The sequence below is a fragment of the Accipiter gentilis genome, chromosome 4 (assembly GCF_929443795.1).
Source record: "Accipiter gentilis chromosome 4, bAccGen1.1, whole genome shotgun sequence".
NCBI classification, from domain to species: Eukaryota; Metazoa; Chordata; class Aves; order Accipitriformes; family Accipitridae; genus Astur; species Astur gentilis.
This window is the reverse complement of record NC_064883.1, coordinates 23,141,392-23,718,107: the sequence shown is the minus strand read 5'-3', so window position 1 is coordinate 23,718,107 and position 576,716 is coordinate 23,141,392. Positions and strand designations below refer to the sequence as shown.

The 576,716-nt window shown below is 39.8% G+C and overlaps 1 protein-coding gene across 6 annotated transcripts; it reads left to right on the top strand.

Moving 5' to 3' along the window:
- The first annotated feature begins 120,688 nt into the window (after positions 1-120,688).
- Positions 120,689-365,301, top strand: ZNF804B (zinc finger protein 804B). Of its 6 annotated transcripts, none has more exons than XM_049798601.1 (4): positions 120,689-121,354; positions 329,385-329,528; positions 355,419-355,549; positions 358,217-365,301. In XM_049798601.1, exons 1-4 carry the CDS (start codon positions 121,247-121,249, stop codon positions 361,902-361,904), a joined length of 4,071 nt encoding a protein of 1,356 aa, XP_049654558.1. In that variant the 5' UTR covers positions 120,689-121,246; the 3' UTR covers positions 361,905-365,301. The 6 variants fall into 6 exon arrangements, 4 of the variants coding, with proteins under 4 accessions (XP_049654558.1, XP_049654559.1, XP_049654561.1 ...); XM_049798602.1 differs by lacking the exon at positions 120,689-121,354 and adding an exon at positions 289,194-289,305; XR_007505813.1 differs by lacking the exons at positions 120,689-121,354; positions 355,419-355,549; positions 358,217-365,301 and adding exons at positions 289,194-289,305; positions 302,611-302,734 and having other exon boundaries at positions 329,385-329,492.
- The last annotated feature ends 211,415 nt before the right edge of the window (positions 365,302-576,716 follow it).

The following is a 576,716-nucleotide window of genomic DNA, read 5'->3' as shown; positions in this document are numbered from 1 at the left end:
GCAAATATTTTTGTCTCAAATTGCATGTTCCCAAAATTGCTAATCATCTTCCTCCTCTCAATCTGCTACTAGTCTGGCTGTGCAGATCAACTTGTACTGAACCCACTATTTACCTGTATCTCCACCAAGCTTTTCTGTGAGCTATCTTGGGCATGTGGTTTTCTCAAAGGCACCATGGGGAGGCAAGAAGCTAAGGTGGTATGTCAGGGGCTACTTGAAGCTTTTTCAGACCTTACTGGTGCTTTTTGAGACTGAGGTAGGGCTTAAAAAGATACGGCATCCAGGTCACCATGCTGCCCTGGAGAGGTAGTCCATGCCTTCAGATATCATGTTGATGATATCCCACTGTTGTCAGTCCAGAAGGAGCAATTCATCAGTCAGCCTGGTGGAAATTTGGGAGTTTTTCCATGCACCCCTTGCTGCCTCAGCCTGGAAGAACATCAGGTCCATGTGGCAGGGTCGGAGCAGATGTTTTCTCTTTCAGCATTGCCTTGACAGAGTGGTTCTGATCATCCACAGCACACCCAGAGAGATGTGTGTGTGTGTATGTGAAGACACCAGGACCACAGAGGGTGTGGGAGGGAAGCTGAGCCCAGGAGGCTTCGGGGCTTGGCGTCGTTTTCCAGGCTGCAGGGGCTACCTGACATAAACAGGAGAAGTACAAATGGTCCTTACTTGCTGTTTAGCTGGGATCAAACCTTGCTAGCAGATCTCCCCCGCCCCGCACATGCACACACAAACAGAAATGGGTTTGTCTGGTAGCAGGTCCAGCGCTATGGTGTCCCCCACCTCCCAGGCCCCTGGATTGCCTGTTAGCTGGCACAGACCTATGATCCCTCCATTAGCCAACTCTTAGACTCCTGGTGTCTGCCCCCCCAGACCTCTTCTACTCACTGACTGGTCTGTCTTGAGTTTCTCTGGAGTAGATTTGCATGGGCTGGAGACCACTCTCAGCTAGGGTAATATTTATGAATGGAGTGTAAGAATGACAGACTGCAGTGGTCAGGCACAGGACTTGGTCACTTTTATGTGCCCTCCTCTCCATTTTCCCGTTATTGGTTATCTCCAATCTAGCCTGACGCCTGTCTTTCTCCTTCCCTTAAACATCCTATAGTAAGTTTATCACATTCCCACGATTTCCCGTAATAAGTTTGCTTGTGCCCTTAAGACCCACGGTAAACTTTCTTCCCCCTCCTTATCAGTTACAAAGTTCTGATTGAAGCTTCTCAAAGCTTTGAGTGGTTCCTGCAATGTCCCATCAACAATCAATGTGAGAGCTTTGGTCTTTGGTACAGTCTCTGTTTTCTCCTGCTCCTTCGGGGTTCTGAGTCTGGGTTTCTAATTTATTGCTTCTCTTCCTGTCTCTTGTCCCAGACTTTCACACTCAACAGCCCTTCACCCAATATTCTCACAAAGCGAATAGCCTCTCAGTCCTCACAAAGGTATTTTGCAGTCTTCTCTAACAGATATTCAGCGGATCTTGCTGGAGCTGAGGTGGGACAGGAAACGGCTGTGTTTAATTTTACTCTTGTGTGAATTTTGGGCTAAAAATATATAGTCTTTCTATGGCAGCCCAGCAACTTTAAATATCAAGAAATCAAGTTAATGGAGGGAAAGAAAACTAAATATAAGCTTTGTATTAAGGCTCATTAAATTACAAATCATTGAATGACTTGAAATAAGATTAAAATGTGAGTTCTCTAGTCTATTTTTAAGCTGTTCTACTATTATGGTTTTTTATTATATAAAAGTTAAGCTAGTCATTTATAAAATCATCTAAATGCACCTTTTTCACCTTCTGTTCTCAGATTTGGCAGTGAAAAATTGTTCTGATTGCGGTTTCTTGAAGTGTAATTACTTTGTCAAAGGAAAATATAATTAGAACTGATATTTAAAATGCACTATAATTGTATTTAAGCCATTTGATAATTTGGTCACGTACTGGATGTTTTGTTAATTTAGCAACAGCTAACAATACTGAAGTTGGAAAATCGTCTGACAGTTTCTCTTTCCTGTTTTAAAGAAAACATAATTTTTCTCTAGCCTTCCATCTATTCACAGAGAGAAGCTGTGGACACCCACTTCATGTGAGCAGCTTCACTGACTGCACAATGAATTGTCCACAGAAGTAATACGCCCATTGATGTGCTGACTGGATCAGGTTCTGTTTGAACAATGACTTGAACTTATTATTTGACCATTCTAAGATCTTCTCTCTTAGGAGACAAGTGTGATACGAACAACCAGTTGGGGGCTCGGAGCTGGGTTTTAGTTCCAGCTTTAACACTCAAGCAAACTGATACTTTTCATCTTTGCCTTCTTGTCACACAAGGTTGTTATATGCTTACCAGCTTCTTTGGGTGGTGACAAGAATTCAGCAGATGGTAGCTCTGGAGCTGAAAATAGCTATTCTTATATTAGTTATTTTCTGTATTTGGAATGGACTCTTGATGATGCAAAATAAGGAATTCCCATGACTCATCTCTAACATCAAAATAATCCAAGCAGCACTTTCCTTTCCTTGCTAATAATGGGCAACATCCATCATTCATCACAGGTTCATGCAGATCTGTTAAACCCTCCTAACTTGGTGAGGAGCTGCCTTCTCCCATGAAGTCAGTGGTGTGTCCTTTGCAGTGACAGCAGCCTTTGGGCAAGGAGATGGTAGGCACTGCCCTGCAACTGCGGCCATGGCAGTGGACACATAGGGGTCCTGTATGTTTGGTCTGGGAAATCCAGACCTTTGCATCTCTTAATGCCTGCGCTGTGACCAGAGACATGTCAGATGTATCAGCTATAAGAAAAGACAGTGCCACACACCAGATGAATCGCACTAAGCTCTTGGTGGTGGGGACTATGCATGGGCAGCACCAGGCCATTTGGCTGCTGCTCCAGCTAGCTTGCAAATAACACAGTGCTGCACTGGACAAGAGTGATGGTGGGGGAGGACCAGACGTGGTACCCATTACTGAATCCAAGCTGACTCTGTTCAGAAGCAGAAATCACATATTCACCTCAGCAACAGAAGGAACAGAAGGGAGGCAATCCAGAGACAGCTGCTGCATTAGCGATCACGAGCAGAACCAGAACGGCCTTTGGGAGGGAACTGAGCAGAAGGTCTCAAAGCTGTGGTGATGGGTAATGAGGGCAGAAAGTGGACACATCTGTTTCTGGTCTTCATGTAAAGGGGGCTATTGCACCATGCAAGGCAGAGAGGCACACATCTGCAGTGCTTTGTAAGGGTGGTGTTTAACATAGCATGGAGCATCCCTCAGATGCTATTTTTTGTGAAAGTGTTGAGAGAAGAGGCCCTCATGAAGGAGCCTGCAGCAAAGAGGGACATTTGTGGGTGTAGGTGTGTCACCAAAAGAAAGGGACTGGCAGACAGCATTGCTTCATGCACAGAACTAGTATCAGTTAGTCTTCTTACCTTGAAGTGTTTTCTCTGAGAGAGAGAAAATATCTATTCACTCAACTTTTCTGAAAGCTCTCTTGAAAACTCTTGTGGAGTGTATGTAATTCAGTGGCAGAAGCTGTCCAATGTGGATCTCATTACCCAAGAAGGAACTTTGCTTTCGGGGTATGTCCTTCCATTCAGCTTGCAAGTGAGGAGCTCCCACAGCCACATTCAAGAGCCAATGCTATAGGTTATATAGTCTTCACTAGTGGTCTTCCAGATGGTGTCTCACTTGCTGATGAGACTTAGAAAAATATTGTAAGGACTGGAGAGACTGAGTAGAGTTGTGGGCAGAGATATTTATTTGTCTGCTTTTTTTTTTAATCAGAACATCCAGGTGTCTTTTTGTATTAACATTTTTTGGAGGGGAAAAGCCACTAAGCAACTCCCTCGAGATAGTCTTTTTGCCACTCTGTAGTATTTTGCTCTTGGAATTTTTTCAGAAGAGTTTTCGTGGTCCCCATTAAAGTAGCCTTTGATTTGTTTGTTTCCGGGTATTTCAGCCCGTTATCACTCAGTCTAGTTTTCATTTCAGGCAGCCAAACAAAATTTAGTAACACTACAAATGTGTTTACTTTTTTGCTGATAAAGAGGTCTAGTCACACAGCCTCTTTGCCTTGAACAATATTAAATGTCAGCAGTGGAAGACCACTCACCTGAACACAAGATCCAGGAAAAAGCATCCCCGTGAGCAGAGGGAGAGAGGAGGATCTGGCCTTAATGTGCTGAAGTACAAGGGCCACCAACTTAATGATTCTGATGTATCCATGGGAGAAACTGCCCCTCACCTGAGGATCCTTCCTGTAAATGTCAGGAGGTGCTCTGCATCTTGTTGTCAGCTCAAATTGCCTGCTGATCCTTGGGGAATTTTAAAAGGGGACTGCAGCCCAGGAAGTTTATGATGTTTTCCCGCACAGATTGGGGTTGTGGTTATTTAATCCCTCCATCTGTATTTTATTGCTTTTTCCTCCTCTTTTTTGTCTTTTATTCTTTCTTCACCACTTTTGCTCTCATCCAAATCCCTCCTTCCCATTTATGTGCCTCATTTCCATCTTTTCAGATCTCTTCCTGCTGTGTGATGAAGTGTTTGCTTTTAACTAGTGGTAGGTCCCTCAGAAAGACCTCTCGGGTCCCCAAAGCCCACCGAGATCAGACAGTTGCCTCTGATCTCTGGTAAAGTCTGTCGCTCTCCTTTTATCAAACAAGAAGAAAGGAGGCAGAGAGGAGTCTCATGGGCTGATGGGCTGGTGTGCTCCTCTGGTCTCTAAACAGCCATTCCTATTTGGAAAAACAGTTCCTCAAAAATAATGTTGCCACCTCTCTGCTCCCATAGCTCCCTTAGCTATTGCTTTAACTAGGATGGCTGTGCTTTTTTTACTGAACAGGAGAGGTTACAAGATTAGGTGCCAATAAGTTTCAAGAAATGAGGTTTCAGTTAGAACAGAAAGGCCCTATTAATAACTAGAGAAAAGTAAAATCCTAAGATCCATGACTTTAATAGCCGCATTGCTATTTTATAACACTCAGAGCATAGGGACAGAGGCACTGACGACAGATGAAAACAAAAAAGATGAGACAGCAGACAAGGCAGGCTGGTGTCAACACAGCCTTGTTCACCGGTGTCATGAGGACCTCTTTGTGGTCCAGTTTCTAAAAATAATTGTTCATTATTAAAAAGCAATTAAAATTAAATTTATTTTTTTTTTAATTTTCCTTTTACAGTATAAATATACTTAGTGCTTTAGGTAAAGTTGGTGACTAAGAATTTGAAGAGACTTCCTGCATTATTTGAATCCCTTACTTGAATCTCTGTTCCCTGGTGGGGCCACAAGGGTATCTCACACAGGATGAATGACAGTCGTCGCTGAGCTGACCTTTGGTTTTTTTCCCTTCTCTCCGGTTGATAGTTACACAGCTGTACATGGATATAGATTGTGCAAAGGAGAGTCAGTTCCTGAGCAGTGCACTGCATTGCATAGCTGCCTTTCACACCTGGGGGGTTTGTCTGCCATGCACAAGGTAACTCTAGTGCAGAATATTGCATACAGATTTACCAGCCTCTCACCTGGTACCTTGAATTTCGTGTGACTGTGGGAATAGCTCTCATCTGTTTCCAAGTTACATGTTCCATGCACAGGTTCTGGTTAGGATTACAGGACTGTTAATGAGGAATTATGGTATGTTTTTAGTTAGACATACAACATGCAAACAGTGTTATTTTAGTAATAATAATAATAATAATAATAATGATGTCTTGAATCTTGCAGAAGAAGGACTGCAGTGGTAGAAGCTGTTTTTCCTACATGATCTGAAAATTTCAACCTTTTTTACTGTCCTGGAAATTTAAAGGTTTGAAATCTGCTATAAAATGGCTTTATTTTATTGCCTTTTGGTTAAAGGATAGTTTGGGTTTCTTAGTCTTTAGGTAACTTATGGTGTGGTAATGATCTCTTGTGTTTATAATGCACAATTTTAAAATTACTACTGCATATGAGGATTGCGGTGTGGAAAAATAAACTTATCTTTTTTCCAAATTGATGTCATAAATTCTCACTCCATTGTAATGAGACACAGAAGAGTGTTACTTTGTCAGTTTCTTTTCTGTGATATTTAGAATGATTTAAAAATATGCAAAGGCCCAGAGAATTCACAACAGATTTTCTATGTATCCAGACTTCATTATGGACTTTGGCAAACACTTTTTACAGAATAAAGATGAGCCAAGTGCAGCCTTTTTACCAAGGGTGACTTAAGCCAAGTGAATTAATGTTATGCCCTCTGTTTTTCTATTCAACTATATTCCCTCTTCTTCTTTCTTTATCTTCTGTACCTTTCTCTTCCCTCACACATACTTTTCTCCTTTTATAACATTAAGTTCCCCTTAGCTTACTTTTTCTGTAGCTTCATTCTGCTATCTCATTTCTTGTCAAGATTTCTTCCCTTCATTCTGTTTTTAGCCCCTTTCTTCTTTAGATATTGTTATTTTATCTCCATAAAGACACAATTTTAACGAGTGTTTTTTACTGCAAACTTTCTGCCATTTTCTCAGTTTTGAGTCTGACTCAAAACTCCAGACCAGGTGACTGGCCCATAGTTTCCTGATCTTCCTCCTTTCCTGCTCTGAAGACACATGATGTTTGCCTTTTTTCCAGCCATGGTGAATAGTGTCTCTGCTTAGGCCTCCAAAACTGTATGAATGAATTGATAGACCTCTAGTTGAAAAGTTGCTGAATCACCCATGTATTCAGATGCAGAGCAGTCCGGCTGGGTACAGCAAGACTCATGTTAGAGCTATAAGATATAAAAACCAAAAGGGATGGGAGCATAGTTAAAAGCAACTTTCTCCTCATTATCCAAATGTCCCCCAAACTTGCACTGATTAATTGGTTTTACATGCAAATCTAAATTGTGCATCTTCCACCTCTAAGTAAATTCAAAAAATTAAAACTCTCAGAAATAAATTGAGATTATTTGATGGGGACATATACGAATGATGATTTAGAGCTAACAGCAAAACAGGAAGGACAGAAGCTACTGAGTATTTCTGTAAAGGACAATGTGGTGGAATGGCTGTCAAGGAAGAAGTGACTATTCCTCTGTGAGAGATGAAAGCCTCCTCCAGTTTTGGACTTCAGTAGCTGTGGTTCCATTTCTCAGCCATGGCAAAGAGAGCAAGCAGCTTGTGTTGAGATACTGACCTGTGAACCTGTAATTCTGGCTTTTGTTTCTGATTGTGCTGTAGACTTTCACCCTGGTCTTTGATGGCATTTATCTAACTATGAATTTCCTGTCTATTAAATGGGGGAAATAACAATTTTTCTCCAGATGAATTTAAATTCCTGGTGCTTAGACACAGGACTTGTGAAGGGTATTTGAAGACCTTGACAAAAAAAGCTAAAACCACTCTTATTGTCAGCCCAGACAAGAATGCTGCACTTTCTCATAGGTAATGTTTCTTACAGCACTTGAACTGGGTAGAAGACACCAAAGAGGTTGTCTTTCGGGAACAAAACAAGAGAAGTATGCAGACAGGTTGTCATTTGGGAATAAAACAAGGTAAGTATAATACTCAGATTTATGCTAAAACCCCATGTTCATTATCTTTATTTAAAAATATGTCATTAAAAAGGTGCATTGTGACTATTTCAATTTTTTCATTCAGTTGGGCAATATTATCTATGTGAGGGTGGAATGAAATGAGAAAATTAACTAGGACATCTTTCTAGAAGATTAGAAGAATTTAAGTCTGTTCTTGTTGAGAAAATAGCTGGAAAATAATAATTATTTGTTTCTGGATTTCAGTGTGGGACACAAGGCAGGTAGAAGATTTGATATAAACCCCCCTTCTCTGTGAGGTACTCGTACCTGCACGTGCTGTGGGTAACTGTGTGTGTGGATGGAGAAATGATTACCAGAAAACAGCAGCTGAAGAGAGGACAGTATGTGCTGAGAGACAGCGTGCGAAAGTCTCCCAAGAAGCGGTAAATGGTCCCATCAAATCCACAAGAATGAATACACCCCCCCAAGGCGGCCAATGCCACAAGAGGCCATGTCCCACCTCCATCAACCAGGCATTGGGTAACTTGGGCCATGTCCGAGAAGGCAAGAGCTGCTACCTCCTGACAGAGGCTACAGAGTTATACACACATCAGGTGGAACCAGGGACCCCCTGAGGGACTTTTCCAACAGTACCTAGAAGCCACTGGTGTGCCAGTGCGGTTGTCCGCTTCTGAGTGAACAACTGGCGTTGTCCTTTCAGCTCCTCCTCCCACTGCATGACTGTGAGTGAGCACCTGCCTGAACTGTGTGAGGCAACCAGTGATTTTGCTGTCCAAATAGTTACTGCCATTAACAACAGCTTCATAACGACTCAATTAACAAAAGGTGTTCTAAGAAATACTGGTTTTGATCTGTGTCTTCCTCAGCTCAGTCCCTGATCGGGGAAAAGGGAGTTTACAACATATTCACAGTGAAGCAATAGAGTAAACCATTTGATGGTTTCTGATAGTCACATATTTGAAAACTTATTTGATTATTTTATCATTATAGAAATTATATGGAGCTGTTTCAGGAAGTGTTCCTCTAGGGGTTTATTATTAACATGTCAGGAAAACTCCCAGAACTTGGTTATGTTGTTAACAAGATGTTTAACAGCAATTAAGAATTTTAACAAGGATTAGGAAGCTTTTTACATTTCAGATTTGCTAAATTGTTAGTCAGGCTGCAAATACAGCAAGATGGTTAGCAAGAATGAAAAATAACGTAATTTTTTTTTTTCTACACTACGCCCATGTTAGCAGGCAGTTCAGTGCAATACAAACAGTTTTGTAGGGGGAAACAGTTGGTGCTGAGGACCCAGCAGCTGTGGCATACGCATCTGGACTAACTCTCTTCTGGTCCTGTGAACTGATTACCCACCAGTGGTTGAGGCACATCAGCTGAGCTTGTGAAGTTCAGCTTTTCATTTAGGCTTATACAAATAAATTGAGTTTGTGCTCTCAGGTCACTCTGAGATGTGAACCAAAATGGGGTAACTGGGAGTGGCAGGAGATTTGATTCAGAAGTGCGCTCCTGCTTCAGGCTATCACATTAATGTAGGCACACACAATACTGATTAAGAAGTAATGGATCAAATGGACTGAAGGGACAGGGAACACATAATCGATATAGTAATTCCTTGTATATTATGTCAGGTCTTTTATATTATTATTTTTTTAATCAACTTACAACACTATTAATTTCTAGTACACTATTAATTACGTAAAAGTGAATGCAACAGGGAAATTTCATCCACCTGTATTTTGTAAGAATCCCTTGATCTTCAGTAAGACTTTCTTTTACTTTCAGGAACTCCGTAGCAGTACTTTTATAACCTCTGCTCAAAATATGTTCTACAGCTCTTAAAAGATCATAGTACTTACAAGCAAGAGGTCCAGAAGACAAACAAAATGGTCTTAAATGTCTTCTGATCACCAGTCATCTTAATCGAAGTGGATCAGACTGACTTCAAAACGAACTGGATGCTTTGAGACTGCAATTTCTGTAATTTTTCTAGGTCCTCATGACTTCTCCCCCTCTCTATTTTTCCCTTTCTTCTTTCCACTGTAGTTTGTTTGAGCCATGCAGTTATTTGGATCTACTGGAAAATTCCCCATAGGCTGTATTTACTTTCCAGGGGGAGCATAATATGAGGCTGTTACCAGATGAGCTGTTTGTACTTTTATGCTTTTCCTTTTCAGAACTCCGAGGCTGCAGTTTTTGATGGTATTTTCTGTATTATCTTTGCCATGCAGTTGACTGAGCCACACCGCATACCAAAGGCACATGACTCTCCGTGTGAGATTTGGGGCTGTACATCTGAGCTGGGAGTATTCACTTGGGTAAACTTCAATGAAGCCACAGAAAAGCACAAACCTGAAGCTTCCATTTGATAGGAATATGTTAGTCCTTTCAAAGCTTTTAATTTCATATTTGTATAATGAATTTAAAGGAAGCCACATGTGTAAGGAATGTAATGAATTTAAGGGAAGCAAAGTGAGCCGTGAAATGCTAGGAGTGTATTTACCAGGAAGACAGCAGCTTTTGTGGTTGTCCTCTCTCCCTGAACAAGAAGCAGGGAGCGTACTCGTTTCTGGAGCAGTTGCCAGGCGCCAGCTGTAGCAGAGCAGCCCCCAGGTCTGTCCGCATTCAGGGCAGCAGCAGAGAAGACACAGTGCTGAGCAGCAGTCAGGGACTGCTTCATGGTTGGACCCTTTCAATTTTCTTTCAATATGCCCAGAAAATGGTTTTTAAATTTCTCAGACACCAACCACTGAGCTGTAGAAAGTTGTCAGCATGACAGGAGCCCTGTCAAACATGTCCAGATGGGCTCTCATGCCTATACAGTTTGCCACACTCTCTTAAATTTCTGCTCTTTTAATTAAAAAGAAAATAAGATCTGGTACTTGGATCTGGGTTCATCCTAATATATGTAGGTTCACCTCTGTGCTCAAGCCCATGGCCAGGCAGTCCATTACCGAACAACTACAAGGAATGTCTGTAAATTAGATTGACTACGCTATCTCCAGGGAAGACTACAATTGTCAGCTCTCTGTCAGCTAAATGAAAATAATGAAATGTAAATTACAAACAGCAGCAAAACCGTGTGAGTCACTCTATTTACACATGTAATTACATCTAAAGGTCCAAGTGTCTTGAAATTAAAGTAAGATTGGTTCTGTCAGGTGCTTAACAAGGTTTTCTTGGAAAGGGTCTTCCTAGAGAAAGCACTGGAGAAAGCATCTGTGTCAGCAAAGCATAAACAGCTTGACACCGTATGCTAAGATTCAAGTGAGATAACGCTGTAATGCACGTGTGCACGTTGCTTCAACAAGCAGAGCTGTGTGACCAAGATGGAGAATGACTGCCATATGAAGCTGTGTTTCCCTCCAGTTCTGATAAAGAGCATTAACCGAAAGTTGACAAAAGGAGGTGAAACATGCTGAGGGCAAGTGGGATCTCTTCTCTTCTTTCTTTGAATCTCTCAGAAGGCCTTGGGGCCCTGGAAACTTGGTATCAGGATGCATTGCATATTAATAATATATAAAGCACAATTAGCACACATGGTGCTTTGCAGGCATGTAACTCATGCTTGGCTCCAAACTTCAGCACAGCACTACAGAGGGATAGGGAAAAGCTACATCATAAATACAAAATAATGTATTGATGCATTATTGAACAATTTAGTTCAGCAAGTCTTGTCAGCACAGATTTGAAAACAAACAAAAAAAGGGTTCTGTGAGATATTCATCCAAATGAAGTAATGGGACTTTGAGGATAGAAATATAGCTGCAGAGGGGTTGGGTTTTGCTTTCACTGAGTGATGACAATTTTTTAAAGTAAAAGCTTGTAGGATAGAGATTGTGTATTGATGGAGAGACAACATCCGTGGTTGTAACATCAAATATGAAAACAACATAAATTGACCCTTCCACATGAAAGATATAATATTGCATAACCCATGTTATGAGACTGGAACCCATTGCCTCCCAGAAGTCCTGAGTTTTACAGATATATTATAATTGTGAGCATCAGTAAGCTGATGTATGACTTATTTTGTGTGTCCATTATAGTACGGTGATTTTACTAACATCCAAAGTGCTTTAAAGCCCTGCTAGTTGGCACTGTAATTCATGGTGCATCTTAAATATTCACTTACGGAAGTCGAGTATTGGATGTTCCTGTTCATATAACATGAATTTTTAATGCTTTTCAAATAGTTGAAAGTGAGCCCATGTGGTACTTTATTATGGCAGTTTATATAATAGATGTAATAGATATGTTGTGGAGCATGCTTTTAATGTCCATTATTGTACTTAGGAGTATATGTGTTACATTACAGATGTAATTTGTCAGCTGTAGCACACTGTTGCTATAAGAAGTTGCTGAAGGACTATCAAGACCATGGTTACCAATTATAGGTCTTAGAATGTGTCTGTTGAAAAGATAACTAAGCAAATTCATTAGTAAAAAGTAACGCAGTGACAGGTTGTCTCATGAATATTTGTGTTGTTCTGTTAACTAGATTTGATTTTTGCTAAGGAAACATCTAGCTGCTTAAATATCTGTTTGAAATGTGGATTGCTTTAGTGAGAGAGAAATATGATATGTGTTTCTTTTCAACAACAAAATAAAAGATAGACTTGCTGTCATTCCTTGCGCATGCTAGTATGATATCTGTGCAAGGTCGTTTGTGTATTCATCATTATTTTACCTCGTAGAGATTTTGAGCCAAACTCTCATTTCTTTAACTGGAATAATATGCCAAGCTAACCCCAGATTTTTATGACTTTGAATCTTTTTTTTTTTTTTTGGTGATAAATAGCATCACATTTGAAAGGTTGCAGTTTCTTTGCAAGGCTGTGTGGAGTTCAGCAGGTCCATTCTCATGGCACGGTGCTGTGACCTTGGTTGGATGGAGATGGTCAGAATCAAGAGGAAGGGTCCCAAATATACTGGCAAATCCTGTCACTTACAGAATTTTAGGACTTGCTAATGTTTCAGAAGTTTGTGTTATTTCTCTGTGGGATCCTCCAACTTAAACTTCAGTGGAAACAAGTTTATTTATTACCTGAACTGAATATGGCTGCTCTACCTGTAGAAAAAAATCCCAGAGCCTCAGAAAGAGTCAACAGGGATTTGATATGTATTTTAAGTAAGCGTGCAGCAAATGTGCTGTTGGATTTTTTTAATGTATCTTTTAGAACCAAATTCTTGCCATCTCAGTCAGGGGCTGCACTTTCCAGTTTGGATCCAACAAAAGTGGTAAGCACTTTGAACTGTGCCTGTGGAAAGAAGTTTATCTCTGGTGAACCCCAGTGTTTTTGATGGTGAAGCATTAACTTTTCCTACTTTTGTGGCTCACTCAAGTGCCCTGGAATGGTCCACAGAGACACCTTACCTCTGTTTTGACAAATTGTTGATCCTTTCTTCTTTCTGATCTATTTTTTCAGGAGTATGAAATATCATGTTTGCTAATCTATTGGGAGTCTCTGTTACACACTGGGTGCTCTCATTTTCATGTGGTTTTATACAATTTACTTTTAACTGGCTGGGTTAATGCAAGTTGTATTTACAATTTTATATTAAAAAGCTAAACATTGGGTAGAGCAGAATTGCTGTTGAAGAATTAGTAAATTCTCTGACTCTTACCATTATTTTGACAATAATAAACAGTGCATTTCGGCAAACTATGTAGATGTTTTTGCTTAATATCCAGAAAATGTTTATCTCCTCATCTAACAGCCTTCCCACTGCCTAACCTACTCATTCTTCTGAGGAATCATATGAAAATGAATCAGTCAGCGCTTATATCGGGGGACTGCAGCAGGAGGTTTACATTAGAAACAATCTAAGGAATGACAGAAAGACACATTTGTCAATCCAAGAATGGTACCTGAATGGATCTTAGGTTCTGAATTAAATCAGGACCTGCCTTTAGCATACTTTAAAGTTCACCATCAGATTGTATAAGGCAGGGTGAGTGGCAACACAGGGACGATCAAGATCGTGAAGGCGTATTTCTTTTATTTCTGTCCCTTTACTTTTTAGGCAGGTAGATTTTTGCAGCACTCGGCAGCCCCAGCAAAGCCAAGTTGTTACAGATTTGGACAGCAACATTTCACAATTACTGATGTTGAAAGCTTTCTGTCAAAGAAAAAATTGCTCCACATTTTTCTCTTCAATCAACAGCTACAGGAGTCCACTAATACTCTACAGGAAAAGTGTAGGTGTTTAACAGACTGTCTGTAGGTGAAAGGTTTTTGCTTCAGCAACTCATCATACTTTTACATAAGTTACAGACTTTTCTATCGTACTGGAATATTACAAACTCATAGGAAAACTTCAAGAGGCAAATAATTTCTCCCACTGCACATCTGTGTCAGTGGGCTCTGGCTAATGCTTACCACTAAAAAGACATCACCTTCAAATCAGGACCTCATATTTCAAGATCCTGGGCTGGCTGGTGCAGTTTAATGAAGGAACAACCTGATAATTCATAGGGATACTTGATCTTATATTAAATTGCTGGTTACGTGGGAGTGTACCAGATCTGTTTACAGATCTCTATTCCCCGGTGAATGGTATGCCAGTGTATTGCCATCTTAACACCCAAAATGTCTGAGGTAAAAGACCTAACACTTTTACAACAGCCCAAATACTAACAATACAGCTCACTTATGTATATACAATTGCATACAAATTAAAGAGGATCGTACCTGGCAGTAAATCCTACATTGCAGGTCAGCCATAAAAGGTTTTCTGCTGTTTTGCCCAGGTAAGGAGCTGAAAAGATCTGGAGCAGATATTTAATCTGAGATCCAATTGTTAGACCTGATCCTCATTGCTGGCACTGTTTTCACCGAGGAGAACCGGGATTTTGGACAAGCGGAGCAATGTATGCTCACTTTCTCCTTGGGGGTCTACTCAAATTCAGATCAATTCCCCTTTGGGATTTGATAGGGTTGGTATTTAGTTCTTAAAATCTAGCACTTAATTAATAACTCAAATTTTAATACTACTCCCAAAGCATTGCTGACTGGTTTTAGACTGCTTAGACCTTTGGACTCTGCAAGGTAGAAAAATCTGGTGGTGGCCATATAGTAAAGGAACTGAAGTGGTGTCTGGCCAAGTACTTAACCCCACTATAAACAAGCTGTTTTCCCATTGTGGAGGTAATGTTACCTCCTTTCTGTCAGGATGTGATCAGCCCTGTCTACAGGTTAGAAAACTTCTTGTGTACAAACACATGCACTGACAATCACAGTTTACATTAAACAACATGGCAAATGCTACATTTATCTGGTGTCCCTGTAGGCAGTAGGTAATTTTGAGGTAACACGAGGTTTGGCATGAAGTACTCTGCACTTTATATTGAGGGACACCATGGCATAGAGATAACAATAAAGGTAGTTTCATGCTTACTGGGAATATATTGCTTTGGGTGTCTGTATGTGTTTGTATAAATAAAATGGTAAAAAAGTATATATAAATCATTGGGCTCTGGCCATATAGTTCTAAAAGGGGAAGAAATTGCCTGATGAGTAGCAAGTATGTGTGCATATGTAGGAGAACGTGTAAAGCTAAAAAATGTTCAGACAACATCAGTTGCTGGAAGACAAACACATATGAGAAAAGTCACACAGATGTCTTTCTGACAAAGCTTTATCTCATTAGCTGCTGCATTCTTCTATTCCATATTCACAGAGTATCAGGCTTGTGGCAATTTTTATACTGTCTCAATCTAACATACACATTTTCAATTTTTTTAATTTATATACTTTGTTCATCACCTGGATAACAAATTTGTTGCTAGGTTACTATATAATGAACTCTCATTTACCATTGTGTAGCCTTATTTCTAGTGAAGAAATTAGTTGATTCATTGATTAATGTTGCTAATAACTTCTATAAATACTTGAAGACTGCAGTGTGTGATGGTAAGCAATGGCTAGTTCAAAGTCTAAAAAATTTATAAAATAACAGAGAAGCAGTAACTATCAATGCAAAGATCACCTCCACAGGTGCAGTATTTTATATTAGTTACATCTCATTGTATTGTATGTTGTTTTTTCACTTTGGGTCAAGACAAAGGAAGAATTTTAGTAATTTCTGTGCTTATAGACATTTTCACTTGCAGCTTCTCAATAAATCCTTTAAATGCATTTCAGTAAGCAGCATAGACTTTATAACGGTATATGGGAGACAATGCAGGCCACCTGAAAGTCAAAATATTGTTCCCTGGGTTTTGTCCTTTCCAAGGCATATGAAGAAAAGACTTTTCAGATGTTTATCCCATCCATTAGCAAATCCTGTGCTTTAGCTGAGTCCTATTTAGGTGTGCCCCTAGCTCCACTGAAGGCAATTGCAAAATTGCCATTGGCTTCAAAGCAGACAGAATATTACTCAAAGTGTTCCTCAAGAGGATGAATCTCTTGAAGTCCAAGTGTATTAGACCAAGAATATAACCCAAAAGGACTGAAGAAAGGACCTTCACTTCAGCCAGGACGACAGAAGCCATACTACTCTTTCTCAGCTGGTAGTTAATGAAGGCGTATTTTAAGAATATGATTCTGATTCAGAGGCCCTTCTATTTCAAAGTTCTGTGCTAGAAACATACGAACAGTATTACTTTGCTTCGGTCGCTGGAGATTTGTTTTCATACATACATTAATTTGTCTTTGTGTGGTTTTAATTTTCACAAAACACAGTGAAGGTATCTCTCCATGCTTTGTTGATTTGAGAGTGCTTAGAAGCCCAAGGATTACTAGTAACATTTGTGGGACACTCCCACACACAGGCGTGTGCACCCACACACATATCTCAAGTAAGAACTGAAGACCAGCAGTTGATTTTACAGTTAGTAGCCTCCTCTGTACTTTCTAAAGTCTCTGGTCTCCTGATGCTGAGATATCTAGATAGTTCTTGTGAAGCAATTGTCTTGTTTTGACAAACACATTACATTCAATCACATGTCTCGGTAGTCTTCTCTCTAAACTTGTTGACAAATATATACCTCTTAAAGTGGACACTAGATAGGAACAAATTCTGATACAATGATAAAAAGAAAAAACCACAAGAATTCTAAAACTGGTTGTACCCTATCTGGTTTTCTTACTTTTTCATCTGTTCCTGAAGCTTTATGTCATTTTCTCCTAGGACTTTTATCCTTTAGAGCAGTTTAGCTATTCCTCTGCTCTGGAAATGCTCATTGTACACGTTTTCAAGGCTATCAGCTCTTTCAAATGACAAGTGCATGGCATCCATCAATGACAAATTGAGGCAAACTAATAAGAATAAATAAACCTGGGACTTAGTGGATGACTGATAGAGGATAACTACATATGCTTTTGGATAACTATCTGTCCCTGGCTGATTTTATTTCCTGGACTTATACATTGTGACACACAGCTATTACATTAATTTTTGTTTCAGTGCTGTTAAAGTTCCTATGCATTTTCTGTTTCTCAATATTTTCACATAGGCTAAAACTGCTAAAAAATAATGAAAGATGGTTTCAGTTTATATCCAGCCAATGGTTAACTTAATATATATATATATATATATTGGTAGATATGTGTAAATCTGGCCATTGAAAAGCATGTATGGTACATCTATGCTGGTCTTGATGGGCAAACTTTTTAGGGGTAGCCAAATTTGGTGGGCCTTGGGACCCACGGGATTTCTTCTGTCCCAGGTGTTAGGTCATACAGTCAAGTCTGAGAGTGAACATATATAAACACATGCACACACATAATACATACACAGCCTGCCACACAAATTGGCATAGTAAGAGGGAGACATGTCCTTAGGAGTACCCACACAATGCAGCGTGGATGGCTCCATCCTGCTCCTCCTCTCCAGCAGGACTGATGGCTGCTAACTGCATGTACACACACACAGACATGCAACATGTGGGTCTCTCCAGTAGATATTTGTAGACACTTGGTCTGGGCAGGCACTGGCACCTTGACCCCCTGGTCCTTCCTGGGTGCTGGCCCTGAGCTCCTGAGTCCCCGAGGTTTGTGGTCCCTCTCCACTTGCTGGCACTCAGACCTCTCATCCTACCCATCGGCTGCTCTGACTCGAAAATTCCTGACATTCACACACACATGCACACAAAGAACAGGGTGTGCACCCACATAGAAGATAGGAATAGGGTTAAATGAGAAAACAGGATAGACTGCTGCAGTGAAGCACAGGGCTCAGTCAGACAAGTGAATTGACCAGCAGCCTGTTTACACAATTGACCCCTTTTATGCTCTTTTCTCTTTCCACTTTTGTTCTTCCCTTATTAACCCACATCCTTCCCTTTCCCCACCTTTGGTCCTTCCTCTAAACATCCCATAGGAAGTCTTGCACATTTCCACAATCCCCTTAAAAGATCCCATAGTAAGTTTTGTATTATCCCCAAATTCTCTTCCCCCACATCCCATAATAAATTCCTCATCCCTGTGTCTAACCACCCCTTAGCTTGCATGGCATGACTGGGGAGAGAGATCTTCTCCTTGTCCCATCTCAGAGGGCTTCACTCCATGGACAACGAGTGGTCTCCTCAGCCTCCCTAGATGGCTTTGGAGTAGCTAATTTGGGGTGCTCTCTTTTCCCTAATTAGGCTGCTGGTGTTGCTTCACCTATTGCTGTTCCTCTGATTCTCCTTGGCATTTGAGTTTATTTTAATTAGTTTATAATCAGATCACCTAAGAAAACTCAACTTCTTTATGATCGAGAAGGTTTATATTGTAGCACGTGACATTCAGGTTAAACATTTTCAGAGAATTTTCCAAGAGTAAGAAAGGTGGACCAGCAGAAGAGCCTTTCCGAGGACACTGTGTTGTCTCTCTCAAGGAAAACCTTCAAGCACAGGCTTGACCCATGTATGTTGGGAGCAGCCTACATGTAGCAGATCCCACAGGAGTGTCCATGAACAGACAAGATGTCTTCCTGAGGTACTTCATGGCCCTGTGACCCTGCGAGTAATGGCTCACTCTACATGGATAAGAATTCTTCATGCAACTCATGGTCTGAAAGTTTGGACACAGGTCTAGCTAAGAACTCTGTGAAATTTTTAAAAATAACCAGAAACATATACTATGGAGTGGGCCATGGGCTTGAAAACATACTTGAAAATGGAAGGCGTCTTCATCAGCTATATTGCTTGTAGCCAAGTGATTGTCATTATCCAGGACTTGAGTACTTTGTACGTCTGTGATCTGTTATCCAAAAAGTATGACTACACTTCTTGGAATATAGTCTTGACTTTATTTGAATGATGTTATACTAAAAATATATGTAGATCTCTGAGAAACTTTTGAATTATTATTAATTGCTTTGGTTTTTTAAAGTAAAAAATTAACTTTTGGTTGATTATTTCACATTTCAGGCTCCATATATCAGAGCTGCAGACTGTCAGATAGTGTAAGGCTATACAAACTCACTTATTTAAAGCAGATCAGGAGACTAAGAAATTTGGAGGCCTGGAGGTGCCATTTAGAAACAAACAAAACCCCAACCTCAACAACATTTGCAAAGCTCGTCCAACAAACTCAGCTACAGTGTGACTTTAGCAATCCCACTGAAATATTTAGGCTGGTGTTTCCATAGGAACCAAAGTTGAATTGTTTGAAACAAAATAATGTGCCTGAAAATCTTCTATACCTTTTGGTTTGATGCATACATGTTTTCTCTATTAGGCAAAAATAGTAAATGACAACTCTCAGGGACCAATTAAAACAATTAGTGCTCTCACTTTAAGTTTATTTAAATGGAAGGACAGTAACTACACACAGCAGGTAAAAACTGTTTCCACATTTGTAATACAGCTTAACTTGCTGGGAGTCACGACTCACTGTCTGAACTTGGTCTAACTATCTGGGCACATTTAAGAACATATAAGTACATAACACATAAAGGCTTCTTAGACTTTTCCTTGTGCTTGTACATGATCCTATCTGGCAAGTTCATAAGATCATCTTCAGTCATACATCTTGCTTTAAGAATAAGAAAGCTAAGAGAAAGAGTAAGAATAAAGCTTTGAATAAACCCAAGTTAAATAAACCAGCAGAAAAATCGCAGTTTCAAGGTGACCTCTGATTTTGAGTGTTTGATGTCAACAGTTTGGGGCTTGTGTGCTGCAGCGCTGAGTAGCCACGGATCTCCTCGGGCCAGAGGAAGCCAGCACGGCACCACTGACTTTGAAGGAGTTAAGCTGATGCAGAGCAGGCTGTTATAAACACACGTTTATTTGCATGTGTGTTTAGCATTTGAGAGGCTGTTGCTGACAAACAAGGCACATTTCTTGTCACCTCTGCATCTGTATTACCGGCGGGTAGTTGTGCCAGTGAAATCAGTGAATTGAATTTAGCTCCAAATTCACCTCACCGATCAGAATATGACCCGCAGTGTACACAGGTACGCTGAAAAATTACACTGTCATATATTTCATTTTCTCAGCGTTTGGGGATTCTTTCAGTAACCCTTCCATAAATGATACAATAGCCCTAGAAAAGCTTGTAGCAAATCAGTTCTGACACGCTGAAGACTAGCTTAGGTTTAATAGAGACTTTATAGTTGCTTCTCTGTTTTCAAATTGGGCAGTGGTTTAGGCTTTTTTGGAGCCACAAAATGGCTAAACAAACTACAGCTATTATAAACCAGGATCCAGGAGTACCTGTAAATAAAGTGAAATGTTAGATGCAGGGCTGGCAGCCGGTGAGGCCATGTGGATGGGGACAAACATCCTTCCCCTCTCCCTGGGAGGCAAGGGCTGCTGGAGCCTACCCTGGGAACACAGCTCCCAGTTCTCGCTTCCTGACTTTCCTGTGTGGTCTCTGATAGATGGAGCATTTCTTAATGGGGAACATGGGGAATTAACAAAAACTCAAAAGAAATTAAATTTAAAGCAGTCCATCATTTTTTTAAGCACTTATGGATATATTTTTTTTCTCTGTACTTAAAAAGGAAACTATACCCAAGGAGAATGCATTATTACTGTTATTATTTACAGTTGGTATAATCACTTTAAGTGGAACTGATGCATCTAGAGGAAGATTTCTCTAATGGCAACTCAGACTGTCCCGCAGTCATCCTCATCTCTGGTGGGTTGTGAGGCCGTTTGACACAATGAGAGGGATTCCAGTAGACGTACACTGGTGCCACTAAGTGTTGCCAGTGAAGAGCCCTCATCAGTTGTGCTCTATAACTAGACACCATTAAGAATCCTTACTCCCCAAAGCTTTCAGTATGTAGTGCCAGTCTTCAATGTATGTCTTGAAAAGGCACTGACTGCACAGGGTCAAAGTAAAACCACTTTATGCATCAAAATTGCCCCGCAGATAATCTTTCCTTTAGTCATTTAAAGTCTAGGAGAACAATTAGATTCCTTTCCTAACAAGCTGAAAGGGAAAAGAAGTTAGAAAAGTTAAAGGACAAATGACTAATTTGAGGGCTTAGAAGATGAGCAGGAAAATATTACTGGGAATTCTTGTTAAGGTTTCTGCAAGGTTGCATGAGAAAAAAATGAAACGTTTTGTAATTAGGCTGAAAGTGTCATCGTGTTCTTGGTTTTCTACTGAGACATGAAGGGAAAAAAATCTTTAAACATTTCTGAACCATATAATAGATTATTTTTCCCTTAGGTCAGGAAAACATTATGTGTCTTAACAGAAAAAAACTTCTGAGACTCCTGTTGAAGTAACTGCTTTGATAAAGCACTTGCCCATTATATCAGTGGTCTCAACAGGTCTTGCTGTTCCTCTGCCAAACCCCTCTCTGTAATTCTGATACAGACCTCACTAAACCTAACTAAAGGGTTACATCGCTATTAAATAAGGTCATGAGCCAACTGCAGCCCTGAATGCACACTGGATGTGCAACTATGTGCCATAATAATCATTCCTCCCTGCAACTCAACTATTTACACTAGACCAGTGTAGGCCACCCATGTAGAGGGCTCCTGTGATGCAAAATAAGAAGATTTGTATGTATGAGAAAGGGAAAAATAGCACAGAATATATAGATGTGCCAGATGTAAATTATTTAATTTAAAAGAAATAATGAAGGAGGTTTATAGCATTCCTTTTTTTTTTTCTGTTCTGTTGAAGGAAATGGAGGATTTGCAAGAATGCTACAGCTGTCTCTTACAGAAGCTAGATGCAGGCCTCCCGGTTAAAACCTGACACCTCCTACATGCTGCCCTGCTCTTATTCCTCCTGTTTGCTGAAAACTCTAGAAATGCCTTCAGAAAATGGCAGGTGTCTCTGCTGCTGCTCCCACTGCAAAATCCCCTGACCAGTGAATCTGTATTTTTTCAGCACTTAGAAAAGGAAGTAATACTGTCCCTCAAAGCCAAGAGAAGTAGAAGTGCAGGCATACTGGTCAGTCCCCACTATGTACTGATTATTCTTAGGATGCTGGCATCACGTGTTTCAAGAAAATTAACCAACATCTGGAAAATAAAAGATACAGCTTAGCTTTCATTGTAATATTTCTGAGGTTGCCAAATTCACTAGGGTGCTAGGAAAATTTATTTAGCATTTTGGTATTTTCTTTTGTCTGTAGTGGTCCTTTTTTCTGCCCCATTAACCTTGTCAGAAAAATGATCTTTACTAGGATTTTCCTGATGCTGAGAGATTCTTATTCAGTTCATTGTTGAAGACAGTATTATCTCAGCGAGCACCTTATCAAGCTAACTGTTGCTATACTATTTTTCCTTTGTCTGCTTTAAGCATCTGTTGTAAAAATTCCTGTATTCTGTGACCTCTTTGGTAGGTAAGATCCCTTTCTGCTATTTGTTTTACATCACGTATACCACTACAGATTACATTTTGAGATCTACCACATTATATGTAATAATGAGCTGAAAAAGGACTCATTTTTGTGATAGAATTTCAGTTACTCACTTTATATACTTATTCTCTGTTTAGGATCATGCTGATTTATCAAAAGATGCAACCTACAAGATAGGATGTAACCTTGTTCTTCCCATCAGCTCACCTCCTCTTCCTTCTTCCTTTACTGCCACTCTCACTCACTCTCTTACAGATGCAGTTTTTCATTCATGCCTCTAACTCATCCACTTTCTCCAGTGACATATTCCTTTCCTTGTGTTTTGATTTTCTCTTTACATTCTCTTTCTTTTATGACTTTTTTGCCCTTGCAACAGATTCTCCCATTCTAAAAAAAGCTCAGAAACAGGAAAAAACAGGAGCCAAAGACTCCTGATCCTGCCCTGTTTTCATCCAAAATGTTGTTGAAAGATAATTTTGCCTCCTGCTTGATCACTGTACCCCTGTTTACATCTTTCCATGTGCTCATCCCTCTCTACTGCAACAAACACACGTTCATTTTTTTGTTGTTGTTCCAAGAGCTTTGATAGCAGCCCCTCTTACTTCACTCATTAGATACATGCTTTCTTCCATTCTGCCTCTCACATTTTGGCAGAAGAATTCATTTGCAAAGCTACCTCATCGCTGTCTTCTGTTCTTCATTGAAAGAATAAATAATTTTTTATTCCCCTGCCCACAATTTGTTAACAGATGGGCTAGTCATCTATTGATTCTTGCTGACATGCTAACCGGCACTGATTGCCTTGTCGTTTCTGGTGCTACTCCACCAGCTTTTATTCCTTTCCTGTCTATGGCTTTATGTTGATGCTGTATCTGTACAGCGTGACGCAGCAGAAAGATACCCAAGGAAGCTGTAACTGAGGTACCTTGGGTACAAGAAGATGGACAGTGCTGCTAATGCACTGCTCTCCTCACCTCATTTTCCTGTGAAGTTGACACCCCTGAGAAGGAGGTTGTATGAGGTAGACACATGGAGCTAGGCCATTGCTTGAATTAGCCTGGATACACCCACCAGGGAAAGTATTGCACAGTGCTATTAGGTCATATGCTTTCGGGGCATAACATTACATGCTATGATTTACGGATCACAACACACCTATGGTCCAGGCATAAACCGAATTTGCAGTCATAAAGCAACCAATAATTACAAGTTCCTCTTGAGAAAGTAGAATGGTCCTGTTTCTAACTTGGAGTTAAAGTGTTTTAATTATTTTAATTTTTCTTAGTATAATTTTTTCTGTCAAAGGGCTTTTTTAAAATCAAATTGAGGGGTTTTGGAGACATATTGTTTGTAATAATTTGTCATTATTTCTAGAGGTTTAAACTGTATTTTTTATCGGGGGAGGTGAATCACTGTCCTTTTGAAGGAAAATCAAGAATAAAATCATCATTGGAAGTCTCTGCCCCAAAGAGCTTATTATTTTTTACACTAATTCTAGGGAACAACAGCCTGCCAGTTCTCTTCCTTGAGAGGTCTTCTTTGATTAAAGAAAGAAAAACCTCACTCTGTCAGTAGCTGAGCTCACAAGCAAAGTGAAGTGGCTGTTTTATCTCTGTTACCATGGTAGTTTTGCCTCAGACCTCTTCCAGTCCAGTATAACTAATGTGGATACTGCCATTGTAATATATTTTGGTCTTACCTGAGTGAATGCTAGCTATATAGCTGTTTCTCCATAACTCAGTGAGGTTTTTGTTGTTCTTTACTTGAAAAGATTTAAAACACCCATGGCTCGGACTGAAATAAAAGGGGATTTCATGTACCTAATTCGTTGAAAACTAAGCAAGTATGTCGGTCTCTAAGTAGGAACTGAAAATAATTTTTAATATACTTTTTTTGAAAGAAGATCTTAATGTTAGCCATATCCTTCCCTTATGCTGGCTGCAAAGAGGGCAAAAGGTAAAAAACTTTCCTTTAGGTCTCATCACTCAATTCAGTTTCTCATAACTGGTGAGTATTTTTTTCCCAACGCTTGTGATGTTGAAATATGCAAAAGGCTGTATCAGCATAAGTACCTATGAGGTTACAGGTTCATTTGCCTTATTTCTATACAGCATTTCCAGTTTGATAATTTTTAAGGGATGAAAAACTAGGACATTGATTTAAACAATGTCACCAAGTTTTTTTGGTTGGTAGCGAAGGAACTTTAGAAGACCTGAGAAGAAACATGACATCCCTCTTCATTTCATTCTGAAAAGCACTTCAGCCTTGAGGCAGATTACCCAACAGTAATAACACCTTTGTGACCTCTTTGCTTTTTTTCTAGGGTTCCTCATTGCTTGCTTATACTATCATCTCATATGAACTGTCTGTGAGACATGGCTACAATGCCATGTAGCCATCTTCATTCCTCACTGACAACCTGATCAATCTTGTTGACATCTCGGGGCCACTTCTGGATCCTGCAGCTGTGCCTCACCTGTGTGGTACTGAGACACCCAGACCGCAGAATCTGTCCTCTCCACATCTTGCACTCTCTCCTCAGGTCCAAAATCATCCCCTCTGACATCCAGATCTGCAGAAGGACCTCCCACTCTCAATCACAGAAATGCACGTCCAAAATTGAAAATCCATATCCTACACCACAGGGCTCTTTTTCCTCTGCCATTCTCCATTACGTGCTTTAGAGCTCTGTGCATCCATATGCACTCATGTACCTGCAGACGCGCCTCCGCACGGCAGGGTTAAGCAGGAACAGAGGCAGTGTTATTCCCTCCCCCCTCATTTGGCCTACCCAGTCCCAGTCTATTGCTGCTTTGGAATAACAGCAGATTCAGCAGAGAGTTAGGATGCAGGTGCTCATAGTGGACAAGTCTATCAGCAAACCTTACTCAATGTATTGGCAATAAAGAGACAAAGATCAAATTACAGATCTGCTTCAAAATTTCCCCTGGATTAGGGTGACAGTACGTCTTAGATGGAAAAAAGGGACAGACAAATAACAAATGTAGTTTATATTAAGACATACTGGAGAAGAACACCCTTTTGTTATGTACACAATGCATTTTTTCCTTAGGTGGATGTTGCAACTGCCCTCTGATATGCAATTCAATTATTGTTAGCTTAAATGCACTATTTCAAATGGTACTTATGAGCAGCTTTGCTAAATACCAATACATCTTTAAAAATAATTTATAAAAATTTTTGCATGCATAATTCAACATAACTATTTTGAAGCTCCTATTTTTTTTCAGTCTGCCAGTCTGTTTACACAGAAAAAAAATTCTTTCTACTGCTGTATTTGGCATAGGAATAGGCATAACATATTCTGCAAGTTTTAAGAAATCAAGAGATCCAGGATTTGAAAGTAGATCCTCATCTTCTTTTACTAATATGGGATTGCTAAAGCACTAACTTACAAGGTAGTGACTGTTCAGTACACAGTATCCTTCACTAAAAAAGAATCATGTCCGCTCTTAAATTTTAACTCTTTAATATTGTTTACAATTTCCTGATGACATTTTCTAGACAAAATGGCAAAATCAAGCTAAGGCCATTTTATTTGCTGAAATCAAAATGTGAGATAAAATATGTGAGAACTAACATGTACTACTGTGTGAAACACTTTTCTCAGGTATTCTGCCATGTCATGATGTTTTTTTTAGATAATACTCTGGATAACTCTGAAGGATCCTTTTGCAAGTGCTTTAGGGGCCACCTTTTCACTTTCTGTATTTTTTTGTTTTCAAAACCCCAGAAATGTTAGGAGTTTTGTACTGAAATTTTGTGCTAATATTTTTTCTACACCTACTTCATTCAACTGCCGTATAATAACTGTTAGCACACCATAAGCAGTTTCCCAGATACATTATAAGTCAGCTGGGAGTGGTGACTTTTCAGATGCAAGGAGCCACATATAAGATTTACGTGTGAGAACAACATGTGCCTCCATGGAGAGTTTTTGATAACATGGCTGTGTGGCACTTGTTGCCATCTTCACTGATCCATGTAAAGTCACTTTTCTACTTGTTCTGTAGAGTGTGAAGACTCCTTTTTTCCTGACTGGATAATGGGAAAAGTAATGGAAAGTGTAACAGCTACTTCTGTCGTCTGTGATCTGTGTAGGGCTATAACTCTACAGGCAAAAATACATATAAACAATGTTTTTTAATATTGGATCTTGGGTTATGATAGTCTTGGTTGAGCTCTAGTGTGCAGGACTGAAGTAAAGGAAAGTTCACTGCACCCTCCGAGCTGCTCCATATGTGTTAGAAATATCCCATGAATAACAGAGACCTATATAATGCAGCACTTTTAAATTACACAAATAACTGATAACACCCTGATCCTTTAGACCAGCTACCTCAGCAGGCCACAATATGCAACTTCAGCTGGACATGCTTTTAGCATCCTACTCCTCTCCCAACTTTTTCCTTTCAGCAGAAAGGTTCTTTTTGACCAGCATCTTTACCTCTAGAAATGGATTCTCTTTCTTCAAATTTCCCAACAGAGGGCTCGGACTGTGTCATGACTTAACCCCAGCCAGCAACTAAGCACCATGCAGCTGCTCACTCACTCTGCCCGCCCCCCCCCCACAATGGGATGGAAGAGACAATCAGGAAAAAAAAAAGGAAAACTCGTGGCTTGAGATGAGAATGATTTAATAGAACAGAAAAGAAAAAATTAGTAATGATAACGGTTACACTAATAAAATGACAATAGTAATAATAAAAGGATCGGAATATACAAGGGATGCACAATGCAATTGCTCACCACCAGCCGACTGATGCCCAGTTAGTTCCCGAGCAGCGATCCCTCCCACCCCCACTCCCCCCCACTTTATATACTGGACATAACATCCCGTGGTATGGAATATCCCTTTGGACACTTTGGGTCGGCTGTGCAGCTGTGTCCTGTGCCAACTTCTTGTGCCCCTCCAGCCTTCTTGCTTGCTGGGCATGAGAAGCTGAAAAATCCTTGACTTTAGTCTAAACACTACTTAGCAACAACTGAAAACATCAGTGTTATCAACATTCTTCTCATAACTAACTCAAAAACATAGCACTGTACCAGCTACTAGGAAGACGATTAACTCTAGCCCAGCTGAAACTAGGACAGACTGAAAGATCTGATTTCCTTTTTAGGACACCATGCCACCATATTGAGAAGGTTTCTCTGTGCCACTTTGATGTCAGTTCTACAAAATTTCTGTCCATAGAAATTAAACAAAGTACATGATTTTTTTCTTTCTTTCTTTCTTTTTTTTTTTTTTAAGCAGTACTAGTGTAATTTTTGTTAAATGGACAGGAAAAAACCAACCTAATTCTTCCAGTGATTTCTTTGATGTTCCCCATTAAGTCTAATATTTGATTGATATTTTCAGTGGATAAATTCTCTTTCTAATACCTCCCCTAACAATTACATGAATTCCATGTGCACGGTCCATGTAGACATGTTGCTGACTTATTGATGAACCATGACTGTTACAGAGGAGTAACAAGGAAAAGCACAAATGAGAATAATCTTAAATGGACTTTGTGTCACTAGGAATGATAAACTGCCTATGTATTCAGAAGTAGTGTGTGCTGTGCCAATTCCAATAAATATAAGACATGCGCAAGTCCCTTTTTAACACATTTTACATGCAAACAACTAATGGAATATATGAAAGCAGTCTTACATGAAACCAGTGGATTTTTTTACTGTTTCTTAAACACATGTATAATATATGAGATAGAGATGTATAATAAGTTGTTCTAATGCTAGACATGAGAGAAGTCTGAATTTGCTTTTGAAATTAATTGTTTCTTGGAGGAACTGCAGCATGAATAGATTTAGCTGAAAATGAATAGAAACGTTCCAGAATGTAGATAACTAAAACACCATCAATTTTCTACTAATTGGGAAAAACAGTTAGCTATCTTTCCACTTAATATTTATTATGACATGATTTCTTCTTAGTAATGAGCTGAAATATTTAATTGAAGTACAGCTCCTACTAAGCATCGGCATGCTTGCAGAAGAATAGAATCATTTGTGGTAGAAGAGATGCCTCTTGGGTCATCTCAGTCCATCAGCCTGAATCATTAGTAGATGGATTTCATTATTCTTAAAATAGCTTTGAGTATCTTCAGTGATGGAAATGCTGTAACCTTCACTGGCAGGTTGTTCCATTATGTAACTCTTCCTCTAGTTATAAATTTTCACTGCTGCATTTTAATCTAGTTATTGGTATTTCTTGATCAACCTCATTGAGAAACGAGAATAATTGATCCTTATGCTCTTTATAGTGCTCTGTTAAGTACTTGTACGTTCTTTGTCTCTCTTCAACCTACTTCTCCTTAGTTTTGCATACCCATGTATGTTTCTTGCACCTTTTACTCCTACAGAAAAGCTGCTTTGTCATTTCTGAAACAGAAAACTTTTAAAAATTTCCATTCCTGGGTAGCTGATATCCATTTGTTCTCCCGTCAGCGTTACCCCATATTTTAAATAACTTCTTCCTTCCCGCTAACCTTCCTCCATCCATTCCAAATCCCCTCCTGTTTATCTCCCACATATAAATCCAGAGAAAAAAAGACATGTCCTGTTTTTGAACTCCACTTTTGCTGAGGTCTTTCAGCCTTCTATTGCAAGCCGCTCTGTCCATTCACGCGGTCATCCTAGCAGCCCACCTTTGTGTGTACTGCAACTGAATTCAGTTTCCCTTGCGTACAGGCAATGACAGTTGTGTTCCACGTTCCTGATGAGACTGAGCTGGTTCTTGTGCAATAGCAGTAATAAGTCTCTCTCTCCCAGTAGAAAGACCTCACTTAATGCTTCTTGGGATCACTGCTTCTATTTCACAGCCCCTCTGCAGTGAGGGCTCACTCTGACCCTGGCTCTGCCTAGTGCAGGTCTTTCACCTCCTCCATTATTGCTGGAGGATAAGCTTCTCCTTTATTTCAGAAATTCTTGCTATTAGGTCTTGGTGCATGACCTCGTTCTGCATGCTGTTAAATTTCACCTCACTCCACATATTCCACCTCAGTCCTCATATTTCAGTCCTGAAGGTCTCTTCATATTTCAGGCACAAGGTTGAGGATGAGATGGCAGGTGACTGAAGCCTGGTATTAAATTCTTGCAAAAGAATTTAATAATTTTCAGTCCCCTTGTCTTTCTGTGGGGATGTGCTCTGCAGCAACAGCCACGTAGGTATGGTGGGTTGACCTTGGCTGGCTGTTAGATGCCCATCAAGCTGCTTTCTCACTCTTCCTCCTCAGCAAGACAGGGAAAAAGTAAGATGAGAAAGCTCGTTGGTTGAGATAAGGACAGGGAGATTGCTCACCAGTTATCATCATGGGCAAAACAGACTCAGCTTGGGAAGATTAATTTATTGCCAAATAAAAATAAAGATAGTAAGAAGCAGAAACAAAACTAAAACCACCTTCTCCCCACTGCCTTTCTTCCCAGGCTCAACTTCACCCCCAACTCCTCCACCTCCTCTCCTCTGAGCGGTGCAGGAGGGTGGGGAATGGGGGTAGAGGTCAGTTTATAACACTTCATCTCTGCCATTTCTTCCTTCTCACACTCTTCCCCTGTTCCAACATGAGGTCCCACCCTTGGTATACAGTCAGTCCTTCATGAACTTCTCCAATGTGGGTCCTTCCCACGGGCTGCACTTCTTCAAGAACTGCTCTATAGGTCCCCCACGAGCTACATGTCTTGCCAGAAATCCTGATCCTGCATGGGCTCCTCTCCGCAGGCCACAGCTCCTGCCAAGAGCCTGCTCTGGCAAGGGCTCTCCATAGGCTGCAGCTTCCTTCAGGGCACATCCACCTGCTTCACCAGAGTCCTCCCTGGGCTGCAGGGGGACAGCCTGCCTCACCAGGGTCTTCCTCACGGGCTGCAGGGGAATCTCTGCTCCGGCTCCTGGAGCATCTCCTCCCCCTCCTTCTGCACTGACCTTGGGGTCTGCAGAGTGGTTTCTTTCACTTTTTTCTTGCTCCTTTCTCTCACAGCTGCTGTGCAGCATTTTTTACACTTTCAGAAATATGTTATCAACAAGATGTCACCAGTGTCCTGATGGGCTCAGCTTTGGGCAGCAGTGGGTCTGTTTTGGAGCCAGCTGGGACTGGGTCTGTCCAATACAGAGGCAGTTTCTCATGTCTTCTCACAAAGGCCACCCCCGCAGCCCCCAATGCTATGAAAGCCTGGCCACATAAAGCAAATGCAGTAGGGGATGCTCCTCTCCCTTGCAGTGGATCTGTGTACAGCCTTGGGTTGAGATCCCCTAAGCAAACTGACCTAACAGCCTTTTTTCCTCCTCTAATTCCTGTGATTCAGGTACACACCGGTTTCAGCAATTTGCACAGTATGACCTTAGTCCCAGCCTGATAAATACAGACCACAGCAGCTCCACTGAGCAGCCTGAACAGCCTCTGTTGTGCTTGCTGGGCAAGGGTTTACTGCAATCAAGCACAAATATCTTTGCAAGAGGAATCAGCGATTCTGCACTGATTGTGGTTTATGCTGAGAGGCATAAAGATGTGAAAACTTGCAGGTCATGTAGCCCTTGTTGCTTTCTGGGGGATAGAGAGATTGAGCAATTGAGTGGTTTTAATACTATATTTGCAACAACCCTCCTGGAAGGGACAACTGATGCACAAGATGCTTTCTCACACCCTTCACTGGGACGCTGAGTGCCTCTTCCCTTGTCCTGCTTTCTGTTTCGATCCTGCATGCAGGTGTTTGGGGTGCCTTCTGTGGGAGGCCATGAACTGCCCTGGGACAGCTGCAGATGATTTCAGATGGCTCCAAAATGGTGGAAAACCCCACTGCCCGCCAAACCAGGAGCCAGGCAGGGGAGCCTGCGGCAGCTCTGCACAGACATGCTTAGGAAAGGGTGTTTAGTCACTGGGGCAGGAGACACCAGAGGAGACCTGTGAAGAGGCACAAAAAGAGATGCAAAAGGACACATGTGAGGGCACATGGGAGAAGGCACAAGAAGGAGATGTGAGAGGAGGCACAGGAGGACACACAGAAAGGGGACACATGAGAAGAACTGTGAGGAGACACTTTTGGAGAAACAAAATGGAGAAGACATGGAAAGGGATGTTGTTGGGCACACAGCGGCAGACGCACTCATGGGAGGAGGAGGTACAGCTCTGAAAGGACTGGGGCTGTGGGCAGCCCATGCCAGGACAGGGACACCCCTGAAGGACTGTGACCCATGGGTGAGCCACACTGGAGTAACAAGTGAGGAGGAGGGGACGAAAAGAGAGGGAAACAGGGAGTGGCATGCACTGACACTGACCTCCTGCACTGCCTATCACCTCGTCAAAGAGATTGGGAAGGACTGAGATAAACATGGTGAAAAAAAGGCCAGCGGAGACTAGGAATGGGGAGGAGGAGTGTTGGACTGAAGTTGAACCTGGGGAAGGAGTACAAATGGTGATTTCCTTTGTTGTTTGTTTAATTGTCTATGTCTTCTTTGTTTCTCAATACCTGAATTAGTAAGGAAAAGATTATGTTACCTGGCAATAAATTAGCTGAAATTCCCTGGATTGAGACTGTTTTGTCTGCAATAGCAGGTCAGAGTCTCAAGGTTTGCCAAAGAGTGTAATGTGCTTCCTGTATCCCATCACATAAAAGGAAAGCCCTGTTCTTTTGTATTTTCTTTGGGAACCACCCGTTTGCAGTTTTTCTCCTTTCCAGTTCATAAGAACATGAGGCTTATGAGTAGTAGTATGTAATATAGGAGTTACTTGTTTACTTTTGTTATTTAATCTTTCCATTTTCACTGATAGTTCTGTGCCTAGCTTAATTAAATGTTTCCTAGAAGGATTTAATTGCTGAAAGACCCTAGAGTTAGAAAAGGCCACACGTTGCTTCCACCATGGCTACACAAGGTCCTCCATTGTGTCACCAGAGAAGAGGGCTTGGGGGCATCTGACACCCACAAAAAGAAAAGGATGCCCTGGAGCAGTGTACAGCTGCAGTGTTGTCAACAGGGTTAAGTCCAGAGCTCCTTCTGAACACAGAAACACAGTAAGGAAGATGCCTTCTGCTCATTTCCAGCTACACGTTAACTCCTACTGAAGCAGCTGCTCATATCCCTACTTCCTCAAGTTTGCTTTTCAGCTTGTAGAATTTAGCAGGGCTAGACGTGACTTTGATCTCATTTGTGCTATTCCCTAATTGTCATAAAAGTATTTTGAATGATGAAAGGCTGTTTGGATCTCTGGAAGAAGAAGATCACTGCTCTTTATTTCAGAATAAAGCCTTCCCAAATAACTGCTGAAATCACACTGAGGTGTTCAAAACACTTTTGGCTCTAAATTTTTTTTATAAAATAGTCACATTAGTAGGTGAACTACATAGGGTGTATTTTAAATTACTTGTTAACTTCCTGACAGTGGTTGTGAGTATGAGCTATTGTGTCAGCAGATAAAACTTAGATCAAATGGCAAGACTTCTCTATTCTTTCCTTTCAAAAGGGAATATCTCAGTGCTCATTCTTCTGAAAAGAAATAGCATTGTCCTGTGGCTGGGAGATGATTTGGTAGAGCACCACATTAGCAGAATTCATCCTGACCAGCTGTGCTGGGGCTTAACAAAAGGCAAGTCATTTACAGAATAGCTGTGCAGCATTTTTGGTAGTCAGCTCAGGGTTTGGAAGGGCCTCTTTAAAATAATACACAGGCTGGCGTTTGCCTCCTGCATCATAAAGTTTGTGTCTTCCCTGTTGTCAAAAGCCCTGGGGATCAAATGTCCTGCTCTCCCTCTAGTCAATGTCCCTACAGCACTGAACCTATTACGAGGTGGACAATTGATTGAAAAAGACTAAGATTATTACCAAAAAGATGTGCATAAAAACATAGTTTGTATTATAAATATTATTTCTTAGTTTCTTAGAAATGTTCTTGTGTTAATATACTATGTCAGGTAAAACATCCTGAATGTCATATTTTATTTGAGCTTTCTAAATAAGTGGGGGAATCAGGTGAAACATGGTTTACAGCCTAATCTTTGAGTTTAGCATCGTCTCCTCTTACTCTGTCTTTCCAAGTGTTGCAGCTGCCTTCTGAATACATGAAGGCTCAACTAGTCTGTGTAACTAGAGATGTCACTGGCCCTCAGCCTCACTGCAGCATTCAGCCAGCAGCACTTGCCATGAAATTCTCATACAAGTGAGATAACCAAATTACTGTCTAAGCAGTTAAGTTCATGAGAAGTTCACAATTTACGTGTGCTGTGGGAAGGGGGATGTTGATTGTTGGTTTATGTTAGTTATAAACAATTTCTGGGGTCTTGTAAATGAAATGTATTTGAGGAATCAGTTTTATTATTACTGAGAAAACCCCTATCCTCATTATCAGTCTGCAAATCATTGTAGAAAAGTAGCCTGGCAAAACTGGCTGAATGAACTTATCCAATTAACCCCAGAATATTTTATTCTTTCGTTGTACTCTGCTATTGCATCTGACAGTTTTGCTGCTCCTCTGATCTAATTAAGGATTTTTGGCAAGCATCACAGTATTATAAATTTTGAAAATGTGAACCAAACCTGGCTCACAGCACTTGCTTCAAATCAAGAGCAGAACTGAACTTTCATTTACTTCTTGAACTGACAGATGAGTTTTCATGAGAAATGTTGACTTCTGTTTAGGTTGTATATAAATAGATATTTATTTGTGTATTTATATATATATATTTACTCTTCCATGATCATGTTATAAATGCTTGTTTCTTCCTCAGAGTTCATTTTTTTCTGTTTTTATTAACAGGGAGAACCCTTTATGATGAAAATAAGAACAACTGGCAGATCTGGCTTTCAAATTCCTATGTGTCAGAACACGACACTTCAGCCTTCCACTTGGCGAAGCTGGGGTTTATGACTGGGCTGTGTGAAGCCAACCAATTTTTCTGGGTCAGAGGGGATGGCAGGCATGAGAAGTGCAGTGTTCATCCCTTGTCTGAGAAAATCAGGTAGAGATTTTACTTTTAACCTATTCCGGGCTGCTTTTCTACTCTTATCTGGTGTTTGCGTGTTCAGTGGCATCCCAGATCTAGAGGTTTTCCTGTGACATGAGCTTCTAATCTCCTCTATGCTTTCTAGAAAGAAAACTTAAACCTGCATGCTAGATTGTGCCCCAAATGCTGGCAGATCCTCTGGCTGCTCCTCCTAGAGCCCCATTCCTTCTTTGACTCCTATAGCTCATCCAGAAACAGTTGGAAGAGAGTGAGGTATTGCTTAAAATGCCTTCTGAGGCGAGGTGGATCCCTGCCCAGCCCCAGCTGCAGACCCCACGCAGGCTCCAGGCTGACGGCAGAAGGAGCCTCACGCCTCTGCTCAGGAGCGCAGGTCCGACCCAGCGCTGTGGGCAGCTCTGCCCAGCGCCTCTTGGCCCCACACAACTTCTCCGCCTGCCAGAGCCCACCCTGGGACTGCACTGCTCGGCCAGAATTGGGCAGATGAGCCCTCAAAACCCCGGCTTCATTTGTCTCGCAGCTCTATGGGGACTTTGAGCAGGTGAGCCAGAAGCATCCACACAGCTGTGATGGAGATATACAGCCAGGTCTTTAACATGCACGCTGGCCCCAGCTGCAGTCTGAGACTAGCTGGCATCCAGCAGGTCTTTGACGGCTGGCTTTGGCTTTGGCAGAAAACCAGGCTCCTTATCTTCCTTTTATCCTGAAATTCATTTGAGGCAGAAACCATTATTTTGTGTGATACAGCACCAACACATTGTTAAGGTTTATCAAACGCTGGTGTTATTCCTCTGTAAGTATTTACCTGTCACTGTGTTCTAGAAATACATTAGTAAGCTACGCAGTGAGGCTGTTAGTAATGGCTATTGTGTAATAATGACTATGAGTGTGTTTAGGTTACCTCTCCACTTGTCTGGTTTTAGTTAATAGGTAGAAACTTGAGTTACGCTACTTCTCGTGTCTGGCTCTAAAAATCGACAGCTATAAAAGACTTAAATACAGATTACAGCTATGTGAAAAACATCCCCCTGTTGTTTTTCTGGATCCCAGTCCCTAAGACACCGGAGAGGCAAGGCTGATCTGCTGTGCAATGTTTAGGAAAGCAGCTGGAAGCTGAGCCATGGAGTTGGGCAGTCCCAGAGCCTCCACGAGTGGTTTCACTAAGTGAAAGCCTTTGATCTTTATAGTAAATACATTTAATAAGCTACTGCTTCTCCATGAAAATGCAACCCTTATTTTGACATAAAGAGGAGACTTCCCTAAGAGACTCAGTGTCTGTTTCAGTGGAAAACATGCATTTGTCAATCCCTCTAAAACAATATAGCAGCTGGTGAAAGGCCACATCCGCCACAAGGGGAAAGTCACAAAGAAGAGGACATATATTTTTGAGTAATTGCTACAGAGCTCTGTTACCAATGGTGTTAATGAGAATGAATTGTGTTAATGTGCAAAAATGTACAATAATTTTTAAGCTGTCAGCAACGTGGAGGAGACCTTCCGTGAATTTTCAGAGTGGTACCAGCTTCTAATTAGTAGTGACCTCAGAGAAAAGCTCCAGAAGTTTGCCACCAAGAAAGATAAACACTGTCAATTGACATACTCAAAAGCACTTAGTATTTTTTTTAACACTAGTCTCTTATGAGGCTTATTGGAGTTTTACCAATGATTTCAGTGGAAGAAGGTTTGGGCGAACAGCAAATGTTAAAAGAATACAATTATAAGCTATCTTTCTGAAAGACATTATTTCTAAACAAGAAATGAGGATGACATCAAGCACATCTGCACAAGCTGGCTTTTCTAATCAGTGTATTCTTTTAGAAAGCTATTTCCTTTTAAAAAATAATCCACTCAATCATAAGGAGCCACTTACTTTTTAATACCTGTATTTTCTTGACTGTCTCCAATTATCTGTATTCTGAACAAGCAAAACAAATTAATTTTAGGGCTGAGATGTTCTCATTGTTAGTATACAAATACATCTCAAGTTTAGCGCTTCTTGGAATACCCACATCTGTAACCAGTATTTGAAGTGTTCCATCTTAGTGCTTAGAAAGCAACTTATTTTTATGTCTATGAAAAGATAATCAGATATTCAATTTAAAGTGAAAAAAATAGAGAACAGACAGATTAGGTTATGGCAACCTTTTCTCCATCTGCTTTCATCTGAAGTTTACTAGACCTACTAGTGAACTTTCCTGCATTTTACAAAAAGTTGATAACTTAAAAACTGCAGATTGTCTGCTGTGACACTTTCAGTTACGGTTAGAAGTAACAGTTACAATTTATCTTTATGAAGTGATTGTTTAAATTGGGGAGGAGAAGGTTTCTTCACAAGTTGGATATTGAAAGACTGCACTCTGCAGCAGCTGTTTCATTACAAATACAAATTACCCCCAAAGGCTAGGGGTAGATTATCAGAATTCACTAGACTTTGCTGGTCCACATGGAGCAAGACTGAGCTCAAGGACAACGATACTGTTTGAGTAGCAACATTGTTCTCATCAGTCAGAAGAATGTCAGAGTCAGATAGGAGAGCTGTGTACTGGTGAAAAGCAAAATACAGTATTGAGACTGTATGGGAGGAATGGTTGATTTGCCAGAGGATTGTGCTGCCATCCAGAGGGACCTCGACAGGCAAAGTCCTGCACCTGGGGAGGAAAAACCCCAGGCACCAATATATGCTGAGGGCCACACAGCTGGAAAGCAGCTTGGCATAAAAGGACCTGGGGGTCTTGATAGACACCAAGTTGAACCTGAGCCAGCAGTGTGCCCTTGCAGCAAAGAAGATGAATGGTATCCTTAGCTGCATTAGACAAAGTGTCGCCAGCAGGTTGAGGGTGGTGATCCTTCCCCTCCCCTCAGCACCGCTACGGCCGCACCTGGAGTTGCTGTGTCCAGTTCTGGGCTCCCCAGCACAAGAGAGACAGGGGCATACCGGAGAGAGTCCGACGAAGGGTCATGAAGATGACGAAGGGACTGGAGCATCCCTACCATGAGGAAAGGCTGAGAGAGCTGGGACTGTTCAGTCTGGAGAAAAGAAGGCTCAGGCGGGATCATGTTAATGTACATAAATACCAGAAGGCAGGGTGCAAAGAGGATGGAGCCAGGCTTTTGTCAGTGGTGCCCAGTGACAGGACCAGAGGCAATGGGCACAAACAGAAACACAGGAGGTTCCCTCCGAACATCAGGAAACACTTTTTTACAGTAAGGGTGAAGGAACACTGGCACAGGTTGCCCAGGGAGGTTGTGGAGTCTCCATCTTCGGAGATAACTCAAAAACTGTTTGGACATGGTCCTGGGCAACTGGCTCTAAGTGGCCCTCCTTGAGCAGGGAGGATTGGACCTGGTGACACCCAAAGGTCCCTTCCAAGTTCCACCAACCTGTGATTCTGTGACGATGATGATGAAGGATTTCACACAAGACATGTCAGCCACGCAGGGCCCCAGAAGTTGGAAGGTGGCTGTGGAAAGCCTCAGTCATCCTACACAAGTAGCAGTCATGCTACATTAGTCCCAATGCTCAGGGCAGACTGACCGTGTAGGGTATTCAAAGCAGTTGTGTCAGGGCTTGAGACCTATACCCAAAACACAATGGGAGATGTTATAGTGAGGAGAACAAGCTACTCCTTCTTACTTGACTGGAAGATATCATACCTACCCAGTGCTCCTGCAAGCATGAGGTCTAGTCTTGCATCACATGCATAGGTAGGATTCATCTCTACTAATGTTAATCACCTCTACACAAAGCACCACCTTTGAGCTATACATCAAGGCCCCTCCTGTAATCAACGAAGAGATAAACTCCCACAGAAAGCCCTTGATCTCTCCTCAGAGGGATGTTTGAGGCAGGTAGGATATATGGGTCTCTGGTAGTGACTGTCGTATTAGACATTTAAGGCAAGTGAGCTAGATCGTACTCTCAAAGTCAGCAGTGCCTGTCCCTTACTTCTCAAGTGGGCCAGTACAGCTGTGTCTTTGGCAGCCGTACCTTACCTTCCACTGATTACTTTCAGTTCAGTACTGCTTACCATTTTAAGACACATGTTTAAAGAGTCTTTTCCAGATATGTCACTGTTTTTTGGAAACTTTCTTTCCAAACAGAACTCATGATCATGGAGCAAAACATTTATAGCTGGATAAATACACAGACTGTTCAGTTTAAAGCTGTGTAAATCATCTTGGCTTCAGTTAAGTTTATTCCATCTGCTTTTATCATCTGTTGTTACAATAATTTATAATTCCCTCATAATATTAAAATGTCAGTGAATCAAAAAAAGAAACACATCTATGGACCTCTAGTAGCTAATGGCATTGCATTCAGCAAGCGAACCAAGTCATACAATTAATCATATTTCATCACCATAGATGCTTGTAATTGTGTAATTAATGTGTATTTGCATAATCACATAATGAGACCTTTATGATTCATGCTTTATGTTAATCTGGATGCACAAATTTCTATCTCAGAATTGTAACCACTTGCAAAGCTATTATTGTAGTTTCTTTTTTTCTCATTGAAGAAATATGAAGACCCAATGAACGATCTGGTCCTGTTATCTCAGGCCTCTTCTGTGACTTATCCATAGAAACAGCTTTCCGTGCTTACTATTTACTCACAAAGAAGTTTCTAATGATAAAAAATTTATCAAATACTGGAGTGGACAAATCTATTCTTTAGATTAGGAAAACATATACTGTGATTTCACAGGGTTTCCCAGTTTTTATTAACCAGCTTATCTGTTTTCAGTCTTTTTCAATAACTGAAGACAGGATTTTCTTTGTATATCAAGTTTATGGGAAAGGAACGTATGTATTTTGAATCTACAGACTTCTGTCCTGCTTGGTAAAAATGATTTTTCATTAACTTACTGAGAGCTTTTTATTGAATTTAACATTCAATCCACAGTGTTTAATTACATCTCATTCCAGACAAGATGAGCCAATCTGGGCAGCTGGGTGGTATTCAGATAAATGTAACTAGCTTAAAATATCTTTTTTTCAAGGTATTTTTTTGTCAGGATTCAACCTCAAAAAAATGTATTTTTAAAGCAGTGTTTGGAAGAGACAAAACATGCTCAGCTTTTAGAGATATTTTATACAGCTGTAAACATTTGTATTTATAAATAATCCAAGTTGCTAAGTAGAACAAAAAACCTGGTATGAATTTGTTCCTCAACAACTTAGACCAAGCAAAGATCTATGGAGACCTGTGTGGTGACTGTGAATGACAACCATGCAGTCAGGAGCAGTAAAGATGACAGTATCTCTATGCATTTACAAAGGCTGACATTACATATTAATGACAAATCTCTTCTAAATTGCAAAGCAATGTAATGTAAACAAAGTCAGAGCTGAACTTGGATATTAACACCTGCCTCACTGTGCTTGGTTCCAATGTCCATGCGCTTCAGAGAGAGATTTATTATGGCAGCCAGGAACCACACAGATCGGCCCTGTTACCTTACGGCTCCAAATATCAATTTCATTCTCACCCACTCTACTTTTGAAGGTCTTTTGAGTTTTGTTTCAAACACTGTTCAGAGCTTTGGTTTCTTTGCACTCTGAGGCTTCATTTTCCATCTGATATGTGGTCCAGGCCAGTGGTTTTTATACCACTTGCTCACTGAGACCGTAGCACAAAAGCAGAGGACAGGAGTTTTTGAGAGGGGGCTGCAGATTGCTGGTGTGACAGCAATGGGGTGTCCCTACCCTTAGCTGTGCATAACATCAAAAGGCACCAAACACAAGGAGCTTCAAAAGCTACAACATTGATTTGAATGGTTTAAATTCCAATAGCAAGGTATTAAAACTCTTTTGCTCATTCATAATGCATGGTTTGCTTCTCTTCACAAGGGCATTGTCCAAATAGAATTCACATTTTAAACAATCTCCCTGAGTATAGCTAATATAATAAAGGATAATTAAAAGAACTGCAAAATCTGATTTTCCCAAATCTCCTATACGCTACTCAATTATTACTTACATTTTGTTTCAATCCTGCCAGCTACTGCAGTCAGATTATCTTTTGTTTACTCCGTCACTCCATCCTGACTCTCTGTCATTTGTGCAATATTTCAGTGGTAAATTATAAAATTTATTTTTGCTCATTAAGGTCCTGAAAAGACTCCTCTTAGAATCAGTGGAATGATACTAACTGACATTAGGAGCAGCTGGTATGGATCCTAACTTTGGTAAGCCAAAACCTTAATTATGGGGTTAGGCAAAAATTCTAATACTGACATTTTGACCCATTTTTTATTTTTATTACAGTGTTATGCTACATAGCTAAAAAATTTACTTTGGGAAAAGCTGTGTGACCATTATTGAAAACACAACAAGATGGGAAAACTTTGAGAAGGCAATACTCAAATTTATTTGGGAATAAATTGGAGATAAATTTACATGCCAAAGCTTTTTTTTTTCCTGCATCACAGATGTACTGGTTTTTTTTGGTTTTTTTTTTTATTTATTTTTATTTTCTGTTCTATCTCCAGGCTGTTAGTGGGTCACTTCCTAGCAAGATAAAAAAGCAGCAGACGTCAAATCCCTCAGTGAAAAGTCAGATGACTGAACCACTGAAGATTCTGGGGACTTAATACACAAATCTGTCCAGACCTGTACTCACAGCCTAGCAAAGATTCATCTTTGGCACCTTTTTTGATAAGCTACCAGACCTACATTTATTTAACCCTGACACAGTCACAGTTGGAAGCCCATTTTACACACAGAGAAATTAGTCAAGCAATAACTCCGCTAAAACTCAAAAAGCCTCAGGCTCAGATGGGTACGACTCTGATTTTTTATAACGGCCAGCCACCTTCTCATGATAGCATGCAATCCTCAAACTCCTGCTCCTTCAGTTCCAGCTCTCATAATATCTTTTATCTAAGGCAAAGCAATACAGATTTTCTAGCAAATATTAATATCTAACATTTCTCATCTGTAGATGTGAAAGCAATTTATAAAATAGATAAGTATCATCCTCCTTCACTCTGTGATAAACCTGGGGGCAGTCAGCATCATGAGCTCTTAAAGAAATTAAACTGCCTGTGGGAGAGAAGTAAGTCATATTATAGATTAACACCAGGTTAACAGGTAAGAAACAAAAAGAAGGAATAAATTGTTGGGCTTTACAATGGAGGAAAGCCATAGATCACAGGGGTCTTTGCTGTGTCTGTTATACTCAGAGTATACTGAAATGAAAAAGGATGGAGAACAAGTAGACTAATGATGATGCCAAATTATTCAGGGTAATAAAAATTAAGTTGATTGCAAAGAGCTGGGGAGAAATGTTATGGTACCAAGCAGGCAACAGGATGACAGATTAAATTCTATGCAATAAATGTGAAGTGATGCACAAGGGGAAAAACAATCCAAGACAATCGGTTCTAAACTACCTGTTTCCATTCATGAAAGAGAACTTTTAGTTATAATAATAGATCTTTTCAAACATCAGGAAAATTCTCAATAGTGGACAAAACCCCAATATGTATTGTAGCAATTACTGGGAAAGAAATACGAAACAACGCAGAAAAAAATTCTTATGCTATTAATCCATGCTGTGAATACATTTTGAAATGTGGTGTGGAACTGGTCTTCTTCATCTGAAACAGGACTTAGTGCTACTAGAAAAAGTTCAGAGAGTAGAAGGAGGGTCAAAGCTTTGGAGCATTTCTGTGTTTTCCAGAAGGGTGATGGTTTAGACCAACAAGCAAAGCCACATGGTTTAGACCAATAAGCAAAAACTTCTCTGTGGAATTCAGGACTGGCAATGCAAACCTTCATACTGCCTCTTGCAGCTAGGTGGGAGATACACTTTTCCTGAAGATACTGATATTCATCCCAGATGGCAGGTTCTGCAAAAGGTGGCTTGTACACCCTGCTGTCTCTTGAGCTTTCATTTTTAGAAAAACGACATTAGAGATTAGATAGCTTTGCTCAGTTAAACAGCAGAAAAGCTTATGGTTTAGAAGTAAAACCAGTTCCCTTGACCAAAGACAGAAATCTAAGGCTTTAGTGAAACAGTCCTAGAAGTCCACCCCCTCTAAAAAATACCCCCAACAAAAACAAAATAGGAGAAAAAATCCACAAACCCAAAACAATGACCAAAACCAATTCTAGACTATACTTAGTGATGCATGTCTTTTTTAGCTGCTCTGGAGCACTGGTGAACAGACACCTGCAATGTATTCCCCCTTCCCCCCCCAACATGGTGGATTACCCTTCTCCTCAGTTTTCTGAAACTAAGACTCCTCAAAAAGGGGTTTTGTAAGCATTCCTGGCTTTTTCATCCAACTTCATTTTTCCTCATTCCTTTATTCACTAAGCATTTACCTTTGATAATTCTTTGTTTTCTTATAACCCTTCATCACATATGGCTGATGAAGCTTACAAGTCCTTTCATTCTTTTGCTCTTTGGAGTTGGATTTCTTTCTCCAGCCCTCTTTTTATGTAAATGAAGCCTCTACTGGCAGACTGCAGAAGTGACGAAGTACAAATCTATATTTGTACTTCAAGTATTCAAGGCTATTCAGTAGGGGAACATGACAGTGTCTTCAAGGCTGTTGTAACAAGGTATGTGCCACAGAAGAAGAATTCACTATATGGACATCTTACCAAAACCAGAGCTGATAGGTGGCAATTAGGTTCTTCAAGAACCACATTTGAAATACTAATAATGCAATTGATGGGTCTGACAATCCCTCTTCTGCCTCTATATTTGGTTAATTTTAACCATTTTAACCATTCTTACGGAACTCCACTTAAAAATGGAGAAATGAAGACATAGAAAATAAAGTGAGTTGGCCTGGTTGTTCCAGAGACATGGACTCTAATTCTCCTGCCTTCTGGTACTTTTTGAGGATCCCATTGTGGGTGAAGCTTGCATCTTATTCTCAATTTTATAAGGCTTTATTTTCCATTAAAATACAAAACACAAAAATACTTTTTTTCCCTGTAATGGTAGATGCCCAATCAGCCTGGGTGTAACTTGAGCTGTGTCCATGAGAAGGTGCTGATGGTAGCAAAGTACCTGATTTTTGTCAGGGTTTGAATACTTCACTATCCAAATGACCTAAACTTCAAAATTGTCGCGGGGCAAAATGACCTCAGCAATAAATGGTACCTAGAATGACTGCAGGCACAATGAAGGAAGAGGTATTGAAATTTTGGCTGTGAAAACACAGCTTATTCTATATTTGTCTTCAGGGGAATCTGTTTTCCCTCTTTTACATTTTTAACCCTTTTGTGGTTTTCTAAGCATTTTCACCTTTACTGCAAGCACTTCAGTGATAACTTTTTTCAGCTGTTCCCACATCCAAGCCCTCAATGTCAAGATCAAGATCAAGGTCTGTTCTTACATTCCAGCTCTATTAAGTATATTCAAGGCCCCCATAATCTCTACATCGCTATTTTGTCCAATCTATCTCTTAGCACTTCTTCCAGAAATGCCTCACTCTAGTGTCTCACACTAGGAAAAATGCTGTGTAAAAAGGATTTTTTTAGGATTAGCTCCCTCAACCAGAAAGTTCTTAATCTGTGGAGTGTGTCCAGCTGCTTTAGGAAGCAGCAAATACCTTTCTGATGCAATATACTGCAGTCATTTTTAAAATAAAAAAGAGGAATTACAACTTAATTGAAAACATATGAAAATACTAGAATTTCCTCTACCACTTTAAAATTATATTCACTCTTTTCATTGCACTGTGCTGCAAGGATACGCATTCCTTTTGCTGACAGATAAAAACCTTTTATATTTTCCTTGGGTGTAATGCAGACTGCACATTGGATAAGTGAGATAGGAGAGAATTGTCAATTACTGGAAATAAAGAGATTTATGGAATGGTTTTTAATAAATCAAAGTGTCAGACTATTTCTAATTAAAAGAACAGATCCCCTAAGTACTGCCTGATAATGTTAGTCATCTTTACCAGTTGCAGCAACAACATCTAAAATGTTTCAGAGGTAGTTTTTTGTATAATCACTTAATATACAAGGTACCACAGCCAGTAACATCATCTTCTTTCCCTCTTTAGTTAGATCACTGTGGTCTAGGCTTCAGTGTTAAAGCACTGGAGTTAAACAAGTGGCAGAGAAAGAGAGCAAAATAAGATTTGTTAAATTAGACTTTGGACACAGTCACGACCAAACAGGGAGATGAAGACAAAATTCAGATGGAACTTTCAAACTGCACGCAGGATTTTAGCCAAACAACATCCGTTAAAGCCGACACAAATCACAGAACTTAAATCATGCAAAGCTCTCTGAGGGCCAGATTCAAGCCTGTGCTGAGGTCCACCCACCTGAGGAACATAAAGGGACCTTGAAGCAGCCTTTAATGTGCAGCAGAGGATTACCCTAGAATGGAGAGCTGCAGCTGGCATAAAACTGATGTTGCTATCTCTTCATCAGTCCCTCTGGCCCACAACATATAAGAGGCATGTCAAGGACAAAAGGGAGAGCAGCCAGAATATATTGTGCACTGCAGAGCCTTGCCACCGTAATGGGAATTTTGGATACCAGGCATTAAAGAACCACAGACGGGTGTTATGATGGAAGTTCTCTCCTTCCCCATATTTCTCCCCTTTAAGAAATACCTCAGCTTCCAAAATGGTCCCTGCCGCTTGCTGGGGAGAACTAGTTTAAGGGTTTGCAGCAGGAGAAGGAGCATCACTGAAAATCTCAAAGGTTAAATAACAGAGGTTTATAGCTGTTAAAAAACAGCAACTTGTAACCTTGTGGAGATCTTTCACTATATAAAAGTCAGGCTCATTTTTGTTTCTGCTATGGCTGTTATCCAACTGATCATTCAGACAAATTAATGAGTCTACTGCTAGCTAAAACAGAGTTTTCTACCAAAGTGAGTTTGGCTGCAGCTGGCTCAGTGGTGGGGGTCAGGCTAGGCTGGCTAATTTTGCTCTGTGTAGAGTCAATTGGGAGTTCATTCTTCATTCCTCTGAGAGCGCACCGAGGTCAAACGGCAGTGCTGAAGGCCTTGGTTTATTAACGCTCTCAAGTCTCCTGGCAAGACAGACTGGATTCAGATCAAGTGTGAGTCTCTGATTGTATTTCTGTCAAATTAACCCTAACACATCATGGTGTTTATGTCAGCTGATTGCATAAAGATGGATGATGCCTGATATGGCATGAAATGAGATATATTTGTACAGAAGCTCCTTGCCCACCACAAATCTCAGGGCTAAAGCTAACTTGCAACATTTTTTAAACTCATTTTAAATGGGAGAAGGTGATCTCATCACTTTTACTCAGGTGATTGTGTGCAGTCTGTGTGTGTAGGCACTCTAAAACTAGACTTACTGTCTCTAGGAACCACAGGGTAAGTATAATCAGAGCTGACTGATGACACCTTAAATAAAAGGCCCCTTCCCACCTAGAAAGGCCTATTGCACAGGGTAACAAGTCATAAGGATCATACGTGCATGTCAGTATATATGATAACAATAATCTTCCACCAGCAGCAAAGCCAATGAAAACATGTCCACCTTTTGCTCCCTGATGTCTGAACACTGCTCCCAAGCCACTCTGCTCCCTCAGTTATGCCAGTGCAACCACCTGAATGTAGCACTGTATCCATGTTCACTGAAATATAGAAAAAACTCTATTTTCTCACTGACGCTGCACAAAACCCAGCATCATCATCTTAAAGGAGGCAGCAAAACCTGCACGAGAATAATAATAGTTAGCCAGGATAGGTGAGAGTGGAAATGCCTTAGACTGGATTTGCCACTAAATAAAACATATTTTTGAACTATTCCCTGAAGCAATCAAGTGCAGCCAAGCTTGCTTCGTCTCAGAGCCCTTTACAAATTGCCATGCTGTTTTCAAGACATTGCAAAAAATTGGTAGGTGAGTAGCCAAAATCACAGATTCTGATGACCCAATTACATAGTTTTAGTGTGCAAAGACACTGAGGTACATGAAGGTAATCCACCCAGGCACTGCTACTTGAGGGCTCTTTGGTTACGCAGAATAGAGAAGAAAGACAGACAGATGTTTAGATTCACAAATCTGTAAGCCTAGGAAAAAGTTTGATTTGCTTAGTCTGAGACTTCTGCTGTATTTTCCTCAAGGATCTAGCCCTATGTCTGTTAATAATGTAGATGTAAGCCAGAGTAGAGTACAATATTTTAGTAAAAATTATTGTGATAAACCTAACAAGGGGTTCACTTCACTTAACACTAGCTGTAAGACATTACATCCCTAGCTGAAGCTGGTTATCAAGACTCCTTTTCATGCAGCAGAGAGAAAGGCACATCCAGCATATGAGTCATCCCATCCCAAAACACTTGATAGGAAAAGAGATAGGATGAATATCCTCTGGAGATGTCTCCATCTCTTCATTGACTGTAGAGGGAGGCTAGACAAATAGCTTAGACTAAGATGTAAATGTTGAACAAATAGCTTAGACTAACTTATAAATGGTGGAAGTTAGGAAAGATAAATCCTACTCTTCACACTTTCCCTTTGTCTTCTTTTTGTCATACAATAATTTCATTGTGTCACTTTTCAGCACAAATTCTTTAAATCAAAGCAGTGAAACTCATTAATGATGGATGCCTGTAATTACAGCTATATCTGCACTGCACAAATATGCATGCAGCACATCCAACTCCCCAGAGCCCTTACCATAGCATACTCCCGTTCTGAACCAGGAGGATGGGTTCTGGAGGCTCTTGTGAGCAGGGAAGACACCTTCGGGTTACAGACCATGGCCGACATTTGCAATATGCATTTTAATTCAAATCGTTTGCTGTTGCCCAAAATGAAAGTCCTGAAAGGTGTTGTTCAGAAGCTAAAGCCAACACTTACTGTGTTTGCCTGCTCAGTGTGCAGGTTGTTAGCATATATAACTTCTCTTTCTGCTATGCATAGTCACAGGCCTGTGGCTCCCTCAGTAGTGCCGCACTGACCAGTGCTAATATAACACTGTCACTGAAACCATTCTCACTGAAAGCACTGCGTTAGACCAGTCAATTTCTCTTAAAAACTGCTTTCTGATGGGCATTTGTATAGTGGTCCTCAATTTATTGTTTTGAGTAGATTCTTTAAAATTTGGAGGGGAAAATATTTTCTTTTGACTTTTTAAGATTATTTTTATTTGACACATAGCTTCCTGTATTTCTTGATTTCTTTTAACTGAAGATGGTTTTGTAAACACAATAACTTTTGAATTCAGAAAATGTTTCCAAGAAATAGAAACACAAAGAATAATGAAACCTCCTTTTTTTGTGAACTGCTGTGAAAAATGGGGGAATATTTCTATTTAAGCCAGTTTTAAGATCTAAAATTAACAAAAAAGAACAGAAAAATTGATTGTGAGGTGATATTTTCACATTAAGGGTACTAAAATATCATAAAATACCCCCCCTTTCCACAAGTCCTTTCCAGTGATGTATAAAAAATAGTAAATTTTACCTATTACGATCATTATCACATAAAGTAATTTATGTATTGGCTACATAGAAAGGTAAATATTTCCATTTCCAGCTAAGGGAATGGAGGGAAATTCATTCTGCTGCTGCTAGCAGAGCACCTTCTAGATAATTGGAGCTCTGCTGCCCTCCTCAAGATAACAAACACCAAGTGAGAAAGGATGTTCCATACATTTAGAAAAAAAAATGTGAGGTATGGTGATTTCTTCAGAAATCTGAATAAATAACACTTCTGGAATGTGTACACCAGAGCTCTCACCTCTTCTATAATATATCACTACCTCTTTCAGAATAAGGTTAGGATTTTCTTTGTTTCCTTCTTCAGCACTGTGACAATTTTTGTTCCCCCTTGATGTCAATCAACTGAAACTCACTTCAGATTCCATTAGAAAATCAATACTGCTAGTGAATTGAATCAAAAGAGGTCATAATTCCAGTATTTTTCCTGTCCAATGAATACATCAATGACAAATTCTTTCTGTCCAGCACATGTGGGAGATAAAAATTAAAAAGCAGAGCTGCACGCTGGTACATGGGTAGACTGAATGCATGTATTGACCTGCTACTACTAGGTCTGAGCTATTCCACTGCTACCAGCTTTCACTCAGTGCAGATGAGGTGCAGGGCCAGGTTCATCATGTTACACAAGTGCAGATGTGGAGTGACTCCAAAGTTGTGGTTTTCTATCACATTTGTAGAGTGCCCATTACTGCTATAGTGAAGCACTCACCGCCAGCAGAATTTTAATGCATTTAATGAAACATGGAAATCAATAACAAGAACTTCAGTGAGAATATTTTTCTGTCAATAGATTTCGTACAGATTCATGGGATGCATAATGTGGCTTGAACTTCTAAAGGCTTATTTTGGAAAGTTAGGAGTTACTGAACACATTAAGTTCCCAGTCTTATCTGTACCGAAATTATTTGCAAGATGTCATTGATTCTCATCTGTTATGCTTAATTGGAAGTTCTGAAGTAATTTGCTCCCTCTCTCCCCTAGTACATATTAAGAAAACACAGTTATTTGCATGATAAAGTACAATATGCAATTAAATTTGACTAGTTTAAAGAATTAGTGTAGTTTTAATGTAAATTCAAAGAGCTTTTGCTATATTTCCTAATTGTACAAGTCCAGCAAATTTATTTGCAGGGGCATTTGATTAATTCTGTTCCTGGAGGCTAATTCTACTCTCAGCACTTAGTTACGATTGCCCATCTAGCAACATCTTTGGACAAAAGCATATACTTTCTAATTTGCACAAATCTGATCCTTTCCTAGGTTCGAAATTGGCTCTGATTTCACAGTAACATGGGGCAACCCACAGCACAAACTGCAGAGACCACTATTTGCACAGGAGAATTTATGTTGGTTACAAGCTGCAGCCAGAGCAAACCCCAGCCTGGACGAGACCTTGGTCTTACTCTACTTAGTAGGTATCTGTTGACCAGACTAAAGCTTCTGCATATGCCTAGAAACTCTTCCTTGTGATTTAACCCCAACTTCCCTAAAGGCTGCTTGTCCCTGTATAACATGCTCTTTGCTCTGTACTCCCTGAAATCTCCCTCACTGTTTAAAATCTCCTGCCATGTTTTAGCGTGAGTTAGGATGTCACGATCTGAAACCATCACAAAGATTTTTCTGGTGCTATTCCCAATCTGCCTAACCTTTTTTCCTTTCTTTAAACATAGACTTCAGCTCCTTTTCCCTCCCTCTGTGTGCTACCAACTGGATTCCTGAGTCCAAGCAAGCAAAATATTATTCTCATTTTCTCCTTCCCCCATTACCAGCAAAAAAAAAGCATAAAAGCTGCAAGTCCAAGTGCAGGGCAGAAGAACTCATTGCCTGAGGAAAAGGAAAGGCTGCAGGGAAAGCTTGGTTCATGTCAGGCAGTGAGAAAAGAGGTACTTTTGTATGAAAAAATTCTGGCTGATTGTCCTTCACAGGAAGAAGAAAAAGACAGGCAGGCAACACAGATTGGGCCATTTTCCTTGTAGAGAGACCTGAAAGCCTCCAGCCAAAGTGAGAGCCAGACAGTGGTGGCAGCCCTGTACCTCCCACTGATCTCTCAGTAAAATGCACACGTGTAACTGAGGGGTGAACTGACATCCTTTGAAAGACATTCATGTCTCAGGGTAGCAGATGCTTTTCCTTAGCAGTGGTGCACCACAAAGGTATTATAAGTCCAGATTCGAAATCTGTATCCATAAAACATACCCAGGCAAAAGCTCCAGTCTTGCTAACAGCAACTTTGAATGAGTAAAGCTGTTATTATTTGGACTAATATAGCCAGTCATGCAGAGAGCACATCAAAGCTTCTGCTCTGTTCTTTAGTAACTCTAGGACTTGTAAGGCAAACCATGAACATTTACCGGAAGAAACTCATTTGTGTTTCATGAATTTCCTACCCTTGAGATCCAATTTCTGTGGTTTCTTACATGTTAAGAATGGTCACTTCTGTCTCTGCTGGTACTGTGGGCTTGATTACCTTGGCAAGCCTCATTGCCTAAAAGGAGGAAGGTATGAGATAATGTAGTTGTACGTATGAGACTCACTTAATAATTTAGTGGAATTGCTAATTGATCTCATTATTCAATTAATGCTGGAAGGCTTGTGAAATCTGGTTTAATTTCCCTGCTCCCTAGAGTCAAATTGATAGGAATGTTTTTTATTGCCAAGAATCATCAATATTTACAGACTTGTATATTCACAAACATCTGAGAAGTTTTAGCCTCAGTATCCTTCTGCTCTATTGTTTGCTCTTTCATCTTCTCTCAAACATGGACAGAATGATTGATGTTTGGTCTGCAGAGACTAAAAATAAAATACGTATCACATTCAAGTCTCATTCTGGAAGTTAAATATCATTTTGGCTGTTAAAGTGCCCTTCAACGAAACAATAAAATTCAGTTCCTACCCTTGTGTGAAACCAAAAATCCACCACAAATAACATATCAGCTTGGTTGTTTTTTCCCATATGTTGCAAGCTCTTTTTACTGTAAGTAGCACCTATATGCAGGCACACACAGAGGCAGTTTCAATAGTTCCTTTCTCTTGTCCTTGTGGTTTGTACACAATATACATTTTAGACTTTTTTTTGAGTGCTCAGCTGTTAAACCTCAATGCAGGCTTGATGAGCAGATCATAAAATAATATCATCTGCACTAAAAGTCAAAATATATGAAGCGTGTTATAAGTAGGTTAGAGTAATGAAGATAAATTACAGGAATACTTGTGTAAATTCTAGATGAGGGGGAAGTTGTTAAGATGTGACATTGGTTGCTGTATTATTATTTTCTCCTTTCGCTCTTCCACCCAGGCAAAACTCTCAGAGACTGTCTGAACACAAGGAACTATTGTCTTAATAGCCATTGCCCCACATAAGGAGAATCACTCTCCAACAGGGTGAGCAAACAATTACAGTTTAATTGTGCTTCTTTTCACCTGTGAACTCATGGATTGACAACTGCATTTCTGATGTGCTTGAGTGGAGGGACTTTGGTGATGAACAAGAAAGGAAATTCCCTGCAAAAGCATGAGAAAAACAGATTTATGTCAAAGCTATGCTGCTGCTGCTTCTTCTTTTTTTTTTTTTTTTTCCCCCAGAAGAAAGAGGTAATACTTACCCACTTCATAAAGAGAGGAGGAATAGAGAAGAGCCTTTGTAAATACACTGGAAAGAACAGTCTCCATGAGAATCCATTCTGTGAATGTGTCGAAGAAAAGAAATGCTTATGTATGAAAAAATACATTGCATTTATTGGACTCCAACACAGCCTGAATCTAAGTTGTGGCAGTTAGCAAAATACTCTAAAACCTCTCTGTTTTATACATAAGTAGATACGAGTGTATGGGTCAGTTCAAATGACCTTGCAGTTACCCAAGGTAAGAACATATATATGGGCAATTACTATGAAGTAGCTGGTGAGAACTACCGACTACCAACAAACTCTCACCACATGGTAAATGCAAGGTAATTTGAAGAAGATCATACCAGACAGCTGACCTTGCACACTGAACCAGTAAATACACAAATGACTTTCTACTGTGCTCCTTTGTCTCAAACGTTTGTAAGCTCCTCTGTAGTAAGAGCAGGCCAAGAGGAGCATCTTACAACAGAGAAAAATGCGCCCAAGCCTTACTAGCTTCTGCTGCTGAAAGTCCTTGATGGGTAGGATGCAACAGAAATGAATGGAAGGAGCTTCAGCGAGTGAATAAGGAGGGGATGGAGTTCAAAGAGAGGTTGCCTCGACGAAGCTTTGTTTGTGACCATAATAGCTGCTTAGGCTGTGAGTTTGTTACATCTACCACCTAGTAGTATGAGCCTAATTATGACACAGCTCCATGGCAAAGTTGTCTTACACAGTTGAGAAACAGAATTTCGCAGGTTTTTTTTTTTCTTCCTGCTAAATAGAAAACACCTGATGATTCTATCTAGAAAGCACACATTTAGACAGATCAACGATGATTTAATCAGTTGAGAAATGTTTCAGTGTGAGCAAGATCTTTACAATCAATCATTTTTTAATTTTGAGACACTGCAGAATTACCTCATATCTCTTACAAATTTTGATGTAAACGTTGTGTTCCAGAGTAACCGTTTCAGTGTATCTCACCAGCAGCAGCCATGCACAAAATCTTGCTATGTTATATTTTAAATATCCTGAACAACAACAGCTTCCTATTGAGAATTCTGTTTTCAAAATTAATATATAATGTTTCCACCCTTTTTGAATGAATGTAGTGCAGATACATTGTCCTAGAGCAAACCAGAGAGCAGCATCTGATGACAGCACAGCCTGAGCTAGCTTTCTGCTGGCTTGTTCATGAACTGATGATGGTGCAGCTGGGGCAGGAGAGAGCTCAAGGCAGACTCTAGCATCTTAGACATTGTCTGCATCCTACTGTGGCCTGTATGCTGCCCATGCTATGGTGCCCAAGTTAGTTTAGGTTTATTGAGCATGGTGGTTCTCTTGGATCCCAGTGTGAGCGCACATTTTCTGCAGCCAACTTCTCTGGCCAGTTAGTAGAAAATGCAGAGATGACTGTACACATTCTTCCTCTCTATTACCCCTCCTGCTTGCTTACAGGATGAGGCAATAGAAAGGGACTTGACAGGTCAGGATTTAAGCACTGCAGAATTGGGAAGGCACTGCTCTACCTCATCCCACCAGGGACTGGGCATCCTTAACTTCCACTGATATGAAGCTGAAGCTCATGAAAAACCCAAAGCTGGTGCTTCACGCCTTCCTGGTCCTAGATGCTTTTCCTGTCTCCTTTTATCAGGTCACATATTTGGAGACAATGGCTTTCCTAATTAATGTTGACAGCTAAATTTAGAATAGTTAATTAGCGGAGGCACCAGACTCACAGCCTGGGCACAGGTTCAAGGTTTGGAGGACATTGGTGTAGTTTGATTACAATGTTCCCATCAGGCAATAATGCCTGCTGCTGCGGGCAGAAATATGAGAGAGAAATTGATTGTGAGGTGGGCAGTGTACTCTGAGCTGAAAGAGAAGGTGAATGATGTCAATAAGGTCAATAATCTCCCCATAAAGTAACAAGGGAACTGATTCTTCGAGCTGCCCAAAGTTTCTTCAGTAGGCAGTGGGATTTGGAATGTACGGTGCTTCTGAAAATCAGGCCATTTCAGCTGTTTTTTTTAAATCTTATTTTTATTTACCTTCTCAACAGAAATGAAATCCACTCAAACAGTCACATTGCACAATTGACTGTATAATTTATCTGCGTTATATATACAGCAATATTTTTTTTCTTCCTATTAACAAGCTCAACATTAAAGAAATGAATTCCCCAGGGAGAATAAATTAAAACAAAAACATCCAGAGAAGACAAAACCTATAAAAAGCAGATGGTACCACATATAAAATGCCATCAACTTTTATGCGTCTACGTAAAAAGGCTGAGATGTTCCCAGCCTTGACATAAATTCTACCCATCAACCCCATCAAGATATCACAATTGTATTAATCATTGCAACAAATTATTTTCTACTCACCAATCCAAAAACATAGCACTCACGTCAGCAAAGAGGGTAGGAGGAACTGTGCATATTCATATATAAGAGTAAGCCTTCAGTGGACTCTGTTGTTCCTTACATCAAATGTAAACTTTTAAATTCATAACTTTGCTCATGTTTTCTACCTCTGTTGCCACTGAACTTTCTTCCTTATACCTAATTTGTGGTTGGGAAACAGTGGTTCAAGCAGGTTTAGCAAAGAGGAAGGACCCCTAATGATTATCCCTGGGTTCAGTTTAACAATGAATCTTTAAGAAGCTTTTGCCTTTCACATTTCAATTAATTTTTTTTCAAAAGCTATCTGTCACAGTCTGGACCTTAATCTGGATTCCCTCTTTCTCAGTTCAGTGTTTTAATCACAGAAGAAATGAACCTGGGGCAGAAGAATGTATTTACACACTAAATACGTGGCCAAATCAGGTTCATGTACCCCCATATCAGAATTAGTACCTGAGACTGAATTCCAGTGTGCCCAGAACAGTTCCAGCGCTCAAAATCACATCTTGATACATCAAAACCAGGTCCTGATATACCTTGCCAAATATACAGCCCAAAATTAACACTGCTGGGCTATACCATAGCATGACTTTGAAAGCATTTAAAACTGAAATCTCCAGTAGACACTCAAGTGAAAGATGCTCATGGGTTTAGAATTAACAGTTAATGACAACTTGCTCCCAGAGGTAGAGCTTGTTAAAGAAAATGGACTACAGCATTTAAGCATAAAATTAACAGTATGGAAAATAAAATATGCACATACATTCTGCAAAAGTAGATAGTTTCTAAGCGTGAACTCCAAAATCTTACTGGGGAAGATAATTTTCGAGTAACTGGACACCATGGGGGTTACACTCACCCTTCTCAGTTACAATTTGAGTCAGTAATAACTTTATAACTATTAGAAAGACCGTAAGGGTCAGTTCATCTGGTGTGATTTGTGGATACCATTAGCTTAAATCCAATGAAAAAACCCCTTTCTTCTGTTATTTCCATATTCTTAGCTGCAACAATTTTACAGTAGTTTGTATATAGTCAGCTTCACTTTTTCCTTGCATAATAAGATATTTATGTTATTACTGTGATTCAAAGTCTTGTAGTAGAGCTAAAGGCCTTTTTAAGAGTATAGCCTGGTACAAATGAAGCTGCAGACCCATATGTCGCATATAATACCTTATATTTAGACTTTTAAAAGACAGGGAAAGCCCTCCTGTATCATCAATTTATTTATTTATTTATTTATTGCTTTCTATAGAGATGATGCCATCAAATTCATTTGGTTTGGTACCAAGTTCTGCTGCACATGGGTGCTATTCCAGGTATCTAGGAGTTTCTTTCTCTATATAAATAGAAACCAAACTTGGATCACATGAAAAACTAGTAAGAGAATAATCAGAAGGAGGAACTGCAGAGTACCTAAGCAGAGATGCTCCATGAAAGAATAGAAACTTTTCAAATGGAAGTTGACAATAGGTATTTAATATCACAGTCTGTCCACGTGATTGGATTCTTCTGCAATCTATGTAGGGTGCCCAATCCCAGGTTTTTACTCAGTTTTGATTCAAGTGAACTCACACTGAACTCGGGTGAATAACTCGCCATTTTCTTATGTCCATTTTCCCTCCATCATGTATTACATGTGCAAACAGGAGTACATGTTCACATGCCTAGTTGCATGTCTGACCTTTTGAAAACTAGTCCTTAAACAATTTGCCCAAGGACACAGAATGAATCAGTGAGTCGTGTAAATCATAATTTACTGCCATTTCCATTTTGGTCACTTCAGCTTTTTTGTATGCAATACTCTAGTCATAGTACAATAACAGCAACCTAACATTATGTTAGATTAGAGTACACCTAATTTTATTTTCTGTCGTCTGTCATCCATCTGTGAGGTTTTAATGTCTTATTCTCATCACATTTAAAACAGAAAACTTACATCTCTTTCTATAATGTAATTATAGCTCTCTTATCATTCCCTCCAGTATAATGTCACAAGGAATTTTCTTCTGCTTCATGTACAATTTAATTTCCTTTTTAATTGGCATTGTGTAGTATTGTGTTTGTCAGGAATCTCCACATTTACATTTTTATACCTGCGTGTATTTTCAGAGCAAGAAAAATTAAAAGCCAGCAAAGTGATTAATGCAAATATTGTTTGACTGGGAGATCTTTAGGTCTCAGACTCTGTCTTTCCACACATGACTATTGTATTTCTCTGACCTCAAAAACCTAAAAACCTCCATTACCCTGGCTCTTTCCTTGGTAAGCACGTGGTGAATTAGACTTGCCTCACTTTATTTTCTGCACTGGCTGAGTGAACCACAACCTAGTATCATACCTCAGATAGGCTTGATAACCTGTCTTTGTATTAAGTTTTTTATCCAAATTAATCTGTATAGAGAATGTAAAATTCAAAACATACCGAGTTAAAATCTGCTAAACTCCAGATGTAGTAGTGTTTCACATTCAACACAAAATTATGCATATTATATTATTGTAAAACTGAAACAAAACTATGGAGATCAGTCTTGGATAGCATGTTCCTCCCAAAGAAGCCATTTGGTTGTCTTTGACTCTCAGTGATAGTTCTTCTAAAGGACATTAAGGATCCTTTCTTTCCAGCTCAGTTCTAGGGTTTCACATGATTTTAGCTGCCATCACGATAGGGTGGAGCTTGACTTGCTAAGAGTGAGGTGTTCTCAGGGTTGGCTTAAGGCCTGTCTCTCTCAGGTGTTCAGTGGAGGCCTGGGTCTGGCTCTGTGGGCTGAACAGGTGATGGGGCGACACCTGGTATCATGACAAAGTGTTTAAAGCTCAGTTCGTGAGTCACAAATTTGATACCTATTTCCTTAATTCTGCCATTTCAGCTGAAGCCATCATGTTCCATGAGGATCATGGCTCTAGATGGTCAGGAAATGCTGGTGAAAATACAACTAACTTCCCTCAGTTACAGCAACAGGGACAGGAATCAGCAGAATCGGTATTTTAAGAATCTGCTTTTTGACTAAAGGCACCATATTTGGCAGTGAGACAGCTAAGTCTTTGGCTGGGCCTCAGCATCCAAGGCAGAGGGCTGTCTTTTTCATCTGGTTCCATCTGGGAGTGAATAGCAGTCACAAGGGCTTCAGGCTAAAAAAAAGACTCTTTTTCTGGGATGCCTTAAAGATACTGTCTCCATCATCATACACACTCCCATGATCCCATGGTTATTATTCTTATTTATGTTTTACTTCACTAGTCTGGTTTCAGAGTAGTGATCTTTTGCACATTATTTTTAAAATGCAAACATAGAAGAAAAGCAGTAAAATGTAAAAGACAGAAACAAACTTCTATCTATAGGTTCCCTAGCTGAAGCATGACCAATGCCCTTTGGGTCATATCTGGATGCTAATGTGTAATGCCAGTTTTTGAGTCAACAAAGAGATCTGGTGAGTACTACTCTTCAAAGGGTCAGGACCAAATCCTTTGCTCAGTGTATCTCTTGCAACCACTAGAGAGAGATCAGTAGTAATTCTGGGGTTGGTAGAGAAGGGGGGTCTGGAAAGTGACCTTTCTTTTGGCCTCACAACTCCAATATATGGCTACATGGGAGATGTGTTGGTCTAGTTTAATTAAACATACTCTGGGAACTATGTGATTAGTGGACCATTAACTAAGGTTATCTCCATGTAGCAGAGCTCAGTTTCAGGGCTAGACAGGTCTTCTTTTCCTTATGATTTCTTCACATTCCCACTTCACTAGTGGGAGGGAGCAGGGGGGAGATGTCTGAAAGTCCTGCCCTTGTGCTGAGATCCACTGGGAATTTCTCTTCCACTTCCCTCAACTTTTCCCAATGTCCTAATTGCCTCAAACTGAAAAGTTCCTATTCCTAATTAAGTGGCGACAAATCCCTGTAGTTCTCTGGCCCTTGTCACTCTCCTCCTGGGGTTGAGATGCCTATGATCCAAGGCCAACTCTCATTCAGCACAGCTGCATAACCTTGGTTTATATTCCTAGGTAGACTGCTAGGTTGTGAGAGAGTTGAGGGAAAGCATGTAGCCTCGAGCCATGCAAGATAAGAACGGTAAAACTGCAGAGAGAGGTAAGACTGTTGCAGTGGCGATAGGCAGCACTTCAAAGATTCAAGAGAAGAAATGTTGACATGAAAAGGTATAAAATCCTAAGAGAGAAAACAAAAACCAGGAAGCTGCCAGCTCAGCAACATCCAGGGTCAGCCCATTCCAATGAGCAACGGAGACCAACCCTTCCCCACCTAGCTGCTGACTGCTTGTCCAGCAAAGACTCACTGGGTGTGGTGAGCCTATTAATGCCTACCCTAGTAGTCTTTATCAGTCCCAGCTATTTATTACATCTATTAGGCAACAAATAACTGTGGAGTCTCTTTGCATGTGGCAAAAGTTGCTTGATCAAACCCGGCAGGGCAATGGAGAAGGTTTACCTCCAGCTTCATCTTAATTTTCCCCCAGACCTCTCCTGCCAGAGCAACTTATTTGTCAAAAGACTGCTTTCTTCCTCTGAACACAGACTGCTCATTTGGGTTTGAACACAGACTTTGACTCTTTAGTTACACTTAAGGGGAAATAAGGCACCATTTTGCCTTCCTAGCCCCTTGACCAGCCCCTTTCCTTGTTTTCATGAACTTCAGGCATGATTATGATGTAAGTATTTCTATTTGATCCCTTAATTAACATGGTATTGGGAAATACTCAAGCTGTAACATGGGTAATAATGCCAAAACTGAGATGAAATTGTTTTCTACTTCAATACATATCCAAAGATTTCCCACTTTCATTTCCCACCTACTTTTTAAAATGACACATTTACAGAGAAGTTGCAAAGCAGGGTTAGTCTATGTGCTAGATTTCCACAATAGAGAAAACTTAGCACTGACACACTCAACACTTTCTACTTGTTTTTGGTTGGGTTTTTTTCAGACAACAAAGTATCATTTTGTTCATGTGAATTTAGCAGTGAATGTAGTTCAAGCTGGTATTCCAGTGATCAAGAATGATCACAGATGTCAGGTTGTTGATGTGGATAAACATGAATATTACATACGCTTTAGGTACCTAAAGCAATTGAACCTGATTTTTAGTTAATATAACAGTCCACTCAATATTTATTGGTGTAGGAAAAGCATGAAGAAGGCAACAGGTCTGATGTCAGTCCTATTACTTGTCAGGGAGTAAAATAAGTACACACTTGTCACTTACACTTGCTGGGGAAAGGCATAATCCTTGCTTGTTAATGGATTACTAAAGAGTACCCCTTCTGCTTTGCAGCCTTTACACCTTATTCATCTGTAAAAATGAGAATGCTAAGAGTAGATAGAAGCATGGCCTATGGAATTGCTCTCATCCATCTTACTCTTTAACGAATGAGCAACAAAATATACATACAAGATGTACACAGTATTGTGTTCAAAATACGGTATCATTTAGAAAAGTGCACCTGATAAGGCACGGAACATGCTACGAATGACTGCTGAAGGCATGTGAATAGATGGGCCTGCAGGGATTTGTGATAGCTTTCCTCCTCTACTTCTTTTCACGATAAGTAGTGTATATAATCTGAATCCCTAAGAATACTTTCTTTACAGGCCATTGTCAGCAGTCCTGAAGAATCTGTGCATTTGAATAGTGACCCTGAAAGGTGCCTTTGGAAAGCACACCGTTAAAAGCCAGTTGAGATGATATAGGATTCCAACTAATCAAATCAGGATTTCTTAGCCTTCATGGGAAGGCGTCATCTGCTTATGTGGATATGGAATAAAGAATTTAAACGTTATTGCACAATTTCAGCTACAGGAAAGCTGCCAGTAGTATTTAAAGAAAAATATGTAGGATAATTACTTGGTGCTATTTATTCTGGAGACTTTATTTAAGACTGGCAACTACCATTCACATTTCTAAGAGAAGAATTAAAGTACAGCTGCATTTCTTTCCTTTCTTTTTGAAATCATTAGCTTTTAAAATCACTTTCCAGTTAAGTACCAAGGGGAAGCCTCCTTTAGTTAAAGAGGTAAACTTCTGGTATATTGGATACTCAGTCAAAAAGTTAGAAATCTAGGTTTTATATCAGGTTTTCTTAGACAATGACATCCTTCACAAAACAAAAACTACAAACACAACAAAACAAAAAACCAAACCCCAAACCTCACCAAATACACAATAAGCTATCTTATGAACTTGATCCAAAGCCTTCACTGAAGACAACGAAGACCTCCTGATTTACAGTATTTCTACATAACTTCTGCAGACAGACCTGCATCCTGAGCTCCTCTTCCAAAGGCAGTTCAGCTGCTTGGGCTTAGAGCTAATAAACCCACTGATAACATATTGACCTGGCTTCTGGCTTAGAGGTGGCCTACACAAAACCAACTCAGAGCTTGGTCAGCTTTGTATTCATGGATATATATATAAAAGCACCTGACCTAACTTTGAAACCAGGATTCCTGATATAAAATCACAGGTATATTCTTGCTCCTCCTTTAAGAAGGGCAGCAACACACCTACTCTGCAGAAGGTATTGGTTATAAACTATCTAATAGAACACAGGTATTGTTAGTCTTTAATACCTTCCTATAGCTCTCACTAGTACCGTTTTTCCACCTTTGCACCTCTTCATTCTTCTTTTCCATGATTATTTTCCAGTTTATCTTTCAGTGTGTAAATACTCAGATATTCTCAGCAGCTGTAGCATTTGAAGCAACAGATTCCTGGAGATACCACCTAGAAAACCCAACGCTTCCATGTATAGCTGTTACACATGGAAATTAGTTCTTTGGGAGATTGTTGAGATGAAGCCAATCAGTATACCTTGAGCAGGTGTGTCTAAAGATCTGCAGGCTACTGGATGGGGGAAGTATTTCCATGTAGTAATGTCAGGTGAGGAATAGTCTCAGTTCTGCTAATTGAGAGAAGCTAGAAATTATTGGAACTACTTTCACTTTCCACCCTGGCTAGGGTATTCTGTGAGCTCAGCACATGCTAGAAAAACTGGTGAGCCTGTGATCAGTGTTTACAAGTTACTGTGATAATATTACTCAAAGTCTGTAGCTGCTGTGCAGGAAACTATTCAGTAACACAACCTTTCCAGGTTTTTTTGTCCTTTTAAATTTTTTTTTTTTCCTCTTAATACTAAAAAGAGTTGGTCCTCACTGAGAGTTGAGACTTTCAACAGCATGCTAGTATTCAGTTGGGTTTATGTATGACTTTCTACCAGCACAACTAAACAGCAACATTCACGATTAATTGGTTTAGGCACCTTTTACCTTTACATCTAAAACCAGATCTACCAATATACTAATATATACCTTATACTAATGTAACTAACTGGTGTGAAGAACTAGGTTCTTTTTCTACAACTGTACCAGAAAAGTGAAACTATGAAAGGCTTCTTAGTGGCTTTAAATTAAAATTTAAAATACATTTTTCTCAAGCAGTTCCAATGTTTGAAAAAAGTTGTCTAAGCTTCTTATACAAAGGAAGACAAGAAGAAAAAAACTTGATGATTTGGGTACTAAATTTTTGAGTGTGAATGCTTAAAGATGAGTTGGAAGAATGTTTTTCTTTGAAACTTTCTCTAGCTTTTTGCTGGGGAAAGAAGAAGAACCTACCACAGGTATTTCACAGCATGTAAAAATGTCTAGGAGACTCCAATACAACTACATCAATCCAAGTTGCTGAGACAAGAGCGTAGACATACTTACAGCTTTAAAAGAGACTGGGTCAAGCACGCTATGTTTGTCTATAGGAATTTATAGCTCTAATCTGAGTTGGAAAAAAAAGATTTGGCCACAGTCTAGAAACAGAATCTTCATTTAGCTTTGACATTGTGCTATTCATGGTGTTCAATGAATAATTCAAATCAAGATTTTGATCAAGCCAGAGTATTCAGAAAGTCAACAATAATTATAGAACTCTATTGCTTCTACTAAATCTTCAAAAATCACCGTGGTGATATCATATCAGGTCGTGATATAATCAGCTACTTAATTGTTATCTGTAGTTAAATTCTGAGGCAAGATTTTGGTTTTTTAGTAGGCAAATCCTTCTTTCTACAGGTATGTATGAGAGCATGGTTGCTGGACTTGGGAATATAGAACACATTTTTTAAATGTTAGCAAATAGCTTCTTTTTTTTAATAAACTAACATTTCCATTACCTTTAGCACTATGAATGTCAATACTACATTTTAAAACAAACTTTTTTTAAAGTTTGTTCTGAAAGTCTTTTACATGAAATTGGGAAATAACAAACAGCCCAGCTATAATCAAGTGTCCAGAAGGATTGTTTTGTTCCAGTGAGTATGTTGCAAACTTCCAAAATTTTAATATATTTCCTTTGGAGTGGTTGGTGGAAATTCAGAAGGGAAATGTAAGCTAGCAGAAATCAATCATGGCAGCTACAGGGAAGAGCAATGATGATTCATGGACAATTCCATGCATGCTGAATCTGTAAAAATCAGATGCTTAGGAACACTGAGGGCCTGAAGGAACTGGTGATCGGATTGGCAATAAAGTAGTCGGTTCTAGAGCAGTGATTTTGCTAAACTCTTTGTCTATGTGTAAAACTTAGATTTACAAACAAGAATTGTCTAGCTACAAACCTGTAGATGGCAATGACTGACATCCTGAAGAGCACGAGAGAAGGACCCAGTGTGGTCAGGATGCTCTTCTTCAGGTTATATCATTTGATTGTCACCTCTTCTACAACAAAAGGTGCTGAAAAGATCATGCTGCTGTGGCTAAGAGGTTCTTCTAGCCCGTGTCTGCATGCAGCTGTGACATACTGCCTCTTTGTCTCCTTCTCTTGGCGACAATTCATATTTATCTTAATGACATAATCTATCTGGAACCAGTATCGAGCTATTAAATGTGGTCAGCCCGGACAGGAGTGCTGTGTATACAGCAATGCTTTCACTCCTTTTGGAGATGTCACACCAGCTGGTGGTTTGGAGGTGAATATCTATGACTAGCTGTAGCTCAACATTGTCTCCTTTGTCCAGGACTGGATGTCCAGAAAACATGTATAGCCTTCAAATTCATAAATGTAGTCTTACCTCTACATTAGTAAGTTTCATCCTTCAGCTCAGATCACCTTGGTTTTTGTCTTGGGAATTGTAAATGAAATCCCCATGCATGATTTGACTGATTATTGTTATGTTTCAGTCTGGAAAATTTCCTTGTACCTATGTTCTGTTCTGTGCCTGCCATTCTTTCTTGCTTGGCCAGTTTTGTGCCATTAAATTGGGAAAGTTAACATGGGAAGATTTTAACTTCCATTCTTTGAGATAAATTTTGCAAAGTGCTGAGCATCTTAAATCATAATTAGCATGGCTTTTTAACCCTAAATGATGGCACTTTGAAAGCATAAAGTGTACAAGAAACACAACATTTCTGTAAGCGCCTTTCTGGTGATAGTGTTCAGTGTCAGCATTTTGACTTCACAAGGTCCCTGTTTCAAAAAGAGTTAAATAATTTTTGCAATGGCTTGTCAGCTCTATTTACCCTTAAGAGTTTCAATTTCTCTATCAATATATTACCTCCCTGTTTATATATTATCACTTTATGAAGGGTCTCACTGTGCTGCACTTAACACTTCAAATGATGACTGAAGACAGTGGAAGGTGGTGACAAATGACATCTTTCAGGATCTATATCGGAGAGAAAGGAACAAGAGAAGAATGACTTGAAACAGTTATTCTTGGGATGGCGCTATATATACCGGGGCATGTGTAGGTATAAACAGATAGATGCACACACATGTTATATACTTTTTAATATATTTATATGGTTATGCAAGGAATCATTGTTTAAATATATGTAGATCAAAGTGTGTTAAACACATAGAAATTTACAATTTCATGTTTTGGAATCAGCAATGCATGTACCTTGTATTCTGTTCAACTCCAAGAATTTAGTATAATATTGAAGTCTGTGATAATTTGAATGTTTGATGGGCTGATGATGTAGTATGAATTTAATCAAGCAACGGTATAAAGAGGGTTGGGTAACTTGGCTCTCAACTCATGTAGGCTGTTACTAATATCATCTTCTGATTCCTTTCCTCTCTTTGCCAATTGCACCAACAATTTGGCATGTAAGAAGTTATTATGGATTCTGCAGCAGCCTTCCTGTTGCATGGTGCAGATAACACAAATCTTGTTAACAGTCTGACAAAATATAAATGGCTTCATAATAAACTGCCACCCTTTTAATATCTCAACAACTTCAGAAATGTTATCTGGCAACTGCAGGGGGCTAAAGTTATGCTTTCAGAAGGCTGAATTTTAGCACCATACTTGCATATATTGCCCCCCCCCTCCCTGAATGTTTTTCATAGCACAAAGCAGAAATTAAACCTAATCTTCTGTATCAAACACAGGCATGTCCATCCATTTAGTTATGGTTATGTAGGGAATGTGGTAGAGCATAGTTTTGAAACTGATAATATTTTACAATTTTTAGAGGAATCAGCAAAACTCAAACTGCTTCTACTTCTCCATACTTTTGTGACTAACAGTGTTGAAATTATCTCATAATTCTATGCACATCTTGCTTCTTGTAAGGTACCCTCATCAGAGGGGCCTGGGTGCCCCCAGGCACAGGCAGGGTGTAGGAGAGCTGCAGGCTGGGGAGCCCAGGCATGCTCAGGTGGGAGGAAGAGCAGGGAGAGTCTCGTGAAATGACTCACTCCACTGAGTACTGAAGAAGACTCTGCAGAGGAAAGAGAGGAAATTTGTACTGGGAGAGAAGACAAAACAGATTCTCAAACTGTAATAATGCATAGATGTAGGCTTTTCGCGTGTGGTCACTCTCTGCCCACTAGACAGGTAAACAGGACCAGCTGGAGGTGAAGAGGACTGTAAAGTGAGGCTGCAGGAGGACCTGAAGTGTATGGGACAGGGAAGCAGATACTAAGAAAAGGGGTTTATAATCTGCTTCTCCAATTCCAGAAAGAGAAAAACAAGATTGGAGATATCAGCAAACACTCAGAATTTGATTTACTTGGCTCCAAATTATAAAGTGAAAAATATTCCCAAAGTGCAAAACTGACTTTTCCTTAAGAGTACCTTTTTATATGCAAACTATTTTGTCCCGAGTAAGAGGGAGACTGAACTCTCTGCAGTGAGGATGTTGGGTAGGGAATGAATGCTGAAGTAAGTAAAATGTTGCAGAAGCCCTTCTCTTTTTCAGCATCAGACCCTGGATTTCTTTTACCATAAAATGAGATTTTTTCAACAGGTTACATCTCAAATTCTGTCACTTCCTCACTTGCATCCTTTGTTTAATGTTTTTAGTTTCATATAAACTTTAAGTATGGCAGAAGGTGACATTGGTGCTTTAAGGATTGTTGTCCCTTGGGGGAAAAAAAGGAAGAATAACAGAGCTTGTGATGTTATTTATGGCAGACGAATATTCTGTGAATGTACAAAGCTTTGCTGCTGCATAGAGACTGCTTACAAAGTGAGACTGATGTTCTGCAAAAAAAAATGTCCTTAGGTATTTACCATAGAGCTTGAGTGGCTGCTTTTTGCATCCACTCCACAGGTTTTTCTGGTTTGGGCTAGATTCTGTGGCTTTAACTGGTGGAGTAATGTTTTATTTTGAAGTGTCCCACTGAGGTCAACAGAGCTGTTCGTGAGATATTACTCATCCTAAGCAGCAGTGCCAGAATCTACTGACATTTTGGTTTTGGTATGTGACTGGCCATCTAATTTCCAGGCATTGTTTTGTAAAATGCATGATGGCAACTTTTAGAACATGAGAATAAGAATCAGGAAATAGCAAGAAGTAGCAATTATTCTTGCTCTGAGTGAATACCCTTGTTTCCTTCTGAGTGCAGGTATTCATATGAAAAATAGCCCTTCAGCAAGCATTTGTGTGAACAAAAAATCTGTTTGTATGAATGCTCATAAATAAAAAATCGTAAGAGTTGTAAATGTGGCTGAACTGAATAGTCACTTGGCATTCAAATGAGTGTTAGCAAACACTGAGCAAAGGGGAAGCTGCCGTAAGAGATTTCTTGCTCAGAGAATTTCTCAGCAAGCATGGAAGGTATTTCAGGTTATGATGTGAGGACAGAGTAGTCTGTCTTTGAGAAGTGTATAAAGCACTGTAGACTTCTGACCTTGAACAACTCAGGCACTCCTATTCCCTTCTTCTGCCACATGCTGTAGAAAAGTCACACTCCCATCTGAAGTCATCAGCAGTGGCTATCCAGCTCCAGGAACCGGACACAAGTTAAAGAGAGTTCTGACTGCAAAATCTACAGGTTTTTTATCTAGTAGAAGGCTGACTTGTGTCCTCTTCTGTGCACTTGCACTGCAACTGTGGAGTTGGCACTGAGGCAATGGAATGATAATTGTGTCACTTTAGGAGATGCCTTGATCAAAAGGTAATGTTGTGTGCTTTGGTTCTCCTCTAGGAAAGTAACATCTCTGATAATTGTGTTGCCTTTGGATCAAAAGTGAGGTAGAATATCTCTGACAATTTCCAAGGAGACAAATACATTTCAGACTAGGAGAACGACAAATACTATGCTGGAACTAACTGATGGTTTTGACTTTTAGCAAAGAAACTTCATTTACTTTGCAAGCCCTGCTAGGTGTGAAACCCAGTATGTTGAGCAAGCTTGCCAAACTTTTCAGAATTTGTTTGGTTTCAACAGGCCACGGTTCTACGCAGTTGTCCCGGGCTACATTGATACTGGTGAACCAGCAAGCCAAAGGACAAACTAGTGATGCAATTGCCTATACAATCATTTATTGGCACATTCTTCACCACAGTTCTGATCTAGGCCAATCAGTAGTCATCCAGCCATTGAACCTTGAACCTCAGTTCAAGTGCATTAATACAGTCTGGGGATCATTTCCAATAGGAAAATGTGAATGGATTGCACTTAGAGTCAGCAAAGTCTATCCCATGTCAAGGCCAGAGGATGGATAGGCCTTAGCGCGATTTCTTTATTAATAATAAAATAGCCTTTAGGATTAGTCCCTAAGCATCTATTTCCTGCTAGTTCGATTTCCAAATTCCCCCTGCCGCAGTTCACACAAACTATTCTAACTGGTATTTGGCCAACAGCAGTCCCAGCGAGACAACAGGTGATTTCAAGACCAGCATTAAGGCCTCCGTCCCCAGCAATGTCCCCTGAGAGAATTTCCATCTTAAAACAATTGACCTAACCATAGCGAAGACCATGTAGTTCTGTGCTTTTGCTATGCAATACCACTAAACACCGTTTCTGCATAGAAATGGAATCAGTTTAGAACAGAAATAAACTTGCCATTTTTAAGGAGTTGGATGGGGTTTATTCATCTTCGAGTTAACTGCAGCAGGCACAGAAAGCACATTAAGCAGAAGAGGGAACAAATATCAGTAGTGGTTTTTATACTAGAATTTATACTAGATGAAGTTGGAGAAGTTTTATTTGCTGGGAAAAAAATTTGATTAAAAATGCTTGTCAATGATTTGCAAAAGTAAATGACCCTCTGTTATTTTTCTTCATCTCTTAGCAGGTGAACAAACAGCTTCCATGTCCAGCAAAAGCCCCTGTGTATATGCAAAATAACTATCTGGTGATGGCTTTGAACCAACACATAGACTATGTGCATCCTGCAAGTATTGCAGAATGCTAGATTAAAATGTCAGTTGTGATGCGAGTAAGCAAGTAATGATGCTACTTTGCTTTACCAATAAATTCAAACAGTCTTGGAGATTGACCTGTTTACTCAAGGTGTTGAGAGAAAATATTGCCCAGGAGTTTTTCTCCATCTCTTCCAGCAACAGTTACATATTAACTACTCCTCAGTCAGCAATGAGAAATGAAAGAATGCTGCCTGTAAATTAATCTCTTAATGTGGCTTTTTACTGAGCTGGCTGATCCTGGGAGGAGTTTGAGGAGTCTCAAGATCAGCCTGTAAATGCATCAGCCTTGGCAATGCTGGTGCATTTACTGGCATCAGTAGGCTTTTCCTCAGCAAGGTGCTTGGCTGATCTTCATCTGCAGAGGTTGTCTACACGGGCAGAAGAAGCATGTGGAAGTGGGTGGGCAGGAGTAGCTTAGGCAATGGGAGAGCAAGCCTTTGGGCTCATCTTGGTGAGCAGGTCGCACTTGGTGTCCCTGGGAAAAGCTGCCTTGCAGCTGGTGGCTTCCAGTGGCTTCTACTGGCTGAACAACGAGCAGTCAAGAAATTTGGCCTGCTGGCCATGTCTTCATCTCCATGTAAATGTAGTGACTGTATCCGCTTGTGTTCAGCATCTGTTCCACACCTCCCTCCCCCTGTCCCAACCCCCTATGGCTTTGCCTATATTTTCAAAAAGCCTTTGTACGACAACAAAAGTTACTTGAAGCAGAAATGGTTCTGCTTCACACTTCACACGCTTCAGAATACGAACCTGTCTGCAGCCCAAATAAAGTGTTTATAGACTTACTTGTCCTGTTTAAGGAAGAAAAGAAGTTTCTGTAATATTCTAGATACTAATGAGAAAAGCATATCATCAATTTACCAGGGAAATTCTATTACAAAATTACCAATTATGTAAACAGGTATTTTTTGTAGATAGAGCGAATTTTTAGGTAAATTGAAGTTATGACTAAATAATTCCAATCCTGTCTATCTAGCTGTTAATGAGATGACTCCGATCCAGTTTTAGCTCCCTAAAGTCTAGGTTCCTGCTAAAAATGCAAATAGAAGGAATCACCTTCTGAGGGTACTTGTCCATCTCCATTTTAAGAAGCCTATGTGATTTCATTTAGACAGCTAATATAGACAATAAAAATCTCACTCTGTAATCTCTAGCCCCTTGGACTGGAAAGATTGGCAAGCTTAGGTGTTTTTTCCGACTATTGAGTAGCATTTTACCATAACATTTTTACAGATCACTGTCTTGCATAATTAACCTCTTGACCTAGAGGTTATCAAAAAGGTATTGCTGCATGCACAAGATGAGGTCCTTGAAATAATGAAAGCTAGCCTAAAACTACTTGTTACAATTTATTGCTACTGCTGAATATATCTTGAGAATGTGAATGCTACTGGAAAGCAGTTGTCTTATGCCTGTTGTGTTAAGTCACTTTTGCTATTTAAGTAACTACTGAAATTAAATAGGAAAATAGGCCCGTGGAAAACATTTTCTTCCAAAACAGTACGTAGCATGTGGTTGACTTTACTCTAAAGCCAAGGATCTAGGATGTGAGAGCTACCAGATAAGAAAACACCATGTTTTCCTACAAAGTTACCTCTTGCTCTGCACTATTAGGCCCTGGCAAAAACTGTGAAACCAGGGGTAATCTACAGATTTATTTTAATATGTAAAAATATGGAAAACAGTCTGTTTTCTGATCAAACTTGCGAAGGCAGCTTTAAATGATCTCAAAGAAGGAAAACACTGCATGGATGCCTTGTAATGTACAAAGATAACTAGTTTAAAAACTATGCATTAATTCTCGGTATTGAAAATTAAATACTTCCTAGATTCAAATTATTGATATCAGATTTTCATTTAGGACACGAGGGATAAAAAACAAACAACAAACCCACTCAAATTATCTTTTGGCTAAGGTATCTAGTCACAGTAATAAAAAAGGATCCTGCTTTCCTGACATCAAATTATACCGCATCATGAATCATGCAGCATTAAAACAAATCAGGCATTGGATAAAAGTTAAACTTCATGCTGGGCTGTAATGGAGGAGGAGTACTCAAAACCAATTCCCCCTAAATTGCCCTTCTGTTAGACACATTAAAGTAATGCCTGCACTTGTGCAGACATGATAGATCATGTTGCCTGCAAATGTTTGGGTTTTTTTAGTAGAAAGTCTAAGGTTTAAAGCTTTTCATCCTTAGGTCTCTACATGATACTACCTTGTTTTACAAACTTTCCTTTTTTTAAAGTCAATCAGATGCAGAACCCTTTAGAAAGCTGTCAGTATTATTCCAACATTTTTATGGGTTTTAGCCTTCAAGGTAAAGTGTATTTAAGCAAATACCTTATTGGTTGTGATAACAGACTCTGGAGGTCTTGTCTGAAGGTACTTCCTAAAGTCTCTGCCCCAGTGAGCTCATAGCCTCTAAATGATACAGGAAAGGGTGAATATATAGTTGGGTTGGAGAAAGGTTAGAGCACATTAAATGTGTCTATGGTAAGTAAACCTACCAAAATACTGCTCTCAATGGTCACAAGCTTATTCTGTAATGGAAACCAAATAGGATTTTGTCAGGAAAAATATACTAGTAGTACTGATACTAAATTATTGAAAAACTGCAGGGGAAAAATAAAATCCAAGGCAGGGTAATATATTTTTAAGCCACTTTTGGCTGCAGAGATGCAGAAGGCAAAAATCGTAACCATGGGACCTGGCAAATTTCTTCCTGCTTCCACTGAATTTGGTAGCAAACTCCACTGGTCTAGTGGGAACATGTTTTAATCCCTGGATACTGGCTCTTTGTGTCTGAATTTGGTTTGCTTCACAAAACATTGCTGGTCATCAGATAAGTACCGAGGTTGTCTATTGATCTAAAGCCAAGCTAATTGCTGCTGGTCATACTGGCAACTCAATTTTCTTCAGCAGAGTTTAAGGACTAAGCCTTCTGATCGCATACTTCCCTTTTTGTGATAATTTAAGTACAGTTGTAGCCAAATGAGGTCTTTGTATAAAGTGATCCTCTGTCTGCAGCACTTCTAGGGAATTGGCAGCGCCTCTTATTCTTCATGAGCTATATCATTGGCACATCCTTCTGTGTAATAGTTGCAAAAAAAGAACAAAGCTTTATTAGCTAAACATAATTGGAATTCACTGTATCTTAAACTCTGGCTCAGATTATTGGCTGCGCCGCAGAAACACAGAAACAGCCCAAGAAGAGGCTCTGGCCCACTTTTATTTGTTTCTGTGCAGGTGAGAACTGGTCTTGCCCATTTTATCTGCCCATGACAGTAATATTCTTCTCATGTGCAGCTTCCTGGTTACTTTCTCTTCTTGGCTACAAGCACACAGAAGAGCAAATTTGAATCCAGGCTTCCAAGTCTTATTTCTTTGTGGAAAAATGTAACAGAAGGGACAACATTCACCAGTATGTGCACATCCAGGGCCAGGGTAAAGAAGGAGTGCTCTAGCCAGGCCTCAGGACGCCACAGGGATGTGTGAAGTACTAAAGAGAGGTTGGAGTTTCTCCTTTGAACTAGTGCTTGTCAGGTGCCTGGGGTAATCCAGGTTTACAGCCAGTAATCTGGGCTGGAGTCACTCACTTGGCCTCCTGAAGAACTAAGGGTGAGATAAACCTAACTCACTGCTGGGTGGGCTCTTCCTTGTCTTGGCTGCTCACTGTGTGTTTACCTCAGCTGGCGTTCTGGGGCTTGCTGTGCCTTGCCCTGTCCCAGACCTGACTTCTTCTGATGAGTCTGCTTGGCACCATTTCCAATGCCGTGATGTGGTCTGGGGTGAGCATTAGGCACCAGAAACAATCAGACATCTATTGCTGGGCTCATCTGCAACATGATGAGCATCAAAATAGCATTAGTGACTGAAAGGAACTTTGGAACTACCTTCATACCTGAAGGGAACACAGAAAAGTATGTTTTGCAGAAACTCAAGATTACCCTGTTAGAAAGAAATGCTCTTCATGAACGCACCAGAGGGAGATTTTAGCTTTTCATAAGCCAGATAACTTCCCAAGTCTCTAAGTGGTATTGTCAATGGTTCTGAGGGTAAAAGAGGAAAATATGTACTTTTATTTATGAAGTCTCTTACGTATGCATTACTGCACTGAAATATTTTATCTTCCCGGTTAAACTGTATCAGTAAAATTCTTCTGCTGTGATAAACACTAACATTCACTCAAACGGGAATTAGAAACTCTAAAAAGACTGCTTTCAATAGATTTTCAATCTGCAGACCTGACTCTACTACAGAGAGAAAGTCACCTTAGAATGGGAAAGTGACTGCTTATAAAGATGTGTCATTTTTCTGCATTTATCTATTTGATTAGCATGGTCTACATCATTAAAATTCTCACAGAGTCCCATAGCAAAGGAATTTAATAAATGCAGAGATATTAGCATGGTTATATTAAATTGCAGCAATTTCCCCTTTTGCTTTTATTGAATGTTTTATTAATTACAATAATATCATTAATTCTTTGTGTTGAGACCAGTCTGCACAGCATACTTTTCTCCATCAAGCGGAACTTGGGAATGCTGTTCTGTATTTTTTGACATGAGCAAAGCTGTAAAAGCATAAATGTTTGATACAGCTCTGCTGGGAAATATATTTCTACTTAGCTGTTTTTTCAAAGTTATAAAGGAAGAGCAATTCCCTGTTAAGTTATTCTTTTTTGTCACAAACAGCAAACATAAGCTTGCACTACCATTCCATTAACAGCATGGTTAAAATGATTAGCCAGGTTGCTCTGTTTTTGTTTTTTTTTTTTTTTTTTCTAATCTAACCTATTTTTCCCTGCTTAGACCTGGTTGGTAGCACTTGTATTTTGTTTAGTTGTTTTGCAAAGAGAACACGTATTTACCTACCTGCAGTCCTTGCCTAGAAGCAGTGTGGAGGAGGTGAAGTGTTCATGCAAAGTACTTGAGTAAGAGCACTGGAAACAAAAGCTTTCTTCCTATATCCCATCCCGATATGAAACAATTAGCAAAAAATTTCAAAGTATTACTCTGCCTTTTTTGGGAAACTCTAATGGAAAGTGATAAAACTAGCCTTCTTGTAAGCATTTTTTTGATTCATTTAATTTCATTGTTTGAAAAGTCGGCTCCATTTTCTTCAACAGTGCTGGCTGTCTTTAGCGCTACAGGATCCCTCCCTTTAGCCATGCTGGCTTGTGAGGCAATTGGTTCAAGCTTGTCACCACCAGGAATCTTTCATGGTAAATCATGTCAGTTAGTGAATCTTAGACGAAAGGGCTGCTAAGATAAGTTGGGATCTTTTTCGGGCTGTCAGACAACCAGCTAGTCAGTGCTAACCACAGTAACTAACTCTCCTTACCAACAGCAGCTGCACTCTTACTACTCTTTTTGTTACCTTAGGGAGAGCAATCTCAGAATCAGTGTTGGATCTTCTGTTGTTCTCCATGTTGTTGAACATCACAAACCTAGACAAGCTCTTCTATACCATGTTTTTACCCTTCTCTCCTCCTACTAAGGAGTGAAAGAATGTTTTCCCAGACCATTGCTGCCACATGGTCTTCCCACTGCAAAGCAGGAGGGCAGAAAAATTTCTCCTTTTCATAGATAGGGATTCTGAGACAAATAAGCTATTAATATTTCCTTAGCATTCATGGTCAGATTTGCAACAATAGTTGCTAAATTACAACTGATGCAATAAGAAAGTGCAGATGCTGGTTTTTTCTGTACAAATTTGTCTTGATTTACTGTGACCCATAAAAAGAAAGTCACTTATATTTGGAAAAAACTTTAAAAGTTCTTTATGATATTCCTGAATGCTGGTCTCTTTCTCTTAGAGTTGAGAGAAGCATGCAAGCTTCAGATGAGAAATTGGGGAGTAGACTCTGCAGTCCTTTTTCAAGGGAAAGCAATCGAGTATTAATTAATCATGTATTCTACCATGGACCACAGTCCCCAGGAATCAGTCAGTGGCTGCAGTTGGCTCTGTTGTTAGCCATATGAGGACAACAATTTCATTTCTGTGGAAAAACATGCAAACAATTCTTCAGCCATCTTCTGCTGATTGAAATGCTGCCCTTGACTAACCTGATGGGTCTCCTCCTGCACTGAATAGGAGCGGCAAAATGATTGAAGAGAAGAATTTATACCTCTGAATTGAAGGAATTAACTTTGATCATGTAAAGTATTTTCCATACTATTCTGCAAGAAGTTGGACGGCCTCTGTTCTTACCACCCCCACTGAAGTAACTGCTGTGGGGAGGAAGCTGTGAGTTTGACTACCAGTTTGAGATGCTGTTTAGACCTTTTGAGCTTCTGTAAAACAGGGTGTGCATTATTATCATGAAATGAGGCACTAGTCCTGCTCTTTATAAGTCAGTGGAAGACTAGGATTGCGCCCATCACGTCTTATTTCTATGTTAGCTTTTGATCTGGAAAAAAAAAAAAAAAGATATGTCAAAATGGTTATCTGCTTTTGTATTCCCCTGTATTAATGTATTGCATGTTGGCTTTGAAATTCTTGTCTCTGGCCAACAATGGACTCCATTGATCTGTGTTCTTTTGCAGCTCAAAAATAAAGGCTCTTAAAATAAAATTGATAACTTTTTTATTTTTATATGATATTGCAAAGGCAAAATATTTACCTACAGTAGTGCCAAACATCTTAATAACTGATTAGTGTTAAAGAATAATCAATGCCCCATAGAAACGTCAGTGTACCCAGTGACCGACACTGAAGAACACTGATCAGCAGAGTGCGAAAACACTGCTTTCGTATTTTGGTCTGTTTTGAACAAGCTACACATTGCACTTAATCACTCCAAGTACCATACCTAGAGAACATAGTCCTGCAGATGTCAGTCATCTAAATCCAATTTTGTTATCCTCAGGAAGGAGAAGAAAACCATGGCCCTCTGATTGTAAGAAGCCCCAAGAATACCCCTACCAGCTCAAGGAAAAGGACAGGAGATTGGAAAGCCGTCCTTTGATCCTAGCCCATTCCCTTAAGACAGAAGTGGCCAACCTCTTCCCCTTGAGCTGCCAGCATACTTGTGAAAATTCAGTTGTATCCCCTGTGCTGGGGCTGCTGAAGGAGCAGCTGTGGAGCCACATTGCTTTGGGAGCTCTTGGGTAGCAAGAGGCTCCAGAGAAGCCAGGACTGCTGGATGGGTCTGGGATTCAGTGGAACTGCCAGCCTAGACTCATGTCACAACAGAGTCACGAGGCCACTGCTGCTATAACCTCCTCACTGAGAAACAGGCCCCTGAGCTCACGCCAGCCGGGCTCTCTGTGATTCAGAGCTTGTGTCCTCAGGCTCTTTGCTGTAGGAGAGTTTTAGTGCCCTTGGCTTAGGAAAGGTGGCCACTACTGCTCTAAAAGGTCTTTGCAATTTTGTTTGTTCCTCAATCTCTGGGGGTAAAGGACAGTTCTTTATGTTGTACTTTGCCCAGATCTTTAACTGCTGTAAGGAAAAAAGTTGTTGAAAGTTCTCTGCGTGACATTTTTTAATTGTACTCTGCCTCTGTGTGTGGGTGGGGTGGGGTGGAAGAGGTAAAGAGCAAGAGCAAGAAAGAATAAAAAAGTCAAAAAGAGTATGTTACAGCCTCAATACAACAGGCTTGACCATTGTGCCAGCATGTACCTTTTAAGTCAGGCAAGACTTGAGCCAGCAGTGGTTTCCTCCAAGCCCTCAAGAAAACCAGCTGCATAAAATAACATGCACCATCATGTGCAAAGTGGAAAAGTCAGTACAAACATCCACTGCAGCATATAAGGAGTCACAACTACAACGCAGGTGGCTTTGTCCCTTTGCAATGGCTTTCTAGCCAGTGAATTCTCTAGTACAATGGTTTTCTAATGGCAAACGTGATTGAAGCACATTCAAAATCTTCTTTAGGGAAAATGTTGACACCAAAAGGCAGCCTGACTATTTTTAATGGAGAACACTGAAATAAAACATTTGGTTTGTGGTGGGCTAGGCTGAAATGTGAATGCACGGATGAACTGGCCTGCGGTGTTAATTTAAATGTACCGTTGCACTGCTTTCCAAAAGCTGCCTCATAGGATCCTGTTTTCTGGTATCGGCCAAGTTCCTCAGATGATTAAATTTCCCACAATCTCTACAGGCTTCCCTCTGCTTAAGCTCCAGGATTGGCCATGGTGATGGCACCCAACCCACAGAGCCTCAGGCTCCTGAGCACATTACAGTGCTGCTTTGGAAGCGACTTGAAATGGGACATTAAGCTGAATTGAGGGAACTCGACTTCAGGAATGCAGAAGCAACTCCTCTGGGGTTTCCAGAGCAAGCCTTGCTTTTCTGTGAAGAATTGCCCAAAATCCGGACCCTCAGTCCAACATGGGGTGATAGCAGAATGTGCCTGATGTGCTGTGAGCAGGATAAGTGTTGAAGGCCTGGAGCAGGTGGCAGCACAGGCTGAAGGTTCACCATGGTAGGGAAGGCAACGAATTGATCTCACTGCCCTATTGAGAAGTGCAGTGGAGGAAACAAAGCGCTCTCCTTCTGCATGAGCAATTGGAGAGCCAAAAGCCAGCAGCTTGTGTGACAGCTGGTGCTGCTAGTTGTCCTGGAGGGCGATGCTGGTTTCCTCCTCTCCTTCCCCCTGCTCTGGACTAAGCTCTAATTAACCAGGCAAAAAAAGACCTCTGAGCACCAGTCTGGAAAACATCCCAAGACCCAAATGTTGAGATAATTTTATTATAAGTGGCTAAATTAAAACTAAAGCAGAGGGACAATATTCTTACAGTTTGGGATCTCTGATACCATGTGGTCTTTGCTAGAAGCAATGATGATGTGTTTTCTGTGAACAGTTGAAATAAGGAACCAAAATGTTGCTCTCCTTGTCAGTGTCTGTGGTTAAATTACTTATTTGCTTTCACTTTTTTTTCCACCGGTGTGTGCAGCTGGTCTTGATATAACATGGTTTTAATAGTTAATCTAGCTGCCCAGGTTAAAATTACAACCGCAGGTGAAAACAAGAAAATTAAATACGTGTTGCAAGAAAGGAAAAAGAAAAAAGCTCCAATGCTGTTTGATACTCTCATTTGTAAATGCATGTATTATTTTCTCAAAAAGTAAATATTTGAGCAAAGTGGAAAGAACTTCTGTAGGGATTGGCGCTCGGAAGATCTCGCGATGTACGGAAAGAGAAGGGTTAAGGGAGGCGGGATGACCGACAGACAGTATATAAGGGCGTGACGCAGTTGAATAAACGCCATTTGCAGCATCCTCATATTGGTGTCAGTGCTCTGTGGCCCAGGGTATGGTGGACCCTGTGCCGAGTCCCACGGGGTGATCAGACGAATGTCTACAAGTGGTGACCCTGACGTGATTGGACATCGGCGGATTACGCGGGGCGTAATCGAAGGCCTGGCCAGGCATGGAAGGAGTCCTGAAGGTGTTGGACTCGTGCTCTAGAGAGGTAAAAATCCCTATGGGACAAAAAGAAGCGAAAGCTTGCCTAGAGCGGCTCCTGAAAGAGGAAGCGATAGAGCGCCCGGGGGACGTATTGTCTCCTGAGTGCTGGCCGAAATGCACCGCGGCTTTAGCGGAACGGGCTATGGCGACGCAGCATGGTCCGGAGTTAAAGACGTGGGGGCGGATTAGGGCGATTTTCAGGAAAGTGCGGGAGGAGGGCTTAACATGGAAGGAAGCAAAGAGATTGATGCACGCGCAGGCGGAGCGGGGCGTGCAGGCGGATGGGGGGGCACGGACAGAAGGGCTGACGGAGGTAGCGGAGCAGACGCCTCTGGTGCTCCCAGTGCAGCCGTCGGCACCGGCCGAACCACCGGGATACCCTTGGGAGGAGTTTGAACGGGAGCGTGAACGGGCGAGAGAGGAGGAGCGGGAGAAAGAGCGACAGTTAATTCAGGAGGCAGAGGAACCCGTGGCGGAGCAAAGGAGACGGGAGAAGGAGAGGCAGAGACTAGAGGAGGCGGAGAGGGCGGTGATGAAGGGATCGGAAAAGGAGCAGGCAGAGGAGGGAGCGGTTCCCCTGTATGATCCGGAGGATTGGGTGCCGGGACGTGTTTTGCGAACCGCGCCACAAGCTCACCCTAAGATGGCGCCGACATCCGCCTTCTCCCCGGATGTCTCTCCGGAGGTCGGGAGAGGCGGAGCACGGCCAAAGGAAGGAGGAAAGAAAGTCAGGACACCCCCTCTTACGCGCGTAGCGGAAGAGGAAGAGAGTGGTCCGGACTCAATCGAGGGGTCGGCTCAACGGTTAGAGGAGGCGTGGCAACTGGTGGGCGGAAACCGCTGTCGTCCGCCGCACGCAGCGGTAAAACAAAAGGCTGTCTCCGACTGTAAGGCGCAGTCGGCAGCAGCCAGTGAAACGGCAACGCCTATGTCTTTAATACCTGTGTCCGGCCCAGCTACAGATCCGCTGCAGATGCTGCAGCGAGTAGTAGAGGAGATACAGGAGCAGGTGAAGCAACAGCGGCAGCTGCTACAAGCAGCTGGGGAACAGAAAGGAGTTCCCGATTCACCGAAGATCACGTTGCCAGACTGGAAAATTGTAGCAAAGGAATGTGTTATGGACGGCATACGTTTTGAAGGACCCCCTTTAGTTTGCCCAGTCCGAGCTGGTCCAGGTGGTGTGGGGGTGGAGTGGTCTCCGTTAGATAGCAAGCTTTTGCAACAAGTGAAAAAGACCGTGGATGAATACGGCTTAGGACATCCCATGACAGGCTCTCTGTTAGACGTGGTTTTTTTTTTTCAGGTTCACTGACTCCCTGGGATTCGCGACAGTTTTGCAGTATGATTTTGACTCCCATTTTTTTTTGATTTAGAAGGAAGCTTGGACAAACAGATTACAAGCAGCACTAGTTGAGACCCAACAGTGGGCAGATCGTTGGGGAATCCGACTGCTTCACGGTATTCCCTATAACAGTCAGGGACAGGCCATTGTAGAACGCGCACATCGCACATTAAAAGCCAAGCTTGATGTTCTTAGGGAGGGGGAGCAGGTACCCCAAGAGACAGACCCTCTTGCCCACGAAAATCATCAGCAACAAAATCCCAAATGCCGACGTTCTGCTCGTGAGACCCCTGTGCACCGTAATGCACGGTTGTTGGCTTTAGCACTATTTGCACTCAATCAGTTTGCCCATGGTACAGAGTCACAGAGTCCAATGCAGAAGCATTGGCAACAGGCGATAAGGGGAGTAGGGCCACCAGTATTGGTCCGTGACCCAGAAACAGGAAAGTGGGAAGGAGGGTGGCGCTTGGTGACACAGGGAAGAGGGTATGCTGCAGTACAGTCATCAGAGCACCCAGACTCACGTGTGCGCTGGGTGCCGTCACGGTGGTTGAAACCAGACCTCAGTCAATAACGATTTGTTGTGAGTTATTTTGCAGGATGCCGTTCAGAAGATCATCTGAGTACCTGCACTGTGGTCGTTGTGACCCTTGGGTGCTTGTCAAGTATGACCGCTGTGGACAACAACTCTGGAGACACACCAACCGAGCATCAAAATGGTGTGACCGATGTTTTGAACACCGCAGATCCACTTTACAGCAACCGCTGTGTGTACCCCATAAGCGGGGGACTATGATATGCTTTTAGACAAAGCCAATCAATTACAGGAGGCAGGTGACAGTGGCTTGACAATCTCCTCTCGTCGACCTGGCAATGGCTCCTGTCTTTGATTGCCTGAAAAACGTTGACCCTATTTGGAATCCTTTTGGTGGTGGTTATTATGGTTTGTTGTGGGATACCAGCACTGACTGTTTGCGTGCGGAAACTCTTTATACAGAGTGCGGGTACCCACCAGTACACGAATTACTATGAGGTGGTGGGATCACTTATACCTGTAACGCCAGTTTGTACCGTCGGTCATCCGCCATAGTGAGGGGGGAATTGTAGGGATTGGCGCTCGGAAGATCTCGCGATGTACGGAAAGAGAAGGGTTAAGGGAGGCGGGATGACCGACAGACAGTATATAAGGGCGTGACGCAGTTGAATAAACGCCATTTGCAGCATCCTCATATTGGTGTCAGTGCTCTGTGGCCCAGGGTATGGTGGACCCTGTGCCGAGTCCCACGGGGTGATCAGACGAATGTCTACAACTTCCTAGTTATAATCTTCACTTTTGCTATTCTAAGAGGTTTAGGATATTCCTAAAAGTAATCTTTTCAAAATTTAAAATGTCTGGTTTGAGGCATGTACTCCATATGATTGGATATATGTTCATAGTACAAATATGGTACAAATGGAGGGGAAAAAAAGGACTAGAGTGAATGCATCTTCCCACATAATTAAAGAAACAAAGTATTCTTGATATTGTTAAAATGTGAAAACAAAAATCTCATTTACTGAGGCATAATAAGGTTGAAATTGGTTTGCTTTAGAATGGCTAAATCTTCCCAAAGGGAAATGTAGTATTGATGGTGTTAAAGCTCAAATAAGTAGAACACCCTTGACTTTATTAAACTCAAGTCAGTTGGGTTTTCATCATTATCACTGTCTTCCTACATATGCAAAGGGAGAGAAAGCATCATGCCTGCTGCTAAAACTGTTTATTGGGGCCCACAGTAATACTTTTTGTGCTGACTTTTAAAGTTAGGATTGGGGTTTTACCCTAAAAAAACAACCCACCCCACCCCACCAAAAAAGCAGCTGCTTATAGAAGCTTAATTTGTCATACAAGTCTTTATATGGACCCAGGCCTTTTACTTTCATAAAAACTTCAAGATGGCCTTGTGTAAGTTCCATGAACTTTAACAAAGCAAACGGCAAACTGAGGATATTCTTCTTTGTTTAGTTTTCATAGTTAGCTTACAATTTCACAGCCTTTTCCTATATGACTGCAGATACAGTTAACATTTCACTTGAGAGAGAAAAGTCTGCAGATCACTCATGGACTTACTTAATGAATGTTTTGAGGAGGCATTCTTCATAGCCGAAAGAATCTGCTTTACTAGGGCAGGAGGGCATACCTTAGGGATACACTGACTAGCTTGGGAGGGGTGTTGAAGAAGTCCTGCTGGCAGTTAGACGACCATACCTAGAAGAACAACCCTTGCCAGAAAAGACTGTGGCAGAGGGAATTTTTACTATGTCAGTGTTTTCTATCTCCTTCATCACTGTTTCCCTCCATTCAGCAGTGGTTGAAATTTTCCTTGGTCTTCCTTTTGTTGCTGACATAGCTATCGAAGTCCTTCTTGCTGCCCTTCACATTCCTTGTCATTTTCAATTCCAGCTGAGCTTTGGCTTTAACTCCATGCCTGCGTGCTGAGGCAATGTCACTACATTCATCTTGGGTACCTGTCCCTGCTTCTGCAGTCCATGCTCTTCTTTTGTGTTTGAGCTCTGTCAGGAGTTTCCAGCTGAGGCAACCCCATCTCCTGCCTTGCCTGCTTGACTTCCTGCATATTGAGATGGACTTTTTCTTTCATGCTTTGACAAGATTGTCCTTCAACATCAACTATCTCTCCTAAGACTATTGGCACTTTGGGACTATCATTGACAGGATCCTGCCTATTTGTCCCCTGAACAAGCAAAAATCTCCTTGCCTGAACTCCAAGGTGTTTATTCTAATACTTATCTTCCTTGCTACTCTCAGGAGCCTCCACTCAGGACTACTCTACCATCTCATAAATAGTCATTACAGACAACATTGCCAGTGATTATCACATCCTTCACCAGTTCTTTATGTGCAAAAGTTCTTTATCTGGCTCCTTTTATTAGTCTGTTCTGCACCTATATTGAACAACTGTCCCCAGCACACACCAGAAATATCCAGGATTGCTTGTATCCAACAAAATATCAGTGTGGTTAGATGCTCCCCTGAACACTAAAGCTTGCATTTGGAACACTTCTATTTTAAAAAAAAAGAAAAAAAAAAAAGAAAAAAAAAGGCCTTGTCCATTGTTTGTTCTTGATTTGATGATCTGTAGCAGATGCCCACCAAGATGTTTTGTTTGTTGACCTCCTGGATCAGATGATCTTACTTATTGGCTACTGACAGTCATGTCACCCATCCCATAGTAGAGTTCAGCATTTGAGTCACTCTTTTGCACAGAGTATATCTTCCCCACCCATCTTCCTTGACTGGCCTTCCTGAAGACCCTCTATCCATCCATCACAACACTCTGTTTTGTGCTGTCTCAGTGTATCTCTGAATTTCCATTTATATCACTGTTCTGTATCTGCATACAGATGTTTGTTTTCTGCACTGTGTGCATTTGTATACAGGTATATGAGATGGGGCCCTGATCACCCTGCTTTCTCCTTGTGATTGTACACCCCACTATCTCACCCCATGCGCTCTTCCACACCATCACCACTTGCTCTGTAATCTGTAGGCTTTAATTAATCTCCATCTCCCAATGAAGCCAGAAGAAGTTGTTGATTAGGGCAGAATTGGTCCAGTTGTTTTCTTATTGGTCATATTTGAACTGTCAGGTAATTTTACATGGGGGACCAGGACATTATTTTGAAGCATTGAAATAAAAGCTGGGGGAACAAAGCTATAATATAATCCGAAGAAGGTAAAAAAATTGGGAAGACCTGATCAGAATATGGCAAAATAATTGTATCACAGCACAAATTTTTCTGCAGAGGCTGGAACAGAAGCAGAAATGTTAGTCTATTATTCCCTTATCTTCAGCAAAAAATTTTGCTATCTTTGCTATTAATAAAATATTTCTCATCCCCTGTAGTTCTAGTTCACATACAAACTGTAAAACAGATATTGCAGTGAATTACTATGTTTGCCTTGGCTTAAATGAGGGAATCTTGTACAGAGGTTCTCAGAGTTTAATCTGCTGATGATACGTACGTGTCAGTGTGAGGCCACATGGTGGAGTTAAAGCCATGTTCAGTTTGCAGGTTTGTGCACGCAATAGCCACAAGAAGCTGCAACTGTCTTTGCAGAGCTGTCCTTGCAAATGAAGTCTGATAACTTTTTAGTATAGATGGTCATTACAAAGACATTATGGATTTATTATTATTATTTATTAAGAGCAAAACTCACAAACACTGTCCTCCCACTTTTGGCTGGCTTGGATGGATCTGTGTTCAAAATCTGTGAACGGATCAAATTTAACACTTCCCAAACAAATAGAAAGTCAGAACTGTTTTGGGTTGTAACAAACAGCTGAATCCCAAATTAACTTTGGAATGAATTTTTCTCTAAAATGCCAAAGCTGTGGCAGTAAAGAACTAGCGTGATTCAACTCTCCTCCAGCAGGCTTGATAGTCTCCCCCGTGGGAAAGCCCTGAGCACTTTTGGTGATGGGAGAACCCCGAGTAGTCCTGTTCTCTCTGACTGAGGGGATCCAAACTATCCCCTACTGTAATGTAGTTAAGTGCTTTAAGCACTAGCCTGTAGTCTCAGGTTGACTGAATGGTTAAGTGTTTCTTAAGTGGAATATAAATAATTGATTCTTGCTGACACACATGTATATCTCCAACTTTGTGATTTAAGCCTTTTCTGTTGTTCATTTCCAATCATCTCCTTTGTTTCAGGAACACTAGCATGAAAGAAAGATATCTGCTTGTATTCCTTGCATATCATGAATGAATAATTAATTGTAAATAAAAATAGTATGGCTAAATATTACATTCAAATATTAATTTAACTCATCAAGACTCTCAGCAGCACTTAGAGAGAAACTTCAAGAAAAGTTACAGCTTCAGTCTATGGGGAAAAAAGACTTCAATTTCTAAAAGGGGCTGGGAGAGAGCAGATGGGCATTTGAAGAAGTCTGGAGGGAAAAAGGGATAAAGAAGATTAAAAAGGAGTTCTGAACACATGTATACACAATACATTTCTTTCAAACAGGTATGTGAAATTCAGGTTTAAAGCTTTGCTCCATGAGCTTTCATAAAGGCTTACTGTTGCTTACAGTGTGTTTACAGGAGTGAGGCTTTATTCATCATCAGAAAATCCCCACAAATTCTTATTAAAATAATGGAAAGCAACAAAATCTCTATAAATCTATAGTGCAAGCTAATCATCCCTATTGTTAATTCCAAGTTGCTCGATCATTTTGATTGTACTCTTATAACTATTCTTCTTGCATTGATCACAGTCTCTATGAGACTGTATGAAACTTGGGTGGGCCCTGGAATGATTTTTTTTTCCCAGTCTTTGCTGTCTTAGATAAAAAAATCAACAGTATACATCCAGAAATCTTATTATTTTTCCAAAAGAACACATGGAGTCTGAACTCTTCTGAAGACATTTTGGAAGAAAATTTTGCATACAAAAATTATATTGCTTATATTATCTACTATCATTTATAATAAAGATTACTGTAGTTCCTGATGGATTTTTCCATCTTTACTAGGGCTTTGACAAAGTAGTAAAGATTTGTTTCAAAAGCACTCAGTGTAAAAAAAAATAAAAGTTTTAATTTTTATTTTGAATTAATTTATTTCATTCTGGACGATAACTACCTACCATTAATGTCTCCTGGTGACTGTATCACAAGCTGGAACTGAAGTGCCTGGTGAGTGTCTAATTTCTTTGTGAAACGACAAATACACCAAACTTCTGAGAAGTTTAATTTGGCTCTGGATCCAGATTTCAACATTATGATGTGAAACATTGCTAATAGTGAAAGATTCCAAGTTAAAACAGAACAGTTCTGGGTGTCTTTTAAAAGTCACCTTTATCAAATGTTTTCAGAATACACCCCCTCCGTTGTGTAGTATCCTGAAACTTGCCAAGTGGGCTATTAAAGCAGCAGTCGTTAGGTTCTCAGAACCATTTTGATCCTCCCCCCTGCTATTTTTTTCCTTTTTATCACATCCCAGAAACATTATAAGAAATTTGAAAGAGATTCTATAGTGTAATTGCTTTTTGGAAGGGCTGGATTGAGCAAGTAAACAAATCTCTTCCATTTCAAACTCTGCAGTTCTACCCATATATATACACATATATGTGTGCTTGTATTCAACTATATGTATATAATATACACAACCACATATGCATAAAGTCAAATTTTCTCACCCTTAGGTTAATCAGAATAAATTTTATCATACTATTTTCTTTTTAATAAAATATAAAACATTGTGTTTGCTTTTTTATTATTTACAGAAGCAGTTATGATTAGAAGCAGTTATTCCTGTCTTTATTAAAAAATGTCAAATAAATATTTGTCTTTGTAAAAATCTCCTGATGAAAGTGACAGTTTGTAACTCGTTATAGATAATAAGCAATAAATAGTGCCTTAAAGTACAACTGGGTTGTGTCACTGATTTTTTCCCCTTTGATCCCTATAAAAAATAAAATGTCTTTTTCATGCTTCAGCTGACTTCCCCCAAAAAGCTGAAAGTGTGATTAAAACAAACATGCTTAGTACAATTTTTTTTTAAATTAAACTGACAAAGTTCTCACTGGAACTTCAAGAAATTACATCTTTTGTTATATGCAAAACACATAACAGATTAATTATTTAAGCAGTCTACTTTCTTAAAGGTTTTAGCTGTAATATCTGCTTTCAGAAGGAAGAGTATTAAGTAGGTTTAATCTTAGACGTGACAAAGTATAATCCTGCTGGTTGCTTTTATCTGATAGTGTATGCAGTTGGCTGAGTGGTGGTCCATTGAAAACCATTGCCATTCACAGCCTTGGCACGGCTTTCTGTTCTTTGACTTTGGTTGGTCACATATTCCCCAGGTCAGCAAAACACTCTCACCATACTTGCAAGTTGTAAATTTATATTTTCTATGTTTATAAAAGGAAAAAAATACCCATCTTCTAACAACACTGTTAACTGAATGATTGTTCAACTGAAGTATGGTAGTATGTTGATGTCAATTGTTAACTGAAGTGTAGATACAACGAAGACATCACTTTAACACCCTTTTTGTGTCATTCCCATTTTAATCTCTCAGTGTTGCTTGACTCAGACCCCAGACTAGTACTACAGAGCTCAGTCTCTAAAAATAATATGATGTGAATTAAAAGGGAAAAAGAGACAATAATAGACAACCTAATGAAGCAAGTCATTATATATATAATGACTTTATATATATGTGTATATGTGTTCTTTATATATATGTGTATGTGTGTTCAGACAAGTATATACATGCATATAGAATCATAGAATCATAGAATCATTTAGGTTGGAAAAGATCTTCAAGATCATCGAGTCCAACCATCAACCATGCCCACTAAACCATGTTCTGGAGTACCCTGTCTACTCGCTTTTTGAATACCTCCAGGGATGGTGACTCAACCACTTCCCTGGGCAGCCTGTTCCAATGTCTGACAACCCTCTCAGTAAAAAATTTTTTCCTAATATCCAACCTAAATCTCCCTTGCCTCAACTTGAGGCCATTTCCTCTCATCCTATCACTAGCTACTTGATAGAAGAGACCAGCACCCACCTCACTACAAACCACTTTCAGGTAGTTGCAGAGAGCTGTAAGGTCCCCCCTCAGCCTCCTCTTCTCTAGACTAAACAGCCCCAGTTCCTTCAGCCTCTCCTTGTAAGACTTATGCTCCAGGCCCCTCACCAACTTGGTTTCCCTTACATCACATTTCTGCATGTACTGTATGTGAAAAGGAGTTTTTTCCTGTTTCAACACCCTTTGACAAAATAATATTATATTTTTTAATATCATATTTTGAGGGACTGCTTTTGGGGAAAGAGTAGAAGTACATGCTATTGTTCAAGACATTGTATTTGCAGTTGGCCTTATGTTTTGTGAACTATGTTCTGTGTCGTGGTTTAACCCCAGCCAGCAACTAAGCACCACGCAGCCACTCACTTACTTCCCCCCCGCACCCCCCAGTGGGATGGGGGAGAAAATCAGGAAAAGAAGCAAAACCTGTGGGTTGAGATAAGAACGGTTTAATAGAACAGAAAAGAAGAAACTAATAATGATAATGATAACACTAATAAAATGACAACAGCAATAATGAAAGGATTGGAATGTACAAATGATGCGCAGGGCAATTGCTCACCACCTCCCGACCAACACCCAGCCAGTCCCCGAGTGGCAATCCCCCACCCCCACTTCCCAGTTTATATACTGGACATGATGTCCCATGGTATGGAATACACGGTTGGCCAGTTTGGGTCAGCTGCCCTGGCTGTGTCCTGTGCCAACTTCTTGCGCCCCTCCAGCTTTCTCACTGGCTGGGCATGAGAAGCCAAAAAATCCTTGACTTTAGTCTAAACAATACTGAGCAACAACTGAAAACATCAGTGTTATCAACATTCTTCACATGCTGAACTCAAAACATAGCACTGTACCAGCTACTAGGAAGATAATTAACTCTATTCCAGCCGAAACCAGGACATTCTGTTAAACAGCAAATCCAACGCAGAAAAGTGTTTCACAGGGCATGCAGATTTTTGTCATAACAGATGAGAGGTGTTAAACATATGCCTGCTAATGCTCTTTCATGTTAAAGATCAGCAGAAGGATAGCAAATAATTTTGAATCAAGAAATAAGCAGGACCTTTTTAGTAGGACTGTCCTTGCCATTTAAAACCTTCACTTAGGCAACATGATGATCATGTTAGCCAAGAGGCTGACCTACCACAGGACCCTAAAAGCCACCTGGGAAGCATGAGAAGTGTATGGGAGCTTGCGGGACTGCTTCTACAGATGCTGTTGGGTTGCTGCTAGTAACTTAGGTAGCCAGTACATCCAAATACTTCCCTACTGCTTTGTGCTCCCTGTAGTGGATGTATCTGAACTCTTTTGTATGGCAAATAGGAGGCACGTTTTCAGGGATTCCCAGTGAGACAGAATTTTAAAACTGACTTGGACGTTGCCCTTGCAGCTTCCAAATATAATTATACCAAAAGCTGGAAAAAGAAAGCAGCAAGCTCCACAAGGAAGAGAAACCCTCCAGCATAGAAATTAGTCCCTGCTGACAATGAAGATAGGAAGAGACAAATTATAGCTTGACAGGGAATGGCACAAATGAGATCAGGATATGCTGATGTCTGTTTTTTGCTTGCATAATGAGTTTCCTTCCCAGCTGACTTTTTCTCCATCAGTTTGAGAAAGAAAAGGAAGGTTTTGATGTATGGTCTGGTTTTCCACAGTATAAAGGACTGTGGAAAACTAAAAGGCAAAGCAGCAGAACAGGAGGGAACTGGAAACAATTAACAATGCTACCAATGCGTTTAAATTAAGAATATGTTTGGGAGTTTCTGCATTTGGGGTATTTTCTTTCTGAAGCACTTAGTTGACCAGCATTTGCCTAGCACATGACATGTTCTTTTAACTTAATAATTCCTTCTACTGTATATGATAAATGGCTCATCTGATCACTCACGTTATTTCTTACTGAAGTACAGAGGTAGGATGCTGCCTTAGGTTAAGAGACAACAACCAGTGCCATTGATTCAGTCAGTAAGTGCTGCTTAACAAGTGCTTTAGATTGGTTGTATTAGCATGTGGCCTGTGTTTCTCTGAGTGTTCATGTATGTAATTAAAATTCTTAATAATAGTAACAAGGCTGCTACGGATCTTAAAGCCAACATTCTAGAAATATGAATCTCTTAAAAGATTTAGACAAATTTTTGGGGTTATATTTAATTTTATGTTCACAAAGCCACATTTTTTACTTTCATTTGATGAATAAACCAATGTTAACTTCAACTCTCTTCTCTTGTTTTCACAATGGTTGTGGTGGGTTGACCTTGCTTGGCCACCAGGTGCCCACCAAGCCACTTTCCACTCTGCCTCCATCAACAGGATGGGGGAGAAAATACAAACAAAGCTCAAGAGGTCACCCAGCAGTTACTGCCACAGGCAAGACAGGCTCTACTTGGGGAAGATTAATTTAGTTTATTGCCAGTTAGACAGACTGGGATAATGAGAAACGAGAACAAATGTAAAAATGCCTTCCTCACACCACTCCCTTCTTCCCAGGCTCAACTTCACTCCCAGCTTTTCTATGTCCTCCCCCTGAGCAGCGCTGGGGGATGGAAAATGGGAGCTGTGGTCTCTGCCGCTCTTCCCTCCTCACACTCTTCCTCTGCTGCAGAATGGGGTCCTGCCCAGGGAATAGAGTCATCCATGAACTTCTCCAGTGTGCATCCTTCCCATGGGCTGCAGTTCTTAAAGAATTTCTCCAGCGTGGGTCCTTTCCATGAGGTGCAGTCCTTCAGGAACAGACTGCTTCCAGCACAGGTCCTCCATGAGGCCACAGGTCCTGCCAGAAATCCTGCTCCAGCATGGGCTCTCCATGGGGTCACAGCTTCTTTTGGGTCACATCAACCTGCTGTGGTGTGGGGTCCTGCATGAGCTGCAGGTGGATATCTGCTCCACCGTGGACCTCCCTGGGCTGCAGGGGGACAGCCTGCCTCACCAGGGTCTTCCCCACCATGGGCTGCAGGGGAATCTCTGCTCCGGCACCTGGACCATCTCCTCCCCCTCCTTCACTGACCTTGGGGTCTGCAGGGTTGTTTCTCTCACATATTCTCACTTAGGTCTCCCAGTTGCTGTTGTGAAGCATTTTTACCTTTTCTTAAATATGTGATCACAGAGACACTAGCAACATTGCTGATGGGCTCAGTTTTGGCCAGCAGTGAGTCCACCTTAAAGCTAGCTGGAACAGGCTCCATCTGACATGGGGGCAGCTCCTGGTGTCCTTTCACAGAAGCCTTTCCTGCAGCCCCCCTGCTACTAAAATCTTGCCGGGTAAACCCGGCAAGTGTCATGGTTTAACTCCAGCCAGCATATGCACCACATGGCTGTTCACTCACTCCTCCCCCACCCAGTGGGACGGAGGAGAAAATCGGGAAAATAAGTAAAACTCGTGGGTTGAGATGAGAACGGTTTAATAGAACAGAAGAGAAGAAACTAGTAATGATAATGATAACACTAATAAAATGACAACAGTAGAAATAAAAGGATTGGAATGTACAAATGATGTGCAGGGCAATTGCTCAGCACCCGCCGACCGACACCCCGCCAGTCCCCGAGCGGCGATTCCCCGCCCCCACTTCCCAGTTCCTATACTAGGTGGGACATCCCATGGTATGGAATACACCGTTGGCCAGTTTGGGTCAGGTGCCCTGGCTGTGTCCTGTGCCAACTTCTTGTGCCCCTCCAGCTTTCTCGCTGGCTGGGCATGAGAAGCTGAAAAATCCTTGACTTTAGGCTAACCACTACTGAGCAACAACTGAAAACATCAGTGTTACCAACATTCTTATACTGAACTCAAAACATGGCACCATACCAGCCACTAGGAAGACAATTAACTCTATCCCAGCTGAAACTAGGACAGTTAGAAAAAAAATAATCTCTGAGAGGATACAGTCAGAAGAGCTGATTATAAAAGGTTTCACTTTCCTACAAATAACCAGCTTTTTGTCCCCTGGACTCCTCCCCCCCTCCTCCTCCTCCTCGAAATATCTTTGCTGATGGCTAAAATAATATTTAGGTTGATATTTGGTTAGCAGAATTCGCAGTGGGAAACTGCAGCGCTGCTCTGGAAATTCTTCACATGGCCATGGGCACTGCAGGCACACACAACTTTTGCAATCGGTAGGGATGGAAACATCTACAAGTAGCTGCTTCACAGCTCTTTTCACTTGTCCTTGCTCCCCAGAAAATAATTAACCTTTGGCTAAGATTATGTGAAAATGTAGCGAGATGTTACCGGTTACATTGCATGCTACTGAGCTGCTGTTGGAGAGACATGTACAGATCCTTCATTCTAATGCTGCTTTTGGAAAATGTATGTTTTTATTGCTCATCAAGAGGAATGTTGTAATTAAAGGTATAAGTGCTTTACTTCAGCCTTTATTTTCCACTGGCAAGAAGAGATGAGGGGATTGTGCAGAGCAATGAAGAAGGCCAACATGGTTAATCTTATCTTCAGTTTGGGCAATGTAGTAATTTATGATGTAATGGATCACAACCGGTCTTGCTTCCACTACTTATATGTACTATTTAGTAGTTCAGGGGAACTTTTCATTATTTTACGCTGGCAGCATATCATACTTCTGCCTTGTATTTCTATTCTACATCAGATCACCTTTTTCTCCATATGGGTCTTTCCCTTGGCTTTTTACCCCTGTACTGGGTCTGGTTGGGTTGGAGTTAATTTTCTCAGTTGCAGCCTGTATGGTGCTGTGGTTTGGATTTGTGACTAAAAACCTGTTGACAACACACCAGTGTTTTGGTGAACACTGCTTGCCCAGCGTCAAGGCCCTCTCTTTTTCTCACTCTTCCCCATCAGCAAGTAGGCTGAGGGTGCACAAGAAGTTGGGAGGGGACACAGCCAGGACAGCTGACCCCAACTGACCAAAGGGACCTGAACTGACCACATGACATGACGTCATGCTCAGCAATAAAAGCTCGAGGAAAGGAAGAGGAAGATAGGGACATTTGTGGTTTGGTGTTTGTCTTCCCATGTAACTCTTAGAAGAGCTCAGGCTCTTGCTTTCAGGAAGGGGCTGGACAGCTGCCTGTCTATGGGAAGTAACGAGTAAATTCCTTCTTTGCACTGCTTGCTGCTTTTGCTGCGCCATGGGTTTGCCTTCATGTCAATCCATGAGTCTTCTCACCTTCCTTCTATTTTCTCCCTGTCCTGCAGGAGGGGGAAGTGAGCAAGTGGCTGGGTGGTGCCTAGATGCTGGCCAAAAACAATCCCCCCATCATTCTCCCTTCAGCCCTCCACAGCTCTCCAGACTCCTCTTTCTTTCTGCATGTCAATCTCCCTGCTACCAGCACAATTACAGTTTCCCTTTTCCATTGCCACGTGCAAAGGTCAAAGCTTAAAACAAACAGATAAGGACTGCTCAAGCTGTGTGAAAGCTGCTTCTACATACTAAAAGGTGGAAGTTTGCTCTTCTTTAATAGATTGTTTATCTCAATGTCAATGGGACTTGGGCAAGTGCTCAAGTGCTTTTCTGAGCCAAGGCTTGCATTCGTAATTAAATTTGAAGACATTTGTAGTTGCAAGTTGTTATTTTAGCTTGGAGAACACCTTGATACTTAAACACAAATCTTGAAAAAAACATAACAAAACACACTTTTCATGTAATTAAGCTATCAGAGCCTTTATATTTATAAATAGACAAAAGACATTTTAGGTTGCCTAATCACACTTCTGCATGAGCAGAATTAAGTTGCCTGCTGTAATGCATGCAGGTAGATTGAATGATATTAATGAAAACAGTCATCAAAAAGGGAGGTCTCTTTTAAACTATTAAAAATAATTTTACTGACTGCCTACAGCAGTTCAGCTGATGTTTGTCAGCACTTTTAATTTATGTTTAGAAACATGAATTTCACTGAGTAGAGCTACGTGACCGTGCAGTTTTCAGAAATCAGCAGGAACGAATGAGGAATCGTCTCTTTCTGCAGGCCAGACAGTAGCAGCTGCAGTCAGCGGGGCTACTGAAGCTGGATCCCCCTAGTTATTTTTTTAAGGGTGACTGTCAAGGCACCATCTGAGATGGCTTCTGACTCTGGAACAAGCTCTTCCACAGCTTGCTCCAAAGCACACTGAATTTGGTGACCTTCTGGGCACATTACAAAGGACATCTGTTTGACAGGGCTTTCAGGGTTTGTTAAGGGTGAAGGCATTGGACAGACCTTTCTGGATGTGGCTGGCTGGATTCCTGCTGAATCGATCACTTAATTCTGCTGAGATTCAATTTCATTGTTAATCGTGTTAGAGCACCTCAGATCTGAGATAGGCATCTTCTGTTTTTTTGGTGGTTTTTTTTGTTTGTTTATTTTGATTTTTATTTTTTTTAAGTGAATGGGATTATCTTGAGTGTTTATCTGAACCTGAGTGAAGATAAATACTGTATCATCTGTGTATCATCTATTACTTTAATGTTATTTTCATCCTAAATAGATGAAATTACAGGATTAATTCAGTTTTCTTTTTGACATGCCTCAGAAAACCTAGTTGTTTTGCAAACTTTAAACTTTGAATAAAAGAACACAAAGAACTTTGTTGTTTACTAAACTGTTGAGGAAATAGGAAAACTTAAAGTCTCAAGCAAAGACATTCAAGACACTGTTTTCAATTCAGATGAAAGAAAACACTTGGTACCACATTAAAATGAGAAAAATTAAGACTGAAATCAATATTTTAGGCTTATTAAAACAGCAGAGAACTTGTTCCTCACATGTACAGCTAATACCTACTAATATGGAAATGCTTGGGAAATATTTTTTCTGGTTTTAATTAATGTCCTGCAGTTTTTCTCTGTATTGCATTATCTGTTCTCATAGGTTGTCCTTGGCCCAGATCTCACATCACTTTGAATTTAATAGAACGCTACACATTCTTGATCTAACAATGTTAATTATGATTTTATTTTTTTTAAAGCTCATTATATTAACTTGGTAGAGTAAACCTGAAACCCCATAAATGCTCTAAGAGGCTGGTTCCCCTCCACTTGAGTGGCGATGTCCTGAGGGACGTTTAGAGCAGTGCAGATCAGAGCTCTGCAGATGTGAGTACCAGCCTGGACCCGCATCCTGCCACAGCTGGAGCCTTCGGTGTGTGAATCTATGTTAACACTAAGCTTGTGAGTCCCAGTTTGTAATACATTTTACAAGATCATGTTCCTACAGAATACTCAAGGGAGAAACAGCTCCTTATTTGGTTGTTATTCACTCTTCCAAGTGTGTAGGCAAGCCAACAGGGGTGAAGAAATAATACTGTGAGACTGTGAAACCTCAGGACCTGTGAAGACCAATGATACTGCTATTGCCTTAAGAAATCCCTTAACCACAGATATGTGGGGCTGGAAGATTACAGGGGGAAATATTGTTAGATCCTTCCTCTCTTTTTACTCTCTGGTCATTCATTATGAGCCATTGTCAGAGACAGGATGGGATGAGATGAAGCTTTGATCTGACCAAATATTGCCATTTTTGTTCAATTGCATTGTGTAAGCAGATGCTGGCTGTTGCTCTAATACTAGTGTATACTGATGAAACTGCGTAGATTTTAGTCTGGTAACCTTGTTCTGTCATTCCTTATACTGTTGTAAACTTGACCTTTTATCACAATTTGTATGCATTGCCTGAATAAATAGTTGGGCTCATCATTACACTGGGTATATCTTTTTCTTCTTCTGTATAAGGCTGTGACTCTTCCAGGTAAGAATGGTATTTTTAGTGCATGCTTTCTTTCAATGCATACTGTAATGTGCCAAGGTCATCTTTATTACAAACACTGCATAATGCTCCTAAAATAGTCTGTGTACATTTGTGCACTCACGGATTTTTTTGCAAAAAGATTGCTTTGCTTAAGTCTGTAAAGCATCAACATGCAACAATCTTTTACTTGTGAAATTGCCTTTCCCTTTTCTAGTCATCCTTTTGACACATAAAAGATCATTTTAGATTTTTTAATAATTGCGCTGCACCATTTACTGCAGCCTGAACCATTTCACCAAATAATAGTCAACTTTTAGCAGTCTTCAAAGGTGATTTATGAAATAATAGTTTGAATGTTCTTTGCATTTTGCAATTTATCTATTAATTCAGAGCATTTTATTTTTATTCATTCAGAGTATTTTCATTTTATTTAGTTTTTGTGCTTTAATCCATTCATCTGCCCACTTAGTACATAACAGGCATTTGTTCATTGTCAAGGAAGTAACTATAAACTCCAGGATTCCTAAATACATATTGGGCCTCAGAAATACACCTGTGACCACAACTGATTCCTGGGATCCAGTGCCTAGAAGCTACTAACTCTTAGTATCACGTTGGCACAGTATATAGGATCTTGTAACTTTGCAAGGGATTAATGAAGACCTCTAGAGATGGCTATTGTGGTTTAACCCCAGCCAGCAACTAAGCACCACGCAGCTGCTCACTCGCTCCCCCCCATCCAGTGGGATGTGGGAGAAAATCGGGAAAAAAGAAGTAAAACTTGTGGGTTGAGATAAGAACAGTTTAATAGAACAGAAAAGAAGAAACTAATAATGATAATGATAACACTAATAAAATGACAACAGTAGTAATAAAAGGATTGGAATGTACAAATGATGCGCAGGGCAATTGCTCAGCACCCGCCGACCGACACCCAGCCAGTCCCAGAGCGGCGATTCCCTGACACCCCCACTGCCCAGTTCCTATACTAGATGGGACGTCCATGGTATGGAATACCCCTTTGGCCAGTTTGGGTCAGCTGCCCTGGCTGTGTTCCCTCCCAACTTCTTGTGCCCCTCCAGCTTTCTCGCTGGCTGGGCATGAGAAGCTGAAAAATCCTTGACTTTAGTCTAACCACTACTGAGCACCAACTGAAAACATCAGTGTTATCAACATTCTTCGCATACTGAACTCAAAACATAGCACTGTACCAGCTACTAGGAAGACAGTTAACTCTATCCCAGCTGAAACCAGGACAATAGCAAATGCCAAAAAAGCGTAAGATATGAACTGACTCGTACTTGTAAAGACATGGACCAAATTTTGCCCTCACACTGTCCTACATTATAAACTATAAGGCAATCACCTTTCTTTTAGCTGTCATTGCTTTCAGATTCAAACACCATGAAGTGAAGACAGTGGCTTAGGGCATAGATCTGGTTTTAATACAGCTGATATCTGGTTTTTTCCCTAATACTTCAGTATTAAAAAAAACCCCAAACATTTGTTGTTTTAGAAAAAAATTAATGAAAAATGGGTTAGAATTGGTTAATCAGTGATTCACTAAAATCTGCCACTGGTTATAAGGCAATTTTCTGAACTCCTCTTGTGTTTAGATTTCTTTGCTTGGTCTTGTCATTTGTAATGGTGCAACCTGCTTTGAAAGGGAAAGAGAATATGTGACCAGGACTTACAGCTTGCTTCACAGCATGCTGAGTCACAATGCTGTCTTTTATAACAGCATTGCCTTTGAGACATTCGTTTTTTCATCTGCAGCAGTTTCCATTAATAAATTACTTAAAAAAAAAAAAAAAAAAAGTGAATTTGTGAAAAGGTCTTTTTGTGCCCTGTAATTATCTCATAGAATTTAATCTGCGAAGGTACTGACTAAAATGCTTAATGCAATGAAGTAGAAAATGTTTAACTTATGCTCATTTTTTAAAACAATCTGTTTTCTGATACTTATAATAATGATGAGGTGTATTTTTAATATACCATGCATTGTCCATGCTTGAATATCCTTTCTATGACAGGACCATTATTCTACCTAAAACTAGCAGAATGAGGTTCTTTTCACTTGTAAAAAATTAAATTGCTACTTTCTAGCTCCTATACCAAAGGAAAAGGCCATAGAATTGATCACTTTTTAAACAATAGACCTCTGTCTGAATTGAAATTAAAAATAAACAAACCACCTCTGTGATTTTCTGTCATGTAAATTTTGATTTGGCACTTTAAAGGCTGGCTACATAACTTTCATATTATTAAAACTCCCTACTTAAAAGGTACCTATTTGTATTACAATAAATGCTTAGCCAAGTGAAGGTTGTACTAGCAGTTCTACTATAACAGGGTATTCTCAGAAAGTTGTAAATTAAGTTTCCTATATCTTTGAATGTGAGAATGCAAAATATAACACTCATAATTAATATATTTTGGTTTATATAGGTATAATTACTGAAATAATCTTCAGATGCTGTTGGGTTCTGCCTTCAGACTGAATTTTGCCATGTAACTGTTATGTGACATCATCCTTCAGCACTTTTTGGAAGACGGTTACTTCATTGGTTGTTGTAGTAATAGTTGATTTCTTCTTCCCTCTGGACAAAGATCATTACAACTACCTTCTCTGAGCTCCTTCATTCCAGGAGGCTTTTGCATTGAACAAGGATTGAAAGAAAGCTGTAACTGAGTTGTAGTTGCTATCATCTATATGTTCTTTCACATGCCATGTAATGGGCAGTATCACAAGGCAGTCCTTCACAGAGTCTGGCTCACCTGGGATTTAGACCACCCAATCTACATTTTTATTTTTTTAGCTACTGTCTAATTACGAAGACTGCAGGCTGAAGGCAGGATAACCCAAACAGAATCAGTTTTCCCATATTATAGACACTACTTGTGTGAGTTGAAGACAGAAGATGAGAATTCTTCAACATCATCAAAGTTTGGTACTGGAGAGAGGATTTCACTGTCTCATTAGCACCTGCAATGATTAATTCATTGACTACCTTGAAAGATGTCGACATTGGAAATTAATGTCCATAGAGCCTTAAACAAGAAAGCTTTATGGGACTAGTGGTAGGCCATAGTTTTAGAAACCCAGCCTTCACTTCTACATGCACAACCCTGCCCATTAAATCACTACCGCACAGTTATTATCACTAATCTGTGTTTATGCAAGTAATGCCGTCTACCCAACCAGGATGAAGAGGCAGATGAAATATTCTATAAGCAGCCGGAGAAGTCTTGCAATCGCCAGCCCTTGTTCTTGTTGGGGACTTCAGCTTACCAGATGTCAGCTGGAAATACAATACAGCAGAGAGGAAACAATCTAGGAGGTTCCTGGAGTGTGTGGAAGATAACTTCTGACACAGCTGGTGAGTGAGCCAGCTAGGGAAGGTGCCTTGCTGGACCTGTTGTTGCAAACAGAGAACGACTTGTGGGTGATGTGATGGAGGCCATCTTGGGCACAATGATCACAGAATGATAGAGTTTTTGATTCTTGAAGAAGTAAGGAGGGGGTCAGAAGAACTGCTACCTTGGACTTCTGGAGGGCAGACTTTGGCCTGTTTGGGGGCCTGGTTGACAGAGTCCCTTGGGAGGCAGTCCTGAAGGGCAGAGGGGTCCAGGAAGGCTGGACATTCCTGAAGAAGGAAATCTTAAAGGTGCAGGAGCAGGTCATCCCCATGTGCTGAAAGACGAGCCAGTGGGGAAGAAGACTGGCCTGGCTGAACAGAGACCTTTGGCTGGAACGCAGGAGAAAAAAGAAGAGTTTGTGACCTTTGGAAGAAGGGGGACGCAACTCAGGAGGACTACAAGGATGTCATGAGGTCATGCAGGGAGAAAATTAGAAGGGCCAAAGCTCAACTAGAACTTAATCTGGCTACTGCCATAAAAGACAATAAAAAATGTTTCTATAAATACATCAGCCACAGAAGGAAGGCTAAAGACAATCTCCATCCTTTATGGGATGTGGGGGGAAACATAGTGACAAAGGACGAGGAAAAGGCTGAGGTACTTAATGCCTTTGCCTCAGTCTTTAATAGTAAGACTAGTTATTCTCAGGGTATCCAGCCCACTGAGCTGGAAGACAGGGACAGGGAGCAGAATAAAGCCCCCATAATCTAAATGGAAATGGTTAGTGACCCACTACACCACTTAGACACAAACAAATCTATGGGGCAGGATGGGGTCCACCCAATGGGAGGGCCTGGCGGAAGTACTCACCAAGACACTTTTAATCATTTATCAGCAGTCCTGGCTAACCAGGGAGGTCCCAGTTGACTGGAAGTTAGCAAATGTGACACCCATCTACAAGAAGGGCTGCAAGGAGGATCTGGGGAACTACAGGCCTGCCAGTCTGACCTTGGTGCCAGGGAAGGCTATGGAGCAGATCATCCTGGATGCCATCACACAGCACGTACAGGACAACCAGGTGATCAGGCCCAGTTAGTCTGGGTTTATGAAAGGCAGGTCCTGCTTGACCAACCTGATCTCCTTCTATGACAAGGTTACCCACTTAGTGGATGAGGGAAAGGCTGTGGATGTTATCTACATGGACTTTAGTGAAGCCTTTGACACCATTTCCCACAGCATTCTCCTGGAAAAACTGGCTGCTCATGGCTTGGATGGGCATACTCTTGGCTGAGTAAAAAACTGGCTGGATGACCAAGCCCAAAGAGTTGTGGTGAATGGAGTTAAATCCAGTTGGCAGCCGGTCACAAGTGGTGTTCCCCAGGGCTCAGTTTTGGGGCCAGTTCTGGTTAATATCTTTATCAATGATCTGGACGAGGGGATCAAGTGCACCCTCAGTAAGTTTGCAGATGACATCAAGTTGGGCAGGAGCGTTGATCTGCTTGAGGGTAGGAAGGCTCTACAGAGGGATCTGGACAGGCTGGATCAATGGGCCAAGGCCATTTGTATGAGATTCAACAAGGCCAAGTGCCAGGTCCTGCACTTCAGTCACAGCAACCCCATGCAGCGCTACAGGCTTGGGGAAGAGTGGCTGGAAAGCTGCCCGGCAGAGAAAGACCTGGGGGTGTTAGTCAACAGCCGGCTGAATATGAGCCAGCAGTGTGCCCAGGTGGCCAAGAAGGCCAACGGCATCCTGGTCTGTATCAAAATAGCGTGGCCAGCAGGAGCAGGGAAGTGATCGTTCCCCTGTACTCAGCACTGGTGAGGCCGCACCCCGAGTACTGTTTTGGAGAGTTTTGGACACCTCACTACAAGAAAGACATTGAGGTGCTGGAGCATGTCCAAAGAAGGGCAACCAAGTTGGTGAAGGGTCTAGAGAGCAAGTCCTCTGAGGAGTGGCCGAGGGAACTGGGGTTGTTTAGCCTGAAGAAAAGGAGGCTGAGGGGAGACATCACTCTCTACAACTATGTGAAAGGAGGTTGTAGCGAGGTGGGTGTCAGTCTCTTTTTCGCAAGTAACAAGTGATAGGACAAGAGGAAATGGCCTCAAGTTGTGCCAGGGGAGGTTTAGGTTGGGTATTAGGAAAAATTTCTTCACTGAAAGGGTTGTCAGACATTTGAACAGGCTGCCCAAGGAAGTGGTTGAGTCACCATCCTTGGAGGTATTTAAAAGACATGTAGATGTGAAGGACATGGTTTAGTGATGGCCTTGACAGTGTTACGTTAACAGTTGGACTCGATGATCTTAAAGGTCTTTTCCAACCTAAACAACTCCATGATTCTATGTTTCTATGAATGCACAACTAGCAGTGTGCAAAGCTTGCGTGCACCAGTAACTGCATCTGTAAAGTTGTTCATGCACCAACTAAGTAGTGAAATCTGTGGGAATGAGATGCACAAACTGCTTCAGCCTCACTTTAAGTGAAAACTGCAAAAATTGGATTAGTCTTGTGAACAAATATTAGCAATTACATTTGAACTTTAATAAAGCTACAATCTAGTCCACATAACTGTTGCATGTATTCCGTGACTTTTAGTAATTAAGTGCAGTGCATGATGACTTAATATCATCTGTCAAAATCATTATAGTTTTTTATTCCATTATTGCCTATTCCTGAGCATGTCACTTTATGTGAGGTGATGTGCAAGCACAGAATAAAGAAAACTCCTCACTCTGAAGTTCCGTCCATTTCTGTGTAACACAGCCACACAGAAGAAACTGCAAGGAAACAATGAGATCATGCTGAATGGCAATAATCTTGGCATACCAGCAACTTAATCTAGATAAAGTTATTTTCCTATGCACTCTGACCAAGTTTACACAAAAGACTGAAATGTATTCAGTGAAGTAACTTATAGGGAATTGCTATGGTGGCATGAGTGGTAACATAAATAAAAACACAAGTCTTTTTTGGAAATGCAGGTGGGCACTGTGTTTTTTCTTTGGATGCAAAGTTTATTGATCTATAAAGGTAAGCATGAAACTTCAGTAGATATTGTGGAAAGAGAAGAAAAAGAGAGAAAGATTAAAGAAATATTGAAAAGATTAATTTGGACTTTTTAGGATAGATTCAGAAGAAAGTGTAAGAGACATTCAGGAAATAGAAATCTTTGTGCCCAGTAATTACGACACATACAATCCTTGTGCAGACCAAGTCTTTCTTCTATTCACCCAGTAGGTAAATGCTCAAGGAGTTATTATCTTTTTTTTTTTTTTATCCCTTTGTCTAAAACAGTATTTATCTCTTTTGTCAAAATGCAACTGAGAAGCTGAAAGACATCATACCCAGAATATCAAATAGACTAATGGCTAAGTCTTGTTCCAGCAACGTGATATGGAAGGGTGAAACTGATTTTCTGTATATGGTAGACACTTACACGCTGGAGAAGATTCACAGCCGCTGAACTGCAGAGCCTGCTTTCACTGCTAGGTTTGTAAATACTGTTTAAATCACCCTCTCAACTTAGCCTTTTGCTTTATTAAAATGTCTAGTTGGGAGCATGCTTTCTTCAATTCAAAATTATTTCCTTCCATTTAAATATGTTGCTTGTGTTTTGGTTTCTTTAAATTGCCTTTCATCGACCCTAAACTGAAATTAGTTGCCTTCTGTTTGTTTCCCTCACTGAACAGAACAACCAGCTCTTCTTAGAAGTCAACATCTGTATGATGTTTCTCATCCATATGAGACATAAACAAGGTAGTGATAATCCATGAGGACATGAGAAAGGAGGATTTAACTTATGTTTGAGCATGGAGGGGGAGAATTGGAAGGAAACCAAGAGCTAAAGCTCAGTGAGAAAAAATGTCCTTAATACCAGTTTTTCCAGAGGACAGGAGCAAGACAAAAAGGAAAGAGAATCTGGGTGACAGGAGATTTTAATGGGTGAACAAGAAAGGCTGGGCTTAGTGATTACACATAGCAGGAGTGGTCCAGATTTACCTTCAGTCAATGCATAAGGGACATGGGAAAGTCTCAAGGTCCCAGTTATGCATGGGAAAGAGAAGGGGTCTGGTTTCCCTTTCCTGTGTTCATAGGTTGCTCTTGCATGCTACTTAGTTCAGCTGTACAGGAAAATACCGGTGAGTGGAGATTTACAGAAGCTGCACTGACAGTTTCTGGCCCTGATTGTTCTTTTTCTGTGAGGTTGTGAGTGGCTTTGGTTAAAGGCATGAAAGATGCTTGAATTTTCAAAGCTCTGCAAAATAAACATACAGAGCTGGTAACAGCATTTGTAAATTAAAGATTACTTTAATCTTCAGTGACAGATTTATGAAATATTGCTTTAAATTCTGCTTCATGCTGCACAGCCATCTGAGTTTATTTTGGAGACAAAAGCAATTTAAAAGAACCCATAGATTACTTCGGCTACTGAAGAGTATAAATTATCCCTAACTAAATTTTGTCAGTAGAGTATGTTTAGCTATTTAGATAAAACATGCTTTTTGACATTTATTACAGAATGATCCCTTCCCATAGACTGCTAGTCACAAAAGGGGGACATAGGGTGAAACATTAAGGGGCTGGTAATTTTTTTGTTGACATAAATTATATTGGTTAAGGATGAAAAAATTAGGCTTTTTTGTTTTGGTTTGGTTTTTGGTTTTTTTTAGTATGGTACAGTACTATGCAATCAGACAGCAACACATTCAAATTCCAATGGTAAAAATACTGTAAACATGTAAAAATGCATCTTGATGTGGCAGATGCTGTTGCTAAATATATATTTACTAGGATGCAGAAGAAATTCTTCTGAGGTAAAAGCAAGAAATCTGTTGCCTAATTTGAATGCCTAGAAATGAATCTTGCCCCAAATTCTTCACAAGTCAACAGTTTTTGAACCCATAGTCTCAACAAAATGCTATTTCCAGCCCCAGCCTTTTGTGGAGATATATTTTTCAGGGTAGAATTGAGATTTACACAATTGATTTTGCTTTCTCACATAGATATCCTTATTATCCCCAGGACTAACTGCACAAATTAATACATGAAATGAAATATTTTTCACCATCCAAAATATACCTGTTGCAAGTGCCAATAGTATGCACCGCTATGCATGCACCAAGAAATCTGTGAGTGAACCCATCCTGGGGACACGCACTGTTTTGCTTACAAGCTGGCGGGACCGGACTCTCCACGAGTCACTCATGTTTCACACCCCGGCTGCTGGGACTACACACCAGGCACGTCCCCCAGCCCTTGCTGCAGGTATGGCTCCACTTCCCAATTTATCCCACTCACCCCAGAGCATCTGGAGGAGCTTTCTGGAACAGGTGCATACCATCAGTGTCCTATAGGGTCCATCTGTATCTGTCCATATGCTTTGGCTGGAGACAATAGCTAACCTAGATTTGCTGCTGTCTGGGCTGAAGAAAGAAGCCTAATGCAGTTAGCAAACTATTAACAAGCTGTTAGCAAACAGTTCCCTTTATTTTATTAAATGTAATTACATACCATATTCTTTTTCCTGATCCTCATTCTTTTAGACTCAAAAGAGAAAAAGAAAAAAACAATAACTCCTTAAAAATTATATAAATATATTCCCTCAAGATCATGCCTAATGGGTGTCTCTGCAAATTGCCAGATGTGAGGGTAGACAGTAGTTACTGTCTATGAGCTCTACCTTATTTCTGTTTATGCAAATGAGTAGGCATATAAAGATGGTTTTGGAGTGAGAAAGGAGAAAAATCATTTCTAAAGCACAGCTGATTCTCTAAGATATTTACAAATTCATACTGCCTCTAACCATGGTTAAAGAAGATTGCACTGCCCAGTCCACTAAGCTCAATTTTTCAGGGTTCTTCTGTTTTCAAAGTACAAGTTGGGTACACTGCTCTCCAGCTGAAACAGCATTTCCCTAGTTTCAGTCAAGACTGCCCTCTTAAACAGTAAAGCAAGTAAAGAAGACTATGGTTCATTCCTCTTTCCCTTTACTTTCCAGTTTGCTAGTTCTCATGCTTTTACTGTAAGATTTTCAGAGCCAGTGTTCTTTTTGGTCTCTGCCATGAAGCTTTCTTGATTTGAGGGAGTTTGTTCTTTATAATGACATATAGAGTAAATAAGTACGTAGTCCACCAGCTCTGCCTTCATACACGTGCAGGTTCCGTTATGTGTCCACTGCTCTTAGCAGTGGATAATAGCTCTCAAATAGCCTTGGAGGTCCGTAACACCTGCATGTACATTGCAGATGAGGATGCCTGGATCTTGACCATATTATTTTTACTCAATCACTTTTTAATTTCATTTTGCTGCTTTACTTCCTCTCCTTGCTTTCTCACTGAGCTATATGTTTTCTGCTTGGAGCTGGAAGGGGCCACATATAAGCAAGAGATGCCTCAGAAGTTGTCCCTCTGGGAGGGCCTCCATTCTTGTGTGTGACATGGCACCGTCAGGCTCTGAGCCTTGACCAGGGTGTGTCTATGGCACGGTACTATGAATGGAAAATTATAAATGACTATATTTACTATAAAGCATCATCTAGTAAGCTGCATGTTGCTAACAAAAAGTGCCAACAATTACCCAACACAGAACTTCAGGACAATTCATCAGGGGCTTTGGTTAAATTGAACCCAGTTTTCAGTAGGAAATTCGGTCCTTTTTCAGTGCAGGCTACTCCCTTGCTAAATTTATTTCTTTATTCTGAAGCTTCTTTCTTTAATGTCATTCCTTTTCTGTGCGGGAGGAATCACACATAATGCTTCTGCCCTTGATTTTCCAGTTTTGCATAGAGCATACAAAAGCCACCTTAATCCCATTAATATTCATATTCATATTTTGTACCTGACAGAATTGAAGAAAACAGGCTAAAGAGTTATTTGATTACCTTTGAGATTTCTACTTCTTCAGTTTATAAAAATGTATCCTTTCTAATGACTGGTTGAGTATGTGTAGAAACTCAAATGGTGTACAGTGGGAAAAAAAGCAATCTGAAGTCCTGCCACAGTTACAGGGTAGAAAACCCTCCTGTGGTACTACTAATATTGCACACTACTTTTTCAGGCAGAAGGCTTCCTGACGTTGTTCCCTAATTTAAACCAGGATGGTGTCTCGTAATTCAATAAGGCAGAACTATTTCTGCAACAGAACTGCTTCAATTTCACAAAAAAAATCCCCACCACTCTCTACAGCTCTCATCTTTATTAGTACACTGCCTTTTAAATCCTCAAAACACTCCTGCATACTGTGAACAACCACTTAATTTTAAAAGCGCAATATAAAGTGTAAATAAATCCATATCCACTGCATAATGATACTTTACTGTCAATTTGAGTAAAGCAGAAATCTAATCTTCACAATCAAACAGTTGTTGAGCTGCCTAACACAGTGGCATCCTGTTCTTGGCAAGGGCTTTGGTCATCTTGGTAGTAATAATAGCATTAAGGCTTAGCATATGTGCCAAAGCAAAACTGTAGCAATACGAGGTTGCTTTTGTGCTAAAATATTTCTTTAACTAACACTAAAATTATATAAGCCTTATAAACAATCATGCCTTGTGTTCTTAAAATGGTATTTAGCATGTTTTTGTCAAAGAAGTTGCACAAACACTTATTACATTAAGGGTTGCAACAATCGGTCTTCAAAGAGTGTCTTGGGATTCGTTCATTTGCAGTAGGTGAGCTCGGGAGGCCCCTGGCACCTTCCCTTGGAGCGTACATGCAGCTCATCAAAGCAGTCATTCAGACGTACTGTGTTTCCGTGGGGGCAGCGATGGGAGGTCTGCACACTGCTTTTTTAGCTGTTATCAGCTGTAGCTCTGGGACACAAAGGTCTCTAAATATGTTCTGCATTTGCCCTTTGTAACCTCATGCTCTTTGGGTCTCATCTTGCTTCTTCAGTAAGCAATTTTAATATCGGTCTTTGGATTTCAGACCCAGAATTATAACAAACTTTCAAAGAGTTTACTGTATCAAAATCCTTCCTGAATTATCTCCCAGTTTGACTTATCAGCGATACTTTTATTTATTTCATAGAAATTGACAGAATTTTCTGGAAACCTGTGCCAAATGCTGGTCTCATGTTGAATCTATTCCCATGTTAATTCTAAGTGGTATTTCTCCACTGTAACTGAAAAAGAATTTAGATGAAAGTACCAAACCTTTCTTAGTCCACTTAAGTAAAAAGCAAGAGTGATGCCATATCTTTTTTTACTGGTGCATCAGAATAAAGGGATGATACCTGAATCCTATTCTTTCAGAGCTGTGGTAAAGAAAAGACTTTTTATAACTGTCTACAGATGAAGACATAAGTCTCTTGACCTTTAAAAACTGATAAAAACTTCAGTGGCATGATATTTTAAACTGTCTTAAGTTAGTACAAGTGTGTACCAATAATAAAAAAGAAAGCAATAAAAGAAATCTACAGGATCTATAATTCCATTTTGAATTACAGCTGGTGAAATAACTTGAGTTGGCCAACACAGTACAAACATTTGTGTTGAACATCACAAATATTTTCAGCAAAAAGGGGGATATATATTTTTTTTAAAAAGCATAATATAATATATATTATTTAATTTTGACTGTTCCCAAACAAAATGTTTTGCTTTGCTTTGGACAAAATTCATTTTAAAAAGATATAACATCCCCAAAGAAATGAAACATTTTGTTCAGTTCACAATTAAAATTTAAGTATCACATAAAAAATCAATTTATAGATAGGCTGCTGCTCCAATTTGCTACCTAATATTTTTCACTTTCTTGAAAGTGGACTGATGTTGATGCTTTCTGCTTCATCCTTCCTCAAGACCTTTTAGGATTAAGTTTGTGGGAACTTCTACTGAATACTGTATAAAAATGGGAAAGAACGTTAGGATTTAGCTCACTTCTTCAATCATCAAAACCGTAATTATGTAACTTGTGTTGTTTGATGCTCACCTGTGGTTGCCAGGAGCTGCAATTTACATTAGTGTGTGTGTGTGTGTGGTTTGTGGTGAAGGAGAGGCTGTGCATTTTTTTTCTGAGATGAGCAACTTGTGTAACTCATGAGAAACTGCTGATGCAGACAGCTTAGCAAGTTTCAAGGAAGTGATTGCATATTTATGTGGAATAGAAGAATATTCACATTTGAATTAGGTAGGATATAAATAAATCTGAAAGGCTTGTTTTCCCCTAATTGTATAGCATTTTAACTTTATCAGTAAAATTTAAGTAATATAACCCTCAATTTAGAATGCATGAAAATCTCGATGTAAAAAATACACAGTATCTATTTCATGGGAATAATCAAACCCTTAGTAGTCTCCTTCTCAACTATATACCTGTGCTCATGCATATGATCAAATAATTTATAATTCTCAAGTGACTAGATTAACAGACTACTTGCCATGTCTGTAACTGACCACGTGTATTTTTTGTAGACCACCCAACTGCAGAACGCAGAAGTATTAAATTACTTCAGGTCATGATACTGGCAGAGTCGCAGTCACAAAAAAAAGATTTACCTCCAAATCAGCTGGGTCTTTTTATGAAGACCCTAATATTAGTTGAAGGAGCTGTTGCTTTATCACAAAGCATGTTCCTTCTGAGCCATGCAGCTGGCACCGGAGTGGACTTCTTGAGCCTGTTCAACAGTTCAATGGTGAGGGCCATCTGTATAAACCAAGAAGAGTTTTGGGGAGACACAGCAGTTGTATTCAGCACCTGATCAACTGGTATCCTTGTCTTTACTACAGATTTCTGACACAAAACATGTCCCACTTCACTACTATAAATCCATTGATATGCCATTAGTTTCAGATGAGGAACCACAGCAAACATCCGCACATCAAAAATCAGTGTTATATTTTGTGCTTTCTTCTAAACAACATAAAAAGATCTCTGCCAAATATTTTCTGAAAAACAAGCAGCAATGTTGAAAATGTAGTGTGTAAAAATCACACTACGATGAAGAATGCCCTTTTGTAATTAGACAATTATATGGCTTATGATGTTAATTTATCTTTAATATATATTATTTTTGCTGTTAACTGTGCTTTGTAATTTTTAAAGAGAGACTGGAAGCACTTGGATGTAAACTTTATTGGCTAAATTTGTCTGGTTATTCTTTGGAAACATTTTTTAAATGAATAAATGCAGATTCAGCCTCCCTAAGTTATTTTATAAATATTTGTAGATTGCAAAATAATTCAGTATGTCAGAACATATTTTGATGTGAAATGTTTTGTTGTGATAGCAATGAAGTCTGCAGAATTTCATTTAGAAACTCATTGAATATAAATCTTTTCTGAATCTGTGTCTTTTCTGGAATTTTTTGGAATTAGGAGAAATTAAACCACATTATTTATGGTATGAGGTAAGTCACAAGCTTGCTCAGCAACAATCTGTCATTATGAATACTAGATGTATTACAACTGAAATCTCTGATAGATTTTTACTTTTTTATTCCCTAAGCAAGTGAGATGCTATACATCTCTGGCAATTTACCTCACGTTTCTAAGAATGAATTGAAAATGAAAGATAACGTGGATCCTATAGCAGCTCTATAATAATATATCAAATATGATTTCAACCTATTACGTAGACTTGTTTTCTAAAAACCTTCAACATTCACTATTTTCTCATGTAAAATGAGAACTATTTTAAGAACTTCAAATTTAATTCATCCTCACTTGTGAAGACATACAGTAATTGTTCTGCCTTCAGATACTGTCTACAACTATTACACCATTCCTTCTCACACTCTTATTGTTCCTTTGGCTTTTCTTGCTATGGAAATATAATTTATTTTACATTATCAGGGGTTATCTACATGTTTTCAGATCTTGAATCTTAATCTATTTAAATTAATCTGACTAAAACCAGGTAAACTGTGATCACATGAACTGTGCAGCCAGTAGAACATTGGGTGTGGTTGCTCCAAGCAGCAAAGGGATGATGTGCAGATGAAGGCAGTATTTGCATAGTGGGACCTAGAGAGACTGTCTGTCCATGGCTTAGAAGCACATCTCAGGAGATTAATTTCTCTGTATTGTCATACTCATTCAATGCAAACATAGCTTCACTGAACATCAAAAGTATCCAGATGGTACAAAACTATCAAAATTTAGGTCTTCATAACGCTCTCCTTTCTGATTGTTTCCATTTCTGTGTTATTGTAAAGTAACCTGGGCTAACCAATATCACTTATGTTTCAAATTCTCCTTAAAACAGCAAAATAACCACTAGCAAAGAAGATGTGAGGGAAAAAATGTTTAACATTTCCCTTTGAAGTTTTAAATGAAAGAAGAAGAAAGCACAGGACAAGAACCTCTCCATGCAGACTCATAAGACAAAGCTTTTGGAAGAGAAGAACAGCTCATCTCCATGATCTGCTGGGCTTGTGCAGAAGGCCCAGATAAGGGCTCCCTTATTTGTCTCTGCTTCAGCAACATTATTACAAGCAAGTGAACTATACTATAACTGTGACTTAATAAGCAGTTTCAAAGCCTTTTGATGGCAAACATCATCATGGATCTTCTGATGGAAGTCAGAATGCGTGCCTGTGAGAACAATCAGGCCTATATTTGTTACAGACAAAACCAGTATCATCTCTTTTGGTTGGTATCAAGTTCCAGAAGGATCAATTTAGGGAAAGATAATGATCTTATAATATGATCAAGAAGGTGGCACCCATCTGACTCTGACAAGCATCACTCTGTATGCTTTTGGAGAACTTCCATTATCAGCCATCTCCACCTCCAATGGATATGCAGTTCAGAATAGTATCTGCAGCATTCAGTAATTCGAATGCAAATTTGAAGCTGCTGCATTTTGAAATAGTGCTGGTTCAGAGACGGTTGGCTATGTCATTACGCAGTTTGCTTAAAATAATAAAATAACATGGCACAGATGCATACAATTATTTTTGATTACTTTCTTAAATATGTCCATAAAATTTTACAGTGCCTGTTGTACAACACCCACCATTTTCCTGATGGCTTAATGAATGATCCTGAGTTACAGCACCTCCATCTTGTGGTAAACTTGAGAAATAGATCTTCCTTAATGCTATCTGCCAAAAAGTACCTCTGAAAAAAATTAGGATAATATAGACCTATCCAGATTGGAACTTGGCTCCAGGACCTTCAGGGAGTTTGTTTTAGTGTGGTTTCTCTCTGCCTCTATTTTGCACTTGTCAACTGGGACAGTCCTCTTTGTCCATGCAGAAACCCTGTTTCTTACAGGCTGACAGCAGGAGGAACTTGTCTTCCCCTAAGGAGTCAGGGAGGTACTGTGCTTCTATTAAGTGAGAGCTAATGCTATCAGTGAATAGCAGTATTTAGGCATTGAGAATGTTAAAGGTTTATAAATACCTGTCACAGATGAAGCTTTCGATTAGTATCATTCCATTGCAATTGTAAAGGATTTTTCTTGAAGCTAAAACATCAAAGCAGAAGTTTTCCACTGCCACTGTTGACTAGGAGCATGAATGTTCGTGTGTGTGTGTGTGTGTGTGTCTGTATTTTGGGTTTAAAGTTAAGTTTTATAAATTTAACAAATTCAATCTGAAAAGAGAAATGTTTTTCAAGCCCAAGAAAAGATCCTTCACGACTGGTGCTGTCCAAAACCTAGCCAATGGCTGGTCCTTGTCTGCACTCTTGGTGGCCACCAAGCACAGCTGAGACACCTACACTGGGCTATCAGACGATAGTCTAATTTCAAAGTGCATTACTTTTTCTTCTTTCTTTCCATTGGTCTTTCTGGTTTTCTATCTCTGAGATACTGTGTGCTGTGAAGGCAGAAAGTGAGACATTTAGCAGGCAAGTCAGCTAGATGCCAAACATGAAGTTCCTCCCACTTTCTACCCTGATATTGCAGCAGTGCTCTGTTTTACAGGACAGCTTTAGATAATTAGCATCAACATACCCAGCCCCCTTGCTCTCTCCTTGTGTCCAGTGTGCTACAGTCTCATAACTGTCTTGGATTTACTCCAGTATATTAAATTCTTGCTTGTGGAGAGCTCAAAACTGGGCACAGTACTCAGGTGTGGTCTCACAAGTGCAGAGTAGAAGAAATTAATCACATCCATTGACCTGTTGCCTACAGTCTTGCTAGGAGAGAAGCATGCTGTTAGCGTTCATCACCAAGGGACACACGGCTGAGTCAATTTCTTCTCTAGGACCACCAGGTCCTTTTTCTGGAGAACTCCCTTTCAGCCTGTTGGTCTCCAGTCTGTGCTGTTGCATGGGGTTACTGTGTAGTGGCCGTGGGAGGTTGTTTTTGTCACTATTGAACTTCATGGGGTTTCTGTCAGCTCATTTTTCCAGCTGTCAAAGCCAGTTTGAATGGCAGTTCTACCCAGTATTTAAATAAAGAGTAGCACATCATCTGGACCAGAAATTATAACTGCATTGTAATTTAAGAACATGAAAATTTCTGTGCTGAGATGTCCAATATCTTCTCTCTGACAATGGTCAGCAGAGAAAGTACCATAAACCAAGAAAATTTAAACTTGTCCTTGATTTCCCATAAACTACTGACTCTAGCAAATCAGTTTAGGGACTTCTTGATTTGGTATGTGCATTTTGACCTTTCTCTTCAATAGCAGGAAAGGAACTGAGCCCATTTATATTTTTTGCTGACAAACCTCCTGTAGCAATTAATTCATAATCTGATGATGGATTATGCAAAGAAACTCTTTGTTTCAGCTTGCTTCCTCACAACATTTTTGTTATACTTCTCGCATATTGAGAAATTGGAAAGAATAATTTGCAGCTCAGCTCATGCACCATTCTTACTTCTCTAGTCCCAGTCTATTTCACCTTTGCTTTTAGAGCAGAGTGTGCTGACATGTTTTCTGTTTTGTTCTTCAACGGTTTCCTAGCAGTTTCTAACATTTGACTGGCATTTCTGACTGTTGCTGTGCAATGAGCTGGCATTTTTGGATAACCCTGTCCAGGAACTTTAACATTTCTTCCTTGAGTGTCAATAGGTAATTAACCAACATCTTGGATGTGTAGTTTGAATTATTTTTCCCATACATGCTATTTTGTGTTTATTGATATTGAGTTTCATCTGCCCTGTCACCTGCAAGGTGTTTCCACAGGTCTCTGCAGTCAGCTTTACTTTAGACTACGCTGAGCAATCCTGTATGAGGAAGGGTGTGCCACAGCAAAGCCTCTATAGGCAAAACTGGATTTGACTGAAACTCACTTCATTCAAAATCATAGGCTAAAAAGATTTTTATCTTTAAACACGGCTTCCTACCCATAGCTGTATACCATGGTCCCCATGTACACAGCTCCTGTTTGACTTTTGGGATTATGGGGTGATGGAACACGAATCACAACATTTTAACTGGCACGTACCCTGTCTATATTTTTGAAAGCTGAAAGCTTCTTCCTTGCCTGGATTCAGCATGTTTCCAGAAACTGCCGCTGGCTTTGGGCTGCTCCCGTGTCATCCGCACACATACGTGCTCTCTTAACATAGCAGCAACTTCTAAAGCTACATAGACTTGTGAGTCATCTAATATACACCCGCATATCCACAGCTGCTCCCACAGCCACGGGTGGCTGGAGCAGAGAAGCCCCTGTCCTCATCCATTCCCGCAGTCCTTCTACATTGCTGGTGCTGCAGCACGTTTATGCTAAGTCCTGGTCAACTGAACTGACTTAAATCCAGTTTGTACTCCTGGAGTGTCCCTCAACAACCAGCTTTCATAATACTCATTTTTTTAGCTCTATGCCGAAAACAGAAGGCTGTCATCACAGGGATCTGCTATTTAATATTGGGTTGCACACTAGCTGCAGAGTTACTTCCCTCCAGGAACTCCAGTCCTGCAAAATGTTATATAGAAGTATGTATGTAAAATATTATGTATAAAAAATGTTATACATACATGTATATGTATGAACAATCATGCTCAAAGGAGCAGTTTAAAGCAAAGGGGAAAATGTATGTGTGTGGAATTAGAAACTTAGGTAATTTCAAAGATAGCACCCTAGTACTTCAATTCCTTTCATTCCAACAGGACATACAGAATGACAGAAAGTAGAAACTATTGACCATAAAAGTTAATGGTGATACTGTAATACTTTGTATGTTCTATATGGAGCCCTTTTGCATTCATTACTTCAGATTAGCACTTGAACGATGAAATGTAAACTGTTAATATTTCTAGCTAGGTTTATGCCTGTATTACCATTTGCAAATCATAATTTAAAAAATTGCACACCTTTGCCTGCAAACACTGAGTGGATCTCAATCTCGACCATCCATTGTTGTTATCTACATCCAAAAAGTTCAGTCAATACTGGGAAAAAAAAACCCAACTCAAACCAAAAAACTTTGATAAGAAAATAAGAATTAATTTCCATGTTATCTCTACCCCTTTTTTTTAAAGTCAATTTCCCTAAAATCAGTTTGTTATATACATAAATCCTTAGTGCATTTTGCATATCCTTCATAAAATGCTAATATGTTTTCAGGAAAATTGTATGCCTCATTCAAAAAAAAATTATTGCCCATCTGCATAGGTTTGACAAAATATTTTATTCCCTTCCATTTTCACCTCAGGTTCAATGCCTCTTGCACTTTTAATTAAAAAAAAAAACACCAAAACAACACAACATTACCATTTCAAATATTACTTAATCTAACACACTGCATATGAAATATGTTTTCTCTTACAGAAGTTAGATTCTACCATGGGGCATTAAAACATAGCACACAGTTTCTCATCTTGAATTAATTCATGCTTAAGCTCTGGGTTTGCATAAATTATATATAGAAACCATACACCACCAAATCTTGGGAGTGTTAAATATCTGGAATTTATATGGAGGTCAATGAATGTTCTAACATTTCTGTTTGCCCGAGAGAAGGATCAGGCCATCAGTCTGGAAAACCATTATCTCTTACTGCGCTTTATGTCATATTTCATATTTTAACTCTAGGTTTACATATGTGTTTACATTATACTTTATTCTCAAAATCTGAAGGTGCAAAGGGAAGTGTGTTGCCGAGGATCACAGGAGGAAAAGCAAAAATATTGATTGTTTTCTCTCATTTACCTAAAAAGGCAATGCTTTTAGTATTATTCAGCAGTCTTTGGCTCACTTCCCCCTTATAATTGTATCTGTTTCTCATTGTTAAAGATTCCTCATCCAAGCTAGTCTATTATTTCTGGAATTTTTAGAAAGGTTAGTGAGTCTCTGGAGTTGTGATTACTTTTTCTAGCTGACATTTATTGATCTCATTACCTTCATGCTCATATTTCAAAAACTTTTTTTTACATTTTGTTACCATTTCAAAGATGACAGAAATGCTGCAGTGCTCACTGTATTAGAACTGTATGTAATTAAAATTTGTACTCTGTGTTTCATCAGAAATTCACTGTCAAAACCTCAGCATGTGTTGTTTACAAATTAGAGTGTTATAATTAGAACAGAAAATGACTGCAAATATAGAGACTGAATTTATATTTGAAACAAACATCTATTTTACTTCTGCACAGAAAACTGTGACATTTTTGGCCGTAAGCAAGTCACTAGAATACCATACTTTGCATGAAATCAGATGAAATGCAGAGCTGTGCAGGTGCCAGCAAGCCCATGAACCACTTAAACACTCTTTATGAGATAGAGGGGATGCAGGAGCTGTGCAATTCTTGTGTCAGCTTTTTATTTGGGAGTGAATTTCACCTTTTGATTTTACTGCATATTTCCTTCCTCTGTTATTAATTATCACTGAAATTTAAGTGGTTACAGCAGTATTATCAATTTTCTTCAAGGTACAAGGAAATTTTGCAATGACTTTAATGGAATTTACAGAATGTCTGAAATGTTTTAACCTATTAAGGAACAAAACTAGGCCATAATACACTCCAAAAGCTCTTCGTATACTTGTCTGTTTTAGAGAAAGTATGTAGGTGTCAGGCTTAAAAAGAACTGTTGTTTCACAGATACCTAATAATGTGAAGGACTCCATGTTCAGTAGACACCTGAATTCCAGAGGACACCAGCTGACAGGTGTTGCTGCCAGTTTGAAATTTCTCCCGTGCCTTTCATATCTTTCTTTGTAAAGTCTTTTTAAAGATTGTCTGTGGAAGTATTAACGTGGACAGATGATGAAATGCTGGCAACAAGATACATACAGAACTAACAGGGTAATCTTTTGGTAGTGCATAAAAAATACTTCCATGGAAACATGAAGATCTGAGATAGCTTAGGTAGTACAGTGGTTTAAGTGGGTGTGAACATCTCAGACTCAAGTTCTGTACTGCTTTGATGAAGACTGCTAAATCACCTCCCTGTCATTGAGTTTCGTAAAAACCAAAAAAATAAATTGTCACTTCGCTGAAGTGGGGAAAGAGAAAAACAGCACAGGAATTAAGTTGGTATAGGTGTTGACATTTTAAGCATTTAAATATGTATTTCTATAGTATTCCATTAACATATGGACACCAGACACATTTATACGTATATATAATAATATATATGCAATATGTATATATTTTTATGTGAAGTCTATATACATATATTAAAAATGCATTTTACTGCTGGCACTTCAGCATGCTTTACATTTGTTTATTCCTTCTCAAGTTATACAAAAGAGTTGCTTTCTCCTTGTCATTTTTTACGTGGAGGGGCTTAGGGAACTACCATACTAAGTGGCTCTCTCCATATAGAAACTATCTGTAGTTACTTGTCACTTCCTTCTTACGACCACAATGTATAGAGTACCCAGGTCACTGATCTTTATCCAACTTGTGTGACATCTCAAGCATTCCCCCTCAACCCTCTCTTTTCCCAAGCTGAATTCTCATTCACTTTGTAAAAAGTAACATGACTCCTTCTCTGACAAACGTGCCTTGAGAGTCCTTTGTAAACTGTACACGATCTGATGCCAATTAATAAGCTTCAAAGGCCGAAGATGTAGCCAGATTGAAGAATAACATACAAGTCCTGACAGTCTACAGGTGCCTTATGGCAATGCTAGTGCAAGACAAAAAGGGTGATACTAACTTGCCAAGATGAAATTGTCTGTGGAAGTCATTGTTGGTGTCTATGATTGTCTATGGAAGGTGTTGTCTGTATTAGCACACAGCTAGTGCAAGCACGTATGTTCCTTGAGACAGCATAAGATAAACTATCATTGCAGATAATACAAGAGAGAGGAAGACACCTTACTCTGCCAATGGAAAAATCTACATGACAGAAGTTGCCTTCATCATTCCTTTGCAATGGGAGTCCTCTCCTGTTCCTAGGCTGCTTCCTTGTGGTTGTCCTTGGAGCACTCCTTGAAACATATGAGTGGGAAAAGGGATTGACAGCTGTGGTTATGTTGGTTATTCAAATTGGAGTATCTGTGGCTGAAACATACACTGACAGCCTCTCTAGCTATCTGTGGATATCATGGCTATCTATGGAGAGCTTAAGAAATATTTTCCATCTCTTTACATTCTTTTAAAGTAATTTAAAAATAGCTGTTCTCCAGTTAATATTTAATTCTGGTCCCTAATAATAAAATGCAATAACTTTACTCACCTTTTAGATATTAAGGCCACCAGCACATGCAGCACCAACCCCAGGAGATCAGCCTGATGACCACTGATGAGCAATGAAAAATGTGAATCGCCTCTCCTGTGGATGTCCAGCAAGTAATTAAAGTTTTGGTGGGACTTAGCAGTAAGAAAACTACAAGACTTGAAATGCAAACCATATTCTTCCTTTAGAAAGAGATTGATGTATTAAATATTTATGCAAACATAATAAATTGGCAAGTGTATGAAAACACTGCTATGCCTTCATGTCTTTCATATATCATCTTCCTGAAAAAAAGGATATGCTACTAAAACAGAATTGGAGCTCTGCGATGTAATGTTCATATCAGTGGCTACTTGCCATTATTCTTTCTATGTCCATCCTAATTTAGGTAAAGAATATAGCTAACAATAAGAAGAAACCAATGAATATTATTTCTGAATAGAAAATGGAAGATATCTTTACAACATTGGACACATACTCTGGAAATATTGAGCTCTTGTTAATACAGGATTAAGGTCCTATTTGTATTACTGGCCTATTAATTTGCATGCATGGCATGCCCAGCAGCCTTCTCAAAATAATAGATTTCTTGCATATTTTGAACTGATTGTGAAATCAGCAGTCTTCCCTGATATCACCTACTAATACTTAGCATTCTCCTTTATGACTGTGGTTACACTATTGAGTAATTCTCACAATAGCTCTGAAGGAAACATTATATTGTCTTTTTTTTTTTAGTGATAAAGTAATGCAGAGAGGTTGCTGAATGTCACACAAGAGATATAGCAAAGAAAAGTTAGTATAAGGATGAATTATTTGAATGAGATTCTTGTTCAACTGTATGACTTTCTTAAAACCAGTGGAGCATGAGCCTATAAGTAGGGCATGATTTACCACTCTTCACTGATGTATACACACACAGACTTCGGTTTGATCATCATAAAGACTGCTGTATTTGCTGGCTACACAATTAATAGCAAGCTGTAGACTGTAAAGTGATTGTTCAGCACTTAGACTTTCCAAAAAGCTCCATCCAAAGTAAAATGGTGTCATTGATTCTGCATGGACTAGAGATTAGAATAACTTAGCCATCAATGCTTCAAGTGTATAAACCTTGACAGGTTCAAGTTTTGGGTAATAGAAAGCTGCTTACATAAGTGATTCACAAGAGGAATGTAACTACTATTTAGATAAAGAGTCAGCCTGGGATTAAAAATGTTTGGATAAGCAGTATTATGTTTACTTCAAATGGAATAAAATAGGGAAGGACTAAAATATTCTAAATTAATTAATGAAATAAAGACAGATATAATGAAGCTTTTACTAATACTTACTTCAGGAAAAAAAAATGTAATTGGTGTCTTTTAAGATTCAGGAAACAAAGAGCAGAGATTTGAATTTGCTATTTTACTGAAAGCAAAACAAAGCAGCTTTACGCAGGCCAGCTCTCCTTGTATTTTTACATTCACCAGGAACTCTAAATAAGAATCAAACTTTACAAAATGTTCCCCCAAATATACACTGCACTGAGAAAAACAAATCAAACATTCAGACTAAAATTTATTCACGTGGTCTACTGAAATGTTGACTGTTTCTAATATATTGTTCTATTTTACAAAAAATTAGGTATCTTTTGGGGATATTAGATAATGTCTCTAGGTAGAACAATAGGACAACTAATGTAATAGTATGCGGTAGTATGTTCCAGGCTTCTGTAAGAGTCTGTTACCATACATGAACATGAATGTTTCTAGAGAAACTCTGATTCGCTGACCTCAAAAACTGTCATTGGTTTCAGTGGGGCAGGAGTTCACTTTTCATGTGAACCCTGAGGAATCAGCTACAGTTATGGATCACTAGAAAGGAGAGGAGTTAGAGGTTGGCTGGATGGTTAGAGGAAGTGAGGGTGGATGGATATGTAGTTTAAGCAGTTGCAATCCAAAGATCTACGTATATTGCCAAGACTTGATTTACAGCTTTAAAATCTCCCTTATGTCTGAAGATAACATATAGCTGTAAAGCTACACTATGACATTTCTGTTATAAGTCAGGAACCTTATCGTGTGTTTTTATACTTGAATTGTCTTGCCAGGATGTTGATGACATTCACTCCCTCACTCAGTACCGTGAGGAAGACTGCTTGTAAAAATCACGTCAGTATTAGAGTATGTTCTTACTGTAGTGTTTGTTCACTTGGGTTCTTCTGGTTGGAAAACACCTCATGTTAAACTAGCTCAAGTGAGAATAACCAGGCTGTGAAACAGTATCAACACACCCTCTGTTCTTGTTTGATTGCTAAAGTAAAATTTCTAGAGGTGTAGTACCAGCAGATTCTTTGCACTCTTTGAATTTCTCATGTCTGGAGACATGGGGAAGGATGTCTTTGTTCTTTCTGAGCCCAGTAAGGGGATTGTGGAAAACATTTTAGGACCGGGCCCCTTGAACCTATCTAAACTGTATCCACACAGGAACAGTTATGTTAGCAGCCAGTGAATCGTGCTAACTGTAGTTTTTACCTCTACAGCAGAGAATATCAGTATAATGCACTTTGTGCAGGTGGCACTCACAGTAGGAGCAATACTTGAATTACAATTCAAATAAAATTCACTGTGTAGACAAGGTTTTAAGGGTACGTCTATACTGTATTGTCTAATGTCGCAAAGAAGCATAGGAATTAGCTCAACCATTAAAAGTAATATGACTGCATTAATATGGTTCTCTGCTGCCTGATTTTCAGAGTATATTTAGGTCAGAACTAGCAGCTTTAGAGCTAGGCTGGGTATTTCAATTTGACACTACATTGCGCAATGAAGACAATCCCTACAATGAATAATTACAAAATGCTTACAGACTTTTTTTTTGGGGGGGGGGGGGGGGGGGCAAAAAATGTTAAGTAATCTTGGTTAATGATAAAAAACTGTGTAAACTGAGAGGATAGATGAACTGGAGAACATTTCATTACTCTAATCATCATCTCTTAGCGACAGCTGACCTGCTTCTCCCGCTGCCTTGCATCTTGAAAAGTCACTAACACTTCTGCAAAGAAAGCAGAATGTTCTGAAAGGTAGTATTTTACATCCACTGTGCTCAGCTGAAAATTACTTTATGAGTTCTAAGGTAGTGAAGGATTGGACCCAGATGAAACTGCTAATAGTTAAGGCTCATATTTCTACATGACCTGTGATGAAAGAGAAGAAGGTGCCGTATCTCCAGAGACTTGGGGGAATGTTCAGGGAGTGCTATAATTAATATCTAATCGTTCCATTTGACAACTCTTAATCTCATTTTCTCAGACTTGCGTCCTACAGATTGTTTATAAATTAGATTGGTGGTCATAGTAACTATTCCCCTGAGTTTGCAAAGTGAAGTGAGCCTAAAATGACTTCTACTTTTCACAGCAGGGTCAATTGAGCACATCATCCTTCTCAGCAGGATAAAATGAGTACTGTGCAGTACTGTACTCTGGGGCAAATAATTTCCCTTTCATACAATCCTAGTAAATGATCTGTGGAAGACTCTATAAGTTTAAGGAGGAAAGTCCTGTCCCTTAGTCTACAGTGAAGCTCTTGCACAGTTTCAGCTTGTGCTGAAGCTCCTCTGCAGGTGACACAGACTGGCCAGCCTGTCCACGTAGCTGCAGCACACGAACGCTCATCTCCATTGTATGCATGTGGTGTGGGTCTTCTGTACCCCCTCCCTTGGGCTGTAATAGAACATCATCAGCTCTGTGGAGCAAAGGACTTTCCATGTCTCTTTGCAACAGAAAAGGAACTGAGACCTCTGTGCAAGGCATTGAGATGAGATGTAAATTCTCTTTCTGCTCTGAGAAACAACAGCTGCAATCACAGAGAAGCAAAGTTTTGGGAAGTTCATTGCATTGCCAGAGAGAATTTGACTCCCACGCCACAGTTTTTCACGTTGCAAAATGCTGTTTTATGGTTAACATAAGGATGTTCTTAATATGTTACTTCCAGCTTTGGTTATTCCCAGTTGAGATGCATTTTGTTTTCTTTATAACATTATGTGTTTATTAATAAAGTACATAATAACAGATTTGACCATTTGTACATATGTACATGTACACACATATAATCAAATTTTGTATTGTTTGTGAAACATTATATGCTAAGACTGTACAGCGCTGTTTTACATATACAGCCGAAAAAAATGACATTTGATTTGTGGTGACCTATTTATCTATACAGTTCAGTGGCTTGTGTGAGATTTTCTTTTTATTCACATTACGTTCATAGAAAGATAGCTCTGGAGAGGCTAAAATCAGAATGAGTGTGGTTTATCAGTTTCACTCACTAAATATCTGAACACACAGGCTTTTACCGGATTAAATGAAAAATCTGAACTAATTCTCATCTACGGTTTGAAGTGATCTGCTTCGAAGAAATGAATGATCTGCAGATGACTACTATAAGGCTGTGTGATTTATTCATTTATTTGTATCGGTTTCGTAAGTGGCGGAGCAGAGACAATACTTGTGACCCGATGAAGAGGAGCTGAGTGCGCACAGGCGGCTCCGAGGTACATCCCGCCGGTCTCTTGCAGAAGGGGACAAGAACAACCTGTTCCTGCTATGTAGCGGTGGAAGAATTTCACACGCGCCACTCTGTGTCAATCATTTAGATCGTGAGCGACACCACACACCTAAATTCAGGAGCTTTCGGGGGGACGGGGACGATCGAGACAAGCACAGTCACAAGCCGGGGGGTGTGCAGGCAGCCTGGGCAGCTGCGCGCAGCCCTCGCCTCCCTCGCCGCCGTCCTGGGCGAATTTGCGCTTCCAGCCCGCAGCGGCAAACGGAGCGGCGGTGTTTCCCGTTAACCCGGCACCGCGGCTGCCTGCGGGGGGGACGGGACGGTGCCGGCTCACACCCCCGGCACGGCCGCGGGAGGCTGTTCGCCGCCCCGCTCCGCACCTCTGCGGGCGGGGAAGGGCCGCAGCCCCTGCCGGGGGACAGCCTGCGGGACGGCGGAGTGGGGGGACATGCGGGGGAGAGGGGGGAGAGGAGACCCAGAGGCAGGCGGAGAAGGGACGTTCCCTCCCCGCCATCGAGGGCGGGAAAGTTGGGCGAACAGGAGGAGGAGGGCGGCCAGCGCGCCACGCCGCCTTCCCCGGCCCGCTCCACCCGGGGCTGCCGGTCGCGGCCCGCTCCCCTCCCCAGAGCGGCGAGGGGGCAACGTCCTCCCACTCGCCGCCCCCCCGTCCCCCGTCCCCGGCCGGCTGCCGCCCCCGCTCCGGCCCTACCCCTCCTCCGCCCCCCCTCGCACCACGCACCGCCTCCCCCCCCCCCCCCCCCCCCTCGCCGGCGGAGGTGAGGCGAGGCGGGGCGCCGACTGCAGCGGCGGCACGGGAGGACTGGGTCGGCGAGGACTCTCCGCGGAGGCCGGCTGCATCCACCACCCAGCCCGGCGGAGGGAACAGCCATGAGGAGCAGCCGCCGCTCGAGCTGCCGCCGAGAAACTCCCCTCCGCATGTCGGCTGCCGGTGGCCTGGTCTGAGGAGGAGGAGGAGGAGGAGGAGGAGGGAGGGACGGGGCCGTAGCAGCGGCGGACTGTGCAAGTTGCGCTCTGCCCTTCTTCTTCCCGGGCCCGTCTCCTACCCGCGGAGCAGCATGCGGACTGGCCTCCGCGCTCCCTCAGATGTGCTCTGGCTGCCGCCGCTGCTGCCGCCTTCAGTGCATCCTGCTGCTGGCAGCGCTAACCCGGGCGCTGGATGAGACGGGAGGGGGGAGATCGCTGCTGCGGTTCCGCCCGCTCCTTCATGCGGGCTTCTGCTCCGGCGGGGGTACCACCGCCGCCGCCGCCGCCGCCGCCGAGGAGGAGCCGGCCTGCCTTCCCCCCCGCCGCCCGCGGGGCTGGGGCGCTCCCCCCGCTCGCCCGCCCGGGGGGCCCGCATGGCGTGCTACCTGGTCATCAGCTCCCGGCACCTCAGCAACGGGCACTACCGCGGCATCAAAGGCGTCTTCAGGGGACCGCTCTGCAAGAAGGGCGCTCGCTCGCCGGTAACTGCCACCTCCTCGCTCCCTCCCTCACTTGCCCCCCGCACGGTAGGAGCGGTGCGGGCGGACGGGTGCGCGCGGGGCCGCGGGTGCCCACGCAGCGGGGCGGCCGGCGCGGCGCGGCGCGGCTCGGCGCGGCCGGGCTGGCGGGGGAGGGGGGCGGCGTTGGCCCGCCGGGCGCGCGGCGCGTGGGCGCCGGCTCGGTCCCGCTCTGCGGGGCGGGCGGCGTGGGGGCTGCCTCGGCGGGCGGCTCGGAAAAGTTTCTCCGCCGGCGGCCGCCTGCGCGGGGCCGAGGGGGCGGTGCCGGCTCTCCGCCGCGGGGCAGGGGGGGCTGCCGTGGGGCTGCGGTTCGCCGCGGACCGCGTCGCGGGCTCACGCCGGCGGCAAGGCTGATTTCTGGCGCTCCGCGGGGAAGTTGGAGGCTGCTAGAGGGGAGGGCGCGGTGCCGGCTCCAGGTGTCGCCGTTTGGTACCTCGTCCGAGGTCCTGGCGCTGCGGAGGAGGGGGAGCGGCCGACCGCCGGTTTTCGGCTGCAAAAAAAAAAAAAAAGGAACTCGCGTGTCTGGGCTGCGGCGTGGTACCAACTACCTGTCGAGACCGACATGGGGGCAGAACACGCGTGAAGTTTGGGGAGGTCCTGCGGCGACCAGAGACCCGTCGAGCTCCCGCAGACGGTCTCTGTGAGTCGCTAAAGGCGTTCGGCAGGGGCGAGCGGGTGTCAGGCTGCGGGGGGGGGGCCGTCGCCGGGCCCCTGCGGCCGCCGGAGCGGAGGGAAGCGGGGTGCCCGGGGGGGGGCCGCCCCGCGAAGGGCGCCCAGGCGGCGGCGGAGCGTCGCGGCCCCTGCCCCGGCTGTCGATGGTGGTAGCGGCATCGCAAACGCCTCCGTGGCTCCGTGGTCGCGGCTGAAGTTTGCCTGTCAGCGTGGCGGGTCTCCGTAGGTGAAATGCTGAGGGGTAGGGACCCGCCACCCCCGGGCCCTAGTTGCGCAGGTACCGGGGGCACCTTGATGCCGGCGGTGGGACTCCCTCCGGCTTCGGCGGTGCCGGGGTTGTGCCCCGTGAGGCACCTGCAGCCCGAACGCCTCTGGGAAAGTGCTTGCGACGCCAGAGTCTCCGCTTTCTGTTGCTTGACTTTCCATGACGGAAGGGGACAAGTATTTCATTCTGCTTCCCAAATCCCTCCCGTGTCGTACGCCGGCACTCTGAGACAGCACCCACAGGTTCTTCCCTTGTACTGCCGTATCTCTCGTGTGCGGTGTAACACAGCTGCGCTGTAGGAACGATCAGTCAGACGTTTGGCTGAGCTGTGTTTGTGTTCTCTGACCCGTGGAGCTGATCCAGCCTTGTGTGTGGAACCTCCCGAAATGCAGGCGACTTTGACTGAGATTCCTGTACAAAATTAGAGAGATAAAAAGGAAAAGACCTCAGAGATCTAAAGTGGGAAGAGGCTTCACTGTAAATATTTTGTATTTAGTAGAAGTTTAACAACTGATCTTCAAGCTGAGGAGTATCAGCGGTATTGGAAGATATTACCCTCCAAATAGTGTTATACTCCAAATCCTTCGCTTTCCAACTTCTTTCCCTTTCTTTCTAGCTACCTAGTGACTATGCACACCACTCCGCTCAGTCTAAATACCTCATGAAATAAATGTAATTGTCTGTCTCCATTAACAAATCATCATTTTTAACATAGTTCTGCTACCAGCTGGGAGTAATTTCTGTTTAAATGCAAATATCAGAGAAAAAGACCAACAAGTAATTGTATTGATGTTTCTTATTGCTTAAAGTTGTATTCTTTTTTAAAAAAAGAAAAAAGGATTTTGCTTTAAATTGAAGCATCTTAGTCTGAAGCCAACTATCTAGGGTTTAGTGGACAAGGTAAAAAAATTACAAAGTTGAAAATAACCTCAGGTTGCTTTCACTACATGGAAATATTTTTTCATGTGAGCTTTCCAGAGTTTGAAACAAGTAGCAAGAGCACTTTGTACTGCTTTTCTCTAAGATAGAACCTCCTGCTTCTGAGGTTGACAAGACCAGGAGTTGGGATTCTTCACACGGTTTGGGACTATTTCTATAGAAAAGACTGAATTTTAGCAATCCTTAGCTTTCATTCTGAATTCTTGAGGGAAAGCTTTCACTTCTCCAAACACATTTCTTTATTTTTCTTTATTTTCTTTTGCTTTTTTTAGTGGCCACTTTTTGAAGCTAGGCTTTTGAGGTGATAAGCTAAGTCCTATGGGCGAGGGAGTGGTGGGCAGCTCATGGGAAAAAAAGGTACATGATAAAAGTAATGTTTTATTAATGCTGGGTAATTGTAGCTCTAGAACTCTTTTATGTGTTTGATATTTAGCATTTACTGCTGCTTATATATGCTATTTTCATATCTTCTTATGAGAGTCCAGATTTTAGGAGAAAAATAAGAGATGCTTAGTAAGCAAAGTAGATAATAGTTTGCTATTAAATACTGAAAGCAGTGATTCTCTAGAGTAATCTGCATGTGCCTACAAACCTCCAACTTTCCAGACCATATCTTTCCTGCTTATCAGTGTGTTTGAAGTTGGGGAACAGTGAACAGCAAACAACACCTAGATATATTTTTGCATTATGGAAGCAGGAGTCCTGCATGCTGAGATTTAGTATTGACTGAGGTAGTAAAACTGTTTTAAGCATGAACAACCCCCCCCCCCCCCCCGGTACTTTTCAGTAAGCTATGAGTATGAGTTAAACTTGGGATTACTTCTTATACTTAAGAAGGAAGTCTTAAGCAAGTGTCATTTATTTGTATTCCCTGTGCTGTGCTTGTATTTAATACTTCCAGATTCCAACTTTGAAAGATACAGGTTATGCCTTGCAGTCATTTTTAAAATGCTGAACCTGGGAACAGCCTTGAAGATTTGATTTTATAGTTTGCACCTTTAAACAATCTTATATTTGTATACCATGAGCTATCGTATGCACGAGTCTACATAGTCTTTAATAGATAACATGTACCTTTCTATATTTAAAGTGTTCTGTGTTAACAGACCATGAAATGTCAGTAGACTTAAGGCTATGCTTTAAGAAATGAGAACAGTGGTGAATATTTTAAATACCTTTATCAAATTTCATGGCTATATGAACAAGTATTTTTCAGTCTGGATGTTTCTGTAGTATTTATTTAGCATACTTCGCTGTTATTGTGTCAGAAACAATTCTGGTCCTTCCTCCTGGTGTGCAGAAAGACCTTTAGCTGTAGCAGTACTAAGAGGAACAAGAGATGGAGGACGACAAAGATAATGCACTTCATTTGTGCATGTGGATGTGTGGTGACACTGTCATAATACCTTTTTAAAATTCTGCCTTTCCTTTGCCCACTTTCACATGTTGAAAAAGGGACTGGCTATGAATGCTCTGAAGCTGGGATCTGAAGTTCGTGGTAATGAATTCAGAAAGAGTGGAATTAGAAGCAGTCACCAGTGAATCAGGTATCAATGGTGGTATGATAGATGTGGATGAGGAAGGGAATGCTGAGTTTAAGTGCAGTGACAACATTACTGAGGATAAAGGACAGTTATCCAAAAAAGGAAGCTGCTTATTTTAGAGACCTGACTCTGTGCTTTAAGCTTTTTTATTTTATCTGGAAAGTTATGTTTATGAATGTATTACGAGCAAGTTTTCTGCCTCTGAAAATTTCTATTTAATGAAATGCATTATGATACAGAGATATTACATATACTTCAGAATGATGATACTGTCTAAAGGATTTTTGAGTCCTGAATAGATTACATTGATCAGTGTACTGGTTTTAGGTTTTGCAGTCATGATAGATACGCTGTAATATTCACCTGCAGCCAAACCTGCTCAGAGGTTTACTGCCACACCTCACAGGCCTAGCAAAGCTGGCACTGAAAAGGACTCAGCTGTGAAACTTTCAAAGAGAATCTTCCAGGATACAGCAGAAAATGGTACTGGGAATTCAGCAGATGGCCCCCTTGCTTCTGAATCATTTCTGAGCCAAGGATGTTATTAGGGTACACTGTTCTGCTTGTGGCTTTTTAAGGTGAGACATAAACAAAGTCTCGTTTACCACTTGTTATTTAAAGATCCCTTTGTATTTTGAAGGAGATAGAAGACTCAGAAGATCCAGTGCCGTAGCCAATTTCTGACTTGGCTAATTATTTTTCTTTGGTTGTTCTCTGCAGCTTCAGCTGAATACGCTATTTTTCACGTACTTCTCTAAGCTGTTTTCTAATAAGGCTGTCAAGCAGCTGCTCCCTTGCACTTAGTGCTTGCTTAATTTCTTTGGGGGGTGGGAAATGCTTCTGTTATATAGAGCTACCTTTTAAAAAGCACAGCTCTCAGCCCATTTCCAGAGGCTCCAGTAGTTCTAAATAAGTACATTGCAGGTACTTGGAAATAATGACTGTTTAGTTGATACTGAGCCACAAGGATGCTGTTCCAGCACTAAAATAACTGTAACCAGGATGGGGTAGCACCTCGTTAATCTCTGTAGCAGATAACAACACTGGGCACTTGAAAACTTCTTAGAAAATTTAAGCATATTTGAGGATAGAGGGATCATAAATAGAGAACAGGAGGGCCATGGCACCAGCAGCTCTCTCCATCTGCCTGAGGCTAACGGGGAAGTGCTGGCACAACCGAGTCTGCCACATTTTTGTGTTTGCCACCAGTGAGGAGAGATGTGTGCCAAGCACAGCTGTGAGAAAGCAATTTAAAGCTAGACATGGTGAATGGACATGGTGAATGTGTGTCATGTGAGATGTGGTCTAGGTGGCAGCAGGTTAAAAGGAGTATCCATTGTATATCTGGGTGATTAGCTGGAAGACCAGATAACTCATGAGTTTCTGATCATAACCAAGTCATCCCTCAGCACTATGGCTTCATCCTCAGCAGCACTGAAAGCAGAGAGGAAGGGTATGCTCTAGGCAGTACCAGAGAAAATGCATGGGAAGTAATATCTCAGTTAAGAAATGTAGTATAAAGGGACCAATAATGAACCAGCAGCTCCAGTAAATAATCTACTTTGGGTAGTTTCTATTGAAGAAAAGGGGGAAAAAACCTCAACTGTACTAACAAAACAATGTGGAAAGAAAAAAAGGGAGAAATACGAAAGAAAATGGAAAGTGGTACTTTCACTCTTCTGTGCCAAAAGTCTCTGGCAGCTGCCTCCAGCAGAAGTGGCCACCTGCCAGGGGGGATCCTGTGCGCTCTGCTGAAAGCACGGAGCTGGCTCACCGAGGTACCTGCCTTACCCAAACTAAGGGAAGACACTCCTGCTTAACTCTTTCTGATCTCATCGATTCCTGGCACTTCGTGCCTCAGAGTGGGCTCAGTGTGTTTCCTACCAACCTTAATGCATCCACCGTGCTGGAGGATCTGAGCATTCCTGCAGCCCATACTCAACCTTACGGCGACTTACTTCCTGATTTTGTGGTTCCTATTGTTGTGCTTTCTGTGCATTTCCACGACACGCAAGATACGGAAAGAACTTTCAGAAAATATGAATGTGGTTTTAGCCACATGTAGCTTTGCTGCTCATGCCTTGTATTAAGCCTGGTTTTGTGGTATGTACCACTTTTGAGCATACTTTGTTTCAGTCAGTGGATAGCACTTTGTATATAGCATTACAATTAAATTTAATCATCTTCAACCAATTTCTGCTGGGGCCATTTCCTTCACCCACAATTAGCAGTGATGTTAAACAGGTGCTTTATGTTTGACAGTGCCTTTCCAGCATCCTAATATTTTTATTGCTCCCTCAACTGAGTTCTTAAAACCAGATCCATTTCTCTCTTATTTTACATGTGGCGATGCTTGTTTGTCCATTACTTCCACAGTTATTGCTGTTACATCCATTTGCATTCTCTCTTTCATTTCATACGCATTTTACTCACCCAGAGCGTAGCAGTTCAGTTTTTTTTTTTTTTTTTTTTTTTTTTTTTTATTCTGCACTGTGTACAAGTTTGAAAATGGATGTAGAGACCTAGTGTTTTTGAAACAGGTGCTCCCTCGGATAGTGGGTTGAGCTGTTAACCAGGCTCTAAGCATTAAAGGCTGTTCCTCTGCCTGTTCCTGCCCTGCTTACTGGACTCCTGCCCACACGTGCTGTCCACGGTAAGTGCTCACCTGCCTGTGCTGGGGAGGATGCTCCAGCTTCTTCCTCCTGCTAAATTAACGTTTTGTTTTGACCACTCAAATACTAAATAAAGTGAGTGGCTTTGTTTATGCAAATACATTCATTCGAGATTATATTCCTCACATAAAAACTATGGTCAAAAAAAATCTGAAGCTACTTATTCCCTGCCAAAAAGGATTTGCAAGAGCTCCCTGCAAAAGGTTGCTAAATGGAGAAGGAAAAGAAAGCTTTTAAAGACTGGCTAGAGTGTAGGCATTTTTTTCCTACTTGGGTTTCCCTGATGGACTGTATAGCCTTTGGCTACAAGGCTTGAGGCTTTCTTGGTTTGGGGCTGGGTTTTTTTTGGCATTTAACACCAAGAACCTTTGTTAAGTCTTTCTATTACCTCTCAACTGATTATTTTCGAAGACTTAAGTCATCATCACCTGAAAATGTCATTTTTCTCACTTGTATTAGGAAATCTGTGAGGTGTATTAAGAAGAGTGTGGAAAAATATTCCCCTGAGGAAAATGTTGACTTTTCTGTATGAAAAACAGAAATTCAAAATATTTTTATCTACCTGCTGAAATACTGTTATTTTAAAATGCCACTGTGGTACACTGCAAGAGATTTAGTTTTACCGCTTTATGTGTCTATCCACGTGTATAAGCATGGCTTCTTATACGGACATATCTTCCATGATGCCCTCAAGATCTTCACTCTGGAAAACAGTGCATCACATTTGTTACAACACACAGCAGAAGCTGTAATCCTTCTTTTAGAGCTCAAGAGATACGATCTTACTGTGAAAGATTTTTACACTTACAACACTAAAAAAAATAATAATCATGGATCAGGGATAATTTATTTAAAAGGTCAAATTAAGTTTATTACAGGGTCAAGTCAATGTCAAAGAGAAGTACAGATACATACATGGGTTTGCAGGAACCAGAATTCCCAACCTAACGTGCAGTACTATTAAAATCCAGTTTGTCCCTCCAAGGAATAAAGCGGTCTTCACTGGGGAAAAACAGTCACTTTGCAAACATATGTGCATGCAGAAGTCCATGCGTGCAAACATTTCCTAATAGCAATAAGAAGATACTTTAAAAGAGCTTTTTTAGCATTCACTTCAGCAGTTGCGAACACTGTTTTTTCAAGATTCAACCCGCTCTGCTATTAGCCTTTGAACCTTCAAAACTCTGAATGAACAGTATTAAAATTATGTGATTTATGATGATAATCTGCATAGGTGATACTAGAGGCAGCTACTGTAATATTAGAGCTAGATATACAGAGTTCACTCCTGCATTTCTGTATTTTTATCTGGGCACATAACACTGCTTGTCTTGTACAATCAACTACTGCGCATGAGTAACAAGATTTGTCACGGAGTATGTACACATGCCTGAAAATGCACTTCACTGCTCAGAATGTATTGTTCTGTACCCAGTCGTAAGACACTTTAATGACAGCTTTTTGTTTTTTTATATTAGACTAAATTTATGTGCATACTGGATAAGATGTAAACATCATCATCAAAATTTTGTCCCAGTTTCATAGTTATGCATAATGATAATTGGCAAGCTGGTTCAAGCAAAGAAATAGAACTATTGCTGGGAGATTGCATGCAGCTCTGAAACAATTCATACATTAATCAACTGTAGTTGATATCAATTTTTCAATTGATGTTTTCCCTGGAACACATTCTAAAACAGATTTAGTGCATTTGTGTCAACAGAAATATTCTATCTATATTCCGCTCAGACTGAACTGGAGAGATGTATTTGATGTTGTTGAGAAAATTCGCAGTTGTAATCGGCTGTAAATCTGCAGCCTCCATTTCCAACTTAGATTGTAACATGTTAGGAAGGCTTGTGAAACCAGATCGGAAAGTGTAAGGAAAGAACTTCCTAAAATATATCCTCTGATAGAAAAATATTCCGTAAATGGGATTTTTGGGTTAAAATTACAAATGAAATCTGTACAAGTACTATGAGCAGATTTCTGCTAGAAATGTAATATCTTATAGTTATTAAGCTGTTTTATGTATTTTTCATTTTCAAAGAAAAGTTTTCATATTCAGATTTTTAAAATTCTAATTTTAGTAGGTTTTTGTGGGTTTCAGAAGCGATCAGTACAAATTATTTGTCTATACTAATCTTCATTTTTTTGAACTAATCATTACATCTTCAGTGTAAGTATGACTTTCTGTGAGGTGTGAAAAGCTCTGACCACTGATTTTATTTTTTGGGGGGAGAGGGGGGCATCTAAGAAGAAACAAAAGCTCTATATTCATGCCACCCTATGTCAGACACTGGAAAACCAAGTTCAAATCTTGGTATTTTGAGCCTGTTCTTGTGCCATTGTCTGGGATTACGAGACGCTTCTGGTGACACATTACAGGTTGACAGGGAAAGAATCTGCAGTGATCCTCGCATCGGTTTCTTGATGAATATTGTGGTCCAAATGCTGGCCAAGGCAAGGTATCAGTGGAGTGGATAATAATAAGGATTTCTCTGTGGGAAAGACACTGCTTACTTCCAGATGCTGCTCTGCCTCCTCCTCTGTGCTGGAAGGCATTATGGTGTAGGAACAGAATATCCAGGATGGCCACAACCTGCAGGGCCACAGGTCTGTGCCAAACAGCAGCCGAGAGGCATGCCCATCATCTCAACACAGGGAGTGGCTGCCTGGTCTGATGAGCACCAGATTAGAAATTGCCACATAACTACTGAGAACTTGTTTAGAAAACTCAATTAAAAAGCACAGTCGTGTAGGTGCCCGTAGAGCAAAAGGCAAAAGCTCACAATGTGATGCGTATGCAAGTAGTTTGTGAGTACCAAATAATAAATACACATCCCATAAATGTCACTGTATACATATGCAGCTTCTCCTAGCTGTCTGAATGCTTAACTGCAGTCCTTATAAAGCTGTACTACTGCTCTTCCTTGATAGAAGTCCAGGGTTATTATGTTGTATGCATCTACATGAATGGACACTAGCATTTCCCTTCTTCAGTGTTTCAGTAGACACTTACTTCACTTTAAAGAAAACACTATGAGAAAAAATAGTTTAGTGAGCCAAATGAAGAAAGATTAGGTTGGTACTGTATACAAAGATTTCAAATTTTCATTAGAATGATAAATATATCCTTAGCTATTCAGTGTGGCAAAGAGGCAATGTAAGAAACGCTGAGAAATGTTGGAGATGGTGATTTACTCACAAAATAAACAGCACTTTTAAAAAGTTTTGTTTCTGGGAGTGATAAATTTTTGTGGTTACTAATAATCAATAGAAAAATCACAGATGTGTGCTCTTTGATGCAGACGTTGTGTTCGTATCCTATAAAAAAATGACATTGAAATAAGTGTTGAATATGTAAACTTGCTGGTTTTATGTTTTGTTCATTTCTTGCTGCTGAAGACCTGTTTATCACCATAGTGTATTGTATGCCATGTGGAACAGGAGTTTTTATTGGGTATATACTGTACAATATATGTGTTTTATTGCTTAGCATTATAATAAGCGTATTTTAGAAGTTAAACTTCAAAAAATACAGATGCAACATTGTGGTTATTTATCTTAGAAGTTAACCCTCCCCTCAACATAAAAAAAAAAAAAAGGTCTTTAAATTTATTCCCTAGAGGACATGTCTTATTTGAAAATGATAACACTTGGTGGAGAAAGATATGCCTTTCATTTTGGCTAGGTTAATAAATCTGTGCAGCACAGTTTTAGAGCTCTCTTCGTATTATTGGGGAACGAGTTTTCATTCTGTGAAGTTTAAAAAAAAAAAGAGTATTGACAGCACTGGGCTTTTTATTATATAAAGCAGATATGATGGCTGAAATAGAGGGTGATATCCATATGCCATGGAGAAATGGAGAAAGGAAAAGAGAGCAAATAAATCTGGTTTGTTTGGGGTTTTTTTTTTAGTTTCTTTTTTGACAGCTGTCTACTAGTCTGGTTATCTATTCATAATATTATTTTTTCACCTTAATGAATCACTGACTTTGTAGGTGATTGAATTGATATATGTGTGGGTTATGGGATCAGCCTTTAAATGTTTATGTTGATTTGCCTACATGACAACTTTCATCAGTAGGGATCAGTATAAACAGCAAATTGGAAGACGTTAAAAAATTTGTTTCCTTGAAAGGGGTTTAAACAAGTTTACAGAATGACTTAACAGAGCCTGCGTAATCTTCACAGGCAATAAAACCAAAGGCAGAGAAACGTGCTTAAAATTCACAGCAAAAATGTTTTGTTTCCACTGTCTGTTCTTGAAGACTCACCCTTTAAGCTATAGCAAATGAGGCTTATTAGGCATGTACACTTAGAAATATTACAGTAGAAAAACAGTTTTCAATGCTTTTCTTTTTAAATTTGGAGTTCATCTGTAAACTTAAGTAGTAAAGACCTTAAATGCCTTTTCCCTCTACCCAAATATGGTTGCTTATCCCAAGCTTTGGCCAAACACTGAAGAATAAAAATATGATTAAAAAAAAGTATTTGAAATGTGTATTTTTAGAAACTATTTTAACTACCGTGATTAATCATTGTACCAAGCAATACTGTAACCTTGTATAATTCCAAAAGAATCCCAAACCTACCAAGACCCCAAACCACCCAAAACCATGCCCCCAAACATAACAAAATAGAGTTAGCAGGTGAAATCACCATGAATGTGATGAATCACTGGCAGCCTTTCTTCCTATGTCAGCTCAGGTAAAGTTCAGATCTTAACCTTCCACTTGCCTGGGAGCCATTATAGAAATCCTAATTGGCTTCCTGATTGCCTGTTAAGAATAATAACTGATTAAGGAATTGTAGCACTTTACACAGAAGAGTTTTAAATACATAAAGCATTCCGAGCTGTCTCCTTACGATAAAAGGTATGGCTGCTCGTGTTACATGTTATAAAAGAAACTCTGTTCTTTTCTATCATTGTTATGTACTTACTTAGCTATGTTTATACTTCTAATCTCTGACTAATAAGGATGGCAAATGTAGGCATTAGACAGCCTTAAAAAGATTGATGCTTTTGATTACAGCATACTATAGGATAAATTGTAGGGTGCAAATCTCTTACAGAGTTAAGGATATGTGGTATCTGAAGAAACATAGAGGTGTCAATTTTCTGTTTGATGGTACTAATATATTTTGATAAGATCTGCATATTAAGAATGAACCCTCAAGTTCAGTGATTTAGTGCTGCAATTGTACACTGCACTTCACAGTAAGTAGAACAAACAATAAAAATGTGAATCCTTGCCTCTGCTCTGAAGGACAGTGAACAAAGACATGTAGGCATTACAGCTGCCAGGCGTGGAGACGACTTGCTTTTCAGAAATGACTGGAAAGAGGAAAGAAAGTGGGATAGTAAATGTGAACGGGGAGGTTAATTGCAAAGTAAATGAGCTTGCTACAGAAAACGCTGAGGCTCAGATCCTCAAAGGCTATGTGTGTATTAGTAAACAACACCAGGGAATGTGCCAGGCACTGAAGCTTATTCAGCTAAAGTATGAAATTGTGAGCATTGTTTCTAGTATGCTTGCGGTATCAACCAAGTACCACTGTCCCAAACATTTCTTTGAGAGGGTTTGGGAGCTAGGATAGGGCAGGGACCATTACCAGCATGTGGTTTCCATTCCAAGAGAGTTTAACAGTACTGACATGGGCTGCTCAGTAAAGGCAGATAAAAGCCTCCCTTCTGGTTTTTTTCAAGCTTTGAAATCCCTCCCCTATATGAAACTTCACCCACTGGGAACATTGCCCATCCGCTGTTCCCCAAACTATAACTGGGCATTGAGAGAATGGTTGGTGCCATAAGTCAAAACTGTGCTGGGGAGCACTGTAAAAAACCTGATGTTGACAATCGTGTACTAGTGCAAGCACTAGGCTGAGGGTGGCCTGGGCTCCAGTTCCATTAAGGGTATGCAGAAGATAGGACTGGACCTTGGAGAGTGTTGGGAGATCTGAAGATTGAAGGGTAGTGGCTGGATCTCCTGACAGCAGACTGATGGGGGAATCAGATGGTGCAGCTGGATTTCCTCACAAATACCTCTACAAATCTGTCTCGTGCTCCTGACAGGAGGAGTCCCAGTAAATGTGATACGCATATGCTGACTGAAGGAGAGAAAGCTCAGCTTCACCACTTGGCAATGAACTTCAAAGATAAAGAGCAGGTGAGAGGATGTTGGTGAATCATAATGAGCCTCTTGGAGTGCTTTCTGTAGTTTCTTCAAGTATCCTTAAAATTCACAGAGACCAGAAATGCCTGGTGACTGTCTGTTCAGGGCAGGATTTTAGCTTGTGTAAATCAATGTATTTAATTGATTGCATTTTCCAAGGTTGATTTATGCCAGCATGGATCGGGTCATCAGATTTTATTTAGACTTTATTTATTAAGTAATCTGGCTAAAGTTAGTGACTTCTAGTTGCTAGGACCTCCAGCGTTGAGGCATATGGTCCAAAAATGAAACCTTGTATATTTTTGTTGGACTCTATACAGTGACTGTCTTTTCTGTACCACTGAAATGCAAACAATGCTGGTTAATTACAAACCATGCTGCTATAGCGTATATATTGATACAGGAACTATAACACCTTCCTTGCTAATGGAGCACCTCTCTGATTTGCACACTTCCCTGAGAGCACACTGTTTGACTCGGAACTTGCTCCCACATTCCTTATCCTCATAGCAGATAGATGTTCACTGAGAAGGACAATTCTGGGGTTATTCAGTACGGGATGGTGTTATACCATACATTTTAGATGCTCAACATAGTAACATCAGTGCCGCTTGCTTTCAGGATCCAGAGTTCTGGTTGGAATAAATCAGATCTAAGTAAAAGACATATATAAAGCGCTTCTTATCTTTCCAGCAGAGAAAAAGTTCCACAGAAGTCAGTCACAACTTTCGCTGGATTAGAAATGCAGAGCAGTGTGTTTTTGAAATGTGAATTAGTGATCAGACTTAATATCCCAATATCAATTAATATGAATCACTAACCTAGTATTATCTTAATACCTGAATATTAAACTAGTATCCTGTTCTCTGCTGTTACAATTTTGGGGCATAAGTGAGTAACTAGACCAGTTAACACCAGCTGTTGACGTAGTGATTTGTTTCCTGTGGAGGACAAGTGTCATTTTCAGGTTTATTTCATATCTAATGCACAGTATTTTATTAACAATATAAGATCAATTTTCTGGGTTTGTATGTTTAGCTGCCCCCTTAGTGATTTCTGTTTGTTTCTTTTCCTCTTAATTACAGTGTTGCCATGCTGGTAATTTCCTCTAACAGGAATTTGCCAGCAGTCATTATCTGTAAGGCTGCTTGAGGAGGAATCCTGCTCTTTAATGACTTCAGTGAGACCCTGCCCTTGGATGAATAGGAGGGCTGGCATTTATTTCCACATAAGATATTCCCTCTTCACAAGAGCAGAGAGTCACTGCTGTTTCAGTTCTGCAGGTGTGTGCGCGCACCAGGGATACTGTGGGGATCTGGGTGACTGCAGGTCACTGAGTGTTGGGAAACTCTTGAGTGTGGTGCTTTGCTGGTCAAAAGGGATTCATTTTTGGGTAGTCTTATTCCTTCATGTTGTTGATGTCACCATCAGGCAAGTGAGAGATGGAGATCTTGCTTTATTATCTAGAGCTAGCAAATATTTCCATTGTGATACTAAGTGATGATCTGATGAGTCTGGAAAATTACTACTAGAAAATTAAGTCTGGAAAAATGACATCTATGGGGATGCCAGAGCTTTTGTGAGGCTGCTTCACTTTCTCTCACCGGGGAGGATATATATGATAACTCTCTGCTGGCCCTCCTTTGGGTATGTCCTCTAGCAGTGCTATGCTACGTGCACCATGGTACCTACTAGTCACTGCTTGCTCTGTATCTGTCCAAAAGTTGAGGAGAAAACATGGAAGATGGAGCTGTGAAGGGCTGGGTTGTTCATCCCGCCTGTCTGAGATGTGCTTGGAGTTCATCATGGTTCAGGAGGCTGGGGGTGGTGTGGAGAACTGCCTCGGGAAGGTGAAAGGGACAGAACAAAAGGGGAAGCTAAATATGGGAAAATACATGGTTTTTCCCCTTGGTTTTGTTTTTATACTGATAGCATGCTAGAGCAAAGGTATTCATCCATGGCCAAAGGTCTGCAACATGACAGTAGATCTAAACTAATTGACACAAAGAAATAAAAGCTTTGGAAAACAGAATTTTGGCAATTGTGTGTGAGGATATTTTTGCTCTCTCTGTAGCTGGTTAATGAACTAGTCTGCAACTGCAGCTGGAAATAGACTGAGCTCCCTCACTGTGATATTTAGCCTACTGGCACTGGTTTGATCCCACCCCCAAAAGAATTAAAACACAGATACAGGTTATATAGGATTTTCGTTAATTTATGTGTAGTTAGTCTGGATGCACGTATGCGTTACAGGCAATGTAAAAGAGGAAGGGTTGGTTTTAGTATGCAGGTAAGTGAACTGCCTCCCTTGCATGGCTTTAATTTCAGTGTTTTTATTAGTGTGTGTAAACTATAAACTGTTGCTCTGTTAGCGCACTGAGTGCATTTATCACAAACTAAGAGTCTGAGAAAATGCAGCTTTTGTCAGGAAAAAATGAACGAGTTCCCTTCTTCAGGTATGGTGCTGAGAATGATTTTGCGTAAAGGAGGGAATGAATCAATAGGTTTTTCAGTTGCAGGAGCACAACTTTTCATGGTAGGTATGTCCCTCGGAAGCATAGTTTTTAGGTAGGCATGTGCAATAATTTATGTCTGAGCCATTTGTTAATATTGGCAAAGCGTCACAGGTACTCTGAGTGGTTATGGCAGACTGGGGAGAAGAATGCAGCAGCAGGTTGCTGCTTCATCCCCGCACCAAGGGCTGGCATTTGTACGCAGCAAGAAGTCAGAAAGGTATATTATTTTCCCCTGTAACTAGTACAGGAATTAATCTGTGCTTCTCATAGTAGTTTCAAGGAGTTTTACGGAGCTCGGCTTTCATGATTTTCAGCAAAATCTCTTGTGAAAATGTTTATAGAAAATCCTGTCTCCTATGCAATTACTCTGCCATATGCAGTGGCACATCTTACTCATTCTTTGAACATTTTATGCTCGCAGGGGAATTAAAGAATAAAAACTACCACAGAGTACAAAATTAACATATCAAATTAATTTTGTGTTATACACACAGACTGATGGATAATGTCAATTCAGGCTTGACCCTGCGTATGCTGAAGTTGACAAGATTTCTTGGTGTTATTTTGGTTTATGATAGGCACGTAAAGGTCTTGATTTCTTTCTAGTTGTATAAAAACCCATGTTATTAAATAAATACAGGCAAAGCATATTAACAAAAAACCATGGCAAATAAATAACACATTAGGTTCTTCTATAAGGAATATAATACCAAATTTCTACCAACCTTTTTTTTTTCATGAAGAACAAATACATTTGCAGTCCTATAATTATTTTCTAAAGCAGAAAGTCAGTCAGATTACTTTCAGATCATTATATCATCTGTGTTAGAAAGTGGTAATTGGGAATTACAGAGAGTTTCTATCAGGTTTGGCTTGGCAGCAAATAAGGTTAACATAAATGGTCACCTAGCTGAGTTAATTTTAAATGATCTTTGAGGTTGAGATGTTAAGGTTGAAATGCCTTTAAAGTAAGCTAAACGCTGCTTGTGTTTGGAATGTGAGCTGATGTATAATTCTGTTTCTGCTATTGAAAGGTTAGAAGTTGTAATCCAGTGTTCAGAATCAACAGCAGAAATGTGTCTTTTTAAAGTTTAGAAATGTTTAAAACTTAATATAAGCTGATGTTAAAGATTTATATCCATGTAATGGTGTTTGTGTGGAAGATACTGGATTTTAATCAGTGTAAATTTTGGACTATGCACGATATTGTAAGTGTTTTAGTTCATACTCTGGGTGGTGGGGCTGTTAAAGAATGTGGATTTGAGCAGTTGGTGTTGTTATATATTAAAAATAAATATGTAGAGAAATTTATTAGGGTGAAGGACTGTATGTAAGACTTAGGATACCCAACACTATCCATTATAGTGCTTTTAAAGACTGTCATACCTTTGTTAATATTTTGTCATTTTTCAAAACTAAGCAAGCTTAACACACTGCAGAGGCTGGTTAATTAATTTATTTAGAGATTTAGTGACACCTAATTGACTGTTTCTCCTTAACAAAGAGATTTTTGCAACTAGGCTTTTTTTTTGTTCTCTCAAAAGAGGAAAGGATCAAAGTCATGGCAGCGTTAGCTCAAAATTTAGGCCAACATCTTTTGGCTGTTTTGGAAATACAGTGTTGCTGTGTTCTCTCTTGAAGGGAAAACAATGTCTTTTTCACATGCGCAATGACTTCCCATGCTAAGTCAGCTTGAATTAAAGTCGCTGAATTGTGCTATGGCAGAAGGAGCTTTGACCCTAAATTTGATTTTAGCCTTCCTTGCTGCAGCCTGAGGACAGGAGGAGAAATGTGTAGTGTTTTCACAGAATACTGGAAATCTTGTGGACATCCGACCACCACCCTTTCCCTTTGTTTTATGCATTAATTTGGTAAAAATAAATTCAGCAAGCCTGGAGAAGGGAAGGACAGAAGAAAAGGAAGGTAATAATGAAAGTTGTATGAAGGAATGCTTTCTTTGCTTCCATTATGTCTCCCTGGTTGTTCCTAGAAAGCTATGATGTGCTTTGCTCTTACGACTGTATGATGGCCCAGTGCAGAGTGCACACACAAGGTGAGCCAGCTAAATGGAGAAGGGCAAAGAGCAGAACGTGAGGAAAGGGAGGTACAAGGAGGCAAAGGCGACTGTGGCCCCTTCCTCCAAGAAGCACCCTACGCAGCAGCAGCAGGAGTTGTGCAGGTCCTCCATTAATCTTGAGGGGAAGTGGTGCAAGTAAGAGGCAAACTAAGAGGGTAGTTTACTTCCTCGTCAGGAACTGGTTGCAGAAATGAAAAGGACACTCCTTGTAGTCGGAGGAGATTGATGCATGTAGATGTGCCTGTAGAGTCTTTACGTGACCCAGTTTCTAAGCTACAGTATGTAAGTATTGCTGCCATCAAGAAATGTGATATATATACAAATATATATATTTGTAATATATATAATTCATAATTTATAAATATGAGATTTATATACAAGATATATAAATAGGGAAAGTACATTTTCACTAAAGTTGGAGGAGATGGGATCTAGTATTCTCCTGATAAAATGTGATGCTGTTACTGGAGAGGGAAGGAATCTGTGTGGAGAAATGAATGTGTAAGTTAAAAATGTAAATTACATTTCTATAAATTCATTTTATGCTAATATTAACAAGACTAACACTTTTTCACATTAATATATGAGAACAGTGTCAGTAATTTTTGCCTGGGTCCAGTGGCAGCATACCTATCTACTTTATTTGACACATCCTGGCTCTGAATATTTTAATGAGATTTCTTCCCTTTCTGGTCTGTGAAGCTCTCTGTGCACTTAAATGTGCACATCTGGTACCTGACTTCTGAGAAAAAAATAATAATATGTTGACCTTGTTAATGAAGGAGAAAATTCTAGCAGAAGTTAGGTGGTAGTCATCTGTATCAAGCTCAGGATAGTCTAAAAATGGCAGGCCAGTGATATCTTCATGTATTATTCAAAATAATTAGTGTGAGCAGTCAGTCTCACATCAGCTGCTATGAGTTTACAAGATGAGGCACAGTCCAGGCTGGGGCCGTAAAACCTCCCTGAGCACGGGTCTGTGCTTGAACTCAGTCGCAGCTGCAGGTACAAGTGCATTTAACAGCAAGCATCGTTGAGCAGCTTGCTGGCTGAGATCGTACGGAAGGGCGGCATGTGATTGTTCCTGACCATATAGGCATAATTTTATGTTATTTTAAAAAAATATAAATCCACTGTCTCTTAATCAATAGGCAAAAGAGAAAGTAATTAGATTGTGCAGTGTTTGCATGAGAATAGATGAGTAAATTGCATTAAGTAAACTCCCTCTAATCAGAAGTACTTCTTTAAAGAAACGATGTTAATAAGCATAGGTAAGAATAACAAAGTCTGGGTGTTGGTTTCTAGGACCACAAAGAAGACATTTAGTTTTATTTGCAGTTTCCAGTTTTGTGAAATCTACCAGAATAATTTTTTTTGTTGTGATAGGCTATACTATATTTCTTCACCAAAACAGTAAAAAAGAATAAAGACAGTAAATATTAATGGGTATTACTACATGTATATGGATTATTCATGTAATGCTACATGGCACCTATCCTGGAAATGAGGGGACAGGGGTATATTTGCTAGCGTGGTGTCCTTAATTCTGTCATTTATAATGATAGGAAAGGTAATGAAAACTACTTGTTGAAGACAGCTCACAAAAATGATAAGCGAGAGCAAATAGGTGACACATTGGGAAGAAGAATTCCTGGTGGTTAGAGATGACAGAGGAGGTCTTATGTGCGCTATCTATTGTGGCTCTATGCCTGCCTCCTGGATAACTTCAGCAATTCAATTAACCGATATGAGCCCGTGTTTCATCGTCTATAAAAGGTAGATAATACTTACCCACCTCACAGCATCTTAATAATTGATTTTTGTGAAGTGCTTTGTAATTCTCAGATGGAAGGCACCACACAAGTGTCAAGTATTATTATTGCTACTACCAGTAGTAACAGTACTTGGCATTTATACTGCTCTTGCCCGTTTACAATGCTTTAACATTAAGTAATGCATTCCTGCAGTGCCTCTGTGAAGTAGGTACCTATGTACTTTTACAGATGAATAAATTCAACAATCATCTAGTTTTTCCATTTTCACGGTGATGGTAAGATTTGGGGAAAAAAAAAAAAAGGTGAAAAAAATCCTAAAGTACAAACATCTGTGTGATGATTAGAGTGCTTGTGGAAGGTTGTAGATTAGGTTTGGAGTCTGGTCACGGTTAGAAGAACACGGAACACAGTGCTCACAATTTCTGGACAAGTTTTTTTTACCACTGAACTCTGTAAAAGCCTTCCTTCTCTAGCTGTGTTTCTGAATGCAAAAGCCTAACGATGTTGCTGTGTGTTTATCATGCTCTGACCAAGCCTGTTGTCGCAGGCACTTCCAAGCAATTGTGCCTGGCTTTGGCAAAAGTGGGGAGCTCGGCCAAGAGGTCGGTGCTGGCTAACAGGGAGTCCTGGGCATGTTCAGAACTCCTGGCACTGCTCTTAGACCATCTTTCATTTCAAACACAGTTTTGGTATCTCCAGGCTTAGGTTGATCAGGAGGTTTTGGATCGTATTTTGGTTGAAAAGGCTTAAAAATCTCCTAAATTCTATTTAGGTGCTTAAGAGTTTGTGTAGGGGTTGGATTTTTTGTTTTGTTTTAACTTCACTAAATCTCTCTTTTAATAATAATCTGAGATTTTAGATTTGTCTTTTTTTCCTGTCTAACTGCACACATTTCCTTAATCCATGATATCTTGGAAAACTGGAACTCTAAATTGCTCACCCATCTTTTTTGGATCAAACTCCACACTAAGAAATAAATATTTACTCATAGTTCCATTGCTGCCTTTGGTGTGGGCTCAACAGCTACAGATGTCGTCGCATCTGGAGGTGCTCTCTTCAAAAGCAGCTAATTTTCAAGATGGCAAAATGTCTTTGATTCGCAGCAGCAATGGGCTCCAAAGCTCAGGCATTCTTCCCAAGTTCAGCAGGTGTCTAAACATCACTTTCTGGAACTGACATGTACCTGTTGTTGCTCGCATAGGCAGAGGTGATATGAACGCATGGTGCGGACTCAAACAGCAAGCCACAATTCTTAATGCACTTAAGATTTAACCATAATCAGATGTAAACTCGCCTCAGCTTATGTGGTTACAGCATGGTTATACTAACACACTGTACAGGGTGCTAAGGTTTTCTGGTCTGTGCAGAGACCCCTTTAAGCAAAGAATTAGGACACGTGATCTGCTGTTCGGAAGCCTTTTCCTGAGGCTCCACAGGATGAGAGCTGCAGTGTGATCACTGGTTACAGCTTAAGCCTTATCCCGTGGTTTGCCTCTGAGGACTGCACTGAACTTTCCCCCCTACGGACACCTTCCAGTGGACTTCTACTTGCAACAGACTTTGCTTTGAAAACAGAAGTTTAGTAATTTTTTATATGCAGACAATCTCAATGAATCATTTATGTAGCACATATGTAAATAAGAGCAAAATGTGACTCAGCATTTTGTGATGAAAAGCAGATACCCAGAGACATCTCATTTTGTTAAGTGTTGCATTCCCAGGCCATCACTAATGAGAGCCTTGGAAATCTGTAAGTAAATGTTTCTTCTTTGTGTCCTAGACATTAATGGTTATCAATAGCAGCAGGCTGCTGAAGTCAGCTTAAATGGCAAGAATGTTTTTCATGAAAACAGTAATGGGTAAAAACAGATTGAATTTGAAATTCAGTGCAGGCACATGCTTCAGGCTTGCCTGAGAGGTGAGCCGTCTAGAGACCTCTGCGTTGCTCATGATGGTGAAAAACTGGAAAATGACTAATCACAGAGCTGGTTAAATGCGCAACAGGCAGGCTTGGGTTCTGTATTGAGACAGTCTTTTTGCTTTCTGCAGACTGGCAGTTACAGGGTCCCGCTGCTTCCCTCGGCAGAACGAAGGCTCCAAGAATTAATGAAGTATTATCCATAGAAATCATAATATAGGCATAAACAGCAAGACTGCCTTGTGGCCCATACGTGCTCTGCATCTTCCTGCTTCCTTACTTCAGTTCACCAGCGGAACAGCTCCATCCACTTGTACTGCCGCAGGAATTGACTTTCTGCTTCAGAAAAGGGTATTTCTGTTACAGGTGGTTTTCAGATACTGTCTATCCCTAGTTTTAGGGATAGTATCTCAGTATCTTATTGCACCTTTTGAAAATAAGATTCAGTCTTGCAAGCATTAACTGAATCAATAGGATTACCTGCACGAATAAAAGTTAAAGCATTACTTAGAAGCACAAGGTCAAAGAAAGAAATCATTAGTTTTGATATAATCCCCATTTCTACTTTTAACGTTCACCATAATTTCTTTTTTGGACAGATTATCCCCTGTCTTTAAATCAGCTATATGCAAAAATGTTTTTTAAACAAACTTTAAAACACCATTTTTGCATATAGATAAAATTAGCTGAGTTATAAAATAGCATGCAAATATTCTAATAAATGAAATTTCACTTTCAAGCTTGTACAATAAGAGATTTTAAAATTTCCTATATATATGGACATACAATGTCAAGGTGTGTCATTAAACTACAGAAAATAGTGTTTAATATTTTCCTGAGGAAACAAGAGGTTTTAAAACTCAATTATCTTAACACTTTTTTTCAGATTTAAACTTTTGAGGACAATTTGGTGCATTAGAAGATCCCATTTTATGGAGTTAGGTGAAATGTAGATGCACCAGGGCATATTTCTATGGCTAAATTATATGGTGGGTTTTATTTATTTATTTTTTAATATGACCCCTCCTCCACGTTATCCAAGGAAGTTAAATTAAGGCACAAATTTCAAGGTAATAATTTTTAAAATGTACGCCTTGAAGGGAACTTCATGCAGGCAAGAATTTAACATATGTATTGGTAGTCATCTGAATGTTGAATTTTTTATTTTTAGTTTTAATTTATGTAAGATTTTGGGGCAGCTTTTAATTTACTATATAATAAAGATGATTTGGATTGTGCTTGTAATACAATTCCTAACTTAGCTCATCATCTTTCTCTAGCTTAATCAAAAGTGCATTTGCCTTATATTGATGGAGTCTAAGTGCTTCCTAGGAGAAAAAAATGTGACTGTGATGTTTTGTACCCTTTTCCTTTCCAGCAAGACTCAAAACAGGGACTCACTCATCACTTAAAAAAATAACGGCTGAATATACAAAATATTGAATGTTATGAAGAAGGGAAGTTCTTTGTGCCAAATAGCCTAGACACTTACAGAAGGCTATTTGGGGGTTATTGGGTTCTTAGAAATGAACAGATGTCTAGATAAAAAATACATGTCCAGAATCGCACCTCAGCTCTTCCAGGTTTATACCCATGTAGCCCTGTTGATGTCACTGCTGTTTTTCAATAATATTATGACTACCTCTTCAGTTTGGAGAGTATGCCTTGCACCGTATTGATATAACTTACATCAGGGTATTGTTACTTGCCTTTTAATGTGGTGTACTTATGCCTGTGTAGCATGTGAAAGAATATGGGGCGATGCTGCTGTACCATTATAGTGGACTTCTTTCCATTTTCATGTAGCTTTAATTTCAGCACCTGAAATTTGAAATATTGTAATGCATGAGTGAGGTTTTTTGGAGATGTTACATCTTCATGTAAGGCAATTGATATTTAAAATATAATCTTTAAAGAATTCTAGTGTGCATAACTACGTAAAATAGGTGATTTCTGGGGTCTACATTTGGCTTGCCTAAAGGGTAGCCCATGTGCTGTTTCTGTTTTAATGTAGCTTTGTCCATCCTACAGCTGTGGCTGTGCTTGTAATGACAACCAGGAATTCCAACGAGATGCTTAATTTTTTTCACCCATGGCAAAGAATACCTAGAACCCTGAAAATGTGGCAATGGTCACAGAGCTCCCCAGGACTTACGTATCACATAATGGGTTTATATCAACTAGTTATATCCATATACACAAAGCACTGATGACTGTAGACACATTTCCTCTGGATGTGTGTAAATCTCCTGTACGCTATCTGTAACTGTTAGCAGGTACCAGGCAGGAGAAGAGCAATAAGGATGTACTCTAAAGGATTTAAATTGCGCTGGAGCTCCAAAAGGAGCCTGCTTCTGCCTGTGGACATAATTTGAGAACTGTACAATGTCCTTTTATTGACTCTTTGTAAGGCAAGAGATAGAGGAAGGATATCCAACCTTTTAAGACAGGGTAACATACCAGGAATCTTTTCAAGTGATTCAGCCAGAGAATTTTGCCTGGTAGAGGTAAGAGCTGCTTCTCACACTATTTATTGTCAAGGATTTACAACAGATACAACATAACCTATTGGTGTTTTCAAGATGCAGCTTCCACTATTTTAAAAAAAGCACTAGAAGCAGTAAAGTCATGCACGTAATTAAAAATTGCTGTGTGTATTAAATATCTTCTTTCATTAGAAGAAGCAGTTTCAGCTAAATTTGTCATCATCTGCCAGATGCTGGGTAGTTTACATAAAATGGTATAGTAATTGTAGGTTGATTCTTGTGGTCAAATGCTTAAAACTCTAGATCACTGTGCAGCACTAATTGGTCCCCTGGCTGGAATACTGTTGGGAAGAAGATAAATGGGAACGAGGAGTAGAATCATCTCTCACCTCTTTAGGTGGTTCCTAATATTCACATCTTTATTGCTGTCTTTTCTGTGATGGGGTAGGCAAATTTTGAGGCTGTTCACTGGAATCATTTACATCATCTGCTTTAAATGCTTACATAGAGGAAATAAAAATGTGGAAGTTAGTTATAAGAATCCATATGCCTAATACAAAGGAATCTAATATTAAAAAGCACATAGATCTTTTTTCCTTTTTCTTTTCATCCAACTCAAGGGATGCTTATCTGACTTACTGCATATTGACTGATGTGAAAAGCTGTAGAAGTTGCTCCAAGTTAAGGTCAGTCTGATTTTTTTTCCCCCTCCTGTGACTCATCTTTAATTGTTCAATATCTATCTCTAGTTACATGCTTCAGAACAAGGTTACTAACCGTGCTTTAGAAGAACCTACTCCAAGACATGCTTAGGGTCATTAGCAATCAAACTCTTGAGGGAACACTTGTCCTTCCTCTCCCCTGTGCTCACTAACATGCAACCTGCCCCTTCCGCGTCTCCCCTTCCCTTCTGTTCACGGTGGGTTACTACGCTCTGTCCATCCCAACTCCTCCAGACAGGCAGCGGGTGGTGCAGGAGGATGGTTGTGGTCATGTGTGTAAAGGCCTCTGCCAGCTGATTTTCCCTTCTTACCGGTGGTCCTCTGCCCCGCTGTGAGTCACCTGCAGGCCACAGGCCTTTGAGGGTGTCCCTGCCTCTGTGTGGGTTGCCCACGGGCTGCAGCGGGGTCCCTCAGGGGTGCCTCTGCTCCTTTGTCACGGAGCGTCTCCTTCCAAGAGTGCCTCTCCAGCTCTGCCCTCGTGGGTCTTCTCTGCAGCATCCCCGGCCCCCAGCAGCTGCTGCCCGAGCAGAGGTGCTGTGCGCTCCCGACTGGTGGCAGTTTCGGTGTGTGAGGGGAGTTGTGTCTCTGCAGCTGGTTTTTATTGACGCATGGCCGTTCACGGCCTCCTCTCACACATCACCCCTGCAGCACCCTGCTAATTAAACTCTGCCGTTTATGCCCACTACAGTGGCATACATAAAATTCCTTCTTAAATAAGTAACTTTCAGAAACAAACTGCATTGTTAAGTCTGTTTTGGACTTCCCATCCCTCCTCTTGCAGCAGGCACGGCTATGGCAGCGTCTGGCAGCACGGGTCAAAGTAAAACAGAAACCTGCACCTGGGCTGTTGCAAGATGCTTGGTTGGCAAATACGTCTTGTTGAGGCTGGGGTACTTGGAGTCTGTTTGGGGGCTATAAATTGCCTTTTTTTTTTTTTTTTTTTTTTTTTGTAGAACCTCCCCCCTTTTTTGCTAGATCTCACATGCATTTGTGTGGTGAATGAAGTTGTAGCTTTGCCTGACCCTATCATCCTTTCCTCTCTTCACTTCCATATCCACCCTGACTTGCTGTGTGAATTAATTGTTCATGGTGAGTGGGATAGCTCCTACAGACAGAGGAATACAGGTACAAACTTCACCTGGAATACCTAGTTTGGAGTGGGAGGTGCTGTTTGCTCTAAACGTGGCAGGGTAGGGTTTTAAAGGATGTGCAGCCTCATAAGACTGAGCCATTAGCTTTTATACAAGGTGTCTTTTTAAAAAATATATTTTACCATGGAACAAATTCATAGTCTTGTTTTGTAGCACTGAAAAAAAATACGCAAGATTCTTCTTTCTGTGTCTTTATGTATTTTTCATGTTGGTAAGTCCCGTGATCATTATGAAATCACGTATGTTTTTGGTTAGGTTTGTTGTAATTTCTTTCTGTTTTTTTAAAATTCTTCCCAGTGATCCCATTATGTACTTGTAGACAGAGTTAAGCTCTTTGTTATGTGCTATCAAACCAAGAAATTGGAAGTGGGATGAAATCAGAATAACATGAGTTTAAAGTTTATGTATTAAAATAAACAGGAAACATTTTTTGTCTATTAGGCTGATGGCAGAAGTAAAATTAAATTCACCCACAGAGTACTGAAGAGCAAGATTAAATCTGTGATGCACTGTGGTTTGTGAGTGGAAAAGAATGATTCCTGCATATGTTTTACAACATCTGAGTGGAAACACTGATTCTGCAGCTTGGGATAGGAAATACAATCAGTGCAGCTGAAGCCAGCATCTATTTATCTTAAATGAATCATTCTCCAAGTAGGCAGTTGATATCCTAGTGCTGTGTGCCATCTTTTTTACATTCATGCAGCACACATTAAACCAAGGAACTGTTATTGTAGGAGCTGAAATATATTGCAGCACACAGATTGTAAATGTTTAAAAATACACTAACTCTTTCCTGTATGTTCAGTTGACAAATAAACTGTATTAATAATTTTTCTTTTAATACTTACAATTATTAGACACTTGGAAGCAGAGATACTTATGAAATTCTTACAGTTTTCACAAGCATAAAAATTGGTTTTAAGGTCTTTAAATACAGGAGAAGAAAAAGAAGCTACAGGTAGATTTCAAGCTAGAATATTTTTTTAGTTTATCCAAGGTTTTTAATTAAATGAGTTTTATTTCTGATTTTCTCCAATATGGAGACAACAAAAATCTGAGAGTTGCTTCTAGTTCCTTTTGAATTTACAGGGCATTGGATAGGTCAGGTCTGAATCTCACACTCTGGATTGAGTAACAGGAGGAAATTTATTATTTTTTGCATTTCAGTTTGGATACATACAGTTTAATTCAAGAACAGAAGAATTCAGGCAATAACAACGCTGAAGAGAGACTTGCCTTTGAGACTCAGATTCTCCAAGGCATTCAAGTATTTCATTTCATTCTAGGACAGAGCCTGAGGTTTTGTTGGATATGACCCCAAATGTCATAAGAGCAAATGAAATAAAAAGATAATTTACTGTTTCCTACTGCAGATGTAGTAATTAGAAGAAAATAAGGGAAGAGGAGAGTCAGTCATTATGCAAAAAGCAGGAAATGAAGCAGGACAAATTTTTCTCTTAAAGCCATCCTCTTTTTCTCACAAGTATTGATGATATCTGACAGTAATTGCCTGCCAACCAAAGTACTGCAACTGGAATCTTATCTTATTTATTTTTCTTGATTCTCATATTATCAAAGGGTTTTTTTTTTTAATTCTTCCTCCTCCAAGTATTCATTGTTTCTGGTTTTAAATCAATGCCACTTTAAAAATAATTAAAAAAAAGATAGTAGGATTTAGAAATTCTAAATGGCAACTTTTAAATGTTGTTTTAGCTTTTAATGTTTTCAGCAGCCTTTTTTTATCTGTAGTGACATGCAGTATGTATACAGACAAATACTAGCTTTACAGCAAAGTTTGCATTTGGACTCTGTAAACTCTTACAGATTATTCACTCTCTTCACGTGCTGACTGCTCTTCAGACACACCACACTGCAGCAGTTCTGAAGGACTTGCTACACCCACCCCTAAGCTGGGCTATGAAGTGACTTCTTGTCTGCTGAGATGTGGTGGTTTAAACTAAATTGACGACATGTGTATTAAGTGTTGGTAAGAATGCATTCCGTATCTGTAACTGTAGCTTAAATTTGAGGGGTACCAACATGCAAGTGGTGGGCAGTCACATCTTAAATCACTGTTTCTGAAGCAGATAGTTTGTCCCTAATGTTTCCCCAGGACAAATGCTAGATGCCAGTACAGAATCAGGGGGAATTAATTTCTACTTAATGGAAATAGTAGAAAAATCACTTGGACTTGCTTTCAGATGTTTGGGGTGCCAGTCTGGCCTCTGGCATACACAAGAAGAGGCTTGCTGTAACTCACCCCAGGCACAAACCCTGTGCTAGCAATGCCAAGGACTGCTGTGGGGTCAGCGGCTGCTCTGAGCTACCTGAGGTTTCCTGCCTGCAGAGAAGTCCTCCTCCTGCAATGCTGAGGTAGTTCTGTCTCTTTTCAGAACTCCAGTTATACAGTACAAATGCTTAGTTGTTTCCTTCGTATACGGTGAACTGGCAGCTAGACAAACAACAGCAAGAACAATCCTAAACAGAGAAAAAAATAACATTATTTCAAATTAATCATTGTAGTGGTCAACATTTAAAAATATCTGCCTGGTTACCTTCTTAAATCAAGAGACACTTTTAATTTAATGACCTGATTTTTAACCTTCCAGGGGACGTTTAGACTGGACATTAGGAAGCATTTCTTTACCAAGAGGGTGGTCAAACACTGGAAGAGGCTTCCTAGAGAGGTGGTTGATGCCCCAAGCTTGTCAGTGTTTAAGAGGCATTTGAACAATGCCCTTAACAGCATGCTTTAACTTTTGGTCAGCCCTGAAGTGGTCAAGCAGTTGCATGAGATGATCATTGTAGGTCCTTCCCAACTGAAGAATATTCTATTCTATTCTATTCCATTCCATTCCATTCCATTCCATTCCATTCCATTCCATTCCATTGTGTTAAGTAGAGCTATAAGTGGAACTAGTCTATCATCAAAGTATTTGAAAAAATAGGTTGTTTAGAGTTTGATGAAAAACCTAATTAAGCCAATGGATGGGTGCCTTTATTTTGACTGCTGGTTTTACATCAAGAGGATGTTGTTGAAGGAACTGAATATGGACAAAAGGAGTACAAATTCCCATTTGTTGGGAGCAGGTGCCAAGGAAGCCACCCTTTGAAAGAGGACAAGTTCACACTGGAATTGTACCATCCAGATAACAGGCAGGACAAGTAGGACTGAAAGCACAAGGCCACTTTTAAGCCTGTCATTCTGTAACTGCTCATTGTGGTATTGTGCTTATGTTGGAGGCCACTGCCAGAAAAGGTAGTAAACTGCACTGATCATCGGACTGGTCTGCTCTGGTTCCGCTGTCTATATGAAGACTCCATGTAGTTGATTGAGGCAGAGCAGAAAATGTAGATGTGCTTAAATTATTATTGCAATGGCCACGTACACTAACAGAGAGATTAAGATACAAGAGGTCTGATTTATAAAGATCTACTTGCTCAAAAGAGACCAATAATGAAAAGCGAAACCAAACTTGAGACTTTTGAAAAGGGAAACTTAAGTGGAAATGCTGACAAAAATATAGCAGTCTTCGATGGACCTGCTAAGACATAATGTGTTTCAGAAGTCTGCAAAGGGTTATTACTAACAGCGATCCAAAGAACAAACTTTTATTTCTCATCTCAAGGAAATTCCTTATCCATTGGTAGAATGAAAATCACTTAGTTTTTCATGTGCCTAGAAGCAAATTTTGTTTTTGTGATGATAACATAGATTGAATGTGTCTTGCCTACTGCTGGCACTTAGAAAGCAAAGGTAAATGTTTAGAAGTACTTTTTACTAGTGAGAATACCCTTGCCTGCGTGTGTATTTGTACTGTATATAATGAAAGATTTACACCTACATGCTGTTTGGTGCATACAGGACCTAATGTACATAGAAGACTGCAATATGTCAAAGCAAGACAAGGTTCTGCAAGACTAGGGAGCTTGGATAGCTCAAGTTAGAGTAACTGCATGGCCACAGGCAAGTCTTATATTTCCAGGGCAACTGCTTATGAACTTATAGCAGAAGTCATATATTAATTGAAGGCTTTTTCCTTGTAAGTCACTGAAGTATAAGTGAAGGCCTGTTCTATCAGCAGATGGAAATGAAAAGAAAACTTATACAAATTTACTTCCTCAAGTGTTCATTTCAGCTTGTAACACTCATTTGTAATTTTACACCCAAAGGGGATGCAAGACAAGGTTTATTTTCAAAGCTCATATTTACTTTTTGTCCTCTACTACGTACCTTTTAGACAAGCACAAGGTAAGGCTTTATACATCCACAGCCCAATTTTCAGAACCAGTGAGCACTGTACATTCCTGTGATAACATCTGGAGCTGTATGTCTTAACACCTCTGAAAAACCAGGCCTTCAGACATTACTGCTTCATTTCCCCAGGCAAATTGTCTCACCGTACATGAAAAAATGAATGAGAAATTCAGAGTGCTGCTGTTCAATTTGTACTAACATTTATGTCTTTTGAATGTCAGGATGGCTTTTTAAATGTTTCCTCATAAAACTAAGTCCACTGTCAACACTATTCCCCGCTCTGATTAGAGGAAGTACTCTACAGCTTAATAAAATCCTAAACCAAGCAGAGAGCTGCCAAAGTTTCAGAAGAAAATAGATGAAGCCAGCTCAGCCTTTCTCTGAGCTACAGAAAAGGCATGGAGAGGTTAGGTGTGTAGGTGAGAGCTGTTCTCCCTTTCACCTTGATGTGCAGAACAGCATTTCATAATATGTATGCATGTTTTCCTCTCTCACCACCTGTGGCCAGGAAAGAGTAGATGGAGCTTCCTTCGCTAAATCTTTGTGATGCTTGAGTGGAACATTTTCCTAATTTTCACAATTTCTGCTTCTCCTTCTCACCATTTGATCCCTCTGATACACCATGGTGGTTTTTTTCTTGTTGTTTGCTTGTCTGCTTATTTGTTTTGAGAAAGGAGTAAAGGGATTCTTTATGAATAATTGTTCCTGTAATTTCTTCCTAGTCTGTTTTTTTTCAGGAGATCAAACTCTTTTGTCAAACAGTGTAAAACACTTCAGGAGTTGTCAGGATCTCCAGCTGTACTAAGGCTGTGATTCCCTGAAGAAGAATGAGAAGTTCTGACTTCTGCATCCTGCTCAAGTTAGTGCCACCCATGCTGTGATGGAAGCATTTACTTATATAAGCCCTCTGCCTTCTGTTAAAGGGGAAGGAAAAGTAGCAGGAGTCCCAAAATGCATGTAGAGTATCTTTATTGGAAAGATTAGGGTTTACCAGTTTACTTACTTGAGCTTGCTTTGGCAGTGACTTTACTGCACAGAAAAGCTCTTCTAGGGTGGCATTTACATTTCCTTGTCTGGTGGCTCAGCTTTACTTGAAACCATATGGGAAACAATGGCTTAGTGGTGGTTACTCTAAGTATGGTTTTCATCCCAAGTATGTCAGAGCCTTCAGTACAAAAACTTGAATCTCATGATGCAAACGTGCCCCTATCCTGTGATGGTCTCACACTGGAAGGTTGTATTGTGTAGATTACAGTCAGTCTGCTAGTGTCTGACTGTTATCCAGAAAACAACTTCTTCCATTAAATTATCAGTGTAATAGCTGTTTCCATTCTCTCTCTTTCAAATAAGCACTTTCTGTCATGGTACCCTTTTCTGTTGAAAGTCTTCCACTTCCCATTCACCAGGTCCCCTCTTCTGCACGCTCCTGTTCATAGCCCCTTTTGAGAATACTTCCAGTGCTGGTGTCAGCACTGGTAATACTGCCATTGCATCTGATACTGCTTCTGCACTGCACTAAATTTTTCAAAGAATTTCAGGGTATTCAGGGTATTACACTTAAGTGGTCTGCAAAGAATTAGGGACACTTTGGTGCTGTACAAATTATCATTGCAATGGTAAGAGTCACTTTCTTCTCTTAAGTTTCTCTGTTCATTTATTCCTTTCCATGTATGATATAGTCACTATATGTCAAGCACTGTAGCAAAACTCTTGTGATTTGCAACATTCAGTTTATAATATACTTATTGTCAGGCTTGAATCCAGAAATATATGCCTATGTTTTTGTATGTGTATACGTGTATTGTCATGTATATAGACGTGGACTGCGTATTTGGTAAGGGTAGAGAGGGAAGAGCAGTAGAGCAGTAGAGTGGAGATGAAAATGCATCTGTCGTTTATATGACTGAGCATAATGCACTCCAAGTTATGAGGCTATGTTACTCTGCTTGTGGCAGAGAATATGTAATGAATATAATGCAAATACTGTACGAAGGAAAAACTGTACAACAGTACAATGGTACAAGTCCTGTGCAACAGTAAGGAGCCACTATACTTACAACTGAATATAACAGCCAGAAAAAATTATTCTCTGGAAAATCAGTGCCTGTGCAAGGGCAAAATAAGCAGGGTTAAGGAGAAAGGAAGAAAGCTCACACTCTTTGTGAGCTTCTCTGGCAAGGTAAATACCAGACTATGATTTCTTTTGTCAAACAGGAATAAGGTTTACCCTAAGAAATATCAAAAACATGATCACAGTTCACATCAGGTTAAGACAATTAAAGAAATGTGGTAAAGATATTACTAATCAGTTTATGAGGTGGGAAAAAGTAGATAATGTTGCTGGTTAGGGTCTTGGGGGGACGTCTGTCTGGAATGTATTCTGCTGACAAAACTAAGGCGTACAATAGATTTAGCCAATGGGGCAACCAGAAAAAACAAAACCTTCATCATCTGCCCAGTCAAGTGAACTCATCAGACTTACTTCTGAGGTAAGCTCTCCAACAAATAGTAAGTGCCTCTTTCTTCTAACATGTGCTTGTCTAGGTGGATATGTGTATGTCATTGAGTCCTTTAGGAGTCTCTGTGGCTCTAGATATACATAAAAGACATTTATTTGTTCATGCAAAGTCTAAGATGGCAGACTAAAGAAGGTGGATGCAGCTGTTTTTCTAGGTGCAGCCTGTTTTCTGCACTGCTAGCAGTAATGGATTGCAGACTCTGGTTAGGTTGCCTCCGTTTAAATTATCTGTTGCAATACTGAATTATAGAGCAGAAAAAAGTGTCTAGATTTATCCCACCTTTTGAAAATATGATTTTAAGTTATAATTTCTTGAATTATCTAAGAGACCCATATGAGGCAAAAAGATTAATTTGGGGGGATAGAGAAATACAATTGAGATACCCGTCTGTCAAGTCTCATGAGGCATAATGTTTATTGATAGTATACAATGTGATGTCTTCAGGATGAATGGCTACACAGAAAGATTCGGTCCCATAAAATGGGCCTGTATCTGGATGTACCAATGATATTCCTCTGCCCAGATGGTCAAAAGCATTCCCTGGTTTTTTTATTTTTTTTTTTCCCCCCAGGTACTGTTTGTGGAATTGAAATATACGCTGCAATAGGGGAGGTGGAAAAAGGGACAGGATTCAAAAGAGGAATATAGAAAGATTGTCCAGGCATATAGGAGGATTTTAGGAAGGGCAACACTCAACTGGAATTGAGATTTGTCAAGGGCAGTGAGCAGAGCTTCTACCACTATATTAGTAATAAAGGACTATGTGAGGACAATGTGGGCCTGTTGCTAAATGGGGTGGGTGAGTTAATAACAGCAGAGATGTTGCTGAGGTGCTCAGTGCCTTCTTTGCCTCAATCTTCACCAACTCAGTGGTAGTGAAATCCTGAAATCTAAGTAAATTTACTTTAATAACTGAAAGTACAGAGTGCAGCTGATGTGAAAGTTTTCTACTGTGAAGAAGCTCCCACTTTTAGAAGAGGTCATTGTTAGGTGGTGGCTCCTTAATAGTGGTGTTTTGGTGGATTTTTGTCATAAAGTTGTTGACAGATCATGGGGATATCTAAATGCTTCAGAAACGGGCACACCTGCCAAGGATGTACTTAATGAATAAAGCTTTGACTGTTGAAATCTACCATGATGCACTAAACAGAGTATTGGCATTCAAAATACCTTTAATTTGAATGTTTATTATAACATTGGCACAATGAAAAAGTCACAGCAACAGAGACAGCTTGGAGTTAACTCACTGCTGTGCTGTGTATGTTTGATTTGTCCAACCAGCCAGCAAAATACACTCCTTTCTGAGAGCATTATCTTTTTCCCAATTTGAGTCCTTAGCATAGATTCTCTGTATGATTATTAATGCTGTTTTCCTACTTCATGCTTGGCCTAATGAACTACTCAGTAGGTATGTATTTCTGTTATACCTCATAGAGCACGGTAAGCAATACACTTGATGTTTTAATAAGTATTGAAGAGGTATGTCTTCCAGACATGAGTGGCATGCAGCATGTCTTCCAGATGCCCGACTGAATCCAGCCTGAGGACCAGCAATGTGAATTTGTCACAGGCATAGCTGTGGAGTAAACTCAGTTTAGAGACTTGTGACTTTTGTTCTTTATTGGAGGTCACTGATTCAGTCCCAGGTTTTCTGGTCACAATGACTGCTGTTGCAAATACACAGAAGAATAAATAGACTCATAGAGCCTACTGTGTAAATCAAATACAAATGATTCAGCTTTGACACATTTGATAGATGTACAAGGGGTTAAAAACCACTTCACAGACCTGGTGAGCTCTCAGAAAAGATTGGATTGAAAAGACAGATCATTTGCAGGAAAAAAAGCATTTTCAAGTAAAAGAAAAAATACAGGGAAAGACACATTAAAATCACAACATAAGGAAGAAACGGGAAAAAAAGAACTTAGGAATACATAGAAATGTAAAAATAGCAGAAGAAAAGAGCAGAGACTCTGGAAGGAGCCAAGCTGCTGTAGGAAGTGCTGCGATGAAGACATTCACCTCATATACGTATGCACAGCTTTTTCTAATTTGAATGGCTTGCTGAGCATGGTGTTAAAAGCAAGAATTTTTGTACTGAGTTTTCAAGAGCAAAGGAAAGTTTTTTCTGTTCATATGGGTAAGCTTTGAGGATCAATAGCTCAGGAAGTCCTCTGAAAGGTGAATGCAGATCTTTTACAAGATGTGGGTGAACATCTGTTTTAGAACTTAAAATCCTGAAATCCTCTGTTAGACTCAACATGGCACAACACAGGAAAAAATACTTTCTTTTTTTTGTAATGTCCCACAAAGTTTTCAATGGATTTGTTCAATTTGCTTCATGTTTTTAAAAATTAAAAGGAGCCAACTCTTGTGATAGCTTTGTAGTTTGCATAGGAGTCATTAATAACTTATGCACCTTCCAGCCTAACTTCTTTGTCTGACACCTATTCAGCCGTAACTATGACAAATTACTCACACACAAAGGCTTTTCAATCGCTGGGAGTACAGACTGAAGCTGAAACCATTAATTTTTTTCAGAAAATTTAAACTGACTACTTGGTCATTGCCAGATGTATTTTGTCAGGAAGGCTTTTTGCATGACAAGTCTAGTCTTGCTTGTTCCTTTTCTGCTTCTAGAGTGCTTTTTAGCACCTACATTTCTGGGCTGATGTTAAAAAAATAAAGGATTTTTTTTCTTTTTCTGTAAAGTATTTAAACAAAATATCTTTCTGAATGTGTCTCATTCTTTGCTGATGGTATTATTTGGCAGAGGAGGGTAGCTCAAAGGTCTAAACATTATTCTGAATCCATCTTGTCTTCAGGTTTGATCTGAACTATTACAAAAGATGAAATGTTCAAAAATAGAATAGCATCAGCACCGATATAATAATCTGTCCCATTCCTTTTCCCTCTGGCAAAGAATTGTATTACATGACCACCCAGTTGTTCAGGTCTTGAAAAGACCTGGAGCCCTGTTTTCCACTTCAGAATAATTTTTCCCTTGAAAACCCCTGATACTTAATTTTGACTACTTCTTTCTATTGTTGGTCAAGAAATCTTTAAATTTAGGATTACAGGCTGTAAAGCTGAAATATCTCTGAAAGAGAAAGCACAGGATAATTTCAAAACCTATTGACCATGAATGATACCTTAAAAAATAAACAAGGATATCTCCTTTCTCCTTTCTTTGATATGATTTACAAAGGTCTCCAGAAAACCTTTATGTTGCTCTGCAGCTCTGAAAGGATATTGAAAAAATTTTTTTTTCTAATAACAAAATTTTTATTTCATTTAAGTTCACTTTTTATCCACTTTTTAAAGTTACTTTCCACTTCATAGGTTTTCCCATGTTGTAATTAGTCTTAGAATAAAAAAAGTAAGATTATGCCAAATATTAATTTTTCAGAATTACTACTTTAACATTTTTCCTATGATGTTAAATGTTGTGTCAACCCCTTTGAAAAGGGATTATTTTTGTGAACTTTACACTAACTGTGCATCAGCTTTACTTAGCAAATTACTGTAAGTGGCATAATTTCCCTTATTTCTATCTTGGTTTCAAAGACTATGAAGTTGAATCCACTTTAGAACAGTGCTGATGTTCTGTGGTACTCTGTTGACTAGCAAGCACCGCACAATATGTTTAGGTGGTTTGGTTCAAAAGAGGCTAGAAATAAAATATTGCAGTAATCTCAAAGCTTAAGTAACTGCTGGGTGACAGAGATTAAATTGAGTTTGGGTTGAGGAAGTATTGAAATGCAGTGCCCAAATGTGTCTTAATACAGTTGGTCCTCACCATGTTCTGATGAAACACATATCACTTTTTGGTTTTGTTTTTTAGGGGTTCTCCCCTCCTCCCCAAGTTTTGGCTGACTGGATGAGATGTCCCAACCCTACGTTTTGATAGTCAGAAGTAAAATAGTCCATTTAAAGTTTTAAATGCTACATTATATGTTCAAGAACAAGCTGGTCATGGAGGGGTCTTCGTTTTGTTTTTTGGGTTTTTTTCCTAAAATCTTCTGAATTTTTAGTAAAAACACATACAGTCTTTTTATGTAAATATAGGGTATGATTTGTACTTTCTCTAGGCTGTTGACCTTCCCCCACAGCCATCCTAACTAAGTCCTGTACTTTTTATAATGTCAGCCTCAGCACATATTGGATGGTGACAGAGTTAGAGAGATGTGCCAGCTGAAGACAGCAAAGCTGTGCTTGTCTTACTGTCCCTTGGAAAGGCTTCTCACGTGTTAAACCAGAAGACCAGGCTATGGGAGTAATTGCCTAACACTACCTCAACTGCCATCTAGACTTGTTCAGAAAAAAAAAGCTACTGAAGTGCTACTCTGTCTGTCCTGCTGAGATCTGAAAATATGTGAGGAAAAGCTGTGGTCACGGCGTCAGAAGCCAGAGAGAGTTCTGATAAATCTTCTGCATTAGTTCACTGCAAAAGGGAGCCATGGACCAAAGGGATCAGCATGGTCTTTGAACTGAAGAGAGTTATAAATCAGATCAACTTGGGATGGGTGAAGTCTTAAAATTGTAACTTTCTCAGTGTTCCTACCTCTGAATGAGGGAGAAAAAAAATCAGAATTCCAGCCTCAGAATATTTCTGAAGTGTTAGCAAAGTAGGTGCTTAACTCTAAATACACCAGTGCTTAGTAGTAGATGTAGAAGTGATTGGCATAGGGTTTTTTGTTTAAAAAGCTCACAACAATACAAAAGAAGTAAGTGTACCATGTCAGCATATAAATCCTTTTTAAAATGGGGAAGAAGGTACAGCAAATACTAACATTTAAAAAAAAATCTCTTCCAGTGCACACAGTGAGTTTTGGTTTTTTTCTTTTTTTTTTTTTCACATTACCATAGTTATCAAGTAATGCCAGAGATTAATATCTGTTTCAAAGGCAAGCAAGACAGGACTCAAGTAATTCTGGGGAAAATTATGAAGATAATGCTTTTCAAAGTTGTCTAATTTTTCAAATGCATTTATTTTATCAGTCCTGTAATTCATTATTTAAAGGCTATTCAGGCAAATGAACACTTTTAATGTTCAATTTGGCTCCTCCTTCTGAAACTTTTGAAATATTTCTCCAGTGGCAGTATACAGTGGAATTAACTACATGAAAACAGTTCTACGGTAGCACTGTAAAACAACATATAAAATATAATTTTGCTATTAGAAAGCAATACAGTATAGCTGTGACTAAGAAATGCAAAACCTCAAACTTGCATTTAAAAAGGAACTGTATTCTTGAGAAGCAGTATACCTTTGTGTGCCAAATTATATGCAAAGATATCTCTAAAAAGCACTTAGCTCCTTAAAGAGCATTCCAGCCAGTGTTCACCTGGTACCTCGCAGGACTCAGTCCTGGATGGTGAAGAAATGAAATGAAAAATAATGAGCAGAGCAGAGTTCAGAGGAACTTGGCCAGACATTAATGCTGCCACTCAACAAGTAAAAGCAGAGAGGTGTGCATGCAAAAGAAACGCCTGATTTGCCCGCACAGAGCTTAGAATCCCTCTAAGACATCTGTCTGCTTACGTACGTCCTGCTGACTTTGTAACCATTGCTCGACAGGTGATGAGTGGGAAGGCAGGAAGCCCAAGGCGCTCTCGATACAGAGAAATATGGCTGGGGCTCGTCCCCGTCAGGCTCACCGTGAGCTTGAAACCACCTCTGCACTGGCGCCTACCAACTTCGTTGCCTTTCTGTTTGGTAGGCCCACAGTCTAAGAGTAATAAGAGAATGGCTTGCTCCTCAGTGCTTTCCATCACTTTTCACACAGATATCTTTAAATATTATATAGGTACTTTAGATAGGGATCTTTAATATAAAAAGTAATGAAATCGGTTTCTAGTGCGAACAATGAGGGTGAAAAGGAAATGAACGCAAGTGTTTAGAGTTAAGTATTTTGTCTGAGAGTTGTATTTTTTTTCTTAATACAAGGAGAGAAGAAATAAAGGACCCATTTAAACTTTTAGGGTGTAAAGCTTAAACTGAAACCTCAATAAGCTTAAAAACCCCTTGATTTTAAAAATCATGAAGAAATGTAAATAAAGCCAAAGCTATAGTTCATGTAAAAAGTACTTGCAATCTGTCTGGATACAAACAACTGATTTCTTGTTGAAATATTCAAACTGTGAAAAGTGTCATGTTTACGATTTTACTTGTTTGATGCAGCTGTACTGTGATGAAAGTATAATGACACGAATATTTAGCAATGAAGCAAGTGAGAATTTGTTTATATAGAAAAAGCCCTATTTTCATACACGTGATGTATTTATTGCTATACTATACATGTATCGCATCACAAAGTTAGTATGACTTTCAAGAGGTCTGAGGAACAATTCTGGTAGTGTGATAAAGGGACTAGTGTAATTTGATTTATTGCTTTTACTTTTTATGGCAGTAGGGACACCTGCCTCGTCTGTGTAGTTCTCAATGTGGCTTTTAGTGCCAAAATAAGTGATAAAATTAATGTCCCCCTCAGGACGGTGCTTCTTAGTGCGTTATGCAGAAGAGTACTTCAAGGGAGATCCACCTTTTAGTTTTGACTGTTTCTTATGCTTTTGAACATCACATCACATCACTGGTGGCGTTTAAATTCCATTTGTAGCTTCTAGACTACTTTTCCACAGTATCTACATGTGTGGGGCAGCGTGCACAGTGATCCTGTACTAATTCTGTAAGTATTACGAGTTCTGTTCGGGCAGTACCTATGTGTTCTCATAATGGGTTCTGCCTGTACTGGATATCATACAGACACTGCCCTGATTTAACCACTAGTTTGATACCATTGCTAAAGTTCATGGAAATGTACCTATAGAAAGTAGGAATTGGATGAAAGATAAAAATATCATACATTTCTTATCAGATTGAGGAAATTAAAGATGAATGGATCTTTGGGTACATGCTTTATTTTTTTTTTTCCTTTAAGAGGCAAGAGTAAAAATACACGTGCTTTGTCATTTTGTGCCTGTTGCGCATAGGTACCAATTACAAATTTTTCTAGTAATATAAGTGAGTAAATGGAAGCTTACTCTTTTGACTTAGCTCTGTCAGCATGGCTGTACTTGATATTATGTAAATTCAACATCAGATCACTAAGTGATTTTCCTGGTTTAATAACATGAGCTTATGCTATGCTTTTACCAGAGCTCTTAGGGAAGAATTGATATAAGAGGCCCAATGTTAAAGGGTCACATGAATGACAGACATACACAAAAATAAGCTGGAATTATTTAGTGTACTACGTTGCATAGGAAATATACCAAAGGCTGTAATTTTTGGTGTTGCCAAAATAGGCAAAATCTTAAATCCTTACTAGTGAGTCAGAATCATCCTACTAGCCAAAGTCTATGAACCTGAACAAAAAACGTGCAAGTTCAAGCTACATCAAAAACTGATTATTTTTTTTTTTTTCCTAAGCATCCTAAAATAGTGAAATAGCTTTTAAATAAACTGTTGTGCTAGGACGATTTTGTCAATATTAAGTGCTTTCAGTATAATCTCAAATGGTTATTGTTCCAGGTTACTTTAGGAATGCATTTGATATATGGTCTCAAGTTGCGGCAAGGGAGATTTAGGTTAGATATTAGGAAAAATTTCTTTACTGAGAGGGTTGTCAGACATTGGAACAGGCTGCCCAGGGAGGTGGTTGAGTCACCATCCCTGGAGGTATTCAAAAAGCGAGTAGACTGGGTACTCCAGAACATGGTTTAGTGGACATAGATGATGGTTGGACTCAATGATCTTGAAGGTCTTTTCCAACCTAAATGATTCTATGATTCTATGATTCTATCAAATGTTATGTTCACTGTGAAAGGTCTGTTCAATTTGTTTATTAAACTCAGTGGCTGTAGCAAATCCTGTTACTCATATCTGTGTTGAACTATATTTAAAATCTATGTATTTATTTTTTATTTTTTGTATTTATTACATTTTAAAATATCTATTTAAAACTTATTTATTTCACTTGCCCAGCATTTTCTGTCAAAATTTTCTTTTTTTTACAATTTTTAAACATGCAGAAAGAATAGCATCTTTCACAAGTTTGGAAATCACTGCTACAAAATGACAAAAATTTCCCCCAAAATCTACAATGATATTTGATAACGTTTAGCTATTTAATAGTTCTGATAAACATTCAAGCTTCATGTCTGACACTATATATTGGTTGGGTACGTTTTCTACCTCTTGCGTTGTCCTTCCATCAAGGGCCATGTTCATATTGTGGTACATATTTTGCCAAAATGAGGGGAACTGAATTTCCCCTGTAATGAAATTATCAGATAATTTTGTACTATGATACTGACTCCGTTACAGCTGTCTTTTGTTTATGACAGGGACCATATACTGTCTGTGTTGAAAGAAGTGTCTGTCAGGATCTTTTTCTTCAAATGATTAGGTATTAATGGTGTTTTGTTTTTTTTTCATATCTACTCTTATCCACTAGGCGCATGACATATAGATACTAACAATTATTCTTTTTAGAAAAAATACCAGCATAAAATTTGATCTGCTGCTAACTTCACTCAGCAGAACTTCAGTCGTTATATGTTGTTTGCTGTTCCTAAGAAGCACATAGCAGGGAGTCATCTTGTGTAGTTTATTACCTTGCTGGTAGCATTGCATCATACACTTGAAACTTGCATTAATGCAAGGTCTTTAAAATATGGAGAAGACATAATAATAATGGTTTTTCCTCTTCAAGCTTATTATTAAGCCACTGAGGCCATTTGTGCTTTCAGTTCAAATTTCAGCACAGACAGAAAAGTAGGGTTCTCTTCAAAGCTGTTGAAATAGCACCTTCTTGGCTTTTTCAGTCTTCTTCACACAATTAAAAATTGTTGTTCAAATTCTGGATGACACATTTCCTGCTCCTTACTCCCTGTTTGTTAGACATTGTTCCTGGCTTACTTTGTCCCACTGCATTCTGAAGTTCACACTGACAGGGTAAGCAAGGCCAGCAATCACTTGAAGTATTTGAAAGCATTAAACTGCTTTAGATTTATTTTCAGTTCAGGTGGGATAAAACCTTTCTGTTCCTTCTCCACAGTTAGCCCTCATCCTTGGGCACTGAGCTCATTAGCATTGCTGATACTGAAACTCAATGGATGTATTCATTCAGATCTGGGATTATCCTTTATTCGTGTTATGCCTTCTCATGTACTGTCATGTCGATAAATTACAATGCTGTCTTACAGTATGGTATTTTTCTCTTTCACGGGAGAAATTTGTCTTTCATTAACAGCACGTTTTCACAATGCTTTTTGTTCTGGCCAGGATTGCCCTAATATTTCTATTATGCTTATTCTAGTTGCCTTCCGGTCTGTATCAGTAAATTTAACACCTCCATTTTGTTGCCTTTGCCTTTCAGCAGTTCAGTTACTTCCTTTAGGAACTAGTGGATCTAGCCTTCTTTCAGACTATGCAGGCTAGACTGGCATGTTCCTTTCATTATCTGCATTGATTGCATATTTACCGTTCTCATCAACATTAATATTTTCATTCCCCTTATTGTACTTTCAAATTTTCTCTGATGATCATTCTTCTACTGTTGTATTCTTACCTACTCATTTTCCTCTTCCTGTAAACTACAGCCATGCACAGACCTTCTTCTGCTTCCAGAGCTTCATCTGTTTTTCTCCCCCTCCCCTCCCGAATAACTGAGCTAATGCAAATGAAAATGAGACAAATCTCCTTCTAATTTCTCCCTGTATTTCTTAATTTAAAACTCGTCTCATCAACCATGCTAGCATTCATCTCGGCTTGATTCACGCTTCTCTGGGGCCCATCCATAGAGCAGATACCCATTTGATCACTAGCAGTCATTCTAATGTTTTTCTATCCAACGCTACAGTTTTCCCACAGCACTAATTCTTGGTCTTAATTATTTTGCCGTGCTTTTTCCTTCCTTTGAGAAAAATGACAAGAATTGCAATGAAAATTCCCCAAGATTCCTTTTCTCTGAGGTCTTCAGAGGCATCATCCGTAGTCTCTTTCATGTAAGTGTTATGTTGTCAGCTTTGCTGATATGATGGATGGTCAGTGGGTTCTTCCTGACTCTCATGAGGGTGTTTTTCAGTCTCCCATCCTTCTCTCATGGCCTCGTTTTTGTCAGACAGCACATCCTTCTTTCTTCTAGATGTGTTATAATGACAGACCCACTTATTCCTCCTTGTAACGACAAGGCAAACTAAATTAGGCAGACCAGAAAACTGATTCTTTTACCTTATTTTTTTAAACCAGCCTCCTCATCTTTCATTCTTCCTAACTTCCTGAAACTCAGGGGCTCATTCTTGTTTCCCCACACATGCCTTGTCCTTTTCAGTTCTATTTCCAAGGCAGGGATTCGGGCAGGAACACGTTAAAAAAATTGTCTGTCTGGTAAATCTTAGCCATTAAATGTTTTTAGTTGTTCTTAAGAGAAGAAAAGGAAAGGGACGATTTCATTCATGACAGAGGCAATTTTATGAATCACATTAATTCTATAGACCCAATATGTTCCTGAAAACCATGCCATATTTGTGCCGTAGTCTTCATTAGGAGCCACAGAAACCATTTGTAGCGAATGAGTTGTATTCCAAAAGAATAACTGAAGAGTTAAAAAAGATGTAAAATCCACATCTTTATCAGCTTTATGAAAAGCTTTGTACACCACTGCAACTGCAGTAGCACCTGCTTGATTAAGATGACCTTATTTGAAGTTAAATAAATATTTTTCCATTTACAGACCTTCTTATTTTATTTTTATTTTGATTTTATAATTTATTTTATTTTCTTTATTTTTATTTTTGTTTCTTCCAATAGTTGAAAAAACAGTAAACATGCTTTCTTCTGTAGCCAATTCTCCAGTATGACAGACTGCAGAGGGCCAAGACCTTTCTTTTGGCATTTGCAAAACATACAAATCATACTAAATTTAGTGGGAGTTGTGCTTATATATCTTAACGTTTTGGTATAAACACTCCCATTGTGTGAAGTACTTTTAAACTTGATACAAGGCCAAAGAAGCCAAAAATTTTTAAACAGAATATTTCTTGTGGTGAGGCAGACAGTGGTAAAATGCAAAGTGAGATTAGTATTTATACTCCAGCATTGATGTCGGTGAAATTTTCGAAGGTGAAATTTCCAATCTGATGCTTTTTATTACAGATGGTGTTTAAGTGTATGATTACATAAAAATTGTTCAGTTCCTGGTGTTTTTTCAGTTTTGACAGAAAAGAGTCACTGCTCTTGCATTTTTTTCCATTCTTTTAACTTAATTGTTGCATGTGTTTGCATAGAACTGGTAGCTACAGCACCTAACAATTTCAAGACCTAGAGGATGCCATGTAGCATGTGCAGTATATGACATTATTCATTATGTTGGTGGCTGAAGATTTTCCAAACTTCACATCTCAAGAAAATCTAGCATTTGATGACCCATTTGAGGTGCTGATTTAGAGGGGGAACGACACACTAATGAGTGTGATGAAGAGATTGTAGAGGAAAATTTCAAAGTGGCTGGCCAAGTTAAGTGAACTAAACAGCAGGAATAGTGCCCCCTGATTCCCAATTGTCAGGAGAAGTTTATTCCTTTAAGGTACAGAGAATTTCTGCCATTTCATGCTTGGAATATTGCTTTGGGCTTGTTCTTCTGAAGTGTAATTTTTTTTCCATTTTTATCTGGATGGCTAGGCAGAAAGTGCAAAATTCCAATTTTCAATGGATGAGAGCAAAGCCGTACAAGTGGAAAGTTATACCTGCTTCATTAGCGGAGTAAGGACTAGGTTTTTTATTTGTATCCTTTGGGAGAGAGAGTCACATAGGGATTGTTTCTTGTCCTTGTTTATGGTCCTGTTCTTATTCAGGCTCCATCTGTAGTCAGTGGAGAGGGATGTCATTCAGGACGGAGGGAATGACTGCCTCTGTCGATGTGACTGTCTCCCTTCAATAATGCTTAAGCTTCTAAACAGCTACACTTCGGGGAGATGAATCTCAGACTTGGTGCTTAACTTAGTGACTGCCCCTAAACACCCATATCTGCTCTGGAGTGTGACAGCGCTGTGTTTTCTGCTTTGAAATGACTTTTGCTGTGAAGATATTTCTGCAAATGTGTCAGGACCCTGAGCTGAGGGTAAATTCAGCTTAACATAAGCATTTCAAGGAGAAGGAGCCAAAGAAATGTCATTATATATAAATATAGATGAGGTTTTTTTACCTGAACGTCAAGCAAGCACACAGTACAGACTCAATTATTTTGTCATTTACTTATATTTATTTACCTTCTCCACATGATCAGCAAATCAAGAAATCTAAGGATTGGCAAGACATTTGTTCTCACCCCGTAAGAGGTGATTACCATCTGCTTAGAGAAGGTACCAGTTCACGAAGTTGGGATCTTCTGTAACATGCTGCTTAGAAAACTGCTGGAATATGTGTCTGCAGTTCCTTATCCACCGATAGATATCATTAAGAGTGTGGACAGACAGAACTGAAAGGGAACAAGCAAAAAACGCAAATGTTGGGTTTGGCTAATTAATGAGTACTTGCAATATGACAGCCACCTAGAGAAACAGGAATGATGTGAATACCTTGGAGGCAGCAGAAATGTGGTTAAATTCTTTGCACTGATTAGGGTAAGACTGTCATGGTACTGCACGTAAAATGTGCCAAAGAGAATGCAACTCGATGTAAGGGTATATAATTTAGTAAAGAGACAGTTTAGATCAATAACAAGACAACTACCTGACATTGAGATCTATACAATTGTGGAAGAGCTTTCTTAAAGAAATTTTAAAAGCTCCATCCTTTAAGACATTTAAAATTAGAGTAGGAAACATCAGGGAAAAAAATCTGTTTTGACAGGAGATGTCTCTTTCTCTCACTTTCTTTTCTAAAGCACCCACAAGTATTGCTGTAATGCTTGGGTCCTTCAAGATGGACTAATGGGACTTTTTTCTGTAATTCATATGATTTTCTGATATGTTCAGTCTTCTGAGTAGCCTAAGTACTTTTGTGATAAGGCCTTTTGATGGGTTCTCTCCATCTGGATAAACACTTCCTAAGTGAACCTTATCTTGGGAACTGGAACAGTATGTTTTCATAATTTTGTATCAGTGTATTTTCTTGATAAAATTTATAGTTTATGTGTTGTTCTAATTTGTTGTCAGTTTTATTTTTGTAAGCATGTCAGTTTTGCACTTACAAGCACTGTGAAAAACAGTCATCCTTTCTTCTTTTTTCTTTTTTTTCTTGTTATATGCAGGTTTCTAGTACATGTAAGTTAGTAATGTTTAAATGTTGGCGTGAGCTACCACTTACTGAAAGGTAATAATTTACAAAAGCCCTATCTTAGGGAGAAATGAAATGTTCAGAGTTATGGTAGTATTAGGTTAATAGTTGGACTCGATGATCTTTTCCAACCAAAATGATTCTACAATTCTATGAAGATGTATGAGGAGGGACAACTTCTGTTTATTTCTACTAGGTTTGAGAAAATGAATAAATAAGCTTATATCCTAAGTCTGTTTGGTATGACTGTGTTTTCATGCACCTCTGACAACTTGCCTTGCTTTGGAGATACTGACAATTGAAAATAAATCCCCAGGTAATTCTCATCTCCAGATAACATGGAAGAAAACCAGGAGCAGACATAAAGAGAATTTGAATGTAAGAGGACTGATGATACAGAGGGAAGGCAACGGCAGCATGAAGCGAGGGGCTTGGGAGGGGGATAACAATGTTCTGGGGAAATTCCCCCTTGTATTAAAGATACATGCACACAATCCAGACTGCTGTTTAATCAAAGGATGATTTTAATACAAATGAAAATATGACAGCGTTATGACTTCTGTAAACACTGGAAACTTCCAAAGTACCAGGTTTAAACTCAGGTTGGGCCACTCCACCTTAGGAAACAAGGGCTGCATCCACCCTGGGAAGAGCTCCACCACCCTGGGCTTCGTTCCGCAGCGGTGGAGCAGCCTGCCTCCCTCCTGGCCCTTGGGTCTCACGCCTCAGCCATCGGCTTGCTCTCAAGCCATGTTCACAGCCATCCTCTTGTTTGTGTGTTCAGCAACTTTTCCCTCCAGCCGCTCTTGCTCCTTGGCCGGGCGGTTATCACAGTAAATTGTGCCTCTGTCTCTCTACCTCTGTTCAGTCCCTGTCCAGCCTCTCCATCCCACTCCTTCAGCCTGTTGAAAGGGTGACAGCAGTTCTGTTCTCCTTTTGAAAAACACATAATGCCACTTCTTCCTTGTGTCTTAAATCCTACCCAGATGATCAGAATATTGGAAGAATTCTTTATATAGTAGTGAACCAGTATACTATTTCAAATAGTCTTAGGAAGATTAAATTTAGTATGGTAACTTATTAAAGCTCTGAAGAAAGGTGGAATGTGCTCACAAGGTCGTGCACTGATTATAAAACATATAGTTTAGAAAAACATGGTTAACAAAATTCAGTTTATTCATTTCAATTTCTGCTTTTGTTAAACAATCTCGATTTTGCTGCTGCTTTTTTTTTTTTTTTTTTTTGTAGTTTTTCTTCTGGCATAGACTTCACCTAGCTTACTGCTACCTAAAGAGTAAAAGGAGAACCTATCTGTAATTTCTGAGTCTTAACCTTGAGTCCTAATACTGTTCTGCCTGGTCTGTGTAGCATTATTTCTAATGTTGCAATAATCTCACTATGATTAGGTAATCAAAGGAATGGAGTATACTTGACATACTGTGTTATTATTTTATGCAGTAACACTACCATATCTTCTGATTCACTCCTTCTACTTGTAGAATCCAATTCTCCATTACTTATTTTTTTATTTTGTGTGCTCATCTAAAGGTCCTAACATTTTCTTCTAGCTATGTTTATGGTTATCTTCCAGGACTTAAGATATATAATTTCCTACTGTATGTTTTCTGTGTTTCATTTCTTTGGCTTAGGCTTTGCATTCTATCTTCCTTCATTAAACACCGTGTTGTGAGTGCCTTGTAGCTTGCTTTGGATCTGAATGTATTTCTGTTTCACTAATATAATATTTTTAATTTTGATGTGACTAAAGTTTACTGCAGATATTTTCTATAGAACAGTTACTATGCTAGCCTCCTTGGTCTAAACATTTAATTCCATCCTAGAATAGGATGTTTAGAGAAAATCAGGATTTCCTGATTGCCAGACATTTTGCTTAACTTTGACACTATTAAGGCAGAATGTTGTTTATCTAGTATTAATAAGGTGTGTTTTGTTTACAGTTGATAATAAATTATTGATCAAATTAGAACCACAAATTGAAGAAAGAAGTTGAAACTTTATGACTCTCAGATCTCAGCAAATATTGATACTGTAATTAGATATGAACAGATTTCTAACTCATGGTAATGCAAGTCAGGCCTGGGTTTGCCTGTTTGCTTTATGAGCTTTTGTAAAGCTGTGTCTAGGAGTACTTTGTTAATGCACTATTTTATATTTTTTAAAACCCCATAGATTTACTAACCCACAGAGATGACCTTTTGTTCTCCTATTCTTCTGTCTGTGAAATCTGAAGCGTGTCTTAAGACAAAGTCCCGTTGGAAGGATTTACGGATAACTAGCAATGAATGAGGTTCTGATCAGTTATTCTGGCTAAGATCTGGTTCTGGCTAAGATCTGGTCTATACTCAGCTGCCCAGTAGGCAGATTTTGTATTGCAGCTCTAAAAAAGAAGTATGACTTGGAAAGTACAGCTGAACATTTTTCTGCTTTCCTGTTTCTGTGGTTCTTCCAAGGGACAGCAAGGTCTGAGGAGTGGAAATTCTGTCATAAAACTTGCTTTTTTTTCTCTCTTATGTAGAAAAACACTTGCAGCTTCATGGTGACAGCTGTTGGATATATTTTACACTATGTATTTTTATTATTTTTCAATAATACAACGCAAAAGATTTTTTTTAAAGATAAAACTATCAGTACACTGTATTGTTTCACTGTTTTAATCTATTTATGAAATTTAAGCCTATCCAAATTTAATCATAAGGGGCTCTTTTTGTGCTGCTAGAGGGATTTTTTTCTCTTTGTTTCTTGTTTTTCTATAAAGTAACTTTAGTATATCACCACTATAACTGTGTATCACTAATGTTGGTTGTAAAACTTTTCACAGCATTGTCAGGGTTGGAAAGGCCTATTGATTTTAAAAGTTTCAGAGTCTGTTGTGCTAGCAAAAATGTTTAATAAGCTGCTTTTTTTTTTATCCTTTTGAATCCATTTGCCTTAAATCTAAGTGTTTTCAAAGCTAAAGCTTTCAGAGGTATGCAAAATAATTTGTATCAACTCTTCAGTTGAATTCATTGTCAGTTTTTAAGTGCAAACTACATGATTACTACACACAGTTTTCTGTGTTATTTTCAGTGAATGATTAATTCAGTCCCTAATAAACTAGCAAAACAGCTATTAATATCTTTAAGGGCACTGTCATTTACATTTACTTAGAGGATAGCTGAGCCAGTACGGGCATAGATTTTTAAGAAAGAAAGAAACCAGAACAAACAAACCATGCTCAAATCATAAAATTAATGGAGGAAAGGAGTATAATAGAGGCAATATATTTACATTTTAATAGAACATTTGATGGTGTCTTTCTTAAAATCTTATTTTAAAAGAGCTCGTTTCAGGCTGCCTCCTGCATTTAAACTTAGGAGTGTGGGAATACATTGTTGGTTGTTAATGAATTGAAGGGAAGTGTCCAGATGAGTGTCATAGGGCGTTGTGTTGGGTCTATTTTTACCTGCTGTGGTGGATTGACCCTGGCTGGATGCCAGGTGCCCACCAAGGCTGCTCTATCACTCCCCCTCCTCAACTGGACAGGGGAGAGAAAATATAGTGAAAGACTTGTGGGTTGAGATAAGGACAGGGAGAGATCATTCACCAATTACATCATGGGCAAAACAGTCTCAACTTGGGGAAAAAAATAATTTAATTTATTACCAATCAACTCAGAGTAGGGTAATGAGAAATAAAACCAAATCACAAAACAACTTCCCCCACCCCTCCCTCCTTCCTGGCTCAACTTCACTCCCTATTTTCTCTACCTTCTCCCCCTCCAGTGGCACAGGGGTATGGGGAATGAAGGTTGCGGTCAGTTCATCACACGTCGTCTCTGCCGCTCCTTCCTCCTCAGGGGCAGGACTCCTCACACTCTTCCCCTGCTCCAGCGTGGGGTCCCTCCCATGGGAGACAGTCCTCGATGAACTCCTCCAATGTGGCTGCCTTCCACAGACTTCAGGAGCACACTGCTCCAGCGTGGGTCCCCCACGGGGTCACGAGTCCTGCCAGAAAACCTGCTCCAGCGCGGGCTTCCCATGGTGTCACAGCCTCCTTCATGGGCACCCACCTGCTCCGGCGTGGGGTCCTCCACGGGCTACAGGTGGAGATCTGCTCCACCGTGGACCTCCCTGGACTGCAGGGGGACAGCCTGCCTCACCAGGGTCTTCCCCACGGGCTGCAGGGGAATCTCTGCTCTGGCGCCTGGAGCACCTCCTCCCCCTCCTTCTTCACTGACCTCGGTGTCCGCAGGCTTGTTTCTCTTACATGTTCTCGCTCCTCTCTCCGGCTGCCGTTTTCCGTCCATCCCAACTTTTTTCCCTTCTTAAATCTGTTATCCCAGAGGCACTACCACTATCGCTGATGGTCTCGGCCTTGGCCGGCGGCGGGTCCGTCTTAGAGCCAGCTGGTATGGGCTCTGTCGGACACAGGGGAAGCTTCCAGCAGCCTCTCACAGAAGCCACCCCTGTAACTCCCCCGCTACCAAAACCATGCCACACAGACCCAATACACCTACTCTTTATGTTGAATTTTGAAAAGAGGGAGGCGTGCACTGGGGACTGCGGAGAGTACAAAAGTCATACGGCAGTGCAGTGCTTACTGTGTTAGCAAGCGGCTCCCCTGCCCCACTTTGTAACCGGAGAAGGGAGGGCATTTTTTGTGCCACATCCCAGCGATCCAGAGGATGCTGAGGGCTCCTGGCTGGCACAGAGCTGCCATGTCCCCGGTGAGCCATGAGAGGAAAAGAAAGGACACCAGAGCGCTTCAGGCTATGGCAGAGCAGTGCTGTGAATGAAGGTGAGTAACAGGCTGAAGGCGTGATCCTTAGGGCAGGCTTTGGAGGACAAGCAGGTCAGAGACAGCCTGAGTGTTGGGTACGACAACCAGGGAGGGACTGTTGCTGACAGCGATGGAAGGTGGATGCTGGCAGTCCTTTGCAGAGCCTATGATTAGGCTCTTGTGGCAGTACACTCCCCCCAGCGGGAAACAGAGGAGGATGGAGCTCTCCTGAGTGCACAGAGTCTGGAGATGGGCCTGAGCTTCATGGAACAGTAAATAAGCTATGGCAGATGCTTTATACGTGGCAGATTACCCTGAGAAAATAGCAGTGTACTACCTGACTCTCAGTGCTTATAAAAAGTTATTAAAGGGCATATGTAATCAACCTAGCCCTCAGGGTATGGTTTGCAGTCTGATTGTTGCCAGCTGGTGGGTGTCCATCATGCCGGAGTTCTTCTGCCCAGATAATCGGAGCAAGCAACCCCAAAAGTCTTGTCTTAAATTTTTCTTGTAGGTCTGGTTTTTTCATATATGACAATTCCCATGCAACAAAAGCACTTCATATAGTGATTTTTTAATGTTTTCCCTGGAAGATTGTCTTGCTTTTGAATTAACAATCATAATTTACAGGTGTTTTTCCATTTATCAGAGAAACAGTCTGCTTTAGCATGCTGATAAACTTTGAAAAATTTACATCTCCATGAAATTCCAGACAGTAATTTTCTTTTGCTTGTAGAATCAGAAAACATTTTAAAATACTGATGTTTAATATAAATTGCACAGTATGATAGAGGTAAAACAGATTTCAGTCAACCTGATTTACCTCGCATCTGTAACTAAAAAGTTGCTGTTCAAGTCTAAAGAGACACAGGCATGTAAAAGTGAAATACAGAGGCAGAGGCTCCATGCATCATTCAATGAAATATTCTGAATATTTTGAGTCCTAGTGTTTGTGAATAGGGATGTAGGTTCCTGATCCTACATTTCCTGGAAAAAAACAGCAAAACCAAACTTGCATACCTTAAGAAGTACCTGATGTGGTCCCCAGTTCTCATGGTCAGTGATAAAGCCTGAAAGTTTTCACTAGGGCTATTCGCTTGTCATTAATACTGTCATACCGAAACTTCCCATTTCTCCCCCAACACGTGTCCTCTGGAGTTTAGTAAAGCCCCAGCCCTTGTTGCACAGGTACATTGAGACTTCTACAGGGACAGTACCCAGTGCTGTGAATAAGGGCAGTATAAATGGCATCCTCTGTGGTTTTTTCTCTGTGCTTTATAGTACAGTGCTGGGATTAGTATTAAAAGGTAGACATTAGTTTGTATCTGTGATTGCACAGTGGCATTATAGATATCCTAACCGTTTCTTGTACTAAATTTGGGGAAACAATATGGTTTCATTTAGTGTGTCACAATTCTATGTAAAAGGCTTTAGTGTTGTCATTTTAGTGTGCTTATGTTTGGGGGTCTGTACACATATGTGTAAAATTGTTTAAATATACTTTTAAAAAATCTTCAAAAAGGTTGTTAGTTTCCCTGTTTAAAAAGTGTAGTTTATACATCTTTTGAGTTCTTGAACACCAGGTTTCTGCCAAAGGCAAGATTTTATAGTCAAGTTATAATATGCTGAAATGTGAGATTGTAATGGAAAGGCACATGCATGCTTATTAGTTGTGGCTAGAAGATGCACACACAATTAATTATTAACAAATCAAGAAAAGAAAAAAAAAAAGGTCACCAACTAAACGACACCTAATCTAACTGAGTCCTGTTGCATATTGCTAGCTGAGCTGGTCACTTGTTAAACTGGGCTTATTGTTCCTTGGGTGGTAAATTGTACAGATCCCCTTGGCTTAGTGGTTCAAAAAATGTGTCTGGAAGAGTTAGTTTGTGATAAGCACATTCTAGATCAATCTAGGTAGGCGAAATTCTGAATTTTAAAAGTATGTTTGGAAGATAATTATGAAAATCGAACATCTAACATTTGTAGCTTTGTATTCAAAGACCACTAAAATATATGATTTGAAAATTATTCTTTAATTGTAACAATTATTCTTGTAATTGTTACAAGTTTGGTTTAATATCTTACAATATTTGTGTCTAAAATAATTTATCTGACATCCCAGACCATCTTTGACATGTAAATGACATATTGCAAGTGTCCACTTGAAAACCTAAGCCTACAAGATGACAGGCAACAGATCCGTGTAAGAATTGCAGCTCCACTCCCAATTTGAGACGGTATAAGAGAAGTGGTGACTGGGTGCCTTTTCTTGACATCTATTTCCCAACAGGCAGAATTCCCTTCCTCCATTCCCCTCCTTCTCCTTCCCTCCATTCCTGTCCTTCTCCTTCCTGTCTCCCCCCATTCCTCCATCCCCAGCATCACAGTTGATGATACAGATGTACAACTCTAAACTATATTCCTCCTGGCCATGAAGTGTGGAAACGCACAGACTCTGCAAAAGGCAGGACTCCAGGACTAATACTTCTGCTTTGCTCTCTCTCGTCCCAAGTAACGTCCACATTGAACTCCCAGGACTAATGCCCTGAGGAAAGGGGCTAGTTCTACAGATGTGGCATTGACCTTCTTGCCCTACAGAGGATAGACCACTCTAAAGTAATAGCCGTTATACCTGCTAGTACTGCATACTAAGTGCATACAGAGGCATTTCCTAATGGCCATGCTGCCACAAGGGTCTTTCCAGTAAGGATGTGTATAATTGAGTCATATATCACGCTGAAGTAACGCAGGGGAGATATTTGTTCTTGGGGAAGATGCAGTGTTTTTCCCTGAAAGAGCCCCTCTGGTTACATCTCTGAGGATGCGTGGTAGGTGGGTGATGGGTAAAAAATCTAGATGTATGCCACATTCTGCGTTACTTGCTCTCACAATATTATATATCAATATTCAGTGTTTCTCCTAGAGCTCCAGCCATGAAATCAGGTTATTTTCTGAGAAGCCAAACTTCCCTAGAAAATAAATAACCATTGCTACTGTGGAAAAAGCTTGGAAGAATTGTAAGCTCTTTCTTGAGAAGATAAAGGATAGAGTTGATTATTATCTTTAAATCTCATGATTTTTTAGGCCTATTTTTTAGGGGCTGGGAGGGGGACTTGATAATATTTTTGAATACAGGGGGCTGGCAATGTTGCAGTCCCTTGATTCTTGAGGATCTCTTGAGGTCTGTAGAGAGATAAAGTTGTATTACTTCTGCAGAATCTGTATGGGTTTTTAAGCTCTGTGTCATAATCCATGTTGATGTTTGAGGTTTAGTGATATATAGTGTTGTGCTGTTGTACAAGATTTATTGGTAGCTATTCTGTGAAGCCCACTTTACCCCCATCTAATATATAGTTCAAAATATGGTTACTTCAAATGGCATAAATGAATTTGTATGCAGTAGGTGTAAGAGTATTCGGCATTATATGTTATTTGGATGTTTCTATTAATCACCTACTAATAATACAGCATAAATTAGTAACAGTACTTTCTAAAATAACAAGATTTTTCAAGAAAGCTAGTCTTTTGTCACTTGAGGTTTTAATAATGAGATTTTTTACTGAGATTATTGTTCCATCGGCTAAATAGAATAAGAAAGTTTAGTGTTCTTCATTTTTACTACTTATAATTCTTTATATTGTTTTCTGGCTGTATTGGTAAAAGAAAAACTACTTTCTACTAAAGGGGTAATGCACTGGAATAAATGGTCTGACTAGTTTTAACAGTTCAGACGTCACAGAAGAGCCTACCTTGCTGTGTGCAATAGTTGGACACTGATTGTGAAATGTACCCTTCATGTCTTTACAGTCTAAGATAAAAATAGCTGTTCAAGTCCACTTACTTGTACTTTAGAAAGACATGAAACTCTGAGCAGCATTATGTTTTGTGATGAAATTGCCAGTACTGGTGACAATGTTAGGGTCAAATTAGGTGTAAATTAGCTAGCAACTGTGTATGATTGCTAATGTGTTAGCCATGCTAACAAATCTTAAATTTACTTTGATTACCCAAAGAAGGAGGGGTTGGGAACAGGGTGGGAGGAAAGAGGCTGTGGAGTGGAAGCTCCTACTAGAACAAAATGTTTCAACTTAAAATAATAGAGTCTTTAACCAGCATAATGCTAACATTATACATTAGTCTCACCAAAAAGTCTGCTGTGTGCCCTAGCAGCTTTTTAAGGCTGAATTTCACATGTTTGTGTTATAACGAAATATGTATCTCTTTACAACCTGTACTCAGATAGTCAGTGGTGGTGTACTGCTTATAATGCTTGGTATAATGTTGTATTTCAATATCCCGGCTTTGTGTGGACTCACTAAATAAGAATTCCTGGATGTATTCTGATGACTTTATTTGGACTTCCTGTGTTATTTCCCCCAACATGGATGGGAAATAAAATTTTCCTGGAAGAGCTGTGGAGTTTCATCTGGGGTCTTTAAGAGCATTTTCCACAACCACCCCTTTTCCCCCCATCCTCTGTAGGTTTAAACTGCCTGTCCATCCTAAACTCAGTCCACACTGCCAGCTTTATATTTGTGGGCTAAAATTTTTTCTGCACTTCATTTTTCTTTCCTCACCCCCTTAACCCTCCACAGCTCTTGTGAGGCATTTATTCCAGCATCAAGGTTAGGTCTTGGGAGAGGCAGAGAAACTCATTCTCCCTTGACAGCGCTGTTTGTATCCTAAACAGTAGCCATTGTGGTGACACGGGCGTTCTTATGATTAGGTTGTTCTGCTCACTCTGTGCTATGGACCTATTGTAAAGACTAATATACCCCCCTAATCCCTTTTCACTCTGCTGCTGCTGCCGCTGAAGTCATATTTGTATTCCTACAAAACCAGTGACTAGCTTCCATGGACTCTGCCCAATTTCTGTGCTGCTGCTTCCTGGGCAAGGTTGTACAATCCCTAAAATATTGATTTTTCAAGGTTGCACACCTTTCTAGAGAACAGGAGCTGAATGAAGATTGTATTGGACCTGGCTCTGAGTAGCACTGCCAGATGTCAGCGTATTAATTTTCCTGCCCAGGTAGATTTTAACTCATGCAAGTTAGCTATATTTTTTGGAAATTATTCCGAGCTTATTTTTATCATCTGGTCTACTGGTTATTAGAATGTATATAGTATGTGTGCACTTCTGTAGCTTCTTGAATCCCTTTGTCCCTGATCCTTTTGTGAACCAGCAAAAACACGCACCTGTGTAGGCCAAACCTCACGCAGGTGAGCACTGAATGTATATAAACTAGCCTTGAACAAGCTTCAGTCATCAAGATTCTACCCCAGTACCTAATGATCATCTACATGATATGTAGATCACAGTAAAAATAGGGCCTGATATTTAAAAGGTCAGACATGCAAGTGCGCATGCAAAGTTGTATGTGAATTTGCTTTTTTAACTTAATGATGTTTCACTAAGGATCTGCTGCACAAATGATCGATTTGATAAATTAATGGTTGGTTGACTGCAATCATGGTCATTGTGTATGCAAAATAAATGTGTAAATATGTGTACATTTTCTGTCCATGCATTTTCTGCCAAACCTCATGGAAACCAGACAATTTTATTTCTCTCATATTCAGATTTCTATTTCTGGTCTTGAAGCAGTTTCTCCCTTGCAATCCAAGACACTTATAAAGGAGGTTATAAAATTTTTAAAAGCATAAAAAAACCTATTAGAACGGCATGAAATAGAATTAGAACAATTGATTGAAAAAGTTATTTTCTTATGTCTTCTACTTCACCATTAACAGCATTACTCGTATTATCTGTTAGAAATGGGCAAAGATTGTTACGCATCTTTAAACAGTGGAAAAGAGGTTTTGAATCTTACTTATTTTTACTTTTGAGAAATTAAGATCTGACTGCAGATTGGTGTGTAGGTTTCACCGAAATAGCTTTCTTCCTTTGTAGGAATGCAGGTAGGTGAATAAAAGCAAGCTCTAAGAGATGAGCAAAGTTTAATATCCTGTAGGTTGTAATAGGATTATTTTTATTTAAAAATCAGGGTCAGGTAAAGTTGATCTCAGCAATGGCATTTCTGTTAGACTACAAGTGTTTCTTATTTTTCCCATTCCATATCTCTTTACCTGTTGGATATCATGTACATCAGATATAGATCATAGAAGAATTTTTGGAATAATATAGAATGAGCTCTAGACATTTTGTATGTTCTACTGTATCTTTTGGAGAATGAATTGGATTTTCATATTTGTTCAAATATTGTTTCCAGTAGTTAGTCTTCCTGTAGGAATATGTCTAGACTTCTTGATCTATAGGAATTATTTATATAGTACTTATATTTAAATATATTTGCATACTGTCAAGGCACATTGGATCATTCTATCTGGCATGATTTTTCATACAGCACAGCTGTGTAAACTGAAGTTGGTAAGAAGCAAAGGGGATAAAGTCCTTAATTTTTTTTTCCTATTTCTGCATTTTTTTAAAAAGTCTGATTAGAACTGCAGAGTTTTTTCAGTGACTAGGAAATTTAAAGAAGCAAAAATTACATAATGACCTAGATTGCTCTAAACATGAAGCAATGAAATGTCAATTGAAATTCATGTCAAATAAAGTCTTACAGGTTTACCCCTAAATAATTTTTGCAGGGTATAGAGTATTTTATTTAAAAACCTTGAGAAACATATGTTTTGATTCAACACAAACGAATTTTTTTCCCTGATTTTTTTTTCTTTTACAAGTGAATGAGAAGAACATTGTTTGCCAAGCTCTAACATGATCCTCTTCTGGTTATTGCAGATAAACCGGACTAGAAAGCCCTCAAAAACTGCTTAACCAAATTTTATAATCTGGAGTCTATTTTTTCACTTTTTTGCCTTGCCAAGATGTGCCACTCTACATACTTGAATGCACCCTTGCTAGCTTTCTTAATTTTTACATAGCAAAAGTGATCAGACCTAATCTGAGCCAATAAACATGTCAGAGTCAAATGTATGAAAAACAGCAATGGTCCACAGCATAACTATTTGGGTATTTTATTACAGAAATATCACATGAATCATAACTTTTTTTTGCTTGCCCATCCAAAAAATGTTATATAATGGTGTGTATTCAGATGTAGAATTTAAATTGAATATGATTTATATCACAGAATCATGGAATATCTTGAGTTGCAAGGGATCCATTAAGGATCATCGAGTCCAACTCCCTGCTCGTCACAGGACTACGTAAAACTATGAGCTGTTTTTGCAAACTATGAATTAATTCTAAGGCAAAAAAGGAAGTAGAGACAGTTAACTTTACACCTCTTGAGTTACTGAATTTCACCAGTCTACCTACTATCCATTTTATTTTATTGGCAAATATGACTTTGTATATTAATTTGTTTACTAAATTTGATATAACACTTTATGGGAAATCTGCATTATCTTTTCTCTGGTTGACATATCTGATATTTGATAGATATACTTGCCTACTTGTGCTCAACAGCATAGGTTTCATTTGATCCTCATCAAACTAATAAAAAGCTTTTGCATATTTAGATATGATTTGGCAGTTTCACTTTCCTCTTAATTTTCATCATTTTCGTTTGCGGAGCTACGAACAATTGAAGCTTCTTTGAAAAATCAAGAGATAGGAACAGATGGTGAAGCAGCACTGAGGAGGTTGACCAGACCACATGAAGCACAGAGTCTTGCCTTATGAAGTGAAGAAATAATAAGCATCTGAATACAATCTAGTCTCTTCAAGCTTGTGAAGTATGCTTAGGAGTTTAACCTGAGCGAGCTGGTGAAGACAATGAAGTCCTCAGATTTGTATGACAGATGATGGAAAGGTTTGTATCATTTAAGTCGAGTTTCTGAGAGCTATCTGTATTTGCAGTTTTGGTCAATAAAATTATGATTGTTCCTCTATAATAAAGGCACTTGCGTATGCATCTGTCTTGACCCACTCTGAACAATAAATCCCACTGGTCTGGTCCTCACAGATGGTCTTGTTGAGAGAAAACTGGATCTTCAGGAAGTACTGTGTGATCAGTCCTCAGATGCCATTTCTTATGCATGAGCATTCACAAAAAGGGTTGAACACTTGTGTTAAATGAAACAGGTGGTGGAGAAATCAGCATTTGGATGCACTGATGATCAAACTCATATGCTGTACTTGATTCACTGAGTATATTTTATATATATAATAAGACACCATGCATAAAGTTGGCCTAGAACTTCAGCTTCCTTTTCTTTATAGCTTCTTAGATTTTGTCTTGTGCTATTTTCAAATTTTCGGTATTCTTTCTGAAAAGAATATTAGCTATTTGGCTGTTAAAGTTATGTTAAAAATTTTAAATTTAAGGTGTTATAATTGTTCATTGGATCTGAAAAATAGTAACACAATAATAAATATTGTCTTCATTGTCTGATTTATTTGGGAATGCCCTTATATGATATCCATTGAAAGTAACTAAACATATATGTCAAATGCCTTTTTAGTTTTGCATTGTGCATCAGGTAGATGAAACTGTAATCTACAACTTTTGAGTAGAATAAGATTGCCAAAAAGAGTAGCTGGCTCTTTTTCAGATCTTGGTGTTCACTCATGACTGAAAATTAATCCACTGCTATAATCTATTGCTTTATCAAGCTGCAAATCCTGTAATTACATACTCTAATCTAGATGTGGTTTCCCAGGATGCTTCTTCCTCTTTAATTTTTTGCCTACTCCTCCGTTCAGATACTTCTGCTTTGTTTGCTTTCGAAGCTTTTAACATTGTCCCCTGTCAGCACCTTGATTCTTTTTTCAAATCAGTTTTCATGAGCATCTTTACCTCTAAGGCATAGTTCTTCTTGCTTTTCATTCATCCAGTCCTTGTTTACTTATATTATGTTTATTAAATGCATAAATAAATGCAATATAGTCACCCATTCTTCGTTACTGTTTCTGGATCTTTTAAGCTATGTTTCTCACCTGCTTGGTACTCGGTAGGTTAACTGGTTGCAGACATAAATATTCAAGTGTATTTTCTCTCTATCTGTGAATACATATATTTTTCCTATGTCAGTTTTTAAGTTACCTGCCAAATCTTGCAGTTAACTCAAAAGACATATAAAAAGCAGTAGTCACAATTAAACCATTCTGAACCAGTCCAGTAAAGAAGAGCTAATATTATGATATTACAATTAAAATTTTGTCAAAATGTGTTATTATTGTAGGATGTATGAAAGAGCTGGTTTATTTTCATGAGGTAATAGTACAAACATTAAAGAATTATCCTTTCAGAGTTAAGGAAAAGGATTTATCAGTTCATGAGCTGTGAAATGCTAAGTGTTCTTTCTTCAGTGTGAATGAAAAAGAAAAGCGATCAAATGTCAGGGCTCAGTCTACCCTCTTTGCTTTCAAGTTTTACTGCCATGTGAAAAAATTATGCTCTCAGTCCTTGGGTCTGAAAGCCAGCTATAAAGGGACAGAGCAACCCTTTCACCTTGTGTTTCCATTCCTCCGAATCAAACTAGCTCAAAATGTCAGTGCCTCCAAAATAAGCTAGTCTGTTCCTGGTTCTTAAAAAGACATCCCATTCAAGGGATGATCAGTTCACCTGAATCCTGAAGATAAGAAAATGTTTCAGTAATTTGAGGTTTAGCATTTAAGATTTATACGAAAGCCAGCCTTAACAAGCCCCAGAAAATCAGCAACAGTATTGGAAAATTATGCACTAATCACATAGTTTCAATTAAGATATTTTAATTCCAGATTAAATTAAGAAAACTGTTAAAGACAGCTTTTTCACATACTTTCTACTCGTTACATCAATGTTAGATTGAATTATAATTGTCTGTGTATCTGAACTATGGGTTGTATTTTTTTTTCATTTTAAATATTTCATTTATTTTTTTCTTAGTGTTGGTTTTGTGTATGTATTAGATTTTTCCAAGTGTATATTACCTGAGCCTGAGATGATTTGATTGTCCTACTGCCACTCTTGAAGGGGCAGAAAATTTCCTGACAGAAAACTACATTAGCGTGGAGTTAGGAATGTTTGCCTTACATACATAATATGCTAAAACTGCAAGCAGAATGGTGTTGTGTAATACATGTAATGATTTGAAAATGTGAGGGATCTAACCTCAATGAGGGTTTTATGAAATGTTAATTTTGAAGCCCATCTGCACCTCAGCAAGAGAAAACACTACACTAGAGCAGCCCGTTGCACTGTGTTAGGAGATGCTTTGCACCGCCAGAGGACCGCAAAATAATACGAGTGTACGGTGACCAACTTTTTTTTTAATTTACAGTTGTTTTACTGTCTCTGAGCATCATCACTCTGTCAAAAGGGAGCTGACAGAGGAAACGCAGTCGCCAAGTCCCGGTACCTCAGTCCTCTAAGGGCTGTTCTTGCGCTTTGTGCGGTGGTCCCATGCCAGCCAGGCTGGAGCTGGGGGAGCAGCGCCCTGCAGAGCCCTGTCCCTGCTCTCCTCCTCACCCCTGCAGCATGACACAAGCCTTCTTCAAACCCTTCATGTACCACAACAGAGAGAGTGGGTGGAAGAACGTTCCTGTGGGAGAGGCATGAATGAGGTGGTCTTTGACGCCACGTGGCTCTACTTAAACTGCCTGAACTATTGACTTGAACTGGTGTAGTGTCTCTGGTCTTGATACAGTCATTTTTAATAACTTCGTTTACTTGGGGTCTAATTTCTTCAAATACAGTCTCTAAGATTTCAGTTAATACAAATGTACAGTTACAACTGCATTGTTAACAATAATTAGGGCTCTGATGATGTGCTGGTTTTAATCGTATACATTTCAGTATGTTATTGCTACACTGTTTTGATCTTTTTTACTTCCACATCTATGTCGCTTGCAGGAAGTTAATAGCTTTGGCACCTTTACCACTGTGTCAGATTGTGTTGAACTTGATCTCTGAGTTCAAATTTGTTGCTAACAGACAAAAAGTGATATTACATATGACAGTGTAAGTTTGCCTCCTGTAGGAAGCCAAACTAAAAACCTACATTGAAAATACATTCAGGTTGTAGAAGGAGGTGCTCAGAGCAAGGACACCGTTGGAAGGTTGTTGGGGAATCCACAGAAAGAGCTGGATGTTTTCTTCAGTCATTCAAATCTGATCTTCTCTTAATGTAATAATAGGATAAAGGAAAGTGGATGCCTCACCGAAAGCTAGTCTTTCAAAGGGATGATGTTATAAGAAAAGCCTTTTCAAATACAGTTCTGTATCATTTCTGTTGATACCTTTCCATAACTAACATTCTTAAATGTGTAGAAAGATTCTGAAATATGATTATATTTTCCTGCAATCATTGTCTCTCTAATATCAGTATTTTAGTAAAAAATCCCATATTTGGGGAAGAAGATATATATATTTGACAATATATGTGTTTGTGGTAATTTATTTTATTCGTTTGTGGTTAATTTCCATGTGCATTTTAGCAAATCCCAAAACATCAACTGCATAGTGAGAGATCATGTATTTAGTCACCTGTATTCAAAAGATTGTTCTATTTTTGCTAAATCTTAAGTGAAAATGAGGAAGAATAAAATGAAAAATACTGCTTTCTTTTCACTTTTTGCCTTGTATGGATTTCACCCCCTTTGAAGAGACCAAATCTTCCTCAGGGAGTCTCAGAGAATAGCATGAGAAATGCTATTTATTAGCTGCAGCCTTCTGTCTTTTACATATGGTGTTAAAAAAAAAATAAAAATTGTATTTATAACAGTTTTAGGAAAAGACTTTAACTGCAAATTAACCTGTTAGCCGCAGAATGGATTTTTCTGTTCCACTGTAAAAGTCTAAGTCACATTGAAATTGGTTTTATTTTGACAGAGCATTTCTCCCAGCATTAGACTGGATCCCCAACACCACAAACACTTTGCCCATATTTGATTTCACATACGTTAATTAGTACCATGTCTCTGAGACCACCTGTATGCATAAACGTAAGCACATGTATAATTGTTTGCACTTTTGGGTCTAAATGATCTTTTGAAAATAGTCTAATTCTAAAATACCCCTACATTTTGTTTTGCTTTTGATTAATGTTACAGTGAGTTCAAAGACTGCAAAATACGAAGCAGAGGAAAAAAAAAGGTGTTAGGATTAAACTTTGCAGCTGCAGTATGAAGTTATGCACATTGTATTTAGCCTTTGTTACAAGTTTCTTTACTGCCCTTGAACGTTAAAGTTTCCTGGAGGAAATTTTAAAGGAAATTAAGCCTGTGGCCAAGAAAAGGGGTGGTATGTTCTTTCAGAACTTCTAGGATTGTTGGAGGACTTCTGGGGACACTGTGGAGCACTTTCTAGTGGCTTCTATATCAAAAGGGACCTACGGGAGGCTTTGACTTCTAGCAAAATCTCTGCCAGCTCTCCCTGACCAGGGCAGGTTTGCAGCTTTTGTTCCAGCTGCCTCCTGATTAGGGATGGTGGAGCACGCTTGCAGCTGGTGGTGAAGAGCCAGGACTTCAGCACAGGTCCCAGCACCCAGCTAACAGATGCAGAAGTGTGTATGGGAGGATGCTGGAAGCTGTTCCTGTGCTCAGTGCTGGTGATACACCGCAGGGGAGGGTCCCCAGTACCCGCAGGAGTGACTACCCTGTCACAGCAGAGGCCTTGACCCAGACTGAGCTCTGGGGGGCAGCCCTGCAGGTCTGGGGCTGTGTGGGGGGGCCTGATGGGCTGGGCTGGGGAGATGGGCTCTCTGCCTGCAGGAGGTGTGTGCTGTGGGGGGAGTCTGCGTTGCCGCGTATGGAGCTGCCGGAGGTCAGCAGCCTGTGTGACAGTGGGGATGCTGAAAAGGAGATTGACTGGATCTTCTGTGAGATCCTGCAGGTTCAAATGCTTGACCCCCTCCAGATGTACTGAAGGAGGGATAGGCAGAGCCTGTGCTTGTATTGAGAAGTGGAGGCTCCCCTGATGGTGAAGGCTGGGACCTTGTGACTTCTGGCAATGGAGGACAGTTCCTGTCTGCCTGTGGAGCTGTGTCTACAGAGCAGATTCAGTGCCCTGGTTGCTGATGAGGGGCTGGAAGCTGTATGGCATCAGGAGAAAGTGGCAAGGGATAGCTGTGGGTGATTCCTTGCTGTGCAGGACGGAGGCCTGCACTGGCTGACTTGGTCTGCTGTCTAGGGAATTTTGCTGCTTGCCTGGGACTCAGATCCAGGATCTTGTGGAGAGACTGCAGAGGCTTGTCTGGCCTTTGCATTTTTGCCCCCTGCTGATCTTCCGCGTGGGCACCAGTGATGCTGCCAGAAGAGACCTGGAGTGTATAAGCATGATTACATGGCTCTGGGGTGATTTTCAAGGGCATGGGGTCTCAGGTTGTCTCTCCTTGATCCTGTGGGTGAGGGGCAAGGGCTTCGGGAGCTCTTGAAAGCTAACAACTGGCTGCACAGCTGCTGTTGACAACAGATATTTGGAGGTTATGACCACAGGACCATCTTTGAGGATCAAGGACTGCTAGGAAGAGGCAGGACTGGTAATCTTAGGTCGTGGTGACTGGGGGAGGCTTCTGGGGACTCAAAGAAAGTAAATGTCACTCATTCAAGACAGGCAACAAGGAAGATCTGGGACCTACAAACCAGTCAGCCTTACCTGACCTCTGGGAAACTGCTGGAGCAAATAATCCCCAGAACCATTTCCAAGCATATGAAAGACAGGAAGGTGATTGGGAGTAGTGAGCATGGATTTATGAAGGACAAATCATGCTTAACCAACCTGATAGCCTTCTATGATGAGGTGACTGGCTTGATGGATGAGGGAAGAATTGTGGATGTTTTTTATCTTGACTTCAGCTAGACTTTTATCATCCTCATAGGCAAGCTGATGAAGTACAGGCTAGATAAATGGATGGTGTTTCTATGTACTTATAGTTAGTTTGGGTGAATATGAGAAAGTAGATACACTGATACCTTGGCAATATTGAAATTGTATGTGTGGAACCTGGATTTTCAGTGATCCTTCTGCACCTTCTTATAGTAATGGCTTTGCTTTATTGTTATAAATTTCAGGAATACAAATAAATCTTGTAGTATTTTGTTACTTCCTTTGGAGTGACCTATTCTCCAAAATGTTCCCTGCTCCAAGATGAGCCTGTGGAATATTGCTGAGTTTGGGCCTCATACAGGTTCAAGTACGGAGCAGATTTCTGCCCTTGCCTGAAGACACACACGTGGTGATAATGTGACAGCTTTGCCTACCTTATTTGTGCTCTGCATCCTAAATTTTTCTGATATACTGACACTAGCCTTGATACTTCTGACTGTATCCTATTAATACATGACTAGAAGAGACATGTTTCATCTTAATGGTCAGCTGTGGAAATAAGTATGCTTAACTATCCCACCCTGGTAAGAAAAGACCAAGATTTATGGTTTGGTAGAAGTAGAAATCCTCAGGCTATCTGGAGACAACTCATAGCCATCTTCCAGGAAAGGTGTTTTGTTCAGTCCTAAGGGATTGCATTACATTCTCATTGCTGGAGATATGGTGTCATTTTGGAAAGTCTTTGAGTATATCTCCAAGGAATTCAGCAATTTTTATTCTTTCCCAAGGTAAGGTGTATTGGCTTTATGTGGCAAGGTTTTGGTAGCAGGGGATTTATAGGGGTGGCTTCTGTAAGAAGCTGCTGGAAGCTTCCCCTGGGTCTGACAGAGCTAATACCACCTGGCTCTAAGATGGACCCGCCGCCGGCCAATGCTGAGACCATCAGCGATAGTGGTAGCGCCTCTGTGATAACATTTTTAAGAAGTAAAAAAGTTGCTGGGACAGACAGAAATGGCAGCTGGAGAGAGAGTGAGAACACGTGAGAAAAACATCCCTGCAGACCCCAAGGTCAGTGAAGAAGGAGGGGGAGGAGATGCTCCAGGCACCGGAGCAGAGATTCCCCTGCAGCCCGCAGTGAAGACCCTGGTGAGGCAGGCTGTCCTCCTGCAGTCCATGGAGGTCCACGGTGGAGCAGATCTCCATCTGTGGCCCTGGGAGGACCCCACGCCAGAGCAGGTGGGTTCCTGAAGGAGGCTGTGACCCCATGGGAAGCCCCGTGCTGGAGCAGGTTTGTGGGCAGGACCTGTGGCCCTGTGGAGAGAGGAGCCCACGGAGCAGGCTTTCTGGCAGGACTTGTGACCCCATGGGGGAGCCGCGCTGGAGCAGTCTGTGCCTGAAGGACCGCACCCCTTGGAAGGGACCCACGCTGGAGCAGTTCATGAAGAACTGCAGCCCGTGGGAAGGACCCACATTGGAGAAGTTCGTGGAGGACTGTCTTCCGTGGGAGGGACCCCACGCTGGAGCAGGGCAAGAGTGTGATGAGTCCTCCCCCTGAGGAGGATGAAGCAGCAGAAAATAACGTGTGATGAACTGACCGTAAACTCCATTCCCCATCCCCCTGTGCCGCTGGGGGGGTGCTGGTAGAGAATCCGGGAGTGAAATTGTGCCCGTGAAGAAAGGAGGGGTGGAGGGAAGGTGTTCTGAGATTTGGTTTTATTTCTCATTACCCTACTCTGGTTGATTTGTAATAAATTGAGTTAATTTTCCCCAAGCTGAGTCTGTTTTGCCCGTTACAGTAATTGGTGAGTGATCTCTCCTGTCCTTATCTCAACCCACAAGCCCTTTGTTATATTTTTCTCTCCCCTGTCCAGCTGAGGAGGGGGAGTGATAGAGCAGCCTTGGTGGACACCTGGCATCCAGCCAGGGTCAAGCCACCACAGGGAATTTTCCATTAGTATTAGCCTTTTATTGAAACTAGGGTGGCATTCACATTAGTGATGCTTAAAACTCTTACGTTTTTGATATGATGAGTTCAGCCAGTCTAAGCATTTCAGGACAGAAACCACTAATTCACACTCTAAACTCTACCATTAGCTTGTCTTTCTATTTGTTACCTTTGAAAGTTGAAAACTACTGAATTCTGTGGTTCTGAATTACAAAATACATTTCCTTTTTGGCCTGGTGTTGCTTATTTAAATGAAGCCACCACCAGCTGCAATAGGGAACCCTGCCTCTTGCAATATATTGAGAGGCCAACAAAGATAATCTTTTTGTTGTTGTCACAAAACATGGATCTTTCTTGTCACTTAATTTGCCATGACCCTCCTTGCCTTTTTTTTTTTTTTTTTTAACCTGCGTTTGTTCCTTCAGATAACTGCTGTGGGCTGTCTGCTGAATTCTTCAGAGAGAACACGGAGAGTCTCAGGTGGCCTCATGGAATTTCTTAAATGTGAGAATTGCAATGTCTCCAGTAATTCCCCTCTCAGCTGGGCTGGAAGGAGTTGTGATACCAGTTTTTATGGTGGTGCCTGCAGGGTTTTGGATTTCCCTGAGGTTTCTCCCCCCCCCCCCCCCCCCCCACCTTTTTTTTTTTTTAATCAGCTTGTTACTTGAAATTATAAAAGGCTTCATTGTCAGAGAATACAATTTAAAATTTACTATTCTTTTACTTAACAATAAGAGTAAGTCAAGGCTGTTTTCTCAAAAGCATTCTGATGAGTTAAATGCTTTTTGGCTGACTTGAGTCACTTATCTTCTTACCTGCATTTAAGTCCAGATGCCTCAGGGTGTTCTAGATTTTCAAAACTAGGCCTTCCTTTGGATTCTGCTCCTTTCAGGGTCACAAATGATTTTATATTGCTTTTGACTGGGTTTAATGAATCATTTTGGTAGTTTGAGTCCTTGTGTTTTTAATATGATTAACCACAGAAAGTTGTTTTGACAACCTAGAGAGGTTGCCTGCCTGTGTTCCAGGGTCTGTTTACTACTCGGTTGATAATGATGGATAATTTCATCAGCAGCTGTGAAGTGTCCTACCCACTTGTGGATTTTATGGTTTACTATAGGTGGTATCAGCAATAACATTGACATGAGTTCCAGTTCTGAATTTATTGTTGTGGAAGAAACTGAAAACTTCCATATATTGAGCTGCCTTTAATACAAGCTTCAAAGCATAGTCCAATTTCTTTCAGTTACCATTGTGCATCTGCTGCCTTTAATACAAGCTTCAAAGTGTAGTCCAATTTCTTTCAGTTACCATTGTGCATCTGCAACATTCAGAAGAAATAACAGACTGACTGTTCACTTTGCTTTACATTGCTAATGCCAGGCTGGACCACAGAACACTTTGCCTGCATCTGAATCGCTGTCAGCCTTGTGTGTATGTGTGTGTGGAAATCCAGCTCCAGATTGCACATTTGGTGAAAGCAGCATGGCTTCTTTCATCCAAATCTGTGCTCTGCCTTTCTTCTGCCTCACTTAAGCCTGCTTTTAGTCTAGTCACTTGCTAGTCCAAAAGGACCTGGATTTGTGCTTGAACTGCTTGTCTGGTACTAATCTTTTGAGTCTAGTGCCCTTGTGAGCAAACCTTAAAATTGTGGGAGTCTCAGATGGATAAGCAGCCAGAAAGTTTGATGCACTAGCCAGGCTTTGAAGATTTCTTTGATCTCTCCAACATGCCCTTCACGCTTTTGTAGCATTCCCAAATCCCTCTAGTGACTTTGGACCTGATTTTTTTTTTTTTTTTTCTCTTGTCCCTTTTTACAGACAGTTTCTTCCTTTCCTCTTAAGAGCAACCAGCTTTGATCATCTGGTCACAGAATTGCTCCCTGCCTCTGTTGGAGGCAAGATGTTCAGGGATCTCCTGCTTTTTCCCTCTGGAGAAGAGAAAATATCAGAGGGTAGAGGTTCTGTAGCAACCAAAGATGGCAGTTAACCTGAAGGTCTCCAGCAACCCCGACAGCCAGCATGCCAGCTGCTGCAATGATGTGTAGCCTTTGATCATACTTTATTTATATTCTTCTTTAATTGGTTTTTGAGTCCATATAGTTTTGGAAAGACTGAAATTTGTCACTGAGTCATGGTGGGGAACGTCTTACTGGGTGGATGATGGGACTAATTTTAGACTCTGCCCCTTGGGTATATTTAGAAACAATTTCAGGGCTGGATTCTGTGACTTATGGTATGGAAGATAGCAGCCAGAGGATCATTCAGTGGCCTTTATTAATCAGAATGTTAAGATAGATTATCTAAGAATTCGTTCTGCATTTAAAATGAAAGAATGGAGTAACCTCTAGTCTTATAGAAATGTAAAACCTTTTTTTTTTCTGGACACATCTTAAACCATTCTGTTTCAGTCCATACCTTTGCAATGCCACTGGAGTGGAAGACACTGGTGCAGTCTGAGTGAGAGCAAAATTTGACCTTCCATTCATTGCTTTATAACTCGATTGTAATTCAGTCTCAACCCTCTGTGTATGGTCTCTGTCACATCTAATGTATTAATGCCGCATGTGTTACATTGGTATGCCAGAAGTCAAACAATTCCTGTTAGATTTTTAAGCTAACCTCTTGCAGTAGTGCTTGTTTTATGTCAACAGGGCGTAGGATTTAATAAGAAATTCTGGCACTTTGACTAATGCAGTTTTTCTTTCCACTAATTTAATGAAGACAACAATTGTAGCCTTTTAGAAAACATGCTCAGCCTTAGGCGACCTTAAAGGTATGAATAGACTGTCAAGTATGAAACCAGAAGGGGGAAAAAGAGTTTGCATATTTGGCTTGCAAATCAGGAAGACTGGACAGTGCTTTGAATAAGTACCCAGAATATCGGTGCAACCAAGAAATGGATAGGCAAGAGAAAAGATCAGTGTCTGCTCAAAGTTGTGTCCAGCTTTCGTGGTTGGAAGCTGTAGAGAACTGGGATTGTGGAGAAGTCTAACATAGCTAGAGATGATAGCCATTTGAAGCAGACAGAAGACTGCAAGCCCAGTTTCCTACCCAGCACCTACAGTCATGATTGTTGATGATGACAGTTCATTTAGACACGTTCCTTTGAATTTCAGCAGTCCTTTGCCTAACAAAAGTCAAATCTTAAGGGTATAGGCTTATGGTAGGACTACAATCCATTTAGAGGGAAAGCGTTCTGTAGAGCAGAGCACCACTGTTGAATGAAGGAGTGGAGAGTAATGCTAATAGTCCCACAGTGATGAATAACAATCTGCCAAGTGTACATACACATATATGGAACAGATGTTAAATGACAAAGTTTCTTTAAATGTCCAAAATCCTCTTAAGTTGTGGCTTGGATGGCAAGATGAAATGTTTGAATCTTGCTGTGAGGGATTCTTTTTATAGAAACAATGACTCTCCTGTTCAATAGCTTAAAGACCTCAAATAGCAAGGGAGCTTGTTATCTGATTTCATTGGTAACACTTCTACTGGCTACTTATAGTGTCCTAGTGTGTTTTGGATGGAGGCATAACTCAAGATTACCTGTTTTTCTAATAAGTAGACCCTTATGCAGAAGTCACACTACATTCATGGGATATTGTTGGATGTCTTATGGCTGCACTATAAGTAGTTCTAGGAACTTGTCAGGGCATCGTAGCATGGACATTGCCACCTGGAGAATCCACCTGCCCTGTGGATTGAAATATTTTAAGTTTGTCTGGAACTAAATAATTGAGCACGAAGTCTTGAAACTTGATGCCTTGGTTTACTCCCCAGATATTTCTTCATAAAGAGAATAGATGCTGCTTAATTAGCTGAATAACTTTGTCAGCAATACAGGCTAAAATAGTGGTTATTGAAGGAATCTCCGCCCTTAAGGGACATGAGGGAGGTGTGAGAAGGGTGGAAATGCTCCTCTTCCCCTCCCCCCAAGCTCAAATCTAGTTACAAAACAAAAGCTCAGTTAAACTAGTGATAATGCATGTATTGGGAATAGGGGGCACGAAGTTCTCTTTCTTTGTGAGGATGCTGATGTTTGTGTCCAAGAAATCAGGAAGATGGTCCAGGTTAAAATTAACTTCTTTCTTTCTTTCTTGGCCAGGTTCAATTCAACTAAGATGCACCCCTTGATCACAGCACAGCTTCACAAATGCTTGTGCCAGCACAAAAAAGAAGGGCTTATAAGGTGGGAAAACCCTAGGAGACGAGTTGGTGCCATACCCCTTGTAGGGATGTTGCAGACCTTGTGCCCTCCCTCTCATGTAAACCTCAAGCACATCTCGCATTCCATGTAGGAAGGGAAATGCTTTTCTGCCCTTTCACAGGATTTCTCACAGAACTTTGTCATATAAGCTCAAGTGAGGGAATTCACACTGCCCACATCTGAAGGCTCTGAATATCACCTAAGTGTCTACAGCAGCCTAAAAGGTATGATGTGTTATGTCTCAAAGCACCATTTAAGTTAAAAATAATATGGAGGGCCATCAACATTACAAACATGACAAAAAAGGTGGTCACAAAATGATCGATATTGTAATGCTTTCATATGTCAGAACAGAATTAAGATTATATTCAACTTTAGTTTAGGAATTTTTTGACTGTGGGATTTAACTGTTCATCCAGCAGTGTAGTGCTCTACAGCACTTGGTATGCTCCAGTATGACTCATTGGTGTAGAAAAATACCCAGGAGAAAGGACCAAATTAGTTTTTATTTTAATGTCTATTTGCATTTTCCTGGAATGGAAATGAATACTTGAGGATTCACTGCTTTCATTGTAATAAATAATTTTTCATTACAACTTACACTGTCAAGAAATTGGTGTTATTGATTCCTGATTATTGTGCCCAACAGCAGGTAATATGGAATATATTTTAAATAATAGGTTTTCAATTATTTATCCCTGAAAAACTAAAACAAATATTAAACATTTTTCTAATTTGTTATGAAAATCCTTTCACTTCTAACTGTCTGTGCAACTGTAGAATAGAAATGGAAACAAACCCAAGTCAATATAAAAACTTCTTTTGGAGCTTTTGCTATTCAGTCACAGTGCAGTAGTTCTTAAGCTGAATTATTGCATATAGCTTTCAGATAACTCTGTGTCTTTATCAACAGTATCTGTTTATAACTTGGATTTTTATTATGCCTTGAAATTCTGAGCATGTACAGGTCCTCTTGCAACATAAGACTTCATAATAATGCATTTGACAGTGGACTACTTCCATTCATATTATGGTTCCCATGGTCTAGGATCTGTCTGAAACGTTAGTGGAAATCTCCTTTTAGAGGGTAAGAAATTGTTGATCGTACTAGTGACAGCTGAAGTCAGTCAGCTGCAACAAAAAGCAAGGTATGTCAGTTTGCAATGGGATTTCTTATTTGACAAAATTGCTTGGGTTCATAGGAGATCCCCTGTGAAGCTATAAATGTTTGCATTTTAAAATGAAACCATGGTTAGAAATGCTCTTTAAAAAGTCAGCAGTAACATATTTGTTTCTAGGTGGACTTTGTCTGATATATCAGGATTTTGCTGTGAAATCTTAGATATTTTAACACAGTGATTTGACAGGCGTGCAGCTGTGGTCCACAGCAAATGACTAAATGGCCCAAACTTTGAAAAGTAAGGCATATGTACCCTAATAATTAAAAGATTTTGAGGTAGAGCTAATGAATTTAAGATGATTGCTAAATAAACTTTTTCCTTCCTGAATTAAATATTTCTGTTTGAAAAGAATGACCTTAAGCCATAGGTCGTCTTAGAATAGGTTGACTTGATTAACCAACATATTTAAAAATGCCATTTATTCCTGTTATAGCCAGAAATTCTTCAAGTTTAAGGTTAAATTTTCCAACACTGAAATGCATAAGCTATTCATGAAGTATCAAAAAGAAAATAAGTGGTAGCGTACATGGTAATTTATAATATAATCAACCCTTCAAACTTGCATATGCAAGAAGAATGAAAAAGCTCCCAATTACAAGGGCATGTATAAGCAAATACATGTGATTAACCAAACTCAGGATCTAGCTAAGAAAACCATGTAGGCCCATGTTTATCTTTAATAGGTGTTTAATTTCATTGTTATTTAGCAGAGCACATAAATGTACTTAAAGGTAAGTTTGTGGATTTTCCTGTGCAGACTCAAAAACTGTCCTGGAGTGCAGCTTCTAGGGAATGATTGGCATGATTAGACTTTTAAAGATCGTCTGGTCCAAGCCCCCTGCCATGATCTTTCACTAGATCAGGTTGCTCAAAGCCCCATCCAGCCTGACCTTGAACACCTCCAGGGATGGGGCATCTACAGCTTCTCCGGGCAACCTGTTCCAGTGCCTCACCAAACTCATCGTAAAGAATTTCTTACTTATGTCCAATCAAAATCTACCCTTTTTCAGGGTAGATTTCAAAACTGTTGGCCCTTGTCACAGCTTTTTTACTGTTTTGTTTTCTTCTTCTGGCTGGTCTTAAAAAGGACTGTAGGAATGAAGGAGTACACCATCTGTTCTTGCTTGCATGTGCTTTCCTTCTGCACAAGTTCCCCAGATATAAGGGGCTCTGCTTTTCCAAGTCCAGGCTCAAACACCTGGCTGCTTTTGAGGGGGATTTTAAACCTTGCAGGCTTCAATCACTTGGATCAAAGTCGGACAAATCTAGTCTCAGTTACACGATCATGTTATTGTCTTAAGTTATTCCCATTTGAATGGATGATCATTAATATTTAACAGACTTCCCTTATCCCAGCCCTTTAAGATATATGACACTGGATGGCCTGTGACTGAAATGTGCAATGAGGCACTAAGTGACACAGTTTCTTTGTGAGAACAACTAAAATTCATAAGGTGTACAAAGAAATTGTTATAAATTGTGATAGAAAGCAGAGACCTAGTATTTCAGGCAAACAATTTCTAATAATAGGAAGAAAAAACCATGAAAGTTAGGTCAAATGAAACAAGTATCACAGCTTTTTTTCAGTGTAACTACTAATGAGAAATTAAAAAGAAGGCATTAGATGTCATACATTTTACATTTCAATTAAGAAGCCAATATGGTAGCACAAAGGATTAAAATAATTGGTTAAATGACAACTAGGGGGGGAAAAAGTATGCCAGGACCAAATGGATTCATAAAAAGAAGCCACCGCATAGAAGAGTTATTTATTATTTGTCATGGTATTGCGAAATGCTCAAGTTCTGCGTTAGTGCTGAACACTGTACAAAGTAATGACAAAAATTGTTCCAAGTCCCCAGATTTTTACATTTGGTGATTTCCAGGTGTCCCAGCCATCATTATTCCATGTGACTGATGCCTTAGTGCATATCTTCTTTTCACCACAGTTCTCTGGCTGTTAAGCTACTTGTGGGAATATAACAATGATGTCACATATAAATGTATTTATATGTATTTATGTATGTACATGTGTAACAATGTTTCTGATGGCTGAAAGGGAAAAAATCTTTGAAAAGAAAGAGAACAATGGAGAGTAAACGGAGAGCAACTGATGAGATGGAGAAATTCAAAACAGAGAATGAAGGTAAAGACGCAGTATTGGTTAGTACTTAAAACCATATAAATTTTACTCAGAAGACCCAAGTTTTACTTGCTACCAGCAGCTTTGTGCAAACCAAGCCTCCTTGTGCTTCTGTTTGCCAGTTTGTAAATAGGAAATACTTAGTGACCACCTTGGTAAATGACCATCTTTGAAATGTACTGATGAAAAAAAAAAAGTTCATAATATCTTGTTCATAAAAAATTGCCATGAGGAGAAATTAAATGACAGATCCTAGGGCCTATAGGAAGATGGCTAATGAGTTAGGTGGGTAGGAAAAGAGAAGTGGTATGGGAGAGACAAGGAGGACAAGATCATAGAACAGGCAAGAGAAGAGAGAAAATGAGGAAAATAAAAGAAAATGAGATAAGAAAAACTGGGAAATAGAAACAGATAAAAGATGTAGAAGAGGAGACTGAACAAGCAAAAGAAAGGTATGAGTAGGGAAATGTCAAAATACATCTTCCTAGCTGGTTTATTTTATTTAGACTATTCACATTAGTTCTGATCTGTCTTCCTGAGCTGCTTTCAGAAAGTGATTTATTGTACAGTCTTTTATTTCCAACAGTTTTTCTTTTCACTCTCCCAGTAGCAAAGCTTCTAAAAATGCTTCACCTCTAAAGATCCAGTGCACTGAAGGCTAGCCTTGTCCTCTGAAACATGCCATGAGATCAGAACTGAGTCATGCTGTAGAGAGAAATACTCACCCTTGTGGCCTGCTTGAGGCATGCTAGCTTGTAAAATTTGCACATAACACAGAATCGGTGGGAAATTCCTGTTCTTCTATAGTAGTAGTAGAATTTTCAAGAAAAATAAAATAATAGATGAAGTGAAAAAGCATTTTGTTTTCTCCCGTGAAAATGTTGGGTCAGTCAAAAAATATTTCCCGCTAATAAAAATGTCTCTTTACACTTTCATCAGTTCAAGCTTCATGTTGGGTTGCACAGGATTTACCCTGTGGCATTTACACTCTCTTAAATATGTAGAGATGTCTCGCCCTCAACCTCCCACTGTTGCTGTCACTTAGCCTTTCTGAGGCTAGCAAGTCCGGTCTTTCTTCATAAATTAATCCTGCTAGCTCTGTAAGGTCTTCTGAGTGCATTTTATCAACAACTTTCTTGGAAGGGCATATTCATTCCTAGCCTTCTGGTTTCATCTTCCCTGCCTTAATAGCTCTTTGTGGGTTAACATCATATTTCAGATTTAAATTTGAATCGATTGGATACTGTTTGATCTGTATATTGCATGGTTGCCTATCCATTGTCACTGTCCCCTGTACCTGCCCTTTTTCGTTTTCTTCATGAAGTCTTTAGCTTTTTTCTGTCATCAGAATAGCCTTTTTCAAATCTCTACTTTTGAAAACAAAATTTGTTTTTTTCAGTACTACCACTGTTTCTGTTGTCCTATTTGGCCTCTCATCTCTAGAAGTCTTTCTCCTTAATCCCAATTTTTGTTAGTCAACCACAAGGCACTCAAGGCTTCCCTCTTTGTATCACATATGTATTTTCTCATTTATCATGCACCTTGCACTTAGATACTGAAATTCCAGTAAACTGCAGTCCTGTATTTAATCTGCTGCTTTTAATTTGCACGTGGAAAGCTAGACTAGCATATAGTGCGTCAGGCAATGTGTCATCCACTCTCAGTTTGCAGTTCATTAAGGTGCTCTCTTGTCCTTTAGTTATGCTACTGCCAGATCTTTTCATTGGACACAAATGTCAAATTTGCCTGTTTTTCCCTGTTGAATCCTCTTGTGTGTTTTCATTGCAAATTTTTGAATCCCAAAGAGTTCCTTGTATGTTAAGCAGCCAAACCAACTCATTAAGAGACAGTAAGTCTCTTACAAGGGGCCTAATTCTGCAAAAGAGCTGAGCATTTCGAGGCTGTACTGGAGGTACCGGGAACTAAGGTTCTTAGGACGTCTGGGCGTATGTTCAGTATCCTGCAAGATCATCTAAATATTTTAAGACTTCTCATTAAAAATGCAATCCGTCAAGTGTTGTAGGATGTTGGTATAAGCTTCTAAACCACTTTTGCTCAATTGGATCAAATTTTGTACAACATATTTCACTCAGTTGGAACATTGTGAATAGATCAGGATTCTGTAGTGTGAGGCACAGCCCAAACCCAGAGCAAGCCCTGCCAGGATGGCTGGCACGTGAAGACAACAGTAATGAGGACAGATGAGAAGTACCAGGAGGCAAGAGATGATGCTGAGCAGCATGAGAAACACCAGCCTTGGTGTGACAATGGCCCGGTCGCTGTTGGCATTTGGTGGCATCCTATCAAAGGAGAGTGGTTGCTGTGCTGCTTTGAGGAAGCACGCAGGTCCATCAGCCTCATACAGGACAAGGCAGGTTGTCTGGCTGCTGCACGGTGGCAATTTGCATCTCCATACCAAGTGACAGATGACCAAGTAGCATGTGTTTCTTGTGGTAGAGAGGGGTTATGGAGCCATACAGAGGTCTTAAATATGTCCATGATGATGGAGAAAAGAGCTACAGGAGGATGGGAGAGAACACTAAGAAACCAGCTCCAGTCTTGTGAGTTTTAGTTGTCAGTGAGGCAGTCAGAAGGAGATATCAGGGAAGGCCTGCCTTGGACAGATACAGACCTGTCTCACAGAAACCTGGCTCTGTGAATTGTCTGCCAAGAAATCAACTTAATGCACTTAGTTTCACAGTGAATACATGAAGTAGAGCCAGAAAAACAAGCACCTCCTTTCTTCCTTCCATGTAGCATTATTCAGATTCTTAAGAACTTTGATACGACACCATACTAAATAAATGATTGCCAGTTTTTTCCTCAAATGATTTGGCTGGTATTAAGGGCCCGTGATACGTGTCCGTAGTACAATATCCTGCCCTGTGAGGTATGGGGAAGCAGCTGTCAACGAAGGAGGCTGAGTGCTGGAAGAAGCTCACTGCTCCGTGCGGCTGGTGAGGCTGTGGTGGCCCTTTTGCCTCTGCTAGCGCAGCTCGTGTCTGCAGAGCCAGCTGTGTATCTTTACAGCATTGCATTGCTGTCACCTCCGACACAACGCTGTGTGGAAGCAGAGGTGGGCCAAGAGGTAGCTCAAGAAGAGGAAAAGTAGACCAAGTCTACTCAATACCATTGCTGCACCTATGTGAAAGTGAACTATCACAGATGAACCTCTCAGGCAAGTGAAAACGCAGGCTGGACAGTTTTGGGTTATGTGATGTTTCTTTGTACAGGCTGACACTTGGGGAAAAAAAGTTGTATTTTCTTACACGTAGTTGACATCCTTCTTCAACATTGCTGTTGCTCACAATCATGCACGTGGGGAGAAAATCTCGAGTGCAAAATGCGTACAAAGGGAAAACTGTACTATTGAGTTTTCATCGAGCAAAATGTTTCTGAAGCATACTTGATGCAAATAAGATACAGCTCTGTTAGAGGCAACTATTTTTTTTTTCACCATAATATTTTGCTGCTAGAAGACCATGAAAACAGATAAGCTGTAAAACTTACGTTAAAAAAAAAAAAAAAAGGTGACATACCCAAAATTTCATTAGGACCTTGCAGATTTAGATGGCTAGATGAAAGAGCTTTTATATAGCTTTCAAAGATAAATGTTTCCTTTACAGTCCAGATGTGAGAAAGTGTGCATGTTGCCACACATATAAAAATATGACTGATATTCTTGCATAACAATATCTTGGCAGCCAGTGGGATATTATCCAGTCACTTACCCATTGTCCTTTACAAATGCTGCAGGAAATTCCAGCTTTTTTTTTCCCGTGACACCTAGAAATTTAATTTTGTATCTGAAACTTATAATCATGTTATGGTTCTCTATTTGCAAATGTTTCAAACTGGGGGGGGGGGAAAGCATGATCGGAGATTTGCATTTTCTAAGGGTACATTTTCTGTTTCAGACCTGTAATTGTTCATCATTCCTAATTACAGATTGTAAATTATATGAAAATCTGCCTATTTTGTTCACAAAACCACATGTTCTGCTCAACTGAAATGTAGTTTTGGGACTGTAAACCCAAATCTATAAATGAATGTTGATTTTGCATACCTAATAATTCGGTTTTCTTGTTTGAGCTTTCGAATCTCCTCACAAAATATTGATGCAGTCCATACTGAAGCTTTTAGTTGAGTGTGAGAGATCCTCTACCAACCGTGTAGAAGATTTGAAAGATATATTCCTTGAAAGAAGAGCTGTACCTTAAATTCCTATGTTTTGAGCTGTATATAGGAACCAGACAAGTTCTTTTCTAAAGCTTCATCTAACATTGCAGTAGATTGAGATTTCTGATGGCTCTTCAGATCAACAAGATATATGTTTGAAAAAAATCCATTTCAGAGCAACAAGATTACCCTGAAAATTTGCTTTAGGTTTAGAGCTGTAGCTTTCCCTTTGATCTGTTCTAAGTATCTGAGACTCAGTACTATGAAGGAACACAGATGCTGCTTGAATATTTTTGAAGTGAAATACTTAGTGGATTAAGAAACAAACCAAATTGTGGCACCAAAATTAACAGTGTAATGTACACTTAAATAAGCTGTGAGCTAAATTCAACAGGGAGAGACAACATTTATCAAGTTGCTTTTTTGTTAAATTGTGCTAGTTTAGAAAAATGAAACATCACACAATTTTCATCAAGGACTAGTGAGGGAAAAAGCACTTGTCTTTCCCAGGAAAGTAGCTGTTAATTATTGTGCCTTTTCATAGTATGTTTGTAAAGGGCAAATGTACTCTGTACTCTGGGCAAATGCAAGCTCTCTTTGAGATGACCTGAAGTTGTGCAATGGCCAAGATTAATAATTAGGAGAGTTTATCTCAGTTTATTAGCTTGAGTTTGGAGTCGCGCTACAGTGGTTGCATGGGCTTTTTTGGCTCACAACAAATACAGGTAAGGTAGTGACCCCCTTAGTGGACAATGACATCAGATGTTCTACCTTGGTGGTATGTGTATGCATCAAGAAACGTTTAAAATCTCTGAAATAATAACACGTGCTGCAGGAAAGCAGAATCACCTTTCATTGCGGGCATGCTTGAATGCTGTGTTTACATGATTGTAATGCTAAAATGAACTTAATGTGGTGAACATAGAAAATCATAAGAGCACATGACCCTTAATGTAACCTCCCCTTTTCGAGGGTGTTAGATGTCCCTACAGGTAGCAGTGCGAGAGGAGCTTTGGGGGGGTGAAATTAAGCAAGCCTCTGCTTCAGCCCTGGGACTGTGCTGTTTCAGCACTGAGCACTGGCTTCGCGGGCACAGGAGAGGTACCTCCGGCGTGCAGGGGGTGTTGGACACCAACCTGCGGGAGGGAGCCGACCGCCGGGCTGGGGTGTGACACAAAAGCCCTCGCTGCCTTCACGACGCTCTGCTGACTGAGTAGTGCTGCCTGAATACTTGGTTGTAAGAAGAGAAGGTGCAACCTGATGTGGCCCTTTTTATGTATTTGCAGATATGGCTCACACAAATGTAGAGAACTAGACTTTTGAAAATCCTCACTTCTTGACAACTTACTGTATTGGGTACATTGTAATGATGGTTATTATGTCTCTCTAACATGTGAATATAATTTATTAGACATACGCTTGCATTAGACGCTGCATATTGTAAAGCTCACCTTTCAGGAAATCAGGATCAGATGTGGTTTAGGTCAAAGTTTTGACCAGGTCATAAGGAAAAGCATCGCAATTCTCCGAATGACAGATAATTCCTGTCTGGAAGTTGCCACCCAAATTTGCCATATTTAACATTGGCATACGAGATTGATAGAATGAATGGGTTTGGGTAATAAATGTTATAAAGCTGTTGCTCTAATTGTACTAGTAATTGGTGCTAATTTATTTATTACATAAATGCAGTAGCATAATGGTAAAAAAAAGAAAATTAATTGAGATCGCTTTCATTCATTTGATCTCATTTACTTTCTTTAATGCTGGGGACTAGAGAATGATACAGTGAGTCCCACAATTAAACCAGCCCCTAAACAATGGCAGAATTTTATCTGACTTTAGCTTAGACTTATTTCATTTTTGAAGTCCTGAGTCCACCACCACTGAGAATAGAATATAATATGCAGCATCCTGCCATTATTTGTTATGACTTGTCTCTCAGACAGTCAAAATTCCACGTTTGTGTGTCTGTAATGCTGAACTGTCAGCTTAGATGTGTTTTTCTTCTGTCTTATGTCCCTTGAATAATAAAAATATTGGTATTAATATACTAGCCTCACTAAACGTGTCATCCCTTTCAGCTGAATAAAAAGAGTCACTGACTTTTCTTTTATACACTGGACATCATATAGCTCTAGAGATCAGTTTATATGACAAATTAGCTGTCATTCAAGTAAAAATAAATCTTGCCAGAAATACCTTCCATGCTCTTGTCCATGTTGACAAATAATATGACAGAGATGACAGATAATGTGGGTTCCCATTAGATTTTGATGATGTAGTTGCATCTTATCTTTGGACTTTCTTGAGTAATTTTATGCTGTATCAGGTTTTACTATCTCCTCAATATCCACAGCTGCCTGGCTTCAGTCCCTGAAGTCCAAGAGGAGAGTCAAGAATTACTGGCAACTTAAGCTAAATCCTAAAGTTCATAGTAAAATTGCATCTGGCTTTACCCAAGACATAGGAAGTGAATACCTGAGCTCTTCTGGGTGGGATAGCCACTTAGTGCATGAAAATTGGAGTAGGGCAGTACTGCTCTCATTGAAAGAAATGCTGAGGTGCGGCTACAGCTGCCCCGCAGCTTCCAGGCTTTGTTCAGGGTGAACAGAGCTTCGCTGGCCATCCTTGTCTGGATTATATTTCTCTTTTGATAGTCAGTTTCACTCAACAATGTTAAATGGTGTCAGGATGAGAGCACTGAGAAAAATATGTCCTCTAACAGTCAGAAATCACTGGTCAGATGGCAAGATACCCTCCCTATCAGCATAGTACAAGAAGCAGCAGAGAACAGACCTATCTGTAGCAGTGGTGAACAAACTAATGCCAGAGGTTTCTGTTACGATGACATAGTTGAGGCATGGAGAGGGACCCCTCAAACCTGGCCTTGATCCATTTGTTTTACCTGGATAGTAGGAGAAATGGCCAGCACCCAATTTGAAGTTTGACTGGTTATCTAGAGATAAAGTGAAACAAAACATCAATTAAAATTATTTATCTTTAGAACAGAGGAATAAAAAATTAAATCTTGTAAGGCACAGGCCAAAAGAAGTAGTTAAAGTACCAGAACAAACAGTGAGGTGGAGAGTCTGCAAGTTTTTAAAAGAGATTAATGCAGAAAGGTGGTATGGATTCATAAAAATAAATCGTGTCAAGCTAACTTGGTTTCTGCCTTTGATGAGATAATAAGCTTCATAGAAAATAGGAATAAAGGGGACATATGTCTTGACTTCAGCAAAGCATTTGACGTTACTCCACATCAGAAAAAAAAGTGGTGTGGTTAATGCTTTTGAAATTGTTAGACAGATGGCTGACTAACCACAATTGAAGAGTAATTATTAATGCAGCTCAGGCAAACTGCAAAGTGCACTCACATCATAGAAAGACTGGTGCTTTATCTAGCATTAAACAGATACGGATATTCACCATATCCCCACAAAAACAGCTGTAGAATGTGCTAGTACTGGTCAGAGATTTCATGCTGTGTGTCCAGTCCAGTCTGTACAGCGGCACACTGCTCAGCATGGCTGAACGTAGCAGAGGCAATGGAGGGCAGGTTAGTGAGAAAGAACTAATTGATTACTTACATAATTACTAAATAATCTTTCCTAAGTTGCAGGAGACTATGGTACAAATCAGTACGGGTTCCCTTGGCAGCAGTCCTAAACCAAGCTTCTGGTTTGCCTGTAAAACTCACTTTAGTCTGCTCTTCTGCCTTACCTGTCATCTCAGACCCACCATGAGTTCCTCTCCTCTCTTTGCTGTGTCAGCATATATTGTATGTTCTTTCCTAATCTTTCACCAACCTACCATAGTCGTCTGTCCTGTCTTTGCACTTGGTGCCCCCCAAATTCTTCTGTCCCATGAATTCATGCCATTGGTGGGATGTGGGCCTCCTTGCTGCTCCAGCACGGCCTTACGGTCATCCCTTTCCAGCTCCCTTTCGCTTCATCATCTCTGGCACTCCTGACCGCCCCCCAGGGGGCCCAGTCCCCACGAAGATGCAGGAAGCCTCAGAAGTCAGCTTTACCACCAAGCACTGCAATGTTTTGGGTTAGAGGAGCAGACTCTCAGATGTGCTATTCCACTTGTTCACCTGTAGTATCTCTCATCCGAGGCTGGTCCGTGGCTTGGAAAATGCTTTGGCCAACTGAAGCAAATAGGAAAAAAAAAGGTGGTGTATTTCTGAGGATGTCAAGGGATACAGACCTGCTTCCTGCATGTCTGAGGCATGGGTCAGGCCATCACACCTTCCAGTAGTGTTTCTCTTACCTGTCCATGTAATCACTTTAGATTATGATCCCCACTCTTACTCCTCGTAAGGCTTCAGCACCAGAACAACTGTTCCTCTGGTGTCCCATCTATTTTTTACCTTAAGTCAATCTGTCATTTTTTTCTCGCTGTTACAACTTGTCCACCGTCCCTCATAAAACATCTCAGTCAATTAAAGGGTGGGAAGTTTTAATCCTCATCAACAGATACTTTTCCCTGGACAAACACATGAGAAGGTCAAATATCAAAGATTCTTGTCATAAGCCTCTCTATTGTTCATTTTTATGCAATGTATTATAGTTAAATATTTTTCCTCAATAACACAGCACTACAATATTGGTTTACTTTTTGTATTCTCCATCTCTTGTTATTTCCTGCATCTCAGCTGCAAATTCATTAAAATTACTGGATATACAGTGATATAATTTTGTATTTTCTCCCACTAAGGATTCTCTTTCATGCCATTGCCCTCTTGAAGATCCAATTTACACGCTTATGTTACAGCATTTGATTTTGATTGAAATGATTGATTCACGTGTATTCCAAGATAGTTAGAAGCCTAAGAGTTGGAGAGACGTTGAAGAAGTTAACTTTAATTAAAGCCTCTGTACCTTTACACATATGCAGATAGCAGAGACGTGTGCAGGAATGATGTGACGCTCAGCAGCTATACTAAATAGCTGTTCTGCAGCCATGAAGGGGGCAAATAGTTTCTGCGTGTCTGTGAACTGAACCCATCAGAGATTAAGAGAAAATCTTAATCTGTGCATTTAAAACAATCCTGTAGGCCCAACAGCTCTGTGGTACAGGAGCAAAAATTACTTTTATTCTGCTAATACTTCAAATATGGATTCTGTATTCCTGGTATCACTGAAAGTTGAAGAGATACTTGGCTCTTGGATCAGATTTGAGAAGAATATGTTTTTAAATTTATTTAAAAAATAAAATCCTGCTAATGTTCTGTTAAAATGTTGCCCTTTCATCAACAGCAGGAAGAAATTTATATAAGGAATTATTTAATGGTTTTTATTTAAAGATTATTTGTAAGTATTCCCAGTACTCTGTGCAGGTTTTCAATGTATTTTCATTGATTAACATTATTTAATTACATTTTATCAAGAAACTGCTCATTGTTGAATGTTGATCCTTCTGCCTGCAATACCCTTGAGATTTAGCCCTCTGAAAAGGATTTATGAAATTACATGAAATTATGGAATTTGGTCTGTGTGTTAACTAGTTTAAGCTATTTTAAACTGAATTTCAAGATTGAAAAGGGACTAGAATTTCACATAGTATTATCTTGATTCTCTTTTTACCCATTTTTCCAGAACTTACAGGCCTGTATTCTCTTGCCGGAAGCATGCGCTTTCTTTCTGGCCTGTCTTAAGTACTAGACATTTACTGTATCATTTTGTATGGCAGTATCTTTAAACAAACATTTGATAGAGCAGCTCATACAGCTCTTATCATTTTTTGTCCTTTGCTGATGAAATTTTTCCCAAATAAGGAAACCTTTTTAAGGGTAAATTCTTAATATTCCACCAACTGTGCTGGCATTGTTCAAGAAAGGCTTTTGTTGCCTGAACTAAATTCAGCTCACTAGATGAAGTGCTAAAGTAAACAATTGCTTCCTGGGATATTGGTTGATTACCACTTTGAGAATTTGTCACTTTTCAAAGTAACTTGATTGACAGACCAAATATTTGAACAGCACTTAAACACCCGATGTCCGAAGTTGCATAATGCTCACATATCCAACTGTCATATACCAAAGTAGCAATTTATGTTTTCACTTTGTGCTTGGGATCATATTATTGATTTATGTTCAATTTCTCACTGACTGTCTAGTAGCAAATGAAATATAGGAATTTTAACGTAGTAAAAACTGCATTTTAAACGTTTCTTGAGAGTTCAATTCACCTTAGCTCAAATGCATTTATTGGAAACTCTGGGAATGCTCAGACCTTGTAAATAGATTGAACTGTCATTCATGTGGTAGTTTCAGTGCAGCTTCACATTTTCTGCCCACAAACAAGTAGCCACTGCCATGAACAACATTACTTTGTGAGAAAACCGTAATTTCAGTATTATCAAGGAAAAAAAAATTAATTAAATATTAAAATATTTATTAAATTATAATATGTAATTTCAAGCATACAAGATAAAAGTAACAAAAGCCATTGCAACAAGATAAATACAGACATGGAAACTTAGATAAATGAGGTTATTACTTAGATTAATACAATCAATTTGATAACATCTGCTTGGTAAACTCTGGTGAGAAAGGCTTAACAGTTAAGGTTCCTTGCAAAATAGGCCATAGATGACCATTTTGATCGGGAAAGTTCAGAAAATTTTAATTTGGATTGTTATAATTGATTTTAAACAGTTAGTCTTATATATTGCTTCTACATGTAACAACTAAAACATCCTAAAAGAGATACAGCAAGAAAGTAATATGTGCTTGATCTCAGAGAAGGGACAGAGGGTCAAATAGCTGATCTTTTTCCGAAATCCATTTGCCCAGGTTACAGTATTGTCAACCCACATCCCTGTGAGCCAGTTCTCTTTCTCTGTTCAAAATGGGAAGTGGATTAGGAGCAGAACCTCTAATCTAGGTACCATATCTAGGGGAGCTTAGAGAAGAGCCAGAGCTGAAGCTGACTGAAGTTCCCCCTGACCCATCCTGCCCTCCTGCAAGCGGCACTGACTGACGCAGGAGGAACTCGGCCACCGGCAACTTCAAAAATGGATTGCAGCCTTCCCCTCCTGGGCCACACACAAAAACTGATGACAAGGAGAGGGAAATTTGAGGATGCTGAAGGGGAAGCCTGGCCAGGGACTAGGCCAGGCTGCCCACAATGTCTGGCCAGGGACTAGGCCAGGCTGCCCACAATGTCATGCCAGGTCCCAGCCAGAGAGAAGATGGAGGTGGTGGAGCAGGCAGTAGAGGGACTCGCTCAAGAGAGCCCTGTGTTTGCTGGCCACAGAGCTCAGCTTGTGGGACAAGAACCAGCAGTTGAAACACCTTCTTACAGTGCCTCCTCCCTACCAGAACATCTCCTCTACCCACTTCTCCCGAGCCTTCCCTCCTGCCTGGCACCTTCCCTCCCTTGCTCCCTCCTCCACTGTAGGCAGGGCAGGGTAAGGATTGTGCGACCACTGGGAAGCACAATTTTTTCTATTGTATTACATTTCCCTACTCTGGCCTAAAGAGTACAGTGAGATTTCAGGAGTTACGGGTGCTTGGCAAATAAGACTAAGAAGGCTTATAAAAGCTAGAGGGTGGCTGGGATTATAGGGTGAAAAAGACAAGATAGGATTGGATCCTGATCTCCAAAGGCCTTAAAATTACTCCTTGTAGCCATCACTGGCAATGGTTCAGCCTGTTCTGTCTCAGTAGTAGAGCAATAGGAGAAACGTTCTGCAGAGCATTTAGATTTTTTTCCTTTTCACATAGGAAGACATTAATTTTATATTTTAGTCTTATTCAGTTCAGTCTTATTAATGCTTAACTACACTGCCTGACCTGTACTGAGGAGACAAGTTGACCTCTTCCTGTGGTTATAAACTACACTCTGCAGCATCCTTTTCGTAGCATTCAATTCTGGCTGGTGACTGGTGTTTCTCTGTCTTAGTCCCAGTACCTGTACTGTCATTTATTTTAACCACCTATTGGTTTTGTCACAGAATGATGTATGTGGATGATTTTGTTTCAATATGAAGTCAGAATACTGCAGTGTCTGTTCAATCAGCAAATAGCTTGCTCCCCTTTATTTGAAGAACTAAGTTGCTGAATGCAGACCTATTTGTTTGATAACATATTTGCTGTCTGTACGTACAGTTAAAAAAAATCTGGTGCCTTTGCAATTGTAATTTTTTATTTCAGCTCAGTAATTCCTTTCCAGATGCATGTATTATGATCACAGCCAGAAATGGACCCATTTTCATTTAATCTCTCTTCTAACTGTACATTATTTTAGCCTGGAATAAATCAATTTCATATAGTTTTCCCTAAAGCTGTGCAGAAATGAGACCCTAGCTCGCTGCTTCTGGGTTCTGCACTACACCTTGCAGCACAGAGAAGGGAAGAAGGTTAAAATTACGACTACAGTCAAAACTGTGAAAATGAGGAATTGGGGGTAAAAGTCATTTTTTTATCTGTTCATGAGAACCACAATGTGTGGTCCGGTTTACATAAATTGGGAACGAAGTTGGAAATACATAATCTTTTTACATCCCACTCTGAGACCCTAATTCTCCAGGTGCATCCAGTCCTTGGCCAAAAACACCTTGGCCATTTATTCACTTGGTAGAATGCAGCCACCATTGGAGAAAAAGCACAGAAAATGGGAACATTATGTCATGAAGGTTTGAGAGCCAAGTCAAACCGCACAAGGCCAGATCTTGCTTAAGGCTACCTTCAGGTCTGTCTGTGAAGATGAATCCTGTTTTCCAACAGATCATTAGTTTCCTTTAGGGTTTAAGGGTCTAACCTAATCTTTGCACAGCTATACACTGTGTCTATGTTAGCAAGTAGTGAAAACAATGGGAGTGGATTAGTAGAGTAAAAACCATTGGTACAAAGGACACAAAATCCACATATTTCAGGAATTTTACAACAAAACCCCATCTGGTCCAGTAGACTGGTGTTCACCCACTATGGGTTGGAGTACAATGCAGGCACTCCTGGAGAGTGTCTCCAGGTCCATGTGCTTTAAGACCAAACAGGAACCAAACTCATTAAGTGACGAGGAGATTTGTTTCAAAAGTGCACTCCTGATCTGAATGAGAATGCTAATGCAGATGCACAGTATGAAATCTTGTACCAGGTCATGAGCCTCATGAAGTTTGAGGGCTAATGACATCCCAGGATTTGGGGTTAAAGGTGTAGTCTACAATATAGAAGAAATTGAGAATATATCTTAAATCATGCCACCTCTTGGGTTTCAAGAGCACTTTAAAAGCTATACAGTCCATAAGATGTATTTCGCATTGTGCTATATTTTAAGGCCTCATCCACTTCTCCATGGGCGATTTTTAAGCAGGCAGGATAATTATGCTGAAGTGCTAGTAGTATTTGTATCACACAGTAGACATTTTTCATGTTTTTATGCAAATACAGATCACTGCTTATCTCTATAATTTAGAAAACTGTTTTCTTTGCCAAAGTGGTTTGGAAATCTGTGACTCCTAATGGTACATTTTGTTTGTAATTTGCACTGGGTGCATATGGCATTTTCAAGCTGAAGAAAGAAGGAAGCACAATGCTGAGGGCCATCTGAAAAGCTACTCATTTGTGTGTATTTTCACATCAGAAGTGTGCCCACTCCCTCCTCCCTGGTAGGTGAAGGCATACAGCTCATTCCTCTAACACAGGAACTAACAGCATCACAGCTCTAGTATTTTCTTGTTTAGAGTGCAAATGTGTTATATTTACAGGTGATCTCTCACCAGCAGTTTATACCAAGTAGCCTTTATTTCCAAAGCCCTCTGTAAGCCAACTGGCAGGCAACTGCCTCTCATCCCTTGCACTTCAGCCACTCTCACAGCCAGTGTTTGGATTTTCTTTTATTCCTATTCATGGGGTCGGGACTGTGGAAGGTCAGTCATCAAGCTCCGTCATGCTAAGGTCTGTGAATTTCACAATTTAAAGTCAGGAGCAAGGCCTGGAGGGCATAGGACTTTTCAGAGCTGTAAGGCACATGGAAGGGACGTGTTGGATCACGCACTTAGGAGCCACAGCAATTGCTTCCTCCTGTGGCCCCCTGCTCAGCACTAGCAGACACAGATGCCAGCTTGAATCCCAGTGCCAGAGACAAGGTGTGTAGGGTCCTGGAAGAAATGCTGGGGTTTGTCAGGTATTGAGAATAGTTTTCACCCAAGGCTGTTTGACCTTAAATGTTTGTGATGAGTCACATGATGGTTTTTTTGTTCTGGGAAGCTGGTAAGGCTGAGTCTGGGTGGGTGCCCTTTTGGTTCTGCACCGCATGTATTGATGGTGAAGAGGGCTAAGATAAGGGACATGAAGCATCCTTTCAGTGGACGTGTTAGTTTCATGGTAGCTGCATGAGACTTTGCTAATGCAAAGTCTTTCAGCCCATGTCGGTTTTCTCTTCTGGCTGGTTCCAGTGTTGGATGGGTTTAGGAAATGTTTCCCTCTACTCTTCAGTGAGTTGGTAGCATTATCACATATCTTCTCTTCTTTCAGTCCAGAACACTTTAATCCCTCCTATGAGGATAAGAGGGGGGCGGTTTCTTGTACCTTATTCCGTGTTTCATATTCAGTTATGGGCATTTGCGCTTGGGGTGCAGTGTGAGCTATGGTCCTTAATATTTAAGCCTTGTTGTCTTTTATGAAAATGCATTCTGCCTTACGCTTAGGATTCCTGTCTTTCCTCACACTTCTCCCCAGTGCTGCTGTATGGATTCTGCTTTTTTTTGCATTTATAGCTAAAAATAATAATGTGAGTTTTTCTGTCAAATACATTACTGCTGCACAGTTCCACGCAGTAACCTCAAACTTAGACACAATGGCATTTGAGCACTTGAATGAGAACTTGATTGCTTTAGATATTTATGTCCTTGAACCTCTGAAGTTGTGTTTTTCTTTCCAACCATGACCTTGAGGCTCAAAATGATGTTGAGAATACTTTGTTGCTGTTAGGAGAAGGTTTTCTGGAGAGGGTTAATTTTAAAGTTTTTCACGCCATGCTACTATTCTTAAATTTTGTTGACATTGGCCAGTGTGACTGTTTATTCCCAGTGCTGCTCTGTTACAGTAGATACAGTAGTTTGATAAGTTTTTCCAGCTTTGTATAAGAACTGTCATAGTGTCTTATGTAGCTTTAATGTCTTATTTTCCAATTTGTCTTAGTTGCCTATATTTAATTGGCTGATTTCACATATCTTGACCAATATTAAGCTTTTCCAGCCACTTCAGAAATAGAACAATTGAAACTGGACTCAGCGGTTTGGATTCCTACATGTCTTCACTAAAACGACTTTTGTTTTGTAGCTTGGTACTCTATGGATAGTGTTTACTAATTTTTATGTTGCTTACCTGTGTCAAGCAAATTAAGGCTTGGTAAGATGTATGTAAAGACATCACAGGCTTCTACATTCTTAGGGTAAAGCTTTTTGCCTGTAAGACAGAGTAACCCACTTTGGTTATAAAAGTGACTGCTGAGATAGTTCCAGGTTCTTTTGCAGCATGTTATTGCCAAAGATGATTTTCAGCTTCTAAGGTAACCAAAAAATGTTGAAAAGCTCTTAAGAAAATTATCTCAGAATTTGCTCTTTTATGGCCAATGAAAAGGCAAGACCCTTTGCAATCTGTTTTGGAGAAATAATAGTGATAATTGATGGTCTCTAATTGTGGTCCCTTCATTCCACAATGGAGCTTGTAAAAAGAGAAAAACACCCTATTCTGGTTCATTTGATTTGCAGTCTTTTAAGATTCCATCCTGAAGAAAATGTGAAAGACAACATAGTGAATAAGACTGTGTAGAGTGAACATAGCTAGACCTTTTTTTCCAGGTATTCTGATTTAGGTCAGGTGAAATGTTTTGGAAATGTATGCTTTGGCAAATTGTTTTGATTTAAACAGCCCAAATATTTTGCTAAAGTATTTTCTAAATTAAATGCTTGAATTTTACTGTTAAGAAATAACTTACACATTAAAAGAAACTGCTAAATAATACTGACATGGACTAGAAAGTGTGGACATTTAAAATGCAGTGTTTTGGGTAAAGCGAAATGTTTCCTTTGACTTGATTGTGTTTTAAAATTGTCAGCTAATTAAAATAATATTCATTGGTCAACTAGAAACAAATTGGTTTTGTTATTTCCCCTCCTTGTTCAAAAGGGTATTGTTCAATTCATGGTTAAACAGACCTGAGTGCTATTGAACAAGATGTATAATTTCTTTTCATCACTTCTTTCTTCCATTTTCAAGAAGGAAAATGCCAAGAATCCCTAACTGCCAAGAATATTGAACACAGTAATCTGTTAATTCTGTTAATATTTTGAGATTCTTAGCTATTAAATTGAGCAGTAGTACATAATACCCAAAGAAATGCTTTACTCTGCAAACCACACTCTGTGCTATTCACGTGGGGTAAAGAAAACAATGAAAACATATTTGCTTATTTGGTTTTCAGTAGGATTACATTAACTCTAAGAGAAAAGGATTTCGCAGACTGACGTGCAGAGAGGAGAAAGATGGTAGTAATATACTGGGACATTCTTTTAATGGCAGTGGAAAAGCTTCTACATTCCCCCACCACCCCCACCACCCCCCAAATAGATTTTCAAGTGCTTTCCTTGATAGGCAATACTGGACCTGATATTGTTCTTATGTTAATTGTTCTTATTAGAGAAGGCTGATAAGATACAGATAAGCCAGAAGACTGTGTGGTGATGTTTAGTGTTTGTCTTTTTGCATAACTACACTGCCATCTCTTCTGCCCTTCCTTTCCCATTACCAGGTAGAGGCACTGAAACTGTCTGAGAAAGAAAGTAGATGGAAGTTGTGATCGTGGTGAGAAGTGTCCAGAGCGGCTGCCACTCATCCTTGGTTATGTCTCAGATACTTCAGCATCATGCTCAAAAAATGTCAGATTTTCTCTGGCTATTGTAGAATATTGATATACTTCCAAAGGGCCTTTTTTGTTTATGTATCCAGGGAATGCACATGACAGATCTTCCTTGAAGGGTATTTTTCTTTTGCTTTTAGTTGTGTCAAACAGTAAAATCAATGAGCCTTATTGCTCCCCAAATCAATGAATGCAGACCCTTACTGCTTTGTGGGACCCTAATGCTAGTGCTGTTATTGCTGCCCTTGTGACTTCAGGAGATCTCTATCAGCAGGATATTGACTGCCCTTCCCTGCAGGAAGGGCAGGAGAGCCTTCCTAATTAGACCTGGAAGCCTATTCTGAAAAATATTCTGTTGATGTAAAATAGATTTTTTTTTTTTTTACTGAAAACTTCTGCAAAAACTTTCATCCTCCCTCCATTTAGATTTTTCCATTGGAAGTAACATTATTAGCTTTAAAGTTCTCCTGTTCCCCTGCCTTGTTTTTCCCCACTTTCATGGAATAAAACAGAATTCATATATTTGAGGTGGAGGTTTCATTTTCATAATCACCCCTTTTTTAACTTGATCATTCTCAGACTTTCTTTGCTACTGGAAAGAACACCAGTATTTCAACATATTTTATTTTACTTTGTATTATTCCTCAAGTTCTCAAAATTGAGGAATTCTTAGAAGTTACTAACACAGCAAGTGAGGGAATTAGCTGGGTCCATTCCCTGTCAATCATAGGTAACTGTGCAAGAGGAGCTGTCCAGAAGGGGCTACAGGGCATCATGCGCCATCAGCTACACTATAGTGAAAGGAAAATGAAGGAATGGTGGTGAAATCATCCTATAAGCACATTGTCTGTCCTTTTAGGTCACTCATTAGCAAAGAGATGTAAAAAAGGATCAGGGTTTCCATGAACGAGAGGAAAAAATTAATTTGAGATTTATTTCCTGAATAATTTTAAAAGGATAGGATTTTTTTTTTCTTGTTTTCAAGCTTTTGTTGAATTTGGTTTTGGTTTTGCTTCAAAGTTACCATGATCTGGCTTGAGCTACAGCAACACTGTGCAAACTGAGCAGCGTTTAAAGCACTTTGAGTCTCATGTGAGGGGTTTTCCCATGTGTACTATAAGGACATGAGGTCTGGGTAACAGCTGGATTAATTGGGCATTGAGGATTGCAGAGCACTTCCAATCCTTCCAAGGCTGAGTGGTGACAGCAGGAAAGGGAATAAGAATCCTGTCCCCATTAGTCAGAAGGCAGAATTGACTTTTTGAGTCTAATTGCAGTCTTGAGATGAATTATGACTGCAAGGAAAAAATGTGTACTTGCAACGTAAACTGTGAAGCTGATGTCCCACTGGGAAATGTGAATGCCATTACAATGCTACCTTCCGTAAAAAATACATAAATTAATGAATTAATTTAATTATTTATCTTTCAACATTTTCTCACCTGGCAGAATGGAAATGCTGGTAGAAGCTTTGATAAGCACAAAAAAATCTATGTTACTCTTCCTTTATTAATGATTTTTAGTCACTGGAAAGCGTCAGACTATTACGATATAAGGAGTTCTCTTAATAAGAGACAAGAAAAAAAGACATAGGATTGTTATCAGTTCATTGATTCAGTCCAAGACTGAAACAGGTTCTCACATGAAATTACTGCTAACACTGATTTCTCTTTGAGCTTTCTAGGAATGTTGCTACAATTTTCTCCTTACCACTATTTTGGGAAAATTGCAAGGTACCAGAAATAACCAATAGCAGAAGAAAAAAAAACCCCAAACCACAAACGCCTTATGGTTCTGTTCATTTGTTGGAGGTTTTGATTGCTGTTTTTCATTTACCCGTTCTCCCTTTACAGGGCCCAAATCTTGGAGTCATTACTCAGTCATTCACTCCTCTATTGACTCCTAATGGGATAATTAGCCAGTGTAAAGACTTTGGACACAAACTAACTTGGGTGGTGATCTGGAGCATGTGTGGTCTCATTATGTCAAATTAACAACGGTCTATTGTCATTTCTCAGGCATACTCTGAAGGTTTCAACTACAGTTAAAATCTAGAGGGTTTTTTTTGCTCATTTCTTCTGCACGACCATGACTTAGCTAATATTCTATGCAGTATGCAATATCCTATAACTGTCTTGGACTGTATAAATAATGGAAGACATTTGCATGCTGACCTGCAGTTATGTCTGTTTAGAGCAGACAGTGAACTTGCTTGCTTGGCTTGTTAATATTCTAGTTCCCTAGCAATCAATCTACTTTGATATTTATGTGACCCGGTAAAGTATATTTTTCTTGGGTTTTAAATTATGTTGTTTCATCTTCCTTTATATCTCGAAAATTCAGTCTGGTTGATTGCCATTTGGAGCATAATATGTGGACAGCACGCCTTCACCTTGCCCCTGTAGCCACTTGGCCGTGTAGTCATGGAAATCTCGCTTTGCTTTCCCGGGCACTGCGGAGATGGTTAATCATTATACAAATGCAATCTGCTGTCCTCCGTGTATCCCTTGGGTTTGCCTTTCTCAGGAAACTTTTCCCTTCTTTGTATTTATATAATTTAAAGCTCAGTTCCTATATACAGAAATTAACATTTTGATATAAAAATGCTGCTGCTATAAACAAATACCTCGGCTACTATAAAACAAACAGATAAAAAGAATAAACATACTGAGTCAGTGAAAGCTGATAAAGTGCAGACACTGCCTTAGGCTATCTCTGAACAGTGCAGACTTAACCCACACATCAGCTTTATCTCCTTTTTTTCCCTTTTTTTTTTTTTTTTTTAACGAGGTCACTAAAGACATTCTCTGTTTCTAAAAGTAATTTTTGGTCACCAGTGATAAGCAGAGTAATCTTTCCCAATATTTCTAGTAGTCTGGGACTTTAACTTGAGGTGGTGTGATGAAACGAGCAGACCAGACCTGTTCCTGCTCACCGCGTGGCGAATCACTGCCTCTCCATGGCTTGCAAGCTTCCGAGCAGGTGAGGAGGATCCCTTTCCAGACCTTGTACTTTTAATAGTTCTGGGAGACACTTGAGTAACTGTCTTCCTGTCTGTTAGATGAGATAAATGCTGTGTTTATCTCACTGAAACGTCATATTAGTTTATAATAAATATTTAAGCGTGCCAACAGCTCCAAAGAATAGGTCAGAGAAATGTACTACCGTGATGCAAAAAACATCTGTATCATGCACCAAAGCATCGTATTAAGTGTTTTAGGATAGGAAAATGGGTTGCAAATCGTCCGCTTTGCCTGTCTGAGGCCTGTGTAATGCTCCTCTGGCACCTCCTCTGCCATTACAGACCCAGCCTTCCCAGGGATGCTCACTTCTGTCACCCTGGCGCTTTGAAAGGGAAGGTCCTGGCTTCAGTCTCGGACTTTTCGCCTTTCTTCTCTTCAGTGCGCAACTGTGTGCAGTGGATTAAGTGACAGCAGACACACCTCTGCAGATGGGCTGTGGCGGGGGCCGTGGTGGGAACGCACGTGTGGGCTGAGCGCTCCTTGAATCTCCTGCTTCAGTGCAGTGAGCAGCTTCTGTCCTGCATGCCTGATAGAGCCAGTCCCAGGCCTGCTGCGTCTCGTGTCTCGGACTGAGAGGTAGCTACCCTGAAAACATATGAGACAGAGGAGCTACTGAGCCTGGGATGAGAGGAAAATGGGCACGCCATCAACATGAAGAAAATGCATTTGTGTAGGTGATGCGGCAGGTCGGCAGTTCATCACAATGCTGACTATATTGTCCAGGGTCCTCCCAGCCTCCCCTGTACCACTGTCTGTCAGTCCACCTGTGAATCTTCAGCAGGAAAACAATTCATTGCAGCCTTTCTGGGTCTTGCTCTCCCCTTTTCCAGGCGTGTGCTGCAAATTGACAATTTAAAAGGCATTGGTGGACTCTTTCTGTCTTAGCTTCAAAAGAAACAGAATTTTCTAAAAGTTGTTTTGACCTCCTTGGGACAGCTTCAGGACAATTTATTCATCCAAAGTTATGTATCACACCTTCTCTCAGAGAATTTCTCCTTCCCATATATTTTTTTAACAATTTTTTAAGCTGCAGACCGACTGAACTGTCATTAAAATCAATGGAAATTTCCCCCAGCAGTTTACTAGAGCAGGGTACAGTCCTTAGCATCTATTCAAAGACCACAGAAGTCAGTGATGTCACTAGAAAACCTCCTAATTCCTTTGCTTAGCCCCTAAACCCCTACTGGAGAGGAGGGACAGGACACTCAGCTAATGTGTGTGTAGCCTGTCAGGGAAGAAAAGCTTGTCATGGCATTACAGTTTTCCCTCTTTTTCATGCAGACTCATTAATTTGCTAAACCAGATGTTTCTGAGCTTGGCAGATCTATTAATCTGTATATTTTCCAGTTTGACAAACATTAAATTACCAGAAAAGTAAATGGAATTTCTCATTTACTTCTAGTGCTTAAGATCTCCTAACATAATCTAAAAGTGCTTCAAGCAAGAAACAAAAGGGAATAACCAAAGCCTACATCATCCTTGAGCTTCCATTCATCTGCCCATAAGGGAGCAGCCTTCCTTTTCTGGAGGAGCTCTGTGCTCACATATTAGAGTAATTCCCTCCGACAGTTCTCCTGAAAGAGAGGAATATTCCTCCAGTTATCGTATCTCCAGAGGCATCCCTGCATAAAAAGCATGTCTGCACTATTAGAGGAATCATGTTAATGGGCCTAAAATGTTTCAGTCAGGGAACTGAAAAATTTAGCGAGGATATTACAGTGCAGAAGCATTTTGTTGTTGGGATTTGTCCACATGTGGGCTGTTGACTCATCTGTATTTAACTTCTCACAGCCTTTGACTTGACCTTTCACTTGACTACCTCTCTTGTCATTTTCTTGGTATGAAAAATTTTAGCCTTTAGTTTGACCTGTGTGAACTCATAAATTCTGGTTGCTCACACATGTAATCACAGAGCAAACAAAGCAGCTGGAAAAAACTTCCTGCTGAAGGAAGCGAGGTTGTCACAGTGCAGCTGGAGTCGAGACCATGCAGCATCCTGCTCCCCTCCAGCCAGCTCTTGTTTCTCTTGCAAATACCCCTCCACATCTTACCCGATGTGGTATGCCAGGTATAGCTTGAAACACGCCATGATCTCCCAGTAACCTGGTCAATATGTGACTATGTCCAAATTCAGCCATTTTAGACTGAAGTATCTCTGGGAGAGCTACAGGAAGTTCATTCATCTTTGTGGGTCCTGTTCTACACCCGTACCCTAGATGAAAACCCAGGAACATCACTCTTTAAGAAGACATTAGTGGGTCTGATGCCTTCTTAATGCTAAAAATAGAAAGCTATGCTCTTATTCTGAATTCATTTTTCCTACCTAGTGAAATTTTATACAATCGGGAGTAAAAAAATTTTGCATAAAGGATTCACAAAGGTTTAGAAACAACTGTTAGAAAAGGTTGGGTTTTCTTCCGGTCAGAAAATTCAGCTTGGCCGTACTGGATAGGGCTATTTGAATCATGCTGGCAGGAAAGTATTTCTAGGTTTCAAAAAGGGATTTCTGGAGAAATGCAGTGTGGTCCATACTTGCCACTCATTATATCTTAACATATTTAAGTACCATCTTACATTATGAGTAGCCTTACTACTGCTCATTCCTTTAAAATAAATTGGTAGCTTCTCACTCTTCCAAATACTTCAGCTGTCTGTGTCTCAAAAACCATCCTACAATTAATGTCTTGAACTGTCAGCAGACGATAGCTGTCTCATCCTAAGGGTGGCATATTCTCCTCATGTTGATAATTTCCCCTATTTCTGTATTGCATTTCTGCATTGCATGTCATGTATGCATTGCATGACTTCAGACACGGAGGGGTCTAAAAGTCAAGACTGTCATTGTGGTACCTCTGTGACCACTGAACTTATTGGAAACTTGTAGGTGAAGGAAGTTCCAAGAAGTACTTGTAGCTATCTGCATAACTACTTCTAGATTTTTATGACCCTTTTAATTGACAGTTTGGAACTTTTGTTTTTTCTGCACCTACCAAAGTGATTTTCCTTTGAAAATAACACTTCAGACAGGTGTGAATGAAAGTGTTGGTATATTCAGACCATAAAAATGTTCTTATCATAAATTAAAAATCAACAGTCCCTTCCCTTTGTAAAAAAAAAAAAAAAAAAAAAAAAAGTTGGAAAAAAATATGCTGACTAATGTACTCTTCAGTCTTGTATCTCTGCTGCCGAAAGTAATAACTAAAATTAGACTAAGCTTTGTGTATTGATAGTCCTGAACTTGCTTGGCAAGGATGGAAACTTGGGATTCATATAACAAGAAAACTGATTCTGCATCCATCATTCATATTATGTGGTTGATCTTCATTCTATAAAAGCAGAAGGCTCATGAACTGTGCAACACTGGTCTGGAAAGTTAGGGCAGGACTGCCTTGACCACCTAGTGATAATGAAGTGAATTAAGATATAAAGAAATTCAGTTTAGCATGCACTTTGCTCCTTTTCTGAATGAGGCTGCTGGTAAGGGCAAGAACACTAGTTTTTTGGCTGTTGCTCTGTAAAATATGCAGATGGAGAAACCTTAACTTACAATGGGCATTACTGGTTAATTAAGGAGATTCATTGATTTTCCTCTTAGCAAAGGGCTGTTAACCAATGTTTGCTGCTAGGGAATTATTGAATTCAGATAGAGCATAGGAAAACAGAAGAAATATTTTTCTTCCATGGAATAATATTTCTGTCTGATTCTCAAAATAGGAATTATATATGTGTTCCATTGTTATTATAATAGCAATTATTATAATTGCTAAGTTATTGTAAACTTTAAATAACTGGCTGCAATCTTATAGCAATAACATTTATTACCATATTTAATAAAGAATTTATCATTGTTTAACAGAGTATTACTGAAATTTGGGGTTGGAAGTGAGAAGTTCAAAGATGAGAGTTCGATAGATTTGCATCTTGCTGGAAGAATTATTTTTAAAGCAATGCTTGGCACGTATTTGACAGTTTACCATTAAATGTATGCTTTCGCATGATCTGCTACTGACATGGATTCTCAGATTGCATTGTAACATCATGAGTGTCTGGAACCCTAACCCTCATAATGCAAAGATTCAAAAATAGAACCAGTGCTATTTATACCACCTATTTGGCTATGCATGAAATGATATTGAATAAAAGGCTTGTGTAGAAATCTCTTTCACATTTTCATAGCAAATAATGAGCATACATTAAGAACAAATTACATGTATCTGAACTTAATGGGTGAGGTGTCACAAGCTTCTGCAAATGAATACTAATGGAAGGAAGCTGTAATATATATTGAACATTTAATTAACTTTTGGGGCTAGACTGTCAGTGCATGACACAGTGGCAGCACGTGTAAGAAAAGCAAACAAACAAATAACCCCCCAACCTGTATTTACAAGTACAGTTCCAGAATGGGAAGCAAGAGACGTTTTAGCAGCAGTTTTTCTGCAGAAGAATCCTGATGCCTCCGTGCTGCAGTGGCTGGTACGTACACATGGAAGAAATCCAAGCAGAATTGTCCTCCTTTGGCCCCTGCTTGCGTGGCTTTCTGTTTTCTGTTTTCATTTTCACTAGTGTTTAAGTGGACTATGATTGAGATGGCCATGGGTTTACTGTGCTGTGTCAGGAAAAAAACTGAAGTGTCTGTGATGTGTCAAAGGATGGAGCTGTACGATGCCTGATCGGGATCTCTGTGTGCGTGCCTGTATGTGTGTACAACCAGAATTAACCTACATGCAGTGGCTCAAAGTCTGGGAAATCTGCACTGACTGCTGATATGTAGCTATTATTTTCATCCTGGACAAGTTGGTATCACCTGTAAGCGGAGGAGAACTGGAGTTCTGCGTTTGCCATCTCTCTAAATCACTGTGAATACGTTACATTATCACATTAGGAAATGTATATAAAACAAAACTCTGCCTGAAGCATTTGACTTTCTGAAAAAACAGCCAAAATATTTGTATCTCAGTGAAAGCAGAGTAACACCAAGAAATAATCAGCTAGGATATTTTCCCATCAGCTAAGCTCTTTCCTCATCATGCAAGCAGTTCCTGGCAATGTCAACTACTGCAGCCTATGACAATTCAGTATAAGAAATTTCTTTGTGTTGTGAGCAGCACATTAAGATATAGTATATATGTAGTGATGCTAGTGACCCTTGTAGTCTCTACTAGGATGCTATTAAACAGCTTTTAGTCAGTTAATTACAAAGTAGAGAAGGTGCTGCTTATGCCTTTGTTATTCAAGAGGTTTCTTTCACAGTCCATGCACTAGTTGGCTTAACTACCATTTTTAGAGTTCATTGGTGCAGTAGTGAAATAATATCACATGTTTCTAAGGAAATGTGAAGATGTGAGAGACAGCTCAAAGACAGAATAGACTGATTACTCTGTATCAAAGCTGAGTTAACCCCCTGATGTTTAGTTGGTGTACAGCTGGGAGTTGATCAGCTGGGGAATGGCAAACAAATGATAAATTGCATCTATTTCTAGGAGCTAAATTTCCTCTCCATGTTGAATTTTGTGAGCAGGATTGCCTTCGCCATGAGTAGCTGTTGATTCCATCTTGGCTCATTTTGTTACATTTGGGAGCTCAGATGCATGATTTGGGAGAACAGCTATGTTTTGACAAGCATTTCTGAGTGTATGGATTTCTGGTATACAGTTTGATCTTTGAATGTAGGGTAAACGTCCCATTAAGTGTAAGTGCAGTGTTTGTTGTCGCTGAGTATGCATTTTTTCCTCAAAGAGATTTTGGTCTTTTGGGCTCAAAACACCACATTTCTTGGTTGTGATGACTCTGTCTTGCTGCTAATTCATCAGTAAGTGCCGTGTCTCACCTGGCCACAGCCTGGCCCCACTCCATCTCCTGTAGAAGAGCTGTGGCGTTGTGGGGACAGGGAGACAGAGCAAGGCTCTCCAGCCTCAGAGGTCCTGTGTCCTCTGAGGTCCCTCGGCACTTTGAGGAGTTGCAGATTTTGGGTACCTGACCCTTTGCCCTGTTGGGTCTGAGGAGAGGCAAGTCTAGCTTTCTGCACTTGTCCCACTTGGCAAACACAAACAGCAACGCATGTGCACGCAACCAGACACCACCAGTTTCCTGTTGCTGCATAAGGAATAATTGTACCAGAGACAAATTGCTCTTAAAAACCTGCTGTATGTAACCTGCCTAGCCTTCTTTCTTGCACAAAGTGCAGTTACTTGGATTCACTTTGTGATGTCTGGAGCTTGAACTACATCTCAGGAAATGTTCACATTTAGTGTTCGCGTACTCCAGACGTAGCAGGTGCTGTAGTCACCGTGGGAAGCAACCTCCTCCCCCAGAGCAGCTCTTTCTGCCTAGAAATGTGTGTTTGGGTTTGACACAGTTGTAAGCTTGGGCAGTTGCTGGTTCTCTGTTCTCCTAACTCAGAAAACAAACAAAGGTTTTATTTTCTGGCATTAACTAGAACAAGTCAGAGATGGGAAAATATACTTCAGATTTTGCCTGGAGTAGGGGAAGGAGCTAGTAATTTGCTGAAACGGTGTTATTCTTGCCATCAGTAAGAAGCCTCTACATACCAGTACGGGAACTGGCCCTCAAGAGTTTCCCATTAGCACGTTTTGAATGAGGCAGAGAGGGACAGATTCAGTGAGAGCAAAGGGAACGTTACAGTCAAAGGAGATCACAGCCTCACTGTCCAAAATGTGAATTACATCTTATCAAACTGCAGAAAAGCCAGCAAGTAATAAGTTGCATCCATTTAATTTAGCTGGCAATAAACAGTGGTCAGCCTGCTGCCTCATATCACTCACTTTCTGCAGGATCTGTGGCTTGACTGCCTTTTATTACCTGCTGGCTTTTCTGCTGTTTTCAGAAAACGTGATTTTAAGAGCTTGCATGACCTCCTTAATTCATCTTGCAATGCCTGTGTGTTTCAGGGACTTCACTATGTATATGTGATCTAACTTGATCAAACACAATGAACTGTGGACGCTGTGGTGCTTGTGAAGTGCGTAGAAAAACAAATATTGAACGCAAAAGAGAAGGTAAATCAAGAAGTCCCTGCTAAACTGACAAGGGAGTACAGAAAGGAAAGAGAAGAAAAAAAGTAAAAGGTCGCTTAAAGTGCAAAACTTAGATTTATAATATGCCACAGAGGTCAAGAGAGCAATGATATTTTGATGTGTAAAAATACACATAAAATTATAGTAGATAAGCTTATGTAGTTTAGATAACCTCTTACGTGTTACACTGGCCTACACAGTGGTTAGAAGAAGATTCCTCTGTCAGCAAATCCTCCACAATTACTGGCTGTGTGCAGAAGTCAGTGCTGGTCCCTGGGAGAGGCCGGAGCTGCCAGGCTGTGTGTGCTGCTGGAAATGGTGAGGACCGGAGCCCAAAGGACCCAAATGAGCCCAGGGTTGTATTGGGGCTGCGCCCTTTGTCTTCACTGTGAATTAAATCAACTTTTGCTGCTAGGTTCAATTGGGTCAAGGCTGGATTTTTGCCTTTTCAGAATAAATATTTTCCACCTACAGGTATGCCAGATACTGTCTTACAAACGTTTCCAGTCCGAAAAAACAGAGGATAGGTTAGGAGAGAAAGTGTAATAGTGCTGAGGGAGAGGTACAAAATAATTGAGTTCTTTCTGTGCTTCAAAAGCTGGGTTTTCTTCCAATTTAACTCAGTTATACTATGATTAGTTGCTTTTGGTTTTCTCCCTGACTGTGAATGAAGAATGCAGTAATTGTTCTCTTTCATACAAAAAGCATCCATTAAGATAAATTTCAGTGTGGCTCTGTAACATGACTTGTGACTGTCATGGGAGATCCCTAATTCCATTCATATCATCAAGAACTGCTTTTACAAAGTATTTGCCTAAACCAGTTATGGTTTAAGAAACATTAAGAAAATTTCTTATCGCTACAGCTGAAATATAAAACCAAACCCAATAATATCAAATCCAGAAAATATTTACCTTATTGTATGGAATCATTTGATGTAATATAATTACACTGTGTGTTGGTTTCCCATAATCATTATGTTCTGATAGAAAAACAAGGTATGAACTAAAAGGAAGAAACACAGACTAATCTGTATCATTTCAATTAGTATCTTATTTCACACTGATTTTTTGTTGTTGTTGTTGAGTCTTATTCTACCCTGTGAAAGTTTGGCATCAAATGACTGGAAGTGATAAAATTGGTCAGGTTTCATTTTTCATATTTGAAGCCTATTTTCAGCTGCGCTAATAAAATGCCCTAGCCACTAGGAGCTATGGTGTGGTGTAATGAACAGTCTTGGGAAACGTGTCTAATTTCGGATGTAGATGGTGGTGGAAATCTAGCTAAATGAAAGCTTTTCCAAGCAGAACCATCAGGAGGAAAGCATTGCTCTCGCTGACGAGGTCCCGTCCATGGAACAGAGCTTTTCATAGCGCACTACTCATGCCACCGACAGCCACTTATAAATCATGGAAATAATGATCGATGGGGCACAATCGAAACAGGCTCCACAAGCTGGAATTTATATAAGCTTCACCCCAGAAAGGCGGGTGCAGCTCGGCAGTCAGCAGAGCAGCAGCAGAAGAGGGGGTGGCTTCGTGCTCTGAACCAAAGGGGTTCCCATGGTCCCCAAGCCCCTGCCCTTCTTACGGCTCATACCCCCGTCCCCGGCTCCGCGGGGGAGTCTTCTGCAGTCTTCTTGCCCTCACCCTCATCTGCATGCACCACACATGCGGCCACATGTGCTGCTCTGTATGTTTCTCATTCAGTCATTGAACCTGTTGGTTTGAAATGGAGTTGTGCATGTCCAACCTTAAGATTTCTGGAAGAAGCTTTATTCTCCATTTCAATATTGTAAATCCAGGGTAATGTCAGAGTTACAATCTATAACCAATGAAGATGGGATTCTCACAAGTGCTTGGTATTGGTTTCTCCATAACTATTGAAATCAATATACATTTAATGTTTTCAGTAAACAGTGGGTGTAGACTTAGGCTAAATCCGAACCTGTTTGAGAAGCTCAGACATGTTCTGGGAGGCAGCAAGTTCACAGCTTATACCTAAGGTTAGACTCAGAAGTAACTATTAAGAAAATTAAACTAAACTGGGTTTACTTTTCTGAGGCATTGCAAAGCTATTCATTGTAGGGGTTGTGAACACCCGGGAAGCAGAGGTACCTAAAAAGACGACCCTAATTTTAGGCAACTAGGTTTGAAGAATATTGTCTCGGATCTGTGCAATAAAACAAGAACTTTTGTTCCAGTAATCTCGGATGAATAGCGGCTTTGGTGCATGCCAGATGATCTTTGAAAAATATGGTAATAAAATAATAAAAAATAACTTTGGTTTATAGGTTAAATTCTGCACGCTAAATAAAACTGGGCAGACTATCATTTAAGAAAATGGTGCAGAAAAGAGGGAATTTCTTCTTGTTGAATTAATGGAGGGTATATCTTGAAGATTTTCTTTCACAGATTGAGACTAATTTGCAGATTATTAAACTGTAATATCAGAGTCCTTCTGCAGAACGTGGCCCTTCTGAGCCACATTTTTTAACATATAAGGTTGCCACAGAACACCTAATGAAATAGTGAGGAGCTTGCATTATACTGTATGGTGTAGCTAAGTTTTTTCAATTGTGTAGAAAGTGATTCCTAGATTCAAAATGCTAATCTGTAGTGTTTGACATCTGTCACAGGGTATCAGGTTTGGAACCCTCTGCATAAAAGGCACTCAAGTCCTTAACAAGCTACCCTCATTTTGACAAATGTGCTTCTTCCACCTACTGCTCTTTCTGTGTGAGGAGGAAGGTGACAAAATGCTTCATGTTGATGACAAAAATATCTTTCCTACTGTTCAGTAACCTCCATGCACCTGGTCTCCATGGTGCTGTAGGATGGGAAGGCCAAGAGGCAGGCAGCTTTAGTTATCAGTCTCTTCCGCATGCCTCCCTGCGCGGAGATGGGGCAGGCAAAGGTTAAGCAGCAAAATTTCTGCTTTTAGACCAACAGCATCTCCTCTAATGTTACTGTGTGCTCAGGTACAACTGAAGAAAATTAAGGAAAAAACCCACCAGCAAAACGCTAGAGGCCTTGCTGTTCACTTGCAAAGACAGCAAAAGAATCTCTGCATTTCATTTTGTAAAACGTCCATAGGAAGAACCAAATCTTAGAAAAATTCCTTTGTTTTTCACCCGTCTGTACTGGAGGAAGGAGAACAGAGGAGGTTCCTCAGCCTTTTTCTCCTTTTGCATATACACATTGTGTGCACACTCCTGCATCACACACCATGGCCCTAGATGCTTTCCCCGTTTGTCCTCTCCTCTGTCCCAGGGTCCAGAGCAGCGTTTCAGGACAAGCTGGAGCAGAGACTGAAGTCAGGAGACACCTTGGAGGAACTTGTCTATATCACGATGGGGTTATACGGCAGCAGTTGCTCAAAATGGAGCTTTCACCTTGCCAGAAGCAACTCTCTTCCACCCTCGTTCCCCAGCTTCTTCCCAGTGCTACATGAGCCCACATGAAGGCGAGCCTTGCGGGCAGTCTTTTCCAACAGGCAGAAAACCCAGCGGGGCCTGGGGGCTGGGGATGGTCCTGGTCCCAGCTCTGCGGTGCTCAGTGGCTGCCTTGCTCGGTGGCCACTCTCATGAGCAAGGTGATGCCGGCCAACCTGGCCATGACAGCATTTGTCTGCTCCCAGTCTGCTTTTGCATTAAAAATTTGTTTTTAAAACTTTATTTTTCCAGTAGGATTTTTTTTTTTTTTTTAATGGGCCTAAGAGTCTGTTGTCAATCTAAAATGAAAAGCCTAATATTACCATTCTGGGGGAAACAGCTAGGGTGTATGGGGAAGTCATTATTCTCCAGAGGTGCTGGTGGCAGCGGCTGGTGCTGAGTCCCTGGCTCTGCTGTGCTCTGGGGCAAACTCGGGCATGGCAGGTGCAGCTGCAGAAACGCCTTCCCGGTCCAACAGCCATCTGCACGATACTTCATTAGAGTCTTCCAAACTGCTCGGAAGAAAGACATTATTGTGGGTTGAGCAAAATATGTTACATATTTTCTTCCCGAGACAATTCATTTAAGTTTGGGGCGTTTTATTAAAAGTCCAGGAAACACGGGTGCATTCTTCGTTGTCATTAGAAAAAATCTAATGAGCTTTAAAGCAGCAATATTTTGGCTTAGGTCATCGTTAGCTATTTTTCAAATAAGAAGGAGCCTTGTTTCTGTCATTAACTAAAACGCGAGAAGCCACCAGCGGATGTAAAGCAGATCTGCTGTCAGCCCATCTTTGTATCCCTACTCCCTGGTAAATACCTAAAGCTATCCCATTGGCTTCACTCCAAAAGGGGTTAAGGAGCTGGTGAGAAATATGCAGAGAAATACTGACTGGTGTCTCGGCACTCTCCCCAGAGCGGAATCGTAGGTGCTAAGTGAAGTGAACATGAAGAAGCATATGACCCCAGCAAAGAGCATCCTCACTGCAGCTGTGCTGCATGCCATAGCCTTCACCCTCTGCACAAGAATTCAGCCCGTGCAGCAACCCTAAAGTTCAGACTGGTTGTGATGATACACAACATCCCAACTGCCAGCAGATTTACCACTATTGTAATTGTAATGCGTTGCAATTATTACAAATTAAAACATATTTTGTTCTGCAGTCTTATTCTGCCTTTAGTCATATTTTCACAACTCTCAAACCGCAGGGGTACCTGAGGGAAGAATGCAGTGTGGGTTAATGAACAGATATTTTTACTGTAGGGCAAGATGCATCAACAGATAGTGCAGCTCTGCCAGTGCTAACTACTGCTTTGCTTCCCAAATCTGGTCGGTGGTTTGGGAAGTCAACCGTGACATTTATAATTCAGTAAAGTCTATGTTCCTTACTGCTGAGCCACTACATCAGCCAGATTTAGCCTGGTTTTGTTTGGGGTTTTTTTTTTCCAAGTCAGTCAGTTTCTTTTATTCTGTAAGCTACATCTACAATATGAAGAACTCCCAGCCGGAGCTGTTTCCTTTATTACATGGGTTATGCTACAAAGTTATTCCTGTCTTCTCAAATTAAACAGAAGGATTGTATGGCCATTTAAAGAAGAGTAGAACAAACATAATTCTATTTTGTGTGGGTGAATTTCCATAGAAGTCAGCTTACTTTGCATTGGGCTGCATTTGGCAGTGTGTCAATGTCTGTGTGGGGAAATTGGCATATACTACCTTTTTATTCACTGGATCTCATTTATAAAAGGAAAAGACAAGTCCAAAAGCTTCTTTAAAATGTCAGACCAGCAGACAGACCAAAGTCGCAGAGGTGGTTTAGTTTGTTTTAGAGAAGATTCTGTTACAAACTCATATTCCAGTTTGGGTTGACATGATATTGTTATATGTTTGCACCATATGTTTATAATTTTAAACAGCTTGGGGGAAGACAAACAAAAACTATGCCTCCTGCTAGAGGGACCTATTGGCAATATAATCCTGGGCAGAAAATTCAAATGGTGAATTGCATCTCTCAGAACATCAATCAAACCTCGTCAGCAAAGAATGAGTAAACAATGCTTTTATTAACCTGAATTTAGTCGCTGATAGTGTGTTAGTTTATTAAAAAAGAAGAATTCATTTGAGAAACAGGTCACCAGATAAATCACATTCTTTTTTTTCTCTAATAGCGCACATTCTTATCACGCTTTACACTTCTAGTAAGGGTTTTTTTTTAATGTATCATTTTATACATAGTCCATAACAGGGAACTTATTTTAATTCAAAAAACAATGTAGTGTCTCTCACCTGCCCAAGGACACCAAAGGAAATAATTTGTATCAGTATTTAGTAATGGCAATATAATGACAAAAAGGAAATTCTGTAATTCCCAGTGTTGTAATATGATTGGTGAGAAAAGTAATGCTTTTGCCCTGATATCTCCCTCTCCTTCCACAGTACAACACCGTCATTGTTTCCATAGTGTAAGATTATCCAAGAACAGAGAATTAACAAAATGTGAGGGCATTTTTTACTTCCATTTTCATACAGCTTTTAAAGGCATACAGAAGAAGGGATAGCAAATGTGATTATTTGATTATCAGGATATTTCTTGCAGAAAGCACCACCTCCAGGCTAATGTCTGTCCCCCCCCCCAGTCACTGGAATTAATTTTCTTCAGGGAATGATTACTTTCGGGTGGAAAAAAGAAAAAAAAATCCCAACCTTTTCATCCCCAAACTGTAAACTATCATGTGAAATTCCTCAGTTTAGAAATGACTGTCCTGAGAAACACCAAGCTGCTTTTCAGCTGCACCACCTCTGTAGTCTTATCTGCATTGCATTGATCTACAGAACCCATTCTTGTGAAGTTGCTGCTCCCAAGGACACTGTTTGCATCCCTGCCTGCTCATAAAAGCACAAGAGCTTTTGGATGTTTTGTTATTTTGAATGTCATTTAGATCTTGTCTTGATACTAGAGTTAGTGATTGAAATAGCTTCTTTGTTCGCTAGTCAAGTTATTGATGGATTTTTCCTGAGAGTGGGAAAACAGAGCTTGAGTGCAGTGTTGGTGCAGTGGGGTCTCAGGCTGTGAGAACAGAGGAAACCTTCTTGCAGGAGGGTTTCCACTGAACTCAGATTACATTTTCAGTCAGAGCAGTTTTGCCACCAGTTTCTCCACATCCCACTTTGGCATTATTCACATTGCATTAGCATCTAGAAACCATGCCTGGAAAAATACACAGAATTAGGCTTTAGCTAGGAAAGCACCAAGCTCCAAGGCAGGTGCTTAAATGCTTTGCAGAATTGAGTCCTTGCAGGGAAACCCATATATATATATATATATATATATATATATATGGATTTTATATATGTATGTTTAGGGCTGGAAGCTTAGTCTGGCTTGTATGTGGCATTAAACAGTAATTAAGTACAATTACATACACCTATATTTGGGAAACATACGCAAATATGAGCCGTACAAAATTAGATGGTCTGCCCTCTTGACAGACTGTTTCAAATAATATTAGCTGTTCATATTAATGGAAATCAAATGTAATAATTAGTGATTCAGAGAAAATTGTGGGAAAAATCAGAGTTACTCAGAGCATTAGTAAGGAAAGAATAAAGCTCTTAGATGGGCAAATTGCATTTGATGAATGCCACAGGTGCAACACTTTTCAATACACCTTTGCTGGCCTAATAGCAATAAATGAGGCTCTGAGCTCAGTGAGGGGTGCCAGGCACTCTTCTAATAATAGTAATTCCAAAATAGTAGGTGAGTATGAGCTTAGAAATGAAAAAGGGAAATCAAAATACTGTCTCAGTCTTGTTGAAAGAAGCTTCTAACGTCTTTTAATTTCTAACACCCACCGCCCCCCCAAACTAACTCTGAATTATACAACTTTTTGCTGTATAACTTTTACCATTCCAGAAATGTCATAAATATATTACAAAAGAAGCTTTGGAGGACTGTGGACTTTGAATCAAACCTGGCAGAGGATTTCAGGGTAATAAATCACTGGGGAAGGCCAGAAGTATGGGGGACGATAAAGATCCTGCAGATCCTCAGTGAGGAGCAGACAGGTTTTGATGGCTGTTGTGTCTTATCTATCTCCTCAAACCTGCCTGTGTTCCCAACTTCTCCTTCATATGAGCCAGCAGCAGAAGTGAGCTTTGGGGGAGGCTGGAAGGAAGGGGAGGATCACAGAGGTAGCACCCCTGTGAGTGGTGGAGGGGATTAAAAGCATCAGGAGCACTTGGCGGTCATCAGCAATGATCCAGCTCTTGGGAATACTTACACCCAGCTTGTTATATGACCTGTGTTATCTACATGGCTTTAACAGCAAATTTTGAGGGAGTGGCTACCACATACGGGGGAATTTACAGCCAGTTTTTTTGCAGTTTAAGCATTCCTACCTGAAATATTTATGTTATGCCATTGTACCGCAACTACTTTATTGGGAGCTGTTGCAAAGGTGATAAAGAGATGTGGAGGATAGCAATGTTTCACCTAGCAGTATGGTAAATAACTTGGCTGCTTTTGGATACCATGGGTGACCACATTTCTTCTTTAGATACCTAATTCTTCAAATTCATGAGCATAAAATATCTATTCTGCTAGTGAAGGTAAGCTTTCATCTAGCTGAAAATAGTACTGTCACATATTTGAAACAGAAAAAGGGGTGAAAAGCTGGGAATTGATGCAGTAGGAACTTGTGGCTGTTGCTGCAGTTCAGCTGCAGGTGCAGCACAGGGCTGCCCAGACTCACTCTGCCACAAGACAAGGAAGAGCTGTGATTTTGATCATCTCCTCTGACCAGGCTTCCTAGTTTCACATGGTCATTCTTTCAGCAAGCCCACAACTTCCCACAGGGCTGGAGCATTGCTCCAGATCCAGACTCCAGGCTCACCCAGAGTTACCTGGTTCCCCTTGCACTGCTCACTTGGGGAATGCTGCTGCCCCCAGTTTGTGCCAGTTGGGGTAATGGGGTTTCTACTGTGTGGGTAGTTGCCTGCAGAAGCTGCGCAGGTGCACCTTATTCACTTTACAGACTTTGCTTTTGCTGAATGTGGCCTCCTCTCTCTGACTGCTCTTAGGTGAAATTGTGCAGGATTTTTAAAACATATGTTGCTATTGCCCTTGTCAAAATCAACTTGTTCGGGAAAGTAGCTACACCATATTCAGAAGGCACTTTTTCAATGTTTTGTTTCTCCAACTGTTTGAAAGCAATGATTTACACAGCCATAGTGGAATGGAAAGTGCAGATAAGGAAACCAGCCTGCAGACACTCGCCATCTGCATTTAACTGTAATATAAATGCCAATTAATGCAAAAGTTGGCAATTTGTTAGATCTTTAATACCTGCCTGAACAATAGCCCCCCAAAAGTCAGATGGAACTTTGTTAAAACTACTTTTCAATCTAAAATAAAGTAGTTCATTGCTTGCACAGAGGCACTTTGCTTCAACAAGCTGGCTGTCCTCCAGGTTATGGTTCAGAGGCCTTTGCAACTATGTTGGGAAGAAGAGGTGGTTGTGAAGGAGTAACAGCAGCTGCCAAGTGTGGAAATCTCACAGGTGGAAGGTACTGGCAGATGTTCCCCAACTTGTCCTTCTTTGCTGTCTCCTGGGATGCAACATGCCTTCTGCAAATACGTGACTGGTGTTGGGAAGGGAATGAATGTGCTGCTCCAGAGCTGATCTTTCTGGTAGGAGGCGATAGTCTTTCTGGCTATCTCTTTGCAATAACTTCACTCACAGCCTTCTCCCAGTGCTTTTGCCTACAGAGAGCACTGCTGGGATGCAGGATATCTGGGTTTGGGCTGCTGCAGACTCCCTTGGAAAAATATCCATACTGGGTGTAATAGAAGTGTCTACATAGTTCAGTGCTTCCTGGTCCTGTCAGCAGGTGCTGTCCCAAATCAGAGCTACTGTCCACCAAAGGCACAGGCTTACAAAGCAAGCTGAGAGCAGTCCGCCTCTGCAGCAGCATGGCTGCTGCTATGTACGTTGCCACCTTGGTCAAGCAGTTAATTTGGGGAAAAAAACAAATAACAAATCTGGATATTGTCCTCTGTGCTCTCAAAGACGTTTTCTGTGTAACCTGGAAGCTCTGAGTATATGGCTTTGTCTCAGATACAGAGAAGGGACAGGTAACCGAGATTACTAGAAAAGTGAGTGTATTGAATTAATTTGCTTAGCCCATATAGGTGCATTTTCACAGCCAAGTTTCATTTCTAAGTTTTTAAGCCCTGCTTACATGTTCGAGCATGAAACTATTCTTCTCAGCTGGAAAATCCTCTGCTTAAAAACTCATTCTCTCCAAATCTGAAGGCTGAAGTAAAGCATCAGTCACGAGTATCTCCCGTGCCTGCTGTAATCATGTCTATTTAAAATCTACATGCTAAAATTAAGAGATCAAACTCAGCCTGTACAACAGCCAGCAACTAATGAGCTCATAGTACAGAGCAAGCAGGCAGGGACCTTATTTTCTGTTAACTGCTGACAGTTGCTGCGGCTCGTTCATACTTACCGCACGCAATAGAGCAGGCAAGTTGGCAGTATTTTGCGGCACATCCTGCAGCAAGCACTCCATCCACGCTATCAAATGTGGCATGAAACTGAGCCTCTAGTTTCAGCTGGAAGAAGGAAAAGCAGCGGATATTCCTAAAAGGGGGGTTTATTTGTTCTTGCCTTTTGAGGACTGTGGTCAATCCGACAACTGAGTCTGTACGCCGTATATGCTGTAGAAATGGTTTTCAGCCTATTAACTTCAAAAACATCAGAACATGTAGCCGAATTTACCAATTTAGAGATCTGGTTTTAATTACAACCTAAGTGCCTTACAGAAGTGAATGCAGATTGGCATTGCAGAAGGAGGCTGCAGCAGCAGACAGAGGTGGTTCGACTCCCTTGCTTGGTAGCTGTTTGATGGGAGGTAGCCCCAGGGACGGGCTTTGGGTTGTCACCAGCATGTGCTGCATTGCTGTTAACACTCGGCCGGGGGGGCTCCGGTGGCACGGTGCAGAGCCGGGTGCCGCTCGCGGGTGCCAGCGAGCAGCCCCTTCCGTGCGTGCGCCCGGGAGAACTCCCCAACTCCCAAGCGCTCACCCGCTCGCTGCGGGATAAAAAGCAAATTCAATTGTTTTATCCGGAGTCTGGGGAGAGGATGTGCCAGATCAAGGTAAAAAACATCGCCTTGAAGTCGTGCTTTCCTTGAAGATTTCCCTCACTCGCAGCTGAAGTTACTCCCTTCCTAGACCTGTGAGGAGTCTCAGAAATGGGGAGCGACATCTGCCTTCGCGATATTGAGAGAATTGAACCTGCTAAAACATGCAGGTGCTCTTGGGGCCAGGGCGTAGGGAAGACTGCCCTTTCCTCACTCACGGTCGCCGGTGGAAGACACCTGATGGGCCTTTCTGAATGGAGTGCTGGCCCTGGGGAGCCCGGCCACCAAAGCCCCCCTGTGGCACCTGCCCTCAGCCGCTCTCTGGCCACGTGGGGATGGGGAGCAGTCAGGTCATGCACAGTTTTCATCTGCTGTCCTCTGTGGTGTGAGCTGCCACCACTGCTCCAAGGCTGGGTTTGAAAACAGTGACGTGTTTCATGAAAAAGGCAGCATTTGCTTTACTTACTTAGACATGGCAAAGGTAGTTAGAAATCACAAGCTTGCGTTTAATCTCTGAGGAGGTTAAAAATCCAGTACACTAAGTTAGATTTTGCGAGAGATCAATGTACAAAAAATACAACAGGAGTACAAAAAATGACCGGTGAGTTTCTATAGAGTATTTTTAGCAGGCACTAGGTATCATGCACATGTGTCTATTTTCTTGCTTTGTTCAGCAACTAATCTGTTTTGGAGACAGCGTGTATAACGTGGCTTCCTATTGCCTCAACATATTAATGAAATTTATTTTTTGCAAAACTTGGCTGGAAAAGATTAAAACACTAATGAGTGTGATTTGCATGCTGCTTTTTCGAAGTTTGTATCTGATACTGCACTTTGACACCAAAGTAAAATTTGTCAGTGTTATGCATTAATAAACGTTGCACGTATTTGTATGGCAGAAATCTGTGTGTTAACATTACTGCAATAGGTTTACTTATGAGAATATGCTTTTTAGTTACAATAAGCCAGTGTTTCATGATAGGATGAGAGAGGAGAGCATTTTCATGAGGCCTACCACAGCTAGGAGTCTATTTCTTTCTTCTGCATTGTCATGAGAAAAATGACGTTATTTTTTTCTCTCTTTGATAACACATACACAAAAAAGGGTTTCATAATAATACCATACTAAGACCAAGAAAAACAGTTGTGCTCTGTTAACAATTATTTATGAAGGGAATCTCGGAGAAATGCTCTGAATAGAATGCTTTTCAGCTTTTCTATACTACCTATATTTTGTTAAATAACGCAATTATCTTGGTTTGAAGATAAAACTCTTTTTCTGCCACACAAACATATGCACACAGGTAGATTCACCTTTTCAGTGGCTAATTGAAGGCTTTTTAATCTAGCAAACAGCACAAAATAAGCCAATGCCTGGAAGCTGTGGCTTGTGAAATTCAAACTTTAAATAAGTATTTTTAGCACTTTTAAAGAACAGAGATAAGTACTGGTGCAGTTTCCTCAGAGAAGTGCTCGATTTTCCACTGAAGATATGCTCCCAATACAAAGAAATGTAATTACAAGTGTTGGGCTTCACATAGGAATTATGGAGGAACTGGAGAGATTCTCTATTATTACAGCGTTATGCCTACAGTTATGCAAAGAGACCAGGTGACAAATTACCGTGGCTACTTCTTTTGCATTCAAATCTATTAATTTATTCTGAGTACTCGAAACACCATAAAATCCTGGTGTTCCTTGGTTCTGCTCTGCATTCTTCTTTTGTTTGAGCTCTCTAAAGTTGTTACGTGGGCTCTTTGAAATTTCCAGGATGCAGTGGACTACACAGTATCCCCAGCAGAGCAATAGTCAGCCTGAGGAATATTATAAGGCAGCTGTTCTTTAGTAGTCACTGGGTCTTCTCTTTGGCTTACTGCTTAATGCCCCTGTGTTATATTCCATAGGAATAGGTCTACTCAAAGTTGAAGAACAGCTAGCTGTTTTTCTTCACAGCAGTGTAAATGCCATTCTCTAGTGTGATCAGTGGCAGTCTGAACGTCCCTGACTTGTTGCATTAGGAGTGCCCAAGCATAAGCAGCAAGGCAAGAGAGCTGCTGGCGGCTACTTTGAGATTGGAAAATAAATACACAGCAGAAGAAACAAATGCTAGTTGAGCAACTGGGAAATTTAATGCCTGGTTTGACATCCTTCAGTTCATTAAATATCTCAGTGACTAATGGAGTATGTGAGATGTAAATGGTATGTATGCTCTTTTAATTTTTTTTTTTTTTCCAGAAATGGACAATTTTATCAAGTGCATTATAACAAGAAAGAATATGAGTCACTAATAAATAACCCCTGAATATAAGCAAAGGAGTAAAGGATGCAGTAATAGCTTCACATAGGTAAACTGGCATAACACGACTGCAGTGTTTGTTGTTTTCATTAGATATTGAATTTGGTTAGTCATGTGTGATTGCAGAGAATAACTGGTTGCTCTTGAAAAGTTGAAGGATTCTTAAATATTGCCTTGTTGAGAGATGAAGTACACAGGTACAGGAACGAAAGCTAAGGTTGAATGCTCTGCAGTTGGAGTTTTTCTCTGCCATAAATAATTGCCTTTCCCTAGGACGGTTGCTGTCTCCAGGCCTGAATTACACCTGGGATCTGCTGCCTCTGCTGAGGATGGGGGAAGGTTGCACTGCTCAGTTTGTCCTGGTCCCAGGCTGGGTGCACCCGCACTACCTGCAGGATTTCTCCTCCTCCTCCTCCTCCTGTGCCGGCTGCCCTCGCATCCCTCCCCTGAGCTCCCACTGTTATGGAGGCATGGACACACTGGTCACAGCCAGAGTTGGTGGTAGATGAGCTGTCTGGCAAAAGCATGTGTGGGACTTCTAGGCACACACCTAGGAGTCTCACAGCAATTTTTCTGAGGAAAAATATCTCGGGGGGGGGGGGTGGGGGGTGGGGGTGGAAGGGATTTTTATCTTCTAGCAGAAAACTTTAAAGGGACATGTAATGGCCAGGTGGGAAAAAACCTTAAAAACCAAAATTTGTGACCAGTTCTAATGAATGGTCTGTTAGAATGGTCTATTCATTCTCCATTTTTTCACAAGGGCTACTTACATGTTTCAAGAAATTTCAATAGATACTTCAGTAGATCAGGTCTTGGCTATGTGTGCTTCCTTTTTATGCCATTATAGTCCTTCCTCACATTCTTTTATAGAATATAGATCACTAATAGATCACTGTATTGTCAGTGCCTGGGATTTCATGTGTGTGGAAATGTCAGATTCATAAAATGCCATGCTAAATCTGAATTCATAAATCAACCACAAAGGAGTTTCATTATGCTTACAGTGTTAAAGGAAGGCAAAAGCTTTAGAGGATCCATAAATAATGTAAAACTAATTGGAAAATACTTGTATGAAAGGAGATTAAAAGTCACCAGTATTTCTTCACAACAGTCCAAACACATTTGTAGAAAGCTGAGAAGTCCATAATTTCTTTTTAATTTTTTAAACCTTGTCTAGAAAGCATCTTGTTCTGTTTGCAAGCAGCTCTCTTCCCTTGCCAGATAGAGTAGCCTGACATACTCGTTGGCAGAACTGAAAGAGGAGTCCAGGAAGAAAGCAGTGTGGTGTTATCTAGATGGCTGTGGCTGCTGAAGTAAAAATATTTCATTCTCCATTCATGCCACCTGCAGAACAAAGGATGCTAAGAGCTATATATAGCTCTGTGTAGTTCCTCAGCACCGAGACATGGAGAATCATGATCAGAGACATGTATGTGCTTGAGGATCTGCCAAGCTGCGTGAGCTGTAGCCTGTCTTCTGGGAACATCCCAGGTTACTGTTTTCTTTTTGCCAGTTCCTATTGCACCTGTGGGCACGGCGGGACCTCACTGATGTTGGTCTCTGTGTGAGCTTGTGGGGCTGCAGATGAGGTGTAGCTGCTTTGTGGTACCAGATGTTTAAGCTGCTTTTTTCAGCTTTGCTGGGGGCTTTCACCCACCTAGTATCCTCAAGGCATTTGGATGAGTACCAGCACCTCCTTGTAAGCTGTATCCTAGGCAAAGCTGCCTCACAGGCCGTATTAGATCTTGAAAACTCTTCCCATGCTGATCCAGTGAAGAGTGTTCAGGAGCGGCTGCTGCTCTCAGGCTGGAGAGGGCATTACTGGAAAAAGCAACCACAAATACGTCCCTGTGCCTGTGGTGCCTGCTCACCTGCTCTCCTTGCCACTTCCATCCTGCTATGGGTGAGCATCTGAATTTGGCCCCGTAAAGGTCTCTTTCTAGAACATATTTTTAATTTAGATTAATGCATTATGATAATTTTTGCAGCTATTGATGCATCCGTAAGTCTGATAATGTAAATTTGTAGGTAAAATGATGCAAGTTTTTCCCTCTGCAGGATGTACCAGATGCCACAGTCCTGCCCTAGGAAGAGACAGACTCGCTGAGCCGATGCTCTGGGTCTCTTACATCTGAGTTATATGGTTCTGGTTTATTGCATCTAGGGGGTTAGGTTAGGGTCAGATTGTTATCTTGGCCATGCCATCTACCTTCAGTTACACAAAAGTAAGGCCCAAGAAATTTTCTCCTGATATTATTATTCTATATTTTAAGGTATTCCACTGTAAGCAGCTCTGAATGTAGCAGTGACTCCTTTACTGCTTTCAAAATGAAAGATCTCTCAAGCCACAGGGGTTTTTTTAAAAAAAAAGTACAGAGCTGAAATGAAACTCCCTAAGCACAGCCAGTGTCTCCTGTGCTCCTTTGCACTATTTTCCATTTTGGGCACAAAATAAAAAGTGTATCTTGGCTGTGTATAATTAATGTCATGGAACTGTGATCCTAGCATGACACGAGCTGTATCACTGAGAGCAGAAGGTAAGAAGAAATCATGATTGCTCAGCAATTTACACAGGAGGATGAAGGGGAAAGGCATTTTAAATTAATGGTTCTAAGGCCTTGATGTTGCCCTGCCACATTTCATAAATCTTTTCTGAGCAATATCTCCTGTGAAAGGGACTTCACAGTCACTTAGGGAATACCAAACAGGTACCTTTTTCAGGAGGAAACTGGTTTTATATTTTACTTCAAAATGTACCCCATGGAAGGAAGTAGCATTTCAGCTTATAGAGTAAGCACTAAATGTTTACTGACTGCAGAGAAGAGTCCTTCTTCTCAAAGCCATTTATCTTCGAAACAACACCTGTCCCCTTTGATAAAAGGTTGAACTCTCCCCACCGCGCTCGAGTGCCGCAGCGGAGGGCTGTCTCAAGGCTGGTCCCGCGCCAGCAAGGTAGAAATGCCCCTCGCCATCTCACAGCCCAGCTGCAAGTGCAGACCGCAGCACTCCATGACCCTCAGTACATGCGTGGCTTTGGCTTTGTGGAGAGCTCTGTAAAATCAGTTACTTAGTGCAAGCACCGCAGCACATTTAAACCTTTCTTTAAAACAACTGGGGAGCAGGTTTGGGTACTTCTAAAGCTTTGGGAACGTAGCAGAGGTAGGAAATCCCAGCGCACGCGGTATTTGCAGTACTGATCTTGCGTTTGGAGCATTTCAGCAGCAGCATTGTTGGGCAGCAGGCAGCGCTTCTGCCTAACAATCACCCCCACACAAGGCTTTCTGCATCTTTTGGCAGAGCTGGCAACACGCGTCTTATAGCATCTGTCGTAGGTAGCAGTAAACTCACAGGTTATATATGTTCCTCTCAAAGACTACAGTGATGGAGCAGATCAGTCTTCATGCGAACTGATTACGTTAATTGGCATTTATAACAGAGTAGTTAGTACATAGTGAGAGAAGGATAGATGACCTGCCTTAATATATTCAGTAGCTGTTTATGTTCCTTATAGCACCGCTTCCAATGCAAAAAAAGCTTTTACCTCACATTGCCTGCTCTTAGGTACTAAAAACACTTGAGTGATAGCACAAGTGACTCCCTTATGACAGGTTTTTTCCCCAAAATAATTCCTTATGCCTCCCTCATGACTGTCATTTGCTACAAAATCATTTCCACTACGATCCATACAGAGCCACTAATGCATTTTGTGACTAAAACCAACCACTGCTTAGCACTGGAATCCTAAAAAGATTGCAGAAGAAAACAAAACAGGAAAAACATTGCACCATGTGTCCACAGGCAGACACGGGGAAGGGATCGGGAGTGGAGGGCGAACTGTCCCCTGAGCTGGCAGGGCTGGCAGCAGCGGTGTGGAAGGCTGCAGTGGAAGGGCCAGGTACCTCTGTGCCCTGATGGTCACATTCAGCCACAGCAGCCACAGCTCCTCGGGGCCGTGTGCGGGAGGAGCAAGATGATGCCCAGGGAGGAGAGGGAAGGGGGTGCTGAGAGGTTTGGTCAGCATCATCCTGGTAAGCCTGGGTGGAAACGGCGCACATTTAGCCCCGTACAGCACACTTGCGGGAGAGCACAGCCCCACGTGTCAGGCAGTGCTGCCTCCAGCTGTGCCCAGCAGCTCCCCTTCATCTTGCCACCCTGCAAGCCGGGCAGCTGGTGCAACCACCACACTGGCACTGCCCCAGCCACCGCTTCTGTTTTGTAAAAGTGTCATGGTAAGCTGAGCTTCTCATTTTTTAATGAAAGGACAATAGTTCCTAGAGCATACAGAGAAGGTGCTGAGTCCAACACCTTCATGGGCACAGACACAGGGATCATTCAGGAAGCTGCCAATTAAGCAAAATACTGGGGAAAAAAACCCCCCTTCTGTTTGTTTCACGCAATCCTAGAGTTTATCATGTTAGAGGAAGTTATCATTCCGTGAGACAGAAATGTAGTCTGCTAGACATATGACAGACTCTTTCCATCCCAGAGAACTTGAAAACATGACTGGGGAAGAAAAATTGAAAGAACGGGGCTTTAACCTAAAAAAGGAAAAGGGACATGTTGAAAGTCCATAAAAACAGCTACAGAAAAAGCTGTCGTAATCAGGGCAAGGAATAATCTGGTGCCTATGTTAATGGTGGATAGACAAGAACTAATGCTCTAAAATTGCGCTTTGACAGGGGTTAAATACTAGGAAAATCCTTATAATGGTAAAGATATAGTGGTTTTGGAAGACGGGGAAGTTGTGGGGGGTCTCCATCACTGGCAGACTTTAGCAACGTTATCAAGCTGGACTGGACTGATCTAAGTGTGGCTGATCCTGCCTTCAGATGGAGGACGGGCCATACGGCCTCTTTAGGTCCCATCCAATTATAGCGCTCCAAATATGTTTGCAGACACAATGGAAAAATTATTAATTCTTGCTTTATTTAATTGCAAATAAATAAAGTATTTGCTGAATAGTGGCCAGTTTGCTCAGTGAATATTTAATGCTTTATATTTGATTGAATCTACATATTATCTAATAGTCCCCATTTCTGTTCTTGTCAGACAGCTTTCAGCAATAGCTGGCAATCTTTCTTCATTTCAGCAGACTGCATAATAACAGTTTTAAGTAGAGTGATCTGTTACTTGGATAATATACTCATTACAGGTAGAAATTAAGAAGCTTATTTGAGAAATGTGAAGTGCATTAAAATAAAATGAACTCCCAAATGAGATTTGGGCTACATGTAAAAAAAAACCTTTCTTAAAAAGTCAGAATTAACAAAGATGTAGGGACTGTAAAAGTTTGGAATGAGAAGCATGACTTTTACAAACATGTGATATCAGCAGAGCTAATTTCAGATGACTGATTGGGAAGGCACTTATGCCTGGAGAAAAAAAAAATATGCAAAAAACACAATGCAGGGAATCCCAGGGAACCTTTATTTTTTGCTTAAGTGCAAGGGACATTTTGAACCGATGTTGTCTCTAGTAATAACTTCAATGACAGCAGCTAAAAATAAGCACTACGCAAACACAATGGAGTTCACTGGTGTGAGAAGGCTTTTGACTGCAGCATGGTTTTTGTAAATTGGGAATCTGATCTGCTACCAAAATAAGTCTCCTCTGCGGTTAGAAGTGCTGTCCCATAACGTAAAAGTCAAGTAGATCCGGGGGGCCAGTCACTGCCTCTTCCTGAATCTTAACAAAACTGGTCTTAGCAATAAAAGCTCTACAAGGCTGTATCGTAAGTTTTTAAGATCTTGCATTGAACATGTATGTCCATCAGTGCAGAGTTAACATTTAAAAATATCCCTTTTTTTTAAGAATCGAAATTGAACATGATTTGGGGACAGTAAAAATGTGGAGCAAGAAACATCTTGTGGGAAATACTGTCCAAAATCATAAGCATCTAGCTGAGAAAAGGTGAATGTGCCAAGACTATCATGCAATGATGGTTTTTGACTTGTAATGGAATTTTTGCAAAGGGAAATTTTTAACAGAATTGCAATGAAGCTGCTGAAGAGGCGACATGGAAATTACTGCAGAAGTTGCTTTTGAAGGCCAAGTCTGAATGAGGGTACAGACCTGACCACCCAAATTCCAGCTCCTCCTTCCCCATTCAGCACTGGTTTTGCTGTTCTGCATCACTCTTCTGAAGCCTCTCCGAGTCAGCTGGCACACCGCGTGAGCGCAGTGCTTCAGCTGTGCTGGCTGTATCTGGTGACAGGGGTGTTTCTGACTGTGGAAGTCTATTGAGCAGGACTCGCAAAGCTGTGTGGCCCCAGTCTGGAAAGGGACTGGAAAGATGCCCCCACATCTAGCTGACTTTGGAAATGAGCTCCAGGGTGTAAAGCAACTGGCTTGGTACGACGGTGAGGGCAAATATTCCTCTTAGGCACTGGAATGAAGCGGAGGCTGTTTTAAGAAGTGTGACCTCCAGGGGATGCAGTAGCATTTTGTGGAATTTTATTCACCACCTGTGATTTCAAGAAGCTATTTGATTTGTCGATGAACTCCAGCTTCTGTGGAAAAGATAAAATGGATCTTAAAAAATTACTATAAAACATAGCTATATGGGAAAATGGAATCTGACACATGCACCTTATTAGTGATTAGGAGATCTAGGTTAAGTCTTTAGATCTATCACCATGTTATCCAAGAACCTGGTAATGGCTGATTTTTAAAAGGTTTTCTTTTACCTTCAGTAAAATGGAGACTATAATGTTCCTGTCCTCTCATTCTTAGTTGGCTTGCTTTACTGCCTCTGTAGAAGTATATTTCTTAACTAATTACCAGTACCAGAAGAATAGAAGCCCTCAGCACTATCACCATAATTTATAAAAATAATAGATCAGATGCTGCCTAACTTGCATAAAGTGAGTTAGTATAGTCTAAAATGAGAAATAATAATGCTAAAAGGCAAGTCTGCAAAAAGAGCTGGCTGAATAATTCATACTTAAATTGAATCTGATAAATTTTGCTCCTTTTCTCCATTGACAGAAAGCCTATATACAGTTGACTCTTCCTGCAGATTTGTTCTCTTATTCTATGATTCATGCGCTCTACAGATCTCTTTTGGAGTATTGTCTGTATCGTTTAACTGTGACTGGTTTTGTAAGGCACACGGTGTTGTTTCTGTTTCCCGACAGTGTGGTGCTAATGCTAACAACCAGGACTCTGATACTAATGTTTATGGAAAACAAACATAAAATTCACTTTCTATAAATATTTGAGCATAAAACCTCAGTAGTTGCTTTACATGAATATTGATAATAGTAAATACAGTGTTACAAGTTTTCCAAATGTTCATAGAAAGTTAAACAAGGTTGAAGGCAGGCTGTTTGAAAATGTGGCTGAACATTCATGCTGGTTTTTTCCTAGTTTCAGAACTCCGACACAATTCTAAGCCATGTAGTTGTCAACAGGATCCTTTTCTTCTTTCCTCACCCTAATTTATGTGTCCTATATGTGAATCCTGACATGGGTTTACAAATGGGAGACTCCACCTATTAGCACCGATAGTGTAAGGTGTGTGCTAAGGATACCCAGAACACTACAGCATTAGTTTAGATCCTTAGGAGCTTATTTTATGGAGCTGGATGAAGTGCCTGATGGCAGCGTTGCTGGCATGCATGCTCCCAACTCGAGCCTGCTGGCAGGTCAGCTGGGAGGACACAACCCTACAACTTTATTCATTTTTTAAGATAACCACTCGAATACCTGCACTGAGTCACTGGAAAACACATTATGTCTGAGTTCACTCTGTCTGTCAGAGTGCCAGGAAGCCCAGCTAAGCTGTTTTTAAAATGCCACCATAGAACCAGGTTTTTCTAAGTCCCCAAATAGCAAAGCAATTTCAGGAATACAGCAAGATAAACAAGGAGAAAAATACGAAAGCAAAACAGTAAGTGCAGGCTGGGTATTCTCTTGAAACGTCAAGTGTTAATCACAGACTGCAGCAAGGAAAGGGGAACATGGGAAAAATACTGAGTAGTGACATTTTGTAATTGCAAATGGTACGGTGAGTACCAATAACCTTCATCATACTCAGAAACCTTAGAAACACTGCCTGTGAGTGATGCTTGAGAAAACAAGAAAAAACTCTTCTTGTCAAAGAGAGTTCTTTTCCCTCTTGGTACTCAGCTTCTGCATGAATAGGCTGATGACGGAGTAGAAGATGCCTTTTGTGATTGTATTTTAGCTCCTGCATTGCTGATATGATGGAGCAGCATGGTCCAGCTGGCAGCTCATGGGCAGAATCTCATGTGCAGGACTCTTTCTGCAAGGGTCCCTTTTCATCATTGCACCCAGGGACCAGCACTTCAGCTGCTTGACCAACTGCCCCGGCCGCTTGTGTCCTTTCCTGCAAACGGACTGTGCTTAGAGCCTGAACTGGTGTCTCTGTGGCTGTGTATGTGTGTGTGGTACACAGGACAGAGGAGCTTGAGGCACACATATTCACCATGTCCACCTGCCATCACAAGGGGAACTGCTTTCCCTGCATGTGTCTGGCCTGCCTGGCTCCCCAAATTGGAGTCCAGTCCCTCTAGATACCAACATTAGAGCACATAAGAAATACTTCCCCGTAGAGACTTTTTGTAAGGAGAAAAAAAAAACCAACCCAGTAAGCTGGAGCTGGTGTTTTATTTTTTGACCTATGTTATTGGATGAGTGAGTTTTCTGAGAGGCTGTTTGTGGAAACAGAAGTAGAAGGTGGAGAAGCTGACATTTCAAGGATGTCTTTTGTACACAGAAGAAATCGAGTATAAATACATTTTGGATTCATGAATTTGTATGTTTGTACTGAGATATCTTTCTGATTGAAATACAAGGACTGCAGCTGTATGGATACTATGCTGAAATTCAAGATATGCGTTCTGCTGGTGAAGAGCAGGTGCTTTTTCCTGGCAAAACACCTACAGCTTTAGTATGTATAGAATTATTGCTCGTATTCTGCTCTTGGGTTCTTGTGCAAAACCAGTATGTATTTAAATTAGCACTTTCTCTTAATGAAATAATTCCCTGTTAATAATGACAGGGTTGACAGCTCTCTTCTCCAGTTACATTCAAGCTAGGAGCTTTCCTCATTGGTATTAATACATCAATCTAATTATAACAGCCTTAGATAAATGGGCAAACCAAATGGATTTCATTCTGCCCTTCCTCACAGTCACAAGAACATTTCTTTTCCGTTCACATATCTTTGCATTGCGGGTCATATATCTCATAAACTCTCAAAATAAAGCCTGCTTATTACTAATTACATTTGCTCTTTGCAGTGCCATCAAATTCATTTTCCACTATGACACTATTACAAATACTCCATTTTTTTTGCTAGCACTGAATATTCTTATGAAGTCTTTATCCACTTGTTATTACAGTAACATGTGGCTTATAACAAGATGTCTTTTATATTCATTTTTAACATGTTTAAATATCAAGTTACCTTTACTTTGCCCTATGTAATAAACCAGTGAATGTGCAGGAGAAGGTTAATGTAATAGGCAAAATAAATCAATTTCAAGTTTCAACTAATAGCTTTAATAGTTAGGCAAATCTCATCAAAGTTTTCTGAGGCTAATTTGGCAGTGGACCTAACATCAAGAAACAATTACTGGCTTTAAAGTGGTTCTTGTCTTTATCTCCCATTTTAAGACACATCAAATGAAAATTAGAAGAAGCAAAGAAGATGAAATGTTATAGTTAACATTAAACTCCTGAGTATGTGAGTTAAGTTCATTTTACTTGCATAGCTTGAGAGGTCAATGAAATGCAAGGGCTAGGACCTGACCTCTTTGCATTGTATTTTGTAATTACAGCTTATGGGAATTCATGTGATTGTTTAAAGCAAGGATGTTGTTGGATGTCTGTGTGAGTGAGTTTCTTTGTACTTGTTCTAATGTTTTTTACTAAAGCCATAGCTGCCAGCTCGTGTGTTCCTAGCTGGAGACTCAAAGCAAGAAGATTGTCAAAAGCAAGATACAATGATATCACACTTCTGGCTCCATCAAGAAACTTGCTAGTATTTGATGCTTCCTCCTGATGAGCATGGTCACCTGGCAGGCTGCAGTCCATGGATGCAGAGAAGCTGAATTAATTCAGAAATGAACAGGATGAGTGTGTAAGAGGTATTGATTTTACCCTGAGACCTGTGTCTCTTCAGATCAAGTCAGGTGAAAGTCCTAGGGCCTAGTGCTACGTGTCCTCATTTTAATGGCTTTCCAACTTAGTGTTAATTTTCTTCTAAAATGCATTTTGGAAGCTGAATAATGCATAAACAGAAACATACACAGAGCTATTTCAGGATCCCCAAACTGGCACGCCTTCACTCAAATGATAAGCATCTAGCTGTGTCTGTGAAGCTAGGCACATCAAAATGTCCTCATGCTGTTGTTATTTCTTCAATTCAAACTAAAAGAATTCAAATATTTTATTCAAAAATTCAAAAGCCTGGCCTCAGTTTATTGACTACTTGTGTGCTGTATCATATCACTTGCCATACTCTGTGTAGGCAGCAAATACGTCCACTTGGTGCAGATTTCAAAAGAGCGTCGAACAGCAGATTAGAACTTTCCTTGAATCCCAATATTTGGATGAATAGTCCATACAGGACTGTTCCTAGAACGTATGCATTTTCTGGCACCAAAGAAGAATGTGATGTTCTAGCAATAAATTTAACTTGACATGTACCAAGTATTGAATTCTATTACTTCTGGACAATGTCATGGCACATTTTTTGACTTGAAGGGTTCCATAATTGATATGATCAGCCACTGACATTCTTTGGGAGATTTTGCAAAGCATTTCATTCCTACTGTCATAACCTGATTTGCCATCAGAATAGCCTTACAGCCTAAGTCCAGACAACAGAGTTACTAATTAAGACCCTAGAAAAAGCTGGAGGGATATAAATGAAATAAAGGAGGGTAATTATTGATCTTGAAAGCACAGAGAGAAATAGCATACCAAGTAGAAGAATCAAAATGAAAATGAGAATAATACAAGACAGATCAAAGCTGACCCGGAACTGACAATATTCTGGTGGCAAGCATAACAGTGTCTCTCTTGCTGTTGATAAGTATTTCCTGCAGCAGGAAAGCGTTTTTTACAGTTCCCATAGGAAAAGGATAGCATCAGGTACCACTTTAAGAAATTTCTTTGGCCAGTTTCTCTGGCAAAGGTTAAGCAGCAGATCACACTGGATGATGAACATAATACCTTTCTGGCCTTAAAATCTGCAAAAGGTCAAGAAAATGTAGTTAAAAAAATAAAATGGAAGAAATACGTGTGCAACGGTATTACTACACAGTTTTAGTGATGGCTATCCAGTTCCACACATATTTCTTCAATTTAATTTTTAACGGTCTCTATTTCACCTACATAACTGTCCCTCTAGAAGCATGAATCCAACATGTACATAATTAAAATTCTCACCACTTAACCGTACAAGTGCTTAAAACATGTAGTGGTCTATAACCTGGTGCATCTACAGGACACATTGCAGCACTGCTCTAAAAGCAGTTCGATTCATATGGAAGTTACATTGCACCTGAACTTAACGTGCTGCAAGAGTTTTAGAGTTGGCTTTGTCAGTCCTGTCTCAAGGATTTCTCTACCACATCATCTCTACCACAGGTACTCATGAAATAAGATTTACCTGTCAGTGATTTCACCCTGCAGGTGTGTGTGACTGAATCAGAAAAAGTTTAGAAGTGAGTAAGAATATAGGTACTTCCTATTTTTTTCTTTCAGCTGTTGCTGTTCTTGTGTTTGTTTATGATCAGTATCCATGATGTACATCATCAAGGCCCATTTGTAAACTCTCAGCTTTAATTCTTACATCAGGTTTTCAAAAGATGGATTTAAGCAACGGAAACATAAAAAATATTACAGCAATGAAAACTGCTTTTTCCATTCCACACAACTCAACAGTTGAGAACTATTTAAAATATGTTTATATATTCACATATTTTCTGGGTTTGGATAAACAGAGAAATCTGGTGCATATTTACAATAAGTTTGAAAGTTCAGTAATTATCACCAGAAGTCATCATTAAGCCTCCAGATAAACAATGAAATGTCACTTGGTTTGACAATGCAATAGGAATAATTTCTACTAATTATTCCTGTGATTAATTTGGCTCATTAGCTTTTACTAGGGGAAAAGGAAACTGAAAAATCAATATTTCAGTTCACTCTTTTTTTTTCTTTTGCATCATCCGGGAATGCTAGTTATATATTTTGCACAGTAATACAGGGAACCACAGGGCAGTTAATCAGCAATAGTGATTAACAATAGATGCAGTTGTTATCAGAATGCAAAGAACTGTTGATTCAGAAGAAAGTTCTGTCCTTTACAGTCTTTAGAGATTCAGTTTTTTTCTTTTCTTTAAAACAATCATATTGATGGCTCTTTTGGACAAATTATCTAGATTAATTTCTGTGTTGATTCAGCATCACTTCTTTCTTCCTTTGCTCATATAATATCTAACTGTAACACTTGTTTGTTCCCATTTTTGCTCATTAAGGTGTTGTTTGCTACCCCTTTAGCTTTGCATTTAGTTTTGCCTTTTTTTTAGTATCTTCACTCAATGCCACCAATGCTGCTGTGAGATGTTTCCTTCACTGTCTGAACACAGCTAGAAAAGCCAATGAACAGTCAAAGCTTTTTAAACATAGGCATTTTAAACCAGGTAGTTGCTTTGGTTGGGAGCACTGGTCAGCCGGGCTTTCAACTTATACTGCAATTCGATTAACTGTGATGCGAGAGAAGATGTCAGGATTGTGGTGTGCCAGGAGCAAGTCACCAGCTGGTCTGCAATCTTTAGGGGATCTATAAGGCTCAATCAAAACATCTACTCAATCTAGGATGCATTGCATGCTAGTCACATTAATGAAAAAAAAGGAATCAGTTTTACTGAAGACTAGAACTGATCAGAAGCTTTCTGACTGAATGCTTTGCCCTCTGAAGATCCTGATCTGTCAGGGAGAAATGTACCCATGGTATGTGGCACCTGGGGGAAGCCCAGCTTGTTCTCCGACTGGGCACCTATCCTGGCCTCTACCACGCTGGTGCTGCCCAGAATCCTACCTTTGAACACCCAAGGCTCTGAAACATTGGCAAAGCGAATCTCAGGGGTGATTAAAGTCAAAGAATAGGTTTGATCTTAAACTGTCTTGGTTGTCTAAAGAAAGATGACCACATCTGGGTTATGTATGGCACTCTTTGCAGTCATTGCAGAAAATGGGTAAACCTGAGAATGGTTTCATCTGTGCTTTTTTAAGGTACTTTACTTCTTTGGAAAGGGATTATTCTTTGGGAATGCCTGCTACCTTCCGTTGTTCAGAAAGCCTAAATTAGGTTTCATTGTAAAACTTTTAGACAGGAAAGCTAGGACAGAAGAATCCTTCCCAAAATTACATGTAAACTCATATAGATGTTTACAGTTACAGTTATAGTTGTGTATATGTATATATATATATATATAAACATATGTAGGGATACATACAGATTAATTACAATTCTGCAAGAAATTTTAGTTCTTGATTTTCCTTTTTTCTTTTTTTTTTCTTTGAAATCTGGGAATTTCTTGAGAATAGCAGTTCCAGTTTTCATAGACTTCCGTGTATAACAAATATCTTGCTTTGTCTTTTCTGTAGAAGATGAAATCTGAAGTCTGCTAACCACAGATGTGAATGATGTAGCATTCTAACAGAGTTTCAGAGAAAATAGAGCATGAAAACCAGAGTAGTCCTGCAGTTCTCATAGGAAAACAAAACCATTTTTTTCAATGTTGAAAAAGAATATTTTCAGGAGTCACACCTAGCTGGGTATATTCAAATGCTTTTCATCAAAAAAGTGCACACACATAGAATAAAATGATCTAAATGCAAGACATATTTTTCAGTCTTTCAGTATGGCTATGATATTATGAAGAGAGAGGTACACTAATCTACCATTGCTGGTTGAGCTGTTTCAGCATGGCAATGAGTAATTGGCCAATAGGTTTTGAAACGGATGTAAAGTGGCAGTGCAATGTTTCCAGTGGGGCTATTATAAAACACTTGCTTTCTTAGTTTCCAGTATAAAGGGCTTTGGGCCGTATAATCCATCAAAGAAATTGGTAACTAAATGAAATCCTTATTCTATCTAGAAATAAAAATCTATTTGTGATATTTAGAAGGCCTTTTTACTGTGCTACCTGAGCACCTCACAAGCCTTACCGTAGCTTCACTTATAGATAAGTAGGAAATGCGGACCCCTGAGTGACTTGTCCAGACTCATCGGAAAGGTCTGTGACAGAGTGGTGTCAGGCACTCAAGTCTACCCACCTTCAGGCTAATGGTCTGCAAGCTCCTTTGCCTTTTCTACCAGCGGAAAAGGTATAGCTGCATGCAACCAAAAATTGTAAAGGAATTTGATATAGAAAACTGAAGGAGAGATAAAAGAATCATTAAATTCAAAAATGGGGGTTGTATCTGGGCTGAACATCTTTGTGACAGCAGTGAAAATAACTACCTGCAAGTGGCTAAAGGACATTCTGCAGTTTCGGATATGTATGCTGCTCCTGTTCCCATTTCCAAGGTTGTTTACTATTATGGCACCATGGCTTGTGATATCAAGTCATCTCATATAATGTTACTGACATTTCAGTGCATGTCAGATATGTTTTAGTGCTGCATGAAAACATGAGATTTTTAAAGAATGTTTGTCTCAATGTATTCCATTGCAATTCAAACATCCAGCAAGACCAGCATTGGAAATGTGTCTTTGATACCTTTTAAGAAACAGAAGGCTGAATTCCATGGTTACACTCCGGCATCTGCAGAGTTTTCTCTGCAATTCTGAGCAAAACTGGGAACAGAACGTTTTAAAGCATTTCTCCATAATTGGACTATTGTACAAGTTTGGTCTTGTTACTGGAACATACAGAATCTTTAATGTCTGTGACTGACTTTGAATGCAACCTCTGTCTATTTCTGTGATTATGAGCATGGTGAAAAATATGGCTGGATAGAAAAAAAAGCATGTATATGGCTGGTGTTATTAGTTTTGCACTTTTTTGAGTGCTTATTTACCCTGTTACATTTCATGCAATACATAACAATAGAATGTGTACAAATGGCCCATAAGTCCATCTGAACTTCTTTAGGTTATAATGATCAGGTAAAATAAATTGTGTTTTCAGTTACTCTCCCAGAATACCTGAAGTAAAAATCTGGGTAAAGATGATTTTGGTTTACCTCAAAACTGATAATCTAAAAAGTGTTGAGAACAAAAATGTCATCTTTTTTTGTAATGGTGATGGAAAATCTCTCTTTGTTTTCAATTGTCTGAATCACATCCACTAGCAGCACTCAGGAAAATGTGCAGAATGCAAAATAGTATTAGATCCCAAAGAGCATGTGGTACATATTTTATTTCAGAGCATCAGTTATGCTACTGAAGTAGGATAGTGAAGTTGCCAGCTTATCAGACAATTATGCATAATTCAAAATTTCTGGAGACTTGAGTCTCAGGCTTTCTAGTTAGTTGTTCAGTGACTAAATTTTTAGATCACTTGCCCAGAGTTTGGTGCCTAGTTTCAGCACAGTGCTTCAGGAGATACAACTGTCTAACAATGAGATTTGCAAACTGTGCTGAGCTACTTAAGCTAGCCAGTAGGAACTGTTATGAACAGAGGTGGTCTTACAGTACTTACAACTTTAGCCCCAGTGGGATTCGCAACACTGAAGCTCTACTGTATAAGGTGCTATTATTCATTTCTCACAAAATGCATCTGGAGAAGCCAATGGTGATCCTTCCCTAACCTTTTATCCAGTAACTCATGATTAAAGTACTCGCCCAGGTTGCAGGAAAGGCAGATTCAATTGTCTCCTCTTCTTAATGGGATTCAACCCGCCCCCCCATGTCCCAGAAGAGCATCATAATGGCCAGACTATAGGCTATTCTGAGTAAAGGCTTTCTCAGTCCCATGAAAGCTGTTTCATGCTGTCTGAAATAATTGAAACTAGTGGTAGTGCTCTTGTAGCTGTAATGGTCTAAGAATAATAAGAGAAGAAAAGCTTGGTGGGAAAAGGTAATGTCTCCTATAAGAACATCTGATGTAGCTGAAAGAAAAGGACAAGCTCAGGGTCATCTAAGACATTCCCCAGATCTACAGTAGAAATTTAATTTCACAATAATACATTTAATGTAAAAGTTGTAGGACCAAAGAGAGAATTATTATGGCACTTGGGAATGAGGACTTCATCCCTACTCCGATGAGTACTTAATGTACATTACTTATTCATGCGATGAGGACACGACATTTAGGTAGGTAAGTTAGATGGCTCTAGCTCCATTGTTGTTTTATCCATTCACCGTGTAAAAATGGATAAAACAGGACATGCAGCTGGAAGTTGTGAACTCCTCTATTTTTTTCTAGCACAATTTTTAAATACTGTTCATACTTGTCAGTGCACACAGCTTTATGTCCTGGTGGCTTGAGAAAGATGTCCTCATCAAAGGCAATATCTCAGGTTTTGCACATGTGTTCAGGGGGTTATTTCAGACCATCCCACCTTCATTTTATGTGGAACACTGTCTTTTTCATGAAATTTCTCACACCAAGTGTCTGCTTCCTGCAGAGAACACTTGTTTTTCATCAGAGCTGCTTGAAAACAGTTTTGCATTCTGGGCTGGATACTCTGGGATCTGCCTTTCCAGATACTCCCCTCCATGGTGGACACCTGCAGGGCTGTGCACAGGGAAACGTGCGGGCTGGGTGAGCATGGGGATCATCAATGTGCCTGCAAAGACAATGAGTGGTGCTCATGGCACTGTCTCCCATCTTGGCTGGTCTGACTTCAGCTCAAAGTGACAGCTCTTACCTTCATCTTATGTTTTTCCTCCATTATTAATTTTCACAGGAACATTATACAAGCTCTTCTGTAAAGTCAGAGGCCATATGTGTTTTCTATGAGAGAATGAGTCAGGAGGTGTTAGCTGTAGTTTGGAGAATGCATTTGTATTGTTTTTCACAATTACATGCAGAATGCCAGTTAAACAATGTCCACCAGCCAAGATAACATCCCAGAGGTCCAAGAGTACAGCTGTACTATTTTCCAGACCACCAATCCCTCATTTACTGTTAACAATCTTGTCAACATTGCTAAAAAATTTAACATTTTCTTCTCATTTATCTTGTAGAATTGAGTACTGGTAGCTGTAGCTCTCAAATATTAGGGTAGTGCATAAAAACAGAGAGCTAATTAATATTATTTTTTTTTTTAATTTTCTCTAGGATTGTTTTATATTTCAGCCTCACTTTTAACTTGAGGATTTGAGTTATATTTGAATCATACCCTTCCTTCCTGACCTGTCCTCTTTTGCCTGTCATAAATAGAAACATCTATACTATAGGAAAGGCATGGGGTGGGGGGGAATAAAATAGGATAAAGGATTAGGATAAAAAGTAAAAATGCTAATTCAGATTCTTTGCTTAATCAGGTACAAAAGTTCATTTGAACATTGAGGTCATATAGGGAGTCTTTGGCTGGAAATTCCATATTGTAGACCTTTAATAGAAAGCACAGAAATCATAAAATTCAATCGCATCAAGGCTTATATCTAATTTGAAGAAGAGCCAGCCTTCAAGGTCTCAATTTTCTTCTTATTTGTGCAATAGTGTTTATTACACAAACATTTGTCATTAATGGTAAGTATTAAAATCAGCAGAAAAACTCCACGGATTGGTCAAAAGGTCAGGTAAGATATGTTTATACAAAGTCCAAAGAAGCAAAGAACCCATTTCTTCTTTGCATTGCAGTGTCATTACCAAGGTCAGAATTATGCACAGAGCCCTCTCACTGCTGCTACAGGACAGCTGTAAAGGAGGAACTTTTAGATCTGCACTTAGCATTTTCTAAAGTTGGAAACACTTTTAGACCATTGGAAATCTTGTACTACTCACTTCTCAAAATAATGATGTTTCATATGCAGGCTGTGATTTCCTGCTTACAGGGATGGCAGATGCAAAAGTATTGCAACAGCTTGTGGAAGTAGTTAGAGCTGAAACATGCACCAAATGGAGTTTTACTGAGACAGTGTCATTCACCGAAGACTGGGTGGGAAAATGGCACAGCGGCTGCAATCCACATAACAAAGAGGCTTACTATGAGCTATAACCAAAACCTTTAGAAGAGAAATGGGAAAATTTTACACTTAAAAATACAGGGGGTTTTTGAGTCTTTTTGATTTTGATAAAATTTTCAAACAAGTGTCGAACTAATGCTCTGTTCTTAGGAATGTGTAATCATGTTGCTACATCAGGAATGCTGCTTACTTATGTGGAGCATTTTTCATGTTGTCAGACTGTATTGTTAATCTCTATTATAATTTAAATTATTTTAATATTTTGTATTTTTCCAGTGCTATTGAAATGCTTTTAACTTGCTAAGACAACATATTTTGACATTAGCAAAGTGTGACAATTTGACATTATCAAACCAAACGATTCAATATTTCTGATTCTACATTTCTTGGAGCTTCCATTCTGTGAAAATTGATGGCATTTTGACATTTCTCTCTGATTTAGAATATAAACACATTTTTATTTGTAAGACATTTTCATTGAAAGAAAACTCCATTTACGGATTGGACCCTGTTGTGACTCATACTATGGGGAGGTAGGTAGCCCTCATTTAGAAGCAGGCACCTCCAGAAGGTGATTCACCCAGTTCTAAAACAGGTGTTTCAGAGAGTTGCAATAAATCATCCACTAAAGGTGCCCATTCCCCTGCACTGATTGGGAAATATATTTAGGCAACTAGTTTAGACTTTTGACAAAAAACTTAGATGTCTGAAGTGGGACAGGAGTCCCATGCAAAATGGACCCATATTCAGAGGTAAGTTACCTATTACCACTGCAAGTAAGGGACTCTATGTAGTTATAATTAATGCACCACCCATGAGATAAGTCTATGTTTCAGTGGAGGGAGGGAGGGCTATTTTAATTTACACTATCTTACAATTTCCTGGTAAGGTTTCTTTTGTTTATTCCCTTGCTATATTCTTTCTATTGCCTTCCTCTTTAAAGCTTAAAATCTAAAAACGCTGGCTCCCCTGAATCCATGTTTGCATTGCTTCTGAATTTGGCCTGATGTCTTTAGCCACACAAGTCAACTAATTACTTGAATCCAATCAATTGCCTGATCTGCAGAAAACACAGAGTAAAGAATCCTGATTAGCTGGTGAGCATGTTAGCTTTCCTTCTTCAGGACGCTCTCTAAGAGTGGGTTATGTTTTAAAAAGTAAACAAAGTCATGGGAAAACTAAGCTTTAGAAAAACACTCTTTCTGATCAGTTATTCTCTTGCTAGGAGCCACATGTGATAGATATCATTTTTCTTGAGCTGTAAAAACTAAATACCCTCAGCCATGTTCTGTGGTTTCCTCTCTGATTCCATTCAGAAAACTGCTCTCTCAGAGTATAATTGGGACCCCTGATGCCATGTTATACTCCAAAGAATTACAGCAAGAAGCAAACTTGTGATTTGTACCGTTCTGCACACAGACTACATTACGCAGTGCTATGGTCAAAATAAGACAGCAAAACTTGGGGTTTTTACCAATTATTTTCTTTCCCTATTAAGACTCTTGAGTGATCTGAGCTCTGCTGAATTAAATAAAAGATTCCTGCTGGTGCCGGTGACTCAGTCCATGGAGAACAGTCCCTCCTGCCTTTTTCACATGAGCAAAGCTGCACAGCTCCATACCTCACAGAAGTTTGAACACTTACTTCAGGACGCCACTAAAATATTCTCCTTGACTGAGCCGTGCCATCAGCAGTCTATGCTTCATAAGCAGAGTACATCCAAGATTTCACGTATTTTGCCTCAGAACACGGAGAGAAAGCAGGAAACCTTTTAAATCTGTATTTTCACCAATGTGAACTGAAACATGGAAAAGCTAAAACTTCTCTATACAGTGAAAACAAGTATAAAACCACCTTGCTCCAAACCCAGCCCTGAGCCAGATGGGCTCCCAAAGCCATACAGCTGCATTCAAGTAGCTGTGAGCCATCAGCAGGGCCCAGCTGAGAGGATGTGCCTCGTAACTGGCGGATGTCCCCGGTACCAGACTGCAGCTGCGTCATGGCTCTCAGGGACAAAATACAGACAGAGAAAGGCCTTGACTGCTTGCTCTTGGGTCAGCAGTATGCCCATCTGGGATTTCCCAACCACACAGCAGTCTGTGGAGAATCTGGGACTTGGGCAAGCCTTGTGCTTTGGAAGGTAACAATATGCCCATGTGTGTTTGCTGCAAGTCTAGGGACTGCGTTGTTTTGGGTTTTTAATTATTGTTAAAAAGTGCTCAGCACAGTTGCTTGTACAGTTACAAGCTCTGAGAGTTGCTGCAGTGTGCATTTCTGAAAGCTGTTCTATAAAACAGATACTCTGTAAATGCACTGATTCATTATGTAAAGCTGAAAGAGCCAGTAATATCAGCTGTGAGTCAAAGCTTGTAGGCATTATATAGTCCATTGAAGAAAGACTGAGGACACTGGCTCACCATGGTTATCGCATAAACTATGCAGTACTTGAGAAGTTCCATGTGAATTACTGGAACAAAAGAGAATTATTTAGCACTCCTCATTAGTGGAATCATCTGGTATGAAAGAGGCAATTGTGGGGTTCCTTCCTCAGTTTGCTTGCATTTTTACCATTTCTGTGATAGTTTGCAAACTTTTTGCTTAAGAAACCAATTTTCTCATTTTGTTTCTCAGGATGTCTTTGTAAAATTGAGGGTGTCCCTGCAGAACACCTGATCTCCTTCTGTGGAGAGGACAAGTTACCAAGAGGCACTGGGTGTCTTGTTGATCTGAAGAATTGCAGTGATTTGCCTTTTCTTGGTTTTGCTTCAGAGACTTGCGTTATGTGGGGCTGTAACTGAGCTTTTCATTGCAGGATTATAGGACCGCTGTGTTGTGATGGGGTGTGTGTAACCATGTAACCATTTTTCAGACCATTTTTCCTTGTACATAGCTGCAGTCATACTTTTGGGGTTACATTATTTGGGTTTCATTTTTGAACAGGAGCCTTTGAAATAAAAGTCTTCTCTGATAGAGAGTTGTCTACCATCTCCAGTCTTCCCAACTTTGTGAAAAAGGTTAGAGTGAAATCATTGAACTTAGACTTTACAATTTAACTGAACCTGTTAAAAGCTGATCACTTCTAGGCAAGTCTGCAAGCTCACGTTTACTATTGACAGTGAGAGCTGATGTTCGTGACACCCTTCAGGGAAAGCATCTTTCCTTGAGATAAAGCCCAGCAAAGCAAACTGCACACCTTTCATCACAGTGTGCAGTGGGAGCAGGTCCTGAGCCAAAGTCTGCTGACATCAGTTGAATCCTTTCATTTACTTCAGTGTTATTGTTTGGGCCCTACAGTAAAGTGAATCTTTTCCACTGCTAAGCAGCAAGCAGGAGGATCTGAGCTGTGGTAATGCAGAAGTATGGGGGAACAGTGCAGTGCTGTGAGGTCTGTCGGTATATTCAGAGGGGATGTCACTTGGGAAACCCTACCTGGGCAGCAGAATTGGTCTCTTAAAACCTGTTTTTCTGCCTTAGATGTAAAAGACACTGTTACTTATCTTCACAAAAAAAATGAAGAATTTAAGCAAAAACAGTTTTTGCAACTCAGCCAAGCAGCAAAGCTATCTAACCTCTCACAGAAAAATACTGAAAGCACTAAAGAAAATTCTGCTGGTATGATGACTGCCACTGTTTCCTTCAGATCATTTAAATCGGAATGAGACTGCATGTAAACAGCAGAGCAAAGCAGTATAAGCCTACAAAAATCAGTAGAGCTCTTCCGACTGTGAATCTGGCCCCAAAGGCACACTTTGAAACAAAGCGATAACTAATTTTTTTCAAGCTGGCTATTAAGAACAATCCATGACAACAATGGCTAATGGAAACAGCCAGTTCCAAAATGTAGAGCTAATGCATTACCTTCAAAAGAAATGGAGTTAATCAGTTATTACTGCTAGCTGCCCTGTTTGGGCACAGCTTCTGCTGGAATGTGCTGTCTATTTGGATTCATATAGTGTATCCTGTAGACTAGAGTGCTAAGAAGACTGTAGCACCAGTTTTTGTCCTGCTTTTGGAGGGGATTACTTTTTAATTTATATATGCATATGTATATTTTATTGGTCCTTGCTTTTCACAGGAGAGATATTAGTTGCTGATAGTTTGAAAAAAAAACATTAAAATACTAGACTGGTATGTGAGGTGATAATGTAGCTTATATTGCCTAGCTGTTATACCAGTTTCCTGGCCAGGGAGTTGCAAGGATTTGTTGAAGAATAATAATTCTAAATTTGCCATACTCATGAGTGCAATTAACTGAGAACAGACTTCAGGGAATAAGGAGTCTGCTGCTGCTGGCTAAGAAGTGATTAGTAACTGGCGTAAAACTTCACTGTTCGGGTAAATACAAAAATGAGACATTAAATATGCTAGAACCATCTAAGCTCTCCTTATCACTACTTATGACTACTGACAACAGGCGTGTTTGTGATATGACATGAAGCCAGAATTAACTTTACATATAGAATTTTCTATTCTGCTCACACTCTGTGGAGACAGTACTGCTGTCTGAGTGATTGGTTATGAGTACAGCTTTTTGCTTTGATGCACTTTTCTCAAGTCACATTTGCTTTTCACACAGTCTGTTTTCTCACAGTTCGTGCTACCCTCATTAGTATTTTAATCAATGCTCCAAAGAAGTGTGGAGGAAACTGCTGGTTAACTAAAGCTAACACTCAAACATCCAGACCCTGGAGCTATGGTGAATTTGCTTCTGCTGTCTCTTGAGGCCTGCTCTGAGACCTGATTCCCCAACTGTACAGACACCTCAGGCAGCAGCCCAGCTGCCTGGCCCGATGGGCAATGCCCCCGTGTGCTCACTGACACTTGGTCTCCCTGTACCTCACCACACCGCATCCCGCGAGGCTGTCGAAGGCAGTCTGTGAAGCAGCTGTGGGGAAGGAGGTGAAAGAGCACACTGTGCCCTTCCCTCATCTCCACGCTGCTCTTTAGCGGTGGTGTGGATGTAGCCAAGTAATCTGATCTATAGGTCTGTGCCTCTCACCCCTCACAGCCAAAACAATCCTTCCCTTTATGCCCAATTTCAGTCCCAGAACAGTGCACTACTCAAGCTGCTATTTCACCTGATTTTTTAATGCGTGCTCTTGGGGCATCTGGTTCTGGTCCCACTTTGCATTCAAATTAATTCCCAGTTGTGCCTTTCAACCATAATCCCCTTTCCTCTCTGTCATTTAGAGTATCCCATCCTTGACTTTTCTCAGGTTCCACATGTTTTTTTTTCTCAAACATATTTCTCTCCTTCCTTCTCAGAACAGATTCTTGACTTTCCAGGTACTCAAGCCTTCCCCCCTCCCAGGGTATTTCTCAGTATTTTTACCACCACCAAAGTTTCCTTTCAACTTTCTCTTTCACTATAGAGACAATGTCTGATGTTTTTCTCCCAAAGTGTTCTCCCCATTTCAGGCTGGCTAGACCTCATGATCCAAATAAAGAATATTAAACGTTATGATTTCAGAAGGTGGATTGTAAGATAAGTTTTGAGAAAGATGTGTCTTCCGAGCCCAGTCTGAGTGGACAGGAAAGAAAACACATTTGTGAATAGGCACCAAACTGTGCGGTTTCCTTCAGTGCGAGTGCAAAATGTTTCTGCCCAGGAATATGGAAAAATTGTTGTTGAGAGAAACCATGCTTGAAGCTTTAACCACCAAAGTTAGTTCATGGCATGACAAATTACCATTTATGATGATGCAGGGAGAGTAAGGTGGAAAAGTTGGGGAGTTTAGTTAGGTGTAAGATCAGCCCACCATTTGAAAGTACAACCATCCTTTTGAATGTAACTCTGTGCTTGCTGATACAGTGTAGAAACAGTTATGGATGATCCTAGCTAACTAATGTAGCCCTGCTGATCTTGAGCTTGTGCCAAATGCTTCCTTGCCATGGACTTAATAACTCAGTGTCTGACTCTCCCTCCATCCCTGCTACCACACACACAGTTTCTAACTAGAAAGTAGTCAGGTAGGGCTTGTAGTGTTGAATGGGCAATTCATTTAGAGCATGACTAATCTACAGGTCTGTGCAAAAGCTTTGGTGAAAAGCGTAACTCATTTAGAGTCCTGGTGGATTTAGATACGTGCCAGCTGCATAAATAAATCTGTGTCCATGTGATTTAAGAGCATATCCGCTTCCCAGTCTCTTTCCCTGCCACCCTTCTTCCCAGGCACAGCAAATAAGTGATTTCCTAAGCTGCCAGGCTAAGTACTGGTTCTGTCCAGGTTACCAGCTGTTTCAAAGAGAGACGATATTTATTCAGGTCAAGCTGCCCCTCTACCTCAGACATGTTCCTGTTGATGTACAGAAAATTTTCAGGAGGTAGTAATTTCCTTTGGTAAACTAAGAGGAAGGGTCAGGCCCTAAGCTTTGATGGCAGTGGCAGGTCACAAGTCTTAGTCTGCTATTCCCACCATATATGTACAAACTGTGGAATTGTTTTCATAACTCTTAAATTCAGTTTAATTCCTACTGACTTTATGGAAGATTTGATAGGAAAGGATCTCTCTATTAAAACCTAACGAGTATATCTTTAGGTTTATATATAAAGTGGCAATTTATGCTCTGCTGCACAGGTAAAACTCTGTAGTATCTTCACTAAATCCTACGGAATTCTTCTGAATTTTGGCAAGTAAGTTTTAGTAATTGCTTTCCTTGAAGAAAACCCTAATTATGCAGGGAAAAAGTTGTATCTAGAAATACATACATTTTTCAAGTTAGTGTTTCTATAACTTGTTTTATTTCTTAGGGGTTTTGGTTAATAGTGTTTCAAAAAGGGACTAACAACATCTTCTAAAGAAATTCAGGTTCTGACTCATATTGTTGGAAGTGGGGGATTGTGTACTATTGCTGCTTTTCAACATCACATAAATTACAGGAAAACAAACCCTTTCCACATCTGAAGGCTACTGCTGGAATATGTATGTCGCATTGACCACCCACTCCTCTCATGTGGAGAGGAAATTACTTCACATGTGTTTATTCACTCAGCTGGTTTGGAATAGAGTGATTTACCTTTCTTAAGGCATAGACATACGTTCATTTAAGAAACAACTAGATATTTTGAAGTGTTTATCAGTATACTGTTTTTTGCTAGGATATGGTTAAAGTTCTTCATAGTAGCTAATATGGGGCTATGTCTTGGATTTGTGATGAAAACAGTGTTGATAACACAGGGATGTTTTCATTATGGCTGAGCAGTGCCTACACAGAGCCACAGCTTCTTCTGCTACTCACCCCTACCCAACCAGTGAGTGGGCTGGGGCGGGGGGAACAAGAAGGGGGTTGGTAGGACATCTGCACTACTGGTCCCTGCCGTGTGGGGGCTTTCTGCCTGTTGTGGAAGAATGAACCAAATCTTGGGGTATTGCAACCAAATGCTGTGTTTCAATAGATTTAGAATGAACAAATGTGTAAACAAGCGCTATAAGCACTATGTCTCTGCACACACACAAAAGTATAACTTATTTGGTGTATGTGGCAGTGATAAGGAGATATTTCCTTCAAGATACTCCTGTCCCTGGCAGTACCACACACCAGCATGTCTCCTTTCTGATAGGAGCAGCTGTGGCACGTAGAAAAGCTTATATACAGCACTTTTGTCCAAGCAATGCCCAGAGAGATGCCAGCCCTTTCGCTCTGTCATCCCTACAGATCTGCCTGGAAAAAAATGCACAAGTCCTTCAAAGCCAAGCATTTTGGCACATAAAACAACCTGCTGCTGGTCAAGAGCTCAGTCTTGCTTGTCCTAAGGAACAGCATAGTTTGCATGAAGATGAGTGCTAATACATTGCTGAAATTTCAGAAATGGCTATAGAATAGGAATAAGCAAGTATTTTTTGAGCCACATCATCTCAAAGGGCTAAACACACCAATTAATTTTGATACTCACCTGTCAAGTACAATTTGCCATCTCCCATTGGAGCCTACGCTCTCCTTGCAATACCTGGAAAGAGCTGGATGACTGGAGAGGAGATTCTTAGAAGTGAGGTTAGCTCACCAGCAGAAAATGCTGTTGACAGGGACATGACTTGTGTCCTATCCTCTTTAGGGAGGCAGGGCTGTACCTGTGTGATATTATGGAGGTATAATGGCACCTTCCTCTATCTAGGATCCACTATTCTGTCTATTTCCTTGAGTTAGGTGCCTAAGTCATTTCTTTTTAAGAGAAACCTAAGAAAGCAGAGGACTTTTTCCCATATAACATGGTGATTAGTACCTTTCCTTAAGCAGTATATGTAGGATCAGGTCCTCACTCAGTCTGATTTAGAGAATGGTTTTGACCCTAGGTGTCTCATTTCCTATTGATTACACTCCCCCTCTGTTGCCTTCTCCTCCATTATTTGAGGACAGGTCTTACCTGTTCTACAGTGTAAATGAGAAGTTAAAACATGTTGGAAATATTTGCACACTGTCCAGGCCTAACTTTCTACTATGTACCTCTTACTGGCTTGTGTAAATGTTTCCCAGCTCCATGGATGTCCTGCTTAGGGTGTAAAGTGGGAGCAATACCTTTTAGGGCTGTTAATTACACTGCATCAGAGTACTGAATTTTGAAATTAAGTTCCCTTGTAAATCTTTGACTCTAACAGGCTCAGGGTGCAAAGGTGTTAAGTTCAGGCCTCATATTAGCGAGAAACATACAATTAAATAACACTGATTTTAGTCTAACTACAGAAATGTCAATAAAGGAACCCTGCCTGTGGCTGGATCTGGATCTTCCGCTTCTGCCTTCACAATAATTTGGATTAAGCTCTCCTTGCTTTTTTTGTGCCTTTCATACAGACAGTTCTGAAACAGTCCATTTTGTGAGCAGATTTTGAAAAACGCTGAACTTAGCTCCTGCTAAAGATCTGAAACCTGATTGAGAAATAAATAAATAAAATCTAACTACCACTGCATGCAAATTTATTCCATTTAGGAGATAACAGCTATAGTTACAACAAGGAAATGATGTCCTCCTATGTTTTTAAATAAGAAACTTTAGCTGTCTAGCACTTCTGCTCATTTTGCATGTGAAAGCAAAGACAGTTTCTCCTTGCCATTTTTTTTGACCACTAGCCATTTTCTGAAGTATGGCAAAGCATGCAAAGCAGCAACAAGTTATGACCTCGATATCAAATCCTAGTTTGGGCAACCAAAGCTCAAAGACTGAACATGTACAGTAGTTTTCTAGTTAATCCTCTATCATAAAAGGAATACATAATTTCCTTCTCATCAGTCTGTATACTAAAGTCAGATTATTCTGAAGCAGTGCTTTTCAGCTTCTGACATGCAGACTACTACGTTTAAGGACTATTTCTAAAGATTCCGTGGAAGACATAAAAAAGAAACAGACCTATTATTATTAGGTTTACACTCTCTACTCAGCAGTCTATTTCTTTATTGTAATAATCTTGGAATTGTATATAAAAAAATTTTTGAAGGCCAGTGTCCAGTCACTTAATCTATGTGTATCATCAAATCTAAAAGACCTTATGTCCATTTGAACAGAAGCCCCGAGAAATGTAAAACAGACATTTTGGCTCTGTTTGTACCAGTACAGAAAATAGTGTCAGGAAACACCCACAGGCACTGGATCACAATCATCTCTGCTATTAAATTTTAGAATGATTCCTGGCACATATTTGAGCCCAGGCCAGCTTGCATTTTCCTATACAGTTCTTGAGCATGTTTGGAGAGTTATTGGAAGGAGGACACTAGGTTGTCTGTGTCTTGAAGAATAAAATAATCAACAGTGTGAGTATGGGCTGTTTCAAGCCAGTCAGCTTCAGTGTCAGAGAATGTTCCTACCACATTGAATGTAATATACATCGGTAGTCCTTGTGCTGATATCTTACTTTACTCCAGTTTGAGTAAAGTATTCAGTGCCCATCCTAACTTGTTTATGACTGTTTGTATGTATAATTGAACACTTACCTTATTTTTGCCCAGACGTAGCTCTGTCCAAACAGCAGCTGAGATTACAGTTGGGAAAGAAATGTAAATATCATTGATATTTTTCAGTTTCTAGCCCCCTCAGCAAAAAGGTCTTGCTTACTTTAGTTTTCTTTATGTGTGTGTCAAATCTGATATTTATATGGTACTTGCTACTTTGGTTCATTTTTTTGTTCCGAGGACACTTTTTTCCCCCCATTCTTTCAGGAGTGAGTCATAAACAAATCTCAATTGATAAGCAGACATTTTTACAGTGATTACATGTTTATGTATCTTCAGTATACCTGCAATTTTGGCTCTCGTCTTAAAGCCACCGGCATATTACCTCTCACTTCTGGACTGTTATTTCCTTTGTGAAACATCAATAAAACACCAACTTGTGTCCCCAATACATAATACAATCCCTATTTCCACAAGTTGCTATATTTAATAAGAAAGGCTAAATAATTTTAAAAAATATTTTTAATAAAGCTTTCAATTTGAAAATGGCATATCAAATTGTGACAATCAAGACCGTAAAGATGGAAGTGTCAGACCTGGGCTCTTAGAAAAATGTAAATTTGAAAGATTCCTGCAATACAAGAAATTGTGGTTCCTGAAAGGCCATACAGATAGAGGAGAGGGAGCAGGAGTGGGAGTGGGAGCAGAGTGGGGCAGAGAGGAGAGGGAAGGGGAGGGAAGAGGAAGAGAGTTGTTTGCTCTGCATAACAGGATAGCTGTTTCCCCTAAGGTACTCCTTGAAGACTGCAACTTGCACACAGGTCTCTTGCTGTTTCTTTTCCACACTTCAAGCTGGAGACATGTATAATGATCAACTTGACAAGAAAAAAATTAAGTAACAGAAGCTGCACAAAAAATGTAAAACTGTGCTGCTGAAGATGAGACTGTTTCACTTCAGCGTTTTGATAAGGTTTTTCTCAATCAAAGATCAACATGCAATATATTACGTATGTTGTTGTTTAGAGGTTTGCAAGCAGTTACTGGTAGTTGAAATGCGAATATGTTGATGCCCAAACCAAAACACAGTAGAGTACAGCTTGTGTGACTGAAGTTTTTACAGTCTATGCCACAGAAAGGAGAGACATTAAATTTCATTTGAACAAGAAATAAAATTAATGTTATGAGTTAATAAAATCAATTTGGTGTGAAATTCAGCCCATGTGAAGGAGCAAAAATAAATCTCCCTTTAGCGGTGTACAAGCAGTACATGGGACTCCTGTAGAGAGCAACCTTCATGCCTTTGCAGAAGTCAAAAAGTACTTCATAAAGGTCAATATTATTAATTTTTATTGGTGTTACAAAGAGGTTACAAAGAGCATTGAAATATATGAAGGCATTGTTGTGCCAGATCTAAGAGATCCAGCCAAGGAAACAATACCATGTACTGTCAGTAGCAAGCTCTGTCAGTAAACAGTGAACCTGCAGCTCAGAAAATGTTTGTACAAACTGAGCTATAGAACTTCACATAATGGAAATATTCATAAAAGCAAACCTGTTGACTGTTAACAAATAATGCACAAAAATTTTTCTAAAAATGTTTAAAATTGATACTTTGCCTGGATTTGTCAGAGAGTTTCCTCTGCAGCATTATAAACATGTGATCCATTTTTACATTTTTAACTCTTCAGGGATGCACAGTAGTTTTAAGATGTATAGGTAGATGATACCAAATTTTGTGCAGTGATTCTGAAAACACCTTTTTTTAATAAAAAAAAAAAAAAAATCCAAAAGCACAAGAAATATGTAGGTCTACAGAAAATAAACTCCACATGTACTTGCAGGCCATTCTTTGTAGTTTGAATTTTTGATCAGGTTCTCTGGGAAAATGCAGTCTCCATATAGACAGTTTATTGCACACCTAGAAAATTTTGGAGCTCTTTTAGTTCAGAGGTCTTCCTGTCTATATATTTGCATAGTGTTTCTGAAAGGAAGTTTTTGCTACATCTCAGCTTTTGTTGTGCTGGGGAAATCCTCATTCCACAAACCCCTCCCTGAGAAGTGGCAAACTAGGCCTTTCTTGGCCTAGAAATTTCTTTAAGATATTTGTAGTTATTCAAAGTGAAATTCTCAAATGCTGTTCTTTTTTCTAGACTACCGGGTAAATGTAATTATTGACTGCAAAAAGAGATAGAGACATTTAACAATACAGCCATTTTCAGAGTAGTGAGTTCAGATTCCCCAAAATTTTAAAGCATGGATGTAAAATTTCCTAGCTACAAGCGTAACTCGGTATCTTCTGTTTATATAGAAAAAAGACAGTAACTTCTCTAAACTCCTCAGAGGATGAGGTAACTTTGTTCTTTTGCTGAAGTACATGAAAAACTTTGTTAATTTTTGTGGGGAATTAATTTAATATACAGCAGAAGAGACACTTAGAACTCCTGGTTTTTTGTTTCTGTCTGCATACATCAAATGATTACTGCATTCCTCCTGTCCTGTTATGTAAAAGGTTTTGTGTGGAAAATCCATGTGATGTGCCACAATGGTAACAGTAGTAACTTTGTAGTAGCAGAATTTGTTTAGCTATGATAGTGTCAGGACATAAAGAAAAAGGCAAGTATTGTGGGAAATGTTAATCTTTTTAAAATATAAAGTTGGAAAAATCGGATAAGCTTTTGGAAGCATGAAACCTTCTTCAGATATCCTTCGTGTTTATTCAGAGAATATATTAAGAAGTCAATTTTCAAGAAACAGGGCATATTATTCCACTTGTATTAGAAAAGCTTTTCTTGTCTTATACAAGTGCACACAATATGTAATGATTGGTAACAATAATTTACTCTGTCATAAATTGTTATTATTAATTATTTCTATAGTGCCATAGGTGTGTATGGCATTGTACAGACAAATAAAAACTGACAGCTCCTTACTTCAAGGAGCATGCAATCCAAATTGCACATAACACAGCAAGGGATGACAATAAACCAAGACAGCAGGTGGGGGAATGCAGAAGGCATAACTTCCATGATTGAGAGAGATGCATTTCATTAGATACGTATCCTGTTTGTTCCTTTTTTATTTGCCGTCATTTAAAATGAGTGTATGAGGCACAGGAAAATGCATGAACAGTGTCTGGAATGGCAACATATTGAAGCCATTTGTGTTTGAGTTGGAGGAATTGGAGGAAGAGATATGAGATGGTCTTCCCAGTGAAAAAAGGCAGATAATTTCTGTCCTGGATGACCTAAGCTGTTCAGTGGAGAGTTGTGTTTTGCATTAGATCGTGTGCTTGTAACACCATCTACACAAGGTTTCTTATCATATGCTTAAGAGCTGAGTTGCTCTGGTTCCGAGGGACAGGGATAGACCATCCAAGCTCAAGAACAATCAAGCAGAAAGTCCAGCAAAGTTGCAGGGAGCCTGCAGGTTTGAATAAGGAGCTCCTGACTAAACTGAAACATGAAAAGGGATCATACAAAGGTGGCAGTAGGATCAGATCAGTCAGAAGGGAGATAGGGACACTGTCCAAGCATGCAGGAATGGGGTTAGGAAAGGCAAAGCCCACCTGGAGCTCAATCTTGGCAAGAGATGTCCTCAGGCAACAAGAAGAGCTTCTTCAGTTATATTGTAAGCAAAAGGAAGGCTAGGAAAAATACAGGCCTTCTGCTGAATGGGAATGGGGTCCTTGTGACAAAGGCCATGGAAAAGGCTGAGGTCCTCAATGCTTTCCTTCACCTCAGTCTTTACTGGTAAGACCAGCCTTCAGGAATCCCAGGCCCCTGAGAGCAAAGGAAAAGTCTGGAGCAAGGAAGACTTGGAGGAGGATGGGGAGGACTAGACTAGAGAATGTTAAAACAAACTGGTCATGCAGAAGTCATCAACCTCATTAAGTTCAACAAATGAAAGTGCAAAGTCCTGCACCTCGGGAGGAACAACCCCAAGCACCAGTGTATGCTGGAGGCCACCCAGCTGGAAAGCAGCTTGGCATAAAAGGACCCAGGGGTCCTTGTGGACACCAAGCTGAACACAAGCCAGCAATGTGCCCTTGCAGCAAAAGCAGCTAATGGTATCCTGGGCTGCATTAGACAAAGTATTGCCAGCAAGTCAAGAGAGGGGCTCCTTCCCTCTACTCAGCACTGGTGAAGCCACACTTGGAGTATTGTGTCCAGTTCTGGCTTCCTCAGTACAAAAGAGACACGGGTATGCTGGAGAGAGTACAGCAAAGGGACATGGAGATGATTAAGGGACTGAAGCATCTCTCCCATGAGGAAAGGCTGAGACAGCTGGGACAGTTCAGCGTGGAGAAGAGATGGCTCAGGGGGGATCTTGTCAATGTATATAACTACCTGAAGGCAGGGTGCAAAGAGGATGGAGCCAGGCTTTTGTCAGTGGTGCCCAATGACAGGACAAACTGAAATACAGGAGGTTCTGTCTGAACATTAAGAAACACTTTTTTTACTGTGAGGGTAGCTAAGTACTGGCACAGGTTGCTCAGTGGTGTTGTGGTCTCTCCACCCCTGGACATATTGGAAACCTGACTGAACATGGCCCTGAGCATCCTGCTCCAGCTGACCCTGCCCAGAGCAGAGGATTAAACTGGATGGTCTCCAGCAGAGCCTCCTGGCATCAGCCATTCTGTGATAGACCAAGCCATTACAAGAAGCAGCCTGGCAGCTGCCTTGGGTTACTCTTTGCATCAAGAAGTTCACAGCCTGGATTTCAGTAGCTTTTTTATTTTCATGTAGGTGAAATCAGAGTTTTATCTGACACCACTTTTGGAAAATATTCACCTGTGTGAAGAAAAAAACCCAGGATAAGTATGATTACTGTTGTAATTATCCATAGAGATAAGATATTATATTATTTGCATAATTAATTTTATGTACAGATGCATCAAAGGTAATTTAGTATGAAACATTTTATTAGGTTCTGCCAATAGCTATGAAGAGAGTTTTATATCATTTCACTCTAGTTCAAAAATACTCCTAAGTGTGCTGTTTCTAATTTCCTGTTTGGGAAACCAATTGTGCTATTAGCAAAACAAAATCTTCTATTGTTTTTAGCAGCAATATTCAGTTTTTATAATGATTATTTCTTGGGAGATACGTGCAGACATTGAACTGGAAGAGATAAGTCAAATGACATATAAATCTTCAGAATTAAATCCTGAAAGCATGTCCAATGTGATGTCTGCTGTGACACATAGTTTATTGGTATTCCTAACCTTGTGACACCCTTTTAGTTACATTTATAATTAACTAAGATTTCAGCCATATTTCTAGCAGCATTTTATTTAGAAAGTATCCAATGAGATGAGATAGTACTTTCTTGGAAAATATAACAGCCCTTCTGTCAACATATAATAATACTGATGTAATATTAATGTATTTATTTTTGTCAATTAAGTGCTAAGGTTGAGAGAGAGAATGACTAAGACATTCTCAAGATTGGTGTAATTGCCTGGACCACAAAATAATGGAATTGAACCCAACATTTCATCAAAGTGGAAAATTGTTTCTTCTGCATATTTTCTACTGTGTAGATTAAATGAGTGTACTAAAATAGCACATTAACATTTGCATACAAGGTAAACAGGATATATGTATGATGTAGTGAATTTAACAGTGCAGTACACATATACTAGATATCTATCTGATTAGATATTTACATAGCGTTTGTTTTTATTTCTACTACAGTTCTTCTTGAGAGCTAAGTGCACTCAATTGAAGTTTATTTGCTGCTTGAGTCTCTCTAAAGAGAATAATTTCTTAGAGAGTGCCTATGAGTTGCCCATGCAAAAAGAAAACATTAGTCAGTGTCAGAAAATATTACATGGTAGAGTGTTATTTGTCTAACAACTATGTTGCTGTTTATTATGTGTGTGTTGCTTGTATTTAGCTTATGTTTTGTGTTTATTACCATTTTTTGTCCTCATGACTGTTTTGCTTTATAATCTTTTCAGGTAAGAATCTTTCGAAGACCATTACAAAAGCTACCAATTTAGTTCAATACCATTTCATTCATGAGAATTTCTTATTCTATAATGTCACTTGAATGTCTTCTAAAAGCTGCTGAATTTTTTATTGACCTCATGACTATCTGAGTTGTGTATACATTTGATTTTTTCATAGTTGCTTTAGAAAGTGCCCTTTTCAGTGGAGAGGAAATGAACAGTAAATTGTTTCCCTCTGCCTCTTGCCTCCTCTCTTTGTTCTTCCATTCGGATCCTTCAGGACAGCAATGAAGCACATATGTAAGCATGAATATATGTCAGGGTCCTGTGGAATCCATGAGTTGTGTATGTGCCTGAGTGCTTGTCTAAAGCACAATTAATGTAAGCCAGGTTAAAAAAAAAAACAACAAAAAAAAAACCAAACAAAGCTGACCTTACCAATAAATACCCCTAAAAATGACAACATTTGCAGCCTTTTAAATAAACATCCTACCAACAGAATGATGGGCTTGATGCTGATAGCTGGCTAGCAGATCTGAACTTGTGGCATTGAGTCATCTCAGAAACATATCTCACATTTGCAGGCTCTGTTTTCCCCAAGTGTTAATAAAGCTAAATAAAATTACATAATTTTACATTTAAAAATATGCTGACAATATTTTTCTCCTTTTTGCATTGCTACTGTTTCTTATTTGGGGATAATTTTTCCAAAGGAAAAGTTGCTTGAAAAAATGATTCTGCTGTGTGTTTCTGAAGGCTTACAAGACTGAGTGATGAAAGACATGATTGGGACAAGCGAAAGTGTTTTGAGCTTCTTTCCTTTTTTTTTCTTAGTATGTTGAATACCTTGTATAAAAAAAAAAAAAAAACAAAAAAAAAAACAGAAAAACCAAACAACCCAAACTTTTTGCGGCTTTGTTCCTATCAAATTGATTAGGACTTTCACAGGAACCATCTGGTTTAGCACAATCCTCAGCCTCCAAGAAAAAAAAAAAAAAAGAATAAAGAGATTAAGTAAGATGTCAAGAATATTCCCTGCCTGTTCTGCTGATCAGAATAAAGAATACTCTCTCACAAGACTTGCAGTGTTCAAAGCTCTAGTTTGACAGATGTGGAAGATTCCTAATGACAGCAGATAAAAACAGTTTCAAGGGGGTGATGATAAGCCTAAAGACCAGAGGAAAGAGACAGGGCAAGGAACAATAGTCTTTGGGTAAGAATCTTATGACAGGACCCTGAGGATGCTTGGTAATAGAGAAGGTCTAGAGACATGTTCAGCTGATGGATGTTGAAGGGGTTTGCCTGTGGGGAGAACTCAGAAAAACATCCAAAATGAACTTTTCTGTTTCATATTCCAAAGTTGGAACTCACAGATCCGAACTCCTGGTCTTACATTCTCCAAAGTCTCACATTACTTTTTGCTCCAGAGTCACATAGGCACAAGAACATAGGAGAAAAAGTAGTAGAAATGGGAGTAATTGAGCAAAAGAGATGTGATCTCTCTCGGCTCATTTAGAAAAACGAATTATTTTAATTGCGACTCTGACACATCTTTATAGAGTGCATGAAAATATAGGCCTAGAGATTTTTTTTTTAAGGTTGGCCTATAGGGGTTCATTCAAATCTTTGCTGAACAGCTCACTGAAGCTCTAATTGAAACATTTAATTTGGTACTCCATAAAAATACCTCAAAATACATTTTATCACAGTACCAGCAAATATTAAATGTTACTTATTACAAGGAGGGGAAAAATGATCCAGTGAAAAATCGTTTTTTGCTTCAGAGGTGCCAGAAGGAAGCTAATTAACAAAATGCACACAGTATACATGAAGTAAGTCAGGTTTGATTATACAGTGAGATATTCAGTGTGAAAGGACAGTGTATTTTTCATTGGTTTTTGATTCTCTTTTAAGTAGCATGTGGGACAAACTGTACATGTCTACATGGACATAATATAGTGCACTCTTCACATAGCAGGTATTCTTTTAAAACTCAAACAAAGGTATCAAGGACAACTGTACCATAAATCAAGGACAGATTGAAGAAAACTGAAGCTATTTAAAAATTCTTTTTTTTTTTTTTTTTTTTCTTTTCATGTGTGGGTAATAATGGCTTTTGAAGAAATTCTCAGTTATGTATGACATTTCTACTGATGAATGCTGGTGTTCACTGTGGCATACTAATAGGGAAAACAAGGAACAATTGAATTTCTTGAAGTAAAACGAGGGTCATTTTAAAGATATGCATAGAGGAGTCTTAGCCACTAATAAATGCAGCCTGTGTAACCCCAGGTTGATAAGAAGATGAAGCGCCATATGTCTGTGAAGGAATCTGCAGAAGTTAAATCCTTCTTCTGCATGAAAACCTCTGGCTACTTTTCCTCTCGTCTAAAATTGCCACAAAAAGTCAGGTACTGTTCTTTCTCAAACTGCTCTGCAGTTTGCTATGAACCCAAGAGAGAAATTTAAACAAGGCATGAGTCCTACAAGGCAGTGGGAGTGTGGGGCACTGTAAGCACCCAGGTCACCATTTGAAGGTGGTATACAGGAAAGCCACCATCACAGTTGTCAAGAAGATATCCTGGAGATAGGTCAGGACGAATGAATGCAGCTCACTCAGCAGCTTACTCCATCAAACCACTTCATTGGCAGTGTTGTCCTGTGAAGTGGTGGTGGCTCAGTTATTCCTGGGGAAAATATATTTTTGTTGTTGTTGTGGTGTTTTTTTATTATAGCAAATTATTAGTATTCCTCTTTTAGAATTAACAGGTAATTAATGAGGTAGAGATATTTTCATTCTGCTGTTACATTTACAAAGATTTACTTAATCAAACATGAATTTCCTGTGGGTTTTAACCAATTAAAAGAATAAATAATGTTTGACCAATTGATGAGCCATTGTTCAATAAAAACAAGAAAGGAACCTCATCCTGATTTGCTAAAACTCATCAAATTAAGCAGAAGGAAGCTGCAACAATATATTTTATCAGTATTACAAAACTGCTTGGCTTAAAAGAAACCTAGTGAATGTGTTTAATAGATGAGCATAAAAAAAAAATTCCATTCCAAATTGAAAATAACAAGCAAAATGTCAAATTTCTAGAAAATATTGACTTGGGACTATAGAATTGGTTTTGTATAAATTGTTACATAATTTTGATTTGGTCAGGAATACTCCTGAGTCTTCAAATCTCAAAATCTTGCTATTACTATGCTTGAATTTTTCTCAAGTTTTCTGGTGAAAGCAATATTTATTCTCTGCTCTAATATATATATAAAAAAAGAGGCAGAAAAAGGTGATTGTGATCAGAAGACATATAATAAATTCATGCATTAAAACTTAAACACTAAGAATGCCAGAATTTTTTGTTATTTTTTGATAGTTTCTTTTAGTTGGCACCAAAGAAGTGAGCCTTAATAGGGCAAATTACTGGGGAAAATATAGAAGAATAGAATCATGGAAGAATAGATAGCTAGGTAGATAGATAGATAGATAGATAGATAGATAAATAGATAGATAAAGAGGGCTGAGACAAATGAAAATCTGGGGGTTACATTCTTTGTTAAATGTGGAACTGAAATATATGTTACATTGTTGTAAGCAATCCAGTCTTGGAAAAGTTGAATGTACTGAAATAGTGCCTAAAATCCAAACAATAAAAGGAACCAGTAACACCATGATAGCATGAGGCAGGAGAAGTAGAAATTGTCAGACATCTAAAATCTGAAGGATGGGGCTATTTTTAACAAAATAAAATATCATTTAGTCTTGGAGAAGTTGCAGAGAGAAAGAAAAGAAGTACAACTGCCTGACCCTGGTCAGATCAAACCCTGACCCTGGTCAGATCATACCATCCATTCTTTTGTGCTCATGTCAAGATAATAGATCAAGATAAAGGCACTTGAGTTTTTAAGACTGCCTTTTTAGAAGTACTTTCACCTTTGAAGGTCTCCAGTATTAAAAGCCATTTCTCTTTATACTGATGAAAATCTTTTACTGTACTCCAGAATTATAAAGTTCCTAAGATGAGTGTATATAAAAATGATGGAGAGAATTATCTATTGTAAATGGAAATATTCATAAATATTTTTCCAGTTGATCTGAAGATCCTAAAGTGAATCTAATTTTATTGGGAAATGTTAACTTCCAAAAAAAAAAAAATCCATTATCATTTACATTTCTTAGGACAGTAAATGAGCAACTTTTAAATGACCTCAGCTTTTCATTTTAAGTTCAGTAATAAAATGATGTGCAGAGGACACTACACAGCACCAGAGACCACACAAAGTAAAAATGTGTGCCTCAGTAAGTCAATATAGCTACTCTGAAACAAATAATAAGTAAGATTGCTTAAAGGTTTCCTGAAAGAGGAAATCTCATGTTGGTAATGTTCAAATATAGAATCATACAGTCACAGAATCATTTAGGTTGGAAAAGACCTTTAAGATCATAGAGTCCAACCATTAACCTAACACTGCCAAGTGCACCACTAAACAATGTCCCTAAGCACCATGTCTACGTATCTTTTAAGTACCTCCAGGGATGGTGACTCAACCACTTCCCTGGGCAGCCTGTTCCAATGCTTGACAACCCTTTCAGTGAAGAAATTTTTCCTAATACCCAACCTAAACCTCCCCTGGCAGAACCTGAGGCCATTTCCTCTTGTCCTATCACTTGTTACTTGCGAAAAAGAGACTGACACCCACCTCGCTACAACCTCCTTTCAGGTAGTTGTAGAGAGTGATAAGGTCTCCCCTCAGCCTCCTTTTCTCCAGACTAAACAGTTCCCTCAGCTGCTCCTCATAAGACTTGTGCTCTAGACCCTTCACCAGCTTTGTTGCCCTTCTTTGGACGTGCTCCAGCACCTCAGTGTCTTTCTTGTAGTGAGGGGCCCAAAAGTGAACACAGTATTCGAGGTGTGGCTTCACCGGTGCTGAGACCAGGCTGATGATCATTTCCCTAGTCCTGTTGGCCACACTATTTCTGATGATATGGCAGAGCTCAGTAATGTAGGGTTTTGTACTAGGATCTGTCAAAATGATATTGGATCCCACAGGCAAGGAAGTATTTTTTCAGGTTATTCTGATCAATGCTGTTGATCAAGCTCTTCAGTTGAAAATTCTTGTGCTCTTTAAATTAAAACCAAGTAAATTGCCTTCAGTCTATAGTAAGTTGATGGACCATTTGGAATTAAATGGTAGTACACATGTAAGAATAAGTGTTGTGGGAGGTCTACACAGTGGAAAAACTGAAAACTCTTTTTTTTTTCTTTTTTTTTTCTGTAGATGAGAAGACTGATAGAATTCCTTAAATATTTTAAATACTTAAGAAAACCTTTATAAGGTTGCTCTGGAGACGAAAGTAACAAACTGTTGCTTGTTCATGAGATTAAGTTGTCACAAATGAAATACAAAGGAAAAGCATTCTAAAATGAGTAAGCATTGGAAAAATCTCATTGAAAGATGTGCAATCAGCAATATTGAAGATTTTTAATTGCATTAGGAAACATATTTCAGGCATAGCTGGCCTTGTCTTTGAAAACCACAAGTGGACAAGACAAATTCTTTATTCTGTTGTGATCCATGTCCTATGACTTGATGGGACATCTAGTGTATTACAGAGTTCCAGTGTAATTTAAGTATACTAGTGACCCCTTTCACGAAAGGCATCATTTCTTCAACAATGTTACTCAGTTTTTATTTTTCAAGTCATGTCTGAAAGTGTATTTCTGCTAACACTGATGCCAAAGCGATTTGAGAACGCCTAAAACCTCTAAGAAGGCCTGCATGTAAAAGGATTGTGTACTGGTATTGCTTTCTATTATGTCAATTTTTAGGTTAGACCACTTAAAATCTGTGGGCAAGGAGGAGGACATTTATAACATTCCAAACAGCTTCAAATATTTGTTTTCAAAATATAGACAAAAACTTAAAGATATGAAAATTTTATTGTGCTGGCATTCAGTTGCATAGATACCATGTATCATCCTATTACTTAGAGGTTCATAGATTATGAGAGCTGAATGAACCATCTACCAGTCTGCCTTTTTTTTTTTTTTTTTTTTTTTAAAAGGCAATATATTTCTTCCTGGCAAATGCACATACGTGTTTCATCTCATCTAAAAATTGGCACATGAATGTACTCCTGCTCAACTTAACAGATCCAACTTAATTCTTTTAAGTTTTTCTTAAAGAAAGATACAGTTTGAATTTCCACACTTCAAATTCCAGTTGTTGGACCTCATTGTGTTTGGGGTGGGGTTAATCTATCCTAACTTCAGCCCTCCTAAAAGATACGTGTTCGGTGTTTATGGTTTGTCTGGTTTCCCTCTACAGTCAATGGTAGAGAAAGGGAAACCTAGGGACCAATTCATCCCACCCGAAGACATGTACTTAAGATAGTCAGAACGAATCAATGTTTGGAAAGCCTGTTTCCCCCCATGGAATGAAGGAGTCTAAATGAGTGGCTTAGACTAAACGCCTAGTTTTAGATGTTCGAAGGTGAGATGCATCTTTCCTTTAATCAGAAATATTGAAGTGCTTCACAGTACTTGGCTTGTTTTCTGGCCCCTGGACTTCTCTTGGTAAATCATTGAACCACCACATTCAGTATCTTCACACTCTTTGAACTTTGGACACAGAACTGTGCTTGGGGACCTTAACAGTGGTGTGGAAGAAGAGCTCATAACTTTCTTATTCCTTCTTCTTATCGCCCTGTTGAATATATCTGAGAGCTGTACAAAATCTTTTCATGTTAACATTGCTCTGGCAACTCCCAAAGAGGTGATCATGCACAGCAGCCCTGTGTCATAGGATGGCGTGGAACTCGATGGACCTTCTGAAACACTGTCTCCTCACTGAAACACTGTGTTCTCCCAGAGCCTGTGTCAATATTGTGTATCCAAGCCTATGAACCATTCCAACTTAAAAAAGAGTTCAGTTTTATTCTCTCACTGCTGTTAGCTGATTGCTCCATAATTTTTCTATTCTAAAATAAGGCTTCTTAGCATCAATATCTAACTTTTTTTTTTCTCCCCACAACCAGTGTATACCCATTTAGTAGTCTTCTAGCATTGCCCTTTAGATCAAATAGTTCTTACCTTCCCTGACGATATAAAATAGAAGTCATAATGACTCTTAGCTATCACTTTGCAATGTAGTGCTAACTACCTCATTTTCTTCCTGGTGGCAACTTGAAATGGCAAACTTTAATTCTATCATTCCAGTGAGATGCCTTGAGGCAGGCAGAGCCTGGCTTCAGGTCCAGGTGGGCTCACCAATGTACAGTAATATAATACTTGACTAGGTCAGCTGAAAATTTTTGCCTGTTCCATTTTTTTATGTTTTCATACCCAAAGTGGTGACTCAGACATAATTTGTGACTATTATTAAACTCAGGCCTTTGTCTTTCTCCATTGATCCCAACCAAGCTGCTTTGTAGCACAGCAGCTTTTGGTTTTCATCCGTTTGCCAGTCCTCCCATCCTCAGGATGGTCCAACTGTACCATTCGGTTATATATTGCATATGATATGCATGCATGTTTGTACCTGTTACACATGAATGATAAGCTTCCAAACTTCCTTAGCACACGTTTACCTTTTGTGCCAAAGTCTTTAGAGAGTGACAAGATCGGGTATTCAAGTGGTCCTTTCTGTCCAGGCCCGAGGGCACTAACAGGCCTGACGTCCCTGCCCGGGCTGCCCTGGGATCTCCCCACACCCTGCCCGCGGTCCAGGACCCCCCATCAACCCCCCCGGGGCCACCAGTCCCTGCCCTAGCAACACTGCAGCAGTGCTGGTCTCCAGCTCCCCACAGCCCTGCCCTGCCCAGCCCTGGGCCTTCAAGCTGGGCCCACCTGTGGGCCCACATCCCGGCCTAGGCCCAGCTTGGGCCCAACCACAGCTCAGTGCCCAATGCCTGGGGCTGGGGCTGCCCCAGCTTCCCCCCCCAGCCCCCCTGCTCCTGTCTGGGGTGGTCGGAATGGGCCCACGCTGTAAGCCCCTGCTCTGCCCTCTTGGGGGACCCCCCATGGCCGCCAGCCCCTGGGAGCCCCCAGACCGTGTGGTACCCTGCCACTTCCCTAATACCCTCTCTCTAGCCACGTAATTGCTTTCAGTACAACCATAATGGCCAGTTTCCTACCCAGTCATGTCTGGTTTAGTTAATAATTTCTGTAAGCATCTACAAAGGTATGAGTTTTATAATGCGCTTTGCTTTGAAGTTTACTTTGGTACAAAATGGTGTTCCACCTTTCTCTCCTCAGAGAATAAATCCTAGCCACCAGTTTTACCCTGGCTAGCTATTAACTACAGAGAAGAAGCTGGTGCAAATGAACTTTCAGGAAGACATCATGACTAAAGCTTTTTATGCCAAAGAGCTGCCAGAACCTCTTCCTGTCAACAAAATAATAAGGCAACATTATGTTAGTCAAAAATATGCTTTTGATGCATTTAACTCCTGAGTCTCTTTGGCAGTGTGGTTCAAAATTGCAGATGTGATTGGTGTTTGACAGGCCATTTCTGAACCTTTTGTTATTTCTTGTCAGCCTTCTCTTCTGGATTGTACTACTGAGCCAGCTGGGAGCTGAGAGAACTAAGCTCCTTACTATGAAACATTTGATATGAGATATCCAGCAAGAATATTCAGGGTTTGTGCTTTCCAGGGACTTGGCAGCAATTCTATGTGCACAACTGAAAAAATGCAAGAAGAGACGTAAAAGTCAGTGTTGGAGTATTCACACATAATAGTGGCTATTCCAGCCAAAAAAATATTCACTGTTTTAAAAGTTGATAAAATTGTTATCAGAAAGTTCAGAGACACACAGTTCAATAAGCACTGTCAAGCTAAGTAGAAAAATGACCTGTGAAAGGCCAGCAAATTAGAGTTGGAATAATATCAACATGCTTTCTACCAGTTTAAAAGTTACTCTTTCCAATGTGTTCTCTTATCAGTATACCTAAAGTAATTCATGGGCCATCAGAAAGTGTTAGGCAGCATAATTTTATTGATAACATTCAAATGTGACGTGAAAGTGCTTCCAGTACAAGGTCCATTTCTTGAGATGTTCATGCACTTATTTATGGGAGGATTTTTTTAATCTGGCTTTAGCCATCTAAAAGTTTTCTTTAAGTGTGTCATCTACCACATCTATATTTAATGGTGAGACAGTACTCAAGGGAATCTTCTTCCCAATCTTATTAAAAATCAGTCTTAGCACTCAAGTGGATGTTTCTTGATAACTGTAAAGGGAGTCCAAATAAATAATAGCCTGAATATCTAGACCTTTGTGGGGTAACGTTATGTCAGAATAACCATGCATCTTGCTGAATATGGAGATGTTCCTTGTTGCCTGTTCTGTGCTGACCCTTTATCACTATCACAGTTTATCTGAGACTATGATGGTGACAGTAGCATAAGTCTGTTTTATGGAAAGGAACATAAAGAATGGCTGAATTACATAAAATGTATAAATGAAGATATGCAGACCTTTAATAATGCATGACAAAACTGAAATGGGGTGCAAAGCATTTCATTTTCTCGAGAATGACTCATCTTTCCAAAAAATTACATCATAAGACAGAAAAATCACAACGCCAAACGATATGTTGCAAAGCTTTAGCTATCATAGAATGTTATGGACCGTATATATGATGAACAAGTTACTGTGATGAACAAGTTACTGTGTTTGGGACTTCAGTTATCTCAGCCTCAACAGGCTGTTGCAGTACTAGGGCCACGGTTCGGCAAGGAACTTGAATGAACTGAAGCTTTTTTCTCTGTACAGTTATGTGAAAAAATCAAACATATGTTTTGATATGTGTTGAATTGAGGCTTTTAGGCCGACAATATTTCTGACTCTCAGGACAAGTTAAAATAGCTCTTTTTGTCTCTGACTGTTTGTTAGTTCCCGACTTGTGTTTGGGATATGGGGGCTGCATTTCAACATTACCTTGCAGTGTGTTCTTAGTACATTATGGGAAGTCATAAGCACTGTAGGAATATTAAAATTAAAGAATAAAAAAGGAAGGAAGTGCAGATCACACTTCAGTTTCTCCAAGAAGAATTGGGACCATCCTCACTCACGGGCTTTTCCTGTTTGATGTGAAGGTTAAAACATTTATAACCATTATGGGCATACTTCAGCCACCTAGCTAGATATGGGATGGATCTGAAGCCTTTAAAGACATTTGCTTCTCTGTCAGCTATGTCTGCACCTTAGACACATGCTTTAGGAGATCTATTTCATTAACAATAAAGGAAAGTGCATGCTGCATGGCTAACTGTGGTGGGTTGACCCTGGCTGGATGCCAGGTGCCCACCAAAGCCTCTCTATCACTCCCCCTCCTCAGCTGGACGGGGGGGGAGAAAATATAACAAAAGGCTCGTGGGTCAAGATAAGGACAGTTTAATAAAGTGATAGCAAAGGTCGCACGTGCGAAAGCAAAGGAAAACAAATGATAGTCTCTACTTCCCATCAGCAGGCAATGTCTAGCTGCTTCCTGGGAAGCAGGGCTTCAGTACGCGTAGTGGTTGCTCCAAAAGACAAAAATGCTCCCCCCCTTCCGTCTCCCTTTACTTAGCTTTTATATCTGAGCTGACGTCATATGGTATGGAATATCTGTTTGGTTAGTTTAGGTCAGCTGTCCTGGTTATGTCCCCTCCGAAGATCTTGTCCTGCCCCAGCCTGCCATTGGGGGGGGGGGCAAAAATGTTGGAGAGACAACCTTGATGCTGTGCCAGCACTGCTCAGCAGTAGCCAAAACACTGGTGTGCTATCAACACCTTTCTAGCTACTGATGCAGAGCACGGCGCTATGAGGGCTGCTATGGGGAGTATTAACTCCATCTCAGCCAGACCCGATACACTAACTCAGGCAGAATACATCAGCCTGAGTTCTGAGTTCTGTTTGAGTTTGTCTTTTTTCCTATGCCCAACACTCCCACAATTTTCTCCTGAAAAGTTCATTGAAAAGTTTCATTTTGAAGAAAAAAAATAATACATCGTTCCTACTGCTTGACTGCATTACATTGAATGTTTGGTTGACTTTCTATTGTCCAGGTTGACAGGGAGCTGAGTTAGATACACTGGTCAGTGGGAAAGCCAGGTAATACTGGTTGTATGAGCTGAACTCTTTAGCTGAGTTATGCAGGCAGCCTGACCACTGGAGGACAGAGAGCACAATGCAGAGAAATTGAAATGGCTCCACGGGAATCAAATCAGGCATAGAAGAGCAGCACTAAGCCAGAGTTGGTAAGCCTAGCTTGACTTCAGTGCAATACATACCTGATTACTTTGATGTCTCTGTAAATGGGCTTCCTTTTATTTCCTTTCACTAAATCTACATAGAACCACCTCAGTGCAGATTCCATGCTGCAGAAAATCAGACTTACTCTTTCTGGGCTGAAGCTGGATCTGGAAGCAGTATAGGCAAGTTTTTGCAATGCTGCACCTGAATAGTGCATGATCTCACAGATCAAACATATATGGAGCTAGCTCCAATGTCTCTCTGTAATATAAACAATAAAACTCCACTGGTATTCGTCTCAGGTTTACATAGCTGCCTACTGCTAAGAAAATTGCCTTGCTCATTATTCTGACAATGCAGCCAGTTGAATTCCATTTTACAGATTTTTCCCATCCTAGATAGCTAACAGGCAGGTACAGAAGTTATTTCAAAGACACCAAACACATCTTGTCCTCTCAAAAAAGACTTTAGATTCACAAGTGACTGTTATTTTACTGAGGAATGTTTTTAAAATGTTTAGTCTAATCTGTTTCACTTGGAATTGCAGCAAAACATTGGGAAAAAAAATCTCTTCTCAAGCAAAATTAGACACTTCTAGAATTTGTGGAAGACAGGTATAGGTTTGCTTTCTCTTATTCTGTGCAAAAATATCACACTTCAGTAGAAAAGAATCTGAGCTGTGGATGACAATTAGCATTGTGTCAGATTATGTGGCAGAAGGCAGGAATGCTCCAAGTAAAGGATCTTATTCTGACATCCTTGCAGTCCAGTCATCCAACAGCTTCATCTGTGTGAGGAACTGCTGCCTGCAGGGTCTTCGTTGCTTGGAAGGGAACAGATTCTGCAGCATCCAGTAAACTTGTCTAGTATGCTGAAATCACATAATAGCCTGACTTCTACCTGTGAGCTTCAATGATGTCCCCAGCTCCTTTCTGAAAGACAGGCAACTGAAAGTGAGTAAGAGAGAAGTCCCTGTTCACAGAAGTCTTCCTTTATAATGCAAAATGTTTCTTGCATGTGTATACGTATAGCCCAGGTACAATCTGATTCGTTGTTGTTTGAGCTGAACCCAATTCAATGCTTTACATGCAGATTGTTCTGTAGATTGCCTTGCTGAATAGAATAAGAAGGTTTGTCTTTATATCTGAAATATGTTGGAATTGCCAAAGCAGGACAATTTGAGTCTTTTCATTTCAGTTTTAAAATCTATAAGGAATGGAGAATCTTGAATGGAGAACTAAGTATTGATCCAGATTTTCAGTCTAAATTTAAACCTTTGTTTAGGTTTACAAACCATTAGGCTAATGTTGAGCTTTCTTCTCTGTTATTATATGCCCTCAGTTTTTCCTGTTATAGAAAGGGAAAATGTGTCAAAATACACCAAGAAAGGCCACCTAATAAATATAATGTGATAGTGCGTGCAGACATTTTGTGTTGCATTTGCCCAAATATGTCCTTAAGAGCCCAGGTTTCTCAAAGAGTTCAGTCAGGACTGAGTAGGCATCTGACCTATTAGATGGCACACAGACTTAATCAGTAAGAAAAAACACAATCTAAAAAAGCCCCTGTATAAATAGAACATTTAATCCTTCTGAAGTAAAACAAAGACAGGGAGCAAATTGTCTGTCAAAAAACAGCTGGCACAATAAATCTAAAAAGATCGCTTGCTGACACTAGTCAAATCTCCGTAGGGGAAAAAGTGCTGTGCAACTCTGTGTCAAAACAACAGAGTACATTTTGGTACATGAAAACTGATGTGACGGAAGCTCAACAAATCCATCCATATTGGGTGATGGTTATGAACAGCCTTCAAAAAAAAAAAATTTAAAAAAAGACAATGGAAAAAACTAAAAACACCCAGGGCCTTTCCAGACATGTCCAAATCAATCTGTGGTCCTTGTGACACTGAACCCGTACCAGTGCCATTTGAAGTTATTCCCAATTCTTCAGGCTTTGGAAGCAAGATTGTTCATCAATCAGTTCAGCAAAGTCTGGTGTATCAACAATAACTATGATGCTTACTATGTCTCTTACACTAATACAATGGTTGGCTTGTCTTTGAGGAGCAGAATATGCTAATATGTGTAATAACTTTAATTCCGGTACTGCTTTCTTATGTTTACCCTGCACTCCAGTCTAAAACAGGTGAGGAATATCACCTTCTGGAATGCCCCTCTCTCTACAGACTGTAGTGAAAACTCAAAAGATTTTGTGCAGCTAAAATTTGATTATGTGAATGTTACCCTACATGGCAAAGTAAAGCAGCATGACAATTTATTTTCTTACAGGTAAGTGTGTCCTGAACTGTTTTATTTATAGCCAGCTGCTTCAGCTAGCAATGCAAGTCATTAGGACTGGTTCAGCTGGTGCTCATCAGGAGAGGTTCAGTGATACTGATAATGCCATTAAAACACATGAAACAATAACAGTATAATGAGGCCCATGGTTTGGCATAGAAATCAAAATCACCATGACCACAGAAAGTAATGTGAAAATATAGCCTTATCTTACTGTCAACATAATCATAGGAAATAATTCACAACTGTGGCCTGATCTTACTGTCATTGACATTGTGGCAAAAGACCCAATAACTTCCATCACTGGTAGATTGGAACTATAAATCCTCTTTGGTCTCAGCTCTTAGATATTCCTCTTGTCCAGATGTTATTCAATGAGTTTCTTATAATTTCTATTGGAAATTTCACTATTAAAGTCATACATATGATCAAATTTAATTTACGAACAGCTTAAAGACTTGAGATACATTTTAAAATGAACTTCTGAGGCATAGTATTGTTTAATAACTTCACTTTCTGTTCATAATTATTTTTATAGCTTTATTTAAAGACCAGAAAAAAATGACATCATTAGCAAAAAAGAAGCAGCAGCTCTTTTATAACATAACATAACATAACATAACATAACATAACAACATAACATAACATAGCATAACATAATTTTACTGTTGGTGTTACTAACATAGAAGGGTATATTTAAAAAATTTTTAAAACCGTTGCAATATTTAATGATGATAATAATCAACTTTTATATTTCTTTAGTTTTCTATTCTCTGCATCTCTTATTATATCATCTATCTTTTTAAATTAAACTACTTCTGCCATTGACAAGAGGAAAAATTCTGTCCATTTCTTATTGGAATTAAGTCTTCATATACTCTCATTTATGAAGGAACCCTGTCATGTGCCTAAATTTTAACGTGTGAGTAGGAAGTTAGATTACTTTCACATATATAATCCTTGTTCGTAATTTCAGGCTAAAAAACAGCCTTAGAAGTGTTACTTGCAGTTCAAGTAAATTATCTTAATTCATTAGTTTGAGAAAAAGATGTTATAACATGTGCGGCAATGAGGGATTCTATTGGGTTTGCATGGCAAGGTTTTGGTAGCGGGGAGGGCCTACAGGGGTGGCTTCTGTGAGAGGCTGCTGGAAGCTTCCTCTGTGTCCGACAGAGCCAATACCAGCCGGGTCCAAGACGGACCATGCCTCTGGCCAAGGCCGAGCCCATCAGCGATAGTGGTAACACCTCTGTGATAACATATTTAAGAAGGGAAAAAAGTTGCAGGGCACACAGAAACAGCAACTGGACAGGGGAGTAAGAATATGTGAGAGAAACAACCCTGCAGACCCCAAGGTCAGTGCAGAAGGAGGGGAAGGAGATGCTCCAGGTGCCGGAGCAGAGATTCCCCTGCAGCCCGTGGGGAAGACCCTGGTGAGGCAGGCTGTCCTCCTGCAGTCCATGGAGGTCCACGGTGGAGGAGATCTCCACCTGCAGCCCGGGGAGGACCCCACACCAGAGCAGGTGGGTGCTCCTGAAGGAGGCTGTGACCCCATGGGAAGCCCCGCGCTGGAGCAGGTTTGTGGGCAGGACCTGTGGCCCTGTGGAGAGATGAGCCCAAGGAGCAGGTTTTTCAGCAGGACTTGTGACCCCATGGGGGAGCCGCGCTGGAGCAGTCTGTGCCTGAAGGACTGCACGCCGTGGAAGGGACCCATCCTGGAGCAGTTCGTGAAGAACTGCAGCCTGTGGGAAGGACCCACGTTGGAGAAGTTCGTGGAGGACTGTCTCCCATGGGGGGACCCCACACTGGAGCAGGGGAAGAGTGTGATGAGTCCTGCCCCTGAGGAGGAAGGAGTGGCAGAGACAACGTGTGATGAACTGACCATAACCCCCATTCCCCATACCCTTGTGCTGCTGGGGGTGGGTAGGTAGAGAATCCAGGAGTGAAGTGGTACCCAGGAGGAAGGGAGGGGTGGAGGAAGGTGTTTTAAGATTTGGTTTTATTTCTTATTACCCTGCTCTGGTTGATTGGCAATAAATTAATTTTCCCTAAGTCGAGTCTGTTTTGCCTGTGACAGTAATTGGTTGAGTGATCTCTCCCTGTCCTTATCTTGACCCATGAGTCTTTTGTTATATTTTATCTCCCTTGTCCAGCTTAGGAAGGGGAGTGATGGAGTAGCTTTGATGGGCACCTGGCATCCAGCCAGGGTCAACCCACCACAGGGATTTAAGTAAGGAGAGAGAGGGTCAATATCTCTTTTGGGGGAAGAGAGAAGTAGTTATCGCTTATGGTACTAAGTGGTGGAATACAAGGTAATTGCAGTATGCCAGAAGACCAATGTCGCTTACTGATTCCATGACATTTAATATTCAGAGGAACTGTGTACTTTAATTCCCAAGTATGTCTTACAAGGATATCTTATAGGCTGGTTTTTAGGTTTAGTAATTAGAAATTGCAGATGGAGTAGTGTAAAATGTTCTGATATGAATAACTTTGTAACTGCCAGCAAGGCCATGGCTAAAAAATGGAAAATAATAATAAATTTTATATATAAACATTTTGCAGCAAGTATGCATAGCTAAATTTTACTCACATCCACATTATTCCTATTCCCACATTATATCCCACAGTTTAGTACAATTACACATTATTTTATCACTGATAGAGAACAGCTTATCCTTGCCATTGTTTTGAAAGAAAGTGGGAGATGCTAGGGAAAGTTGATATATGTAAATATGAGAGGGAGAAGCTACAAAGATTTTTCATTTTACAAAAGTATCTCCAGAAGCTATTGGAACACACATCTTTGGTACTGTCCTATCTACTTGCTCTGTGTAGTGTATGGAAAACTCTCTGTAATATTTGTCTGTGAAACTTTATGTCCTTCAGCTAAGGGACATATTTCTTACCAGAACGGTGCTGACTGGGTTTGTCTCCAGAGATCTGAATGCTGATGAACAACCTCCTCTAGGCAGTCTGAAAAGGCTGTGAACAGACCTCTGTAAAGCAGCTGTGAGAATAGACTCAAAGGGAAAAAAAACTTTCCAAAGGTCATGGCATTATATGGTGGAATCAGTGAGCCACAGAAACTAACTCCTATCCAAGAACAGAGCAAGCAGAACACTTTGAACAACTCTGGCAACGGAGAATTTCGAAGATACCATATAGGAAAACAGGAAAAAATATGACATTGCCTACTGATAGTATTAGACACAGATGATGTGATTAAAGTAAGAATAAAATACAGAACTCCCACAGGAATCTTTCTCGAAGATATAGCATTCCTTCATTCCCTTTGCTTCTTAGGTGAAGTGGGAGAAACTAATAATTCATAGAAATGGTAGATTTTTTTTTGCTTGCTTTCTGGGAGATGGTAAGAATTAAAACAGCTGTTTTATCCATATGATGTTAAAGAAAGCATTTTAAGTGTTTTAGCAAAACTAAATTTATTATTTCTAGTATCATGCAGATTCTTTTTCTAAAATTCTCAACTGACAAATCCCCATCCTGCATTTAAATACTATGTAAAAAGAATCAGGATTCCATCACCTGTTTCAATGCAATGAACAGCTCCTTTTAATAGTTCTTTAAATTACAAATATACAAGGCAGGTGGAGCATTTGAAGTATTGATTTACCTAAAATTTAATGTCGTGACTCACTGACAAACTGCAACATATTCATAAGATTTAGTAAGAAAATATTAGGAGTCTTGCCTATACTGGGTCTCAGAAACATAGTTTTGCACAAGGAAAATACAGTATTACTTAGATAGTGCTGTTTGACAAAAAAATCCCTGGATGGTATAAATGGCATTGCTATCTTCCCTTTAGTAAGCCAGTTTGAACTAAATGAAAATATTTGCTGTTTCAGGTGTATCTCACAGTAGCAACTATCAATCTTGCAACTGATGTGGTTATGCATAATTCTGAACGTAGTCTATTAGCCCTTGAGAAACTTGTGCTCTTTGTCATTTCCGGAGGTAATTCCAAATTAGTAAATCCTTTCCAAATGAAAATATTTCTAATTATTATTTTACTGACAAATGCAAATTTTTGCATTATTTCATTTACAAGCATGGTGTAATGACCACCCTACATTCTAAGGTGTTTTTCAATAATTGTTCAAGAAGAATGAATATTTCTCATTTATTTAAAAAAATATCATGCTTGATAAATCCTTAGTAATTTTTTAGCAGATGGTTTTATGGGATAGTATTCCTTGGATAGCTATTTATCTACCTTATAGTTTACTTTTACATAGGTGGTTAACAAAAAACACATCCACAGCAACTGTAGAAAGAGATAAACAATACTTTAGGTATCCAGACAACTTTGCGGGACATCATTATAAGTCACCCAAGTAACCATTCAGCTAACTTCTGACAAATCCTGATGAAGGACTAGTTTAATTTTTGTTACCTTTGTCTCAAGTTTAAAAAATCTATAATACTTTTAGTCTTGTATACATTAGGTATGTTCTTGATTTCTAGTAATATTTGATAGTCAGAATCTTTCTCTACATTCTTAGAAATTTTGGAAAGATATCTTCAAATCCAGCAATCTCTTGTTATTTGATCTGCTCAAAACCTTTGTTCACCTCCTGCACTAAATATAGAATTTTGACAGTTTGACAAGTTTTAATAGACTTTTTCTTGGGTTTTTGTTTTCATGACGTCTGTATTTGGTAGCTAAAGAGCTGTTGGGCAGTAACATTTGAGTTTTGTTTGTAAAGGTTTCTAGACGTCTTGCTTCATAGCCTTAAGGACTAGACTTTGATTTTACAAAGTTCTGTATCTCTTGGGCTTATGGTGGCATGACTTCATTGTTGTCCAGCTCAAAACAAAGATTAAGGAGCAATAAGAAAATTTGTTTTCTGGTTGTATCTATGGCTCTTCAATGATTAAATACTGTCTGAGACTTGTTACCCAAACTTTTAGATTGCTAAACTTAACAAATGTGAATCCTCTTGACTATGACAGTCATCACACAATAATACTGAAGTTTTTATATTGGCACAGAGATGCATAAGTTGTATCACCTGACATCACGATTTAGTTGGTTAGTTTATGTTTTTGTTACGGATTTTGATAAAAGCATATATTTATTGATTTTAGAGGGATGAGCTTGTTTCCATAGATGAGTTTCTTGAAGATAAGAGGTATTAGTGCCTTCAAAATGTTATTCACATATCTCACATTGGAATACAGAAATCTTTCACATTCCAATATTTTCCTGCTAGACTTGTTGGTTCTCTGAAAAGATCCTGAAAAAGACTTTGTATAACACTTTATGATAGAATTATTTTTTCTAACCTAGAGTCTGGCTAAGGACATCCACATGTAGAACTGCCTGATGTGTTTTCACACTCAACAGAAAGGACTTGAGGAGGTTTCTGGGTACATCTGAAGACTTCTCATTTGGTTATGATCCTGTTGGGTGGAAGGTTCCATTCCTGAGTGTTAAACAGAAAAACAACAATACTTGTTAGTGAACCAGCTTTTTTGTGATCCGTGAACTATTTAACAATTGAGAATTGAATATCTGCTTTGCCAAAGAAACTGGCAACACACACTCTCCCTAATGGAATACTCCAGTCTTTCATTAATTTAATTCTATATTTATGCCTTTGATGGCCTTTCCATCTCTTCTACACTTTCAAATATCTCACAAATGCATATATTCTCTACCAACATCTGAAATTTCAAGAACTGGAGAGTGGAACCAAACATCAGAAGCATGACGTTGGGGTTTAGGCAGGATTTCTGAGACATCTTTTAGATTTGTCTCAATATAACCTGGAATGGCAAAGGTATGAAAATGATAAGTACTGGGAGAACAAAGTAGCCTGACATTTATTTAGATAGTGCAGATGCGGGTTTGTGTGGTGTTTTGTTCGTGATTACTCTTGTTTTATCTGGTAGATTGAAATGGATGCACTTGACATGTTATTGTGCCTTAATTTTCTCTCTTAGTCTCTACAGAAATGCAGCATTAATAGAAATTTAAGCAGCTCAGCCATTCATCTAGTTATAGTTGTTGCTGAACAAATCTGGATGTACGACTGAAAACTGAAACTTGACCTGTAGGAGTAATTTGTCAGAGAAAAGGACATGGGTGTGTACGCATGGATTTATAATTTTTTCCCATGCTGAAAGCACTTAGAGCTGCTTGGAAACAGCACAAAGTAGAAACAATTTGCTAAAGATAATGGAAACAGTACAGATGATTGTCGCATATTATAAACACCTAAAAAAGAAGGAAAGCACTTTTACTGTGACCTCTTCCACTCTCATCTAGTAGCATTATTGTCTAATATTAATTGTAAAAGACTTTGTAATGACATTTTCTATGTTCATGCAAAGTAGGCTGTGCTGACTTGTTAATCACGGGGGTAGCTTTTTCCTTTTCCAAACAAAGGCACAAGTTTGCCTGTTGTGTTTAAGAAGTTTCATTTTCCTTCTCTTTTTAAAGTTTTATTTTCTACTGTCAATTATTTTCAAGGTTAATGAACTGGAAATTAGTTTGCATTTGCAATTCCCAGAAACTAACATTGGTGGAATCTCCTGTTACGTGAAATATTGTGGCAAAGTATAGGTAAAATAGTGGCAATGAGTGAAAAACATATAGAACATTTCTGCATGTGTGAGCTTCTAACGTTAGACACAAGTTAAAGACATTGATTAATACACTTGCAATTGATTCCATTTGTAATTACTTTCCTTCTCCAGTAAGACTCAGTTTTAAAGGCAATAATAGCACAGAACACTGTGGTTAATTGTGTGTGTTACGGCTTCTAAAATTGTGTACACGATTCATTTGGAGGTCTTGCAATGTGCATGCGCAAGCTAAATGAATTAAAAATAAAGGCCTCTTATTAATAATGATTTTTTGACACTTGGTACAGTCTTTTGTGTTGCGTGAAAAAATAGACACACAGCTGTTAATTGACAAGGTAAGTAATAATCCTTTGATTACAGTAGCTAAAGGCTGTCCTTTAATGGATTTTACTTGTCACTTTTAATTCTTTTTAATCTTTGTCTGCATTTCATTAGAACGGCTTTATCATTCTGATGGCCCTCCTGTCGTTATTCTGATTTAATTAATGGGTTGGCGTCATACCACAAAACTCCAGTGTAAAATATAATAGTGTTATATTTATAGTCTTCAGGGACATTTTTAAGATGATTGCTTTGTCAATCAGCTTTTCTGGTTTTACATAGTACATCATTGTAAATGGAGTGCTGTATTTTGCGTTCTCTTGCCTGGTAGGTACTCTGAGCAAAGCGTCTGTCTTAATCTTCCATGACTTAATCTACCTAGAAAATTCAATAGCCAGTTGGTGAGGGAGCTAGAAAAGGTCTGTTATAATTTTCTGTCCGGCTCTTCAGCTGCGATTTTGACTTTCTGTTTAAAAGCTACATGCCTGCACTGCAGTTTTCCTAGCAGATGATACAGGTACTTGAATATTATTTAAAAACTTAACTGAAGTCTCATAATGCAGCTCTTAAAGTGGATTTGTTACTATCCTGTGTTCTCAACTACAGCTGTACAGCTGAAGGATACATGATATTTAGGCCTTTATGCTTCATTTATTTATCTTTGGAAAAACTAGTGTTCAAGGTACTGTATTTTTTCCACATGTCATTGAGGAGTCTGATAAATTGCTAATAATTTTAAAGATAATACCATTTAATAGAAGAGAACCTTGTTAAATAATTGTGGAACATGTGTCAGGCAGCTCATGATTACTTTTTCAATTATATTCTTTAAAAATTATGCTGTTTGCATATAGAATAATGCTTGGGTGGACAACAATATTTGTCTTTTTAGGTTGAGAGAAGCAATATACTATACAATAAATTACTATAGAGAATCCATTCATACAGTATTGATGATTATATCTATGATACAAGTCTAGCTGTGACACTGAGCCATGCTGTTGTTATTGAACTATATAATACTCTGCTGCAGAAAAGATGTCATAATTATAATAGGCAACATTTTATGATGGGGTTTTGGAAAGTTTCCTAGAGCATGACTTATATGTTTATAACAATGAGTTAACCTCACCTACAAGCTAGGAAATGAGGAAGATATGTGGAAAATAGCTACCTAAATTAATATATTTTTATTTTTAAAATAATTTCAGTGTAACAATTTTATTTCTCCCTTTTCTGTGGAGATTTGCTAAAGTGGGGTGCAGTTTTCAAAGAACATTAACACATATTTATTGTCTAAAAATTGTTGATGAAGCAGCAGAGATATGCTGATAATGTATTATATCAATAGGTAAGGTTTTCAGGACTGTAAATAGAAATGCAGATGATTTTTTTAAACTGCCTTCTACAAAGAAAATATATCTGTTATATTTGGGGTAATCTGAGTTGGTAGTGTTAAAAAGCATTTTATTGAAGAGGGCTATTTACGTATCTTGTGTTACTTAAATCTATTACTATGTTAAGTAGCAGAGAGGAAAAATGCTGTGTCTGTTGATACGTATATAGCCATATATACACGTATGTTTGGTTGTGCTTACTGTTCTTGCAATTAACTGTTTAATTGGACGGGGGACTTAAATACTTGTTTTATTTTACTGAATGAAACTTTTCTTTGAGACACACTTCCATATGCTACATTAATTAGCAGCCCTTAAGCATGTAACAGATACCTTACTGTGACCTTTGTTCTTTCTAGTTCCACTGTATTAAAATTGCAGATGTTAGAGCTTGGTGAATGATGTGCTGCTGCAAGAGAATGGTATTTCATTGAAGTGCCAGATACAAATATATTTAAATGTTCTAATGAGAGATAGAGGCTCCAGAACAATAACCTTTATGATTTTCTCCTGGAAGCACCAGAGAACATCATTTGGGCTGTCTAGCTTTTATTTAATTACTGTTATTATTATTTGCATTCCTATAGTGCCCAGGAACCCCAGGTGGGAAGGAACTCCATGCAAGTGCTCCTATACTATTTCTGCATAAGGACAATCCAGTATGAAATCTTTACAGTACAGACAAAGTTCACTTTACAAATTTTGTCCCATGCAAATCATTCAGTCTGAGTACAAAATTTGCACAGATTTTTTGATAGTACCAACAAGTTCACTTTCTGAAAACCTTTCAAATATGAATATTTTCAAAACACTATTCTTAGTAGCCAGGCTCTTGTCATCTGCTTTCACTTTTTGGGTAGCTACAGCAAAATTACTCACATCAGCATTAGTATATTGCACAGAAGTCCAAATAATGACACTGAGGAATGCAGAGATTATACTGGTTCACAGGCATTCCTATTCTCTTGTAATTTTTAATTATTTCTAATATTGTACCTACTGTCTAAGCTGTTTTCCAATTCCAAAATGTCAAGAGTTATATAGATTACTGCTTGACTTGGATGGAAACAGCCTCTCCTGTTTTCTATACTTAGTTCAGCATAATTGCTTTATAGCATAGCTTGCTTAAAGGTTGGTGCATAGATCCCTATTGATTCATATTTCTTTCTCTCCTCTATGAATTTGCATTTGTGGATGTTGCCAAACAAACTCAGCAAATTTATTATTTTTCTAACCTGAGTTAAAGGATAGGCAAGAGCAGGTGATGGTTTCATATGGGACCTATTAAAATACAGTGGTCATAGAACCATAAACACTTACCAGAAAACTACAAGGAAATAAAATGGCTTCCAGAAATGTTTTAGTGGGTTTATTCCACTGAGGTGAATCATTAGAGTAAAATTCATAAATTTAGAAGTGTTTTATGAAGGATCCATTTGCTCTCAAGTGGTCTGCTGGACTACCCTTATTCTATATCAATAAATGAGGGCTTGTTGACAGAGATAGATGAGTGGCGAAATACAAAAGACACAGAAAAGACAGAATGGGCATTTAGAAGATACTGTATAGAGAAGTGGAGGCAAAAATTGACAGAAAGCAGGGAGGGTGGGGAAAAAAGGAGAGCGAGACTAAACCAAAAGAACTTAGAAGAAGTAATAAGAGAGAATATGTGCAAGTTGAAACCAGCAGGATTTTAACTTCAGCTTAGACTGATGGTATTTAATGCTCTAAGTCTCTAGATATCCTAGCAATAGTTGGGCTTATCTTTTTCATCTCTCTTTGCTTCAGCACTGCACTATGGGTTATAATTAACGCTGCTCTAAGATAGCAACAAAATTGAATAAATTATTCATTGAAAACTGGCAACATTTTCTAAATAATGTATTCAATGAATAATATTCAACTAAAAATAGGTACAATATACACAGTATTCTGTGCACACTCAGAGTTGGTCCTTGGCCCACATTTTATCATAACTAGCAGATAGATTTATTTTCTTTTTAGGGGAGGCAAGCAAGAAATACTGCTTTTCTTTCCAGCCTCACAAGATAGGATACATGAGTGCATTTCAGTGTTACAATTTTAAAGTTCGTTTCAGTGTAGTATTCTACTAAGTAACAATGAACTAATCCCTTCACTGGAACTTAGTGGTGACATAGACATCAATGATAATGGTATGATTATGCTCAGAAGAGGAAAATAAAGATAGTTCCAACCAGCTAGATGTACCTTTAGTGCTTCAGAAAAGCTAATTTCTAAAACCCAAATAAAATTAAGAGAAAATTCTGACTAACAGCAAGGAGATACACAGAAAATTTTGGGTGGAGGTAGATATGAGAAAGGATTTATAGAATAGACAGAAAGCTGCATTGCCATACTGAAAAGGACAACTTTTTCTAAAAACCCATTGCAGCTCAGTGGCAATACAAAGGACAGCAATTGCCAATGAAAAGCAATGGGGAGAAAGTGGAAGAAAAGGTACATAAAAAATTAACCAATAAACATGGGACTATAAAATACAGAGTATTTAAAGGAAGATAAAAAAAACAGGGTAAAAAGCAGTCTGTTGATCTAAGGCTTATGAGCTTCAAATAATACATTATGAATGAAATAAATTTTGCCAAAGTTATATATCCTGTAAGTATCAAAAATCATGTTTTGAATACATTTGAAATTATATATATATATATATATATATATATATATATAAAATGATGCAGAGAAGCCAAATATAATCAACACATATTTTCATAAAACACATATGATGAGCATGAAGCTAATGGAAGTGAGATAAGAAAGTGCTATTTGTTCCTTTACCGATCATTAATCTAAACACTAACTAAACACTAAACTGTAATCTAAATAAAAATGTGTCTTTTTTAAACCACCAGGCCTAGTCCACTTACTGTTAAAAGTTTTTGGTCTTAGCTGGACCTATGAAATATTTAAATAAACATTGAGTAATAAGAGATAATTGCAGAAAGCTGAAGGAGCACTGATACTGTCAGTATTCAACAAGGCTGGTAGGTTGTTCCACAAAACCATAATCCAACTCCACTTCTAAGCAAAATAATATAAAAGCCTCTGTGGGAAGAGCAGTATCAAGACATGCCAATACCTAAAACATCTGCTTCCACAAATGTTCTTCTCTTCTTCCTTGATCTCTTTCCAGGAGCAAATGTTACCTTGTCCTGCTTATCACTACAGGTCAGCAACCTTTCTTTGTGGTTGCAAATGCAAAGGAAGGAGGACTGGTGGGACACATTTTTCTCTTGGTGCTCCTATCAATAGGATGTTTGTGGTAGGAAGCCATCTTGCTTCCCTTGCGACAACTCTGGTTAGAAAAAAACCAATAAATTTAATATAGTGGCTTGGTTAATTAAATTTTTTATCAAGATTTTTAGGCAAGCATATACTGTCAACCAAATATTTCTTAGCTAAAGGCAATTTTTTTATATGTGTGGACATGGAAAACATACAAAGGAAAAAAATTATCTGTTCTTTCATGATAGTTTCCTCATTTTAATCCTAAAAAAAAATGCATTTTTTTCTTTACTACATAGGCATGGAAAGTCATGTAGAGCAATTTGTCAGTTCTGAACCCTCAGTGTAATGCAGCTGAGATACATTGAGTCATGTTTCATATTATATTCTAACAAACAAGTTAGAAGGATTTGAAATACAAAAACAAATGTTAAATGTATTTAGAACTGTCCCTTTTCCTCTGTTTCCTAAGAAGTTGGACCTGTTATAATTAGTTTTACATTAACATTTACACTTACATTACATTACATAAACATGTTTAGTTTTACATTAAATACATATTTTTAAAGCCACTGTCAAAATACTTTTGTCGAAAAGTGGGATGATGAAGGAGGAGTTATTGACAGAATACTGAATTTTATTGTCAATTGAGATAAATTGAATTAATTGTTTGTGACTTTATCACACAAAAGCATAGTTGCCATTCTATACAGAAGTCATCACCACCCCACTTGTCAGGAGTTTCTAAAATAAAATCTATTAAAAACAGGAACACAGAAAGCAATTTAGGGGAAAATATCTGTGTTTTGTCTCATTCAAACTGCTCTCGTTAAAGCATTTGAAATAAATAGAATCTCCCAAAAGCTTCTTGTTCAACCACAATCACTGTAATCTTCATTCATTATAATACTGTGCATTGTACTCCTTTGACAGCAGAGCTAAGCAGTCAATATGCTGCTTTTCAGCAGTCTCTGCTATAACAATCTCATATGGTTAATAGTTGAGACACATGCAATGTATAAGCATTTCACAATTGTGCCAAATGCATGTTGACCTCTTACAGCCTTTTGTTAGCAAGCAAATGCTTAAAACAATACCTACTCAATAACTTATTGCTTAGCTTTTAGAATAATTTAAATGGAAGAGCTAAAATCCATATTTTAAATCTAGAAGAAAAAATGGTATAGCAATGTAGTTTAAAATACATACAAACAAATTATTATATAAAACCAGCAGTTAAAAAAATCTAAAATGTCAGTATATGCAAATACATAGCTAAGACACCCAAACAAACTTAACTTTACGTAAGCCATAAAGAAGACAAAGATCCGTATTATATACAGCCCATGCTTCTAAGTGATACAAACTTTCTTTTACTTATCCATATATCTATCTAACTACATTTGTTCCTCTCTTGTAAATCATTTTCTTTGAAGTTTAATTGTCCTTTGTATTTAGAATAATGTCTCACTGAATGTATAAAAATGTCAGATAATAATTAAGTCTACATAATACATCTGCTTAAAGCCACAGCTCTGTTAGGCAAAGAATCGAAGCCCAAGATGCCCTGAAGTGGCAGTTAAGGAAGTCTGTACATGATATGTAGGACCCAAATATTCATATCTGTTTTGAGGAGTTTTATATTTGATAAATTTCGTATTGTTTCTAATTTGTGTGTATGAAGGCTGACATCACAGAATCATAGGAGCACAGGATAATTCAGGATGGAAGACACCTCGGTAGGTCTCTAGTCCAACCTCCAGCTCAAGCAGGGTCAGCTGTGAGCTCAGACCAGGTTGTTCAGGGCTTTGTCCAATCTGGTATCGAAAACCTCAAAGATATAGAACATGCAACCTCCCTGGACAACCTGTGCTGCTGCTTGATTGCCCTCATAGGGAAAAAGTTTTTCCCTATATTCAGTCTGAACTTCCCTTCTTTCAGCTTACACCCACTGCCTCTCATCCTCCCATCTTGCACCTCTGTGAAGAGCCTGGCTCTATCTTCCTGCTAACCCCTTGGAAGTACTGCTGTGAGGTCCCTCCAAAGCCATCCCTTTCCCAGGGCGACCAAGCCATGGTCTTTCAGCCTCTCCTTACAGGGCAAGAGCTCCATCTTGACCATCCCAGAGGCCCTCATCAGACAAGGAAAGCTCTTGTAAATAGATAGTGCAAATCTCTTGAATTGCCCAGGTAATGCAACAGGTTCCTGATGCCACCATGTTAAGGTGCTTCAGCTTAATTACAAAAGGACGTTCCCAGAAAATTAGCAGTTCTCCCTTTCCTTGACTTCTAGTCCCTATCCACTGGGTGATGGTTCTACCTGTAATCTTATTTTTCACTTTCAAAAACTGAGATTCCACACAAAAATAAAAGTTGGACTGGTTTCAGCAATGATTGGAAAAGAAATGAAGACATTTTTAGTTCACATTTTGGACTAAAGAAATCATAAGCGGTCTTATAAATTATGTAGAGACATGAAAAAATGTGATGGTTACATGTGTATCAAATAGTAGATTTTTATGACAAGTACAATGTATAAATAATATTGGGTTGCTTAGTGTACTCTGTCTACTAATCCATCTTCATATGCTAGTGACATAATTAATAGAGGAATTTTTATACCAAAAAAAGCCCTAGGTAAGAAGTGTTTACTGTTTTGCTACAGTTTACTTCTTTTTTTTTTTTTTTTTTTTTTTTGGTAAATTCTTTGTATTTGTACATATAAACAGCTATTAATATTTTGGTATATATTCTGTATTGTCTTTGTGTGGCAAGGTTTTCGTTGCGGGGGGCAGGTTACAGGGATGGCTTCTGTAAGAAACTGTGCAGGTCTTTTTCAGCTTTTTGCATCGAGTAGAATTTAGGAAGAGAATGAAAGAGAAGATAATTTGAACAGAGAAAGATGGCTGTAAATATGATGCTCTATATTTAAGTAGTTATCATTATTACTAACCCTAAACTAGATGGGACATCCCATGGTATGGAATACACCGTTGGCCAGTTTGGGTCAGGTGCCCTGGCTGTGTCCTGTGCCGACTTCTTGTGCCCCTCCAGCTTTCTCGCTGGCTGGGCATGAGAAGCTGAAAAATCCTTGACTTTAGACTAAACAATACTGAGCAACAACTGAAAACATCAGTGTTATCAACATTCTTCTCATACTGAACTCAAAACATAGCACTGTACCAGCTACTAGGAAGACAGTTAACTCTATCCCAGCTGAAACTAGGACAATTCAATCAATAAGTAATTACATTTTAAAATAATTACAGTCATACTACATTTTTGGTCATTATTAATTCCCCAGTATGCAAATTAAGAAGTTTAACTTTTACAGGTAGTGTATCCTAAACATATTGTTTATAATAGTGTCATCAATTAAGGTTTCACAGGAAGTGAGCAATATGACAGGAAATTATTGAATCCATTTATAAATTTCTTTTCTTGACCTGCATTCTTTGATCTTTCACTAATATATTTTTGTCACTCCTCATATAATTCTGAGAGAGGGAGATCTTTTACTTCTTTTTTGATATGCACTATACCATGTGGGTTTATTTGTCACAGTAGTTGCAAAACCAGTTATAAACTTAGTATTGGATCCACTCAAAAAATTTATTCTCAGTGAAAAATAAACCTTTGCTACATGTGTTAAGCTTGAACCTTATACTAAAATGATAATCAGTTAAGATCATGGTTGTGGTCTAACAGTACCATCAGTTTCTTAGTTAGGTGAGATGAGATCATCCTTTTCACTTCAACTCAGAAAAGAAGGCACTTGAATTCAATCACAGTGTCCTGGTTTCAGCTGGGATAGAGTTAACTGTCTTCCTAGTAGCTGGTACAGTGCTGTGTTTTGAGTTCAGTATGCGAAGAATGTTGATAACACTGATGTTTTCAGTTGGTGCTCAGTAGTGTTTAGACTAAAGTCAAGGATTTTTCAGCTTCTCATGCCCAGCCAGCGAGAAAGCTGGAGGGGCACAAGAAGTTGGGAGGGAACACAGCCAGGGCAGCTGACCCAAACTGGCCAAAGGGGTATTCCATACCATGGACGTCCCATCTAGTATAGGAACTGGGCAGTGGGGGTGTCAGGGAATCGCCGCTCTGGGACTGGCTGGGTGTCGGTCGGCGGGTGCTGAGCAATTGCCCTGCGCATCATTTGTACATTCCAATCCTTTTATTACTACTGTTGTCATTTTATTAGTGTTATCATTATCATTATTAGTTTCTTCTTTTCTGTTCTATTAAACCGGTCTTTATCTCAACCCACAAGTTTTACTTCTTCTCCCGATTTTCTCCCCCATCTCACTGGGTGGGGGGGAGTGACTGAGCGGCTGCGTGGTGCTTAGTTGCTGGCTGGGGTTAAACCACGACCAGAGTGATGGGCAATATCAGGTGAGAGATATAAATAGAGTCACTCAGCACCACTGTGTGTATATTTAACAGAAGTAATACTCCTCTCTGATGATAAACAAGCAGAATAATGAGCATGTCCCAAATGTGACATGTACTATAAAGTGTGAAACAGAGCCAAAGAGTCTTCTAAATGGAGAATGTCTTTTTTTTTTTTCTATTTCAGAAATACTTCATACTGTGTTCTTAACTGCTATTTTGATTCTTTCTTCTTTATCCAGGTATATACCTACAATTGCAGTTTTGCACGTGTTTTGTGAGCAACAGGAAACTGTGGTTTGTGAAATGCTTATATCGTCTATGCCAAAAAATGGAGTTCAGACTGACTATCAGATGTTATCTTAGTCTGTTTCTATGAAGTTGCAACAATATGTTTGTCTCCACTGGAGGGACTGCATAAAATTAATGGGAAGCTCTCTTTTCGAAGGGATCTTCTTAATTTCCTGGCTAACATTTTAACTATTTTCTTCATGATGCCTTTAAAAAATGACATTATATAATTAGCATTGGAAAAGTCAAAGAAATCTATTATTTTTCTTTTAGAATAATTCAGTAAAGATAGTAATAATTATCATATCACATGTCTGTTATGGCAAATTTCACAGAAGTTTACACTTTGCATGGACTGCATTTATCTTCACTTAGTTACCCTTGAAAATGTTCTTTGCCTGCATGAACATGAGATAGAGTTTTTTCATCTGCCACAGAATCCAAATTTTTAAAGGCTTTTCAGTTTAACTTTGACATTTGTTGTTATAATTTTAATCCTAGACATGCCAAAGGTGGTCTTTGCAAAACAAATATGGAAGAATGACAGGCTGGACTGAATTTTAAGCAACTGCATTTGGGCACAAATTTATGACTAGAGAAAGACCCCAAAAGACTGTATTTCTCAAATTCTCCTGATTAGGAACAAGTTTCTGTAGCCATTATTCTTTCTTCACAAAATTTACCTAAGCTTTCCTATGCAAGAACACGCCGTTCATCTGTGTTTATGCCAGATTTTGATTAGGAGTCTTGGGTATGACTGCAACATAAATAATTAATAATTAGAATTATGCTAATACTAGAAGGTTTGAATGCACAGGGAAGGAAACATCAGTATTCAATTTACTGTTGATCTGATTAACAATCATGCTTTCTGGAAACAATGGTACAATGATAACTAAAATCAATGTCATTCTTTTGGCAAAACATTTTATAATTTTTCATTATTCCTGCTCTCAATTGGAAAAAACCTCTCAGAATACTTATCCCTTATAAGGCACATTTTTTCTGATATAGCAGCTTCATGCAACATGAGCAATGGCTTTATGATGCCATTAAAGCCTGGCACCACAAACTGGCAAAAACCGTCTATATTTACTATTCGACTTGCTCTTCAATGTGTCATTTATTACTTACAACCAAAATATTTATTTATCTAATTTGATTTGGCAGTTGCATACAGTACAGATTATATAAAGAAATAGAAAGTTAGAGTGTTCCCAGTTTAGTAAACACTTTTCATGAGAAGTTTCAAAACCTTAATAATTAATAATGTCAGAAACACAAAACCTCTAAAACCAGAACTACAAAATTGAAACTTTGGGCTATGGTAATAGACAAACTACACATGGTAATAAATAAGAGAATCAATGTAGATTTTTTCCCTGTTGAGAATTCCTACAGAGAAAAAATACCTGCAGTTATTGACATGGATTAAGTATTTATTTAAAACAGAGTCTTGGAATCAGTCTCTTTTTAAATTTTCCTAAAACCACTGGGTACAGTGAGCTATTAAAAAATTGTTACAGTGGGTTCTAGCTGGTTTCAGAGAAGCTATTCATTCTGCTAAAGAATTTATTGCTTTGCTAACATATTGGAGCTATAGTTTTGGCCAACCTGCTCATTAGTTTCTAAGCATCCATGCACTTTGTTCTTAAATATGCAAATATTGATTAGAATTTTCAGTGGAATATGGTCATTTACATGTAATTGGTGCAGCATACCCTGATGACAAGCTCATTCCAGCTCATTATTAGTGGAAATAAACAATCCTGGAATTTTAGAGGTTGCAAATTAGTTTGCCACTGCAATTTTCTTCCATTTGCTCCAGCACGATAAGGGATGATCAAACAGGCATTTATGAACAACTTCAAGAAAAACAAACAATAAGCTATATAACTCTCCAGTTATTAATAATCTTCTTCCTAATATGCAGACTGTTTTAAGGAATATCTTTGCTATACAACTGCAACTTCATAGTATTTATCAATGTTTTATTTACCATGTAATCAAAGAAACAGTGCTCATAGACCTGCCTTCCAAAAAATGACTCATTCTTTCTGATTAATTTTACAATAAATTAATTCACAGAAAAGTTAAATAATGTAGGATGGTACATATACACCTTGCTTGATATCCGTCTCCAAAGCTATACTCTCCTGAATGGTTTATTCCTCCTTGCTTAGTACTGCAACCTGTAAACTCATCTATGAAGTCACTGGCAATATACCGGAATAAACGGGGACATTCGGTGTGCTTTGTCTCAGTCCTTACATACAAAGACCATTAAGTTTCCAAATGATGTGTTTAAATTTGTTATCAGTGAGCAAAGAAGTATTAAATTACTATCCATTATGAGCAATTTTACAGTCCTGATGTTCAACATTTATGGACATCAAAGTGTGGGCAGAAATGTTGAGGTGACCTATGTTTTATAATATAACCATTCAGAAAGATCAGGAGAAAACTTTTGGAAAAAAATCTTTACAGTTGTTTTCACATAGAAAAAAAGGTGATATAATCCCTTACAGAGGATGAAAATGAAATACTTTTAGATTGTAGAACTAGTTCTAAGTATATTAGGGTTATGAAGGTTTACTGAGCTCTAGGGATAAGATAATTAAAAGACTCTGCCAGGATTAAAAAATAAAATAAACTGACTGAGAAGGCAGGTTTGATAACCATCAATAAAGCCTAACCATGGAGTGGTAAACAAAAAGTCATAATTTCCCTACAGGAGTATAGTAAACAAAAAGTCATAATCTCCCCACAGGCCACCCTCACAACATGACATTCAGGAACAGCACCGAAATAGTGGCACAGAATCTTATACATCTTTAGTGGAGAGACAAAACAAGGCAAACAATAATCCCAGAAGTGGTCAATCTCATTTAACCTTAGTAATCTAAAATCAGATGTCTAATTTTTTCATCCCAGGTCCTCAGCATTCAGAACATTTTATCTCATCTATTTTAGGATCCCTATTTTAAAATGGCCATTGTTCAGGTGAGAATTATTTCTCCTCTGGCTGTAAAGCAAGCCTAAAGTGAGTAGTCCTGTCTAAGACCAAATCTAATTTTTAGATGGTTGAATCAGGGTGAGGAAATCTATCCATGTAAGATTAATCACAATTCACTGGTAATAAAGCAGTATGTTGAATTAATTTTCACCATGGACGTAGAGATGTACCATTGAGGGCTAAATTCAGGACTCAGCAGTTTCCATTCAGATATGCATGTAACAGGTATACCTTTGCAGGGATTCATATTATACTATAATAGAGAAATGTCTCCAGTGGTGCAGAAGCTGAATATCTGGGCTGGAGTAATAAATTGCCATAACACCTGAGCCTCAGAAAATATGTGCATGTGTATCTCTGTGTGTGTATGTATATGTAAATTTGCAGATAACCACCCTTGTCTGACATTCATTAGGCAAAGTGTAGATTTAGAAAAGGGCATAAAAATGTGGTAGAGTCCTTATTGCCTCAGAACATTTCTCTTGACAGAAAAGCCTGATCAGTGTTGAGGAAGAGGAGTGCACCCTGCATTTGGGGTTCAGGGCTGATGCCTTGGGGAATTATGAGATTATCTTTATTGTTTGTATTACAGTACCACCTGGGACTGCCAGGCTTGGAGCTGGAGCCTTCTGTGGCAAGTAACTTGCAAACAGCCAGAAGGTATCTGCCCTGGATTTGTTATAATTTAAATTAAAATACAAAGGACAGCAGATGGATATAGACAGAAAGAAGAAAAAAAAGGCGGCGGGGGAGCGGGGGAACAGTGAGATAATACAGCATCAGTAGCAAAAACACCTTCTAGTTTTGCGTTACAGCAAAGGAGAGGCTTCCCAAGCAAAGTGAAGGAGAGTGACCTCCTGACTTGCTGAATGTTCATAGGTAGCTGTCCCCCAACATATGGGAGATCCTGAAAGTAAGTGTGAAGGTATTTTAAAATCCAAGCCACTAAGAGATACACATTGATGAGGTCAGATTGTGGGTTTAAACAAGGAAGAATGAGATCTCCTGGGAGACAATAGATAACATCAGCATAAGCCGTGTTGAGCTTTGACAGTAACAACAGATATTCCACGAGGTTCATTCAACTCAACAGAGACTATGTTAGCCAACCTTCAACCAAATGCGTTTCTTACCACATAATTATAATTATTTCCTATAATTAAAATTATTTCTTGCCTTTCAACTACAAAAAGAGGAAATTTCAATATCTTTTTGTTGTAATTGCTAATATGCAACAGGAATGGATTTATAAAAACCCAAAACCTTTAAAGCAATTCAGGTTGTTCATGACTTGTACAATCACCAGGTATCACACTCTGAAACTTGTTTTGGAGAAATAGTTACATAATTGAAGGGTAATTAACTGGGCCCATTCCAATAGCTTCATTATAAAACAAGAGTGAAAACATTAAAGCAGCTTCAAAACTTACTGAATATCCATTCTGGCCTTTGGGGTTTTTTTTTAGAAAGCCTGACAGTCTGAGAATCCATTTAATGACCTTGAATTTGAAGTTGCTCCATCACTGCTAGATTTTGTGCCATTTAATCAGTCATATCCTCAAGAACATCCTGCAACACAAGTGACACAAGGTAATTCAAAGCTGTTAAATAAGGGGATCCAAGGCATTAAAAGCTTGGGGCTGAATCTTTAAAACATGCCTCTCCTATGTGCTTGACACAATTTTGACACACACAGCTATGCACATCGAAAAAAAAAAGAATACACTAGAGACCCTTCAGAAAACATGAAGCATTGCTCCGGAAGGGTGAACTTCTGATCTTAGCTCTGTAAGTAAAGCAGTAGATTAACATAGAATATGTAATATCAAATATAAGAAATTACCTGCTTTATTATCAATGGCTTTAGTACAACTGAGATAGGCCTTTAATCTCTAATAAAATTGTAAACAGAAAATATTTCCATTGTTTTTCTCCCTTGTATTTTCTTTAGCCTTTATTAATGGGGCAGAAGAGAAATAGTCAGAGGTATAAGATTCGATGTCCTTAAAATGTTAAAACAGAGTGAAATTTGTTTATTTGTTTGGTAAAATTCTTCACTGATTGTTAAAACTGTGAACAAACATGTAAATAAAGCAACAGTGGCTGAAATAGCAATGTCCATTTTGTGGATTGCCATTCTTTCAGTCTGAACTTCCACAGCTATTTTAAGATACTGCATGCTGCTGAAATCTGTAAAGTATGATGAAATGTGATTTAATTGACAAGAGTTTGATTAATAGACTGAAATGTCAAGTTATTTAAGGTTAATACATGACTTACCTTTCACTGGCATTATCAACAGTAGTTCAAACAGTGAAAGCACTGGAATTTGTTTTAGGTAGTACTTGTCCTCATTTTAAACTGAAAATTAAATTAAATTAATATTGTGTTGGGTAATGCAGTTACCTTTCACAGCTGAGCAAGGAAGGAAGGTGAAATAAGGAATTTAACAAAGGCAATGAAGACTAACAAAGGCAGTGAAGACATACTTGGCTCTGGTGTGAACAGAGTATGTAACTTTACCTAGTTTTGCTGTATCTGAGTTTCTGGGAAGAAGCAGATGAGGTCTATGGGCTTGCTGTTGATCAGAGAGAAGAATAAAATGTACCTTTTGAAGACCTGGTGTAATCTGGTGCACGCTCACACAATTGCAAAATTGCAAGCAATTGAATTACTCATCTTAAGGCGTTCCCATCTGCTGACACAGATGCAGCAATGGACATATTCCAGCCCATCCAAATAGTAAAGAAATAATTAAGTTTCAGGACGAGGATGGGCAGAAGTTTATGCCCGTGATCTCCACTCTGAAGATTGCTGTCACTGTGGTTTACAGCTGTCAGTAGAGCCAATATTATTGAACAGCGGATGCTGAGGGAACAGCTGCGTACAAAGGTCATATTCAAGACTGGATGCATTTCAAATTGAGGACACTGTTCTTAGCAGCGTATTCAGATTCTCCCTCCTTAGCCCTTGGTAGAGACTGTGGAGTCCAGAAAAGCTGCACAGGGAACCCTCCTTGGTGCTTTGCCATCACTTGGCTGTCGCGGTGCTGTGGGGCTTGGGGATACACTGTGAGGTGACTTTCTTCTGTAGCTATTGAGAAGACAAGAAGAGGACATGCACAATGGCATGGAAAATCAACTAATTATTCAAAATTTACTTGTTCTTTTACCTTGTATTTATAGGTTTGGTGTTAAATCTCCAAGAAAGTCATGAAATACAGGCTAAATAACAGAAGAATACACTAGACTAAAATCTCACGTTTTACTTCATTAAAAATATTGAACTACACAAACAACAAATGCTGGTATAATCAATTTGATAATATAGTCATATAGATCAATGCCTACTTGCCATTTAGTATCACTTATTGATTTGACACCTTTGCCTTCACAGGCAGTTCTTAACGTTCATCTAGTTATAAATAAACACACACTGTGGAAAAACTATACACTTCTGCATATTCTTTGTAATCTGTATTATAGAAAATTGCTGGGTGGGAGATTGCTAAAGCAGCAGAAAAAAATGGTTTCTATGGCAGCATTTTTTCCCTGCTGGTAAAGACTTGGACAAGATTTGGCTTTGAAGTAATAGCAGGTATAAGACTTACTAGACCTATTTCAATTTCCATATTTGACACAGCAGAGGCACCTAGAATGGGGAAGTATTGAAAGGGTGAAAACAAAAAGATTCAAAAGGCAGTGTGGCCATATTATCACTAGGTCTGCAGCTTCAGCCACTTCTGACCACAGCTATGTGCCTCATATCTTTTACTTCACTGGAAAGCAGGCTTTTAACTAATACTGGTTTGACCTTGTACTTACACAGCAGTAGCGTCACACAGTGTTGTCCAGTGTTTTAGCATGTAGGAACTTCCACTGTGCCATTTTGATTGTATCGATGTGTTCAAGGGGCACGTAGAAGCAGACTAGGAATGCCTCTGAAGCAGACTGTGAAGTGATGTTTATCAATGAGCATTTTCCCTAGTGTTGGCTCAGACCTGAGGTTCCTTAAATCTCAAAAAACTTCTGACAAACTATAATCGTATTGCATACATGTATAATAGCAGTGGAGCATTACGGTAAGGCCTGACATTTTCTTGGATGCTAGAGAAGAACACTAAAATGGGGCCCATTTTCTGCAGCCCACAAAATGTAGGGGGGACAGATGTGTTGGAAGCATGATAGGAGCACTCTGAGTGTGTGTGCGCTCCCAACCTTAGTTTTTCTCAGGCACATATTCAGAGCTGGTTCCTCTGGTACACCAGAAACAGCTTCATGGAGCACTGGTGTTTGAGTCACATTTTGGATTTGGAAATTATTTTCTTCTTAAGACTCTCCTGCTTGGTCATTCATCTAGGTTTAGACATGTGCCTTGTGAGTTTGGTAAGCATTGTGAAACAGACAGGATAAACCACGATTTGGCATTTTATTTTTTTGAAGGCAAATATTGTGGCTCAGAAAAAATGATACAGTTAGGAAATGCTGGAAGTTTTGCAAACTTTATTAGTTCAAAACCAAACAATCTAATCTGCACATCAGCAGACAAGTACTTCAATGCCTCTGTATGTGCTCTGATTCAAGCATTTTCAGTATTTTCTAAGGTTGTACAGAAACAAAGAAGAGCAATCACTATGTATTATAATGTATTTTATGCTAAAACCAGCAGAGATAGTCTGGTGTACAGCACGGGCACCCCTATTTTTAAAAATATAACAACACAGAAGCATTCGATTTATTGATCCTGTCTCTTTGTTAGTTCCTATCTCGTCTGTCTTCTTTCTCAGCATCATAAGCAGTGAAGCAGATAAAGACATGGTGCTGGAAATGTTGATAGTAACTCTAAGACCAAATCCCACCCAACAGAAGAGCTATTGCCAGCCATATTTTTTGGTTTTCTTCTGAAATAAAAGCACCTTTAATTGCAATCTTTGGATCAAGTTGATCTTCATGTAATTATGCAATAGCAAATACAGTCCTACAACTGTAAGAATCTCCTACCAGCAAGACCAGTAAGTCTTTCCCTCCCTCTAACCTGTCAATGTAATGCTCAATCCAGTGATGCAGGGGAGATAGAGAACACACTCTCAGCAGTCTGGATGAATTCTCCTTTTGTCTTTCACATATGTTTTTACAATTAAGTCTACTTTACTGGATTTGTGAACCAGAAAGTGGAAAAGGTGCTTCACAGAGCTCTCCCAAGCTGTGTGCCGGTTTAGCAGTCTGCTGTTGAAAATATGCTTGCATTTACACAAAGTTAGCCCAGTTCAACTAGAGTGAGCTGTGAAGTATTAAGAAAGTATAAAAATTAGGGCATAACAGTAAGGAAGTGCTCTAGAGAAGCCTCTGAAGAAGAACTGCCCCAGTCACAATGTAGTGGCACAATATTCCTGTCTTACCATCATCCTGAGGGAAAAATGAAACCTCATGAGCAAGGTAGAAAAACTCCTGCTTGAAAGTGCCAGGATCACAAAGGATTAAATTAAAAAGCATGAAAACATTCAGAAGTTTAATAAAATGACTGAGTCAGTAACAGTGCATTTCTTTGATCCTGCCAGCACATTTCATTCACTCCCTTTTTAAAATTAGATTATTTGTATTCTCTCCGGATTCAGTAATTCTCTAGCTATTTTATCATTGAATTACATTATGTTTCCTAACTGTACCTTTTTTCCCCAGGATGTGGCATTTACCCTTTTTTGCCCCCAATAGAGCTTTTTACATTGAAATTTTGTTCTCACCTCGTGGTGTTTTACATAATCTTTCTAATATTCTACAAATGCGTATATGTAGTATTTCTATAGCTACTAGAAAGGAGTCTTAGGCCCAGCAAATTAGCACAGCTAATGAATAATTGTAAAAACTAGCTAGAACTGTATTTGCCATAGACCACAGAAAGGCTCAGACAAAAGGTTTGTCAGCGTTTAGTGCCTTTTGGGGAACCAAATTTGCAAATGCTGAAGCCAGTCTTACCTCACAGCTTGTCAGCCTGAATTCTTAATGTGTGGCCCTGTTGAAGCCACAGGACAAAGACATCTTCAGTTTCTCTCACTATTTTTGACTCCATGGAACAGAATTCTTGCTTTTGGTCAGAGGTTCTAGGAAGGACAGGTTACTTTTATTCAGATTGCAGCCTTATAAAGATAGAGAGCACTAGAGATAGCATGTCTAGTATTGATCTCTACAGTATTGAAGGGAAGTCTATTTTCTTAGCATTTTGCATTTTCAAAAGTAGACTCCTCTTTTTGTGTTGTCCATCAGTCTGTATGAAAAAAGAGAAATGCTTTTTGAATTTATTTGAACAAAATATTTAACAATATCTGAGTGACAATAGAACTAAAAAAAAAAGCCAAACACTTTTATTCTTATTATTATAAAAGAAAATTTGATAATGTCATTTTGAGCAGTCTCACAGTCAAGGTGGCTAAGACTTCAGTGGTCCGTGCTGACTTCTTAAGAAGTAATGCATATGAAATTGATTTTATCTAGGCTATTGTACGTAGTTACTGAAAATTGCCTACCTAAAGTGCAATCACTATTTTCATTTCTGCAATGCTTGCAAGTATTCATAGGAAAAAATTACAGGTATGCCATGTGATTATATAACACACATTGAACTCTGGCATCCCCCAAACAGTCCAACAGACCTTTATGAAATAACACCCAAACTATAATTTGGTAAAAGTCCATCCTCTTCTTTTAACCAAAATACCCTGTGGCTAGAGTGTAGCTATGCAAACAAATTTATCCTCACAGACAAAATATTCTGAAAAGTCTCTTTCTCATACCATTTACTTTACTGTGATAGCACTTTACAAACCCTTACTCCCCCTGTATTAACAGGAGGAGTTCTCAATTTTTTTACTTTATGGTGAAAAATAACTTGCAGAAGCAGGTTTTCACATTATTTGAACACTGATAGGGGTCACACTGGTCACTCTCCTTTTAATCTATTATAAAAGAGAATTACATGTGGTGGACCAGCTGCAGAACAAGTGTTGTCCCTCACTCATTGTTCAGTTGACAGTTCCATTGTCCCCAAGGAGAAGGGCTGTCAAGGGACATCCCACCTGTGAAGAGACACTTGGTCTCTACTGATGCTGGAAAATTCAAACTAACAAATGACCTGAAAATTAGGATTAAAAAAAAATGGTTTTCCTCTGTGCAGTGGATAGTCAGTGAAGTTAACTGGACAGTGCAAGAACAAGTTTTTACTAACATGCTTTGCTAGGAATACAAGCTCCCCCAACCTAACTCAGAACAGGTTTTGATGTTATTAAATCTTGGGAGTAAAAAAACTAAAGTCTCCAAATTCATGTCCTAATCTGACAAGGCTGACTTCTTTCCCTTGTCAGCTGTAGGTGTCAGCCGAATAGATTTGAAAAGGTTTCAGTTTTTCCCTTAGCTGTAAGCACTTGATCCACATTCCAAGATGAGACTCATCTCCAGAGTGAAACATCTAAGTTTAGGGGTCTAGAGACGGGCTATTGACAGGATTCTGTTGCCTGAGCTTCCTCACATAGTGGCACTTCCGATGCCCAAGGATATTTCACCTGCTCCCCACATACCTCTTCTGGAAAGGTGTGAGTCTCACGTAGGGTCCAGTGTCTCAGACAACCCTACGTGGACGTCCTGATAACCACAGGCATCTCAAAAGGCACTCAAAATCCCACATTGAGCCTCTGACCAGCACAGGCCAGTTTGTCTAGAGAACAGCTCATGTTGCTCTGAAGTAGATCCCGAGTGCAGATTTGGCTGAACCTTCTCTCCCAGCCCACTTGCTCAGCTGACAAGGCGTTAGATACAGTTGCCCTTGTCAGCATCTAGGGTAAAAGCTACAGCATGGGTGGGAGATAGGATCTAAAGCAGATTGATCTCTTACAGAGCGGTACTAAGGACATATCAGGTAGCACTGGAAGTGTGTGGGCAACAGAAGCAAACCCCAGCACTCAACTGACTGTAATAGGAGAGCCTAGACAGTGCACATTTAGACACCCATCCTTAGGTCTTTTAGTCATGAAATGAATACCTTTCTGAACACCTGCACTGATGACTACACGGGTTTGTGCTCAGTATGACTATCTTGTCATGTAGCTGCATGTAATGCTTTGGCAGTCCCTGGGAGCTAGCATCCTTATGGTGCCTTCTGCCTTACTGCTCTTAGGAAAACTTTTCTTGGAGCTGATAATGAGAATGCTCTCCAGGATAATGGAAAGTGGAGTGTGGAAATGTTCTGTGGCTGCCAAAGGTCAGCACCTGTTTTCCAGCTTTTCTTGCCCTTGTATTGAATTTGTAGTCGGATCTTTTTGTGCCAAAACTGAGCAAGCTAATGGAACTGCGCAAGCTTACTACCGTGCACACATAGCAGGTGACTCTACAGCCTGATAATGTACTGTAGTATGTTGCTCAGTAGCCGCAGATAAATCTGAGGACACAATTCAAAGCTGATGATGGCATTTTATTGGTGTATTTTTTATATAAATAGATACATGTTGTTATAGCTATATCAATTCTATGCCATATCATCTACCCATGGTATGTATGGTACATCATTATTTACATTAGAATTCACCCTGTGCAAAACTATAGCGGGTGAAAGTCCATTCCTATAACTAGGGTAAAATTAGTGCTATACTAGCAATCAAATGACTACTACATCACTGGCCCAAGTAAGAAAACATTGCGGGGGTGGATAGGAAACTTAAAAAACCCCAACAAATTCTCTGTTACTATAGGTTAATGCTGTATACATTGTACAGAGCATGTTTAACATATACTAACTGTGGACACTGCAAAGCAAACTAAGAGGACAGAAAGCATAATCTGGTTAATGAGGATTCTGTCTCTAAACCATTCTTTGTCTTGAATCACTTCAAAATCCACCTGGCAGTTTAAATTCCCTGACTGCCTCCAAGCCAGATTGCCAGCTTTGGACTGCAGGCAAGCACCTGCCCATATGAAGCCAAAGTGTATTCCTCCATACAGACATCCCGTGCTGGGGAGATTAAACCCCAGAAGAAAATGTTTTGAACAGTTCTAAAAATACCATCTCTCTTCTTATTCTTCTCTGCCAAAACAAATTACTAATATTTGCCCTGTGTAAAGACTCCAACAGCATTGCTATCGGGAACTCAGCTGCTCTGAGACCGAAAATCCACGCAATAAATCCAATAAAAAAGCACAGAAGAGCAAAAAAGAGGGTATTATTCTAATACACTTCAGGTACATGAGCATGCAACTTACAGTCATGCAGTTACAGGAAGATGGACAAGATGACCTAGAGTATACATCTTTTCTTCTCTATCAAAAATTTTTATGGTTCTATAATTAGATCAAACAAAGTCATGCTTTCTTCAGCCTGCAAGTGGTGCCAAGTGTTATCAGTATGGAAAGGCAGGACATTTAAACCACTCATGCAGGTGAAGTCACTGTCACCGATATTATTTTCCCGAGTGCTGATAACGGCTGTTCAGCTAATCCAGTTCATAGACTACTTTGCTATATTGTAATGATATTTGCACCCCTGGAAGACAGCCACACGCTATTGAAATGATGCTTGATAATGTTTCTGTACCCGTTCTGCTTCAATTGACCTGACTGCAGTGTTATCAAAATGTTCAGTTTATAGAACCTAAACCATACCTGGTGTCTCTGATGGAAAAGAAAAATCAGTCCCTAAACATAATGACCTTAACACATAAGTTATAGATGACACTTTTATTGAATGCAAGAGGGAGCAAATTCACGTTGGGGGTTCACTTTCTTTTCACTGTTTTAAAGCTACAGGTTGCTAATGGACTGGTCTTCACTTCTGCACAGAGCAACCCTTGTGTTTGACCCCATCTCCTTGGTGACAGGCTGGATGCAGGCTATGGAGTGAGTTTGTATTAACATGACTCAGAAAGCTACTGTTCCCATTTTTAACATAAAACCCTCAAACCCCCAAATATATAAAGAACCCTAACAACCCAGCTCTCGACAAAGGAAGTGCTGTATAATACAGTATGCTGACAAATGGCTTACTGATGTGTAGCAAAACCTTTGTGCTTTACTGAGTTCAGGTGAATCAAGGCCAAATTTGGTAGAGCACCTGATAGGGGAAGTTGCAAGAAAGGGATCCTATTCTGCTCTGGCTAGCATGTAGCCAGGCCTTGTCTACGTTAAATAATAATTCTGTAGAGTAGGAGTGGATCTGTGAATTGAAACGGTTGATTTTGCAACACCTACATTGACCTTCTAGTTCAGAGACTTTGCTTTGGACAAGATTTAGGCAGCACACTTGGAGAAGTTGTCCTCACCACACATGTGGCTCAAAGGTGTTTGCAGAATAAGTCATTAGTTTAGACCTTTATGTTTCCATTAGTGGCTGAAGCACATTTAGCATTGTATTGGGTTTGCATGGCAAGGTTTTGGTAGCTGGGAGGCTACAGGGGTGGCTTCTGTGAGAAGCTGTTAGAAGCTTCCCCTGTGTCCAATGGAGTCCATGCCAGCCGGCTCCAAGAAGGACCCACCACTGACCGAGGCTGAGCCCATCAGTGACAGTGGTAGAGTCTCTGGGATAATGTATTTAAGAAGGGGAAGAAAACCTGCACAACTGCAGCCAGAGAGAGGAGTGAGAATATATGAGAGCAACAACTCTGCAGACACCAAAGTCAGTGCAGAAGGAGGGGGAGGAGGTGCTCCAGGTGCCGAAGCAGAGATTCCCCTGCAGCCCATGGTGGGGAAGACCCTGGTGAGGCAGGCTGTCCCCCGGCAGCCCAGGGAGGTCCACGGTGGAGCAGATATCCACCTGTAGCCCGTGGAGGACCCCACGCCAGAGCAGGTGGGTGCCCAAAGGAGGCTGTGACCCCACGGGAAGCCCGCGCTGGAGCAGGTTTGCTGTCAGTACCTGTGACCCTGTGAGGGACCTGTGCTAGAGCAGTGTGCTCCTGAAGGACTGCACCCCATGGAAAGAACCCACGCTGGAGCAGTTCATGAAGAACCGTAGCCCATGGGAAGGACTCACATTGGAGGAGTTCCTGGAGAGCTGTCTCCTGTGGGAAGGACCCCATGCTGGAGCAGAGGAAGAGTGTGAGGAGTCCTACCCCTGAGGAGGAAGGAGCTGCAGAGACAACGTGTGATGAACTGATTGCAACCCCCATTCCCCATCCCCCTGTGCTGCTGGGGGAGAGGAAGTAGAGAAAAGTGGGAGTAAAGTTGTGCCTGAGAAGAAGGGAGAGGTGGTGGCAAGGTGTTTTAAGATTTGGGTTTATTTCTCATTATCCTACTCTGATTTCATTGTTAATAAATTAAACTAATTGTCCCAAGTCGAGTCTGTTTTGCCTGTGATGGTAATTGCTGAGTGATCTCCCTGTCCTTATCTCGACCCATGAGCCTTTTGTTGTATTTTACCTCCCCAGTCCAGCTGAGGAGGGGGAACAATAGAGAGGCCTTGGTGGGCACCTGGCATCCAGCCAGGGTCAACCCACCACAGTCATGCACCCATGGCAGGTCTTCTCCTGTATTTTCCCTTGAAAGAAAGTCAGCTGCATGAACCAAACTGACGTGTAGGAAGTGGAGAAGGCTTTTAGGTTTGCTTCAAAAGCTCGCTCCTGCTTTGATCCAAAATGCTAATGCAGAGACAGCCACACTCTCTGAAGAACCCCTGCTTAAGGCCTGATTTTTATTTCTAGTGTAAACAGACAAAAAATTAAATAAAACACATCACCTCAAACTTAGCTATTTTAAGTTTCTTATCTCTGTGCTGTCATTAATTTCCTTTTGCCTTAAGATTCTCGAGTGTCTTGTATGAGATGCCCTGGCTGAAATGCTTTGACTACACACACTGTTATACCAGAGCAATGATTACACTGTACTTAAACACAAGGCTCCAGAATCTGATAAGAGCATGTCAGCAGCTTTTGGGGTCCTAGAGTCCAACCAAGCCCAGAAGCCCTTGACAACTCAAGAGACTAGAAGACACAAGTCTTATTTCAATGAAAAGAAGATGAACGCAAACATGCGGGTCCACTATTGTGCATGACAATACTGACTCAGAATTCCCATCTGCTTTTTTTGCTAGAGGTTGCAAACAAAGGGAAAAATAAGCTAAATACCACTTAAAACTGTGGCACAAACAGACAATACGCAGCCCTTGCTCTTCCTCTAGTAACTTTGAAAAGCTTCTTCATAATCTACACACTGACACTCATTGCAAATGGAATTCATCCCAGGGCAGCGCGCTAGTCAAGATCCTAATTTTTGCCCAAGGCAGTGCAGAGAATTATAAGCAGGTTTTCTATGCAGGGTTGAATTTCATCCAAAATTAGATGCCAGTGTCACATCATTACATTTCAGGGCAATACAACTAATTATCAAATGCAGGATCTGAGGAGAAATGAGGTAGCTTCAGAAAATGTCTTGGTGAGCAATTAGTATTAAAAAAAGAGATTTTTTTCTTCGATATACGATAAATTTGTGGGCAGGAGTATAATTTCTGAATAAAGTAATATATGAAACGGGCTGGGTTTGTGCCTGTTGTATGAATATCTTGTTTGCTTTGTCACTTTAGTTTTCCATTATTTTATTGTATCCTGACTCCTTTTTTGTTTATGGGAAATATAAGCATGACATTAATTTCATTATCTTATTCTGCATGCAAGCGTGTATTACATTTGCAAATGAAGAAGTGGTAAGAGAAGCAAATTCAGTAAGAGGGTTTATTATGCATGCATAACCAAGCAAGTGCTTGTTTTAGAACAGTACATCTTGAACAGTTGTGATAAGGATTGCCAGGATTTAAGTATGAGTTTTATGAATAGAATTTTTTAAAAAGTAACTACTATAGAAATTACTTCAGTTCATTGACCTCTGCATGTTTTATCTTGAGTAGCACCGCAAATTGTGATATTCATTATCAGACCGAGTTAAAATCTGAAACAGAGAAACAAGGGACAAATGTGGGTATTATTAAAACATGTAACTTGTCATAAACTCTCATTATTGTAAGTAGCCTCCTCTTCTACGACACCTTAAGTAAAAATGAAGAAAACTGCAAAAAGATGTTTTTCAGCACTAACCATAAAAGCAAAAATCTTGCAAACAAGAATTTTGTACATTCAAAGTAATCTAAAATATTTGTTCCCATAAAATCTGCACTTTTCTGTAAATTCCAAGATACTAATACGCATGAAGTGATGGTACCATAGGCTTACTTGAAGTGATTTGTGAAAATGCAGCTCATTAGCAGAGCCAAGTTCATAGCAGAGATAGTGGTAACGCTATTTCTCCTTGTGGCATAGTGTAATGTTGCAACATTATTTAGATTTAGTGATGCCAACTTCTGTTTCTTGTAAAGTCACACTTATGTATCTAAGGTCTGCTTTTAGTTCATAATACAGGTGGCCTATCCTCAGTGACACAATGCTATGTGAATGCTACTAACATAGAAATTAATCATAAAACTTTTAATACAGAAACTTGGATATGTAATGGAATATTGTGACTTGAAATATCAGTAGCCATTTCACACAGTATATTTCTATATTATATAGCAGTTATGTTATATTATATATAATAAGGTAATATATTAATTTAAAATATTAAAATACAGTAAAACCAATACTGGTAATAGTATATTTATTGATGTTATATTAATATTAGCATTAAATTGAGATATATATAGCATTATAAATTTATTATTGTACTAATGATGTAATAGTATAGTAATATAATGCATGTAATATGTATATTAGATGGAACTATAGTATAGTTTCATAGTTATAATATATATACTATACTAGATAAACTATTCATACTATATAAACTAAACAGACAGAAAGGTTGAAGCATGTATATCAACACACTGAGGATTTTTTTCACCTAGATAATTAGTATGAAGATTTTCTTTCTTTCTTTCATCTTCCATGGCTATATTTTCTCCTTCCTTTTCTCCAGTGCCTTGTCATTTGTTCCATAATTTTCCAACCATCTTCATCTTCTTTGTCATATTTTTCAATGCTTTCTAGATAACTTCTCTCCCTAAAATTATTGAAGATGTAGTCATGCAGTTCACTGGGCTAAGGCTGAAACATGGGGTGCTATTTCTGGCACAACCACAAACCTGCAGGTAAATTTTACTCATGTCATCTCACTGCTTGGTTTCACTTTTTCCATAGTGCTAGAAGTGTATAGTGTTGTACTGAGCTCCTCTGTCCTCCTAGTGATTAGAAAAGGGATGTGAATAAATGCAGCGCCATGTTCCCAACTCAATCAGAAAATTCACCTTACGTGGGCAAGACATGAAAGAGGGGCCAAAAACTTTGTGAGGAATTGCTTAGCTATTTAATTTCAGAAAAGCATCCAAATACCTGAAGGAAGGACACATAAAGCTCCATTTTTTCTCTTGGTATTTCCTAATACTGTCTCATTAAACATGCTTGATTTATGTTGGGCTTATAACAGGAAGCTGTGATGCCTAATTCAGCTCTACAGGTTGCAGTATGCAGCAAGGCACATACAAGTTCAGTGCTGCAAAGTTGAGTATGGTGAGGCCAAAGTCCTAGCACTGCAGTCAGTGAGGGAGTCAGTCAGGCTTCAGAATGTTTTGAATATTCAATATAAGCCTATGCAACCATATGACAAATGGACTTAGAGATGAAGACAGAGATGACCATATAAATCACATATGGACATAGTTGCTTTTTATTTCCCTATACAAAACTTAAACAGTAATGCCAGCAAAGCTTGTCACAGTTATTCTACTAGAACAAAATAGATTATTTATTTTGAATATACAAAAATATCTTGTACTGAATTCATAACTGGAATTTACTATATAGAGGTCACTGAATACGATTGAGTGTCCAGCATTTAAAAGCTGTGTTCCTCTCAAATGGGGAAAAATAAAATTTGCAGGACAGCATTAACTGCTAATATGAAGTTTGACTCTCACCTGGTCACCCTGGTCATGATGCAAATGAAGGCCTGATTGTTTTTAAATCACTATAGGCTTGCTTCCCAAATGGTCTAGTCATAGCCCTAATGAATCAAGTCAGAACTTCTGCTTTAGTAATTTCATACAGCATATTACTTGTTTTAGAAAGGAAGGGGAATATCTCTAAATACAAGCAATGGCACCTGACAAAAATATTATTCCCTGGACATTTCTACAGTGCACTTGTATTATTCCCCACATATGTGGGGGATAGTTGTGAAAGCTTGCACTATTGAGCGTGCACGTTCTGTCAGACAGCTATGGACATTAGTGTGAGCCAGCTCAGAGGAACCCAGCTTCACATTAACACACCAAATCTCGTACTGGCCAATTTTCTGTTCGGTTTTCCTGACAGTATATTGACAGTGTAACAGAAAGCTGCTCAGGGATGAAAGTTAGACCAAAATCACCAGTGATGGAAATGTATCAGAATAAGTTGCTTTAAAACAAAATGTAAGCAATGAAGTGTCAATGGGATGTATACAAATAACAAGGTTTAGAGACTGAGGCATGGAAGTTTGTGCAGAAGGGAAGTAATTAACAGAAGCAGACCATATAAAATACTTCCCCTAAACTTATTAATGTATTTGCTATGCACAGCTTTTTTTTTTTCTGTCCATCCACATTAACTCTTTGTTAAACTTTTCATTCATATTGTAAATACCAACTCAGTCCGAGTTACCCAATAGTTTAGAAATTACTTTCGTGTTGATTACAGGCATATACATGACATCACGCAAAACACTGAGTGTGGCCCCCAGACTCTCTCATGCTGTAGCCATTCAGTGAAGTCTCAATGTACTAGAGGACTATGTTGGTGCTAGAATCATAGAATATCTCAAGTTGGAAGGGACCCATAAGGATCATCAAGTCCAACTCCCTGCTTCTCGCAGGATTACCTAAAACTAAACCATGTGACTAAAAGCGTCATCCAGACAAAAATTACTGTTTGTTTGCTTCTGCTTTCATACATACAGTTACATAACCAAATATTATTCTAGTGAGGCCAGCGGCAAGCCAGTGAGATTATAAGCAGGTTTTTTGTTTGTTGTATTTTGTACAAGAACAGGCAGTTTACTATGTAGGTTTTAAATACTGGGAGGAAATGTGTCATCATTAATTCATTGAGTTGTCTATTTTAATTAGATCAAGAGTTAGAGAGCTCATGCACTTGTATTCATATTCATTAAGGAAATACACCATCAAACCTGTTATCTAATAAGATTGTGCACTGTTTTATAACACAGGTGGTTGTGTTAGCAGGTGATCTAAAATCAAAGTTACAAAGTACTTCTGTTCACTTATGTAGCAGTAAAATCATTAAACATCCAATGCGGAATCATGGTTCAAAAACAAAGAAGAATCCAGAGAATCCATAATGGATACAAATTCAGTCTTTTTTTAAGAAGACTCACTCTTAAGAAATGTGACACGGTACGGCAGGAAATTTAATGATGGTACTCCTGGAGTTGAGAACTCCCCACCTGTATTTATAATAGGTGATGGTGAAGCCAGAAATATTCTTTCAAGTTGAGACACACCACCCTAGCTCTTTTTTCTGAAATCAAGAACCTCTAATGTTGCACTATGTTCAGTAAATTCATGGCATTAATTGACACCCCAGGAGGCCTCGTGAAACAGCATCAAGCTGTAATCAGCTGCTTGAGTTGTTGTCGCAGGAAGCCTCAGGTCTCTGTGGCAGCACTAGAAGTGCTCGTTAAGTCTGGGTAATGTATTCTCAACCAAGTACTTGTGACAGAATTAGCTCTATGTTATACAGTTTATTCATCTGAGGGGAGATGAGGATGGATCATCTTTTATTTGTTCAACAAAGTATCTATTTAAGATCTTTTGTGCCCCAGACACTGACATATTTATTTTAAATTGCATGTTGTATTCTACAATGCTATTCCTAATACCAACAGTTGTGTATAGTGAATTCAAGAGCACAATAGAAGTTTGCTATCAATTTGGTACCATATTAGTCTGTTACTCAAAAATATCCCAGAAGAAAAAATGTAGTCTTTGATTATAAAGAGTTATTCTTTTCCTTTTCCACATCTTCATTTCTTTTCAAATCTGCCTCTGCAAGAATATACTCACCCTCCCTTTTAATAATTTTAATAATCTCAGGAAATGCCCCTGGATCTAAATTTTACCTTCTCTTTTGTTTGTTTTGTTTTTCCACTTATTATGCTTGTTATAGCTGGATCTTATGCTCCCATTGGAATCAGTAGCAAAACTTCCATTGACTCCAGCCACACTGGACTATGCTAGACCCTGGGGTGGAGGTGGAGGTGGCTGCACCTCTGGTTTCTTGTTACCCACTTTCTGGGGAGGGACCTCACCAAGACGTGAGGATTGGGTGGAGCATTTGAGGCAAACATTTTTAGATAGCCCTTCATGCTATTTTGCAATATGTCCTTACCCTGGATGAGAGAAGAGGAAGAGGATTTGATAAGTGTGTCCTAACCGAGCATGAGCATGGGAGTTTCTCCACACTCTCATGAAGGTCAGGAATTTGCACAATCATATATTCTGACTAAAATTTCTTTCTTTTCTATGAATAAGTAGTCAAACACACTGCAGACTCACAGCTGATTAATTAACATCACTACTGACTACACTGCCTGGTAAACACAAAAACTGCCAGGTAGGACCAGGGTTCTGTCTCTGCCATGGGCTGTAAGTTGAAGGAAAGGGGGGACCAAAAAAAATAAAATAGCAGGAAAGTGAACAAAGCAACAAAGTCATGCAGGATCAGCTGTAAGTCGAGCAAGATACCATGGGCTGAAAGGATTCTGCTGCATGCCCCTGGAGTTGATGTACACTGAGCGTGGAAACTGTGAAGAAAACCATTTGGCACTTGAGTCACATCCATCTACAGCAGTGCTCAGCATTGCTGCTGAGCCATCACTTCTTGTGTGTCTCCAGTCATTTCACTAATGCATCCCCTCCTCCCTGCTGAGAAGACCTTCTCATGCTGAGAATAAAAACTAGCACTTTATCTTGAAAAGTCTCTCCTAGAGGATGGCTGGAACTGAAGATGTGATGCAAAAATATAGACATTGCACAGAGGTTTTGGATTAGTTAACATTAATTCAATTTTAAGTCTGGAGATGCTGGACAGAGGCTGAATTAATATCTTCCGTCAAGAATTGTTTTCTACAGTCAACAATCAAGTATTCATGTCAATTCTTTAGATATGTCAGTAAATACTTTCTTTTGCTTGTGGACATATTCCTAAGTCATCACACAGAAGTGATTTTGGAAAGTAGTTGTTCCCCTTCGAGTGCAGGGGATGCTACCCGGCAATTATTACTGCGTGATGGCTTTTAAGCATGGGATGGCATAGACTTTCACTTTGGAAATTAGCATAATGGTTCCATTAATCTGCAAGTTGAGTGCCCAGTTGTATTTAGAAGTTAAATGACTTTTAATTGCCAGGTGTGCTGTAGTGTGGGTTTCAAGCCATAAGCATTTGTCCAAAAAACAGCTAGAAAAAGTATTCCTTCCTTCCAACCTCTGTTCCACCCTTCCTTTTACCCTCCATTCCTTCCTATCTTCCTGCTCTCTCCCTCCCCATGCAATTTTTTCAATCAGAATGCAAATATTATACTTTCATTTGGCAGATGAATGGAAGGAATTTTTTTGCTTTGGCTCAGATCAGCAGAATTGTAGCATGTATAAAACTGCAGAGTTAATAAAAAAAGTATATAGAATTTTCCAACTTGCATGAATGCATTTGGGGAGGGGCAGAGGAAGAGATGTATATGTGTGTGTAAGTAACCTTCCTTTTTCCATTTGGACACTGTAGAGCAGTCTGGAATTCTTTCTTTTTCACTTGGATAACCTCAAGTGCGGTGGAAAGCCAAAGCTTTGATAAATCAATGTTTTGGGCTTCTTTGGGGGAAAAAAAAATGCAGAAAGGGATGCATGAAAAGCTAATATGCAGAAATACCTTGCTTTCTGGTTAAAAACATGTCATCAAATGCTACACAATGCAATGATGAGGCAATATTTTATGGGGAAGTTTTAAGTGAAGGTGGACAGGATAGATATAATTCAAATGTATGATTAATGCTTACCCTGTAAGACATTTTTCTGAAGTAGATTGCAAACATACATAAGAAAATAAATTGATCAATCTGGATTTACTAAAAGTCTATTAATATTTTATCATAAAAGTAACAATTATTCTCTGTTGCTATGAGCAATAGAAACTCGTTGATATTAGACATATTGCATCATTTATGATATTGAATTAGTTTACATGAACTGGCTTTAATATTATGGTATCTGCAAAGAAGGAGTCAAACAATATTAAAACAGAGACAATGTAAATGTTTAATGTTATTGGTATTAAAGACTATAAAAAGCTATCTGATCTCATTAGCCTGTACTTAATAAAAAAGGGTTCTAACAGCCTCAGATGAGTTGTGTGATAACTATTCCTGTGCTCATAACAAATACTGTCTTTTCCTACACAGTTACTGCATGATCAATATCATTACTTTAAAGTGTTTTTAGCTAACTCAAATATGAAAGACACTGCATGTAAGTTAAATTCTGTTGTGTTCTATAGAAGAAGGTTTTAGGTCAAAACATACAAAGATCTTAAATTATGTCAAGTAAGCTTCATCTGAAAAGAGATGTCAGACAAAGAAATACAACATCACACAACCTATTAAACGCAGTGCTGGAACGGGCATTGTACTCTAAAAATTGCAATTGGAAAAACGAGAATGGTAAGAGATAAATGGAGGACTAACTCTTCAGATTAATTGATAATACCTCACTCATCAGAAAAGAGGTAAAAGAAATGATGACTTGAGAGGAGGAGAAAGTAGTATGAAATAGTGAACAAATTGAAGGAATTGACTTCAAATGGAAGGCAGACAATAATGTCACAATCAGGTTCACTGAAGGACTCACACTTGTGCAGAGAAGCAGGACTATAAGGAAAAAGTGAGTGATGTATCTTTTCTCTTCTTCTGTGTAACAGGAACAGTTCTTCTGTCCAACTTAGAAAAAACATTTCTATTCTATCTACATTTTAAGATAGTCAGATTGAAATATAATTTTGCTGAAGCCTTAGTAGGGATTCTAGATTTGCAGCAGTCACACCAGTCACCATATCTGCAGAGCAGCTGGAAACATTCTGAGATCCTCTATAATTTTCTGTCTTTTGAGTCTTACCCATAAGTCTCTTAGAATTTGCTTTTAAATGCCTAGAATATAATCCTAACAGTAGTAAAATCACATTTATTTCCACCCTTATCCCAAAAATCATTTCAGCCTCTACAACCGTGTCGCAACCCAGACAGTTCTGACACCCTTTGAGTTTTCAGGTTGTCCTTTAGTCATATCCCTTCATCTTTTTGGGGCTGTTGCTCTAGTTAGAGAATGACAACAATTTTGTTTATTTTAATGGCAGAGTTAGTATTTGGAAATTGTTATTTAATTACTTCATACCTAGAAAATACTTTCAAAATAATAAGTCAAATGTTAATCATAGCACTAATATAGGACATAGATTAACAATGAAGCTCAGAGATAAAAATCAGGCAGCATTACATATCATTAAACAGATTTAGTATAACTGTAGATTTTTCTAAATATTCAAATCAAATTTAGGTTTTTTAGCATAGTCAACCAAACCACATTATATATTCCTTTTCATAAATGTATCATGCTCCATCTTAAAATGACACCCCCTACTTCAATGTGAAGTCTGTTCTGCTGATGAGAAACCTTCTGGATTCCACCCTAAATATAGTGAAGTCTTCATGTACCATTCATTTAGTCTTTACACTTGAGTGTAATTCCCTATCTTTTTCGGAAATACCACATTTGCTGTATCAATATTTTTTTTTTTTTTTTTTTTTTTACACCTGCATCTCACTAGTTGGCTAATACATAGGAGCAGATCCTTCATCATATTCTATTTCAACCGGGGGTTGCCCTGCCCCATGTGCAGGACTTTGCACTCGGCCTTGTTGAACCTCATGAGATTCACATGGGCCCACTTCTAGAGCTTGTCCAGGTCCCTCTGGATGGCATCCTGTCCCTCAGATGTGTCAGCCACACCACTCAACTTGTGTTATCTGCAAATTTACTGAGGGTACACTCAATCCCACTGCCTATGTTATTGATGAAGATATTACGGACCCCTGAGGGATACCACTTATCCCTGAACTCCACTTTATCCCTTCATTTTCTGCAATGGGTGATACAGCTTTCTTTCCTATTTATGTTATTTCCATTCTAGTTCTAATATCCCTTAGTATCCTTTGAGCTGGTTATTTATCCTAGAACTCTTGTTTCTGTACTGTATGGCATTCCAGGCAGTTTTGTTCACTTAAAGAAATTACCTTCTGCTAATTATTTCCTTTAAGCTCTTTAAATATATCCCTTTGCAATGAAAAATGATCTAAGCTCTCAAATTCACTTTATTATATATTTCTTTTAAAATTAAACTGAACACATGGAATTTTGTACATAACTTTCCGTTAGGTACCTAATTCTCTTTTCAAGTCAACTCCTGGTCACATTTTCAGAAAATCTAATAGGTGCAGCTTCTTAAGATCCATCAATTTCTGAAAATAAGGGGAAAAATGTTGAATCATATCGAGATGTTTAAAAATTGCCCTCTATATTCACAGCAAAGATTTCTAGTGCTTATATGCTCCATTTATAAAGTGTTTAGAAAATCTCAAAGTACAAGTCCCTTAGAAAGTTACCAGAAGCAGCAATGTGTCTTAGAATACAAAAGATTTGCTGAAGATCAGAATCGCTCTGCTGCTGTTTTTCTTTGAATTCATATGTTCTATAAGGCTGATTCAAATCAGCACTGATGATTTTTGATAGTAAATAAGTTAGAAATAAGTTTATGACTCCTTAAAGTTACAGGTCTCTACCATCTGACCTATTAGTTCCAGCAGGTTTGTACTCTGAAAGGCATGTGGGACCTGCTAAAAGCATTGCACTTCTCAGGTCTCAGCATTCTAGTAGCAAATGGAAGTGCATATAATTGAAAATACTGCAGTAATTTCCTAGGTGTGAAAAATATGAAGATGCATTTATTTGCAGAAGTTAGGAGCTGCCCTAAGTCAGTTGAGAATGACAGCGTTTACTGCTTTTGAAGAAGAAGAAAAAATTCCTTTGCGATAGATGACATTGTAACTCCTCACTGTAGATCCCACATTGGCAGAAACTATGCAAAGAGTTTTCAAGGTGGAGAATGGCAGAACATGTGTGAGGTAAACGAAAATGTTCTGTATTGCTCGCTATTGCAGCTGAACAAAATGACTTGCTTTTTATTCTAGCTACACAGCTAAACTTCCCTAGGAAATTCTTTAGGTAAGACAGCATAGTCTTCTCCAGGGAAAAAAAGAGAGTATTCAGGGAAAAGTTCATTAATTCAACCATCCTGACGTTCAGTTGCCTATCCTAATATCAGGACATTTGTGTGGTTCTCAAGCTTCACACTGCACACAAGTACTTTGATTACTTCCTGCATTCTATCACCTACCTACTGCGTTTTAGAGATCTTTGAAAATCTCTTTTGCTGTAGCTGCAGAGGAAAAGATATAAGGTCATAAAAATTACATGCAGTTATCCCAAGAATTGGTGAATGAGGAAGAAGTGGTGAATGAGCACTCAAAATGCAATTACTACAATTGCTGTCTCTACCCACCCATGTGCAGATCCCGACCACCCAGAGATGTTCTGTACCAGTCCAGGCAGTTCTACAGATTTCCTTAAAAAAACCAAGTTATTTACAAGTGCTCACGTGAATGATCCAATGAAAATATGAATTATAGATTGAAATCTAGTTTGCCTAATTTAAGCATGTAACTCTCTTTTAAACCTCTTATCCCTACTGTTCTGCTCAAGGATCTCCCAAGTACAGCTATATCTTTCTCAAATTGTGGGGACCAAAACTGCCTCAAAGGCTTCATCTACACTTTGGTCTGCCCCAACAAGCAGGCTTAGTCTCTCAGGCCCAGCAATGTAGAAAAAACTGTCAGCCACCCTGTATCCCAGGGCATACTTGGCCTAAGACTCCTCAGGTCTGTGTGGCACCCTTAGGTATAGTTGTTATATTTATTTTTATTTCAGTCTGCCTGAAAAAGACTGTGGGCTATGTTAAAACACTGCCTGGGTAGTTCTTTCGTGGCATGATGCTGCATGGGTTTTTATGGCATGCAAGTGTCGCTCGCCTTGGGGAAGGCCATGAGATTGGGATGCCTGGAGGAATGCAGTTTGATGGTTGCTGGAAAACTACACAGGGCATGGAGAGCTTGATGAAGTCTCACCTTTGGTGCCTGTAGAGTGTGATCCCTAAACTGAATGTTATTCAAAGGGAACTAGCAAGTTTACTCCAAAATGAAAGCCTGAGAATGAACTATCACATGTGGAGAGGGGATGATGGAGGGCCAGGTTCCAGGAGCCAAGTTATTTGCTGGTGTAGATGTACCCAATAGTATTTTACAGCTGACATTTCACCAATACGGAATCAAGCGGAATCATTACCCTCAGCATCTTACATATAACACTACTATTAACATGTCAGAATGTGATTTGCCTTGACTTTCATTGTTGACTTTCATTTAATTTCTTTTCCACTCTAACGTCCTGGACATTTTCCCTTGCATTTCTGTTTACTCAGCTATTTACAATCTAGTATTGGTGAATGTGATTTCCCTCTCCAAAGTGCAGCACTTGACACACATCTTACTGAATTTTATCTTGCTGATTTCAGACCATATCTCAAGATTATTACAGTAATTTTGAATCCCGATCCTGGTCCCTAAAGCATTTGTATGCCCTATACTGTTAATTAGTATCATTCATAGATTTCACACATAATCAGAGTTCATTTTGTCATCTAAGTCACTAATGAAAATGTGCTTAAAATTCTTACATGTTGAATATAACTCTGTAGCTTATTCATGTCCTTATATTTGTCCTACTTCTCCTTTAACCTCTAGTCTGAGAATCCCCAAGAGGCACCTCAGTAGTTGCATCAGTATTTAATACTTGTATCTAAAGTGGTTCACAGAATTGTATTTAAGTTATCAAACTCTGACAACTCTGATTGCTTATGTTCCCAAAGAGGGAGCAGTCTGTCACTTCCTGAGCTCTGCATTAATGTGAGTTAGCTGTTCTGTCACTAATTTTGCATTCCAATTTAGAAATAGGTGACCAAAAGTGGGCTAATGATGTTATATTTTTCTTATGTTCTATTTACAAGCACTATGCATTTATTCCACTATATTTGTAGAAATCCGTGGGTTTATAGAAAACTGCCTCTGAATGTTTTACTCTATCAAGTGACCTACTTTTCACCTTAGTCCATTTGAACATAGGAGGTATATTTACTATCAGTTACTGAGGCAGGCAATGTGGGATTGTTTTGTCTAGATCAGCATACTTTAATGCACATGCAGTCTATTAAATATCTCTTACAGACTCTGGATTTAATAAATGATTTCTAATTGACTAGGTGTCAGTGGCAACATTCTAGAAAACTCAGTTACATGGGATTTTTCATTGATTTTCCCTATATTAGAAAATGAAATGTCAGATACCATTAATTGCATTTTCACAATAAAAAACACACTGCAAAAGTAGCTGTTAAGTGAAAGCACTTCCCGCCTAATGCACAATAGAGGTATTCTTTTTAAATTAATCCAATATATAAACATTTATTACAGTTATGTGCCTCTGTGGGCCAAATTGATGTGAAAGTAATTACAATCTATAATATGGAACCATTTTGCAGGCTTCTAGGAAACAAATGCATTCAGGTGTATTCTGCACTCATTTATCCTTACACAGTACACTATTTGCATCCAGCAACACAGAAGGTGGTTAACCCATGGTTTCTAGGAGTTCTGACCTACAATGACTGCATCATCTCTGACGTCAGCTTGCACTTACTGTTGTCCATGGTTCAAAGACAGAACTGCTAACTAATGTTATAAGTATACATGTTAACCCAGATTATATGTCAGTAGTAAGTAGTGTATGATCCGAAATAAAGTTTATGAGACTGTGACACACATATTCATTACCATTGGTGGTCCCCAGTTCAAATACATTGGTGCATCTTTCCTGCTTTCTTGTGTCTGCATTGGTGTAGTCAGGTGTTCTTGATCACATATGTTTTCTACAGATGTAATTCTACAGATTTTCTTTCACGTGATCACATTTATTATGCCAGAATTGACCACCAGTCTCTGTAGTCCTAGGGAAATTATATTAGCCGTCTGGATGTGAAAATTCATTTGACTACGCACAATTTAGTGTAGTGCTAGAAGTTCTTATGCCTTTGTAGAGAAAGAAAAATCCATGACCTTTCTAAAGTATGTGATGCAGCATTCAATTTCCCTGCATCTGATCGATAAGCAAGCAGGAAATTATATCTTTTGCCATGGTAGACAAGCATAATTAAGCAATAAGGCAATGGAGGTAGTTGTGATTATCTCAGGATGCACCTGGGAGCTGCCTTGTTGCTATTTTAAAACATCTTTATGCTAAGGGAACTGTATTAATTTCTGCTGAGAAAGATAAAGTTGGCAGTTTGGAATGCTCACGAGCAGCAGTTTCGGTTGTGCTTCACAGAGAGTAATGTAGTGTGTTCACCCCAAACAATTAGGCTTCTCCTTCAGCAGAAGCAAAGATGGAGCAGGCTGTGAACATTTAATCGACAGTTCAGACCTGGAAAAAAAAAAAAAAAGAGAACCCCCAAAAACAATTACGCTTTGGCTGGCTTCCAGTGAGTGCAAAACTTACATTTTTACAGTTTAAAATAAAAATATGTTGCCCCCAACACTTGACTTCCGGGGAACACATCTCTGCATAATTAATGCTATTGCATCCAAATTCTAATTTATGCTTTTTAATTATACCAAAGGCTCAGTGAATAATTAATGCTAGCAAAACAATGGGTCTGAAATGTAAACTGAAAAGGATCACTTTTTAATGGGCTTTGTAGATTTAAATAACTAATGAAAGCTATTTAACTGTTTGATTGCAAGTGTATTTCCCCCTGATACAATCAAGTATTAACCACCATTATTGAACAGCCTCTCAAGTGGAGAAATGTTAGCTCAGGCTACCTGTTTTCACAATTGGCCAATCCAAGTATACCACTGTACAGTAACCCACCCGAGCCATATGCATGCAGGAAAGAGATTTATTTGGATTTTGCTCTGTGGGAGGGACTGACATGTCATTGGTATCATCTGTAAGATGTAAAATCAAAATTCCAGGCACAAAATTCCTCTTTGACCTCCTGTCTTCAAGCAGGTCAGTTCATGCAAGTTTCATGGGGAGATTTAGAATTGAATGTAAAGAAATACAATATAGAATTCATTATCCCCGAGTTCAGCAATTTAAGAATTAAGGATGTAGGCCAGGTTAGTAATTTAGAGCCTTGCAGTGGTCAACAGAGAGAGATAGCACCTCTGGAGAGTTTCATCTCATACTAAAATAGGTTTTTGAAATAGATGGGATTAATCACCATTTGGCTGTGGCTATCATTTTTCTATTTCTTCCAGAGGAAGCTTAGGTTACTGCCTTAGACTGTACAGCTAACTTCTAGACAGTCTAGTTTAGGGAAAGTTAATTTCGCTAGCAACGGCAGCCTCTAAACTACCATGTGAGAAAGACCTACTGTCACCAGCCTGATGGCATAAAGACCAGGGCAGAGCGTAAGGACTCACAGCGCAGAGCTGTCCGAAGCTCAGCGTGTCACACTGACAACCAGCACCCCTGCTGCTTGGCCAAGTCTCAGGTTCAAAATACATGACGCTCATTAAGAAAGTCCTTCCACCTCTGAAAGGCTCAGAATGTGCATTTGTGTTGATCTGGTGTGCCCAAAGCCTTGCCTCCACCCTGGCATGGCTCCTGGAGCAACGCTGGGCAGCGTGATGTGCTGGGAGCAGGGTGTCCCAGATGTGCAGTGTGTCCCGGGTTTGGGGTGTCCTGAGTTTGTCACGCAAAGGGTGGTGAAAGCACGTAGACAGAAGACGGCCCTGACTCCATAGCATAGAAAGCCTGGTGTCAGAAAGTACCCATTTCTTTAGGTGAGTAAAATGTTAGAGCAAATGATGAATTACTGCAATCCCTGGCAATATATTACGTACACTCAAGTAATATCAGCTTGTCAATACCAATATAAAATGAATTGCCTTTACCAACTTTTTCGTTCATGTTTTCCATATTACAAGTTTGCTTTTTAAACTCTAAGGTAAAATTAAGAAAGTGTCGTAATAATAACAATATAATGAAGATCTTTTAAAAGAAATAAGGTTCACAAAAGGCTTCTGCCAATTTTGAATATCAGGCCCCTTGTTTAAGTACGTTATTTGGAGCTCAGTAACTTTTGGCTCCTATGTTTTAAGTTTTCTCTTTTACCTAATACTATACATTGAAATCAAAGTACTTGACTCTCCAGAGCACCCATCTGAGTCATTAGGGAGACACGGAGGGGGACTACCTAGGAACTAATTGTGTTTCCCCTGTTTTCAGCTGTGTTTGCTGAAGCCTGGACATGAGCTAGTTGAGCTAGTGCTCTTGTCAGTGGTTGTGGTCTGTGTTGGGTTGGTGACAGTTACATTCAGTTTGGGTGGTCTGGATGGTGTGTCCCTTCACACAGACATGCGGAAAGGACAGGGTGGCACGGAAAAGGCTCCTGCTGAGGTGGCTGTGCTCCAGGGAAATCTCAGCCAGCCATAGCCAGCTGCTGCCTGGCCCTGCTGAATATTTCATAGAAGGTAGAAAGCAGAAGACAAAAGATAATCTGCCTTAGTATCAGCCTAAAACTAGTTTCTTTCTTCTGAGCAATAATACCTGAAAGAGCAGACACATAATTGGTGCAAACTGGGACAGCGCTGTAACAGTTAACAGACTAACCTGTGTACATCCACCTGGTGACTTATGTCTTCTTCATTGCTCAGCTTTCCTCCCCCAGAGCTAGGCAGCGTCCTGCCGGTATCATTTTACACCCCCATTCCTCTCTACTGTTCTCACTACAGTACCTACAAAAAGTAGTGGAGAATAACTATGCAACTATTTTATTAAACCCAACTTAAGACCAAAACCTCCTTGCTGTGTGCTTTGATACTGGGATGGAGCCCGGTGATCTAGCAGTCCTAGTCGGTCCAGTGTTTTTAATGTGGATGACAAAAATAGCTGCTGAAGCATGAGGTCACAATCTGTAGCAAAGTGTCTTCCTTTGCTTCTGCCTTTGCAGGACTATGCTGAGAAGGAGAAAGCTGCAGCCAAGGCTCTGGAGGATGTGAAGGCTAACTTCTACTGTGAACTGTGTGACAAGCAGTACCACAAACACCAGGAATTTGACAACCACATCAATTCTTATGACCATGCTCACAAGCAGGTAAACCTGACGAATGTCCATGCATATTACAGCAGTCCATCTTCCTTCTTCATTGATTGTGGGAGGTTTCTAAATTCACTCAAGTAGAAGACAATTTAACATCTGATGCTTTTTTACTTCAACGTGCTATTTTTTCATTAAAATAAAATGTAAAATACTCATTGTTTTAATCTTCACCACAATTTATTTAAAGCCCCTTTGACTGAAAGATCACTGTCTATAGTTTTAGGTAGGTGCTCAGTACCAATATTCACACTGAGTTTGTTGTATTTAAATGTGGAATTGCTTATAAACTAGAGGGAGGGGGAGGGATCACTTCCTCAAATATCCAGGTTCCTCTTTCGGATGCAGAATGCATATGACCACAGTGTTTCAAGCTGGTCATGCTGATTCAAGGACAGAACAGCAGTTTATTTTTTTTAAAAATGCATATGTTTCTGAAGTTGAAATCTATGTCTCATAATGTTTCTCAGGGTGGAATATATTCTGCCTTGCATGCAGAACATAATATAAAATAACAGCTACTTTTGAACAACAAGATACTGGATTCTTTGGAAAAGATAATAGACGCTAATTGTTTGTCATTGCTTTTGTATCAACTTTATCAGATCTATATGTGGTAGGTGTATCCTACCCATACACACCTATTATCCTTCTATGTCTGCTTCCTACATCCTAGTTTTCCTCCAATTTTAGCAAAATCCATATTTCAGTTGGCATTACAGAACGAAAGTGCAATTAATGCACATAAACAGTCCAGAATTAGAAGAAAATGTTTGCAAAGTTCAGGAGTGAGCATTTCTGAACCTCTGATGAACAGATCATAACTGATAATCTAAGATGTAAGAAGTTAGAACACATAACAGGATGCCATAGATGTACATTTTTCTCCTGTTTTCTGCTAGCGCTTACATGCGTTACACAGTTCAAGTTCTTGTGTATTGTGTGTATTCAGGTTGCCAGGGTATTAGTGTCTTCTGGGTGATCACACTTCTGGGTGCACCAGGGTCAGCATCTACCTTGCAAATATATGAATCATTTAGAAGCTGCTGGTATTTCTGACAGAGGACTAGAAATAGTAAATGCTGAGTAAAACAAACAGCACTAAAGGCAAAACTCCTCACTCTCACTGCAAGCAATCTTATTGTCTTTTGCAGTATTATAGAGGATGTAAATCAGCCTGGAATTTTCTGTGTGCATCTATCACAGCACTGCATTAAGAAACTGCCTAGCGTCTGCAACCCATCATGCTGAACCATCCCGCTGAATTCAACCAACCCAGAGTTAGCTATCCATGCATATTAATGGGACTGTTTTGGCCCATCACTCCCAAAACAGAGCTAGATTCATCTAATGTACTTATGTATTAAATCAAAAGCAATTCCTCACATCACCAATCCATTAATTAATCCATAAAAAATGGTTATAATAATGCAAAACAAATGCTTTTCCAGACCCTAAACATGTGACTCTAATCCCTATAAATCCCCATTTGCTGCACAAAGAATTTTTTACACCCTTCAGCTGTTTTTTTAACTCACCAGAAATGCATCTGAACTCAAATGGATCCATTTGTGCCCTTCTCTCTTCACACACACACCCTGCAAAGAGCAGCTTATGCAAAACAACACAACCTGCTTGATGCACCATCTATGATTGGGTTGTTGAGCAGGGGAGGTTTTGGCAGCTTTCTGTTATAAAGGGGAATGTTTAAACAATAAAACCCTTCTTAATTTTTAGGTAAATTTAGTGCTTTAAAAGCTGCCAGACATAGTACTGGGAGCTGAGTCTGCATGGAAATGCCTGACACATACAGAATATCAACTGGCAGTGCAAGCTCACCCCATCCTGCCCTTTCAGATGTAGTTCAGAAGCTCAGTTAGCAGAGGATTAGCTAGCTACCCTCCTGATGTGACAGGGTAATTCAGTTTCTTCTCCCCTCTCAATTCCTGACTGCTCCGCCAAGTCTGGGAACAGCATCAGTTTGCCTCTAGGAATAGTGTGGATGCACCCTTTTCTCTGACTTTTATAGTCGGTCACGGAAGAGCCTTTATTCTTCTTACTTTTATCAGAGTAATCTTCAAAGAAAACAAGTTTATGGTTTCCTGTGGTTTTAGTTAGCTTAGTTTCAAAATGTTTGTTCTGGGAGGGATTGTAGCCACCAGAAAAGCTTCTTTCTCCTAAGGTATGTTTTCTGTTTCCCAGCAGAAATTTGAGGGTACTTTTAGTCATCCTCAAGGATATTTTCTAAGCATCATTCTTCTAATGGAGAGTAAATTAAAATGAGGGACTCTTGACATCTCAGTAACAATACAGTGTAGTCCTCCCACGTGATTTCCCATTTAAATTCTACTACTTCAAAATTTGTATTAAAGTGGCAATGCTGCTTAGAGAAGATATAAAGGCAGAAAAAAGGATATTGCACTGAGTACTTCTGTTTCTCTTCCAGAGGAAACAGATTTCTTTCAAAGAACTATGACTCTAATCTAACAGTTTTATGGTTTTATAAAATTAATTTTATGATCCGTTTTCTTATCTATGATTTCAACCAGTTGTTAAAGCAGAAGGTACTGAGTCCTGGACCTAGCAGTTGGCATACCAGCCATTGCCTTCCCTGTCCTCAGAGAACTGCAAAATGTTTTGATGACAGTCTGGCCTTGTTTGCATAACTGGTCTTTCTGCTGTGTTAGGTTATTCTAAAGCAGTATACTCAGAGAGACTTTCTCTCTCTCTCTCTGCATGCCACATACATTCATACTTATTATGTAAAAATACTACATATGTATGTGTACATATACACACACATATGCATAGAAAGAAAACTTTGACAGAACATCAAAGATCTTCCCTGCCCATATTTTCATTATCTTCTAACAGTGTAATAGCCCTGGAGGGGTCTAATATGATTTATATATTTTTGAGTAATATTGACTGAGTATTAAGCAGCTCTTATTTCTTTGGTTGTCTTGACAGCATTAGTCTTAATTAATGTTGCCAACATCTTTCCTGATGCAATACTCTATAATAATTTTTCACTGATATTACCTGTTATTGGAAATTAATTACTTTCAGTGCAAGGCTGGATAAAGTGAACCCAGAAAATCTGTTTGAGTGGAAGGCTGTGCTCCCTCCCACTCAGCTTTACCTGAGCCCTCTGTTGTTAGGCCTGATATTTAACAAGGCTGGTGTGGGAGTGCGGCTGACTTTCCTGGGAGCACCTAAACTTTCATCACCGTACAGCCCTGTGCATACATGTCCCATTGGCTTAGCACGTACCAGCTAACCCACTTGAAATCAACAGCTTTTTTCCTCTGTGTTTTTCCTTTGCTATGGGATCTATGACTTTATAAATTCCTGGGCAGCAGTCACGGGCAGTAGCACCTTTGATAAATCTCTAGTATCTGTCATGAAGCATCAAGGTGAACGATGCTTGCTATCTCTTGCTTGCTGTGTTCTCCGCAACAACAGTTAACTGCATCAGAACTGATTACCTTGGCTCTGTCGAAACTATCTGAACGTGGAAAAGGATAAGGTTCCTGGTGTGAATTCGTTCAAAAGCGATTAGTATATAGATAATCAATATAGGCTGCTGCCTGAAAATGTAATATATGTGGATGTATGTTACATGCTAAGATGAGAATAATATGGAAGTATAGAATTTTTAACAGGGTTGTTAAGTAAGTCATGCGTATCTATAAAAGGAAGCCAAACTTGAGCAGAGGTGTCTATTTGGCTAACGTTATTAAATGGAATCTTTTAATACCTCCAGGTCGTGCATAGCATTCATCTGTTCAGTTAATGTCGAAGTAGGTGGAGCTTTCAATTTTTGTATAAATAATCCTTAGCAATCACCAAGGCTTTTCAATGTCAGAAAGGAGAAAATCACAAACCTGTTCCATGTACTGCCATGTAATAATTGTGATGATAATGATAATAATAGAAATAAGCAGCAAAGAAAAACAAGACTGTATTGCCATCTTGGGGTTTCTAATGACAAAACAGGTCTTTTAGTTTTGTTGTCAAATTTTAGCCATACAGTTAAGTACATGACATTCTCTCATATGAAAAAAAAATCTAAATTTTAGTGTTCTTGAAGCAGGCAGCACCGTATAAGTAGTGCTGAGCAGAACCTTCAGTCTACACTAGTTCACACGCACATACCTGTATCTTAGTATTTAAATCCATGCATACTAGCACTTGGGTATATTTTTTGCATGAAAGTCTGATTTAGTGTGTACAGCTGTGGGCACTTGCCTTTAAGCCTTTATGGTGCTTGTCGATTTAAATTCTAATTCAGGCACAGATTTAGCTCCTGTTAAACATCAAAGCTAGCAAATATACTTACATTTTAGCTAGTGTTGCCTCTACCACCTAGAAAGTGCACAGATAAGTGAACACAGAGAAAGCTCCAGGAATGAGTGTAATGCTGAGATCCTGTTCATTCACCTTCAGGGTGTTTTTTCCAGCATCTGTATGTTTATTGGAGGAAAAGTAAGTCCCGTATTTTGGCTGTAGGGTACACCTCTCTTATTACCCAAACAATTTTCACTTGGAGGAAAGGAAACTTGTTTGGCAATATCTGAGAGATTTCACCTTGGAATCCTGGATATCAGGCAAAGACAGCAACACCAGGAAACCTCCTTCTGGACAAAGTATCATATATTTACCTGCAAGAACACACTAACCAAATAGAAACGGCTGCCCCAGCATGAAAGTCCGGTACTATGTGTGCTAGTGTAGCCTCTGCTTTTTTACCTTGATATATCGGTGGACCCACTGTCCCTCTTGTACTCTCAGGTGGACAAGGCTAACGTCCTTCCCTGCAGCCCCACTTCTGTTTCTCTGCATCAGGACACTGGCCGTTAAGAAGGGCCTGCTTTTTTAGGGCCAGGTTTTGCACATGAGGTCTGCACTCTCTGTGGCCTCCTCAGAAAATAACCAGAATGACAAAAGGCCTCAGCATTTCTTGCTCTCAGTTAGTAGGAGGTGCTGTCCGCAGCCATCAGCATTCTGCTCCTGTAACCTCACAAAAAACACCTTGGTTTGATGCTTGTTAAGAAATACATGCATACTTTTAATAAAATTTTCACATTTGTCACATCCCTAGTAGGAAAGCCAGATCCAGAATTGTATTAAAGATAAAAGAAAAGGAGTCAAGCAAGAGAAACAGTGATATGATGTTAGATTCACTCAAACAGCTGGTTTATAAGTGGACTTGAAGTGATAAAGGAATTTTGTATGTGGAGTAGTTATCGTCCTCCTATTTTTAGGTACCAATAGACTGCTATGCTCAAAAGCAACAGAAACATACAGAAATTGTTATGTGTGTGCAATTTGGAGGGTGTAAATTTAGGCCCATTCCTGAAAACAACTGTGAACTTTCTAAGATGTATGCCTATAAGCATGCCCACAAAAAGAAATCAAAATATTCTGCATAAAATGAAGGGTGTTCAGATGTTTTACGAGAGGGGTTTTAGAGATGAAGGTTATTACTCATTATTTATTTTTTCCATCTTCAGAACGTTTACCAGAAGTATCTCTGGTCAGATTGGATGCTTCTGACAGATAAATCAAAACACTGAAAGTATGATTCAATATGGTCAACAGTTTCTCAGATTTTTCCACAAATTATTCTTTAATCTCAGTGAAATGCCCATTTATTTTAGCTTTAGGCAAATGTATTACCGGTTTATTACATTAACCATTACACAGTTATTTAGAGTGATCATCTGTATACCCCTTATCAGGCTCTTCTGCTTCATCAGAATATTTAATTTCTCTTGAATTTGGGGGTTTTGATGCTGAGGAATTCTTAACTGTTATTTTATTCATTATTCTACAATACACATACTGATTCAATTTTCCCTGCTCCTTCCTTTTAAACTCATCTTTCTCTTCCATTGGAAATAATATACTCTTTACATTTCTGGCATAAGTCTTGTTTACTTTCATGTGAAAACCAAAGCTAAAAGCAAAGAATTCATTTCTATAGTCTATCGTATCATTACAGTATGTTTTTGCCTTAAAGACCCACTGTTCTCTTGCTCATCCTGAAACCAGTTATTTTCTTATTGTTGCTTATGCCTATGCCATTTATTACATTCTCTAATTTCTGTTATAGCTTCACACTTTCTTAGCTTTTCATCATACATTGATTTTGCAGTGTGTGTTCTTTTTCACACTCCCCAAAATTACTTCCACTCTGACTGTAACTGTTCCCAAAGAGCAGGTTTTTGATAATTTCTTGCTGAATAGTTTTCATTTTCACACACTGCCTTTCCCATAATTAACTTAAAAAGTTCTTCTCATTCTTTCAGAATTTATTCTTCTGAAGTAACTCCTTATAGTCATCCCTTTTTTCCTAAATCAGTTTTGATTACACACTAGATTACTCCCTGGTTTCTACTGGATTGTTAGATACAGAACTGGATGTGATGCTTATAATTAAGGGTTCCAAACACTTTGCATTTTAAGACCCAGGTTTCTATTGCTCTCAGAGATTGAGCTGAAATTTTCTTTCTGGATCACAAGCTTTAGTAAACTATAATAAAATAGATAGTATTTGCAAAGTCAAGAATAAGGAAGTTGTAAGGTACGAGAATCAATACTGTTTGGACGACTTAATCTCATATTTTAATATATGTGCTCTTTAATAAAATCTTTACTCTCAGGTTGCATGTCATTTTCCCTAAGGAAAACTCCCTGACTCAGTATTGAAGATGGACCATACTTGAGGAATGAATCCACCTTGTGCAGGGGATAAAGATGTTGGTTAGAAAGGAACTGATGATGTGAAATGAGGGGGAAACAGAAGGAGAAATGGGGTTAGGAAGTAATTATGACAAAAGGTGTAATAGATACAGAAATTGCAAGAACAGAAAGGCATGGAAGTATCACTCTGAAATGAGAAGACAGTGAAAGGTGTGCACAAGAAAGGGAAAAAAAGGAGTTACAAGAGGAAGGACCTGGAGAAAAGATCCACAAACAAGGGAAAATACCAGGATAAAGCACAGGAGGAGACTCTCAGTATTCAGCCACTTAGAGCCACCAAAGTCTAAGCCATTCCACTTAGCACTGAGGAACTGAGTGAATCAACCAGATAGATAGGCTATATGAAAACCACATTTCACAACTCTAATTTTGTTAACATGAATACCACAGATATATTGGTACAAAATATTGTACTGAAAATAATACAAAGGACTTACACAACATAAAAAATGTCTAGGGTCTGAAAAAAAGCAAAGAATGAAATGTATAATGCTGTTGCTCATGTAAAATTCCATCTTTTACCACTGATAGATAAGACCAAAATTTTCTTGGCCTGAATGCTTCTTTGTGTTATTTAGAAATAGAGAAATCCTGCCTTTCTAAAAGCATGTTTGCATCACAGCTGCTGTGCTTCTAAGTATCTGCAATCCAGCATCTTTGAAATGCTGAAGTAGCAGTGCAGTTAAACAGACAATCTATGTCACATCACAGAAACTAATGTAAATAAAGGTAACATAAAGCAATATGGGATGACATCAGCATTTAAGGAAAGGAGTAGTGTACAGCATATGAGCAAAAGCAGAATATAAACAATATGATAATTCTGTGGCATCACTGTACTAAGAATATTTATTTTGCCAGTTTGAAATTATCTTAAAGTGAATGCTTAGTTTATAATATGATGGAATATTTTCTTAAATGTTATGAGGGGAGGCTTGTATTTATAGCTATGCTACACAGAGATGCTTCAATTGCGCACTACAGCAAGTGCATGTACCAGAGTAGCTCCAGAGCAGCAGAAACAACATTATCAAATACCACTGAGCACACTCCAGTGATTGGGCGCGACTCGAGGCAACAGATTCCAAAGAAATGTCACCAGAAACAATCCTTTATTTTAAACTTACCAGTCTGTGCAGATCAGTGGACCTTATTAAGAACTGCTGAACCTGCTGCCCTGCCAATGCTTTGCTGCTTTCTTATTACTCAGTGATAAAGTAAATAAATTGGCAGTATTCATCCTTTTTAAATTGCACGTTGCTTAGAATAATGAGATTCCTGTCATCATTAGCCCTCAAAAAAACTTCTTGCAAATAATGCAGAGCTGCTTTTAAATTTAATGTCTTGATAAGCTGAATTGTTAAATGCTAGATGCTGTGGAATTACATTTGGTGTTCTTTAGAATGCATGCTAATTAACATGTAAATTAGCAATTTAACCCTCTTTAAATTGGAAAAAAACCCATGGGACACCTAATTTCATACTTGTTAATGATGGTCCAACGACTGTAAGATATTTCTTAAGCATTTCATTATATAAGGTATTACAGAAGTGTATTATCAGATTTTGGCATTTAAGACATAGCAATAACCAGAATATCAGTTAGAGGAAGTGCTCTCCATTAATGCCTGTGTTATTGTCCTTTCTATTCTTCTCAGAGGGTACACTTTTTAATTACTAAAGTTTTACAACTAATTTTTCAAGCAGAAGGAATAGTTGATGCAGTGTAATGGGTGGCTTATTCAAATAAACAAGGAATCTGAAAGATTAGATTTGTAAGAAAACCATGATGCCAAACCACAGACAAATATGGAAATCTGCCCCAAAATATCAGTTTAGGGTTTAATTTGTCCAATAATTCCCCGGACAGAACATGAAGAAACATTTTCTTATTTAATTATGTATAGACGAGATCTGCAGTAAATCTGGTTGAAATTCAGCATTTCTGGTTCAAATAACTTCCCATTGTTTCAAACTTTGCTTCCATTTGAAATATGGATAAGGAAAAATTCTCAAACGAAAATAATTAAAACATTCTGTTATGACTGATTTAACATGGTAATTACAATGTAAATTCAATAAATTTTGAAACAAAAGACTTCTGAAACATTCCATTCAAATAAAAAGTGTTTTTGAGCCAGTCATACCACTTTTTCATACTGTGTAAAAAGGATTGATTAAAATCAACATATTGCATTTTAGTTCTCAGTTCTGAATGCTAATATATGCAGTACACAGGATATTACTCAAGAAAATGGGATAGATATGGAGAACCTAAATATTTATGTTTAAATTATTATTCCCATTTTCAGTTAACCTTTAGGGCAGTCAGGCTGGAGTTGTGCCTGTATTGTTTAATGAACAAGATAAATTATATTGGGTGTTGCTGGCCTTTTTTTTTTTTTTTTTAAAAGTCTGTATTCAGATTTCTTTTCCACTTTTTAAATGACAGTAGTAAGGACAGAAGCAGCAAAATATACAGCAAGTTTTCTACCTACTTCTATGTAAATTGTTACCATTCATGCAAAAATGTCTATTCACCATGAACTAATAAGGACTGGGCAAGACTGAACACAGACATACATTATATTTCATGTGCCAGCTTTGAAAGACTGGCAAACATTAGGTAATGTTGCTTATAGGCCACATACATACTTTGCAAATTATTTGTTGTTGTTGTTGTTAAATCAGTAGATCTCGAATAACCGGTGTTATCTTAAGGTCAGGCTCTAAAAGTCTTGCTTCAAATAGTGAGGTGATAAGACAAAGCACTGCCAGATGCTGTAGTTGTCTTTGATTGCTGTCTGTACACAACTACTTTAATTCATATTTGTGGAATGACTTGCAGAATAAAGTACTGTTCAGCCAATTTAAGGGACCTGTTGTGCAGGTTACAGGACATCTGTACATATCTTACCGGGGGCAATTCTGTGCTATAGTCAGCTTTTTGGAAATACTGGACAATTAGCTTTGCTAGCAAAATGTTTTACCCTCAAATGTTCACAGAAAAATTATGTTCCTGTCAGCTTCTGCATAACTTTTAAACAGTGCTCTCTTGCTGATATCGTTCCCTCCTCTGGAAAAATAATAACTCATCTAATCCCATTGGCATGCACAAAGTATATCTGGTGCTATGAACATCTGTCTAGAATCTGCATCTATTATAGTTCTGTTCATTTTTGACTGTCTGCACCTTCCATGCAGTAATTAATGTGCAAGAACGTAGCTGAGCAATTGATTCCTGTGGAGCTTTAAAGTCAAGCTAATCAACTATGTTTGTGTTCGAGGAACTGTACAATGTGCCTTGTACATCTTTAAGGGGCGTTCATAGCAGAAACAAATATCTAAAAGCAAACAGAAGCATATATGTGCATCACCAAGACAGCAATAAAAATGGTGAGATTAGTCATTTATTACCCTTACTTAGTAAAAAACATTAATTAACATCTTTTAACATGTCTCTAAGGGAAAAATAAAGGAGGTAACACAGACTAATTATCATTTCACAGCTTTTGGAATTTCATAATAATTAGGCTCCACCAGGAGCCATTAAAAAGATGAGGCGTCTTTAAGCACCTTTTCAGATTAAATTGCAAGGGAATATCTAGAGAAATGTAGACAACGTTCATGTGAGTACCAAACAAATATATTATCACAGGTGATGGGACAGTAAAAACTAAATGTTTCCTGAACCAAAAAAGTTGGCAACTAAATACGTGTTTATCAGGAAATGCTATTTTTAGAGTAGAATGGCTTTGCAGGAACATGAGAAGATCAAAACCATTCTTCATTCAAAAGGTTTACATCATTTAGTTTTAATCAGGTTGAAATGGTTCATAAAGTTTAAAATACTTCGCTTCAACAGTGTTACTTTAAAAAAGATTTTAAAAAATTTCTTGTAAAGTATTTGCAAATACTTTAAAAATATTGTTACGTCTACACATATTTACTATTCTTGAGATAACGATGAAAATTGTAACTTTAAGGCATTATGTTTCATTGCTATTTACATGCATTGACATCAAGTCACCTGGAAGCACTTGAAATTTTCATTTTTTAATAAGTTTTCAAAATTTCACCTCTCCTAGTAAGAATAAAAAGTAAAGAAATCCCAAATATCAAAATTTCCTGCAGAACAGAAATTCTTTAAACAAGTGTGTAAGTATAGAGGAATTGACAGAACCCCCCTGGAACCCTTTAGGATACTTTATGCTTGTAGTTAGCATTTCTCTGCTTGTTTTCAGCACTTAGCTTGTTGATGGATTCTTAGCACTGCTTCCTTCAAACCAGACACTTAAATACTGATGTCTAAAAGTGCAAGTGCAGTCACATTCCATTGCTCTGTATTTACACTTTCCATTTAGGATCTGTGGGATTTGGCAAGGTAGTATATCATAACCAGCAGAAGTGATAAAACCTATTGCTTGTATTCTGAACCTGCCCTGGATCTCCAGTCTTAGATAAGGATCTGATTGTGTGAATATTAAAACATAATTAATCCAGGAATTATTGGGTAAAGTAATATGTTTAGGGGTAAAACTATACAATTTATTAAATCACATAATTACTAATACCTGTATACAAAAATATGGCCTAAAAGGTAAAATGTAATTTTTAACTTTTAAAAGGAACCCAGAATATTCAGATTAACCTCATCCTGTTCTTTATTTCAAAGCAAAATTCAGTCTTCTCATCAGCTTCTAATTACCATCTTTTCTGAGTTCTGCATTACTTTTATATCATTTGAGCCTGGGTTACACCAAACATTCAATTCATTGACGGAATTATGGCTCTCAATAGCCCATGTGATATTCTGATTTCCTTCCCATTTTGAAATTTAGCACAGCATAATGTCCCCTTGCTTGGTTAGAAAAGAAAATGAAGATTCTGACCTGCAATTTGAAAATAATAATAAATTGGACCTGTACACATGCAAAACAACAAGTCATAGCCTAATAAATCTGAACATGGAGCACGTGAGAAGTGTACAATAACTGTTATAATGATTTTCTGTTATTTCTGGGAAATGATCACAATTTTTAATGTAAATCCTTATTTATTTTTGCACAAGGTTTTTTGTAAAAGCTAAAGCAATAATACCTGTAAAGACAATGGAATATTTTTTTCAGAAGTTAAAGTGATAATGTATGATCCAGTTGCCCTACTTCTCCTTGTGTCCAGAATAATTTACAGTATTAACTCACCTAGTTCAAAGAATATAGCTATCACCATATTGTATCTGTGTTGGTGCATACTTTAAGAGGATTGTTGTTCCATTTGAGTACATAAACTCACAATCTTTCTTTTTTGCAAGAAATAATTAGAATTCAGGGGTGTAGAAAAGTATAGATTACTAGAACAAGAAGCCACAGTATAAATAAAAGATCAACTTCAAATTTTAGAGGAATAAAAATTTCCTGGGAGGGAGTAGCAGAGTAAAGCTTGCTTAAAACGTTGTTTGTGTCAACTGGCAGGAAAGAATTTGAGAAGTGACATAAAGTATTTCAGAAGCAGTGAGTGATAGATTAGCTTTATGTATTAAAAATGACCATTTCTACATGAAAAACTAGATGTGTTTATAGTATCATTTGATGTAAGAGTGAATACAAGTAGACATAGTCTGGAGCATGGGTAAGAGGGGAGTGGGGGACATTAAATGTTACCTCCCATAGCTCCACAACTTACAAGGGGATAAGAGAAGCACTTTGGGATTGCTCTTGTAAAAGTGCACCATGCTCATTTCCACCCCCTTTCCAGGGAGCAGTTTCTAGAACAGTATTAAAAATTGTAAATTTTGGAATCACAACTGAAGGGTGTCAAGTTGCAGCTCAGCGATCTGTTATGCACCAATGGACTGAACTGCATATGTTGACCATGTGCTTGCTTTTAGCTCCCTCTCTTAGTAAAAGCCTCAGGCGCTGCAGGTTGCTACAGCAGTACATTCAAGGGGACCAAATACAAATAAATTGCAAATAAATAATATTTTAAGCACATGGCAATAAAAAGAGTACTAGATAAGCCAAAATATCTTTGCCTTTATAAACTGGAAAATTAGGACATCATTCACTCTGCACAGTTTGGTCATCTTTTTCCATGACACGCTGAATTTGCCTAGGAAGCACCTTATTGCTTTTGTTATTTCAGGGGGATATGCTGCTGAACTGGGAAGAGAGATAGATAAGCCAAGTAGAGGAAAGAAAGAACAGTACAGTCAAAGGAGAGAACACATATTAATAATGAAAGACAAATTTGGAAAAGAATTAAATACAAGCAAATACATATAATCAAAATAACTTATTTTAATCAGTATAATTTACTGCGTTGTGTTCTCAGAAGATTGTCTCAGATAACCAAAGGCTAAACCAGGCTATTGCAGGAGTGAATTACCCTGGAAAAAAAATGGGACATCTGTTCATCTCCTTCTGTAAATAAACCAAAGACTGGAACATAAACTGCTACTCCAATCCCATGCATGAAGAAATTAAAATTAACAGATTATCCATCTGAATTTGCTTCCTCTGTGGGCCTCCCTTCTGTCAAGAATAGCACAAAAATACTTCATCTACATTATGGGTCTCTAAAAGCTGATCTTTAATCTATATGTTATTAGCATTATGATGATCGACACAGGCATACAGGAAATTAAAAAGCCAAGCAATTCTATTTAGTAAATGCAAATAAAATATTTGCCTATATTTATATAAATAACAAACAGTAACATACACTTCTTGAAGGAATCTAGTTTCATAAAGGTGAATGAGCTTGCCAAATGGACTGGGAGGAGGAATTCAAATGGAAACATGTGAGAGAGTCCTAGGAAATTTTAAAGAGCACTTGGCAGATGGTTTAAGAACCCAAATCCCACAACTGAAAAAACCCAAATAGGTTATAAACAGCTGATCTCATTTAGAAGGAAAGTCAATTCTCTGTAGCTTAAATGTATAATAAAGGAGAGAAAGGAAAAATGGATGGTAAAGATCATAAATCAGAAGTGAAAAAATTGGAAAAAAAGTGATGGAGGAAGTAAAAAGGCAAAAGGAAAACCTGTAGTCGTCAAAGGTGAGGGCAAGAAGGTTTCTGAAAGTATATTGAGGACATAAAGAATATTCTGCTCCAATAGAAATGAATTACTTGTTAGCAGTCATGTAAAAAGGACTATTCAACGCAGATTTCTGTTCTATAATTGGGTTAAAGCCATATGATTTTGTCGCATCTATGATGTTTATGATGTGATGTACCACTCTACCAGTAACTAAAAAGGTTATTAAACAACATAATCTAGAGCTAAATATTTTTTGTATCAGCAGGTTCAGGTGACCAACATTTAAGTATTAGGAAAAAGATGGCCATAAACTCTCTTAATCATTTATGTTGATTTTTAATATGTCTCAGAGCACTAAAGAAAGATGCATCGAGCTAGAAGCTAGACAATGCCATGATAGGATTTAAAAAGAATAAACAAGAAAATCTGTCACCCGCCAGGGAAAATACTGGCATGACTGATGCAGGACTCCATAAAGTATTAAAGAATGATAATGTAATTAATTTAATTTAATGTTGTTTATGTAAAATAGATCTTGTCAAAGTAACTTGATTTTTCTCATTTTATCTGTTAAAACATAGCAAATCAGGATGTCTTCTGTCTTGCGTTATTGAAAAGTTTTGATCAGCTGATTGCAAAAATCCTTTGTGGCCTTTTCTTATTGACAAAAACTGCAAGGTAATGTGATTTATCAGACGTCCTTTACTTTGAGCAGGGATAGTATTGCTGCTAGATCCCTGGTTACCTTTAACTCTCATCCTCCAGAAGACATCAGTCTACTTTAGGCAAATGCAAGAGAAAGAATATTTTAGTTTTGATTGAATTAAAAAAAAAAAAAACAACAACCATGTAAAATACTTTTTATGGATAGCTATTACATCCTATTAGAAAAAGCAATATTTTACTTCCTTGACATATGAGATGAGGCTTCTCATTACAGCTGCCATTAATATCGTTCATGCACATATTGTTCACTGTTTGCCCTGACCATACCTTTTCATCTAAAGTGCAGTGAGTGATACCTATATACAACACTACATTTATCTCAAGTGCATATTAAAATGACTCTTTTTAGTGATCAACTTCTTCTCTGGTACAGCACTTCAAAGTCACTGTGTAGTGGTCTGCTGATTCAACTTTCCTTTATGTAAACCTATAGATGCAGCACAATAGTTTGTAAGAGGTTTATCCTTTATGCTTTATTGTTGTTCATGCAGCACTACCATAGTTATCAAGAATCAACTGAATATACATGTAAATAAAATTTAGGCTTAATTCAGATGTCTGGAATCTTTCCTCTTGTTTCAATGGGCTTACAAAGTGTTAGATGTGGTAATTAAACATATATCTGTAAGTGCTGATTCAGCCTCCTCCTTGCTCTTTTCAGAAGTCACTCCATTTCTCTTTGCCTTCATTTCTTCGTTTGTAAAATGATATCACGGTAAAGATACCTGTTTCAAAAGAAGTCTGAGATCTGTCTACGGAAAGTACTATGTAATATCTACATACAGTCATTTCTACTATCACTTTTGTTACTGTGAAAGTCTGATGACCACATTGAAGAAAGTTTGAGGCCAGGCTTTGGACTTGCCTGTTGAATTCTTGGATAATTCAGACTCTTGCTCTTTTCCTTAAAATGTAGGTGATTTTGTATTCCACCTGCCACAGAACAAACAAAAACAGTGTTGAGGCAGGCTTCAAAAAGATGAGGAAAACACTTAAATATTTTTGAAATAAGATTACAAGAAGTACTGAAACTTTTGAAAGGAGCTAGTCTTGCACAGGGTCTGTAATACCAGTTTCTTCTCTTTAAACTGCTTAAATGAGAAGGGAAAGGAAATAAAATATATGGCTAAGAAAGAGACCTTGACACCCCAACAAGTGAGGTAATATATGGACATGCAGTGAAGACACAGTCCCTGCCCCAAGTTTCTTATCATTCAAATGTGTTGCTTTTACTAGGTAAATTACTCTGTATTCTGAAGTGGCACCAAATATGTCTAATCAAATTATACAGTGTGCAGCCAGCTTGTTGGAGCATATGACAATAAGTTCAATGGAACTGATATAAACATGGGTGGCCAAGTGGAACATATGCTGGATCCACAAATAGCTCAGGTCTTCAGACAAGTGTGTTGCTGCCACAAAAAGCCTGTTCTGTCCTCTCCCCTATGGAAATAGCCCCCATGAAACCCATCTGTTTCAACTTTACTTGGGGGATTCTCATGAGCAGTACAAATTGAGGTACTTTCATCCAGTGATGGATGAAATCAGTTTAATTAGCAGGAATATTTGCTGATCTGGTTGAACAGTAAGAAGCTCCCCCAGAAAAGACACAGGTGAGGACTGGTAGATCTTGATGCTTTCTGTCATGAAGACCCATTGCATTACATCAGACCATCTTTCCATACTGACTTAACAGGAGTTTCTATGAAGACGTGCGAAAACAAGCCCTCTGAACAGCCATCTGTAATTTATTCTTCTGGTTGGATCTGTGAATATCTCATTCACTTGTAGATGGATTCTGTAGGACCTGCCTGAGGACTGACTTTTCCCCTCTCCTGCTATCATCTCATTCCCTAACCCAATCAGACCAGGATATTTTCTTTCTGTCTTCCCATTCACTCCCACTAACGATATTGAATCTGTTAAGATTGACTATAATATAAGCTACTCCAAAAAATTATCACACATTTCAAAATGATCTATAGCTATTTATGGGTAAAACAAATGAAAATTTATCAGCTATTTTTGAGCTTCATATTTCATGGCTAATTTCTGTACATAATAGACTTTCCAATTTATTTTTAGGATTTTATTTACCGGAGTAAAAGCAATTTCCTTCATTGCTGTTTCCTCCCTTTCACTTAGAGAGCTAATACCGTAAGCTTCAGACATGAAGTCTAGTTATGTTCTCTAGTAACTATCATTCTCATTTGATGGTTTGCAGTGTGAATTCATTTTGCAAACAATGTCATTGGTTCCAATGTTGGGGTTAGACCCAAGAGAATAATTATTGAAATTCACGGTCCTTTTTTAACTCATTTAACCCTTCTATGGTGAATCTGTTTAGAACTTAATTAAGGAGCTCTTCAGCAAAGCAGAAATCAATCTTTAAAGCCCGACAGGCACTCAAACACATTAGTTCATGAACTTAGATTCAGAGAAGGCTCTCTAAATATGACAGGAGACATATACGTAATGCTGACTGAAGAAAGCAGTGGTGTATACTACATTTTTAATTGGGGCTTCAATGCATTACAGAATGATGAACATTTTGGAGAATGCATTTTGAATGATATTCTGGAAAAAAAAGTCTAAATGTAAGTGGAAAAAATAATTTAATTCATAATAACATGTTATTTTCTAACTTAACGCATGGAAATTTTTTCTTCTTTTTCCCAAATCTGCCATCTATTTACATCAATGCAGTTACACTACTGTGAATAAGAAGACGATTTGCTTCTCAGTATACTTGCAGCAACAGTTATTTGCCCCAGCATCTGAAGTAGTTACACTGAGAACCCCTGTTAGATCCATGTACTGGGATGAGCATGGCACCTGGCAGAATGCTCAAAAGGAGGAGTAATGCGTTCCCCCAGTACTCTGTTCCTATGGTCCTCAAATTGAGAGAGAGTGAATGAGAAAGCAATATAGAAAAAATGGTTCCTGAAGCCAGACACCCCCTGGAGAGCAAGGGGTGGCAAATCTGGCAGGGAAACACAGATTATGAAAACCATCACTGTATTCTTGTCAATGTTTTATACAAAAATCCAAGATGTCTTCCTCAACTCTCTTTCTATTACATGTGCCCAAAGTATACTAATTCAAAGTACTCTTTTATGCAAACTGTAGACATTAGTATTATCTGTAGCAATGAAAACGTACCAATAGCATTAATTTCTTCTGTCTATCAAAAGTCTATGCCTGAGATGATAGAATTATAGAATAGTTTGGGTTCTTTAAAGGTCATCCAGTCCAACTCCCCCTGCAACAAGCAGGGACATCTTCAACTCGATCAGGTTACTCAGAGCCCCGTCCAACCTGATCTTGAATGTTTCCAGGGATGGGGCATCTACCACCTCTCTGGGCAACCTTTGCCAGTGTTTCACCACCCTCATTGTAAAAAATTTCTTCCTTATATCTAGTCTAAATCTACCCTCTTTTAGTTTAAAACCATTACCCCTTGTCCTATCTCAACAGGCCCTGCTAAAATGTTTGTCCCCATCTTTTTTGTAAGGCCCCTTCAAGTACTGAAAGGCCTCAATAAGGTGTCCCAAGAGTCTTCTCTTCTCCAGACTGAACAACCCCAACTGTCTCAACCTTTCTTCATAGGAGAGGTATTCCATCCCTCCGATCATTTTTGTGGCCCCCCTCTGGACCTGCTCCAACAGACCCATGTCTTTTTTGTACTGACGGCTCCAGAGTTGGAGGCAGTACTCCAGGTGGGGTCTCACCAGAGTGGAGTAGAAGGGCAGAATCACCACCCTCGACTTGCTGGTCACACTTCTTTTGACTCAGCCCAGGATACCGTTGGCTTTCTGGGCTGCGTGTGCACATTGCTGGCTCATGTCCAGCTTTTCATCCACCAGTACCCCCAAATCCTTCTTGGCAGGGCTGCTCACAATCCCTTCATCCCCCAGCCTGTATTGATACTGGAGGTTGCCCCAACCCAGGTGCAGAACCTTGCAATTGACCTCATTGAACTTTATGATGTTCACGTGGGCCCACTTCTGAAGCCTATCCAGGTCCCTCTGGATGGCATCCCACCCCTCAAGCGTGTCAAATATACCACTCAGCTTGGTATCATCTGCAAACTTGCTGAGGGTGCACTCAATCCCACTATGTCATTAATGAAGATATTAAATGGTACTAGTCCCAGTACAGACCCCTGAGGGACACTACTTGTCACCAGTCTCCATCTGGACATCAAACCATTGACCGCTACCATTTGGAAATGACCATCCAACCAATTCCTCATCCAGCTAACAGTCCAACCATCAAATCCATATCTCACTGATTTAGAGAGAAGGATGTTGTGGGGGACTGTGTCAAAGGCCTTACAGAAGTCCAGTGTGGTGGGTTGACCCTGGCTGAACGCCAGGTGCCCACCAAAGCTGCTCTATCACCCCCACACCCCCCAACTGGACAAAGAGAGAAAATATAAGGAAAGACTCATGGGTAGAGATAAGTACAGGGAGATCACCCAGCAATTACTGTCACAGGCAAAACAGACTCAGCTTGGGGAAATTAGCTTAATTTATTACCAATCAAATCAGAGTAGGATAATGAGAAATAAAACCAAATCTTGGAACATCTTCCCCCTACCCCTCCCTCCTGCTTGGGCACAGCTCTACTCCTGATTTTCTCTACCTCCTCCCCTCCAGTGGTGCAGAGGGACAGGGAATTGGGGTTGCGGTCAGTTCATCACACATTGTCTCTGACGCTCCTTCCTCCTCAGGGGTAGGACTCCTCACACTCTTCCCCTGCTCCAGCATGGGGTCCGTCCCACAGGAGACAGCTCTCCAGGAACTCCTCCAATGTGAGTCCTTCCCATGGGCTACGGTTCTTCATGAACTGCCCCAGCATGGGTTCTTTCCATGGGGTGCAGTCCCTCAGGAGCACACTGCTCCAGCACAGGTCCCTCACAGGGTCACAGGTACTGACAGCAAACCTGCTCCAGCGCGGGCTTCCCGTGGGGTCACAGCCTCCTTTGGGCACCCACCTGCTCTGGTCTGGGGTCTTCCATGGGCTGCAGGTGGATATCTGCTCTGCCGTGGACCTCCCTGGGCTGCAGGGGGACAGCCTGCCTCACCAGGGTCTTCCCCACCATGGGCTGCAGGGGAATCTCTGCTTTGGCGCCCGGACCACCTCCTCCCCCTTCTTCACTGACCTAGGGGTCTGCAGAGTTGTTTCTCTCACATGTTCTCACTCCCCTCTCTGGCTGCAGTTTCTGTACCACAGAAACTTTTTTCCCCTTCTTAAATACATTATCCCACAGACTCCAGCACTGTCACTGATGGGCTCAGCCTTGGCCAGCAGCGGGTCCATCTTGGAGCTGCCTGGCTTTGACTCTATCGGACAAAGGGGAAGCTTCTAACAGCTTCTCACAGAAGCCATCCCTGTAGACACCCCTGCTACCAAAACCTTGCCACACAAACCCAATATGTCCAGATAGATGACATCTCTAACTCTTCCCTTGTGCACCGATGTAGTCACACTATCATAGAAGGCCACTATGCTGGTCAGACAGGACTTGCCCTTGGTGCAGCCATGCTGGCTGTCTTGAATCATGTCCCTGTCCTCCATGTGTCTTCACATAGCTTCTAGGAGGATCTGTTCCATGATCTTCCCAGGCACAGAGGGGAGACTGACAGGTCTGTAGTTCCCAGGGTCCTCCTTTCTACCCTTTTTAAAAATGGGTACAATGTTTCCTTTTTTTCCAGTCACCAGGGACTTCACCTGACTGCCATGACTTCAAATTTCATGGAGAGTGGCTTGGCAACTACATCAGCCAACTCCCTCAGGACTCTGGGATGCTTCTTGTCACGTCCCATAGACTTACATACGTTCAGGTTCCTCAAGCGGTCACAAACCTGATCTTCTCTTACAGTGGGAGGGACTTTGCTCCCCCAGTCCCCATCTTGTGGCCCATTCACTGAAGAGCTGTGGGAAGAGAAGTTGCCGGTGAAGACTGAGGCAAAAAAATTGTTGAGTACCTCAGCCTTCTCCTTGTCTGCTGTTACCAGTTTGCCAGTCTTTTTTATTGGAGGGGGGGTATGCTTTCTTTGACCTTCCTTTTGTGGCTGACATACCTGTAGAAGCCCTTGTTATTATTCTTTCCACCTCTTGCCAATTTCAGCTCCAGTCGTGCTCTGGCCTTCCTGACCCCATCCCTACACAACCGGGCAGCATCCCTATACTCCTCCCAGGATACCTGTCCCTGCTTCCACTGCTTGTGCATTTCCTTCTTACCCTTTAGTTTGACCAGCAGGTCTCGACTCAGCCATGCCGGTCTCTTGCCTTCCTTTCCTGATTTCTTACACCTGGGGATCGAGAGCTCTTGCACTCTATGGAAAGCATCCTTAAAGGTCTGCCAGCTCAGTTCTGCTCTCTTGTCCCTGAGGACAGTTTCCCAGGGGGTCCAAATGACTAACTCCTTGAACAGCTGGAATTTTGCTTTCCTAAAATTCAGGGTCCTGAATCTACTCTTCACCTGACCCATACCCCTCAGGACTGTGAACTCCACCGGCACATGATCACTGCAGCCCAGGCTGCCTCCAATCTTGACTTCACCGATTAGCTCACTTGTGTTGGTGACCAGCAGGTCCAGTATTGCATCTCCTCTGGTAGGGCTGTCTATTACATGGCTTAAGAAGTTATTCTCAATGCATTCCAAGAGCTTCCTGGATTGCTTACAGCTTGCTGTACTACTTTTCCAGCAGATGTCAGGGTGGTTGAAGTCCCCCAGCAGGACGAGAGCAGCAAATACAATGCCTCCTATAGCTAGAGTAAGAAGGCTTCATCAGTAGGCTCCCCTTGATTGGGCAGCTTGTAGTAGACACCAACCACAAGGTTGCCCTTGTTGCCTTGGTCTCTAATTCTTACCCATAAGCTTTCAACTCGCTCGTAGCTATTCTTCAGAGAGCACTCTTCACACTCCATCCATTTCTTGATGTAAAGAGCAACCCCTCCACCCCTCTTTCCTCATTTGTCCCTTCTGAAGAGCCTCCAGCCATAAATAGCCGCACTCCAGTCATGGGATTCATCCCACTAAATTTCAGTAATGGCAACTAGGTTGTAGCTTTCTAACAGCATGGTGGCTTCCAACTCCTCCTGTTTGTTGCCGATGCTACATGCATTGGTGTAGAGGCACTTCAGCTGGGCTGTCGGCCACACCACCTTCTTAGAGGAAAACCCCTTAATCAGTAAGATAGCCAGCCTTAATACCCTCTGTATGCAATTAAAAGAAATAGGTACTTTTTCATCTCACTTTATCCCTCTTGTTTTAGACAGCTGCTTTAAGAAGAGGCGATTAGGTCCCTAAAGTACTTATTTCTTTCCAGTGGTTGTAAAGAAAATCTGAGCAACTACTATAGGAACCTACATTTGGTCAGATAAATAGCAATCCAGAGAAACATTCACTTGCACAAATCAGTATCAAAACTCTGGAAAGAAAGTAATCTCAGTAGTGCAAATGCAGTCAGCGGTGAGTATGTGTGGTGGGTTGACCCTGGCTGGACACCAGGTGCTCACCAAAGCCGTTCTATCATGCCCCCTCCTCAGCTGGACAGGGGAGAGAAAATATAACAAAGAGCTTGTGGGTCAAGATAAGGACAGGAGAGATCACTCACCAATTACCGTCACGGGCAAAACAGACTCAGCCTGGGGAAAATTAACTCAATTTATTACAAATCAACCAGAGTAGGGTAATGAGAAATAAAACCAACTCTCAGAACACCTTCCCTCCACCCCTCCTTTCTTCACGGGCACAACTTCACTCCCGGATTCTCTACCAGCACTCCCTAAGTGGCACAGGGGGATGGGGAATGGGGTTTATGGTCATTTCATCACCTTATTTTCTGCTGCTTCATCCTCCTCAGGGGGAGAACTCATCACACTCTTGCCCTGCTCCAGCGTGAGGTCCCTCCCACGGGAGACAGTCCTCCACGAACTTCTCCACTGTGGGTCCTTCCCAAGGGCTGCAGTTCTTCATGAACTGCTCCAGCATGTGTCCTTTCCAAAGTGTGCAGTCCTTCAGGAGCACACTGCTCCAGCATGGGTCCCCCACGGGGTCACAAGTCCTGCCAGAAAACCTGCTCCGTGGGCTCCTTTCTCCACAGGGCCACAGGTCCTGCCAGGTATTGGCTCTCTCTCGAACACAGGGGAAGCTTCCAGCAGCTTCTTACAGAAGCCACCCCTGTAGGCACCCCCACTACCAAAACCTTGCCACACAAAGCCAATACATTATGCTACAGGTGCTCGTAGGTCAGTGAAAAGCAAGTACTGGCCACAATAAAATGACAATTTTAAAAAAACCAACCCAACATTAAGAATGGGCAGAAATTGCTAAAGTACAGGTATTTGGCCACTGATATTTCATGTCTAGCAAAAGTACGTAGTGAAGATGCAGCTCCACTAACTCACTTGGATCTCCTGGTGATTCATACCAGAGTTCAGGAGGAAAAGAATAGATTCAGCAGGTTTTGAGTGGGTCTTAGACAGAGGAGCCAACATGACTCAGACCTGGTTGTATAAGTAAATCTTTCCATAACAATGAATATTATTTTGTAGTCTTTTAATATTCTGTGTGGGTGTTTACAAGAAAGGGGTGGGTTACTTTTAGATACAGTAAGGTCCGCATGCACATCTGCACAAAAAACAGAGAAAGAATAGAACATGAGTCTAAAAATGAAATATAACTCTGTGGCAATGATATTTGTAGCATGTGAAGGACAGAACACAAGATTTCTATTAAATAAATCATAATTTATTATACGTGCCTGTATTTGGATGCCCAGTTAAGTACCTAATTACATGAAAAATGCAATTGCTGTGTAAAGTGATGTTAATTTTCAAGCACACCTGCTGAGCTTAGGGTTGTCATTCAGGTACCTGCTCAGTTGCATGCTCTTGTGTGCACCACCTGTGGAAAATATTTGTGTGCCTGTCAGAAGTCTGGCACAGGTTATTAGTGAAGAAAACCACAGTGTTGCAGGTTCAGCAGGCAGTCCCATGGTCTATCTAACATAGCTGACAAATTTCATTACGATTCCTAACTGGAGCTCCAGCAGTGCAGCTTTTTTTGCTTTGATGAGGGAATGTATAGGCAGTTTCTGCTTAGACTGTAGATGCTTTTGATTTCTTGGATTTCATCTCCAGTTGATGAGTCCTCCACTATGCTTACCTACATTTTTTTTTATTCTTTTCTCTACTTCCTTGACACATGCTGTATGCCATTAGAGAGCAAAAAATACTGCTAGAACTTCTATTCTTAGTGTTGGTCCATTTGCTTTGTTGATTATCATCCTAACTGTCAAAGAAATGAAATGGCATTGCTTTGCAGTACCTGCACTCCATAGTACTAGCTTTCACATTGTTCTTTGTTTCCTTGACAGGTAGAAACTGTTTCTGTTTTTCCTCATGAATGCTTTATGTGTGATACCGAACAACTCATGGTGACAGCTAAAACACAGCAAGTGGCACTAAAGGACATTTCTCAGATGTGTTTCTTTGCCCTTTCTTCACATTGAAGATGTTAATAAGACTCAAGACTCCCTATGTTTTCTCTATGGAGGATAGGATCTTTACTGCTTAAATATCCCTACATTCTTGTAAATATTACTTAGGTGACAGAAACTGTGGATTCATTCTGGGAAGATTCTCTGATTTCTTTTACAACTTTGGCTTTACCATATCATTTAAAAAGCTTCTTTTTTGGACCAAAAGTAATGTTGTCTTACATATTCATCCATTTTACTCTAAATTGCAGGGAATGAGGTTGAGGGAATGGAGCGCTATATGACTGGCCTGACAAGGGGCAAGTGAACAGTGAGGGAGAGCATGTAAGGGGACAGGAAAAAGCTAAAAATGTGGTGGAGCAACCATTTCTTTCCAAGGAACTGAAGCCTAAGAGCTTTAAAGAGGACTTTGCAGCTGTCCTGTTTCAGAGTCTAGTTCACTGAGGTACTAGATGTTGGAGCTGATAGAAACTTTCTGGTGTAACATACAGATTTGACAGACTATAAATATTTCTGATAAATATGGTTAAACTTTCAGCAGGCACCAGGCAGCAGGACTGTTCTTGCTGGTTGTAGCAGTTCCCTAAGCAACTGCCTTTCTGGCCTTCTCATCCTCATCCAAGGGAATTTGCATATGCAGAGACATCAGGGTGGTTGAGAGCCAGCTCTTAAGCTCCCTGAGCAATTGATTCGCGGGCAGCCCAGCTGTCCCTACCTCCAGATCAGTGCTCAGAGGTGCACATCTTGGGGTCCAGAAGGCTGAGAGCAAGTAAGAAACTTCTGCTCTTAGTCTCCCAACGTTTATTTATTTTTATCTCACAGACGTTATCTGGCTTTTAAAAAAAATCCCATACTTGAAGGACAGCTGATGCGATACCCATTACAGCTTTCCAAGCACTCTTCACAGAACACAATTACAGACCCTGTATGGCCTGTTTCTAGCAAGTGGACGTAGTGGTTTATTTCTCAGTCCTGGTTCTCAAGGTTTCCGGTTTGCGCATCTGGCTGAATGCACCGGAGCTCCCTTCTGGCTTGTAAACCTGCCTTCCCCAAACACCACAGCAGTGGAGAGGTGGTGAAGGGAGGAAGGCATTTCTGCCATGGAGCGTGGAAGCATGGACCTGAACTGGGAAGTTGTAAGGTTGGACATGACTTGCACTTTTTGGTTTGTGTCTTCTTCTCCTTCACTTTTCCTTATACTATCAGCAGTGCAAAACCAGGTAATAAATAAATGTAATAAAGGCAAAGAATTTTGCTCTCTCCAGCAGGAATTACCTGATTTATAGATGTTTGAAGAGATAAAATAATTCGTGAAAATAACCATAAAAGAGTTTCCTGATCAAATATTTCAGACAGTAGTTCTCTCCTTTGAAAAACAAATGCAGTCTTAAAATCTACAAAACCAACACACAAGCACACATACATACATGCATACATGTGCAAGTACAGAGATCTACAAAATATATTACACACACGACCTCAGCTTTATTCCAGTGGATGCCTATGGATTAAATTCCAGCTGAAAATTTCAGCTACATTAAATGGAGTCCAGTGTTGTGTATGTATTTGTACACAACAGAGATTTGTTTATTCATAATAAACTAAAAACTATCATTCATCTGTAGGTATAGATCAGCTAAATAGCAATGTCCCAATCATGTTGTTTTGTTAGGCAAAAATAGCATTTTCAATCTCTTCTTAGGATGATAGCATTTTGAGTATATTTGTACTCTCCATTTACATATTAACTTCACCAAAACCAAATAAATGGAGTAAGAGGAAACGTAACTGCTGTGTACATCTTTAATCCCTTCTTTTTTTGTTCTTTTCACACAGAGATTGAAAGATTTAAAACAAAGGGAATTTGCTCGAAATGTGGCTTCAAAGTCATGGAAAGATGAGAAGAAACAGGAAAAAGCACTCAAGCGGCTCCATCAGCTCGCAGAGTTACGGAAGCAGTCAGAATGGCAAGTATTTAAAATTGCTATTACGTTTTAATGCCCTCTTTCCTCAGTCCCAGAAGAAATCTCCATATTTTCACTCCTACGCTCTCTAATGTAGAGATTGTGTATACTGTAACCTGTTTTCAGCTGTCCCCAACTCCAAATGTTCCTGTTCTGCAAACCATAAAATTGAAAGCCCCTGAATTAATTACATGCTATTTGAAGGTTTCTGTTTTTCTCTCCTGTAGCTAGTTAATCTTATCTCTTCTGAACTGAGTGGTTTGAAGATATTTTTATAATATCACCATTTTACCTTATTCAAACTGACCTGAATAGATTAGTATAACTGTCCTATTAATTGATAGTAAGTGAACGGGAGAGCAAACCCACCTTTTAGACCATCTGTATATAGTCTGTGAATCATTTTCACTGCCTTTCGTATACTGAGATTATTCTCACAGTTTCTCTGTAGAGTAATGGGAGTATCATCATATGAATGACAAACAAGTAATTAACTGAGTTAAGTTTGCCCAATACTGTTAGCTCTATTGATGAATATCAAGATACAGTACAAAGTTTTCAGTAATAAAACTTTACATTTAAGAAATCTACTTTGTTTAATGACACTGAATGCATCAGTAGAATAGATTGCCAGCAGAACAATTGTTTATATTAATCTATGACCGTAATGACTTAAGTAGATAATTAAAGTGGCATCCTTTAAAATTCATATCAAGCTTACTGTACCCTGGAAATAATAACATTCAGAGTTTATTATACACTAATTTTGGCCTATGTAATTGCTTTTGAGTAATCTGCTGAAATATAACTGTTTAGTGGTAATGTATCACTTTTATGGTTACAACTCCATTTTCATACAAATCTAGTGAAGGAAATGTATCTGCCTGTGGGAAGATGCCTTTATGTGCACGCACTTGAAGATGTAGTCTCAGATAGTTCGATAAGGTCGGTGATAATAGGAAAGCCAGAATGAGTCTGGGAGGGAAAAAGCAGGTTTGCTTTTAGAAAGAGCCAGGAGTCCATAATCCTTTACAAAGAGCCTGGAAAGACAGTGCTTGCTGTTCCTGTTTGTAATGACTAACAGGTTCAGGGGTGGCTGAGATCTTGGCAGAGGGGTAGCGTTCCCAGTTGCTCAGGCAAGACAGAAAGTCAGCCTGTCTAAGCAAAAGTCTATACACACGCACAATTATTATTGTCCCTGAGTACTGTGCCTCAGGTCCCAACAGAGTTCTTTACAAGAAGCTAATACAATTTGACAACAAAATTACTGTTAATGTCTTGCACCGAAAAACTGAAAACGCAGCTTTATTTTGCTGTTGCAAGGAGACTTTGAAAATTATCTCTTTACATGCCTTCTCCAAGAGATAATTCCTTCCTGATGTACAAATAGGGGTGAATTGTATCTCCTGATGCCAAATTTGTGGCAAATGCAAATATATTCTCAGAAATGCGTACATATTCTCATACTTGGAGTTGACCCTACTCCAGGGAGCCTTTATGTCGTTTCCACTGCTGAAGATCAATGCATTTTTATAGCATTTATAAAACATGCTAGGCTATTTATAGATAGCTGCTATGCAGATCTGGCAGTCATAATATACTTACATTTAATTAAAATATTTTCTAATTTTTAATCAAACTCTTAACTGACGCTGGTTTCAATTTTTTTTTAATGTAAGTGTACTGTAATACTGCATTGATAGCAAATGTAGATAATCGGTCTAACGAAATGTATGTTTAAAACGTTACTTGGAATAACATTTGTATGGTGGCTATATATATATATGTCTCATCTCTAATGGAAAATGGCAACAGTCATTCCAATCTCAGTTAATTATCTATTGCAAAAAATCAGTGATTTACCATGTTTGTTAAGACCTTCTTAAAATAGGTTGATTTTTTTTTTTTTTTTAAGTACAAGAAAACTAAACCACAGATTTAAAATCTGAGAGGTTTTGGGAAGAGGAAAAATTTAATTAATGAGAGTACAATACAGAAAGGAAAAATATGGAGAAGTAAGTCAAATCGTGATTGATAATGAGAGCAGTGAAGTTGCCATTAATATTGATGGAAATCCACCTTGTGTCCTTTCCCCCACCAATGTTTGGTGATAGGTTTAGCATTAATATCTCTTTGAATACTTCACAAAGTCATCTAATGTGGAATAGTATAAAGACAAAATAAAAATCTACTCTTAAAAAAATCATGCATACCCTCCACTTCCTCCCGCCAGGCAAGCAGAATGCTGCCTTTTCTCTTATAGAGTTTGATTCTGCAGATACTTCAGGTGGAAGTGTCTCATTTTGAACAAGGCACAATTTCCTTTGCAGTGGCCTCTCAGAAAACCAAGACTTCTTGAGGTAAAGGCAGAATAAAGACAATATTGTTTATTCTGAACATACATGGACATTACTGAAAAAGAGCATTCATGTGTTGACTTCAAATCATATAATTTCCTGTATGTAAGGACTGTCTTGCCCATATAGAAGCCCAAGCTCAGGGCTAGACTGCACATTTACCCTTTGGAAACTTTAGAAGTTTTCCCTAGTAACAGCATGAGTGACACCCTTCTTCACCAGATGGACATCGTCAAATGCGAGTTCTGCCTTAACTTGATTACTTAATACAGCTTGTTTTGTGTTGTTTCTTTTTTAATTTATTACCTTACAGCATGACTGGGAGTGGACCATTGCTTAAAGCCCCCAGATTACTCATGGAAAAGCAGCAATCACCAGATGGCATTTTCCTGTACAAGGGCGGCAAGTTCACAGCCAGTTCTCCAGGAACCACCACAAGTGAAGGACAACGTTTCTCCAGCAGCGTACTAGAGAAACAGCAGCTTATCATAAGCAGGCACCAGTCCCCTACCGAAAGACCCCATGCGCTTGGAAATCAAGTCTCACAAGTGCTCCCAGATAGCACCAATACTTCTCAAAGGGCAGGAGTGTCTTTCTCATTCTCTAAAAAAGTCCCTTTGAAGCTCGAGTCCTCAGCATCAGTCTTCAGTGAGAACTCTGAAGAAGGAAATGATTGTAGTGAATCCCCCAACCATAAAACAAAGCAAGCTCTTGAGGGCTGTTGCTCTGGTACACTTTTGGAGGAGGACATGAAAGCAAGCTTGGATAAAGGGCTACCTATTACACAAGCCCAAAAGGATTTGGATAACAGTGCATCAAGTTATGTAGCTGTAAAACCTAAAATGCTAAAGGAAAATGATAAAAGTAGTGATAGAGAATTAGAAGAAAAGGTCAGTGCTCATCCTTTACTTTCCAAAGCCAAAATACAGCTTTCAAATTTGGATTTTTCTGGTTCACTTAGAGAAACAGAGCAAGAGAGCAAATTGAATGAGTCTGAGCAATTGTTAGAAACTCTCATTTCACCTTCATGCCATGCTAGCAATTTTTGTACACAGCTGAACACCTACAAGAACAGCAATGCCCACCTGCCTGACCAGTTACCTGAGCTCCCACAACAGCCAGAACCTCAGCTGACAGGCGCAAGCAACATTAATGACAGTCCTGGGGTGGTAAAAAGAGAAAGATCGCTGGACAGTTCAGAAAACACAAATGGGAATATGGAAACACTTCCAAGGGAGGCCACAGTTAAAGATGTTAAGCCCCAGGCATTGCCTTTCCTCCATGTAGTAAGCAAAGATGGCACCACTGCTCTACAGTGGCCCACAGAATTACTTTTGTTTACAAAAACTGAGCCCTGTATTTCATATGGCTGTAATCCACTGTATTTTGACTTCAGACTCTCTTTAAATCACAGAGATGGTAAACATCATGAAACAAACAAAGCAAGCTGTAAAGAGTACTCTATAAATAAGACTGCAGATGAAAATGAAGCCTCAGGTTTAATAAAACACAAGCAAATGTCAAATGAACAAGATAATCAGTTGTTGAAACCAAAGAAGATGAAAGGTTCCCTAAATCCAAGAAAGGTCAAGCAAAAAGCTGAGTCAGACATAGGGAAAGAAATGAATGCAAATGGTCAAAAATGCATTGCAGATTATTTAAATGAAAATATACCCAAAGTGCCTGCTTACCTTGATGTCTCACAAAAGGATTACGTGACAGAAAAAAGTCTTCATACAACAACACTGAGAAGACCTTTAAAGCATCATTTTCATAGCTGTGAAAGAAAAAACCAGAACATTAGAAATGAAAGCATTTCCTTTTCTGCTTTTATGTCCAGGATTAAAAAGTCTAAAGCTGCAAAATGTAATTTTATTTATTCTGAGGAAAAACATGAAAACCAAAATGACTGCAGATCCATTCAAGATGTGGCCAGCTGCAGCAGTGACATAAGTGACAGTGGAAAAGACTCTAGTGGAAGTTTCCTTAGTTATAAATCCAGTTCAAACAGCAGGTATTCAGAAAATGAAAGATGTGGAAGTTACATGGGATGCTGGAGATTCCCATCTCCTCAAAAGTCCTCCTCTGACAGACATTCCAGCTATTCTGACACTTCAGTTAGTGGTACGAGTAGCTACATGAGCTACATGAGTCCCACATCGAACAATCACAGCAGAAACCATTTGCTTTTTTGTTGTAAAAGAAAAAGCAAGACAGCTGAAAGGCACAAATGTAAACACAGAAAGCACAAGTGTATTTTCACTTCTAATGATACAGATGAGGATTACCTTTGTTGTAGCAGAACTCACAGAACTAGAAACTGTACACAGAGGGGCACACTTAAATATCGAAGATGTTCAAGACATAGAGTTTTACAACACAGAGACAGATCTAAACACAGCAGATGTAGACACCGGCACTTTGGCAAAGTGCACAGTGGAAGTAGAAGCTACCATAGTTCCAAAAGTTGTTCCACCAGAGACTCAGGAAGCAGTGAAAGATCATCTAGCAGCAGAATATCAAGAGGTAGCAGTTCAGGATCCTTTTCAAAAGAGACTGACAACTGTGATGACAAAACAAAAGACGACGCAGAGAGAGGTTCTAACACTGAAATGGGAAAAGCTGAAATTGCACATTATGAATCTCTGAATGTGAATGGTGAGCCAAAAAACTTTGCCACCTGCTCTTCTGAAACCCTGGCAAAAGACATATGTGGAAAAAGAAAGTCGCTGACCGCCAAGTTACTTTTAGAAAGAGTGCAGTCCAAGAAAACCCAGGAACAAATGCACGATTCAGAGAGATTTTCAAACACTTGTGGGGTAGAATTAAGGGATCACTCGCGAAGTCACTTTGCTCTTCAGTTTTCATCATCGGTAGATGATATTGCAATGTTACCTTTGCCAGAGAAACTGCTAAGTGTAGGTAAAAATGACATGGGGCATAATGAAATTAGTTCATTGGAAACCAGTGTGAAGAAAAACAACTTTGAAGCGTCAGAGATAACTAATGTTGCTCTTTCAGCTGGCACTGATTATGATCATTGCCTTTTTAAAGACATCATTCAAATAGGAACAGGCTATCAGAGCCCGAGCATAAAAAGGAACACGGCAATAAAGGAACAATCCAATCTCTTCATTAGTGAAGTGCAACCCTTTATACAAAGCTGTGACCCAGTACCAAATGATTTCCCTGGTGCTTTTCCCTCTAATACATATTCTGTTGTTGCTAATTCAACAGAGACCAAAGAACTACATGATGTAAACATGGACTCAAACCGGGCAGAAGGCAGTTCAGACTCTCTTTGTGACAATGCTATGCAGAAGTATGAGGACACAGTAAATGACCTACAAGTGTACAGCAAATCCACCTCCCCTCCTTTAACGCAGCAGCCTGTCACATTTTCACCAGAGGAAGTAGAAAAATACAGGCTGCTGCAGCTGCAAGCACAGCAGCATATGCAGAAACAACTTCTGGCAAAACACCTGAAAGTTTTGCCTGCCCCAGGACCAGCTGCCTTCTCTGCAACACCAGCAGTTCCTGCCCTCCCTGTTCAGCAGCACGCTACTGTCACCACCATCCACCACACACTGCTGCAACGCTTTGCTCTCTCGGCATCTGTACATCCCCACGGCAGCCATCTCTCCCTGGCCCACCTCCACCCCCTCTCTCAGGCACATTTTGCCCCCATACCACTTTCCCCATTAGCACCAGCCCTCATTCCCACCCACCCTGCTTTGCTGACAGGACACCCATTGCACTTGGTCTCCACCACCCCTCTCCACCCTTCCCCACTGACCTTTCCCACACTGCCACACACAGCATATATCCCAGCCTTATTTACACCCCACCTGAATGCAGCCACACCTTCTGCTATACATCCAAATCCCTTTGTTCATCCATTATTCCAAGGGCAAGAGCCCCATCACCATTCTTGCTCGAGCCAGACCCAACAGTTACCTACAATAAAAGAAGTTTTCAGTGTTTCTAGCTATTTAAACTAGCCCAAACAATTACACCATGGCTCCAATCCCAAATTTGAATAATATGAATTATTCAGTGTTCAGTCACGTCTGAGGGGAAATTTACTGTTTTGTTGAGAGCACAACGGCAAATATTTTAAAGTCCACATTCTGACTGACAGCATACGAACGTTGCTTTAGTTCTCATATCACTGGGTAAAAGCTGGTTTAAAGTCTTTTACGATACTATCACAAGGAGGACAGGGTCCAGCTCCTATTCTACAGAAGGGTTGGAAAGAACAGTCTGAAGTGAAGCCTGTGACTGTCAGTAGGAATGGGACCACAGCACCCAGATACCACGGGACCGAGAACGTCAACACTGTTGAGTGGTTTAAAGTAGTGCAATATAAGGTAGAGCAATCTTGACACACCTCAAAGGTGTGCTTTTCTGAGTGTCTATATGCAACAGCATAGTACTTGGTCTGGTTAAGGTATTTCAGACTGAGCAAAAAAGGAGGTATCTGGGACCACAAGTCCCTGGTTTTGACTCCTGGCCAAAATAAATTGGGGAGCCCCAGAGTGAGGGGTGATGACTTAACACTGGAAGAAGAGGGTCACAACAACATCTCAAGGATGCTTTAGTGATTTTGTCCCTGGGATACATTGCTCGGACAGTGTAAAGAGACTCCAGTCTGGCCACAGGTACATAACAAAAAATTCCCTTAGTGTAGGGGGCTCTGTGCTGGCACAAGCAGACTGCTACTTTTCTCCCTGAGCCAAGCATCCAAGAAGGCAAGGGAAAGAAGGGGATGAAGCCAAGTTCTTTGGCATAGCCTGCCTGTGGCTGTAGCATAGGGTATGTCAGGGGTGGGCAGCAGCAGCCCAGAATTGCCCAGCAGCTAGTGCTGGCTTTGAACCTCCGAGGTCCTTGGCCAAGACTGCAACAATTCTTTCCTACCAGAGCTCTAATGAGCGGGAGAGTCTTGCACAAAGAATGTGTAAATATGTTTCATCCCTTTCACAAACGACATAAACAATTGGCTGGTCCTATAAAATTGTGCTGATATTCATAAAAATGCAGAAGTAAAATTCTGAGCAGAAACTGGCTCTCCAGGTCAAGTCTCATAGAAAACTATACCACAGTTCTCAGCATTTCAAGGTATATTGAATCTAAAGAAATATGTCAAGATTCTCGCATGGCTTCCCAAACTCTCAACATACAAACTGAAGTTCTGAATCTGCAATGTTTGAATGCATGTATCCAACCTTCAGGGTAATGCGTGGTTGAAATTGCTAGTAAAAACTGTGTATCTGGAAATAGGTGAGGGCTTCAGCATCTCTTTGAATGGCACAATCTAACTATTTTTATAATGTTTCTAACTCAACGTGGGATATTTAGCATGAAATTAAATTCATAATTGTGGTTAGACTGCAGGCATGCTTCCCAATATAATTGGACAGTGAAGTGTCTGACAGTACCTCTTTGTTTGGATTAGAAACATTTGAAATAATTTCAATTCATCCACAGTAATGTAGTGCACAATTAATAATGTGTCTTTCAGAATCCATATAAAACATATTAAAAAACTTTTGGAGGATTTTATTCCATTATATTTGGCTATCTGAAGAAACTGAGAAATCCAATTGCAATTAAGTTGAGTATTTAAAATAAAACTTAGGACCAATTTTCTAACTTAGTTTTCATCAAAGCAGATTGATACGCTGCAATAAAATGGAATTGTTTTAATTTCTAAAAGCAGCTGCTTCAGCATAAACCGGTATTATGCCAAACTTTTCAAATGGCTTTAGAAGTTATAACTGCTTGTTTTGTATTTTCAGAGTTAAAGTTTCTTTGGATACTTAACATTTTAGCCATCAAATAAAAGCTGTCAGGAAAAGATCTGGAGACTGAGCAGAAGTAAAACATTTTTTTTTATTCAAAAAGGTTGGTGAAATCAGCACCCGCAAATATCTTTTGGTTGGATTCCCAGCTGATTTATTAATTTCATTAACAAAATGCCTTTTTGGAGTTACTTATCTTTATGGTTTAATTTTCTCATTTTAATTGAGGGAACGTCTTTAATTGAAATTATTGCTTCAGAATTAAGGAAGTGAGAAATTTTTCTTTGGGAAATATGTTAAAAATAAATAATTCCCAAGTTTTAAAATTCTTCCTTTCATTTTTGGCTGAAAATCTTCCCAAAATTACATCTGAATTTCCATATAATTTCTATACTTCTGAAACTATATTTTCTGAGAATCAAACATATTTCACTGAATGTGACTCAACACTTCTGACAATTAGTACTTGCTTGCTTGGATGAAGATCCCTTACTTAGTGGACCACTTGGAAACATTAGTCATAATTCTGTAGAAAGACTCTGAATGGACGTTTTAAAGGAGCAGGTCAACCTGTGCCCTGGAAGAGGCTGACTGAGCTGCACAGCCATCACCACCAGTTCAGGGCTAATACCAGCCTAAAAAATGTATTTCCAGCCCTAGAAAGTTTTAAATTTATGGGCATAGTTCCATTCCTATTCAAGAAAAACCAGCTGTTCTCATTGTATATAAGACTTAATTTGAATCCTAAGTAGGTAACACCAAGAGAAAAAAGTGGAACAGAAGAAATGACAGGTTAATCTCATCTTTAATGTGTATACACATATTTTCTATCCCTGCTTCTTACAGTCCATGTTAATATTGTAGAAATTCATATGGCAAGAAACTTGACCAATTGAAACTTAACAATTTCATACTACATAGATCCTTTATGGAAAATAGTTATATATGTTTCCCTTAATGTGTGCACAATACAATGGGATTCTAGGGAGGAACCAAATCATAGGATGTCCTTGCATCATTGTATATACCAACAAGGATGATTTGGTAAGGCAAATGAATAGACAATAAAGATTAAATTAATTCTTGGAACAATGAAAATTAGGATTTTGAGAGGTATTTATGGAAAAAATGAGGGATTAAGAAGGAACAGAAACAGCACAATAGCAAAACAGCAATCACTGGCTACTAACAAAGAGAATGTCCAGTATTGTTCTTAGTACACAGAAGGGATTTTCTTGCAGAAATGTAATAAAATTATCAGCACAGCTGAGGTGATATATTTGCTCTATTTGCTGCCATATTTGTTTTTCATCAATAATGTACTTTAAATATGTCTCATTATTATGATTAAAAGCATAATTGAGCCTGATGTATGGAGCCGTGCTACAATTTTGATTTTATTTAGACTGATTTTTAAAAGACTTACAGTATCCTGGTGGCAGCGATATATACACTCCAAGTTAATAATCTATTTTAGTTTGATTGTATATTCTTGATACATAATCCAAGGAAACAGGTCACCCATACTGTAAAATTCCAATAATAAAAGTTTCCTGAGTTACACAATGACAAAAATTGTGGGGTGGGGGGTGGGGATTTTTTTTGGTAACTGAGACACTTCTGGAATACATTTAATATGTATATTTGTTGTGCAGATTTGCATAAAAATGCCATTTGACCAGATTAATTTTAAAAGTGTTAAGTTTATATTTAAAACTGGATGATACTCTGGCTAGTATAATATGTAAACTAGTAATTTTGTTTTGTATTCTCTGTATAAAGTGTTTTATATTATACAGTAGCTAAGTGAATTGCACTATTGTACATGCAACGCAGCTTTTTTTTTAGGTTATTCAAGGAATTCCTGGGAATGTAGTTTAATGCAATAACATTTTTTTTCAATAAAAAGGCTTACTGGTATAAAGAGTGTCAGTCATGTATTTTTAATGTAAAGCATACCGAAAGGCAGCAACATAATAAAATGCAGAATGATGCAAACATATTCTGTATTTTAGTCTGCAGAACTGAAATGCATTTAATTCGTCCCTGTGGCTATAATCCTGAAATTTCTTAGAATGTTTCCTAAAGATTTTAGTATGTGTTACAAAAGTGGGTTGTTTAAATGGAACTGAAAATAAATATTCCTTAAAAAAATTATTCTATCTATGTGGTTTTTGCAAGTACTTTTAATGGATCAACATCCTCCTGGATATTTTTATGCACTAATCAGTTTATTTAGAATTACACCTATTACTCACTTGTCAGGTTCCTCAAAAAATGTCTCTAAGCTATGATTCGTAATGCTTGTGTAGAAGGTCCTTTGGTAAAGAAGCTAACAGTAGGATTCACAAATGTATTATTTATTCACTTTTTAACCATTCTTTTAATTCTCATGATAAGTATCTCTGTATCCCGTGTTTTCCCTTTTAACTTGTATTTTTCCAGTTTGTTTATTGTACCCTTTCCCATCTATCTTTCATTTATATTGTAAGCTTTCTGACACAAGGTTTTAGGCTTTTTCATGTAGGTACTTAGCTTTGGAGGTCCCAGGCACTACTGCTGTACTAATAGTACTTGTAAGGCTAGTTATAGCCATCAGCAGACAGTTTCAGAAGTTTCATGTCTCCAGGTGAGCACAAAGACTGAAGTAATGTAAAAACAAGTGTCTGCATAGGTACATATAACAGATAAAACGGTCTTTGGAGGTGTGGTGTGACAGAGGTCATATTCTCTTAAGTCTATCTGCACAGGTGGAAATATCTTGGCCAGTCTCTGGGACCAAATTAATCTACCATGCAGTGACATCTCATGACTCAGGCATTCTAGAAAATCTTGAAATCACAGCATAACAACAAAGGCATAATCCATACAGTGTATCTAATTCCATTCAACTGTGTTTCTTCATCAAGTTGTTTCATAATAATAACAAAATTCAGAATTGGACAAACAAGAAGTGTGGCGTGTCTGAAGGAAATCTTCTGTGAATTAATACCTATACTATTAACTGTTAACTATAGTAGGCTTCCAGTTGAGATCAGATCTCACCTGTTTGTTGCTGAACAGTCACACTGTTTTGACTAGGATGTAATATGTGAAGAAATGAAGTTGTCCACACCCTCATATTCCGGGTAAAACTAGATACTAATTTCCCTTTCCTAAAGCTTGAATCCCAGATCTGTTTAACAGTTGACCTAAGCTGATTTTTTTATTATTTTTTTTTTATTTTTGTTTTTCTATACCACAACTCATCTGTTCAGGCCAAACCTACATTTAGGACTGTTACTTCCTTGAGAATGAAAAACAAATGTTTTGCCAGACTTGGAATGTCTCTTATCACGAGATGGAGAGCCTTTTTGGAAGAAAGAAATATACGTTTTATTTAACTTAAAAATGGAAAGCCCAATAAAGCAGATATTTAGAGACAGTATAAAAGAAAAGAAAAAAGTATCTGTAATAAACTTGTCTAAGTTTATCTTCAAGACACTCTTTTTGCTTCCGTCAGTTAAAATACTGTCTCAATGCAATGTCCAGCCTTAGGAAGACCCAGACATTGCCTCCAGTCCACAAGATCTCAGCTGGGGGACGGTGTTCTTAGAGATCCTGTTTCCCCTGGTGTCTGCATGGATGGGAAACGTCCCTGCCCTCTGAAGGTTTCCTGTAAGTCTGAGATGAGCTCTCAAGGCTTCTTCCATCGCAATACTGAGCTGCACCTAAAATGCATGCGGTCCTTGGGCACAGGATAGCCAGCGATGTCACCAGCCAAGCAGAATACAAAAAGAATACAATTGCAAAACAGACTAGATATAGATAGACTATTTCAGTTGGAAGGGACCTACAATGATCATCTACAACTGCCTGACCAATTCAGAGCTGACCAAGTTAAAGCATGTTTTTAAGGGCATTGTCCAAATGCCTCTTAAACACTGACAGGCTTGGGGCATCGACCACCTCTCTAGGAAGCCTGTTCCAGTGTTTGATCTCCCTCTCAGTAAAGAAATGTTTCCTAATATCCAGCCTAAACCTCTCCTGGCATAGCTTTGAACCATTCCCACACGTCCTACCACTGGCTCCCAGGGAGAAGAGCTCAGCACCTCCTTCTCCACTTCCCCTCCTCAGGAAGCTCTACAGAGCAATGAGGTCGCTCCTCAGCCTCCTTTTCTCCACACTAGACAAGCCCAAAGTCCTTATCCACTCCTCATAGGACATTCTTTCCCACCCTTTCACCAGCTTTGTTGCCCTCCTCTGGACTCATTCAAGGACCTTTACATCCTTCTTAAATTGTGGGGCTAGAACTGCACACAGTACTCAAGGAGAGGCTGCACCAACGCTGAATACAGCAGGATAATCCCCTCTTTTGACCAGCTGTTTGTGCTGTGTTTGATGCACCCCAGGATGCAGTCTTCCCTCTTGGCTGCCAGGGCATACTGCTGACCCATGTTGAGCCTGCTGTCGACCAGGACCACCAGATCCCTTTCTGCAGGGCTGATCTCCAACCACTCCTCTCCCAATTTAGACTTGTGCCCAGCGTTACTCCATCCTAGGTGCAGAATCCGGCATTTTGACTCGTTAAATTTCATCCCATTAATCATAGTCCAATGCTCCAATCTATCTACATCCCTCTGCAAGGCCCCTTGTCCCTCAAAAGAGTCAACAGCACCTCCCAGTTTGGTATCATCAGCAAACTAGTTAACAGTGCATTCAACTCCTGCATCCAGAAATAATCTAATAGTTTATCAATCCACTCAGAATCCAGGCACACAGAGCTGATTTAAAGGTGTTCCATCCCCTCCTCAACCACGAGGCACAGGTTTCAACCCCCATGTTGCAGTGGTTTTTCTCTTCTCTTCTCTTCTCTTCTCTTCTCTTCTCTTCTCTTCTCTTCTCTTCTCTTCTCTTCTCTTCTCTTCTCTTCTCTTCTCTTCTCTCCCCTTTTCTCTTTTCTTTTGTTTGCTTTCCTCTTTTCTTTTTTCTTTTCTTTAGTTTTCTTTTCTTTTGCTTTCTTTTATTCTTTTCTTTTTCTTTTCTTTTCTTTTCTTTTCTTTTCTTTTCTTTTCTTTTCTTTTCTTTTCTTTTTCTTTTCTTTTCTGTTTAGTCCCACAATCAATCACAGCAACAGAGCCAAAGAGGGGAATAACACTGAGCCAGAACAGGGAAACAGAGAGAGAGAACAGCACAGGAAGGCAGACCAGAAACATATTAGGCCAATTTTCTTCATATGACATTTGAGTACTTGTGTACCCATGCAACGCCAGCAACATGTTTCTTACACTCTGGTAGGAAGTCTTTCACTTGAGTGCATAACCTTATTATGCAAAGTAAGCATCTTAAATAAACTTTATACAGTAAGACAAAGAATCACTGAGAATGCAGCTCATTACCTAGCTCTTCCTAGACACAAGGCACAATGATCATAATGTGTTGGGGAATAACAGGAATCTGCAAGTCAGTGAACTGTACTGCTGCCTTGCTGAGATTGGGACACACTGTTGTGATGTGCTTGAACGTTTTTCTGCCCCATAGCTAAGTGAAATTTACTCATTAACATTTCAAGTCATGGAAATACTCTCACTGTCTTCAGAAGCATCAGGCTGAGCCTTAAGTCAACACCTTCCTTGTCTATAAAGCACGCAGCACTTTTAAAATACTTTTTATTATTCTTCAATAAACACATTATTTTCTTTAACAGAAAACACAGAATAAGCCAAATAGCCAATTGCAGAAATTATAGACAGAAATAAATCTACAGTTACAGTTAATGGGTATTTATTCTAAACATCTACTGCTTAACAGTGACCAATCTGTTTTGTGAATGTGCTTAAAAGTGCTCTTGACTGAGATGTCAAGCAGTAGATACACGACTGTCTTAAAAGAAGACTCAGCCCAAACTCATTTTTTATGACCTAGCTATAAACCCCTCAAAATAAAGATAAGGTTGAAAAGCTTGATAGACTTCCACCAAGCAGTGTAAGCAGTTCTGCTGCCTCTACTTAAGAGCACATCTAAAACTTATATTACACACAGAAATCAATATTTCTTTCTTATGAACCAATAAACTTTTTAGACCAAATAAATTTGTCATTTGCAAATCAATAAATTAAATGTATTTATCAATTTTATATATAAAACTGTTCTATGTACTCCAAGCTGTGTATGTGTGCAAATCAGCAACATTAATAAATAAATCATTGTGAATGGAATGAACCAATTACTCTCAGACAGCTATAAACTGACTATTTCTATATAAAGCAATAAGTTCTATAAAAAAATGGTTGAATTATAATTTGCTTTCTTCTTTTTTGCAAGTAATTTATGGGCTAACTGTTTTGTGCCAGCCCCAGTGAGAAATCCTACAGAATTTAATAGAAATAGTTATGTGTGTGCATGGCGGGGGGGGGGTGGTGGTGGTGGTGGTGGTGTATGTCGTCTTAAGGACGTACAATTGCATCTAATAGAAACTTATACCCCTGGCATAGAATTTTTCATGTAAATCACAGAAAAGGTGTACAGGTAGGAAATATCTTTAATCAATTGTTGCATGACTTCACGGGTGAAATAATGCTGAGTTCCCAAAACAGAGAGTCTTTTTTCCCCTGCCTCTCATGCTCAGAAGGTGTAAATTGCTGAGGAAATGCTCATCTGTCAACCATCCACATTGTTATGAACTGGAAAGTCCTACCTTCATCAGAGAAGGTGAAAACACTAGAAAAGTTTGCTCCTTGCTTATGCCAGGATTTCTCTGAAAAGATTCCAGCCTTCTTGAGAGTGCACTCCATTTTCAAGTGAGTTTGTTTTCTCCAGAGGGATGAAGTACCTACAGGTTTGAAAGTGGAGATACAGCTAGTCTCTTCTGCTTAAATTTAGGTTCCAAATAAAGACAGCCAGATCCAGGAATAGATATCCAAATTTGAAGAACTTAAACATATTAAGAGAAAAGTTAACACAACGTGTTATTTAAGTTGTTAGTTGTCAACTGGGACAAGTTTCCTGCTCACACAGGACTGGATTTTTTCTGTCTTATCCATAGCATGCAACCAATACCTGAGAAACACTGCAGAGTTTTCAGGACTATATTATATTTCTCTCTCTCTCTCTCTCCCTGAGACACTTGAGAAACTGGCTGTGAAAAAAACCCTGACAATTAAATGAGGTGATCCTTGGTCTACTTTTTAGTTTACTAGTAATTTCTTGAAAGGTCTCTGTGACTTAAAATACTTAATGCTTTTATTAATATCATCTGTAATTACAGTACTGGTATCTACTGCTGACATATTATGGGTTTAATCCTTAGCAATGAGCTTTCCCCCCATGAGTCCCTCTCTCATGTGTGACTGTTCTGTGACTGTATTTTTTCAAATGCTAAATTCCCTGGGTTTATTTTTCTTAAATAATGTATTAGATAAACAGTTCTTGCATGATTTTTATTGGAAATTATATGGGTCAGGGTGAAGTATAATAATGAAACTTAGTATTGGTTATTATCAGAGCTGATGAGTTGAAAATCATTTTGTCTTTCATCTCAATGTCACCAGCCCCCACTAGCTTTTCACAAGAAAGATTCTCAGATGCTGAAGGCTGGTGAGGGTACCAAAATGGGACAGCAGAAGGAAGCAAATTAGCACAAGGGTTGCCTGTGAATGATAAAGGTAAAAGAGAGGGCATGTGCAAAGTCTGAAGAGCAATGTCAGATTTGTGACACCAGGAAAAAAGAGTCTGTTAATTCCAGAGGGGGCAGAGAACACCAAGGAAAGATTAGACTCATGATGGATAAAGCTAGAGGGGTTTGCAAGCTTGAATAAAACCTCAGATGAGCAGCTGTAATTACTGATGTCAATAAAATTAAGACAAAAAATTCCTGGTGGGTTTTTTACTCATAGTAGGCTGTAACTTTTGCAAAAATAGTATCTTTTTTTTCATATCTGCTCCCAGTCAAGTCCTAAGACAAACAGTTCAGATAATGATGAAAAATAATGAATAACTGTGCAAGTGTTTCAAAAAGTACACAAAGATGTGTTTAGCTGAGGAGTAAATGTTTGGTCAGTTCTTAATCTGCTTGATGTGGTCTCCTCATTCCTACATCAGGGACATTTGAAACCGCAGGTTATGGGCTAGTTTTGGGCAAGTATAAGCAAACAGCATGAAACACTTCAGTCTGGTGAACTTGGTTTGTTTGGATTTACAAACAGGGGAAATGAGTCACAGCTCCATTTGAATCTCAAGAAACTTGTATGCTTTGTGAAATGTAATCCAAATGATGAATTAAAAATCTGTTAAGTGGAAAAAATGTTAATGCTTAACATTAGCATTTTTTCTAGAGAGTTAACAGAAACATTTTTTTCTAGGAAAGAAGCAGGGAATGTAAAACTGCAAATAATAATTTAGGAAAATAGTGTTATATTTGATAATCTGTTTGATGCATCAGTGTCCCAAGAAACTGTGGTGTCTTTCAAAAGGGACCTTTACCTGGTTCTTCCTGACAAAGTTAACCTGAGGCAGAAGAATGTCTTTGACAGAGCACTGGCATCTGAGTATAGTTATGAGGAATGAATTACCGAATTCCCCATAGAAGACTATTCAGGGTAGCTGAGGCAGCAGTTTCACAGGCCAAGCAGCAGTTCCTCTACTTTGGTGGACCAGATATCCATAGAAGATGATATGGAGAACACAGTGCAGAGCGTCAGTAAACAATCTCCTAGCTACAAGCCAAGATATGTTCTCCATATAATTACTGGAAAGACCACTGTTGAAATCTCTAGACACACAGACATGCCTGGTGGTATGGCATTTCAAGGCACTATAATCTGCTCATGACTTAGAATCAGCATATATATTGGCGGGGGAGGCGGGGGGACGACCCATACCAAACCAAGCTACAATGAATTTAAATTTGAAACTATCTTCTTAGTAAAAAATGAACTAAAAATTCTCAGCATGTCTCGGTACCACAAATATATATTAATGCTAACCTTAAAATCCTTCTAGAACTGTAAAATACATAAACATTTTAATCATGCTGTAAAATTTCTATTGCCTGTGCAACACAAATCCTTTTTCTCTGCACGATTGGACCATCATGTTGATGGCAAACCTTGTAAAATGAATGCTGAGAAACATATAGTATTTTCCCCTGTTGCTAATTCAATAAATACTTGGATTAAAAATGTTCTCATCCTTTCTTTCTAAGGTCACTCCTCTGCAGTTGGAAGCAGAGAGTTAGGCTATTGCTAAGGGTATATTTTCAAAGTACAACAGAGAGATCTAGCCACTTAATTCCCATTGTAGGCAATACATTTGGAAGGCTTTGTGACCTTATAGGTTAGAATACATTGGTTAATGTGTAACGTCATTTTTTTTTTCCTAAAGATTTCTCAAGGATTTTTCAGGAAACTGGCTTTAGAATCTCATAGTGGGTAGAGACATGATCAGCATGATCAGACAGGTTCAGACTGAGAAAGTCTCCTCAGCAACTTGGAAAATTAAAAGCATTGCATGAAATTCATATCACAGTCCTGTCTGTCAGCTCCTGTTAGAAAAACTTTTAAACTTTTCCTTAGAATTTCTTTGGCCTTCACAAATCCAAGACCAAAGTCACCATGTAACACTTCCGCTGAACAGTTTTCAGGTCTAAGCATGTAAGTAGCTCATACTCAGTACTTATGGAGAAACTTAACATTGATTCAAATGCTGGCTTGACCTTACGCTCTCTAATTATGTGCTAGTGACTTCTCACAAGCTTGGTCAGCAAGACCGATGGGCTCCAGAATCTCAGTGATGCATTAGAGGACACCTGTGCCACTGTGCAACGACTGAAATGCACAGGGGCCACCGAACTGCCCTAGTATTTGTGTCTGCTTCCCTCTGTCTTCTTAACCCGGTGCTTAGAGTTTTCCAGGCCAGAAGCCAAGGCACGCTCTTGCCTCCTGTACCTGTGATACATTAACTCTTTCAGTCTCTTACAGATAGCTACACCCCGGTGCTCACATGACACATGACGTTAACAGATCTGTGAAGGAAAGCTCTCTGTGTTATGGAAATGACACAAGATCAACTCATTACATACAGCATGCAAGAATCCTCCTGTCTTAAATGGACTGCATAAAATGTAGATATCTACTCCTCCCTGTGTTCCCTATATACTGAAGAGCCCTTACCGTAGGCTCATCCCACTTTCCTCAGGATCACTAGAGTCACCCTTGCTAGGTGCTTATCTCTCCCCACTGAGCTTAGGTGGTGCCTACATGGCAGCCCGAGCTACATTTTAGAGTTCAAAGTAGATCAGCAGTGTAAGATACATACTTCTCTGTTTTGGACATCTGGAAATTTTTGAAACTCAAAACTGGGACCACTACTGCTAAGCCAATTCATCATGATAGAGGTACTACTCCTGCGTAAGGAGCAGAAGAGGAAAGCAAGATGGAAATCACAGCAGACCTTTATTTTCAACTATTTATAAGGAGATGCCTATTAAATGCCTGCCCTGACTGAAGTCAAAAGAGGGCTGACATTTCAAAGATGGATAAGTTTATCTCCAGTGCTTTACAAGAGTTGTCTAGAATTATTTACCAAAATATTTTGTGAATAATATACAATTACATGTTGTCCTGGTTTCAGTTGGGATAGAGTTAATTTTCTTCTTAGTAACTGGTACGGTGTGTGTCCTGGTTTCAGCTGGGACAGAGTTAACTGTCTTCCTAGTAGCTGGTACAGTGCTGTGTTTTGAGTTCAGTATGAGAAGAATGTTGATAATACACTGATGTTTTCAGTTGTTGCTCAGTAGTGTTTAGACTATAGTCAAGGATTTTTCAGCTTCTCATCCCCAGCCAGGGCACAAGAAGTTGGCGCAGGACACAGCCAGGGCAGCTGACCCAAAGTGGCCAACGGTGTATTCCATACCATGGGACGTCCCATCTAGTTTAGGAACTGGGCAGTGGGGGCGGGGAATCGCCGCTCGGGGACTGGCTGGGTGTTGGTCGGCGGGTGGTGAGCAATTGCCCTGTGCATCATTTGTACATTCTATTCCTTTCATTATTGCTGTTGTCAATTTATTAGTGTTATCATTATCATTATTAGTTTCTTCTTTTCTGTTCTATTAAACCGTTCTTATCTCAACCCACGAGTTTTACTTCTTTTTCCCAATTTTGTCCCCCATCCCACTGGATGGGGGTGAGTGAGTGAGCGGCTGCATGGTGCTTAGTTGCTGGCTGGGGTTAAACCACGACAGTGTGTTTTGGATTTAGTGTGAGAATAATGTGGATAACACAAGGATGTTTTAGTTGTTGCTAAGTAGCACTTATCCTAAGTTAAAGACTTTTCAGTTTCCCATGCTCTGCCAGCAAGCAGGTGTACAAGAAGCTGGGAGAGAGCTGACCCAAACTAGCCAAAGGGATATTCCATACCATAGAACATCATGCTTGGTATATAAAAGGGGGAGTTGGCTGAGAGGGGCCGATTGCTGCTCAGGCATCAGTCAGTGGGTGGTGAACAATTTCATTGCTCATCACTTGTCTTTCCTTGGGTTTTATTTCTCTCTCTTTTTGTTATATTAATTTTCATTACAATTATTATTATTATTATTATATTTGTAGTATTATTATTATTGTCATTATTTTTTTTAATTTTTATTTTAGTTATTAAACTGTTCTTATCTCAACCCATGAGTTTTACCTTTTTTCCCAATACTCCTCCCCATCCCACTGGGACCAGGGAGGAGTGAGCGAGCAGCAGTGTGATGCTTAGTTGCTGGCTGGGGTAAAACCATGACACAAGTATATTTTTAAGCAGCTCATGACCAATTTATGAAATGAAAAAGGTTAGGTTTAAGTAGGTTATTTTCTTTGTATTATTTGCTCAGCTGAAATGATAATTTAATTAAGTTCTTACATATGTTTGCACAGTACCAGATTCATTTCTTGCTTTTAATTTTTGCATTTTTCTTCTTTCTCCCCATGCAGATAAAGATACTTTCCTCATCATCAGACTGGCTGACTCTCAGTGCTAGTTTGCTATTAGCTGGTATTAAACAGTCAGTCATTAGTATTCTGTATGTCACATAAACATTCAGTACAGTATCTGCTTTTCATCAACTTTAGCTGCTAGAAATGAATGAAAGATGCAGCAATAGAACATTTTAAAAGGTTTTGTCAAAGAAATGTGTGGGACTATCCTTGATGAGAGTCCAAAAAGATCTGTAGTAACAAGTGTAGACAAAATGATAACCACAGAAAGAAAATGACAGGCCAAAAAAGAGACCCTTCAAAGATTTTTCTTTTGATAAGAAGCAATTACTACAGAAAATTATATTATTCAGATCATGGTCTTTACTCTGTGACAAGCCATTAAAGCATGTGCTACAAACCCCGAGCAAAGGACATGCCAGAGCATGATAGTCATAAATAGACCTAACATGACACATAATGGTCTTCTTCCATGAATCATCCATGTGCAAGAGATCTGTGGCCCAAACAACAGTGCAAAGGACATTTCTCACCCCAAGTTGGCCAACTCTGTACTCTTCCTGATGTATTTCAGACCCCAGGGAATGAAGGGAAATAAAGACCTGACGTGATGTCTCATAACCTTCACTGGGAAATGGATGGGTTTAGAAAATATATTGGCACAGGCAGGCTCCAGGGGAGCAGAAGTCCTGGGAGCAAGCCTGCCCTGCGGCAGGAGAAGCTGGGGAAAGCTCCCAGGCTGTGCCCAAGAAGAGGGATGTGCTAAGAGGGCCAGCTGCACTGCTCCGTTTGCATGGGAAAAGGCTTTAGAGTCTGAGCCTGGCCCAGCTGAGAAAAACATGGAGCTAACCAAGCATGGAGCTAACCAAGCAGTGTATGAAAGCAAATTGCCCTTCAAAAGAAAGATGGCTCATTTTAATCCTCTTTAGTTAATGTGAGCTGCTGTGCTTAAATGAGCATGAAGACACAATCTAAGGGAAGGACAGCTCTCACATCCACATAAATTCCCATGGCGGAGAATGCATGCAGTCAGGCCTGTTGCCATAAAGTCTGTGCTTTATGGGAGATGCTGTTCCTTCTATACAGACTTTCTACTGCGCAGACCCTTTCAACCCCACTTTCTGACTTGAAAATGTTACTTTGAAAGCTAAATAAATAGAGGTTTTACCTTTTAATTGTGACATTGGTGTATATAAAAAGTCATTTAAGCAACCTACAGAGCTGCTTATAAACTGAGCACAGCTGTAGTAGAGGCACTGATGCCAAGGTGGAGAGGACCTTCATATACTGTACAGGGGACTCATTATGCCTGTCTTGGAAGAACAGAAACAGTGGTTGGATATGGCAGTTAGCTATAGATATATTCAAAGCATAAGCTGCCAAGCCATTACAGTTAGTGCCTGACGATTAAAATTTCTCAGGTAGCTCCCATTAGGACCCAACAATTCATTGCAATGTGCTCAGAGCATATATTACACCACATGAGCTGGCTATATCTCTCCAGATAAGGACATAAACTGCTGGAGATGTGACAGAGGAAATGCAGGGCATTCGTTGTACGCAAAATTGCTCTTTCCCATTGTAGTCCTTAAAACAATTATTTGACAGTCCTGTGCCATTTGTCCTAGCTTGTAGCTTCCCAATTCCATGCAATAAACCTAGGGATTATATTACCTGTCTTGGTCTTCCAAAGATCTGAGAGTAGTGATATTTTGAAGAAAATTACATGAAGTCTTATGTTTTGAAATAGGTAAGCAGGATAATTTCCAGGCTGCTAATACAAAGACATGTAATCATGATGATGATGATTTCTAAAATAAGGTTCAAGCAATAGGTATGCAACAGAGTCCATGTAATTTCCATGAAATTACACTTGTGACTCCAGAAAATGTAAGCATTCACAAATTTCACCGTTCACAGTTGTATTGGGTCTGGCTGAGATGGAGTTAGTACTCCCTATAGCAGCCCTCATAGCTCTGTAGCTAGAAAGGTGTTGATAACACACCAGTGTTTTGGCTACTGCTGAGCAGCGCTGGCACAGCATCAAGGCTGTCTCTCCAACATTTTTGCCCTCCCCTCAATGGCAGGCTGGGGCAGGGCAAGATCTTGGGACAGGACATAACCAGGACAGCTGACCTAAACTAACCAAACAGATATTCCATACCATATGACGTCAGCTCAGATATAAAAGCTAAGTGAAGGGAGACGGAGGGGGGGCATTTTTGTCTTCCGGAGCAAGCACTACGCGTACTGGAGCCCTGCTTCCCAGGAAGTGGCCAGACATCGCCTGCTGATGGGAAGTAGAGAGTAACATCATTTGTTTTTTTTTCTTTGCTTTCGCGCGCAACCTTTGCTATCGTTTTATTAAACTGCCCTTATCTTGACCCACGAGCCTTTCGTTATATTTTTCTCTCCCCCGTCCAGCTGAGGAGGGGGAGTGATAGAGCGGCTTTGGTGGGCACCTGGTATCCAGCCAGGGTCAACCCACCACAGTCCTTTTTAGCGCCCAACGTGGGGCTCGACAACGGCAGTTTTGCATTAAGCGTTCTATAGCTAGTTATTAAGTGGCAAGCTCCTGTGCAGGTCACAGAGCTTGTTAGCTGCTTGCTTATCTCTAGCTTGCTGAGTTTGGGAACATGTTAATGCAAATAATGGCTGTGTGCTTTGTCCTGGCACTGATGGCTTTGTTGTGCTGTGGGAGTTATCTTGTGTGGAGAATGAAGGAACGTGGGAACGTGCTAATACAAATAGTGTCTATGTGCTTTGTCCTGGCAGTGATGGCTTTGCTGTGTTGTGGGAGCTATCTTGTGGAGGAGATGAGGGAACACATCTCCCTCTCCCTACCAGGCATTGATGTGAATGGTTTTATTATGCAGGCTCCCGAGGTCCTTGTTCACCCTTACGTGAGCTGTTCAATACTAATAATTAATACTGGTGGCATATTATGGGTATTGTGGAACCTGGTCTCTTCCTGGTATAAGAGGAGGCAAGTTTTAGGTGAGGCAATATTGAAATGTGCCCTCAAGCGACCAGTCCCTGGGTGGCAGGGTATATGGAAGGATTTGGGCAGATTCCTAGGACGGTTATCACCTCCCATAATCTGGGATTTTACATCCGAACAGACAAGTAACCCTGGCAAACTGACACGTCACCTGATAGAAGGGTGCCTTGCCTATCCCAATGAAAACCAGCAGCTTCTCGCACTGTACTGGGGCCTGGCCTATGCCTACCGAGCCACAGTTCAATACTCTCAGAGGACCATGGTTGAGGCAGGGACCCAGACTGCATCTAAGGACACGATGCTCGAGATAGGGACCCAAACAACAACTACAGTAATTGCCCCAGTAGTGAAACGGAAACAGTGGACAAGGAGATCAACGGGTCCATACCATCGATTAGTGAGGGAAGAAGAAGAAGAGGAAAGGCTTGATTTAGAAGCTGGTCCTTCGATAAGGAAATTGGAGGAAGGAGTGAGGGAACTTAAACAAGAAGCAGAAACTACCCGGTCCCTGACGTCCTCAGAACTTCGGGACTTGCGGAAAGATTACAGCCGCCAGCCAGGTGAGCGGATTGCTGCCTGGCTGCTCCGATGCTGGGATAACGGGGCTGATAGTCAGCTACTGGAAGGCAAGGAAGCGCAACAGCTGGGATCCCTCGCTAGAAACCGGGGAATTGAAAGAGGAATTGGGAAAGAGGCAGCAATTTGCAGTCTCTGGAGCCGGCTCCTCTCAAGTGTGAAGGCAAGATATCCATTCAAGGAAGATCTTGTAAATTCATCAGAAAAGTGGACTACTGCAGATGAAGGCATTCAGTACCTGAGAGAGTTAGCAGTGGTGGAAGTCATCTACAGTGATCTAGATGACGAGGAAGTTTCCAAAGACCCAGAGGATGTCCTGTGCACACGAGCCATGTGGCGAAAGGTGATTCAAGGTGCCCCAGCGTCGTATTCTAACAGCTTGGCAGCAATGTATTGTCCAGATATGGAAACACCAACTGTGGAGAAAGTGTCGTCTTGGCTCCAAAACTTTGAGGAAAATCTCTGTGTCTCCTCATCCCTACAGGACAGTGCCTTGGCTGTTAGGGATGCTCCAAGAAATCAGTTCTCCCCTGCCCCAGTCAGAAGGAAAGGGAGCCCAAGGCGTATGCCACGTGGTACACTCTGGTTCTTCCTGCGTGACCAAGGGGAGGACATGAGGAAGTGGGATGGTGAACCCACCTTTAAGCTGGAAGCCCGCGTACGTGAACTGAGAGGGAAGACAGCTGTTAAGAAGGGGTTACCCAAGAAGAAGGCTGTCAGCGTAGTTGCTGTAGAGGCCCAAGAAGGCACTCAGCGATCCTCCAGGCATAGAAGAACTGAAAACACCTCCCTTGATTCTGGTGAGGGGACTTCTGGTCTGGTACCACAAGGATCGGACAGTGAATATTCTGATGAGGAACAGCAATAGAGGGTCCCTGCCTTCGGCCAGGAGGAGGAAAGGGATGATCGGATATACTGGACTGTGTGGATTCGATGGCCTGGCACATCAGACCCACAGAAGTATAAGGCTTTGGTAGACACTGGTGCACAGTGTACACTGATGCCATCAGGATACAGGGGCACAGAATCCATCTGGATCTCTGGAGTGACAGGGGGATGCCAAGAATTGACTATACTGGAGGCTGAAGTGAGCTTGACAGGGGACAAGTGGGAAAAGCACCCCATTGTGACCGGTCCAGAGGCCCCTTGTATCCTTGGCATAGACTACCTCAAGAGAGGGTACTTCAAGGACCCAAAGGGGTGCCGGTGGGCTTTTGGTGTAGCCACTGTAAATGCAGAGAAGATCAAACAGCTATCTACCCTGCCTGGCCTCTCGGAAGATCCCTTTACTGTGGGATTGCTGCAAGTTGAAGAACAGCAGGTGCCTATCGCTACCAGGACAGTGCACCGTCGGCAATACCGGACAAACCGAGACTCCCTGGCTCCCATCCATGAGCTGATTCATCACCTAGAGAGCCAAGGAGTCATCAGCAAGACTCATTCACCTTTTAATAGTCCTATATGGCCAGTGCAGAAGTCTGATGGAGGATGGAGGTTAACAGTAGATTATCGCGGCCTGAATGAAGTGACACCGCCATTGAGTGCTGCTGTACCAGACATGTTAGAGCTTCAATATGAACTGGCATCAAAGGCAGCCACATGGTATGCTACAATTGATATTGCCAATGCATTTTTCTCCATTCCTTTGGCAGCAGAGTGCAGGCCACAGTTTGCTTTCACATGGAGAGGTGTCCAATACACCTGGAATCGGCTGCCCCAGGGGTGGAAGCACAGCCCTACCATTTGTCACGGATTAATCCAAATGGCACTGGAACAAGGCGATGCCCCTGAACATTTACAATACATAGATGACATCATCGTATGGGGCAACAAGGCAGAAGAAGTGTTTGAGAAGGGAAAAAGAATAATTCAGATTCTTCTGAAAGCTGGTTTCGCCATAAAGAAAAGTAAGGTCAAGGGACCTGCACAGGAGATTCAGTTCTTGGGAATAAAATGGCAGGATGGTCGCCGTCATGTCCCTATGGATGTGGTTAACAAGATAGCAACTATGTCTCCACCAGCTAACAAGAAAGAAACACAAGCTTTCCTAGGCCTTGTGGGGTTCTGGAGAATGCATATTCCAGGTTATAGTCAGCTTGTGAGCCCTCTCTATCGAGTAACGCGGAAAAAGAACTATTTTGAATGGGGCCCTGAACAGCAACAAGCCTTTGAGCATATCAGACAGGAAATAGCTCGTGCAGTAGCTCTTGGGCCCGTCCGAACAGGACCAGATGTACAAAATGTACTCTACACTGCAGCTGGGGAACATGGTCTCACCTGGAGCCTGTGGCAGAAAACACCAGGAGAAACCCGAGGTCGACCATTAGGGTTTTGGAGCCGGGGGTACCGAGGATCAGAAGCTCACTATACCCCGACTGAAAAAGAGATATTAGCAGCATATGAGGGGGTTCGAGCCGCTTCAGAAGTTGTTGGTACAGAAACATATCTCCTCTTGGCACCACGACTGCCCGTGCTACACTGGATGTTCAAAGGAAACATCCCCTCTACACATCATGCAACCAGCGCTACATGGAGTAAGTGGATAGCATTGATCACGCAACGGGCTCGACTGGGGAAATCTAACCGCCCAGGAATTCTGGAAGAGATCATGGAATGGCCAGAAGGCAGAGATTTTGGAGCATCACCTGAGGAGGTGACTCGTGCCCAAGAGGCACCACCATATAATGAGTTATCAGAAGATGAAAGGTGTTATGCTTTGTTTACTGATGGATCCTGTCGTGTGGTAGGGAACCATCGGAAGTGGAAAGCTGCTGTGTGGAGCCCCACACGACAAGTCATTGAGGCCACTGAAGGAGAAGGCGAGTCAAGTCAGTTTGCAGAAGTGAAAGCCATCCAACTGGCTCTAGACATTGCTGAACGAGAAAAGTGGCCGGTACTCTACCTCTATACCGAGTCCTGGATGGTGGCTAATGCCCTATGGGGGTGGCTACAGCAGTGGAAGAAGACCAATTGGCAACGCAAGGGTAAACCCATCTGGGCAGCAGCATTGTGGCAGGACATTGCTGCCCGTGTAGAACACATGACTCTAAAGGTACGTCATGTAGATGCTCACGTGCCCAAAAGCCGTGCCACTGAAGAACATCGAAATAATGAACAGGTAGACAAGGCTGCCAAAATAGATATAGCTCAGGTGGACCTGGACTGGGAGCGTAAGGGTGAGCTATTTGTAGCTCGATGGGCCCATGAGACATCGGGACATCTAGGGAGAGATGCAACATATAGGTGGGCTCGTGATCGAGGGGTGGACCTGACCATGGAGGCCATCACACAGGTCACTCATGAATGTGAAACATGTGCTGCAATCAAAAGAGCCACCAGAGTAAAGTCTCCCTGGAACAGAGGGCGGTGGTTGGGTTTTCAATATGGCGAGGCCTGGCAAATTGACTACATTGGACCACTGCCACGAACACGCCAAGGCAAGTGCTACGTACTCACCATGGTGGAAGCAACTACTGGTTGGCTAGAAACATATCCTGTAAACCATGCCACTGCCCGAAACACCATCTTAGGCCTCGAAAGGCAAATTTTATGGCGACACGGTACCCCAGAAAGAATTGAATCAGACAATGGGACTCATTTCCGAAATAACCTTATAAGCTCCTGGGCAAAGAAACATGGCATTGAGTGGGTATACCACATACCCTATCACCCGCAGGCATCTGGAAAAATTGAGAGATATAATGGACTGTTGAAGAGTATGTTGAGAGCGCTAGGCAATGGGACATGGAAGCATTGGGATGCAAATTTAGCAGAAGCCACTTGGCTAGTTAACTCTAGAGGATCTGCTAACCGTCCTGGTCCTGCCCAAACAAAACCCCTACATACTGTGGGAGGAGATAAGGTCCCCGTGGTGCACATGGGGAAGTGGCTGGGGAAGGCAGTGTGGATTGCACCTCCCATGGGAAAAGGCAAACCCATTCGTGGGATTGTCTTTGCTCAGGGACCTGGGTGTACTTGGTGGGTAATGCGGAAGGATGGGGAGACCCAGTGTGTGCCTCAAGGACATTTAACCTTGGGGGAAAAATAATCTGTGATGTGAGTTGTATGTTGCAGGAAGTAATGTAGCAGGAATGACCTGAACTGCAGAGGAGTGAACTTCGCAAGGAACCAGACAAGTGCATCGGTGACCCAAACCAAGCCGACGTTGGTGCCCAACGATTGAACGTACTGCTTCTCCTGTCCTGACCACTCATCTTGATGGATGGGGCCCAAGTCATAACCTGTGTGTGAACATCTGAAGGAGTGGAAGAAGCCCCTGGAATATCTATCTCTTAAAGGACAAGGGATAGTAATTAATAAGAATGTATAAATCTGTACGTTGGGTATAAAAGTTGTTTAAGTATGTAGTTTCAGTTGTAAGTGTTGGTAAGAAAGGATTTCAGTAATGAGAATTAAATACAATAGTATGGTTAGAAGATATCTGTATTAAATTATGTGGGACCTGAGCAGGACGCAAATGGTATGGAATAAGGGGTGGAGATTGTATTGGGTCTGGCTGAGATGGAGTTAGTACTCCCTATAGCAGCCCTCATAGCTCTGTAGCTAGAAAGGTGTTGATAACACACCAGTGTTTTGGCTACTGCTGAGCAGCGCTGGCACAGCATCAAGGCTGTCTCTCCAACATTTTTGCCCTCCCCTCAATGGCAGGCTGGGGCAGGGCAAGATCTTGGGACAGGACATAACCAGGACAGCTGACCTAAACTAACCAAACAGATATTCCATACCATATGACGTCAGCTCAGATATAAAAGCTAAGTGAAGGGAGACGGAGGGGGGGCATTTTTGTCTTCCGGAGCAAGCACTACGCGTACTGGAGCCCTGCTTCCCAGGAAGTGGCCAGACATCGCCTGCTGATGGGAAGTAGAGAGTAACATCATTTGTTTTTTTTTCTTTGCTTTCGCGCGCAACCTTTGCTATCGTTTTATTAAACTGCCCTTATCTTGACCCACGAGCCTTTCGTTATATTTTTCTCTCCCCCGTCCAGCTGAGGAGGGGGAGTGATAGAGCGGCTTTGGTGGGCACCTGGTATCCAGCCAGGGTCAACCCACCACAACAGTATATATATCTACATGTATCTGTTCACAGATATATCTGTGCATCAGCTGAGGCAGATTTCTGTCCTCACCTTGATCTCATATTTTGAATGACTCGATCACCAAAGTGCATCCCCAGTCGTCTGAATAAATCTACACTTGCCACACATTGAGGAGGAACTGACATTTTAGCTAATGTCCAAATGTGATAGGGACGACTTATATACTGCAGTATATAAGCACTCTGTAGCTCTTTGAAAGGTCCAGGCTCCTACACTGTGTCACTTGCATGGTGGCAGCTGGGTCTGATTTTGCTGCCACTATAGGTGTGTGCAGAACGGACTTGCTCAGAATCTAGCAAAGCTTGAAATCTAAGACCAGATCCAAATTTTGCAGCTCTAGTTCAGTTCTATTCTTACTGTCTTGATTCATCTTAACCAGCTGAGGTCTCTGCCCTCCTTGCTGAGTCCACAGGAGATCATGCTTTCCACCTGAACAACCTTTCAACACAGTCATCCTCTGGTGCCATGTCTCACTTCCCAGTGTAAGTTGTCCTAATGTAAAAGTATGCAATATTTTAGATCTATGTTTAAAATATATAATGCCAGCTTCTCTTACATGGAGGCCCCAAGGATTTTTTAAGATCAAGCTACTGCTGCCAGAAATAGGATGCTGCAATTGAATATGTGATTCTGTGAATCATTTACAGTTTTATGTTTTTGTGTTCTGCACTACACCAGGCATCCAAGTCAAGCATGTGTACATGCACATTTGGTGGCATCTAATATATGCATACAGCTAATATAAAATTTGTATAAGGGTAACTGATCACATGCAGGTTCTGATAAGTTCCTTTCCTTCTGCTGAACTCCACATATCTTAGTGAACTTCTGCACCAGTTCATATCCTGGATCAGAGTGATGTATACATCGTATATATCTGTGGGTATGTACAAATATACACTTTTCTATGACATCAACAATAAATCAGCTGATGTGTGATAGCTAAAATAATGCTGGTTTATATAAGTTGCCAGATGAACAGAATGTTTTCCATTGCTTTTTTAATTTCATTTTCAATCTTAATTAAACATAGATTAATCAAGTTCATCCGTATTATGTCAGGGATTAGAAGTGTTTTAGCAATAATGTTGTTTTGTACTATGTGTTTGAGGGTATTTGTACTGAAGAGAACAGTACAGATTGGCAGGAAAAACTCGCTGACTTAGTACTAATGCATTATAAGGAACTTTTGCTGTTCATAGACATTAAACAATATGTACAAGAAATACTAGAATTAAGAATTCTTATTTAAAAGCAGGAAATAAAACTTAACTTGTTTTCAAAAGAGTCTTACTGATTTTCCTCCTACCTTCAGGTAATCATTTGAGGGGGTTGCCTATGCACAGACACTTCAAGTGAGCTCTGAACCTACTAGTTAAAGCAGAGCGAAGGATCTTCCTTAGATTCTGCAAAAGAATGGAGAAGTGACACATTTCTGGTATGATAAGCAAAACTGTGATGAATTTAAGGGAAATGATAGATTTTATCACCTTATGCAAAGTCTGCTGACGAGCATCTGGTTTTCACTGGCATACTGATTACTGATGGTCTAAACATATTAAGCTTTTCAGTCTTTTCGTTCATGGAATTAAAGCAGAACAGCAGAAGGAATAAAAAAGAGCACTAACATTATTTTCTGTTTTACTGAAATGCTTTATGAATTCTTATATCTTATGGGCAGATGGAATAATTCGAAGATCTTGTTTTGTAAAGGTATCTCATTATTTCAGTGCTTATGAATACTCCCTACCTTTCACAACTAGTCAGCAAAGAAAGAGTTTGTTATGTGCTGAAAACTATTGAGTATGACTCCCGAGAGGCAGAGGAAGATAGAAATGTAAACACTTCACAAAGGTAATGTCTTGATGGTACTTCTGACTTTCACTGATAGTTTCAGATGTCACATGTGAACTGAAGTTTCACCCAAGGCACTTTTAACATTTTTTTTTAAACCTAACACATACAAATGCACTGAAAGTTAAAATTAACAATCCATGTGTTTTTAAGTAAGCAACTCAGTTCAAGGACAGGCCAAAAATTTACTTCAAGAGCTGCCCAAAAGATCCCACTCATCTTCTTTGAGTGCCCATGACCATCTGAAAAATATTCATCATCTCTTTCAAGGTGATGGCTAAACCTTGAGTTTTTTTCTAATTTCCAGCAGACATCCTGCTTCAGTAGGAACCTTCCTTCTCAGGTCACCAAGATGTGATGAATACACCTGAATGCAACTGACTGAAGCATGCGTTCCTGAAACATGAAAATTAATGACCCAAAGACAAGGAGGAGCCTAGGAATGTATGCTGCAGATCAGAAACAGCACTGAGACCCCATAACAGTGAAAAGTTTCTCTTATAGAAAAGGTTCCTCACCCAAAGAGATACTGCCTCTTCCATTCCATCATTTCAGCTCTGAAACCTGATTTTATTCCATTTTCCTGATCCCAATGTCCTTCTCTTCGATTCTAAACTCTGAACCTTCTCTCCCTTGTTATTTCTGACTCTACTACATTTTGCTGTATCTTTTCATTCTCTTTACTTTTCCATCAAAATAGTATGACATGAGACACAAGGCCTCTCAAGGATTAAGCTATCTATCTTCTCTAGAGAGGTCTACATGGCTGTAGCAAGTGAGCAGGTATTGCAAAAGCAGTGGTGTATATAAGTAAGCAGATCCTGGCATGGTAGTAGAAAGGTCAGAGGTACCCATGTCAAGCACTGGTGTTTGCATACTCAGGACTCCCATTTTGTTTCTTGCATCAGCAGCCACACTGCCCTAGTTTGGGGCTTCTGCTTTTCTCATACCTAGACTCTTGACTTCATAGAAGAGAGGATAATCTTTCTACATTCAGTTTGTTCTGATCCATTCTACCATCTTCTAGGAAAAAAAATCACTGGGTGGGGTATGGCCCTTAAAACAAAAGGATGAGAAAAGAGACAAAACGAAAGAACTTATTTCTTGAAAAAGAAGAGAGTAATAAAAATATTTTTTCTGCTGCAATTTCTTTCCTACCAGTGGCACATTGTATGAAATTACAGGTTATTTCTGTTTCCTTATTTAGCTAGTACAGGAGTGCATTGAGCTGTTCTGTGTCACACTGGAGTCTGGTGTACCTGTAGGATGGCACCACATAATATGATTCAAGGTGGCATTTTTATCTAGGCTCACTGTTAGTGTTTCAGACAAGTATGTGGTAACCACAGAATATTTAAGCTTTACGCATTTGTAGTGCAGCCTTAAAAGTAGTGTGGGAAAGAGTAGTGAGAAAAGCAGTGACAAAATATCTCCTTAAGACACTACCAACGTCTGTCTTCTTTGAATTTGAATGGTCACTTTGACAGCTTTCTATACAATGGTGTTCATACAGTTTTCCGGTCTCCTAGTGTATTGGGTCTGGCTGAGATGGACTTAATTCTCCCCATAGCAGCCCTCATAGCGCTGTGCTCTGCATCAGTAGCTAGAAAGGTGTTGATAGCACACCAGTGTTTTGGCTACTGCTGAGCAGTGCTGGCACAGCATCAAGGTTGTCTCTCCAACATTTTTGCCCCACCCCCACCCCCACCCCCCCCAATGGCAGGCTGGGGCAGGGCAAGATCTTGGGAGGGGACATAACCAGGACAGCTGACCTAAACTAACCAAACAGATATTCCATACCATATGACGTCACCTCAGATATAAAAGCTAAGTAAAGGGAAACAGAAGGGGGGGACCATTTTTGTCTTCCGGAGCAACCACTACACATACTGAAGCCCTGCTTCCCAGGAAGTGGCCAGACATTGCCTGCTGATGGGAAGTAGAGAATAACATCATTTGTTTTTCTTTGCTTTCACTTTATTAAACTGTCTTTATCTTGACCCACAAGTCCTTTGTTATATTTTCTCCCCCCCTGTCCAGCTGAGGAGGGGGAGTGATAAAGTGGCTTTGGTGGGCACCTGGCACCCAGCCAGGGTCAACCCACCACACCTGGAAAACAGCTTATTACAGAACAAGATGCCACAGACTGAACCCACAGGAGTCTGGCCAAAGTTGCAAGACTTTGTGGGATATTGCCATGATACACAGGCCAGAGCTGTGGCTCTTCTACTTGGGTGGACAGGGCAACACAGTTCCTACAATCCCTCTGGTTATACTGAAGGAAAATGGAAATTCTATCTCCTGATTTTCAAATCAGTTATTTCTCCATTTTGGACAGGTAGTTTAAGAATTGACATTAAAACTGCTCTAAAGAACTGGATAGTAGACACTCCTAGATAATGACTCTATGCAAACATGAAAGCTGTAACAAGTCACTGGATATGAACTTAAACCTGCTAATTTCTCAGTTTATACCTCAGTGCTTGCAGTTTGCCCAGAAAAGTAGGTTTTTCCCAGGAATCCTCTACTGACAATTCTATAATTCCCTGTTCACATCTTCTAGACCACTCTGTGATCCTTCCACCCATAACTGGAGAGAAACCTAGAAGAACCGTAGCAGTCTGCTTACTGATTCCCAGAAGGTGTCTCCCAAAGAACAACGTGGATGACCTTGGTGAAGGTTATGAAGTACATTATGATTTTGGCAGAATAAGAAAGTACACAAGTCTGATCTTAAATGACAGCAGGGGCATATCTGGAGGTCTTGGTGGAGTGAAGCATCAAGGTGTGTGTGGTTCTGTTGTTTTCTGTCCAAGAAATATAAAGGGATCAGAAGTGGAGCAACTATTAAGCTTCTGGACACTTCTGTAGTGGCTGTTCAGAGCCTGAAACATAGACTGAGACTGCTGAGAGTGTAACAAATAAAAACTTGTTTAAAAATCACAGAACAGGCCTGAGACGAGGGTTTGATCCACAAATAATCACATCAAAAACTGTGCGTTATTGCCACATAAGAGAACAAGGATTACCTAAGCTAGTGCTAGCTCACATTATTTTCTAAAGGAAAATCAAGCTTTCTTGGTATGATTCTTCTTCTTAGCATTTATTATTTTTTCCAACTTCTTGTCTTATAAAAGATCAAACATATCTGGAGCAATATAAAAACTATCATATTACATGTCAAGAAAGAAAAAGGGTTTTTTTCTATCATATGGATACCCTTGTATTAAAAAAAACCACCCACATTGTTGTTCTTTTGGTGTAACATGGTTTATTTGCCTCAATTAAATAAGCTATATAATTACTAGCATTTTTGCCAATGTGTAAGTATTATAGAGTTAAAACTACAAAACGTATTTTTATACCAATAAAATTGTCTATGTCACATGCAACTACTAGGAATTATTAGAAGAATCATTACTAATTTGCCATTCAGCTGCAGAGATGTGCAGTCTCCTTCCTAATGAAGCAAGTATTTGTAATTACTAAACTTTTACAATTTTGCAATACTAAGGAATACAAGTAGGTATTTAGACATAGCCACTATGATGCAGGATGTATTTTTAAGACAAATTTTTTTTGCAGAAGAATCTGTGGGGGTTACAAGGATACCTGGCAAAGACCTTAAGGACAACCCCAGATTACTTTTTAAGTAATTAAGTCAAGTGGGGGAAAAAAACCCGCTTTGGAACAAGACTTCTAGAAATAAAGCCGGAATTAAGCTCTTGAGACAAAGGACACAGCCAAGATGGAGATCAAGACTGGGATCAATAAAATCAACTGCAACTTACAAGTATCAAAAATATCTATCCTTTATTGTGTTATGTATGTATTTCTCACCGATAGAGCTTTGCTCTCAATTGGGAGCACAGATATGGTGAAAGCTGTGTGAATAACTACACCACAAAGAAGCAATGACAATCCATGAACGGATGAACATATCTGAATAGTACAAATCAGTGTAACATAAGGCCAAGCTTTGGATATATTAAAAGAGAATGGACTTTGCAAATCTTCATAATACTAATTAACTTCCTATTTTTAACTCTTTGTTCACCATTGAAAAAGTTCATGGTATTTTGATGGTCACCTTTCAGCTATAGCATTAAGAGGCGAGTAAAATAAAGGTAGACAGAAAGGTGCGCTTCCATGATCTGTAGACTGCCTCTTGACTTTTACGATCATTGCATTACTTTTCATTGAGTCCTTCATTACTTTTTATCGCTGTGACAAGAACAAGAGGCATGTGGTCTTCTAAGCACAGTGGCTACTCACACCTCCAGTTAATTTTATTCAGGTGCAAGAGTAGATGGGTACCCAAAAAGAAAATGTCCAGTGAGCCTTTCTGCACTAAATTGCCAGAGGCTGGCTGCCTGTGTGCTCAAGGCTAGACTTCAAAATGCTGGAAGTGTCTTCTCAGAACAGCTAATGACTTAGGAAGTAAGTAAGTCTGTGGATTTTCTTGGTTTTATGAAAAAGGTTCTACTTGCTACTGCTCACCACTCAACATACACACTGTCATTTTTCTCTCTCTCATTCTCCATACAGACATGGGATGGAGCTATTTAATTAATCTATCATTTATGAACCTCCTACAGTGATTCCACCAAACATGGAGACTTTGAAAAGTCAGTAAGAAAGTCCTAGGGAAGTCCATCAGGGAGTTGAGTGCATCAGGTGGAGTCACCAATTTTATTTTCTAGCTCTTCCTGACAGCAAGGTCATGTATCTTTAAATTAGTAAAAAGAGAAGTGTAAGCAGGGCAGAAAGCAGCAGGTAAGCAAACCACTGCCATTTGAACACTGCTCCAGATTTAGGTATGTTTTGAGGTGGGGTGTATTTCAGTACAGCACAATAAGCCCACTGCTACTCAGCAGTCCAGAGCCACCAGTTGAAAGAGCCAGATTTCCATTATATACATGGCAGTAAATATTTCTTTATTTTCAGATCTAAATTCCCCATCCAAAGCCACAACATTTTTTATATTACAATGTTAAACATTATAAGCTGAGGTCATAAGTTTTCCATTCAAAATCCCTTATGTCAGTCCTTGAAGTTTCCCCCTAGGAAGCCGGGGTTAGAGTGTCCCATCTGGCCTTCCTGAGGTGACTCATCCAGGATGTTCTGCAGCTTTCTGGAGAGTGCTAATACATCTACTCACATTTGTCTTCTGACAGCAAACATTTTTCTAATATGAAAAATGCATAAATCATTCACAGGTTCACATACAAGAATAAACAAGAAATGAGAATATGAGCTCTGTTTGCAACCTAAAGGAATCATCCTGGGCAAGTCCCTGATGCACCTTGCAGAGATCCTGAAGCAGCCACCAAGCAGGGCATCTCCATGCTGCAGAATACGACAAGACAGAGACACCACCTTGGATTCAGAAAAGACCAGATCTCATTGCTCACTGCATTTATGCTAAATGTACTACATCTAACAGGAGAGGCGTGGCAGGAGGGAAATAAGGCTTACTTTATAACAAACACTTTTAAATAAATCTGTAGAAGCCAGGGTGTTTGGTTGAACCCCTGTGCCTTAGGTTGGCTAGGACATCTAACTCATCTGGGCCAGCCCATGTTGCTAGTCCTAGTAAGTTTAGATATGATCATTTGAACTTGAAGAGACCAGGCAGCAGCCTGTCTCTGATGGCAAAAGTTAATTTAACAGAGTATGTGAGGGATGTGGGTAGGTGGTGTCATAATTACTCAAATTATTACCCTTCCATTCACCCCTAGGTCAGCTTGTCTGCCCAATCCTGATTGATCAAATCGTAGTTCCTTTCCTTAGCTAATGGTTTTTTTTTTAATCATCACTCATTACAGAGTGGATGCATACGCTGAACCTGTTTTGCCAATCAGTTCATTTGTCAATGAATTATTATTGTTTCACATTTATTAAATATATGATCAGCTATCTCCTGCCGCAATCAAATTTAAGAAATGAAGCAACACAAAAAGAATTATTTCATACCCCTAACACACAAACGAAAATCTGTACTACATCCGTGTAATTGTTGCATAAACTTATCGAACACAGGAAATTCATTGGCAAACAGAATGGCACCAGGATTTGGCTTAGAAAAAAATGTGAGAGAAATTCCAGAATGCAGAAAGAAAATAATATATGTCCCTGTAGTGGATAGTTCCCCACCTGCCACTGAACACTGCCATTGTTTCAGGGTCTGAACATCAGAAGAGGCATTGACCCTTGACACACACCTGGGAGGCAGGCAGCCAAACAACACAGGTAAATCAAAGCAGCACATGTTGTCATGCTGAAGCCATTTGCTTCTGAGACCATTTCTGTGTCTTGGCGATCCCCGGGGAGGCTGGGATCTCAGGCGTGTTCCCATGCAGTCCCCTGCTACAATCCCTTTTGTCAACCTGCTCTGGACTCCAAACTGTGTATGGGGGCTCCTTGAGAACCCAATCGCACTGCATTTTGGTAAGAAAGTAAGCACCCTGTTTGCACGCAGTCTGGTTCAGTATGTGGTTCTTTTATGGCTATGACAAATATTAGAGACGCATGATCTTCTAGGGACAGTGGCTGCTTACACCTCCAGTTAATTACACTCAGAGCTGCGAGAGCGGGTGGGATTACAAAGAGTAAATGTCCAGTGAGCCTTTCTGCACTAAATGGCTAGAGGCTGTCTGCCTGCAAGCTTGAGACTAAATAAATTATATATGCAGTCCTCTACCTTGAAATGAACATAAGTGCCATATTTGCTACATGCTGTTGCCTTCTACATTTCCAAGCTGTTGTTTCTGAAGATGCCAGGTAGAACACATTTCATGTATGAATAACCCTCATTCATTCAGTTTTAGATCAGTTTGGTTTCTGTGAAAACTTCCTCTTTCCTACCGCACTGATGGCATAGTCCTCTGGGCTATGACAATTGGGCCCTGTCATTTCAATGCTCACTGCCACCAGGGTAACAGAGCAGGTTCTCTCACTTCTCCACTAAAACAGTCTGCTCAAAGGCCAGCTGTCTCATTTAGTGGTCTCAAGAGCTGAAGCACTCAAAGCACACAGCATCTGAAGCTGGAGCTAACCAGATAGCATGGAAGACACCTGACATCAAGTGGAAGCAAAAAAAGGAAAATCTAATGACCACAGAATCAGAAACTCAGTGATATAATGGTATTCTCCAAGTGCCCAGCTTGTTACAGATGGGTAATTGCCACTATAACAACATGGATGGCACTTCTTTTTCTACAAGTAATAATTACTTTGATTCAAAACGCTGGCTGTCTGACAATAGAATACCTACGGCAACACCTGCAGACCAGGAACGGACAGCTGTATTTTCCTCATAGCACTGCTAATCAGGTTCCTGCAACTGCCAGATCTTTGATTGAGGTTGAGGGGACATGTTGCCATCATGCTTTTAAGTATTTTTTCCTCTTTACCTACTGCTTTAGTCTCAGTTCCTCCCTCACCTTCTCCCACTTCAAAATACGTTGTTGGCAGTGACAGCAAATACAGGGAAGAGAAACTGCCAGATAGTCAACTGATATGAATGAATGTATTATTATGGTCAGTAGAGCTATATCAATATATGCAAGGTGAAAATTGACCCCAAATCTGCTCAAATGCTCATTAGTATTTGATATTATTTGCAATCATTATGTAAGACACTAAACCCACAAAGGAAATCGCAGACTAGGCAAGCCTATTATCCTCAGGTTAGCAGTTGTCAGCTTCCCAGTCTCCCTTCTCAGCTAAGATAGACATTTTAACATGCGCTTATTTCTGATTGTGTTCACTTTATTTTCAAGCATAACAAAAATACAGACCATTACCTTTTATAAACCAGATGGAAATGATAAAGAAAAAAAAAAAATCACTTTCTTCTACAGACACTATATGTTTTACTGAAGGATTTTGTAATATAAAAATTGGACCAACATCAAGAGCAAAAATAATCTCACCTTAATCAATACAGTGACAAGCTAAATTCAATGGCAATAGCCTTCACAGAGCCTGTCCTCCAAACGAACAGCAAGTTTTCTCCAAAAGCCTTGCAGAAGTAGAGGGTTATTCAGTGTACATAATTGTTTCCCTAGAATATAAATCTCTAGAGATGGTTAGTTTTATCTCCTGTACTCACAGCTGTATTGGCTTATGCCACTTTCTTCTACAGATTGATGGAGTGCTGTTTAAATTCATGTAGTTGCCTCCTATAGCATGATGCTGAATCATGCTTCTAAATAAGCATGAGAATTAGTAAGGACAGGCAATATGTATTTTGAGTTAACCCTAATTATAGAAATGTTTTCCTTATAAAAGACTTGCCAACTTGAATGATTTTTATTGTTTTAAAATTCAGCGTGGATTGAGATTAGAAGACAGCCAGCCAAATAATCATTTCTAGGGAACTCAAGAGGAACCTTGAAGAGTCAGTTCAGATTTGCTGCAGAGTACAATAAAATTATGAATTTATTAAATTTAAATGGCATTTCTCAACATCCTAGACATTGCAAAAAGACAGATACAACACTAAAAATGTGGTTTAACTAGGTGGCAATTACATTACACTAACACAACCAGGAAAGCACATGTTTATTACTTGCTCTGTGCTCTACTATTCTGTCTTTGTTCTTACCTAACTGCCTCCAAAACTTTGAGGCCATGGATCTCCATTGTGTAAGGTTGAGATGAAGAGCAGGTGGTTGCTCATTGTGGATCTAACGTGGTTGGCCTCCACTTTAGACGACTTCCTTGCCTCATTCTCTTCTGAGGTCTAATCCAGTATGGAGCAAAATCGTCTGTTGCATGACAGTGTGAATGGGGCATGCTTTAACCTAAACTAGCCCCTGGGTTTATGTTGCAGAGAAATAGAGACACAAGTTTAATTATCCCTCCTCCCCATTACACATCACTTTAAAATTAATTCACAGAGCACATTACTGCCATGTGACCCTTGAGATACTTTCCTTGTTTCTCATTTCCTTGTCATTATATTCTTTTATAATTACAGCAGGAAGTTGCCACTACTGCCCAACATCAGCTCTTCATAAGAAATATGAAACGTGGCCTAGCCAGGGAGGAGAGCAACAAAGATTCAGACAGGTGCTCATGTACATATACTTTTTAAAGGCATGTTTTGGTGCACCCACTGTTATCCCAGTGTAGGGGAAGGACTTGCGCAGCAAACACAAAGGCTAGGACTTCATTCCTCTGTTTTCAGCAGAGTCTCCTGAAGACTGTCTGGGCCCGCTGGAAGAGGCCCCAGGGAGGTCAGGAGCAGCTGGGAAAGCAAGAGAGGGACACGGGTAACATGAAGTCAGCAAGCATATGGCTCGCTTGGACATAGTCATCAGGCCTTCCAGCTGAAATGTTTCAGTCATGACTCAGGGGGAGAAAGACAAAACTGAAGGAAGCTCACAGAAGAAAAGCCTACAAAATTTCCATTAGGAAACACTGAAATGCAGTGAGTGAGTCTGTGGAACAGGATTCAAATCCTGGACTGTTATTGAGGCTACACCACCTAAATTTAGGACTCTCAAAGCAGGTGTTTCTCTGTGAGTTAGGTGTCTAATCTTCCACCACAGGTGAGGCTGAGCATGATTCAGCTGACAAGCTGCTGGGCACTCAGCCGAAATGCTGAAACATAGGTGTAATGTTAACACTGCCACTGGATGACCAGGTCTCTGCAACGAAGCTGAGCCATCGTTGTCCACCTTGAGGTGAGCTGCTCCCCAGGCCATGCAGTCAGTCCTCACCAGAGACACAATTCAGGTGTCTGGTGCCATTTCAGATGCTCAGGAGAAATCTTCCTGATCTCCAGTTAGTGCCCCAAGAACTCACAGCTGCTGTAAGTACTGCATTGTATCTGGCAGGGCTCTGCAGGTGTCTTGGATACCAAGAACATCTCAGCCAGAACAAGGCACTTAAGTTTTGGTAATTGAATCCTGCTCCAGCACTCCACAAACCATAAGGTGAGTGTGGCTGCCTAGCTCACACATAGGTGCCTGCATTTAAGTGTCTTCACCTGAAACATGGCCTTGCTCAAACTCCCTAAAATCGAGGTAAGCAAAACATGATGCTTATCTTAGTCCTTGTTTTTCACTAGTGAGCAATAAGGAATGGCGCTAACAAAACCTATTAATCTGAGTCTGCTTTTTTGTGATAGGAAATGACATGCTGGCAGTGTGAACATGATGAAATGCTCCAGAAGTGAAGACCCCAGGGCTTCAAGACCCGTTTGGTTCCTCAGGTTCAGGAACAAGTTCCCCTGGCTGTGTTTGAGACAAGTGCTTCAGATGGAGAAGATGCCACAGATCCAGAATCTTAATGCTTAAAACCTGACCTCAGACTTAAACTTTTGGGGGCTGATACTTTGCATACCATGTCTCAGGCTGTGGAAGCTGAACAGATGGGGAAATCAGATGTCTGGGCTTCCCCAGCTAGGACTGTTCTTTGGAGTGGTTGTCCTAGACCTCAGAAACAAAGTGATTCAGAGGTTGACCTAATAGCTGTGTAACTGCAGAGGCAGACACACACATGTTGCACCAGCCTAGTCAGAACTGAAAACCCGCCTAGCTCACAAGTTGTGAAGTACAATTGCTCCCACTAGATTTGCCAAAAGAAATAATTTCATGGAAATGCTTTCCTTTTTTTAGATCTCAGTCTTCCCATTAAAAAATCCCATTTCTCTGTAAAAGGTCTAATGAGTCCCAGCATAATACACTGATCAGAGATCAGGAGAGAAAAGGAAATCTCATTTCCACTTGCAAACAGTGGGATGAATGGCACAGCTATCTAAATTGCAGGTCAAAATATGTGGGTCAAAGTTACCCATGAGAAACATCCATTTAATTAATAGTATGTGTTAAATGTAACGATGGAACCCAAAATCAGATTTACAAGTTGTTAACAAATGTTTCTAACTTAACAACTAATCTGGTTTATAATCTCTTCCCACAATATTTTGTTTTATTTACATAGAGGTAGATACCTAGGAATGTACAGGCAGTGATTTCATGACCACATTAATTAGTCATATAAAGGTATTCATTTGGGGTTTAGAACTAGTGAGAAAACCACTAATTTGTTGCAGAAAACTTGAGGTTTTAGGGAAATATGAAAACCTTAGAAGAGTAAAGCTTAAAAAAGCAAGTCTTTTGATTCAAAACGGAGATGTGATTGTCTCGTCTTTCTCTTCTCCACAGGCCAAGTTCTTCATTTCATATAGGTGATGATCAGAGATATTTGTTCTTCCTCTGGCTAGAAACTTGGGGAAAGGATTTATACTTTTTAAGTGAGCCTTTGGTTCTCCATACATCACTTCTTTATGAAACACAGAATCTACCAAGCTCTGATATGATCAAGGAAAATCATCAGATAATTTATGAGGCAGCCTTTGAAACTCATCAGATAAAATATTTGAAAAATAAGCTCTTCTAAGATAAGGCTAATGTTAGCCAAATAATGTTTCTTCCAAAGACAACTGGGTAACAGAAGGTATCAAACATTTTTCTGGGACAGCATAAATATGCTATCTCACTTCAGTTTACAGATATTATCATTGAAAGGGGTAGAAGTTTTGGTATGAGGATTTGAATAGCCTGCCTTTTGAATCACCAGCTATTTGAAATTCACAAATTGAGTCAACATCAGACACCTTCCACTCTCCTGCCAGAAGACAAGGAAATCTGCAGGAGGCCTGAAACTCTGGAAGGGCTAAGACAAATGTTTTGTTCAAGTTGTCCATGCAAACTCCCAATACAGAACATGCTTAAAATAAGGGTTTTCAACCACAGCACATCCACCTGATTGGTGTCTAATAAACTTCCTACTCCTGCCTCTCTATATCACCCACCTTTTATGAAGCAAGTTCTCCAGCCCATGGCTTCTCAGGTTTCTCACTGGTTATTTGTACAGAGATTGTCTGAAAGGCCATGCCTTAAGGTGCTTCTGTGCCACACAGAGGTGTGCAGAGAAATTTCGCACCACTGAAAAACCAGTGCAGACATCTCACTGAGAGCAACAGGTACAGAGTGAAGCCAAAACCACCTACTGCAGCAGAGCCTGACCAGAATTAAGGCCACTAGGTGCTGTCAGTGAAAACACAGACAGATAATAAATTCTCTGAAGCAGCTAATGTATGCTGGGAGAGAATAGAATATATTTACCAAGACTCACAAAGCCCCTCCAATTGTTTTTGTTACATATTAAAGAAGGCAAAGTTCAGGCATTGGTGATGCTGTCACTGAATCTGAAAATAATAATTTTCTGGTCAATGATGCTCATGATTAGATGGAATGCCACAAAGGGAAGTTTTGAAATGTTAAGTAATATTGAAGATTATGTAGAAAAATGCTAAGTATTCAAAAGCATTTTCTTTTGCTTTCAGTGCTTTCCTTATTTTAACTTTGTAGTTTCACATAAAAGACATGCTCTGGAGTAGAGCTACAGGAATAATGGTGGGGTTTGCTGGTTATAACTCCAGTGATATAAAGTTTTACACTCACAGCAGTCTGAAAAGTGAAAAGTTCTGCTTTTTTTTATTTTACCTTCTTTTTTTTTTTTTCCCCCCTTTAAATTGGATATTGGTGGAGTACAAGGGGAATGGACCACAGAGTGGCCAGACTCTCATGCCACCCCCAGAATAAATCTCCTAGTGTTGCTGTCAGAAGTAGAGCACTCTTAAGGGTGGATCAAGGTCTAATCCAATAGGCCATTACTTACAGACCTAAGTCTAGGATAGGTCTCATATCATTCTTAACTCCTGTCCTGTTGCAGTGGGCAGGCAGCAACCTAATTTTGCTTGCTTTCTTTGATTTGTTAAGAATGCAGTGTAACATGGTCAGTTGGAGTATCCAACGATGAAGGCAATCAAATACAAAATGAAAATGCTAATAAATCCTAAAGAACATAAGTATTGTCAAGCACAGTCCTATAGATCAAACGGCATTTTAAGAACCTTTATAATCTCTTCAAATAGCAGCCTACCATATGTCAGAAGAGTTATTTAAGAAGGACTCTGCCTTTGATGTGCTAACAAAGGGAGAAATGACAGTAGATATGAAAAAAGAATGGTGGGTCAGTCAGGTATTCAAGAGCACTGCTGCGAAAATGGTATAAAAGAATGGTTGAAAAGTTTAGCTGTGAGACTAAAAGTAGGATTTTAATTGCACAACAACATGAAAAGTAACAAGGGGTCGGGGGGGAAGGGAAATCCCACAGCAGCAAATATCAGCTGAGCCTCTGTGAAAATGAGCAATTACTTGTGCTATGTAGGAAAGGAAAATCACAGACTTGAAATCTTCTTTTCTAACTGGGAAGAGCAAAATGTCTTACAGGTGAAAGACATTGAGAGAAACAATGTTGAGAAATTGATCAGGCAAGACAGAAAAGTCTGTTTAGGAGAAATGACCACTGTTATAAGGTTCTTAAGGTGGGAGTGGACATGGGATTTAAAAAAAGTGCACATATGCAAACCCAGTTTTATATCAGAAAAGATACATCTAGGCATAGGTCTGGTGTTCACTGGCAGGAAGGTATCCAAGTGAACAGAAGGGATTCCTACTACCATGGGGAAATATTTAACCTAGGGATCATAAACTCAAGTAGATTTTTCATCTGCTTTCTGTGTAAAGAGTAACTGACATGGGTTGGAGGAAATCACGTTCTACCCAAATCTGAACTGCCAGAGGAGGGCCTCCGGTTGGGAGTGCAACATGGGACAGCTTCGAGCCTTCTCCACCTCTCCAGACTAACCAAAAAATCAGTCCTTCGAGTAAAGTGTATTCCATACCCAAAGCTTTACAGACAAAAATAAAACTGTAAATGAGTTTGTACTAATAGCACATGATCGGATAGTTCTAATCAGCCATATAAAATGAAAAGCAACCTATTCATTCACCATTTTAAAATTATTGGGCCAAGATTCCAACATGTGGAAAGGTTGATAGCCAAGTTGTAAACCTTGGAAAATATGATTATGCTATGAAAACAACAATAAAAAATCTTTAACTATTAAACCACAAACACTTCTGCTATAATTACAAATATTAGGAACTATAAGAGACTGCATCAAGTGAAGAACTAAAAGAACAGGTATTACAACCCCTGCTGTTTCTGCAAACATTTTTATTAGCTAGAGAAGCGGTGGAATTAGACCAAAGGGAATGAGTTTCTGGAAGCTATTTACCAACTATAAACTAGCAAAGGAACAGGGAATTCTAGTTACATTGCAAGCTATTAAAGTTGTTTTTTTCTTTCTGATTTTTTTATCCCAAATGGCTGTTCAATATGAAAAATGACTCTCTGTCGGCAGAGACTCTTCATAACCCACCCTGATCAGTAACCTTCATTGCTTTATTGAGATAAACAGGCAGTACACAACCAAAACATTTTACATAAACGGAGTTAAAAACTCAGAAACAAGGTTTTGTCATGCGAGAATAGAAACTATAGAACAAATCTAGATCCACTCTGTCAAACAAATTAGCAATAAGCCGCTAGTTCTGAACTATCCCTTGATTCAGTTCTTCTCAGGTGAAGTTGCGCGAAATGATTTACTGACTAAAAACCTTTTGAATGGCTTTGGCCAATATTTATTGTTATTATGAAGACTAATTATTCCTACAGTTTTCTGGTGTAAACACTATTTCTTGGTTACATATGATAAACAGATACTGGTGATCACATTTTTTCATGTTCTGTTTTCCTCTCATAACAAAAGAGGCATAAAAGCTTATTCTCTTCATTTAAGCCTTATTAAATAAACATCCTGCAACCATGTTTGATAGATTTTTTTTTTAATTGGAAAATAAGATTTTCTCAAAATGGAAACATTTTACAATATACCATCAAATGTTACGAAATGTTTAAATCAAAATAATGCACAATGCTATTTGTTCCAACTTTTTTCAAACTTTGCTTGTTATTTTCTAATTTAGACACAAAAGAAGTCATGCACTGCTCATGATACTTTGTTTCCTCAAGACAAAGACTTCACTAACTCATATTCTATCCCATTTCTGAATTAAAATTTGTCAGAATATCTTTCCATGACACTGAAACAGTTCAATCTTTCAGTGATAGCCAATAACTGCCCCCACCGTAAGTCTCTAAATCACTCAGAGCTCTGGGCTTAGAGAGGTCTCAACAGATTCCCAAACCCTCACTGTCTAAGACAGGACCCATTATACCTCTGACTTTCCACTTTTTTTTTTTTCTTAATTTAACCAGTTCCCTTAAAAAGTATGAAAAATTAATTAATGTTTTTCTTAAACCCTTGCTTTGAGCCAGGCAGACTAACTTTGAATCCAGGTTCCCAGCTTCCAGCACAATGCTGTGATCTGCCCTATACACACTGCGCAGAGTCCTCCTCCACGCCGCTGCAGGCAGCTGATGTGGATTCAGCTTTTCTGAGAGGCCAGTGAATTGTGATCTTCTACTTCTGTACGCTGTGGTTTTATCACTTAGTCACTGAATAAATATACACCCTTCTACCCTTGCTGCCATTTTTGCAGCTCAAGTCTTCTTGACTACCATTAGTAGGCACTTTAAGGATTTCTTTTTCTTTGTCACCCGCCACCCTACCTTTTGAATCTTGTTATTCCTCTTTGGCTATTTTTGAATGCTCTTTTCTTCTCTTTTCATAATCAGTTAAAAATTTCATGTCAGATTAAATGCTTGGTGGGAGGGGTTGTTTCAGAAGACGGAAAATCAGAAAGCTTTATAGTCTCTTTGAGTCTATTTTCTCCCCTCAAATGAACAGAAAAATCAATTATTAGTTAGCATTATACAGCAATTCATGCTTCTGTAATGATCCAGGCTCTCGGTAGACAAAGAAGAAATAACCTGCTAAGCTACACACAGTAGAGCTAACCTGTAATCATTAGCTCCAGAAGCACTGAATCTTCCCAACTGGGCTAAATGGAGAATCTCCATTAGTTGTCGATGGGGAGGTATATATTCTCTTTGCAGGACAGCAAACACAAATGAAATAACCACAAAAACATGAGCAGGACTGAAACTGCGTGCAGAGAAAGGTGACTGAGTTTGCTTTCCAGCCCCCTTATTTCCCATCTTCCCATTAAGGACTTTTGTTAGAGAATATGTATTTTGGATGGAAAAAAGTCCTTTGCACCCTGTGGGAAGATTGCAGCAGAAATGATTCATGTCAGCTTGCTGTCAAAGCCTTCTTACCAGAGCCCTTCTTTCACTAACTAGTTTCCCCACAGACCAAAGACTTCCAGTCCCCTATTAACGTCAGGAAAGAATGGCCATGAATCTTTGTGCCTGCATGTAAATTCACTGTTTCTAATGCCAGGCAGAGAGAAATACATAAAAATACATATCTTGCATAGGCAGAGCATCTTTTTATCCCTTTAAAAAAACAGCGCTGCTCTGGATTAAAGGTTTTCCCTTAGCAAGACCTTTTACTTAGGGAGAAGATTTGCTATGTCATAACCAGTGAAATAATACCAGTGTTGGTATGCCATAGACAACCAAATACTATTCCTGCCCAGCTGAATCAGTGTGAAGCTGAGAACAGCTAGCCCTCAGAGGGAAAGAAATCTCAGGATGCCAAATGTGTTATGCTGAGGTCTCTAATGGCACATTCGCATGCCATGCAGGTGGGCACAGCCCACTGCATATCTCCCCGCCAAGTGTCGCCCCTGTTGCCCTGACCCTTCGTCTCCGCGTCCTGGCTCCAAGCTCTGCCCTGGCCCCTGCTGAGCCAGCCCTGCCCTAGCACTTCCCTTTGCCCCCTCCTCCTGCCACCACTCACCATCCAGCCTCTCCTTCCCTGCCACCAGCTTCCTCCCTGCCTCCATTTCTGTTCCCCAAAGTCTCAGGTTTCTTCTCTGAGTCCTCCTCCATTCTCTTCCCCACCCATGAACATGGGGTTTATATTTTTGGCACACCAATGGCAAACCCCCATTTTTTTCACCAGAAATCAGTTCATCATAGATTATAAGTATAGAATCAGAGCACGTTATTCAACAAAGCGTACAAGTTCTGGCTGCTTTCCAGCACAGAAGAATACAAATTTCCAGTGAATTATATAGACTTGTATGAAAGTTACAACACCCTGTTGGGAATTCAACATGGATTCTCTCTATATCACTTTTTTCCTGCCCACATTATTTTTCATTATGTGAAAAAATATAGAGCTCTCGGGTATTTTGATGTATATCTATCTGAAGAAAGTTAATACACATCTGACAACATGTATACCAGCTGCATACAGCTACAGAACTATTTCCATTTTGGAGTAAAAAGAGCAAAGTAAAAGAGATTAAAACTGCGTGGTTACTTGGTAGTTAGGAATAAGAATGAGAAATTAAAATTACATCAGTAAAGAAACAGGCCACAACTTTAATTATATGCTTCCAGATTTATTTGTGCTTGCTTATTTTGTAAGTAATATTTTCTGCAAGAAATGTAATATTTTGACAGATGCAAATGTTTGTGGGAGGGCCTGCAGAAGTGAGATGGGTGAAGGCTTTTGCTGATTTCAGTATGTGCAGTTTCAGCCTTCATGTTTTGCTGACCTTTATTTTTATCATGTACTACTGATTAAGATAAACAAATTTGCTTCACCTTTATTTCAGTTCCAGGAACTGAATCCATTAAGTCACAAACATTATCAGAAATGTAAGCCTTCCATAACAATTTCAGGTGTGGGAGTTAGCTAACCTGAGTATTCTGCTAATAGAAGTCACTGCTGGAGTTTACATGTTTTCTGTTTTGTCTTTGATGGGGAAAAATGGTATGAAATTTGCTAGCAACAGCACCTATTATTAACAAGAATGTCTTCCTGGAAGATGCTGGCACATTTACTATCAGCATCTTCTCACACAGGTATCCCTGTGAAGGACTCTGTAGTACACTGCTGTTATGCACACTATAAATTGCTGCAGTTTTATTCTTGGAACCATTCTCAAATGTCATGATTTTCCATAGCTTTATTGCAAACTTCACAGTGATAATTTAGCCTAATTCACTGAACCTCATTATCTTTAAAATCCTTTGGGATAAGGAATTAGAAACAGCAGTCCTTTACAGTTTCCAGGTCTCTCCTCTTCCCCATGCCAATACAAACTTACCCTGCATTATTAAAGGCACAGTCATACCTGCTTAAGCCACAGCAGCTACGTCAGTTGATTAGAACTCCTTGGGCAAAAGGTCAGAGAAATGAGATCTTCACAGCTGCAGGATGACAAGCTGAAAGTGATGAAGAAGATGACAAAACCAGTATTTTTCCCAGTTCCTGCTTCCTCCAGCCTGAGAAGATGTGGTGTAAGTTCCAGAGGGCTATTTTCCACTCTTGCCTTGGGGAGCCATTGAAATTCCTTTCACTTCGTTGAGAAAAAAAAAAGTGTCCTTGGCCAACCTGTGATGCCCTATGGTTAGTTTGTTCAGCCTCACTCACTCTCTTCCCTCAGCTAATATCTTAGAAGTTGTTCTCAGCCAGAGTCACACAGGAGCTCTCTATACACAGCGTGCATGAAGCATTCAGTCTTGCCCATGTGTACATAAGTAAGCTCTGACAATTAAACATGTGGACTGCCCCCCTAATGGGACTATACTGGTTTCAGTAACAGCTTCCGCACAGTACTGCATTCTGCCATATAGATATAGCCCCAGCGCTGGTGAATGATTATTATGTGATAAAAAGGAGTGCATCCATACGGGAAGTATTTTCCTTGAAAACGTGAAATCATTTAATGATGCTTTGACAAGGCTCCATGGTAAGCATTTCACATCCCTCTCCTAATAATGTAAGTGGGGAAAGCAAACCATAAACGCTCTGTCAAAATTTCTCAGCTCAGAAATGCCAGTTCTAGCCTGACCGCTCATCCTGTACACACTGGTCCGCTGTAGGTGAAGATGAAGGTGCTGGTCTGGCAGCATCTGTCGAGTCCTGTCTTGCCTCGCCAGTGGGTTTCTTCCTGCCACTTCCCCTGCTTGCTGGGTGGCCTCTGAGGAAGGCAGGTACTGAGCCCATTCCAGACACCAGGCTGAGAAGCTCAGAGCTGCCAGGTGCTCTTCAGCTGCGCCATAGCCAAGTGGTCCCAAGCCCACAGCCCCACAGCAGCCCACCTGTCGTCAGGACTTCTGGGCACTCCCAGACACGTGGTTTTCCATTCTGAGAGGGGGAGCAGGTGGGGCTTCCCACCACTCATTCAGCCAGCCTGGGAGTCTGGGCTTTTACTGGGAATTTGTCTTGTCCCTCCTAGGTGTGGGCCCTGACTAGGAGCAACTCCAGGAGACTGAAGACCTGGCAGAAAGAGAAGATGCTGTATGTTCCTGAACTATGTTATTCCCTTTTGTGAAAACCAGCAATTACTCTGTTTTGAAATGAAACAGTGTCTTGGATGCTTGGATATTCTTGCAGAAGAGAAGCTGGTTTTCCACCATTGTCTGTAATAAGAGAGCATAATAGCAAATTGAGGTCTCACACCTATGATGGGCTGACTGAAAAGTGTTTTGACAAAATGATATTCAAGGGAAACACTTTCTCCTTCCCTTTCTAAATAAAATTGGTGTTTTCTCTAGGAAAGTGAAACATCCAAAATATTTCTAGTTTTGTCTCTGGGTTATCAGGTTTCCTGGATCATGTGTTTCATCTGCTTGTCCTCTTCCCGAGCTGGGCCTTCACTTCCATGTCTCCCATGCTTTTGACCGAAATGTTAACTACCTGAGGGGCATGGCAGGAGCTCTCTATTCAGGGAAACCAATACACTGCTGGCACTTATTCACATGAACCATGTCATCAACATTCATAATATGAAGCTATTATGCTGCATAATCATTTTAATGCCATGGTTGCTGCCATGGTAAATAGAGCTGTTGGCCATATGATTTACATGTAATCACTTGAACTCCTGTCCATAAGGGTTCACCTGTGTCCTTTATTACCAGCAGACATCTTTAGTAGCTTTGCTTTCTTAGCTTCTCATCAAGAAGATAAGGTTGATACCAGCTTAGAAAATGTTGTCAGGCTCATCATGGCTGTTCATTTACCAGTCCATGCAAAGGGGAAGGTTATCCTGCCAGTCCAACTGCTCCAGCCAGGCTGGACACTGCCATGGCCCTTGCCTGGCCCATGGATAGAGATAGCAGGGAAAGAAGGCTATGAATGAGGTCATCTGTGTCTACCTTGGCAAGATTGCCTGGTAACCAAGAACTTTGATTATTTAAATCTCTGCTTTTGGCTCTCCTGAGACACTTAAGTCTTTACCCCCTTTCCAAAGTTGTATTTCTTTTCCACTTCAGGCAGTCATCTCCTACATTTTGTCCTCCAACCTTATAGCTATCTTACTTTGCTAACCACTACCAAATGCCAGATTGTCCTTTCACCTTTTGTCATGAACATAAACATTAATTATTCAGGAAAAACAAAGAAAACCTTCTTGTGCTTTGGGCTGCATTTTTTTTTTTTTTTTCCATCTACCCAAAGCAATGGGATAGCCTCTTTCTATGCACCCCTAACAGTATAACTGAAATATGTAAGAAACCAGTCTTCCTCGTGGGATGAAGACAAAATATGCAGTCTATAATCAGGCATTATCTTCAAAGAGGCCACCCATGTTTTCCAGGATAAGCTTGGTACTGTCACAGGGCACTGAGAGAAAGCTTACAAGGAATGGTACAAAACCCTTCGAAGTCCACTCAGAATAGAAATATTTTTAAAGATGTTCTCTTAGGGGTGCCCTGGGGCTGATGGCTCAGAGAAATATGGTTTAAAAAATGGCTGAAAAAATTGTTGTTACAGTAAACATGAATTAAGTTTAATAGACTTATGCCCTCCATTTTGGGCCTCAAGTGCTCTCAAGAGATCAATAAAACCTTTTGGGGTTTTATTATAGTCTGTCAAATAATGCAGACAATACAGGTGAAAGGTTCTCAAATAAGTAAAGAGGAATGGTGTGCTAAGCAAATTCACAAGAACAAACCAAAGGCACTTGACCATACGTGCTCCTGAGAGTCTGCTTTCCACGTACTGTGCAGAGCTGCTGTGGTTCCTCCTGCACCAATGATGGGGTTCTCCTCTCAGACTGTTCCTCACAACTACAAACTGCAAGCTGGGCTCCCCATCACATTCACAGGCCAGTGGGAGCACTGCCAAGGCAACATCTGTGGCTATCATGTTAGCACTTAAAGGAATCCTTGAGCTACCTGTGGTTGGGGCAATTTCACAGGATCACAGGATAATTCAGTCTGGAAGGGGCTCGAAGGAGGCCTCTAGTCCAACCTCCTGCTCAAAGCAGGGTCAGGTATGAGATCAGACCAGGCTGCTCTAGGCTTTATCCAGTCGAATCTTGAAAACCTCCATAGACAGTGATAGCACAACCTCTCTGGGCAACCTCTTCCTTGCCCCAACTGTCTTCATGCGGAACAAGTTTCTCCATATATCCATTGGGAACATCACTTGTTAAAGTGCATGTCAATTGTAACTGTGTAACCGTGTAACCTGTAATACACTAACAAGCCATTGCCAGTAGCAAGCCATAAGCTTTGTACTGAGTTTGCAAGGCCTCAGGACTGAGGCTGTCATGCTTGATCTCTCTGAACTTTTGTTGACATGCTTACAGCTTTCTTTTACTTGGTTTAGCTGTTACAGCAGTTTTTCTCATTGATCAGGAGTCTGTGGTTAATTTGTTTTACTTTTGTTTGTCTTTTTACAGTACCACTATGGTTTATTACTTTAACAGAATGGTTTAGTATAGGAAAATACAGGCTTGGTGTGATAGCAGTGGCCTTAAGAGGTGGAGAAACTGAACGTGGTGTAGAGGAGCACAGGCATGATGTTACAACAAATGGGGCATGGGATGGCTCTGGAGACCCCACGGCTATAGACAGCACACCCATGGTCAGTTAAAGAAATGCAGACCTGGAGCTGTGCAAAAAAATGGTTTTAGGGGAAACAAAGAATAAAGAAATGCTATCTAGCATACATAAAAAGCACCATATATAACAAATTTGAATTTAACATGAAGCTACAGAGAAATGAATAATGGGTAAAGGTGTGAAAGCATGTTAGCAAAAATATAAGAAAGACCCCAAGTTGATCTTAGTGTGAGGAAGAAGAAACTATCAACATGTAAATCATATTCCTCCCAGGGAAGGACTCCACATGCTGATGACTTGCAGCAATACCACTCCATGACCATCACCAAAGTGAAACTACCAGCCTCAAGATGCTGAGGCGTTGGGAAGGGGAAGCATGACATGAGAAAAAGAGGTAGAAACTAGGTAGTGTGTGTACAACAATTTTAACTGAATTATTATGATTATTGAAACCTGTTTGGACTATTTTCTATTTTTCTGTAATAGGAAATCTAGACTAGTAATGATTAGTCCATTAAGATTTCAATTATACTAATAATAAATTCTTGGCTTTATATGTGAGGGGTGTTTTCTCTTTGCCTGTAAACAACATTTTGAGTGTAATGCCATTGTCTGTCATGCTCCTACCATGCAACACTATGAAGAATTTCACTCCATCCTCAGAGTAACCTCTTTGTAGGTTCTGGGTAGCTGCTGCTAGGTTCCCCTGAATATGTCCCTTCCCTGGGCTGAGCAAACCTTGGAATCTCAGCTGCTTCTGAGAGGCCAAGTGCTCCAGCCCCCTGGCCATCTTGGGTCCTCTTTGTTGAACTCCCGGGTTTGTCAGTGCCTGCCTGGTACTGAAGGGCCCCAAACTAGCCTTAGTAATTGTCCTAATTTCAGCTGGGATAGAGTTAACTGTCTTCCTAGTAGCTGGTACAGTGCCATGCTTTGAGTTCAGTATGAGAAGAATGTTGATATAACACACTGATGTTTTCAGTTGTTGCTCAGTAGTGTTTAGACTAAAGTCAAGGATTTTTCAGCTTCTCATGCCCAGCCAGCAAGAAAGCTGGAGGGGCACAAGAAGTTGGCACAGGACACAGCCAGGGCAGCTGATCCAAAGTGGCCAACACGGTATTCCAGACCATGAGATGTCATATCTAGTATAGGAACTGGGCAGTGGGGGTGGGGGTATTGCCGTTCTGGGACTGGCTGGGTGTCGGTCGGCGGGTGGTGAGCAATTGCCCTGCGCATCATTTGTACATTCTATTCCTTTCATTATTGCTGTTGTCAATTTATTAGTGTTATCATTATCATTATTAGTTTCTTCTTTTCTGTTCTATTAAACCATTCTTATCTCAACCCACGAGTTTTACTTCTTTTTCCCGATTTTCTCCCCCATCCCACTGGGTGGGGAGGGAGCGAGTGAGCAGCTGCGTGCCGCTTAGTTGCTGACTGGGGTTAAACCACGACAGTAATTGAGATGTGGTCTAATGAGTGCTGAGCAGAGGGGGGTGACAACTTCCCTGTACCTGTGCTCCTGTTCATGCAGCCCAGTGCGCTGTTGACCCTCACTGCTGCCACATTCATGGGGGCTCCTGGGCAGCTGCTCTCAGCCACATCCTCCAAGGCTGTGTCTGCAGAGCTGTCCCTGGACAGTCATCCCCAGCATGTAGCATTGTGGTGGGGGTAGGAGGCTTAATCCCGCCTGCTGGACTTTATGTTTGTCCATACTGAATTGCATGAAGTTTCCATCAGGCCATTCTTTCAAGTGCCCCTCTTCACCCCCACTCCAAGTTGTTGATAAAGAAGTTGAACAGGACAGGTCCCAGGATCCACCCCTGTGGTACTTAATTTCTAACTGACCCTTTAACTACTTAGTCCAATTACTCAAACAGGTTTTTTACCAAGCTAGTTTTCCACCCATTCAGACCATAAAGTCTTAGCTTGGATACAAAAAATACTGTGAAGGACTGTTGAAAGCCTTACTAAAATCAAGATAAATGACATTCACTGTTCTCCCCTTGTCCACATATCCAGTCACTTTATCATAGAAGGCAGTCGGGCTGATCAGGCAAGGTCTACACTTGACACATCTATGCTGACTGTTCCCAAGTAAAACTGCCTTCATGCACTCAGAAATATGCTCCAAGAGGACATACTCCCTGATTTTCCCAAGAATCAAAAGGATGGTGACAAATTTGGGTTGGTCATTGGCTTGTGTTTTTGGCCTGTTCTGAAGACAGGAATAATATTTGCCCAGTTTTCAGTTTCTCCCCACCCTTCCCAATCATGATTGAGAGGAGCTTTGCAATGACACCAGCCAGCACTCCCGGTGGCCTGGCCCAGTTTGGAGATGCGAGATGGACTTAGAGAGCTCTTGGTGAAGCTAACAGATGAAGTCTCAGTCTCCAATTCTAATGGTCTCTCAGTGCCACTAGTCCTTATGTTCCTACAGATTTCATGAAAGCAGTACAAAATTTTGCTGCATTTGCCTCAGGAATCCTTCCTACAGGCGTTCTCTTTCAGAGATCAGCCATGTTGAATCCAAACCACATGAACAATTGCAGAGGAGTCATAAAAATGTAAAGGGGGCAAGAAAGGACGGAAACTGCTGCAAGGGTCTCTGACCTCCTTCTGGGATGATTATGTGGAGAAAATTCTAGTGTTGTACTTGAATGGCCAGAGGGTCATACCTGATTTGCCTGCATACAATTGCTAGGCAAACATGGTTTGATTGCAGAGAACAAATTTCACAAGTGCTCAGAGAGTGATGGTTATGACTTTATCATACCTGAATGTTATGACCCTAAGCTTTGGTTGAGGGATGCTGAGAGGGGGAAGGGAGAAAAGTGACAGCGCTGCTGAGACAGTGGGCTCTTAGCTCATTTCCGTAAGGAGGTTTTGTCCCAATGACTCTTGGGAAATTGGTATCTCTAAGCCGTTCCACGCAGAGTCTCTCTGGATCCCTCAGCTGAGCTTTCCTCCATCCAAACTCTGCTAAGCTTGCCACTATATCACTTGTAAGAATCTGGGTAGATCTAATAAAAATACAAGCAAAGTAACTGTGATTAAATTCTTCCACTTAGGCCTCTCTGATACTGCCTAGGGGATTTTTTTTTTCAAAGTTTGTTGTGTAAGCTTCTACTTGATATTATTATTTCACAGATACTTGTACTTTTGTTTCAATTTGATAAACCAGAAAACTACTTCTTGGAAAATTATATCCAAGAAGTTTTTTATCAGACTGATTCTAGTATTGGGAAACAGTTAAAAAAAAAAAAAAAAAAAAAAGTCCTATGAAATAGAGCATGCCATAAAATCATGAATTTGAATGGCTTTGAAGGAATTAATAGACTTTGTCAGCCCAAGCAGTAGTAGAATGATAAATGAGGAAAAAAAAATCAAATAGTCAGTAGCTTTCAGAAAAAGTTATGTAACAATATTATGCTTTAAACTGTACCTAGGGTAATAAGTGTGTAGTTGAAGCCCCTGTGGAAATTCAGCTTCTACTTTATGACAGTATAGTATTTCCAAACATTCCCTTGCTCGTGAAAGGAATTTTTCCAAATTACTGCATGAGTGACTCCTGGGGTATGTGTAAAAGCCCCTATGATTCAGCAGAAGTGTGCAGGTGATACAAGAGTAAATGTAACAGAAAGCTGACTTTCATCCAGCACGTACTTCTGCTTCGATTTCACCATAAACTGGAACTTCATTCAAGTAGAAACTCCCTTCTTCTGCCTCTTCCTCTGATATTGTTGTCTGACAGGGCAGGTTATCTGAGGACTTAGCCTCAAGGAGTGATACTTTTAAAGGTTTTGGATTATCTATCTGAGTTGTGTTTTTTATGCATGGAAACACAATCATTACTTCAAGGGAAATTAGCCGTATAGTGTTAGAGTGGTTATATTACGTCGTCAGCTGGAGTGAGCTGTATGCTGATTTACACCTGCTGAGTCCTTCATTTGCCAAAATACTCATCTCATCATGCCCAGAAGCCCTACAGACTTTTTAAAATCTGATGTAAACCAATCCCAAAATAGTTACTCTTCCTGCCCTCTCTGGGCGTCACCAATACAGTGCCCTTTACAACAGAAAGAGATCATCTGCAGGGCAAATTTTTCCCATGAGCCTGGGCCTTTTCTCTGCTCAACTGAGTTGTGCCATGCATATGTTGCAGATGCTTTTCACTATTTTCTCTTTCCATAACATCATTGTACTTTAGCAAAGAAAATCTATTGACAGAGTAATCAAAGATCATATGAAGGATGAAATGTGGAATCAAACTAAGAACAAAGGCAAAACTTATTTAATTGCATTAGCAGGCAGTAGGACAGAAGATATATTAGTTTCTGAATTACCCAGGACAGGAAAAGCTCCTAGGCTTCTACGGTGTAAAATCCTGTGAAATTTACCATTTTTATGAGGAGATTCCATCTGTACATTGGAAAAACAGGTAAGGTTGTGTAGCCAAATCTACGAGTGTCCTCCAAGCCATTATATCAACAATTATCAAAGCAGAGCTGTACAAATTCCTTTCTTCACTGGTCCCCTCTCTCTGTATGATGGACATTTCAAGCCACATGCCCATACAAAACTGGGCAAGGGAGCACATATATTAGGGTGATCATGAATTGAAAAGCATGCATCTGCCAGACCCTCCTCTTAGTATTTTTCTACAGAATAGAGCAAAGACCGTTTGCATAATTTAAGTTACTTGAAGCCAGGATGATTCTGGTGATCTGTCAGGCTCCAAAGATAGGTAAATTGAATTGGGTGATGTATTAGGTTTGTGTGGCAAGGTTTTGGTAGTGGGGGAGTTATAGGGGTGGCTTCTGTGAGAAGCTGCTAGAAGCTTCCCCTGTGTCCAACAGAGCCAATGCCAGCTAGCTGCAAGGCAGACCCACCACTGGCCAAGGCCATGTCCATCAGTGATAGTGGTAGTGCCTCTGGGATAACTTGTTTAAGAAGGGAAGAAAGTTGCAGGGCACACAGAAATGGCAGCCGGAGAGAGGAGTGAGAACATGTAAGAGAAACAGCCCTGCAGACCCCAAGGTCAGTGAAGAAGCAGGGGAAGGAGTTGCTCCAGGTGCTGGAGCAGAGATTCCCCTGCAGCCCGCGGGGAGGACCATGGTGAGGCAGGCTGTCCCCCTGCAGCCCAGGGAGGTCCACGGTGGAGCAGATATCCACCTGCAGCCCCAGGAGGACCCCACGCCGGAGCAGGTGGGTTCCCGAAGGAGGCTGTGACCCTGTGGGAACCCCGCGCTGGAGCAGGTTTGTGGGCAGGACCTGTGGCCCTGTGGAGAGAGGAGCCCATGGAGCAGGCTTTCTGGCAGGACTTGTGACCCCATGGGGGACCCACGCTGGAGCAGTGTGCTCCTGAAGGACTGCACACCGTGGAAAGGACCCATGCTGGAGCAGTTCATGAAGAACTGCAGCCCTTGGGAAGGACCCACGTTGGAGAAGTTCGTGGAGGACTATCTCCCGTGGGAGGGACCCCATGCTGCAGCAGGGGAAGAGTCCCTGAGGAGGAAGGAGAGGCAGAGACAACGTGTGATGAACTGACACAACCCCCATTACCCATCCCCCTCTGCCGCTGGGTGGGGGCTAGGAAGAGAATTTGGAAGTGAAGTTGTGCCTGGGAAGAAGGGAGGGGTGGAGGGAAGGTGTTTTGAGATTTGATTTTATTTCTTATTACCCTACTCTGGTTGATTGGCAATACATTAAGTTAATTTTCCCCAAGTTGAGCCTGTTTTGCCCGTGATGGTCATTGGGGAATGATCTCTCCCTGCCCTTATCTCTACCCGTGAGCCCTTTGTTATATTTTCTCTCCCCTGTCCAGCTGAGGAGGGGGAGTGATAGAACGGCTTTGGTGGGCACCTGGCGTCCAGCCAGTGTTAACCCACCACAGGTGATATCTATAACTCAAGGGTCACCATAATGTAGGTCCAAGAAATCTCCCACATAAAGGTTTCTTCAATGCAGTTAACACCAACAGAAACTCTCAGGCAAGACTTAAAGGGAAAATACTTCATTTTATCCTAACCCACTGAAGCAATGGACCTGAGTAATTATACTAGAGGCTCACAAAACACTAAAACACTTAATTTACTACACTGGAAAACACTGAAAATACACAGAATCATTCACTTTCCTGAAAAAAAAAGAGCATATTTGTACCAAAATACTAATTTCAAAGCTAGTTTTCCCAGGCGCTTTTAAAAAATATATTCCATACAATCTAAAGTTAACAGGGATGGAGCCAATCAAATTGGAAATGCTACTAGGCAGAATACTTTTTTTCTCCCCACAGAACACAACTGACCTATACAAACGATTGACCTGTCTGACTTCTTGCCATATATAGCATTAAGACTTTAGGGTTACCAAGATCTCCCAAAGACTGGAATGTTTCCACAGATGGAAAGAAAATCCAGTTACACTGTCCAAAAAAAAAAACCAAAACCAAAAACAAACAAACAAAAAAAAGAAACAAAATAACTGAATGGATATATAAATTCCCCACTGTGAGACAAAGCCAATAAAAATTGTATAAGGTTAGGGAGAAATCTACTCAGTGAAAACATTTCTCTTCTTTGATTATCCAATATGTTCATTCATCTGCTCTGAAGCATCTGGTGTTGGTCATTATTGGAGACAGAATGCCAGCCTAGATGGTCTACGTTCTCATCTGTACTTCAATTCTTACGTACATTCAAATATTTTGTGACTTTTTTCTATAGGGACATTAAAACTTTACAGCAGTTTTTATTAATAAAGCTTTTTGACAAGCTACTTGGTAATATAGGATGAAAAGTGAGAAATGTTTCCTACTATGTCAGGATGACTTCATGTGATGCATTGAATGAATCAACACATTATACATATTTTAATCTCGTATTGCAAAAAACGCTTATTAATAAAAATTAGTTCGTCATCTCAGTAACAAACTAGGATAGCTCAATTAACTGGCTACTGCATTCCTCTAAATTGGTTCTGCAAATTGGAATATATTAAAACTCTTGTAACTGGAAAATCCTTTTGTTACTGCTCACTTGGTGACTGCAACCACAGAGGTAACACATCACTACCTCTCAATCTGAAATCTTAGCAGATGATACATTGCCCATACTACTGGGAATAAAACAGTACAGCTGGAGTAATGTCATCAGGTACTGCAGCTGTCTCTAGTATGTAAAGTCTCCTAAGCGACTGGAGCATAAATTCTCACAAGGAAAGAGAAGCAAAATACATCTTTCACAAGAAAAGGTTCATAAGATTTTGACCTCAGTGCTGACAGAAGGTATTTCAGTAATGAAGAGATACGTTTTCCTCTGTGTGCTACAATCATCCATATGGTCTGCTCCTTGGTACTTGATTCTCAGAGTAAGATGATTAACTCAAAGGTGCCTATGATCTGCATCCAAACTCAGTGAATTCAGTACCCTAATTTCACAAGACCCTTTTCATGTTCCCTATCTCAAAAAAAAAAAGTCAAGTTAATTCTTAAAAAGCAGGTTTAGCTCCTTCAACTTCCATTAGATACCTCATCTAAAACCTGAGTGTAATAATAGGTAAAAGCATCCTATCCGTTCCCAGCCAAATTCTTTCATGACCATTTGATATCATTCTAGCAGGAACTGAATGGTACCATGGAAGTGGTGATGGCAAGAACGGCACACCCAGCTCTGTGCCAGTGTGACCGCAAGTACCACCAAAGCTGGCAGAACAAGCAGGGGTAAGGAAGACAGCTTAGAAGCAGCACTCTGTCTTCCAGATTTGCCCCACGTGTAATCATGAGCATGGTCTTCATGAAAATTAAATAACAGAATAAAAGCTGGAAGGCTGATGAGATTGTGTACAATGGATGCTTCTAATGACACTTTATTCCTACAATGCTACCATCTGTTTTAAAAAAAAGTGATTTTTTTTTTTTTTTAAGAAAGCCTAAGACTACTAAGAGTGACCCAATTAAAGACAAGAATATGCGTATTATTCAAAGAAACACTGAAGGAAGGAAAAGAAAAATAAGAGTTCCACATATCAGATAAAGAGGAGATACTCCGTTCAAGAGGCCAAGGTAGCAAGCCAAAGAAGAAAGGAGGAATCGATAAAATGTCAGACAAAACTTTCTTCTCCAGTCAATCCTCTTTTATGAAAGATAAATTTTACAAAGTGACTGTTTAACATAGAAATGCAAACATTAATTTGTATATCTCACTTATGCAACTGCGGTCTGTTGTCGCAGTGCCTTGGACTCATGGCCACTCTGGTTCTTGCTCAGGCACTGTCATCGGACCTGAAAAACCTTTAGCAATTTCATGCAAAATGAGATTGATTTAAGAAGATTGATTAGGAGCAGTCTTGTACTTTAATGTACTTCCTCTTGGGAATGGGGAATCTGGGTTTGACCTTCCACTGGCAAAGAGGAAAGTGGTCATTTGTTATATTCTGAATCCTACAGAAAGTGTGAAGAAACTAGATTTCCATGGATAAACTGGGAAGGTCCTTTCATAGATTATGTTTAACAAGAGAAAATAAGTGTAAATGAAGATAAATTAGAACATAAATCTAGTCTGAAACCTGGGCTGTATGAATTGATCATCAAGCAGAATCTATAAAGAGCTGACTGAGTTTATCAGCAGATTTATTAACTGGTATCACGAGTGTAAAATAACCCTATTTGCACAAGTCTGGCCTCTAAATTACTTATTATTAAATTACTATTACTAGATTACTAGGCAGGAAAGAAATCCTAAAATTATTTTTTTCTTAAATCTACCCCCATTAGCTACCTGCTCAGTGGCTGATAAATAAAAGAGTAGGAATGATTAAGAAATGCATAGAGAATGAAACAGAAAACATCACTGTGTTACTGCATAAATCCACAATGTTCCCACATCTTAAATGTTGCATGAAGTTCTTGACAAACCTCTTCCAAAAACTTTATAGTGGAGTTAGAAAAGGACAGAGAAAGGCGACAAATACTATCATATATGTGAAATACATTCCATATTAGGTGAGATGATAAAGAAGAGGACTTCATGGCTTAAAAAAGAAAACCAGTGAAGAGGCTATGATGTCACTTCATAAAATTAGGAATTCCAGGGAGAAGGACATTTATTGCTTCTCAGAGTACATGGAAGAAATGGAAATTATCTCTTGCAAAATCATCAGGTAACACATTTACAATAAGAACTACATTTTTCATATGAATCTATTTAAATTGGAAACTCACTGCCACAGAATTACCACAGAATTTCACAGATGCTAATAGGATAAATGGTTTCAAAATACATAAAACAAATTCACAGAAGTTAAGGTCATTAGCTTTTGAAAACAATGTTCTAAATGCTAATTCAAGCTCAGGCAGGCCTTTAACGGCTGATTGCCATAAATACATTTTTAAAACATGTAAAGGTCACCTCATTATTATTAGAGTGGTTTGATCTGATACATGTGCTCTAAAAGTGCTTCTTTTATTGATCTTAACATTTCCAAGATATGCATTAATCACCAAGTCATGACAAGACTGAGTTACTTCTGAGCATACACAGGTACCTGAAGAACTTTAATATGAAAAATGGAGACAGTTCCTCAATTAAACAGTATTTTATTTACTAATCCTCCTCATACACTCATTTTACATGCCCTAGTCATACATTAGGTATCACAAGTCCTTTTAATGGTAAGCTTGAGGGAACAGATTTTAGTTTAAAAGAAATCTGTAAACTCTACATGAGAAAAGAAGAAAAAAAAAAAAAAAAAAAAAAAAAAAAAAAAACAAAACAAAACAAAACCCAAAAAACAACAACAAAAAGAAAACCAACCAAAGAGCTCACTCCAAAGAGCACAGAGGAAAAGGTCACAATCCTAGATATTTCTGTGGAATAAGCTAACCATATACATAGTATTACATCTTTTGTGCACAGTTTCTTTACCAGAATGTTAAGTACAGCAACAGCCATTAATGCCAGTTTTATAAGGGTTTTCTTTTCTCCACTTTTCACTGACCCCACCCCTGTAATGAACTTGTTACAAAAATTTATTCTTTATGAAAAACTGTCAGCTTCCTCATTGATGGATGTTTTCCCTCTTTATCTGAATGAAATCCAGTCTTTAAAATCTTCCCACAGAAAAACAATAAAGCATCTCACCAATCAAGGTTCATATACCAGGTTTTCAGCTGAAGCTGGTATTTATTTTTTCAGAGTGGAAGGACCCCTTTTTCAGACACATGATACAGCATCCTGAAATATAATTTAAACACATGCTCATCCAGAAAACCAACTGTTTATTGGAAGAAACCTTTGTGCATTTTATTAAAAGAAAAGACAACACAGAATCAGACAATCACAGAATGGTTGAGGTTGGAAGACATCTCTGGAGACTGGCTAGTACAACTCTCTGTTCAAGTAGGTTCATCTAGAGCTGGTTGCCCAGGACCGTGTCTGGACAGGTTTTGAATATCTCCAAAGATGGAGACTCTACTGCTTCTCTGGGCAACATGTGCCAGTGCTTGATCACCCTCACAGGAGAAAAAGTTTTGTCTTATGTTTAACCATTCTCCTGTGTTTCAGTTTGTGCCCATTGCCTCTTGTCCTGTCACTGGGCACCACTGGGAAGACCCTGTCTTTGTCTTCTTTAGTCTCCTCCATCAGGTATTTATCCAGCTGGTTAAGACCCACCTGAGCCTTCTCTTCTCTACGCTGAACAGTCTCTGCTTTCTCACCCTCTCCTCATACGTCACATGCTCCAGTTCCTTGATCATCTTTGAGGCCCTTTGCTGAACTTGTTGCAGTATATCCATGTCTTTCTGGTACTGAGGAGCCCAGAACTGGAGCCAGCACTTCAGGTGTGTTTCACCAGGGCTGAGTAGATGGGAATGATCACCCTCCTTGACTGCTAGTGATGGTCTTCCTAATGCAGCCCAGGAGGCTGTAGGCTTTCCTGGCTGCAAAGGCAAATTCCTTGCTCGTGTTCAACTTGGTGTCCACCAGGACCCCAAGGACCTCTTCTGCAAAGCTGCTTTTCAGCTGCCTGGCTGTAGTCTTTACTGGTGTGTGCGGTTATTCCTTCCCACATGCAGGACTTGGCATTTCCCTTTGCTGAATTTCATGATGCTCATGAAGCTCACATGGAGCAGAGACAGTTTAGCAAAATGGCTATTTATCACGCATAGAAAATATGTATCTGCTTATCTTCTGTTGTATTCTTGTGCTTAACAAGTTGATAGCAAATTTAAGAGCAATTTTCTGATTACTTTTACTTGGGATCATCAAGATTGGGGGTGTGGGAGGCACAAAAAAAAGGAAAATGTGAGGCATCATAGATTGAAAATAAGTTCCTTTGATGGGTCTTGAATTATAATTTTTTGATTATGGCAGTTGTAAAGCTTGAAAGAGGTCTATGAATATGTAATGATCAAATACCTTGTCAGGTAAACTCTTCAAATTCCCTGTTCTAAAAGAAAGCACAACAGAATACTAGTAATTCTCAAAATATTTTCTTTCTTTTTCTTTTTTTTTTTTTTTTTTTTTAAAGCCTAAACAGGTGGTGCTCAAAGTGCCCAAGGAGACAAATTATCTGCATCAAAAATACCAATGTGGAAAGACATATCCCAGTCTTCAGTCTCAAAGGGAGAGGAAATGCAGGAAAGATTTTCCGTTAAGGTGCCTTGATGTGATGTAATTGCTATTCTCTCACCAATGAAGAGCTCATTTTGTATTTTATGAATTCAAATTCAGAATGTTTTCATATTTGTTCCTAATCGGCAGAAAGAAGGAATCAAATTACTGTTGACAGTTCTCATATTAATACAGCTTTTTACCTTAAATCTGTTTGATGTATAAAGCTATAACTTTCAGTTGAAACTTATTCTGTAGGACTGAGTTATTCAGTTGTCTGTAAAAGTCAGTAACTCACCCGCCACTAAGCTTCTACCTCTTCCATTCCGAGATTATATGATGTAGGGACTGTATTTTCATGGAATCACATGATAAGGCTGGCCAGAAAATGGAATTTCAAAAGAAAGTGGAATGAGGTAAGGAAAAATGGTAGATGAGAGAGGAGGGACAGAGGAAGGGAGGGAGGAAGGAAGGGTAAAGTCAACACAATATTGTTTGATTTCCCTTCTAAAATACAAAACACAGAAATTATTCTTCTTCTTGGATGTTCACCCTTTTTGATCCAACTATACATCTCACATGATTAATTTCTTACCAAGTTCTGCTTTATTCATCTATTTCTGGATGTTTCATTTTGTTTTTTCAAATCACATCTGCCTGCTACTCATTCATTCCTCATTCACTATTTCTTCTTCCACTGCATTTCCCTGCTAGCTCCATTTTCCTCTCCGAGCTGCAGAATGAATTCTGTGATTTCCATCACCTCTAATAGTTTTCCTTCCTCTGCTTTTTCACCCTCATTGATTGCAACCTATAGTAGCACTTGTCCATGCTTCTCTGTCCCTTTACGTGATGTCTTGGGAATAGACATTCCATCTCCAAGATATCTCCAATCCAGGTTCTTTGCTGCAATGTTTTTTGTTTTGTTTTGTTTTGTTTTAAAGAATCTAAGACTGGCTTTGGCTAGGAAGGAGTTATTAATGTTCTGTTGTTCTATTTCTTTCTTTCTGTTTGTCTGTCTGACTGTAGGTAGTGATGACTATAAACTTCCCCAAAGTATTTGATCCTCTCACAGTTCCCTCCAGCTGTACATGTCCTTGTGTTCCTGCAGCTCCTCTAATCAGTAACACATTCCTCAATGTGTTACTCCCAGGACTGCCATTTTCATCATCCAGTTCTGTGGGGTGAAGTGAAGGGAGAAGGGTCTATTATAGGTCTGTCTCTTTGCTTCAGACCTGACCCCTGTGTCCACATGAGCTATCTCTCCAAACCATCCAGCTATCTGCTGACAAGCAATCCAAACGTTTAACTTTCTCTCCACTGGCATTCTGGCCTTTCTTCTTTCTTGATCACTTTTGACAGCACTTTCATCTTGCTATTGACAGATAACCTGGTCATCTTTTTCTCTTGGCTGTCTCCTTACAACTTTACACCAAACCTTTTTCTGAATCTTAACGGCTCACTCTTTTAAAATACCTGTATCTGAAATACAGTAGCAAAATAATGTAGCAAAAGAGATCATTTTTACCCACTATTTTAGTTATGGTCCCCATCTCGCAACAACCCTCTAATGACCTCCCTTCTACATGTTCTGCACTAAAAATAACTCACCTTCACTTAGTTTTATCTTACTCCTACTTCTCAGCTCCATTCCCCAACAACTGCAACATCAGCTCCGTTCCCCAGCAACAGCAACATCAGCCCCCATTGCCAGTCAGCTAATTCCATCCTACACTTGCAAGTTTTTTAGGCAAACACCTTTGAGCTCCCCACAAACATCCACAAAATGACCTTGTTGTTGCCTCAAATCTTTCCCTGAAACTGTCCTTTGCAATGATGCTTACAAGAAATACACTTGGCAACAGTTAGATGTCTGGTAAACAGAGAGTGCTGCCTACCATCCTTTCTATATCATTGGCTCCTTGCACCTCTCAGCTCTCCTTTACATCCAGCCAGTGCCTTAAACCAGAAAGGAATGGCTTTGGGAAAGAATCTTGTCTTTTGGCTTTTGGTTAATGCAGCATCTAACAGATAGCGATCTTTGTATAACAGAAACTTCTAGACACTATCAGAGGACATACAGTACGCACGATATTACTGCATATAGAGGTATAATAGACATGGTCTGCCAACAATCTTGTGAAAACCTGGCAGGACCTGGGTACAGAGTGTTTTGCAGTCAAACTGTGGATCATAATGTCTGCTGGTGAAAAGAATAAATTCCAAAAGCTTCCAACAAGTTTTATCATGAGACAGCTAAGCTTTGTTCCTATTTTATTCCTTTACATAATAAAAGCATTCAGGAAAGTGTAGTATTTCCAATATTATGAAAAAAAAAAAAAGTGAATTAATGAAGTTACAGCTTCATTGATACAAATGCTCACCCCCTGGTGGAAAAAAGTCCCATGAAGGTGACAATCAGGAAGCCAGTGCTCTGAGACACAGGGGGCGGGAAATCATTTATCTAAGGCCACACAATAATTCTGTCACAAGATGAAGATATCTAGACACTAACCTCTTAGAAGTTCTTTCTTGATGTGAAAAATAACAAGTTAAGGTGATACAAAATTCTTCAGTCATACAGACTTGTCTGAAATCTGAGTCTCATCCATATGAATCTTTTGAATTGATATGAATCTTATATCAAACAAATACAGCAAGCTAACACACTGGCTCTGATCACAACTGGGATATAAACCCAGATTTTAATAGAGTGTCGTATATCTGCAGGAGATCCAGTTGTGTCAGAGAATAGTCCTGCAAATGCTACTGTATGCAGAATATTACATCTCATCACATTTGAAAAATCATCTATGAACAACTTCTTAATCATGCACAGCTATATACTATTTTTTTTCTAATCTGGTTTCTTCATATGTTTTTTTAAATGGGTTCAGACATAGGAAATATACTTGCTGAAAATTTGGGAGATAGAAGTACAAGGTTAGATATAATTCAGAATACAATGGATGAAATATTTGAAATCTCTCACTTAAGATTGTAAGTGGCTTATAGAGAAATTGAAAAAAAATGAGATAACACTTGATGGACATGATGCTATCCATGTGACGGTTCTTAGATTCTTATCTAAGAAACTAAGCTGATGACCTGGAAATAAGTTCATATGAGAAAATATAATACTGGTTCTGGTTCCTGAAAGCAAAATAACAAGAGAGGTTGAAATATAATCTTCTGTAAAAGATTGTAGATGGGCCAGGCACAGATAAGTTTGAAAGGCATTTACAGTATTTCTTGGCTTGTCAGATTTTTTCTTATGAATGTCAATTATACAACATCTCAAAGAATAGTGGAAAGTCTCAGTCTGAAGAGAAGTTTTGAGAGACATAAAAAATCAAAATCTACTCTGCAAGGGTCATGAGTCATATTTTCCTTTGATGATTTTGGTAATAAATATGGATTAGGCAAAAATTGAGCTTTGAGAAATTAGGATAGGGAGAATAATAATTATGTCTAATATTCTTTTAATTCTGAACTTTGTGTAAAACTGAGTAATCTTCTAATCTTCTAATCAGTAAGCTTCTACTGGGAACTCCTATGCCTATCACTAGTGCTCATCACTACTTCTCTAAATCCTTCCAGTATTATTTGTACCGTGGCACTTCATCTCTCAGCTTTTGAACAGTCCAAGAGAAATGATTTAATGCACACAGGCGCACACATACGCATTCGAAAATTCTGCAGAGAACTCTGAGAAACCACCAGGAAATCCTGAACTGGAGTGAGGTGGGACCTGCTCCTTGGATGGAGTCCAGCAGAATTGTCTTTTGGTCTGAGCTGCTCTCATGTGGCTACAGCAATCTGCACCTGTCCTTTACTTTAGAAACAAGCATATATAACCTCAGTTGTTATCCCCTGCTTCTCTTCTGTATGACACACTCAGTGTACCATGCCTCGAATGTGGTACTATGCAGGTCAAAACGAATTATGTTTTCCTGGTCACCTATCTGTATGACTTCACACAAATGTCATCAGCACTATGGGGTCCAATTCCAGTCAGTGCTTTTTGGGTCTCAAATATATTTACAGGTTTTCATCAAAACACGAAGAATTCCAGAAAACTTTATTATTTACTAAGCTCTTTCTTGCCTCCCAGAACCCTGAAGCTAAAATAATTTATAACATTGACATTTCACCATCCATAATTTTGTAGCCAATTTCCATTTGCCCTTTGCATTGCACTTACAAATAGTTGTTGGATTAAGTTTGGTTCTTGCCTACTCCACTAACTGCATGAGCAAAACTGTGTTGAGCTGTAATTTGACTCACTGTTAATTGCTGACATATGGCATATTGAATAAGGAGGGGAGATAAAAGAACTCCTGGGGGGTAAGTGATTAGCAGTCTAAACATGAGAATTACTGACATTCTGTGATTTTACATTTTCTGACTGTTCATTCTAAAATCCTGGCTCTCAGAATGTGCTGCTTCTCTGTGTACTTGGAAAAGAAGGTGCAGGAGATGCTATGGTGAATTATTTTATAAGAGAGAAGTCAAAAAACTCATAAATCCTACAAGTAAAGCAATCTGCCAGAGATGATCATGCATATTTAAAACTATTTACAAATGGGGCAAAGCATAGGCAGCTGCATCCAGTACTTAAAGCTCTCAGATGGAGGACAGATCATTTACAAATACCAATGAGCATTGCCTGGGAAACTTGCTGTATATACACAGCGGACACCCAAAGGAGAAATTCCTCATTTACCACTCACACTTTCTCTAATGGGGAGATTATTTGGAAATGAGAAAATAATATATCACCTACAATCTCATAATCAAAAAGATTCTGTTTGAAATATCCACCCACTAGTAGTCAAATGAAGAGTGCAATAATGTGAAAAGCAGAAGAGCAATTCTTCAGTTAATCAAGAGAGTCAGTAGCTAGAATCTTTTAAGAAATTACTACTTGCTCAGACATTGCATATTTTTTTGGTAATACAGTTTAAATGCTAAAAAATAGCAGTAAAACCTTACAAACTACTGGTACACCTTGAGCAAGACAGTCTTTAAGAGATGGGCTATATCAGTTCAGGAAGGATCAGATTTACCTGTATTTAGGCAAGGATGGGTGTTTTAGTACTATATTTATTACCTGTAACTGTCTGTGTAGAAATCAAAATAGATTATCCTCTGGCATAATAAAACTGTCCCAGACATTAAAAGTACTAAAACATCATTAGAATTTTTCTTTTAAATAAATTTATCCCCAGTGCTAAGAAAAGAGAATTTCCCCACCTCTGTAACAGCTTCTAATCTAAATTCTATGGCACTCAATTTTGATTCCTGCTACATGAAGATGTCCCTGCCCTGGGATATCATAACTTCTTATCATCCTTTCCTTTCCATAGTCGGAGGAAAACAATGATCTGAGCATATAGGAGAGGAAAAAGTGCATCTGCAGGTGAGAATAATGGACTTTCACATCTGCGGGCAGGCTCAACTAAATTTCATTAGCTTTAGTTTAAAAGGGGTGATAAGAAGCAGCCAACTGTTTATCCAAAAGCAAGAAGCCAGTCCTGCAGGTGTGTGGTACTAGGCAAAACTCCTTGTTGGAGAGACACTTCAGGACACATCAAGGTATGAAGGGAGGTTTTGATACTATATTCATCTGGACATATCAAGGAAATTAAAAACAAAGGAAAAAAAAGCAAAATAGGTGCAAAGGGAGAAATACATGAAACTACTATAAGGCAGTCATGAAAGGCTCCTTATACTCATAAAGCGACAAGTTTTTGTCTTAATTTAACTAGATCAGTATGACATGAACACAGGCAGCCTTCTGTGCTGAACATAGATCCTCCCAGAATGGGATTTCTAAGAACTGGCAAAAAAAAAAAAAAGTTATGCCAGACTTGTCCCTGTCCAGCTGTTTTATCAAAAAAGAATTGATGAAAGAACCTGTCCCCATTAAAATCTATCGCTCGGTGAGCTGCAGTCCCACAGCCTGAAGATGGGGACAGACAGCATTGTGATCTGAATGTGGGGGACCTGCAGTCACTTTGCCAAAATGAGACCAGTAAGGAAGAGTATATGCTAGGCCAGTTATTGGAAGATGAACTCACCCTTAGCCCAAATAATAAATCTGTGCCTATGAATGACAACAGAGCAGAACAGAGCTTATGGAGGAAATGCAGACATATACACACACATGTACATATCTGTGCAATTCCTCAACATTTCAGAGAAAAATCCACTTTCCCGTGGAAGATTGAAGATGTTTTTGGAATTACTCTTATTTCCTGGACTAAAAATTATTTCTAACCAAATCATTTGTCAAATTTGTTATTTTCTTATGGAAAATTTGAATCATTCCAAAGACTCCAAACACAAATTTATAATACCTTGGTCTTCCAAATACTGTTGTTTAATTTCAAACCACAATAATGAAAAAGCTATGCCTTTAACTTAAAAAATCTCATTTGTTTGAAGGAATCTGTACAGGATTGCAAAAATTTAGGTTTTATCACATCCTCTCCCAAGGTACAACACAGCACGCTGGTAGTCTTGTCAAGAAAGCCCCAGTCACCGGTGGGGTTTGTAGGCGAAGGTTGTGCCCTGCTGGAGGTCAAGCACGGTATCACTAGCAAAGGCACAAAAGAGCTAGAGAACGTGCTATATCCCCTAACCCATGTGAGCTAGCTGAGCATATTTCTGGGAAAGCATCTGGCAAGCCATGTGTTGCAAGACCTTTACACTGGGCTTCATAAGTTCTTTCGCCTCCTGGAGACAGCCTGTGTGCTTCACCCAGTGTCAATTATTTCTACCTACTACCCTTTAAGCCATAATTTAGGGATATGGAGATAAACTGCTAAGTTTTGCAAGTTGTGGATCCCCTTAGTCATGCTAAAAATATGTTATTCGATTAAAAGGATTCAGCATCAGTAAACCAGAATATGACCCTATTCTGACTGGAATTCAACTGGAAAAAACAAACCTACTCCTATCCACTTAACACAGCCTGAGGTGGATTATTTGCCCTTTCAGCTGAAAAGCTACATCCACCATATATAATCATATGACTACCCCTGTCATGAGCCTTCAGATGCAAAATATGTTTCTGCTCAGTGGCTTGCCTACATACACACGCGTGTTAAAAAAGGCAAGTTCCTCATCTAACCCACTGTAGAGCAGAACCTGCCTCTTTCAACCAATGACATTTAGAATAAAATAGAAAGCAGTATTGGGGAGTGGGGATAAAGCAAACCAGCCAAATAAATGTCCCAGACCTATTAAATAAGCAACTGGGAGGAAACAAGCTATCTGAAAGGAGATAAAGGCAATGGTAACTCTGACAGCTCTGTCTAAGCCTGTGCCAGCTACAGTCAAACTAAAACATCATTCCCATTCTTCTCAGATTGCAATAAAGGACCCAGATGCTGGGCTTTGAAAGATATTTCTCTAGCAGCAGGATCTGACTCACTGGCAGACTTGTCAAACAGTTTAGCTGGCAACCTTGAAGCTGCCTCTGTGCAGTAACATGCAGCTCAGGGCAGGCTTATTTCCCTATGTGCCAATTCCTTGGACAATGCTTGTTCTTTCTAATGAAGATAAAGCATAAAACTCATTTACAGTTTCAGCTTTTTTCAACACAATAAAAGCTATTGTTTTGTTAAAGTATTTTTGCAGAAGTAGACATGATTTTTTTCCAGTTACCTCATAACTCATAATATGTGCCATGTTGAGTTATATACATAGTCAGTGACATACCATGTACAGCAGTCTTGAACATAAAGTAACTACTGCAAAGTGTTGCTCTTTAACATTATTTTGTTAACAATCAATAAATGATGCAAGTAAGCTTTGTGTCAGCTGCAAATTGCACGTAGAGCAACTTAAGCAAATCCATTACTTTTTCACTTACTTGAAACAAGTATAAATGTGTATTATATCATGACAGATGTCCCCAAATAGCACTCTAGGTCCAATTTACTTAGTTATTTTTCTAACATTGAAGCAAATATTTAGTCTTATGAAGACAAAGGGTGCTGCTGATTAGAGTTTACTAGAGGTGTGAGTTTGCAAAGAGAAAAACATACAATCAGCAAAAAAAAAGTGCAGTCTTATCTGTTCTTTGACTATGATCAGAGCTGAAGTTATTCCTTACCAAAAAAAAAGGCAATTCTTTTTCACTTCTGTTTACATAATGTAAGCAGAACACCATTGTAAAGAAGTAAATTCCATTTTGAATATTTTAGTGCTCTTTCTTGTGTCTCCTGTGCTAGAAAGCTGCACTGGAAGACTCTAAACATTCTATACAGGATTAATTGCACAACATTATAGCTGGCTAAAAGCTAATTGCCCACTCTAAGCTGGACAGTCAATCTAGTTATCTCTACTCCCCATAGAGTTATCAGAGAAAGACAGCTACATACCTGACTGCAATTCATCTGTCTCTCAAAAGCTTAACCTGGCATGGAGTGCCTGTTTCTCACTGGTGACTGCAGAGGAAGCCTACATAACTTAGGACAGACATCTACATTTTATTTAGGCAAACCAAGTCAGATGAGAAAGCCACCAGCTTCCCTTCCACGTGACGATGTCACTGGGATGCTAGTATCAAAGGTACCAGTTACAAGAGCCTCGTTCACCTACCAGGCTATGTTGGAGGAAAGAGAATGCTTCTCTCCACATGGTCAGACATTTCCCATTGCAAAGCCTGTCTCAGCTGCCTGCCATTTTATGAAGTGCTAAGTATTTGAAGTGACCAATACTGCATTGCCTCAGGCTGGTTGGTTAATTGGTTTCGAAACAAAAGACAACTGTACTGCCTATTTCCAAAAGCAGAGAAAAATCTTCATGCCGTTGGGACAAAAAGGCACTCATCCACAGGTTTGGGATGGGATCAAGCCCTTCTTTTGTCTGATTTTAGAACCTAGAATTCACTCAGTACTAGTCAGTATACTCTTCCGTGTTGCACTTCTTCCAAACATCTCCAAATGGCTCAGACATTCACAGTCCACAAGGCAGCCACTCCAAACAGCAGTGAGCCAGGTTGCCACAGAAACCCTCCTATAGGGCTGGTAGCCCAAGCAGAGGCTTCATAATCCTAAGCATTGGTTGCTAACAGCCACGTAGGAGCAGCTACAGGCACTACTATGTGCCCTAAGTTTCTATTTGTTTAATTTCCTTCACAGTTTGGGCTCAGGTCTGTTATCAGCCTGTGAATTCCTTGCAAAATCAAATTTTCAAGGGAAATTTCTATATAGCTGAAATCTACTTTTACATTGAGCTCTGGCTCCATTCCTAAAGCAATGCAATCACCACCTAAAACAGGAGGGCATTCAACAAAAGCAGATTTCATAATGACATTCTTTGAATAAATTGGGTTTAGAAAAAGAAATCAGGAAAGGATTCTGGAAAAAAAGCCAAAGGTGAAGCAACATCCTCCAACATAAATAAGAAAAAAAGAGGCCCTCAAGACCATGGTCAAAAGACAGACTGGAAAAAAAAAGAAACGAAAACAGGCAAGAAAACACAGAGAATAAGGGTGAGAAAAACAATTTCCATCCAACTTTGCACTTTGTCCTGCAAGAATTTTCTGCTGGACTGACAGACCTGTCTAGAATCTGTGCATTAATGTAATGGCTCCTCCACCAGATAAAAAGCAGCAGAAGAATTAATAGTTACTCCTGGTCTTGAACAGGAATCAGCAGGGATTGTGGGAAATACCTCTAAGTAGTGAAGTACTTCCAACTTCACAAAATCATCAATAAAAATGTAAGCAGGAAGTCTAAACTGTAGTACAATCCCCATGATTAACAGCCTGAATAACCCAAATCAGTCCAGTGACAGGAAGAAACTTCTCCAAAAAGGGTAGAATTAAAATGCATCTGTTGGATAAAGAAATACAGATTTTGAAAATGCCTTTCTGCTTCAGAGAAAATAGGTTATACTGTAGTAGATTTCCTGCACCAAGAATGTATCTGTATTCAATGGCTTCAAGAACCTTCAGTGAGAAAGACCATAAAATCTTGTTGCTTTGACAGGAAAACCTGAACAGTGGTTGGGAACTGTCCAGACTGGCACAGCATGGGGGATTTGCAATATATTATGCAGCATCTGTGGAAGAATTAATTTGAAATAGGTCATCCCCAAACATAAAAAGGAAAGCAAGAGCCTATGCAACTAGATTTTCACTGAACACAGTACTTGAACACAGTACATTTCCAGACCTATTGCTACCCTTTAATTTGCTGAAACAGTCACTGTAAGTTATATTATATAAAAATGATAAGATTATTTTTTTTGTTTTAGTTTTCCTCAGTGCTCCTGAACAGATTTGACCTTTAAAAGCCATTCCAAACTAAATGCAGCCATCTTTAGATTTCAAAAGGAACACTGCTTTTTAATCATCCTGTTCAGCCACTCTTTCCACAAAAGTATTTCTTCCCTGTGCAAAGTGCTCATATCACTGTTCACCTGACACATACTGTGCACCTCACCTGGAACTGTCAAAAGGAAGCATTTAAAGCTAGGAACTAAACAAAACTGCAAGTGAGCTTTGAAGGTATTACGAGACGTTCTTAAAAACACCAACAATTGAAACAGCTACTGGGAGATCTTACCATCAGTCCTTCAGAATTCCCAATTTCAAGCTCTTTTCTGGCTCAGAAGGAATAAAAACGTTGTGATGCTGAAAATGAAATCCAAGACTGGCATGTTATCACTTGGTTCCAGAAGCTTTTCGAAGAGTGCTAAATATGAGAAAACTCTTGATAAAATCATAAAAGTTTACAATATTGACAGTGAACCTGCAGCCTCTTGAATGTGGGGCTGCTCTTTGATAACAGGGTAAGTGAGATGTCTCAAGCCTCTCTCTGCGGGAAAGAAATGATCAGCTTTGGCCCTTGCAAGTTAGAGACACATTAGCTGCTGAGGAGCCTTGCAGTGACTCCAGTATGTTTTGATTTGAACAGGACTGCAGTAATAATTTTCCTAACTCCCTTGTGAGGTTGCTTTTCCTGTCTACCTACATCACCTTGCTGCCCTCATACTCCAACTTTAGAGGGACAACACAGAGAAATTTTTCTTGTTTCCAGGTTCAAATATTTGGTCACCTTATAACCATTTGTCTCAAGGCAAACTATATGTGTTGAGAATGTTTTAAAGCTGTGTCTTCCCCAGGCTTTGGACATGATGTGAGATTTGGAGATGTGAGGCACATGCTGTTTCAGTGCTGCAGAATTAACTCCTTTGGTCTGTTTAAATTTCCTGCCTGCTCAGCCGCTCTGCAGTGCAGAATTAACCTACAGCCTGGCTAGTTTGTAGCTAGATGGTGAAGAAGCTTAGGTTTCTTTATTCACATAGCAAATAGGTGTCAAGTAATTCTAATAGTTGGTGCAGAGGTTTGCTGCCATGCCAGAGACATTCAGCTATTTTGTTAGTTTTCTTTTCTAGCTGGCAGGAACAGAACAAATCAGTAGGTGACACACTTTCTACCCAGACAGGGACGGTTATGGTCATCAATCACTGGTCTGTCAGACCAGCTCCTACCCAATCTTCTGCTGTGCCAACCACAGAGAGAAATTAGCTGACTGCTTTGTTGCAAGCAATGGATGCTGTGAAAGAAAGGTGCCAGGCAGCAAAGTGGTTTAATGCACAATGGCTATTAATGCAGTCGAGCTGCCATTATGGCATTAGTAAAAGGAGTGGCATCATGTGAACTTAGCAAAAGTGAAAGAACAAAGCATACTCCCCACTGACATTGCAACATGAGGAACAATTTAAAAATAAAAATAAACAAAATCTCTCAGACCTCAAAGAACTGAGAGAAAAATCTCATTTGCTGCTCCTTCCAAAATAAATCTACATCCTCATTGATGAAAGAACTGTATTCTTTTTCTAGCTAGAGGTAACTCTTTATGTTCTGTTCAATTCAAAGCCATAGAATGTTTCCTCAATCTCCAATAGGAAATTTTGTATCAAAAATCTCTCATCCTTACTGCAGCAAGAATCATCAGGCACAGCAGTTATCCTCTTTGGAAAAGAGGGCTATTTTCTGCTACACCTGCCAGTTACACATCCTCCACATTACCCCAAACACCAGCAATTAAATAGAAATATCACCACCTTTGTCTATAGATGTATGTACCTCCATTCATCTAGTTATTTATTGAATCAGAAATAAAACTTTTCTGCTCTTGGACTCTTCAGCCAGTGAGACTGAGCTGAAAAATTGGTGAGCTGACTAAGAAATTTTGTTTCTAAAGCACAGCCTATCAAAGCATATATACTTCTGCAGAGGTAGGCCACAGCAGGTAGTACCAATTGAGCTGCCTGTTTTAAGTCAGTTGTTTTGAGATTCTGCTCATCCACACCTCCAGACTAGGGTTCTAGTTTAAGTGTCATTGTAGCAGTTGTATTGGGCCAGGATTGTAACAAATCAAGGCTTGTCAACGTATTTTTTTTATTTTTTTTTTTTTAATTAGACCAACTTTTTCCCTTCTACTCTACTTCCTTTTTATTGAACCTAAAATCCAAAACTTGCCTAGTCCCAGTTGATCACTTTGACTCTTTTCATGACTGGAGATAGACTCACCCTCACCTATCATACTAGTCTTAGACACCTGAGGGAAGGTGGGATAAACTGTCCTCCTAAACCATTTTACCTTTGACCTAAACGTTTTGACTGTTGACCAGAGAAAAAGCACAGAGCTAGCTTAGATTGCAATCCACATTTTAATTTGTTAAAGGATGCACGATACACCCTACCTGCTCTTTGCAACCTGCTTCAATCTGTTTTGAGTAGCAACTTTAAAACTGAGAGGTATGCTGAGGGAGGGGATAGGAAGAGGGCTGGAAAGGAAGAAAAAGCATCGGTGGTGAAGACTGGCTCAAAGAAAACAACCTCCTCTGCTTCCCCCCACCCACCACCCACCCCACCAGTCTTAAATTATTCATGAACAGTCTTGAGTTAAGTTATTAAAAACATGTCTGTTGAGGAGGGCAGCATATGGTAACATAATTAAATATGCCTGGAGTTCACCAGAGGTGATATGTGCAGCAAGAAGAATGACTTAGTACAGGAGAGCCTCTGTTATATTATTTTTCGTCTCAGAGTTACTCTGAACTGGCAAAATATTTTTAGTTACAGCCTCCTTTCTGTTTCAGTGAATCTGCACCACTGTGTCAGCTGAGAATCTGACCCATGCTGAGTTATTTTCCTTAGGCAGTCAGGCAGACAAACTTACCATAATCACTTAATGTGCAGTGCTGTGTTATTTTGTATCACACCCATTTAGCTTGCTCTTTGGCTTGCATTTCATCTGAACAACCATACAAAGAATAGGAGCGTGTTTGATGTTCTATGGTGCAGATCCTTCTACAACGGGAAACTTTGAGGAAACCACGTTAAAGAAACAAATCACTCGCAGTTACTTTACTTCCAAAAAACATGCATCCTCCTGCATAGGTATGCTATTTCTTCTGCACTGTTTAACATGTCATGGCTAAAGTGTCAGCCAGTATTAGAGAAACATGGATATAATTGTCACAGACTGCCAACAACAATTTCCTGCCTGGCTCTAACTCTCATTTGCCAGCACAGCCCATCTCACCATAGATACTCACATAGGTTACCCCAAGTCAGAGGTGTCAAGCATCTAGTCTAAGTAAGTCGAGACTCCCTTGACAGCAAAGGGTGACTGACACCTCCAGTACTGTCTAAAATGGGTGGATGGGTGGAAATTAAGTTGCACAGGTGCCTGTGCATCTGCCTTCTGAGTGCAGAGGGAACGCACTAGCAGGCAGCAGTCTTTAAGGCCGCTGATGGTAGAGTGACGGACTCCATGCATGGAGACTTATTAACAGACGGGTATTTGTCAGGAATATAGCATGTGAAGATCAGTAATTTAGTTCTGACATCTCTCTTCCTGCTGCTACATGTAAATCCAATAGCTTTTCCTTGTAGTCCCCTGCTGCATTGCTAGCTGATAAGATGGAACAGTCACCTGGACTGCTGCCTCCACAGTAGAAAATGCCTTTGAAACTCATCTTCATTTATCCAGTATTTGAGTAAGAGTTAGCTATCATTTTATAACCATTTTCCCTCACCCTGACGCAAATTGTGCTATCCTTTTTCAGTTCTCCTCCCACATTTCTTTCTTGTTTTCCTTGTGATCTTTTCATGATGTTCTTAGAGAACTGTAACTGTGTCTCCTATCAGTGCAATTTATCAGACTAAATATTCTGCATAGAACACAATTGGTGAGTCTGCCTAAGTAATAATGATAGCTGTTTTATTTAACATAAAATTATGTTATATATTAATAAAAATAGCACTGTAAGGTCTAAAATCAGTGTATAACTGTCATTTACAGAAGTATTTCATATACAAGTCAAAGTATCGAAATGAAAACTGTCTCAGACCCTGCCCTTTTTTAGAAGGTGAGAGGAATTCCTTTATTCCAAGCAGCCACTATTTAAGTAGAAGACAAATAATGTTTTTAAAAAATGAATACAAGGAACAACAGTTTTTCTGCTGCTTATGAACCTAAAAACTAGGTGGCAGCAAGAGAGAGAAAAAGACTTTTGAAAAATAAGCTTGGTCATTTTGGTATCATCCTTCAAATTGCTGTTCTCACAACAAAGACTTAAACCATAATTTGGGGATGTTACAGAGTGGAATGAGAAAGAAGTATTACCCACTCAATAAAGACTAGACAAGTCTCTTGAGTTCACTACAGGCACTGCTAAAACATTAATTTTAGCCATCTATGACTCTGTTTAAAAGCTCACTGTTAGAAGGGCTGGTGCATCTTGAGAGGTTTTGATGAGATTATAAATTTGGCTGGTAGAATGAAGAGTAATGATATCTAAGGCTTCTCTGGGGCATATGGTTTGGTACCACACAAATGTCTTGATCAAGAAATTAGGGGAACACAAAATCAACAGGCCAAACATTAAATGAATTAAAAACTGGTTAATTGGTCTCAAAGTATAGTTGTGAATTATTATCAGGCATGGAGGCTGTAGGAGACAACCACAGTAATTTGTTCTTTTCTTCTATATACTAGGAAGAAAATCATAGCATCACAGGATCATACAGGTTGGAAAGGCCCACGGTAGGTCATGTACTCCAAGCTTCTGCTCAGAGCACTGTCAGCGATGAAGTCAGAAATACTGCTACTGATAAAGATTGGACAATTAAGCAGAAAATGAAGGCATGTAAGGAATGAGGGGACCAGCTTACTTGGATCTATTCAAATACATCTGTCTGGGTGGAAGGAGAATCAAGTGGGGTTTTATATCATTAGGTATGAAGTGAGACTGGAGGAACACACATCGAATGGGAGATTTTGTGCTCATAAATACAATTATGTGCTGGTATATAATAAAAACATTTTACTATATAGAAGATTCAGCAAAGGATTGTAGCCAGTGCTTTCATATTTATAATCTCTTACTCCAGTGTTTAACAAACCAAGTTCTCATTAATTTTTAAATTACTTAGCTAAGCAGGTATTTAAAACTGTTTTTTCAGATGATTTGGAGTCAGTCCTTTTGTTCCACAACAAATTCTGATATTGCATCTTGCACAGAAAAAAAATTGAAAATGGATAAACATCTGAGAAGAATTTGATTAATTAACAAAAGGCAGGAATCTAGACAGGATCTGAAGCTGATATTGAGGCAACAGATGAACCTGAGCTGTAAGTGCTCTCAGTGCAAGATTAGCCAGACAGGCTGATCTTGGCCTCACAATTGTAGACAGAAGAATATTGATTATTACAAACTCTATATTTGCTACCAAGATAGCAAGTGCTCTGCTGACTTCTGGTGTCTGTAATTCAGAAAAGGTTCAATGAAAGAATTCCAAGAACAGCTTTTAGGAGAAAGCTGAAATTATTGATAACAAAAGAGCCAAGGTTCTTAGTCTATTTAGTTTAACAAAGGGAAAGTTAAATGGTGACATAATACCAGTCCACAACACTGACATGGAGAACAGAATTTTTTTCAGTCTAACAGACAAAACCAGAACAAAACACAGTGGCTGGAGATTGAGGGAAACTAGATTTGGATAGGCAACGATGCACAAATTTCCAACACTGAAAGTAATTAACCTTTAGGGCAATATAGCATAATTTATAGTGGTTTTGCCATATTAAATCATATTCTAAGCACTAGGCTTTTGCTAAAACAGGAATTGCCTGAGTGACATTTTATTATACAAAGGACTCAGCTAGAGGATTGTAGAGAACTCTTTCCGATTTATAATCTATTACTCCAGTGTTTAAGAAACTGAGCTCTTATTAATTTTTAAATCAGCTAGCTAAGCAGGTATTAGAAGTTATTTCTGCACACAATTTGAAATCAGTTCTTTCATTCCACAAGGAATTCTGAAATTTCATATCTTTCAGTAAAAAATTGAAGACAAATAAACATCTCAGCAGAATTAAATTAATTAACAAAACCTTTCCTTTCAATATTATAAAAGTATCTCAGACTTCAGTGTTCTGGTTCATTTTGCATAACTCTTATATTGAAATGTTAAAGAGAATATATTATCTTTACTAAGTAAGTCAAATCAAATTGATATAAATGTTTCAACACTGTCAAAGCGAAACATTAGACATTCTCATTCTCTCATCACAGCAGTCCCATGAAACATTAAACTTCAACAGAACTGTATTGTTCTGGAGAAAGCTGTTCTTCTTCAATCCTGTCTGATGCAGTTAGTTAACAGCTTCTTCTATTCTTGCCTGGATAATACTTTCCAAACCTAACCATTTTACTGCAGTAAGAGACACTAAGTCCAAGAAGAAATTGCAACATCAACAGGACAACAGAAAAACAATACACTGAACCATGAACAAAGTGAACTGAGTCATTCTAGTTTCACTTAGTCATTTTTCCTGTTTCCCCATTTTGTGCTTTTCCTTTTTCTAATACTTTCCTTTAATCTGTAACTTTTCCTACTTGCCATTTCACTATTCTCTAATTATACACTCAGTTCTAATACATCTTATATTTTTGTCCTGCCTTCCTCTCTTCTCCAAACACTGTCCCCATTCCACCTTTTCCCAACTCTTGCTAGTCTCCTGCCTTCCGCCAACCTTCCCCATTGTCTTTCCAGCATTTTATTTAGTTCCCTTCATCTCCTACTGTCATCCCACAGGCTAAGATGGCATTCGATGGGTTTCCCCTCCTCCCTCCATGCCAGCTGGCTTCTCTTTTTCTTGCCAGTTTCTAGAAGAACATGCTTGATTCTCACGCTGGGCAGCAGCATATTAGCAAAAGAAGATGCATATAACACAGCTGGTCAGTGACTAGAATAAATAAAGTGCTCCTGGAGCACAACTGCCTGCACTGATCCGGTACACATTTATAAGCTGCCAACCATCACAGAGCAAAGAGACAAATGGCCTGTCTTCAGTAGGATAAGACAACACTTTCTTTCTTTTTTTTAATGCGGGGTTGAATGTGAGCACTGTCTTTGCTGTGTAATTGTCACTTGTATCCCCATCCACATGACTTACAGAGCAGCATGGGAAGGGCAGCATCAGCAGAGCACAGACCAGATGGCTGTGAGGAGGACAGTAAGGGAGACTGGGAGTCAGAGGCTGAAATTATTATGGAAGACACATCATATATGTACTAGGAGGAAGGAAGCCTCTGCCATTGTCTCAGAGGTACCTAAGGAGTGAGAGGCTGCTATGCAGAATTACTTTCTATAGATGGTGGATTACTTCAGCAAGGCTTGAGATTGGAAGATGCAGAAAGCTTGGAGGGTGCAGCAAAGCACTCTACTTTTTGAGGAGGATGCTAAAAGTCCAGTTCAAAACTGCACTACATTTTTTTGGTGGAGGCTGACCTGAGGCATAGGAGACAATAGATGCAGGGAGCTGGAACACAAGTCATGGTATGAAGTGAGAGGAACACTAGAGCTCTGGGCTCCTGGTGTTTCTGGGTTTGTCTGTAGCTACTAAGTGACCACCAGCAAGCTCTTAAGATTTGGTGATAGCTTGCCCTACACGGAAGATTTGAAAAGGACTGATACAAAGAACTTCCTTCCCTCTTTGTACCAGCCTTTGAAAGAGCACAATCACAGTCTGAGTAGTGGTTTTAGTGCACATCTGACACTTAAGTAGTAGAGATTCATAAGCAGGGGCTAGGTATCACCAAAACCAGCGAGAAACAGCAGGAACTGAACCATTGTCCTGCTGGTCCTCCTTCAAAGGCAAGGGGAGCAAGGCCAGTGCAGGAGCAATTGCAATTACATCAGTGCTAAGACAAGCTAAAGATCAGGCAGCAGGTCAAATCAGAGCACACAGTTTTGGTTCCCTACACTGCTCTTTGCCAAAAAAAGATACAACAAAATTTATTTATGTCTAGGGAGTATGAGTTTTAATCCAAAGCTTTGGATAAAGTTTCTTATCAATAAAGCACAGGAATAAGGTGATGCTAATGATAAATAACTCCTGAGGCTTTCCTTTCCTCTGATGGATTCCCTGAGCTTGCTCCTGGGAATTGGCACTCCCAGGTGCTCTGCGCATAGGGCTAGCCCAAAGATATTATCAGAAAAAAAGAGAATAGCTGAATGGTAAAAGCAGAAGTCAAGACAATGATTTCATGATATGAGCTCAGGCCATTAAATCCAGACCTCAGATTCATTCACAGGTGTTCTTGCCCTCCCCTCACAGCCAGCAAATAGAAGCTGTCTCAGGAAATTTCTTCATTAATGGATTTCAATTGTCACATAAAGTTGCTGAGTAGTTTCAGTTCTGAAAGCAAGACTCAAAACACAACATGATTTTAATGGAAGAGTTTCTTCCACCTCCCACTCACCCGACTTTACAGGCAACTAATGTTGCTTACGAAAACTTTCACTACAAAGAAATAAAAAAAATAAAAAAAAAAAAAAAAAGAGGGTCACAGAGGATTGCACTGAATTTGAAATGTCAAGACAGCATACCATTAATTACAAAATACTGCTTCTTTTAAACTTCTATAATTTGTTCCTTGTTCTGTGTAATATCGTATCTAATGCAGTGTACTCATATTTCAGGCAGAAATAAACACTGAAGAAAGTTGATAAATTATGTTCTGCAAAAAGATATTCATTTATAAGATTCTAGAAATACTTTATTAATGAAGGCAATAGATGCAAATATTATATCATTATCTGCAGTTCCTGGCTGATATTTATTGCTTTCCCACAGTTTAGGTAGCAACTTTTATTCAACTTAGTTTCTTTTCTGTAAGTAGTTAGATTATTTCTCATAGACCAGGTACAAAATATCTGTATTAATCTTACTCTTTGCTATTAGGGTGCTCTATTGCACTAATGTTTCAAAAGATCAATTAAAATAAAATGGAAGATGAATTGGCCTGCTGGAAAGAAATCTCAATACAGATACCCACAGCTTAAGGCATCTTTAGAAGACAAGGTCAAGCAAATTGAAGGCTATTCACCTGCTTCCTTTTTTGCAGTCTTGATCCAGATGGCCTCTGTTAATCAAGAAATTGTATTTCCCAATAGGAAAGCTATTATTCATATTTCTGAAACAAACCACATACTGATGGATACTAATAATCTGGACTAGTGCTCCAGGCTGTATTCATGAGCCCAGCTAAGGCCAAAGGAGAGCACCATGTTCTGTGTGTACAGGCTGTAGAATTTTTTTCAAGAATCTGGATTAAAACATATCCTTTAGAAAGCAGTGGAAGACATCAAAGGCAAATCAACAAAGCACCAAATGTCTTCCCTCCTTTTAGTGTCTAAACTCACCCACTGTTTTGGCTAAAATGCTGCAATGCTTAATTTTTAATGGCAAATCATATCATATTTCAAAATGTGATTAAACAAATCTAAATTTTCAGCCACTGCAATCAGTCACATTTTCCTGTGCAGAGCTGAAAATTCTCTGTTTTACTTCCCATTTCTTTTCTCTATGCAGCAACTGTATGTAAACACCAGCTATATGCAGTCATTTTCCAGTATCTTTTCAGCAAACTGAATGAACTGAACTCTGTAAAATTCACTAGCCATCACAAGGCTTGTTTTCTTGGTCTTGGATCCCCCCCTTTACCTGACTATTTACTTGGTGTTCTCCAGTATTTCTGTATCTTTCTATAGTGCTGGTACGAGTTCTAGTTATGGTCTTATTCAAGTTGGGTATAGAGGCATGAATCACTTCAGAATTAAATGCCATATTGCATAATGGGGGTTTACAGGGCTGATACTGCAAGCTAATCTTTCTGGTTCGATACTATATTCACTGATGCAGTTTTCCCCCCACTTTGATCCAAGAGTGTGACATAGTCCAGTATTCACATTATTGTTGACCTACATTACTTGATTAGAGAAAGAAAAAGCATACAGACATCCAACTTCAAGTCTCAGGAAGCCATTTTCAGGAATGGCAGTGGTCAAGTTTGAAGTTCAGCTGGCTGGGAACTAGACTGTTCTTCAGCTAAATGTGAAACTTCTCTTCTGGAATTTTGAAATGCTGAATTTTAATGGCAACATTGTAAGCACAATATACTACCAAAATTTTTAGAGTTTTTTGATCCAATTCTAAAAGTTTAGGGTTTGGGTTTTTTTTTATTTTCTCTGAACAAAACAAGACAAATACCAGACATTTTCTTCTGAAGGAAAGTGCTGATTTCTGTTTATGGCTCATTCCAACCAAATATAGTTTAAAGTGACAGACAACAAATTGCATACCCTGCCCTTTACATGGAATATTCATTACAGCTGGGATGAAGCAGCACTTCTTTGGACAACTGGTGCAGGAAAAACACAGTATCAATGGACACAAAGATTGAATTACCATTCTGTCCCCAGAGACCTTGCAAAAAGTCAAGGCTGAAGCATATGGTAGATATTGTGCACAGAAATTAATGTGCTCTTTGCTCTTTGCATGTCTTGTGATGTTTGCTCTATACCTATTCCAACGGAAAAACAGAAGACCCCAGATTTCAGAACTCTAAGTGTTTTTTATGGTTATTAAATTCACTCTTTAAAAGTGAATAAAAAGTGTAAAGAGGGTCCAGTCTCTGTGACAGCCATACCACACTAGTGTCATGCACTTCTTTACACATGGTCACACCTGTTAACACTTACACACCAAAGAGGGTGTTTGAAGAGTAGGGTATAAAAGGACCCAAGAGAGCATTTGAAGTGGGTACTGAAGCACAGCTAGTGATTGCCTGGGAATTTTGTAAGAACACAAGTAACAAAAGCAGTGTCAGGGTGTGTCAATAGTACAGCAATGTGTGTACAAGCAAACCTGCAATATTGCTAGCCCACAAAAATAAAAAATTGTACCTTTAGCTTGACAATAATTTGTTTAATTGGAGACAATGGCCAGAGAGGTCACAATACAGAGTTATCCAAGCACTTGCCATTCCGTGCTATTCCAGAAGAACAAACAAAAATAGTGAGAATAGCCAAAATAATGAGTGCAAGTAATCATTGCCTTTGTTTTTTTCTCAGTATGTTCCACTCCAACTCCCCAAAAGGATTAAACTGAAGAGGAAGCAGGTACTCCAAGGTGTCCAAACTTACTGGAAAGAAATGCTGTAGCTGTCCATTAAGGTAAAGTTTAGCCATGTGGTGTAATTGATCGACAATATTATTTGGATTAAAGCACTGCCAACTGCATAATCTTTCTACTACTGCTTAAATGTAGCAATAGTTTATGTCTACAGCAAGACTAACTCAGCAGTGCCCATATTTCTCTCTTTTTTCATTCCTTCTTTTAATATCTGGACAGTGTCCAACTATTTGTGTATTCCCAAGAAGAAGTGCACCTCATACACCACCCACTTCTCTGACACAAACCAACATACAGCAACCACAAGCCTACTGTTGTGTAAAACCATACAGGCAACACTTCTGAATGCACCCAAGTTGTTATATAACATTTAGTTATATGGCACGCTGTAACACACATCACCAGTATGGAAGCAGACTCCCCCATAAAGAACACTATACACCTGATGCCAAGTGTGAAGCTGTTGAGTTATTTGCATGTACACAGTATTTCAGTTCTCCTTATGCCATCAAAGGGCATCCTGAGCACATGCTTGGATGCATCAGATGAGGATGCTACGGTTAAAACAATTGATGGCATTGTCAGTTTGTTCCCAGATATCCTTGCGATAGGGCTGTCTGATCAAAACTAGAACTCCTTCATCACCAGACTTAACAGTCTAAACCGATAATCCCATTAATGAATTTATTTTTGCTAACATAGCATCATAATTTTCATTTTAAAAAACATGTTCTCCAATAAACCAAATAATAATCATATTAACAAGACTGTAGCCCTCTAGCACCTGCTTCACTTAAAAAAGAAACAAATTCTCCTGTGATCATCTGGAAAGAGGTAGTGTAACTTCTCTTTCATTTTTTAGGATTCTCATCTCAGCAGAATCTATCAAAACTTGCATTTTTAAAGTAAGTTTTCCACAACTCCAAACCACAAGAATTGTTCAGGGCTTTTAAAGTCAGAAGGTTTTCCATTCCACAGATAGATTAGCAGTCTTCATCAAGCTAAAACCAGAAGCATTGATGCTTACTCTGCACAGATTGCTTCTCTCCAGTAGTTTACTGTGTACAGCACAGAAGTTATTCCACTAACATCAGGCAGGGCTGCAACTGATATTTTCCCACTCTATTAACAGCCCATTTCAGGGTAAAAATCAGAACTTCAGCTTCTTGCCAATTCAAAATCAACATTAATATCAGCATATAATCAACAGAATAAAATTGCTTCTCCTGTTTCAGCCATGTTGTGCTGGACCTTGTTTTCCCCAAAAAGTAGGGACTAGTGGGAAATGTAAAGCTCAAGGGCAGCCTTGCCTGCGGTGAGCACGAAATGGTGGAGTTCAAGATCCTCAGGGCAGCGAGGAGGGCGCAGAGCAAGCTCGCTACCCTGGATTTCAGGAGAGCAGACTTTGGCCCCTTCAGGGATCTGCTTGGTAGAGTACCATGGGATAAAGCCTGGAAGGGAAGAGGGACCCAAGAAAGCTGGTTAATATTCAAGGATAACCTCCTCCAAACTCAGGAGCAATGAATGCAACCCAACAAAGAGGAAGTCAGGCAAAAATGCTAGGAAGTCTGCATGAATGAACAAGGAGATCTTGGACAAACCCAAACACAAAAAGGAAGCCTACAGAGGATGGAAGCAAAGACAGGTAGCCTGGGAGGAATACAGAGAAATTGTCCAAGCAGCCAGGGATCAGGTTAGGAAAGCTAAAGCCCTGATAGAATTAAATCTGGCAGGGACATCAAGGGCAACAAGAAAAGCTTCTATAGGTACATCAGTGATAAAAGAAAGACTAGGGAAAATGTGGGCCCTCTCCAGAAGGAAATGGGACACCTGGTTACCCAGGACATGGAGAAGACTGAGGTATTCAATGACTTTTTTGCCTCAGTCTTCACTGGCAAGTGTTCCAGCCACACCACCCAAGACACAGAAGGCAAAGGCAAGGACTGGGAGGATGAAGAACCTGCCCACCATAGGAGATCAGGTTTGAGATCATCTAAGGAACCTGAAGGTGCACAAACCCATGGGACCTGATGAGTTGCATCTGTGGGCCCTGAGGGAACTAGCAGATGAAGTGGCTAAGCCACTATCTAACATGTTTGAGAAGTTGTAGCAGTCCAGGGAAGTTCCCACAGACTGGAAAGGGGGAAACATAACCCACATTTTTGAAAAGGGGAGAAAGGAAGACCAGGGGATCTACAGGCCAGTCAGTGTCACCTATGTGCCCGGCAAGATCATGGAGCAGATCCTCCTGGAACCTATGCCAAGGCACATAGAAAAAAAGGAGGTGATTGGTGACAGCCAACATGGCTTCACTAAGGGCAAATTGCACCTGACAAATTTGGTGGCCTTCTACAGTGGGGTTACAATGTTGGTGGATAAGGGGAGAGCAACTGACATCATCTACCTGGACTTGTGCGAAGCATTTGACACTGTCCCACATGACAACCTTGACTCTAATTTGGAGAGACATGGATTTGATGGATAGACCACTTGGTGGATAAGGAATTGGCTGGACGGTCACACTCAAAGAATTGCGGTCAACACCTCGATATCTGAGTGGAGACCAGTGACTAGTGGTGTTCCTCAGGGTCAGTATGGGGACCAGCGCTGTTTAACATCTTTGTCAGCACCATGGACAGTAGGGTTGAATGCACCCTCATCAAGTTTGCTGATGACACCAAGCTGTGTGATGTGGTCAACATGCTGGAGGGAAGGGATGCCATCCAGAGGGACCCTGACAGGCTCAAGAGGTGGACCTATGCAAACATCACGAAGTTCAACAAGGTCAAGTGCAAGGTCCTGCACATGGTTCAGAGCAATTCCAAGCACAAATACAGGCTGGGCAATGAACACATTAAGAGCAGCCCTGCAGGAAAGGATTTGGGGGTGTTGGATGATGAGAAGCTCAACATGACCCAGCAATGTATGTTTAAAGTCCAAGAAAGTCAACTGTATCCTGAGCTGCATCAAAAGAAGCATGACCAGCAGGTCAAGGGAGGTGATTGTCCCCCTCTGCTCCTCTCTCATGAGACCCCACCTGAAGTACTGCATTCAGCTCTGGGCCCCCCAACATGAGAAGGACATGGACCTGTTGGAGTGAGTCCAGAGGAGGGCCACAAAGATGATCAGAGGGCTGGAGCACCTCTCCTATGAAGACAGACTGAGAAAGTTGGGGTTGTTCAGCCTGCAGAAGAGAAGGCTCCGGGAGACCTTATAGCAGCCTTTCAGTACCTAAAGGACGCCTACAAGAAAGCTGGAGAGGGGACTTTTTACAAGGGCATGTAGTGATAGGACACGGGGTAATGGCTGTAAACTGGAAGAGGATAGATTTAGATTAGATGTAAGGAAGAAGTTCTTCTCTATGAGGGTGGTGAGGCACTGAAACATGTTGCCCAAAGAGGTTGTGGGTGCCCCATCCCTGGAAGTGTTCAAGGCCAAGTTGGATGGGGCTTTGAGCAACCTGGTCCGGTGGAAGGTATCCCTGCTTGTGGCAGGGGGGGTGGAGCTAGATGATCTGTAAGGTCCCTTCCAACCCAAACCATTCTATGCTTCTATGATTCTATTATTTCAGCTTAGGCAGCAGTAGTGTTATTACCATTCAGTATTTGCTACAAAAAAAAATTGTTAGGTTTTATTTAAAGTGTCAATATTTGCATGATTTTCATGAGCTTTATCATTTTCTCACACCTTCTTATTCTCCTATTCTAAGGTTTGCCCAGTTGTGTTTAGCTTGGACTATTTTCTATCACATGTCCCATCCTGAATCACAAACATCCAGGCTAAAATCCTTGAGGGGATAGGAGAGGGGAGAGAAAGCTGGCTGGGGAAAAGGAGCCCTACAGCCTTCTAAGTGCCAGCATTTCCAAATCCTTTCCACACATTTTCAAGGGAAAGCATCACGTCCCTTTGTTATAAAAACCACAGGGAAAGGAAAAAGATAAATTAAGACCAGTCATCTTGTCTTAAAAGCATACTGGCATACCCATGTTCCTTGGCACTAGCTCCAGAATTGTACTCTGTGTCGTGCCAACCTACCCAGCTATCCTAATTTTACATCTGGTACATCTGGCCAATGTCGGATGTCTTCAGGTGAGAAAGGTTGTTTCCACAGCAGACCCAGTCATACCTCTGTTGTTTCTGTCTTACCTTCAGTCTGGAGAAAAAGTTGTCCCAGAAAATCCTTCCCTACATCCCATTTGTCCCAGTTTAAAGCAACCTTCAGGTTCTTGCCCTGTGCAGGAAAGCAATGGGCTCAGAGGACTGAAGTCACACAGCAACCATCTCCATACCTCTCCTCTCCACTGTGAGGAGCATTGGCAAGTTCTCTGCTAAGCCCATTCCTCTTAGCTGAATGACTGGAAGTGTTGATGTCCCTAAGTTTGCAAAGCTCCCATCACAACCATGCACAGATCTGGAAGTGAGTGAGAAAATTAAGCTGTACAGTCATGCAAATCTTTGATGAATGCAATCTGGACAGCGTCCTTACAGTTTAAAGGAGAAATGAATTCTGGATTTGATATCTGCTGCTCTCTGGCTCTCCTTTGAAGTTAAAGAAGATTTTCAAAAGGCTGTTACATGAAAGTTAACCTCAAATGCTGTGTTCTGTGAAAAGAAATTTTATTCACACAGGGGCATTTTATTTAATTTGTCCAACAAAAATTCTATTCACATATTAGAAATACAGTTTTATCAATATTTACAAACCAAGAACGTTTTTATAGCAGTGTGGTTCAGTGATTTAAAAAGAGGGAATTCATACAAGAATTCATGTATATATCATAGTATTTAATTCCACAACATTTCACACCCTGACAAGCTTTTCCCAGCACTAATTGAAAAGATAGGGGGGAAAGGAAGATAAAATAGATAAACTGAGTTTTAAAGACTAGTAACCAGACAGTTTACACTCCAGAGTTCAAATGCTCATGCAGCTGTGCCATGTTTCCCCTTGAGGAGAGAGGGAGAAGGAGGAGCTGGGGTAACTTTGCTGCTGCCCTTCCGGTTGTGGGACACAAGGTCCAGTACACATCCCCAGGATCAGTTTGTTTTTCTGTGGCAGGCTAGACCCAGCACAGGGAATAACAATCTTCAAAGTGGGCCACACTGTGAGTCTCAAACAAAAAAAAACAAATATCAACCTCTGGCCCATCGCTTCACACAGATCAGAAACAGACACCAATTCATTTGGCAGTCTTTGCCAGATCCAAGTGTGCCTTACGTGACCATGGTCACACGGGGCTGCTGCGGTGGGCTGCTGGGCTCGGCACAGCACAGCGGGTTTTCACTGCTGGGGCTGGGCTGTGCACAATTATTGCCGCTTTTACCTGATGAGAAAAATAAAATATGGAGAACTTTCCACAGCACATTTTAAAAAATAGTAAGTATAGGCAGCACTTCAATTTAGGATAGTATATATCCGGCTTTTCAATAATCTGCTTTTCAGCCCACTGAGACACATAGAAGCTTTTGCTTTGTAAATAAGAAGCATAAAAAAATGAACAGATTAACTCAAACTTCCATTTCAAAAAGAACTAAAAAACTTTGTTTCAAATGCAGACAGTATATGGAAAGGAAGGTCTCATCTATTTACAGTTCTTGACCTTTAAGCTCAGCTACTATTTTGTTTTAAAAAATCTTAAAATAATGATGATAAAATAGCTAGCAATTTCAAAGAAATTATTCAGACATTGGCAATGCAAAACACTTCTTTCACAGAGAATTTTCAGAACACCAGCGTTTCTCAATAAGCTTTCTTATACATTATTATGCCATCCATCATGTTTGTTTTTCATTAGTTACCTCAGTCATTTGTACTTAAGAACTAGCCTTGAATTGCTTGCAGTTTTATCTCTGGCGTTTTTACTGAGAGAGAAAATCAAAGTTACCCTGATTACTTTTATACATGTAAGCAGACTCATAGAATCATAGGATAATGTAATGATGATTATAAACATTTTCATGGCTGCTAAGATGTGTTTTTCATGTACTAATTGAGGAAAAATTGATAGTGATTGATAGTCAACAGTGATCTGTTTATAAACTAAGGGAGATAATATCTCCAGAAATCCACTATTGTTTCCCCACATTGCATTGGTGTTGTATATAAACACTACAGTGTCTTTCCTCATTGCAAAGAGTGATGAAAAATAAAATCTCTGTACACAGACTCTCATTATTCCACCAAACACTCAGTTGCAAAACAAATGTCTCTCTGGTTTACTGCAAGATTAAAGGCCCACTAGGGCAAGTTCTCCATGCTCAGAACACCCATCGATTTCAATGGCAGCTCCACACACAAAGCATTACCAGGATTAGCCCTTAATTATTTATCAAAACCATGCCCTGGAGCTCTGAGTTTATTGCAAAGACAAATGGCAGGATTCAAGCAGTAGATAATGGGGTGCATTTTTCTGCCTTCACAAAATATGTGGATGCTTTTCTATAAGAAACTTACCAATAACAAGGCAAATAAGAAGTTTATTGCTGAATGAATTGACCTGGGCAGGGTGGAAGAGTGGGCTAGCAAGAACAGTATGAAGTTTAACAAAGACACGTGCAAAGTCCTGCACCTGGGATGAAACAACCAAAGAGCCCAGTAGCGACTAGGATCTGTGTGGCTGGGGAGCAGTCTTGCTGAAAGGGACCTGAGGGTCCTGGTGGACGACAAGCTGAACATGAGTCAGCAGTGCAGGGCTCCAGCAACAAAGGCAAATTGGACCCTGGGCTGCATCCACGGGGGCATTACTAGCAGGGATAGGGCTAGAGATGTGATCAGCCCACTACCCAGCCCTTGTCAGGCTGCACCTGGAGTATTGTGTCCAGTTCTGGTCCCCACAATTCAAGAAGGATGTGGACAGACTGGAGAGGGTCCAAACGAGGGCCTCAAAGGTGATCAAAGACATTGAGAACCTGCCCTATGGGGAAACACTGAAGGCAGCAAGTGGTTTCGGCCTGCAGAAGAAAAGGCTCAGAGGGGAACTCCTCACAGTATTCCAGTACTTAGAGGGTGGCTACAAAGAGGACAGAAGCTTTCTCTTCACAAGGAGCCACATGGAGAAGACAAGGCTCCAAGCTGCACCAGGAGAGATTTCATCTCAATATAAGGAAGACATTTTTTACAGTAACAACAATCATTCACCAGAAGAACCTCCCCAGGGATGTGGTAGAGTCCCTATCACTGGAGGTTTTGAAGATGCAATTAGACAGGGTGCTAGATAATCTCATCTAGGCTCCTTTCCCACAAACAGTTGGACCAGATTATCTTTCAAGGTCCTTTCCAGCCTGGGCTGTTCTATGATTCTATGAAGTTTATTGCGCAATATACAAAACACAGTAATATGCCAGACACTTCAAGGTGTCAGTCAAGATTCATACCTCCCTCCAAAGTGTTTGCAGTGATAAAGCAGGTGCTATTAATACTTTTAAATTCCACAATTGTGTTTTTACTCTTCATTAAATGCTCTGCTGGAATATCATTTTAAAGTAACAGGACAGGCAGGAACATCTCAAGTAGGGTTTCAATGTTATCATGTTATAAAAATATTCATATTTCTTCCTTGGTTATTTGGTGGTGAAGGGTAGATGAAACCTAAACCTTTCAAAGCTTTCCAACTGGACCTAACTGAGCCCTAGGCTAGGATGCATTTGCTAAATATCTACTCTCATTTTTGACACTTGACTCCAACTGCTGCACCAGAAAAGAGCGGGTTTCTTGCAAACTCTGTGTGGTACCTGTCAGCTCCACACAGGCATCTGGGATACTGTAGTGCATCTCAGCCTGAATCACATGCCCATAGCCCATGTTCTACTTACTCTGTTTCAGATTTCCTGTATCATCTTCAGCAAGTCACTTAAGCTACATGTAAACTGGTAGACATGGGATCGGTGCAGAGCTCCCAGACATTCATGCTCACCACATGCCAGGCATATACCAAGGTAAGAATTAAACACATCGGTTCCTTCCCTTATGCAGGAAGAAAACCCCATTGCACTGGCTGGATGGAAGGTGTACTGTGCTCCATCCAGGCTGCCGGGGACTCCGGGGCCATGCTGTGGAGCAATGTTCCCCTCAGCAGAGATGCAGCATGCCTTTTCCTCAGCCCTCTACCTCACAAATGGCATTACAACACTTCCCTCTCTCACAGGGGTGTTGTAAAGATAAACACTTTGAAGCCTGTAAAGTGCTCAGATGCTCAGGTAATACGGCAACCAGATAATTACCCAAGGCAGACATTTCTCTGTGCAATTTTCCACATGTTTTTAGTAACAGGTGATGAGAGAATCCCAAAGCCAAGTAGTAAAAAGCCTGTGGAAGAACAAGCTTCAAACCTGACCATGTAAGGAAACTGTGAACATATATATAAGGCTTGCATGTAAAACATGTGTGATTTGCCATGTAATTGGGTATAAAGCTATACGCTACTGCAAGCTGAAAAAAAGGAGTTTTCCCCAAAGCTTTTGATGTGGCTATAAAGCTCTGGTACAAGTGGTCACATAAAAATTTAAAAAAATCGCTTATAAGAAGTGGGGGGGAAAAGGATAATCTGCTGGTAACTACCATTTGAACAGCAAAGCACACATACTATGGACAAGACAATCTTCTCCGTAGGCAAGCTAGAGCTAAGGAACAAGATTTAATTTTACAGATTTCTACCACAACAAGGCCAGGAATTGAGGATACTGAAAGAAAAGTTGAAAGGAAGAATTCTTCATCCTTTCTCTCCTCTGAACTTTTTACAGCAGTTTTGGTAATATTTTAGGCTTTGCTAAAATGGATTAAACTGATTCTCTAGCTAGTAACCCAAAAAATGATGCTACTACTGGTATATAAGGGAGGAATGGTAACCCTGGGCCAACTATCAAACTCTTCTTTCTCTATTCATCAGCAAGGAAAATATCTCTGGTGATAATTGACAGCTGCAGACATGGTGCAGTGGGCAGTGCTTCATTTTTATTAATGAGGGTGTCAGTATAAGGCCTGGTCTTGGTGAGCAAGAAGTGACATTCCCTCCCACCCCTGGGGCTGACTCCTCTTCCACGGAGGAGAGCAAGAAGCTGGCACCTCTGATTCATGGATCTTGTATTTCTTTCAGAAATGAATAGGTGTGGGTTCAAGAGCTGTAGATCCATGTCCTTTTGCAAGTGTTAAATTAACTTTTGAGATAGGAATATATCCAAAGGAACATGTTAATTTATGCTAATTCCTCTAGGGGCACTGCTGTGGGACAAGTTTCCTGCGGACACAGATAATAAACTATCCTGACTGCAGAAGATCCAGGTTATACAGGGTACCACTTGAAGACCCTAATCCTCCCTCCACCTGCCAACTGTTTGCTACTATCCCTACTGTGGCAACAGCATTTTCCAAGCCTCAGATCTCCTAGTATAATTTTCTGTATGATTACTCTCTATATTTTCTCCAAAACAGTTTCAAGTTGGACTGTTTGGTTTGGTTTTGATTTAAGAAAAAAAATAACACTAAGAAAGATTGGTTGTAAGATGATTCAGGCCATTTTACAGGAGGAGGCTAGAGACCAGTAACGTGACTGGTTAAACCAGATGATAAACCAGATGATAAAGGGAAATACTATCTCTGGTGAGAGCCAAGGACAGTGGTATGCAGACAGAGAAAAATTTTCTCTACTCAGACCAGCTGCAGTTCAAATATTTCATTAGCTACCTCAGAGGTGGGAAAAGCAGCTGCAAACACAACTTAGACAAACCTTGCCTTTCCAGAGTGTTTAAACAAGACATAAGATGTTACTATGAGGTTTGTATTCAGGATTTGCATGAGGATGTACTATTGATGTCTATAACAAGCTAAAAACTTATTGTACTGAATAAGTGCTTTCAGTTTAGTTTTAAATAATGTCTTTCCTTAGTGAATACATGGAAATGTAAATTATACAGGTGTTATTACCTTGATTCTCTTTAGTTTCCATGGAAATTGAGAGTATTTAGAAAAGCACACAAGTCATCAGCACCAGGCAGGACTGGATCACCAGAACCCAGTCATCAAAGGCCATTACAGTCACTGGATCTGCTTTAGAGCAATGGTGCCTGCATCTTCTGGTGGTTAAATATGTCAGAGAAAGCAATTTAAAATCTTTTGCACTGCATTGCAGACCCTGCACTTTTTTTTGTTTCATTTGCAGGACTTATGTACAGTTAGACAAGTACATGCCGAAGCACTGGCTTGCCGCATTGTAAGAGACAGCAGAGAATTCCCAGGGGTCCTCTCCACAAAACAGCAAGTAATAGCAGTAGACAGAACTGTATACCCAAGGTGTGGAAAACAAAGCATTTCCAGCTGTCCATCATGCCTAACATGGGCTCTTTAATTTTTATGAAAAGTACAGCGTGCCCAGTTCACCTCTCTCATGAGAACGATTATTTGTCAATGCATGGTGGCTATATCAGCTGTGTCTCACTTTACTGAATTACACAACTCAAAGAGAGAACACTGACTTCCATTTATACCTTATCGTTACTTTACTGAACATAGTGGGTAATACTAATCTGTGGACACTGACATACTGTGCATCAACATAGTAATACACCCTTTTTTTTTTTTATTCATTTGAGAAGAAATCAGCCCTCACAAGGGGGTGAATTATGTGTCCATATCTTCAGAGTTGCAAAGACCTTCCTTGCTAGACAAGAGAATTTCAACTTCAGTTTGCTAACTCAGGCCAAACTCTTTTCTTACTGACTGTGTTGAATCTCAGTGCACATCCACAGACGACATCCCGGTTCCTCCTCTATGTGTGTTTTCTCAAAAATGTTTCCTTCTCTGACATTAGCTGTGGTAGATTTTTTTATAGTCATACTTTTTTGGAGTCAGGCTAATCTCTCTAGGCTGTCATGCACTTCACAAAGTCAGGCTGACATGATGTTCTGCATTCCCATTTACGTCTCTAGATGTGACCCAAATCAAAATGCATGTGAAGTAATAGGAAAGCTCTAATTTGCCCTCAGTGGGTATGGATCAGGACCCACCTACAGTACTACACTTTTCCAGCAAAGGTCACTGAGCTAAAAGAGGCCACACAAGCTACAAATTGTCAGGTCAGATTATTTGTGCAGAACCGTTTAGGATCCTGCTGCAGCTACTTTTTATTTATTTATTTACTGAAGTCAGCATCTAGAGCTTTCTTAGCCAAAGGAAGAAAAGAATCCATGCCCTCCATTCCCCAGTGACATCTTGAAAACTCTACACTTTATTCATTAGCAGCAGAAAGGGTGGTTAACATTTACTTGATACATGAAAGTGGGAAAGCAGTGCCATAAAGAAACTAGTCTTAGGATGTTTTACTGCTAGCGTTTGAGAGGGGTTTGTGTGGATAAGCACATGCACATGTGTCAGGAGTTGCAATATAATATAGCCAACAAATGTTTTTGAAGCACCTTACATTCTTCACTTATCTCAACGGATCGGTCGCAAAGTGATCAGCGGTAAGACTAGAAAACTGCCTTTATGGTCATAAGTGGAGCTAGCAGTATGTTGGTTTAACAATTAAAGCAATTAATTCTAATATAGATCTCATAAGAACAGAAACCAAAGCCTTATAAATTACTCATCCAGTTTCTATGTAACAGACAGCCTTCCCCAGAGTTTGATTCTGTTTCTCTAGCAATAGTTTCACGCAGAGAAGGACCACAGAAAAGCAAATACTTAGGCAAGGGTCTGGAAAAGGTATCTTTTACAGCTATCTCCCATGTTATTCTAATGCCAGCATAAACCAAACAGATAATTCAGAGCAATAGCCTATGCCTTTTTCTATGGTTAATCAAGTATTTTTGCAAGACATTAAATCATATGGAAACAATTTTCACGTCCCTCATGATAGAATCTGTTCGTTGTCCTATGGCCAAATCCTGCAAGATGTTAACCAAACTGCCAGATCTTTGATACAAATGTTACCTACTGGACTGGGATTTTTCCTCCCAGAAATCAGCCCCTTGTCAGAAAAAAACCTTCTCTCCAGGGATGGGCGTGTCGCAAAAGGGACAGCTCTCTCTGGGAATACCTTTCCCTTCATGCATTGAAGATTTTGGGCCCAAGGTCTGCAGCTGAACACATCTTTTTTTACACTCTTCAAAAAAAATGGCAGTATGGCCTGAAGACAATTTACTCTGCATCTTGTCCTCTTCAGAATTTCTTCCCTGGGAACCACAGAAGAGGCTGAAACATGAGAAAATTCCTGTCTGCAGAGCTGCCCTTAGGTTTAACTGCACTAGCAGAGATCCTCAGATACCACCTTTCAGCAGCCATTTAAAATCCTCAGCCTATGTAAAAAAAATATCATTTTGTTGTCTTCTCAGGGGAGGAGGAGAGGAGAAGATTATATGAGTACAGACATGTTACATTTAGTTGCAGAGTACAAGGACGGGCAAACAGAAAAAGGTAAGAGAGTGATGGTAGACTAATAAAGCATTTCCTAACACCAGATTGCCAAACCAAAACCACTACATGCTAAATATTAATTTTTAAATAGAGTTGATAGGGATTTCATCTGTTGTCTCTGCCATTTATACTAAATGAAGCAGATATTTTGATACTGAAAGGTCTCTATTAAGAGACATCATTGAAGAGATTCTGTTGAGCCTTGTGGAATTATAACACTTATGCCCCAAATACAACACTGGAAGCTCTGAAGGAAAAAAGGAAAAGGCAGAAAAAAAATATTTCTTTCTAGGTCTCAGAAGGATCTGAATGAATTCCAGGGAGAGCGAGGTGTGTTTTTTGAGTAGCACGCTATCCTATAAGTCATTTTTCTTTAATAACTGGTGGGTAAGTAAGTCACTACTCAGTCCAAGTAAGAATGATTCTAGTATGAATTAGGTGATTTTAATGACAAATGCATGTTACTACATTTGATATACTGGTAAAACAATGCAGATAAGACTAGGGAATATCTATGTAAGCTTGAAAAAAAGACTGTGGCCTCAAGGCAACCTGTGCTGGAGAGATACAGACATCCTCTTGCAAACAGACTGCTGTGCTTTCAGATACTCCTGTCCTTAGACATCTGCCTCACCTCTGTCAGAAGCTGGTTCCTGACCCCAGGACAGGCAGCAGATGGGATCTACTTCTATCTGTGTTTGTGTATTCACCTACATTACCTCTATAGGGCTTTTGTGCCAATATGGGGAATGATGAACTAAAGAGGCTACAAAGGATGCCAGGCTAGACTAAGGAAGATGCAAAGACAGAGATAGTTGTTCCTGCTGAGTTTGCTGGAGTAACACTAGTTTGGGCAGGGGGATGGGGTGGGCAGCTGCAGGGAATAAAGTGTTAAACAACTTCACATACATTCCCTAGATTCCCTTTGTCACAGTTTATCCTCACCTGCTTGCTTGCCTGCCTGGTGAGCAGCTGTGCTCCCTGTGAATAACCAGAACTGTTGTTACTTTTAATGGCAAAAATTCTATCATGTCCTAATGAAAGTGTACTTGGGTCTTCAGCTATGAGCAAATTTTAAGAGCACTTTACTGATGGCTAATACCAGTGAAAATTAAGTAACCAGTCTCTTGGTGATCTAGTGTTTTGCAGTTGTTTTCCTAACTGCATAAGGAAGCATCCCTTTAAATCCCTATTGTGAGAATGATCTATTTCCTGTTCCCAAAAGGCACAGGAGAGGAATACCATGGGTCTTATGAGTATTCATCTGAAAAAAAGATGCAGCCAGGAGCACTCAAATGAAATAGATACCATTTGGCATTTGGGGCAGGGGGAGTCAAAGTGGGGGCAGCATCAAACAGCTGTCATTCTCTTCATCTTGAAAATAAAGATTAGTGACCAGAAAAGCAGAATGAGGAAAAAAAACCTCTGAGAGCTAATGGATCTTGGTCAGAATGGTGAAAATTCTGCCTGTCTTTATTCAAATGAATTGAGAACTACCTAGAAAAAAAAAAAATAAATCACCTTACACATGTATTTGCAAGCCCCAAAATATAAATTCCTCTTTAGATTACAAAAGCAGGTAATGTAAAATATAACCACCACCACCCCAAATTAGGGTTATCTGTGCAATGTCTGTTTCACTCTTTGCCTAGGAAAACTTGAGCCCCTATAATTAAAGATTGACAAAACAAATCACAGATGTGAACTAATCAAAGTAACATTAAACTAAGGCAGGTTAAGTGATCTCTCAGGTTTAGGGTCAAGAAGAGATTTTCTTACAGTGCAGACTGACATGTTTCTTGAGGATTGTTCACCCCTCCCTACAGCACAGGTTGTTGAGAAACTGCTATGAATCCTGTCATTGCAAGGCTTTGAACCTGTGTGATGCATCCCCCATTACATCTGTTTAGCCTTCTAGCACTCCTTAATCTAACCTGGTGATAAACAGATGAATGGATAAAGGGCACGGGATATATACAGGGCATGATTATAGAGCTGTGCTGTTCCCTGTCTTAGAGATTTCACTGGGTGTATCTGAAAGTGTCTATCCAAAAATGAGAGGCAATCTGTGGCAATCAGCAAAAGCTCCCATCCAGCACTAAAACATAATTTCAAAATCAAAATATTTTCTATTTTAGTAGTAAACATTGGTTTACTGGGATTGGCCTTTTTCTTTGTCTCCTCCTCCCACTATTTTCTATCAGAAACAATTTTGGTAGAAGGAATTTGACCAGCCAGTCTCTAGACTGGCACTTTCATAAGTGAGAACTCTGTTTTTCCCAAAGCTTTCACATTTCACTTCTTCCTGATATGTACTATTGAGCTATGAAAAGACGCTCAGGTCTTACTTCACACACACAGAGCAGTTTCCTACCAGTCAATGCACCCTGCTTGTGAAAGGTTTAAAGTTTTAAATTTTACATTAGGTTATGCCATTTAGGCATATTTTTGCTGGTAGGACTGAGGGCACTGTCATGTCCTGCTTCCTCAGAAGGCAGAAACCATTCAGAAAAGCTCCTGGAATGCCTCAGGACACAGGATGGCTGGAAAATACATTGATCTCACTGAACTGTTGCCTTTCATGGACTTTTTTTTTTTTTTTGCAGGCTTTTTTAATGTTTTGTGTGTTTTTTTCAGGACATGGTTTAGTGGGCATGGTTAATGGTTGGACTTGATGATCTTGAAGGTCTTTTCCAACCTAAATGATTCTATGATTCTATATTTTGCCTTGGGCAAATTATGAAACAGATTTTTACCTCCCAGAACAGATGATTATCTAGAAGCAAGGACACTCATGTAGGATGCAGAAGCTTCATGCTCATCTAGAGCAGACCAAGAAAAATCTCAAACTTGTCTCACCTACATCTCAGCAGCTCCTTAAGTATCAGAGCATTGATCATTCCTAGGAAGGCTGTATTATCTATAAGCAAGCTGATATTGTCCACTCATTATATTATCCATCAAGCTTCTATTATCCACAGTTTAATGAAAAGTTTGTGGTTTTGTGCCACACTGGAACAGAAATCGATGAAGAAATCTCAACATTTTGTGGAAAACAGTAGGTTGGGATGGTTCTTAACATTGCAGCTCCCACCTGCCCATCCAACCCCACCCTGAGCAGCCAAATCCACATTTCAGCAGAGTGTACACCACTTTTCAAGCTAGAGCAAAGCCACGTGCAGTTTGTTATAAAAGACCCTACCAAAGTGAGCCAACACAGAAGGTACAGACCTCTCTAAAACAGACACTGCTGCTCTTCTATACCACTGCCTCTGTAACTGGCTTGGGCTTTGAGCTGGGAACCAAAGCATTTAACTCTGGTTCAGTCCTTCCTTTTTATTCACAGACCTAACTTCTAAAGGCAGCATTTAGGTTTCTTCCTTTTAGCATTTCCTTGTAAAACAGATTCAATGCATGGGACTCCAATTTTCTGTCCACTTACTCCAAAATGCTGAATGCTGCAGAAGAAGCCACATGATTTGTGAGGAACTTCTGAGCAGGTTCTTCAAGCTTGTAACATTTTAATTATAACACTGGAAAAAGCATCCATAACAGGAAGATTTGCCAGCATTGTGAGGCAACAGGAGAACAACTTCTTTAAATGTCTTTCTCAATTCAAATTAGGAAAATTAAATTCCCAGTATCAATTTTGTCCACAATATACCAACATAGTTATGCATGCATACACATGTCCACACGCACACACAGACAAATACACATATTGATTTATTTATATGTGTATATGTATATGCACTTTATTATATATGTATGTTTACAAATATGTATTTTATATTTATGTATATACACACATAATTATATGTGTGTTTAGAGTGAGCCTGTTAAGGATGGATCTATTTTTGCCTGGCCACATCCTTCAGAAAAAAAAACTATTGAGCTGTGGGCTTCATTCTCTGAGATGTACCTATATTTTGTATCGTGCGATGGAACAGGCCAGTCCCCCACATCCCACACAGCTTTTGTGGTGGGGATTCCACACCCAGTAACTGTCAAGAGCTGTTAGAGAGGGCACAAAATCCATGCTGCATCTGACAGCACAGCAGTCTCCAGATAGCTGGAATCGCAATCGATAGCTAACAAATGGCCATTCCACTTATGGTATAATGAGCCCTGTCTGAGCCTGCTTTTCCCACAGAGATGTAGGCACTAATTCTAACACCATTAGCTCCTTTAGCTGGTCGTAATGACAGTTAAAACATGTAATAACATTTAAAACACAGACTGTAATTCCTTTTTCTCTGTTCAGAATTTGTACTTGGCCAGCAAATGGCTTAATGAACCAGTTTTGGAGACTTTTCTAATTACCAGCTGTCCCTGGAGGATTTTTTTTGTTTGATTTTATTATGCAAAAAGTCACTAGGCTAGCATCTATTTTGGCTGCTCTCAGAAACATTCTTCCTTCTAGCTGAAGGAGACTGCATCTCGCACTAGGTACTAAGGCAGCACTCTAAACAGATTCAAGGCCACTCTCACTAGCTTTCTCATAAGTCTCTGCAGCTCTGTCAGAGTGGAGTTGGGTCAGTTCACTAGGTTGAACTAATTGTTTTTCTTCGGTAGTATTTTAGTTCTGGGTCAGATAATGTACTTGCAATCTCCAGTTTCTCCGGTTTCAACTACGGACCTTTAAATTCATGGACAGACAGGGAAACGGAACATATGGTACATTAGATCTATTTTAAACCTAACTCCCTTCCCAGGGTCAGGCTCAACCCTGGCTTTTAATCTGAGTGTATTTTTTGTCAGGTTTCGTTGCTGGTTTTCTGTCACATATAAAATGTAAAAATTAAAATCTGAGTCTTCCTGTGATTAGGTTCTAATCCCTATCCTATAATAAGAGAGGCAGCAACATTTCTTTCTTTCTTTTTTTTTTTCACTTCTCAGCTTGATGCTGACAATCTGCTTGCTCTTGGGATGCAGCCTCTGCTCCTCTCAGGCTGCGGAGGGCTGGAGCACAGATTTCCCTCTTCTTCTGCCTGCTCATGGCTGTATCTCCCAGTCATGGTTTCTACAAGCCAGGAGGTGCAACAGCTTACATGGGATGCCACACAGAAAGGGGCCAGAAACTGAGGGTGGTGTGTACCCATGCTCAGCGATGGCTCCCCAACACCCACAGGAGCATCTACCCTGGCGCAGCAGAGGCCTGAACTCAGACCGAGCTGCAGAGGGAGGATGCAGCCCTGCCGGTCTGGGGCTGCCGGGACGCCTGAAGCCTCTCACCGGGGCTGGGGCCACCGAGATGGGATCCTTGCCTGCAGGAGGAGTGCGCTGGGGGACGGTCTGTGTAGGAGCTGCACAAAGGAGCTGCAGGAGGCCAGCAGGTTGCACAGCATCAGGGATGGCAAAAAGGAGATTGGATCTTCTCTGAGACCCTGCAGCTTCACCAGCCCAAACCCCAGGGTGTACTGAAGGAGGGGCAGGCAGAGCCTGTGCTTATCAGGTTGGGAAATGGAGATTTCTCTGATGGGGAAGGCTGGGAGCGTGTGACTTCTAGCACTAGAGGATGCATGGGGCATGAACAGGAGAATTTAGAGGTCTGTGTGCAGTTACGGGTCTGCGATCTCATTGGGATCACAGAGACGTGGGGGGATAGCTCACATGACCGGGGTGCTGCCATGGGTGTATATAGGCTCTTTAGGAAGGACAGGACGGTATGGTGAACAGGGTGAGTTGCTCTTTATGTGATAGAGCAGCGGGGTTGCACGGAGCTCTGCCTTGGGACTGGTGATAAGCCAGATGAGAGTGATCCCATTGTTGTGGGCATCTATTACAGACCTCCTGATCAGGAATAAGTAGACAAGGCCCTTCTTCAGACAGCTGGAGGAAGCCTCTTGCTCACAGGCCCTGGATCTCATGGAGAACTTTAACCACTCCAATATCAGCTGGAAGAGCAGCACAGCAAGGCACCGGCGATCCAGGAGGTCTCTGGATTGCGCTGATGGTAACTTCCTGACAGAGGTGATTAAGAAACTGATGAGGGCAGATGCTCTACTAAACCTCATACTTGCAAACAAGGAAGAACTAGTCAGAGATGTGGAGGCTGGGGGTGGCCTTGGCTGCAGTGGCCATGAGATGATGGAGTCCAGGATCCTAAGAGTGCAGAATAGGGCAAAAAGCAAAATCACAACTCTGGACTTCAGGAGAGCAGACTTCATGGATCTTCTTAGAAGAACACCATGACATACAGCCTCAGAAAGAAGAGGGGTTCAGGAGAGCTTGTTGATTTTCAAAGATGCCTGTTCCAGGCTCAGGAACATTCTATCCCAATGAGCAGGAAATCAAGCAACAAGGGCACAAGGCCTATGTGGATGAACAAGGAGCTCCTGACAAAAGTGAAATATTAAAAGCAAGCGTACAAGACATGAAAGTAGGGTCAGATCACCCGGGAGGAATATAGATATATTGTTTGAGTGGGCAGGAAACTGTAATTGCTGCCAGCTAAGACTCAGTAAGGTGTCTGCTGCTTCTGCCTGGGCCGAACACTGTATCATGATTAAAATTAACTGTAGGTCTATATTCTCGCTTTTGTTCTGCAGTCTATCTTAGCCTTGAAACAGGATCCTGAAACTACTGCCTTGGCTGACATAGCTGACCTATGTTGTCTCAGGTAGCTAATTATGCTCAAACATTGTGGCTGGAATATCCAGAGCATATCCACAGACTATGGTTTCAACTGTTCTTCTACAAAGCTACAGTGGCTTTTTAATTTTATATTCCACCTAAAACCACCACCTTTTCCTCTTGATTTCAAATGCTTCACCAACTATTGTCACAAACAGTATCTAATTAAATAATTTGGGAGATTAGAAGTGAGATGCAGGTGCTGTCATTAACATTAATTTCAAGGGGTGAGACAGATTGGAGAAATGTCCTTATTAAACTGTGAACTTGTTTTGGTTATTCCCTTCATTGTATTGTAATTCCTACATTGGACTAAGATGTACAGCTTCTCTAAGACTAATTGATACAGTTGTAAAAATGAAAAGCTTTGGAGAAGACAAGACTGTTGTCTTCTGCTCCAGTAAATTCTGACAGTATCTGGAATATCTTACTATGCAGGAAAATCAAACAGTTCCCTCTTCCCCACTTCACTGGGGAAGCAAAATCCCCATTGATCAAAATTGGGTAGCATCAAGTAAACTACAAGTAAACATTGTCAGCCTGTATTTATTTATGAAATCTGCTGTTTATATTTCAGACCTATAAAAGTATGCCCCAAAGAGCTTGCTTTTTGCCAGTTGTATGTATCGCTCTAATAAAAGATTAAATTTCTCCTTAGAAACCTGAAGTTACATATTAGGGAGTCATGGCTACGAAGACCTCTTGGTTTTATCAAAGCAGCTGCATTCTTCATGCTACTCTGAATCCTCTTTGCCTCTCAAATTAAGCTCTCCTTACCCTCTTGTATTAATTCTTGCCTGAATCCACTCATTAGAGAGTGGAGCTGTAAAAAAAGCTCTAGCAGAATGACTGGGCTTGGAAAGCAGGGTCTCCATGAGGCAAGAAACAACAGCTTCCTCTTTGCCAAGTGCTCTTCATAACTTCTGAACCTCCCAAACAGTTTTGGTCAAAATTAAATGAAGGTGGAGATTGCAAACGTACTGAACTTTGCTATTTTGTGAAAGCTGGCAGTGGAACTGAAGACCTGTGTGAGTGTCACAATGAGGGGCAGGCAGTTGTGAATCTCTCTTTCAAGAAGCAGCAGCCGTCTGGCATGGGCTTCTGTTCACAGGATTAAACATGCAGAGCACATGGAAGGATCTAGGAGAACTGGAAGAAAGGCAATGGAAATGAGTCAGAGGTCTTGCAGCAAAAACCCAGGAGAATTTGCTGGCTATGTGGGCAGAAGCACCAGATTTTTATCATGGGATGTTTCTCCTGACTGCTGGTGGCTGCTCTGTGCAGCCACACAGGCACATATATGTCCCAAGCAGTACGGCTGGCCCAGAAAGGCTTCTTTGGCCCTGCCTGTGGCAAAAAAGATTGTGAAGCTGGTATTTTGCAGTCTGATTTATGACCAGACATGTGTTTTGTAGTTGTTTCTGACTTTCAGCTTGCATTTTGAGCCACAGACCACTGTGCAAGCTTGGAGAATGGCTTGTATTGGTTAGTGTTCATAATTACACAAGAAGAAAAATCAGAGTAGACAGCTACGATCTTGTCTTCAGGCAATTGCCTTGTAATAATAAAGAAGAAAGATGGCAGGGAGGTCGTCATTCCCCAAACTCTGGTACCTCCAAGTTATTTTCAATAGGACAATTTATTTATGTCTTTTGATCTTTGTTTGGAGGGCCAATTTTTTTAAAAGGTGTGGAATTCGCTTTTTATTCATGGTCTCTACTCTTTGGTGAAGCTGGAGCTGGGTACCTGCAATCTAACAGGCATAAATTTAAGGACAGTATTCGGAAGTCTGTAAAAAAGTGGCCCTGTGACTCTCTCATGACCCATGAATAACAAGTTAGAGTTTGCACCATATTTAATATGAAGATTGTGACCAAGCCATTAACCTTTAGTAGCGGCCACTGAGTAAATGTGTCACATAGTACAGAAGGCACAGTAAATCTGTGTAAACAGTGCACAGTATATGGAGTGGCTTCTCAGCTGCAGGCTAAGCTAAATGAAAAAGTATTTACCAATGCTATCTCTATTCCTTCTAAGTTTGGGGCTTTATAAAGCACAATTCTGAATCCTATCTCATATCTTTACCCTGATGATGGCTTTTCTTTATTTTTTTGATTGGCAACGTTTTATATCAAATGATGCACTGCTGTGGTTTTTTATTGTTAAACTTCATTTAATTTCTGCTAATTCCATATAATCATAATGGCTATCATTCAAGCACTGACTGTTGTTGAAAAGCACACTACATTAGAGCTGAAAATTGAGAATTTAATATGCAAATATCTATTCTAACATCTTGGTCTAGGAAATCTGGCGTTATATGGTTTGATGTCCAACTACCACAGTTTCTTCTCTCTCAGACTGTTATGTGTATTTACAAACTTTTTATTCACACCTCTGTTTCTAAACTGAGGCAGCCTCAGGTCCGGTTTTCTTTTAAATCTATAGCGTACCAATTTCATTGACAAGATAATCGGTCAGATTAAGTACTGCACACTTCCATGTGACTGATCATTGTCAAAGATTTAGGAAACACATTCAAAAACTTAAGACTGAAATTCAGCTGTGTTATTCTGAGACTTAAATTTGCATCACAGAAAATTTAGCAAAAGTATCCTTTTTTAGTCTATAGACAGGTCTCAAACATTTCCTTTTTTAGTGTCCAGTTGAGTTCCCTCCATGTCAACACTTCAAATATTTTTCTTCTTCAGAATAGATTAATTCATGTATTTCATAAATGTATTAATTCACTTAAATGAGTAAATTACAATGCTGAATTGCAGGCTTTATAATTTCCTATGTTGCTCCAACGTTGTATTTCTAATTCACTTATTATGAGGAAGCAGACAGATTACAGCTCCTTCTTTTTTTGAATCTTTTGCTTACATTCCCTGAAGGCCACTGCTCACTACTCAGCAAGGTGGCATTTGTTAAACAGAAAAGTCAGTTTCAGCTGTGACTTTCACTCATAAAAGGATGGAAAACCTTTTACAACTGGACGTAGTTATAGTAAAACTTGAACACAACATCATAGACAAGATACTTTAACTGGAAAAGATGAAGTCAACATATTTGGAGATAAATAAGTTATGTTCACATGTGGAAGCACACTCCTGTGTTTACCAGCATTAAACAAAAGGATAACAATGGTCTGGCTCATCAAATGCATTCACTGCCTGCAACACTTTTCTAAAGGTGTCAGTCTGATTTAAGAGACTTCGAGTTACAGAGCAGGTTTTTCTCTGATGTTTTTCAGTTTTCAGGGTGACTCTCAGCAGACACATCTCTGGGTAGAAACAGGCAGTTTCTCCTGTTAGATAAGATCCTATGTACATCTTCCGCATACATACTTTCCTGTATTTCCTCCATTAGGTCACTCCGATCAAAACCTAAATTTATAGGAAGACTTACATATTTCAAATCTGAGCTTTTGCTGTCACTATATCTCATAAAATCCATAGCTCCAAACTAGGCCACTAAGCTTATATAGGACTTAAAACAGGATGCATAAAAGCACATATATGAACTGAGACACGTAAATTAATTATTAGGAAGAAAGCTGTGGCTGAGGTGCCAAACAATCTTTGTGGTTCTTTCCTTGATCTGCACTGCAGGTAAACACCTTTGCAAAATCCAGATTCACAGATCCCACCAATTAATCTCACAGAGATCTTTCCTTGCTTTCACCTGCGAAGCAAAAGCTTCTTTCTAGCCCTTGCTCAAGTCTGATGTATTTCAGAGTTTACAGATGTACCTTTTCGTGCTAGAAATGCAAACCCTATTTGCTATGGTATGAAGTTCAAATGCAATTCAGAACACTTGCAATGAATGATCAGAGGATGATTTAGCATCAGGTAATGGTCTGGCTCATCCCTTCTCTCAGGGGTCTCCAGCCTCAGTGGAGAGGGTGTTCATGTACCAGCAGTTTTGCTATCACAGTTTAAAGCTTGTTACATTAAGAGAAACCCTCATCAGCGCACTTATTTCTTTTAATAAGGTAGGCTACATATTGCAGAAATTTAAGAGCTTCCCTGCAAATGGATGAGACCAGCACATCCAAGACAAACCCGTTTCTTTCTGTTAGTCACAGTCCTCAAGTTTTAGGCTCTAATTTGTCATAAGCCCATTATTTTTCAACCATTCCTGAAGGAACCCAAATTTCCCAAATATGCTTACTACAAGGTTTTGCTGCTGTTTTCCCTTACAGGACTGTTAGTTTTTATATTTACTAGGACTGAATAGGTGCTTAATTTGCTTTTGTAGTCTCATTAAGGTGACAAAATTATTATGGATACAGCCACCTCCCATCTTTCATAATAGTAATCATATTATCTTCTCCATGTCTCCCCAGGCAGAGTTTCCTGTACATCTTCTCTGTACTAATTTACCTTTATTTATAACTTACAAACTTTTCATGCTCAGGATTGATGCTTAAAATAATCACCCTGAATATGAGTGGAATCAACAATGTTTTTAGGCAGAATACACTAATGTATGTATTAGAGTCGAGCAACTTTTCCACAGGTAATAGCTGAACTGCTGCATGTGAGGGATTTACCTATTTTCTAAGGTATTTGTTAACATATTCTTATTCTTCCTAAAATATGTTCATTACCACAAATTGCTCAAATGTATGTTGTTATATTTCAAGGGGTTTTTTAAAATATTTCATTCTGTATTTAGCTATTTGCTATTTTGTAAATTTTATTATTTTCTATCCAAGCTAGTGGCAAATGATCCTATTACCAAAGTCCTGCATACCAGGAATTTTAGCATGACATTTAGGTTCCATTTCCTACAAAGTACTTGGTAACCTGAGCCACATAAATCTACCTGATACAGTTGGTCTATGCAGAAACTGGGATTTGAATAGAATATTTTGTACCCAAAGTAGATCTGCAGATAAGAATGCTGCAAAGTCCACATCACCTCCTTTGAATTGCTTCTAAATTCATATCAGATTATACAATTTGAAAATGCAAAAATAAAAAATACATACCCCTCACCTAGCATGAATGCTCAGCTGAGAATGCTCGTAAAGGAGAAAGCAGTGTTAGAAGGTCAATTGCAATTCAGAAAGATTGAAAAAAAGATAAAACAAGCATCTGGACTTTCTAAAGTGGTTCATTAAAACAATAGAAGGTAAAAGAATGAAAGAAATGTCACAAGATATACTTGCCTAGATTTCACACTCTACTACCACTTGATATAATCTAAATGCCACAAATTCATTTTGTGAGATCAAATTGAGTTGGCAGTGACCAGAAGAAAAAAATGACATTGATGAAGAGTCCCCACATTAAATGTAAATAATTAAGGAAGACCTTGACTTGAGGACAGATAGAACTTCACATAAAAATTTATACAAACTAGATCATAACTTAAAAGGCACCTATAATAGATATTCATCATGGGTAATTGTTATAGATAGGAATATTACAATTATTCATAATATCATGAAAGTGATTTCTTAAAATATGTTCCATCTTTTATCAAGACAAAATGTATTACCATTGTACAACCTGACTAGGCAAAAAATATCCACTGGGAAACAGTAGGCTAAAAATATAATAATAGCCATATGTGGCCAGATACAACATTCACTGACCAGAGACATAGGTTTACCAAAAAGTGGAAGCACTAGACAACCATATGCTGGAAATTCCCGGGTACATTATCCCACTATCTAGCAATGTATGGTTTCAAATTTCCCTGATCCAAAGATTCAATCTGGATGTGATGTAGACATTTATTTTTTAATGCACCTTGATGGATTGCTCATTGTGAATTTGTTTCATTCCTTTCTGAGCTCATGTATATTTTCAGTATCCAAAACTTTGAGTTCATCTGCTTAATGATGTTTTATGCAGAAAAACACTCCTTTTTGGCCTGTTCCTGAAAAGCCTAATACTTTACAATTTCGTACCATGCCATCTTCTGAATACCTTCCCCTTCTCCATGCTATTAGTAACTTTTTAGAGTTTTCAAAGCCAAACATTTTAGTCAATACTGGTTTTCCTTGTTACATGTTTCTGATCACATATTTCAACCTTTTTTTTTTATCTTTTCTGGATCAACAGTATCCATGTTTAGATGCTATGATTAGAACTACATAGACCACAATGTGGGTATACCATGTAGTAGGCTAGAAGTTGTTTAATAAAGTTTTCTGGGTTCCTTCTCCCATTCTTTCCCATCTCACTATTAAATCCCTTTTCCAGATAATTTGTGAATACAGCAAACAGTGAAGGCTCCAACAATGGATTCTGAGAGCACTTGCAATCTACCTGCACTATGAATCTCACCACTTATATTGTTTTTCCTTGTTCATTATCCAATTTTTAACCCAGAAGGGGACAGTCTCTCTTGTCTCCTTACAGCTTAATTTCCTTAAGTCTTTGGTGAGTGAAGAGATTTTTTTAATTCAGATCTCCTGAATTCTTCCCTTTTAATTAATTCCTTACCTCAAACAATGCTAAGGTTCATGAATAAGTGATGTCCTTTAGGAAAAAAAAAGCATGTTCTCAATTATATAATTTCTCTTTGTGTTTTCTATTTTCTCTATTTTCTGCTATAATGTGTTTTATAGCTTCAAAAATTTTCCAGTGTGGAAACAGATCTTCTACAGAGTCAGAAGTGTCTTTAAAAAAAAAAAAAAAAACAAAAAAAACCCCACACAACTTACATTTGCCAATTCTGTCCCTCTATATCAAGTTAGACCATAATGATAACTTTGGAAAATTCTTATTTCAGTTTCCTTAGAGCTCTTCAAGAAAAAACATCTGGCCCTGCAGTTTATCATCCATTTTATCAGTTTGCACTTAAAACTTTTCTACTGAAGCTTCAATTTGAAACAATTCCTTAAATTCAACCCCTGTGAAGATGAGTTTCAGTGTGGGAACCTCCCTTGAGCTCTTTTGTAGCAAATGCTGGCACAAGGGATTCATTTAGCTTTTTTGCTATGGTCTTATTTTTGTGTTTCTTTATACCTTGACTAGGAATCAGCAGTATAAGCTGACAAAATTCCTGCATTTTTTGTTTTTGAGAAACTTTTTAGTATTTGTTAATGTTTTTAGCAAGTTCTACCTCAAAATCATTTTTGGCCTCCCCTATTATGGCCTTATGTTTAACTAGAGAGTATTTATGCTCCTTCCCAATTTTCTTATTTGGACAAGTCTTCCTTTTTTTCCTTAAGCATGCCTTTTACTTCTAACAGTCTCTGTGGTTAATGATGCTAGAATTTTTTTTATCATTTTGATTTTAGGTGGTTCTTTCAGAATCTTTTCTTTTGATAAGCAATACATATTTACTCAACACTTCCACTGTGACGTCTGAAAAAGTCTTCATACCACCTACAAGAATTTAATCCTTTTCTACACTCTTATTAAGCCCCTTTAACCAAATAACCTTTTTTTCTCTTCCTGTAAGGCTGTTGAATTTGGGTATATTTTTATACTAATGTTAAAGAAACTTTTTCATGATTATGCCTTGGATGTTGTTCTACCTGTTGTTCAGGATTTAATCAAGAGTAGCATTTCTTTTGTAGCTTTTTGAAATAATTGTTCCCAGAAATAGTTGTTTATGGTGCTAAAATTATTCTCTATGGCACACTCCATTGTGATCAGTATACGACCTACACGTGGCATAAATGAAATTTCCTGCTCTTAGCGTTTTTTTTCCTCTCAGAAGCACACAGATTTCCTTTAGCGTACCATAAGTATCGTTCCTATTATGTCTGGGTTATCCCAAATAATACCATAGGCTAATACCATACTCATTCTCCTTGTGTCTGGGAATTCAATCCTGGCAGTTTAGTCTGATAGGATTCTGTAGTTCTCATTATGTTACTCAGCTTTGTTTTCTCTAAGGTATAACATGTCTCTGTCATCAATGTGATTTACTTTATCATTTGATCAAAAGGTTTAAAACAACAGGTCAGATATAATAAGGAATTGCAATGGATAGAGGTCAGGATTAGAGCTGATCTGGAATTTTAAAGTATGATTTCTGGTATAAACTGCAATTTTTTTGACACTGAATTCGTTTACTAGCAGGTTTAATGACCGGTTTATTGAAAGAAAGTTCTCAATTTCTAACCTTCTGACTAGATCTAGTGAAAAAAGTAAAATGCTAGTTCACAACGATCACATAAAACACATAAAACTGGCTATGCTAAGCCTTGCTGTATCTAATAAATTTCACTATACCTACTTCAGAACCAAGTCATACACTCTGGTGTCCTGTAACTCACGTAAGTGTCTTATGTGCAATAGTACCTCTCTATACAACAGGGAAAAAATGAAATATCAGAAGATGGTAGTACTTGAAAATTGGTTCTTACTTTGGTCTTTCCAGTGTTTGATTCTCAGCTATGCTACTGATAACCTATGCCACTTCCCCTTTCCAATGACTTTACAGGGCTTTGAATTAGACCCTATATATATGAGGTAGAGAGAGCAGGAAATTGCCTAGATTGTTGTAGTGAATAATAAATAGCATGAGTCACATGAACTCTCATCTTAACACCCTACATTACTGGGGAGGTTTTTGGAGGTTGGCCTAATAGACTTAACTACTCATCACTGTAAAGGAAGGTGGTAGCAATATTTACTTGGGCAAAATTAAATTCTTTTCTATTGCTTGTATATGACTCATATAGGTGTTAATAATATTCATCCCCTCATTTTTGCAGGTGACCTGTTTTACAAAATATTTTAATACCTCAATGTGTATTAAGAAAAATGTTTCTGTAATTTATTCCTCCCAGGAAAAACACAATCCTGCTTAGTCATTGTCCTAAATTTTCCCTAGACATTTTGAACAACTGCAAAATAAGTGTAAAATGTTCCTAAGTCAGAATTAACTCTACCTTGCTGTTCTGGTTTTGGCTGGGATAGAGCTAATTTTCTTCATAGTAGCTAGTATGGGGTTGTTTTGGATTTGTGTAGAAAACAGTGTTGGTAACACAGAGATGTTTTTGTTACTGCTGAGCAGTGCTTACACAGAGTCAAAGCCTTTGGTTCTTCTCACCCCACCCCACCAGCAAGTAGGCTGGGGGTGCACACGATGTTGGGAGGGGACACCGCCGGGGCAGCTGACCCCAGCTGACCAAAGAGATATTCCAGACTATACGACTTCATGCTTAGCATATAAAGCTGGGGGAAGAAAAAGGAAGTTCGGAGTGATGGTGTTTGTCTTCCCAAGCCACAGTTACGCGTGATGGAGCCCTGCTTTCCTGGAGATGGCTGAACACCTGCCTGCCGATGGGAAGTGGAGAATGAATTCCTTGTTTTGCCTTGCTTGTGTGAGCAGCTTTTGCTTTTCTTATTAAACTGCCTTTATGTCAACCCACGAGTTTTCTCACTTTCTTCCAATTCTGTCCCCTTCCCGACGTGGAAGGAGTGAGCAAGTGGCTGCGCGGTGCTTAGTTGCCGGCTAGGGTTAAACCACGACACTTGCATTCACTTGGTACTAAGGGCACCATCAATTCTGTTTCTTGACTAGAAACTCAGAGAGGCAAATGGAATTGGTGTGGACAAAGGTAGGAGGGTTTCCATGAGTCAGTGTTGCAGAGTGTTACAAGGACACCATGGATAGAACAAGGAAAGGTCAAGATTGTCTGGAGACTGAAATCAGATTTTTGAAAGGAGACGTGGTGGTCAACGTGAATCACGTGTTCCAATCACTGATTCTTCTGTGGGTGATCCTGGCAGTTTGATGCTATTTAAAATTTAATATTTAACAAAGACACAGAAGAGGATCAAGATTTCTTTTTACGTATTTCTTTAGAATAGTTTGCAATGTGGTGGGTTTTGTAAGCTCTGCCTAAAATCCTTTTCACTATAATAAATCAAAATACATTTATAAGGTAGCACAATGTTCATTTCAGCTAATAATATTACATTAATATGACACAATTCATTTTTTACATGCAATCTAAATCAGCAGATTGTGTAAGTGTGGTTCTATATACATGCCCATTCAGGAAAATTCTTGAGCATATGGTTAGCCATAAATATGCAGTACAATCCCCCATATCAGTAGGAAGTGAATATATGCCACATGCTTTCCTGAAAAGGGCTGGATTTCCAAATTTGACCCTATAACATATTACTCAAGATAAATAAGCATCTGGTTCATAACTGACTATCTAAAAAAAATGTCAGCGTTGCCAAGTAATAATTGGAGAAGTGAAGGTCCCCTGCAAGTATAATTTTTATTTTTTAAATGCCTTGTTAGGAAAAAAAAAGTTTATATTATTATCCACCTTCTGTGAAGTGTTCAGAATCATGTGATATTTAATTTCTTCTTAAGGCCTATTATTCCAAATACACGAGTTATGGAAATTAACTTTTGCTCATCTTAAACCAAGAAATTAAATACCTAATCCTTCTTTAATGTAGCTTTAGTCATCAGTACCCCTCTATACAAGTTGGGGGGTTTTTTTGCCAGAGACACCTGGGGACCAGGTGAGAATATTTTTTAAAGCCTCAGGGTGAGGAGGGTGCTCTCCTCCCTGTGTATGTCTGGGCAGCCCCTCTTCCTGCCCAGCCTGGACAGCCCCTGGTGGGTTTCTGGGTGGGAAGGTGCTGAAGGCTGCCTTCAAACTTGGCTCTCATCTGCCGGCAATCACAGACCTTGTTAAAGCTTTGGAAAATGTTCAGCACCTTTCATTCAGGCTAAATGGATGAAGCAATTAGGCTCCTTTGTGGAGTAAGATAGCTGGAAATAGGCTTGGAAATTGTGAGCAGGGAAGCCACCTACTGTTTTTCCTCCTGCCTTAGGAGAAGCCGGGCCTCTTGTGTACACTTTTTGTAAGTAATCAGCACCGAGAAAAATCTGTGGCCTGTGTTATCACTTTCTCTTCACAAGAAGAACAAGCAGGCAAGATCCCAGCTAGTGACTAGCTACTCAGGTCAGAGACATCAGTACACTAATATTATATCTTTTGAAAATGCTTACTGGGCTCTGCTTCTTCAGTTTCCAAGTTACAATTCAACAAATTAAAGTGAGATTTTGATGATTCATGTTTACCTGCTAAAGTACAGTAATGCACAAAGAAAAGCTGGCTCCTTGGAGAAAGAAATCAGCTTTGATAGTAAGCATATTCTCCATCTAATATTTAGCATTTATGATGGAAAACACAACAAATTGAGGAGAGGGGAATGAGTACTTGAGAGGCTATAGTTTTCCAAGATGAAACTTTTTGGTGGCAATACTGGCTTAAAGTGTTCCTGCCATCAGCACCTCCCTTTCAGCTATATTGGCACTATGAACTTGATTTGAGAAGTGATATGGCTAAAACTAAATAGAAAAAAAGTAATCTCCTTGCCTGAGAACATTCATGCCAGAAATTTTGTTCCTCAGTCCAGCTCAGAGAAAGAATCCAGTTTCTATACACCAAAGGTGCACAAAATTGTCATCTACAGTATATCAAGTGCAAGTTGTAGAGGGATTCACACCAAAAGAATGACCTATGCTACACTCTAAACTGCTAGCGTAGATGCTCTCAGAATGCCTGAGCTTGATCCTGTCTCAGACCTCTCCAATCGCATACAAATCCAAACAGTTTCCTGTGAGCAGAGATCCCGTATCCCATACATTATTTTGATCAATGAAGAAACTAATGCATGAAATACCTCAATGTATTGTATTACTAAGCAGTTAAGAGGCATACTGACTGCAAAGGTCAGTGTTACTCTGTATCTGCCTGATATCACATGAGACAAAAACATCATGAGAATAAGAATTTGCATTATATATTAGGAATTATTTTCTGGCAGTACAGGAAGCCTGTGTTAAACTCGTATTATCTTTTATTTTAATTCTTTATATATTCAATATGCATTTCATCAGAAATGCTTTATAACACAGAAACCCTGAGAAGAATAAGTTATGGCAAAGTCAGTATTGTCATAATATACAGGATTTCAAGGCAGAAATGGTAAATGCCTCTATCTAAACAGGCATCAAGGCACTGCAGTGATTCTTTGTTATTTCAGATTGAAACAATACACCTATTCTTTATAATTTCAGGGGATGCAGTACCAAACAATGTCATGTGAAAGACACACCTGAATTCCAAGAATACTGCATGTGAAAAATCCATCAATGTCACTTCTGTCAAATTGCTGACTTGATTTTTTGGTTTGAATTTAGGACAGATCACAGCGTGAGTGAAGAGAGAACAGCTCTGGCAACAAACAAGCACAAGAGGAATTAAGGCTTAAAAGCTTTAAGTTGAAAAAAAAAAAAAAAAGACGTTTTAAAAGACACCTTGAAAATGTGATCCCAGTTGAGTGTCTAAGGTGCATTTTTCTGAGTGGCTGGAGAAGAGGGAGAGAAGGAGACAAAAACAGTGATCTAGAAGATGGCATTTGTGATCTGATACCCCTCAGTGATTCATAGAAATTTAAATAACATTTAGGAGGTCCAGCTGCACTGGGAAATATTACCCAATTTTTGCAATTTTACACTGCAGGTTGGCAAGCAATCTTAATGCAGAAAGGCAGTAGGAAAATGCCAGCCTGTAAGGAGACCGCCACCCAGCTCCCATCCCAACTCCAAGGAAACAAAAGTCTTTCATGTCCAGAAACTGAATTCAACTGTTCTGGTGGCCTGAAAACATTTTGTAACAGTTCTGTTAATACTATTGCTAAAAGCCCCCTAAAATGTTAAGGATTGGCCAATTTTTAAGAACTTCAGAGTAGCAACAAGAACAGCATCACCTCTCAGTAAGGATGTTACTCTGCCCTTTTGGCTTCTGCCTTCTATGGTATTTGGGCTGCTAGTGCTGCAGTGGGACAGCAGGCTTTTTTTGGACTGAATTATGTTTCATGTTAACATGAAAATGTTTCCACGGCAATCAGTTTTTTTATTTTCTCCTAAAAGAACATAAATTTGGAGGGTAAGATATCTAAAACCAAGAAACTAAACAATACAGAGGACAGTCTTCACCAGGGACTCAGTGGCTGAAAATGCACTGAAAGAGTCTATTCTGTAGCTTACAACTTAATATAAGTTCATACTTAGCACCGGAATACAGGGTTTAGCTTTTAAGACATGGAAGATGATGTGCTTTTGGAAAGCAGGAACCACCTGTAAACAACTTGGCTTTGTGCCACAATTTGACTTTGTATGGATATCTTTGATAGTAAATTTCACTGTTCCAGACAGCAAAGAATTACTTTTTGCAGAATAATTTTATTAATTCAATTTTCTTACACTGTTTTGTATATGAACTCTGATCCAAATCAATACATCCATAAGCTCTTTCATGTTTGCAAGAACATAAACAACTGGCTGATGAACAAGTCAGTCGTGTGACGCCAAAAAATTGGAGTAAATGGAAGACAGGGAATATGATGATTTATGACTTGGAATGACATGGAAAGAATACATTTTCACTTATTATTTTCTCCCTCAATGTGCAATACCCCTGAAATAAGAAACATTGATTGCATTTTGCAAGTGAGACTGAAAGATGCTTGCGTTTCTATGTTGTTGAGGGCTGTTATGGGTCCAGACTACAGGAGTAAAATCCATAATGGACATCCTAGAAGGATATGACCTCTCTGACCAGGGCACTGTACCTGAGCGAGGTGAGCAGAGTGGGTCAGGTGGTGGTGACAGACTCCACCAACAATCCAATGGCCATCAGAAAAATGTGAGATGGCAGGTGAAGGATCATCAATATCAGGCAACAAGGCAGGACTGCCTACCATTGCTATAAGCAGGGCCATGAGACCACATCTCTAGAACTAGATGTTCCTCATTCCTATCCCACCACCTTAGTCCCATGCAGCCAGCAACCCTTCCTGTGCAGCTAGGAGAAAACATCAGGACCTTTGGTGGTGGGTGGAGGTGGTTTGGAGACCGTGCCTGGACCTGCTTCCAAGCTGAAGAAGGCATGGCACTCCTGGTCTGAAGGTTCCTGCTGTAGGTCAAAATGGAGCCTAAACTACATCCATAAGACAACACAGCTACTCTATACTAGCAGAGCTCTGAGACTTAACTCACAAGCAACTGCCAGTTGCTGCTGCCATTTCTTTATAATTCAGTCAAAAAATTGTTATTGCCAAAACAGGGGGAGCAATGTAAGTGTTGTCATGAAATCTGATCCTGGGAGGTATTGGGAACTGTTTACTGCCCTTAGCTCCCAGTGGAAGCTAAAAGACCCTTACCGCTTTTGAAGAAGATACTGCAGGACCTCCTGTCTTTCACAGCACAAAGAACTATAGGAAGGCAAAAATGTATTGTCTCTCCAAAACTGAAGGAGGGAGGGAAAGAAGCTTTTGCTCATAGGAAGTTTTAAGTTGGACTTTGATTTTCTGAGTCTCTGAAGCACTGAAGAATTAATTAACCAGGATAATGCTGCTACAAGGGCACTCAGCTTCTCTCTGCTGAACCACCAGGGATTTGATAGGTGACCAGAGTAGCAGGTTGTCTGTCTCGGCTGAATATAAGTGTAACTAGTTACCAGAGTCCATAAATAAGTCCAACTGGATACTGAAGGGTGACTGAAGAATGTGCACTGTGCAGTAGCCTATTAGTGCCACAGACCAAGAGGGAAGGGTGGTAGAGGGAGTATTTTAAAAGGCCTCTATGTTTTCTGCTCCTGGGCCTGGCAATACCTGAATTCATCTTCAGTGCAAACCCAAATCTTCTTGAAGTTTCTTTGACCTTTGTGAGGTTGCTCACAAACCACAGGATAATGGTTCAAATCATGACTTTTTTCTTTTTTTTTCCATCTGCCTTCTCTAGATGAATCTTCCTCACAAAGCTCGGACCAGCCCCGGACTGTGTGCGACTGGAGCCATAGGTACTGTCTGCTTTGGGTTCCTTGGCAAATATTACATAGATCCAGAGCAAACAAACAGACAAAAGCAATTTAAAAAAAAAAAAAAATGCAGCCTACTAAAAAATGAAAGTACTCCTTTGTACTGCCTAGATTGGAAAAAAGGAAGATCAGTTAGAGGTAGGTACAAAAGAGTGAGCAGAGCCAAAACAATTGCTTTCCAGCCCTTGCATGCAGTCCACAGGTAGACATGCGAACAGTGCTACGTGACCCAGCTCTTTAGTCCCAGCTCCTACTCATACCAGATTACACTGTTTGCAAACACAACATAAACTTAGAAACTATGTGGGAAATAAGGTTGCTACTTACACCCAGAAGAAATCACAAGCTTCTCACTGGTAGCTCAAGAGCAGAAATAGAAGCAAAATTTCCTATGAATTTGTCATTCGGCTCCAGTTAGCAATATGACAGCATGTTAGTAATGGCTGCTTTGCTCATTTCTGCCAAGGGAATTCCACAATCTGTTCTACACGGGCCTCAGATTCCTCCAGGTTAATCTAATGCATGATCTCCAGCCTGAAAAGCTTAAATACTCATAGCTCTTCTCCCCAAGAAACAAACATATAATCAAATCTCATGCTTCAGGGAATAAGCTGATGGCTGCAGGCTCTGCAAGGAATACTTCCCCTATTTTATGGCTTTGCACAAATTGTGGGGTTTGCCTTTCCTCTGAAGCATGAGACATTAGCTACTGCTGGATGCAGAATACCAGGCTTAATAAAGCAATGTTCGGAGCTAGCAGAGGCTGTGTTTTTATGTTTTTGTCAGCAGTGCTCTGGTTTTGCCTCTAAGTTCTGAGGCAAGGGAGAACTATTAATTGGCAGCACTGTTTGCAACGGTATGTCTGAAAGCAGATGCACCAAAAATGGCATTACCTGTAAAGCAAACACAACTGATTATCTGGGGATCATACCTATGCTTGGAATCCCCCTTGGGATCAGAGGGTCTGCTGCATATAAATAGAAACACAGTTTTTATGAATGTTTCTCAAATGAGCAGATCTCTCAGAGGATTTGCTACAGCTCTCCAGTTATTATTTTATGGGCCAGCGACCAGGCTGTCCTTTCAGCACAGAAAGTAATGCAGTTGCTATTTGGTTTGCAGACATCTGACACAGTACTGCCAGTGAATGCAAAAGGCTTTTTCATGGGAATAGGAATGCAGCTGTAAAAATACCTGTGGCACAGGTGGACTCCCCTCACTGAGGCAACCAGCTCTCTTTGTCTCACAACTGATGCTCAGATGATAGCAATTCCAACTTATTTTCACAAAATTAGGTTTTATTCTACCATTAACCCTTCCCTATAAATTCTACAGTGTCAGGACAAAATGTGGAGCCTGGGAAAGACACTGCAGCTAAATTATCTCAAGCAAGGGGAAAGCCTTGAATATTTTACAGGACTGAGTGGCCCTGCGTATTGTGTTAGTCATAAACAAGCACAATGCGAACTCACATCTGGGTTCTCGGCTTCTAAATATACTGAAACTGTCAAGGCAACAGATGAGATTTTCCCATCAATAGCCATTGAGCAGACACTTACTCTGTGATCAGTTTTAGACCAAGAAGAAGTAATATGGCCTTGTCACAGGTAAAGTTTGCGATTAGAAATAAACAGACTCCATTTTATGCCAATCTTCTTAAAGATGCAAGGCCGTTTACGCTGACAGCAACAACAAAAGAGCAGATAAACAATTCGACCTGGAGGTTTGTTTAATAGTTGAGTAAACGTATGGGGGTTTTTTTGCTAGAAAGCCGGGTTTGTTATAAGAAGAATGCAGCTGAGCAAATTCAGCACGTCTCTTCATCTTCCTTTAAATTGTTTCTCCTTTTAAATTTTAAATGCTTGGTGCAGTTGATTAATCTTCTAGTTTCCTTTTGGTTGGCATCTTTGGAGGTGGAGCTAGGAACAAAACACCTCCTAGAAACTACAGTGACCCTCTCAAGAGATTATCTAATAATCTTCACTCCCTCTAGGTGATTACTGGAGAACCTCCAAAACTGTGATATTTCAAAGGAGAGATGTGGCACCATAGCACATCTCTGCAGCCATCAGGGACCTTAGCTCAGAGAGTGCTTAATCAGGCAGTGATTACATTGCATTTCCCCTGCCTAGTTCTTTTATGTATCTGACGCCTCTCATCCCACAGCTGATGCTGGAAGTCGTACAGGACAGGTGAGGTCCCTATTGCAGATGTAAGCGGTGCCAGTCACAGAGCAGCTCTGACCCCCGGGTGGAAGTCTGCAGTACATGGGTGAGAGATAATAACAATGGCAAAGAGAAACAACGGAGTAAATTGTCAGAAGACACAGCTGAGCACAAAACGTAGTGGACAATCCAAAGTGCCTCAGAAGTGCAGCATAACAGTAAGAAAAAGTGTAGGAATAGAAAAGTATGCTTTTTAATCTCTCAGGTAATAACTAGGTGGAACTAAGACAGCAGCATACAGAGGATGAAATGCAAGTAGAATAGTAGGGACCAGGATGTGAAAAACAAAACCAAATGATTTATGACTCTGATTCCCAAGTGATAAGAACGAACATAATAAAAGTAGAATAGTAAGACTAGTTAGATAGGAGAACAAATCACCTCGATACCAATTTGTAAAATAAATAACTTTTCAATAAAAATTGGAACTGGAAAAAAGTGCATTTTCACACATAGCTCAGATATCACATAAATGCCAAGTGACATGACAGTTGCTGAAATAAATGCTCTTTTTATGAACAGCAGAGTAGTAAAGCAAGCAAAATAGATGCATAAAATGGGTAAATTTCCAGTGTATTAGTTATTGCTGCCTCTGAGCTGCAGTAAATTACAAACTCATTTTTACCTTTTTTTGTGTTCATGAATACATTTTTGGGACTGTTTTTCCACCCCCTTCTTTCACAACTCCATTTTTTAGAGATTTATATTCTTGTTTAAAGTCTATAAATAAGAAGTATCCAGGTCTTTTCTATATGAAGGAAGAGGGCTGAAAACTCAGAAGAAACTATTTATTATGCATTTCTGAACTTCCTTTGCATAAATTCTGTTATCTGTGAACACATCACTTCCATAAAACTTGTTTTTCTCTGGATATTTTTTCCCTTACAAATGAAATCCAAAGTAAGTTTTCCTCCAAACATCATAGACCTGCCCACCCTGTGGTTTTCTCCTTTATTTTTCTTTCCTTGTTTATAGTACAAAATCACAGTATGTTCTCTTTATTTACTGCTCCCTATACCTATAAATAAAGGATGCAAGATTATCAAGACACAGTGGACTGGAGTCAAAAAGATGGAAGATTTATTTGAAATACAAGTTGACCGTTCCCAGCTGAAAGGAGGAAACTAGTCAGTGACTCTGAAAGTGAATTGAGTAAGTGCCACAGAGAAAATGTTCAACTCTGATTACATCCTCTAACATAACCCCCAGCTCCCCCCTCCCCCCAAAAAAAGAGAAAAGAAAAGAAAAGGAAAGGAAAAAAACACACCACTCCCTGAAAGAAGGAGTAAGATTGAAGTTAAGGACCTTTCAGTTCAGGTATGTCTTTGTCATGATCACCTGTGTAGTCATTTATATGGGTGCAAAAGACTATCCTGCTTTGCATCCATGTGGTGCTCATTTTTGCACTGAGATGAATGAGCACGCAGAGAGGAGGGCAAACAGGAATCATAGCCAGAGTTTTTCAGTGCATTTATGAGTTCATATGTACAAATACAAGAGGGTTTAATTACTTACTGTGCTTGTATATAAGATATTCCTTAAAAGAGTGACACAGGAACATAAAGATGATAGTTAATGTCTGAAACCACTTAGGTGTAACCCAAAAGCACATGGCAATATCTACTCTTCTTTTCAAGTCAAGGTGAGAGACCTGAATCCTGTGACACTCCATTAATGCAAAAGAACAGACATCCATTTAATGACCCATCTGTACGTGTTTTTCCAGAGCAGATTCCTGGTACAGATTCCTTCCATTCTCATGAGTTCTGTCTGTGACTTCATGGAGATCAAGACATATTACCCAAACTGGATAAATCTTTTTTTAATTGAATTTCTCAATCACACCATTCAACATTTATCCAGAACAGATTAATGCACTATAACACAAGCCCTATTTAATCTAGCTGCCTGATTAACGTGTAGTTCTGTGACTTTCGCATGAAACTCAAAGCAGGCATTCCAAATTATTCAGCAAGAGAAAATAAGCCCAGAAAAGAGAAAAACATTCTGCTAGTGTTCATTAAAAAATCCCATTCACATTGGCACAAAATTAATTAAGTGAAATAAGAAAAGTGTCAAACATTAAGGACTAGTTTTTCTCCATCCCCAACCAACCCCCCCAGTCTTTCTTTACCTTTACTGATCATTAAAGCTGTTAAATGTACTGACAGTCCTCTACCCATGGACCTAGTAGAGTTGAAAAGGAGAATAGCAAAGTATGACATCATTTTTAATTGAAGAATCACTAGGAATACTTTGTTGGGTTCTGCAGTGAACGCACATGTCCAAAGGCACCCCAATCCTGATGGTCTGTGAAGGACATCTGCTTATTTGCTCTTCCCCACCCACCCCCCAGGCTGTAGAGTAGAAACACAGCTGAGACTTGGTATTGGAGTCACAGGTGGTGTCAGTTTTCAGTCACTATTGATTCAGGCTGACATACCTATCTATACCCTATTTAGCACAAACGCTGGGCTGTTACCCACATGATTTTAATGCTTAGCAGCTTGAGCTTTTTCTTGCTTGCTTGTTCCTCCAATCTTCATTTTAGTTTGTTATGAACTGTCAATCTTAGAACTGCAATAAGAAAGCCCATCCAGGAAATCAGGGGCTTTCCCTGGGTATCATTTAGACTGGGCTTTCAGATTTCATATGTTTCTGTCTTTCTAAATGGGAAATAAACAGCATTGCTGACTGAAATTAATGACAATGAGACAAAACCAATTTTTTTCTTTGTTGTGTGACTCAAAAAATGTTATATTTTCTCCTGACAGCTGGCTATCAATCATGCATGAGTCATGAAATCTTTTAATCATCTGCAATCACCAGATAAGCTAGATGCAGGAATCTACAGGTCTAGTAGAGTTGATTCCCAGCAGTATTAAATTGAAGGCTTCATTCCTCCTCTCCCAAATCCTGAAGCTATACAGCAAAGCAGCTACTTGATGGGTGGCTTTGTAAAATTCATGATCTGGGATCTACTAATAATGTCTCTCAGGTCATCATTATCAAGATTTACAAGCATCATAAGGTCTTAGAGATAACTCCACTAGCAAAAAATACGGTTATTTTAGGGTATGTTTGTATGTAAGATGACATCTCCACTCACACCAAAATTCCTGGGCATTAGACAATGCAAAATACTGCCGTATGTGTTAAACTCACAGGGTCTGTCTCCGTTATCTATTCTCACCATATTTAAAATAATTAAATGTTTTGGATATTTCATCTCAGTGAAAGAAAAGAAAGAGAGAATAAACTTTCCGAGTAATAGATTCTACTTCAAGGATGCATAATGAAGCTCGAGATTATCTAAGATTTATGGATCTATCATTTCAGGAAAATATTCAAAATATAGTTCCTTAAGAAGTTTCAAACTTTATTAATTCAGTATTGAGTGATAATAGATGAACGGAACATAAGAGCTATCTATGGCAATTGCAAGAGATCAGTTGTGAATAGCATATATTGTTCAGCAATTGGAAGTTCTTTAGGAGAGGAGGCATCTTCAGACATAATTCTATCTTGTACTGTGAAGCCTTTTAAACTCAAAGTTTGAAATTGATTAAAAATGGCAAGATAGAGCAATTTCAGTACTTCCAGAACAATCTTTTCAAAACCATGTTCTATTTGGTGTGATGCTGCCTCTTTTCAAAAAAAGAAAGACGAAAAGGATTAAGTGAGAAAAGAATGTGGGTGAAGTGAAGAAAAATAATTTTGTTCAATTTCCAGAATCTGATTCAATGAAAATAGCAAATTAGATCATCCCATCTCAGTGTGGTTCTTTATAAGGTGGAACTGCAGTGTTACTGTGAACACTATAAAGGGAAGCAGAGAAAGACTATCCATAAGTAACAGTAAAGAAAGACTGTGATAGTCATTGGACAGCCACTGCAAAATACCTGATTCCTATGTATTGCACATAATCAGATGTCTCTAATGGAGGAAAATAAAAAGGAAGTGACTAGAGACCTGTGTCTAACTCAAATTAGACCTTGTTTTACATTTTTAAGATCATTTTCTCTTGTGACCTCCAAAAGTAAACTAGATAGGGAGTATACTTCAGAATTGGTTTGGAAGCTAAGCCCAGATCTAACCAGAACTTTGTTCACACAGATTTGTTGCAGCGTACTTTATGCTGGGATGAAAGTTGTCCAGGAAGTTTATGAGGGAGTGGAAAGAACTTTGTTTCCTCCTCATCCCTTTTGTATACATTCAAGTGTCAATCACAAAAGCAGATTAAAAGAATGACCAACTAAAGAAAAATAAATGAGCTTTACTCAGCTTTACTTAGGCTTTTTTTTTTTTTTTTAAAAACTTATTTATAAAGTTAGTATGAACTTCTGAAGTAATTTCCCCTTATTTTACTTTAGAAATTCAGGTCTGGAACTTTAATGGCTAGAGAACTGGGAAAATGAGATCACAAGAAATGTGAGAAAGAGAAATTAGTCCTTCCTTAGCTGAACGGTTACATTTCTTGTTTTGCCTTGACTTTATCAGCAACTAATGATCTTCAATGACAGCTTTTTAAAAAAAAATATTAAAGAGCTAACACCCTCTACTAGGAGACACTGGAAGTCATAACATACGTTCTGTAGGGCCTCCCACAGGCATGACAACAAAGGCACATAATGCAATATTTGACATACCTTTATTTGCAGAAGAAAATGTGGCATTTTTTCTTATTCTACTGTTCTATCTGTTAAAGGAATCCAAAACCTGAAAGCAAATATCAAACAAATCTTAAGTAAATGAGATTGTCTGAAAATAAGAGTCAGGTTTTCACATCTAAGACAACAGCTAAGACAATAAGAAATCTTAACCAGAATGATTTTGATGGCATCAGCTCTGATAAGAGTTTTGTGCAACAGCCATGGCTTCTCATTGATTGTGGAAGGAATGAGGACAATTGTTACATGTGCCTTTAAGGAAGACACGACAAGCTCATTTAGGAACAGTTTTAAGAGAAAAGAAAAACAGATGACAGCCTTCGATAGCTACTAAAAGAGAAACTAAATTAGACACTCTGAGGAGCAGAAGACATGGACCAAGCGCAAGAGGACCAGGAGACAGATAAGTTGCTTCAGGAAGAACTTAATTTGGCTTAGGCCAATCTTCATATGAGGGTACCAAGACTAGTCAGATAAGTGAGCCGGCTCTGCGGAATAGCTGTATGACAAAGCTTGACCACTGGAAGATCTTCAGTTCAGCATGAGGGATGCTGATATGTCAGTATGAGAGATCCCTTATTTATTCATAAACATGTGGCCATGCTCATTTGAATGTGCGTGACTACCAACTGCTGTTGGCACTTTGGTACTGATAGATTGCCCATGGAGACAGATGAACTGGTGTGGTGGGTTAGCCTCAGCTGGCAGCCAAACACCCACCCAGCTGCTCACTCACTCCCCCCTGCAGGACAAGGAGGCTGAAAATAGGATTAATAAGAGAGCAAGAAGACTTGTGGGATGAAATAAAAACAAGGAAATCATGTCCCAATTACTGTCATGGGTAAAACAGACTCAACTTAGGAATTTAACTTAATATATTGCTAATTTATGTAAATATTGGAATACTTATTTAGGTACTGGGGAAAAAAAAAGTACAAAAAAGAAACAAACATTAAAACACTTAGGGAAAACACACCCCTCCTCCTTTGCCAGGCCTAGCTTGACTTCAGACTCCTCTCCTCCCGCTTGTTATCACTGCACATTACACTCCGTCCCTTCAGTGAGGCAGCAAGGGGGGCAGGGGGGCTGTGGTGAGGCCATAGTGGTTTATCTCCATTACTCCTTCCTTCTCTTTTCCTCTGCTCCATTGCCGGTCCTCCATGGGCAGCAGTTCCTTCAAGAATATCTGCTCTGCCATGGAGCACCTCCTCCTTCTCCACCTCTCACCTTGGTGTTCCTTCTGCTGTTTCTCACTCCTTTTTACTCCCTCCTCATCTTCCCTCCTCGTCACGCCCTCCAGCATTTTCTTCCCTTTCTTAAATATGCTTTCACAGAGGCACGACTGGGCTCAGCTGTATCCTCTGTTGGGTTTGCTGCGGAGCCAGCTAGATCTGTCTGGAATGGGCTGTGTCCAACCTGGGGCCAGGCCCTGGCTTCTTCTCACAGAGGCCATCACTGCAGCTCCCCCCCTACCAAAACCTGGCCACCTTCACTCAATAAAACCAGTAAGGGTGAACTGACAGAGGTCACAAAAAAAGACAGTGCTATAAACTTTAATAATAACCTGGATGTTATTGGCAGCTCTGGGCTTTGAGATTACTGGCAAACAGATCCCAAGTTCCCCTCATCCCCTACCCCCAACTAACCTCATGTACCACACCTTAGGCTCCATCAATGGAAAACACTACTTTTTTATATTATGAAGCCTTTTACTGGACATTGTGGCCATAGAAAAGAATGCTTTATTATTATTTTCCTGGGCTCAGGCTGACCGTGCCATGACCTTTTAGGACACTGGAAGGTGGACAGAAGATGATGCAAAAAGAAATCAGTGGAAGGCTGCAGGTAACAGAGCAGTAACTATGCACAACTGTGTGCAGCAGTCTGCATGGTCTTGGTGAGAACAAGGAGGAAAGAGAGCATCACCAAGGAACTGGTTCAGGAAATTCGGAGATCTGGATGGCTTTTGGTCAGAAGGCAGTAAATGGAGTTTTGTAATTAATAGACAACATTAATGAAGCATAAGGCCTGATCCTTCACTTTGTGCACCCAATTCTTAAATAAGTTGTTGGGCAAAAGAGGTTCTCAGCGATGTCAAACTCTTTGCACCTGGCTAGATTCACCAGAATAAGAGCATAAGGTCCTTGCAATTTCTGAATAAAGCCATATTTTATTTTAACATTTTAATCCCTTTCCAAAAGGGCTGAAAATCACTTAAATCTCTCTACACTTCAAAACCTTCACCTGCAATGCAATAAGGTTTTTTTTGGTTTCACATTACACTGTGGAAAAAAAATGCTAGGAATGCCAGCATTGGATCATGATTAATTCCAGAGGAAGCTGGTTGCAACTCAATGGGCCATAGGAACAAACAGGATTTTTTCCAAGGATTTTTTTCTTGTCTAGATGTACTTTTCTGATGCACGCTTTTCTTTAACAACTGAAAAGTCTCTGCCTACCTAGTCTTCATGGAGTAGGTCATGCTATGGTTCAATTTAAAGCTGCATAATATGTATAGCATATTATTAATTCCTTTTATATCACCCTCATCATCACCCTTGAAACTATAAAAATGCAAAAATAAGACATTTCAAGGACAGGTCATCTTTTAAAATGTCCAGGATTGTCCAGCCATTATAGTGGGTTGTCAAGACTCTTAATTCACAAATAACAAATGATGAAAATTACAGAAGAAATTGCCTGTTTCTTCAATTAAAAGAGGCTGAATCAGAATTACTTTCTTGAAATGGAATGTTACTAATGCATGTGGGTGAAAACAAATGACAAGAAGTTCTGCTTTTCTTGGCATTTTTAAGGTCTTGAGAACAAAGATCAAGGCTTTGAATGCAAATAATTTGTGTTTAAAGTATTTTAAACCACTTAGAAACAATCAGTGTTGAATCTGCATTCTACTCACAGTTGGAGAAAGCTGCAGGAAAAAAAAAGGCTTTATAGAGATGAAGAAATAATACAAGTTTGATACTGAATACAGACTTTTTAAAGGATTTCAAATCTATTGTTGAATTTTTGGCTAAACATTTTTGCATGAAGAAACATGGATTTCTGTGTGAAATCTGTGCAGATGGCCTGGTCTCCCATTTGCACACACAGTGCCAAGTCATAAGTGTGGAAATATCTGTCCAGGAAGAACTATAAACAAAATGGCACAAAGTTAGTGAACATTTAAAGTTTAACTTTTACAGTATTTGTAATAATAACTACCAGGTACAGAAGTTTTCAGAAGTTTTGCTGGATTCATCACTGAATGTGTATTTTGGACCCACTCAAAACCTGCTTTTCTCTGAGAACAAAAATAATAAATTAATCCCAAGTAGAGATTTGAAGACATTCCTAAAAACACAGTTTAATTTATGACATCCAAAGAACATCCTATTTCTAGAATGTATTAGAAAAGTTTTCCTAGTCCATTGGACATTGCTACCTTTCAATACCTGGTCAAGAATTGGAGCGCGTGGAGTAATTAAAAAGAGAGAACCTTTTGTGGGCCATTTCCTTATGCTGTGTTTGATGCAGCAGCAGAAATACAGCACTTCATGAATATTTTTGGCACTTTTCACTGCAGCACTTACTGAATGTTCTCTCTTGCAGGCAAATACTAAGGAGAGAGAATGAATCAAGAGGGAACAGTACTAGGGAGGGACGCAGGAGAAATGGAAAGGGTTTATGTCCAGGTCTAATTGTTTTTGAATAACATCCTCCTCATCCATCCATCTCAAAAAGACTCTTACTTTCACATATCTGCCTTCCTATCTCCCAGTTTTTCTCTCTACAGTTAATAAGTGCAGAAATGCTTCTTAAGGACATAAAGATTGAGAGTGAAATCATGGATCCTTTCAAATTCATGACAGAACTCCCACAAATGTAACACAACTAGAATTTCAACCACCAGATATTTTACTAAGGCTGCGTGCATAACAGAGAACATCATAGAAGTAAAGTTGTGAGAGTCATGAATGTTTCCTATCTGCACCTCACCAATCCTCCCAGTCTTGTCTCCTTCACAAAATAAAAAGAGTTTCTACTTTGCATCATCCTCAAAAACCTTATGTTTTATAGTTTTGGTTAATTTCCTTTTAAAAAATCTATTTCATAGAAGATAAAGTCATTCTTAAACTGTTTTAAAATGAATAGTTAAATTGTTTAAATTAGAAAACATGCAAGCAAAACATTTTTCACTTTTTTTTTTCAACCTTCCTATCTAGTTCATTCATTTTAAGGTCATCTATTCATCAACTTTGCCCAAATGCATAGGTAGTTTTGTTCCTTCACTAAGCTGCACTTTTAAAAAATTTACTGTCTGCAAAACAATTCATCCACCCCTAGCAATTTTTCTTTTTTTTTTTCACAAATAAAAATGTTGTATTCTATGTCTTCAAGTGTTTAGATATGTCTAGAGGTATATTATACACTAGTAAAGACTAGTTGATCAATTTTTTATATTCTAAATTAAAACTGAAAAAGTTCTGGTGCAGATCTCAATAGCAACTAACAATTTACACTTTAGGGCACAACCCCTCCCCTGTCATATCTTTCACTTATGGTCTTGTTTGTGATTTTCTATTCCTATGATCAAGTTCATAGAAACATATACTTTCAACACACATATTAACAGCTCTTCTAAAAACATGTTTATTGCCTATGTTCACAAGTGAGATATATAGAACAGAACTTCTACTATTTTGAGATATATCATGTCAGAAAGAGTTTTCCTCAAAGTATACAAACTAGTAATAGCTGTGAAAGTTCAAATTTCCCGAGCCAGGTAATTTTTGATTTGTATGAAATCAATGATCCTCTACAATGACTCATGAAGCTTTATGAAAAATTATACTATATCCTAAAAATATCCAATATGCCATAAAAATACAGCAGAAAGTTCTCATTAAAATTCTGAATTTCCTTCTGTGATACGTTGCTGTATAAAGTGATGCATTTGTCCATTGATAAAACGTAATATTTATGTAAAGTAGAGCTAATAGTTGCATGGGACCATAACTCTCCTGCACACATTGATTACACAGCTATATAAACAAGCAAATTTGTCTAGATTAAACATCAAGTTTTCACAAACAGGCAAGCTTTATGTTGTTAAGTCATTAGCATCCTTCTGTGACAGGATAATTTTTTAAAACAGCACACAAGTGTCAGGATATAATATAACACACTTAGCAAATATTTTTTAACAATCTTTATTACTGATCAGCAAAACACTGTATGAAATATTCTGAAAGATGCTGAAAACATGTATAAAACTGGCTGTAATTAATTAAAGTAGCTTAATTCACTGAAATGTATAGTAGTTATTCAAACAGCATGATTTGTATAAGGAGAAACTTTATTTTTGCCAGCGCATTATTTATAATCTCCTTCCTCTATTTTCTTTCTCCAGCAGTAAAATCAGATTGTCCTCTGCCTCCTCCCTTTCTTGCCTTCTACTTTCCCCCAAATAAAATAATATTCATTTATTACAGAAGAGTAAGTCATCAGGAATCACCAAGTTATTTTTACCATTTGGCTGTCTGCAGGATAAGATTTACTGAAGACCCATCGGGGCCAGAATCTTTCTATTCATTTCATGGGGCATTAGATTGAGCCCATTCCTTATACTGCACAGATACAGTGGCCTAGCACCAATTTGTTTGTGCGATTCAGCTATGACATGAGGAAGAAATTTAGCTTTTTATAATTTTATTTTTATTTAGCCACTGCATGCCCTTTGTAGTTTTATAACCAAGGTCAAGTAATTTGTCATGCGTAATGTAGTTTACAGAAAGAAAATGAAGGGAAGCTAGGTTAGTTGTGTCTGATTTAGAGACACAATTATTGCAACATACTGAAGTGTTATCGACTGAAGAAGAAAGGCCTCTTTCAAGCAGGACCCTTTGGTAAGACACAGAAATGGCCAGTGAGGTATCTGCAATATGCAAAATGAGCCAGACTGTGCAATACTAGAAGGTGCTGGTACTCATCTGCCAGCCCAGCTGATCTGTGTGATGCCATTCAGCATCAGTCTAAACTAGATATTCACTGAAGTTTGACAAGGTGCTATAGACTAACAAACCAAAAGAGACGCCACTCACAGTAGCCAGTTTCCTGGCAGTAAAATTTTCATCAGGATGTTCTTAATCAGTTGCCAAAGTATGCCCAAAATTAGTTTACCTGGGTAACTATTTAAACTGACCAAAACCTTTTTCCAGCTAAGATAAATGCCATCTGTATTCTTTTGTGGACTATAGAGGTCTGTAGCACTATAACCTAGCACAATCCAGTCTTCAGCATGATATTTTTGTTTGGAGATTAGCGGAACCTATATACTGTGACTGCACTCCCAAGTCCTCTGATTCTATGGCAGAACTACAGTAGTCTCCTGTACTCAGCTTGTCCAACCCATTTAATGCTTGGTTGGCACAGTCTCCTCACTGTGTAAAGCGAGACAAAGGGCTTTCAAAGTACCACATCACCAAATACTTGCCTAGCCCTCCCCATTCCTAAGGAAAAAAAAAAACAAAACAAACAATCAAACTTACTCTACTGAAAAGATTGGGAGTGAGTCTGTAGCTGTCATGTAGGATATAACAAAAAGCAATGATGACCATGTGTGGGTGTGCAAGGAGAAAACTGCATGGACTGGGAAGACAACAGTGGATTGTGTTGAGAAATGGACGAGCAGGAACACATCCAATCTTTCTGACACAGAATTACTTTAATCACAGTTTCACAAACAATGAGCCATTTTAACAAGCCAGGCATTGTCAGCAGCAGTCTCAGAAATTATAGCTGTTAATTAAAACTTTATTTTCAACTTTAGCCTATATTTTATAGGCTAACATGGGCCTCAGAATAAGTTTAAGGGATCAGAACCTACTGTTGCATTCACAGGACTCCTGTGGAAACCTGCAGACTTAAGCACCAAAAAAACTTATTTCTAATCTCACGCACACACACACAAAATGAGTGCATCTCTCTGCCTTCTAGCTGGAACAGAATACCTCTAAATGATGATAGCAGTAGGTTAGACTTGCATAGTAGATTTGTATAACTTTATATTTGTAAATAGTACGATGAGAGGCATTAACAAGCAGATAACAAATCGCCCCATCAAAATGATGCACCTTTTACTGTCCTCCTGAGACAATGCTACTTAGCTCTGGAAGGTCTTTCCAGCACCAGATTATGGGCAAACTTTACAAAATGGGTACAAATAGTATGGGTATAGCTCTTTAAGTACACTTCATTGTAACTTGAATCCAGTCAATGCTCAAAGACACTGCACGCTTTGCTTGAATTCAGAACCTTGCTAAAAATAACATTAGATCATACTTGTATGAGCTGTCCCGTTCACGCTTCTGATTTACATGTGCCTTCTTGGCTCTGTTGTGGAATAAGATAGCTACCAGAGATCAATATCCCCTTTATCATCCACATAAGCTTCTGACTAACCCCTACCCCTGAGATTTGGCTAATAGGCACCCAAATGCAAATGCAGTAAGCCACAGTGCAACATCAAAATGCAAGATCATAAAAACTTCTCATCTGCCCACTTCTGCAGATGATTGGTTTTCAGTCAGTTCTTTGCTTAATTTGGGCAGAGTGCAGAGACATACAGATCATGAAAGAAACATGCCTTTGGTCCCAGAAGACCAAGTTTTAAGTTAGTGTGATGTGTTCAAAATTAGACCCAGAAGTGCTCATGGGACATCGCCTCAAACACAGGAACAGTCATAATTCCCATACCAGATAGCATCCTTCCAAACAGAAAATTCACACCCCATGGATAAGGAAGAAATACCACAAAGAGTATAGGACTCCTGAGTTTGGGTGTCCCTGGACATGTCTTTTTCTTCCACCCAGAAATCTTGGAAAAATCTCAGAACTCAGAGTTTGTTTCCAGACCTTCTGTAGCAGATGGCACAAGGCAACAGGATGTCAGGCAATCTCAAGCAGGTCCAGCATAGACTGTCAAACCAGGACAGGTACAACAAGCTTTGAATTTGGGGCCACTGTTAACAAATACGGTATCTAAGAAATGCCAGGGAGCAGAATTTTGCCCAGAAATAAAGATATAACCAAGGAATATGGCTCAAGAGAATCTTTCACAGGGGGCACTTTGAGTAAAATAAATAATGTTCAACTCAGCTGAGATGCAGGCACTCTTAAATTGGGTGCAGCTAAACACTGTAAGGATATGCCTTATTTCCATCAGTACTTTCTAGCTTTTCTAATTGATTCCTTGTCAGTAGGCCAATTTGTATAATTTTAGGCTTTTTTATGAGTAATACTACTATTATTATAACACTTTGGTTCTACAGATGGATTGTATAGGCTGTCAACATTTGGAATTCCATGTAGGTGATGGACAAAAATGAGCTGGAGGAATTTTTTCTGAAAGGCATTAATAGCTATCAGCAAGTGAGCCATTGATCTTGAATGAGCACAGGTTTTCTTCAACTTGACAGGTGTCTATGTACAATTTCTACACACACTGGGAGAGGCCGTCCCTTTATATAGCAATAAGTAAATGCAGTGGGAAGAAGCCACTCAAGTCAGCAAATTCCATTCAAGTCTAAGCCACGCTAACCACACTAACTGAGTGAGCCGGGACTTTGGCTTAACATGTGAAGCCCATGTGGAAGATAGCAACACACAGTTCCTGAGCTGTTTCTAATCTCCATGCCAGGTGATTCAGCAGTCTACTGATTTGATATCAACAACCCTGGCCTGAAAGTGGCTACCAACACTGGGATTAAGAAATTGCTTGGTAACAGCTGTGTGCTGCTGTGCAGCAAGAAGCACTGCAGCAAGAAGCAGAGGGTGAAAGAACAGTCATGAGGCTGCCCCTGACAAGGCAAGGGTAGATACAGCCATACTGGGAATGTGGGAACAGGGCAATCACTACAGTGTCACAGGATGGAAACACTCCCACTGCAGCAGTCTGGAAAATGAGGGGGCTAGCACCTGCTTAGCTCCCTGAGAGCTGCAATCCTGCAAGGAGCAGAGGTAGAATAGACAACCAACAGCCTTTGAAAATGTGCACAAGAAAAGAGTAAACAGCTTCCATTGCATTCAGAAATCCATGCACAGTCTTTTAAACATAAACAGATTGTGGCAGAGAATTACCTAACCCAGATCAGCAGTTTCTCTTTCAGCAGAAATAATTTACCATGGTCCTGTATATTGGCCAAAAGGTAAAGATTTAATGACAATTATAAGCACAGAAAAAGATAAAATTGCTGCTGCAAGTGTTCTGGTTTGGATAGTACAGAAAAGAGCAGAACCAGAAAAACAGATATTCAGCCCTGTAGTTTTGTTAATTAAGAAAGTGAGCACAAATTGAATACTTTATAAAAGGCAGTATTGAAAACCATGAACAATCTTTGGAGGCTCTTGAAGGTAAAATTATCCCAAATCCAGGAAAGGGCTATAATGGTGACAGCATTATATTAAACAGGAAATAAAAAAAAGGTACAAAGGTACATTTAATAGCTGCAGGAGAACACATAAAACACTGGAAAAGGAATATAATATGTTCTTTTAAAAATACTACACTCTAACTGGCAAATGCTAGTCTAGCAGGTTTTAGCTGAGCACTGAAGTCAGTGGAGATGGAAGCAGTGCTTGAATGGTGTAAGGTGTTTGCCCTGAGCAGCAGTGAGTGGGAACCGTCTCTTGAGAAATAACTAGCTTGTCAGAGTCTAAAGTCGCATGGGAAAGTGTCTTATTGAAAACACTGCTCAGGTTCAGGATTATTTTGTGGTAAATGAGAGCAAGAAGGAACCTTTCTAGATTAACCTACTGGTTTGCACACTTAACTGAGACAGTTTTAGGACCAAATCCCTTAACTAGGCACAAGAGCAGCTGGTATCTGATGCTCTACATGCTTAGTATTCAGGTCATCCATATCTGGGTCAAATGCTGTAGATTATGAAGCAGCAACAGTTCTGGGATAGGATAAAAAGAACCTTAGTGATATTGACAGATAAAACCATCCCATCCTGGACAGCCTTCTACTTCACTGTACATAGATGCAGGTTTATTGAAGGCCAAGGAGAAATTTATATTGAGAACTCCAAATGAAAACCACCTGGCACTGCAGTCACCTGGTAGCTGTGGCATGGTCACATTTGGCTACTGTGCCCCCACCCCCCCCACCCCCCCCCCCCCCCCCCCGGATTTTATTCCTCAGGGAACTGAAGGCAAAGCCTGGAAGGCAACCACTAGGGTGTTCTGAGAAGCAGAAATACAGCCCTTAATTCCCTGTGCTTTGGAAATAATCATATGCTGTACATGGCCCATGTAACTTAATCCTCAGTAGCATATGTAGTCCACTCTACTGTCCAGCATACAGCAATGCATACATTAGCAAATATTTTGCACAAGCTCCTACATTTACACAGCAAGTAGTTCAGAAATTTTTCTTCAAAGTACATTTAGTTTGATCCCAAATATGGTACTACACTTTCTGTAGCTTACAGACATCCAAGGGACGTAGGTACTCACATATATTCAGGAAAGGCTGGAGGACATTTGGGCCCTCACCAGCAGTGGAGCTCTAGTTTAGTTTTCCCCAGAAAGGATTCTAGTTCATGCAACAAGAAAACCTCTCTGTGAACCAAGAAAAGACACAGCAGGAGATCTGAAGTAAAACGCCAATATAGATGCAGTCAGTGCTGTCTCTTAGATTTATCTGAGGTCAGCAGATTTTATGCTTCCTGTGGTTCCTGACACAGGCCAGTTGTCTGTCAGGGGGTTTGCATATGGGATGTTCAAAGCTGCTGCTTCTCACCTTGGCATAGATGGGGTTAAGGCCAAAACCAGCCTGGCACAAACAAAATAATGATGGAAAAAACCAATTTTTTTAAAAACAAGGAGTTCAGACTGTGAATCAGGAATCATCAAAAGTGGTTCAGATGATAGCTCAACTAACTGACCAACAGACAAACATTGTAGGAGCCAGACTTGCCACCCAGGAAGCCTCTGACCCGTAGGGAAGACGACATACTGAAGTGCTGTAGTAGCTCTTCGAGACAGTCAGCAAATGTTTGGCTGAAAACAGCCCTTCTGCTGTGAGATATTTAGACAAAAGCACACATGGAGAGAGCACTGCTTTTATGAGCTCCAGCAAAAACAACTCTGCACTCAAATTCAGCAGCCAAACTCCATCGCAAATTGCTTTAAAATTTGTTGTGTGTTCTTCTATTAGCATTTCCTTCCTGCATTGTCTTTCAGCTTCCATCATCTTCCTCTTTTATCCAGGAAGGAAAATGTCAGTCTAAACCATTTGGACTCAAGGTCACTGCCTAATAATTTTCATTATGTTTAAGTGGAACTTCTTCCTGGGAAAGAAATGGGGCATCTCACGACAGGCACATAGCACATTCAAATTGTAGCACCTGCACTTACTAGCGTTATAACTCATAGGGAGAGATAAGTATATATCTCAGGAGACAAGAAGACACCTTTTCAATACCACTGCCCTTAGGGCTCTACCAAGCATCCATTGCCATGGTCAGGCTGCTTGCTGTCTGTGTTCCTTTGCTTAGCCAGGGTTTCCCAGCTGGGGAATTCACACTGCACTACTGGAGATACCACTCTGTCCTGCTTAAATGCTGTAGAAGAAGCAGAAACTTCAAATTATCACCCTCATCTGGCAAAATAGAAAAAAAATTCCAAACCTCAAATATGTTCTTTCACCTAAAACCTGTTCATTTGATGACATTCTACCTAAAACAACTTCTGTGGATCCAAGGTCATGATTCAATGGCAATTTTCATCAGCAGTCTTATTTTGGGAACCTGCTTTTCCAGAATAGTCAGCCTTCAAGAAGTTTTCAGTGAATCCCAGCAACTGACAACCCACAGATCTTCTTTATGGCACCAATCCTTCATCATTCCAGATCTCACCTAGATACTGTGACTGTTCTGAGGATCACATATCCATCTTTTTTTATAAAAAAAGTCTTTTGCCTTTCCCAGTCTGCCATGTCATCATGGACTCATCCTAGCAAAAACGTGGCAATATGTGACACATGGATCCCTCCCTCCAGATGCATTTTCAACCCCAGCTGCGGTGGCTGTGATTCTGACAGACAGCATGCCACTCCATTTTCTGGTGCTGGTCTGATGACAGGTTTGTGAGTTTTTCTTAACAATGAGTCCCCAGTCACACAGTTCTGCCTCTTTCTGATAGTGGTGTGTATCCTGTGTGATAGTGGTGTCCTTTCCCTTCTGTTCTGCCTTCTGTCAGCAGATCTTTCTCCCTTCTGTTCCCATCCTCTCACACAGTCTTCTGCACACTGGCCTCATTTCTCCTCAGACTCCTCTCTACTCTGCCTTGTGTTTTGGTCTTGGAGGGTTTTTTTGGTTGGGGATTTCTCTTTTTCCTTTTCACCTAAGTGTTCTTCCCTTCTTCCTTTCCACTCATTCTTCAGCAAATCTTTTCATCAGTTGTTTCTTTGTCTTTTTTCCTTTATCACAGGATTTTTCCCACCTCCCCAGGTCTCTCCTCCCACCCAGGAACCTGCCTCCCACAGAAAAGTTCCAACTTTTGGTAGCACTCTCAGCTACTATTTAGATACCCAAGGCACTGCTATTTATTTTACAGTGCATTTCAAAAAATCCTGTTTAATAGCTGTTGGGTTAGGGATAATCATTAGTCACTTGCACACATCTGTTAAATTTACAGTGATATACATTAGAATATTTGAATTTCTGGTGTCCCAGGACAATACTAGCTTATAGACTGAAGCATTCTTGCACAGTACTACAAGATTACATCATCAGTCTGTTTGGGAGCTATTTTCATGCCTCGGTGCTGAGCTTCATTTCATAATGGGCCAAATCTTGCTTACCTTATTCTCTTGGTACATGCATTTTATTGTTTGCAGGAAGAGCACTGCAAATTCTAGAAAAACAGTTAAGCATTTGACTTTGTGATATGCATCAATAAACTCTGAAGGTAACATGGACTTCTTCACTTATCCTTTCTATCTTGTAACAGAACAATTGTACCCTCTGTTTCAAAAGAAAAATCACGACAGAAAACTTGTCCAAAATAGCCAGCTGTCAGATTGGATATGATGTTGCATTGTGCCTAAAATCAGTGAAAATAGGATTATGCCACGTTTGAGTAAAAAACATAAAATTTGAAATGTTTCTCTATTTCATTTTGAACATAAGATAACAACCTAGTTTCACTTACAAATCACAGAAATGTGACTAGCTTTTAGATTAAAAGATATATTTTTTTAACATAATAAAAATGGATCAATGTTTGCTCATAAACCACTCTAATTTTGAACAAAATCCCCAGGACAATTCTACAGTGCATGAGGAGGAAAAGTGTAAAATCCTCTCCAGCACAAAAGAAGGTATTCTTGACTGCTGTTTCTATCCAGAAACCCAGGAACAGCTGAGCATGCATAGAACCCTCCTCCTGCAGGCATCTTTACAAAATCAGACAGAGGCCTCTACATCTGGGAATAAACAGCACCTGCTTTACCTTCTCCAGCTTCTCAGCCAGACAGTGCACCTTCACTAAACTGCCAACAGTTTGGTTTTACCCCTGCTTCAACTCTTGCTTCACATTAAGATTGCAGTGGCCATGCTGTCCAGGTCTTCTAAGAAGCTGATTCCTTTCCACTAATTTCATCAACTATTAGGTAAGATATCTTCAGACATCTAAAACCCCTGTGTTGCCTAAGTGACTTTCTCATAGATATGCAGCATACCTGTCACTGATAGCTGAGGCACCGAATGCATGAACAACCCTGTCCTGTCTTGGTGCAGTTTCCTAATTCTCCAGAGTTTCAGTTTTGCCTCATCAGCCATCACAGGAGCCTTGTTCTTGGGGGAATCCACTCCTGGCAGCTTGGAAATGAAGCTTCTGAAGTAAGAATCAGATTTAACCATTGAAAGTGTCTGCTGCTATACGCTCATTTTGGCTCTTCAGTGCAAAGAAAGAGCAACAGAAAGAGGGAGGGAAGAGATTTCAGACAAGGAACAGCTGTTAGGGCAGATTAGTTAGGGCCAAGAAAAAGACAGGCTTAACGGGTTCAGCCCTGAGAGCTGTGTGGATGGGCGTAGCATGGGAAGAGACTGGGTTGAGCCTGGATAAAGGATAAGGGAAAGATGGAGAGAGACCTGATTACAAATGGAAACAATATACAAATGGAAAATCAGATATAGAACTCATTAAAAAGTATGTCTTAACTTCATTTCCTAGAACTTAATATATTACACAATGTGACACATTCTTATCAGCTTCATAAATCTTTCTTGTGGACTTTACTCTAGTACTTACAATGCAATTGTTACTGCAGATTCATCTTGTATTTCCTCACTAATCAAAGCAATTCTAGGTAACAACCTATCCATTCTAAAATAATAAAATATCAACTCTCTGTTTTCTTTTCTAAACAACAAACCAGATTATTGTTCCTATTCTGCAAAATAGGCCAGCTTCTTTATAGTAGCATATCAACAATGCAATTCACTGAGGGCTTCTTTTACATTCCTTTGTACCTTTTGGAAAGCTGAAATTTCTAGTAGAGTCAACAGAGTATGTATAAAATACTTGCACAGTTCTTCACATGGAAGGAGAAATGATGCTCAGGCTTCATAGTTCAGATACCCCAAAACAGAGCACTTGGATTTCAATGTTAGACTCAGTAACACCTTTACAATTAATATAATCCATAAGATAAGAGCATCCCATTCTGGAATACCAAATGTTCTAAGGACATGAGAACTTCCAAAGAAAGGTAAACTTTTGAGCATGGTCTCCCCACACAGGGGTGAGACATGGAAACCTGTAAGTCCTGTAAATATTCTGCTATGTCATTCATTAATTAAGCACTAAAAAATGACATCTGCAGCTATTCAATTTCAGTCAAAATGGGGCAGGTAGTTTCAAGATCATCAAATACCACAGTTGACTTCACATCTACTTGGCCTTACCCTGCTGCAGTTCTGATACAGACCTGCTGCTGAAAAGGTGTCGCGGTTTAACCCCAGCCAGCAGCTAAGCACCATGCAACCACTCGCTCACTTCCCCACCACCCAGTGGGAGGGAGGAGAGAATCAGCAAAAAAAAGGTAAAACATGTGGGTTGAGATAAGAACAGTTTAATAGAACAGAAAGTAAGAAAATAATAATTATAATAATAACAATCATAAAATGATAATTATAAGAATAAATAATTAGAATATACAAAACAAGTGATGCACAATGCAATTGCTCACCACTTGCCAACTGATGCCCAGTTAGTTCCTGCGCAGCGGTCTTCCCCACCCCCCCCAGCCAACTCCTCCCAGTTTATATACTGGGCATGACATCACATGGTATGGAATATCCCTTTGGTCAGTTTGGGTCAGCTGCCCTGGCTGTGTCCTCTCCCAACTTCTTGTGCCCTTCCAGCATTCTCGCTGGCTGGGCATGGGAAGCTGAAAAATCCTTGACTTAGTATAAACACTACTTAGCAACAACTGAAAACATCAGTGTGTTATCAACATTCTTCTCATATTTAATCAAAACAAAACATTATACCAGCTGCTAGAAAGAAAATTAACTCTATCCCAGCCAAAACCAGCACAAAAGGTAACCAAACTTTGTCTTGCTTTCCATATAGAAACAAGCCATGACAAAATTTTTAGCTCAGTTCCTGAGCCCTGACAGTTGCATCACACTGCATGTTTTTTAGAAAAGAACAGTTTCTCAAGAATGAGGACTCTGTTATTGCCTTGAAGTAGAAAAAATGACTTTTCCTGAACCAAAGCAATGATAAAAGATTTAGAAAGTCCTGATGCTCTCAGCAGTCACATCCATGGAATAAATTTGACTAAGAGAGCTAAGCTAGTTCATTTAATTTTTTCCATGGTTATCTGTTGGTGGAGAGGACAAACTCTTCAAAGACGACTTCACAGGGCAAATGATCTGAGTTCACGCATAAATGAAAGAGGGAATTCTCTTCATGTAAAACACTTTTGCAAGAATGCCACTAACAAATCTAACTTCATTTGGTATCAGATATGTATCATGTCAGCAATTTGAAAGACAGAATGATGCTGTTACTGAAGCTTTTTGAACTACCCTTGAAGATTCAAGCAGCAGTGATGTAGATTTTATAGTTTTGTTTATTTTCATTTCTAATGACAGTAAACTCATGATTTATCTTAACATCAAAAATGTGTAAGAAAGCAACAAGAAAATAGAATAATTACTTTTGGAAGACATGTTAGAGGTCAGGATGTATCCAGTGAGAATAGAAAGATTTTTTAAAATGCAGAATTATGGTAATTGTGTCTTATTACCTGATGTGTACTGTGCATGGTGAATTATCTATACTTAAAAATGTGGATTGCCTGGAGCAGCCCTCATTACAAGAGTAAAACTAATCATGAATGTACCAGTATAAATCACAGAGGAGACATACATATAGTCTCAAGAGTCTGAAAAATTGTGAGATGCCCTTCTCTATTATTCTTTTAAATGGAACAGACATTTTCTACGATGATAGCTTTCTAAATGGGATACTGTGGTGTTCACTTCCAGTTATGCAGTAAGTTCAGTGAGATCAGCCCAGCTTCGCAAGCTGGACTCCCTTGAATCTTCAAGGAAGAACCGGCAAGCCTGGAGGCTGTCCCCTGCCCTGTTAACCCTCCCCTGAACAGACAGATGAGCGCATGGTGCAGGCAACCATAGATCCCCAGCTATAGTCTCACCTGGTGAGACATGACCCTATGTTGATCCAAAAACCACATGACCATGTTATCAGATCATCAGGTCAGAGCTAACATATTTTGTCCCTCAGCAGAATTTATTATCTCAGCCTGAATACAACCACAGTTCTGCAAATTTTGCTTTTCTGGGAATACAGCAGAGCAAGCTTGTGTCTGGGTCTCTGGCCACATACACATATGTAGAAAAATGACACATTTCACACTGGTCATCTAAGGATGTAGCATCTTCTAGCCACAAAGGTATGAGCCCAAGTTCACTAAGAGCAAAGGGCTACAATTCCTTTTTCCCTGATCTAGCCATTGCCTCCTTTTGTTTACTGTAATTCCACTATTGCAGTTTCCCTATAACTTGCTGTTTGCCTATATCTTTCATCTTTTTCTGAAAACTACCACAGAAATCTTCATTTTTGCTTCAATAGATTCCCCTCCTACTTTTTGTATGTTTATTTCTAATGTTTAAAATGACATCCCACACTCAATATAGCCACAGAATGTGTTCTTCAGCCTTTTGAGGCTTTTTGGCCATCTCAGATACTTTTTCCCCCAAACCAGGAAATGATCCTTCAGTCCTTTCCATTACATCAGGTTCTTCAGACCCATCAAACCATTCTGTTTAGATGTTAACCACTGTCACACAGAGTACTGAATATCAGAGACATGCCTTCTACCATCATCTATTTATTCTGTTGATATTCTGATCTCGTTACAAGCTAGTTTTAGTTTTCTACAAAACATATAATTGTACTGATTTGTTTCAGGGATTTCCCTCAGGATTCTCTAAGTAACATGTATTCACAGAGGAAAAAAAATATTTTTCATTTCTTTGCATTGATTGATGTCCTTGTATCATCTGCCGCAACCAGTAACTGAATAAGCAGAATGTTTTTGAAGTCTCTGTGCTCTTTCAGTTTCTTGTACCAACATTAGTGGTGTTAAATGCTCTGTGTGACTTCTGATCCCGATTCATCTCATCTACAGGGGTGGAATAGTGCAGAGGAACTTGTTACAGCTTTGCAGACTCCGAGATCTTCAGCTGTGAAACTGCCCTCTGTTTGGCCAATCGGCCACCTGCCAGGGAAGAATAGCCAGAGCACTTTCAGAAGCAAGGCACGTTTGTCAGCTTAGTGTGACCTACACTGGAGAAATGACCAGCTAGTAGTCATAGAGAACACCATAAAAGAACAGAAAAGAGAATGCACCTTTTATTTTCAATTGACTGATGCAAACTGTGCAAATACATACAAGTATTTAAAGGTATATATTCATTTTGCACATGCATGCATGTCAAAAATAAAAATGTGTAGAGGTGTTCACATGTACTCTGAAAGTAAGGCAGAGAAAAAAAGGACTGTTAATCAGCAATGCAAGTCTTCCTCAAAATATGATTGTCTTCTCTCTTCTCTTCTCTTCTCTTCTCTTCTCTTCTCTTTCCTCTTCTCTTCTCCCACCAACTTACTACACTATTTTGAAAGATCTTAAGCCACCAGCAGTGTGTTAGAGAAACTCTGCAGAATGCATTTTGAGATTTTAAACAGACTACTGTTGTGAAAGTTCATTTCCATGAGGGTTTGCTCTGTGTGAGTCTCCAGTTCCCAGGGAGTTAGTCCTCAGGGATTGCTCTTCTATATTTCTTCCACAAGAAAAGTTCTCTCTCTGGCTGTTCTAAGCACTGGTGTTTGGTAATGTATGAAACAACTTTTTTGACAATATGAAGCTTGTTCTCAGGAATGTTTTCTAAACAGCTGCTCTCTTACTGCTCTACAGTATCCCTCCCTCCATCCTGTGTTTTGTTTCCCTGTGGATTTGCTTTGAAATCCTGTAAATAATACCAGGTTTACAAGTAATTCCCATGCTCCTACATAAGCAGCAAATCATATATGTGAAGTAATGAAGTTCTTGCTATTTACCAGAATCCAAAATTCTGCAGTAAACTAATAAAATTACAAAAATAAACTAAAAATGTGTAAGATCATAAGTCAAATTATTTATTTCCACATGCACAGGGAAAAGAAATCTACAAAGTCACCCATAGCATGTGAAATTAGACAAAATCACAAAACCCAAGGGAAACATTTTAATTTTCCATTTTGTAGAAACATTTTAATGATATAAATTCCATTAATCTAACAGATATAAATGTGAAGGTTCTTTACAAAGAGAAAACCTTTCATGAGATTTTTTTCTCTCTTCTACTATTATCATGAATAGCCTAAAATATAGTCCATCTGTAGTTATAGAAAGTCACAAACAAACAGACCTTTAAATGGAATGCTAATTTCCACAAGAAAATGACATTTGTAATTTAAAGATAAGCTTTTCACATGAGGCTTATTAGCTCTGTTTTAATCTGCATTAGTCTGGTTAAAATACCCAATTTCCTTTTTTCTTCCTGTGAGCCTACCAGACTTTCTTTAACCATTAGCAACAGTAATAGCAATTAATTAGCAACATCACTTCCAGCACACAGTCATTTCAGGCTTAACTGTGTAGGCTTCATGTTTAATGAATCCAAACATAACAAGGAAGGCATGAAATAGAAAATACAATAATCACAGAAGAATGGCAGCCTCCATGTAGTAGTCCACAGTAAATCTTACATGCCCAGTTCCTGGACTGTTCCAGCTCTACTTGGCCCATAACTCTAAGTGTGAGGAAAACAGAATTTGGTTTTCTGTGCTTTTGTTTAACTCTGGGAGAAGTAGGAAATTTCCCTGTGGCTTTCACTTGACTTGCCAGCATCCACTGCTCCCGGTCAGTCCATAACAATAGTTGTCAAACAGGTCACCATCACTGGTGCTTGTTGCTTTAATGAAGTTCATCTTACTATCTGTGTACACGTGTATTGGGTGAAGGTGGCCACGCTTTGGTAGCAGGGGGCCTGCAGAGGTGTCATCCATGAGAAGAGGCATGGGCCTGCCCCATGCCCGACACAGCCAGTTCCAGCCAGCTCCAGCAGACCCACTACAGGGTACAGCTGAAACCATCAGCCAAGCTGGCAGTGCCTCTTTGAAAACGTATTTAAGACAGGGCAGAAAATGCCAGTCAAAGAAAGGAGGAGTGAACAAAATGAGTGAGAAGCAGCAGAGGGAACACCAAGGTGAGAGAAGGACTAGAAGGAGGTGCTCCATGGTGGAGCAAATGTTCCCAGAGGGACTGCAGCCTATGGAGGACCCATGCCAGAGCAGAGGAAAAAAGAAGGAAGGAATGGCAGAGTTAAATCACTAAGTCTCGACTGCAGCCCACCCTGCACCACTCGTTGCCTCACTGAAGTTACTGAGTGTAACTTGCAGCCTGTACATGACCTTCTTGTTTTTATTTCATCCCACAAGTCTTCCTCCTCGCTCATTCTTCCTATTTTCTCCCCTAGTCCTGCTGGGGAATGGCAATGAGAGGCTGGGTGGGATGCTGGCAGCCAGATGGGGCCAAGCCACCACACCATGTCATTGCTCTTGCCATGGTGAGTAACGACAAGGGCTAGTTTTGATTTGTAAAATGATTTGCTTTAATTTTTTCTTAAGGTAATTCCCATGTCACATTCTGTAACCCTCTGTCACGTCCCAAGTTTGGAGCGACTCAGGTTCGTGGATTTCCTCTGTCAGAATTAAGGTGAAATGACTCCAGGGGAGTTCAAACAACAATCAACATTTATTCAACCTAGCTAACCTTGCCCAAGTACAAGTGAACTTATCAATATGAACCTTGCAACATGTCATTAAGCCGCTGTTTGAAAAAAGAAGGGAGGTGTAGAAAAAGAAATTAAAAAAACGAACATGAAATGTATCAGGAGAGCCCTCCCGTTGAGTCACGAGGTTCAGAGCAGACCCCCTTGCTTTCTGGACTCCCTCTCAAAGAGGAGCCCAGGGGCAGCTAGATCCACTCCTAGTCTCAGACTTGGTCAACGGTTTATGTTTAAAAGGATGAGGTGTAGGGACTCTGGAAAAGAGAGAAGGAAAAGAGGGAGAGAGAGAAAGAGAGAGAGAAGGAAAGAAAGAGAAAAGGAAAGGGTTTCACCAGTCCTGGGTCCAGCGTTGGTCCAGCCAGGGTAGAGATCCAGTTCCAGACGGTGCGCGCTGAGAACTCTTTCTCTCTTCTTTTATAGTGTGTTAGTTGATGGTCTTGACATGTGCAGTTCCCATTCCTGGGGTTCTCTGGAATCGGTCAGTGAGCCGGGGTGGGGGGGGCGTTCATTGAGGAGCTCCCTCTCTTTTCCTGCTGGCATGACCGCTTAAGATAGAAGCACAGTCCCATCTTCTGTGGGGCCTCCTCCTCCAGGTGCATATGCTGTGCTCCTTCTCCTGGTCACTTAAGATAAGGAATTGCGGCTTTGGAGAAGAGCGGTCCCACCCTCCGTGGGACCCTCTCCTCTGGCCACATTGTCCTGTTCACAAAACTCCAGCATTTTTTCAGAGGCCGTTTTCTCCACCAAAGTTCTTTAACGAATGTTTGAGACATTGACTATGATTTGTCAGACCGTCACACCCTCAGCAGCAATTCCATATGTGTTCTGGCATTATCCTAATAAAAAGTACTGCTTGCTTTTTTTGCTTGACATTTAAGGTAATGAAAAGTAGCCTTAAAAATACTCATAAGAATATCATGCATGCCCCAAAACCAGAGAGAACATAATCATGGTTCTTTTGTGTAACTTCTGTTGTGCCAGCCTAGAACTCTGTCAGGAGGTGGAGGCAGATGTGAAATCGACATATACATACTTAAAATTTGGCCTTTGCTCCTTGATATTTTCTATTTCCCTATGAAACAGCACTTGATTGTTTTGATCTCCTCTTGTGAGCAATGAAAAGAAAAAGAGAAACCAGAAGATAAATTGCAAAATTTAAGTAAAATATTTTAAACGCTTTCCTTCCCTACACATATCATCATTTCTAGGTAGGGAAGATGGCTCATTACCCTGAAAGACAGCAGTAACTTTGGGATATTTGTTGGTTGTGGCCCAAGACTTTCAAGAAATAGGCTCCAGAGCAGCCTTCTGAAGTCCCAGAGCATGGAATACATCAAGAAACAGTTACAAATATTTTTTGTTGCCACCTCTCTTTCCAAAAAAACACTAAAGGAAAGTTTTGCTGAAAACTGATGGGGCAAAATGTGCTCTTTCAAGATGTGAACTGATAAAGCTAAGTTGTTCCCTTTTTTTCTTTTCTACCCCTTTTTCCTTTCTAAGCCTGCTACAGACATAGAGTTATAGAACAATAAACTATTCTTCCAGACATTAACATAGCAACAAGTAGGGATGCAATATCTAGGCCATATCAGTATTAAGAAGCAATGCTTAACAAAATAGAAAATATCTTAAAGAATATTTTAACCACAAGTCAAATAACAAATAGAGAAAACTGATAATAAAGGTTGACTAACAACTCACAAGTTTACAGAGAGACCAAAAGGGAGAGAGGATAAAAGAAGTGTAGGACTATAGGTCTATAGTTGGCTATCATCATCCAAATGCAGTAAAATTGGCCAAACTTTGCTTGGACAATGTCTAGTAAACTCCAAGGATAAAAAACATTAAGATGTCTAACAGCATCAAGGCATGAAAATTACAGGAATAAAAGCTCAACAAATAATCACATATAATACTGAAATCATATGAACACAAATGCTAATGATGTAATGGTGTGGATGAATCTAGTGATAATAGACATCCTAAGATCTGCATTACACGTGTGGGAAAGGAAAGTGACAACAATATGAATTTGTCATGTTGCTAAACAAGGGAAATGAGCGTAAAAGAAACACTGACAGTGATTGTGACTCAGAAGAAACCCTCAAGACAGTATGTAAAAAGTGCTACTATTTCTTGCCTGCTTGATTCTCCCCAGGGTAGACTGTACAGTAATGCAGACACAGGTTAATTGCATGGTTTGTTGCTTGCATGTATCTTTCACCTCTTTCTGATCAGAAGCATGCTCTGGTGGTCTGACTGGCAGAAGTTTTTAATTAGTTTATTTATTAAAAGCTGTGTGCCTATGACTTGGACCCTCAACTTCACATTAGCTTCACAGTGAAACTTCTTCAGAAGGATAAATCTTACTAAATCACAACTTATTAAATGGTAAGACCCTGTTTCATTAGTATGTTGGACATAAGTAATGGAGTATATTAAAGGAACTAAAGTATGCATGAGAAGTGGACTGTGTATTGTCCTCAGGATACCGATAAAACAACCTTTACATTGTCAGAAGTATCAGTCACATATACGGTACACCTAGAGTTATAACTGGTTGATAGAAAAACCTCTTGAGCAACATGGGATAGGTATAACATTATGACAAGATAACATGGAGGTGTTGATGTAAGTGTATGTAACAGAACAAATGAAAATAAATCTCTTCACAAAAAAAAATTCTAACCTCAAATTCTAAGTAGACCTAACTACTTCTGAGGAGCTTTTCCATGTGCTCTTCTCCAGGAGCCACTCTGTAATTCTGTTACAGCTATCTTTGCAGACATCACTGAATTCCTAGATAATATTAAAAAGGCTTTTCTTCAGAAAAGGTGTTATCAAATATAAAGAGTGCTTCAAATTCTTTGGTCCAGTTTCTTACAGTATTTTAGACCTATGAACAAACCAGTACCCACAAGTAACCCTTTGCTTGCCTATACTAGAGTAGCTTATCTATCTGTGGTCACCACTGCCACAGCCCCAGGGACCATTACTGGAGATGTCACACATGCTAACAAAGCTTTTTGTTACAATAGTTACAACCTGTCCATAAACTGCATTTTTTTAAAGAAAAGGTTTTTCCATTTTACAAGTAGAATCAGTTATTTACAGGACATGTTTTCTTCTCCATATTCCTAGAACTTCATAGTGTAGACTCAGTCACTATGGCACTGTTTGAAGCTGTACAAATGGACTGAGCTCTACAGATTGAGATATCTAAGTCTGTGCTCCTAAATCCATCATCAGGTATAAGGTATGAGACCTTGCCCCCTGATACCATCATGTTAGGCTCTTCACCCTAGCCAGGTTTAATGAAATGCACAGGTTCACAGCACTTCTAAATACCAGATTGTTTAAGCTAAATGTTTAGATACAGACTATGTAAACCTTGGGAACATCATTTAGCAAACAGATGTGATTTTAGTTTTTTACTTTCTTTCTCAAAGTAGTGCTTGAAGTCTGGTAGTATGCGATGGTTCCTCTATCTCAACACTGTTTACGTCAGCCAGCACTATGTGCTTCATAGGCAAAACAAATGCAGTCAGAACACAAGGAGCAGCTGCCGTGTTGGGGACGGATAAGGTAGAGCTGATCAGTGAAGTTCTTCCCACTGAAATATTGCAGAAGCTGTGGAACAAGCTGGGTCCTGAGCCACTGCCTTCCCAAGAGCAAAGCTGCTTCCCAGAGCAATGAGAAAACTTGCTTCACAGCAGCGGCAGGAACTGAGCAGAAGCGGGTTGCTGCTGACTGGCCTCACGCTGTGTGCAGCACGGGTGTCCAGTGAATTTCTGCAGGCGTGGGAATCGCTGCCTCCTATGCAAGAGGACTCTGTCTGCTCCCTCCTTTAAGACAACAAGGTAAGGCACCTTCTTGCCTCATGGCTGGGGTATTACTCATAGGTAGGATCCTAGACACTGACATAGTTCTCCATTGATCACAATCTTTGGCCTGTGTTAGACACAGCAAAGCGATGAACATCAAAATATTCACTGTGCTGGATTTGCCAGCTGCTTTTCCTTCGCTGGACAGTCAAAGGAGCAATGAGAGCTCCAACTCCCAGAAACTAAGCAGAAAGAAAATTATTAGTTATAATGCCAGGAATAAAGAAATTTTCTCCCCATTCCTAGTCTAGAGGGGACTAGAGCAAAGTTAGTTCAGCATAACTCTGGTCTACATTATATACAGAAAGCACTGTAGCTTTGTAGGAAGAAGAGTAAGTTTGGTTTGGGTTTTGTTCAGCCAATAATGGCAGCACTTCCTTCAAGGGAATAGGAGTACCATTGGCTAAAGCACCAGCTGCACTGAAACAGGAACAGCTCCTAATAAACATCCATCAAAAGGTAATGGTCTGCATTATTAAAGTGAAAGCTATGTAGGATGTTTGGTAGCAGTCATTAATTTTTTATATAACAAAACATATATTAACAAACTGAGATTTTCAAGATATTCAGCTTCATTAATAGTATGATCCATCCTTTTCTCTGTTCCCTCCCTCTAACACATTTAGTGATGGGAAGGATATTCAAATAGTAAAGATAATCTTAGATCACTAAAAAGCAGGGCTCACGCTGGAAGTGTCTGAAAGTTATATTTTGATGGATGCCCTCTGTCCTGGTTTCAGCTGGGATAGAGTTAATTGTCTTCCTAGTAGCTGGTACAGCACTATGTTTTTGAGTTAGGTATGAGAAGAATGTTGATAACACACTGATGTTTTCAGTTGTTGCTAAGTAATGTTTAGTCTAAAGTCAAGGATTTTTCAGCCTCTGATGCCCAGGCTGTGAGAAAGCTGGAGGGACACAAGAAACTGGGAGGGGACACAGCCAGGGCAGCTGACCCAAACTGGCCAAAGGGGTATTCCATACCATGTGAAGCCATGCCCCGTATATAAACTGGGGGGGGTTGGCTGGGGTGGGAGGATCACTGCTCTGGGACTAACTGGGCGTCGGTCGGCGAGTGGTGAGCAATTGCATTTTGCATCACTTGCATATTCCAATCCTTCTACTATTCCTATTGTCATTTTATTACTGTTACCATTATCATTATTAGTTTCTTCTTTTCTGTTCTATTAAACTGTTCTTATCTCAACCCATGAGTTTTACTTTATTTTTTCCCGATTCCCTCCCCCATCCCACTGGGTGGGGGGGGAAGTGAGTGAGTGGCTGCATGGTGCTTAGTTGCTGGCTGGTGTTAAACCACAACACCCTCTAAAAAAAAAAAAAACAACAAAAAACCACCACGAACAAACCACAAACAAAACACCTTTTTCTATTCACTGGCAACATGATAAGTAGTCTCAGTACAGAATTCAAGGGTTGGCCAGCCCCCAAGTCTCAAACTGGTCTTCATTTCCCCTGTCCTATAGTCCTATTACTCAGGGATGTTGGTGGTGTGTTGGGGCCATGTAATGCAACTTAAACCATCATTTCCCATGTTCCTGTAAATAAGAATCATTCTCCAGCACTGCTGACAGTCTGCCTTTAAAAAATTTTCCTTTAGATGAGATTTTTTTCAAAAATTTGAACTTTATGCAATTGTCTCTTTACTAGTCATGTTCTCACATAGGATTTCAGTAAGTATATCAGAGAAATCAACAAGAAAATCAGATTATGAGTTAAGAGTCTTCCCACAAGATTTTTGCATTAAACCCTACACTCAGAACAGTAACTCCTTTGAAAGCAAAAGAAAACAACTCCAGAGTTCATTCCACAAGTGAGTATGGGTTCAAATCCACCCTCAGGAGCACTTTCTGAATCCAATTAAAATTAGAAGAATAGCTCAAGTTTGCATACAGAAAATGACCCTGCTGCTTTTTAAAGTATACAATAGGGAAGTAGAGCCAAGAAGAATGGAAATGGCATTCTTTTAACAAGCTGATTATTTAATATAAAGCCTCCTTGGGGAAAATAAGCAAGGCACTGCCAAACCTACATTACTGAAATTTTACCAGGGTTTAATGCCATATAAGCTATTTTTCTTGGGAGTTTTGTTTCATTTGGGTTTTTATTAATCTGTAAGACAGCCCTCTCTAAGCTGGATAAATGTTGCAAAAGAAGCATTTGCTCAGACTCCAAATGACTGTTGAAATTCAGTATTTTTGACCCCCTGATATTTATGAGTTTCCATCAATGTCTGTAAACTCTTACATGCTCTCATGTCTCACATACACTTTTCACATAATGCCTGTACTGATAAATGAGAAAGGGGACATGAGATCCCTGAGAAGGAACTGGGGAAATGAAGAGAGGTGTGAGAACAAGATATTTCGCTATTTGTCACATGATCATTTATGCTCTCTTTGAAGGTCTCATTCTTCCAAACAAGAAGCAAGGCCAATGTAAGATACAGATATGCAATCCTACAATACATAAAATGAGCAACCTTCATAAAGTACTTATCTATGAAATAGTTTTAGATACAGCCAAAGCAAAAAATATTCACAGAAGTAGAGGTGGCTTTGCCTGACAATTTGGGCATAAGTAATAATGAGTCCTAATTATGTTAAATTTCTAATTGCTACAAATACTGAGCAGGTGGCCATGGATATCACACACTGGCTCCCAGTTTGAAAATATTTAAGATGTTTTCTAATCAAAATCTTCCTCAACTCTCTTCTCAGTTCCTAGTTGAAAAGCAAATCCTGTTAAAAGAATTGTTTTAAAATTTGGCACAAATAGCCTATAAACAATAGCAGATTTTTGCCCAAATTGGAGACTTATGCTGATGCTGGTTCATGTTACCAGATGTAAACATTTGTTCTCTCCAGAAAGCTTAGGAAACAATAAATTCAATACCTGAGGATAGATCCTCTTTAAGCCAGTGGCAGGGTAATAAACTAACATTTTTTTTCCAGTAATGCACAGATACACAGACGCAGAGTAAGAAGCAGATTCCTTGCCTTGCCAAGTCTGCTTTGTATCACTCTGACACAACAAAGAGTCTGACACCAAACCAAAGAACACCAGAAGAAAAATAGGAGAATTTCATGGGGAAATAGGACTGAAATAATGATCAGGAGAGGGGTCTGGCTGAGGAAAAGAGGATTGTCAGGCTCCATGTCACTGTTGTCTTATAAAGTATCCAAAAGAACACTTTCCTCCATTGAAGCATAATTTAGATGAACACTCCTTTTGTCTTCCAGCCACAGTCTGGGCTGGCTAGGCGTCATTGAGGATGGAGCTTTGGAGAACCAGCTCTTTGGAGGGTAGTTGGTGTGTGCCAACATCTGAAATGTTAGCAAATGCTAACAATTTGGTGGTGGGTTCTCTCAACATCGGGCAACCACAGGATGCTTACAATCTTCTCAGCCATCCCTACTCTAGATCTGTTCCTGAAGCAAGTATGTGGATCAGTTACCACAGAGTATCAAAGCACAAACATTATAGCTGACATTTCTCATAAGCCAGAATAAATTATTTTTCCATAAAATGAAGTCTACAAATATTTTTTCTTCTAAGTCTGAAGATACGTAATTACATCCTAAGGTTGAGACTGTGATTGATGGCAATGTTGGCCATGCTGGCAAGCTGGGGATCACTTTCACTACTCCTGTGTGCAACATAGAGATCAAAATAATCCATAAGCATTCACAATGGAGCTTTTTTCCCCCCTCCTCAAAACTGTGAAGGAACTGCTGACCATTAACTAAAAAATTACTGAAAAGGTTATTTCTAAGATATTGGCTGAGAGGCTGGTGTCACTTGCCCAAAGAAAATCACAGTTTCTCTTCTGTTTCAGAATAATAAATCACTGTGAGAATGACAGACAAGTCATCTGTGCTGACCATTAACACAGGCTGTGTTTGAGTCTGAACAAAATTGACCAAAGGAAAAACACAGAAAGCTACTCATGTGGCAGTAGCAATGGACCTGATGTTACAAGTGAGGTAGAAGGACAGAACTCAAGTTTATCCCTTAGTTATCATTGTGGTGTAGCTGGATATCAGGACTGTCTCTGTGTGACTCTGAAGTCACTGACTCCTTGGGTGGAGTGGTCCAGGACCTCCTCAGCATGTCCATGCATAGACAAGACACTCAGCTGGCTTGAGACAACGGACTGGGCTCAGACAATGTCACGGATCCAGCTCATCACCACCTTCACCACAAAGCATTTGACTAACTCTTCTGGGAGATCTTCAGGTGGCGATTTCAGACAGTCCTGAAGATTCCCCCCAGGCAGTTCCTGCTGTGTCGAGACCAATTTTGTATTTAAAACAACCTGGGTGCAGAATCTGACCCTTCCAGGCAGTTCCTGCTGCAGAACTGACATAGATAAGATACTTGTAAATAGTCAGTAGAAACAGTTCCTGCAAATGCAGAAACAGTTAGTTTTGTAAATGGGAGTTGGAGATAATTCAGTTCTGTGATTCTGTGATAATTCTGTTCTGTCTAACAATGTCTAACAATACGTGTCCTGGAGGGGTCATGTAGGACCACAGTCTAGCTAGGTTATAAGAACTGAGCAGAACAGCACTTTGGGTAGTCTCATCTGTGACTCTCACAATAGACTCCAATTGCAACCCAGACAGCAATGACCATCCTGTTCAAGAGATTTGATTTCCTCTGCAAGTATTATTTTATGCCAAGTTCCCAATAAATTAGTTTTTAACAAACACTCTGCCGATGGGTGTCTGTGCAACACTAGCTTTAGTGTAACCTAGACAAGCTGTGGTAGATGAAAACATTGTCACACAGACAAATGGGATAGTGGAACAGAAATTGGCTCAAGCAGGGCAGGGAACAGAGCAGCCAGAAACCCTACTTCCGACAAGTAACAAAACAAGGGCTGACACTTGAGCAATAAATGCAAAAGTATCAGCTCTTTCTTTTTCTTTTTTTTTTTTTTTTTTTTCACTGACTTCATTTGTTTAAAGTGTATTTGGATCCATTAGGAGAGAAAATTATCCTTTTGAAGATGATGTTTAAAGGTCTTGGTCAAACCTTAAGCCTCAAGAATGACTTCCCCCCCACAGTCAAGGTATTTAGCACTGTTGCCATCTACTAGTCTCTTTTGGACTCTAGCGGCTGGTATTTTTTCTTTCTATTCCTACTTTTTGCTTTTCCTTCCCAAACCTCTGTAGGAACTCAATTTCAATAGAAGCTTTAATTTTTGTTTAACAAGATCATTGTTAATGTTTCATGATAATTGCTAGTTATTTTTTGTGTTACGAATTAACTTCAGTGAAAACAAGACACATAATTCATTAAGGCCTCTTTTGGGAGAAGGAAAAAAAACCTGACTGATACAGTCAGTCCTTGAGAATGTTGTAAAAAGCATCAGGGTAAAGATCAAGCAAGTCCTGCCCTTTCAGCTTTAAATTATTCTTTATCATTTTTCATGGATGATGTCTTTCTTGTCTTAACTACCAATAAATAAAGGCTTTTGTGCTGTTATGCAAGAATTCCAACTCCTGATATCCTCATCTACATGCTTTCATAGATGAGCCTTCAAACCCTGCGGGAATATTGTCACTTTATACTATGGTAAGGGAAAAAATCCTCACTGATTTTTTTTCTAACTTGGCTAGGAATTGGTAATTATGTTGTGCACACTATAAACTAGCTAATCCGTTGCTAATTTTTTGTCATATAAAGCTGCAGCTGCTAATCTGCAAAGAAAGACATTTCTTCCAATTTTCAGATCAGTGAGTAGTCTCTGGACCACGGAAACAAGCTCACACTAGTATTACAAATGTAGTTTATTTGTTTGCCCATGTAAAATCTCAAGCACAAAACCTGTGATAAGATTTTGTTGAAATAAGTTCCATTTGACTTTTACCTACTTTGAAATATTCAGGTTCTGCTGTTAAATCCTAGAGCAATTTCCTTTCCACGCAGAGAAGATGCAGAACTTCTGGCACTCTTTACTACCTTTTCTGTATGATCCCAAATGATTTAATGTAATAAATAATTGTTTGTCCAATGGAGAGAAGAGTTTTTGACTAACATAATGAAAAACTGTCAGAATATATTAGGAAACAAAAGAAGAGGGAACCAAGGGGGTTTTCCTGCAAATATTTCATACCTGCATCTAGATATATAGTATGTTCACACAAGATAGATTTATACAATTTTGAACATAGGCAGCATACTTGTTCATCCCTAAGTGTAAGTTATCTTCTCAGGGAGTAAACAGATTTACATATTACTATTTATCTGTTTTAAAGTTTCATCCCAGGCCAAAAGGAACATTATCGTAAGAAACTGATCCACTTTAAGAAGCATGTATGATTTAATATGATTGTATCATTGGATTTCATTAAGTAAGCTGTTCTAAAGAGAACATACTAACAAGTACCATAATATTCAATGGGAATAAAATAAATCTTTCATTAAAGCAGCCTTAGAAAGCCAGTTTATTCAGCCTACAGCAGTGCTGTACTATCATAGTAGCCAGAGTGAAGCAAGCAAGGAAGTTCTGACAAAGATTTGGGAAAGAACAAGCTAATTTTGACAAAACTAGGGTAGACAAAGAGAACATTTATATTCTGTAAAGGGCTAGAAGTTTGTAACACCATAGAGCAATACAAAATTTTACAATATCCATCTGTTGTAGGAGACTGTGATATCACAAATATCAAAAATTTTTAGGACATACTTTCAATATACAGTTACTTTCCCTCTGAGTTATTACTGACAAGAGTAATTGTTGAATCTGGGTGCAGAAAATTTAATTTGGCCTCTTGGTAGCATTTTATCAGAGTGGGCACCTCTTTTGTAGTTCTATCAAAAAGACAGAAAAATAAAAGAAAAGTTTTCTGGTACCGCTCACAGGCACACACACAGGCCATACTATCACTTTCATACAATTTTAGTGCAGTGGCTGGACTGTAATAGCTTTTGGACACCTGTATGTTGTAGTGCAAGATGTAGTACATTGTTGTTTGTGACACCCTCAAACACCAATTTACTAGGCTACAGATTGCTCTGAGGCCAATAAATCTTTACAAACCTATCTAGAGTGGCTGAGGAACACTTTCCTCCCCGCTTTCTCCTCTCCCTTTGGTACAGCTGGGAGGTTTTGTGCAACCATTCTCCCTCAGATTCTGTCAGCCTGGGGTATTGCATTTTTCTGTCATGAAATGAGGGAGAAAGGCCCAGAAAGTTGTTGCAGCTTTGTAACACAACAATTCACATTGAGAAGAGTCAGTTATTTATGTAGTTAAAAGGAAGAAAGAGAAAACAGTTATCTCATCAGCTAGGTATATTATTACTATCTTAGTTTAAATGCTGTGAAAGCTGTAAAATAAAGCCAGTTCCTAGGGAGAGTTGACTTTTATTCTCACTTCTTCAGTTTCTATGTGCAAAAGAATATTGGAAGCACCTGGAGCTCCACCTACCTCTACGTGGGAGCTACATGCACTCTACAGTGTGTTATCTTTAAAGTCAGGTAAGATCAAGAGAAATGTTCTGGCTGTGTCTACGCAGATACTCCCATCAAACAGCTCTCCTGCTAAATTTCAGTTTTCAGGCATCCTAAATTTGCATCTGCACCACTGAGTTTATTGCACATTAAGCTCATCCATGCAGCAGGCAATTTTTTAGGGCTAACAACAGTTTTCTGCTGTCAATATGCACAACACTATACTAACCCAAGCTACCAACCCTGGGTTTAACGGGGGGGGGGAGGGGGGGGGGAGATAAGGGGGAGGTGGGGGCAGGAAGAGAAAACAAAAAAAAATCTCCATTGCTATGAGATTCTCTGCATTTCCTAATCACTTTTTTGACTCACAGGTGCAGAAACTGTACCATTCCCTCCTCTGCCTCACTATGTATGTTTGATTATTTTTATACTGCTTTCCCAGAAGTTACTGACAACATGCTGACAGTGGGGAATACACAACACCTCACACAGACACTCTGGGAGTGCAGTATGAGAACACATTTTCCGCGTCACTCTCAGTGAATTTACAGCCCAATGTACTGAGAACAAACAGCAATCTGCCGCTCAGCATCAGAGACCTCAAGATCCATTCTTGATAAAAATGTCTTAAAAGCAGATAACTTCTGTAATTTTAGGTTCTGCTGCAAGCAAACGATGAGAACAAGCTGGCAATAGCTGTGCAAAGACAGAAAGAATCAGCTGAACTACAGAAACTCTCTGGAGGCAAAGTTGGTAGTCTGGCTCATTTACAAAGCTGGGGAGGAAGGCAAGAGGTTGATTTTTAGTCTGTTTAGGTAAGTATGGCTTTCAGGACTGACTTGTACATGATTGGAATAAAAAAAACTAAACTGAAAGCAGGTTCAGTTGTCCAGGAAGGCCAAACCTCTCTGTGAATTCTAGAAAGCTATTTCTTTGCTGAACTTGGGACTGGTGGTACCAACAAAAGAATAGTTACTGTTCAAACTCATGAATACCAGCCTTGCTTTATTCAACTCTTTTCAGCTCTGATCTCCCAAAATCAATGTATCCCGCCTGCTAAAATTAACATCTCTCCTTTCTATGAGCACATTAGCTGTCAGCTGTAATTAGCCTGTAGGCACCTCTAGCCACATAGCGAGACTTGATTTCTCTTTAGATAACAGAAAAAAGTCAGATCCAAGAAGCTAAATTTTAAAGGTAAGTTCAAGAGATCACCTATGTTGAGGTAGGAGGCATTGATGTAGAGTTCTTCTTGTCACTATTTGGTTCCACCCAAATGTTAACAGCCAGTTCCAAGCCCAGCTATAGCTAATTGTTCCTCTTCTGGAAAACTTCTTCCAAAGTTCAGTGCTGAAGCATTGGTAGACACTAGTTCTAAATGCTGAGTTGTTTACAATGATTGATTTACCGACATAGTACAAGGAAGGTAAGATATATAGTGAGAGGTAGAGAAACGTTTCTTATTTCTGCATCCCGAAGAGGGGCAAATGCTAAATTACTTCCTCCTTAGCATGTGATTATCTTCTTTCCTTATGAGCAATGAGACAGCAAAATTAAAATTTAAAATAAAAAGGGTTGAGAGACCTGGCATAACCAAGAATGTTTCTCTGAAGTGCAACGGAAGCCTAAAAGCTCCATAAATATTTCCAGGAAGGGATGCTTTCATACGCACAGGAGTCCCTTGATAGAGGCTTAGAGAACTCTGGAGCCCAAATTGGGGATGTTTTAATTGACTTCCTGTGGTGGTGCAGACCCCCTGAGTGAACCTTGCCATTGAAAAGTCACACTTGTACAAATTCACCTTAAAAAAAATCACTTTTGCTAATATCTTTGATGGTGATTCTTTAAGTGATCTAAATCACTCATCCACAACACTTCCAAAGGGTAAGTAATGCCAGGGACTAGAGAATCTGAATCATTCTTTAAGACAGACACCTAAAATCACCTCAGTTTGGGAGCTGGTTGAAGTTCAGGCAGCATGAGCCTGCCTTTAAGTCCTCTTTAAGATCAAGAATAAGACATCCGTCCCTTGGTCGACACAGCTGAGGGGTTTTGCAACATGAAGAAAAACATCAGTGGCCAACATTGTCAAAGAGCAGTTGTTGGGAGAGGGTGGTATCCCATCTGTCTTATTTTACAAGCACAAAAGAAGAAAGGAAAGGAAAGAAAAGTCAGTTTTGAAATTGCAAAGCCTTTTTTTTTTTTTTTTAAAGAGGGAGACATCAATGTCTATTTTCTTTTTTCTGCTGTGATTTTCCAACTCTTTCCCATTGCTGAACTCAGGTATCAATTTGTAACTCAAGCCCTGTGGGCTGAGTGATGGGTGCTCTGAACCCCTTCAGGCTGGGGCCAGCAGCAGATCTCTATTCAGACTGTTCAAATTGATTTTCTTGAACACACAAGCAGACTAGGGAAGGCAGGCACATACTGTGCAGGGTAATCTAAACAGAATGTGCCAGGGGAAAAAAAAGAATTCCTATTATGTATAAAATTCTGACATTTCAGTGTTTGTTTTTGCCCCAGATCTGAATGCAAAAGTTTAAATTTAGAGATTTGTGGGAGATGTAAATTCCTTATGTCCCCTTAAAGAATCACTTCAAAAAAGAATCAGAGAATTTTCTTCAAAACTGTCAGAACATTCTGAAGTGATATATATGTATGCTTAGAGTTTATGATATAAAAGAGAAATATAAAAGAGATTTAAACATTATCAAAACAAAACACTTGAAGGCTTTTTCACTGAAAATTGTTAAAATGAAAAATCTTCATATTTCAAAGAAACTGCTGTTTTGGGTAAAAACTTTTTCCATTGAAATTTTTTTGTCTAGTTCTACCTACAAGTCAGCGAGGGAGATTTGCTTTCTACAGCAAACCAAATCTGCAATTAGGTAGAGGTGACTTATCATTCTTTAGGGAGCTTTGGTTTTGTAATACATTCTGTGCGTGCAGGACTTCTTACCTGGGGACCTCAAAACATTTTGCACAGATGACAGACAGGAGCACACTGCACCTGATCCAACATGAGGTTTGTTTCAGCCTGTTGCACAGCTGGAGCCTCAGCCCCCCTCAGCCGCATGGCGTACATGATGGTTCATATCCAGCTTTCTCTGCAGGGTCAGTTGAGCAGTTCCCTTGTCAGGAAATGCAGCCTAGAGCATGCTGTGGTTCTGCCCATACGTATAGGATGGACACTACCTTGGTGGTCTTGTCTGCAATTTGAACCAAGCTGGGTCTGAGGGGAGTTGCCCAGGTGGCAAAATTTGGTAGAGGCAGTTTGCTGCCAATCTACTTCCCGCTTACTTGTACCCTATCCATTATTTACACAAAGCAGTGCCAGAGCTACAGTTTTATACAAGCTCTGTACTAATTTGAATGACAAAAGAAGTGAAAAACAGTGGAAACATCATGTTTCAGAAATCTTGAGGGTTGTGTAGGAGAGAATTCAAAAGGTCTCCTGTCACCTTTGAGATTTTCCATGTCTGCCTGCCTGGGATGTCAGACCCACAGGACAACATTGAAATATTCCTGAAGAAATCTTCCTTTGTTCTCTTCCTTTCTGTGGGGGAGAGTTAGAAAGGAAAGGAAGCAAGGAGCTATTTTTCCCACCCTTTTCTCAGAGAAGAAGGTTTTGCCTTGACTGCCCTGTGGACTCTTATTTTCCTCTCATGGTTTAATCACCACTCTTTAATAAGCTTTTGACATTAAAAAAACATTCAGGATCATTACTCTTTCTTGCTCCTGTCTAGAGCTGAAATCTCTCATCACAAGGACACACTCATTGTGGTGACAAGTGAAAGTCATTCTTCCGCTGTGGGATGACATCTTATATATTCCATAAAAGATGTTAATTATAGTTTAATATCTGTCCCAATAAACATGGTACTGACTCTCGCCGTAACCCATTGGCTTACACCAGCCAAAAAAACCCTCTGTCTTTGCCTTCTGAGATCTATAGCATAAGATCTTGTGCAGCAACTCCTTATGAGATCACCAGATTTCATCCAGATACTAGTCTGCTGAATTGACATCAAACCAGACCACTCTTGATTTCATGGTAGGCATATATTAGAGCAATATACAATATTGGAGTGATATTAGGGAGGCACAGAAGAGACTTTTGCGGTTGGAAATGAGTATTCCCTTCTTAGGTAGACCACAGCAGCCATAGCTAAAATGCAGATTGCTCTTGCACTAGAAAATTTCATCATGACTAGTCTAAACTTAATCACGAAAACAAAACCCATCACCTTCATCTTTTCTAATCCTCTTCCACTGACTCATTCATGTGATTTTCCAAAATAACAAAGTTTGTTTATAAGGCTGCTGGAAAATTCATTGCAATTGAAGGTGTTTGGACCTGCTGCAGTCCAGGCTGCTTATCTAGCAAAAAATCCTTGCCAGTCCCACCTGCCAAGCTTTTGTCAAGTCTATTGTAGATGTGGTGTTTCCTCCGCTCTATGGCCAAAACACTGAGTGTGCCAGCTACTTCTGTGCAGTCAGCTGAATCCTCATCTGGGCAGAAATGTTGGCCCTACTGAAGCTGATGGCACTGACTCTAAGGATTTCGGTCCAGCGAGTGTTTCACCCCAGGTTTCTGTCACTCCCATTACAGCCTGCAACCTTCTTGTCACAGCTGCTGCAAGCAACTGCTATGTGCTTGCCTAACTGGGCTTTATATTGTCACTCACCAAGAAGCTATATTCAATGTTAGGTTTTAGGTTTTTATGTCTTTTGCCAAAAATAAAAGTAGTCTCTGTATGGATTAATTGGTGATAAACCATCTTCAGTCAGTGTATTTAATTGTCTGGAGGTTGCAAACCAATCTCTCTCACAAAAAGCTGCTGGAAAACAAATCAGCCTGAAAACATCTTTTCCTTTAAATTACAGTGGCGCGCAGTCTTTCTCAGATCTTGTAGCTCAAGTGAATTACTGGAAAGAATGGGTACTGAGAACAAAAGAAAAATGATTGGCGAGAATAGAGGCTGATAGGATTGAAATAAAAACCTTCCAGTGGGGAGGCCTGAGCATAACTGCATGTCTTTGCATATTTCCCCAAGGAAGAAGGTAACAAATGGTTTTGGCAGGAGGGAGACATTTTAAGGCAGCAAAATAAAAGGGTCATGTATCAAACCAAATTGTGTTGGCTTTGAGATGTATTAAATCTTTACATGATCTTGTTTTTCTTTGCAAAGCATTTTTTCTCTTTAAAGAAGCTGAAGATTCGACACTTGAGTTTCTTTGATAATAATCATACACTGCACATTTCTGCATTTCTGCCTATATGCATTGTATGTAAGATTATAACATCCCCACAAAAAGCAAACTTCAATTTAAGGAAACAGTAAGGTTGCAAAGACTATAAAATCAAGCAAAATTATGAGATGCCAAAATTGTGATTGTTTGTACTTCCTTAATTGAATGTCCCCAAATAAAACATAGGAAATGGCTTTTAATTGCATACTCACACATACCCACAAACCTATAGTTTCTTTGTCTCATACAGTGAACAAAATGTTTCCCACTAATGGGTAGCTTTAGCATCTGGCTAAAATAACACAGAATAGGAATTACTTTGAAGAGACATCTAGTATCAGGTCCACTGTGGGAGTCAAACAAACTGATTTAAAAATGCAAAATTCATAAGAGGAGACAAAAAGAACAACCACACTGAGAATGCAGGAAAGAAGTGAAGTGAAACCATGAAAGGATAGAGAAAAGGGACAGAAAGGGGAGGAAACAAAGCCTGTGGTAGGATGTGTTACAGAACTACTTGTTCACCTGTGGGAATTGAGTGGGATTCAAAAAGCTGAAAAATGGTCAACTGCTTAAGGACTGGAAAGAATCCTGGAATCAGCAATAAAAAGAAATAAAGTCTCTCAAAAAATTGTTTTTTCATATCTGTAGTTTTCACTTGCCCTTGTTTTGTCAAAGCAACATCAGCTGGCTACCCAGTACAAATCCTGAAGCATTTCCCTCATGCTTAAAGTCTCCAGTTTAGACAAACAATCTAGCCATCATGCAGTTCACTCTCTTCACCCTTTTAAAATCTGCTGACAGTGTATATTAAGGCAGCAACTTTGCACTGCTCTTAAATGAATCTGTGACACTTGTTCATTCATTGTTTAAACTCTAGTATCCTACAGTCATGCAGAGAAATGTAAATCTGCTCTTGCCAGCTCATTTAAGTAAGGATCTGGAGGGGAAAAAAAAAAAAATCCTTCACAAAAAGTAATGTTCCATAAGGATTCCAAACAGAAGAAAAAAACCAAAACAACAAACCCCAAACAAAACAAAACAAAACTAAAAAAACCCCTTGTATCCTGAGGCCCAGTTTTTCTGGAACATAATTAAAGACTTTTTTGCACCTTACGACAGATGATTCAGGACCCCTGTATTCCAATCTTATTTAAATAAAGATACCCAGCAACAGTCTGAAATGTCACCCAGTACCCACTGTACTACATGTGAGCAGCTTACAGTCTGCTTTATATATTTAAAATAATTTCTTCTACCAGAGTTCATTATTCTCAATGAATATAAGACTCCAACAGTCAGTGATAGGAAAACCACAGGGAATGAAATACTTTTAGGCGTGTATAGAGCAACTGTGTCTAATATCCTCATCAGACTTTCACACTGGAAGAGAACAACAGCTACCATATGGACAAATAAGGACGAATCTTCAAGTCACTCTCTGTTCAATGGAAAATAATTTGCGGTAGGAAAGGCCCCCTCAGGATATCAGAAGGCTAAGCTGGTACTGTGTACATATGTCCAATTCAGCCATGCACAAAGGAATTATTCTGACAACTGGCATGACAAACCCAGCAAAACAAAACAATTAAGCTCTACAGTTGGGATGTCTCTCCGCAATGAGCAATAGCTGCAATACTGTTGCCGGCTCAGCTGCAAGCCTTTGGCCCCTCCGGCCCACTGCCTCCCGCTTCCCTTTTTTACACATGTCCAGAAAGTGTTCCCATCCTCTCGGTCCCCTCTGGGGCACAGCAGTCTCTCCATGGGAAGCTCTTGCCAGGACTTTCCAGAACAATGGAATGGTTTACATTCATGTGCAAGATGTCCTGGGGAAAGCAGATTAGTGCTGGAACGTTATGTGAGTAAAGCAACAGGAAGATAAACTGGGGGCAGTGCCTGATCAGAAAGATGAGCTGAGTTAGCTGCTTGGTATTGTTTTCTGTCGTCCCTTGTATTTGGAAAAAAAAACCAAAGTGAGAGCATGAGGCAAAATTTTTAATTTTAAACAAGACTGACTTGAATCTGCCATTGTTGATGAAGCTCTTTCATTACTGGTTATTTCCCTAACTGAGGGTGATCTGGGTTCAAATCTCTCCTTTAGCCAAGGAAAAAGAAAAAATCTTTTAATACCCAGTTAAGTGTTTTTGTTCTGTAGTGAGGCTCTCACACTCCTTCCCCTGGATGGTGCTTCATCTTACACAGAATAATTACCACGCTTTGCATAAGCAACAGAGAGAGTCCTAGTTGTTAGTCCACTCATCCACGAAGCAGAAGATCAGTTATACTTAATATTCGCAAGAGATATAGTATTTAATACTATAATTTTTAAAAGATAAAGAACAAATCATTTCTAGGTCCACCATTTCAATTAATCTAAATACAGGATTATCCCACAATATTCAACCACAAAGTGATGGAGAAAAAACACCTGTCAAGGGGATCCCTTAAAGATATTTCTCAGTCCTCTTTTATTTTGCTATGCCTTAGTTCCACAGCACAGTATAGCTAATGCCACGTACTCGTTTATCTTCTATTTTATTCAGAGAGCAACATATTATGATTTTTGAATCATTTTTGTACAGCTTGGATGAATGTATTCAATAAATACCATTCAGCCCTTAAATAGATACACAACAACCTTCTACTATTTCTGCAAAATAAACTAGAATACATTTATCTGGATATGGTCTATTCATTATCCACAGCTAACAGCCTTCCCCCTTCCACCTTCCCACTTCAAAGGATGGATGCAGTGATGCTGTTTCCCTCCACATCTTAATTTCCCACCCATCCAGGATCTCTCTCTATGCTAACAACTGTTTTGCCAGTTCCTACATGTAGAGATGATGACAGAAACACCCAGGCTTTTCAAAACATATCAGCACCTACTCTTCAGGCCTTCAGACATGCAGTCATTGAGCAGTCTACAAACACCTAAATAGCTCCCTTTCTCTCCAAAAATGCAACAGAAAGCCTCAGAAGCCAAGGAAACAGAATTAACCTCCCAAAATAGCAAATGAAATCACAGCCCGATTAACACTGTTAACAGATAGAAGCGTCAGTGACTGTAACAGCAAAAGTAGAAAGTAACTATGGCCCAGGGCCAAACTGATGTTACTACCTGTACTACATTATTAGTAGTATCACTAATGGACTGCTTTTGAAAAAAGGGGTCTTGATATTTGGGTAGGAAGACAACAGTGTCTAGCAGCACACAAACTTGTTGCACAATGATGATCTGGGATTGCTGATGATAGTTGGGCAGGATAAGAGCAAACTGTTCAGATAGCCAGTATTCTGATAGGTCACGGTGACCCTAGCCATTTTGTTAATACAGAAACAGTACTTCAGAATTTTATCAATAGAATAGGATAGCCCAAATATATTGTGAGAGTATATGTATGTATACATATACGTCTGTTTGTGTGTACATATATATATATATATATAGTATTTTTTTCAATTTAGGAAATGAAACTAGAAACAGTAACAAGGATTTAGTAGGATTAAGCAGCCCAGACTCAATGTCAGCCTAATCTGACAGCGAGCAGTGTGGTCACAGATCTGGAGGAAGAGACCATTCCAGTGCCCACAGAAGCCATGGGATTGCAGCCCTGTAACATTATGTGGCATTTGGCTATGTGTCCTGGCAACACGGCCATTGCCAGACCACCCTATGGCACAACTTGCCCAAGATTAACCCCATGTTCTAGGGAAATATCCTCTTGGCTGAGAAAGTCTGTAGTGTAGTGTGGTAACCTGAGCAGCTTTACAATATGTGAAAACCCTAAACCATCACTAGCTCCTGTGCATTCCATTGTGACCTGGCATAGTAGCCTTCCTCTTGAAAAGCTGCAGCGAGTACAGATGTGACAACCACATCTGGTGTTCCAGCAGCTTCGCACTGACATAGGGAATGAAAGCAGCAAGAAAAAGACATCCTTTTGATGGTGATGGCAGCACATTGCAGGTCCTTTTCTGTTGGTATTCTGATACCACAGGCCTGGTTGGAACTCTACGCAGATTTCCTTGAAAAGAGGCTGAAATTATACTTCTCTTCTTACCTCTAGAATGAAAGACTTCAGATCCTGCTGGGGAACTCCTTGATCTCAAGATTCTCTCTTTTGAATGCATCACTTCCTTTTCATCCCCTTTCATCTTTTCTTCTTAAACAACTACACTTTATTCATCCATATTTCAAAACCATCCTCACTCATTCTCTCTGCTGCACTAACAAGATAATAACTCCTAATTTTTAAGTTGCCAACATAGCATATGCAGTACTTGCCTTTCAACAAAAAAAATTACAAATTAGAGTGTAGGGATGATTAAAACATAAATGGAATGCAGCGCATCTGTCAGAGCATCCTCTCTTATAGGTAACAAACTGTCTAACATCTCTTTAAGGAATGTAGCTAGTTTCCAGAGGTCTAAAGTCAAATACATTGCCTTAGAAAGTAGCTTTAGAGCAAACCGCAGAGCTCTCTACTTGGTAATTTAAATGACTGACCATTCAATTTATGAGCATTCTCAGCAATAAAATTCAGCCTGAACTTAATAATAGCACATTTTGTGTGACAACGATGACAATTACAATCTATAGTTACTGCAGTCGCCCTTTGGTCTAGGGAAAGATGACAGTATTAATTACACACACTTGCCATTTGTCAGACTTAACTTGGCAGGCGATTGAGCTCTGAACCATCTTCAGCTTGACTTCTACATTTTCCATTTTCTAATCCACTGGAACGAAGATAATTAGAACAGAGAAAAATGAGAGGCTTTCTTTTTCCTGACTTGTTTGAAGATGTACCAAACCTCTACCACATGTTAGTGGCATATTCAGTAACACCAGTCACATTATGGCTGTGCCACTCCAGTTAAGAATCTGTCTGCATTTACTTCACAAAAACTATGCTGCAGAGGTGCTGCATATCTCATTCATTTTAATTTGCGTTGGATGAAATGCGACATGAAAAGTCTCTCAGTCCATATGTAACTTTCACATAATTCTAACATTTCTTACTATTTCTGTCTGGAATTCTATTTTCCATGCTTGTTGACATTTCTAGCCTTCTGGAGGAATTATAATACATTGACTTTCTTTAAAAATTGTAAAAAGCATTTCTCTAAATTCTTTGTCAACTGAAAAGAAAATCATTGATTCCAATTCAGGAAAATATCTCTATTTAGGAGAATAGCTAAGTACTTGCTTATTCTGTACTTAAGGATGCAATTCCATGTAAGGATTCAAGATCAGATTCTAAAGCAGAGATGAATTTAAGTACATGTATTAATATTTTCTTGAGCTGGTATATACATCTAAACAATCCTGCCAAACAATCATTTTCCCCAGTACTTACCTACCTGTGGAAAAGAAAAAAAGAAAAAGAAAAAAAACAACAAAAAAACAAACAGGCATTTGTTGTTTTCCCCAACCAACCCAACTTCTTCCCAAGTAGACCAATGTCTTCCCAAGTAGAGGTTTAAAAGGAAGAACTTCAAGCATGAGACTTAATTTAACAACTTTAGACCATTTGAGGCTCATGAGAAATGGTTAAAACAGAGAAATTAGAAGGAAGTAATATATTTCAAAATTGAAAGACCTTAAGAAATGGTTGTTCTTTTTCTTTCACAAAGATCCTGTGATGCTCACAACTGCAGCAATAAGCCTCAGGTAGAAAACCCACTTCTGAGGCCACAGCTCCACAACTCTAAAGTGTGGACCAACTCCACCACGCTTCCTTCTCCCCAGACATGTATTCCTGTCCTAGTTATTGCACTGGCACTGATGTTCATCCGGCCTCACAGAAAGCAGGTTCAGAGGGAGGAATCCTATCAAAACATTCATACATTGTTCTCAGTCAGCTTTGCTGCATGAAAAAGTTCATCAGCAGATATCTGCCAACACTGTCACAAGAGAAGAAATGCATCCAAAAAGAAGATGACCCGAGACCTCTTTAGGCTTCTGTGGAAACAAACAATCTTGAAGTTTGGGGTGTATCATAGGTAAAAATGACACTGAAAACTCTTCACAGCAATATTCAGCCACATGAAATGCTTTGCCACATCTTCATGGCAAGGTATTCCACATGCAAATGTTTGCTCTTCAGCTCTACACACTGAATGACAATTCAAACATCAGTGTTTTTGCCTGGCTATCATGTAAGCTTCTAATACTGCTGTTTCACAATTTCATGTGTAACTGCTTTTTTTTTTTTTAAAAAAAAAAAGCCCAATTTTAGAGATGGAAAAGTTTTCACAGCTATTCTCTGCACTTAAAGGTGAAAATATGGCTTGCACTTGTAACATTTAAGAAATATTTTTTATGCTGAATAGACTGTTTTAAATACATCCATCAGTTTTAAGCATTCTATCATGAGCACTATTTATTGTGAATTACACCTTCTTTCTGAATTTGAACATATAGGATTCCAATACGGGATGCTATTTAAAAATATCTTGAGGCTTTAATGTTTGATCCGTGCTGTGTGTCTAAAACAATGTCCTAGTTTCAGCTGGGGTAGAGTTAACTGTCTTCCTAGTGGCTGGTACAGTGCTTTGTTTTGAGTTCAGTATGTGAAGAATGTTGATAACAGACTGATGTTTTCAGTTGTTGCTCAGTAGTGTTTAGCCTAAAGTCAAGGATTTTTCAGCTTCTCATGCCCAGCCAGCGAGAAAGCTGGAGGGGCACAAGAAGTCGGCACAGGACACAGCCAGGGCAGCTGACCCAAAGTGGCCAACGGTGTATTCCATACCATGGGACGTCCCATCTAGTATAGGAACTGGGCAGTGGGGGCGGGGAATCACCGCTCGGGGACTGGCTGGGTGTTGTTTGACGGGTGGTGAGCAATTGCCCTGCGCATCATTTGTACATTCCGATCCTTTCATTATTGCTGTTGTCATTTTATTAGTGTTATCATTATCACGATTAGTTTCTTCTTTTCTGTTCTATTAAACCATTCTTATTTCAATCTGCGGGTTTTGCATCTTTTTCCCGATTTTCTCCCGCATCCCATTGCGGGGGGGTCAGGGGAGTGAGTGAGCGGCTGCATGGTGCTTAGTTGCTGGCTGGGGTTAAACCATGACAAAAAAATATTAAGTAAGTGTGTCAGGGGAATTGTTGAGGGGTAATAAATGAAAAAGTAATCATTAAAAGTGAATAAATCCAATACTTGAGGCAGAACATTTTCAGAGCAGTCAGATCCATAATCTCAAATACTCTTCAAATACCCACAATCAAATACCTACACTTAACAATCAGACTTACTGGTAGAGCATTTTTAAGTACTTAATAACAGTTGGGGCTGTGTCATGGTTTAACCCCAGCTGGTAACTAAGCACTACCCAGCCACTCACTCAGGATGGAGGAGAGAATCAGAAGCATAGAAGTGAGAAAACTTGTGGGCTGAGATAAAGGCAGTTTAATAGGTAAAGCAAAAGACATGTGCAGAAGCAAAGCAAAACGAGGAATTCATTCACTGCTTCCCATCTGCAGGTAGGTGTTCAGCCATCTCCAGGAAAGCAGGGCTCCATCATGCCTAATGGTGACTTGGGAAGACAAAAAACCATGACTCCAAACTTCCTCCCCTTCTTTCTTCTCCCCCCCCATGCAGAGCATGACGTCATATGGTCTGGAATATCCCTTTGGTCAGTTGGGGTCAGCTGTCCCGGCTGTGTCCCCTCCCAACTTCTTGTGCCCCCCCCAGCCCACCTGCTGGTGGGGTGGGTGAGGAGCAGAAAAGGCCTTGGCTCTGTGTAAGCACTGCTCAGCAACAGCTAAAACATCTCGGTATTATCAACACTGTTTTCAGCATAAATCCAAAACGTAGCCCCATGCTAGCTACTGTGAAGAAAATTAACTCTATCCCATCCAAAACCAGCACATTCTCCACCCCTTATTCCATACCATTTACGTTATGCTCAGCACCCACACTATCCAATACACCTCATTAACCACCACCCCCCTTCCCATCCTTTGATACAATGCACAGATATCATTCCCCTAGTCTATGGACCACCCCTGTAAAATGTCTGTAAAATGTCCACAAATTGTCCACTGAGTTCATTTAGACTATCACCTTGGGCTCCATCTGTTATGGTGGTCACTCAGGACAGGAGAGGTGGTGTGTTGCATGGAGTTACTGGCCACCAAAGCCAGCTCGGGTCAGGTCACTGCTACACTTGCACTGCTTCTTGTAAGGCTTGTCCTCCGCTGTTTCAGGTGGTTCCTGCTATAGTAATTCCTATAACATGCAACTCAAATCATGTGTTACAATGTAAAGGTATTTCCATTACAATCTCCACCCCTGGTCCCTTTGGGCCAAGTCATAGGGTTTAACATTGCAATGAACTCCTCTCCTTGCTCCTAGCCTGGCTAGCAACAAGGGGTTCGTTCTATAGTGATTCCCATAACATGCAACTCAAATCCCGGGTTACAAAAATGTGAAGGTATTTTCATTACAATCTCCCTTTGGACCAGACCATAGGGTTTAACATTGCAATTAACTCCTCCCCTTTCCCTTTGTGTGCTTACAACGATGGCCCATATAGGGATCAAATCTGCAACCTTGGCATGAATCAAATACACCAGAAATATTTCCTGCTATTTAATTTAAATCCCTGATTACTGATGTTGCAGACTTCTACTTGAGGCCATTCCTCTCAGTTTGGACCATAAACTAGCATTGTTCCACAGAGACACACAAAAAAGCCATGCCCATACAAACATGTGCATACAAACGCTGCACAAAATTTCCCAGTAGGAAAGACTGTGGCAAGAAAAAAAATGCTGAAACATGCCTTTTGCTGCACAGCCAAGGAAAATCATAAAGCCCCAAAGTTATTGGCTTAGTGGCTATGCATGTGCTAGTTAGCAACCTCTCAGCATCCTCTGCAAGCAACAATTCCACGGAGATTTTGTAGAGTTCTTAAGGGTTCTGGAAAAGATCTTGTTAAAGTTATGTCACAAAGCAAAATGGATCTATGGGGAGATTTTCTTTCTCTGGGTGTATTTAAACTTTTATTACCATACTTTTGTGGGGATAAAAAAGTAAGATGTATAAATATAGATAAACATATACAGGCAAACACACACATACAAATACGTATACTTGTTTGTTTGTACCATGCTACTAATAGTAACAGCAGCAATAATAATTACAATGGATTTATGCTGAAGCTTTACTGCAGTTTGTACAATTTCCAGTGTTGCTTTACTGTCAATAGAAACTTCCTCTCAAGCTGGCGAAAGTTATGCCTTATTGAAGAACACAGACAATATTTTGAAGCCTGGGTGTTGCGTTTTGTGTCTCTCAGCAAAGCGATCATGTTCAGCTGCTGGCTAGAAAGGGGTTTTGAGGCATAAGCAGCTGTCCCGTGTGTGTGGCTCCCCTGTGCTGCAGCTGCCTGCGGACAACCCATGTCCCCTGGGCTTAGGCTGCCTCAGACCACATCTGACGGCTCAGATCTCTGAGGGGCAATGGGATACTCACACACTTTTCCTGAAACAGAAGATTGTGCAATGAGGCAATTTACGTTCCTGCATAATCCGTATGAATAACAGCTTTATCTGTATTATATGTATTTAGAGGGGTTTTCAGGAGCTCTAGGTGTTCGGATTGCCATGCAGAGAACTACCCCAATTTCTATCTACCTGCAGCTTCAATCCTGTCCATTAGTGGCTCAGCAAAATCCTTCATTTCCAATTTACTTTCTGATGCTTTGACTCTTTCTCTTCCTCCTTCATTTTCCTCTTTCCAAAGGAATAAATTGCAGCCGTTCCCTCTTGTCCTAAAGCAAATTGCTCAAAAGACAGGAGCTCACATAAGAACAAGGAGCAATCTTCCTGCCAGCTGCAGCCTTGTAGGCCCATGCAATGCCCTCGTGTATACAAACTGCATCTACAAACCACTGTATCCAGAGCATGAGTGAGAAATAACTTCTGTATGTGGGATATCCTCATCTCTTCTACTTTATCCTCCTAAGCTGTATTTTCTGTTGCACTATTGGCTAGAATGAAAAGTCTTTTTCTTATCTTTCTGCTCAGTCAGTGTTCAGTCAGTACCAGTTCAGTTTGTAACAAAATCTGCTGTCAAGTCCAGCACTGCTGGATTTGTTTCAGACTTCTTAACCTGCATTTAGCAGTCTTTGTAGTAATGTTAGCATTTTCTACCAGACACTCCGTTCAGACTTGGGACTTGCTATGTGTTGAAATCTAGAATCTCATACAAATCCTTTGAACAATATCAGATAAAATTTATGGGATTCTAAATTCAGCAAATACAAATTTAATACACTCCACATTGTGTTTAAAATAGGATGTGCAATCCCAGAGAAAAGTGAATAAGTCAACATTTAAATGCACTCCTCACAAGCATGTATACTTGTCTCCCTACCTCCTCTGACATCCTAATTTATTCAACATTTCTTTTACATTTGTTCATGCCCAACTGACCTTTAGGTACTCTCTTAAGCAAACCGAGGATTTGCTGGTTTTTAGACTCATTATTGGCTCATTGTTCACAGTAAATAAACAGACCCACTTTTTCCTACAGGTTTCAGTACAAGTTCATGTAATTATGTCTCCTCTGTGAGTCCTCAGTTGTAGTGGGTTTTGTTCTATGTACTTATGTTTCTTATTCCAATATTCTACAATATTTTCAGATATAACATTTACCCAAGCATTAGCTCCCAGTTAATAATTCACAACAGTTCCACCAGTCTCCACTAAAGGAGTACATTTTCCTCTATCAACTTCTGCACTTTGCCTCTATATAGAATTGTTCTTCATTCATGTTTGCATCGCTATCTTGATAAATATACATCAGGCACTGTCAATGTGCTTGCTAGTGGTTCCATTTTTATTTTGCTGGTTCTGATTGCATACTCCTACAAAACACTACTATACCTTCCAATTGTTTTAATGTTTTCCAGTTGTGGACCTATGTTTGAATCCATGCACCCTTCCCATTTCATGCTCTTGTTAAAACCTTACAACTTTATAGGCATTTGCTCTATAGTGTTTCTCTGATATATTTAGCTTCCTCACATCTTCCCACTTTCCAGTTTCATGTTCTCTTAATCCATGTCTAATGTATCTACCTCTTGCTTTCCCGCATTTTAAAGTGTTTTTTAATATTTTCATTTTCCTGGGTTCTACCTATTGGTTTAGATCTTTGATTCCAATCAAAATCCAATCTCTAATAATGAAATCTGCCTAAGTAGCATGATTTCATGCCTGACTTGCTAAGTTAATGTCATTCAGAAACCTTCCAAATGACTTTCCTTCCTTTTGCGGTTTCTTTTGGAACCTGTATGTTTCAATTGCTTTGCTTTTCTTGAGAATACAGTATTTTTCATTCTAGTTCATTCTGGCTTAGATGAAGGCTGCTAAAGACACCTGTAGCTCCATGTCCAGCAATAGCAGAAGAAATGCTAACTTTTCTAAACCTCCTTTTCTCAAAGAGTCCATCTGCCCGCCTCTAGATATCAAATCCTTACCTTACTCTTTTCCAGGACTCTGCTACATTGTTTCAGCTGAAGGTTTGTTGGTTTGGTTTTTTTAATGTTTCCACATCTCTCTTAGTTTGATTTCTCTCACTTCTGGTCTTCACTTTGGATACTTACTCTTTTCCAAGTATCACCTCTGGTACTAATCAGTACTTATTATTTTTAAGAAGGAGACTTTAGCTTGACATACAGTGTAAAAAGATATATAGAACTGTCTGCCACAGGCTACTGATTTTAGCAGGCTGTTTGAGTGACCCTGACACACCACCCCAGCCTGCTCCACTCGTCAAAGGCAGTGACACATTTCCTTACTTACACTGACAGCCTGAAGTTAGTCCCTTCAGAACATGATGGTTACCCAGAAATCTTGCTGAAGTCAACAAGGCACAATTCAACAACACACTGAAGCTCTTGGTTAACCGTTTGAGTGTGAGTACTCCCCAGAATGGGTTTTAGGAGATATTGGTTGATCAAGCTAGAAAACCAGGCCAAGAGAGTTCAGAGTTTCTTGTTAGGATCATTTAAAAAAAATAATCCACAAATTACTTCCTTCTCTCCTCCCACTGTAGAAAATTCCCCAGCTACGAATTGAGATCCTGAGGAAGAAAAGATAACATCTATTTTCTCAAGTTACATTGTTTTAGGGATACTGCAGTTCTTGGGACAGCTTGTTGAGAAGTGACAAACAAATGAAATAAGATTTGCCATATAAGACTCCCACTTTCTATTTTACCTTTGCATGTACAGTGTTTTATATTGTTGTTTGACAAGTCATAAAGTAGCATAATTAGGCAATGATGACAGGTCTGTGATTGTTTTCTTCATAGACAAAGTGACAAGGCATTGAACAACAGGTACTTTCACTAAAAAAATTGTCTTTCTCTCCAAGCTCTCTAGCAGATTTGAAAAACACAAAAAAGAAGAAAATATGTAAACATATTTCATGCTAGTGAAAGCCTTCAGGTGAAAGCCTGGTGAAGAAGCCAAATAATTTTTCATTAATTCTTATTTGCAGCTTGTAGAGAAAGACTAGGGAAGTGAAGGGAGTTGAACATTTATACATCATTGACAGTAGACTTCAGAAGAGATGGATCTAAACCAATATGAGGTATAGCTGGATCTAAATCAATATGAGGAATAATTTGATTGTAAGATGCATTTTGTCAGACAAAGCAGATGGCATTCAGACTTTAAGCTTTCTCTGCAGTGAAAAGAAGAGATGGTTAAGTGGGTGAAGGTGATTTCCCAGAAGTGAAGCTGTGAAGGCTTTATGACTTGTAGCTGCCCCATTTTCATACGCTATTTTCATATGTACAGTTAACTTCAAATTCTGTTTTTTCCATACACTTTCTCTTGGACATCTCTGAACCAACTCCACAAATCCATGACTAAAACCAAACTTGGAGCTCTACAGTTACTACATCTTATTCCACAACTGTGCTGACCAAAGCCACTTTCATGCCTTTTATCATCTTTATTTAAAGATGCGTTGTCCAAAAATGATCCTAAGGTTCATAATTTTTGTCCTGGTGGTTAAAGATCATTTTATGGGAATCAGATGCCTAAATATCCTTTCAGACTATAGTAGCCTCCTTCCAAAGATAATTTTAGATCTCTGAACTTTAATATTTATTTATTTATAACTTCGTGTTGTTCAGCAACTTGTCATATACTCACTTAGAAGTATACAGCAACATATTATTTATTTTAAAAAGTCAATATGGGCTTGATTCAAAACCCATTGAATTCAAAGGAAAGATTCCCATTTCTTTCAGTCGTGTATTGGATCAGATACTGATCTACTTTGTTAGGTCTCACCAAAAAGACCCTACCATCACATTCATTTACAACAGCAAAAACATTGTTTAGCGAATACAACATGGTGAAGATCAACATGCCCTGTCATTTGTAGCCAGGGCCCTTGAGAGTGCAAGCATCAGATGACAAAAGAAGCCTTGACAACACAGGCACAGGACAATTCTGGATAACCTGGAGCCGTAAACACATCGCACAGATGTCACTTGACGGTCACTATGGGAATGCAGCCTGGAGAGCTGGGCAGAGCCAGGTGCAGTATGTAACCATATCCAAGACGTGTGAAACCTCCCATACATGGCGAGAACAGAGAAAGGAGAATAGGAAGGGGCAGTCAGAGCCCCAACAAGCCCAGGGGTGATGGAGGAACAGAGAAAGGAATCATTCACACCACAGCTCTCCCCATTATGGATGCCAAGCTTTATCTGCACCTCTGCCTTCCCAGAACAAATCCCCCTTCCCCTCCTTCAGTTGCCATCCCCCACATTTTTTCTGCTGCAGCAATTGTATGTAAAGTGCTTTTTTTCCTATACAGTTGGATCAAGTAAATTGGCACTGTAAAGAACTGTGCCTGTCTGTCTTTTCTGCTCCAGCCTTCTCACACAGAAAGGTGACTGACACCCCAGCAATGAGCCAGAGTAAACCCAGATACAACATCTCCCAACCCCTTTCTGCTTCCCTCCCTGCCCTCCCCTATTCTCACTCCCCCCCCACCAGCACCTTGCTCCCCCACCCTGTGACAGCCCTGGCCTTACTTTGATTCCCTTGGGAGTGCATTTCAACTCACCACCTCAGTAAAACAAGGACCAGCTTAACGAACCAAATTAGCTCATCGAGTGCCAGGTGCATGCTTGTGGGAGTGCAAGCAAGAGGAATACCTGCCTGAGCAGGGATGGACCAAAGTGGGGGAAGCGATGATGAGGTGGGGATGAGTAGGATCACAACTCTCCATTGCAAGCAGCTGTTAGATCAGCTCAGCCCTTTTCAGCCATCCCACCCCCAGTGACCATTCTCAGCACTGAATCCTCCTGACAGCTTCCTAGTACTAAAAATATCATTCTTAGTCATTTTGTTGCAGCAATGAGTATTTAGCGGATTTGATATCCATAAGAAGCCTATTTCTGTAACAGCAAACTTTTAGACATCCAGAAAGGTAGAATATTTTTCATCAAGCTTTTAAACCAATTATGGTAAGAAACCTTCCATTAGAAAGCTTTGAGAAATTATTTAACAGATGACACAAAGACAAATAAAGAGTTAAACTATTTTGAAGTTGTACTTTTAGCTAAGTTTTTTTTTCCTTTCAAAATATTATATGGCTTTTGGAACTACTCCTATCATACCTCAAAAATACAAGCTATTTCAGCTGTATCTGTAATAATAGTTTCACATGGTAGCACCCATAACATTCACTTAAAGGGGGGTTTTTTAGGTTTTTCATAACAGCTAATCAATTTACTGTTTAAATTTTGACCTCTGCATTGTCACAAGCCTTGATCATTCAAATAGTCTTTACTATTAAGGCAAATCCTAATATTTCTTCCCACCTTCCCTTTGGAGTCAATGGGACTAAATTGCCATTGACTCCAAATGGAACTGATTCTAAATATATATATATATATATGCACAGGCAATATTGCTAACATTACAAAATACTATGCAGAGTACACTTGGCCTCATGAAATGTTTCTAAACCAGATCTTGACTATAACTACAGCACTCAGCTTCTCTAGCAAAACTCTGCATTTACTTGAGAACTGTAATTAGGCTCTCCGTAATCAGCCTCTATAAGGCTTCACTCTTAGAGGCTCTCCCATAACAATATTAATTTTGATCTTTCTTAGGTGGGGGTTTTGCTTCAACATCTATGGACTGCACCAGATATAAAGATTTTTTGTTCCTTATAGGATGGTGGTGTTAAGCACATCTACTGTCATAATATATAAAAATAATTATTTTACATTGTTGCCTGTGCCAACAGGTATTGGATTTAATGACCCGGGATTTCTCTTTTCATCCAGCGATTACAACAGTAGTCTGAGAAAGCCTCTCATATGATCTTGTACAGATGGATACAAGTAAAGGAATAAAAATAATTTAAAAGGGACATTTCAATAAATCAGATTATATAGAATTCTTTTAACAGGCTGGCTCTGTAAAAAGTAGACCTAGAAACCTATTTTTAAAAGTATGGGTCCCCTAAGGCTAGAGATCTGCATACCGCTACAGACTAGCCACTGACCATTAAGAAATGCCCACTCTGTTACATGGAGAAGAATATACCCTATCAGATAGTATACACTGCAGCCTAATCCAATTAATCTTAATGAGTGATTTAGGCCCTAGCTGTGTCTTAAGCATGTGTCTTTTCTGGGGCAGACATGTTAATACATGTCCTCTGGACAACAGAGTAGAAATATGCTGGTTTAAGGGGAAAACAAAAAGGTAATATCTTATCCTGAACTGATGGGCAGATGTGAGCTCTTTTCAAGCTGGTGTTTGCTAGGATTTTGAAAAACCATGGGGAATATGCTGAGTCATTGGGTTGGAGTAGTAAATGCATAGTTGACAACAGCTGAAACCCCAAGGACCACAGACCTGCCTGAAGTGAGACTATATGAAAGAAAAGGGTCTCAAACAAGAGGTTCCAACAACATTCCACTACCAGAGCAGTATGTTCTACTGGAGAATAAAATTTTTGCTAGAATTGCTCTGCCCTATCTGACTCACAGGCTTCAGCTTTCTGTAAAATGTTACTAGTAAATTGGGCATATTTTCATAAAGCTAGCTACTCCTAACTTTTTCATCTGCTGCCCAACTGCCTCAGCATTCAGTTGAGTTCAGTCAGCATTCAGAATTAACAGAAGAGTCCCTATAAGGACCAGGAAAAAACCAAACACTTAATGACCTGGGTGATTGGATGGAGTGTGCCCTCAGTAAGTTTGCAGACAACACAAAACTGGAGGAGCGGCTGATACACCAGGCGGTTGCACTGCCTTCCAGAGGGACCTCAAAAAGCTTGAGAAACGGGCCAACAGGAACTACGTAAAGTTCAACAACTGTAAGTGCAAAGTCCTGCACCTGTGGAGGAAGAGCATGCCAGGCACCAATATATGCTGGGGGCCAGCTAGCCGGAAGGCAGCTTGGCAGAAAAAGAGCTGCTGATCCTGGTGGACACCAAGTTGAACATGAGCCAGAATTGTGGCCTTGCAGTAAAGAAGGTGAATGGTATCCTGGGCTTCATTAGGAGGCACGTTGCCAGCAGTTCTGTGTCCATTTCTGGTCTGCCCAGTACAAGACAGGCATTAACATACTGGAGAGAGTCCAGAAAAGGGACTGGAGCATTTATCAAATGAGGAAAGGCTCAGAGAGCTGGGACTGTTTAGCCTAGAGAAAAGTCTCAGGGGGTATCTCATCAATGTGTATAAATGCCTGAAGGGAGGGTGCAAAGAGGATGCAGCCAGGCTCTTTTCAGTGGTGCCCAGTGACAGTACCAGAGACAGTGGGCACAAACTGAAACATGGGAGGTTCCCTCTGAACATCAGAAAACACTTTTTCACTGTGAGGGTGGCCAAACACTGGCACAGTTTGCCCAGAGACGCTGTGGAGTCTCCATCCTTGAAGATATTCAAAAGCCATCTGGACATGCTCCTGAGCAGTGGTGCTGGACCAAATGACGTCCACAGGTCACTTCCAACCTCAACCCTTCTGTGATTCTGTGTGATCTGGGGACCAATTCAGAGATTATGGAGGTTTCTTCCTCATGCAAAACCACTTTAATACACGCTAATATTTTTAGACTGTAATGACTGGCAGGAAGCACCAGCAATCAGTCTCATGGGTAAAGGTAGTAAAGACTAACTGGAAGTTGTGCTACCAAGCTATAGAGTAAATCAAACACTGCTGTTGCATGAGCTTTCATGTAGTGCCATACCTTGTCCATTTTATCTTTCTTGCTGTTTAATATCTTTAGCTGTGCTGCTCTGAGATTCTTATTGGGGTTTTCTTTTATTGCCATACCCTGTGTCCTGGAGTGCATCAAGCACATCATAGCTAGTCAGTCAAAGGAGGTGATTGTCTTACTCAACACTGCACTGGTGTGGCCCCACCTCCAGTACTGTGTGCAGTTTTGAGCACCTCAATATAAGAAGGACGTTAAACTATTGGAATATTTCCAATGGATGGTCACCAAGGGCAACAGGAACCAAGGGCACCAAGGAACAGCTGAGGTCACTTGGTTTGTTCAGCTTGGAGAAGAGAAGGCTCAGGGGTGACCTCATCACGGTCTACAACTTCCCCAAGGAGGGCAGCGGTGGGGGAGATGCTGATCTCCTCTCTCTGGTGACCAGCAATAGGACATAAGGAAATGGAATGAAGTTGTATCAGGGGAAGTTCAGATTGGACATTAGGAAAAGGTTCTTCACTGAAAGGGTGGTCAGTCACTGGAACAAGCTCCCCGGGGAAGTGGTCATGGCACCAAACCTGGCAGAGTTCAAGGAGCGGCTGGACGACTCTTGTTAGTCATATGGTTTAGTTTTAGGGAGTCCTGCCAGGAACAAGTAGTTGGACTCAATGATCCTTATGGGTCCCTTCCAGTGTGAGATATTCTATGATTCTATACATCACAAATATTCAATGGCAGAATAAATCAGGGAGTTAACTATTCCTTCTTGGACAAACTGCCACCTTGTCAGCTGGCATGTGGCCATGATGCCAAGACAGTTATTCCCTCGCACGTGAAGTAACTGCTATGTTGAGCCAGGTGATGAGATGGTATCTGGACAACGTGTCAGAAAACAGAAGGAGGAGCTATGGGGCCAGATTGGGGCAGGGGTGCTTGTCCACTAGGAAAGGGGTCATCTGGTACCTAGCACCCCTCTGTGGGGTGGATAGTATGTATCTGGATTTTAGTTTCTACAGACTTGGACATAATAACATGGAGGATACAGATGCTCAGTGACCAAGCTTATTACATTATGATGTGTTTGGAATAATCTTCTAAAATCAAGGATTCACACCTTTGTAACTGAGAGACATTCGGCTCTGTTGTTTTGGAAACCCAAGTAATGGATTTAAACTGTGGTAGTGTATAGCCTTTAGCTAACAGAAACAAGTAGTCTCATAAATGACTTACCTTCTGTGTTGGGAAGTTGCCTCTGCAGACTATCCCAGTTATAGCTCCCAATGCTGCTTTCAAAATAATTGGAAGGTCTTGTGTATGGTGGGACATTTTAAGTAAATAAGTTCTGGTTTTTCAATCCCTTTCTTCCACCACTTGGAAGTGATTTCTTTTTTAAGTCAGCGAAAAAAATATGATAAAGCTGTTGGCTCTGGGAATTGAATTGCCTTCATGGAGGATTGAACGTACTGCATGAAGCTGATTAAAATATAAAAATGCAGGAGGAAAGCTGCTCTGTGTCTAAAAGAACATGTGGCTTTGGAAGTCTTTGGTGTTTTTGGTTTTTTTAATCTTAGCTGGAATGTGTTTGATGGTTCAAATTTTGAAAGTCTGATAACAGCTAGATCAATTTAGTTGTGCTCTCTGGCTAATAGTTCTACGGGGCATTCACTAGACATATACATGCAACTTGTTATCCTTGAATGTGTATATTGTGAATGAAAGCCTGGGAACTGCAGCTTTTGAACTTCTGAGTGATAGGTATATATATTTTATCCTCATTGTTGGCAGAAGACAAAATTCTGACAGATTTGCCTGCAACTTGCAAAGAGGATGTAGTCTGTAAAAAGGTCCTTCAACATTCATATTTAAAGGTATTTGAAGTTGCCTGTAAATTTAGGGTGCTGGTAGGAGGACATGTGGGAGGAATGTCATTCTGCATATGAAAAGCTTAACCGAAGTCTTTGGACTCTCTTATTGCTGTGAATAAGAAATGTTTAGAAGTTCAAGCGGTTCTTTAGGCTCTCATTAATGAGACATTTGGTTAAATGTTTTCCTTTCACTTGAAATAGAAATTCAGAGCTACAAAATGAACCCTGTCTCCTACCACACACACACATACACACACACAAGTTATTTAGTTGAGTAAATGCATGCTAAACTGGAATATTTGGTAATTTCCATTCTCTTCAGATTAAGCATTCTTCTGTCTGGGCTGAGATATCATATTCACAGATGCCTTAGCACAGTTTAGAAATCAAATAAAAATAGGTAGGGGAGCAGAAAACTCTCTTTGTGAATGGGGAATCACATTCTGCTTCATACCCCAATGTAAGCGTTGCTTATACAGCAAGAGTCCCTCAACATATTTTTAAATAAATAGTGGATCCATAATAAATACAGAAGAGGGAACAATTTGTTTTTATCTATTTCAGTACAGCACAAACTATTTCACATACAACCTTTGAGACTATGAACTGAAAGAAAATAATTTCTAGAATAGAGCCCTTCCAGCTACCTCACAATGTGTTTTTGGGAGACTTCAATAGATAAAGAAGCTGTTTTCTCCTTCTCAAGGACAAAGAAAAGCAGAGCTTGGGCTATACCACATCACCACATTTTTTTCTTTTGGGGGGACAGGCACCATTTGGGTTGGCTGAACTCCTGTGAACACTGCGACCAGCCCAGCTGTGGAGCAGCTGTCTTAGACTAGGACAAGTTGAATCCTTGCCCCGTGTACAAAAGCAAGCGTTTCTGCTCTCACTGAACTGATCAGGAAGGCAAAACAGTGCTGATCACATCTGCTCCTGGGAGGTTATTGTGGTCCTGGTTTCCAGATGAGTGGAATGACACTAGAAGGCTATAGAAAGAAGCTGCAGACCTCAGGACAATGAAAGGAGACAACTGAAGTACAGCACAGCCAGGGAGTACTGAGAAGCTGTGTAGGGGGGAGCAGGTTTTGCTGGGGCCTCATTTGGAGTGCCCTGCAACCCTGCAGGCTCCGCCAGCCCTGGGAAGTGAGGGTCTCAAGCCATTAAAGGCAGCAATGTGCCTGGCTGAGTCGTGCCAGATGTCTGTGTTGTCCTGTTCATCCACAGGGGAGTTGCACCAGATGGTGAGTGATCCTTTCACAGCCTTGAGGAACATGTTACGTCTTGTACAGTAACCTACACAGACTGTTGTGAAAGTATTGCTTATTGTGAATAACCTTTTCAAAGGCCTACTGGATTTTGGCTCCTAGCACCCTTGTACCTTTGCTGTTTCTATGACACTGCAACAAAACATGACTTGGAACACATAGTTTTCAGCAGGGTTCAGTGTACTGTATTGAACACTGTACAGTGTTCACAGCAGCTTGAAATAGTGCTAATGCACAGCTTGTTCAATTATTTTCACTTTAAAAAGCCATTATATCCCCAGTGGTCAGAGGGACTAACAGGACTCAGCCTCCCTGTTAAGTCCAGGGAACTTGCATCTAAAGAAAATCTATTCTGAGGGTTCAAATGCCTAGTTTCCTCAAAATGAAATAATATTTCTATACAAATCATACATCTAAGATAGGATTCTGCTCCTTCAAGGGGCAACAAACACCTTTTCAAAACTATGACTTATTCTGGGGATTAGCCTAGGAGTGTAAATAACTGGACAGTATTTCTTTCTTGCTTTGAGTAGAAAGAGCTTAAAAGACTCAAGAGCTAAGCACCCACAGCAATACAGAAGTAATAAATAATCACTTATTTTTATCCACAGTATGTAACATTTAAAAATCAACATTTTGCAGTATATTGTAAATTATCTCCTCTTTCCAGCATGTGTGTGGGAGTAAGGGAAAGTGGTCTTTCATCTGCCACATTTGTCTGTTAAGTGCTGACTTTATAATAGCAACCAATGGAACAACCTCTAGCATGGTCTGAGCTTCACTCCTCCAACCTTGGAAACGCAGCAAACCATATGTTATTTCTTAGGAGGCGCTGATGTGTATGCACATATGTATGTGTGTCTGTGTGACTGAGAGTAGGTGCATGCGTGTGTGTGTGTATATATGCATGTGTGTATATATCACTAACTTTTTCACTGTGTAACTTTTCCTTTCTCAAGATTACTAATCCCTAGCCCAATTAAGGCAACAAAGTTGTAATTGGTAATATATATGCATTTATTTCAGAGCTTTCAAGGCCAAATTGCTTGACTAGCTATTCTGCCTAGGACATGCAGCACCTTCTGAGTTATCTGATGAGCACCCCAGTTGATAGACCTTAAAGTGGCTTTTCTGGGACTCTCTAGGATGCCCTCATATAGGGGTGGCTGTTCTTCTGTATACTACCCCCCACATCTGACAATGTACTATCCACACCACCACATGGTATGACCCTTGCCAACATTGTCATGTGCTACTACATTCATGCACAGCCTCCTTATTCAAAATTTTCACAGAATAGGTAAGATATACTTTTCCAGTACTATGTTCCTTGCCAAGAATCCAGGAAAATTCTGGGATAGCTTGTCCTAGGAGAAAATCTTAGCCACCTCTCTATATGGGCAGAGTATAGAGAGGACAGTGAGTACGCCAGGATTTCTCAATTAGTCAGCTGTGTGAGAAGAGAGCTTACTTGATCCAGAAGGTTCTATGTGGCTGGCCTACCGGTGCCAGAGAGATGTAAAGAAATCAATGAAAGCTGAAATCCATGAAGCTGAAGAAAGATGGTTGGAGAGAGAAAGAGAAGAAAGCACTTGGTCCCACAACTAATGCAACAATGGGCTTGCTCCTTCTGAACTGTTATGATACAGACCTTGGCCTGGAGTGATAGCAGGAAAAGAAAGAGAAATATCATATTAGGCCAGCCTAATGATCTATCCAGACCAGCATTCCCTCTTACGGTGTCAGAGTTTCCCCCAAAGGCTGGACAGCCTCTGCAGTCCAATCCTCTTCCTAGCATGTGTAGTTGCTTGACTAGGGATGTTAGAGGACACATCCCTGATGTGTTCTTTTAATATCTGTTTAGGGACCTGTTGTCTGTGAATTTGTCTAATTCCTTTTTGATAGGAACCTTAGGGATCTGCTGATACATGTGTACCTCCAGAGTCTCCTCTGAACAGCACAATGTCCAGTTGGAGGCCAGACACCAGCTGCGTACCCCAGGGATCAATACTAGGGCCAATACTGGTTAATATCTTCATCAGTGACCTGGATAGTGGGTAAAAGTGCACTCTCAACAATTTTGCAGATGATAAAGGTGGGAGGAGTGGTTGATACACCAGGTGGTCATGCTGCCATTTAAAGGCACCTTGACAGGCAGGAAATGAAAGTCCTGCACCTGGAGAGAAATAGCCCCATGAACCAGTATATGTTGGGGGTCACCCAGCTGGAAAACAGCTTGGCAGAAAAAGACCTGGGGATCATGGTGACACCAAGTTGAACACAAGCCAGCAATGTGCCCTTGCAGCAACAGCTTCCTGGGCTGCATTAAGAATAACATTGCCAGCAGTTTGAGAGTGGCGGTCCTTCCCCTCTACTTGGTACTGATGAGACACACCTGGATTACTATGTCCAGTTCTTGGCTCCCCAGTGCAAGAGAAACATGGACATACTGGAACAGGTCCAGCAGCAAAGGGCCTTGAAGGCAATTAAGAGACTGAAGCATTTCTCATACAAGGTGAGGCTGAGAGCACTGGGCCTATTCAGCCTGTTGAAGAGAAGGCTCAGGGGGGGATCTCAGTCATCTGTATAAATACCTGATGGTGGTAAGCAAAGAAGACAGAGCCAGACTCTTCTCAGTGGTAACCAGTGACAGGACAAGAGGCAATGGAAACAAACTGTAACACAGGAAATTCCATTTAAGCATAAGAAAGACTTTTTTAGTATGAGGGTGATCAAACACTGGCACACATTGCCCAGAGAGTGTGGAGTCTCAGTCCATGGAGATATTCAACTCAAATGGACACAGCCCTGATCATCCAGCTCTGGTTGCACCTGCTCTGAGCTGAGAAGTTGGACTGGACGATCTCCAGAGACCCCTTCCAACCTCGGCAATGTGGTGAGATGTCATTCTGTGAAGTTCACAAAGTCCACAACCAAGTGTGGAGAAGTACTTCCTTTATTTGTTTTAAACTGACCTACTAGTTTCATTGTGCCGAGCCTAATTCTGGTCATGTGGGATTTGGTGAATAACGGTTCTGTATTCCCTATATCCATTCCCTTTGCGGAAATTCCCAGTCTTTTCAGTGTCTCTGCATAAAGCATTGCCCCACCACCTTGATAATTGTATTTGGCACTCTCTGTAACTTCTTTAACTCCGCCACATCTTTCTTGAGATGCAGAGACTAGAACTGCACACAGCACTGAAGCCGGGCTTCACTAAGGTTTTATACCATGGCAAAATGTTGATGTCTGTCTTGTTCTCAATACCCTTTCTGCTGATGTCCAATACTTTGTTGGGTTTTTTAGCTGCTGCTGCACATAGAAACAATAATTTCAGAGATCTGTGAATGGTGATTCCAAGATCTCTTACCTGAAATATAGCTGCAAAAAGGAGCATTAATTCTCCATTCTCCATTCTGCCCATTTTACTGAGGACACAACATAAAGCCTGAGAGAAGTTGAGGGATGAATGGAAGGGAAAAAAATAGGTCTAGTTGAATGTGTAGCAGTTTTTCTTGCACTTTCTGTCTACTAGCACACATATGTCTGTGCTGGGACCTTCTGAGGGGTAAGCACAACTACAGTTGCACAGGTCTGTGGGGGCACGTTGCTGGAGGAACATCTCTGTGAGCAGGTCATAGCCTGCAGCACCATCTCCCAACCTTTCTGCCTTCTTTCCTTGAAGTTCACTTGCAGCTGCCCCTGTGAAACAGCACTACTGAGGAAGGGAACCTGATTTCTTTATGCCGTCTCAGTGCTACCTCGATACTCCTGGTGGTACCACAGTCTGCCCCTGTGTTTTATTACTCTTAGAGCTGCAGTTCAACCTCTTATGATAATTATAAGGCAAATCTTCTCCAAGGCTTGCATATGGCAATTGCATTATTAGCTTTCCATTACTGCCAAGGAAAGTATCTTAATTTAGCAACTGTCTGTTACTGAGAGTGCTACTTGACAGCAGGGCTGACATAAATATTTATTGAACTTGTGGGGGAAGAAAAATCTACCAAGTAGGATGGAGTATTCATTCATGGTTGAAAATTAACAGCTGTTTCACTAACCTGCTTCTCCTGTTGACTGCATTACAGGGAGTACGTGTTCAGGAAATGAGTATGCTAAAATGATTGCCACTAGTGCCATGGGTTGAAACCACAGCTAACAAAAATAATATTGTACTCAAAAGTCCAGCACTGCATTACAGGGATTCTTATCTAACTACCTTGGAAATGGCCAAATTACAAGGTGCACGGAACTTCAGCTTTTGCGTTTTATGTAATCACTGTATTTGTTACTCCTGCTATCCAATCTTTTCTAAATTTTAAACTTGTGCTGTCAAAAGGCAGAATAAACACCAGACAGGCCATCTTTAAAGTAAAGAAGTGCTGAGTGGGCTAGCATCCAAATAACTAAGATTATAGGAATCTGTACAGCAGGAAAAAATAAATGAGCAGGGTTGGACTTTTCCCAGGGTGAAAGAAAAGCATCCATTAAATCCTCCACTGTGCTTCAGGGTAACATCCACAATAAGTCACATCTCCCCTTTCTCCTGGCAGACATTTAATGAAGGAATATTCCGAAAGAGCATCTTCATTAGTTGTTTCAGTCCTCACCAGTGTAGTCTTCCACAGCAGAATGTCTGTATAGCTGAATCAAGGGACGAAATCCTTCCCTACAGGCTGCAATGGCCTGTAATATCTGATGAACTGATACCAGTAGGACCCCTCCCTATTAAGCTGAATTGTTTTCAGCCCACAGAATACCCCTTGGGGTCCATAGACATTAACCTTCTGGTTATCCATTATATCTGATCTGAAAAATTACATACACTAGAGCAATCCACCAAAAGTGAGGCTATGCCCAGACAGTGCCTGAGTACAGATCTAAGGCTAAAAATTTAATCCTCAAAAGCTCTGAATGGCTCCTCAGACAATTCCAGTGAAATTTATAAAGTCCTGTTTCTACATGAAGACACAACTGTTATCACCTTAATAAACCTCTGCTCACGTCACAAACAGTGCCTGAGCAGCCTGCTCTCGGTGACCTTGCTTGAGCAGGAGGGTTGGACAAAAGGTCCCTTCCAACCTCAACCTTTCTGTGATTCTGTGATATCAGAGCCGAAGAAGGATCCTCAAGGTTATCACTTCTATGAGATGATAGATTTCTAAATGCTATTCAGTAGGTTTTCTCAGAGCAGGCTTAAGAGCTGCTGATGACACTTAATACTGTATGCGAAATAGAGCTTCTTAAGAAATGCGAGGAAGGATGGTGGCTTAGTTTTATCGAGCAGCTCAGTGGTTTATGGGACGACTTTAGAATATGACAGATCTGATCTTCCTTAAGCTAAAGGTGCATACCCTCCTGTTTAAACAGAGCTCAATCGGTAAGGCAGCAGCAAAGCGCTTCCCTGCAGCACAGAGCTGTGCTGTGGAAAGACAGACAAGGGTCATTGCATGAAAGAAAGAAAGTGCAGGAAATCACCTAGCCCAGGTGGCTAGACCCTCAGTTATAAGAAAGAGATATCGGGTTCTGCTTTCTGTTCCTAGCCTTCCCTACACACTGTGCCTAAACAGTCGTAAGCTATAATGCATAAACAGTCCTGGCAATGGAGTCTGGAAATACAGGCTTTATTTCAAAACAAAGCTTCTCCAGCTGCCAATTTTCCAAACAAAAGTGAGGCCTCTTCTTCCGCTTTTTGAAGAGGCAGGTTCAGAAAATAGTTCCAGGCATGAATCTTCATTTGACTCCATACAACCACTCCACACTCATGTGATTAAGTCCCCAAGAGGATTTCAAACCTACTCCTACAGCTGCTCCATCACACCCTCAATTCTGAGACTGTCTTAATTCTCCCGATGCCTTGCAGGGAACAGAGGTACCTCACCCCCAGCTACGTGATCCAAAATCACAGTATGCAACTGAGCATCACAATACTATAGACTGCTGCAGATGCACAAGAAAATTCCAGGGTCAAAGTTCTGATCTTCACAATTTTCCAGCTGCATCACTATCAGACTTAACTATTGCTTTATGCGTTTTGTAAAAAAGTACAATATAAATAAAATAATTAAGGGTTACAATATTTAAATAAGTTATCAAATGCAGCAGCTTCAAAATACTCAGTTACATCGGGGCATTTCTGTATTTTAGAGGTTGTAGCTGATGTCTGGATTTAAGCATGATAATGGGGCACATACCTCCCCTAAAAGTACAGCAGCAGTAGTTTCTGTAGCAACATAAGCGCGATTTATTTTTAACTGTAAAATGTGTATGATTTACTCTGCAAGCCACAGCCATTATAAAGCACTTAGGGAATTTTCATCCAGTTATCCCATCAGATCACTGGTTTGGATAAACATGCCTAACACTATAATTTTGAAGACACTGAATCTTTCTGAGTATGTAGCTGACTGCCCTTAGACTATTCATTTTTAATACATTTTAAGGACTGCATAATATTACAGTCAAGTCACAATTTTCAAAGCCCACAAAGACCTACAATGCTGTCCACATTATCCCTCCTTGCTAGCATTGTAATCTCCATGTGAGCTCATTTGCGTACAGCTGAGTATAATACTAAAGACTTTTTAAAGTCCTACTGTAAAAGGAACTGGTTCCTACTTTATCATTCACTGCAAGAATTGTGACTCCTCAATAGAAGACCTGGTAACAAAAATGGATCCGGCTGAGATGTAGAAGATAGGTAACAATACCGTGCAGCTGCTCTCTAGTTCCCTGGGTAATCTGGGGAAAGGGACTACAGCCTTCTATGTTGTCTCCGTGTTGTATTACACCTGTATAATGACAGCTCAGATGCTGAGGTGTTTGTGAAATACAGATGTATTTATTAAAGCATCGAATGTCCTCTAAATAATGGGAAAATTTCAGATCAAGTAGTAAGGCCTTTCTGGTAAAACTCTTAGAGAGGATAGAAAGCACTGATGCTTCTACAGGATGACACACCTCTAACCTCACTGAACTGTAGAGACACATATATATAAACCTCTGCTATAAAAATAGGCAGCAGTAAAATCCACATCCTAAATCAAACTCTCTGAGGTTGCTGAATGAAGTATGAGCTCTTTCATAGACAAGGAGCATGCAGGCTTCTAAGTAAGGCAGGCAAAACAGAAGTTGATGTCATTAGAAAAAAAAAAATATATAGGACTTATTGGACTTATGTTCATCATTTTCAGTTAAAGATGGATTTGACTGCCTCTGAGCCCTCAAGGAGCTTGGAAATAGGCCTCAGACCCTTTGTGCTCAGACCCCATTCATAAATGAAAGGTTGGCTAAATTAGGAGGCTGTGTTAGAGGCAAGAGAGAAAAGAAGCTCACACATAGGCTTTGTGAAACAGAGGTGAGAAGAAAAGGTGCTATTCTTGCTGCAGTTATTACAGTAGATGATTTTTTACCATGGAAAGATACATTTTGCAAAGCCTGTCTATACACACATTTTTGTGGCTTCTTTCTTTTAAAAAGAAAACAGCCAGAGCTACTTGTCTTAGGATCACAAGCTACCTTCTACTGAATTTGGCTTCAAGGCCTGATGTATATATGAATAAAAACTATAAGAAAAAAAGGTTAAAATACCCATAATTTGAAAGCACTGTGCATGTTTAATTCCTGTTCCCCAAATATTTCAATCTACAACTTTCTAAAGTAAAGGATGGGACTATTGATTTTATCAGCCTCCTGTTGTGGAAGGCATTTTTCTGTCTCTCCACACATTGCAATATACACAGACTATCTGAGTTTAGTGGAAGTTTGGCTTTTTCTGCCTCTTTGTCAATGTGAATCTGAAGCCAAGATACCAAGATTTGATTTCCTCAAAAAGGGGATAATTTCAAGAGTTTCCTATTCCTAACAGAGACCGAACACAATTGCTTCATAAATCTTGCTAATCTAATTCCTACTTAAAGCCAATGGGATTCTCTCCATTGACTCAAATGGGAATCGAACCAAATCTAGTGAGACTGGTACATCTACTGACTGGCTCCATTAGGATTAAAATTGCCTTCTAAAATATTGTGGAGGTTTTTGAAGACTTTTATTTCAACTCATCTCACAAGTACAAAACTATATTTTCAGTAACTTTCCTAAAGGCATTAAGAACATGGCAACTCTTGCCTTTGGAAAGCAAGGAGAGTGCAGGAGTATACACCATCCACTCAGCTGCTTTGCCATGAATTCTGGCCACCTAAGCTCTTTAACAGAAATCTTCATGATGAAGCTCAGAGCTGTTGTTCTGAAAAAAAGTGCATAATCCAAGCTCCGAATTTACATTGTTACGTATGCAAATCCACCCAATCACTAGAAGTATTACAGCTATCATGATGATAAAACGAAATATGGCACATAGCCCACCACTGGGAAGGACCATACAATTTCAATTTATACAACCAGTGCTTTGTAAGCATGGAATGGATATTTCTAATTCATAAATAATTCTGAGTGATTTTGAATAGTTTTGCTACTTATTGTTCATAAATCTCTCTGAACAGAAAAGCGAAACTTTGTCAACTACTTTATATTTGTATTTCCTGCAGTTCGAATACTGATATGAAAAACCGCCAGGACTAGTCCACTGATTGTGTATGAAGGTAAGATACTGTGGGGTGAGTATCTGTTCTCTGAATTGTTTCTCTGTAATTCCTTTAGCAAAAAACTGTTCTACTTTTAATTGGATGGGGAGATTTTATCATTTTTTCTTTACTTGTTCAAGACATACTGTGAGAGACTGAATTGTTATCTCAAGCTATTTGTCTCAAAGATTGTTTGCTGTGATAGGCCATTTATCCCAGAGATGGCTTGTTTAAGCAAGGCACTCCTCTGTCCATAAGGATGATTACCAGGCCACTGAGGCTTCCAGGGGAGGAGACACACCGGAACTGGTGAAGCATGCAGGAATGTGGAGACTACCATTGTCATGGAAACTGTAGCCTTTGAGATAAGGTACTGGTTTCTGGTGTTGATCACAGGAAGGCTGTTTGACAGACGAAACATGCAGCGCACAAACAGTACCTAAACAGTAGTGTGTGGATGGGTCAGACTATGCCCTATAAAAAGCTGTGGATACAAGCCGTGGTTGGCACCCACCACCGAAGAATTGAAGACTGAGGACCAACAGGACACCACTGGATCCATGGTGGTGACTATCCTTGCAACTCTATCCCGACTGCTTGCTCGATTTCTGCCTTTTCTTCCGTTCTATCCTATTGCTACTTTTGATACTTTTGATAATAAAAGCTCTTTTGGGCATACGACATTTGACCTCGTTTGTGTCTTAATCTTGTTCTTGGAATCATATTGAAACCTTCTCTGACATTGGATTGGGACACACACTTTGGGTTATTTCATTAGGCAAATAAATTTGTGCATAGTTTTTATTTCCGTCATTTTCTTTAACATTTCCTGTCTTTTGTGCCTATATTGCAAAGGTACTACTGTCCCCTATTCTGAAATGCCATCAGAACTTAGTGTGAAATATTTGACCTTACTGGCATCCAGTACATTACACAGTTACTGACCACAAGATTTAGAGCTACCATGGAAAAGTGTTTAAAAGCTTAAAGTTTCAGTCCAAACAAGCCCCTACAAATCTGTACGATTATCCTGATCATATCTAAACTTTTCCTAACAATTTAGGCCCCAACTTGGGCAATGAAACAAGAGTGGAGTGGGAATTCTGGTGTACACATAACTGTCCTAGACAGCTACCCTTAGCAGGGATCCAAATTTAGACTTTGCATTGGGACCTTCTCTGATTTTGAAAGCTTTGTTATTTTGTGTATCAGGTTGTCCTGGGAATATGGCTGCATAATAATTTTCTTAAAAGTATTATGTTTCTATCCTCATCTTGATGCCCAGAAATAATAGGAACAAACTGAAAATGAAGAAATCAAATCTACTGGGGAGAAAAAGATAATGCTTCTGAAACCTCAAAGAAAATTCAGTTCTGGTTTCTTTCCACAAAGTCATAGAAAAATAGTTTATTCAAAAAAATTATTGCCTCTGAAAGAGACATTTTAGGGTAACTGAAGAATTATCTTTTCAACGGGCTTCAGGTAATGTTAGCTACGAACTCTCTACTTGAATACTAACAGTCTCCTAATGCAAAAGTCAGTGCACTGTCCAAAACTCCTGAACTCAGGTTTGAAAATGTGACTAATAAACACTGAGGTCCAAAGGCATCCCTAAACTATAGTACGGGTCAGCAGCCTGGCTTCCAGCTTTACGTGACAATAGATGTTAAGTGAGTACTGGCAAAAATGACAGGTAGCATAAGGAGGTTTCTTCCACAGTCTGTCACTCTTGACATCCACAGGACCACAACTGTGTTTTGTAGGAAGGACAAATTTGGGGAGCCCTTTCACAGTCACTTAGTATTTGAGCTTTATCAGTTGTGGGGCCAGTCTCAAACTTTAGGACTGCAGAAAACCCTGGATAATTAAGGCTTCCAAAAACATTTGGTGGAATTCATCAAATGTAGGAGAGTGCAAGTCTTATTCCAGCATGTTTCGTTCATCTATGAGCTTGAGACAAGAAGAGCAATAAGTAGTTCACACTGAATCCCCTTCATCTGTGATCTTGGGCTGTGATCGGATCAGGGAGATCTGATCTGACACAGTCTTGCAATACACTAAAAAAGAGGTATTCTTACTAAAGCTGCTGTTGGCGTCAAGACAAGGCAGGCAATGTGTATTCCAAACAAATATTGCTTTCAGGTTATAGGATATTTACTCAGAAATATCCTATTACGGAATGGGAGTCAACTGAGTAAAGCAGCATTTGCTGAAGCCTTTTTGCTGGCTTCCAGGATTAGCAATCTCATTCTTCAGGCAGCAGAGAAGCAGCTCCAGGCATGCATTGGAATGACTGAAAGGGCAATTTATGCAAGAAGCAGTGTCACTGAAATTAATGTGCTCACAAACGAACCAGCAGAGAAAGAGGGTCGGGGTCACGCTGAAGGAATATAGCTGTGGACACGTTTGTCCTCTGAAAGCTGACAAGGCCTTTTTAGGTACGTGATCCTGGATACCAGGATTGCTAATCACACATAAGGTCGGAATCAGTTTGACAAGGGCATGACGACATTAGCTATCTGAGCTGACCCTCCTGCATTTTGCTATGGATTCTTGTAGGACTGCTTCAGAGGCAGCTGAGATGCTTGGCCCCTAGAAGGTCTTGAGTTTGTATTCTTGGGTGCTGGCAGTCAGATTCTATTAGGATCTAAGCTTGTCTTACCAGTGGGTCATGGTCCAAGCCAAGTCTCTTGGGATTGCTGTAAATATGAAAAGAAAAATTCATTTTTTAATATGCCGGCACTCTGGATCTGCAGCTGGCCCAGCTGAATTATACTGAACTGGATGATCCAGGCAGACTGCCTCTGATGCAGCAGAGAGCACACCAAGGATTAATTGCTTCTGAAGCCACCAAGGAATGGCCCTCTGTGAGTAATTGCTCCTTGGATTTAAAAACATGGGAAGGGTTGCACACTGATGCATAGTGGAAGGAATTTTATGAGGCTATACAGCACAAATTTATGATATATGGAAGCAAAGTGTCAAAAAGTATTCATACACCTTTCTACTTGCTTACAATTGTGATACACCTATCTCTTTTCGCTTGCCTCCTATTGTCAAGGCTCCTATCCTCATCAGTGGGAGGGGGGGGGGGTGGGGGATGAATGTAGCAGATGACATGGGATAGACACTTCTGATTCAATCTTTCACCAAAACCCAGGTTGGCTCATTGGCTGGAGAAGATAGGTCTGAGACAAGCTAAATTCTAGTCTTTACTCTTAGACACTCTTTCAATCAATAGCAGAAGAAGGCACTTTGAGCATCTTTGGGGATCTAAAAGGTATTTCTGTCACCCTCTGACTTTCATTTCTTTTCCCATTCCCTATAAGAAAAGCAGAATGGGATATGAAATTTCCATATTCAGAATGGTAAGACAAATTTATCCAGACTCTCATTCTTTTCTCAGGGTAAATGAGATAGACTTAGCTGGTGGACCTACAGCTAGATTCATCCAGCCTAATTTTAGACATTTAATTAAAGTGCCTAGCTTAGGCTACCAGTTGCTCCAAATTCCTATATAGTCAGTTGAGAACAGGTACCTCTTGAAGGTATTTCCATTCCATCACTGATTTCTTACGTTTTCCTCTAACTTGGGCAACTCAGTGAGTTATCTACAGTTAGGCTGGTTGAATCCAGACCCATCTAGCAGCAGTGAAAGATGAGACTTTAGGAGAATCCTCTCTTGATAACCTCTACACCTGCTTCCATGGGAAAAAGGCTATGTCTATGTACAGGCTGAAGAGGGAGTTCCACCACAAATCACTGATTTTAAGGCTGGACTCTTGTAACCATGCACCGACTTCTAACTGCCAACTACGTAAGTGTGATTTAGACATTTATTGCCCAGCTGCTTTGTTAAAGCCATAAAGCTGAAGTCCATCACTTAAATCCATTCCTGAGTCTGTCATTTATTCTCCTGCATGTTCTGATCAATACCTCAGAGCTCTTCAATAGCATGTCACTGTACGTAACAGTTTGAAATTACATTCACGTTTTTGCTGTCAAGCTGTAAAGTACAAACTCATATGCAGGAAGCATAAGACTTTTCAGAAAATTATCATATCAATAGTACAGAAATTTCCTGGGCATTCCAAGATGTGTGGCAGCTTTTTCAGATTTCCCAGTACCCTACCCTGCTGAATACACTTACTGATATTATTAGGAATTGAGGGTGCTCAAAAACCTACACAATTGATCAGTGTTCAAATTTCGCAAACTCATATTTTGTTGAAGACACATTACAGATTTACAAGAAGCTTAACAGTTTAGTCATTCTTGGACAAAATAGGTGCAATTTGGATAATAGATAGAAGTTGGTTTTCTTCTGTGAGTTGCTCTCCCCATTTCTACATTTCTTTAAACCTGAGACTTTCAAGCAATCGTTATGAGTCTTCATTATCCATGCATGTCATGGCTGTTCTTTTTCAAAGAATCTTTAATTGGTTCTTTCTTTTTGCTGTTTTCTATTAGGATTCTTTGGAAAGGCATTGAGTATACCCTTCATTTACTCAAGTTGTAGTTCTCCAAAATATTTTCTCCTAAAATCTAAAAAGGTCGTATCTTTCTGCACACTTAGCAAGCTCCTTTGATACATGCTTAGCCATATGGATATTTATGTGAAACACAGTTATGATCTCGCCGTTTTATCACTTGGTGCATGTAGAGGACAACCAACAGGAGACGGGGGGGGGGGGGGAGGGCACTCTTCTCCCTCACTCCTTCCCTTTGGTTTCTGATAGTCTATGACAAACTTCCACACTAATTTATTTTAAAGGAACACTAAGAGTGAAGAAACATGTATGCTCATTATTTCATGAAGGCACACTTTAGAAAACTGCATCTCGTGAAAATGAAGCATCTATTAAAATTCCCTTTTGAGACTAATGCTAAAAAGCTCTAAAATAAAACAGAAATAAATGGCAACCAATTAAAATTATTCTGGAAACATTAATTTTAAACTGTTTTCCTAGAATATGTGGCTTATGCGATCACTCTGTGTGTCTGTGTCTCCTCCCTTCCCTCCCATTCAGTAATTTTCATTCCTATTGCTTAACTAAAACCAGATTTGACAAAGGGGCAAAGGTCTCTGAAGTATTATCTTCCCAATGGCCTCATGAAAACAGTCTATCAAAAAGAAGCTTGAGGGAAAGCCTGAGGTATGCACTCACCTCTTATTAGACACTGGAGAATTGACCAGAGCCCAGATCAAGCAGCTCTTCTTTAGTGCTCACAAAACTATTTGTTCATTCCTTGTATCCTTGTTTAAATAATTGGTCCATTTTGCTTTGTAAATATCAAGGCTTCATAGAGCTGCTAAGTGAAAACCCCCAGGGTAAGATCCAGGCTTCAGTGAAGTCTATCAGCATTTTACTATTGACTTTACTGGGGTCAGGATGTGACCAGTAAGACCTTTCTGTCTAAATGGACAGGGCAGATAAAAAGGTGAGAGGGCAGATCAATATGTCAGATAAATTATTCCCTTCAGATTGTTCTTTCAGCTGTAATATATATACATAATGTCACCATAGCTGTTCCATGTTTGAGCAAAGAGAAACTCTGTGGTATCAATGACACCAGTGTGTGAAAACTGCCCAAAATGTTAATTTGAGAAGGAAGGGTTTATGGGGATTTTACTTTGCCTTCTTTTTAGAGGTTGTTAAAAACAAAACTAGTGATGATGCATTTTCAGAGGGTGTCCTCTTTGTACACCAGCACCCAGTGACTGGCTTACACAGAGGTGTCCAGCCGATGGCCTGCAGGTTAGAGCTAGCCCATGGGACAATTCTCTCTTGTTTAGTGGCATTTCCACCACCCACAAGTCTGGGACCTCGGGTGAGGGGGAACCCCCTTATCAGCAATGCACAAGCTGAATTACCCAACAGCTCCCCAAAACCTCTGTGGTCTGAGCCCAAAAGACAGCGATGTGCCCCCCTGGGAGGAGGTTGCCATGATATACCAGAATTATATTTTCATATCGGTCTATGGAAGTCCTAAAAGTGGCATCCAGCTTCTGCCGCTGAAAAGGTACAGCCCCCCCTTACTTACTACCTATAACAGACCTGCTGCACTTCATTCAATACGTTTGTTGTCAACTCTGACTGGAATATCCAGATTTATAGAGAAATATTATGCCAGAACAGTACAGTATCCAAACCTCTACAACAAATACTTGCATCAATTACCTAGTGCTCCTAGGTAACAATAAGGAAAGGGAGGGAAAGCAAAAAGTTTCAGTCGACTTTTTATTGATTTTAGCTTGCTCATTCAGCATGTGTTAAATATCACAATGCAGAATCCATTTTACCAGACACAAGTGGCAATTACGCTTTTACTTTTCTAGGCAGTAATGGAGAACTGTCTAATTTAGCCATTGTCAGATTTTAAAAATGATTCCTGACTGCAGAACTGGCACAATATAAATGTTTACTGAGTTTGCCTGAAACAAGCTGCATTACTTTAAGTTTTGATGTTAACTCCTGCTTTCTTGAGAACGTACTCTCCTGTGCTGGCTTGCCCACTTTAATATTGGGACACAAAAAACAGAACAGCTTATAAACAAGCTTCCCTGCCCCTTTCCACTCCTACTGGGACAGTAGCAAAGGGACATTACTATGAATTCGGTCATAATCATTGAATATAGAAGCCAAAAAAAAACAAACCTAAAGATCTTGTTTCTTATATCAATGTGAGCAGGACAATTGTTGTGCCCAAAGTATCAGGGAGAACACTAGCACAGGTTTTTTAAGGGAAGGTGACTTATTGAGTCTGCCTCTTCAATGTATAGACTGTGTATTGTGGAATTCTGGCAGCAAGTACCTGGCAATGTGTGTATGAACCTGAGTATTTACAGTTACATTCAAATTATTCTGTTACTTTAGAAAAGAAAGTGGAGCACTGCTAGTTTAATACAAACTAGTGAGAAATGAGAAACCTCTATTTGTCCAACCCATTGAAGGAGGGAGGGAGCGTTAGGTTTATGGTTGGACTCGATGATCTTAAAGGTCTTTTCCAACCTAAATGATTCTATGATTCTATACTAATTACCCTAAGTGACAAACAAAGTTAATGGCCCATGAATATGAACTTTCATGCAACAGAATTTATGATTTCTAAATAGAAGAGGTGAGGCAATACAGGCGAATTTAGTACTGAAAAAGTCTGAGCAGCACATTCTTACACCTTCAATGTTTTTCTACTGCTACCATAACTGATGGTATTCCAATAGGTGCCTACAGTGTGTAGGCACATTTATGGTGTAAAATAGGAAGACTTGAAGGAACATATTACTTTGAGATTTATAGACTGGTATAACACACGAGGCAAGGTGGCTCATATGACTACCATATCACTGCTGAAAACACATGCTTAGACCATGGCATAAGGCACAGGGGAAAATATATTTGATCTGCTTCTTTACATCCCCAAATTATGACTAAGCTTTGCAACGCTGAGCAGGTACACTGAAGGAAGACTAACACAGCAGGGTTAAAGCACGTCTGAACTGAGGTGCCATGGCAGATAAGACTGTTCACATGAGCTGCTAGAGATAATTCCTACTCGTGCTTTTGGGCAAGAACATCAATCAGCATTTCCCAACTTTAGGAAGACAGAAGGGATAAGGTTTATCTTGGAAAAGGAGAGCTGAGAGCCCACCCTGCGACACATCCCAGGTTACTGCAGGACACTGCAGGAAGCTAGAAAGCTGGGCTTTCCTGCCTCCCATCACAGCCAGATACATGCTAACTCCAGCAATGAAGTGGGTGTTGCCTCCATACCTCTCAGAAGCAGTTACCCAAGAGCACTGGTGGGACTCTTCAAGGAACCTTAAATGAGGGACACATGGCAAATAAGATTGGGAAATAAGCACAACAAGAAATCCTACTAACAGCAAGTCAACAGGGCACTTACCACACACTGAAGTTAAGTGAGCACGTCTTTAAGAGCTTTGCTTGTGCTTCCTCTCACTTAGTCCTGAAATACATTAAAAGCACTTTGAAATATAATAACTAGTCACTGGTAAGTGGCACTTGCTGTTCTGTTGTTGCAAACAGTATCATTAGGATTCCAGTTTTGCTGAGATAAACTAGCTTACTCCTTGTGGAGTCCTTTACTCCTGCTAAATGTTTTGCTGCCAGTTAGTATTTCCTGTCATCAGAAAGCCTGAGAACCCTTGCCGTAGTCCAAGATCCCACTAAAAAAAGCCTCCATACCAAGAACATACAGAGATAGCTCTGCCCAATTTTCCTCCTTGGTTCAGAGAGATAACCAATTGTTTTTCTTTATTAATATCACCTCCCACTTATCTACTTGCATTACTTCTTTCTTCAGCAAAAAGGATTCAAAATGAGTTCTGTTTTCATTTTAAAGCATCCAGGGATCTGAGCTTGCTTGGAGTTGAAATTTCCTTCAGAGACCTCCTGCCTTCAATGAGAGCAGGGCTTGTAACTGCCAGTGTTGTTTCAGGGCTTAAAAGGCACAGGACTGTGACATGACCTAACTGATGAGGTAAATTATGCTGATTCAAAGCATTATAAAATATTAATAACCCTGCCAAAGTTCAGCTCACTGACCTCCTCTATACCCTGGTGAGCTTACCTGCTGAAAGGCCAAGAGCTTAAAGGTTTCACATTTTCTCTCTTTCAACAAAATAAATAACATCTCTGTTCTACAAAAAGGCAAATGAACACAGGAAGAAAAATACTGACACATGCTTCTCATCAAGCAATTTTGGAAATATATTCTAGGTCTCTTCTAATCAACAGCTGCTTTCTCCTATGAAAACTCCAGGCTTCTTTGTCTTTAATAGGATTTTTCCTGAAGCAAAGAAAACCACTTTTAATCCTGCTTAACACAGATTTTTGCATGGGGCTGCTTGTGCAAATTTGAAGAAATAGGCTCTCATACCCTGTAAAGTATCCCACCCATGGAGTGCTGTGCCCACACAGTACTGTAGGGAGCTTGCCTACTCCCTAGGCTACTGCACCTTCACAACTGGTAGATGCTCTGCTCTGTAGAGCAGAACCTGGTCTTACAGACCCCACGCACAGCACTTCTGGCACTCACCAAATGCACCAGCAAGCAGTATCCTTTTACCAGATCTCTAGGATACTGAATAATGCTTCTAATTCTTTTTAATTTAATATATTTAGCTTTCTAGTTCGTAGTAATTTCTGCTTTTGGCATTCTGATTTAAACTCTCCCTTGAAACTACAGTCTATGCACTTGCTTAGTTTCACGTTCACTTCTATCGGGGAAGAATGATAATTTGTGAAGAGTTTGACCTAAGTCATTCTCCATTTCCTGACAGTCCTTAGGAATGATTTTCTTTCTATATTAAATTATTAATGAAACCCTCTATTTAATTTAACCAAAAGTTTTCTCAGTTCTCCACCTGACTTCTTTTAATAACTCATCTATCATATAAAATAGTAGATCACTTTTGGTGATTTTAAAAGACCGGAATATGTGTAATCTTTATATTAGACAGTTCATTTGGATATCAAGGTCAACATAATTGAGCTTCATTCAATATCAGGGGTGACATAAGTAATTTTCTTATTGACAATGATAAAAAATGTTCATCTATTCTCAGACTCAGACTGAAGAAAGCAGGTATTACTTCAGATGATGTATTCATCCGAATGTTGATATAACGTGGAATAAGCTTATTAGGCAAAGTACACTCATGAAAGTGTAACAACAAAACTTGGTAATAATATTTTCATTGCAATCTAATGCACAAAATTTGAGATAGAATTTATCTATTCTTTTGCACAGCATCCCCATTCATGATACACCAGTCTTACTGCAACAATGCCCAAAGGCAAAAGGAAAAGCAGAACTGGAAGTGCTGCTTTCCAGAGACTGTCCCAAAAGAAAGCTGCTTCAGGTTCCCGCAACAGCGTGAGATGAACTTCACCTCACAAGAAACTTATTCCTTTCCAACCCACAATCATGTAGGAGGCAGATCCTTACCCCTTAAAACGCGAAGAGAAATCTCAAATTTTGTTAAGGGACAATTGGTCCTTCAACAAAAGCACCACTTGACAAGAACGAATTGATCCTCTGGTGAGTGGAAAGATAGGCAGAAAAGAAGATGTGCTTTGACTTCAGATCTCAGATTTTTCTGAGTTCGTGGATACTCTGAAAGATCTTGTTGCAAACAGTGGAAAATAGTCTTAAGTGTTCACTTCCTGCTTCACAGCTAAATTCTTGAATGCCATAACCATTTTTTCCAAGGCCAAACCTGAAAGAGAAGGTCAAGGCTGGTATTTGCATTTAACCCTGAGAATTAAATCCACAATTAATGAAATAATGTACAGCATCGATGTTGTTTTAAAGCATATGGCTGCATAGGCCCCCGTCTCATCACTTGCTTCTGGTGTGGTTAGCAGACCTAGAGCATCTCCGTAACACTGCAGACATCAGTGAAGGCGAGAGTAATGGGGAGCCACCCTAAAACAGTAATATCTAGAATAGGGATGATGAATTTGTTCAACTTAAAACAGAAGGGGATTGCAGTACTTTTCATTCTTCCTTTCATTTCTTTTACAAAGAAAATTAACACAGGCTCAACCACGCACTATTTAGCATGTCCTGTTTAATGACAAGATATGTGAAGATTGAGGATTGACTTCCAAGTATCACAGTTTCCGCTTCACAGGATCTCATTCTCTCTCTTCTTATTTTTAACAATTATTTAGATTTGGATAATATCTCTATATGGTATAAGAACTTTTCTTGAGAGAAGTTGTCATTAAGTAGTTTTGACAGAAGGCTGATCATAATGAGAATATCTTTGGAAGACTGTTGTCTATCGTCCTTTAACTTAGGCAAAAGAAGGCTTGCGCTAAATCTAACTCTGGCCATAGCTACTGCAGAGAGATAACAGACATGTCAGCTGTCTGATTAATCACAGCTCAACTTCTATGACTCCAATATTGCTATATGCAATAGCAATAAAAAGTTTGAATTGCATTTTTTCCTACTTTAGTTATGACAGTTGAGGCTAAATTTCATTATGATATCCCCACTTACTTTGTCATTGCTATTTTGTGAAGGTTTTAGAAGCTTGCCAACATTTTAGAACCTGTAGAGCAGCTCTGTGTCACTCCAAATGTCAATTATATAATATAAAATCCCTGTCTCCCATGTCATATGTGACTTTGGAAACTTTATGGATTATTCTTACAGCTGGTCAAAACTACTTCAGTAGCTGTTCCTTTATCAGAAAATACTATTTTGATCAAAATCACACCTTCCTTCAGAATGCATTGATTTTTCTGGAAAGAAAGTTGTATTTTTAACAGAATGCCTTAATGCTATTTTTACCAGTTGTCATTAAAAACATTTCATATTCTAGTCATATCATTCTCCTAAAGATGATGGATTATGTAATTATACATAGAGTCATTAGATTGGAAAAATCTCCAAAATCAAGTTTTTAGTCAAACAACTATTTAAAATATATTTTGGTCAATTTTGCTTTTCTTATAACGTGGAATAAAACTTGAAATTTCAACATTTCCCACAGAGCAGAAATCCTTGGCTTTCAGGATTCTTATGTATAACAGCAAAGCCTTCGTCTTCAAACTCCAAAAGCAAACCGTTTTGCTTCAGCTGATCTTTAACAAGTTGTTTTCTTTCTGGTCTTCACTCTGCATTACACTGGCCTCAGTGAAATATGCAAAGTGACTATCTTCTGATGAGCCATGATTCTATTTTCAGTGCTGCAGTTATCATTCAAGTCTGTCAAAACCAAATTGCAACACTTTGCAAAACAAGTACAGGGATATAAGCACAATCCTCAGCTGCATATGTTATGTTGGCACCACTTTTAATCCAGAAGGTATAGACTGGCTGTAAATTTCAAAATGGTGCAGTAACTCCTGAATCACATTTGCTGCAGTATGCTCTTTACCAAAACCTTTAATGTCTACTTCTATGCATTTCCTAATGTCTCTCTTGGTTGATTTGCAGATTTGACTGGTTGAAACACTGCCTGATGTCCTGGCTGACACACTATGTAGTTGAATATTGCTTGACTTGCCTTTGAACATATGAAAAATCTCTCCAAGCATCCTGCTTTGGGTTATGTGTTACTCTCTTGCCAACATATTTGTAAGACTCTGAAATAGCTTTTTACCAAAGACAAACCTGCAAGGAGGAGCAGAGTAATGGAGGTCAGCTTCTGGCCAGCATTTGATGAACGCTTCCCTGGTAACTATGATTCTACAGCAAAAATCAATCCAGAAACTCTCTCTACTGCAGTTTTATTCCAGTTCTCTGCAGCTGAGGGATTCATTACAGATTGGCTTTTTATCACCAGTCATTTTAGGCAACTTTGCTTTCCTTGGAAAACTGAAAGTATGCATAATGAAGACCGATTATGTTCAGTTTAGGCACCCCATGACCTTTTCATTCTTAGAAGTGGGTTTCTAATAACCGTAGAGAGTGTGATAGGAAAGATGAGCTGCTGCATCTGAAACATATTCGCCTCAGTGTTTTCACCACTGAGGCTCTTTGTTTTCTATGCCTTTTGACACAGGTTCTGGTATTTCTCCCTTAAAATGGTATTGCAGAATGATAGTACCAGCTGTCCACCTTTTGTCCCCCCTGCTGACTCTGGTGTGACAGATGGTGCAAACAGCCTGGCATATAGTTGTTGGATCAATATAAGGGACAAAATACCTGCCAGATTGCTGATGACTGAGATGTTACATACTCTGGCACCAACGGACGGCTTAGCAAGAATGGCACTAGCCTAAAGGGAAAATAAGCAAGACTCATTTTATTTTTCCAGGGTTGTTTCAGGATAACTATTATTTCATTTACAATTTTCGGGAAAAAAAAAAACTTTGAAGACTTCCTAGAATTTTCACCTCACTAGCACAGAGTTATAGTAAGATTAAGCCTCAATTCCTTCTGTTCTATTGCAGCCAGCTACCCTGTCATTGCCTCTTGTCAGCTCCACTTCTAGTTCTCAGCTACACTTTTAGACCTCCCAACAGTTCAGTGACTATTTTGTGGAGTAACTGTCCATGCTTAGTGCGGCCTGGAATATTTTTATTTTTCCTCTGAGAATTTAAACAGAAGTCTTGATTCCTTCCTCATCCAAGCACTGGAGGACTCAAAAGAGGAAGTGAATGCTCGGGGGATGTTGGCTTTGTTTGGGTTGGGTTGGGTTTTGTGGATGTTCAGCAGTACAGCTGGCAAAGCCCAAGTTGGCAGACATGACCTGTTCTGTTCTTGACAGCTATCCAGGTGCTTGGCCACAGATTTGTAACTGCATCTTCAAAGTTTGTGCATGACTGACATAAAGAGATAACAGGTGAAAAGCAAAAGTCCCAAACTGAGGCTTTTGTGTGTGACTGGAAAGCGTATGAAAGTCATGAAAAAATAGAAATACGTTTAAAGAGGTATTTTCAGTTAAAAAGAGCAAATGCAACGGCACAGACTTGTTAGAGGCATAGCAATGGGGGAGGGGAAGGACAAGAGCCATCAGAAACTGAAAGGTAGCTGTGAAAGAACTTGTGGTATTTTCTCACCTAGCCTGTCTGCACCTTCCTGAGCACTACCAGTAAAGCTCACTTCTGTGGGAGTTCAAAGGCAGCTGAAGGTGCCCGGCAATTCACAGCATCAGAATTCCAGAAAAACTTCTCAGTATTTCATGGGGCAATTAAATATCTTCTCTCTGTGGAGGGAAGGAAAAGGATTCCTTCTGAATCCTGAAATCCTGGAATGAACACTCTGTTCGCTGGTTTTAAGCGACAGATGCGAATAAGAATCAGTTGATTATTTTATGCTAGAAGGCTACTTTCCTCGTTTGCCTCCCATACACCCTCAACGAAGTGTCTGGGAATGTCACAGCTTTGTAAGAAAATCCTGGAGAAACTCAGAAGCACTGCTGGTGCCCCCTCCCAGTCCCAGGGCTGCATTCATTCTATCCCTTTTGGTGTCTGAGATGGACCTAGGTACCACCTCTGATGTCTAAGATCACCTAATGCTTCAGGTGACAAACTCTCCCAATCTTTGTCTCCCTATACAGTCAGTAAAAATGATAACATAATACTTAGGCTGGAGGTATATTGCAGGTCTGAGCCAGCTCCTCTGTCCTTCTGTCTAGGGAGGAAGCCAAGGTCTGGCTGGTAGAAGCTTGTATCACTCTCCAGTGCTGATTTTATAGCAAACAATCCAAATGCAACCCCTGGGATCACACTGTTTGCTACTATCGGGTTTTCAAAGTCTTGTTTTCTGCTTGCCTTGACTGTGGAGCCATCAAGTCCAGCAAACTGTGCAGAACTAGTGACAGTGGGTGCTAGGAGGAGCAACTGAGTAGCAGCAGCAGAGGTTGATTTGGGGATTTTAGTGGTCAGTCAGAGGAAAAAGGAAACAGAAAGGAGGTACAGTAAAAGTGAGATGTGCGGAAAGAAAAATAAAAGTGGAAGAAAGGGAACAGCAGAGAAAGATAAATGAACAGATGGAAACAAAACCAGCAGGAGAAGAATGCAAGAAGAAAACAGAAGGCAAAGATTAGGAAAGAGAAGAGGTTGTGGACCTGGATAAAAGTACCAAGTGAGATGCAGTAACCAAGATGGGGATATATATTGGTGACAATGGTAAGAACCTGTCCTATTTTCCCTTAAGAAGACCCAAACCAGAAACTGATGAGAGTGATCTAGTGTTTCTCGTTTTTGCTCTCTGATCCAAACTGTATGATTTATAACTAGTTCTGAGATACCAGTGGGGGTTTTTTCAAACAGAAAAATAATTTTCTTCTAGCATTTCTCTTTTCATTTATTACATGACTATGTTAAAATTGTCACAGGGTAGCTCATCAATCTCATCAGCATTCTGTGTCACTCAGAAATAAACTGTGTTAATACTAAAAGTAACATGTACAAAGCACAAAGAAAAGATCTGAAAGGGGAAGACTAAGCTTTTCTTGCTTTACTCTCAAGGTTGTCTTGATTACGTTTGCGTTCTGAGTTATTCTTTAGCTTAAACTAGTCAGACAAAAAAAAATAATTTATTATCCCAAATAAAGAAGTCCAAAATTTTCTTAGTTTCCTGAATCATCACCACACAAGACTGTCAGGATGTTCAATGAGTTCCTTTGTCAAGGAAGCACTTCATTGCAGGAGCTCAGCTGTCTTATTTACATCTCGCCCATAAAAGTGCTCTTGTGGAGATACATCATCTCAGAGGAGTGGCAAAGTGCACCTCCACATTAGCAGGTTGGCAGAGTTCACACCCTGCTGCAATCCCAGCCTTTGGGGACGCAATTTGTCCCAGCCCCTACAGGGCAGGCAGGCTGGGAAGAGAGAGCCACAGCTTTTTGACTGTCTCACTGCCTAGGATCTTGCCCTGCTGAAGAGGAAAGCAACAGAGCCCAGGTGGTGCAAGTGCCAGGCTTTTTTTCAAGGTCTGTTTCACGACTAAGTTTATCCTCCATCTGGGCATCAGTTAGAGAGCAAAGATGAACCTGATCCCAATTTTGTTACAGGGAGGAAGGAAGTTGTACACACAAAGATTTCTTGTAACTCATTGGCTAAAAAAAGCCTTGTTTTTTCACTTCTTTCTTGCATTTCAATTTAAAAATATTAATATTTTTAGATCGAATTATTTTTTCTGCCAAAATGCTGCAGCAGCAATATCACTTGGTTTCTGTGGCTACATGCCCGCTTTTATGATTAAAAAGAAATTTAAGGGCAGACTGAGAGAGGGTATATGCTTTACATTTTTACACTAGAACATTTTCACTTTTAAATAATTGGCTACAAGAAATGTATGCATTATAAAGCAAAAAAAAAAATATTTAAAAATCTACATAAACTATTAGGGAAAAAATGGCCTAAAACTGAGTTTCTAACATTTCATTGTGAAGGAAACTTCCAAAGTCTCTTTATTCTGTTTTCTTATTTGAAATTACAAATCTTCCCGTGAAGTTAGATTCCACTTTCCTAAAGATTTTTCTGTTGAATAGCTACATTTAAAAAATTATTGCTTCCATAAGAACGACTGATTTTTAAAATCAATCGTCATGACTTTTGCTGGCAGTGTTTATCATTATATTTATTGTTTTCCTTAAAGTTCAAATTGCTGGAATTTGTGATTTGAAGAGAATCTCAGCACTAAGTCAGAATGAAAATGGTAAATTGTCTAATTTCATAGTTACATTAAATAATTGAAAGTCTTGCAATCTGAACATTATTTAAAAGAGTAGCTAGTTTTATTTCTTCCTTTAAATACCATATCTTTAATTTATTGCCATGAGTAAGGAGATAACTTACCTTTTTTGAAGATTTTATATTCACTGTGTCAGTAAATAGAATCTACAAAACAGACCTGGCATAACAATTTCAGGAAATTATAACTCTTTGAAAAGTGATATATAATGACTGATTAAAAATGAAATTTAACTTCAATGAAATTAAATTTTAATTAAAAAATACTGCAGATGATAGAAAAAACTATTAAAGGTTTTTTTCATGGAGAAGATCCACCCCTTCATTTCAAAATTAAATGGATCATTTCTTCAGATCTGAGGATGCCCATGCAGAAATGAGGAGAGCCAAAAAACTCCTTAAGAAAGTGGATTTCTGCTGGAACTGGACCTCCCTGCTTTGGGACCTGCAAGCCCTGGCATCTCTGATGAGACAGGTGACACGTTGCTCTGTGAATGTTCTAGACTCAGAAGTTACAGACCAGAAAGGCTTCTGTCCTTGTTTCTAGGGAAGTCTTTAAAAAACAAGCCGTTTCCAAGGAACATGCTGACAAACAAATGGGATGTTCCCACTAAAAAAATGCTTTTATATGAAAGATATGCCTGACTGCTTTAACTGTACCTCTCCCTATGCCATTTTTGACGAAAGTGTTTTCTACAAAAATAAGCTAGAAGTTTCCAGGCAGGAAAAGAAGTTACAACCTCACCCATCCTCTACTGGTTCCCATTTTGAAATATCACACAGTTCCTAGCTCAGCAGCACAGGCAGAGCCCTGGTTGAACACGAACACGGATTCAGCTTTGTCATGCAGTGCACATAGACTTCCACCAGCCCGATTCCTACACTTCTAGAACTGTCATTTTCATATGCAAGGAAATTATTCGGATACATATTTGTGGCTTCTTATGGTCACATGCAAGCTCATTGAGCTCCAGACTGAGTTCCAGACTGAGATGGTGTTGTTGTGTATCTACACTAGTGCAGACCCCACCACAGATAAACAAATCCAGCTTTGCAGTATGGTATATATCCAGATTCAGTGTCATCTACCATAGTTACAGAGATTTTCTATCTTCTAGCAGGGATAAAGTGAATTCACGTCCACCTGGAGGACAGCAAGACCAGAATTGTGTCTGCTTACAATACCCAGTGTAAATACACATCAGTCATCATGAATACGTAAGAGGTGTTATGAGAGCAGTCTGCTCAAAACTGAATATGTTATTTGAAGAGGCTAATTGAGAATTTGCTTTTGCAGAAACATACACTCAAGACATCTAGATGTTTCTTCATTACAAATAAATAAAAATGCACTCAAATGTCCCCGTAAAACTTGTACACTGCAGTGGCAGAACTGCACATTTTTAAATACTAGCTCCAAGTTTGTGGCTCCTATTTCAGATTTGAAATCTTGTCTGTTCTTTGCAGGTGGATCAGCTGGCTTAATTAAAGATACTGCTTTGTTCATATCCTTGACAATCACAATTAACGTAATACTGTTGTTATAAATATTATGCTGCCTGATGGTTTTCAGACACTTTTCAGACATCAATGAATTTGCAATGAAGTCATGCATAGAGATATGAGAAGACAGCTCCTTAAAGCCAAATGATTCTACAGTAAAAGATACTTACGCTCCTTCACTCTCCTCTCAAGGTAATGCACTGTGTACATTCTTAATCTTTCTGCTTCTCTTGCTAGTTAACAATGACCTGCTGTCTCTGTGCATAAAGATTAAAACTTGAATTAAAATATTACTCAGGGACTTCAATTACCCACTATGGATTTGCTGCCCGTGGACTTGACCCACTCCCCCAGCAAAAAATACTTACAGTGAAAAAAAAAAATCAAGCTGGGACAGGGCTGCCCATTTGGTCCCTAATACCATCTGGGAACATAATGACTCAATTCATTTTGCCCTCAGATTAATGGAGCAAGCTCAAGTATTATAAGGAGCACTTTAATTCCCTCTGATGTTTTCATTATGAATTCCTTTGTGGCAGAACTCATTTGCAATAATGCATATGTAATTTTGGAAACCAAAAGGAAATCCTGTAGCCTTCAGGACATTATTAACCTGCAGAAATGCTGAGGCACATGTAAAACTCAAATATGCTAGCACCAGCAACCTCTTGAAACATTTCAAGAATAAAACTGGTAAGTAAAACTGCATCTCTCTACTTGGAAATTAAAATGGCTGAATTAATAACTATAAAAACCCTAATGGTATTAGTGACACTTAAGCTGTCTGTTCTAAGGATTCAAAGATATACACTGGAATAGTCTAAAAAAGTTCCATGAGTTTATTATCTACAGATATTTGGAAGTGAATCACCTCCACCAGTTACAAACTTCCCCTTTCTCCCTTTCTCTCTTTTTTTTTTGCATGGTCCATGATATGTTTTATTTAACAGTGTTCATCGGCCATAGATAGGAGACCTGATATTTTGCCAAAGCAAAAAAATCAGTCTTATTTGGCTTATGTTTCTTTTAACAACTAGAGACACACTGCTGTATTCTGAAGCCAATGTTGTCTCATTTGATGAGATGGGTCCACGACTATTGTCTCCAGTAGCTTATGGAGCTATATAAAGTATTCAGTGGCAGCTTTCACTTTGAGGTGGTGCCACAACTCTTGGGTTGACTTCTTCAATTGTCTGTAACAGAATAAAATATTTTTCTGTGTAAGATTCACAGTAAATGTAACCAGGGTCATCTGCTAAATAGTGGCTGCAACCCCATCTGCTGTGTGGCAAGTCGGGAGCTAGTAGGGACTACAAGAAACCAGAAGCATCACTAAGGAGTTTATTTTAGTCTGCTTATGTCAACTTTTTTGTAGTAAAAATGAATGTATATACCATTTGTTGTTTTGAACCCACAGGTTTGTGCAAGCTTCTTGTGTTCATAATGTCTTTTGCAAGGATTCACACAAGGCTGCTATCTGGTGACTGGAGAATCACCTGGTTTTGCTTGGTTTGAACACAGCTCCTACTAGGTTTTTTTCCTGCGTTTTGTATCAGAGGGATTAATCTTTCTCTGCCTACTTCACACCATTCATAATCTTGCAGTCATCTGTTTTACGTACCTAAGTCATCTCTTTCAGATTGAGGAGCCCTAGCCCATTCAGTCATTCCGCATACGAGAGACAGGCCACACTTTTGATTGTGCCTGTTGCCCTTCTCTGAACCTGCACCAGTTCTAATGCATCCTTTCTGAGACGAGGGGACTAGGGTGCACACAATATTCAATATGAAGGCAAATGTGAATGTGTACCGGGGCATAATTCATCTTTGGTGTCTTATCTCCAACTGCACTAGATGTCTGAACTGAAAATGCAAGAATCCCCTGGGAGATGAATGTGAAATAACTTGTCCTTCACCTGTTATCCTTTATTCCTGACAAAGTTTAGCTCTCAGACATGAGGTAAAAACAGTTTTACAGTTCCTTTTTGCAGCAGTGCTTATATAACTGCAAATACTACTCTTACTAATAGTAAATATCTAATCTCACTAGGAAAGTTTTTAAATTCTTGACCGTAAAAGTGTCCTGTACCAATGAGTTCCACAGCTGGTTTTGTTCATGCTATGCAAGAAAGTATTTCCAAATACTGGCCTTAATTTTTACAGGTCGCTGTAGGATTGCTTATGGTATGCCATGTCAAGGGATTTTGGTTTTTTGTGGGTAGCAGATAAAAATATATATACAATACTCTCAAAATAAGGAAATAAAAATTAGAATTGGAGATTTCCTAGAAATTAGTCCAATTTGGCACCATTAACTATTTATAAGAAAGCTTTTATGTTAGAATAAAATATTTTCTTTTCTTCCAAGCATTGTAATTTACATTATTGCCATTTTGAACTTCTGTAATACACAGTAGAAGTAAATACTTTGATTGTCTCTGTGTGTGTGTGTGTGTGTGTTAAGGACTACCTTTTATTAAAATATGTCGCAGAAACTCCTAACCTAAAACACTGCAATATAAAATCTCTTACTGAACTGATCATAACATCAAAGTAATTAAAAATATTCAAAGCTTAATTTTAACTGATCAGAAGATAACCTCAAATGTTCATTTTGTGATTGTGTTTGACTGTTTGACCCTGTACAAGCCTCACTTGCCCTCCTACTTCATAGCAAAGCGTTTTTCAAAGGTATACTTGTTGGGACTGGCTCCATGAGCCCAACAAATATCCAGAATACTTTTCTCTGACTTATTCAATATTCCAGAAGGTGGATTAGCAGCAGTCATTAGTGAAGGTCATTGAGAACTAGCAATGAAACTTGAAAGAATTTGGTGTCAGTATGCTGCTGTAAATTATTGGTATGGGAGACTCAGACTGACTTCTGAACGCTGCAGTTATGGTTCAAAATAGTGAATATAGTGGCATTCCTGGCTTCTGAATGTCTCATACAGCTCCTTTGGTGCCTTGAACAAACTAGCGCAACATGCCTAAATTCACCTGTAATGTACATCACTGCTAAATGCATGTGGTTGACGCTGTACTGTTTCAAAGAGCAGCCCAAAATCCTTTATAGGAGGTCAACATTGGGCATGAAACTACATTAAAATGTAAACATTGGAACCATAGGGCAAGAGACACAAAGACAAAGGAGCAGAGCATCATTAAAATCACTGCTTCATTTTTATTTGTGGAGTACTGGCTGTTTCAAAGACCGGTTGATGAAAAATAAACAAGACTTAACCTCCAGAGCCTTGTGCTATGATTAGTCATTATCTCCACAAAGAAGATGTAATATAGTTCTGTCCAAAAAGCTGGTGTTCTAGTTCACATAAAACTTCATTTTTCTCAAAAGCCAGTTTAACTCTGACATCCACATGAAATGGAAACTTTCCCAAACTTCCTGTGAACTGAAAGCCCTCCCAGATCTCAGCTGCTGAGTCATGCTCAGAAAGCACATGACTTGGAGTGGCAATCATAACAACCCACTTTAAGTGCTGGTAGGTCACACACTCTCTCTTCATAGCCAGTGGTGAGAAACAGGTCCTATAAGGCACAGTTCATGTATTTTGGGTTTGGGTGACTCATGGCCTAACACCTCCACTGGCTGTAAAGGGAGCCCAGGACAAGTGACTCAGAAGTCAATATCTACTCTGCAAACACGGTCAGCTCGTGACCTGGCCAGACCTGGGCTGCATGGCAGCATGGCTCGAGCCTTTGGCCTGTCTGAACCCATCACAAGAGCCTAACTTGAAGCTGCTTTGCCCAAAAATCCACCTGTGGGCTGGAGCCACAACACGATGCTTCTTCTAGGCACAGACTGTGTCCATACCAGTAAATGAAGTTGTGTCAGTGAGAGCTGCGGGAACCCAAATGTTTATACTGATAAACAGTTAGAGTCACTCATGGCATGCTTTTAACTCTAACCGGCACTTCCCCAAACATTTTTTCCAGGAAAACGCAACAGCCAGTACAAGGCAAGTACCATTCCTAAAAGGCTCAGTGCTAGCAGTTAAGGGAACAATTACACTTTCTACAGGATGGGGTAGTAAATAATCTGAGCAGTTTGCCTTAATGCCATAAAAAGATCCTGGGTCTGTGTAATTTACAGAATAGTCATAGCAAGCTGGATCACCAGACCTTGTCCTGGGTTTGTTGAGGGCTCACTGAATCCATGATGCTTCCAGAGAAATATTTCAGGCTATTGACAATTATGCTTTCTGATGAAAGTTGGGTTTGTCAGACATCCTGGCCATAGCCAATATCAGATCAGTCACTGTCATTTGGAAAAAATTCTTCTCACTTTTAAATGGGAAAACTGAAATTTATCCTACTTCTGACCCTGAAACTCATCTTAATTCTGACTACAGGGATCACTAATAATGACGTAGTTCAGCCTCTAGAGTTCACTCAATCCTTGGTCTTATCTGTGAAAGCCAGTAAAAGTGTCAGTCAGCAGAGAGCTGTCCACCAAGAATGAAAATAAATTATCAAATCATTTAGTATTGCTTATTAAAACCATAATTTTCAATCACAACTGACCCTAGCTAAACTGAAACTGGTACCTAAGACTAGTCTTCATTGTTTTACTCTTCTCCTTTCATTTCAAGCATCAGCTTTGAACTGCTTTATCTTAACCCTGTTTTCTACAGACTGAAATTTTAGTCTGGCTTTGACCATAACAGTAGCTTACGTCAATGTCTATTTATTATGATGTTTATTCAGGTTTAGTTCTATATCAATTAGTTCAGTCTTCAGGGATGCTGGAGCTGAGACTAAAGTCAGCTTTTTAAAGGTCAATGCACAGCCAATCTACAAGTTATTTATACAGAATACTCACAGAAAATTAGTTGCATAAGTGCATGTACTTTTAGTAAATAATCCATTTTATACTGCTTTGAGAAATCCATGATTGACATGAATATATCTCTTGATATATTAATCTATTGTATAAATACAGAAAGTCATACTTACTGGCAGTAAAATGGATATAATATGGATGGGGAAAATATGCTAAATAGAAAGCTAGTCTCTGTGAGTGAAATTTAATTATTCTCCAGAAGTCTCAATCCTGGCATTATAGAAACCATGCATTCCCTTCTGGATACAACTAAAAATTGCAAAGGCGATACTTTTCCCTTCTAACGGTAAAATGATTTTTACCCAACACTTCAGGTCAGCTCAATCTTTGTGTATCAATTTTCTTAATCTTTGGTTTGCCACTGAATATTTATTAGGAAGAAAGGGAAAGGCTTTTAATTTGAAGAAGCACTGTGTGATTATCTGTCACTGGGCTGTTGTCCCACAGAATAATGCTCAGGAGAGAAATGGTTTGGGGGATTTAAGTGCATTGCTTTTACAATTCAGTCCCAGGAGAATGTTTTAAGTATAAGGAAAAACTTGAAGTGAGTGGAAAGCCTCTAGACTTCTATTCACTTTATGCCAGAAAATCTACTCAAGAACTTGCTTCTGTATACATGTCCAGTAATAAAGTTTGTAATTGGTTGCTAAACTTCAAATAACTGTGTTATTAATGTTAAGGCTCCACATTAAACAAAAATCAAGAGACAGAAGAAAGTAGGAGATGGTAGATGTATTGATATATTTTATGTTGGTGAGGCATTGGAGGCCTTCAAAGAAGAGGAACAGAACCTGGAGTCATTAGAATGGCAGTAGGAGATGGCATTGACATGCTCTTTCCTGGGAGGTGAAAAGAAGCCTTTTAAAACACTCGATGGCATGCAGAAAGAAGAGTGAGAAAGCAGAAGTTATGCAGCAACTGTGAGAGCAGTAGAGGAAGAGGGGATTCTGGATGAAGACAGAAAGTCAGGCCAGAAGAAAAAGAGGATGAAAAATACCTTGTCTGGGTAGCACCACCTTCATATGGACATTCTACCTGTTCTTTCTTCAAGCACTAGGAAATTACTTTAACTGCAAGTTTTCAATAGTACAGAAAATGTACTTACCCTGTGCTGATTATATTACACCATACTTAGGCACAGACTATGATCAGAGAAAGCATTCCCCAGTTGCTCTTCTCCCCTGTCACATACATGCTTCTTACCCTACAGCCTTCTCTCTGCTCACACTGAGAGAGAAGGTTGGGTGCACCTGCTCACCAGAGGGACCAGGTTTCTGGGACATGGAGGTAAAGCGCTCTCCTATGTGCAAGTCACGCATTTGCAGCCCAGGAACATGGTGCATGACAGAATAAATAACCCCTGCCTGCTGACAAGACCTACAGCAAAGCTCTGCACCATGCCCTATATGAAGCATAAGCCATGCTCCCACTCTTCCAGAATCGAAGAAGGTAACCTAATGGGAATTACACCTGCTGCAAGCGGCCACCTCAAGGCAGCTTTCAGATACTGACTGATGCATTCATAACGAAGAGCTTGTATAGCAAGGAACAACAAATAAATGATTGGTATTTGTGACTTCAAAGCACAAGCTGTAAACACCACGCTGCTTTCCTGCAGTACATGCTAGAACTCACTGTGTGGTTGCAGTTTTCTTATGCTATTCATAGGTAGAAATAAAGGCGTAACTGATTCTAATAAGTGACATTTCTTGCTAGGGTAGGAGGTTTTCACAGGATTATATGCAAAAAATCAAATATAAAATAGAAGCCTTAGATACTTGGCAGAATCCTTTTCTGACAGGGTTGAGATTTCTTTTTTGTTACTGCGTAAGCTGAGCAGATTCAGCCTAAGCACAGCTCATCAGCTTTCTATTTCTCCTGTCACTGCATAGGCATATGTCATGATCCACTGAGCACCTCAGAGTCATTTACCAACCCCTTCTTAAATCAGTTCTGTAACAGGATTTCCACTGGTGATGCAAACTACGTGCTTGCAACTTCATGTTACTAGGGGTGCCTAGGAGTCCTGCCCTGGGCCAGGGCAGAGGCTATCCACATTTTGCTCCATGTGTAAATATTCACACATGATAGTCCCAGAGCCATAAGGCTGAAATAAAAAAGAGCTCTCTGTTACCTCTGTAAGAGGAAAGCAGTTCAGTCCAGAAGGCATCATTTATACAAGTTGCAGAAATGCAGGGAAGACTCTGAGACGCTACAGAGGGCACTTGGGGACTGACACATATGTGCCACCCCAGACTATCAGCCACTCTGCCGTCTCTGCGCCTGCAGTCTCTATGAATGCCAGCAGAACATTGGGCCTGAACCAAAATGCATGGCCCTCAGCAGCCTGTATCTGGTCAGGAACATCACCGAATGAGCTGCAGCTCTGGGCTGCCTCGCTTCTGGCCAGGCAGGGAATACCCAGATGTGTTTCCAACTGAAAAAGGTAAAAACTAGTGAAAGGGGTCAACGCAGCTTAGAAAGAAACGAGGCTGAACGAGGAGCATCTCTGGCTGAACGAGGAGCGTATGCCTGGTGCCAGGTGAGGAACCCAGCCCTAAGGCTGCTGAAAGGCTGAGATCAGGGTCATATTTAGGCAGCAGTTCTACAAAAGGAGTGAGGAGTTTGTGGTCTTGCAAGGTGAGCCCTTCCTTCTGTTGAAATCACAGAAACAGGAGCTCCTCTTACAAACAGGTGTACCTTTCTCCAAAAGGTAAGAAAGATGATAATCATCCATGTACATCTCAATTTCTTTGAGCATTTAAACAGTTCCACAGTTTTAGCAGAATATATCAATCCTAACTCCTAATATCAATCCTAACTCCTAAAATGTTATCTAAACCACAGATGTGAAAACTTTCTGAGGCAAGAGACAGGTCAAGCTTCCTCAGACAGTGGTGGGGCTTCACGACCTGTGCAAGGGAACATTCTGGGCAAGATGGCAACCGTGTCTGGCATAAAGTGTGCTCTGGGCATAGTCTGAGAATATGAGCAAGCTAGACAGGAGTAAACCCAGTTTTGAAATGCTAAAGAAGGAGAGGTATGGATCAGGAAAGAGGAGAGAAGCTGCTTAAACGGTTAGCATTGACAAGAAACCTGCACTTGACTAGTCCTTTGGCTACCAACACTAATTCATGGATTTAGGAATAGCTGTAACTTCATTCTCACAGACACATATGCAGACTCTAGGACAGGGCATTTAACAGAACAAGGCATGCTTTTGCACACACCATTTTTAATCAGTTCTGTTTAATTATTTATTTAAAAAACAAAACAAAACAAAACAACAGTTTCTCTGTTTAATGTTCCAGAGGGCTTTCATGGTGGTCTATGGTAACAAAGAAAAGCCCGGGGAGTACACAGACTACCTAACTCTGTTTCTTTCCTAAAACATGGGCCTAAGTAAGATATTAAGTGAAGTCTTAAATAAAATACCATCTTTATTGTCTAAAAGACCTGTAATTGAACTTAGCCCAATTACTGCTGCTGAAGCTGTAACACACTGGTGTACAAATTGTTGACACATTTTATGCTCATTAACTTTTCTTTAATTTGGAAGATGCCTAGGGCATCTTTCTCTACAAACAGGATAATATATGGTAAATACATACAAGAAACTACTCAGTTCAAGTTCTTTTAAGGGAATAATGTGTGTAATATTACTACATATATTTGATTTTACTGTGTGGATGGATAAAGTGTAAAGCCATAGATATTCTCTGTTCTTATAATACAGTATTTTCTTTGATGCTGCTAAGAAGTCCTAATGTTGCTGACTTCAATACTATAGCAATTATTCATATCATCATACCAATAAACATTGAGCAAGCTTGGTCCTTAAATGCACTCCTCAAAGACATGAAACACGTAGTACAATCAGTTGCACATGATCAAGCAGGTGTTTAGTATGGACTTCAATGGCAGCTTGCTTCTCTAGATGTAAGAAGTCTTTGATCTATATATCAAAGCACAGTGGTAATGAGTGCACTCACTGCACTATACCTTGGTAATTCAGGTACATTTTCCCCCCCTGAATGCTGAAGCGATTAAACAGAACTTCAGCAATACTACTAATTAGCAAATTGCTGCCTCAGAGTCTCAGCATTTAACTCTTTATTATATATCAGTTCTAGAGCATCACCAGCTCTGCTCCTATACACTGTAAGGTCTATTCATGGTCCATCTTGACACACTAATGGTTAGACATACTGCTTGGACATGGGGTCAGAAAACGAGACAATCTCTTGTTGCTTCATAGCTAGCACAAGCAAGGACCACTGACAAGTCTGTGCATGCTTAATGACAGTGACCAAGCTGGTCAGTGGGGTTACTAAGAACCATCTTGTCTTTCCATGGCTCTCAGTTCCATTGCTTAACCACATCTGTATGGCTTATCAGTGCACCATGCCTGCCAGAGAGGTTGCAAAAGGCTCTAGAGAGCAAACAAAATAGGGACAAAACATGAGATACCACCGTCAGTGTTTCTGAAAAGAAAATCTGTATGTTTGCTTCACTCTTACTCCAGTAGAAAGTTAATTTTACACATTGTGAACAAGCTTACTTACACAAAAGATGATTTGGCAAAGTTAAGTAGTCCTAAATTCCTCAGAGGCCTTGAGAATTTGCCTGAAAAAAACCAACATTGTTTTTTCAAGACTTGTTGAGGGGGATATATATAAAAGCATTATTAGTAAGATTTTCCTGTGGCAGCACTAAGAACCAGTTTGACTTGCGACACCAATCAAACTGGTGTAGCATTCTTGACTTTAAGCTAAGACTGATCTGTGTCTTTCATGAGTCTGTCCTTCACTTACCCTGCACCACCCAATTTGGTACTAGACTAATTTACCATTCTGCAATTTTGTTCACACCCCAAATTAAGAGGATTTCTTCAGTATTGGTGTTCTTCATTTCGTCAATATTCTTTTCACTTCTTCAATATCAATATACTCTCATCGGTTTTTAAGTTCAGAATGATGGTCCTGATGCAACATTTTCTTTCTGATGCTTTTTCTTGCTTCACAGCATAAACATTCGGAAGTCGCACATTCATCAGAAAGTGTTAGTATGTCTCTACCACTGTTTCTTTATATCTGAAGTTTCACTCTTGAGTTCCCTAGCCTTGCTACATGAAACTCGAGTGACACAATTCCGGGGTACTGAAAAGTCCCAGAGTGTTAACAGTTCTAAAGGCAGCGGTATCTGAAATGTGAGCCTCAGGATCTTTAATGTGAAAAGAGCATATGAGACGAGACACTTCCCACGTACTGTTCCACGAACCTAACTTGCTCTTTTCAGTTACGTGCTGATGAAGGCTATTTCTTTAAGAAGGATATGTTGTAACAGGTAAAGATTTGTAGTTACAGCTCTGTTCTCCAGATTTCGAAAGAGGTTTTCTCCGTCCTGCATTTGAAACCTCTACTCAGTGAAAATCACCGAGATATAAAAATCAGCAAAGAAACAATTTTCTAGTGACTAGATAACAAGTGTCATCTATTTCCAAAGGGGAGAAAATGAATTGCAGAGGGCCTCTACTGTAAATCCTTAGCCCTGAAACAGAGCAAGAATGAAACTTTTTCTGGACTGTTTCCTGCCACTTCCAAGTACAGAACCCTGCACACTGCATCCATTCTGTATGGAGATCCTCTGCTGGAAGTCAGCAAGAGGCAATAAGTTCACTAGACAAATAGCTGAGTCTCCATCCAAAGAATAATGGGTGCAATGCTTCTAGAAGTATATATATATCCTGCATGTCCCAGAATAGCTTCTTAATATGATTCTTACGTGTTCATACTTCCAATACTGAAAATAAAACAGAGTATTTGGAACATAGTGCTACTAAGCATGAACTTTTAAAGGTGACTTTGTAAAGCCAAAATCTGTTAAACGTAATATTGTAAGCTTGATTTCAGAAAAGCATTTGGGGTAATTAATTTTCAGGACAGAAATATAGTCAGGCAAGACTAATAATGACACCAAAAAACCTCACAAATATGTAAACACAAAGCACTTTTTCTTGTGCTATAAAAGTTCTCTTTCAAAATTTTAAAGTGAAGAATCAAAGTTTCTTGGGTTTTTTTGTGTAATTAGGAGGTTAACAGAGGAATTTAATGCCCATGGTCAAAGAAGATGAAGCAATTCAAAAAAAGATTTGTCAGGAAAAAAGATGTAGCTTCTTGCAAGACACTTTCCAGAAAAATTATTTCTTTCTAGAAGGAAATCATCAAAAAGTTAGAAGT

What these genes read in the sequence shown, in the direction of transcription:
- ZNF804B (XM_049798601.1), top strand. Translation starts at nt 121,247, where the DNA reads ATGGCGTGCTACCTGGTCATCAGCTCCCGGCACCTCAGCAACGGGCAC. An exon ending in AGAAGGGCGCTCGCTCGCCG is followed by an intron (nt 121,355 to 329,384) that starts GTAACTGCCACC and finishes CTGCCTTTGCAG; the next exon opens with GACTATGCTGAGAAGGAGAA. An exon ending in ATGACCATGCTCACAAGCAG is followed by an intron (nt 329,529 to 355,418) that starts GTAAACCTGACG and finishes CTTTTCACACAG; the next exon opens with AGATTGAAAGATTTAAAACA.